The following is a 555282-nucleotide window of genomic DNA, read 5'->3' on the forward strand; positions in this document are numbered from 1 at the left end:
AGTAATCCTATTCAAGTAATGTCATGGAAATTTCCTAGAGTCAGTAAATGAAATTTTAAAATTTTACCGTAATACAATATGTTGGAGACCTTATCCTTGATTCTTTCCCCAAACTAACGTCAACCTAACTCACACATTCATTGAATGTCTCAATACCTACCATGTACAAAATCCTATGCTAGGAACTAGGGGCATATAGTCTCTGCACTCAAGAGATAAAGACCCATATGAAAGATAAAAGGGCAAAGCACTGTTATCTAAATTTGCCTGTACTTCTGGTATGACAAATAATCAGTCACTGGTACATGACCCATGGAGCTCATCTTCTTTTGGATGGATACTAATGAACTTGTCACACTTCTCATCCATAGCCATGTAAAATGTAAAGCCAGGAATGAGATGTCACTGTCCTATGGCTTACTCCCCAAAGCTCTCAATGGCTCAACTCACCTAAGTCTTCCTCCTTTAATTTCTTCCTTCACATCATGACTTTTGCAAAATTTTATGACGATTTTTTAATTAGTAAAGTGATCTGGAAAAAATATTTTTTCAGTTTTTATTTCATTAAAACAAGAGGCAACACTGCTCTATAAAGTATTGCATATGGAGAACATTTACACAAATATACAAAACTTCAAAAAACTAAACTCCAGTTTATTTCCATAGCCTTAAAAAGGTAGAGAGCACATAAAAATATCCAAAGTCGTAATTTATTCTTTAGGAATGTAAACTCTAGGAACACGATTAGAAACAAGTCAATTTACTATGAAAAGATTAGTATCACTACGTGATTAGAAATAAAGATAAGAGGTACACAATAAACTCCACATAAGAGAAAATAACAGTATGTGAAATAGGACCTTCAGTTTACTAGTAGAAACTTCATATCAAGACATAAGTACTCTAGAACTCTACTATTAAAAAACACAAAAGCATCTTCTAAAACGTTCACTGGTAATCTCTGTAGGTATGCACAAGTTACAAAATACAGAAGACAACATATTTCTGTTCTCTGATGAAGAATTTAACAATATTAAATATAAATGTGAATAACTCAAAGTATTGAGTATAATTTTACTAAGCAATTAATCTAAAAGTATAAATTCATGCTAATTAAAGGACTAGAGAGTTTATTTTTTATCCAAAGATTGGGAAGACACTATTATACATTAACTTCTATCTACAATGATTAATTTAAGTACCCATCAAATTATTCTTTTTTTAAATGGCTTTTTAAAAAATATTTTTTCAGGGGCTTCCCTAGTGGCTCAGTGGTTGAGAGTCCACCTGCCGATGCAGGGGACATGGGTTCGTGCCCCAGTCCGGGAGGATCCCACATGTCACGGAGCAGCTGGGCCCGTGAGCCATGGCCGCTGAGCCTGCGTGTCCGGAGCCTGTGCTCCACAACAGGAGAGGCCACAACAGTGAGAGGCCCGCATACCGCAAAAAAAAAAAAAAAAAATTTCAGTTACCTTATTTAACAGATATATTTCCTTGATGTGCTTCCCTTTAATAAAGTGTAGACTTATTGTGCCTATAGACTCAAACGTTAAATAGCCTTACTTTAATATCTGCTGAAAATTAGGTCTCAGGGTGTATTTTTCTTTACAATTTAAAGGTTTCAACACTTTAATTTTATTCTTCCAAAACAGACAAAATCCCTTAAAAATGGGATCATTTTTCATCCATTTTGGTTTAAAAATTTTATTTCCCTTTATTTTAACTTTTTATCTTTAAAAGTTAATAACTTTTATAATTATTATTGAATAATGTTTGCTAAGTAGTTACTTCATAATTGAAAAGAGCAATGAAATATTGCTTTTTCTAAACACACTGAAATCATTTAAGGACTGAGAATTTCTACTCTTCAAATCTACAGAGCTGCCTTTAAAAGTTCCATGGTGGTATAATAAGGGATTCCAGGGTGCTCACCTGCCCTGGGACACTCCCCTGAAGTCTTTGTCTCTCTCTCCACTTGGATTCTAAAACGGAAAAGCTGGCACCCAGCTTCACTAGAATATCCCAGGTAGTCGGATATCTGAAGAGTGAGAGGTTGGGTAATTTCAAGAATCTTTTAGAGGTTTAAAATGTGGAATGGGACTACAATGTCTGCACAGATCCTCTGAGCTATGAGGTGCGAGGCCCCAGTTTTGTGCAGAATCCTTCTTGTGGTAAAAGGTATTACTCTGGATATACACAAGGTCTGTGATCAAATGGTCACATCAGCATCTTCATAAGAAAATGACCTACAAAAGCCACTCCAACTTTCAAATTTGGAAAAGTGAGTGGGACAAGAAGAGCAGCGATAATTATCATTGTTACCACAGTTAGCATTACCCAGTATTAATAACTGCTATAAAAATTTTCAAATGTATAATCTTTATTTGAAATAGTATCAAAGGTACTACTAAAGAATTTGACTGTTACCATAACTCCACATTCTAGAAAATCAACTGGGACAAATTACTTGGAGCAAAAATTCAGAACCACTCCTTTGAGTAAGCCTTCAGGGTTTTTAAAAGAAAAAACACATGCAGATTTGTTGTGCATTGTGTAAAAGGGTGGTACCCCTTTCATACTTAAAATTGTAGGCATCTACAGCTCTGATTCCATTTTCAAATAACAGAAGAATATAAAATGTTAACATTTTTATTGTAAAAATAAATGAGATTCATTAAAAATTTAGAATTAGGGGACTTAAGTCAGTTGACACTTAAAAAATTAATTAGCTTTAAAAACAATGAAGATTATAATGATCTAGTATCCAACATATTTGATCTAGGGTTGTGAGAACACTGAGAATTCTAAATATTAGATAAGTGATTTGCTTGCACTTTGATACTGTCTTCTCAAACTTTAATGTACATAATAATCACCTGAGATCTTATTAAAAGGCAGATTATGATTCAGTAGATCTAAGGTGGCTCTGAAATTCTGCATTTTTAACAAGATGGCAGGTAATGCCAATGTTCCTTACTGGTCCTCAGACCACAATGATTTATAATAGCAATGATCTAGAATAGTAACAAAATGAGGTTCCATTACAACAGCTGAACATTAAAATCTGATCTCTTATTTGTGCCAGCTAATGTTTCCTCAAACTTATTCTATAATGTTTCCTAAGCACCTTAACTTGCCTCCAATGCCAATCTTTTAAATTAGTTCTTAAGACTATTATTAATATTGTTAGTAGCTATGCCTAGGGGAAATTCTTTGTTAAAGAATTACAAAAAGACAATAGGAAATTCACAGTAATTGTACACAGGATTTAAATTGTAGACAGGATTTCTATTAAATTAATACTTTATCAACTTTCACTGTCTGGTTGCTTTGCTTTTTTTTGTTTTTTCCTACAATGTATGCCAATAGATCTTATTCCATTTCTATCAGTGGCACTAAAAAAATCAAATTCACTTACATTAAAAACCATATTTTATTCAGGGTTACTGAATAAAAACTAGTTCATGCTTTTTGAAGAATTGGATTTAAAACGATAGCCAAAGCAGTTATGGTCAAAACTGCATTCATAGTGAAAATGCTTTAGCAGTCTTCAAGACATAACAAATTTTTCACATATTTGAGCTCTGCATAAGCAGGTACAAGAGGAAAACTAGCATTTTCTCTGTGTGACCACAGCTAAAGACTGTGAATAAGGAAACTACTGTGTACTAACCATTAACAAGGGGACAGCTCCCTACATCTTCCTCCCCAGTCAACTTAGTCTCTCATCCTCAACCCTGCTTTCTCTCTCTTACCCTAGATTATTACTTAAGTATACTTGATTTATAAGGAACCTCAACCATAGCTGAAATGACCACCACTAGCAAACATCAAATTTTTACATCCATCTGGATGTCACCTGACTCTCTATAGCTACATACAAGTTTGTTTAGCTTCTGCCATATTGCCTTTTTATTTTTATTTTTTGGTTGGGAGCAACTACATTCATTATTCTATCATAACAAGAACATTTCAAATAGGCCTGTTCATAAAACAAGAAACACATTTAATATTTTTCATACTTAAAATTTTAAATTTAAGAACACAAACATATATAACCCTAAATTAGTTAATATATAAATGTCCTTTGTCCATATTTCACTATTTTTATTTTCTTTCAATGATATTTTATAGATGAAAAATTTACCTAATTTCCTTCATTTGTAGACAAACAATTCAATATGGTAAACACTGGTATCTTGAGAGATGGGTTGCAAAATTCAGTCATTTCCAGGAAGTCTTCAATGATGTGTGCTCTGAATTGTGGGAATCCAAGCTAAGTAGGTTTTCCGAAGTCCAGCAGCAGGGTAAGTCAGTTTTATGGCCTATTACATCTTAGGAACTGAAAGGGATCTTCACCTGCTAAATCCAGATCAAACACTTCAAAGCAACACATCTACTAGCAATCTGATTTCTGATATAAAAATGTTCCAAAGATAACAATGGAAACCCCTCTTCCCATCCCCTGGAATCATATCATATTTTAGGTTACGGAGTTACCAGGCATTTTCCAGTGCTTTATATAAACTGTTCTACTAATCTTAAAGACGATCTGGTTACAAACATTTTTAGCAGGCACTTTTCATACACGTCATTTTTGTTTTTCACATGCCTGTTTTTCAGACTGGCTCGCTAAACAGCCAGCTGTAGAATTCCTGGAGTTGTACAGCAGCCTCATCCTTGAAAACACTGTTCTCATGCAAGGAGATTCCCTTTTACACTGAAGGCCAAACACACAGCTACCAAAATAGGAGTTATTAAAGAAAAAGACTCATAACCTCTCATGAGCTGTGACCAATCTGATCAGACAACCTGCCAAAATGTATTGTCACACTGACAATCTTACGGCAACAGAAACAAATAAGAAGGTAAGAAAAGAAAAAAAAGACTCAAGCCAAGGGGAAAACACACAACCAAGAAATAACAAAACCATATTTCAACTTACTGCAACCTAGACATTATTCCCTTCATAAAGTCAAGGTAGCCTTCAGAATTTAAGATATCAGGGCTCCTGTCAGGAACAGGGATGAAAGACGACCCTGGGAACTTTCATGAAGAAGCAAAGTCGTATTTTCTGATTCACTGGTTACGTGAGAAAACTCTTACAAATTAATCTGTGGACAAAGTAATGCTAATACTAGGAGGTCTCTGCTGACCTGTTTGATGCTTCATTGGAAGTTCAGTCCTTTCAGAAACGTAAATAAGCGTTTCTTCTTGCAGACTACAAGCAGAAAACCTATTGGTATCTGTCCCAGTCCCACAGCCAACAGCAGATGATGGGTTATATGGGACTGTGACACCACTAACTTGTTCAAAGGATTTACTGAATACGGTCGCAGCGGTCTTAGCCAAACCATGACTATTAGGTTTAGGCAGAGATTGGCTGGTTGTTAATGTAAGTCTCTTCAAGGAGAGAAGCTCGAGATTCTCACTTTGGGCTCTCTGGGTTTGTTTTCGAGCAAAGTGATCTTTGCAAGACTCCCCTGCAGTTTCTTTTTCTTTTCCTCCAGTTTTGTTTCCTCCTGACCGTCTCTGAGTCTTTCCTACACTTCCCTTGTTACTACAATTTTGACTATTGTTTGATAAACCCAACTGGCTAGTACTAGACGCAGCCCTGGAATAAAATCCCTCGTCAACTTCAGATATCTCCATCAGTTCTTCTTGACCTGTTAATTCTGTATTTCCTAAACAAAGAAATAACAAATATTAATTAACATTAAGCATTTTAAGTAATTGTTTTTTCATGATTCATACCAAATCAAGTATACTTTAAATACATTAAATTTTAGCAAAATATGTAAAGCAACAGATTATAGACCAAAATCAAAGGATAATCAAAACATTCTATAAAATGTCAACAATAGTTCATTATAATTAAATAAGAGTAATTTAGAGTGTATTAAACGAAAAGCATGCCATAAACCACACCCCACTGTGTTTTTAGAAAAAGTTCTCTTACTATTCATGCAAAAGATCAGAAACAATTAGGAAAAATACCACACAGTAAAACTAGAGGTAAACTCTCCCCCAGTAGCAAAGCAGTGTAAAATCAAAGACCATACCAAGGAACTTTTTAAAAAATAGTATTAAAATATTTCAAAGATTTTTTTAAAGGTTGCACTACACATTCTAGATTATTTTACTAAGAGAAAAATATACAGAACGTAAGTATCACAAGCTCAAACTTGTTAAAATTCTTTATACATTCTCCTTCATATCAAAGATGGCAAAAATACAAAGATAAAAAAGTAATTTTAGATCTCAAAACATAAGCAGAAAATTATTTTGGAAGCAATTTTCTGCCTCATTTTCATAACTGTTTACTCAGAGAGCAGAGCTACGACCATTCCAAAGAGCATTAAGAGTCATTGAGAAACTGTGGTACATAATTCATGCATTTTGATTAGGTGACATGCAAAATTTTTGTGACTGTGCAACTGTTGCTTAAAACATGCAGCAGTGACCCTTTGCCATGAGATACCTTGGAGTGCAGCTATAAAGTGCTCTGCTAAAACTGCACTCTGCCAGGTGAGTTTATTCCATCCTCCATCATTTTTCTTACAGATTTTTGCCTCCTGATCTCTGGCAAGCCTTTGCTCTCAGTTCTAGGATCTGTGGTTGTTTCCTGTACACCCTGTATATGCTGAGCATCAATCTCTCCTAGTGTTCTGCCTTTTTCCCCATTCCCGGTCCTCTCTCCGGCCACATTTGTGACACTAATCTCAGGAATGACAAGGATGCCCAATTCAGTAGTATCATTATTGTTGTCAGGTTGCTCTAGAATTGAAGATGATAAGACAAAATGATGGCTGAAAACAAAACAAAATAAAAATGCAAAACAAGAAAAGCGAAAAGATCCAAAACAAAAATTGAACGAGTGAATGTTAGGTGTTAAGCCAAATATTTGCACTGTAGAAATTACCATAATTCACCATACTCTGACAGCACTGGAGACAATGGGGTCATGTTCTTTAATTTCAAATGACAATGACAAAACTCAGAGCATCAATTAATGTTCTGTATTTTTTCACACACATATTTGATGTGGACTATGAAACAGAAATTTTTTTATAGTTTAAAATAGAATTTCTATTATTTTTAAGATAATATTGTGACCACTTGAACTTATGTCAAGCTTTAGGCAAATTTTCAAGGATTTATAGCCAAAACTTTAGCTCTTCTTAACATGAGGAACCAAGCCACTTAGGAATTCCCCTTGCACAATTTTTTTATTAGATTACACTGAGACTGCCTTAATAAACCATGATACTGGAAAAATGCTTATGCACTTATATCATGATTAGTAATGCTACAGGTATAGTTTTTGTTTCACACACCAATCATCTTGTATATTAGTAAATATTAATGTGGCTGTGACATAATTAAACAGTCTATTCCTTCAGACTCATACTAATTCCATAAATTTAGGCTAATTTGTAACCGTTCATTACTAAACTGGAGAAAAATAAAAATGGATTTGGAAAAACAAATTGGCTATTGGTCCTTTATTCTGAAAATGGTCATTTGGAATCGAAACAAAGGAATGAAACTCCTAACGAGTTAATACTTGTAGACATTTTATTGTGTCTCAAATCACAAAGCCATGGTTTATTTAAAGTTGTCAAGGAAATATCCATAACAGATGGGAAAAAATAACATGAATATGTCTACCATGGACCAGTAATGAAAGTGAAAGTTCAAAACACCATAAGACTATGTAAAACAGTATATACTCTTTTAAAATGTAGAACACAAATCTGTGTGAGGGACATTACCCACTATTTTCAAATATTTTTCATTTCAACGTCTCCTGAATGGTGCTACAACATGTGAACAGGCAAAACACTGGCGGCCAGAACCATATATTCCTGTGGGCGCCCACTTTGCTGTGCATCTTTAAGTACTACGAATGCCTGGCTCTCACCCTAGACATTCTGATTTAAATAGTATGAGGTATGACCTGGGCACTGGGATTTTTAAAACTTCCCACATGACCAATGTGCAGCAAAGTTTAGAACCACTGCTCTATTCTGATTCTTTCAAATTTTGAAAACTGAAAATGAAAGTTATTATGGATGCCCTGGGTACTCCATACCCAGCAGCAATATGCACCTCCAAAGGTCCTCAAAGCTTCATATTGCCCTGCGCTGGTAGGCCAATGCGCTGGTTAATTAATTTCCCAATTAGCTAGCGCTTCATAAACTTTTTTTTTTTAATTGGGGTATAGTTGCTTTACAATGTTGTGTTAGTTTCTGCTGTACAACAAAGTGAATCAGCTCTATGTATACATATATTCCTTCTCTCTTGTACCTCCCCCCCACCACACACCCCCCATCCCACCCACCTAGGTCAAAACAGAGCACTGAGCGGAGCTCCCTGCACTATACATCAGGTTCCCAGTAGCTATCTGTTTTACACATGGCAGTGTGTATATGTCAATCTCAATCCCCCAGTTCATCCCATACCCTCTCCCCCACCGCACGTCCACACGTCCATTCTCTACATCTGTGTCTCTATTCCTGCCTTGCAAATAGGTTCATCTGTACCATTTTTCTAGATTCCACATATATGCATTAATATACAATATTTGTTTTTCTCTGACTTACTTCACTCTGTACGACAGACTCTAGGTCCATCCACGTCTTTTGACTGAATACACTCTAAATGAAATTTTTATTTCCTAGACAGACCAAAGCACGTTGGTGAGGTAGTATGACATTGCTACTTCTGCTTCCCTAATAGACGTTTAATGAGACTAAGAAGTTCCAAACAAGCCCATTCCCCATTGCTAATAGTTGTCTTCAATGTGAGGGCAAGTGACACAACATTGTAAAGCAACTATACTCCAACAAAAATTAATTTAAAAAAAACAAAAAGTAAGGGCAAGTAAAATCTAACTGAGGTAAATGCCAGAGGCCACTGCAACTGAGAGTAAAATCAGCATGTCACTGTTGGTGACAACCAAGAATTGTCCACTTACGCTGTAGAAGCAATTTCACAAAAGATCTATTAATGGGATCATTAGTGCAAAATCGTTATAAACTGTTGAAATTAACCAGACATAACAAAGCCAATGATTACTAAAATTTAACAAAATTTTAAAAGATAAGCATAAGTAGCCTAACAGAATAGAAAACAATCTACTACATTGATTGGCACTAAATAGTTTTCTTGAGAGTGTTCACATATATTATTCAATTATATTCTTAGAATAATGTGTTGGTGCACCTCTGAAGCAGGCAATTTGACTCCCATTTACAGACAAGGAAACTGAAGTTCAGAAAGAGTTAAAACAACTCTTGTATGGGGGATCTAAACAGTATAACATACTATAAATTCTAACTCTTCAATTCATTAAAGTCAATTTGAGTTAAATATTCTCTGATAGAGATTTTTCCATTACATTTAACTTACTTGCTTAGATTCCTGGCCATTTTCATAGAAAGCAAATAAATTACTTGGCTGAACACAGAGCAAGAGCAAATAAATCTCTAAGAAAACCTAAGTAAGTCATAACTCTCAAGGTTAATTTATTTTTTTAATTGGGTTTATTTTTTAAAAGATGTCAATGAAAATTAAAATGGTGCTGCAACGTGAAAATTTAGAATTTTGCAGGAAAAACTAGAAAATGACAAGAATATTATATAAAATAGCAATAGGCAATTGGATTGCTAATCACATTCACTGGGATAATGGTAAAGATCTGCAACCCAAGAAAAAATAACATTAATTTTTTTTAATCATGAAATTAACTGGCATGTGGAAAAACAAGATATGTTTTCCACAAGCAAAAATCTTTAATTCATTTATGTATGTTATCACTCAAAAATGGTAAAAACCACAAAACTTTTAAACTGCTTATTAAAGTAAATTCATAGAAAGAAAAACATGTAATTCTGCACAGAGCTAGAAAGAAAAGAAATATAATTCTCAGGAAAATTACAGGATAAAGAAAGATAATTACATAGCAAACATCTGTTATGTTATCTTGCTCCCTATTATTTCTCCAACTTCTTCCCCTATATAATTCTGTGACCCAATCCCCCTACACACAACTTCTTATTGGTTTTACTATTCTCTAGGCCTGGAATGCTCTTCCCCACATAGCTACGTGGCTCACCTCCTTACTTCCTTCAGGTCTTTTCTCAAAACCTTCTCAGTGAAGTCTTCCCTGATCATCCCATCAAGTTTCAATATTCCCCATATTTCATATGCCCTCTTCCCTACTTTGTTTCTTTTTCTTCTTAGCACTTCATTACTTTCTAACCTACAATTATTTATCTTGTCTACCAGATGTAAGTTCCATGAGGCCAGGGATTTTTATCTGGTTACTGCTATATACCTAGTTCCTAGGAAAGTAGATTGCATTAAGTACGTGCCTGATAAACATTTGTTTGATAAATTGAACGAATCTCCAGTTATGAGGTGAAATTATTAAAATAAATAAAGTTGAAAGACCATAAAGAAGGAATGAGAAAGGTAAGCTGGGAATGTGTTACTTGACTTGATAAAATGAAAAAATAATGTATAGCATAAAAGAATTTTTAGGGACTTCCCTGGTGGTCGAGTGGTTAAAACTCTGCACTTTCAGTGCAGGGGGTGCAGGTTCAACCCCTGGTCGGGAAACTAAGATCCTACATGACGGGTTGCGTGGCCAAAATAAAAAGAATTTTTAGATGGCAAAGAAAAGCAAAGGATTTTTGTTTTAGAAAAGTGTAGTAGCTACCTCTAAATGTACGTTTAGTAAAATGCTTATTAACATCAGAAAGACTTTTTATTTTTAAATCTATAGTTCTTTTATTATGTTATCCAGAGGATAAGAAGAGAAAGTTATTCTTTCTTTAAAAAGACCATAAAGGAGATGTTTTAAGGGAATATAAATGCATAAGAAAATAGAATCTGCTTAAAAGCCCAGAACTTAAAATTTTATGCAAAATGTGTCATGATTGTTCTATACCTATAAAAAAACAGTACTTACATTTGACTTCAAATAATTTGAAAAGTTCAAAAAAGATCCAAAGAGAAAATTCTCAGAATATTTTATTTGTATAACCTCTATAAATACGTAATATTCTCTCCATGTACAGATATGAGGAGAGTTAAAGAATACTTTTAATAGACATTTCCAAATTGGTTCTCAAAGCCACTCAAATCATTTCTCCCTACAAAATTTCTTCTGGCTTTGAGGGAGAAAAAAAAAAAAAAAGGTGAAACAAATTGCAAATATCATTAAAACTGATCATGAAAAGTTGTGATTTCTCTCATATGTAACTTTATAATCCCAAATATCTATTCCATTATGTCACTCATGAAACTCTTTATCCTAGCTTTAGCTTCTATTTTTTCACAGCTGCCCTACTTACTAAAAGTGACAATTTAAATAAAGGAGCAATTTATTATTCACAGAATTTACACAACTCTGTACTCAGACTGATTCATAAGTCTAAAGGAATCTGGAAAAAAAAAAAAAGACAATCAAGGTGAATCCAAAAAAACAACAAAAAAAGAAAGGAACCTGGTTATGACCTAAGACACTTGCAAATTCATTTGCAAAATCAATAAAATAAGCTGCCATTAAAAAAAATTAATCTGTATCATACAATTTTGACATTAATTATGAAAAGTATTTTAGAGTAGACCCCAGAAGAAAGTCATACGTATTCCTTTACAATTTATAAGATATATTTTAAATGTCATAAAATACCTGAACAATTTCATATTACCCAGTTTGATGTTTACAATTCATTCTATTCAACGGAAGACAAATGTTTTCTATATTCATTAAGCTATTCATTGCAGTGTTATCCATAATAGCAAAAAGTTAGAAACAAATTATTTAGCATATTAAGGAAATGGTTAAGTAAATGCTGGAATATAAACTCAATGTGGTGTTATGTAGCCATTAAAATAATGGGACTTACTAGAAGAACTTGGGAAAATGTTTGACAGTGTTAACTCAACAAAAGCACAGTATGTAAAAAAAAATTAATTAGAGCGTAACTATGAAAAATACATATACGTATGGAAAAAAAACTGTAAAATGGTCATTGTTTAAGTACCGGGATTATAAGTGAATATTCCTCTACCCAGTTTACTATCATGTTGTTGCACTGTTTTTCAATAAAATAAGGAAAAAAGAAGCAAATTGCTCAGTCTCTATTATAAATTTATCATTTATTCACTTATTCATGCATTCAACTATTTCTTGAGCACCTATTATGTGCTAGACATTGTTTTAGACTCTGGGGATACAATGGCCAACCAGACAGACAAAGACACTGCCCTCACAGAACTTACATTGTAGTATGGGAATTAAGTAAACAAGGGAATTTTAGATAGTGGAAAATGCAATGAAGAAAAGAATAATGGGAAAGAGTAAGCAGGGTAGTGGGGAGAAAGTCTACTTTCGATGGGTGGTCTGGGAAGACCTCTTTGAGGAAAGGATATTTGAACTGAGATCTGAATGATGAAAAAGCACTGGCTACACAACAATGTGGAGGAAGAGAGTTCAAGCTGGCACTTATTAATAATTCAAATCTCAGCTCAAATATCCCCAATTCCTAGTACAAAGACCCTAAGGCAGAAATGGCTTAGAACGTTGAAGGGTTAGAAGGAAAGATGAGAGTGGTCTTCAAATGAGGTCACAGTGGTAGGTAAGACATCACCAGGGCCACCTATGCCATAGTACAGAGCTCAGACTTTGTTCTGATTGCAATGGGCAGCCATTGACAAGTACACAGATAAATTATTTGGGTACTTTATTAGCATTCTTTATCAACAGAAGTCATATCTGTATAACACAAAATATTGAGCACGAAGTATGTCCTGGGTTAGAAAGAACAGCACTGTAACAGTCCACAGCCTGGGCCAGTAATTTGCAAGGCAGATTAGAGTGAAGTAAAGCTGCCATAGAAACACAGAATAAGGTCCTGGCAGTTAAGGGGCTGCACTCTGAGCAAGAACATGAATTACTAAGATTTAGTAATATTAATCCTGAAGCCAGAAGCAGAATTTCCAGGTAAGAAAAGAGCAGCCTGGGTCACAAAGAAAAAACACAGTCTGGACAAGAACAATTTATTTACGGACACACTGGTTAGGAAATATTACCAGATTCCTTAAGTAAGAACAGGCAAGTCTTTAACTTGTGTATATACTAAATGACACAATGCCCCTTATCGAGGTAAATTCAATTACTTGCAATAACTTTTCATCTTTATTAATCTCAAGTATAAAAAAAAATCTCTTTGAGAACTGCCAACACTGGCTGGATCAGGTGAATCCTCCATGATTAAAGATCCTCATGACCAGAGAGTCCAAAACCTGGTAAGCAACATCTACTAAAAAACTATCTATAAAAGCTTATTTCTTCCTCCGTGTGCATTGTACAACAAATGCTCCTTAAAAGGTTGGGGGAAGGGTAAAGCTCAATAATAAATAACAATAAATAATAAGTTCCTTAACTACAGCCAGAATTATATAAGGCATCCTTAGTAAAAAAAAAAAAAAGAAATGTAGAACACAGTCATTTACAAACAACCGTTTTTGCCTCATAAAACGAATAATTTTAACTATCTTGCTTCTCTGTAAAGAAAATTACTTTATTTTATCTAGAAATAAACTAAGATTTTTTGTTTGCTTCTAAAGTTGGCCAGAATTCTTAAGACTACTGTCTTCCTCTTTAAGCCTTATGTTCACATGTGTCAATTGTATTTTAGCTCTCTGGTCAATATGTCCTTTTTCTTTGTGTCACCCAATATTTTCTAATATATTATTTTGTCTTCCATGAGTAAAAGGTCAATATCAAAAATGTCAGTTAAAATTCATGCAATGCTAAGTTTGGTCAGAAGGAAATGCTTATTTTTGGTTCTAATGTTTTTTTATCATCTATATTGGGAAAAGAAAATTTGTTCCTCTAACAGCATTTTAGAATCTAAAAATAATGGAGCTTCTCAAAATGATTTTTTCTAAATTTCTTTAAAAAGTTTAAACAACTTTTAAAATAAAAACATAAGCATTATAAATTTCTAATTGTACATGTAGAATTCCAATAGCCAATTCTTTAAAGTTTGCTACTTTTGAGTTTAAAATTACCATTTCTTCATTTTTCAAAATGCTTTTATAACTATCAGCAATTTTGTTTTTCCTCAAATGCTTTACTTATAAAGTCATAAAATCTGATTAACAAAATAAATGTTCCGTGTCAAGATTTATGGCATTTACCTTCTGCAGTATCTAGAAAGACTAGCTTAAATGTTTTGAAATTTTTACAAATAATCTTTTTTTAATATTTAACTAAAATATACCTCTTATAATTATTCCAATTTGCTCAACAGTTAGAAAGTTATTAATGTTCTATTTATCAATATATTATATGATAGAAATTATTAACATTTTCTAAATCAATATCCATTTTTTTAAATAATCAGTTTTAAATAAACTATTTTCCAACATGAATTGCATCTTTTTATTGTTCCATTTCTTATCTCATCTAATAAGTTAGTCCTAGATCACTGGGCAAACTGAAACAAGTCACATTTTTTGTCATTTTTTAAAAATATAATCACAGGTATCTTTGAATTTTATTATAATCGTTTAAATTTATTTAACTACCTTGGCATCCTTTAAATAGGAACTTAATGCTGAAAATGCAACAAACAGCTGTAACAACATGAAACTTCACTTTCTTTAGATTCACTCTATGTAAACTATATTTTGTTTCATTTTTCACTTAAACATTCCATATAATTAATTAAATACTCTAAAATTCTCAGGGTACTGATTTGGTAGTACTAAGTTAGAAGACTTAACAATATATATAGTACTTATTTTCCATTCTTTTTCACTGCTTAAAACTCTGTACTCTTGGATCTCCTAAGTCAAAATAATGATATGCAATATTATAAAAATAAACCATTTAACATATTCCAGGACCAAAAGCAGGGCAAAATTCAAAGAATCTAGATTACAAATATTGCTTTTATTGTTACACCTACCTGTTGCAAACAGTTGTAACCGTACATAAACGAGAATATAAGTTCAATCTATTCTATTTACCTGTCAATTTGGGATTGAGACAAGTATTAAAACAACTTTCTAAAAAATCCTGACTGTAATGGTGTTATACATGTCAGATAATAAAGTACTATACCTCAGGGCTTTAGAAATTACAAAAAAATCATTAAACTGATCATTACTATTATATCACATATGTATACTTTTTTGTTTGATATAACACTCCAACTAAACATGTTTGTCTCAAATTGAGGAAAGCCAATGAAAGGGTTGATCAATCACAGGATGATCTGAATAGCAAGCTGGCTAAAAAAGGCTTATCAAGAATACAATTATTGAGCAGTTAATAAAACAAAGTAAATAGTTTTAAATTAATAAAAGTCAGCCTTTACAGAGTGCTTTAAAGCATACCAAAATGCTTTTCACTGACTTGTCTCATTATCTCACAAATACACAAGTGGAAAAAAGGTGGGCAGTAATAAAGAATTAGGATTTCACTAGATAAGACTTTTATCAGATAACTAGTTGGCAAAAATTATAAGCACTCATTATTTGCAACAATAACTTAATTAGAGGACTTTCATGGAATGGGTATTTCAACAACCATTTTAAAAGAAAGGAGGAAAGTTGTTACATTGTTCCAAATATAGATAATTTTTTAAAAAGTGGAAGAGTGAGTCATAATGGTGGCGGTGGTGAGGAAAGAGACAAAGAAAAAAAATAGCAATTAAATTTGCTCTGGGAGAGGAGAAGGAATGGAAAAGTACAAGGAAATAATAAGTATAGATTGTATAATAGAATCTTGTAGAGAATCATTCAGGGATTTAAGAAAAAGGGCTCTCATAGCTGAAATGGTAGATAATGAAAATAGCTTTAGAAGCAACATTTAAGAATAACTATAGAACAGAAGCATAATTATAAAGAAATACCTTCTGTTTTCCTTTTAGTTCTGTTTATTTTTTAAACGTAATAAATATTTAAGAAAATAAAACTGCATTTTTATTATTAATTTAAAAAATTGATTATTTCACGTTTTATCTTATTTTTCTTATTGGAATTTTGATTCTTGTGACAGTCATAATCTACTCACATTCTTCTCTTACCTTACTTAATGATTTTTAAAATCTTTATTCAATTATTATCTTTCTCTAATTGCATTTTACTTTCAAATTATGACTTCTAAATAGCCCTCAATCTGTAGGTGGCTCAAAAATCTAGATTTAAAAAATACACACTAAGTGAAACACAATATGCTTAAAATAATTAACAAATCTATATAAACAAATCTATATAAATATATATAAAGCTATTAATTCTGAAACTATGACCCTTGAAAGTCAAAAGCAGCAACTCTACATTGTAATTTTACTTTCCAAACATATGTATTGACATGGAATTATGAATTCATTAAACCTTTCTCAAAAATTTATACACAAAGTTTAAAAAGTCTGAAAACACAACATTAAGTTAAGCCATGCCAGTACAATATTAAAATAATTAAGTGAAAAGTGGGGAAAATCAGGCAAACACACTAGTTCTCAAACATGTCTCTCCAAAACAATACTTCAGCTGAAACCAACCTTTCTTTAAAAATCACCCTATTTAGTCACTGTCTGATCAGAATTAAAATTACAGGGCCTTGCGACATCTCCCTGGCTTGGGATGTTGATAGTCAGGGCGGATAAAGCATGCTGACAGAGGGCAGTGGTCAGAGGGTATATGGGAACTCTGTACTTTCCACTCAATTTTGTTGTGAGCCTAAAACTGCTCTTAAAAATAAAGTCTATTAATAATAATAATTTAAAAATTGAACCGTCCAAAATATAATTCTAGAAATTTGGGTTGTTATTTAACAATAATAAGATGATGGCAAGGGATATATGTTCTGAAATGTGTGGAAATGCTAAAGCTAAAGTAATTTTTTACCTTCCAAAAGGACATTTTCCATTAAAATATAAACTATAGATAAATTCTTAACTTTAAGAAAAGAATGGCAGATCTGTGAAGCTTCAGAGAATCCTGAAATATTGATACATTCTAAAAGAGCTCAGAAAAAAATTTTTGAATGCAAATGATTAAAATTGTTCCAAATTAATTTTCGAAAGACTAAACCATGAATTGGTTTTGGCTGTAAAGACAAAGAGATTTTTTCTGTTACAAATAATAAAAAGAATACATGTGATTAACTGCTCCAATTTAATGTATTTGTTTGCGTGTGCAATTTCTGGTGACTCAGATGTGCAAACACACTAATGGCTTAATTATCTACATTCCTTAATGAAAAAGGGAGATGGAAAGAAAAAAAGAAAGTTCTGCTTGGCTGCTTCTGTGGGACAACCTCATTTACTCCTGCCCCTCTTCTCCCCAGCTAGGATGGAAAATGGAGAAAAAAGGAGAGAGGCAATAAATAAAGACATAAATATGGAAGCAACCTAAATGTCCATCGACAAATGAATGAACAAGGAAAATGTGGTATATATACAATGGAATATTATTTATCCATAAAAGAAGGAACTCCTGTCACTTGTAGCAACATGGATGGACCTTGAGGGCATTATGCTAAGAAATAAGTCAGACAGAGAAAGACAAATACCATATGAGATTCCTTATATGTGGAATCTAAAAAAACTCCTAGATACAGAGATCAGAGGTGGGAAGTGGGAGTGGGTGAAATGGGTGAAAGTGATTAACAGGTACAAACTTCCAGTTATAAAAACATAAGTCTTGGGGATGTAATGTACAGCAATGGTGACTATAGTTAATAATAAGACTGTATGGTGTATTTGAAAGTTGCTTAGAGAGAAGATCTTACAAGTTTTCATCATGAGGGGAAAAAAGGGTAACTATGTGTGGAAATGCATGTTAACTAGACTTATTGTGATCACATTTCACAATATATCCATATATTGAATCATTATGTTGTAGACCTGAAACTAATGTTATATGTCAATTATATCTCAATTTTTTAAAAAGACACAAATAAAAGAAAAAGAGAAGAAAAAGGGAAGAGATCCAAGAAAAGAAAAAAAAAAAAGGGCCAATTGCTTTCTTCTTTCCCAGCACTAGCAATAACAAGGAAAAAGACAAGGAGTAGAAAAAAAAAGAGTATTCCTTAAAGTTCATGTTTCTTGTCCCTTCTCCTTCCCCAACCCTCATCATCACTGCCTTAAAGTTGCATATTCCATATTCCTACCGTATGATACAGTTCAGGGTCTGGGAAGAAATCCCTCCTCCTGGGAGGGTTGGTGTGGGAAGGGAATGGTAGGGATAGAGGTGGAACACGAAACACATTTAGCATTCCATGAAACAAAGAAACTCTAAATGTGTTTTCACACAGTCATAAACTAAGCTTACATGCTACAGTGCTGTGCTTCAGAAACATTATAAGATCATAAGGTTTTTGTGGATCACCCTGGAATCCACATGCCCTTTAACATAGTTTCCACAAAAATTAATGTATAAATAAAATTGTTATAATATATATATAATTCACATGTGAATGTAATATAATAAACATAATTTATATAAACAAATATAATTTAAAAATCCATTTACAACTTGAGAATGATCTATATATTTAAAAACTATAGTAAAGATACCTATCTTCCCCACAAGAAGCCAGTGTCAGCTAGAGCCCAGGACAATGATAAGGTGTTCAAATAGGAATCAGGACCATGGAGATGAAAAACAGAAAAGCTTTCAATTCAGCAAAACAGGGTAACAATGAAAAATACTGCTCTAGGAAGGAAAGCCAAGACTACTCTAAAAAGGGAGAATGCAACCTACCTGTAGAGATAAATAAGGACCCTGGACTAGGAATATTTTAGAGTCCACTGGATAAACAGAATTCACACTGCAGAAGAGTGGTAAACAAGACTTAGCTACATTCTACATGCGCCTGACTTGCTTTTCACAATTCGTGCTCTTTAAATCCTCATCCTTGACTTTTTTTTTATCATAAACAGGAGTTGCCCAAGTGTTAAGAGTTGTTAAGATTGAATAAGTGTAGGGAGACAGGTGACAAGTAAGGTTAAGGCTGTAGCCTTAAGACACTGTGCCAACCCTTCAAGTGGTAGCCAATATAAAATCTGGAAGATATGTAAGAATCTAGTATATACAATATATTGAAGTAGTCTTTTCTTGCTTTGGTAATTTACTGCTATACAATATTTCTGGAAAATTATTTCTATTTTATTGCACAGTACACATCTTATTCCATTAAATGCACTTATGGACACATACACAAATCTTCTTTCACACATACATATGTGCAAATACAATTAAACTTCAATATTTCACATTTTTAACTGCAGGACCTATATTTTTCCCCTAGTTCCCAATATGTCCACCTAAATAGAAAGAAGGGTAAGTGAAAAGGAATTAAAATTCATTCTTGCATTTCCTGTAGTGGTAATTTTGGAGCAATTATGGCCACAACAGACGCATATGATCTGGGTCATTGCCTCTGTGTATATTTTCACTTGCTAATGCTTAAACAGAAAACGGATCTCTAGGGGAACATGGTGATATCTAATTAAATGACTTTCTACCTGTAATCTAATCCCAAACTGTAGCATAATTTTCACTGAAGAAACTGATGTATGTTTAGACGCTGACTATATGTCTTAAACAGTAGCATAATTTGCCTTGATAATGGCAAATATTTACCACCTCTTTTGTGACTTCCTAAAGGACTTTCGAGAATTGGTCACATTACTTTAAAAAAGGAAAAGATTGAAAATGATCATTGGTTAAGCTGGAAAATTTCATCATCATTTTTTTTTGGACATACTGTCTCCTAGATTCCCTGAGTAGAAACAATGGCAGCTGTTCTCATCATCAACTTTCTATTTCGTAGTGAATAATCTCACTCTTCTCACTTTTGCATTTTCACTATAGATATCATAGAGACAACTGGAACTATCAAATATACCAAAAGGAGCTACCATTTTCATTGCAGTTTGTAGCAAGGAGAAAACAGACAATCGATTTTGTTTTACTCCAATATATATGTTTGCTTGGAGCAAAGAAATGGCTTTTTGCTTCCCATTCTATGGTTAACTTCTAGGAAAGTGATAGTAATCTCCTTACACTGATTCTTGCCGACTACAACAACTTCTAGGTAGGAGGCGAGTTATAAAAAGAATAAGAAATTAAATAAAAAATAATAAGTTATAAGAGAACGGAGAGAGATGGAAAGCATTAAGAAGGTCATGGTAAATAAAATTCACTTCCAGTAGAATTTTTAAATAATAAAATGAAGCAGTCAAGAAGGGATACTAAAACAAACAATCTTACAAGAAAATTAACTTCTAGAAAATACAAATGCCTAGAGTTGTATCAATACCATGGGATTCTTTACCAAGATGTCCAGAAGAAAATGTTAAAGTCCCTATTGGTTGTTCCATTTCAATATGCAAGTTTACCTGCTAAAAAGTTGAAAAATCAGAAACATTAAGGAATATTTGCAAATAGTTGTGAATAGAAACCCAAAATGTATTAATAATTGAAAAATGCATTTCCTACTCTCGTACTGTGTTGAAATAAAATTTAAGAGCCAATACAATGTTTAAATAAATTTTCATCCGTATATGTAACACAAGGGGCTCTGTATTCTTATTGCCTGCCATTCATGGATAAGAAATGAAAAGTTAAAGGTGATCCAACAGCTCTTTATTCCATGCCACTATGATATTATTTACCACATTTAGAAGTTACAGCACCTTAAGTACAGAGAAGAAGGGGACAGCAATAACAATCCTCTAATTTGAGGAGTGTTTTATTTCTTACCATGTCTTTTCCACCTATGACCTCTTATTGACATGCTGGTTACTGCATTTCTCGATATTCTAGAGGAAGTTGGTGTGATTTCAACTTGAATACACCTTGTACCCTCCTTACTAGATTTCATGGCACCATGAGGCAATGAAGCCTGTATTGCATTGGCAACCTAAAAAGGAAAAATATAGTTCAAGATTGGCATTAAACAGATGTATTATTATACCCTTAGATAAAACAAGATGTTAAATTCTTTTTTCAATTTGTTTATTGAAGTAGAGCTGATTGACAATGTTGTGCCAACCTCTGCTGTGCAGCAAACTCGCTCAGTTATCCACAGACAGATACATTCTTTATTTATAGTCTCTTCCATTATGGTTTATCCCAGGATATTGAGTATAGTTCCCTGTGTAAGACATTAGGACCATGTTGTTTATCCCAAGATGCTAAATTTTAACAGATTTTTAAAAAGAATAATTCCTTCAAGATCTTTCATAAGATCCTCTAAAATGAGGAGTAAGAACGCAGAAGGAAACATGGTTAAAAATATATGTGATGAAATTTAAAATTCCAAAATACTAAACTATATTTCCAAATGCCTCATGCTAATTAATAAATGCAGCTTGAGCATGTTAATGAGAATATTCTTAGAAGTGAAAATGACTATTCATATCAGGCTAAGACATTAGCCTAATGAAATTTTCAAATTATATATACCTTTTTCGAGTAACAAATTTTTCCACTATAACAGGAACATGAATCACTGAGTACTGATAATGTATTAATGCACTACAAATGGCTACTTCTCAATTTATAGTTCTAAATTGAGAAATTTTAAATTACAAAATTTACATAAATAAGTGAGACACCTACCAGCAATGGCTCTGGATATAATTCTAGCTGGGCTCTGTATATAATATCATCCAATGCTTTTTGAGCTAGATCCCATTCTCCATTATAACTATAAAATTAAATGAATTATAATTACTTTAAATTAATTCTATATAACTGAACAAGATATAATGAGAAATTGTTTATCTTTAATAAAGAAAATAATAGATCGTATTAGCACATTGCTTAGCATTCCACCCTCATTAAATATATATTTCTAAATCTTTGAATTCCTTTCAACTGTATCTGAAAGCCTATTAATAGCAAAGAAAATTTTACAGATGTAATTTCTTCTCTAAAGAACATGTCTATTTATAGAACAGATAGCCAAAAAGCTAGGCAATCTCAAAGCACTTTACGCTTTCAAAACAAGTCAGAGCATAATAAATTATATACCTTAGAATAATGTTCAGAACACTGTATGGTCAAACTTCTCTGTAACTCCCATGGTTTTTAACGAAAATCTACAACTACTGTGGCTTGCAGCATCCTAAGTAGTTACTTCTTTGCATTCACATAGTCATTTAGAAGTGTACGTGACATATGCTGCAAATATCAGAGATATTGGGAAAAAAGTGCATGTGTATATTAGTTTTCAAAGATATGGCCAAACTCTTCCTAAAAATTGGCTAAATGATGGAACGGACAGAGAAATAACCACTTGCTCATCTGACAACAAAATAAAGAAGTGTGAATTACATCAAGTGTGCAAGTGAGGCCTAAAAAATGGAAGCAGCATTGCTCTCACCCTAAAAACAAGATAAAGCCAGGTAATCTACAAAATCATAACTTCTCATGAATCCAACAAGGAGCTAAGGTCACAGGGCAACCAAGTAGCCCGAAACCCAATGGCAGCCAGGTGCCCCTGAAGAGAGTGAGGCCACAATGCAGGTGGGTAAAAAGAATTCAGCTAAACTTTTCAACAAATTTCTAAAAGCCAGGTGTGGGCCAGTACAAAAACTCTGGAAGCAGATACAAGGGGACGTCACACCCACTCATAAGCTCTTCTCCACAAACCACCTTTAGGCACTCATAAGAAAAACTAAGCACAGGGCGGGGGACCAGAGAAAGCTGCTCTTGGTAGTGCAGGCCTGAAGGAGAAGAGTGGCCACCAGAGCAGGAAAGACACCAGACAGATCCAGCCAGACACTTTCAGTGGAACAAAAGTTTAAAGCCTTTGGGGAAAGAGCAGAAAAACCCTTTCACCCCGAGGGCGGAGGTGAAGACCAACTCACTCTCGCTGTGAGGGAGAGAAAAAGAAAAAAAGCCTCTGCATGTAGGGGAGGATCAGGAAATCATCCTATGCTGAGAAGAAGGAAGGCCAGAGGTCTCCTACCACTGGAGGAGGGGCAGGACCACTGAGGAACTCCCACCCAGATAAGCAGGGACATAGGGCCTGCTTAGAACTGAGGCTAGACGAGGACAACAGAAAACACCACTTCTCCTCCCTCCCACCCCCAACCAGGCTAGTACACATCTAGAAACATGGAGCAGCACTCTACTGCTGGAGGAGGGGCAAGAACACGGAGAGAGACCCTCTCTGAGGTACAGACATACCCGGAAAGCTAAAAGCTGAGGACGGAGCAAGAGTATTGAGGAAAAACTCTCCAGCAATAAGTAGCAGGTAACATAAAAGGAATTTGGAGTAGGTGGTGCAATATAGGTAATCATAGCAGCAATGAATCCAGTCCCAGCTCACTCCTGCCTACAAAAACTCTACTAGGATCCTAGAAAAGAGGCATATCCATTTCCAGGCATAAATAATATTTATCTCAATCTTTACTGTCCTACCCATGAACAAAATAATGATCAATCAAGTATTACAAAGCACACAAAAAGCAAGAAGAAAACAACCCACTATCAAGAGACAAAAACCAACTGAACCAAATTCAGAGATGACTCAGATGTTGTACTTACTTGGGAAATTAAAATAACTGAGATTAATATATTAAATGCTCTAGTGGAAAAGAGGGACAACATGTATGAACTGATGGGTAGTTTAGCAGAGAGATAGAAACTATAAAAAAAGCCAAATGAAAAGGCTAGAGATAAACACAGTAACAGAGATGAAGAACCCCCTCAGTGGGCTCATTAGTAGACTCAACATAGTCAAGGAAAGAATCAATGAACATGAAGATAGATCAACAGAACTTAATCAGAAACACAAAGCAAAAAGGAGAGAAAATAAAATAGATCAGAGCATCTAAGAGCTGTGGGACAATACTAATGGTCTAACACAGGGGTCAAGAAACTTTTTTTTAAAGAGCCAGATAGTAAATATTTTGGGCTTGTGGGCCATACAGTCTCCACTGCAACTAGTCAACTCTGTCACTGTAGCACAAAAGCAACCACAGACAATACATAAACAAACAGATATCACTGCTTTTCAATAAAACTTTTTAAAAACCAGGGAGCATGCCAGATTTGGCCCAAAGATCATAAATTCTGCCTTCAGTTAAGAAGCTTATAATCTACTGGGGAAAATTAAGGTATCAAGTGAATATAATATAAAGTATAGTAAGATATGTGTAGTAAGAGAAGTACAAAGTAGTAAAAGGGTGCAAAGAAAAATACTAATATCTCAAGTATCAAGTAAGACTGAGCATCAATATTAGAAATTAATAGCAAATTCATAATAAACTTTGATGAAAGAGGCTCTAAGATGTTTCTCAAGAATTAAAATTTCTGGAAATGGAAAAGGGATATTCATTAGGGAAAAATTGCTACTTGGAAATTACAGCAAAAAAAAAATTGAGTAATGAAGAAAGAAACTGTAAGTGTATTTAGGTGTCACTAATTTTCATTCTGTCCCTGAATTAAAGAAAGACGATGAAGTGTTTTAGTTGGTTACAAATTCTTTAGAATATTAAAAGATATGTTTTAAATAATAAAACTATTATCAAGATATTGATTCATATTTTTTTCACAAAAATATGCTGATTGTTTATTGAGATTATAATATAGCAACAATAAAATAACAGACTATAATTTTCCAAAGAGATCAAAGATTAACTTTGTATATGAAATAAACTTACAAGGCAAAATAAATTCCTGTTAACATTTGCACCATGAATCCTGAAGAAACCGGTACCCTGCTACTTATACCTTTGTATTTTCTTACATGTTGTCGAGGATATCCACAAACACAGATTCTAGAAAGACCAAAATAAATATATTTGTAAAATTAGTAAAAATTAAGGTAATTTATTTTTTAACATTTATAAGCCAACAATGTACGAGGTATGCTCTCATAACAAACCAAACAGCAATGAAACAAAGAATCTTTCAAAACAGAACGTTTGTCTGTAACATTTTACTGAGTAAGTTAGACTGGGAAAAAATGTAGAAAGCTGGGGGTATGTTAATATAAAGTAAGTGAACCAGATTATCAGAGTTGGTTCACTAATTTTGATCAATCATTATTACTGACCAAATTATTAATGATTTTTGGTTACCATAAAACATGAAGCTCAGCACTATTCATCATGAATAGCTCAGTGGTATGATCCTCTATTCCCGATAAAGTTCTTGACACAAACTGCAGGCTCCAAAAAAGTATTCTAAAATTAGACTCAAACTTCATACAGTATATCTTAATAAATTTCAGATAGATTGAAAATTTTTATGTTAAAATACCATAAGAGGGGACTTCCCTGGTGGCACAGTGGTTAAGAATCCGCCTGCCAATGCAGGGGACGTGGGTTCGATCCCTGGTCCAGGAAGATCCCACATGCTGCGGAGCAACTAAGCCCATGCGCCACAACTACTGAGCCTGCGCTCTAGAGCGCATGATCCACAACTACTGAGCCCGCGTGCCACAACCACTGAAGCCCGCGCGCCTTCCACTCTCTCTTTCTCCCTGCTTTCAGGATACAAGGCAGATGTAATAGTAGTGATTCATCACCATACAGACAAGAGTAAGACCATAGGGAATGGTAGAATCCCAAGAAAGAAGGAGCCTGAATACTTTAGAAACAGAGCCAATCTGCCCTCAGACCATCTATCAGCTTGGACTTTTATGTGAAAGAAAAATAACCACTTTATTTAAGTTACCATTATTTCTGTTAAAACAGCCAAACCAAAATTTAACCTGATACAGTACTCTTCCAATAATGCTACTATGCAACTTGGCCCTATAGGGGTTTGTATAAGCTTCAGATGGCACAATCGAAACTTTTGCTGGATTGTTTTTCATAGTGAACCTGGGAGAGATGCTCTTTTTCCTGCGTTCACTAAAGGAAGACAATGTAAGCTTTTAGCTGCCTGTGGTCACTGCTCTTACCACATAGAAGAAGCCTATCTTCAGTAAAAAAAAAAAGTACAATGCCAACAGATGAAAATGAGGTAAGAGAGAGAGAGGAGAGAATAGCCTGATAACAGTTGAGCCTCTGCATCTAGTTGACCCTGAGGCCAGTTCCATCCCTGCTCTTCCCAAGTACTAACAGCCAAAAATTTTCCCTTTGATATTAGGTAGTTTTACGTAGGTATCAGTCAGTTGCAAGAGAAAGAGTTCTAACTCTTACAAGGTATCTATGGGACATCTTGATGAAGATGTTTACTGAACTGGATACACAGGTTTAGAAATCAGGAAAGAAGTATAGGATTTAAGAAAGAGAATATGGTCAGAAAAATAAGTTATTGCTGTTATTACACAACTTTTAAAAAACAACATTGCCATAGCTCTAGGATGGTCAATCAACTTTTAAATTTACTTTAGGTAAGAACTAGAGAGATAGTTCTCTCAATTCACAAAAGAAATAGGATTCCAGGTTCTCTTGTTTTCTCTACTAACTACCTATAAGGAAATAAGCAGTTATCTGTTAAAGGCTGTATTTACTTCTTTATTCAGAAGTGCAAAGGGTTAGTGTCTTAGTCCGTCTGGGCTGTTATAACAAAATACAACAGACGGAGTAGTTTATAAACAACAAAAATTTATTTCTCATAGTTCTAGAGGCTGGAATCACAAGATCAGGGTATCAGCATGGTCGGGCGAGGGCCCTCTTCAAGGTTGGAGAGTTCTTGTTATATCTTCACATGGCAGAAGGGGAGAGAGAGATCTGGCTAAGAACACTAATCCCATTCTCAAAGGCCCCACCTCCTAATACCATCACATTGCGCATTAAGATTTCAACATAAGAATCTGGGGATGGGGGGAACACAAACATTCAGATCATAGCAGTTAGGGGGTTTTGTTTGTTTGTTTTTTAGCAGTTAGTTTTTAATAACTACTAAAACTTTACCCAAACTGTAGCAAGTGACTTCAGGAATTTTTCATTTATCAATGAAAAATTTTTAAAAAATAAAAACTGAATTATTTCCTTTAATCATAATTTTACTTAATGGATCACAAATCTGAAGTGGAAGAGATCATCTATCATTCGTTCATTGAACAAATAGTTACTAAGTTTTTACTGTATGCCAGGCATTTCTCTTGAACTCTAAGGAGACAGCAGTGAAAAAAACACCAAAGTTCCTGACCTCATGATATTCCAGCAGTTGACAGGCTATACCAAGTGAACAAACAAGGTAATAACAGTGTTATAAGTGCTAAAAGGAAATAAACTGGGGTGGGAAGGTGCTACTATAGAAAAGATGATAATGGAAGATCTCTCCAAGGAGGTAACATTGAGCTGAGACCCAAAATAATCTAGTGCTAGCCAGCTGCAGCATAACTCATAATGGCAACTCTTTACCCTCTTTTCTCCAGTCCTTTTTTTTTTTTTTTAAATAATTAATTTTTGGCTGCTTTGGTTCTTCGTTGCTGTGCGCGGCTTTCTCTAGTTGCGGTGAGCGGGGGCTACTCTTCGTTGCGGTGCACGGGCTTCTCATTGTGGTGGTTTCTCTTGTTGTGGAGCACGGGCTCTAGGCGCACGGGCTTCAGTAGTTGCGGCACGTGGGCTCAGTAGTTATGGCTCGCGGGCTCTAGAGCACAGGCTCAGTAGTTGTGGTGCACGGGCTTAGTTGCTCCGCGGCATGTGGGATCTTCCCGCACCAGGGATTGAACCCGTGTCCCCTGCACTGGCAGGCAGATTCTTAACCACTGCGCCACCAGGGAAGCCCTCTCCGGTCCTTGCTTTTAATAATTAAGAATTCTGATTTACTCATCAGTACTCTGAATGCTCTCTTCAAAGATATTCTTTTCACATAGATCCTTCACTGAATTTACATAAAACGCAGAACAAAGCAAAAACAATCAACAAAGCTACATGTCACATGAATGCCTGACTCCTCTGTTCATCAGAGGGTATCCTGAAGTTGCCTGACTTCCCTTTACAAATCCAAAACATAAGACTCGACCTTACGAAGAGCAGCTGAGTGGCCTAACCTCCACTGCTATATTAAACTTACTCTGCAGTCACATATAGGTATCTCCCAAATTCACAAACCATGATAAAATAAAATTCCTTTTAGAAGGCATATTTGTCAATACATTTCTGGAAGAAGTTCTAAGTATCAATTTGTAGGGAAACTACTGCCATGATTCTCATTCTCTGTTGAGAGATACTATCTCTTTCTTAGACTGAGAGAAAACCTGTGAGATTGTTCTCAATATACTGAATTACAAACCACAAAATGATTAGAAAGCCCAATTCCAGTGGGGCTGACTGGAGAGAGTATTTATTTAGAACTTAAAGTAGAAAAGTAAATAGATTAACTACTATCATTAGATCATCAGACCAGTGAGTAGAAACTAGCTAGAAAAAAAGGGAAACAATGATTTTTCTATTTTTTAACTTGAGAAATATTTAAAATTTGGTCCAGTTCTATTTCGTATCCATCTGGATAAAATACATAGACTATGAAATAAAACTAACCAATTTCAAAACCTCTTCCTTTTCTGCTCTGCTTTTTAAATAGTGAGGAGAGGGGAGGTGAGGAGAAGGCCAAGAGAGCAGAAAAAGTGGGGGAATAAGGGAGAAAAGAGAAAATGGAAGAAATTCCTACACAGTAATGAGCACTTTTCTGTTCTTATGCTTCTGCTCTTTGAAATTAGGAGCCTAATAAAGGCTGCATCTTCTATCACTTTCCTCAAGAGAATACCATATACAAAAATAGTGCTCAAGTTGCTGGAGAAGAGATTATCTCAGATGGGTTGTAAAGGAAGGATGGAGAAGATTTACAATGGTGGAAAGGTGTACAAAGTAAATAATAAGCAATGAAAAGTCAACTGTAGGTTCTTTCAACAAGGAATTTCCTAGTATAAGATATGCTCTAGAACAGCTGGCAACTGCAAACAGGTGGGAAAAAAGAAAGAGCGGCTGTGTATCTAGAGTGAACATGTGTGTTCATCATTGGGGTGCTAGCTGTCATTTATTGAACGATAACAAAGTGACATACACTGTGCTAAGAGCTTGTTCTCTCTCTCTCTCTCTCTCTCTCTCTCTCTCTCTCATTTTATCAGGCAGGAAAATTAATCCACAAGATGGTTTATTTGCATAAAGCTGTCCCTAATAGACAGAAAACAAGAAGAAATCTGTTCAGTGGTCAGGAAGGCTGATTTAGGAATCAAGAGTGGGTCAGTGTTTCATTACAGGTTCACAGGAACAAATACACTGATCAAGAATCCCTAGCAGTACATATTCAAGTCAGTCACCGAGGTGACTCACCAAGTGAACAAAATCAGGACAGTCCCTTAGACAATGGGGGAAAATTTAATTTACAGCTTAGTACAGTTTCATCTTTAATATTTATATTCTACATCAAAAGGCAAGATAAGCCATTTCTTAAACACAATTGTATTAAAAGAGATGCTCAAAAAAGAAGAAAAAAAGAAAAAACTATTTCCCCAAATTTAGAGGACTTAGGAATATACTAATAAAACTTATTTGTAGTATTGGTGGGTATGTTGCTTTTAGGAGGGCCATATGTAATATTTAGTACTAGCAGAAAATAAAAACTTGTTGACTAAAACTCAGTCTACCTCTTGCCTCCTTTCAGATCTCTCTTCTAGTGGTTCATGCACATATGCAGGAGGAAAACACAGGCTATCAAGCTGGCCATCAGTCTGCTTACAGTTAACTGAAGCAAAGCTTATAGTTAACTGAACAGATTTTTGACCAGTAGAATAGATTTGTATGTATGCGTGGAGGGTGGGAAGTGTCCAGGATTGTTTTAATTCCACGATTCATTACAATCAGAAGGTTAAAAAAAGAACAGAACACATTTGTCACTGAACCTAGCTCAGGTATTCCACGAAATTTTTCTGGTTGTATTTATGTGTCCTTCCTCCTAGATAACCCAGTCTATCATTTTGGTATAATTATCATCAACAACCAAACTAATCAGCAATCTGAAACAACTGCCACACGGCCAAAACAACTTGATTAGCCATAACACAGTGTGATCACTTTATTTTATTCTTCAGGAAAACCTGCACCAGGACTAAGATCATGAGGAATCTCTTGTACTTTAACTATCATAATCATTTATAACTTACTTATCATCATAGTTCTATAACTAATTTTCCTTCCATAGCTCTGGACTAGGCTTTGCTTGATTAGATACTAGTGCTTTCTAGTTCTTTGCTATACATCTTTAAAGTGTACACCATAATTAGAATATTTGATAAATGATTAAGGGAATCCAGAGTTAAGAGAAATAAATAACTAGATTTTAAACTATTGAGAATACAGTAATAGGGAATCTAAAACAAAAACAAAAGCAAACTAAAAAAGATGGAAACGATAAATTTGATGGAGTTCCTATTACATCATGTTCTGTGGCTTAAGACTTAGCATTATTAAATAGTTTAAGTCTTTTGAATTACATAGATCTCTTTCCTCCCTCATTTTCTTATAGCTAGTGAGTATACTAGAGTGTTTCTTGTGGCATAGAATTAATGTAATATGTTTCTACTAAAACCTTCCTCGGCCAAAATCCTATAGCTAGTTTTCAAGTAATTGGTGTTTCTATTTGTTTTCAAAACCAGCTCTTACTTCTGTTCTTAAAGGATAATCTAAGTCCCTGGTTAGTTAAATCGATATATTACCAATTTTCTACCCAGAACATAAAAGTAATTATACTGAAGATAGTGCCTTCGAGTTACACAGGACAGAAACCAGTGACACATGTTCTTTCCTAACTTTGCCATCAGTCATTTCAGGAAAACATCAACAGTGGTCCTTATTTAGGAAGTTGTGTTAGAACATTTGTATGTATTAGAATGTTAGAGCTTCAAGCATATTCAAGAATATTCCTGGGTCCTACCATCTAAAATACTGCTTTAAAGTAGTGTGTTTTAAGCTCTACAGGTGAAAAGTTCCTGCATCTAACTACTCCTTAAGCCAATGTTTCTGAAGTGTTGGTTCTTACACTCATTTTAGTGCATAACAACATTTTCACTGGACCATAATGAAATGAGAAACAAGGAATGCTAAACATCTCACTTTTGGCTTATAAACTGTTGTCCTTCCCTTCCATTCTACCCCTTTTGGATGTTAAAATACTCTCCCCTTTCATTAAATAATGTTGATGGTAGATATTTATAATACAATGACTTGACAGAAGACAAAGTCGGCAACACCATATAAATACCCACTTCAGCTTTCTTGAAATTTTACAGATCTGTGAAATTCAAAAACTCTGGGCACCTCTGCCTTTAAAATATTTAAAACAAGAAACATATTAGAAAGAGTAAGTGAGAGAGATGGCACACTGGTACCATCTTCTAAGGTGCAGCAAATGTACTTGTGCTCCAATTCAGGAAATATCTGAATGACTCTCCACTTCTCTATCTTCTCTAATAAGCCCCCTGCCTTGTTACCTCCCTCTCCCTCTCCCTGGTCCTATGTGGTTTTCTATCTTATTCAATAGAATCAATTTAGGTTTTCTGTTTGTTTTGTTTTGACTTCATTTCTAAGTATTGCTCTATGCACCCTCCCTCTTACTAACTTTCCAAAGCTACATTTTCTTTCTTTCTTTTTTTTTTTTTGCGGTACGCGGGCCTCTCACTGCTGTGGCCTCACCCCTTGTAGAGCACAGGCTCCGGACGCTCAGGCTCAGTGGCCATGGCTCATGGGCCCAGCCGCTCCGCGGCATGTGGGATCTTCCCGGGCCGGGGCACGAACCCGTGTCCCCCGCACTGGCAGGCAGACTCTCAACCAGTGCGCCACCAGGGAAGCCCCAAAGCTACATTTTCTAAATAAGTTTCCCAAATCTAAATTATTTTACAAGTTCCTTAATTCTATATTTTCCCTTATTTACTTGAATCACCAAAGGCATTTTCTCCGCCTTGTTTTTTTTGTTTTCTTTTGTTTTTGTTTTTTTAAAAAAAGGTAACAAGGACTTCCCTGGTGGTCCAGAGGTTAGGACTCCTCGCTTTCACTGCTGAGGGTGCAGGTTCAGTCCCTGGTTGGGGAACTAAGATCCCGCAAGCCATGCAGTGTGGACAAAAAAAAAAAAAGTAACATCTTCAACATAGAAAATGTAGAGAATGACAGAAAAATCACACAGGAAAAAAATTAAAATAAACTATAATTCCACCAAGTAGATATAACTATTGTTAATATTCTGGTCATATTCAGTCAACGCTGGAATCACACCATATATACTATCATTAAGTACTCTTTTAAATCAGAATTCTTAAATATTTGCATAGTATACACAAGGATTACCATAATTTACTTAACCAAGCTCTTGGCTAAATTTTTTTTAACACGAAAAGTTTAAAAACCAGTATCTCTTACTTCCTTCTTGGTACCAAATTAGAGCACAAAGAAAATAACTACCTAGATAGATAGATAGATAAACAGACAGATAAAAAAGCAAAGAAAACAGAAACCAACCACATGCCAAAAACTGAAAGGTCATAATAGTTCCATTCTTTTAATTATACAGTATGATCCTTTTCTAATTAAATATTCTATTGAAATGTTATTCAGCTTTACCCGCTTCACTGTGTTTTTTGTGACTTCATTGTGTTTTTACGGAGCTTTCTGTATGTCAACTACGTGGAGCTTTATATTAACCTATTTAGTGTTTCAAGCAAATGATTAAACAAAACAAAAATAACTTAGATATGTAACAAACTAGCAATCCTAGATTCACATATTTCAATACTAAAAACATTTGAATTTTAATTTACCTTGAACAAATTTGACACAGTGATTGAAGAGAAACACTGGGCATATAAGTTAGGGCAGCATTGTAACACAACAAAAGGAATGTCAACACTTCAAACCTAAAGATAAACCAAAAGAATATTTACAAATCTTGAGAATTCTTAGAAGTCAACTGTAATTAAGCAAGCATTGGGGAGGGATATTATGTTACAAAACAGACCTGTACAATATAATCACACCAATAAGAATACAAAACTGAAAGAAAAAAGTAACAGTCATATGAAAATTATCTTAAAAATTCAATGTTCCAGATGACATCTGAAGCAAAGTGTAAGTGACAAATCAGGAAGATGTGTTTTTCTCTTGTATAAAATGACTCAACATTTTAAAAATTGTTACATACAACTCATTAAACATTATTTATAAATCTACTGAAATAATTTCTTAAAAAATTAGCATGGTACAATAGCAGGTTATGTCTCCACAGTATACCTATTCTGTGCTGTCAGCATCTCCCTTTGGGGGTGAGGTCCGCTGTACACAACTTTTGACAAGCCATGCTGGGATAGGGCGCTCTCGGTCAGAGCCATGGACCCAATGCTGGAAGGCTAAAGAAAAGACATGTGAATAAAGAAAAAACCATTCTGTTGAAGATGTGGTATTTAGAATATATACACCAGTAAGAATGACTGCCATGAACATCATACATCTTGGAAATATTCAGACTGCCTACTAAGTATTCTGCTCAAAGATTTAACAAATAATTCAAAACAAACTACAAATAGAAATACAAAATAGTTTAACTTTAAAAATTCTACCCCAGAAATACATAATTGCCACACATAAAAAATCTAATCTTATCTGTCAGGAGAAGGGGAGAACATTTCAAAATGAACACTTTTCATAGATCTTTTAAAATCAGGTTTTAGTTTAATGATTTTGATTGCCCATTTTTACTTTGGGAATAGCCAATACTTTGTGTGGTGTTTTATACTTTTTAAGGCACTAATAAACTGATAAAATTTTTTGTCTCAATAACCAGACCCTAATTTATAGCAACTTCAAATCTTAGGACCAATAAACTTACTTTGATAAAAATGTCACTTACCTCATGATATACAGATGGTTTGGATAAAGATGGAATCGTAAAACTCAATACTTTGCTATGTCCCTGTTTGTCAACTATTTCCTACAAAAATGAAAGAAAATATCTTACAATATTTATTTTTTACACATAAATTTAAAAGCTGAATTTAAACTGTTAGTCTAAAAAAAAAAAAGACCTGAGAAGAAAGGAATTTTAAATTCAGCTAAAATCTTAAACTATGATAATCGATTATTCACAAATACTAGGAGTTAACCTTCTCCTTAAAATGTAAGTAACATAGTTTTAAGGATGAAATACAGACGCAGTGTGGTAATAATCATTGATTTTTTCTCATGTAAGAAGTTCTACTTTCTAAATCAATTAACATAGTTATGAAATACATTATGAAATGACCCTTAAATTTTTTTTTCCACTTTAAAAAGTACAAACCTTAAGTATGTATCTAGAATATTGTACTATTTAATATACAAACACTATTAGTAATGCAAACTATATATTTTAAATGAATGGTGTGAAGTCTGGAGACAGTCCAGATTTTACAGAATTATTATTGGTAGATATTAGACTAGATCTTTTCTCCCAAACTGTCTGTGAAGGTCACAATAGACAATTTATAGACAGTGGATTTTAAGTTTAAAAAATTGAAAACTCAACACTGGTATTTTCAGATACCTCCATAAAATCATTTAAATGGACTGATTTTTAGTCTCCAATCAATCAAAAAATGTATATTTACATAATTGTATGTATGCCCATATAGTCTTCAACCTCCAGAAAGTTATTTTTGGGAGAATGAGCTACGAGTCATTTGATGTATTAAAAATAAATATTAGCTTTACTAAAATGAAAAATAGTTGCCATTATGCATTCATTTTTGTTGAAAGGGTTATATGCTTGGCTTTTGTCAGAAAACATTTTAACTATATTAAATACAAACCAAATTGTAAACCCCTAGGAGAAGAGCTTCAATGCATCCACTGCTATGCACATTTCTGCTGGCTGAGACGGCAAGGTAGCACCAAATCAGTTCTGGAAGAAACTGCAGTGTAAATCGAAGCAACTGCTCCTCTCCGCTGCGATAGAATTCAAAGAGCTGGTGACAGACAGGTTCTAGCAACTGCAAGAAAGACAAAATATTCATTCACGGACTGGACTGTATTTGAATGACACTGATGTATTAAATATAAAAGGTTTTCCCTGATTGGTAATTACTGAAATATACAAATGTTTCCATTTTTTGGAAACACAAAACTATTCACAGCTAAGCTATTTAGTAATGAACTCTAGTGGAAGGCCAAACTGCAAACTAAGTGTATACTGAAGCACTTTATAAACTCTAAAACATTCTGTAACTCGAAGGTAGTATTGTTATTAAAACCGTACCTTTTAAAATTCCTAAAATAGATAGGTTGTGAGAAGTTCCTTCCTGAATGTCCTTGCTTCCAGATAAAACATGTCAATATAAATGATTGGCTACAGGGTTGGAGAAATTGAAATGGGAGTCCTAGGGAGTTACTGTCTCATTGCCCTCCTGAGTTATAACTAGGCAGCATGGGACAGCAATGACCAGTATGTGGAGGGAGAAGCTGAATAATATAAAGCCCCTAGGTCTAGTTTCTTACTGTAACCATGGTTAATTCCCCTGGATGATCTAAACGTTGCTATCATTTTATTTTAAACTTGATTTGGACTTACTGATAGCCTTTTTTTCCCCCCACCACACTCCCCCAGCTACCCAGTTAACAGAGCTGACTGTATCTTTATAACAGACATTTTTTTAAAAAATCAGAAAGTCAAGATAAGAGACTCTTATAGGTAAGTATTATCTTAAAGCATATATAATCACACACGTCATTAACGAATATGTCAGGGCTACTTTTCAAACAAGCAGGCTACTATTATATTTTAAGCGAATGGGAGTTCATTCACTTCACTAACTTAGGCAATAGATTGACGTCAATTTACGAAACAGATTTTCTACTGCCAATAATTGGAATGAACAGGAACTAAAGTGGATGTTTTGATTTCAAAAAAGTTCAATATGTAAAGCAAACCGGGTATAATTAAAGTCAGTATTACAGAAAAAGTTATACTTTAATAAATATTGACTAAATCAAACTGGTCTTTCCTATTGAAAAACTATCTTCTGACAGTTAAGGAACATTTTTCCACTCTCAGAATGGTCATCAGAGTGCAACAGGTGTCCACTGTGGCATGGCAAAGGCAAAAGGAAACTGCAGGGTCAGAGGCAAAGTAACCCCATTCACAGATAGCAAGGAAAGTTTTTAGGGTAGGAATTTGGAAGAATGGAGAGGGGGATGGTGGAAGAAAGACTGGTAGGGGAATGTTTAGCTTTCAGGATGGAGTTTTAAAATTTCTTTGTGGACCAGGGTCGATAATCTTGTACTGTGGTGTAATATCGGTCTTCTCTAAATACCACGGAAAGCTTTGATTAAATCAATTAATATAGTCTAAAAATTATCTGCAAGCTTGTGAAACTTTATGCTGAAAATTTATTCAATAGGCTGCATGAACACATAATCAATTTTAATCAAAACACTCCAAAAGGCCTTTTAAACTGGTTTAAAATCTAAAATTAAATGGAGTTTTGGTTTATGAAAGCAGAACCAAATGAAGACAGATTCAAAAGGGATGCAGAAGTTATATATTGCAATGAGATTAGATGAAATTATGCATATCAAAACACTAGAGGTAAATACCAGTATCTGTGCAGGATTTTACAGCTTGCAAAGTACGTTCACATATATGAACCCATTTAATTCCCACAATATTATATGGTACAATGTCATTACCCTCATGTATACTTTCTACATAAGGAAATTGAGACAAAGAAGCTATCAACTGAAATCAAAAACATCACACAGCCCACGTCTGACTGAAGGCAAGGCTTTCTAACTCCTTTATAAACATACCTGAAAAATGTCGGAAAAGAATAAAACAATATACAATGTGGGAAACACAAGCAGTATCTGACTTATCTAACCTGAATATATATATATATATATATATATATTTTTTTTTTTTTTTTTTCGATATGCGGCCTCTCACTGTTGCGGCCTCTCCCACTGCAAAGCACAGGCTGCGGACGCGCAGGCTCAGCGGCCATGGCTCACGGGCCCAGCCGCTCCGCGGCACGTGGGATCCTCCCGGACTGGGGCACGAACCCGCGTCCCCTGCATTGGCAGGCGGACTCTCAACCACTGCGCCACCAGGGAAGCCCTACCTGAATATATTTGAGACAAGCAATGGAGCATTAGAACATGCTGTATTCCTAGTGTCTTGCTTGAACTTTTGAATTATTTTCTCATGAAAACATTGTTATACTCGGTGGGTAGGTTTCAAAATACTGTTAAGAGAGAACTGCACCTCAAGTATATTTTGATGTGCTAAATGGCCTTTTTATGGTCTAAACATCATGTACCTTCTTTCCATTCTAAAATACATTCTGAATTCTGAAACAACTGAGTTACAAATGAACTTTTACAACAATCTATTCATAAGTAAGAAGCTGTATCTTAAGAGAGAATTTTAATGGTAACAGAAATGTATCATAAAAATGCCTTTAAATGACTAAAGCAGGGATAGAAGATGGAAAAGAGCTAAGTTTGGGTAAATTCACAAGAGAATCTTCCAAACTTTTTTTGAATTGAACAGTTACTGAGAATACAGGTAGGAAACAGATACAGAAAAGTTGGAGGGCACTACTCTTCATGTGCCAGTAGCCAATGAACTGACCTCCTCTCACTCTGGGATTGCTATGCCTAGAAGATTTTATGCGGTTTTTTCAAAAAAAAACCTGGTTTCATAACAGACTTGAGCATTGTTAGCCTCTAATCCTATGCCTATCTTAGTCAAATAAAAGCACTGGTTAAGGAAATTTCATTGTATCCATAAACTGCCTCTTTACAGTTTCTTGAGCCTGCCACACATACCTGCCTCAGGGCCTTTGCACTTACTACTCCCTCTCTGGAAAGCTCTTGCCCCAGTTTAGTTTTCTTCCTCTAATTCATTCAGACCTTAATTCAACCATCACCTCCTCAGTCCCAACACATACTTCCCCTACTCTGCTTTATTTATCTTCACAGTTTTATCACTGACATTTTATTATACATTTAGGTATTTGTTTAATGTTTCTTTCACCTACCAGAATACAAGTTCTAATCTATAAGAAAAAGAATTTGTTCTGTTTTGTTCACTGCTACATTTCTAAGTGATTTCTGGCACACTATATGTCTTCAATAAATATTTATCAAATGAATTTAACTGAATAATGAAAAAGTACTACTTGTAAAATCCAAATACCAAATTTCCCAGACTTCAGATAACCGCAGAATCAACGTTCCAAATTTCAAAAATGCCAAAAGACAATGACGGCAACTTTTTGGGAATATCTCCACTTTAAGACACAAAATGTTCTAAAGAGCAAAAGGAAGGTTATGATGTTAAAGTAGACACTGCTATATTTTAGAAGCACTTCTAAGTACATTTTTAAAGACTGAGTTGTCTTTTTAAGAATACAGAATACACACTGTCTTTACCACATTCATCAGGCTAAAAACATAAAACAAACTTACATGCAAAACCTCCTAAACCAGTGCTTCTGAAAGTGTGGTCCATGGACTGAAGACCATCTACAAACTGTTACCAGTCCTCAACAATATAAATACAGAAATTGAGAGGAAATATTTAAAAACTTTTATAGCAACTTGATATGGCTGCAATAACCAAGAGGGTGATCAGCAGACTTATTGAACAGAGTATGGATCAGTTAGGGGTTATCAAATTTATGTGGTACCTCGCATGTGATGTGAGTTGCATACTTGTCATACACATTAGGTACACATATTGGTCTGTGAGAGACTGGAAAAAAAATATTAAACTGGTACTTCACCACAAATAGTTTGAGATATACTGCTCTGAGCCATCAGAGCTCACTGTCATCTGAATGAAAGAAATGTTATGAACCAAACTAGCCTACCAGAAATTTACCTCTATCCAAAGCAGCCTGGTTAAAACACACTTCATTAGAGAAATAATTTTTAAGTCTTTCAAAATACTGATCAGTAAATGATAAATAAGACTTAATTTGTTAAAAAAATAATAATAAAGCACACAGCTATACTTGATCCATTTGGTAAAATAATTCTCAAATAAACATGGAAAACTGTAAGACAGCTTCTACCCAAATACTTCAAAAACTAAAACCCTTCAAGAAAACAAGCTACTATACAAATTAAGTAGCTTTGGGAAGGAGGAAGGTTGCTCTATTTAGTTATTCCAGTTAAAGTTTTTGTCTTATCAATATAAACCCTAGTCTTTTTTTCAGCACCTAAAATTCATAATCTTTATAATCTTCTTTATGGAATAATCAGTAGAAGCTGGGTTATTCTAGACACCCTCCAAAAGAGGTTACCTACTCAAATAACAAAAGACTCTAGTTTTGATAGTTTCATCCCAAAGGCATATAGGTCCACATAAGACTAGACGCCAGGGTGTAAGTTGTTTTACCCCTAGATAATAGGACTAGTGGTCTTAGAGCCTATCGTTTCACCTACCAAACTCAAGTATAAAAAGAATGCATACCTCATACTCCTCCTCTCTACTCCACCTCTTTCCATTCCCACTGACACTGCCCTAGTTCAGGTTCTCAACAGCCCTCCTACACTGTTGTCATAGCCTCCTAGTCTTCTTGCTTTCATTTTTTCCATTCTCCAATCTGTCCTCCACATAGCCACCTTCCTAAAACAATCAACTGGTCAAGTCATCAGCACAAAAAAAGTCTAACCTGCTTATGATGGAATTCTAGGCCCGCCATGGTTACAACCTAAACCTACCTTTCCAGCTTCAGTTCCCAACAGTCTTTCATCTCTTGTTAACTACTGCATTAGCCTATTTGCTTTTATCTGAATGCCAAGCCTTTTGATTTTCCTCACTATTTCCAATCCTTACCTATTATATTTCTACTATGAATGGTGGGATTTATAAGCACCAGAATCTGGAGTATAGATCATTTTGTCACCTTCAAAGTAAACTTGCTATCTAAAAAAGAAAAGGAAATGCGGGGTGGGGTGGAGGGGCACGCAGAGAAAAGAAGAAAGGACTGGGAAAAACACCAGCAGGACCAAACTACTTGCTACTCTTCAAATTCCACATATTTTCTCAGGCCTCCATATACTATCCCTACAGCTTGGAATGTCCTTTTACTTTCCACACCTGGAAAACATGTGCAAATCCATCTAGACTCAGTTAGGCATTGCCTTGAAAGCATGTATTTACACATTTCCTCCCTTTCCTCTTACGGGATAAAGACCATGTGCTACTCATCTTTGATTTTCTGTTGCCTAGCACTGCAGCTGGCTCATAATGGGCACACAAATATTTGCTGAATGAATAAATGAATGCAGTGACCCAGACTTTCCAAGGCTATCTCCAGCAAGATAGATATATAGATAGATAGACAGACAGATACCTACATACATAATGCATAGGTAGATGAGCAGGAACATGTTCAGAGGTGGCTTTGGAATATGGTAATAATTCTATTTCTTGGTCTGGGTGATGGTACACTGGAGCTCATTTTATTATAATTTTTTTTATTCTGCCATTTTTCTGCACATAAAGTATTCTTCTCTTATCCCTCTATCCACTTCTCAAAAGTAATCAGCTAAACACTCCAGAATATATATTATAATTCTTTAAACTATACTTTTCTTACCCTTTTTAATATATGTGTTATTTTTCACAGTAACAAATTAAAAAATCAATCAAATGAATACTACTAGCACAATAAACTGTTAGAGTACTTACCTCACTTTGTGGCTCCTGGATAACTTTATAGAGAGATGAAACTAAAGAACTCTTGTCTTTCAAATTTGTAGCATAATTTGGTAAAGATGTTTCTGGTAGTGTCTAAACAAATTTTAAAAAATACATTTTATTTTTATGAAATGTCCAGAACAGACAAATCCAAATACAGAAAGCAGACTAGTTGTTGCCAGAGATTGGGGGACAGGGAATTGGGAGAAGGAAGAATTGGGAGTGACTAACCAGGTATGGAGTTTCTTTTGGAGGTGATGGAAATGTCCTAGGATTAGATGCTTGTGTTAGTGGCACAACATTGTAAAACCACTAAAAACCACTGTATTTTCATCTTAAAATAGTGAATTTTTCATTATGTGAATTATATCTCAACAAAAAAATTGTAAAAATAAAATAAAAGATATATTTAATCCTCAACATCAACAGGGACATAAGTTAACATTCAGCACTTCATCTTTGATCACAGTTTGGGGTTAGAAATAAGAATACAAATCATTTGTAAAGCCAGAGATACATTTTTTGTAGCATTATACAGGTTATCAATCTTATTAGCAGTATTTTATCCTGTTTCTTAATAAACATGTTATATAAGGATCTAATGTTTCAAACCTTAAAGCCACAGCTCATCTATCAAAGTAACTCCTGAGTTACATGTTGTGACTGTTAAGTAAGACTGTTCTACTTTACAGAATTGGGGGGAAATTTTTTACTTCTCAGAACTGGAGAAAAAGATAGTCATACTACCAACAAACTAGTGTTCTTAATTCCATTTAAAATAGCAGCAACTAATCACAGAGCCACCCTTTCAGAAAGGACACTATGACCAGAGAGGAATGGGAAGAGATAAAACTCCAGTAGTAAGTCAGACGGTTTAGGATAAAAGTAGTAGGGAAATCTGAAGAAAAACAAAAAAACAAAAACCCACTTCATCATAACAAATGATAAAAACCTATCCTTCTAGAGTATACCCCTTCCTTAACAACTTCTGTCTCCCAAGTCATTATTTTTTCCCATGAAAATTATTTCTATCAATCAACCAATTAATCAACAATGTTAATCCTGCAGTAGATATAATGTCTCAAGATATTGCTAACAGTCATGCCAAGATATACACTATTTCTTACATGTCCCACATCCTAGTATTTCATGATTTAAAATGGGTTATGGTTAGTGTATATAGGTGGGTGTGTGCATAAATAGACACAGAAAATTAAACAGCATTAATTTTTATAATAAGGACATTTGGTTCATTTTTACCCTACTGTGAACTCCTTGAGGGCAAGAACTATCTTATCTCTCCATCCACAGCATACAGCACAAAGCCTCGTACTCAAATCTTTGCTGAAGACATTTATATAGATGAACAAAATAAGAAATAAATACTGTCACTGTTTACTCTTCAGTAGATTCTTTAAAAATAGGTCACATTTCACCTTAGGATATATGAGTGAATAGCTTCTTTTTTTAATTTATTAAGATAGTTTTGTTTACCAGAATGGTAAGTAAATGTGAACTATCTGGGAACCTTCCACAATTCTTCCAGGGTTGGGGGGGACGGAAGCTGGGAGTTTCACTGCAGCTGCTTACACAAAGAGGAGATTAGGGCTTTCTTCAGTATTTCAAAAGCATGTAGCAAAAGATCTCCAGGCAACATTCCATTTCCGTTATTTGATCAAGAGTAAACCTAATATTGATGGAATTTATATAAAAGGGAATAATAGTCAAATAAACAACAGATTTCCAATCACCTGAATGATAACAAACCTAAGTATACATGTAAAACACATTAATATATGTGTGTGTATGTGCACATGTGCACACGCGTGTCTAAACATAAAATTTTAAACCAAGTGAATTGAAAAATAAATCTTAAAAAATGATTAGTGAATTGAAACATTATTACATACACTATCTAGGCTAAAACTGGAAGAGTCATTAAAAATGTGAACTACAATTTTCAGTTTATGTACCAAGTAACCCTCATGAGGTAAAATATCTTTTGTGAAACAGCCAAAAGCAAAAGGACAGCTCTTTTCTGAAAAGACAAGTTCTAGACAATATCCTGGGCCTAGGCTACTACTGCTAAATGAGAGGAAGGATCTCCCAAAAATTAGGGTAGTGAACTATTATATTTTATCGCAATTCTGTCATTATTTCATTTTGTGAATATGGGAAAAGTTACTTTTGTCTATAGAAGGAGAGAAAATACAATTGCTGTGTTTATGAACAGTGCTTTGAAAACCTTAAGATCTAAAAGAGCCTATGGATTTAAATACTATGACAGCAAACCTGTAAATTTTCTTACACTGTACTAGTTCAAAGGTACTTGCCTTCTTAAATACCAGCTAAGCTTTCTCACTTTTCAGAAGGCAGAACTGGAGACAAAAGAAGTTATAACGGGACATTATGGTAGGAAATTAGTCTTGGCAAAATTTGAAGAAGACAGATGCTTCATACTAAAGTATCATTTGGCAGATGGCTTTTATAAAATATAAGGAAGTGATATGGGTTGGGTGGAAGAGAATTAATGAAGATGGACAGATGGGTGGAGAACCAATAAATAAAACAATTCTGACCAACAACATTACACATAAGACTAGATTTTGAGTCACATATTGCGATTCAGTGACTACCAGAAAATCAAAAATTTGGCGGATAAATCTATATATAACATTAAGAAAAACACAATACAATCTGAAAAAGATAATATTTCACAAATAAATATTTGTAAAGACAGAGATTGAACTAACTATTCATGAAACCTTAAAATAATGAAGTCTGAGTCTAATTCTCTTTGTTGGTATACTAAGAGAATATTAATGAGGGCCCATAGCTAGAGTAAATACTAGTTTTTCCAAAGGCAAAGAAGAAAAAAGAAATAAAAATTGCCCAAAGCAAACTGCATTGTCTTTGTGCATTTGAGAGAATGTTGAGTGACGTTATGAGGTTGGGAGTTCAGACTGTACCCATGGAACAGTGCACAGCTAAAATCATCTTCAAAGACCCCCTATTTCAGGTTTTCTGGTGAGGATACTGAGACCCAAAGAAGTTATGTGATTTGTCCAACATCGTAAAACCACCTAGAGGAAAAATTATGATTAGACCAAAGGGTGTCTGACTTCTCAGCCCCATGTACTCTGTACCACTTACTTTATTAATCATGATGACCTTGGCCTTATTAGCACGACGGTTATTAGATTAAACAACCAAGCAGAGGCATAGATAGATGACAGATAGATAGGTAGATAGATAGATGATCCCTAAACTTTATTTCTTAAATATTTTCACCAAAATACATAATTAACATCACAAATCATTTCAAAAGACAATATATTCAATTATAAAAGTATACTTGGGAGATTTGTTCTCATGCACTTTCCTATCTTCTATCGCTTTTACTATGCTGCTGATTTTGTCTGGTAACCTTAATCTCTTCATCAAATATAAACAGAGCTGAATTCAACACACATTAACACAATTCAAAATAATTTTCAGAAATGCCTACCAAATTAACCAAGGAATAGGAAATATCTTCCCTTATACTTGACAATAATTTAAATCATTTGTTATGTCAAATTGATTGAAAATTGGGTAAATTTAATATTGGCGCGTTAGGGGAAAGTTAAATAACCTTTTATTTCATGGGGCCCAGGATCTTACTCCCCTCCTCTCAAGGAAAAGTTTCCTTCGCAGGAAGGGAAAGAAATAAACAAAAAGATGGGAAGGGAAGAGAATTAGTCATGATTTTCAGTTATTTGCCTTAATAGTTGATCCTCCCCTAAGCCTCACATCCTTTATCGAGCCCTCCTGACACAACTCCCATAGTAAAGAACGGCTAACTGGCTCTAATTGCTTTTGCAAATTTTACTTCATCATTAATATAAGGATGCCCTAGAAGTAGTATTCAACTGTTAAACTTGACAATTTTAATCAACTTGCCAAAAAAAAAAAATCATGGTAATGAACCATATTAAACACTCTTGAAGCAGGAAAAAAGCTTAAAAACACAAAGACAACATATGTAAGAAAAAAAGGCACACACCAGATTTAATCAAACTATTAAAATATGTATACTATATACAGTGCCCTTTTATAAGTGCATGTATAACTACATCACTTTATGATGAGTTACGGGATCCATAGAAAGATATTCAATTCATGACTATAAAAGCTGAGAAAATGAAAACCTTTGTCATTCATCAGGATGAGAAAACGACAGGTAAGGCCAGCTACAAAATTAACAGGAAACATTGCTTCTCTCAAGGACATACTGCAGCTAAAAAGTGTCATAACCTCCATTTTTGAATGACTACTGTATTCTTACTTAGTGAGAAGCCTTGTAATCTAAAATCATAGATATCAAGAACTTTGTCATTTAAACATATATCGGTTAAGAATGAAACATCCCACTCTTGGCAGGAGGATCTAAGTCACCTAGACACAGAGAAGCAGGCTTCAGATAAGGGGTTTCTGAACCGAACATTCCACACAGATGTTAACTTTGTAGTTCCCAAGACAACATGACCCTGGGTCCACTTCACAGTCCAGGTCAGATTTTAACCCCATTACACATAGCTCTGCTTTGTTTTGAGTCTATCAAAATACTGTTTCGTTTAAATTTCACCTTTTCTGAAAATCCTATAACAATTTTATTTTTTCCTTTGTTTGGTGAGATGCCTACAGGGTACCTATTGTATAGTCTGCCTCACTGAAACAAGCCAATAAGTCTGACTTTTGTCCGAGGCCTTGGGCTAACTTGGCTGGACAAAAAATGACAATTTCAGCCCAAACCCTTCCTTCCTGTGGTTCATGATCAGGAAGCTCACATAATTATGTGTAACAACAAGACCCAGGGGACAAAAAGAAGTTAGTTAACTGGTTAAAGGAACACTATTTTAACTATCATAAAGAAGAGTTCATGAGACAAGAAAACAGAGTTTTATTTTTCTTCATCAACTAACCAAGAGTTATATACCGCTTATATAGGCACTGGGTTAGCCAACTAGAGAAAGATGCACTGATAGAAAGCTGGGCAAATATCTTCCCATCTCCTCCTCATCGTTGATCTGCCCACTCCCAGTGCCCCCCAAATTGGGAGAAACATTTCAACAGTGAATCTTTCATGCTAGTTGGAGAGAATGACATCAACTTTCAGAGACTTTAACCATTCTTTGTGGTGTTGCCATAAAAGGGAGAAAACAAACTAAACTACTTGGTGAAAAAAGGAGTCAATTTCCTAGGAAAGATTACTATGTGTAAATAATCCCCTAATAAGATTTTTTGGAACACTGTTTTGCTTCCACAGATATTTAGCTTTTTAGCCATTAAAAAAAAAAAAGTCACTGGAATTTAAACCACAGACACAACTTCTCTGGAATATAACTATTATATTAAAACAGTAAATATTACCTTAAACTCTGACAACCATTCCTCCACAACCCCTTTCTCTGAAGTGAACATCTTTCCACATCTGTTCTAAACCTTCAACCTGAAAATTAACATAGAAAAATGTTAAAATTTTGAATATATTTTCTTTATAGTCAGATTACCAAGAATAGAAGTAATCCTATAAAATTTAGCTACTTTGTTACTTGTGAAATTAAAGCAGTTTCAAACATAAATTACTGGGTTCATTTCAAAACCAATGTGCACAAACAAGCATTAAAATGCAACAATTTGGGCTTCCCTGGTGGCGCAGTGGTTGAGAGTCCACCTGCCGATGCAGGGGACACAGGTTCGTGCCCTGGTCCGGGAAGATCCCACATGCCGCGGAGCGGCTAGGCCCGTGAGCCATGGCCGCTGAGCCTGCGCGTCTAGAGCTTGTGCTCCACAACGGGAGAGGCCACAACAGTGAGAGGCCCGCGTACCACAAAAAAAAAAAAAAAAGCAACAATTTTGACAAAAGTATAAATATCATAACATGATGAAATTGGCTCTGCAATTTTTCATTCAGCTTTTAGTAATACCAGCTGCAAAACATACTGGACATTTTCCCCTAGTTTCAATTAAATAATTCCAAGTAGATAATGCATCTTAAGAAAACTGTAGAGGGACTTCCCTCATGCTGCAGTGGTTAAGAATCTGCTTGCCAATGCAGGGGACACCGGTTCGATCCCTGACCCAGGAAGATCACACATACCGCGGAGCGACTAAGCCCTTGTGCCCCAACTACTGCGTGCCCCAACTACTGAAGCCCCCGCGCCTAGAGGGCGTGCTCCGCAATGAGAGAAGCCATCGCAATGAGAAGCCCGCGCACCGCAAGGAAGAGTAGCCCCCACTCGCCGCAACCAGAGAAAGCCTGCACACAGCAGCGAAGACCCAACACAGCCAAAAATAAATAAGTTAATACATAAATTCACTAAAAAAAAGAAAACTGCGAAAAACATTTTAAAACTAAAAATATAAAAAGACGTGCATCCAAAACTAACTTTATAGAAAGCATTAATTTAATCTGCTTATATTTCAGTTCTTTACTACAGTAACAATCTATCTAGGCAAGCCACTTGGTTCCCTGAAAGCTTAATAGTCATAAAACAGAAGTAAAAGTGGTAATATCCAAGATAATGACCTTAGTCTTAACAATAGTTATTCATAAGATTGGAATTTACTTAAGTATAAATAAGAAAAAAGGAAGCTAAAGGAAATGCAAAACAAATTTATCTCAAGCAAAACTTCTGTCAAAGTACAATGTAGTTTTCTTCACCCATCCATCTATAGGAGAATGAACTTAAAAACTGTTTCTTGAGGGGAAACTTTATTAGCTCTAGCTGAATTTCCTAACCTCCTAAGTCAGGCACAAACCCTGCATTAGCCTTCTTAATTTTAATCAGCATTATCATGTAGTAGAAACCGGGACAGAATTGACAGAAACTGAATCCTGATTCTATTCTTACTTATAGTATAACCTTGGGCAGGTTATTTGCCTTACTTTTTTCATTCACGAAATAGGGCTAACCACAGTACCTACCTTCAATGGATTATTGTGAGAATTAAATGAAAAAATGTAAATAAAAGCACTTATTACAGTACCTTGCAATAAAAGTGTTATTACTATGCAATATTATTATCAAAGAATATCAACTTGTATAGCCTCTACTCAGCTGTCTATCAAAGTATACAGATACTTCATAATGAACAACACAGGTTCTTGCAAAGAATACATTCTAATGTTTCTGCTGTCTAATTTCCATTTAAAAAAATGGTTAAGAAAAAAATATATATTCACTAATTCATTTATTCATACATGAAGAATTACTTGAGAGATATGCATTTTATTTTTTCAGGATAAAAAATAGCCCTTTTTGGGCTTCCCTGGTCACACAGTGGTTGAGAGTCCGCCTGCCGATGCAGGGGATACGGGTTCGAGCCCTGGTCCAGGAAGATCCCACATGCCAAGGAGCAATAAGCCCGTGCGCCACAACTACTGAGCCTGCAGTCTAAAGCCCGCGAGCCACAACTACAGAGCCCACGTGCCACAACTACTGAAGCCTGTGAGCCTAGAGCCCATGCTCCGCAACAAAGAGAAGCCACTGCAATGAAAAGTAGCCCCCGCTTGCTGCAACTAGAGAAAACCCACGTGCAGCAACAAAGATCCAACACAGCCGAAAATAAATTAATTTTAAATATATATATATATCTTACAGAAATGTGAATATATGTCTCTGAAAGATATGTTCAGGAACATTCACAGCAGCAGTTTTTGTAAACAGTCAAAAACTAGAAAGAGACCAAGTGTCCATCAAGAGTAGGATGGATAAATTATAGTATATCATACATGGAGTTCTACACAACGACAATAAGCAAACTATAACTACATCAATGTCACAATATTGGGAAAAGGAAGGCAAACAAGAGTACTGCTATACAATTGCATTTATATAAACTTCCAGAACAGGCAAAATTAATCAATTTTGTTAAAAATCAGAAGAGTGGTTGCTCTTGAGGCAGTTAATTCTTGGGTTCTGGTAATATTATGTTTCTTGATCGAAGTGCTGGTTACACAGGTGTGTTCATTTAGTGAAAATTCATCAAGCTGAACACTTATGTTTTGTGCAGTTTTCTGTGTATATACTATACATTAGTAACACCAGACAGCTCCAGGCCTCTTATCATTCACTTGATAGAGATCAAATGGAAGCCCTCAATTGCATAACTGAGTTCACATGAATACTCAGTAAAATTGTCCCTCTCCATACTTCTTTGCCTTCCTCTGCAGAGCTCAAAAGGGAGACCTCAAAACAGCAGCCCCCAGAAACTTTCACAGCCTCACCACCACTACCTGCCTCCACCAGGACTAAAGTCATTTTCCCTTCCCCGCTGTTGATGTCAGGAACCACAAGAAACTACAGCTCCCAGGTTACACTCAGCCCTTGCACACTGATCTTCGTAACTCTTTGCAGGCCCTCTATTTTACCTTCATCTCCTATTCCACCCTAATACTGGAAGGAGGTTCTCTTTCACTGTGCCTTCTGGAATTGACAATCTGTTACCAGCAAAATCCTCTATATCTTCAACAGTTCTCTCACTATCACTTTCTTCTTGTTCTAACAAGAAGCCTGACTCTTCTCTGAAGACACTGCTTTCCCTGCAATCTTCTCAAAGAGGACTGCTTTTCCTCTCATAGCCCTGGAAGAAACCACTGGCCCTAGAGGTAATATTACCATTTCAGATCATTCTCCCTCTCTCCCCTCGAACCATCCACCCAACGCTGTTCCGAAACTCATGAAGCTGTCATCTATCATTCAATTCCTCCCTTTCATTTCTAGATGATTTTAGCTCTGGCTCACTGTCATGTTTTGAAACTACTCTTCCTTCTCACTCCCTGCACTCTGAATTCCTAAAAATCTCCTACAACAATATTGTCTTCTTCCCTGCCTCAGCAACTCAATCCTATTATCATGAACTAGACCAAACATTTACACTTTTAAATATTGAGCCAACCTGAAAGAACACCCAATGGTCAAAGTTGGAACAATTTGAGCAACAGAACAAATAACGTAGTAGTGAATTATTACCCAAAGTATAAAATAAATATACATGAGTCCATATTGATATAAATAAAATGACTAAACAAATAAATAAATGTTAGAGAATAAGAGACAAATCTTTTTTTCAGAAGAATTCCAAATAATATATATAGGTATTTCCCCCTCTAGGAGAAGTTTAGTCTCTGCCGCCTCCCCAGTGAGAATGGGCTGGACATAGTGATTTCCTTCCTAAGAAGAGAGTATGGAAAGAGGAAAACAGTAACTTTATAGTGGAGAAATCTGATAAACACTGCCTTGATCAAGGTTAACATCACCCATGATGTCATGTGAATATCATGTACCCTTGATATGATGAGAAGGGCACCTTACCTCTAAAAAGCCATAAACCCAGTATAATCATGATACAAACATTAGAAGAAACTCAATTTGAGGAATGTTTTACAAAATATCTGACCTATATTCCTCAAAACTAAAAGGTCATGAAAAATTTAAAATGCTGAGAGACTCGCAGACCAGAGAGACTAAGGTGACATAACAACTAAATGCAATATGGTCTCCTGGATTGGATCCTAGAAAAGAAAAGAGATAGTAATAAAAAAAAAAAGTCTGAAATTTAGTTAATAGCAAAGTAATAGTAATGACAAATGTACAATGGTAATATAAGATGACATTAGGAGAAACTGAAACTGGGTTTGGGGTATACAGGAATTATTTGTACTATCTTTGAAAATTTTCTATAAATCTAAAATTGTTTAAAACATTATTGAGGCTCTGATGTATTTCTGTTCTAGGATCTAATCCAATTGACATTTACTGTATTCAAAAACAAAACAAAATTTAAAAGCACAAGAACACATGAGCACATATTTCATTAGTCATCACTTATCATGTAGCCACAGTCTACTCATATTTTCATTATTATGAAAATAGTTTTGAGCTTGCAGACACCATGAAAGGGTCTTCAGGACCCCGAGAGGTCTCAAGATGATACTTGGAGAACCATTACCCTAGTCCTTGTCATTACCCACTCTGATTGTTCCTCTTATCTTTTCGGCACACACTTTTATGTACTCAGACCCCAAAACGTTTTGACCATACATGAATCTAATGTCACCTTCCAACCTTCTCCTTTCTCTCCTTACCCATTTCAAATTCTTTAGTCAATTATAATCACCATTTTAAATATGCTCCCTCAACTCCTTTGCTCTTACTAGTTTTACTCCTTTAGCAAAAATATAATTTTGGTAAAATCCAACTCTCCACCTAGTCCATGTGAGCACCCATGCAGCTGAACAAGGTGGAGAAAACAACTAAAACAACACCTAAAACTTATGACCAGGAACCTGAGTCGAGCTCTTACTGCTGCCTGGTAATCATGCAGTGTCCTCCTCCCCATAGTCCATTCACTTTGCTACTGTCCTATTTAATTGTTTCGTGCATTCTACCTGATCCTCAAAACCCCAAAACCATCTCCCCATTCCTACTCTCAGCTGATGATTTTAATTCCTACTTCACTGACCAATCAGAAGAGAACTTCCACAAACTCCCAAATGTCTACCAATCTTAAAGCATCTGTATCTTTATACTCCATCTTCCCTTCTGTTAACTATAAATGAACTGTCCATGATCCTATCTGCGGTCAATCCTTTGAATTACACACCACAACCAACCTTTCTTGTCTACCTAAAGAAATTGCTCCAACGAGCCTCCTTCTCTCCCTAATTAAATTTCTCCCTCTCTACTAACTCACTCCCCCTAAAAAACTCTCAACCTTATTTCCTCTTCAGCTATTTCCACATTTCTCTGCTTTTGTTTTATACTCAAACTTCTCAAAAGAGTTGTATGCTTGTTTTTAATTCCTACCTCCCCTCACAACATTTTTTTTTTAGTTTTTAGAAATCAACTTTGAGGTATAATTTATACACAATAAAATGTACACATTTTAAGTGTACAGTTCTACACATACATCTATGCATATATCATTTTTTATGTTTTTTCCCTGTAATTCATTTCTAATCTCATAGCATTGTGGTCAGAAAAGATGCTTGATATGATTTCAGTTTTCTTAAATTTACTGAGGCTTGATTTGTGACCCAAGATGTGATCTATCCTGGAGAATGTTCCCTGCGCACTTGAGAAGAAAGTGTAATCTACTGTTTTTGGATGGAATGTCCTATAAATATCAATTAAATCTAGCTGGTCTATTGTGTCATTTAAAGCTTCTGTTTCCTTATTTATTTTCATTTTGGATGATCTGTCCATTGGTGTAAGTGAGGTGTTAAAGTCCCCCACTATTATTGTGTTACTGTCAATTTCCTCTTTTATAGCTGTTAGCAGTTGCCCTATGTATTGAGGTGCTCCTATGTTGGGTTCATGTATATTTATAATTGTTATATCTTCTTCTTGGATTGATCCCTTGATCATTATGCAGTGTCCTTCCTTGTCTCTTGTAACATTCTTTATTTTAAAGTCTATTTTATCTGATATGAGTATTGCTACTCCAGCTTTCTTTTGATTTCCATTTGCATGGAATATGTTTTTCCATCCCCTCACTTTCAGTCTGTATGTGTCCCTAGGTCTGAAGTGGGTCACTTGTAGACAGCATGTACATGGATCTTGTTTTTGTATCCATTCAGCCAGCCTGTGTCTTTTGGTTGGAGCATTTAATCCATTCACGTTTAAGGTAATTATCAATATGTATGTTCCTATGACCATTTTCTTAATTGTTTTGGGTTTGTTTTTGTAGGTCCTTTTCTTCCCTTGTGCTTCCCACTAAGAGAAGTTCCTTTAGCATTTGTTGTAGAGCTGGTTTGGTAGTGCTGAATTCTCTTAGCTTTTGTCTGTAAAGCTTTTGATTTCTCCGCCTAATCTGAATGAGATCATTGCCAGGTACAGTAATCTTGGTCGTAGGTTCTTCCCTTTCAACACTTTAAGTAGATCATGCCACTCCCTTCTGGTTTGTAGAGTTTCTGCTGAGAAATCAGCTGTTAACCTTATGGGAGTTCCCTTGTATGTTATTTGTCGTTTTTCCCTTGCTGCTTTCAATAGTTTTTCTTTGTCTTTAATTTTTGCCAATTTGATTACTATGTGTCTCAGCGTGTTTCTCCTTGGGTTTATCCTGTATGGGACTCTCTGCGCTTCCTGGACTTGGGTGGCTATTTCCTTTCCCATGTTAGGGAAGTTTTCGACTATAATCTCTTCAAATATTTTCTCTGGTCCTTTCTCTCTCTCTTCTCCTTCTGGGACCCCTATAATGCAAATGTTCGTGTGTTTAATGTTGTCCCAGAGGTCTCTTAGGCTGTCTTCATTTCTTTTCATTCTTTTTCCTTTATTCTTTTCCACAGCAGTGAATTCCACCATTCTGTCTTCCAGGTCACTTATCCGTTCTTCTGCCTCAATTATTCTGCTATTGATTCCTTCTAGTGTAGTTTTCATTTCAGTTATCATATTGTTCACTTCTGTTTGTTTGTTCTTTAATTCTTCTAGGTCTTTGTTAAACATTTCTTGCATCTTCTCGATCTTTGCCTCCATTCTTTTTCCGAGGTCCTGGATCATCTTCATTATCATTATTCTGAATTCTTTTTCTGGAAGGTTGCCTATCTCCACTTCATTTAGTTGTTTTTCTGGGGTTTTATCTTGTTCCTTCATCTGGTACATAGCCCTCTGCCTTTTCATCTTGTCTCTCTTTCTGTGGATGTGGTTTTTGTTCCACAGGCTGCAGGATTGTAGTTCTTCTTGCTTCTGCTGTCTGCCCTCTGGTGGATGAGGCTATCTAAGAGGCTTGTGCAAGTTTCCTGATGGGAGGGACTGGTGGTGGGTAGAGCTGGGTGTTGCTCTGGTGGGCAGAGCTCAGTGAAACTTTAATCCGCTTAACTGCTCATGGGTGGGGCTGGGTTCCCTCCCTGTTGTTTGTTTGGCCTGAGGCAACCCAACACTGGAGCCTACCTGGGCTCTTTGGTGAGCCTAATGGTGGACTCTGGGAGGGCTCACAGCAAGGAGTACTTCCCAGAACTTTGGCTGCCAGTGTCTTTGTCCCCACAGTTAGCCACAGCCACCTCCCACCTCTGCAGGAGACCCTCCAACACTAGCAGGTAGGTCTGGTTCAGTGTCCTATGGGGTCACTGCTCCTTCCCCTGGGTCCCGAGGTGCACACTACTTTGTGTGTGCCCTCCAAGAGTGGAATCTCTGTTTCCCCCAGTCCTGTCGACATCCTGCAATCAAATCCCACTAGGCTTCAAAGTCTGATTCTTTAGGAATTCCTCCTCCCGTTGCTGAACCCCCAGGTTGGGAAGCCTGACGTGGGTCTCAGAACCTTCACTCCAGTGGGTGGACTTCTGTGGTGTAAGTGTTCTCCACTCTGTGAGTCACCAACCCAGCAGTTATGGGATTTGATTTTACTGTGATTGCACCCCTCCTACCATCTCATTGTGGCTTCTCCTTTGTCTTTGGATGTGGGGTATCATTTCTGGTGAGTTCCAACGTCCTCCTGTCGATGACTGTCCAGCAGCTAGTTGTGATTCTGGTGTTCTCGCAAGAGGGAGTGAGAGCACATACTTCTACTTCACCATCTTGGTTCCTTAATGGTATTTTTTAAATAACAGAAGGGTTTAATTTTGATGAAGTCCAATTTACCATTTTTTCTTTCATGATTAGTATTTTCTGTGCCCCATTTAAGAAATGATTGCCTACCCAAAGAATTCAATTTCTCTAATAGATGTAGAGCTATTAAAATTCTTCTATTTCTTTTTATGTCAGCTTCAGTGAGTTGGTCAGCAATACTTTGCGTGTGTTGCTGCAGTTCACTTCAGGAGAAGAAGTGTGTCCCATGTGATCGCTATGAGGGAGGACTTTGAAAGCTTGTGCCTGGTTTCCTCCTGACTCTACCTGATGCATCTTTTTCCTTTACTGATTCAGCTTTACATGCTTTCAGTGTAATAAAGCATTGTGAGTGTAACTGCCTGAATCCTGTGAGCTCTTCTAGTGAATCATCTAATGTATGCGTGCCATGAGGTATCTGAAATAAGCTTATATGAAGCCTAAATCTTCTTATATGAAGCTTTCTCTTCATTTTTGGTTTTCAGCAGCCTATGATAAATCTAGGTGTGTTTTTCTTTGAATTTATCCTGCTTAGGGTTAGTTGAGTTTCTTGTATCAGTAAATCAAGTCTCACAGAAAGAGCTCATATTACGCTTGGAGTCAGCTAAATCCAAAAACTTTTCTCATACAAATTGCTTCCAAACCAGGTTACTCCTATCTTGTACTTATTATCTAATCTATTCTTTAAAATCTAAGTTACAATTTCGCCTTTTTAAATTGACTCACACTTAATAGATACATAAACATTTGCTCAGTGAATGAAAAAGTTAGCAAACCTTTGAACCTTTGCTAGCTTGGGCCCTGAATTACATTCTCTGTGTTTAATATAACATTTACCTTGTTAATTAGCCCTCCATGGTAGCTGACATCATAGCATGCAATAAAAGTGATCCTGAAAGCAAGGAATTTTGTACTAGAGAAAAAGTAAGGAATCAGAGCTAGAGATATGTTGTAAAACTATCCATGAATAAGCAATAATGTAGAAAGACACCAGCCACTGTGGAGAGCAGATCTGAAATGAAAATTAGTACATTTCTAATTTTTAAACGTAAATTTATTTTCCCATATATAAAGTAATGTAGTATATTATCTGCCACAAGTGTAATCTGAAAGCACCTTCCAACAGTGGGATTAAGATCACTTCAAAGATATTCATGTCTTTTGATAACATTCTATACCATTCTTCATTAAAGCTTCAATTTCAGTAACTTTCATAATACTTGATTACACAAGGGCTTCTTAACCCTAAGGGGCAAATTCTTTTCCATTATAACTTATTCTCTGCACTAAACTGAGGTGACAAAGAGACTAATTTATAAAGAGATTTCTTATCTAGTTGTTGTTGTAAGTTAAAAAAGGAAAATAATTACAGTACTGAATTATAAACATGAATGAAAATTCAAATCATTAGTTAACTTATCATTAGTTGTGTTTTCTTTAAGAACAGTAATATACTCAAGCATTTTAGTTGTCTTTACATGGAGTCAAAAATCTTCAGTACAATGTAGAAATATTTTTAATTACATGTGTAATTTCACAGAAATATTAAACTATACCATAAAATTACAAAAAGTGAAAATTTCAACTGGCATTCATGTAATTTTAAATTACCAAGTCAAGCCAGTTCAAAACAAATCTAAATATGGTAAAACTTAAAAATTCCCTCAGATGACAAGTTTTTATAAATTTCAAAAAAGGAAAAGTATCTTAAGAAAAATAGAAAATGTACAAAGATTAAAAATGGGACCTGAAATATTAATGCATTATATGAGAAAGAGGTTAATGGAATTTTATAAAATGTAGTATAAGTAGCTAGAGAAATAGAAGATGAAAAACCAATAGTGTGTGTCAGTTTACAGAAGTTTTTCTTTGTCCTTACCACACACTGTGACCCTGTAAAAAAATTTTCTTTCCATTAGACCTGGGTTCCATGGTGAATAAGTTATGACTATAGGTACCACTAAAGACTAGGGAGGACAAGAAGCAAAATGACCACAAAATTGAAACCGTGATTTAAAACCTTTTTCTCTCCACCAGCGCTCAGCAAGAGACTCTCTACAGTTGCTGTCCCACCCCCACATTTCATATCTAATATGTAATCTGTTAACATTTATGGCAAAGTCTTGATTACATAACTTTAAAGCTTTATAAACCTAATTAGATCTCTCAAGCAATATTCAACATATACTCTCACATTAAAAAAATCTTTATTCTTCTCATAGGCAAAAGGAACAAAATTAAAATAGGTATTTCCTGCTGTGTATCTAACTTCCTATTTTTCTCAAATATATCTTGGAACAGAGTACTTAAAATTATATTAGAAAGCTCTCTAGGATTCTATGCAGTATTTCACAAGCAGAGTTAGTAATGTGTGAAATTAATTTTTTATATTTTCAGTATGTCATAAAACCTTTCTAAATCTAATGTCTTTTTCTTCAGTCCCCCACATTATATTTTAATTTTAACCCTAATAATGATTCCTGAATTCCTCAAGCTTTCCAGAAAGCATATCATAAAAATGTTGTCACAAAAAACATATAACTTATAAATGTTTTACTCTTATCCAATTAAGGAAGAACATAAAAAGAAATAAATGTACTTATAACTTTCACTGTAAAACTCTAAAAAATATTTTCACTATTATTTCACATCATCCCTTGCATCATGAAGTATTAACTATAAATCACTTCTGAATCTTTTAAAACCATTTGCTTTATATGTCATGAAAATCAAGTTTCTATAAATCTAAAGAACAAACAAATTTCTATAAATGGATTGTGACACATCACAAAGTTTTAAACTTCTGTCCTACAAAATGGGGCCATTGCAGTAAATTAAGTGCCACCAGAAGATTACCAAGATTCCTAGATGAATTTCAGGAAAACAAAGCAGAAGGAAATGTTCAGATTATGTTACAGAATAAAATTAATTTAATCTTAGTGATTTTACTGCTTAGAAAATGACCACTCAACTGGAGAGCCCTATGAAACAGGAGGGTACCTGTGCTGGTGCTTGAAAAGAAGTGCTACTGATTGCCTCATTGCCTACTTGAGTCCTCAAATGAATAAAGTTTCCTCTCAGGGCACAGGGAGAAGGAATATAATTTATAAGTCAGTAGAAGAGGTGTGAGAAATCTTTCCAAAGACCCATAACTTAGGCCTATTTTCCCCATAAGTCACAAACAAGTGTCTGGTTATTAAAAATAGAGCAGAGATTTTTACTATGTGAAATGTTTTTTGCATTCAATATCTTTTGCCTACCCCAAGGACAAATAAAATCATGTTGAGATACCAATGTATTACGGCAACCAGGCCAGTGTGTTCCTTTTGGAAAAGGGAGGACAATTAGAAGAAAGGTAGCAATCCCTCTTCTCATTTCTCATTTCTATCTTTCTATTCTTTTCAAATCCTCCAGGACTTCAAAAGAACCTTTTGTCCAGGGAAAGGATATCTGATTTGAATTTAAATAATACAAGTGAGGAAAAAAACACTTTGATATCTGGACTAGCCCCACGTGCTGCTTTCACCAAAAGAATGCAGTGAACACAATGCTGTGAAACTTCGGAGGCCAGGCCTTAGGAAATCTGCAGCTTCCACTTTCATGTGTTTAGAATCCTAACACCATACTGTAAGAAGCCCACACCATCATGAAAGGTTGCATGGAAAAGAACTGAGGGCCCTGCTGAGCTACCAGCTAAGAGTCAGTACCAAGTACCAGCCACAAGACTGAGCCATTTTGGATATTCCAACCAAGCCAAGCCTCCAGATGACTGTAGCTTCAGCTGACAACATGAAGTAGAAGATCTGCCATGCTAAATCTAGTCAGCCTCAGATATGTGAGAGATCAAAAATATTTGCTGTTTGAAGCCACTAAGTTTGGGGATGGTTTGTTAGGCATCAACAGATAACCATAACACCTATCTTAATCAAACATGTAGGACATAACTTTTTAGTGCAAGGCAGTGTGCTAACTCCTATCAGAGAATATTAGATTTTTCAAGACATGATCCCTGCCATCAAGGAATTAGATTTTTCTCTGAAAACTTGTAGTTAAACCTATTATTAATAGGATATAATCTATGAATGTCTAATAAATGTGTTTACATTCTGCTGATATATATATTTTTTGCCTGATCCTACTGTTAATAATGGCAGACATTGTGATACGGTTGGCTAGAATTCAAAGTTTGGAGAAGTCCATAGCCACAAAGCAAAACAAAACTCACTGACTAATAATCATCCTATCTTAAATGCTATGTTTAATCAACGGAGCCAACTTATCACAGTAACCTTCACAGTTCTTACTATATTATATAAAAGTTGCTTTTAATAGCACAGGGAGATCAGCTTGTGCTTTGTGACCACCTAGAGGGGTGGGATAGAGGGTGGGAGACGCAAGAGGGAGGGGATATGGGGATGTATGTATACATATAGCTGATTCACTTTGTTATATAGCAGCAACTAACACAACAATGTAAACAATTATACTCCAATAAAGATGTTTAAGAAAAAAAGTTGTTTTTATTCATTAGGTATAAACAATCTTAGTTTGTACATATCTTGAGGCCAGCACCTCAGAATTTTCCTGAGATGTCAAATGCTTTCATTTAAATTTTCAGTTTAAAAAAATGAAGTTTCACCCTGATATTCTTCTTTATAGTATAGATCTTTGCAATTTTGACACTAATAAAAAATTTTAATTTAAATGATACAATAAGGGATTCAGGTTTGATAAAATAATTAATAACCCTTATTATTGGAAACCTCAATATAAAATAGGCTACTGAGAGAAAACATACAATTTCCAAACTTCTTTAAGATTATGATAGATTTTTCATCTGTCCAGGATTTTATAAGTAATATCTCATGAAAATTGATAGATAATCTAGAAAACTCTTAAAATCCCTGCTCATCCTGCATCCATATATAAAAATTAATTATTCAAAAGAAAGTTTAGTAAACTGTTACAACAATGTACCATCTTAATGTTACAGAAAGGGATATATGCAAAAGACCACAAAAGCCATATGTCCAATTCCCACATCTCAAAGCATAGGATGAATATAGGTTGCTTTCATAGTGTTGATGTTCCATTCTTCATTTGCTGAATGCCTTTCTAACTTACTCATCCTGCCTATGTCCCATTATGGTTATTCTAGTCCTAATTATCACGACCTTTCTGCTCCAGACACACACTCTCCTCTGCACCAAATCTGCATTTCTCAATTTCCCAAATCTAAATTCTTCAAATAAATCTGATTGTACCAGTTCCTTATTTTGATCATGACAACAACTCAACTAGCCACCCTGGAAATTGGCCAGCCTGAAGACTACCCATTCTTTGGACAGATATCTCCCCTTGGTCCTACAGTTGAAATCAAAGATACAGACGAATATAGATGCAGGTTTATTTCAAAGGGGCTTTGCATGAGCAGGAATGGTAAACATATCTAGTATCTACTATAGATATAATATCCCAGGAGAAATCTAACAAGCTGAATACAAGGACACAACATTTCAATCAGGGAAACCTAAATTTTTTTTTTACTTTCCTTTGTAATCAAGTCTCACAGAAAGAGATATTATGCTTGCAGTCAGCTAAACCCCAAGACTTTTTTCATACAAACTGCTTCCAAACTAGGTCACTCCTATCTTATACTTATCCAATCAATTCTTAAAAATCTAAGTTACAATTTAGCCTTTTTAAACTGACTCACACTTAATAGATACATAAACATTTGCTCAGTGAATGAAAAAGTGAGCAAACCTTTGAATCTTTGCTAGCTTGGGCCCTGAATTACATTCTGTGTGTTTAATATAACATTTACCTTGTTAATTAGCCCTCCATGGTAGCTGACATCATAGCATGCAATAAAAGTGATCCTGAAAGCAAGAAATTTGGACTAGAGAAAAAGTAAGGAAACAAAGCTAGAGATGTGTCGTAAGCTATCCATGTATAAGCAATTATTAGTGCAATGACAATAAAAGACTTTCCCCAAAGTGGACACAGGTTAAGTACAGGAGGCCCCAAACTAAGTAAATATCCATGATAATAATCCATTTTCAATGTTTATTTTTTTAACATCTTTATTGGAGTATAACTGCTTTACAATGTTGTGTTAGTTTCTGCTGTATAACAAAGTGAATCAGCTATATGTATACATATATCCCCATATCTCCTCCCTCTTGTGTCTCCCTCCCACCCTCTCTATCCCACCCCTCTAGGTGGTCACAAAGCACTGAGCTGATCTCCCTGTGCTATGCAACTGCTTCCCACTAGCTATCTATTTTACATTTGGTAGTGTATATATGTCAGTGCCACTCTCTCACTTCATCCCAGCTTACCCTTCCCCCTCCCTGTGTCCTCAAGTCCATTCTCTACGTCTGCGTCTTTATTCCTGTCCTGCCCCTAGGTTCTTCAGAACCATTTTTTTTTTAGATTCCATACATATGTGTTAGCATACGGTATTTGTTTTTCTCTTTCTGACTTACTTCACTCTGTATGACAGACTCCAGGTCCATCTACCTCACTAAAAATAACTCAATTTCGTTTCTTTTTATGGCTGAGTAATATTCCATTGTATATATGTGCCACATCTTCTTTATCCATTCATCTGTCAATGGACACTTATGTTGCTTCCATGTCCTGGCTATTGTAGATAGTGCTGCAATGCACATTGTGGTACACGTCTCTTTCTGAATTATGGTTTTCTCAGGGTATATGTCCAGTAATGGTATTGCTGGGCATTTTCAATGTTTAGAATGAAGAAAGAATAGGGGCCTATGCTGAGGAAGGTTCCAGATCAGCCAATGAAATAGAAATCTTGGAAATAGATAACAGGAGAAATATAAAGGAAAAAATTAATAAAAGTATACAAGAATTACAACAATGAATCTTATGACTGTCCAGGAAGACAACACAGAAAGCAAAATATTAGTTCCAACAGAATGAAAGCATTAAAAGCCAGGGCTTTCATTGGGATCTAATAGGGAAAAAAAAAAAGCAATGCTATAGGCAGTATACTTACAGTTATGACAGTAAGAAGAAAAAATTACTTTGCTCGTTGTCAATGAAGACAATACCATTAAAATTGAAATTTTCCAGTCTTTCTCATCAACACACTAAGGTATAAATTATTTATAACATGAAGATTCACCTCCGTTGCCTCACTCTGCCCTCATACTTATATTCCAATATGCAAACTATTATGTGTTATCAACATAATTTAAGGAAAATCTTTATCTTATAAGAATGATTAATGTGGCTCTTTGAGTGGATTCATACCTACTTTTGTTATTGGCTTTAACCAGAGAAAATGACCTCGAAATCAAAGTACTTTTCAGTTTGTTTTAAACCAACAACCTATTTTAAGCATTGCTTGATGTAGAAATCATACTAACAAGATGCTAAAAGTGATAGCTGGTATTATAAGACTGCAATGAAAAGACTTTTTTATGCACTAGAACATTCTTTTTTTTTTTTTGGGTGGGGGGCGCACTGCTTGGCTTGTGGGATCTTAGTTCCCCGACCAGGAACTGAACCTCTTGAACCCGGGCCCTCAACAGTGAGAGCTCGGAGTCCTAACCACTGGACCACCAGGGAATTCCATGCACTAGAACATTCTTAATTGTTCACAAATATAAATGCAAGCTTTCTTAAAAAATAAAGCCCTCTGTTTAAGAACTTCCACTTGCTTGCCAGAGGATTTCTTATATGTATAATTAAGTAGCTGGTTTCAATTTGTTAATCAAATAAAGTACAAATTATTTTGGAAGATTAAGAAGTGTTTACTCTTCATTTTAGAAAGATCTAGATTAACTATTTTTAAAATTACAAATCACCAGAAAAGAGAATAGTAAGAACTTCACCACCAGTGTACATAATTTTAAAGCTTAAAATTGTATTGTAATTATAGGCCAAGTTCAGTCCAGATATTAGAAGCATAAATATATACAGTCAAGTATTTAATAAATATTTGTTGAGTAAAAGAATAAATTTCATTCTTCATAATGCCTGTCAAATTTGCCATCTGCTCTCCATCTCTATAGCTACACCCTCAGTCTGGGTCTTTATTGCCTCTGCAGGCTCAGTTCACACAGCCTTCCTGCTTCTGTTTCTTCTCCAGGACACCATATGCATTACTGCCAAACTAATCTTCCTGAAACACTGATTTTCTCCTGAAACATACTATGACACTTTTCCACATCATACCTATCAGATCTTCTACCTCAAGCTCCCCTTATAATACAGCCATAATTTACCTATCTAAATTTTACTTACTGCTATTCTCCAAAATGCATCATGCCACTCCAACCTCCAAGTCTGTATGCTTTTCTTCTCTACTATATCTTCCTTTTACTCCTGTTTTTTACAACCTACCTAGGAAAAACTCAGAGCCTAGGCTGATGAAGTATATGGGTAGCAAGGAAAACTGTCAGGAGAGAACTATGGCACTGCATCTATAAGCCACAACAGCATCGCCTGATTGATTGGTTTAAAGATTGATTGATTGACCTTGACTTAGAAAATATTACTAGAATTTTACAAGAATTCTAAAGAGTCGACTAAGTTATGCATTTCTTTAAAAACAGAAGTATCAGAAATTGAGTTATTTCAAATTTAATATTGGGTATAAATCTACAAGAGCAATTATTGGCTGAAATAAGATTTTCCAAAATGTTTGTAGCGTCTTTTATAAAATATAATTACAGTATATACTGAATGATTCAAGTATTACTTCAGTAAATCAAAGTCCATGAAACCATGATGACTAAGACACAAATTGTAAAGTTTATGTTGACAGATTATAAAAGTTTCAAACTACAAAAATGACCTCAATACCATTCATTGACATGATTATTGTATAAGTAATAAGTAAGTAGTATAGTGATCAGTACTGCTTTTTACATATTCACTAGACCAGGAACTCAAGTTGATACAAATTAGTTACACATCCCCTGTCTAGTTCATACAATTTACCCAGACTGTAGGGCAGGCAGGGTCAGAGTCGGAACAAAAAAGAACAGGACTAGGCAAAAACAGACATAGGATGAGAATCGATCATGTGTATAACTCACTTAATATTTTTATACATGCAAAAAATCAATATTACTATATATTGAAATTGCAACGTTAATAATTCAACAAGCCCTTGAGTGCCTACTGAGTATAATACAAAGTGTTTCTATTACTTTGAAAAGAACAGTAAAATATGATCTGTGTTCACAGGAGGCTGTAATCCAGATGACAAAGGAAGGGAGAAGCATAGCTGAGGGGGAAAATGAATCAAGACAGCACCCTATATTTTCTACAGGAATAATTACAAGTACTAGAATCATGATAAAATTAGGCAAAATACACAAAATCAACAATGTAGAGTGTAAAACACAGTTCTGCTTATTACAAAACTATAAAAAAATTACAAGATTTCCTTTAAGAAAATAAACCAAAAAGGTATAAACACTTTCATAGAACATTAATCTCCCATCTCCACTAATATTTTTCTTTACTGGAGTTTTCTTTCATTGCTACACTTAAATCTTTTCCACATAATTAAAAGAAATGTTCATCCATCTCACTGTTGCTATCTCACTCTTCAAAGGAAAGCACTGTTGTACTATTTTGTATTATTTCAAATTTTTTTCTATGCATATACCATCAATATATAATCAGCAGTTCTCAAAACTCCTTATTCTTAAAAATTATTGAGAACCCCAAAGAGGTCTTGTTTATGGTGGATATATTTACTGACATTTCAATCATATTTGAAATTTTTAATGATAAAATTTAAAATTTTATTACAATAATAAACCTATTATATATCAACATATTCTTATTTTTAATAATCCCTAAACAAAAAAATTATTGAGAAGAGTGGTTCTGTTTCACATTTTTGCAAATTTCTTTAATGTCTTGGCTGAATAGAACATAATTGGATCTTTATAACTGCTTCTGCATTCCAACTGATATGATATGATGGTCAATTTGTGTTTTGATTTCCCCTCTCCCCCCTAAAATGCAATCACTCTACACAGAGACTTGATCTTTTTCCATCTACTATATCCTGGACATTTTTCTTCATGTGAGGTAGACTATTACTATTATATTTATGGCCTTCAACAAACAACCCTTCCTACCATTTACACCTTTGTGTAGTCCTCTCCCACACTGATGCTGGGCTCGGCAATGTGACCTGTTTTGACCAGTGGCCTTTACCAAACGTGATGCCAGCAGAGGCTTAATAGAAGTTTGCATCTCAGGCATGTCCTCTTGAAATACCCTTTTAGAAGGTAGCCACCATGCTGTAAAAGCTCAGGGATAGACATGTGAATGAGAAGCCATGTGAAGAAAGGCCTTGGAGGATGAGAGGCCATCTTGGGGATTTCAGACACAGCCAAGCTCCCACATGAATGCAGCTGCACAGTGATTTCAGCTAGACTGCTTTTAGCCATGCAAAGGCAAAACTGCCAGCTGAACCCAGTCAACCCATAAAATCATGAGAAAAATACATCTTTGTTATTTTTAAGCCACTTGGTTTTGGGGTAATTTGTTACACAGTAACAGATAACTAAAACACCATAGGACACATTCAGAGAAATCAGGTTTTTGTGGGGAAAAAAAACACTGACTATTACAATTTTAGCTAAATCTATTAAGTTACACGTATTTCCCTTTTTTGAAATTTTTCCAGCCCTTTAAAACATTTTTTTCCAATTTTTCTATTTGAACAATGCTGTGACAAATTTTCTTGTATTTCTGCAAGTACTTCTATAGGACAGATTCAAGAAAGAACATTGCTGGGTCTAAGGTTACTTGTGCATTTTGTTATCTAATAGGGTTTAATTTATACTGCTATTATAAATGAGCTCTTTTTATTACACTTTACGTTTTTTTCTTTTTAATTGTAACTGCTTATTTCAAGTATTTAGGAAAGCCATTGTTTTCCTATGCATTTGGTTTATTTCATTTCTAATAATCCTACTGAAATATTTATCCAAAGTTCCAATAGTTCTTCAGTCTATTATCTGAAATACTCTAGACAATCATATTAATTATAAATAACTGTCCCACATGCCAGTTAATTTTTTTATTCTACCTCAACGTTAATTCCCAATTTAATTTTACCTATACGAATTTTGCCATTCAGTAGGCAAATCATATTTTACATTTCAAACATTTCAAACGTGCAAGTATTAAAGTTTGCTGCTATGGATACGATATGAAGAGATGTTGGCAATGCAGGTGAAATGAAAAAAGTTTCATAAAATGTTATTTTATGAAAAGATTATGAAATGTTATTTTATGAAAAGATTCCTTAAGGAGGAATCTTTTCATAAAATAAAATCTTTTCATAAAATAAAATCTTTTAAGGAAAAGATTCCTTAAAATTCCTGTGCAATTTTAAAATGAATTTTTTTTAACTTTCCCTTTCTGATATTTCATTGTTAGTGTAAAGAAATGCAACAGATTTCTGTATGTTAAAAATGATCTCTATTTGAGGATAGATTTTATTATTTTTTATTTAAGTTAGGCTACAAACATCAGAATGTGACAAAGTAATCTAAATTAAGTATGTTAAAAAAAAAAAGAAACCCAAACCTCAACTTCTTAACCATGTACAGAATTTGAACTTGTCAAGGAATTATTTTTAACCAGATTTCTCAAAGCTTCTGTAGTTTTGTTAGTGACTATTTCTATAATGAATTTGATATCAGGGACTTGATCAGGAACATAGCTCCTATTCCTATAACTTATTTGCAAGGCTGGTTGTATGACAGTTGGTACTAAGGCTGAAAAAAAGTCAAATCTAACAAGCAAGTTATTTCAATGACAAATCTTTCATATAACCAGCTGTTTACAGTCATTTTCCTCATTTATTTTGTTACTTTTAAAAGGTACATATACAGGCTAAATACAAGATCACTCTCCTAGGTAGTTAACAGAAATTCTACTAGAATCCCAAACTCCTGGCTCCTTCCAACTATACATCATATTGTTATTGTAGAGTACAAATAACTGGGGAAAATAAAAAGATCACTATCCTTATTAATTCACTAAACCAGGTAAACACAGTATAAATAGTTTAGGCAGTGCTTCCTAAACTATTGTTAGAACTGTTCTATGACTTCCCTGGTGGTGCAGTGGTTAAGAATCCACCTGCCAATGCAGGGGACACAGGTTCGATCCCTGGTCCAGGAAGATCCCACATGCAGTGGAGCCACTAAGCCCGTGCACCACAACTACTGAAGCCCGTGCACCTAGAGCCCATGCTCTGCAACAAAAGGCACCACAATGAGAAGCCCACGCACCTCAATGATGAGTAGCCCCCGCTCGCCGCAACTAGAGAAAGCTGCGCGCAGCAACGAAGACCCAACACGGCCAAAAAAAAAAAAACCAAACAAACAAAAACAAACCGTTCTAAAAGATATTAACAGTTGTACCAAAGAAGAAAAGGCTTTCCCTATTAAAATTTAACTATTCAAGAAAGTTAGAGTTTTCTTTCTTTTTAATCAAAGGACTCGTCAGAGCCTTTTTTTTTTTTTTTTTTTTGCGACACACGGACCTCTCACTGTTGTGGCCTCTCCCGTTGAGGAGCACAGGCTCCGGACGCGCAGGCTCAGTGGCCATGGCTCACAGGCCCAGCCGCTCCGCGGCATGTGGGATCTTCCCGGACCGGGGCACGAACCCGTGTCCCCTGCATCGGCAGGCGGACTCTCAACCACTGCGCCACCAGGGAAGCCCCTCGTCAAAGCCTTTTAATATGCTATATCTGTGTTAATGAGTCTCCAAGAAAGCTATCTAGAATGAGATATTTTCCCAAGTGTATTTGCCCATTAGATCCTTTATGGTCCAGACACAACTGGCATCACTGGGAATACAGTCTAGAAAACAGTGTGAGTCAAATGTGTCAACAATAGACGTCCAGGGATGATATTGTTATAACGATTAACATTTCTCAAGCACTTATGTGTCTGGCACTTCGTTAAGTGCTTTATGGGAATTTTCATTTAATCCTCACAGACTTCCTAAATGGTAAATTAATATAATCTCCATTTCACAAAAAAAAGGAAGTTGAAGCTTAAAGAAATAACTTGTCCAATGTCACACACTAGCAAGTAAGTGAGTTAGATTTAGAATCCAAGCAGCCCAACTCTAGAGTCCCCATTCTCAATCACTCTTCATGCTATCAACAATCCCTACCCGCAGCACACAACAGTTCAAAGTTTATAGCATACTGTTTCATGAATAATTTACTCTTTTATTCTTTCCTTCTTAATATTTTCATTCTAAACAGAAAACTAGAATATTTTCATCTCAAAATAAATTGGTAGGGGAAAATAAATTACATGGGTGATTCTGTTTGGCAGCCAGGTTGAGAACTACAGGGCCGTAGTAAAACATGGTAGGGTAACAGAGCAAAAGTCTTCAATTTACAATGAGACCCAGCTCTGCCACTTGTTAGCAAGTGACTTTGAGAAAATTCTTGGTTTCAGTATTTTTCTCAACAACTGGAATGAAGGAAAAGAAAGGGGATGAGAAAGTGTATCACTGGTATTTACCACAGTAACTACAGGCTGTTAACAAGGGTGCTCTAGACTGTGTGGATGTGACTGAAGCTTAAATGCCAAAATTAGGTTAAAATTCTTACTTGCCCATAAATTGCAGGGTTTTGTTGTTTGTTTTGTTTTGCTTTATGGCAAACAATTTTTTTTTTTAACTCCAGGACTGAGAGCTTTATTCAGTTTGCTAGTTAATTTAGTTTACCCTATTCTCAGTACTCTGGTAAACTACTTCCAAATGATGATAGAGCAAGTGTTCTTGTTTTGTACACGTCCAAAATCTTCTCTTTCAACTAAGTGTCACAAAACACTATAAAAGACACAATGCTCTGCCCTGTTGATTATAACACAGGCAAAGTAATGTTGCTGAGATTATGCGCAAGCAATTAGTTCAAATTAACGTCACAATAACTATTTTATTCAGTCTTCCTCTTCCATCTCCATACTTTGAAAAAGCAACCAGGTTTCGTGGCAGCTCTTGAACACTTAAACACAAATAACTCATAAACACTTCCTCCGTGCCAAGCCAAACAAATTCAGTTGAACTAGAGAATAAGCTAGCTGCTTGCCATTGACTGTATGGGTAGGAAGGTGAAAGGAGACAAATAGTTATTGTTTATTTTTATTTATTTATTTATTTATTTGAGATGTATAGTTATTACTTTCTCCCTTAAGCCACACAAATGTCTCTTTCCCATGTCTTGCCTGGGGGAAGAGTAAAAAGTTCTAAGGTTTTGACATAGAGGGTAGCAAATTGTTCCTTGGAGATAGGCAAATTAAGGGTATCAAATTTTGCTACAGCCAAGCATACAAGCCAGCTGTATTAGTTTATTAGGGTTGCTGTAACAGAGTACCACAGAATGGGTGGCTTAAACAATAGACATTATTTTCTCACAGTTCCAGAGGTTAGAAGTCTAATAATCAAGGTGTCAGCAGGGTTGATTCCTGCTGAGAGCCGTTAAGGAAAGGTTCTGTTCCAGGCCTTTCTCCTTGGTTTGCAGCCATCTTCTCCTTGTGCCTTCACATTATCTTCCATCTGTAAAGTCATATCCAAATTTCCTCTTCTTAAAAGGACACCAGTCACGCTGGATTAGAAGCTACCCTAATTACTTCATTTTAACTTAATTTGTACCTCTATAAAGACCCTATCTCCAAATATGGTTACATTCTGAGGTACTGGGGATTAGGAACGGGGTGGGGGAACAGACACAACTCAGTCCATGAACGCCATCAAAGCTGCATGCAATTAACTAGGATTGCAGCGATTAACCTCTCTTCTCTTGTACTAGAGGCGCTTAAATATCATCCATTTAGTTATGAACTATTAAATGTCTTCTATGTCCTAGGTGATAGATTTACAAAAATGAGTATGACATAGTCGCTGACTTGAGGGATTCACAGTCTATTAGGGGAAACAAGTAAACCTAAAACACAGCAGAAGTGAGTGTCCTTTAATCCCTTTTGAAACAAATCAAGGCAAATCAGGGTATAAGCAAATAAAAACAAATGCTATGAGGAAAATGAGGAGGAATGTTGAAGAAAGTCCAATGTAAATATTATCTTGCAATCATTTTGCTATCATTCACCTCTCTTTCCTCTCTCTTTCCCCAAAATGATAGCATATAGAAATACACTTTTTAAAGCACAGCTCTATTTTAATTCCTTTAAAGTTTTTTGCATTCTTAAGCGGCAGTTTTCCCTTCTCTAATGTTGGAGACAAAAGAAGAGAGAAATGTTAGGAGAACCAAATTCCAAGTGACTCATGGGTTGGGTTGATGTCTTAGGGTGACTCACTGCCCTTTCAAAACTTGGAATGAGATGCTCAACCATTAATGACATCTGCCAACAGAAGTTCAGATGTTCAATTAGAAAATGTGCAGACAAAGGGAGGGTACAATGAAAAAATGCAAGTAAACAGTTAATGGTGGTAATGTAATAAAGCCAAAATAATACAGCCATAATAATAAAAGAGCCATAATAACAAAAGCAACAAATCTTAACTACACTACAAAATTCTATTTGGTTTGTCTCAATGAGAAACTCAGTGGATCTTATTAACACAGTTGTTTTTCTTGGTTTAAAAAATTATAGTAACCAAAGATGAAATAAATAGTTCCATATGATCATGTTTTTTGTTTTGTTTTGTTTTTTTTATTTATTTATTTTTGGCTGCACTGGGTCTTTGTTGCTGCGCGTGGGCTTGCGGAGAGCAGGGGCTACTCTCTGTTGTGGTGCGCAGGTTTCTCATTATGGTGGCTTCTCTTGCTGTGCAGCAAGGACTCTAGGCATGCGGGCTTCAGTAATTGCAGCACATGGGCTCAGTAGTTGTAGCTCATGGGCTGTGGAGAGCACGTTCAGTAGCTGTGGCGCATGGGCTTAGTTGCTCCGCGGCATGTGGGAATCTTCCCAGACCAGGAATCGAACCCACGTCCCCTGCATCGGCAGGCGGACTCTCAACCACTGTGCCACCAGGGAAGCCCTGGCAGGCAGATTCTTAACCACTGTGCCACCAGGGAGGTCCCAGTATGATCATGTTGATTCATACTAACTGGGGTCACAGTCAATTTGTTTTAGCAGAGGCTGAATTATAAAATTACTTTTTAAATAAAGTTTTGTTTTGTTTTTTTTGGCTGCGTTGGGTCTTCGTTGCTGTGCGCAGGCTTTCTCTAGTTGTGGCAAACAGGGGCTACTCTTCGTTGCGGTGCTTGGGCTTCTCATTGGGGTGGCTTCTCTTGCTGTGGAGCACAGGCTCTAGGCGCGCAGGCTTCAATAGTTGTGGCTTACAGGCTCTAGAGCTCAGGCTCAGTAGTTGTGGTGCATGGGCTTAGTTGCTCCACAGCATGTGGGATCTTCCCGGACCAGGGATCGAACCTGTGTCTCCTGCATTGGCAGGTGGATTCTTAACCACTGTGCCACCAGGGAAATCCTCTAAATAAAGTTTTTAATAATATTAAGTCTTATACTAGTATAGCAAAATGTAACTTAGATGTTGCTTTGCAGCTGAATGTGAAACTAAAATTAGTACAGCAAAAATTTCTATGTTGGTTCCTCTCAAAGTACTTGAAAGTCCTGTGAGGATGTTTAATACCTAAAGTAGTTTAAGTATTTCTTTTCAGTTATGCATTCCTTCCAAAGAAAGGGTTTATAACAGAAAATTAAACATCTGTTTGGACTCTGTCACCAATAACCTATTCCTGACTGATGGAATTCAAATTCAATAAATCACATTATACTACAATAAACTCTGAAGCTTTATAATCTGGTGTCATGAAAAATATCTGCCCTGATTACCATCTTGTGACAAGCTCAGTATGATTTCCATGAAGAAGCTAAACTTTCTGAGGTGCTACCAAAAATTGTATAACATACTTGTAGCTCTCACAGTGAAAAGAACAATTCATACACTGCCTTTTTTTTTTTCTTTCTCCCTTTGGCTGTGCCGCACAACTTGTGGGATCTTCGTTCCCCGACCAGAGACTGAACCTGCACCCTCGGCAGTGACAGAGTTGAGTCTTAACCTCTGGAATGCCAGGGAATTCCCATATCCTGACTTTTCTAGACATCATCTTTCTTGGATTGTACTTCCTTTCCCCTCAACCAATCATTATCATGGATAAAAAGAACATTTCATCTCTAGATAAAATTTAAGTATTATACATATGGTAGAGGAGCTTATTGAAAGGAATCCTTTTATAAAACATTTTAAATAGAAAATATAGTTAACACAAATTACAGCAAACATAACTAAAATTTCTCTTCCACTCCTTTCTATAAGGAGAGGAATCATACCTTATATTCCTTTTACAACCACTCCTTCCCCAAGTGTTTTTTTTTAAATTAATTTTATAGGAATGTAGTTGCTTTACAATGTTCCCAAGTGTTTTAACACAGCTCAATAAACAGAAGAAGAAGCATGGCATAATGAAGAGTCAAAAAAAACCATGCCCACTTTCCAGCAAATTACTTAAACTTTCTCACTTTCGTCCACTGTGAAAAGTAGGTGATAACATCTGTATTACAGGAATGTTCTAGGGATTAAAAATAATACAACTAAAGCACTGCCACACCACAGATGCTCAATGATAGTTCAAATTATCACTAACAAAATATTTTCAATTGGACAATTTGCACTTCATTCAGTTGGACAAAATGCTTTTCAGGATCTGTGGGGAGGAGGTGGGGGGAGGGATAGAACAGGGAGAGAAGCTTCATTAGCTTCTAATGCCCTCCAGTTACTTTCATCCTTATTTATTCTTCACTGATTAGCTTTCTGATTTAGTAGCCTTATCTACTGCCACTGCCTCCAATTATTTCACCACCAATTTATTCCTTAACCCCCTTTACAGTATACATTTGGTTCTCATCATATACTCTCCATGACCTCAAAAATGACAATTCTATTGGTTCTCTCTCAATACTCATTCCTTCTCTTTAACCTTGCCACAAGCATCTTCCTTTCTGAAACTCTACTGAGAAGACTTCACTGACTTCAATATTCTGCTTCTATCACCCATGTAACCCATTCTTCTGATTTTCCATACTTCTCTAACAGTCTATTCGATTTGCACATTTCTACCTTTCATACTTAGTTGATGCATCTCCCCCCACCCATTTCTAAAATACTTTCACCTTCCTCTACATTCCTTTATCCAGACCCACTCAAAGTTTCATAATTTCCCAAAACAGTCTCTCCCTCTTCTCAACTACTAAAGTGTGCACTGCTTTGAGGACTGTGTGGTCACTCCGTCCACCACAATAATATCTATGGATTAACAAATCAACAGGAACTTTGACATTTAGATCCAAAGAGCATGTTATGTGCCAGGTCAGACTGGCAGCTTCTTCTGCCCCCCATTAGTGGAGGTGGGGAGTACAGTCTGTGTATGTTGATTAGAACCAATACCCTAATTGAATTAATTAAATGTTACTTACATCTAAAGGGGGAAAAAAATAACAGAGGAGCTCAAAAAGATAGAAACAGAGTTTACAATTGCTTGCCCAGCTTAAGCACTTTTAAGGCTTACATTATTCTCTTTAATTTCCAAGCCTGTAAGTTCCTCTACAGAAGAGGATGTATATCTTCCAATACCTGAAACCTCAAATAATTTTCATTGCACAGTTTAAGAGCTCACATATAATGTTTTCACTAGGTCTAGTGCAAATAACTGAATGAATGCTTACGCATTTATATGAGAAAGCAACTAATGTTCATCCTCTAATCAAAAGACTCTTTGTTCCAGAAAGCACACACCAAACAAATATCATTTAACATTTACTACTAAAAGGCTACCCTGATGCAAGCTTCAACAGTGACAAATGTTTAAACTAGAATGGAAAAGTACTATTTCCAAAGCTCCTTGATGTGTTGCGCTTAATATTCCTTACAAGGTAAAACAGGATTCAGGAATGCAAGTTGATCTTGAACACCTGACAAATTAAAACATGAATTATATAAAGTGCATTAAATAACTATCATCCCATTCCCATTCCAGTATCTTCTGTCATAACCATACTGGGCTGTATTTGTTAAAACAGCTGAAGATACGATTGCAAAACAGAACAAACCAGTAATAGTTAAGATAGGGTTACCAAAAACTGAAATTAATTGGACAAAGAGGAAAACACTTAATAAGACACTCAAATAAAATAATTAAGTTTACTTCTCAGTAAGAGAGAATAAGGAAAGAGTCCTGATTAGGAAAAAATCAGGGTACTGATTAAAAATCATGAATCATGGCATCAGATAGGAATTGAGTTTAAACTCTCTCTACCACTAACTAGCTGTTGCTCTTGTACAAGTATCTTAATCTCTCTAAGTCTCAGTTTCTTTATCTGTAGAATAAGGATAATAACACTTATCTTGCAAAGCTGTGCACAGTTAAATGAAATTAATTATGCAAAGTACTTAGAAAGTAGCAGGTATTAAAATCTCAACAAGTTGTATTTAATCCAAAAAGACCTAGACATTTTTATAGCTAAACTATTTCAGACCATCAAAGAAGAGATTGCCAGAGCTTATAAAAAGACGGAACACTTCTCTCTCTATCTCTCTCTCTCTCTATTTTACAAAGCTAGCATATTCAGAAACCAAAACCTCAAAAAGGTAATACAAAAAGAACATTAGAGATCTTACAGAGCAACCAAATGTAGCTTTAAAGAGGTATGCTATTATCAAGTTGCCTTTATTCCAAAGAGACAAAATTGGTGAAATCCACTAGGAAATCTTCTAATATAATTCATCAACCAATAGGTAAAAGAAGAAAACCCATATAATTATCTCAATATACATTATGAGAGTATGTGATCAAATTTAATATATTTTTCCAATTTAACCTCAACTCCAAAAAAGGGGAATAGAAGACTATTTCCTTAACATACTAAAAAAATTGTCAAAAAGAATACACAACTGTGAAACCGTAAAGGCAGTCATTCAAATGAGAAATGAGCCAAAGATGCTCACTATTCACTACTATAATTTAACAGTCTTCTAGACATTCTGATCAGTGTAATTTTTTAAAAAGAAAGGGTTAAATAATGGCAAGAAAACAAAATTATCATCATTTACAAAGGCTATAACTGCCTTATTACAAAATCCAATAAAAAACTATCAGAATTAAGAATTTTGTAAAATAACCAGTTAGGAAACAGTATACACAAGTCACCAACTTTTCTATGTTCCACGAGAAAGATGCAATCCTCTTTAAAATACATTGAAAAACTACTCCACTCACAATAGCAACAACAAGCTTTAAAATACCAAAAATCAACTTTAAAAATAGGCAGAACCACATGAAAACTACAAAACACTGAGTCATAAAAGATGACTTGAAGAAATCATGAAAATATTGTAAAGATATCACAGCTATCTCTAAAAAATTAGTTTAGAAATTCCAATTGGGTTCTTTCAGGGTCTTAATAAATTGAATTAGAGGCAATCTGAAAAAAATATATGAGAAACGCTGAAAATGTTTTGAAAAAGATAATAGGAATTCACACAACCTTATAGTAAGATACATTAAAAAGTTATTAATAATTAGAACTGTTTGGAGTTACTGGAGCAAAAAATATAGCCCAATGAAGCAGAATAGAAAACCTAGAAAAAAATCATGAATTGGTATATTAAAAAGACAGCATTTAAAACCTCTGGGGAAAGATAATTATTCAGTAAATAGTATTAAAATAATTGACTTGCCACTCTACCTCAAAATACATTCCAAATAGATTAAAGATGTAAATGTTTTTTAAAACTCTGAAAGTAATATAAGGAAATAGAGGTAATTACTTATATAATTTGGGAATGCAAGAAGGCTTTCCTAAGCAGGCAGATGCCATAAAAGAAAAATTTGACAGATTTAACTACACTAAATGTTAAAAATCTGTTTAAAAAGAAAAAATTCACACCAAAAACAAAATTAGGATGCAAATGACAAACTGGAGAAATTATTTTCATTGTAATTTGACCAACGTCTAATAGTTTTATACACAAAGAGCTCTCATAACTCAGTTTTTAAAAGTCTCCATATCATATCTTTATATCATAATAAACAAAGTACAGTAATAGATAATTCACAAAAAATACAAATATTTTAAATAACTAATAACCAATGAAACAAAAAAATTTATAGAAGATACAACTCTTCATATCAAAATGGCAGATTTTTAATATGGAGAGGTTGCTGGCATTCTCAAGCACAATTAACAAAAATGAATATTAATTAAAACTTTCTGGAAGGCAGTCTATTAATATCAAAAATAATTAAAATGATACCTTTTGATTTCAGAATTTGTCTTAAGTAAATAAAGATATGGGCAATGATTAATCCATCAAGAAGCTAACTGCTACATGATTCATTCAAAATTATTGGAAAGAGTTTAAATTTTTAACAATTGAAATGCTGGTTAAATAATAATGGTAAATCCATATGCTGGAATATTAGCCACACATTTAAAATGATGTTATGTTGTAAAAAAATAATGTTTTATTGACTCGGGTAAGTATTCATTCAATTATGTAAAAGTAAGCTAGAAACAGAACAGCATGAACAATAACAACAGAAAAAGAGTATTTACAACATGGGGGCGTTTTTTGTTAAAAAAAAAAAAAGAGTAAATCCCATTAAAAAGGACCTATAAGGATATTCACCAAAGTATTAATAATGATTATCAATGGGTGAAGGTATTATGTTATTTATCATTTATGCTTTCCTAAATTTTCCAAATTTCCTACAATTATTATGTATTACATTAGTAATTAAGAAAATACAGAATGTTTACAATATTGCTTTGAATATAGTAACAATAGTATCCAAAATCATGTTAACATTGATAGTCCCACTCTTTTAGGCTGCACCAAAACTAGGGATGCCTACCCTCTCTAGGTCTAATCATACTTTTATACTTTAATCACAATGAAAGAAATTTTCAGAACTCTAGGAAATAATCAGACAAAAAATTTCACCCCACCTTTATTTATGCTCAAGTGCAATGTCAAATAATATTTAGATATTAACCATTTGCTTTCAGCCCCCTGCCAAAGGTAAGAAACAAGAGTGAAGAACAAACCCTGGACCTCAGAACCAGTGGGGCTCAGCTTTTGCCTACATCCAAAACCTGAACCAGAAATTAAAAAAAAAAGAAAAAGAAAAAGTGGAATGGGAGAGTGGGGTAGGATGGGGGGGTAGAATTACCTTTCTCAGGATACAAAGTGTGGGCCTTTTTTTTTTTTTTTAATATTTATTTATTTGGTTGCACCAGGTCTTAGTTGTGGCGGGTAGGCTCCTTAGCTGAGGCTCACCAGCTCCTTAGTTGCAGCACATGGGCTCCTTAGTTGTGGCATGAGAACTCTGAGTTGCGGCATGCATGTGGGATCTAGTTCCCTGACCAGGGATCAAACCCGGGCCCCCTGCATTGCAAGTGTGGAGTCTTACCCACTGTGCCACCAGGGAAGTCCCAAAGTGTGGGCCTTTGACAACTTCTAATCACAACTCTTCTCTGTCTCATTTGGGACGCAGAAGGATTTTCTTCTCCAATGTATTTAAAAGGCATATGTCCAAAGGGCAAGCAAGCAAGATTTCTTCTGAACAAAAATACTTTAAACAGGAGATTTGTAAATGTTAAATGTTCTCTTTCCACAGTGCAGATATGCAGCCTAACTCTGAGAGGGCCAAAAAGATTCTAGTAGTACTTGGCTCTTAACAATAAGCAATAGTCAAACTGTTAATTCCATCTGCTCCCCTCCAAAAAAATGACAAAGCATTACATGGTGGTGCCAGGGGTCTCAGGTTGCATTTAAGGGGTTTTTCTGAGGGGCATTCATTTTAATAATATTAAGATGCTAATTGTTTTTGAGTACTTCAGAGAACTAATCTTGATATTACGTGATGACAACTTTGATGCTGATAACAATAACAAAAAAAAATACTATCTTTAATATCATATTCTTTGTTAGAGATGTTGCTTCTAGAATTGTCTTCCTTTCTTACCAGTCAAAGCTCTAAATTCCATCGACTTCTATCTCCTCAGGGAGTTAGTTCCAATAGATATCTTTCCTAATCTCTTCTCACTTTCCTTATGCATATAAAAAAATCAAGCATAATATCTCTTCAACCCATATCCCTCCGCAGCAGTTTCAACTATGGCTGTAGAATTATCTAGGGAGCTTTAAAATATCTATGCAACTAATCTATAGTAACAAAAAGTGTATCAGTGGTTTCAGGGGATGAGAGAGAGAGATTACAAAGGGGCACTAGGAAACTTTTGGAGGTGATTTTGATTGTGGTGATGATTTAATGAGTATAAACACATGTTAAACACTGAACTGCACACTTTAACTATGTGTAGTTTATTATTTGCCAATTATACTTCAGTAAAGCTATTGAAATAAATACGGATGTCTGCGTCCTGTCCCACTCCCCAAATTGGTACAAGAGCTCCCCCTTGAAATCGGGATTCTTAAAAGCTCCCCCAGAAGATTGTAAATGTGTAGGTAAGATTGAGAACCACTGCTTTATAGCTGTCATTCTCTCCCTTCCTCGGTTTTTTAAAATGCCTCAGGCAAGCATGTCTACTTTATCATCATCCATTCTTTCTCAATCTTCTGAAGACTAGTTTCTGAACCACCACTCAGCTAAATCTGTACTTGTCAAAGTCACCTATGGACTCCTGACAAATTTACTGTTCCCTGAAGTCTCTCCTTATTTGACACCTGTTTAAAGAATTTGAAATTGTTGACCCATTCCCTCTCTATTTGAAAATTTCTCCTCCCTTGGCATCCCTCTTGACGTTCTTCCTACCTTTCTAACTACTACTCTTCTCTCTTTCACACTATGCTTCCACCTATCTGCTTTTTATTTGTCTGTTCACTGACTGCTGCTTTCATTATGCTAAAGACTCCCAATCTGAGTCATTCCAACATACCCAAGTCAACGCAGCTTCTTCAATTCAACCTCCACTCTTCCCTCTATTCCTGATTTCCTTTACAAGTTTCACATCCTAGATCCAAACATCTATCTACAGCTTCACCTGAACATTCCACAGCTTTCTCAAATTCAAAAATATCCAAAATAGAATTTATCATCTTCCCGCCATCTATGTGTTCCTCATTTCCAATCAATGGAACCAAATCAAATCCTCAGTCTTGATTCCTCCTCCTTTCTTTCCCGAGGTGATAGCATCTATCAAATTCTACCTCACTCTGCCAGAGTGAGGATCCAAAACACAGATCCATTAAGCGGTTTCTTACCCATCACTTTCAACGCAACCCCCTTAGCCAAGGATACACGGCCCTGGTCTGGCCCTCTACCACTCTCGCTGTTCTCATCTTCCACCATTTCCCCATCTCACCCCTGCATTCAAGTCACATCAACATTGCTGACTTTGTAATTGTCACTGACAATGACTTCTCTAAACTACCAGGGTTTCTCATGCCTCCTTGCTTTCTCACTGACTATATTTATATTCTCTTCTTGGAAAGTTATTCACTTACATCCTGCACTTGGCAAAATTATGTCACACTTTAAAACTCTACTGTGTGCCCCCGACTTTATATACATCCAAGCTGAGTTAGCCATCTCCTACTCTGTTCCCTTACTATACTAGGCATATCTCTATTCACACTTAACAGAGGGTATTATAATTGTTACTTTACTTATCTGTCTTGTATATTACACAGTAAATTCCTTGATGACAAGAGTTATGATATTCATTTCTGTATCCCTAGCACCTATTCAGCCTGGAATAGTGCAAATTTTATGTTTGACATAATTTCCATTATTTACAAAATGTAAACTTGATACCCCCCAAAATGGTCTTGATACTAATATTTTTTAAAGAGTTCTTAATATTCATTATAAAATAAATATCAGGCAACAGGATCCTGAGTAAAATAGTTGACTACGAGATATATTTAAACTCTGACTGTCAAAACAACACCACTCTAAAAATGCAACCAAGAGCAGATTTCATAAAACAGGAATACAACAAAGAAAGGAAGCATAGCAGGGGTAATACACTGACCTAGCCAATGCCTCATCTGGCTATCCACATCCTGTTAATGCTGATAACTAAGAGAGTTTATAATCCCTCTATGGTTATAACTATAGTAAATCAAAAAAGGATAAATAGGGCTTCCCTGGTGGCGCAGTGGTTGAGAGTCCGCCTGCCGATGCAGGGGACACGGGTTCGTGCCCCGGTCCGGGAAGATCCCACATGCCGTGAAGCGGCTGGGCCCGTGAGCCATGGCTGCTGGGCCTGCGCGTGTGGAGCCTGTGCTCCGCAACGGGAGAGGCCACAACAGTGAGAGGCCCGCGTACAGCAAAAAAAAAAAAAAAAAAACAAAAAAAAGGAGAAATACACCAAATCCAGAGTTTATTTTCTAAAACAGGTGATGATTTTCTCCCTTGCCACTTTGTTGAAATGAATTATTAGAATAACTGACTGACTTTGAAGCTACTATTGGCCAACCAAGCATATCCTACAGATTTTTTTCTTCCTTTCTTGCCTGCACTTCAAAAATATGGTGCTTTGGACTTAAAATGTATTAACCTAAAGAAAAAAATGCTTAGAAATTGGGGTCCGGCGGCGGGGCGGTGATCTATGGATGTTAGGAGAATATTCTTATGGAAAACAAGCCTCCCAGGACTATCACATTGACTCAAGGTTAGACCAATATTTATGATTTTATGCAGATAAGATTTTAAAAGCTGAAAATTTCAAACTGTAAAATGATACACGAACCAAAGAGGTGTCATACCTGCCCCCCAAACTACTGGGTGACCCAAAGGACAAATAATTTGCCAAAGGACAGCCTGGCCCGACTGCCGGTAGTACGTCTCTGAGATAAGTAGAAGCTGCCAGCGGAATAAACTCCCCCTACCTGAAGAGCCGAGCGGCTGCCAGGCGTGTGATAGTGTATTTATCAGAGAACCGATTCTGCAGAGTACGAAAGCACCAGGGCAAAATTAAAAATTATCAGGACTGTCTAAACTCTGAGGGTACAACGCACACATGTGCACACCGAAGGGCGGATACCCAGTTTTGCCAAAGCGTGCAAACTTCGACGGGTCTTTCAATGCAACAATTTTCAGACAAAACCCTGACGATTCTCGAGTATGTCAGAATCATCCTAAGGAGAGGGCTAACTCTTAGTAAGAAGAGGGCAAGGGCTGAAGAAGAGATCTCCGGTGTAAATAACCAAGGAACGAATCGTGGCTGCTTTGTGAATCTGTCCGACGTGGGGGGGGAGGGGGGAACCGAGGCGAATGCAGCTTTCAAAGACGAGGGGGGCGACAGTGACCGTTTTGGCCATTAGACTGAACGGATAGCGGCAGCCTCGCTGAAGTGGCAAGCCGGAGTAGGAGGGGTGGGAGGGGTAGGAGAGGTCAGGCCGGAGCATCAGCCGCGGCGGGGGTGGCGGGGTCCCACCCCAGGCCAACCCCGCCGAGGGGCGGCGGGTCGGGCCGAGGTGGCTACACCCCGGTCACGCCCGGAGGTCGGAGGGCTCCTGGCCGGGGAAGGAGAAAGACCCGAGTCCACGCGCACAAAGCTGCCGCCGCCGCCCAGGCAGCAGGCGGGCTGCGCCCAACTTCTGGGCGAGAAGCCGCCGGCCGCAGCCCACCATCCGGTCCCGCTCCCCAGACCTCCGGACGCCCCAGGCGCCCAGCACCGTCTCGCGCCCAACCGCGGCGCCTCGCGCGGGAGCCGTTACCTCCAACGAAGCCGCCGCTCCGAGGACAAAGTCCCGGTGCCCTCCCCGCCGCCGCCTCGCCCCGGCTCCTCCCTGACAAAAAAGTTATCGGTCGCCGGCCGCCCTGGGGGCCCGGCGCGGTTCGCTCGGCCGGACTCACCAGAGCGGCTCTCCAAGCTCCACCTCCAGAATCTCGACTTGTCTGGCTCGCAGCGACAGCGACGGCGGCTGCTCTGCTTTCTCCCGAGTAAGTAGCACCACCTGCCCACCTTCTTCCTAGCAGAACGGGTCCCCGCGAGCCATCTTCCCCCTCCGCTCACAGACTGACAACCCACCCCCGAGAGCCGCCACTGCCGCCAGCTACCCTGACGGGCAACACCAGGGACCCGTCCCCAGGCAGCCAACCGCCACCGCCCCACGCCAGCTCGGCCTATCGCCGCCCGCCGGGCGGGACCAGAGCAACTTCTCCACCAGTGAGAATCTTCCTTTGCTAGGCCTGGGGCGGAGCCATGAGGTGGGAGGGAGGGCTACTTGGTGGGCGAGGTCTGAGCAATAGGCGTGGTCGGGGCACCCAAGGGGAGATGATTGACTGTTAAGATTGCGGCAACAACTAGGCGATAGTGATCAGAGAAGGTCTCTTGGACTCAACCATTAGGATTTACAGCCCTCCCAGAAGAAAATAAGCCTTTCGGAATGCTGTTGACCGTAATCACAGAAGAGAAACTAATTGATATCTTAATTTCTTGGTCAGGAGGATTTACTTCCCAGTAATTCGAGTCACCAGAATTTATCAAAATTTTATCAAATCCTCGGAGGGGAGAAAAAAATGTACGTTTTGCAAAATGGTAATAAAAACTCTTCTCACCTTATATCATTGCTTTTGGCCTTAGTCGGGAAAAAGTCAAACAATTCCACAATATCCGTTCCATGAGCTGTTTCGTTTTGTTTTGTTTTTCTTCATCTTCCCTCCCTACTCTTCTCCCAAATACACACTAAATATTTTATGTAACGACTGGAACCTGAGCACATCTGAACTATTTCCTACATATAGTTCCTCTGTTTCGACCTTGTTGATTCCTCCTACCACATCCCTCGCAAGTCCAATCAGAATTGATTAGAAGAAAAATGAACCTTCAACCTGGAAGACAGGAAGCCACTTTAGTTTTATAAGAAAGGGGAAGGACTTCTCCTAAAGCCCCAAGATCTTTTCAAACATAGCACACACATAAATAACAAGCAAAAAGTAACAAAATATATTACTTGATATTGAAAGGGAATCAAGCAAACAACTTCAGGTAATCATTAGGGTAGATCTATAGAACAATCAGGATCCCCCATCCAAGAGCATAGACTGATTTATAAGTAAATAATAACAAAATATGGTGATAAGGGCAACAGAGCTAGGTTCAACGAGCCAGAGGAACACAGAAGAAGAAATTATTGTGTTTAGGAGAGTCAGGGAACTTCACAAGGAAGGTGATATTTGAGTTGGATCTTAAAATGTAGATGGGAGTTTGCCAGAGAGGGAAGTCAAAGGGCATTTCAGGAAGCGGGAACAGCAAGTTCAAAGGCGTGAAGTGTGAAAGGGCACTGATTGGCTGCAGAACACTGAGAAAGTTGGTGGGGCTGAAAGGCATGTAGCAGCCAAAAATTAAGCTAGAGCAAAACACTGAGATGAGATTATAAAGGCCATATGAACTACACTAAGGTATGTAGATGAGCACTGTCCAACAGCACTTTCTTCAAGGATGCAAATGTTCTATATTTGCGTTGTCCAATATGATAGCCACTAGCCACAAGTGGCTATCCAGTGCTTGAAATATGGCATAGTGGAGGAACTCAATTTTTTTTTGAATTTTAATAGCTCCCATATTGGACAGCTCAGGTTTAGATGTTATTCTACAGGCAATGAGGGACTCATAGAAGCTTTTAATCATGTGGACAATCTTAAAGACAGTGTAGAGAGTGCCTGTTCTGTTTGATGAGAATCTTGACAGATCAGACCAGGGTACTGGTGGAGGACTGCAGGATAACTTAGGTCAGCTGGGCCAGAGCCTGGCCAGGGGAAGTGTTTACCTGAAGGAATAGAAACAGGAAGATCCAGAGAGTGTGTTGTACTCTAACATCTCAAAAAATGCAAGCAGTCAAAACCCAAGAAATTGAATTCTGACATCAAGTCCTGACAGAATAGGGAGTAGGAGAGTGAGGTGTCAGAGAGGGAAAGAAAGCCAAAAGGTCAGCTGATCATAAAATAGGGAGAGAGCAAGGGTGAGCAGAGGAGTACACACACAATCAGTTTTACTGACAATTAGCCATGTGGGCCACTGATGTGTTGGCCTGATTTAAAGAGCCAGAGATTCTGTTGGCAAGAAGGTCCACTAGGACCAGGGCAAGACCCCAGCAGACATGAAGGGCCAAACCACACCTTCGGAAATGGGAGAAAGGGGCAAATACTTATTGACTTCCTGCACTACACAGGGCACTCAGCTTGTCAAGGATACAAAAGCATGCCAGAAGCTCACAGTATGGGTCCCTGGGTAACAGGTGAAAAGTAAAGCAAAGTTTAATCATTTATCACAACAATAGAAGAGATAACACAAAGCAGTACGTGATTGATTCATTGTTCAGATGATTTTCTAGGCAATAACTGCTGTGTGAGTTCAGAAGAGAGAGCAAGCCCTTCAGTCAAGGATGGTCAGGGAAGGCATCATGGGAGAGGTAAAAACTGAGCCAAGTCTTGAAAAATGGGCAGAAATTTGAATCCGAAAAAGAAACACGTGAGAAGGAAACTCTTGGTATGCCTGGAAAAGAAACAGAAGAGGGGGGCTTCCCTGGTGGTGCACTGGTTGAGAGTCTGCCTGCCGATGCAGGGGACACAGGTTCGTGCCCTGGTCCGGGAAGATCCCACATGCCGCGGGGCGGCTGGGCCCGTGAGCCATGGCCGCTGAGCCTGCGAGCCTGGAGCCTGTGCTCCGCAATGGGAGAGGCCACAGCAGTGAGAGGCCTGCGTACCACAAAAAAAAAAAAAAAAGAAAGAAACAGAAGAGGGGAAGTATAAGCAATGTACAGAGGACATGGGGAGCCATATGAGCTGGCCAGACCCTGCCAAGCTAGGTTGGAGATGGATAATAGAGTGCCTTAAAAGCAAACTCAAATGTTCAGGTTCTGTCTGCTTGCCAGTAGCTTCCTGTCTGTTCCTTAGAGTTACTTGGGATGACTTTCAAAAATATAAATGCCGAAAGCATACCCACGTCAAATAAATCAGAAAATTGGGGGATGGATATAGGGTTTATTTCACAAGCTTCCCAAGTGAACCTAACATACACTCAGGGTTGAGACCAGGGGAATGACATCGTAACATTTTACTAATACTAAATCAAGACCGTACATAGGATGGATTGAGTGGGAGAGACTGAAGGCTGTCTATTTATATTCATATATTTGTTTCCTTTCTGCAAGAAGACAGAAAGCAATTTATTGCCTGACCACTTCCTGTTTTGAAGTGGTGAGATGATATAGAAGGCAATTTAAGTCATCTTTCCTCTAAGTCAGAGTAAAACCAGAACACAAATTTATGTTCGCGGTCCACTCTCCTTTCTATCACAATTTGTGCATATAAAAATATTTTCCAACAATAACAGCCTGCAGTTAACAGTTACACATAACCATTTGTGTCTGAGCAGCAAAGCACCAGGAAAATGCCTGACAACATTGTTTCAAAAGGGAAATGCTTTTAACCTACTTTATGAAAGTCAGCATACTCCAGACCTTAACTACCCAACTTTGCCAGTCTCCAATATCTGTATGCATAATTCTACATTAACTACTAAAATGCATTTACGTTCTTGCAAATAAGTTGAACATTTTAAAGCGTGAACATTTTCCCTATGATATTAAATTTCAGAAACCTAAGAAACATTTAACTCAAATATATTTCTATTAAATTAACCGTAAAACAGCTAGGTAACATGACTATTTTCTTCCAGGTTTATTGAGATAAAATTGACATATAGCATTGTGTAAGTTTAAGGTATACAATTTGACAATTTGATATACAGACTGTGAAATAATTACCACAGTAAGATTAGTTAACACATCCATCACTTCACATGGTTAACTTTTTTCTTTCTTTCTTTCCTTTTTTTTTTGGCTATTGTTGTGAGAATGTCTAGGATCTACTCTCTTAGCAACTTTCAAGTATACAATACAGTATTGTTAACTGCAGTCAGCACGCCGTACATTACATCCCCAGAACTTATTCATTTTATAGCTGGAAATCTGTACCAACATCTCCCCATTTCCCTCCACCTGCAACCCTTGGCAACCACCAATATATTCTTTGTTTCTATGTACCATGACTATTTTAAATGACAGAGTCAGGAGAATTTTATCTTGAAAAAAATATGAAGAATACGTTACTTTAGTGGCAAGGATGTTAAAACGTACTTTTTTAAAAAAAATTAAAACAAAAAGAGTGTGCCTAAGAGGTCATTCTGTCTTGCTGTGCCAGATTCTCCTTCTAAGAGAGCCAATCCAGCCAGTGCCCACAGCAGAGGCAATAGCCATGATCTGTGCCATACAACCCCCTTCCTAGAACCATATAGGCCAAGGGAAGCCAGGCCTAATGATGTGAACACTCCATCCAAACAGGGATGGTGGTAATTACCTAAACCCATTCTCTTTCAAGAATGTGAACTGGAAATGGGAAGAGAAAATCACTCACGTGGTGGGTGCAGAAGCTAAAAAGTCAGACCATAGAAGGAAGCCCTGAGAAGCCCCAAGAGAGGCAAGTTATGAGGAAACTGAAGCCATTAGGCAGTGAACAGAGATAAAAAGTAGAGGACAAAGTAACTGGTAACAAAGGACAGAGTAGAATGAGTCACCGTAATAAAGATGGGGATCAACGAAATCCTGCTGTTGAGGGGACAATGAAATAATCCATCTCCTACAGCTGCACTGAATCACACCAGTTTCCAGTGTTTGCATTCAACATCTGTGAGATCTAACTGCAATTGTTTCCAGAGTCCTATAAGATTCCCATCTGCATCACCTAAGCTATTCTAAGTAAATTGTTGTACCTTCCATGCCTGTATGAAACAATAAGTAGACTCCCAGAATCATGCGCCAAGTGAAAGAAGCTGGATCAATTGCATTTTGCAAAGTGAATTTTATCCTTCAAGGTTGGTTCTGGGTTTTTCTAGGAATAACATCCTAGAAAGAAGACAACGTTCTCTATATCTTAAAAAAAAAAAATTCATAAGTTAAAATTTCAATATCCTTATAACAGATGTTTTAAGGGAAAAAAACTTTTTTTCTCTTAACTTTTTAACAGCGGAGCCAATCTTGTTCATATTTATAAAAAGCCATATAGATAGGGGTGGAAAGCCTAATGACTAACTGCTACCCTCATTAGAAAAGAAAAATAGCCACACATATCTTCTAAGACATTTTATTAACCAGTGTTTTCTAGAAGAATTATTGTTGGGAGAGTCTTGTTTTGCACGTTTTATAAATCATGTTTTTGAAAAATATTTTATGACATGGGAAAAAGATGAAAAATGGGTACAAAACTGTATACATGGGACTTCCCTGGTGGCACAGTGATTAAGAATCTTCCTGCCAATGCAGGGGACACAGGTTCAAGCCCCGGTCCAGGGAGATCCCACATGCAGCAGAGCAACTAAGGCCGTGTGCCACAACAAGAGAAGCCACCGCAATGAGAAGCCCGTGCACTGCAATGAAGAATAGCCCCCGCTCGCCGCAACTAGAGAAAGCCCGTGCAGCAACGAAGACCCAACACAGCCAAAAATAAAATACATTAAAAAAAAATACATTTTTTTTAAAAAGCAGTATTCTTAAAAAAAAAAAAAGAGAGAGAGAGAGAGAGGCAGGGAGAGGCACACCCGCAAAGAGTTTTGCCAACCCATTCACTCTGGTTTGTTACTCTTGGGTTAAGAGAGTCCAATGTATGAATAATACTATTTTTCAATTTTGTTCTCATCTACTTAGTCATCATCACCACACCCTGATATTTATGCAAAAAAGAAAAAAGTTCCAGTGAGCAAATTCAACATCATCACCAATGTTCAGTAAGGACAAGCCCGTCACCCATTTCCTCCATCGCCATGTTGAAATGACTCAGTCCTCCATTAAGCTGGTCTTTCTTGATACCCATTATGTCAGCAGAACCAAGGAACACCTTCTGTAGACTTCTCTGTTTACCTGAGGCAAGTTCTCTGCACAGGCATGGGACACATGTCCAGGCTCAGCTCCCCTGTGTCCTTTAAAGGGTGTCATTTCCCAAAAAACCGCTACCTCTATGGGCTGAACCATGGTACTAATCTTTAAAGTCATTCTCGAAGATTTTTTTCAAATTTGAATTACACCAGGAAGAAAAGAAGTCACATTGGTCATCAAAAAATTAGCAGAGATCGAGAATTCCCTGGCGGTCCAGTGGTTAGGACTCTGCTTGCTCACTGTCAGTGGTCTGGGTTCCATCCCTGGTCAGGGAACTAAGATCCCAAAAGCCTCAGAGCTCCGTCAAAAAAAAAAAAAAGAATCAGCAGAGATTAATTGATCATATTTCTAAGACAGAGCAGGCCTTTAGGAAAGACAATGGGGAGGACGGATGCAAGGAATGTAGATATTTGAGCCTGGGACAGTAACTAGGGAGCTCTTTCCCTCTGGAGACCATGGGCAGTAAGATGCTATGGGGATCTGAGAAGAATCAGGGGGACCCTTGAAGGAAATAAGATATGCTGAAGGGGTCAAGGAGGGGCAGGCTATTTTGACTTGGACCAGTCCTGCCAGCTCTGCAATTGTAATTTTGTTTTAACAGAGGTGTAACGTACATATAGAAAAAGAGAGAAAACAGAAATACGATGACCTCAGTGGATTGTCACAGGTGAACACTGCAACCACTGATCCATGTCAAGAAAAAAAAATTGACAACAATTCATAAGCTCCCTTGGGCCTGCTGCCAATCACCACTTGCTCCTTCCTTCCCAAAGATAACCTCTGTTTTGACTCCTATTGCTCTAATGTAGCTATACTTATGAAATTTGATGTAAGTGGAATCATACAGAATATATACTCTTGAGTCACTGTTTCCTCTGCATATTGTTTGCATTCCATCCATGTTTCTTGTACTTATAGTTTATTCATTCTCATTGTTATATGGTATTCTACTACATGAATATGTTACAATGTATCTGACAATACTACAGCTGATGGACATTTGGGTAGTTGTCAGAGGAAGACTATTACAAACAATGCTGCTGTGAGCATTCTTGTACTACATGGCTCTCAGTGTACATGTATGTGTACTTTTGTGGTATGTATCCAGGAGTGGAATTTCTGGTTATAGGGTCAGCTTATGCTCTCCTTTACATGATACTGTCAAGTCATTTTCCTAAGTAATTGTATCATTTACGTAGCTATCAGTGGAATATGAGAGTTCCAGTTGCTCCACATCCTTGTCAATATTTGTATTACCAGCCCTTTAAATTCTAGCTATTCTAGTGGATAGGTAATGGTATCTCACTGTGGTTTTAATTTGCATTTTCCAGATGACTAATGCAGACCTTTCCACGTTCAGCAATTTTAAAGCATCTCTGCATGTCTGTTTCATTGCAAATCACTGCTAAGTCACATTTTGATTCAGACTCAACAGTCTTTTTTTAATTGAAATATATTTGACATATAACGTAAATTTAAGGTGTATAACATGTTGATTTGATACATTTTTATATTATAATATGATTGCCATCATAGCTATAGTTAGCACTTCTATTATGTTGCATAATTATCATTTCTTTTTTGTGGTTGGAATAATTAAGATCTAGACTTAGCAAGTTGGATGATTATAATACAATATTATTGTCTATATTCACCATACTGTGCATCAGATCTCCAGGACCTATTTGCCTATTAGTTGCAAGATCAACAATCATTCATTAAATCCCTGCTGTGAATCTGAGACTACATGTGTTAGTTGCTTCCAATTACATGGCCTGAAGATGGTGGTGAGAGATTTTTCTGGACTAGGTGATTTCTGGTCAGACCTGTTGGTTTAGCTCCAGTATATTTTCACTGACATTGCAGGGAGGACACTACTGGGAGAAGAATATGCCAGCAGGGCAGGGAAAGAGGAAAGGAGTTGAGTATAAAGAGTGAAAACCAGCTGCATTTCCAAACTTTACAGCTTGAAAATAGTTGGTGACAGTTTCCACAAGGAAAATAATTTAACCTGTCAGCCATAAAATAGGACGATTATTAATACTGATACAGATAATACTAATCCTTGTAAGCAAGGGCAAAGTGACCTTCGACAGGTGTTTGACGGTATTGTGAAATAAAAATCTCCTAGACAGATCTTTCTTGGAATGACTCATAGCACAGCTTCTCTAAAAATGTGGGTAAACCTCTGGGAACATGAGGTTCTTTGAAGGCCAAAGAAAAGTTTACTTGGCCTCAAATCCCACCTGCAGTTTTTTCCAGAGCTGGCAATAGGGGCTGATGAGACGCTCTTTTCTGTTCTAGAAAAAGAGGTTGCAAATTATCTTCATCTGCACCTCAATCAAGAGGTGGTGCTAGATGACCTTCCCCCCTGCTACCTGTCACAGGTTGACTGGAGTGTATGAATATTCCACCATAGGGTCTATTTGTCAGACTGAGGTGCTGTGACTGTGCAGACAGTGGAGAGGAATGTGGGGAGAGTATTTGGGAAGGGTAACACCTTAACGGGCTACTTAACAACCTCGACCAGTTAGACACACCTTTGTTTAGCATATCTGCTGAAGTCTCACTGAAAAGGAAACCCTAAAGGACAGTAGGCCTTGACTGAGGAGAGGGCCAAGACAGTCTGAACTCTGGGCACGTTCAAGGGGTTAGGAAGACCAGCTCCTGCCTAAGGCGGGAACTAGCTCTTGGTGACCGGGAGTGAAGGGGAGGAAGAAACCTGGGAAGGAGTGAGCATAAGGCAACTGAAGGCAAAGGTCAACCATTTCCCAATTTTCCCTAAGGCTGACCCTGAAGTATTGAAACCTAAGTGACCTGAATTCCCTGCAGTGAACCTAATAACAGATCCAGCATTTTGGCCACCTTAATTACCCATTCAGATCTCCCCAGAACACACCCGTGGTGCATTTGGAAGGACAAGTTGACCTCTCCTGGTGAGTCAGGTCTTTCTTGTCCACCCAGCTTGCCCAAAGGGCTGTAGTTGAGCTTTCATCTAATCACATTTTCATTTCTACGCAACTCACACCTTATTCAGATGAACAGTCTACTGTTGGTGGCATATGTCTGCCCAGAGATGAAATCTTCATCTCTCTTTTCCTTGTCTAGAAGACACAGGAGAACTGAGAAACTGAATTTTGAGGGAGAAGTAAGACAATGAATAAACCCAGAGGGTCTAAAAGATGAAGAGTGGCCGCGTGGAAAAGACACATTGTGGAACTAGAAGGCAGGATTGGGCTGACACCTCACATTGACCTTGTGTGACTTTAAACAAGCTCTGTGGATCTCAGTTTTCTCATCTGTAAGATGAGTGGAGTAAAATGTTCTGAGCTGAAAGTAAAATGTTCGTTTATTTGACAGACTGGAGTTTTGCTCAAAGTTTTTACCCAGAAGGTAGATTGTGGAGAGAGAGGCCTAATTATTCTCCATTTTCTCCCCAGAGCCTTGTGTGCTCTGGCTCCAGAGAGGCTCTCACTTACTCACATTGCATCTCCTGGGCTCTTTTGCTCTCTGGTTCTATCTGAGTTTGGCTAGTAGGAGATACCTGTAGGAGAACTGAGAACTGAATGAGAGAAAGAGAGAGATTTCTTTCCTGCTTCCTTCCTGCTTTGATGTGCTGCGTCCATAAGTCCAGCTTTCATGGGATGGCCCTTCCTCCAGCTGGTAACACCTTTACTCTCTTTGCCCCCTCAGACCTACTATCGGTAATAGCTTCCCACTGTCGACAGTCCCTGGGTACCTTAACATCTTTGCTGTCTCCCTTGACCTTGCCCTCATCTCTGTAAATAGTCCCTTTACTAAAACCTCTTCCACTGAACTATTTTGAGTGGAGACTTCAGTTTCCTACCAGGATCCTGGTTAATACAAAAATTTTCTCTTCAAAGAGAAAACTATGAATTACAGAACTTCCTGAGTCCCCCCTCTCCCCACTTGATGCTAGCTATTACTCTTTTTCCCATTTCCAGAGAATGATGAGGTCTGATGGGTGTATTTACTTGGAGGAGGGAAAGGAACACAGAGTTAAGAGGTCTCCTTCTTTTTATTACTTACACTATTGTTTTCCTTTTTTTATTGAACGGTGGTTGGTTTACAATACTGTGTTAGTTTCAGGTGTACAGCAAAGTGATTCAGTTATGCTTACATATATATATTCTTTTTCAGATTCTTTTCCATTATAGGTTATGACTAACACTATTGTTTTTCAGGTGGACTTCATCAGTGCAGCAACTCACAACAAAGCGCAGGTACACACTTCACATGAAAGAAATCCAGGTTGGGAAATGGTTAAGTTATTTGGCTAACACAAATGCCGAATTACATGATCCAAGCTCCAAAGACCATTTCCTCCCTCTCCACACCTCCTCCAACAAGAATTATTGGACTTGGCTTTGAAGCATGACGAGGTTAAGCAGGCGGTTTCCAAGTTTTCCCTTTCACTTTGCATCCAGGATAAACATAATCCATGACTTTGATTTTTACACATTTTCATTTCAGTCAGGAGTTGGCAGTTTTTCAGCAGGGCTGCACCAAGTTTCATCTGTTTACTGAAATTTACATTTTTTACCCTTTCTGGTTATAACCTTTCTGCCTATGTCCTCTTCTTCCCTCCTTCCCCAGTCGTTGTGGATCAAGGACACTATATCATCCAGGGATGAAGGGATTTGAGAGGCTAAATGTTATAGACATATCCAATTTGACTAGAAGTTTCCGTGAGGTCTGAAAACTAGACATGTTGAAGACACGTAAGATTGTCAGGGAGGTGGGGAGTTTGCAGCTGTGGAGAATAAAACCCGGAGCTTTTAGAGCATTAGAGAGATTTGAAGTAAAAGGAGGAAATGAAAAAGCTTTTAAAAGCAAAAATAGCTTGGATAAGTCTCTCCTGAAGTGTGTGCCATGGAGCCCTAACACTGTACCTCCTGTGCAGGGTGCAAGTTGGGGGGAGATTATGATCAAATACGTTTGGGAAATAATACAAAATGTGGCACCTCCTTGGAGAGCCCCAAAGCCTACTAAAGGTACTGAGAACTCGTGTAGTAAAGAATTCTGTTTAATGGTTGAGTCACCAAGTTTCCCCGCAAAATTCTTAGTCATGGAACTTTTAAAATAACATCTATTTTCATTCTCTTGTGGAAATATCAAGGAACAAACTTTGAAAAACATAGTCTGTCATATTGGGAGGAGAAACTCAGGGAATAAAAACAGAAGAACCTGGGCTTCTCTGGTGGCGCAGTGGTTGAGAGTCTGCCTGCCAATGTAGGGAACACGGGTTCGTGCCCCGGTCCGGGAAGATCCCACATGCCGCGGAGCGGCTGGGCCCGTGAGCCATGGCCGCTGAGCCTGCGCGTCCGGAGCCTGTGCTCTGCAATGGGAGAGGCCACAACAGTGAGGGGTCCGCGTACCGCAAAAAAAAAACCCAGAAAAACCTGATTTGTATCTTCTCTATCTCTTTCTTACTTCCTGGGCAATAGGGCTCTCGCACTAGGATTCAAAGTCAGACTGCTGCTCTTTTCCACCCTGATGAATATTCTAGCTGAAAACGGTCTATATAGTATGTAAGACCAGACTGGCAAATGTTAAGTGTTCTGCAAATGTCTGTTGAATGAATTTATGATTGAATAAAATGAGTTAGTCCCTGTAAACCATGCACAATGCCTGACACAAAATAAATAGCAACAAATGCTATTATTACTATTCATCATGATCTCTGGTTTAGAGGAAACAGAAAAACTCAAAACTTGTTACTGTCCCCCCCTTCAAAATAACTTAAAGACTTCGATGGGCTCTGTCATCAGGTAACATACATTTTCTGAAGGAGAACCAAATGATTAAGCCACAATAAAATGACCTTTCACACAGAGAAGTCTTACATGGAAATATATCAGAATCACGGACAAAAAATTCTGTTTGCTTAGAGACACAGACAACGAATGGCATGTTTCTACAAGGAAGAAATGAACATACACACATACATATATATATTATATTCCAATTCTGTGATGCCAGAAGGAAGAGCTAATTTGTTGAGAGTTTTGTTTTTATTTTTAATATCCTTCCATAGTTGCCATTACTGACAATAACAACATAAGACATGAAGGAGGTGAAGTAACTTATTTCACTTCTGCTCCTACCTCGACTTATAAACAGAATGGAGGCTCTAACAAACTGCAATTGTTAAGATTATGTGGATCAGCTTCCTTAGAAGGAATTTATCTTGTCTAAGAATCTCAAGCATTTCCTGAGTTAGTAATGTACCAGAGTTTGTTTTTCGCTGACAACTATTAACTAATCACCTCAAATCTTTTGAAAGAGAACTGTCTTTCCTGCCCACAGTATATCACGAAAACATTAAGAATAGGGTTGTGCTTTTATTGAGCACTTTCTGTGATTTTAAACCATAGAAATAGATTTGTATTTATATATGTATTATCTCATTAATGAAAGAGAAAGTTGTCAGTTATTTGGAAGAGAAAAAGCTCCAATAAATAAAAATATTCCTTATTTCAAATGCATTTATTTTCATTTTATTGAGTTTTAGGAATTTATGTAACATTAAGGGTTACAGTTCAGCATGGCCAAAGTAAAAGAAGCTCTGATTTGAAGTTGCTTCAGTAAGGAAATTTGCATAACCTCACATACCAGGAGGTACAGCGGAAGATCAAGTCTCTGGCTGGAGTGATTCAGTGTCTCAATGATTTCATCAAAGGCTTGGGCCCTGTCCCTCCCTCTGCTCTGCCCTCTGCCCCACTGGCTGCTTACTGAGGCTGGTTCTCTCCTCATGATAAAATGGGTACCAGCAACAAATAATCATTCATTATTCATCTACAACAGGAGACAGTAAATCTTCCAACCAACGAATATGCGCCTTTGCCTTTAGTCTCATTGCGTCAAGTTATTACACTTGTCCATTCCCAGAACAGAGGAATGACATTGATTGTCCTAAACCAATGATTCTCAAAGTACAGTCCCCGGATCAGCGGCTTATGCTGCTGGGAACCTGAAAACCTATTGGAAATGCAAATTCTCAGGCCTCACTCTCGCTCTACTGAATCAGAAATGTTGGGGTTAGGGTCCAGCAATCTGAGTTGTAACAAATATGCCATGTATTCTGAAGTTTGAGGATCACTGCTTTAGACTAAACAGAATCTACTCCTGGTGCGGGGGGAAGGGGTGGAGACTTGGACCAAACTAGGGTTATGTTAGGAGGAGGAAGTTATGCCTGTTGAACTACTAACAGTGTCCACGTCCTGGATTTCTCAAAAACAACACTGGTTTCAAATATTCTGTTCCATGGGGGTTGCAAAACACGGTCCGCATTAAGATGACTATCTCAAAAACTCTCTCGAAATCCTCTGGTGAATGTACTGTGTCCTGAAAAGACAGTGAGAATATATCAAGAATCAAAAGATCTAAGGTCTAAGTCTAGCTGTGTCACTGTTCAAGCCAATGTCCTTGAGAAATTCACTTAGACTCTCTACACCCCAGCTTTTACTCCTGTAAGGGTGTTGAAACAGAGAGTCTTTAAATTTTTGAAAACAAAAACAATTGTAGCCAGCATTTACTGAGCACTTACTCTACGTCATACATTGCCAAGGATTTTATTTAGCATGCTATCATTGAATACTTAGAATAGTCCCTATGAATGATGGCTGGATGGATGGATAGATGGGCAGGCCGGTGGGTGGAGAATAGCCCCTATGAAGCATGTAACTTGCCCCAACTCAGTTGGCTGCTGAGTGAAGAATCTGAGATTCAGGTCTATCTGACCCACGGTCCATTTGCTAAGCCACTATCCCACATATAGTGGCCCACTCTCCCTAACCTCCATCAAACTAACTCTTTGTGATTCTGCAGTTCATTTGGTTTCTTATGGTTTAACTCATTATGCTTTTTAGGAAACATGCTTTTTAGTATAATGAAAAGAATGTGAGCTTTTAAATTCAAGCTATATTGGAATCTTGGCTTCACCACTCTCTTGATCTATGACTTTAGGAAAGTTATTTAACTTCTCTGAAACTTTAATTTTCATTCTGTAATATAACATTTTGCATAGCATTTGTAAGGATTAAAGGAGATAATACATCTAAAGTGCTTGGCACAGTGCCTGGACTATAATAGATATTCAATAAATGTTCATTTCCTCCCCTGCCTATTGCCTCATGGGAAATGTTATTTGCTGAATGAGTAGGAAATACTTTAGAACATTTATTTATTCATGTTCCCCAATATCTCCATTCATAAGTGCCCTCATTAAGTTGTACCAGGAATGGAAAAATTCTGCCTGTGCCTTCTTGGCTAAAACCTTTCTAGGTATAAGAACCCAGAGGGAAGACCACGTCCAGGAAAAGAACAGTCCTAGACTTTCTATCAGTTCCCCCATATTCACACTCTCCTAACAATCTCTTCCCAGAGTTTTTTCAAGTGGGCTATGTGGGTCTACATTTGAACTTGAAAGATTATTTCCAAATTTGAGAGGTAGTCCTCTTTACCTGTGTTAATCTCAAAATAGAACAGTCTGTGTGGGGTAAGGAGTCCACGCTGTCCTTTCACAGGCCTCCCTGTAATGGACCCACGTGGGTGCTGGGTAACAGCACCCACACACAGAGTTTGGGGTAAGTTATTTGGCTCATGACAAGAAAGGCCATGGCTCCCAAGGAAAGACTGCTCCCTTTGAAGCAGCTACATCAAGGAAAGAAGAATTTTACTCTCCGAGCTCCGAAGGGTGTGTGTAGTTAATAATTCATGATGCACTCCCATGGGGTTTAAATAATTGTTTAATTGACAAATTTTTTGTGGCTCTATCATCACACCATTTTTAATGGTGAAAAGTCATACAATTAGAAAATGTAGCCCATTCAAATACTTGAAAAATAAGAAGTTCTGATGTTTGCTTAAAATTTTAATGTTACTGTTAATGGTGGGCTGTTTAATTTTGCTGTCTTGAAGAATAACAAACTTCTGGATTTTTTTTTTTTTTTGGCTGCACTGCATGCGGCTTGTGGAATCTTAGTTCCCTGACCAGGGATTGAACCCGGGCTCTCGGCAGTGAGAGCATGGAGTCCTAACCACTGGACCACAAGGGAATTCCTAATAATAACAAACTTTTGGAATAAATTGACAATAAATGGCTTCTGAAGTTATTTAATGCTTATACTTTCTTGCAACATGATTTAAGCAGAGTGGACAAGTATGGCCTGTGTTTTCCAAGGCCATGACCAATACCCCTTATAGTTACATTTTGAAGCAAGTGTTTGACATCAGATAATTCATCCAGAAAATAACTCTCTAAAATTTCCTTTATTGTAACCAGGAGGCAGTAATAGATCATGAAGATGAATGTATGTTATTATCCCTCTGGTTGATAGAGAAAACACAAAATGATAAAAGCTGTTTTATGGCCTCTCTTTAACACAATGCTAGGAAATCCTATGGCAGTTTATCTTGCATCTTCATGAGCAGAAAAGAACATAAAATTGAAAAAATATCCAAAACTGTCATTACTGGTAGTCATTCTTAATAATTCTACTCTATAATTATACCAGGTTTCCTTATAAAATTTTTATATATAACACACATTTATTTTACATATATGCATATTTCTATAGTACATAAGTGCTTTAAAGTTACATAAAGGATACAAGTTTTTAATTATTAGACACCAGAGCTGGGTTAACAAACAAGCATCTTGAGACTCTATGGGGTAAAACCAGGCACTATTATTTTTTTTTAAACCCCCCCAGGTGATGACAATGTGCAAGGAGAGTTAAGAAACACCACCCAAAATATTCTACCAACCACACATGAACATGAACACATATATTTTCTTAACTTCACTGGGAACACCTACTACTAGCGATATAGTCTCATAGAACAGACAAGTGCAAGGGCATGCCTGCTCCCTTTCCCCATTATCCTTCATTAACTTCTCCCTGAGCAAAATATCCAAGAGATTGGTTTGCCCGTTTGTGTGTGTGTGTGTGTGTATAGTAGCATCAGTAGTAGAAGAAGTAGCAAAGTTCTTTGTTCTTTTTCCAAATGATTTTTCCTGCAGACTCAGCAAAGAAGACTGAATAAAGCACAATGTACAGAACAAAAGTGGAATGCCTCAAGAACCTTCTGCCCTCCTGCCCCTTTCTCCATCATCATCAGTACCCCAGGGGTCCCCAGAGCACCATTCTAAAATCTGCCTCTCAGACCCTAGAGAACTTGGCTATCTCACTTAGCGGCTGCTGGAAGAAGACTCAGGAAGGGCCCCAGGACAATCTGCTGAATTGTACAATAAGCAACTCCACCCAGGCAGTCCTGGATCAACCTCTGCTTGCCCTTGGCCATGCTATGAAACACCAATAACTGGATATTTAGAAGGTTGTTCTCCTCCAGTTCCTGGTATGAATAGTTCTAGGCAGGGCCCTTACTCATGGTGGTGAAATGAAGCAAATAATACCGTGTGCTCCCCTCCGGGCTCTCCCCCTTCCTCCAAATCAGAGAACATCCCAAGGGACCCAAAAAAGGACTGCCAGTCATGAAAAGTAAATATATAGCCTAAAAGGGGTGTGTAGAGTTAGGAAAGGCAGTTTTGCTCACTCTATTTTGATGATTTGGGGAAGTAGTAGTGGGCAGTTGGCATATGAGTTTGGTCTTTGTTAAAAACAAAATAAAACAAAATACAGAAAGCCTGGTTGACAGCATATTCTCTCTCTGGCCACCTCTGAGTCTCTACCACTAGCCTTTGTATCCACTGAGCCCCTGTCCAGGGCCTGGGACCTGGACTTATCTTTTTGATTCATCACACAAAAGAGAGCTTGGTTGAAGACTCTACCTGAAAGTTATAGGGTGCAGAAATGTTTTGTGCCTGCCAATAACCCAGTGGTTAATCTTAAAACCAACGCTTAGAGAAGTTTGCCAACTTGGCCAAGGTCACAGAGTGGTGGAGATGGGATTCCACTCCATGTCTGCCTGATTCCAAAGCCCACAGTCTTTCTACTACATTTGCTTGTCCTTGAGGAAAGGGGTTTTGATTGGAGGATGAGGTAAAAGATGGGTAATTTTAGACACCAGGTGAAATTGGGTTCAGACCAGGACTAAGTAAGTGCTTTATTAGGGGTCTCTAGGAAGACACAGGAAACATAGACCCACAAGGGAGTTGGGGAAGAAAGACAAAGGAAGGGAGGGCACTAGAGACAAACATCACCTAATCCAAAAACTTGAACACTGTGAAGCAAATCCTGATACCTGGGCATTACTAGATGTGTAGAAACTAAATCTGTACAGCTCTTAAATTTTTTATTGTGTGACATTTTAATCTGATAGAAGATATACATTCAAATTCTGTACTAATTTAATTCTTCATCTTGTTTCTGGGGCAGTTAACAAAGGAATACAAGATACTCTGATTTGTCCTAGGCAGTCAAACATTGTGAAACTTTTTACATTGGTTAAGGTGCCAAAGTGATGATTCATTTCACACAGATCACCAATGGGATTGACTTCCAATCATGTCTATCTTGGTCTATATCAGAAACAGGTAAAGGGGGTCAAAAGGTACAAACTTCCAGTTATAAAATAAGCAAGTCCTGGGGATGTAATATACAGCATGGTGACTATTGTTGATAATACTGTATTGTATATTTGAAAGTTGCTAAGAAAGTAGATATCAAAAGTTCTCGTCACAAGAAACAAAAATTTTAACCATATGTAGTGACGGGTGTTAACTAGACTTATTGTGGTGATCACTTTGCAATATTACAAATATAAAACCATTGTACACTTGAAGCTAATATAATTGCTATATGTCAATTATATCTCAATATAAAGAAGAGAGAGAGAGAGAGAGAGAGCGACCCACAGGTCGCTCACCGACTTAGTAGTTCATTTACAATTTGCCATGAGGTTCCTCCTAGCTCCCATGTATGTGGATGTGATGATAGGTTGGCCAAAATGAGGTGGTATTTTGTCTAGTTTAAACAATGTACCTCAAGTAAAATTTAGCTCCAATCATCCTAATTCAAACAACCAACTGTTAAAAAGCAATATATAAGACAATCAGGGAAATATGAACACTGTATATTTGATGATGTTAAGGAATTTATTGCCTACTTCTTTTGGTGTAATAATGATATTGTGGTTAGTTTTCATTGTTGTTGTTGTTTTAGAATATTTCTCTTTTAAAGCTACATATAAAAATATTTACAGATGAAATGATATGATTGATTCCTGGGATTTGCTACAAAACAATTCAGTGGTAGAGGGAGGGAGTGAAGGAAAAGTAGATGGGTAAAGATGAAACAAGATTGGCTATAAATTAATAATTGGAGAAGCTGGGTGAAGAGTAAATGGAAGTTCATTATACTATCCCCTATCCTTTTGTTTATGTTTAAAATTTTCCATTAAAAAGTTTTGCTTTTCTATATATAGACCTAATCAGTGTGACATAATGGAAATTTCAAAGGATTTGGAGCCAGGTAAACCAGAATGCAAATACTGTTTCTTTTCACTAACAAGTTAGTGGAAAGATTGTTAAACTCATGGAGCTTCTTTTTCATCTTTAAAATAATTAATTTGTACCTTATAAGAATATTGAGAATTAAAAGAAATAATATCTCTAATGCACCTCACACAGTGCCTGACACATAGTAGACACTCAGTAACTATTGTTATAACTGTACAAGATATTGAAGACGTAGGCATTTCAAAGAAACTTGGAACATGTTTTGAGATTTCAATGGAAATCTCAAAGCAGAATGAAGTGAACTAACAAAACAAAAGGTGGTACCCTTTCACAGAGAGCCAGAGATCAGAACTTCTCCTAGGCAAGAAGACAATTATCCAAAGCACAAAAGGAAACAACTTTCCATTTATCTCATTTCTAAGGTAACCATTGTATCACTAGTAAAATAGTCCAGGAATAAATTGGACATGATTTATAAGGTCTTAAATTCCATTCTGCTTCAGTATTTGAATGAGAAGGGGCAAAGAAAAATGTCCTTGGCTGGGAATAGGGGAATAGGATCCAGAATTTTTTTTATTGACATCTTTCTCTAGTTTAAATTTGTACTTAAATTTAATTTATTTAATTACATGTATTTACTTATGTGTATTCCACTCACATAGATCTCCTATGTGAAAAAATGATTCTCATTAGACAATTATGTTTATAACTTGCTCCTTCTTCTATAACAACCCAGTTAATGGCTTCAGCATTCAGCTACTCAAACCAGAACACTGGTAGATATACTCAATTCCCTTTTCTCCCTCACCACTTCTCTTCCCACAAGTGATTCCCAAGTCCATCAGTTTTATCTCTCAGATGCCTTAGGCCAAGTCCTCAGCATTCCACAATTAATTTCTGCAGCAATTGTAAAACTGTTTTCTTTATCTCTAGTTTCTTCTTTATTCAAATTATATTGCAAAATACTGCAAAGTGGCATTTTAGCACTTAAATCTGATCATTTCATTACTCTGGGTAAAATATTTCAGTAGCTCTCAACTGTCTACAGAAGACGTTCAAATGCCTTAGCTTGGCAATGACCCTTGTCCATGTTTCTAACCACATCAGCTCTTCATCTAGACATTCAAATGCACCCTGTCCCTTGCTCTCTAGCCTTACTAAATGACTTGCCATTTTCTCCAAGTACCATGTTCTCTTCAGCTGCTGTGTTTTTGCACATGCTATTCCCTCTGCCTTGCAATATATTCGTTCTGTCTCTTTGACAAACCTTGCTCATACTTCAACTCTCAGCTTGCATATTCTTTTGGTTGTTTACTCTTTCACCGCCAGTTGCTCACAGCCACCATGTTGAGTTAGACACTCTATTCTCTGAGCAACTTGCACATGCATGCACATATCGCTATTTAAAAATCTTACACTAGTAAGTTGTGTGTGTGTGCCCATGAGCTCCTAGAGAACAGAAATCTCGGCTTATTTATCTTTAACTCCTTAAAGGTTACCTAGTATCTGGCACAAAGTAGGTGCTCAGGAATATGTGGAATAAGTGAAGGGAACAAATTAAGCAAGAGAAAAGTTTAAAAACGCAGTACAATGAATAACTGCTTTTCAATCTTTCAAAAATATAATGCCTATCTTTCCTAGAATACACCTTACCCCCTCAAGTCTTAGTTCATTAGATTGTTCTTTCTGTCTAGAATGCTTTTCTCTTCAATTTTATCCTTGGCTCATCCTTCAAGAAGCTACTTAAGAGGTGACATCATTATCTCTACGAGGCTTGTCCTGAGCCCCTAGGGAGAGTTACCAACCTCCTCCCTTGTATGGTCATAAGTCTCTTATGTGAAAAATAGATTCTTGTACTTTATAGTACATACCAGAGCCCCTTGATATTTGTAAGGTATATGTCCTGAGACCTCACAGATCCAAAAGTTTGACTATGGAAATGTTTATATGGGTTTCTGGATTTCTTCTAAATTAAATTTCTAGCTTGCTGCACTCTAGAGCCTGCAAGCCACAACTACTGAGCCCACATGCCACAACTACTGAAACCCGCACGCCTGGAGCCCGTGCTCCACAACAAGAGAAGCCACTGCAGTGAGAACCTCATGCACCGCAACAAAGAGTAGCCCCCGCTCGCCGCAACTAGAGAAAGCCCTTGTGCAGCAACGAAGACCCAGTGCAGCCATAAATAAATAAATAAATAAGAATTGGTGTTCAATTTCTACCTTGAATCCTGGATTTCCTCCCAGAACAAGACAGTCAGCTTTTTGACTTTCACTCAAAGTCGTTCTTTCACTTGATGGCCATTTTGAAAAGTCATATTTATTGGACTATGATTTACGGAGAGTAAAATTCACTTTTTTTTTTTTGGCCACTCCCTGCAGCTGAAAGAACAGCGTCCTAACCACTGGACCAGCAGGAAATACCCAAAATTCACCTTTTCAGATGTATGATTTTATGAATTCTGACAAATACATCCAGGCACATAACCACCACCACAATTTTAGATAGTGTACATTTCTACCAACCCAGAAAGTTCCCTGGTGCCCCTTTGTGATCGCTCCCCAGCCTACAGCTGTGCCTATGGTTTTAACTTTTCCAGAGTGTCATATAGATGGAAACAAATAGCATGTGGCCTTATAAGTTTGGCTTCTTTCGGTTAGCATAACGCATTTGAGATCTGTCCCTTGTGTTGCTGAGTAGTATTCCATAGTATGGAATTCCACTGTATGGAATGTATCACAGTACATGTGTACACATCGTGGATGTTCTGTAGTTTACTCATCCCTTCTCATGTAATGAACATCTGTGCTGTTTGCATTTCTTTTGGTAGTTATGAATAAGGCTTCTATAAACACTTATGTCTTTTGTAAACATATATTTTTATTTCTTTTGGGTAAAAACCTAGAAGATGAGTTAGCTCATGTAGTAAGCACATGTTTAACTTCATAAAAAACTGCCACGCTGTTTTTTCAAAGTGGCTGCACCATTTTTCATCTTACCTGCAACATATGAGACTTCCGGTGGTGCAGCATCCTCGCTGACACTAAGAGACATGTAATGATATCTCATTGTGGTTTTAACTTGCATTTCCCTAATGGCTAATGATCTTTTCAGTGTTTATTAGCCCTCTGTATCTCTTGTTGTATGAAATGTCTGCTCAAATGTTTTGTCCATTTTTTTTTAATGAGATTGTCTGCTTGTAAATTATTGAGTTGTCAGGGTTCTTTACACATTAATGAAATCAGTCTTTTATTAGATAGTGTTTTGTAAATATTTATTTCCAGTCTGTGGCTTCTCTTTCATTCTCTCAACATTGTTTCTTTGTTTTTTTTCTGTTTTTTTCATTTTTATTTTTGGCTGCATTTGGTCTTCATTGTTGCGTGGACTTTTCTCTAGTTGCAGTGAGCGGGGCCTACTCTTTGTTGCGGTGCCTGGGCTTCTCAGTGTGGTGGCTTCTCTTGTTGCAGAGCATGGGCTCTAGATGCGCAGGCTTCAGTAGTTGTGGCGCATGGGCTTAGATGCTCCGTGGCATGTGAAATCTTCCTGGAACAGGACTCAAACCCATGTCCCCTGCATTGGCAGGTGGATTCTTAACCACTGTGCCACCAGGAGAGTCCTTAACATTGTTTTTTGAAGACTGGTTGTTTTTAATTTTGATCAAGTCCAATTTATCAACATTTTCTTTTCTGGTTTGCATTTTTTGGATGCTCTTTACAAAACTTTTGCCTAACCCACGTTCACAAAGATTTTCACCAATTTTCTTCTAGAAATGTTATACTTTAGGTTTTACGCTTAGGTCTGTGATCTATTTTGAGTTAATTTAGTGGCCTCTCCCGTTGGGGAGCACAGGCTCCAGACGCGTAGGCTCAGCGGCCATGGCTCACAGGCCCAGCCGCTCCGCAGCATGTGGGATCCTCCCGGACCGGGACACGAACCTGTGTCCCCTGCATCGGCAGGCGGACTCTCAACCACTGTGCCACCAGGGAAGCCCTTGAGTTAAATTTTTAATACTGTGTGAGGTATAAGTCAAGGTTCACATTTTTGCACATATACGTCCAGCATCTATTGTGGCAACAACACATATTGAAAGTCTATCCTTTCTCCATTGCATGTTTGCACGTTCTCCTCAGCATGTTTGCCAAAAATCAATTGACCATATATGAGTTGTTTTATGCCTGGATTCTATTCTAGGAGTTGGCCAACTTTTTCTGTAAAGGGAAGGATAAGAAAGATTTTAGGCTCAAAGGCCCTACAGTCTCTGCTGTAACTAATCAACTCTGGCATTACAGCATAGTAGCAGCTGTAATAGATAATATGTAAATAAATAAGCCTGGCTATTTTTTTGTATCAACAAAACTTAATTTACAAAACGGACAGCAGGCCAGATTAGGCTTTTAGGTTGTAGGTTGAAAACACTTGCTCTAGTCTGTTTCAGTGTTTTGTGTCTATCCTTTTGCCAGTACCACCCTGTCTTGATTACTCTTGCAAGTTTTGAAATCAGGTAGTACTGTGATTCTTACAACTTTTATCTTTTTTTCAAAATTGTTTAACCATTCGTTTAGCCATTCTTCTGCAGAATTGTTTTGACTATACTTTTTGCTTTCCTATTTAAGTTTAGGATATGCTTGCCAGTTTCTAGAAAAAAAAATCTGCTGGAATTTTTATTAGGATCACACTGAATCTATAACAATTAGAGAATAATAGGAATTTTAACAATATTGAGTCTTCCAATCCATGAACTCAGATACTTCATTCTTTAGAGATATATATTTTATAGTTCTCAGTATACAAAACTTACACATATTTTGTTAGGTTTATACATAAGTATTTAATGGTTTTAGTCCTATTGTGCAGTGATATTTTTTATTTCACCTTCCAACTTTTGCATATATATATATATAAATGATTTTTGTGTATTGAGCATGTATCCTGCAAACTTGCTAAATTTACATATTAATTACAGTAGCTATTTTGTTAATTCTTTGAGATTTCTTATATAGACAGTGATGTCACCTGTAAATACAAACAGTTTTATTTCTTCCTTTTCAATTTCTTTGCATTTTTTTTCTTTCTTTATTGCACTGGCTACAACCTCCAGTAAGACGGTGAATAGCAATGGTAAGACTATACAATCCTCCCTTGTTCCTGATCACAGGGGAAAGCATTCGGTCTTTCACCATTAAGTATAATGTTAGCTCTAAGCTTTTCATAGATGTCCTTTATTAAGTTGAGGAAGTTTCTTTCTATTTCTAGTATTCTTAGAGTTTATATCATGAATGGATATTGAATTTTGTTTAATGCTTTTTCTGCATCCATTGAGATGATCATATAATGTTTCTTCTTTAGTCTATTGATATGGTGAATTACATTCATTTTGTTTCAATATTATGCCAGCTTGCCATCCTGAGATGAAGTCCCTTGATCATGATGTACTATCCTTTTTATGTATTGTTGGATTTGATTTTACAATAGTCTGTTGGGAATTTGGGGGTCTATGTTTATGCAGGTTTTCTTTTCTTATAATGGTTTTGTCTGGTTTCAGTATCAGGATAATGCTGGCCTCATCAAATGAGTTTCCTGGGACTTTCCTGGTGGCACAGTGCTTAAGACTCCATGCTCCCAACGCAGGGGGCCCGGATTCGATCCCAGGTCAGGAAACTAGATCCCACATGCATGCCGCAACTAAGAGTTCGCATGCCACAACTAAGACCCAACACAACCAAATAAATAAATAAATATTTTTTAAAACATAATGAGTTTCTTATGTCAACCCTCTCAGTACAATTTTCACCCACTTACTTGATGAACAAAAGAGCCACTTCAAAATGACTCCCTATATGAAAAATAGTGTGCATCAACAAAGCCTCCTTAGGATATGGATGACAAGCAGTAAGGTAGACATACTCATTGGTTCAGTAACTGAATCCAGAACCCCAGCCCCTTAGTATTAAAGAAAAAACTCTAAGCCTTGGCACAGTTATATATTAGTGTACCTCATTGGTCTCTTCCTGGCTTGGGACTAGCCAAAAAACACATGTTAGTTCCAACTGAGTCTTCGTCTATGCAATTGCTACCCGAATTTTTGTTTTAAAAAAACAAAAAGCAAAAGAAAATCCAAATTCTCTCTCACTAGAATATAATCTCCTTATGGACAGGGCACATAATTTATTTATTTTTGTATTTCCAATACTAGTACAAGGCTTGGAAATTCTTGGGCATTAGCATAATTTATTTAATGAATGAATGAGCACTTTAAAAAGCTACACTTTGTACAGCTTTTCCTTGTACAAAATTCTTATTTCCTAACAGAATAATACTCTCTGAAACAACATATGTCATAAACTCTAAAATTTAAATCTTTCACTGCTACTGTATTCACTGTATTCAATTTGTCTTTGGGTTTTACAGGAGAAAAGCAAGATGGTATTAAGTATAAGTAATGGTAATTGTTGCTTGTTTAAATGGAAGCCTTAATAAATCTCAAGATCATGTTGAAAGCTTAATAGTCTCAAGTTGCAAGCTACGTTATATATTAAGACTTATAACGTTACTGGTTATGTATATTCTTTTTGCAGAAATATTTTTTACTTAGGCTTCAAAATCTCCTTTAACTTTCAAAATAACCACCATTTTATACTTATGGTGGCTCTATGTCTTTGTCAATAAGAGAAAAAAAATCTACATGATGTCTTTTTAACATGTATGTGCATCATGCATCAAGGGGTAAAAAAGACATTTCTGAATTCCTCGTCTTTGGGGTAGCTGATCAGTTAGCTGGCCTACACTACAATGACATCTACTGGCACAAGCAGGACTGAGCATCCAGAGGTAATTGTGAATGTGACACAGCAGTCTTGGAGTCTTCCTTTATGATTACTGCCTGATAATATGAGTTGCATCAGCCTCAATTTCTTAAGAACAGAGGTCATGTTTTTTGTTTTGTTTTGTTTTTTAATATTTATTTATTTCGCTGTGCCCCGTCTTAGATGTGGCACGCGGGATCTTCCTTGTAGCATGAGGGATCTTTTAGTTGCAGCATGCATGCGGGATCTAGTTCCCTGACCAGGGATCAAATCCGGGCCCCCTGCATTGGGAGCGTAGAGCCTTAACCACTGGACCACCAGGGAAGTCCCAGAGATCACGTGTTTTTGAGCTTTGACTCTGTGGTGCCTAACACTATGCTTGTCACATTAAAGATGTTCTACAAATGTATTGGACGATCATGAACGTAATTGCCTGTAGTCTAACCTTTTAAAAAGCATAGGACTTTCCTGGTGATGCAGTTGTTAAGAATCCGCCTGCCAATGCAGGGGACACGGGTTCCAGCCCTGTTCGGGGAAGATCCCACATGCCGTGGCAACTAAGCCAGTGTGCCACAACTGCTGAGTCTGCACTCTAGAGCCGTGAGCCACAACTACTGAAGCCCGCATGCCTAGAGCCCGTGCTATGCAACAAGAGAAGCCACCACAGTGAGAAGCCTGTGCACCGCAACGAAGAGTAGCCCCCACTCGCTGCAACTAGAGAAAACCCGCGTGCAGCAAGAAAGACCCAACATAGACAAAAATAAATATATTTAAAAAGCATGGAATATGATAATATTGTAACAGTGATTTACATTTTCTAAAAAATGATAAAATACTCTAAAATGATGGCTCTTCATCTTTGTGATTGAGAAATCTCTTCCAGAAAAATCACACACAATTTTACACACCATTTCACAAAGGGCCTAAATCCCATCTCTCAACTCCAGGTTAAGAACCCCAGATCAGGAGGGAGCAATATGTTTTGAGACATTTCAAAATGCATGTGGACAAATTAAAACAACAATGAGATATCATTCTATACCTATTAGAAAGGCTAAAATCCAAAACATTGGCAACACCAAATGCTAGCAAATATGTGAAGCAACAGGAATTCTCATTCATTGTTGGTAGGAATGTAAAATGTTACAGTCACTCTGGAGGACAGTTTTGCAGTTCCTTATAAAACTAAACATACCTTTATGTATGAACAAGCACTCATGCTCCTCGGTATTTACCCAACTGGGTTAAAAACTTATGTTCACACAAAAATCTGCATACAAATTTTTAGAACAAATTGATTCATAACTGCCAAAAGCAACAAAGATGTCCTTTAGTAAGTGAATGGATAAACAAATTGTTGTAATCCATGCAATGAAATATTATTTAGCAATAAACATAAATAAACTGTTAAGTCACGCAAAGACTTAGATGAACCTTAAGAAGGAAGAAATTTTCCTCTACTCTTCTAGGTTCTTCTGGCTGGTCTAAGAATTAAATTGACATGAGACAGATTAATAGGAGAGAATTATACAAAAGTTTAATAACATGTGTACATGGGAGAGACCCAGGAAAACTGAGTAACCCACCAAAATGGCTGAAACCCTCACCTTAAATGCCCTCTTCAGCTAAAGACAAAAGAGGATGTTTAAAGTAGTAGTTTGGGACTTCAAAGCAGAGGAAGGCAATTCACATGAAGTTGGAAAAGCAAATGTTTGGTAAACAAATGTTTTCTGGGCCACTCAAAGGCAATGGGACACACAGTGGACTCTGATCTCCAGGCCCTGCCAAGTCTCCCCTACCACACCTACCCCATATTCTTTCCATTTATCCCTGGTGACAGCTCTATTCTGGGAACAGGGCCTTTAAATGCTTGAGGCAGCTAAGAGAAAGGTCAAAGTTTCTTCCTGAGTCTTTCAGGCCTTGATTGTTCTCAGTTCAAAATAAACCACAAGCCAAAGAGACATTTTGGGATGGCCAATTTTGCTCTCCTACAAATGCATACGGCTAAGTGAAAGAAACCGGTGTGAAGAGGCTACATACTGTACAATGCCAACTATATGACATTCTGGAAAAGATAAAACTATGGAGATAGAAAAAGTTCAGTGGTTGCCAGGGGTCAGGGGGAGGAAAGGAATAAATAGATGGAGAACAGGGATCTTTGGGACAGTGAAACTATTCTGTATGATACGGTAATGGTGGATACGACATACCTTATACATTTGTTTAAACCCAGAGAATGGACAACACAGAGAGTGAACCCTATTGTAAACTAAGTACTTTAGTCACTAATAATGGATCAGTATAGGCTCAATTGCAACAAGTGTACTACACTAATGCAAGATGTTAATAATAGGAGAAACTCTGGGGCGGGGGTGGGGGAGGCAGTGGAGGAAGTGGGTCGGAACTCTGTACTTCCTAATCAATTTTTCTATAAACCTAAAATTACTCTAAAAAAGAGTCTATTCATTTAAAAAATGAAAAGAAATAAACTTCTATCATATTGATATATTATAGGATCTATTTGTTATGGTACAAAAAATGCATGTGGTCTTATAAGGAATGAATTGAACAAGTTTACCTTCTAATGTTATTCTCTGCTACAATTTTAAATGTCACATAATCTATGCCAGGAGTTTATTTCATAAGAGCTCATGTAGTCAAGTCTCTCTAACAGAAGGCTACTTTGCGATTATAAACCCTACAGAGAAAAAGACTTTTTACTTAATTCTTGGGTTGATGAAATTAAATACTTCATTTGGTGTGCTTTTCATTTTGATGTCCCTTAGGGCTGAGAATTGCCTTTCTCAGAAAGCACTATAAATCGTCTGTGAATGGCTGGTGTGATAGAGGGAAGAAGGACGAGTTTATTATAGCCTCTGCCAAGAGCTCTAGGCACATCTAGCAAGCGGGTGCCAAGAAATGTTTATTGGTGTGGTAGGGAGTTCTACTCCCTGGATCCTGGTGAAAAACTGAAAATTGCTTTTGGCCTGTCAGTTGCATTGTAAAAAGTCTTCCACTTAAAAATTGATTACCATTTTATCTCAGAAAGCAGAATGGCAGTCCAGCAAATCATGATTCCCATAAGTACTCATCTGAACCCCTGGTGCTTACCAAAGTGGAAATATTTTTAGCCCATCTCCATAAAGTTTAAAGGTAGGTGGACATTTGGGCCATAGCTTGAGCAATTTCAGGACAGCAGTTTGTCTTCTGGCCTGAGTTATATGGAGTTTGGGTCTCTCATAATAAAAAATTTTACAAAATAACAACTTCACCACAGGGCAGGCTTAAACTTAGGTAACAGAAAAAAGAATAATTGTAAGATAAAATTATAGCTATAACTGTTCATATTATTCAGGCTAAAAGATATTTTGGTGTGACTAAATGTGCTTGGCTTATGTCCAGGGAAAAGACCCTGCCCTAAATGAAGACATAAAACCAAAGGAAGTGAATCTCTACAGCCCCACTGGAGTCCTACCTTCCTCTTAGCTTGCTTGGGGTGTAAACTGGAACATATACTGAAGTCTAGTACACCGGGGCCAATGTAAGCTTTTTGATGGAAAGCAGACCACGTGAGACGGGAGGAGCCTTAGAGAGTCTCCGACTCTAACATCTCTACCCACCCAGACTCTTGTTAGAAATTCATGTATCTAATTTTGTAAGTTGCAGTTCTTTCTGGTCACTTACTGTAAACTGCAGTTATACCGGTCACTAACACCCTTGAGTGAATTCATTTGTCAGATTTCACTCTTATGTAGCATCTGGCCCAAAACAGGGCTCTAAAGAAACCATATACTCTAAAAAAATCTATTTAAGTTAGGGAGGAGGAATGATTTTGAAAGAAGAAAGTATTGGGACAGTTGGGGGACTGCCCAAAACTGTAGCAGTAGCAGCACTTCTGCTTAAAGATATTTATCACAAGCAGCAACAGCAACTAGGCACATATGTTTGCCTCCTACTCAGTATCCAGATTCCTTTGCTGAGAGATTCAGAGGATGAAATACCTAGTGGATAACTGTTACCACCTTTACTAACATTTCCCCCTCCATTCAGTACTAAATGTTTCACTTGTGAAAATCCTTTAGCCAGACATTAATTGAGATAATATACTGAGGTCTACTTATCTTTAAGGTAGAGGAATCTGAGCCACTATACTCAAAGCAGCATCAACCTGATGTTAAAAAGTCACTTGTTATCAATCAGACCTATTAAAATAGGAAGAAATGATTGTAGGGGAAGGGGTAATGTTGTAGTGCTAAAACAGGTTATATTCTCAAAACCTGTTTGTTAATGCAAGCCATACATTAGGTACACAAAGTCTAACATTTTGGTCCAGGTCACACGGTAGCTAAGTAGCTGAGTCAGGATTTAAACCCAAGCTCATCTGACTCACATTATTTCCCCTATTATTTCAACATCCTGTCAATGACATAAAATTTCAGCCACTGTTTTAAGTGCTTTATGTCCATTAACTCATTTAATCTTCCCTGTAGTTCTATGCAGTAGGGACTATTATTATCTCTATTTACACATGAAGACCTGGAGACAGTGACAGCAGAAATAATCTGTCCCAGGCTATGCAGCTAGAAAATGGTAAAGCTTAGATTTGACCCCAGATAACCTTGACAATACAATAATGTTTCTCTAAAATTCTAACTTGAGATTTGTCTTCTTACAAATGAACTTTGAAATCCTCCTGCATGGTGATCAGTTTCAGCCTTTAGAAGACATCTCTCTTCCCACTCCCTTTCCACACCCTTGTTCTTCATCTGTAGCAGGTGAGGTCATGAGCTCAGTGAGAGCAGCACACCACAGACATTCAGCAGGCTTGCTCTGAATCAGTGGACAGGATTCAAAGCTTAACTCCCAGCTGTGTAAAATTGGGCAAGTCCCATAACCTCCCCCTTAGTTCTCTTGCGTATAAAATGGGGATATTCAACCCTATCTCATGTCATTGTTACGAGGATTAAAAAGGTATGTGTGGGGACTTCCCGGGGAGCGCAGTGGTTAAAAATCCCCCTGCCAGTGCGGGGGACACGGGTTCAAGCCCTGGTTGGGGAAGATCCCACATGCCACGGAGCAGCTAAGCCCGTGCACCACAACTACTGAGCCTGCGTGCCACAACTAGTGAAGCCCGTGCGCCTAGAGCCCATGCTCCACAACAAGAGAAGCCACCACAGTGAGAAACCCGAGCACCGCAATGAGAAGTAGCCCCTGCTCGCCGCAACTAGAGAAAGCCCGCACCCAGCAACGAAGACCCAACACAGCCAAAAATAAAATATTAAATAAATAATTTTTTAAAAAAATATATGTGTGGCTCTTTTCATGCCTAGCGCAGCCATGGCTTGTGGTCCCAAGAAGCAACTGAAGCGCGTAGCAGCTCCAGAGCATTGGATGCTGGATAAACTGACTGGTGTGTTTGTTCCTTGTCCATCTAGAGGACCCCACAAGCTCAGGGGAAGTCTCCCCCTAATCATTTTCCTAAGGAACAGACTTAAGTATGCCCTAACAGGAGATGAAGTAAAGAAGATCTGCATGCAGCGTTTCATTTAGATTGATGACAATATCCACACTGATATAACCTACCCTACTGGTTTTATATATGTCATCAGCGTTGACAAGACTGGAGAGAATTTTCATCTGACCTATGAAACCAAGAGTCATTTTGCTGTTCATCATATTACACCAGAGGAGGCCAAATATAAGTTGTGCAAAGTGAGAAAGATCTTTGTGGGGACAAAAGGAATCCCTCATCTGGTGACCCACTATGCTCACACCATCCGCTACCCTGGTCCCCTCATCAAGATGAATGACACTATTCAAATTGATTTGGAGACTGGCAAGATTACTGACTTCATCAAACCTGACACTGGGCAACAAACCATGGATCTCTCTTCCCCGTGGAAACTGTATCCACCTTACCATTGCTGAGGAGAGAGGCAAGAGACTGGCAGCCAAACAGAGCAGTGGATAAAATGATCTCTAAGTGACATGACTTGTACTTAAAGATAACACTACATTAAAAAAGAAATGTATGTGTGTATGCACCCCAGTGTTCACAGCAGCACTATTTATAATAGCCAAGACATGGAAGCAACCTAAGTAAGTATCCATCAATAGATGAATGGATAAAGAAGGTGTGGTACATATATACAATGCAATACTACTCAGCCGTAAGAAAGAATGAAATGATGCCATTTGCAGCAACACAGATGGACCTAGAAAATATCATAATACTAAGTGAAATTATTCAGACAGAGAAGACAAATACCATATGATGTCACTTATACGTGGAATCTAAAAAATAATACAAATGAATTTATTTACAAAACAGAAACAGTCTCACAGACATAGAAAACAAACTTATGGTTACCAAGGGGGAAAGGGCGGGGGGAGGAGTACGAGATTAACAGAAACACACCACTATATATAAAACAGATAAGCAACAAGGATTTACTGAATAGCACAGAGAACTATATTCAATATCTTATAATAATCTAATTGGAAAATAATCTGAAAAAATATATATATGTATAACTAAATCACTTTGCTGTACATCTGAAACTAACACAGTATTGTAAATCAACTCTACTTCAATTAAAAAAAAGAAAAGAAAAAAATATATGTGTGTATAAATATTCTCAGCCCAGTGGTTGGCACCATTCAATAAATGGTAGCTATTGTTATTATTAACCATTACTATTATGATTATATTACTGTGTTACTGTTATACCAGGAACACAAATTGATGATGAGAATGCTTGCCATTTTCAGTTACATAGTTGTGTGCTGTTTCCAAAGTGAGGTAGTCACATTTCCAGTCCTGGGAAAGATGACTCGTATTGTTCTTTCTTCAAAAATATTTGAAGCAAAGTAGTAAGAATTTGGAACAATAATATGCTTTATGGAAAACACCATGTACCAAAGAATGATGGTTATTTATCACAAGTGTAAAGTCAGAAGCTTGAACCTAACTTTTTGCATTAAGCCACCTGGAAGGGATGACGGAGAGGCGGTAGTTATTAAGGAGTGTCCCCTCCAACCCATAAGAAGCAGTGACTCAGCACAGTGACCCTGCCCATGCAGGTCCATTGTTATGAGGCTTTCACTGTTATAAGTCTTTGGCATAGAACCCTGTAGCAGACACTATGGATCCAACTACATTTCTTCCTTTCTCCATCACTATTAGAATGCCAAACTCGTTCAAGCATCAGGCAGCAAAATGCTCCGGGAAGGTCAATTCTGCCTCCGGGAATAAATCATAATTGGCTTAAGCCAGTCCTGGTAATCTCATTTCCCTTTATTTCATTGGCTTAAGTATAAAACTGTGATACATTGGGGGTCAATTAATTATAAGGGGAAATCAGCTGAAAGTTATTTTTTAAATTCCCTGATGAAAGAGAGTCATATGAGAAGAAAATCCTTTCCTATTGCTGATATTGTCTTATGAGGGCATAATGTTTACAATGGTAGCAATTCTTTTGTGACCATGAGGAGAAAAACAATAAAATTGCAGTCTAGCTGACCAAGAGCTCAAGCATCATTAAACATTCTGGAACTTCTTACATCTAGACATCTTTTTATGTAAGATAATAGACTCCCATTGTTTAGCCATGTTTAGGCAGATATTCTGTTACTTGCAACCAAAAGCCTCCTAATTAATTCAAACCATAATTCACTTGGTTCTAAACTAAACTAAACTAAACTAAATTAAATGTGTGAAGTTAGGAGAGTTCCTAAAGCTCTCTGTAAAAGGGATATATTATGGGAAAATAAGCAGTACACAATTCAACTTGGCTTATAGTAAATATCCCAAACATCCCTCGTACATTAGGATGAAAGAAGAATGAAAAGAAGACAAGTTTTAGGATGAGACAGGTATGGACTTGCATCTTGACGCTGCCACTTAACAGCAGTGTGATCTTAAACAAATTATTTAACATCACTGAGCCTCACTTTTGAAATTTGTCAAGTGGGAAGAACAATATTTACCTGATAGCATTTGTGATAAGGATCATATAGAAACACATAGAAAGCTTTGTCTTAGTCTCTCTTTTGACTATGCAGATCCTGACACATAGGAGGGCCTTAATTTGGTGATTGTATAATTTGTTGTTTAAACTGACACCGATCCACGCAACCAAGACATATGGTCATCTTAGGCTTAATAGGTGCCTTAATAAAAGCCTTAATAAATGCCTTCCCTGCCCCCAACTCTCCCTTCCCTCTCTCTCTCTCTCCCTCTTCCTCTTCCCCTCCCTCCCTCACCAATTTAGGGATATCTTATTTAAATTACTCATTTCAAATCTTGACCATACCCAACATCCAAGTCCTCAGCAGGACTTACCTTCTCTCCCAAATGTGGCAGACAGAATCTCTAGGATGCCCTCATGAACCCCAATTCCCATCATTCATGCCCTTGTATAATTCCCTCCTGTTGAGTGTGGACAAGACCTGTGATATGTTTCTAATCAATAGAATGAGGCCAAGGTGATGGGATGTCACTTCTGTGTTTATGTTACCTTATATAAGACCCTGGCTTGCTAGCACCTCCCTCTAGAGACTTTGCTTGCTGTCTTGATGAAGTAAGCAGCCGTATCATGAGGTCCACAGGCAAGGAACTGTGGGAAGCGTCTATGGACTGTATGGTCTCTAGGAGTTGAGGTCAGCTTCTAGATGTAGCAAGAAGCTGGGACCCTCAGTCCTACCACTAAAAGGAAATGAATTCTGCTAACAATCTAATTGAGCTTGGAAGCAGTTCTTCCCCCACTCAATCCTCCAGATAAGACCACGTCTTGTTTGTGGTTGCGTGAGACCCTAATCAGAGGACCCAGCTAAGCTGTACCCAAACTCCTGACCCACAGAAATTGTGATACAATAAATGTTGTATTTTTATTTTAAGATGCTAAGTTTGTAGTGATTTTAAACTGCTAAGTTTGTAGTGATTTTCTACACAGCAGTAGACAATACACCAACTATCTAGCATGGTGTTCTTCCAAGACAAGATGGTTCTCTCCTGAGAGAAATTTTGCTTAAAACCTGTTATAATATTAAAATAATAACAATTTCCCTACATTATGATATGCAAATTGAGAAACAGGCTCAGAAGGATTTACTGACTATATTAAGAGGGGTAATTAAGGAGAATTTAATAAAGAGTCTGTTTATAATAAAGCTGTGGCCAGGTCTTAGGAAAAGCAACAGAGCCAGAATCAGTGGGAAAGTTTTACCATCATGTCTGAAGGAGAAAGAAGCAGTTACTAAAACCAGGGGTGCTGTATGGGAAGCGATCTGGGTAGGTGGGAGCTAGAGGACTAAATACCCTGACCTCACTCTCCTCCCTCATACTCCAGCCAGCGCACTACTTTTGCTGAATTCAACCAAAGCCAGAAGGAAAGAGGCCCCACTGATGCAGTTCATCCAGGCTAGCCTCCCAGGGCAAGGAGCAAGGTGGAAGAGAGTGGAAAGTAAATCTGTAGGGGACATTCAAAGATATCTGGTACAGGGGCTTACCCAAGATCTCACAGGGAGTTGGTGACAGACATGGGACCAGGACCTATGCCTCTGACCTCCAGACCTATCTTCTCTGGCCCGAAGTAGGTCAGAGACAATGGGGATGATGGGGTGTCCAGAGGAAGAAAAATTTGCCATTTGTAGAAGGTTTTCCTTCTCCTAAGTAGTGTCTGGTATACAGTACATCTTCAATACAATTTTACCAAATGAAGAATATAAGTGATTAATGAAAGAAGTTTGACCAGCTCACCTTCTACAGGGATTCAGCCAGGCATGCTCACAGACCCCTCTGTCCTCCATAGGCATGAGCTTCCCTAACACCATTCCACCCACCCTGAGTGAGCCAAGCACCTTTGGGTGAAGCCAGGTCACTAAGTCCCAGGCTACTTCAGTTCTCTCTCTCCACCTGGCAGTAGTTGACAGATGACCCCAGCATCTACCAAACCATGTTTTCCTCAGGTATCATATGGCCCTAAAACAACCTTCTGGTCACCAGAAATGCAGAAGAACATTAAGGGCTCCAGCCAGATCCTCTTCTACATAAATTCTATATAAGTTGTGTGTCCAGACACTGGTGAGCAGGAAGAACACTGGACTAGAAGTAGGCTGAGCTGGGTCCCAGTGCCCTCTCTGTCTGTAGTTTATACATTCGTTTATTCATTCAACAAACCGCTATTGAGAACCTCTCCTGTATCAAGCACTGTGCCATGTGCTGGAATTACATTTTTTTTTTTTTTTTTTTGGCAGTACGCGGGCCTCTCACTGCCATGGCCTCTCTTGTTGCGGAGCACAGGCTCCGGACGCGCAGGCCCAGCGGCCGTGGCTCACGGGCCCAGCCTGTCCGCGGCATGTGGGATCTTCCCGGACTGGGGCACGAACCCGTGTCCCCTGCATTGGCAGGCAGACTCTCAACCACTGCGCCACCAGGGAAGCCCTACAATGATTTTTAAGACCCCATATCTACCTTCAAGGAGTTTATACTAACCAGCTGGTCAATTCGGGACAACTCACCTGACTTTAGCTTTCTCATCTGAAAAATATGGATAATAGCACCCACTATACTTCACTTCCTTTTTAATAGCATCGGTTTATAGATGGATTTCACATAGTTGTTAGGGAGCAAAATAAAATGACTTATAGGAAAGTGTTCTGAAGAGAAGATTAAATTCTATGCAAACACACTCTTCCATGCAGAGAATTAAAAGACGGCCCTTTCTGGGACTTCCCTTGTGGTCCAGTGGTAAAGAATCCACCCTGAAATGCAGGGTAAGCGGGTTTCATCCCTAGTCGGGGAATTAAGATCCCACATGCCGCGGGGCAACTAAGCCTGCATGCCGCAACTGCTGAACCCACACGCCTCAACGAGAGAGCCCACCTGCTGCAAACTACAGAGCCCATGCGCTCTGGAGCCCGTGCACCATGAGAGAGAAAACCCGCATGCCACAACTAGACAGAAGCCTGCGTGCCGCAATGAAGAGCCCTCATTCCACGACAAAGATCCCGTGTGCTGCAACTAAGAGCTGACACAGCCAAAAATAAAAAATTAAATAATAAAATAAACAAACAAAAACAAAATGCTTAAAAAAAAAAGACGGTCCTTTCCTTTGAGCACCTGCCTAAATGGGAAACATTCTTTGACTTGAGATAAAAGGCAAAAAATTTATACCTATATTACCATTATCATTACTATTATTATCATTATTCTTTATTCTTTCCTATCCCCAGATTATCATTATCATTCCCAAATAGCAGCAGCTTAGAGTTGAATTATTTTTTGTTTGTTTTAAACATATGACCACTCCAGAGTATATCCAGAAAAAATAAAAACACTAATTCTAAAAGATACATGCACCCCAATGTTCATAGCAGCACTATTTACAATAGCCAAGACATGGAAGCAATCCAAGCGCCCATCAACAGACGAATGGATAAAGAAGATGTGGTGTATATATACAATGGAGTATTACTCAACCATGAAAAAGAATTTCTGCCATTTGCAGCAACATGGATGGACCTAGAGAATATTATGCTTAGTGAAATGTCAAAGACAAATACTATATGATACATGGAATCTAGAAAATAATACAAATGAATGTATATGCAGAACAGAAACAGATTCACAGATATAGAAAACCAACTTGTGGTACCAAAGGGGAGAGGGAAGAGGGGAGGGACAAATTAGGAGTATGGGATTAACAGATATAAACTACTATGTATAAAATAGATAAGGGACAAAGATATATAGTATAGCACAGGGAATATTATATATTTGTGTTACATATTCTCTATATAAGGAGGGTGTTTAGTGCTTCACTATATCACACCCCCTTTAATATACATAAGTATCTCAACCCTTTCTGTAGTTTGTTTTAGAAAAAATATATAAAAATTTAAAATTATAACCAGTGTATTGAATAATCCAGACTCCACAGGGTGCAAGCAAAAAACAATGTCGTTTTTTCTCCCCACTTCCCTTGCAAATCCTCTCTGATTGTTCTTTTCTGTCCCTTGGATGAAACCTTTGGCAGATTGCATAGCTTTTCTTGCCATTCTCGGTAATAAAAGAATGTTCTCCTGTTTTCAGGTCTTAAATAATCCAGTTCAGTGAAACATCAAAACTCTAAACTCTCATGCGATTGAAAACATCTCTCCTCCCTCCTTTCTGCTCAGATGAAATCAAGACCTGCAGGGGTGATGCCTCAGTTTCTTCTCTCTGTCTCATGTTATCCTTCCCCCCACCTGCTGGCTGCAGTTTAGAAGCCTTTATAGGTTTGGAGCAGGAGTGAAGGAGAAGCATAACGGGCAGGAACAGTCCTTGATGAGTACAGTTTTTTTTTTTTTTTTGCAGTACGCGGGCCTCTCACTGTTGTGGCCTCTCCGGTTGCAGAGCACAGGCTCCGGACGCGCAGGCTCAGCGGCCATGGCTCACGGGCCCAGCCGCTCTGCGGCATGTGAGATCTTCCCGGACCAGGGCACGAACCCATGTCCCCTGCAACGGCAGGCGGACTCTCAACCACTGTGCCACCAGGGAAGCCCTGATGAGTACAGTTTTAATCTGGGTGTGCCCGTTTCCAAATGCATCCTCTTTCCTTCTGGGGAACCATTTTGGGTTCTCTGGTGAAGCCCCACCCTAACCCCCTCTGTAACCTCCCACCTCTGGGATCAGCTGTCTCCACTTCCTTTGATGTAGGTGATGCCTCCTTAGGGGACACGGACTCTGCTTCCGCATCTGAAGGTTCATCTGTAGCTTCTTCCCGCTGTGGTTCCCTCACCCTTATCAGAAGGCCCTCTTTTGCATGGCCAATTTCAAGACAAAAACCCATGCCCAGGTTTAATCTGCAGGGTCCACTCTAGCCCAGGAGAAATATGCTTGTGTTCTTCACCTGCTGAACACTTTCTACCCTGTCAAGTCCAGGTGCAACCCCTCAACTTCAGACTTTTCAGGTGTGAGTTCAGTGTCAAGCTCTGTGTCCTCCCAACTCCAGGGATGTATGTCAAGTTCTCCAAGTGGTTCCATTGAAGCCTATTGCACCTGGCTTCAGATGAAGCTTCAGTCTCTCCCTTCCACATCCCTCCTTCTTGGAGGCAAGAAGAAGAAATGCACAGCACCCTGCACTCCTCCCAAGTCTCTTTCAAACTTGAAAGCCCCCTATTTTCTCAGATAGTCTGGAAGTGGGTCATGGGCGATGGCAGCAGGATGGGGCCATCCTGAGGTAGCCTCACCTTTTCTTTAGAGTGTGAGAGTTATTAGTACTTTTGTATTATTTTGGGACTTTGAAACTGAAGGAATTTAGAACAAGCCTCCCCAAAATGTGCCAGTTTGGTCAATGGATTATTTTGAGTTGAAGACAACAGAGGCTCGAAAGACTTAGGAAGAGCTTTTCTCCTCCCCCTCAACTGCCTAAAAGAATTTATTTTTAAAATTAATTTTTATTGGAGTATAGTTCCATTACAATGTTGTATTAGTTTCTACTGTACAGTAAAATGAATCAGCTATACATACACATACATCCCTTCTTTTTTGGATTTCCTTCCCATTTAGGTCACCACACTGCATTAAGTAGAGTTCCCTGTGCTAGGCAGTATGTTCTCATTAGTTACTTATTTTATACATAGTATCGATAGTGTATATGTGTCAATCCCAATTTCCCAGTTCCTCCCACCTTTCCCCCTTGTCCCCACTGGTACCCACACATTTGTTCTCTACATCTGTGTCTCTATTTCTGCTCTGCAAATAAGATCATCTATACTATTTTTCTAGATTCCACACATATGCGTTAATATACGATATTTGTTTTTCTCTTTCTGACTTACTTCACTCTGTATGACACTGTCTAGGTCCATCCATGTCTCTACACACGACCCAATTTCGTTCCTTTTTATGGCTGAATAATATTCCATTGTATATATGTACTGCATCTTCTTTATCCATTCATCTGTCGATGGGCATTTAGGTTGCTTCCATGTCCTGGCTATTGTAAATAGAGCTGCAATGAACATTGGGGTGCATGTGTCTTTTTGAATTATGGTTTTCTCAGGGTATATGCCCAGTAGTGGGATTGCTGGGTCATATGGTAATTCTATTTTTAGTTTTTTAAGGAACCTCCATACTGTTTTCCATAGTGACTGTATCAATTTTCATTCCCACCAACAGTGCAAGAGGGTTCCCTTTTCTCCACACCCTCTCCAGCAGTTATTGTTTGTAGATTTTTTGATGATGGCCATTCTGACTGGTGTGAGGTGATACCTCATTGTAGTTTTGATTTGCATTTCTCTAATGATTAGTGATGTTGAGCATCCTTTCATATGTTTGCTGGCAATCTGTATATCTTCTTTGGAGAAATGTCTATTTAGGTCTTCTGCCCATTTTTGGATTGGGTTGTTTGTTTTTTTGATATTGTGCTGCATGAGCTTCTTGTATATTTTGGAGATTAATCCTTTGTCACTTGCTTCATTTGCGAATATTTTCTCGCATTCTAAGTGTTGTCTTTTCGTCTTGTTAATGGTTTCCTTTGCTCTGCAAAAACGTTTAAGTTTAATTAGGTACCATTTATTTATTTTTGTTTTTATTTTCATTACTCTAGGAGGTAGGTCAAAAGAGATCTTGCTGTGATTTATGGCAAAGAGTGTTCTGCCTATGTTTTCCTCTAAGAGTTTTATAGTGTCTGGCCTTACATTTAGGTCTTTAATCCATAGATAAAGGGCCTGGTCCAGGAAGAATGATGTCACCAGAGACAACTACAGAGAATATGGGCTAAGTGTGATAGGCTGGGGGGAACTGGGCAGGGCCTGTTTATTCAAAGTCCTCTCTGTCTCCCACTGTCTCTGCATGGCAAGGCAAACATTTGTTTACCAAACACTTGCTCTTGCCATCTTCTTGCGAATTGTTTTCCTTCCCTTAGAAGCCCCAGGACCCTACCCCCTTCTTCCTAGCTCAGAAAGGCATCTAAGCCTCAATTGTCTGTCAGGAGCGTCTCATTGATTTTGTGGGGCTCCTATACATATGTAATTAAATTTGTTTATCTCCTATTAATCTCTCTTATGGTAACTTAACTAATAGAGCAGCCAGAAGAACCTAGAAGGGTAGAGGAAAAGTTTTCTCCCTTACAAAGCTTCTGCTGAAACCTTGAGATAACAGGAAAAGTTCATTAAATATCCAATTCCCAAGGTATATTATAATATTAAATAAACTTTAAAAATGAATATTTTCTCTCAGAGATTCTTAAATACTCCTTCCAGGGGCAGTGCCCATCCCCCATGTACCTGAGGAAGATCACTGTTTGTTTTTGTTTTTGTTTTAGCTGTGCCAAGGCATGTGGTATCTTAGTTTCCCGACCAGGGATAGAACCCCTGCGCTCTGCACTGAAGCACGGAGTCTTAACCACTGGACTGCCAGGGAAGTCCAGACCACTGTTTTATACATAAAAAATATTAAATCTTCTTGAGCTTTTTCTTGGAGCCCCAGGCATCTTTGAATCCACCCAAATTTGGTACCTGGGATCAAGGATCTGTAGGGACCTCCACCCAGATATAATATGTAACTTCGGTGAGTTGTAACTGGTGGTTGCATTTGACAAGGTTTACAGCAAAAACTGAAAATGCTGAGACTCTTCGGCCATGCTACAGTTACAGTCCCCTAGGTCATTAGAACTGGAAAGGCTCTGTCTGTCTAAGGGGTCAGTAAGACCTGAGCTTTGAGACATCTTTTCAGCCACTTGTTTGCTTTCCTTATGGTCAGGAGCAGCCTGGGGTTGGAATGCTCATATAAGGCCACGAAGCAGAGTCAAAATGACTGTACCCTGGAGACCTGAACATACAACTTTAGCCTCACTGGCCTCACTCTCATGGCAACTGAGCTCACATTGCAGAGAGCAGTGAGTAATACAGTAGCTGTCCCTAGAATGCTGTTTCTCCCTTTGCCGAGAATGGTTCTAAAATATTTGCAGCTCTCCTCTTGACTAGATCATCAATCTAAGAGTCTGGATTTTCCCATAAAGTCTATATCAATATGATTCTGAGTTTTAAAAGGATTTTAAAGGCCCAAGGAGATCTATAAAGGAGAAAATATTCTACCAAGAAGGCTGTAACTCTCAGAGTACCACTCCACAGGACACGAGGCTATCAAAGTGTTTTGTTACCAAGGTATCTCTGCTAACCCCAGCTGCCAGCCCAGTAATAGAATAGACACAGTAGATGTGGCATTTCCTCATTGGAGGAATCATTTCCCAGATCTTAACAAGTCCTGATGGATTTGGGAATTGGTTTGAAATCTCCTCTAGGAGCTTCTACAAAACTCTACTCTGGAGAGGAGCATGTATGAAGTGGTTTCTATTTCTTAAAAGCCCTGAACAGTAGGAGCAGCATTAATTCTGTGAGTTACGGCTCCTATTAGAGCAGTGCTCTTAATCCTCCCAGGTGGTTGTCAACCAGGAGAAGAGGTGGTATCTCCTTCTGAGACGCTGAATGTCACAGTGCAGCAACTCATTGTCCTAAGGTTGTACATCCCAGAGTCTGGCCACAGAGAGGGGGCACAGGATTCATGACAATGCAAGTGAGACTTCTTTTTTTTTTTTTTTTGCGGTACGCGGGCCTCTCACTGTTGTGGCCTCTCCCGTTACGGAGCGCAGGCTCCGGACCCGCAGGCTCCGGACGCGCAGGCTCAGTGGCCATGGCTCATGGGCCCAGCTGCTCCGCGGCATGTGGGATCCTCCTGGACCGGGGCATGAACCCGTGTCCCCTGCATCAGCAGGTGGACTCTCCACCACTGCGCCACCAGGGAAGCCCAAGTGAGACTTGTTTTGATCAGAGGTTAAGGGTGGGTGATAAATGAAAATGATTTCTATTGCCTAGCCTGTAATGATAAGTAATTGGGAGATGATTAATCTATTTTTCTTTCCTATTCTTAGATAAGTCTCATCACTCCTGGCTGCCCCCCAACCCCCAAAACACACACACACACACACACACAAAATTAATGGCTGTTTACAAGTGAATGTCAACCTCAGGTCATGTATGCCCTAAACTGTGCTCCACCATGTTGCCTATGAAGATAGTAGACCTAAGAGTGGAAGCAAATCTGATTGTCTGAAGTATTGTTCAACTTGAGCCCTGACAAGTACAGAGTGTCAGTGCAACAGCAGCTGAACTTTGAAAAATTCACGTTTTTCTCTTTTTCTTTTCCTAGTCTTGACCTTCTCTTTAAAGAGTTAAAGCACCCATCTTTGGGGAAGGGTGGTAATTAGGAATGAAAGAAACAACAGGCAGCTTCTGACATGTAAACTAGGATTTTACAATGAGAAACAGTCAAGGGGAAGGAGATTTATTTTCTACATCTCTCTGGCTCCCACTTAACATGTTAGGAGCTAGACTTGGCAAACAAAATCATAGAGCTTTTCCTCTTTCACTTAAACACTATGCCAAGAAACTTCCTACTCTGTAGGTGTGTAGAAAGAGGATGGATAGAGAAGTAAAAGAAAACCTTCCTCTGTGGTCTCTGGGATGGTGAGAAGGAAAAGAGGGATCAGAGGAAGGGAAAGTGGGCAATGAGAAACTCATGCTCCAAGGTGCTCTTCTTGTCCTTGCGGGATTCCGGGAGACTTACGCTCAGTGGCTTCACTTCACCATGTGATGCCCTAGTATGATTAGAAGACTGCAGTGCTGAGGTCCCTCCCTGAGAGAAAGAGAGAGAGAATGAGAGAGAGAACTTAATTTGCACTCCGAAGCCTACCTTGGTACCCATGTAACATGGACACAGAATTGGCAGCCAGAAGCTTGCCATGGGACCTGTTGTGGCAATGGAAGAGATGATCCCACTGTGTTTTCAGGATGGACAGCCTGGCCGGGGGCTGGATGGGGGAGAGAACCAGAGGGTCTGCAGCCAGAGAGAGTTGAATGAGGGCCAAGCAAACAAGGAAGGCATGACCAAGCCCTGATTAAAGCAGGAAAAAATAGACAACTTTAGGAGCAATTGAAGTCTGTAGCCAAAACTTGGATGAACTGACCAGTGCACAATCAAAAGCCAGGACAGGACAAGTCCATACGGACCCCCTCTCCCAACGCCATACCATAAGAATACAAGAAACTATACGCTTCCCCATGTATTCTCAGATAGGAGGGCAGTGAGAAGTGAAAATGTGGGAAATCTCAGAACCTGAGAAATATTTGATGAGGTGGTTTAAATTACTGGATCAGAATACGTTGAAACCAGATCAAATCAAGTTAGTTTTGTTTTGTTTTTTCTTTCCCACTACGTACCAGGTCATAAGACCAGATCAGCTATAGACAAAATAAAGAAACTAAATTTTTTCTAAATTTCTGTTATCATCAGTAATTTTGCAATCCTGCTACAAAAACACTGAGATCAAATAATAAGTTCACATCATACTGCATTTGACCCCACAAAAATAGTCTTTTATTCCTCAGAACTTTGTTACTGATAAAGGTTTTTCTTTATGAGAGGCTTTTGTGCATGAAGAATGATCACTACTATTTGTGCTTTGGTTATTATCCAATATTTTAATCTCGTAGATGTATTAAATGTGGTAGACTACATTATTTGCCCACAATTCTTCCTTCCCTCCCCTCTTCGTCATGGTTCACTGCAGGCAGACCATTCTTCCTTACCTCTTTGATGTTGGCCTTGGCCATGTGACATGCTTTAGACAATGGAATATGGGTAGAAAAGAGAGCCTGTCAGTTTTGAGCCAAGGTATTAAGGTAGTTACCTGTTTCTACTCTTCTCCTGCACTTCTGCCATCTAGCTTGAAAAGATCCTTGAGTAGCCACTGGTCCCACAATAGAAACACATGGAACATACCTAAACTCAACACACAACCTGAAAGAGATCCTCACCAGCCCCCAGCTACAGTCCGTGAACATGAAATAAGCGATTTGGGTGTTACACTTTACACATCAATATTGCAGAAGAAACCTGACTGATGCATTAAGCAATTCACATTTCTTTAAATAGTAAACAATCAACATTATCCTAAATATTCATACAACATTCATACTGCTGATAAATCAAATCACAGATTTACAAGTCAAATTTCTCAGATATTCAAACATTGATTATAAGCTTATTTAATTATACTCTCTAGATAATGACTTAGGGACTTCCCTGGCAGTCCAGTGGTTCAGACTCCCCGCTTCCAAGGCAGGGGGCGCAGGTTCGATCCCTGATCAGGAAACTAAAATCCCACGTGCCGCACAGCCAAAACATTTAAAAATGAAAATTAAATTAAATAAATAATGACTTTAAATCACAAATTAACATAGGTTCTTATAAATGTTTTAAACAACTTATAATAAAGACAAAACACACACACACAATATTATACTGATAGTAGCACTAAATGGTTTGGGTAGACAAATGACTGCTTCTCAATTGGATTTGGAATCCAATCACACAGGTCTACCCCAAACCACTGATTCTACCCCAAACCACTGGTTACTCTATTAAACCTTTATTATAGTGAATACTCACTCTTACTTTTAATTAATTGCCTTTCTTATAGATTTTAATTTTTTGACACATGATTTCTCTCTACAAAATGATATGTTCTTTCATGTTTTCTATGTCTGGCAGTATATAACCAAATAGCTTACCACTCTGACTTAACAGTCTAACCTGAAGGTTTAATTGACGACTTCTGTTTCATGAGTACCTCATTATAATTAGCAGAATATCTAGATCAGGGTTTTGTAAACTTTAAGGTACATGCAAATCACCTGCGAATCTTGTTAAACTACAGAATTTGATTCAGTAGGTTTGGAATAGGACCTGAGATTCTGCATTTCTAACAAGCTCCCAAGTGATGCTGATGCTACTGGTCCTTGAAACATACTTTGCATAACAAAGATATAGAGATGTCTTCTCCTGGGTGGTTAAGGATTATGTCTGTGTAGCCAATTCTCTTCTTTGGGATAACTGGCTCTTTTATTTTCTTGGAATACATTATCTTCTTGCATGGCTATTGTATGTGCTGAATAGTTGTCATACCCCCATTCTGTTGGTTACTTCATGTGGCTGCTGGTGTTGAAGAGTTTCTTGGAACAATATCTACTTCTTCTGTTGTTCCCTGTGTATATTCTTTCCTGTATACAGACATAAAAATAAGAACATTTATATACTTCATAAACAGACTGTGAGGAAAAATTGTGAAAGACTTTGAAATCAGAAAAAAAAATTATTAACTCTCCTGTCTAGCACAATTTTCCACAGTTCATTGGTGGGGTTCAGGACACACTACCACAAAATATGGCAACTTGGCATATTGAATATATTAAGCTGAAGAAATTTGAGAGATGGCGTGTGCAGGAAGGACTTTCTGACCTTACCCTGAAGCAGTTTATGAAACCCTTATGTGAGAAGTGCCCTCCCTGTACTTGGAGGAAAAGAACATCCTTATCTCCAAGACTCTGAGAGGAATCTGAACAGGCCCTGCTGTTTACCCCAGTTCTCTATACTTAGCTCATATCCCTTTTTTGCCCTATCACATTTTTCCGCCACTCTCTACGCTTCATCAAACCTAGCATTAAAACACTCAGGTATGGGACTTCCCTGGTGGCACAGTGGTTGGGAATCCGCCTGCCAATGCAGGCGACACGCATTCGAGCCCTGGTCCGGGAAGATCCCACATGCCCTGGAACAACTAAGCCCGTGCGCCACAACTAGCAAGTCTGTGCTCTAGAGCCCGCGAGCCACAACTACTGAGCCCGTGTGCCACAACTACTGAAGCCCGCTTGCCTAGAGCCGGTGCTCCGCAACAAGAGAAGCCACCACCATGAGAAGCCTGGGCTCCACAAGGAAGAGTAGCCCCCACTCGCCACAACTAGAGAAAGCCCGTGTGCAGAAATGAAGACTTAATGCAGCCAAAAAATTAATTAATTAATAAATTAGAAAAAAAAACAAGCACTCAGGTGTAACCACCTCAGGTCTTCATTTTCTTATGAAATATCTTGTGTCACGTAGAACTTATATTAAACAAATTCATACGCTTTTCTCTTGTGAATCTGTCTTGTTCTTGTCCCAGCCAAGAACTTAGAAAGGTAGAAGAAAACCATATTTTTCCTCCACTGTAAACTATTTTACAACTCTGTAAGCTGTAGTGAACTAATAATAGTACAAAGGATTTTTGTCTATAGAAATGCAAATTAACAATTGAATGCAATTTATTATTCCCTGTGGATATACGCATTTTCATCTATTTGTAAATTTCTTTGGGCATTCCTTATTGCCTCTATATATACGTGTTTTTAAAATTTTCCTTTGACCAAGTAGTAACATAGGGCTGGTACCCTCATTAATTAATGAGTCACATGGATTTATTTTATGTCTACATAAGAATGTCATATAGAAATAATGCCCGCTTTTAAAAATTATCCTTTAGCAAGACATAGAAATTGAAAAGAAAAAACTATTTACTGTCTTATTCACTATTTAATATCATTAGTAAGTAAAAATTAAACAAATCTATTCATCTTCACCATTCTTTTGTCTTATATCCACCTTTTTTCTTACATTTTATTATTTTAACTTTTTTCTTTTGAGTATTATTGTGAACTTAAAAAATAAAAATAATCATTTGATTCTTAATTTTTTGAAATTTAGAATATGGGAACGCTTTTAATTTACACCTATGCCCTTTTAGCACTGACTCTAATGTTTTTTAAAGAATCTTTGTCTTCTGTCAATAGAAGAATGTTTCCTGACCCGTTTCCATTTTTTTCCTGTCATCTGGGAAACTGCTACAGTCCAAGGAGTCCAGGCTCCTTTTGGTGGGGAAAAGTATCAAAGACCCAAATATGGGCATTATAAGTACACATGAGAGTTGGTGGTGAGTGAATGCTACTGCTATTGAGGCATTGGAGAAGTCACAGAGTTGGAAAATATAAGTCTTTTTGGAGTCTTGAGTTCATACTCATTTTCCCAAGTATATTAAATTGCTATGTCCTAGTTTTCTCATAGGCTGGGGTTTTACTGACCTCTGAGAATTTTTCCCCATGCTTCTGCTAAAGAAAACATGGTAAACCCATAGAAAAACACAGAGACATAGGTTTCCAGATACAAAGGAGAATCCTTGGGGGACAGCTGCAAAACAAAGCTTTCTACCTTAATTCTAACTTATTTCCTTTCCCTAATCTTGTATGGAGAGCTATTTACATATGACAAGAGGAGGGAAGAGAGTTGGAAACCACAAAGATTTGGGAAAATCACTTAGGGACATAATGAGGACAAGATATGAACCATGAACAAGAACTCAACTATTCTGTCTTAAACAATCTCCATTCCTCTGGGTTCGAACTAGATTCCCAAATTGGATGAAGTAAAATATTCATCTTAACCTCCCCCTTGGTAGCGACAGAGAGTCAGTGTTCTCCAAGAGCTCTGTAACTGTGGCTTATGATCCCCTGGAGCTTTCTCTAAAGCAGGAAATACAATTTTTTTTCCACTGTGAGGTTTTTCACTTTGGCTATGAAAACCAAGTACCACTTGATTCTAAAGAGTTTTCCTCTTACCAGCTAATTCCCCACTGAGTTTCCTCCCCTTAGTTGCACTTTTCATCAGAACAAACTGCATCTTGCCCCACCCAGAGAACTGGAACCATGACTAATGTCAGATTCTTGGATCTAAGCATTAAATACAGCCACATCTGAGTCAGAGGGCTCAGGCATCTTCTCAGTTCCCATGTGAGGCAGCCAGAGGGTGGAGAGAGAGTACAGCTCCTGTCTCCATGGATTGGCTGGGCTTTAGCACGGAGCTCATGTGACTTGGGGCCAACCTCTCTCTTAAAATCTAGATTGTTTCTCAAAGACAAGCAAATCAAAATTTAAGTGCCCCCCGTTCACACAAACATACACACACACACACACACATACTCAAAGAATGAAATGTTGTTGTATTACAATAAGATTCTTCCTAAAACTGTATCACAGATTACCAGGTAAAGAATAGACTTCAATGATTTGTAAGCACTTTGTGGGAATACTGTAGGATCTGTCAACTAATATTATACTTCCATCTTGAAAATGACTTCCTCTCTGCTTGTCTGAAGGAAGCAGCAGTTAATGTTGAGTACGAAGCAACAAAGTGCTCTGTTCATTTCTAATCACTGAGAAGTTAATATTACCCCAAAAGAAGAGAAGTTATCCTTTAAAAATCACAAATGAGGGACTTCCCTGGTGGTCCAATGGGTAAGGCTCCACGTTCCCAATGCAGGGGGCGCCGGTTCGATCCCCGGTCTGGGAACTAGATCCCGCATGCCACAACTAAGACCAGGCACAGCCTAAATAAATAAATAAATAGTTTAAAAATAAATAAAATTGATCACTTAATCATTCAAAAAAATCACAAATGAACCAAATTTGGGGACACATTTAAGTTACTATCTCTTTGAATCATTTGTAAGAGACAAAATTCGGGGTACCTAGCCTCACAAATGGAGGAGGGTGAAGTAATGTATAAAAGATTTTCCATAATCCATGATTATGGATGATTTTCCATAATCAAAGTAATGTATAAAAGATTCTCCAAACCTCATGAGGGTGAGGTTAACAGGAGACCTTATTGCCTTACTTTCTGAAAAGATGCTGAAATTTGAACAGGCAATTCACAAACTCCATTTATCCAATTTTATCACATTCCAGTACTAGGCAAAGTTTATAGACAAGAAGTATTTATAGTCTAGTTAAATTTGTATATGCTTACTTCATTTACTGAATGTCTACTATGTGCCAGGCCCTGTGTTAGACTGATACAAAGGTAAGGAGGAAAAACAAATCCCTGCCAACAGAATTTCTTTTGGTCCTGATTTTATAAGCAGTTCTTTGACTCTTGCATTTAAAAGAAGCAGCATTGGTTGTGAAGGCAGCTAGAAAGGAACAGTCATTTTGCCTAAATATTGAACTCAGTGGGAAATTAACTGCTGGGTAATAGATGTTTCTGAGCAGCCAAAACCAATTTCCCACATTCCAAATACTGAAAGTCATGAGTTGAATCCCTAGACATGCCTCCTGGAGCCTTTATTCCTATTTTATACACAATTTTAGCCATGGTGGTACAGGAAAATACTGGCTCCCTTACAGTATTCTAGTAGCTTTGTTTTCAAAGTATGTTTGACCAACAGCCCACAATTCATAAAAGGGCAAATGGTGCCACAGCCCTATAAAGCTGGAGGTTACCCTGAGGGATTTGATAAGGTGTTACGATTTTATAGCCTTCAGAGAAAGTAACCCAGAAGATGTTATGGTTTTATTGCCCTGTAGCATGTTATCCAGTTTTGTATCTCAATTAGCCACAATTTTTTTTGTGTAAACAGTGTACACATCTATGTGTTTGTGAAAGCATTCAAGGAAACCAACTCTTTTGTCTAATTGCCTAATTCCTGATTCCCTCACTAATAAAAAGTAGATACATTCGAACAAATACACTTGTTCAAGAATTTTGTTTTTAAAGCTCTGTATTGTTCCACACATTATCTGAGATACTTACCTGCCCTTCAAATACTGACATAAATTCACAGGTATCTCATCTATCTTGCATTCTTCTTAGCTCCTACCCTGTCTACAGAAAGAGGCAGCCCTCTAAACATTCATTCCAGAATATGTTTTATTGATAGTTTTTATGGCTTTGTGGTTGGGACCAAGAGAGATGTATTCTTAGCTCACAGCAGCTCCCCAGACCTCTCCTTCCCAGCCTCTCATCAGCTGACTGCACCATGAAGGACCTGACCTGGACTTTTTAGGTACATCAATGTAACCATGTGACTATAATAAAATACCAAAGCTCTGTGCCAAGAGAAATGTACCCGGGTCGTTTTCTTAAAGAACTTTGCAGTATGTGTAACTCCCATATATTTGCTGTTTCTGTTACTCCTTATTTGTTTCCCTAAAATAAATGGTAAAACTTAGAATAAGAAGAGCCTTTGTTGAGGGATTATGAGAATAAATTTTTCCTTTTTTATTTCTGTTCAAATATCTCTCATCCCCTATATATAAGCACTGTTAGCAATTTGGTTTATAATTTGGTTTCCAGACAGTTTTTCTATGTATTTTCAATGTGTTCTGCTATCTTTCCATATCAAAGCCTGTCTTTTTGAATCATTTCCTCACAATTCTGAAAGATTTTCCCAAAAGACTTTGAATGTTGGTACAGCAATAGAATACTTGGAAATTGTGCTCAACCTATTTGGGGATTTAGAAAATTGCTTGTAATTTTTCTGTTTTGTCTATTGTTGGAAAGACTTGTGGCGTATGGGGAAAGGTAGGTAGAAATGTGCAGAAGATGATAGACAAGAAGCTTAGAGGGCTTCCCTGGTGGTGCAGGGGTTAAGAATCCGCCTGCCAATGTAGGGGACACGGGTTCACGGGTTCAATCCCTGGCCTGGGAAGATCCCACATGCCATGGAGGAACTAAGCCCGTGATCCACAACGACTGAGCCTGCGCTCTAGAGCCCGCGAGGCAAAATGACTGAGCCCGCGTGCCTAGAGCCCGTGCTCTGCAACAAGAGAAGCCACCACAATGAGAAGCCCGCACACCGCAATGAAGAGTAGCCCCCCGGGCTTCCCTGGTGGTGCAGTGGTTGAGAGTCCACCTGCCGATGCAGGGGACACGGGTTCGTGCCCCGATCTGGGAAGATCCCACGTGCCGTGGAGCGGCTGGGCCTATGAGCCATGGCTGCTGGGCCTGCACGTCCAGAGCTTCTGCTCCACGATGGGAGAGGCCACAACAGTGAGAGGCCCCCATACCGAAAAAAAAAGAGTAGCCCCCGCTTGCTGCAACTAGAGAAAGCCTGCGTGCAGCAACGAAGACCCAATGCGGCCAAAAATAAATAAATTAATTTAAAAAAAAAAGGGTGGTCTTAGGCATGGGAAATGTGACTGGAGGTAGGGAAAAGGTGAGGTAATCGGTGTTCTGCAGAGGCGTATCTGCATTACATACCTCTTCATGGGATACATGTTCAAAAATGGTGCAGTTTTTAGTCTTCTGATGTCAAAAGGTCATTTACGGAACACCTGGGCAGGCCCAGTTTGGGGGTCAGTGGTCCCAACCACTCTTGGCCAGTTTGAACTGGGCGAGAGTCAACTCCAGGTCCCTGGGAAACAGCTTAAGCCCACCTGTTACTATAGTGACCCATACATCAGAGGTGTTATCTATAAGGGTGGTTAAGGAGTCCTGTAATATATTATCTAGGCTATGTGAAGCTTGGAGGGTAGGCAATTAAAGAAAAACAACAATTAAAGCAGGTTAATTAGTAAAGGCAGGTTACAAACAGAGGGGGGTTTAATAAGCTGTTCCCTTATCTGCTGTTCTGTAAGACACACTCAAGGATTTCTAAGACGCCAGCTTCTGTTAACCCTGTAGTTTCAATCCCGCATGATAACAAATTGTGCATTTCTCCTTTGTACAAGGAGGAACAACCATAGCCTGGGCTAGGACCTGGGGTGGAATTAGAGCCACCGCTGTTTGGGTTGACATGGGTCCGCAGACAGCAATCCTGAGGTTCAGTGTCAGCAACAGCAGTGACAGTGCAGATGGTCACTGGGCAACAGCAACATGGCCTGGTCAGGGCATGCCTTCAGACTGCTCAGGTTTCAGAAGGCAGTGTACCAGGCACCTTAGTCAACATTGCGTCAGCAGCAAATTCTGGAGTTACAGCATCAGGGCTGCTCTGTGGAATCCTCTGGCCTCACGGGGACACACTGAGTTCTGTGTTTGCGAAGAAAAATAGCTAGAAGGATGAACATTTGGACATGAACCAGCTTCTTGGATATACAGCACTTGGGGAGGAAAACTCAAAAAACACTGGACTTCCTGCAGTCATGCATGCCATGCTAAACTGTATAAAAAAAGGAAGCATGGCCTGTGAGGATCATATGAGGACATGCTCTTCCACATCACTCTGAATACTTCTTTTTTGCCTCTGCTGGATCCTTTTCCTCCACGAGTTCTAAATCAGTATTCTACTTTCCCTCATTTGTATTGTTTTATTGGCGTCCTCATCCTGAGTCTTCAATGACTTACTGGATATTTTACACATATATTATCTCACAGTTTACCTAAAACCCACTTTAACAAAGAATGCTTGTAAGTGAAATTCAGCCTCTGTACCCTGGTACCGAACTGAATCTCAGAGACAGAGTTTTGGGTGAGGTAGAAAAGAATAGCTCTATTGCTTTGCCAGGCAAAGGGGGCCACAGCGGACTAATGCCCTCAAAACTATGTGTCTACCAGGAGGAGGTAATGAGTTTTTTTTGTTTTTTTCTGCGGTACGCGGGCCTCTCACTGTTGTGGCCTATCCCGTTGCGGTGCACAGGCTCCGGACACACAGGCTCAGCGGCCATGGCTCACGGGCCCAGCCGCTCCGCGGCAAGTGGGATCTTCCTGGACCGGGGCACGAATCCGCGTCCCCTGCATCGGCAGGCAGATGCTCAACCATTGCGCCACCAGGGAAGCCCTGGGAGTTTGATACTAATGGTTCAAAGCAGATGGCATGATCAGCTCATGGACATTTTTCTGATTGGTTTGGTGGTGAGGTAATTGGGAGTCAGTATCATCAACCTTCTGTTTCCAACCAGTATGGGGTCTACATGCTTGTGGGCATCACACAGTTAACTTCTTCCACCTGGTAGGGGTTTCAGTATCTGCAAAACAGCTCAAAGATATTGTTATGTATATTCCTTGAGAGGCAGAATCAGGACCCTGCCCCAAGGCTGCATTATTGTTTCTTGACTGCTCCCCTCTTGTTTCTGCATTCCCTCCCTTCCTTGATTAGCAACTGTTTGAACCTGCCCTTTGGAACTCAGGGAAGGCCATGGAGGCTGAATGAAGCCTATTTCCTACAAACAAGAAACGGGGGACACAGAAAGACTTTTGTGCCTAGAAATCCCATAGGGTCCTGGTTAGTTCCATGCTTACAAATCAATAAGAAAAAAATATCCAAAAGAAAAATGAACAAAGGACATAGACAATATAGAAAATGCATGAAACAAAAAACGTAAAGGACCAATAAACATGAAAAAATATTCAATCTCATTAGGAATTTTTAAAATAACACAAAAAATCATTTTTTGCCTGTCATATTTATAAAGGTCTCTAAAACCTAGGGTTCCACTGTCATAATCTGGATCTAAAGCTCTTTTTAAAATGGTGATCACAATGCCTCCAAGCTTGCAGTCAGTTTCCTTTTCCACTTGGGACTCTTCCCTCCAGGTGAATGATCCCTCCATTCATTAGTTATCTTTACAAAAGGGACAAAGGAGGTCTTCTGACATTTAGAAAAGCTAAGAAACCTCAAAAGTTACCCTACTACAGCAAAGTAGACCTAATCAAGGTTCAAGCAATAGGTACAACAAGTCTTCTCCTAACACTTAATATGCAAATATATTTGAGATTTTCTCTGAGAATGACATGTTAACTTATTTCGCCAAGTTGTATTCCCAGGGATACTATTTCAGGAGAGGAGAGAGGAGAGGGGGAGGGTTCACAGCACTAGTATTCTGAAGAACACGTTTGGGGAAATGCTGGATTAAATAATAATAGTTAATATTATTAGCTCAATAAAGTAATACTGTTTGTCTTGCTCTGGCACCAATCTAAGCATTTTTGTAAACCTTATAACAGTTCCATGGAAGGTTCTATTTTTACAGGTAAGGAGACTGAGACACAAGAGAAGTTAAGCAATTTGCCTAAAATTGAACAACTAGAGAGTGGCGAGTTTGACTTTGCATCCAGGCGAAGCCTAGTGCCTAAGCTCTGTGCTATATAACCTCCATGGTCTCTTTAAGCTCTGAATCCTAAGGCTCTTCCGTGCCGCTTGGTGTTCTATATTCTGCAATACGTGAAAGGACTGTTCCAACATCAGGTAGAAAGGATACTGCTCCTTGATTCCTTTGCCGTGTTACAGAATAGCATTCCATCTCATCACCAACATTTCTGCCTTTGAATCATGGATCCTTAGCGTCTGCCAAGGCCTTAGAGTAAAAAGACAGATTTCCACTTCATTCCAATTAAAAAATGTTTAAATACACTCACTCTTCAGTATCCTAGGTCGTTTAATAAAGTAAATGAAAATTTCCTCATTTCTAATTCCATTAGGAACAAATGGTTTCCATTGCCAGGGTCCGCTCTAAAACTCTCAAATTAGAGTTTACTCTTGAACAACAGGGGTCTGAACTGCACAGTTCCACTTACACATGGATTTTTTTCATTAAATATATGTAGTACTACACGATCCATGGTTGGTTGAATCACCTGATGCAGAAATATGGATATAGAGGGCTCATTATGGGACTTTGAGCATTCAAGGATTTTGGTATCCCCGACAGGTCCCGGAACCAACCCCCCCGCAAATACCCAGCGATGACCGTATTGGCTAATTAAAATAGAAGATCTGAGAACCTTTAGATGAAAAGAAAAAAGAAAAGGTGCACAAAAACATAAATGTCTTTTTTTTTGTAGAAATGTAGGCTTATATGTCACTTGCTCTTTCATCTGAGCTATACTATATTGTTTTGTTCTCATCAAGAGAAAGCATAATGCTTTGATAGTGTCAATTATTTTACTTAAAACGTTTCTATGTATTCCTATTTAGACCTAGGTAGCAAATTAAAGGGATATGTATGTTTTCAAAATGTAAAATAATGTACAATTTCAAATAATCTTGTATATTATCATATACTAGAAAGAATAAATTATTATAGTTACAAAAAGCATGCTCCTGAGTTCCGTGACTAAGTTCCGTGTTCCTGTAGAACACTTGGGGGAAGCCTAATTGAAGATTTCTGGACCTGACGCTTGATCTTAGTCTCAAACATTGAGGAGTAAAACAGCCTAAGCAAGCAGGCATTCTACATCAAGGAGACATCAATGGGGATTGTGTGTTCTTGCCTTATGAATCCCAAGCAAATAAATCTTGTACTCCATGCAATAAACCTTTAACTTTCAGTATGTGATAGTCTTTCCTCATTTCATAAATATTTATTGAGCGCCTGCAATATGCCAGTCTCTGATACAGCAGTTAAGAAAACACCAACCCTGCTCCTACGGAGCTTACATTAATGGGAGACCCTTTAATGTGTTCTGCCACCCAATTATCCAAAAAAGATAAATCTCGCCACGTAATCCAATTGTGTAAAATCTGTCTTGGGCAAAGGGAACGGCACGTGCATCCTCGAACCACCTTGAAATGAAAACTCAGCCTGTGCGTGAAGGACGGAGGTCGCCAAGCGCAAGAGGGCGCCGTCGCCTAGCGCCGCTCTGAACGGCGCGCCGCTGTGACGCGTAGGCTTCGCCCCCTGCTGCCTTCATAGCGCCCCCGCCCCCTTGAGCGAAGTGCGCAGACTCCTCCTCCGGGCTCTGCTACGGCAGGAGAAGCAGCCGAGTTGAAGGCATCGCCTCCCCGCGTGCTTCTGCGGGTGGCTGCCGGGCCTTGTCCTACCGCAGTGGCCGCGCCGCGCTGTTCGGGAGCAGGGCGCTGCAGTCGCGGTCCCGGCGTCGGTGTTTGGTAAACAGAAGCCCCAGCGTGCCGGGAGCGTGCAACCCCTCGCCCGGCCCGGCGAGCCCGGGGCGTGAACCGCGTTGACGGAGGATGGCAGCCTCCGGGGTGGAGAAGAGCAGCAAGAAGAAGACCGAGAAGAAACTTGCTGCTCGAGAGGAAGCTAAACTGTTGGCGGGCTTCATGGGCGTCATGAATAACATGCGGAAACAGGTACCGCCTCTGTGGGAGTGACCGACGGCGTCGGGGAGGTGGTCCGGGACTCGGGCCCCTGTCAGCCGCGGCTGAAACCCGCGCCCTGGGGATCGCGACCCTCTTCTTCCTCTGTCCTTGCCCTTCCTTGCATTTTCGCACGCCAGCGAAGCCGCTGTCGGTGGAGGGTCGCATTAAACTGTTCTCGAGCAAAAGTGCCTCGTCGTCCGCCGATGCTGTGGCTCCTGACTCCTATGGGGCCCCGTGGGCCGGCATTCGGCGTCGGGTATCGGTTGTATAACAGCTGTGCCCTAGTTATCTCTTTGTGAGGCGAGGAGCCCTCCATTGGCCAGCCGTTTTAAGGTGTCGTGAGATGTCGGGCGAAGAACCCCACTGGCACAGCCCAAACCGAAGCCCCCCAAGGAAGGGAGAAGCATTGCTGGCCTGACATCAGCTCCTCTAAAATAAGGATCCCCGCCCCCCTTCTGTGTTACCAGGGTGGAGCTAGTAGAAGACAAATCCTCCTGTACGTGTTAATTTAGAGCAGAAACAGTCGTGGATAAATACCGTGCCGCCTTTTAAGGGCACCGTGCGCCTCTGTTAAGAGGAGTTCTTTGTTCTTTGATGTGTGGCGTATTAGTGAAAGTCTTCAGCACGTCGGCGAAAGGTGGGTTATGAAAAGAATGGGTTTTAACGCCAGAGTATGTAGACTAGAGAATATTTGTTTTTAAATTCCATAGTATCTTATACCAGTAGGTGTAGAAAAGTCACTTGGTTATTTTCTCGTCCTGGAAGCTTTATTTCTAGAAATATGCATCCAGGAAGATTTGTGGGAATGTTTGTTTTGTGACCGTGTTTTTCATGACAAAAGCAGGACATGAGTATAAGTAACTGCAAAACCTAGTTTGCTCATCGGGTGGTGCTGAAACCACACAACCCAGATGGGGACTGGAACCTACAGGCAGGGACTCGAACCCACCGTCTTTTAATTGAGATCACACACCTGGTCTCAGGACTTTAATGAAGCTCAGGTGCTTTTTTTGTTTGGGGGTTTTTTTTTTGGCTGCGCGGTGTGGCTTGTGGGATCTTAGTTCCCCGACCAGGGATTGAACCTGCGCCCTCGGCAGTGAAAGTGCAGAGTCCTAACCGCTGGGCCGCCAGGGAGTTCCCAAAGCTCAGGTAGTTTATGTCTCATGGCAGAAGAAATTCAGTGAAAAACAAGGTGATAGGTAAGAAGTGGATTTATTTATAGAGATACACATTCCATAGACAGAATGCAGTCTGTCTCAAAAGGCGAGAACGGCCTTGGGAGAAACACACTCCACAGACCGGTGCGGGCCATCTCAGAAGGCAAGAGGCCCCAAGATGTGGGGTGGTTCGTTTTTATGGGCTGCGTAATTTCATAGACTAATGAGTGGGAGGATTATTCCAACTATTTCGAGGGGAAGAGGCGGAGATTTCCAGGAACTGGGCCACCACCCATTTTTTGGCCTTTTATGGTTAACCTCAGAGCAGTCAGGGCACTGGTGGGTGTGTCATTTAGCATATGCTAATACATTGCAGTGAGCGTGTAATGAGGAAGAAGGTGCACTGGAAGTCAGATCTTTCCACCATTTTGGACCTAGTTGGTTCTAACCAGTTTTTGTCATGTTCTATGGCTGTGTCATTCTTTTAAAGGTTGTGCCCTGCCCCCTTTCCTCCTGTTTCAGTTCTGATGGGTCTATGGACAACAGTAGAGGAATTTAAGTGTTTTATGAAGATATTAACTTTGGTTTCTTTAAGCAAACTCTGCTGGGGTCTTGTCTTTGTTCATCAGCTCCTGACATTGTGCATGAATGCAGTAGATATTTGTGGGAGTGCCTTTATATCTTGCCTGGTCTTTGGGTTGAAGTAGCTGTGAATGCCTGAATTCAATATTTTACGTAACTTTCATGTATCTATTTCCATGTATACCTTCATGTTCCTTTTCTGTGAACCTTTCTTACATTTAGGACACCACTGACTTTGCATTGCTGGTGCATTTAACTAGTGCCTGCCTCTGAAAGGTAATTGCACCGCAGTTCACCAGTGCCCACATTTGTTTCCAACAACCCTCCCACTCCCCCAAATATGTGTTTTCATACACAGACTGTAGCATTGTAAAGCATTGCCTCATTTCCTGCGTAGATGGGGTGCAACTGGGTCGCAGCATCAGATGTTGAGGAGGAGGGGATTGTCTGAGACTGTATGTTTAGCTTTTGGGGTTTAAAAATTGATTCATATCCATTTCTTAGACTTAGCTTTAAACAATATTAGCATCTACTTATTTACTGTTAAAACAGAAATAAAGTTACTGAAATACCGAGTTTCTGTTACTGAGTAGGAAGGGGAAAATGGATGCTGGGTGAGACATCAGGAATTTCTTCGACAGTGGTTAACTGGCCTTAATCTGCCAGTTTCTCCTTTTGTCATTGGCTTTGCTTGTTATTCAGACCGTTCTCCAGTAACACTTTTACCAACTTCTTGGAATCCTGCATCTTTTGTAAGATGGGCAGCTTCACTTTGCAGTTGATTTACATTATACATGTATTGTTCTGTTTAACATAACACAGAAGAGGCGCACCAGGAATGACTGACAAGGGCAGTTGATGGGAAGTGGCAGAAATAGAATCTGCTCTGAGCCAGAGGAGGAATGTTTGAGTGAGGACCAGTTTTAAAAGTGTTCTTCTATGGTGAATACTTTTGTGTTATTACTATTTTTGCTTTCCCTTATGATCTCATTACTTTGGGGATCAGGATAATGAGTGCCTGGATGACAAGGGCCCCCAGAAACATCCCTATACAAATTTAAGAACACTGTGAAATTAGAATTCCTGAATCCCAATTCCTGCTCTATCATTAATTAGTTTTGTGATATTAGAAAAAGATACAGGTCATTTCATGTCTCTGTAGCATTGCAGCCAGTCTCTACGTCGTGGTGAAAGGGGGCTCTGTTGAGCCCGCAGCCTCAGCTTCCCGTGGAGCCTTTTCCTCCATTATCCTTTCAGCCATTTCCAGCCTTTTGTTTTTAAGTAAACTTTACAATGAAGTATAGGATTCACGAAAAGGATCCAGATCATAAATGTGCAGCTCAAAGAATTATTGCAAAACGAACGCACCCCCTCCAAGTAAAAGAACTTGGCTAGTACACCAGAAAGTCTCCACCTAATGCCCTTCTCAATTGCTACCCCCTCAAAGGTAATTTCTAATTTCTACTACCATAGATTTTTTGTCCTGTTTTTGAACTTGTATACATGGAATCATACAGTATATACTTGCGTGTCTTGCTTTCTTAAAGCTAGCATTTATTTTTGAATTTTATTTATTTTTTTATACAGCAGGTTCTTATTAGTCATCCATTTTATACATATGACTGTATAGCTGTCAATCCCAATCTCCCAATTCATCCCAACACCACCACCACCACCCCCCCGCCACTTTCCCGCCTTGATGTCCAAGTCTAGAAACTGTCATAGAGTGAAGTAAATCAGAAAGAGAAAAACAAATATCGTATATTAACGCATATATGTGGAACCTGGAAAAATGGTACAGATGAACCGGTTTGCAGGGCAGAAATAGAGACACAGATGTAGAGAACAAACTTATGGACACTAAAGCTAGCATTTTGTTTGTGAGATTTATCTATATTGTTGTGTGTTGTTCTAGTCCATCTTCATTGTATGTAATATCCCATTGTATGAATACACCACAATTTATCCATTCTATCGTGTACTATTAAAAGTAGTACTACTTTGAATATTTTTGTACATGACTTTTGATGTGTACATGTATGCATTTCTGCATTTTTGTTGGGAAATACCTAAGCGTGGAGCTGTTGAGTCATAGGTTAGGCTACATTCAGCTTTAATAGATCCTGTGGTACAGTTTCCAAAGTTGTGCCAGTTCATACTTTGGCTTTTGCTTTTGCATCTTTGCTAACACTTGGTATTGTCAGTCTTTATAACAGCCATTCTAGTGGACGTATAGTGGCATCTTATTTAATTTGGTTGAGCACCTTTTCATTCATTTTTCCAACTTTTTTTTAGATTAATGTTATTATCTGTTACACTAGAAAGGGGCTTTAAAAAGCAGGGCAGGGTCACAGTCACTCTTGCAGGTACCCAGTGCTGTTGCTTTTGTGTTAATGAAGTCCAGAAGACCCTTAACAATTGAGAGATGTTTTGAGAACTTTCTGAGTACCACTGCAGTTCACAGTTTCCTCAGGTTAAATGAATTAAAACATAATTAGAATTTAAAAGCTTATGTTAAAGCCCCATTGAGAGTTAAGTGAGAGAACCACAAATCTGATTTAAGGATTGGATGCTGGGCAGTCACCTGGGCTCACTTACTAACTAAAATGACTCAGCTTCTGTGTACTCACCTCTCCAAGACTGTCAATTACTACATGTCATTAATCTTTAGGGTCTCTTGTGAATAATCTAAACCTTCTGCATTAAATCCTCAATAACAGAAACACTTCTCGAGCACTTATTCTGTACCAGCCATTCTCCAAAGTGTTTTATATGATTGTCTCATTTAATTTTCATAACAACTCCCATTGACAACTCCCATTATCCAGACCTTTCTATTCTTAACTCTCTTCTATTTTCTCTTTTTGTCTGTCCAGTTTAGGAGATATATCTCTCTCTTCACTCTCTTTTCAATGTCCTAAGCTTTCTTGGCCCTCAGTCCTTTTTTTACATCCTTTGGGCAAAAAGCATTGATGACTGTTTACCTTCTTTGTGCACCGCTTCTAAGCACAGCTGAAGAATATCCCATTACTGGGCAGTCCTCTGCCAGGTGAGTCCTGACTTCAGCTGGGCTGGCAGTACTACTGGTGAGCAGTTCTACTTACTATTTATTTTACTGGTTTCCTCTAACCCAAGCCCTTACTCTGTATCCTCACTTTCAGTACATCATCCCTCTTTTGACGTCACAAATAAATAGAAGTCATTAGTCTGGAACTATCTAACTTTTAACTTTCCACCACCAAATCTATAAACCTGTTTTGGAACTTTAAAAAAATTCTGCTACAATGGATAAAGCCATTTAAAGCCAGTACTTTCACCTGGGCTTTGACTCTCTCAGTACTAGTGTAGTCAGAAAAGTTACACCATTGGTTATTCTTTCTTTGTTAGACATCTTTAACTTCTCCTTCTCTGCTGGATTCTAGCCATCAGCATTTAGGCATGTTTTAACCTCTCTAGCTTTTAAACCAACAAACAAACCAATACACTTAGTCTCAGTATTTCCCTGTAAATAATATCCCTCTCCCCCTTGTTAAAACCAAAAGGTGGGTAGAATCACTGCCTCTTGGCTCACTGTTTATCTATTCCCCTATTTCAGTTTGGCTTTCTGACTTATCCATTTAGATGAATACTTGTTGAGAACCCATTGTGTGAGACCTACTTACCATAAAATGGCAGGTACAAGAGACTGATAAAAGGCCAGTGTGACTGGAGCACAGAACATAAGGGGAGGATGGTGCAAGATGAAATTGGAGAAGTAGCTAAAGATCTGCCCGTGTATAGCCTCATAAGTCAAGTTAGGGGGTTTTGCTTTTATTCTAAAACGCTTTCATATATATATGTGTATGAGAGGAGGAATAGGTGTATCAGTTTTTCTTTTGAAAAAGATGATTGACTGCTCTATGGTGAATGAATTAGCTCTCAGAGTAGATGCTGGCAGACCAAACAGGAAGTTGTTACAGTAGCGCAGTGAGATGGTCCTTTGGACTAAGGTGATAGCAGCAACAGCAGTATCAATAAAGAAAAGATGATATATTCAAGAGATTTAGGAGGTAAGATCAACAGGACTTAGTGATGGTAACGATATGTGGTTGTGATGACTAAATTAGAAAAGCAAATTAAGATAACTTAAAACAGAACCTGATAATGAGTAAGCTCTCAATAAATGTTGGCTATTTTTGCTGTTGTTGTGATGGTGGTGGCTGATTGGATGCTGAGGGGTTCTGTACAAGATGTCATTTATGACCTCCAGGGTTCTGAAATGCATAACTAGATGGATGGTGACACAGTTCTCTGAGAGAGGAGATACTGGAAATGGATCAAGGCTTTGAGGAAAGGATTATAGTTTGTGTTTTAGATAGTTTAGTGTGCAGTGCCCCTGAGACATTAAGGTATCTGATGAGTTGACAGGTCTGGAGAGTTGTGGGTTAAAAGTATAAATTTTTGAGGTATCTGCATATAGAAGATAAACTTCATTGAAGCTGTGGAGAGTTAAGAATCTAAGATAAAGGCTGGGTAGGGAATGAGCCTGTAAAGAAGACAAAAAAGTAATGGCCAGAAGAATAGGAGGAAAATGAGAGTTTTGAGAATCGGAGAAGAAATTGTTTCAGAAGGGAGATGACAAATTTTGAAGCCTAAGAGAAGTCAGAGTAAGATTAGAGCTAGAAATGTTCAGAGGATATAGCAACAAAGAGGGGCTTATTGACTGTGATGAGAGTTGTTTTGATGGGGAGACGATGGAAGTCAGATTAGTGTGAGTAGGATATGAGAAAATTGAGACAGTTCATTTGAGATTTGGCCCTGAAGGGAGTGAGGGAATCAAATAAAGGCTATTTAAATGGAAGATGTATGTGTGTTTAAAAACTAGTAGGAAGAATTCATTTGAAATGGCGAGGTTTAATATATGTGAAACAGAATGGGTGATTGATAGATGATTCCTGAGATGAAGTCCAAAAGTAAAGGTGAGTAATCTCCTGTGGGAGGAGGATGGTTCCTCTTCCATAGGAGTGGGAAGGAGTACATAGGAGTGGTAGGTACATAGGTGGGTGGTAGGTACATAGGTGGGTGTGTTTGGAATCAAGAGAATGAAGGAGTTCCTATCTAGAGGCTTTTGTTTTCTCTGAAAAGTAGGAGATGAGATCATCTGCTAAAATGAAGGAGGAAGAAGATGAAGCTGGATGTTGAGGAAAGTTGTTTTTGTGAAGAATAGAAATGGTATGAGGGCTGGCAGTGTGGTTTTGTTTTGTTGCTGTTTTGGCCGCACCACGTGGCGTGTGGGATCTTAGTTACCCGACCAACCAGGGATCAAACCCATACCCCCTGTAGGAGTCCTAACCACTGGACCGCCAGCAAATTCCCACTATCTAAGTCGTCGTCGTCTTTTTGTTTTTTGCCACACCGCACAGCTTGTGGGATGTTAGTTCCCTGACCAGGGATTGGCAGCAGTATTTTTTGAGGTTAATTATCATGAACTTATAATGAATATTTATCTTTAACTTGGCCTTCAAAGCCCTGTCATAAAGGTTCTATGACTCGCTTCCCTTCCTACTCATGCCTCAGTTCTTTCTTTTTTTTCTTCTTTAAGATTTTTTCATGTGGACCATTTTTAAAGTCTTTATTGAATTTGTTACAGTACTGCTTCTGTTTTATGTTTATGGGGTTTTTTTGGCCCCGAGGCATGTGGGATCTTAGCTTCCCCGACCAGGGATTGAACCCGCACCCTCCGCATTGGAAGGCAAAGTCTTAACCCCCAGTGAAGTCCCTCAGTTCTTACTTTAAAAGCCACTTCTTCCCTGAATGTCCTAGATTATGTCAAGCCCCTCTATTACATATGCTCTTACAGCACTCTATTCCTTTCTTTCAAGCATTTATCAGCTCTATAAAGGCAATAAACACTATTTAGTTTATTGCATGTCTTTGCTACTAGGCTCTAAGCTCCATGAGGGCAGGGACTGTGTTTGGCTTGTTCAGCTGTATTGCCAACATCTACTACATAGGTGCTCAAATATTTGTTAATACAATAGTTGATATCATATGTATGGTTGATAACACCTAGAGGATGAGTGGACAGAGGATCTGGGTAGCATCAACATTTTAAAGGATAGGCAGAAAAGTGCATTGGAGATTAAGGTGTGGGAGGAAGAAAGACAGCAGAGAATAATGTCATTGAAACCAAGATTAAGTTACAAAGGAGAGCCAGGTGGGAGTATCCAATGCTCTAGGGAGGTCAAAAAAGAGATTGTCCAGTGGGTTTGAAAATTGGTGGTTTTAGCAAGTAAGGTTTTAATGGAATGGGGGGGGAAGCAAATTTTAGAGGACAAAGCAGGGACAGAGTGGGGAGTATATGGAGAGGAAACTGCCCCCTTTGTGGCCCAGGCTTTCCCAGATGGTATCAATGTTCTGCTAAACTCTATAGTATCTAGTGCATACTGTCATCATGACACCATATGTGTGTTGAATAAATGAGTACAGAAGCACATCTTAAGAGAGACATGATTGTATTAAAATTACCTTCTGAGAAGAAGGGGGACAGTCAAGATTTGGGAGATGCAAGAACCAGGGTAGCCCCAAAAGCCTCTGACCTTTTTCTAGGACACTGCCTTAATTGCACCTCAGCTCTGACTACTTGCAGTCTGTTTCTCTTTCAGAATTTCAGATCTTGGAGAGAGAGGATCTGATAGACGTAGTTTGGGTTAAACGTTAATCCTGTGAATAAATTATCCTAAGCAGAATAGGGCCATGTAGCATAAACATGATCTTGAAAGGCCCATGTATTGAGGCCGTTTCCTGAGAAGGAGGAATTGTAAGTCAGGTGGCTACTCCAGTTGGCATCTACTGCAAAGATTCATATTAGTGAAATCACTGATAAATTTTTTAGTACATAATATAGCATATAATTTAGTTACATTCTGTTGAGCTGTCAAAAAATGTGGTTGATTAACGTTTAAGAGAGACACTCTTAAGAATATGCCATCTTATTTCAGGTTAGCTTACTGGAAAATGGTGTGCCAGGATTAAATGAGTTCTGCCTTAGACCTTCTCTTTGAGTTGCAATTAAATTGGATCACAATTTAATATTACACTAAGCTATTACTGTGAAAAATTATTTTAAAATGGTTTTGTGTCTTCTGTAAAACTTCTTTTAGCAATTTTGCCTTTAGTCACTCATTGCTTTAGGAAGCAGTGTGCTATAGTGGAAATAACATGCACGTTGGATTCAAACAGATTTCTGGTTTTGAATTCTGCTCTGTCTTCTTACTAATTGTGTGACGTTGAGCAGGTCGATTCTTCAGCCTTTTATGTTCTTATGTGCACAATGATCATAATATCACACTGAACCTACCTTACTGATGTTGGGACTAATGAGAGAAAGAATGTGAAAACTCTTGATAAATTATTCAGTGTTACACAGATATTGTTGGTATTGTTATTATTACAGTGAATCTGCTGGGATTCTTGGTTACCAGCAACAGAAACCATTCTGTCTTAAGTAAAAGTAATTTATTGCAAGGGTATCGGGAACTTACGCCATTCACCGTAGGCTGGAAGATGAGCAGTCCTGGCAGACAAGCCCAGGGATTCTTTGGTAGCTAGGCTGCAGAAACCCTGGAGTCAAGGTTACAATGCAGGAACAGTCTTGACGACTTGCTGGTGCCACCATAAAGACATCCCGTCGTCCCACAACACACCGCCCCATCTTTCTGTCATTCACCCAAGATTCAAAATCCTGGAAGTAGGTGTCTAATTGGTTGGCCTTAGATTGTTTGCCAGATTAGGGCTCTGCTAAGGAGTGAATAGAAGAATTATCTGATTTACTGGTTCCATAACGAGAGGCAGGCTCTGAGAATTGCCCTCTCCCCAAGATAGTTCATAATGAACATTTTCTCCAGAAATGAGAGTTCGGGGTTCTAGGAGGCAGGGGAAATTGGATGCTAGATTGCCAGAATCCACAAATATCCACTCTGACCTATACCTTAGGTTGTCCAATGCAAACATGCATGCTCTTATTCTGTCCTATAATTTTTCTTTTTCTTTTTCTTTTTTTTTTTTTGCGGTACGCGGCCTCTCACTGCTGTGGCTTCTCCCGCTGCAGAGCACAGGCTCTGGATGCGCAGGCTCAGCGGCCATGGTTCACGGGCCCAGCCGCTACGTGGCACGCGGGATCCTCCCGGACCGGGGCACGAACCCGCGTCCCCTGCATTGTCAGGCAGACTCTCAACCACTGCGCCACCGGGGAAGCCCTGTCCTATAATTTTTTAAAAAATTATATATATATGTATATCACCAATTAAATTTTTTCACTTACCATATCTAACTCCAGGATCACTTCGTGATATCCATTCCTTCTATAGGCATTTTAAGACCCTAAGGTTATATGTAATAATAGATTCTTTATATGATCGTGGAGGGGAAACTAGTTAAAACTTAGGTAAATATAAAAGCAAAGATGAAAATAAAAGTAGAAGCCACATTCGTTGTCTATTATTTGTTCATTGTTGTGTTTGTGACTTCTTCCTTCACTGGCTATTCCTATTCTTTGTCTTTAGCCAACCCCTTAAGGTTCTTTATCTGATGGGGTGACCGGGTCTTTTATTCCTAGGTATCTTGAACCTTTGGTCTTGCCTGTATAGGGTTACTTTAGTCTTACATTAACATTTACCACTGCAGTTGGCAGTACTAGTGTTGGGTCTGGGATTTGATTTTATGCTACTTAAAAGCTGATTAGTTAGCCTGTTGCTGTTTAATGGATGCTGGCAGAAGCCATGAGACTCCTAGGTCAGAGAGAACAGACTTGACTGTTCACAGCATCACCAGCATCAGCATGTATGCATCAGTTCCCCTTGCCCCACAAGTACTATGAGAGTGACATGGTGGGACCCAGATGGATGTTAGGGTTTGTGTTGCAGCTAAGGAATAAACAGTAAGGAATCTGCCACTTTTATAGCAAATGATAGGCAGGCTTGCTGTTTATCCTGGAGGGGAGACATTATCTCACCCTATGGTTGCTTTCTGCCAACAAAACCCTGAGAAATGATGGCCTGGGTAAAAAGTGGTAGAGCCTTGCATTCTTGGCATGTCCAGGAAGATATGCAGGAACTCGAGACCCATAGATAACTGTCTCTCCCAACAACCAGGAGGTATCCAGGGGGGTCCCCGAGTTCCAGTCATCTTCTGTCCCATGGAGGAAGAGCAACAACTTTTTTCTTGGTGGCCAGGATCAGGCACCTACCCAAATGTAATAACTTTTTACCCAGTGGCATGAGGAGGCCAAAATGGCCAGGTCACAGTCTTAACTGTCAATTCTGTGGAAATGTTGTTATACCTCTTGATTAAATGATTCTTCTTTTGGGTCCCCAAATCTCTAAACTGCTAGCAGAACCCACCTCCAGAAAGACTAATTGCTGAGATAAGAAACAAAATTTTTGTAAATGAATCCTTAAGCATATTAGTGAGGGGAGCCTCTTCCATGCCTTGGTTGCCAGGCTAGTTCTGGCTAGAACCCATTCTATCTATACAAATTAAGTGAAACCACTTAATTTGTATAGATAGAATGAAAATGGATTGAAAATGGATTCAGCTGCTTAAAGAAAACGGTTTGAAAACCACTGATCTGAGGCTTTTCCCTGAAAAGAGAATAAACTGTGTGTGTCTTTCTGTGTCTAAGCAGGTTGAGAACAGAGGATTTGCAGGGGTGGTCTTAAGCAAAGCCTCATCTTCCAACTTAATTTACTAGAAAAGCACTGCATATAGGGGATTGCCAGGTAGTTGCCCATCTGTCAATAGGGTGTTCTATTATGTCTCAGTTGGCTATTGATCTTTACATAAACTCCCTGAGTTGAGAATCTCAAGAGCTGAATGGTAGAATTCCGGCACCAAATCCCCTCACAAAAGTTGGCTGGACAAAGTACTGTGAGTTCGAATTCCCAGGTTTGCTTTGTCTTTTAGTTGTTCTGTTTTCTTACTGGCACAGGGAGTGCTTTGTTCTATCTTAAAGGCTGACAAGGCAGCCTCTATCAATGACTGTTCCTTTTTGTCGCCTCTGAAGAACAGTTGAAGAGGTTATTTAAATTTTTACTCCAGAAAGCTCTGGAATGGGTTGATACCTCTTAAGTTAACTCTAGACTGGAAGGTTATTTCCATTTCTCATCTTAAATTTTTCTCAGCCAAGATGTCATGCATAGCTCTCCGGATTGTCTGCAGTGAACCAAATGACAGCACTCCATCTAATTCCATACTAGCAACAGAAAATCCCCCAAATTTGTCTGTTATGAACCCTCATTATTAAATTCCCACATCTGTAATCTCCCTGTAAATTAAAATTAAAGCAATTGAAAGGCAAAAGTCTGCTCTCCCTGGTTTCTTAAACTCTTCAGTCTCAGCCAGAAGGCATTCACTTAAGTGTTTGGGTCAAGTCAGGGTAACTTCTTCAGCAGCTTCAGCGTAGGCTGTCTTCCATTGGAATAGATTAAGTTAGTTTAGCACCTCCAAAGCTGAACGTCTCCAATTTCAAGGTAGTTTGCGTCACATGTTTTCAGTATGTCAAAGGGTCTCTGGGACTTTTAAGATTAGCATAGTGTCACCCCCACCCCTACAAACCTGAAAAGATACAAGCACATCTACTCTCTCTACAATAAATAGTGCATATGTTGACACATTATTATACAGTCCTAACCCACCTTATTGTCCCCAGCCAAAAACAGATAGAAACTTTGTTTCTGGAGGAACAGGGTCCTCAAAGTAAGAAAATCTTGGCTTTTGGTTTTGACAGCTTGCCAGTCTGTGTCAGCTCTCTGTAATTGATAGACCCTAAGTAAGACTAAACTCAGCTGGGAGGAGTCACTTATCAAGAGGCCAATAGGGACACTATGTTTACTGGATAGGGAAGGAATTTCACATATGCATAATAATGTTTCATTGGCATATGATAACATTGTTTCTCATGGGCAAAGTGTTAGGTATTTGCCAGGGGGATTTCTCAGCTGCTCAGTCTCTTAGAGTTTCTTTTTTCCCCTTGTTGTCCATCCTGCATGTTTAAAGATTAATTTTCCTTTCTTTTTTGAACCCTGTGGTCCTGGCAGAAATGATTGAGTTTTGTCTAGTGACAAACTCTTCCCTCCCTTTTGGGAGGAGAGTGATCCACATTTGTAACAGGCAGTTGTGCAGAGCACAGTTTGTGGCCTTGAATTCTCTACAGTTCTAATCCTCCTGGTTGTTCTGCACCTTTGTGTCCTCATTAGAAGCCTCACCTCCTGTGAAATTCCTGATATATATATATATACATGTATATATTTAAAATATATTGAAGTATAGTTAATTTACAATGTTGTGTTAGTTTCAAGTGTACAGCAAAGTGATTCAGTTTCTTTATATACATTAATCCTATCTCTTGGAAGAGCCTTTTCTCTATTCCCCTCCATTTGTCTCAGCTGGAGTGTGACCTTTAACAGATTCCTCTGAGGCCTGTGGCCCTTTACAGTGCACTCCTCAAAACCTTGCCTTTCTTCATTTTTTGTTTTCCAGGCCTTGGAAACTTGGTGGTAGCAGGCACATTCCTTTCTGTTACCTATTTGTGTCAAAATGGGCTGTGTCTTTGTGTCTCTTCCTTCCAGATAGCCCCAGCTGAGTTATTAACCTGTTTTTAAATTGAATACTTTCCTATCCTGTAGAGCTAACATTGTTTAGATCAAATGCCTCTTTTCCTTTTGGGCCCAGATGTTTTGCTAACCTACTTCTACTAGTGCCTTTCAAAGTCTATAGATTTTGCCATGGTGGAAAATAAGAGGTCTCTGTGTTCAGGATTACTGCCAACCCTTACCACCCTCAGTAAGGTAATTTTAATTATGGGGAAGCCCAGCATCTAACTTAGGTCTGGACTAAGTCTGAATTATTTGGCTTCCCTTAAGGTGTCCTACTACTGTCCCTTAGTCTTATCTCCACAAACTTCCCATATACGTTGCACTAGAGCATATACCTTGCCTGTCTTCCCACCAGATCACCTTCCAGATTATTTAACAATGCATGAAATACTCTATTGCTGCTCTTCTTTTCCCTTTTCAAATCAATCTGAACTTACTGTAATCACCTACTATAATTGTCCCAGGCTTTTGAGGTCAGTCCTTTAATTATGTGTTTGATTTCTTACCTTTAGCTTTAAAAGAAATCTTATAAAAAAATTCCAGGACCAAGCTTCTTTCTGAGAGAAACGATTTAGTCTGCTCTTGAATTCTTTCTTCCTTCATTATATCTCTTTGGTCCATATTGCTTTTGTATAAATAACAATAAAAATAACTTTTTTTTTGTTTCCTAATTTTGTCTTTTAAAGAACAGTTATACCAAAGTTTATCTCCTTTCCCTTTCAAAGCTGTTTGGCCTAGCTTGTCATACATATGTTCCCCTTAAGGAAGGAAATCCCCTTTTCCTTTATTAATCTAGGTGTGTTCCTTTGTTTTTCTTTAACTTTCCCACTTGCCTTATTGTGATTATACATGTGTTTAAGCCCAGTGCTGTTTTCCTTGCTTTTCTGAACAAAGATGATTTCTAAAGAGGCCTTTTAATTTTCTTTCTCTTAACCTTTGGGCTTATTATGGCTTTGTTGAGACTTTTCTAGTATCTCAATCCAACATGATGATTTACCCTATATAATAAGGGTTCCATTTTCGTTTATCCTTTCAGTGATTTAAATCCACCACCCAACTATAGTTGAATCTACAGTCTACCCAGGGATTTGTACCCAGGGTCAACTTGAAATCACGCTGGGAGGGACTGATTGCAGAACCTTGTTGACAAGCTACATAAATCCAAAGGTTAGTCATTCCTCAGTCCTCTCCTTGGGATACAATAAAGAATAGAATTTGGGACAGCTGCTTGCATGCCTCCTACTAACGCCAGCACATATCGTTAAAAGCTAGAACCTCATGCAATGCTGTGGAGCTTTCAGGAACCTGAAGTGCCTTTGCAGTCCTGTCTGGCAAATACATACAGAGAGCAAAAGGTTATTCCACTAATGCATGCCTAAAATGCTTGCCTGTTTTGAGGTCTTTCCAAACCAAAGGACTCTTCCCTCAAAAGTGTCTAATACTTGCAAACACTAAAGTAGCACCGAAGTTTCTGTTTGCCTCTGTTTGAGTGTCTGTGCATATGGATTTGAGGGGCCCTCTTCTTCTGGTTCTAAATATTTGAGCAGTAAAGGTAGGAGACAGATAAATTAATGGTGATGACAGACTAGTGAACATGGCGTTGAGTTGAGCATAAAATGGGCTTCCTCTTCTTTTTCCCCTTAACTAAAAACTTACCCAGTCTGAGGCAGAGCAGCTGAGGAATGGGAACAGTCCTCTCCTGCCATAGATAGGGGCAAGCCTCCCAATGAATTACGTTCTACTTTGGGGGCAGATTAATGGAAGAAGAGTGAGCCAGGAGGCCTGGCAGTGTGTGGTCAGTGACCTCTGCCATGCTCTTGCTCATCCTGTAGTCACTCTTCGACAAGCGACAGTTGGAGAAAAGGACTGAAACTTCCTTCCCAGTACTTACCTTCCCCAGAGGAAGAGAGAGTACTTCATGACAGAGAAATCTGTTGTTTCTCAAATTGATATGTTATCCCATTTTTTCAATTATCAAATCTCTCACCACATTTTTTAAATTAAACTTTTTTTTTTAGAGCAGTTTTAGGTTTAACAGAAAAATTGAGCAGAAAGTGCAGTTTTCATTTACCCCTTTGCCCCTCCCCCTCGCCCCAGTTTCCCCTATTATTAACATCTTGTCTAAGTGTGGGGCATTTGTTACAATGGATGAGCCATTGTTACATTATTGGTTCACTCTTTGTGTTGTACATTCTGTGGGTTTTGACAGGTGTATAATGACATATATCCACTGTTAGAGTATCACACTGTTAGAGTATCACACACAATAATTTCACTGCCTTAAACATTACCTGTGCTCCACCTTCTCACCACATATGTGAAATGGTATCTTTATCATATGCCAAATTATGGTATCTTTATCATATGCCAAATTATTGTGGATCCCTCACATTTCTTAGGTTTATTTCTCAACATTTAATTATTTTGTTGCTGCTATGACTGGGATTTTTATTTCTTTCATTTGTGTGTTTTTCTAATGGCATATTACTCACATCTAATTGCTTTTTCATGTTTATCTTATTTGTCTAGCCACCTTACTAACTTTTCATATTAGTTCTACAAGTGTTAAATTGATTTATCTTTATTTCCTTAGTGTTATGGCTAAAATTTCCAGAACAATGTGACAGGGTGTGTGTGTGTATATTTCAAACTTGAATGAGAATGTCTCTCCTGCTTCACTAGTTTGCTGTTGATTCTGATGAATGACCTTCAACATACAGACACATCATTTTCTTTATTAAAGAATCTCAGGAAATGAATTTTTAATTTTATCAAACACTCTTTTGCCCATATATTGAAGTTTTTCTTTTTTTTCTTTTTTTGGCCAAGCCTCACGGCATGCAGGATCTTAGTTCCCTGACCAGGGATCGAACCCGTGCCCCCTGCAATGGAAGCACGGGAGTCCTAACCACTGGACCACCAGGGAATTCCCTGAAGTCCTTCTACTACATGAAAATTTTCTCTTTTAACCTGTCAGTATGATGAATTACATTTATAGAATTATCATTCTTGAACCCTTCTTGCATTCCTAGAACAATACCCTGCTGGATTCAGTTTGCAAATACTTGACAGATCTGTAAATGAGACACCTAAAGGAGGAAAAAGTCCAAAGAAAATGTGACCAAAATAGCAACCGACAGTTTTAAAAAAAGAAAAATGAAGACAGCAAGGAAACATAATAAATAGTATTTAAAAAGATGGCATATGTAAGATGAAACATAAGTTATCAGTAATAAATAGGAGGGATTCAACTAAACCCTACTAAAAATAATTATTAGGTGGTGAGAACTTCAGACTAAGTTACACAAAAATCTATGCTGTTTATAAGAGACTAAAGATTCAGAAGCTGAAAATAATAAATACAAAGATATAATTTTGGGAGGACATAAACAGAGAAATTGCAAGGTTTTTTGGTTTGTTTAATCCAGTGAAGATGTATTGTTCAAAAGGTAGTTTTGTTTGTTTTGTTTCTCTTCCATTCACCTAGGACTTGTTACCTCTCATTCTCCAGATCACCTGAATCTCTGTCTCTTCCCATTTCCTGTCTTTGCATACACCTCTTCCCCAGAGGATTGATAGCAGGAGGGACCTCTGCCTTTAGGTCGGTCTCATTTCTTGTTGAATAGGACCTATTAATCTATTGTAGTCCAGTCAAATAAATGCACCATTTGGATATAAAAGATTGCTCCCATTTCACCTCCTCCTACTCGCCACACACAACGTTACTATCTGGCTAGAGATTAATCTTAGACTAAGACTAAATTGTACAAAGATCCCTCTGATTTCTCTAACTTCCTTCAGTGCCTGTAAATTCACTACACTAACATTCCCCATTCCTGAGTATGCCTAGGAAAGGTTGTTTGCTACATTTCAGTTTAGCTTTACATTTTTTGGAACTTCCCATCAGCAGCCATAGGTCCCTCACCTATCTAATTTGCTTGCTATTCTGTCAGTATTCTTTCTTCCTCTCCCTCCTTTTTTCCTTCCTTCCCTCCCTCCTCCCTTTCTCTTTCTTTATCTTCAGCAACTTGATCAGCTTGTTTTGATAGTAACCAAATAGTTGGCTTGGTTTTGCTACCTGGTATTTTTGGGTGCAGCAAAATCACCTGAGAGCTATGCCTGTTCTGTACCCCCTCCCCAAATAAAAGGAAATAAAAATTTAAGACACTGTTGGAGTAACAGTAGCTTTAACTATAATCTGCATATAATTTCTAAGCAATAGTCTATAGGCCTTATAAAAAAATATTTAAGTAAGCTGTAAGAGTGAAATGTTCATCCCTTAGCCCATTAATTGGGACCCATTTCTTTTCTCATTCTAAGCATTACCGTCTTATTTGGGTTTTTTATTCATGAAGTAATAAAGTAGGAAATAGCAGTGATTTATCTATCAGAAACTATATCAGTAGTTTCAGTAAAATACTTAAAATTTGGAAAATGCCATATCCTCTGAGCTCTTGAGCCATTATTTAGTTTTGTGAGTGAAATTACTCTGAAAATATTATTTACCTCATATTCCCAGTGCCTAAGAGGGTGCTTTACAAAATTTTTTCTGAGCCCAAGCTGTATGTTATCTTTAACTTCATTAAAAAATTGAAATTTTATTTGATAAAAAGGACATTTCTTTTTCCTTGGAATTCATCTTTAAGGGTTCCAGTAAATCTTAATTTTTTTCCTTAATATACCCCATTTTTCCAACATTTTAAGTGTATAACCTAGATCTGCCTTCTTTCAGTAACCTAGAGCGACACATTTTGGCCTAGGTCAGAAATTACAATTTAAAAGTGGCTGCTATCCAGGTCCCATCAGAAGTGCATTTTAGAGAGATGTTATTTAAGGAGAGAGTGCTGAATGGACATTTGGTTCATCCAGTCTGTATATTCTGAGTTGTTTCTGTTGCAGGTTAGATCTATGAAGGCAACTTTCTTGGAAAATGCAGTGTGCACCTGCATTTTATCAAGGACAATTTTTAAGAAGCAGGTTGTTATATTTGAAAAACCATCAAGGACATTGCCATTAGGTCATTTAATGTCCCCAATAAAATCTCACCATGAGAAATATCTTAGAATTTATGTCAGAAAAAAAATTTGGCTTCCCCCAAAGATTAGTAGATTACTTTTTTTCTGATTATAAAGATCTTTTTTTTTCCCTGACTGTTGAGAAGCTAAGTGCCAAATTTTGATACAGCAAACTCATGACAGCAACTCTGTAAGTCCTTCCTAAATAGGTTTTATGTTAAAAACAAAATCTGTGCTGGAAAAAGACTGGATTTAAATACAAAATAGAGATAAAGCATTTGGCAAGTGCCTGTTTTATATCTTGGCTAAGCCATGCCCATTGAACCCCTTTTAATTTTATTTATTTCTCTCTTGATTAGAAAACATTGTGTGATGTGATCCTTATGGTCCAGGAAAGAAAGATACCTGCTCATCGTGTTGTCCTTGCTGCAGCGAGTCATTTTTTTAACTTAATGTTCACAAGTAAGTATCTTAAGATAAAGCATAATAATTTTTCTATGAGAATTAGGTGGGGTCTAATTGAAAATATGCCATTTTTCCCAGTTTTAAAAGCACTTTAAGTTAAGTCCACAGAACAGTGAAGAGATGGAAGAGTGGTCATGGTGATGATTGATCAAAGGAAAACTGTCCTTTCGTTAGCCCTAAAGGCCTGAAGTCTTTATTAATGGAGATACAGCTTCTGCTTGAATACCAGGTTTTTTTCTTAACCTCTGGTGGAAAGGCAAAGGAGCAGATAAGTCTTATGGCATTTTATCTAGCAAGTTAAACTAAAGAAAAATGAAATACATATACTAGAAAGAACCCTAGTTTGGAGTTGAGAATTGGGTCCAAGTCCTGGTTCTACTTAGTACTGCTCGTGAGCTTGATCAGGTTATATAATATATCTGCCTCAAGTTTTCTCTTCAGTGCTCTGGCTACCTACCAGGGTTTTGGGGAAGAATGAGAGCTTTGCTAGTGAAAGCTGACTATACATATAATTGTCATTGTTCTTGTAGGTTTGTTCCAGCTACATCAGAGGCATTTTGCCCATAACAATTTAAGAGAATGCTACCAAATTAATTTAGGAGTTGGGGAAATACTAAATGCATTTTTATGTCTCTCTGTTCATTTGGGCTTTTTTTTTAGAAGTACACTAATTCACTAATTTCTTAAATTATTTTAAGGCACATGTCAAGTATGGAGAATTAATTTGCATTTATTATAGGAATGTGTTGGGCTTTCTGAGGTATTTTCTTTCAGGGAGGTCTCTGTCCTGTTATTTTTCTCCAACATTTAACACAGCCTAGAATGATCGGGTTCTTCAGTTAAACTCAGGGTAGTACTCATGCCATTTATGTTTTTTCTCTTTGTATTAGCTAACATGCTTGAATCAAAGTCCTTTGAAGTGGAACTCAAAGATGCTGAACCTGACATTATTGAACAACTTGTGGAATTCGCTTATACCGCTAGGTAAGTTAAGGATCGTTTCTGTTGTGGAGGAGTAAGGTTGGGATCTGCCATGGCAAAGCGTTGTTGTAACAAATTGGTGTGCTCCAGAGTCTTCAGAATGAAAAACTACACGGATGGTAGGGGCAGGGTTTGAGGATCCTATGCCATACTAATTCAAGGGCTGTAAAGTTTAATTTTTTGTTTAATTTCGGGGCTAGAAGGATACATTCTATGGTAGCATTATTTAAATAATAGTAGGAAACTAACATTCACTTTAACTTACTTACAGAATTTCTGTGAATAGCAACAATGTTCAGTCTTTGTTAGATGCAGCAAACCAGTACCAGATTGAACCTGTGAAGAAAATGTGTGTTGATTTTTTGAAAGAACAAGTTGATGCTTCAAATTGTCTTGGTAAGAAATGAGATTCCTATTTTTTAAAACAAAAAACACTGTTAATGTATATTTTAATAAAGAAAAAAAGCGTGGTTATAAGTGTCCTCATTTAATCTTTTTTTTACCCTCATTTAATCTTAAAGGTGTTGTCCAGTACAAAATTTTCTAGTAATATATTTTATTTTATTTTATTTATTTATTTTTAACATCTTTATTGGAGCATAATTGCTTTATAATGTTGTGTTAGTTTCTGCTGTATAACAAAGTGAATCAGCTCTATGTGTATATATATCCCCGTATCCCCTCCCTCTGCGTCTCCTCCCACCCTCCTTATCCCACTGCTATAGGAGGTTAGGGAGGTACATATTAACCTGGGCAGAAACAAGCCATAAAATACCGTATCAACATTTTCCAAAATAAAAAATAGCCTCAGTAATGAGTTTTTGTGTGTTTAGGAAAACGAGTAATGATTTACTTCAGAAATGACAGAATGATTCAGTATTAAAAAACCAAACATAATATACTATACTAACATGCTATAGGAAAAAAATACTTAAAATCATAGCAACAGATGCTGAAGACACTTTTGTGTTTTCAGTACCCGTTCCTAATGTTTAAAAAAAACTCTTAAACTAGAAATAAAATACCTAAGTTAACCTGTATGTGTCTGAAACCTAAAGCTAATATTCTTTGCATGAAAACGTGCTACCGTTCAGCTTCGTGCTGAAGATTTCCACCGGTGTAGTCAATCAAAAAAAATAAATAAGGTAACAATAAAAGTTTCCTTATCAGGCATAATCATAACAGTAGTTTGTTGGCTAATTTAAAATTTCATTAACGCAGTGAGTGGTTAAACAAGATTATATCTGCCGTAAAGGTGTTATTTTAGTGTAACATAAAAATATACCAATCTGCCAATCTGTGACTGTAAGACCAAGTCTGTGATTTGAATACAGATCTATTGTCTGTCTTACCTAAGTCACATCAATAATATATTATCTATGATTTTGTATTTTTAGTTTCCTTAAAACGAATTGATAACTGAGCAAGACAGTCTGATTATAGAATCCCTCTAGAATTTTGCAGTGTTTTCCCCGATTTTATCCGTTGTCCTGGTCATGCTTAACTTGAGCTGTTTTCAAGTCTCTTGTAAACCTTAGAATTAGGTTTCATAGAAGCAACTGCTTTCTTTTCACATTCATTTTATTGATCTGCATGATATTTAGTTGAGTAGCATAATTACAACAAATTCATCTGCCAAAAGTTAGTTAAAAAACAAATACTGGTTCTTGGTGAAAATATCATTTTCCTGGTGGGAACATAAATGTTCAGGTGTAGCAGACTGAGCACATAGCATGCCGTGGCATTGGTCAGTACATTTAGAAAATGACAACTAGTCTAACTCACTAGCAGGCATCAGTTATGAGAACCTTTATGGTTATAAATACGAAAGTGTCAAAACTATCTGAAGACAGCATTGAAGTTGAAACATGGAAAATCAAAGCTAATAAACTAAAATAAATTTAACTAATGACTTTGAATGCAGGCCTGCCACAAGATCATATACAGTAATCAGTGGTTTTATTTAGCAGAGGTTGGCAAACTTCCTATAAGGGCCAAATAGCAAATATTTTAGGCTTTGTGGGCCATGTGTCATGTGTGGTCCTTGTTGCTCCTCTTCCTACTTCTCCCTCTCCTGCTTCTCCTCTCCTTCCCCTCCCCCCTTTTCTCCCCACTTCGCCTTTTTTCACAACCCTTCAAAAATATGAAAAACGTTCTTAGCTGCTGACCCTACAGCTAGATGTGGGCTGGATTTGGCTCATGGACAGTATTTTGCAGACTCCTGATACAGAACATTAATAATCAATTAAGGGGGATCTTCCCTGCTAAAGAGAAAATAAAATAGCTGAATGGAAAATATATGGGGTTTCTATTAAAAAAACTGTTAATTACACTGAAGATCATTAAAAAATGTAAGTGGAGATCTGTCATGTTCCTAAGTGGAACTCCTCCATGTTGCAGAACAAGCAACTGTCCCTAATGTAATCCAGAAATTCAGCAATCCTAATTGAAGTCATATCAGGATTTTTAAAAAGTAGAATGTTATAAGCTTATTTTAAATTTATTTACAAGAGAAAATGTTATACCAGTAGCCAAGAAAAGTTTGAAAAAACACTGAAGGGGGCCTGTCCTACAAAGTACCAAATTCAGCCACACATAAGAGAGTATATTGGCATAACAATAGACAAATCAATGGAAAAGGAAAGGATCCAGATTTATGAAATTTATTGTCTCATTTTCCTAGAGTCATACTTAATCGTTAATGTATATTTGTTTGTTTGTTTTTTAAGGTATTCATCTTTTATTCATTTGTTTTCTTTCTGTGTTCAGGTATAAGTGTGCTAGCAGAGTGTCTAGACTGTCCTGAATTGAAAGCAACCGCAGATGACTTTATTCATCAGCATTTTACTGAAGTTTATAAAACTGATGAATTTCTACAACTTGATGTCAAGCGAGTTACACATCTCCTCAACCAGGACACTCTGACTGTGAGGGCAGAGGATCAGGTGACTAAACTGGCTTCTCACATTTTTCTTAGTAAAAATGTCCCTATGGATTTCTTATGCTTCATTTTTGGATACATGACAAAGAAAAGAATCATATTAGGAGAGAATGTGTTCTTTACACTAATTCCAAATTCTGTTTCAGAGGAAAAATAAGTTTTGGGTGCTTGTAGGGGCTGGCTCTTTGAGAGACCGGCCACTTGTAGAGATGCTCTTGGGTGGGTAAAACAATGCCTCCCCCAGAGTTGTCCACACCCTAATCCTTGGAATCTGTGAATGTGTTACCTTACATAGCAGTTGAGACTCAGCAGATGTGGTTAAGGATCATGAGAGGAGGAGGTTATTGGGTGGGTCCAATGTAATCACAAGGGTGCTTAAATATGGAAGAGGGACAGAAGAGTCAGTGTCAGAGTGATGTGATATGAATTAGACTTGGTTGGCCATTGCTGGCTTTGAAGATGGAGGAAGGGCCGCAAGCCAAGGAATGCAGATGGCTGCTAGATGTTAGAGAAAGCAAGAAAATGGTTTCTCCTGTAGGTCTTCAGGCAGCCCTGCTGACATCTTGATTTTTGCCCAGTGTGTGACCCATTTTGGACTCTGACCTCCAGAACTGTCAGATAAACAGTCAGAGGTGTAAGCTGCGTACAGGTGTTGGGAACTAGATGGGGTAACACTTTGATATGCAGACATTCACTTAAACCCTGTTTTCAGTTCCCCACCCTTCTCTGTATTTTAAGTCAGTAAGTTTGTGATAATGTGTTATAGCAGCAATAGGAAACTAATAGAGGTACAGTAAGATCGCATGCTTTTAGTTACTTTTGTTCTAGAGATAAAAGGTTTGCACTGAGCCGTATTCTTTCTCCCAGTCTTCATGGCCCAGAGTATTAGTTTTCAAGTTGACAGGTTGGACCCGGAGAACCTGAGTAGGCATGAAGAAAAAACTCAATTATATGAGCAAAATTGACTGACATATATAGTATAGAAAGGGAAGAATAATTTTAGACTGAAGAAACCTGACAAACTTGATGAACACTACCTACAGGTTAATATCATCAGTGATATCATGTACTCTTGTGTAATGAGGATGGCATGTTACCTCTGTGTCTTCCTCCCAAAAAAACTATAACCCCAGCCTAATAATGAGAAACACATCAGACAAACCCAGATTGAGGGACAGTCTATAAAATACCTGATCAGAACTCAAAGCTGTCAAAAAGTCCTCAAAAACAAGGAGGGTCTGAGAAACAGTCATAGTCTAGAAGAGCCTAAGGTGACAACCACTAAATGTAATGTGGTATCTTTTATGGGATTGTGGAACAGAAAAAGAACATTAGACAAAAACTAAAGGATTTTTTTTTTTTTAAGTATGGACCTTAGTTAATAAATAATGTATCAGTATTGGTTCATTAGTTAAAAGAGTTTCATACTAATGTACTATTTTAACAACTGAGTGCAGGGTGTATGGGAACTCTGCACTATCTTTGCAACTTTTCTGTAAATCAAAAAATATTCCAATAAATAGTTTATTTAAAAAAACAGACCAATTCCCATAAAAAATTAACTATATCAGACTTAGGGCTTATTAACACCAACACAAAATAACTAATGTAACTAACTCAAATGTGTGTGGTAGATGTATATGTATATGAAATAATGGGTTTGTTTTCAGTGTATTTAAACTAGTGAATTATAAATCCAATTATGTTAATAAACTTGGGCTTGTTTGGTACAGTTAAATGAATGCTACCATATTATTTTGGAAAGCAATTCTTATGTAAATATCCTGTAATTTACTTTTCATATATAGAATTTTTATATCATAAAGTTTCCAGAAAGTAAATAAGTCTGTCAATTCATAATTCAGGAATAAAATCATAGATGACCTTCATAGAAGTCTCTTGGGGTAGAAGGCCTCTGAGGAAATTAACCTGTTCTCCTGGTACCATATGAACATATATTGAAACTATCATTGACCAATAGATTTTTTTCAGTGGAAATGTACATCATATCTCCTTCCTAAAAGGAAGCTATATTTTGTTTAAAAACGATTATAGATTCAACATCCTACCTGTCATTACATTATGTAGTAGTAATTAGTTCTAAAACATATTACCTAGAAGTAGTAGTAATTAGTTCTAAAAAACATATTACCTAGAAGAATCACTAGAGCATTGTGTAAACTGTTCTGAAGTACAGACAGTGTTTGGGAATGAAAGCAAATATCTGAATAAAATATTGGGAATAAGAAGTTGTGCCTTCATGAGACTCTCCCCTTTCAACGTGAGAGTAAACATAGGTAATTGGAAGTGCTGCTGCCTTCTAAGAACTTTACTATGCTGTTTTTCTCCCCTTAGGTTTATGATGCTGCAGTCAGGTGGTTGAAATATGATGAACCTAACCGCCAGCCATTTATGGTTGACATCCTTGCTAAAGTCAGGTTTCCTCTTATATCAAAGAATTTCTTAAGTAAAACAGTACAAGCTGAACCACTTATTCAAGACAATCCTGAATGCCTTAAGATGGTGATAAGTAAGTTGCCTTAATATCCATTTATAACTTATCGTGTAGCCAGTTTCTCATGGGCTTAAAACCCTTCAGAATGGATCAGACTCGGTAGCCAGGGAGAAACACTCAAGACTTTGCCCTTCTGGATAATTAATCTATTGGGGTTCTCAGCTGTCTATCCGGAGGGAACTTAGCCTCAGCCCTTATTTTATAGGAACATGTGTGATAGAAGTTTAAAAATTACTTATGCTCTGTCTCCTTTTGTGTACAATAACTTTCATTCACTTTGTTTTTTGTGTTTCCTTTTTAAAATAATTTAGCCAAGTAGTGTACTGTGATCACATTTTCTTTCTTAAAGAAAAAGTTTGGTTGGTTGCGCGTGGAGCACATTTTTTGCCACATTTTTTTTTTCATTTACTTAATTTTTCTTGACTTGCAGGCTAAGTTCCAAACCCTCTGTAAAATGCCTCTTAATAAAATTGTACAATTAAACAATCTGTTGATTTTATTTTTTGGAAACACATTTATAGAGCCTTCCTTCTGCCTATTCTTCCTTCTGCCTATTCCAGGATGGAGTGTTTGCCCTTTAGGCTTAAGGCACAGTTCTTGTCCTGTCTTGTCTTCCCTTCTCTGCCATACTGGGATGTTCTTTCACTCCTTTCCTAAGTTAGATTCACTATCTTCCTCAACCCCAGGTCTTCACCTTTCTTAATTCTGTTTGATTGAACATATCCTTAAAAGGTTCCTGAGAAAGAATATATGATCAACAAATATTTGGAGGTTTGACAAATCTCATATCTTTATTTTATCATAAAATGTCGAAGGATAGTTAAACCAGGTGTAGAATTACGTTGAAAATCATAAGCATTCTCCATTATTTGCTAGCTTTCATTGTTGCTTTTGAGAAAACTGATGCCAGTTTATTTATTCTTCCTTGTAAGCATTTAAAATCTTTTTTTTTAATCCCTGGTGTTTTGAAAGTTCACAGTAATGTACCTTGGTGTGCATCTTTTTTTTTTTTCTTTTTTTTAAGTTATCATATTGGGCATTCTCTATCTTTTTAGCCACAGATTTCTCAGTTCTTTATTATCGATATTGTGATTCTTTAGGCATTGAGTCTCTAATCTTAAGTCTCTCTTGTTATCCATCTTTGCCTCTTTGTTCTATCTTCTTGGAGATAGGCTTAATTTTTCCTTCAGCACTTTTCTTTTTTTTTTGTTGCACCGTGTGGCATGCAGGATTGTAGTTCCCTGACAAGGGATCGAACCTGTGCCCCCTGCAGTGGAATTTCAGAGTCTTGACCACTGGACCACCAGGGAAGTCCCATTAAATACAGTTATTTTATATTCTGTGTTTGATAATAACAATATCTGAAGTCTTTGAAGACCAAATGCTGCTGTTTTTTCATTGACTTATTCCTGGTGGCTTAATTCTTTGTGTTTTATAATTTTGGATTGTGAGCTTTTATATATATATTTTTTTTAATATTTATTTATTTGGCTGCTTCGGGTCTTCCTTGCGGCGTGCAGGATCTTTAGTTGCAGCATGTGGGATCTAGTTCCCTGACCAGGGATCGAACCCGGGCCCCCTGCATTGGGAGGGCAAAGTCTTAGCCACTATACCACCAGGGAAGTCCCATGAGCTTATATTTGATCGATCTTAATCTCCAGAAATATTGGGAGGTGTGGTTTGTATTCCTCCAGGTTTTCCCTGTTTTCCTTAAGAGAATAGTGTTTGCTTTTGCCAAGTGCCCTGGGCCACAACAATCCAGGACTACTTTGAATTTTTCTCGGCTTATGGGTTTCTAGACTTGTAGACAGGTAAATTCAAACCTCAAACCTGTATGATCTGTCATTATAAATTCTCAAAAGAGGGAGACTTTACCTCTGCCTGGAGGTGAAATTGAAATAGGCAGATTACTATTTTTCCTTTTTGCCATTAGACAGTTTTCTTAGCTTATCTTCATTAAAAGTATAACCAACACAAGTGATCCAGCTTTAGATAGAGCTCTCAGTTCCAACACTTGTGCAAATCCAAGACCTAATCTTATTTCCCTCATGCAGCCAATAACATCAATTTCTAGGTTTCCAGTATTATCGAAAGCTCTCAGAGTAGCTCCAGGGTCTCTTAACACTCACTATTCTGGTGTTTAGTTCGCCCTCCATTTTTGGCCCTCTGATCTTAGCTATGCACTTAAAAGAATGTTTGTTTTATTCTTTCCAGCATTGTAGTAATTTTGTAGCAGAAAGTTATTTCTTAAAGTCTCAACTGTCATACTGCTGTAAGTGGAAGTTCAGCTTGTTCTTTAAACAGGCCTGAAATGTGTAGTGTATGACTGTGATATGCTGAGATAAGTATGCTCCTGCTAACTCTACCAGGCTCTTCTTGAGTTCCCATTCATCTTAAACCAAAAACGACATGGACAGTATCCACACATGGGATAGCAGTATAGGTTTCAGTTAATATGTAATGAGCAAGAAAGCCTCTCCTAGAAGGTATTTAGAAACCTACCTTGAAACCTTAAGTTGTTTTTGGCATTCATTTGCACATTTCATTTAAGGTATAGCTGGTTTCAGACACAAAATTAAGGAAGGAAATAAAAGAACTGACAACTTTCATTCCTGCCTGAGATACCCTTCTCAAGAGTGGCAATGGGCTTCCCTGGTGGCGCAGTGGTTGGGAATCCACCTGCCGATGCAGGGGACCCGGGTTCGTGCCCCGGTCCGGGAAGATCCCACATGCCGCGGAGCGGCTGGGCCCATGGGCCATGGCCGCTGAGCCTGCGCGTCCTGAGCCTGTGCTCCGCAACGGGAGAGGCCACAGCAGTGAGAGGCCCGCGTACCGCCAAAGAAAAAAACAGAGTGACAAATAAGTTTGAGTGCCCTGATTATTAAATAGTAATTAATAAATATTAATTACTTTAATAATTACTTTAATTAATACTTATTAATTACTTCCAATTATTAAATTGGAAGTAAAGTAAAATTTCTGTCAAACGTATCACATACCTACTACTTAATATTGTTGTGGTTTTAGGTAAGTTGACCCAATACTGTCCCCTAGTTTGGAAAAGTATTACAATATATCCATACAATGGAATGCTCTATATTTACTAAAAATATTTTAGATGAATATCTAATAATATAAAAATTTTTCATGAGTGGCAAAAGCATAAGACAGTGCATGGTATAATGCCTTTTGGTTACAGTTATGGTGTTAAGGGAAAAAAGAAGAGGGTATGAAGCAAGGATATATCCTTATGAATATCTACATTTAAGGGGTAGTAGACAAAGAACCGGGAAAGGAGAATTCACCAAGCTACTTCAACCCCAGGCTGGTATCTTTTTTTTTTTTTTAACATCTTTATTGGAGTATAATTGCTTTACAATGGTGTGTTAGTTTCTGCTTTATAACAAAGTGAATCAGCTATACATATACATATATCCCCATATCCCCTTCCTCTTGCATCTCCCTGCCACCCTCCCTATCCCACCCTTCTAGGTGGTCACAAAGCACCAATCTGATCTCCCTGTGTTATGCAGCTGCTTCCCCCTAGCTATCTATTTTACAATTGGTAGTGTATATAAGTCCATGCCACTCTGTCACTTCATCCCAGCTTACCCTTCCCAGGCTGGTATCTTGATAACCAAGATGTAGGGAGTTTTAAGAAGTACAGCATAGGTTGCCGCTAGTTTCTTGAAGTACAGGGACGTGAAAGAAAATCAGGACCAAGAAGATGTCTTTAGATTAGGACTTTCATCTTTTGGATTTCACAAGTTAATATCAGATTTTTTGTCATGCCTCTATTTGCAAACCCTGTGTTCTATTTCTGGTTTCATTGGGTAGAGAGCTGCACCTGTTTCTTCATACATGGTGTAAGCTGTTGAAGATAAATTAGCCAGTCAGTGAAGTATTTAGTTCTTATGTGGATTCTGAGTTGATTTAGAAACAGGATACCAGGATTATTCAAGAAATCCAAACAAGTGTGGGGATTAGGCTCTTGAGCAGGAATCTTTGTTTTTTGTTACATTTTTTTCTTTTTCTTTTCCATTTTTGTTTTGTCTTGTTCTAATAAAGAACTGTGAGTTCTAAAATTCCTTGACTAGGCACAAGCAGCTGAGACTCTTCCAGGCTTTGGAGGCTGGGTAGAGCTCAGTGGAGGAAAGAAGGCCTCCCTTCTTCAGATCATCAATTACCTTCCTACCATCTGATTTAGGGTCTGCCTTTTGAGAGAAGAAGAAAAACAAAAGATGATAGGAATATAGAATAAAACTAAACTGAAAAAATTATTATAACTAAAAGAAAACAAGTCATAAAAACAAAATGAAGAACACAGTCAAAACCATAACAAAGGGGCTTCCCTGGTGGTGCAATGGTTAAGAATTTGCCTGCCAATGCAGGGGGCATGGGTTTGAGCCCTGGTCTGGGAAGATCCCACATGCTGCGGAGCAACTAAGCCTGCGTGCCACAACTACTGAGCCCACGTGCCACAACTACTGAATCCTGCGTGCCTAGAGCCTATACTCCGCAGCAATGAGAAGCCCGCGTACCACAACGAAGAGTAGCCCGCGCTCGCCACAACTAGAGAAAGCCCACATGCAGCAACAAAGACCCAACACAGCCAAAAATAAATAAATAAATAAATTTATATTTTTAAAAAAACCATAACAAAGGGTCAGGCTAAGTTCTTATTCAAAATTTGCAAATGACAGTACCTGACTCTCAAAGGAATAACTCCCAAAGGAATAAGCCTAAGGAGCAAGGCGTTTCTCAGGGAAAGGTGCCAGAGAGTTTGTCCCCAGCCCTGTCCTGGGAGAGAAACAGCCCATCAGTGAAGGAGCCACAGTTTGTGCTTCCTCCAGGGTTGACCTGGTTAGCCACAGTCAGCCACTTTTACCCAGTGGCCTGTTGCCTGAAACAGTTCCCTCCTGTTTCTCTCCTTCCCTGCTGCCTCTCTTCTCTTGTTGGGAGTATTGTGTTCATAGATTTCACAGTACACCTCTGCCCTGTGTGGAGCCCTCACTAGAGCAGCGGCTCTCAAACCCCACAAGATCTGTTCAGGTGTAGTGTTCAATAATTTGGATTTCTGACACGTTTCCAAGTGATGCTGCTAGTCAGGGAACTATATACCTTAAGAACTACAGTCTTAGACCTAGAGTGGGAGAGGAGGGAATGAGGAAAAGTGGTTTTTATAATTGTAAAGGATTGTAAAAAGCAAACAAACGAATATGTAATAGGAACCATATGTGGCCTGCAGAGCCTAAATTATTTGCTGTCTGGCCCTTTACAGAGAAAGTTTGCTGACCCCTGACCTAGAGCAGGCTGCTGAGTGTTCCAGCTGTTCTAATGCACAGTGCTTCTACTCATACTCTGAAATGGAAGGAGATGCTAGAAATACTGATACTGATTTTCATTCATTCACAACCTGTTTTCCAAACGTGTCCTCTCTATCTCTCTTATAAAGGCCCAACACAGCCTCATGAACAGAAGTGTTTTCTGCATGTATTGAGAATTGCTTACATTATTTTATTTTTGGATCAGTAATACTGCACATCATCTACAATTCAAAAAGGTATAAAAGGGTATATGGTGAAAAGTAAGTCTCACTGGAGGTAACCATTATTATCTTGTATATCCTTCCAAAGGTAGTCTTGAGTTTGTGCATATACAGTAATTTACTGACATATACTCGTATAAATTATGTATAAAAAATATATGAATAAAGATATAAATTTTTAAAATGGTATTCCACTCTGTGTACTCTTTTATGTCTTGCTTTTTTAATTTCTTTTTTTTCTTTTGGCTGGGCCACATGGCTTGTAGGATCTTAGTTCCTCAACCAGGGATGGAACCTGGGCCCTTGGCAGTGGAAACCCTGACTCCTAACCACTGGACCACCAGGACATTTCCCCTCTTGCTTTTTTTCATTCCACATTATTTCTTGGAAATCGTCTCATGTGTACATGTTACCCTTCCTCATGTTTCTCAACAGCCACATACAGTATTCCATTATGTGGATATACCATAATTTTTAACCACTTGCCTGACAGTGAACTTTAGGTTGCTAAAATCCTAAAGGGGGAATTACTGGCTAAAGGGTGTGTGCATTTGTAATTTTCACAGATCATCCTGTATTGCCTTCCAGATAATTTGTACCCATCCACATCCCCACCAGCAGTGGAGGAGCGTGCTGCTTCCTTTATCATACCCTGTGTTCCGGATAGTTTGATCTTGTGCAATCTGATGAGTGAGACAGTATGATTTTAATTTGTATTTCTCTAACTAGAGCAGTTGAGCATCTCTTCGTATGTTTGAGAGTCATTTGTAATTAGTTCTTTTTCTGTGAACTTTGTTCAGATTATTAATCTAATTTTCTGTTGATCGTCTTAATATTACTAAGAATATCTTTAGGTCTTTTATATGATTTATAAATACTTTCCTAGTTTGTCATTGTCTTTTGATTTTGTTTTTTCTTCTTGCCATGAAGTAGTTTAACTTAAAGTTTTATGTAGTTCTGAATATTTTTTTCATAGTTTCTGTGTTATTTGTCTTAGGCTTCCTCGTTCTGGGCCTTTTTTTTTTTTTAACTATCCGATTTTTCCTATAGTTCGTTTGTGAGGTTTTTTACGTTTTAAAATATTCTATTGATTTGGAATTTGCTTTAGAGTAAAATATGAGGTAGCGGTACAAATATTTTCTCCATATGATTGTCTAACATCATTTATTGAACAATCCACCTTTCCCACACTGATTTGAAATGACATCTTCAAAGTTTTTAACTGTTGAGTGTCCCCTGACTTGACAAAATTAAGGAATTGCTTAAAGGAAAAGGGTCATGTTAGATCACAATAGTTCCGAATCCTCACTGCATTTTAGAATAAGCAGAAAGTACTTCTCACAGTTTTATGTGCATCTGATTTACCTTAGGATTTTGTTAAATATGCGGATTCTGATTCAGTAGGTCTGGGATTCAGTATTTCTAACAAGCTCCCAGGTGCTGAAGCTGCTGATCTTTTAACCACATTTAAGTGGTGATACCAGTGCCTCAGCCCTACCACCAGAGATTTTGATTTAACTGGCCTGTGGTAGGGCCCAGGTATAGATAGTTTCTGAGATTTTCTAGGGGATTCTTATGTACAGTGAAGATTGAGAACAGCTGGGTAGGGAGATCTGCATTTCAGTAATTAGTATTATGGCAGCTGTTGCTTGAAAAGCCAGATAATTCCCTGGTATTTAGTAAGTGGGTGGGACAATCTTAGCATTAATGGTGATTGTTGAGAATAATAAATTGATTAGGACTCAGATTATTAAATATTTCTCCTGCCTCTTCTCCCTCATTCTTTCCTTAAATGCTATAGAGGGATGATTTTTTTTAAAAAAAGTTCCAGAAATAAAAACACTATTTTGTTTGGGTATTTCCTTTTCAAAGTATTAAAGTGCCTGAAGTTCTTGAAGAGTTGCCATGTGTTTTTCTACAGGTGGAATGAGGTATCATCTCCTGTCTCCAGAGGATCGAGAAGAACTGGTAGAAGGCACAAGGCCCAGAAGAAAGAAACATGACTACCGCATAGCGCTATTTGGAGGCTCCCAACCACAGTCTTGTAGATATTTTAACCCAAAGGTAACTAATTTTTATTCTTGTTTTTGTTTTTAAAAGCACTGAGCACATAGACACGCACCTACCACCAGTAGTAATAACTCATATAGGAGATGTTATAGTTTATGGTGTTCTTTCATAGACCTTACAAGATACATAGTTATCACCTTCATTTTACAAATAAGGAAACTGAGGCTTAGTCAGATTTCAAATGTTTCCATGATTGCTCTGGAGTGCTACATAGTAACCATTATCAAAGAAAACGGGAAGCAGTTCTGTCTTTTGTGAGGAGCTCCTTGCATTCATTACAGCTCCTTGCTTTCCTTATGTGCGATTTTCATTGAAAATCTGCTTCTAGAGCTATGTGGGTTGTTTTTTTCCCCTTAGTAATTATGTTTGAATATAAAATAATACACAGTCATTCTAGAAAATGTGGAGAATCTAGACCATCATGAAGAAAAAAAGATAAAATTACCTTTAATCCAATCATCTAAAAAATATAAATTTATTTTATTTATTTTTGGCTGCGTTGGGTCTTCATTGCTGCACACGGGCTTTCTCTAGTTGCAGCGAGTGGGGGCTACTCTTCGTTGCGGTGCGCGGGCTTCTCATTGCGGTGGCTTCTCTTGTTGCGGAGCACGGGCTCGAGGCGCGCAGGCTCAGTAGTTGTGGCACGTGGGTTCGGTAGTTTTAGCTCGTGGGCTCTAGAGCTCAGGCTCAGTAGTTATGGCGCATGGGCTTAGTTGCTCCGTATCATGTGGGATCTTCCCAGACCAGGGCTCAAACCCATGTCCCTTGTAGTAGGCGGATTCATAACCACTGCATCACCAGGGAAGCCCCAACCATCTAGAAATTATTACCAATTTTAATGTGTTTTCCATTATGTGTTATGCCAGTTGGACAGCAGAGCCTGAGTCATAGGTCTAGGAACATAATTTTTTTTTTTTTTTTTGCGGTATGCGGGCCTCTCACTGTTGTGGCCTCTCCCGTTGCGGAGCACAGGATCCAGACGCACAGACTCAGCGGCCATGGCTCACGGGCCCAGCCGCTCCGTGGCATGTGGGATCCTCCCGGACCGGGGCACGAACCCGTGTCCCCTGCATCGGCAGGCGGACTCTCAACCACTGCGCCACCAGGGAAGCCGTAGGAACACAATTTTTAAAAATAGATCATGAGAAAATGCGCTCCTGTTTCTACCCCTTGTTTCTTAGAACTGTGTTTTCTGGCTGTGGGGGAGATAATACCATATTTTGCTGTTACTACACGTATTGCCCAAGCAGAGCAGATACCATAATCCTAAAAGATAGCACCCCGACCTTGCACGGTGGTACCCATAACTGATGTTGAATCTCAGCACTTAATGGTCTCTTTCAGCATCTCATAGGCCCTTTTTTTTGTTGATGATAGATAACCTGGTGAGTCCAGAACATCCTTTTTACATCAGGATACTTCTGATACTTCTTTCACTGAGAAGTGTGTCCTTGGAGGCTTTCTGTGTAATACTGTAGTGGTGATATACAAGGCATTTATAAAAACACATATGATGCTGTTGTCAAGAGTGCAAAAGACAGCAAAGGCCAATCCACATGCAGAATAAGTATCAATTCCAATGAGGACAGAGCTTTGTCCCTTCAACCGTGGAAGCGTTCCAGTGTAGTTAGCTTGGTATTAGGTAACTAACTGGTTCCCTCAAGGAGTGATAACAAATCAAGTTCTTAGAATCAGTCAGTATTGCCAACAAAGTGGGTGCTAGCCAGTAGTGGATAGCCACATCGGCCTCAGGGAGGCAAAGTCCATTAGCTTCTGGAGCCACTGACTTATGCAGTTACTGCATGCGTATCTGTCGCTGCCACTGGAGTCACTCATAAGCCCATTGGGCAAGCATCGGACTGGGGAGGAAAGATATAGATGCAGTCCTGTCCACATGATTATTAAGAGACTTTGCTGCAGTTGTGGGCACTCTGGTAAGAACTCATGTGGGACCCAAATTTGTTTCCTTTCTGGAGTGCGTTCTACATTATCCTTCCTCAGATCTCCTTGTCAGCAGTCTTTCGTGCTTGCTTGTTTTAAGTCTGTATCCATCTGGGAAAACCATTAGTCACCATCCGAGAATGGATAAAAACTGACCTGAGGCTTTCTCTACTGAGAGGTATAAAGGACAGTAAAAGGAACTGCTTGAAAATCTGCCATATCAGGATATGTCTCTTCTGTATTATCCTTCAGTACCATTCCTGAAGGGAGTATGGTCCTTAAGCAGTCCACTTTTGGCTAAGACTATCACAAATGCACCAAGCTCGGGTCTCTCAATTTTGTCAGCTGATCTGTAGGGACCACCTCCATGAAGACATAACCCTGGGTGAGAGAGAAGGCCTCCTGAGTAAGGGTTGTGATGATCCCATTTGGGTATTCTGTGCCTTGGGGACCTCCATATGCCCAGTTTTATGTTTAAATACTAGATCATGGGTTGAAAGCATGCTATTTGTGAGTTGGTAGGTCAGGTAAAACTGTTCAAAATGGGGTAATGATATGGCCACATGGTGTCCCTTGGTGTCAGACATTTGCTGTCTGTCAGACCCTAGCAGCCAGCCAGGAGCTATTTACTGAAAAAATGGTCCCTGCTTAAAGTAGGTTGGCCTTGCTCCAGAATCCCACACGTGTGCTCTCTGGTCATATTGAGACATGCCTGAAGTTACATGCAGCATCTCATTCAGCATCCCAATGCCCTAGGATCACAGGATAGCCTGAGCAGCTGAGCCATGTGATTATAGCCTGTCCCACTTAGAAAGCTCACGCAGTAAAAGTATAAACGTAGGACACCCAAACACAGGATATGTGTCATCTGTAAAATGTTAGAAGATGGTTGGGGCAGCAAGCTGTCCTTCCTTTCCAAGGGGCTATGCCAACATGCTGTAGATCAGGGCTTGGCAAACTTTTTCTATACAAGACCAGAGAATATTTTTAGCTTTTTAGGCTACACATTCTCTGCTCTGATGCTGTAGCAGGAAAGTAGCCATAGATAATACGTAAACAAGTGGGCATGGCTGTATTGCAATCAGATTTTTTTTTAAACAGTGTGATGAGGTTTTTTTTTTTTAATTAGTTTATTTATTGATTGATTTTTGGCTATGTTGGGTCTTCGATGCTGTGCGCGAGCGTTCTCTGGTTGCAGCAAGCAGGGGCTACTCTTCGTTGCAGTGCATGGGCTTCTCATTGTGGTGGCTTCTCTTGTTGCAGAGCACAGGATCTAGGCGCACAGGCTTCAGTAGTTGTGGCACGTGGGCTCAGTAGTTGTGGCTCGCGGGCTCTAGAGCACGGGCTCCGTTGTGGCGCATGGGCTTAGTTGCTTAGCGGTATGTGGGATCGTCCTGGACCAGGGCTTGAACCCGTGTCCCCTGCATTGGCAGGTGGATTCTTAACCACTGCGCCACCAGGGAAATCCCTCCAATCAAATTTTATTTACAGAAACAGTCATTGGGTTGGATTTAGCCTGCAGGCCATAGTTTGCCAACCCCTGCTGCAGACCTGTGGACATCTAGGGACTCTGAAGTGACCAACTCTGTACTCTAGGATAACTCCTCTCCTGTCCTGTGAAGCACTTGTCTCACCAAGACATACGGGATCCTTTCCATTTTCTGTTCAGTTCTGTTTCCAGAACTGATCAGTATTATAGGCATCGATATAGGAGACCTTTGGCAAGGTGAGATAGACCAGGGCTCCTGCAGCTGAGATTATAGCAGAGAGTTAGAGTCTAGAGATCTTGAGGTCAGACTATGAAATTATTTTATTTTCCCTGCCAGTTGAAATTCCATGTAATGATCTGGGTAAATAGTAACAGAAATACACATTACCCAGAGTGTTAACTACAGACCAAGTTTTAGTCAATCTGGTCCAGTAAGGAGACCACATCTGGCCCTGCTACAATAGTTAGAGTCACCAGTGTGAGTCATATAACTCATAGAGTATATATGCTGCCAGATATCAAAAAGACCTCCAAGGAAAGAGTATCAGGTTAGATTGGTTAAATACCATCATATGTGGACTGTCCCTGTGGGCTGCTCTCAGGTCATATATCTGTCTCTGGTCCATTCCTCCATGTCCAATATATAGGCTGATTTTTTACTAAAGACATCTAGCTTCCTTTCTTAGTAGAAGACTGAGTGACTGGCAGGTACCATGAGGTTTCATGGCCTGTGCAATATAGCTCAATAAGCACAGTGTCAGTGTGCTTAACAGGTTGATACACCTACACATCTGTTTCACACCAGGTAAGTTTTAAGACTACTGACATTTCAGTGGCTATTTAATTTCACTGTTTTTTAATTTTTCAGGATCCTTTTGAGTCAACAGCAGGAAATTTATAAATAAACTTTTTTTTTCCCCAAGGAAAATCTGAAGTCATAGGAGCTTAAATCTATGAACCACAGCTTTCAGGTGGTGACAATAGTTACACCCCTCTTGTTTCCCGAAGCCTAACTTTGGTGTTGATTTTGACATTTAAAAAGCAATAAAGTATGTTTTGATAGAAAATACTTTATCTTAAAGTAGATGTCTGTTTTGATGTACAGGGGGACAAGGAGAATCCTGATTCCATTTGGGAGACAGCACTGTTTTTAGAATAAGGCAAATATGGAATGACTACTAACACTTTGTTTTTGGTCTGTAGTTGTACAACTTTCCTTAATTTTTATTTTTTTAAATTGGAGAGATTAAAAAAAGGATGGATATTCTGCACGAGCCTGGAAATGAGACTGTAACTTCAGAATTCTCATTTGGTGTTTTACTTTGCGCTTATAAATGGCACGTTCCTAGTGCTCTTTTGTATACTCAGTCACAGGTTTTTAGACTTCCAGTGGAAAAATGTAAATAACTGAGGATATAACTACCAATAAAAACATCCTCATTCCATCAGTTATTACTTTATTCCCTAACGCTGACACCATTAGAATCCCATTACAATATTTATTAAATATTTCTATTAGAAGTACCAACCTCTCCTTTCTTTCTGCTAAAAACTTCATCTTGAAAATATTCACCATTTACTGTTATTTATAATATTTTAATATAAGTTGGTTGTCTTTATTATTTCTAATATTAAAACAATTGGAAAGGCTGATTTCATTATAAGTTATCTACCTTGAATCTCCCAAGGTGAACATTATTTCATTATTTAAGTAGACTGCTTAATAATAAGTACTGTATAGGAATTGTTTTAAAATTCTTGAACTTAATATTTTCAGAGATGCTAAAATGGTTTTAACTGTCATTAAACGGAACCCATTGATGTGTGTCCTATACCAACCCAAAATGATTATTTTCACTGAATTGATCTCCTTCAAAGAGACAATTTAAGCAGTACTACTTAATTGAATTATCTAGAATTAAGCCAACATCCCTATAAACTATTATCTTTAGATATTCCTTGGATATTGCTCATGAGAGGCGGCAAATATTTGTATTAACTGCTGACTGAAAATGATAAGAAAATCTTAACAATTTTTCTAGTAGATAAGTAGATAAAGTAGTAGATAAAGAAATCTTGGGTTGCTATATTGAATTGAAATGATACTCTGCTTGTCAGGGTCCTTTCATGAAGCCTGCTGAGTCTCCCCTTCCCCACCTGTACCTGTTTTTAAAGTTTTCAAGTGCTTATTGATTACTAAAAGAGTTATTTTTCTGAATCCAGTGCTCTGTTCTCTTAGAATTGGTGTTCTCAAATTGTCGTATGGGAACATTTTATGATATTGATGCCAAATAAAAGTTGACTTAATTGATCAGATTATTTGGACTATTCTTGTCAGTGAAATGATCAGCCTTGAGGGCTTAAAACTTTGTAGGGGTCTTGGCTCACCACTTTCATATGGTGGAGAAATAGGAGACTATGGGACTTCCCTGGTGGCGCAGTGGTTAAGCATCTGCCTGCCAGTACAGGTTCGATCCCTGGTCCGGGAAGATCCCACATGCCACGGAGCAGCTAAACCCGTGCACCACAACTACTAAGCCCACATGCTGCAACTACTGAAGCCCGAGCACCTAGAGGCCATGCTCTGCAACAAGAGAAGCCACCACAGTGAAGAGTAGCCCCTGCTTGCCGCAAATAGAGAAAGCCTGTGGCCAGCAACAAAGACCCAACGCAACCAAAAAAAAAAAAAAAAAATAGCGTATGCTCTAGAGAAAAAGGGATTCTGCATATTCCCTGCCAAAACCAAACAAGGAGTAAGACCAGCAGAGTGAGGACTAGACCCTGTAAATTGCAAAGGCAGAAAACCACATGGTGCCATATTTTATGGAACCATCAGGTTCAAAAGGTTTACCCTGAGTACCTTTTCTTATTCTTTTTTTTGGTCTCACCGCCCGGGCTTGTGGGATTTTAGTTCCCTGACCAGGGATTGAATCCAGGCCCTTGACAATGAGAGCACAGAGTCCTAACCACTGGACTGCCAGGGAATTCCCTCTTAGTACCTTCTCCTACTTAAAACTCTGAAGTAGACTCATCACTGAGCTTAGTGTCTGGCCCAATGTGGGAAGTCAAGTTTGTGAGGATGAATGAACCAGTATAACTTTATATAATATTTCATAAGCAATTTTGTCAGTTGGTTTTATAGGACTGGATTTAAATATAGGTGGGCCCTAAATCAAAAGAAGTGAAGTTACTTTCAACACAAAACACATTTTCCTCTTGGAAATATTGTTTACTAAAGGTATCACAGTGCCTTTTCTCACAGTATCATAGCTACCTTCCCTCTTAAACAGGCCTTCACTAAGGAGACAGTCCTACACTGTCATCACGGTGGAAACTGGCAGTTATACGTTGCATGTGATTTTAAAAGACCTGTGTGTAAAAGAAGTGTAAACCTTATAGGAAAATGGTGTTACATTAAAAAATTAATGAAGCTTTTGTAAGAGTGCATCAGTAGTGTTTGTCACCGGCAAAAGAGTGTTGTAGGAGCAGTGTGCTGGAGTCAAAGAGTGAGTCCTGCTAAAATGATCAGGGGCACCTGTAAGAACGAAATATCCAAAATGGACAGCAGTAATCCCAGGTGGTTTGGACCTATAGCTGTGTCCCGCAGGGACTGACGTTGCTGGAATGTAAGTGTGGGTCACCATGGGTATCCCTTAAGCTTCCTTAGTGGTCAGTATAACAGGCGCCGGTGGTAAAAATCAGTGTTCTTTGCTGCTTATGCACAATAAGTATTTCTCATACCTGATTGTTTGCAGGCAGTTTGGTTAGACAGGTGGTCCTCACATTCAAGTAGAAGAGATTGGAACACATTCTGAGGTAAATTCTCAGTAGAGTGCCTTCCTAGAATGTCTTCCACAATAGGAATATTGAGAGCCTCTGTTTTGTTTTGTTTTCAAGCATCTCCATAACACACTTTTGTAGTTTTGTTGTAAAGTCAACCTCACAGCCCTTGTACCCTACAAAGGTGCAGTACCTGAAGTTCCCACCTTCAGGGATCAGTTTCCTTTTGTGTTTAGTCACTGTGCCTACAAAAAACCCCAGTAAAAATACGACTCACCAAGAGAGGGATGACGTCAGACTCTCTGTAAGCCATGGCCAGCCATAATTATTATAAATTAACAGATCAGTCCCCTTAAGGGACAGAGAGGGCAGAAACAAAGCTGTAGGTATTTGACTGAGGGCCACAGGTGGGAAGGGATAAGGAGACTAGGGATGATAAATCTGTGTGGTAGTGCTTTAAAGGACTCTCGTCATCCTGGAATTAGCTGGAGGGTAATGGCTACATAAATGCAGGGCTAGGGGGTAAGAGGCTGAGGGAAACCAACAGGGAGTGAAATAAATATTTACTATACCGTGTCATTCAAAAATTACTGTTGGCTACCTTTGGTGATTGTTCATATGATGACCCAAAGGCACAGTAAGATCTTTTATCCTAGAAATATTAAATCATGTTCAGATAGGTTTCTTGTGATATTCTTTGAAAATTGGTGATCAGTATAAGAGAAAGCTAACTTCAGTTGCTATAAACAACAGCAGGTTGTACCATAGCATATTGTACAGCTAGCTGGTTATAACCTGCAGTTTGAACAAATATTTTGTCATATATTACCAGTATGACAGTTCATCTAGAATTTGAAATCTGGGGATTAGGCTGCAGCAGGGATTATGAAGGAGTCAAACTCAAATTGTATGAGATGTATACAAGCTTGAAACAATTAGAGAACACAGAGGCTGAGGTTGGTGAAGCTGCCACCGAATGTAGCCAATTAAAAGTCCCGGTATGGGATAGGTAATGACAGCCTTGGTGGTCTAAAAAGAAGAGATTCCCCTGGGTTGAATTAGTCCATGGAAGCTTCATGGAAGTTTTCTTGAGGGACACTTATTGGTAGAGTTTAGATAGGAAGAAAGAGAAAGAAAAGAATATATTGAGTCCTAAGTATGAATATATCTTTTTGGTTTGATAAGTATGAGTATTAAAAGTTTTCATAAAATGCATACAACGTATTATTTAACTGAATGGAGTCTAACTTTTTGCTTTAAAAAAAAAAGGAATTAGATACAGGTGGAAGAACTGAAGAACTCAGCCATTGGTCTTTTTTCTTTTGTGAGACCTTTTTTTTGGTCCCTTGTCTTCCTTCCTCCCTCCTTTTCTTCCTTCCTTCCTTCCTTCCTTCCTTCCTTCCTTCCTTCCTTTATTTCTAAAAGAAAGAAGCTGTTTTGTAGAAAGAGCATTTCAAGTCTAGGTATAGGAGCTTAGGCAAGTCAGCCTTTCTGAACTTCAGTTTTCTGGTCTATTAACAGAAGGTTTAAATCTTAGGATTTGCGTTAGTATCAATTATGTTCATTTGACTCTTTGATCTTCATTCACTGAGTCTCTTTCTCCCTGCCATCCTTAAGTTTTTCTCATTTTCCCATATTTAAATGTAAAAAGGCTTACCATCTCCATTTTGTTTTTTTCTTTACCCTGCCTAACTTCCAAACCTCCTGACTGGGTGCATTATCTCCTATACTCACACATCTGAGACAGAGTTGATGTTTGTCCCATTGGTGAGAACATTTTATTAAATGGGTATGTTACTGCATTTTGAGATTTGAGATAATCATTTAAAGTATAATATGCCTTCCTGTGCCAAGATAAAAAATTACACGTCAGAGTTCATCTAAAGGCAAATCTTGTCATTGAGATACCTGGCAGGGTGCTAGCGCAGAGATGCTCCCCTGCTATTTCATGTATTTTCTACTGAAAGGACAAGAGCTGATATTGAGCATAATATTCATATCAGGTTTCACTTTTGAACTGAGTTTAATCTCACTTAAATTTCTGAGTAGATTTGAGCTGTGTGTCTTGGTGGTATGGTTTTAGTTTGAGAGTGGAGGGGGGAGAACATGCTGTGACTTTATAAAACAGTAGTGATTCTTAATTAGTAATTCCCTTTGAGCTGGTGTCTGGCCTCACTTCCCACTCCTTGCTAGTTTTAACTGATCAGTAGCTGGGAACTGCCCGTTTATATGTTCACTGTTCCTGAGTTTATCTAGCAGCTTACAGTAGCACAGTCACACCCTGCCCACCCACCCCCAATTGTGGAAGCCTTTTTTCTAGCTGTGATGCTATGTTTTATGAAGAACTTAAGTTACAAGAGTATTTTCTTCCAATGGCTGATTATTAAATCCCTTTCTGGACTTTGGGAGGTTAATATGTTTACAGAAATATCTGTGTGATCCCACTGAAAATGAGTGCATTTCAAAGTGGGTACAGCCTAGGAAATTAAGTACAATCAAGTGTTCACTTCTAAAAAACTGGATATGCCCTAATAGTGTGCTATTTGGAAGGAAGGCAAAGACTGTTTCTGATCCATCTTGTAGTTGAAATTCAGCCGCATAGTATAATAGCTATTTAGGTGTTTAAGTTTTTAAAGCCTTAACTTAAATTACTTTTAAGTCCACATTTATGTTAAAACATTTAGTACTATTATAAGCATCTGATGTGAGAAGTTGTTTTCTTTGTACCATACTTTTGGTACTACTTGCCTAATTGTTGTATTTACTTTTTCTATTAAAAAAAAATAATATATGCTCATTGTAGAAAATTCAAACATAGCAAGATAAAAAGGAGAAAGCCAAAGTGCTCCCAGCATAACAAACAGTCCTCAATAGTTGGTGAACATCATTCCAGTCCTCTCATTTTTTTTTAATTTAGAATTTTTTATTTTTTTAATTTTATTTTTTATTTATTTTTTGTTTTGGCCGCACCTCGTGGCATGCAGAGCTTCCCTGACCAGGGATCGAACCCATGCCTTCTGCAGTGGAAGCACGGAGTCTTAACCACTGGACTGCCAGGGGAGTCCCCAGTGTTCTCACTTTATATATGTGGGATCATGCCATACGTGCTATTTTACAAAAACTTTTTTTTACTCTCTCAGCATTTATATTGTGGTGGTATTTTCATGTCAATGAAAATACCATCCTTTTGAAGGGCTGTGGAGTATTCCTCATAAGGATATATAATATTATCATTTATTTGTAATAGTGACTCTATTTCTGTTTTGTAAGTAAGTTCATTTGTACCATTTTTTTAGATTCCACATTATGTGTGGATATCATATATTTGTGATATCATATATTTGTCTTTCTCTGTCTCACTTCACTCAGTATGACAATCTCTAGGTCCATCCATGTTGCTGTAAATGGCATTATTTTGTCCTTTTTTTTATAAGCCACAGTGTTTTGATGTACTTTTCATGACACTGCTTCTAGGAATGTTGTGGCATCTGGCATATACCTCCTCTCTCCCCTAGCTTTGCTTGATTTTCTCTCAAAACGATGCAAAATAAAGTTCTCAAGTCTTAAAAGTAAAAAGTTTCATTTTGCATTTTGGTTGTCTTGATTATTGTTAAAATTTACATCTGTAGTGTTTCTATTATTTGAGGATTCATGTGTTTTCAGAATAAAGATTATATTAAATCAATCCTTACTCTCAAGGAAAATAGCAGGCTGATGTTTTTACCCTAAGGCATTTGGAGAAAAATATTACAGCCCTTCAACTCAAGAAGGGCTTTCACTTTCACTTCCTGTAGCAGTGTCCTACAGCTGAAAAGTCACACAAGACAAGATGTAATGGCGTACTCAGTCATCAACTGCAGACTTCAGTGTGGTGGGGATTCAGGAAAAAGGAAATCAGGGAAGCTTGCAAAAAGAAAAGGAGTCTTGAGCTTGAAAAAAGTCTACAATGTGATATATCACAGCAGAGGCAAGAAAGACTGACTGGGACCAGGAAAGACAGGACTTTATACATGGGTATGTCTGCATATATATGTGTGGATGCATACATGGGTGATGTGTCAGAACTTAAGAAATCCTTCTACCTGTGTTTTTTCTAAGCTTTCCGGTTTTCTCATTTTCATATCTTCTCAGCAGCTAAGCATATAACCTTGCCTGGAATAGGTACTCAATAAAAACTGCATTAAATTATATTTTTAGGGTAACAATTTCCTGCCCACACACATACACTGTGACTCTAGTGCTCTTCATCCATCTGTTGCTAACATGAAAGCTCCATGCCCTTCTAGCTTGCCTTGTAGCCTGTGAGTGCTGGGAGCCATAAGTAATTCTTCCTCCACCTACAGGCCCCAGGTTGGGAGTGGTCCCATGACTAGAATAAGACCTGGCAAAGATATCCACTGAGCTGACAAGCCTGACTTCCCATCTGTTTTTATCCCCTCTCTGCTTGCTTCTTCAACTGCACACATCTCCTAGGTAGTATAACAAGTTATCAAAGGGCAAACGTTAAATCACATTCTCAGTACTTCATTTTGGATGGGGGGTAGATTGAGGGAATTGGGTAGATTTCCAAGGGAGGTTGGCCCATACACGCACCGAGAAAAAAGACCATAAGCTCCCCTGTGTACAACCAAAGGCAGATATGCTCAAACATAGGTGCATTTAACACCTGACGGGTATATTTAATGAGCCCAAATGTAAAGCATTACATTTTATCTGAAATGAAGTCTATTTTGCATTCCAGGTAAAAAGAAGGATATTTCACTTACCTGTGTAGAAGATGAACTATTAGGCAGAATATTATATATAGCTAGTATTTATCAAGCATAGTGTTTAACATGTATGGTGACCAATGACAGTATTGGGAGAGTTGGAAAAGGGCTTCTAGAGAAATGAGAGCCCACACTGCAAGTAGATAGAAACATGTGCCTATTCCCGTGTTACAAACACACACACACTGCAGACACACACACTAATCAATTTTCCCTTGGGCTTAGAGTTCCGAGAGAGCAATGCATTTTAATTCTTAAATATGAAGTATAACCAAGTCCTGTATGACTTATGATCATCCGTTCCCTACTCAGACCCTTGAGTAGTATTGGAAAGTTAGAATTATTCTGTTACCAAGCTCTTTGAAATTATTTCATTCTTTGGAACCTCATAATCTTAGTGTCTAAGTGTTTAAGCTCATCTAGCTAAAAGAAGTAGTATATTTTTTCAGTTCCAGCTTCTACCTAGGCAGTTCTTTTTAATTTGAAGAGTATCAGGTCTTGGAGACCATTTCAAAAAATATCTGGCCAACTTTCTCATCCTGAAATTAAGGAAGAGTTTAGAAAGATAATGTTTTTAAGGATGTCTTTAGAAATTATGGGAAAATTTGCATATTACTTTCTAATAATATCAAATAAATTGAGTGTAAGAGTGGCAAGACTTGAGATTCACTAAGTTAATGTACCTTATTAATGAAATTGTATTTCTCTGCTAATGAACCTGGTCAGGTAGGAGCTACGAGTAGATCTGCATAATATGTAAGAGAGTAATTTTGTTTACTTTTGAGGTATTGCTCCCTGTAGAATATTTTATCGCTTACTTTTTTTCACTCTGTGGTACACAGTTTCCCCAAGAAAACAAATGTTTAAAATATTCTTCCTCAGTTTTTCAAATCCATTGAGTAAAACTGAAGCTTCAGGAAGATGTTACGTTTATCCTGCAGTTTTGTGTGCCTACCAATAAAAATACCACTGAGTAACCCAGGGGGCCTCATAGACCCTAATTTGAGAATAAGAAAGGGATTAAGGCTCTGTTTCTCTGGTCACCTAAAAAGCAGAATGTTTATCATCACTAGGAGTCAAGATACTCTCCATCAGGGACTCTTCTTTTACCTAAGAGACCATTTCTTACGTTCTACGATGCTTTGATCTAATTCAGTGAATGCCTGAAAAACAGGACATTAGCATGATAGATATCAAATTTTCCCAAAGGGAAATCCACATTAATAAATCACAGTGCTTTGATTGATGAGATTGGAAATTGTTTGGATTTCTATCTGACCCTAATTATTTTCAACCATTTTCAGAAAGCAGCAGGAACACTGTAACTTTCTTGCTTTAAAAGGGGGAGGATCCAACAAGCTATAACTTTGGGAGCATTCCCCCACATATTTACATAGAAGAAGGGCACAGGTGTCCTTGGATGTCATCAAACATAGGAATCAGTGGTGCTGTGAACAGCCTTTATTGTGAAGTACTGATAGGTGCCCATTTCTTCTCATTGAGACGAAAAAAGTTGTTTCCAGACTACTCAGGTTATTCAAGTATTTCATAATATCACAGCTTTAAGAGTCTGGCTGACTATACTGGCTCACCTGAATATTTACGGAAAATTAATATCTCTCAGAAGTCTACAAAATGCCTTCTGGCTTTAGACATTAGTAGGTTAATGGCAGTTAAAGCTTCAGATTATCCATTGATTCTTTATATCCCTATACATCCGGCAAAGAAGGGATGTGCATATTTACATTTGAAAAAAATATCTTTCGTTAAATAACAAAACTGCTTATTTTAGTATTTTCTTGTATTGTTATCCTCAATAACAGAAGGAATAGAAGACGGGGTGTTGGTGATACATACAAATGTATTAAAGTTTATTTTAGAGCCAGAAAAGACCCAAAGCCATCACTGTCTTCCTCTTGCCTTCTGCCACGACTAACCAACATTCTGAAGAAATCACGCAAGATTAAATAATAGTCTCAAGTCAAACATTCTTATATGTACTCTGATAAATTTAACATATTCTTATGTTTTGTATGTTCTCAATTATATCTTTGCTTCATCCTTTCCTATTATAGTTTTCCATTACTGAAATCTTCCTGTCCTTTCCTATTACAGGATTATAGCTGGACAGACATCCGCTGCCCCTTTGAAAAACGAAGAGACGCAGCATGCGTGTTTTGGGACAATGTAGTTTACATTTTGGGTGGCTCTCAGCTTTTCCCCATAAAACGAATGGACTGCTATAATGTCGTTAAAGATAGCTGGTATTCCAAACTGGGCCCTCCAACACCTCGAGACAGCCTTGCTGCCTGCGCTGCAGAAGGCAAAATTTATACATCTGGAGGTTCCGAAGTTGGTAAGGACTTATTCAGTATTTGTGTGTGCTTTAAAGCTGAGGGTCTTGGCTTTCATATTTAAACAGAGTTGGTATTATTTGTTCAGATACTTTTTGACAAATTTAAATACATATCTGTCATATTTTAGAGCACATTTCCCTGAAGGTTTACCTTACTCTTTCTAAGTCATTAATTTACAAGAACTTCAACTTCCTAGATTATGTTAACTGTCCATTTTTTGTCATGACAACGGTTTCATTGACGTCATCTGGATTTCAGTTTCATTGTTGCCATCTGGATTAGTTATTTTATATACGTAATATTATTTGCTTTAAAGATTTTGGAGTTTGGCTTACTCATAGACCCACATTCAGGCTTTTAAAATCTGTATTATCTTTGCTTTCTTTGTATCAGAAAAAAGTAAGAATAATCTTTTTCATTTGCTTTATTCTTTAACTTTGTTTTTTTCTTTTGGCTGCATCGGGTCTTCGTTGTGGCCTGCGGGATCTTCGTTGCGGCGCGTGGGCTTCTCTCTAGTTGTGACGTGCAGGTTTTCTGTCTCTAGTCGTGGCACACGGGCTCTGTAGTTAGCAGCACTCGGGCTGTCTAGTTGAAGCACGTGGGCCTAGTTGCCCAACCAGGGGTTGAACCAGTGTCCACTGCATTGGAAAGCAGATTATTTACCACTGGACCACCAGAGAACTCCCTATTCTTTAACTTTTTAATGTAATGATTGGTAGTGGTATCTTAAGCTTATTGATCAGAACAAGGTGTGGGTATGGGTATAAAAACCTTTCTCATTGACAGATAATTTGTAAGTGTCCACTAGTGTTCGTTTATTAAATGAATAATTTTTCTAAATGAATATTCTAGGTGCAGACTAGCTTTTATATGCTTTCGTCTTTTCAAGTAATTTCTTTAGCTAAATAATGGGCTTATAAAGAAAACTAGGAAGACCAAGTAAATCTAAAGTATGGAATTTAAACGTTGTCTTTTTGTTTTCTTTTATGATTTTTATATTAGCCCAAAGACTGTTTTACTTTTGGTCAGCATATTTATTTGTTTTAAGTTTCTACCCCCACTCCCACTAGATGCAAAATGAATACAAGAAAGATTATGATTTTCTAAATGTGACTTGAAAATTATAAAAGATTATGATTTTCTAAAACACTTGAGTGTTTTATACATATACTTTTTTGTGGAAAGTATAGTAGATAACTTCATTTCTTCAGCATTTACTCTACTAAGTCAGTTTTTGACTTAAATAGTAACTCTTTTTAATCTGCTATATACTGTATATTTCCCTTTAGTGTCAGCCGACTGAATCTGCCAAATTTGAAATGTTTAAAAAGTTAAAAAGAAGGTACTGTTAGTCATGACTATTACTTCTTCTGTTTGTTACTCTTTGAACTTTGCTCTTCATAGGCTTTGGTTTTGATGGAGACTTATAAGGGTGTTATTGCTTTTAAGCGTTAGAAGAGTCCAGAAAAGTGGGAAGGGAGCAATAATTTGATAAAGTTCTAGCTTCGTTTTTCTTGGGAAAGAAAAAAAGCACTTGATCTTTAATGGTATCATTTCTAAAAGTCTTTATTGAGCTCCTAAAATGTGCAGAAGTTGCAAAACAGGATGGGTGTGTTTTGCCGTTAAAATGTATAATCAAAGTACACCAGAAACACATAACGATACTTTGAGTGTATATTCAAGAATGGACCGGCATGACTTCAGGGCCTACCCACACAACTGCTGAGAGCAGTCAGGAAGAACAGTTTTGTTAATGATGCAGTGGCTGTTGTAGAACATTAAATGACAAGCCTGAGGATACTCTCAGATAGTAGTCTTCATATTTTAAGGTATAGACTTACCGTGTGTAAACAGCTGTGTTTTTCCCCCTCTCTATAAACATTTGAGGTTCAGTTAATTCCCATCATCATAACTGGGCTGGAAGACATACATAATGTTTCTTATTTAATTTGAAAATCTTTTGAAATCAAACCAATTTCTTTTTTGTTGTTGTTTAATTACCAATTAATAAGTCTCTCCAGCAGATCCTTTTCTGAATATTTTCCAAGGTCTATACAAACAGAGGTAGCTTTTTCTGAAACTATTTCTACGTTTTGTTGTTGTCGATTGAGTAGAGAAAAGACTCTACAACCCTAAATTCTTTCCTCCAGTAATGATTCAACTCTACAGTCAACTCACTCCAGGCCCACATACACACTAAGTTAAGCAAGATGGGGTCCTTTTCTTTTACAGGAAACTCGGCTCTGTATTTATTTGAGTGCTATGATACAAGAACTGAAAGCTGGCACACAAAGCCCAGCATGCTGACTCAGCGCTGCAGCCATGGGATGGTGGAAGCCAACGGCCTGATCTACGTTTGCGGTGGAAGTTTAGGGAACAATGTTTCTGGGCGAGTACTGAATTCCTGTGAAGTTTATGATCCTGCCACAGAAACGTATGTATCAGTTTAAAACTCTTACTACACAATTAATTGTATTCTATAAGCTCAATGGAAGAAGATGTCAAAAGGCAGAAGGAACCCAGCAGAAGGATTTTTGAATGTGCTAGGGTCAGGGGCATGTTTATAGCCTTGACCCTTCCTCTACACCTTAAGAAATAGCTTGACCTCATACCCTATGGGAGCCCCTCTCTATCTATTCCTGCTTGTGCAATAAATAAATGTCTGTGAATAAGAAAATATGACTGATTCATCAAACTCAAAATATTTTTGTTTGAGAGATCGGGAAGTGTAGAGAGGGGGAAACAATTTATGACCAGTAGTAAATTTGCCTTTAATTAGAAATATTATATATTGGTTCGTGGCATTAATGAATCATACCCCTAGGTATAATGTCTTTTTTGAGTTTGTGCTTACTAAAGTATGTTTGGATTCATATTTATTAAATAAAATTATTCTTTTTTTTTTTAATATTTATTTACTGGGCTGCGCCATGTCTTAGTTGCGGCATGTGGGATCTAGTTCCCTGACCAGGGATCAAACCCGGGCCCTCTGCATTGAGAGCACAGAGCCTTAACCACTGGACCACCCGGGAAGTCCCTAAGTAAAATATTCTTAAGTCAACTGGGAAGTAAAATAAATGCTTTTAAAAGGCAAAATACAAAGAAATAAACGGTTAGCCCGTTTTTCTGATCTTGTAATTAATGATGGAACCCATTCAATACAGCCAAAGGATATGAGCCAGTTATTGATAGTGGGGGGTGGTAAGTATAGTGTAATTAACTAACAAGAAAATGAACGCAGGTGATGTTCCAGTCAGACCTTTTGTTGATAATCAGAAACATCCAAAGACCTTCAATAAGAAAATTAACTTGCTCGTTTGAAAGGATTGTTCTTCCTTTACTAGAACAAGTTATTGGGCAAATATGTTCAACATAAATGTTATGCCAAAGAGCCGCACCAAAACTCTTATGCTCAAATTTTGTACTTAGGAAATATTTCCAGGCTACAAAACATAGAAGTCTTCTACTCCAGCTATTGCTTTTATTAAATTAAGCGTAAAGATTTAATTATAAAATATGATTGTCATTTGTAGTTATTTATGCTTCCCACCTATTTTTGAAGGATTTAAGAAAGCAAAATCAGTACTCCTTTCCCAAAGAAAAGTGCAATTACAATTGTTCTTTTCTCATTTTTTGCTCAACTAGTCACCCATGTTAGGGATAGAATTGAAAGAAGCTTATCTTGAAACATATCTTTTGCTAAGTGTCTAGACTAGGAAATCTCTTGAGATCATCACACTTAATACTTCCCAATGTTTTTTTTTTTTAATTATTGGAGTATAGTTGCTTTACAATCGTGTGTTAGTTTCTGCTTCACAACAAAATGAATCAGTTATATATATACATATGTTCCCATATCTCTTCCCGCTTGCGTCTCCCTCCCTCCCACCCTCCCTATCCCACCCCTCCAGGTGGTCACAAAGCACCGAGCTGATCTCCCTGTGCTATGTGGCTGCCTCCCATTAGCTATCTACCTTACGTTTGGTAGTGTATATATGTCCATGCGTCTCTCTCGCTTTGTCACAGCTTACCCTTCCCCCTCCCCATATCCTCAAGTCCATTCTCTAGTAAGTCTGTGTCTTTATTCCTGTTTTACCCCTAGGTTCTTCACGACATTTTTTTTTTTCTTAAACTCTATATATATGTGTTAGCATACGGTATTTGTCTCTCTCTTTCTCACTTACTTCACTCTGTATGACAGACTCTAGGTCTATCCACCTCATTACAAATAGCTAAATTTCGTTTCTTTTTATGGCTGAGTAATATTCCATTGTATATATGTGCCACATCTTCTTTATCCATTCATCCGATGATGGACACTTAGGTTGTTAACATCTCCGGGCTATTGTAAATAGAGCTGCAATGAACATTTTGGTACATGACTCTTTTTGAATTGTGGTTTTCTCAGGGTATATGCCCAGTAGTGGGATTGCTAGGTCATATGGTAGTTCTATTTGTAGTTTTTTAAGGAACCTCCATACTGTTCTCCATAGTGGCTGTACCAATTCACATTCCCCCCAGCAGTGCAAGAGTGTTCCTTTTTTTCCACACCCTCTGCAGCATTTATTGTTTCTAGATTTTTTGATGATGGCCATTCTGACTGGTGTGAGATGACATTTCATTGTAGTTTTTTTTTTTTCATTGTAGTTTTGATTTGCATTTCTCTAATGATTAATGATGTTGAGCATTCTTTCATGTGTTTGTTGGCAGTCTGTATATCTTCTTTGGAGAAATGTCTGTTTAGGTCTTCTGCCCAATTTTGGATTGGGTTGTTTGTTTTTTTGTTATTAAGCTGCATGAGCTGCTTATAAATTTTGGAGATTAATCCTTTGTCAGTTGCTTCATTTGCAAATATTTTCTCCCATTCTGAGGGTTGTCTTTGGTCTTGTTTATGGTTTCCTTTGCTGTGCAAAAGCTTTGAAGTTTCATTAGGTCCCATTTGTTTATTTTTGTTATTATTTCCATTTCTCTAGGAGGTGGGTCAAAAAGCACCTTGCTGTGATTTATGTCATAGAGTGTCCTGCCTATGTTTTCCTCTAAGAGTTTGATAGTTTCTGGCCTTACTTTAGGTCTTTAATCCATTTTGAGTTTATTTTTGTGTATGGTGTTAGGGAGTGATCTAATCTCATACTTTTACATGTAGCTGTCCAGTTTTCCCAGCACCACTTATTGAAGAGGCTGTCCTTTCTCCACTGTACATTCCTGCCTCCTTTATCAAAGATAAGGTGACCATATGTCCGTGGGTTTATCTCTGGGCTTTCTATCCTGTTCCATTGATCTATATTTCTGTTTTTGTGCCAGTACCATACTGTCTTGATTACTGTAGCTTTGCAGTATAGTCTGAAGTCAGGGAGCCTGATTCCTCCAGCTCCATTTTTCGTTCTCAAGATTGCTTTGGCTATTCGGGGTCTTTTGTGTTTCCATACAAATTGTGAAATTTTTTGTTCTAGTTCTGTGAAAAATGCCAGTGGTAGTTTGATAGGGATTGCATTGAATCTGTAGATTGCTTTGGGTAGTAGAGTCATTTTCACAATGTTGATTCTTCCAATCCAAGAACATGGTATATCTCTCCATCTATTTGTATCATCTTTAATTTCTTTCATCAGTGTCTTATAATTTTCTGCATACAGGTCTTTTGTCTCCTTAGGTTGGTTGATTCCTAGATATTTTATTCTTTTTGTTGCATTGGTAAATGGGAGTGTTTCCTTAATTTCAGTTTCAGATTTTTCATCATTAGTGTATAGGAATGCCAGAGATTTCTGTGTATTAATTTTGTATCCTGCTACTTTACCAAATTCATTGATTAGCTCTAGTAGTTTTCTGGTAGCATCTTTAGGATTCTCTATGTATAGTATCATGTCATCTACAAATAGTGACAGCTTTACTTCTTCTTTTCCAATTTGGATTCCTTTTATTTCCTTTTCTTCTCTGACTGCCGTGGCTAAAACTTCCAAAACTATATTGAATAAGAGTGGTGAGAGTGGGCAACCTTTTCTTGTTCCTGATCTTAGTGGAAATGCTTTCAGTTTTTCACCATTGCGGACGATGTTGGCTGTGGCTTTGTCATATATGGCCTTTATTATGTTGAGGAAAGTTCCCTCTATGCCTACTTTCTGCAGGGTTTTTATCATAAACGGGTGTTGAATTTTGTCAAATGCTTTCTCTGCATCTATTGAGATCATATGGTTTTTCTCCTTCAATTTGTTAATATGGTGTATCACGTTGATTGATTTGCGTATATTGAAGAATCCTTGCATTCCTGGAATAAACCCCACTTGATCATGGTGTATGATCCGTTTAATGTGCTGTTGGATTCTGTTTACTAGTATTTTGTTGAGGATTTTTGCATCTATGTTCATCAGTGATATTGGCTTGTAGTTTTCTTTCTTTGTGACATCCTTGTCTGGTTTTGGTATCAGGGTGATGGTGGCCTCGTAGAATGAGTTGGGGAGTGTTCCTCCCTCTGCTATATTTTGGAAGAGTTTGAGAAGGATAGGTGTTAGCTCTTCTCTAAATGATAGAATTCGCCTGTGAAGCCATCTGGTCCTGGGCTTTTGTTTGTTGGAAGATTTTTAATCACAGTTTCAATTTCAGTGCTTGTGATTGGTCTGTTCATATTTTCTGTTTCTTCTTGATTCAGCTGCTTGGCAGTTGTGCCTTTCTAAGAATTTGTCCATTTCTTCCAGGTTGTCCATTTTATTGGCGTAGAGTTGCTTGTGGTAATCTCTCATGATCTTTTGTATTTCTGCAGTGTCAGTTGTTACTTCTCCTTTTTCATTTCTAATTCTATTGATTTAAGTCTTCTCCCTTTTTTTCTTGATGAGTCTGGCTAATGGTTTATCAATTTTGTTTATCTTCTCAAAGAACCAGCTTTTAGTTTTATTGATCTTTGCTATTGTTTCCTTCATTTCATTTTCATTTATTTCTGATCTGATTTTTATGATTTCTTTCCTTCTGCTAACTTTGGGGTTCTTTTGTTCTTCTTTCTCTAATTGCTTTAGGTGTATGGTTACGTTGCTTATTTGAGATGCTTCTTGTTTCTTAATGTAGGATTGTATTGCTATAAACTTCCCTCTTAGAACTGCTTTTGCTGCATTCCATAGGTTTTGGGTCGTTGTGTTTTAATTGTCATTTGTTTCTAGGTATTTTTTGATTTCCTCTTTGATTTCTTCAGTGATCACTTCGTTATTAAGTAGTGTATTGTTTAGCCTCCATGTGTTAGTATTTTTTACAGATTTTTCCTGTAATTGATATCTAGTCTCATAGCATTGTGGTCGGAAAAGATACTTGATACAATTTCAATTTTCTTAAATTTACCAAGGCTTGATTTGTGACCCAAGATATGATCTATCCTGGAGAATGTTCCATGAGCACTAGAGAAAAATGTGTATTCTGTTGTTTTTGGATGGAATATCCTATAAATATCAATTAAGTCCATCTTGTTTAATGTATCATTTAAAGCTTGTGTTTCCTTATTTATTTTCATTTTGGATGATCTGTCCATTGGTGAAAGTGGGGTGTTAAAGTCCCCTACTATGAATGTGTTACTGTCGATTTCCCCTTTTATGGCTGTTAGTATTTGCCTTATGTATTGAGGTGCTCCTATGTTGGGTGCATAAATATTTACAATTGTTGTATCTTCTTCTTGGATCGATCCCTTGATCATTATTTAGTGTCCTTCTTTGTCTCTTCTAATAGTCTTTATTTTAAAGCCTATTTTGTCTGATATGAGAATTGCTACTCCAGCTTTCTTTTGGTTTCCATTTGCATGAAATACCTTTTTCCATCCCCTTACTTTCAGTCTGTATGTGTCTCTAGGTCTGAAGGGGGTCTCTTGTAGACAGCAAATATATGCGTCTTGTTTTTGTATCCATTCAGCCAGTCTGTGTCTTTTGGTGGGAGCATTTAGTCCATTTACATTTAAGGTAATTATCAATATGTATGTTCCTATTCCCATTTTCTTAATTGTTTTGGGTTCGTTATTGTAGGTCTTTTCCTTCTTTTGTGTTTCTTGCCTAGAGAAGTTCCTTTAGCAGTTGTTGTAGAGCTGGTTTGGTGGTACTGAACTCTCTCAGCTTTTGCTTGTCTGTAAAAGTTTTAATTTCTCCATCAAATCTGAATGAGATCTTGCTGGGTAGAGTAATCTTGGTTGCAGGTTTTTCTCCTTCATCACTTGAAATATGTCCTGCCACTCCCTTCTGGCTTGCAGAGTTTCTGCTGAAAGATCAGCTGTTAACCTTATGGGGATTCCCTTGTGTGTTATTTGTTGTTTTTCCCTTGCTGCTTTTAATATGCTTTCTTTGTATTTAATTTTTGACAGTTTGATTAATATGTGTCTTGGCGTATTTCTCCTTGGATTTATCCTGTATGGGACTCTCTGTGCTTCCTGGACTTGATTAACTATTTCCTTTCCCATATTAGGGAAGTTTTCAACTATAATCTCTTGAAATATTTTCTCAGTCCCTTTCTTTTCCTCTTCTTCTTCTGGAACCCCTAAAATTCGAATGTTGGTGCGTTTAATGTTGTCCCAGAGGTCTCTGAGACTGTTCTCAGTTCTTTTCATTCTTTTTTCTTTATTCTGCTCTGCACTAGTTATTTCCACTATTTTATCTTCCAGGTCACTTATCCGTTCTTCTGCCTCAGTTATTTTGCTATTGATCCCATCTAGAGTATTTTTCATTTCATTTATTGTGTTGTTCATCATTGTTTGTTTCATCTTTAGTTCTTCTAGGTCCTTGTTAAATGTTTCTTGCATTTTGTCTATTCTATTTCCACGATTTTGGATCATCTTTACTATCATTATTCGGAATTCTTTTTCAGGTAGACTGCCTATTTCCTCTTCATTTGTTAGGTCTGGTGGGTTTTTATCTTGCTCCTTCATCTGCTGTGTGTTTTTCTGTCTTTTCATTTTGCTTATCTTACTGTGTTTGGGGTCTCCTTTCTGCAGGCTGCAGGTTCGTAGTTCCTGTTTTTTTTGGTGTCTGCCCCCAATGGCTAAGGTTGGTTCAGTGGGTTGTGTAGGCTTCCTGGTGGAGGGTACTAGTGCCTGTGTTCTGGTGGATGAGGCTGGATCTTGTCTTTCTGGTGGGCAGGTCCACGTCTGGTGGTGTGTTTTGGGGTGTCTGTCGACTTATTATGATTTTGGGCAGCCTCTCTGCTAATGGGTGGGGTTGTGTTCCTCTCTTGCTAGTTGTTTGGCATAGGATGTCCAGCACTGTAGCTTGCTGGTCGTTGAGTGAAGCTGGGTGCTGGTGTTGAGACGGAGATCTCTGGGAGATTTTCGCCATTTGATATTATGTGCAGCTGGGAGGTCTCTTGTGGACCAGTGTCCTGAAGTTGGCTCTCCCACCTCAGAGGCACAGCACTAACTCCTGGCTGCAGCACCAAGAGCCTTTTCATCCACACGGCTCAGAAGAAAAGGGCGAAAAAATAGAAAGAATAAGAATAAGGAGGGGGAGGGGAGGAGGAGGAGGAGGAAGGAAGGAAGGAAGGAGGGAGGGAGGGAGGAAGGAGGGAAGGAAGGGAAAAAAGAAAGATGATAAAGTAAAATAAAGTAAGATAAAATATAATAAAGTTATTAAAATAAAAAAGATAATAAGAAAAAAACAAAAAATCGGATGGATAGAATCCTGGAACAAATGGTGGAAGCAAAGCTATACTGACAAAATCTCACACAGACACATACACACTCACAAAAAGAGGAAAAGGGGGAAAAAATCATAAATCTTGCTCTCAAAGTCCACCTCCTCAATTTGGGATGATTCGTTGTCTAAAGGAGGGAAGGCAGGAAAGAAAACATAAAGTAAAATAAAATAAAGTTATTAAAATAAAAAGTAATTATTAAGAAAAAAATTTTTCAAAACGGACGGGTAGAACCCTTGGACAAATGGTGGAAGCAAAGCTATACAGACAGAATCTCACACAGAAGCATACACATACACACTCACAAAAAGAAAAGGGGAAAAAATAATAAATCTTGCTCTCAAAGTCCACCTCCTTATTTTGGGATGATTCGTTGTCCATTCATGTATTCCACAGCTGCAGGGTACATCAAGTTGATTGTGGAGCTTTAATCTGCTGCTTCTGAGGCTGCTGGGAGAGATTCCCCTTTCTCTTTTTTGTTCTCACAGCTCCCAGGGGCTCAGCTTCGGATTTGGCCCCGCCTGTGCGTGTAGGTCGCCGGAGGGCGTCTGTTCTTTGCTCAGACAGGACGGGGTTAAAGGAGCCGCTGATTCGGAGGCTCTGGCTCACTCAGGCCCAGGTTAGGGAGGGTCACGGAGTGCAGGGCGAGCCTGCGGCGGCCTCTGCCAACATGACGTTGCACCAGCCTGAGGCGCGTCGTGCGTTCTCCCGGGGAAGTTGTCCCTGGATCACGGGACCCTGGCAGTGGCGGGCTGCACAGGCTCCCCGGAAGGGGGGTGTGGATAGTGACCTGTGCTCGCACACAGGCTTCTTGGTGGCGGCAGCAACAGCCTTAGCGTCTCATGTCTGTCTCTGGGGTCCGCGCTTTTAGCCACGGCTCGCGCCCGTCTCTGGAGCTCTTTTAAGCAGCGTTCTTAATCCCCTCTCCTCGCGCACCAGGAAACAAAGAGGGAAGAAAAAGTCTCCTGCCTCTTCGGCAGGTCCAGACTTTTCCCCGGACTCCCTCCCGGCCAGCCGTGGCGCACTAACCCCCTTCACGCTGTGTTCGTGCCGCCAGCCCCAGTCCTCTCCCTGCGCTCCGACCGAAGCCCGAGCCTCAGCTCCCAGCCCCGCCCGCTCCGGCAGGGGAGCACACAAGCCTCTCGGGCTGGTGAGTGCCGGTCGGCACCATTCCTCTGTGCGGGAATCTCTCCGCTTTGCCCTCCGCAACCCTGTTGCTGTGGTCTCCTCCGCGCCTCCGAAGCTCCCCTCCTCCGCCACCCGCAGTCTCTGCCCGCGAAGGGGCTTCCTAGTGTGCGGAAACCTTTCCTCCTCACAGCTCCCTCCCACTGGTGCAGGTCCCGTCCCTATCCTTTTGTCTCTGTTTATTCTTTTTTCTTTTGCCCTACCCAGGTACGTGGGGGGTTTCTTGCCTTTTGGGAGGTCTGAGGTCTTCTGCCAGCGTTCAGTAGGTGTTCTGTAGGAGTTGTTCCACATGTAGGTGTATTTCCGGTGTATCTGTGGGGAGGAAGGTGATCTCCCCGTCTTACTCTTCCGCCATCTTCCCGGAAGTCTCTTTCTCCCAATGTTTTTTTAAACTGTACCTTTGTACTTGCCAGGGCACACTGGGGATACACCTTATCCTAATCCCATCATCCATCCATCCATCCAGCTATCTATCCATCCCCTCTTGTCCTAAACCATAGGAGCAGGGTATATACCAACTGTCCTCCCTCCTGTATCAGTCTCTACTTTACCTCGCATAAATCCTATACTCAAAAAGCATTACAGCATACTAGTTGGAAAACTGTAATCTCATTCATTCTGCTGCCTAATTATTGTTTCGTTTCTAAAAAATATCTTGGAGTAGAGCCCATACCATATGAACTCCAGGCTTCTAAATTCTGAGATCTTTATTCAGGCAGTATCAGTGCAGAGAAAGAGTATAAAGGGATTCTACAACTTCAATATTTTTTAAAACTAGGTGAATATAATCAGTTTGGGGAATATTTTAAAACTTACACAATTTAGCATTTATTTTGTATATATTGAGCTTATGTATTAAATTTGAATTCTCTATATTCTCTAAATTTTCCTAAGTGAAAAGCTAGTGTGAATATGATTATCCAAATCTCATAATGAAAGATGTTATATACTACTATGATTTCCTTTCTAATATGTTGTGTCCATCCAACGTATTTTTTGTAAAACTGTTTCTTCCCAATTTTGACAATTTTTAAAGTGTTTTTTAACTAGAATATGTTCGATTGGAAGCTAAGAAATGAAACCTATGGAAACAACACAACACAGTTTCCACAGTTAGAATTTTGAGAAAAGCTACTGAACACTAAACTCAGGTTGGAGAGAGCAGAGACCTAGTGCATACTCTGCATGTGAATTATAGGAGGAAGGATGTTTCACGAAGTTCCTTAATTCTAAACCTTGAGGAGACTTAGATATATATAAAACATTCTCTTATTTTATATCCTAGACATATTTAGAGAAGAAAGGGGTATGTATATTGAATTTTTCCAAGTCAGATCCTCTGTTTAACACACTGACAGCTCACTGTGTGGAGAGGCTGTGGAGGTCGAGTACTGGCTCTCCCACTTTCCAGCTGAATGCCTGTCTTTTCACCTGGAAGAGCACGTGTGTTCATCCTGAAAAACAGGAGGACTTACTTTAACTGAATGCTCAGAAAATGAGAGTGGTGACTGTCAAACCATTTTTAAAACAAACCAAAAGTATGTAAATATAAGGCAACGAGAGTTGTTGATATTTCAGAGTTCATCATTATGCTCTAATTATGTTTTGAAAAGTTAAATGTATTAAATTATTTAAAAGAAGAGTTATGAATAACCATATTAGGGCTTCCCTGGTGGCGCAGTGGTTGAGAGTCTGCCTGCCGATGCAGGGGACACGGGTTCGTGCCCAGGTCTGGGAGGATCCCACGTGCCGCAGAGCGGCTGGGCCCGTGAGCCATGGCCGCTGAGCCTGCGCGTCCGGAGCCTGTGCTCCACAACGGGAGAGGACACGGCGGTGAGAGGCCCGCGTACCGCAAAAAAAAAAAAAAAAAAAAGGAGAGAGATGAATCTCATAGAAAACAATAACAAAATTGTCTGTGTGTTTAATGCTGCTACCTGTGAATTAGTATCCTTCAACCCTTGTGTCCACATTTATATTCTCAATCTCTTTCTTTATAGTAGTGCCTGTGATCACAGCAACATGCTAATAAGTTATTAAACGTGACAGAATGATAGGAGCTGCCTGAAGTTCTAAGTGTATATTTAAAGATGTATGTGTGAATAGTAACAGATATGCTAATTTGCTAGAGGCCCATGATAAATTTGTTTTACTTACCGTATGTAAATATTAATTAAAACCACATGTGACTAAAACCATATTAGTACCTTATATTTTCTTACATATCTTCCCTGTTTTGTTTGTTACTGTTTTACAAGTTATTGTGAACTATAGGAAATGGATGTCTTCCAAAGACATGTTAATAGTCTCCAGATATCCTCTGTTTCCCATATCCTATTGGAGTTGAAAGGAATAAAATCCCTATTTACCCCACCTATAAATTACTGAAAACCGCTGTTAAACTTTTGTTTTCTAGCTTTCCAGACATGCAGGCGCACATTTGTGTGTGTGTGTGTGCATGTGTACACATATGTGAGTGGTAAATGAGCGCTTACTTGGGATAACAGACCTTTCTTATAAATTCGTATGAGTCCTTTTACTTCTTGTGAACATGTGTACTAAAAACTTTCCTTTGTTTTTTCAGATGGACTGAGCTGTGTCCAATGATTGAAGCCAGGAAGAATCATGGCCTGGTATTTGTAAAAGACAAGATATTCGCTGTGGGTGGTCAGAATGGCTTAGGTATGTGAAATTAGTTCACTTTTTCAACTTTTGCAATGAATTTGCTGATATTTCCTTATCTTAAGTTATGAAAATGTTTCTTGATCACATACATCATTAGACTTTTTTTTTATAGTTTCTGTGAACTAACAGTTTATGAAACATTGTAATACGTTTAACATTTCTGTCTATGAATGTAGGTAATAGCCACCAGTCATTGTGACAGTCTCAGGTGGCTTTAGCACATTTCCAAATACCCTCTGGGGAATGGTATCACATTAGCTTAAGAGCTATTGAGTGGGGACTTCCCTGGTGGTCCAGTGGCTAAGACTCCATGCTCCCAATGCAGGGGGCCCGGGTTCGATTCCTGGTCTGGGAACTAGATCCCACATGGTGCAACTAAGAGTTCACGTACCGCAACTAAAGATCCCACATGCCACAACTAAGACCTGACACAGCCAAATAAATAAATTAAATATTAAAAAAAAAAAAAAAACAAAACTGTTGAGTGACAGAAACATTTGAACTTTAATATAACTTTTAAAACTTTTTAATTTAACTTTTAGGACTTGTATCCAGGCTCTGAATGGCAGTGTTTCCTAAACATTTTTTAACGTTGCATGAAAATATCGGTACTACTTTTTTAAATGAGTAAATTTGATCTTTTTATTTTCTTAAATAATGTTGTACTAAAGAATCTTAAATAATTGCTTTTAATAATGTAGAATTTGGACTGAATCTATAAGATTCCACAAAGCTTATTTTAGTCAGTACCTTTAATCACTACTTAAGTATAACAAAGAAATAGCTTTATTTCCTTCTTCTGTCTCTATCCATTGCTGTTTTTCATAAGCTGCTGACAGATAAATGGTAGAAGGAAAAAGAAGGACATTTGAATGATTATAATCAAACTTAATCAGAAGGAAACTTCACTGGTCTACTTTTTAATTTTTCCAGAGCAGATAGAACATCTTTAATTTTATAGAATAAATATAAGTATTTATGATTCTAAAATGACAAATGAAAATTAAGTTAAATTTCTGTTGTGTTCAAGTAGGAATAGGAATTTAAATGGTAGATATGTGAGGATTCATTGTAAAATTCTTACAACTCTTCTGCATATTTGAAGTTTTTCATAATGAGAGGTTTGGGAAAAATACAAAGAATTATTACTTTAAGAGATCTTAGAATTGTTCATATAGCTGTTCACGTTTTATTCTTTTGAAGGTGGTCTGGACAATGTGGAATATTACGATATTAAATTAAACGAATGGAAGATGGTCTCACCAATGCCATGGAAGGGTGTAACAGTCAAATGTGCAGCAGTCGGCTCTGTAGTTTATGTCTTGGCTGGTTTTCAAGGTGTGGGTCGATTAGGACACATCCTTGAATATAACACTGAAACAGACAAATGGATCGCCAACTCCAAAGTCCGAGCTTTTCCAGTAACAAGTTGTTTAATTTGTGTTGTTGATACTTGTGGAGCAAATGAAGAAACCCTTGAAACATGAAAAATGAGTGAACTTCAAGACTCACTGGAGACTCAAAAGTATGGCCACCAGTGCTTTGTTCCAAGAGTTTGGTTACAAAGTTTTAGTTTGGTGTTTTGTTCTTTTCAAGGAAGTTTCAAGTAAAGTAAGATTCCTATAAAATAGATTTTCTTTTATATGGGATTTCTTACTTCATTCAAAGACCATATTTCAGCTGGCCACATAACCAAGAACATATCTAGTAAGAAAACTTGTAAAGTTATAAGCACTTGGTGAAAGTATGAATTCTTAAATGAATTTCACATTTGTAACTATGATTATGGCAGAATGGGGGATTGACTCACCATAGAAGCAACCTCATCTTAGCTCTAGATTCTATTTTCATACATCATAGAAGTGCTGTGTAGTTAGGACTGTTTGTTTCTGTTCAGTCAAGAACTAAGAAATAGTATGAATTGTAAGTCAAAGATAGGCAGTTCTGTTGGAGCAGCTTAGTCTCACGTAATTTTGCTTGTCTTCATTTGTTCCATTTAGTGCCAAATGTATTGCATTTTAAAAGCAAGCCAGAGTGAGTCAAAGCATACACTTATATCTCACAAAACTTCATAAACACATTTTGAGAGTTAAAAATGTACCCAACTCCTCATGAAATATATTCTGTCCAATTAAATAGTTCCATCTTTTTAACAGAAAATATCAAGCCTAGTACCCATCACTAATTTATATCACTTTTTTTCCCAGGGGTTAAAAAAGGATTATGCCTCTTCAGTGCTCACTCTGTTAAATAAAATCCAATCATTATAAGAATTATTACCTAGCAAAAGAAAGCTACTTATAGCAAATTTCTAGGTCACTAGAATAGCACTGATAGTTATACATTTTGAACTTCTTACAGAGTAGAAAGGTACATGATTTCTCTTCCTTAGCAGAGCACATCATTAATATTTGACCCAGTTGTCTCTAAAAGTTTTTTAGTTGAGTTAAATATTTGTCATCTTGTATTAATTGCTTATATGTGGTCAGTAAATCTTTTACAAAACCAACTCTTCATTTCTTTCCAAGTAATGTTTTGCCCTTTTACATTATGAAATGTATGGAGTGAGCCATGTAAAGCTGTCACCATCCATGTTTTTACCTGGTAATATTAAATATTTTTAAACTTCAAGTAGACCGCTAAGTTCATTCTTCATTTTAAATGTGTTAGGTAATGGTTGTTTTTTGAACTTGTGAAACAATGTTTCTCTTTAAATTTTTATTGTTTTCTTTATAATGGGGGTTATAAGCTTAAAACCTAAAAATGTTTATATGAAAAAGGAATTATAAAAAGATTATGGTAGATATATTTCTATTTATGTAAGGTTTTATGTACATGACAGCTTTATTAAGATATAATTTACATGTCATACAGTTCACTGATTTAAAGTGTACTATTCGATGGTCTTTAATATATTCACAGAGTTATGCAACCATCACCATAATTTTGGAACACTTTCTTCACCACAAAAAGAAACCCCATCCTCATTAGCAGTCACTCCCCATTTTCCCTGTATTACCTTCTTATGGCTCCTGTAACAAATTACCATAAACTTTGTTGCTTAAAGCAACAGAAATTTATTCTTTCACAATTTGGGAGACCAGAAATCCTAAATCAAGGTGCTGTTAGGGTTGAGTCCTTCTGGAGGCTCTGAGGCGAAAACTTGCCATGCCTCTCCTGTAGCTTCTGATGGCTGCCGGCAAATGTTGGTGTTTCTTGGCTTATAACTACATCTCTTCAGTCACTGCCCCAGTCTTCACAGGGCCTCCTTCCCTGTGTGTCTCGTCTCTCTGCATCTTCATGTGGTGTTATAAGAACAACAGTCATTGGATTTAGCTTACCCTCCTCATAATCCATTGTGACCATATCTTAGCCAATGACATCTGCAAAGACACTGTCTCCAAATAAGGTCACATTTTGGAGTTTTGAGGAGACATTATTCAACCCAGTTGCATCTCCCAAACACCCCATCCCTAGGTAACCATTAATCTTTCTGTCTCTAGATTTGCCCATTCTGAACATTTTTATGTTGAATTTTGAATTTTCCTCTCCGTTGAAAAAAATGTGTCAGTGTTTTTTGAGGGTAGAATATCCATTTATCATATTACAATGGTTATATTACTTAATTTGATACAATAATTTCCCATATGGGAATATGCAGCTGTTTAAGGTATTTTAAATAACTACCCTTTTCTTTAGGCTGTATCTGCTGACTAGAGCACACTACGATAAGTATGTAGACAGCTTTGATGTAGGTTATAATGAAGTGTGTGTGGTTTTTTTCCTTAGTAATCTTAGTAATTCTAATTAGTGTCTGTTTTATGTCCTGGAAATAGTCTATCATATTGTCAATATCATGATAATGAGTAAAAATACAATATATTGGCGAGTATATTTTCTGTTACTCCCCCATCCAAAATTCCTATCCTGTATAGTGCTCTACTTTCTTTTTAGTAGATATGTGATTGTTAATGTTATATTTTTTACAGTGACACGACTTTGATGACATAGCAGTTTAGCTTTTACTTTTGAGAACCACAGTGTGAACCTGAAATTTTAATGTCTTGAAAAAAATTGTTGCTGTCAAAAACAGTCATTAATTACAATTGTGACCTAGTGTTCAAAAAATGTGACATACAGTGTCATGGAAAATTTAGAGTCATGAAAAGAGCCATTTTTTAAATCCAGCAGTCTATTTTCCTTTTACCTCATACACTGTTAACGGCAAATATTTTGGATTTGCTGCAGAGGCCAGGGTAAAGGAGATATTTGAAGGAAATTTTGCTTTTTAAGGGTGGTAGTGTTAACACACATCAACAACTTCAAAAATTCAGTCCACTCAAACATGGCACCAAAACAGCTCTCACTAAGTCCCCGTAATTTGTTAACATGAAAGAATATTTTACAGGTTACATCATTCAGCACTTGATAAATCATTCCTTTAAATAACCCCCTTTCTCCTTACAGTTGCCTCAAAAGACTTTTAAAAGCTCGAATCTACTTTCATTTTCCTAACTTTCCTCCTTCCCAAGGTAATTCAAACTACTTTAGGAGAAAATCTGTACTGGGAAATTGTCTGAAATGTCATCCTTATTAACTAGAAAGCTTTTTTACTTTCCAGAGCTTTAAACCTATTCCGATAACAAAGCTGTAAAATGGGGTTCAAGGTCTGGTTCATTCAGTTCTTTTTTTTTTTAACATCTTCATTGGAGTATAATTTATTCAGTTCTTGTAGGGGATTTCCCTGACTTTATCTTCCAGCCATCCATTGAATTTGTTTCCACTATTCCATGTTTAATTTCCAAGAGCATTTTCTTTTTAGGATTGTCCTTTTATCTAGCATGCTGGTCTTGTTTCATGTTGCCCTGAGGATATTTTAGTTTCCTTAACATTACTTATATTTTTGGTGTGTTTCTCTTTCCTCTGACTTCTTTTTAGATTGTTTTGCTCTTTCCTGTTGGAGTCTTTCCTCAAATATCTGGTGCCTGGCTGTGCATTTTATATTTAAAATTAGACATTAAAAAGTTGTGAACTTCTGCTTACAAACGTGAGCTGAATTGTCAGTGAATCTCATCATATGTTAAGGAAATGGCTGCCTGTTTTTTAATAAATTTATTTGTTTATTTATTTGGGTCTTGGTTGCTGTGCACAGGCTTTCTCTAGTTGTGGTGAGTGGGGACTACTCTTCGTTGCGGTACACGGGCTTCTCATTGTCGTGGCTTCTCGTTGCAGAGCACGGGCTCTAGGCATGCAGCCTTCAGTAGTTGTGGCACGTGAGCTCAGTAGTTGTGGCTCGTGGGCTCTAGAGCTCAGGCTCAGTAGCTGTGGCGCACGGGCTTAGTTGCTCCGCGGCATGTGGGATCTTCCCAGGCCAGGGCTCAAACCCGTGTCCCTTGCATTGGCAGCCAGATTCTTAACCACTGTGCCACCAGGGAAGCCCCTGGCTGCCTGTTTTTGTTGGAGATCCGTAAGAGATCCACAGATCTTTTTCTGGGATGTTTGATTCTCCAGAATATAAATTTACAAACTCCTGCCCCTTGAGTGTGGGAGAGCAAGCTGGGAAGAGACTGACAATAAGCCTGGCTGCAGGATTTCTGGAGCTCAGACAAAGCGCCATTCAACAGGCAGAGTTCGGTTCCTCTTTTGTCAGTACCATAACTTGACCCTCTATATTTACATCCTGGACCCTAAAGCCTCTCTTGTTCCCTTTTTTCAAGAAAAGAACCTATCTCCCAACAGGTAAGGATAGTCACCTAATGGATTTCTAACTGAACCTCATACAGATTTTCAAACAGTCCACTGTTCTGTGATACCTAGTGGTTCTTAATTCTTGTGGCTTTTCAGCCTTCTCTGGGGACATCAGTTGTCCATCTTACAGGAATATGATTCTTCCTCTAAGTAATTTACTATGTACTCTTCTATGTGCATTCAGTCTTCATAAATTGTGGTTTGAAATTACAGTTATCTCCTAGTATAATCAAAGATGATGTTTTTGCTTGTTTTTCCCCTCATTGTGAGATATTTTCAAGAGGAAAGGGTGGCAGAGGCATTTTTACTCTGCCACCTTGAAACCAGATGTTTCCTTCCCGTGACCTCACTCTCCTGATTTCCACCTACCCCTCCCCTATCACTACTGAGTTCTACATGCCTCAGCCCTAGGCTGTCATCATCTCACACAGCACTTTATTCAGATGATTTCAGTCAGGATTCTGGCTTTGCCCACCTCTCCACCTTCACGGAGCACCATACACACCCTTGTTTAAGCTTCAGCCTAACTGGTATTATTTTAGGTCTTTGATGCCAGCAAAGTTCTTACACATGCTGGCATTTGCATGGATGAAAAGTCAGTGAACATAGTGAGAGATTCATTACTACAAGGGGAGTGCTCAAAATAGATACGTTAAGAATGATGGGAGCCAAGTTTCTCACTATGAAAGAAATACAAAGGGGAAATAAAATGAATTCTGTGATCTTGGGTTGAAATTGGAGGTTATCAGTGTGCAGTCATAGTTTTTAATAGACATATAGATATAGGAATATGTATTAATGTAAATGTGTCTGTCTATAGTATGTATTCTCTAGCAATGCCCATGAAAGGATTTGGGAACAAAGATACCACAATAGCAATGAGCAAATTTAGAGCTCAGATCTTGGCTTCTAAGTGCCACCAAAAAAGACCCAGGGCTCCTTGGAGAACAGGCTGATTCCAGGACTGAAGCAGGGAAAGTGTCAGATGACCCTGGAGCATATTTTAGGCCAGGAAGTGAAGTGCTCAAAGAATCATGGGATGTGTCAACTGGAAATGATTTGAGCATCACAATAAATTATAGTAACAAATTATAACCCAATGAATAAAATTGGAAACCATAAGTCATACTGATAGGAATAAATAAATGAGTGAACTAAAAGTTTGGTGAGGAATGAGGTTTTTATATACTTTCACAGTCTCTCCCTACAAAATCCTTATTACTAACAAAGAGGAAAAGAGTAATTTTACAGTGGAGCAGCTTGCCAGACAACACCTGAAGTGATCAAAGTGAACGTGACAATGTGACAAACAGAAATTGTGCACAACTTGACAGGTACATTGTGAAGACCATGGATGCCAAAGATGCATAATCTAAATCTAATTACTAGAAAACAGATTAAGTCTGCATTAAGGAAATTCTACAAAATAACTAGCTGTAATGTTTGTGTCAAGGTCATGAAAGTCAAGGAGAGACTGAGAAAATGTTCCAGAATGAAGCCTGAAGAAATATGAGTAAGGCAACAATGATTCTGAACTGCATCCTTGTCCTTTAAAGGACATTACTCGGACGTTAGGCAAAATATGAATAGAATCTAAGGATTAGATAGTAGTATGCAGCAATATTAATGTCCTGATTTTGGTGATTATATTGTGGTTAAGTAGAATGTCCTTGTCTGTAGGAAATACAATAAATAATTGGGTGTTGGGGCATGAGGTCTGCAATATAGTCTCAAATGGTTCAGGAAAAAGATCTTTGTACTATATATACATGTAACTCCTCCATAAATTTTTTTCAAAACAAATGAATTAAACTGATTTAAAAAAATAATAAACTAGGTTGCACCAGTTATTCCCAGTGCTCCTGTAGATTCTGCTGTCATCAAAATCCAAACAAAGTATATGAGCAAGAACAATGGCTAGTCATCTTAACCCACCGGGGACGAACCTGTAAGCCAACAAAGTCAGACTTATTGACGCATTGCAACCAAGGAGACTGCACACTAGAGGAACTGTAGGGTGTCTCACCACACAATGGAAAAGGTAGATGTAGGATTTGTGGGAAAGGTGGAGTTAAGATAAAATCTAAATGAAACAGTTTTGATAGCCTCAAAGCAAAGCAGAGCGGTGTAAAGAGGCATCAACGTCACATCTGGAGTGAGAAGTGGGTGTAGGATCATGTTCCCTTGGAAACCACAAAGTGAAGAGAATAAGTAATATTCTTTTCAGGAACCCCTTGTCTGCAGCTCTGCACCTGATTAGAAATAGAAGCTGCTTCTCTGTGTCAAAGTGTCTTAGATCCTCCAGGCAAAAGTGGAATGTTTCATTCTTACTGATAAAATTTCAAATAGCAACGTTTACATGGACTTTAAAGAACAAGGTTTCTCCGTGTAAGAATGTATCCAAAGACGCGGGTTGTTATGATACTTTTTAGTTGCAGTTTGTCCTTAAAAGAAACTTTCCTGTAAACGTTACAACTGGCTTTATCTTACACTGTTACCCATCCTGATGAATGGCTGGGCAGATTTTTACTTTCTCAGCAGTTACAAATGAAAAATACGACTCGGCCTCTCAAACCACAGCTGATCCTCCTCTCAGGGCCTTGCTGAAGTTATGGGTTTGCCCGACCAGCTTTCTTTCCTCTCATTTTGGACCTCATGCCTCCCCTGATGAACGAGATGCTGCACCACGGTCTTCGACGCCTTTCTCCACGTAACTTTTCAATCATCCTGCCTTCCCAGGCCACGCTCAGTGCGTGGGGGGCGGTCCCACTTTTCTCAAATCCTATTGGGTAAAATCCACGCCTCTCTTCGCAGTGGGGACGGGACAAGAGATAAAGGGCCTTTCCCAGGCGCGAGAAGATGACGTCACAGTAGCGGAGCCGCGACCTCCGGCTGATTTGGGCTCTGCTAGCTGAGGGTGTCGACTGAAAACAGTTCCGTCCGCGATGCAGTCGCCATGACCATTTGTCAGTTCTTCCTTCAAGGCCGGTGTCGCTTCGGAAATCGGTGCTGGAACGAACATCCCGGCGCCGGGGGTGCGGGCGAAGGACGGCAGCAGCAGTTCTCAGGTGACGTTCTCCTCCATCCTTCGCCCCTAGCCGAGCTGGGGAAGGCCTGGCGTGGGGCCGAGCCGGCGACGAACGGCCGTCCCTCGTGGGCCCAGCCGTTGGGCACAGCGCCGAGGCGCACCAGTCAGGTGACGCGGACGTGCCCGCGTCGTCCCCTCGCCCGCCCCGCCCACCGGCTTTTTTATTCATTTATTAGGAGCTCGGTTGGCTTTTGTTGAGCGGTTGGAGGCATAGGTTTGGTCCTGTTTACTAATGAAAAACAGGAATACATGTCAGAACTTAACCTTGTCTTTGGGCGGCAGTGGTTCGCAGAATTGGCATAGGTCGACCCAGACGCCTCCTTTCTTTACTACTTTACTACCTTTCTGCGTACTTGCTTTTTCCCCTTGATGCCTTGAATATAATTTTTTCTAAACTTTTTTTCTAGGGAGAGGCTAGCAACTGGGGTCAAAGTCAGGATTAACTTTGGGAAACTCCTTTGAAGATCTAATAAAAGCTACAGAGCCATTAACCTCAGATAAATGCACATGCTCATAAAATTTGGGGTAAAATCGAGAGTGGGATGCTCAGTTAAGAACTCTGGGCTATGAGGGAAGGGGGTGCAGGACTACGTTGACCTGCTTCCTGGCCTAAGTCATTGTCGAAGCTTTTGGAATATTTCACTAAACCAATTGTGGATGATGCAGAAGGATTGACTGTCTTCAAGGAGAGGAGGGGTCAGAAATGAAACCATAGTACAATGCAAGGTTTTAGAGGTCATATGAATCGTTAGGTTTCCTTAGGACTGAAACTTAGTCCTTAAAGTTACCACAAGATGCTGACCACCTCTCCCTTCTCTTTCCTCCTTTAGGGCTATTCATCTGACCCTTAAACCTTGTGTTACATTGTGGTTTCACGTCTGATTCCTCTTCTTGGGGGCAGTCTTTTTGCATCACCCACAAATTGGTCTAGTGAAATATTCCAAACCAAAAATTAAGACTCAGGATCTGATAAATGTGCGAGTATTTCCAGGAACAACAAAACGTAATATGACATTCTGTTGAGACTCACTCTAAATGCAGTAATTAGAGAATAAATGTTGAATGGATAAATGTTAATGGATTTTAAAAGTGGAGATAAAACTAGTCAAGTAAACAGTGTATTTAATGCCCAGAAACAAATAAATGCTTATGGAATTAGTAAGTATGAAGACCAAAAGCTGTATACAAAAGATGGAATGAATTTCTTCAGTTGTGTCATCCCCGCAAAGGATTTGAAACTCTAGGAAAATAAAATATCATTAACCCATACTTGAGGGATCTGGTCTAGCAATCTGCCCCCTTTCCTCTTAGGTTTCGTTAAGCAGTTTTAGAATTGGGAGGTGAATTTTCATAAAGGAGTGTATCTCCCATCACTCGAGTTTTTAATATACATATTTAATGGCATATCTCCTAATTCAGTCAGAAACAAGGTGAATTATCTTGACCCCAACTAAGAAGTGATGAATAATTGAGACAGTAGAAGTGAAAAAATTTTGTAAAATATAGAGACAGAGAGGATAAAAATGTTGGCTCATTTTGATAATTATAGAATACTAGAAATCTGCTCATAATAGAGGAACTCAGTACACTTTATTCATATGTAAATTACCCCTATAATCTCCCTGTGGAAGGTAGGTGGGTTGGTGTTGTTTTCTCAGAGAGAATACTGAGTCAAATAGATTTACCCATCTATTCAAGGACAGAAGGTAGACTCTTAATCTTTTATATTCAATACACTTCTCAATACATTGTCTGTTTTTCAGATTTTACTAATATATAGGGCCCAGGTGGGGAGCAAAGAATGATACAGACACATCTTTTTATCATGAAGGAGCTTATGATTTCGGTACATGCCTTCTATCCACTCCATTATCGAACAGTTGTTTACCTAATAAACTTAGGTCAGCTGAATTTAGTAATATATCATTATTTTTCTGTGGATTTACAGTCTTCTCAATCTTGTTAACTTAGACCATTATGTGATTTGTTGATACTACACTTACCTATATAAATTGAAAGTGAAAAGTTTTGTAATTTAAAATGAGTGGAGGGCTTCCCTGGTGGCGCAGTGGTTGAGAATCCGCCTGCCGATGCAGGGGACACGGATTCGTGCCCCGGTCCGGGATGTCCGCGGCTGGGCCCGTGAGCCATGGCCGCTGAGCCTGCGCGTCCAGAGCCTGTGCTCCACAACGGGAGAGGCCGCAGCAGTGAGAGGCCCGCGTAGCGCAAAAAAAAATGAGTGGAAATGTAGTGCTTGTTGAATCTTTACATAATGTCTGCACATATAATAAAACAAACTACAATGAAATTTTAAGAGATTTTAAAAATGAGTTGCTAGTAAAATTGTTTATTTTGTTGTTTATTTCAGGTAGTAACAGACGAGGATGGAATACCACCAGCCAGAGATATTCTAGTGTTATCCAGCCATCCAGTTTCTCCAAATCCACACCATGGGGGGGCAGCAAAGATCAAGAAAAGCCATCTTTTGCTCCTTTTGATTCTGGAGCGTCAGCTAGCAGGAACAGGGGGTTTGGATGGTCTCAGAACCCATTTGCTTCACCTAGCTCTGATGGGCAGAAAGATGAAAAGAAACTTCTGTAAGTGAAAGCCTTCAGAAAAATTCCTTCCCATTTGCTTATTTTTTTTCAAAAGTACCTACAGTACTTTCCTTAAAAAAGAGGTAATGTTATTATTACTTTATTAAATTATTAAAAAATCAGAATAAGCAAAAAGCAGAAAAAAATCCATGATCAGAGATAACTACTATTTTGCAGGTATCATACTACTAGACTTTATTTCACTTAAAAATGTCATTCTTCTTTATCGATACAATGAGTTCTTGGGGATAATTATGCTTTTTCCACTTTTCTATTGATAACACCGTACTGTGAATATCTTTCTAATGTAGTCCTGCTTATATTAAATTATGAGTTCTTTACAAAGTATGAGGTGATTTAAAGCAACTTGTGATCTTGGAGGTCACTTATAGCATCTCGTATTCTTCTTTCTAAAACTTTTACTTCAGTAAGCCCATGTAAACATTTCATTTGATTTCCTTCATTATTGTGGAGTAGATTTCTTACCATTTATTGAGAACATTCATAGTAGAATTTATGATTGGTGCCAAAACAGTGCCTGGCTGTGTATAACTGTTCCGTCAAGCCCCCAGCAATTAGGACAGAACTTAAATATACTCATTAGTCTTTTACATCCCGTAACTAAATTAGACTAGTTGTCAACATTTTGAACCATGTACCATATATAATAAATTTAAATAAATAAATAAAGTAAAAAACCAAATTAAAAAAATTAAAAAAGGAAAAAGAAACCCTCCTTCCTATATTTGATGTTGCCATCATAAAAATCCTAAATTTTATTTTATTATCAGTTATTCTTATTTGATTAATTCTGCTATTCTGGATAAGGGGAAAATATTTAATTTAGACCCAGATATATCCATGACTTTGCCAACAAGTTAACCACGGACATGGGTCTGTTGCCTTTTTGCAAAATGTGAGAATTAGACAAAATGATCTCTGAAATCCTAACCACTTAAATATTTTATGGTTCTTTATTACTTACTGGTTCTTTCTTTCCCAGTTAAATGATCATTGATGTTAATAATGAACAAAGAAAGATTAAACTTAGTATTGTGTATTTTATTATATTTCAGTTCTTTAAGATATGTATGGTATGATAGTTGAGTTCTCAGTAAATGTATCAGTTAATGGTTCAGTGTATTGGAAAACCAAAATTATGAACTTCTTTGATATTATTTATAATCATGAAATGTAGCTCATATTTCTATAAGCTTCTGCTTTAAAGAACACTCCTCAGAAAATATAACGGAAAAATCTAAAATTATATATTTAGTACAATTTAAAATTTCAATCATTGAAAATTATAAATGGTAAATTTTAACAATCAGTAGAAAAAGATCTTTTGCCCTTTTTTTTTTTTCAGGGAAGGAATTGTAAAAGATATGGAGGTTTGGGAATCATCAGGGCAGTGGATGTTTTCTGTTTATTCACCAGTGAAAAAGAAACCTAATATTTCAGGTAACTAGAAATTATGTGTTTTTAAAATGTGTTTTACAACTATTATTTTCTAAAACCAAGACTATGTCAAATAAAGAAATTGACCACAAACTTAGCTACAGTTAGGAGAGTTTGGACATTGTTTAAAGTATCCGAGTATTCTAGCAGAACTTCATAATTCAGAGATTGAGGTTGGAAGATATAGTTCAAGATATATAGATCCCTTGGGAAAATTAGTAGAATCAGGAACCACCACCTTTCCAATTCTGTAAGCCCAAGAAGAGGCTCTGCTTCCTTGGTTTCCTGTCGATACAACTTCAGAACCCTTTAGCTGCCTGCAGTGAATAGAAGAGTCCTGTTATGCCAAGGCTTTGGCTGCCTGATTCTGTTCTCTTTCTCCCCTATCTTTTTTTCTAAGGATAGTTATTTTTCATAAAGCATGTTGAGATCTATTCTGGGGGTAATATTTGAAGGTAAGGAGCCTTAGCTGGGCTACAGAGATAGCATTTCTTTAGAATACTCCTTTCCTTCCCATTTTCTTTTGTCCATCGCCCTTTTTGGGCTGAAAGCTAGACCACCACAGTTGTTTTTGTTTTGTTTTTTTGACATCTTTATTGGAGTATAATTGCTTTACAATGGTGTGTTAGTTTCTGCTGTATAACAAAGTGAATCAGCTGTATGCATACATATATCCCCATATCCCCTCCCTCTTGCGTTAGACCACCACAGTTTTATAAGCCTACTCTGGGTGGTCCTGGGCCCTATTAAGTTGAACAGCAAGTGCCTAGAAGATGAGAGCCCTTTCAGTCTCTCAGAACTCTGGGATTTCTGTCTGTCTCTGCTCTATCTGCTCATTCTCTGTGAGCATTTGTGTCACACCACTCCTTAGTTGTTTATTTACTTAATCATTCAACAAATACTTATTGAATTTCTTTTGTGCCAGGCCTCATTCTAGGTGCTAGAGATATAGCAATGAGTAAGATAGATAGGATCCATCCCTTATGAAGTTTATGTTCTTGAGGGATGGAGGCAATAAGTAATACAAATAAATAAGATAATTTTAGATAGTGATTTTTCTGTAAAGAAAATAAGTATTAAGCCTTTTTTAAAAAGTTCATAATTGAACATAATGCCTAATGCCCTAGAGCAGTGGTTCTCAGTGTGAAATGTAGATCCATAAGCAGGGTTGTGAGATAAAATATGGGACATCCAGTTAAATTTAAATTTCAGATAAACAGTATTTTTAGTATATGAATATCCCATATAGTATTTAGAACATACTTATACTTTTTTTTTGGCTGCGCCGTGCAGCTTGTGGGATCTTAGCTCCCAGACTAGGGATTGAACCCGGGCCCACGGCAGTGAAAGCGCCAAGTCCTAACCACTGGATCACCAGGGAATTCCCGGGACATACTTGTACTTTTAAAGTATTTGTTGTTTGTCAAATATTCAAATTTAACTGGGCATCCTCTTTTTTTTGCCTAAATCTGGCAACCCTATTGCTAAAATCCTTTTAGGGGCTGTACAAGTTTAGAAATATTTTCATAATAATACTAAGACATTAATTGCCATTTTCACTGTGTTGACATTTGCACTGTTCGTACAAAAGCTTTGATGAGGCACAGGCAACAAACTGTACTAGCAGATTATAATAGTCAATAAAAAAAATTTTAATGCCATTTTCACTTAAGAATGTCCTTGATGAAGAGGTAAAAATTATTAAGTTTATTAAATATTGACCCTTAAGTGTACACCTTTTAAATATTCTATGTGACAAAATGGGAAGCACACACAAAGTAACATTAACAAATTTTTTGATATTGTAAGATGACATGTGCCAACATTTGGAGGTTCTGGATAACTCAGTGAACCAATATTTTCCAGATGACCAATGTGTGACGTTACAAAATTATGCATGTTTGAAAAATCCTTTCTAAGTGCAAGATAAAACAATAGTTTTGGTTTATTAATATGATTTCATTAATATGATTTGAGTCCACATTATAGCTAACCTTTAAGAAACTACTGTCTGTCAAGTTTTGGTATAGTATCAAGAAGGATATCCACAATTATCTGAAAAGGCCATTAAAGTCATCCTTTTCCAGCTACACATCTGTGTGAGAACAGTTTTTCTTCATATACTTGAACCAGGCAATATACTGAAACAGGTTGAAGCAGATTGAACAGCAGAAGCAGATATAATAATCCAACAGTCTTCTATGAAGCCATACATTAAAGAGATTTACAAACATAAGACAATGCCACTTATATCACTAAATTTTTATTTTTTGTTTTGGAAAATAGTTTTTTCATTTATGTTGATATATTTCTTATTTTTAAGTGAATTAATATTTTGTACAATTTTTCAGTTTTCATTTCAGATATGGTAAATATTGATTTATGTAACCCATGTAAGCAAAAGGTCTGCCATCCTTATTTATTTTTAAGAATGTGAATGGGTCCTGAAACCAGAAAGTTGGAGAATCACTGTCTGTAGGCATCCATTATAATGAATTAATTTTTCCTGTGCAGCTAGAATGATACTACATTTGTACCACCCTTGAAAGAATTGAGGAAATAGTCACTCAAATCATTTTCTGTCTTCATGGTTCAGATGAGTAACAGATGGAAGGAGGAGAAAGTAGCCAGAGGGATAGTGTTTCTTCACAGAGAGTGGTTATCTATTCTTAGGAAGCAGTATTGGAGCTGAGTCCTGAATGAAGAGAAGATGTCACTTATGGGAAGATTTGGGGGAAAATGTTGCTTACAGTACAATAGCTAGTGCAGAGGCCCTTGTGGAAACAAGGTTGCCATGTATTTCGTCCAGCAAGGCCTGAATTTGCCGGAGGAGAGTAAATAAGAGAAAGAGTAATATGACATAAGGCCAGAAAGAGGCAGCCAGGGGCCAGATTATGTTGGGCCTAATTGCACTAGGAAGCCAGAAAGAGCTTTGAGCAGGAGGAGGGATATGATCTGATTAGAAAAAGCTCACTTAGGGACTTCCCTGGTGGCACAGTGGTTAAGACTCCGCCTGCCAACGCAGGGGACATGGGTTTGAGCCCTGGTCCGGGAAGATCCCACATGCCGCGGAGCAACTAAGCCCATGTGCCACAACTACTGAGCCAGCGCTCTAGAGCCCGCGAGCCACAACTGCTGAGCCCGCGTGCCACAGCTAATGAAGCCCGTGCGCCTAGAGCCCGTGCTCTGCAACAAGAGAAGCCACCACACTGAGAAGCCTGCGCACAGCAGCAAAGAGTAACCCCTGCTCACTGCAACTTGAGAAAGCCCGCGCACAAGCAACAAAGACTCAATGCAGCAAAAAATAGATAATTAAAATTAATTAATTAATTAATTTCTAAAAAGCTCACTTGGACTGTTGGTATGAAAAGAAATGGTCTGTTGGGGGGCAAAATAGTGGCAGGGCAATGAGTTAGGAGACAACTGCTGATGACCGAGAGTTACTAGCAGTGGAGACAGAATAGGTCAAAATTCGTGTTCTGTTTTGGAGCTAGTACTGGCAAGAGGCTTATTAATTAGATATGGGGAAAGAGAGAAATGCAAAGTGATTCTAGGTTTTGTGGCCTGAGCAGTTAATAAAGGTGGTAAAGACAAGTTGTTAGAGAGCTCCAGGATTCTGATTTGAATGTTTAGTCTTTTCTTTATTCTGAGGTAAGGGTCTTTGGAGTTAATGGTGTCTGGTTATAAATAATTCTCTGTAGAAAAATATCCTGAACTTTTTCTCCCTTTCTTAAAAAGTTTTCCTAATTATGAAAGTTATAGCTGTTGCCATAGAAAACTTGGAAAATACAGAAATATGTGAATAAAGATCAACTAATCTCAGAGATAACAACTGTAACATTTTAGTGTATTTCTTTCAAAACATGTGCACACATATTTCTTATTTATATGTATAATTAGGAATCATAACCTAGTGTTGTATTCTGCTTTGTTTTCAGTGTCTCCATTACTAAAAATACTAGAATGAACATCTTTTTATGTAACACCCTTTGTTTATACATTTAATTATTTCCTGAGGTTAAATCCTAGAAATTCTAAGATCAAAAGGTATGAGCATTTTTAAGGCATTTGACATTTATTGACAATTTTCCTCCCAGAAAAGTTTACCTTTTTGATTTCCATAATGGCAACTTAGGAGAATGTCCATTTCACCACATCCTTAATAACAATTATTCATTATTAATTTTTGTCAGTCTGATAAATAAAGCATTGTATCTCTATTTAAGTTGTATTTTTAAATTGAACTTTTTTTTTTTTTGCGTGAACTTTTTAATTTCATTTATATACTGGCTATTTGAATTGTTTTGTGAATTGCCTGTTCATTATCTTTGCCCATACTAACTTATTTTTCTTACTGATTTGTAATAGCTATTTATACATTGATGTTAGCTCTTCTCCTGTCATATATGTTGCAATTATGGTTTTCCCAGTTTACTGTTTGCCTTTCAATTTTGATATTGTAGTTTCTGACTTACAGAATATTTTTTTTTAGAAGTATGAATGTATATGTAGTCAATTCTTTCTTGTTTCTTTTGTTTATTATTCCTTCCACTCCGTTTATCTTTAGAAAATTTTTCCCCTTCAAAGATCAGATAACAACTATATTTTATTCTAATTTTATACTTTATTAAATAGAGTATAGGCTTTGAATTTTTTCCTTATGATTATGAAATTTTTCTAATGATCAAGATTAGCATATTTTCCTGTCTAGTACCTCTTATTTTACTCTACTATCAAAAGTATTGGTATTTAAAGATTCCAATTGATTCCTCACTTCAGGTTTTACAGATATTTCACCAGAGGAGTTGAGACTTGAATACCATAACTTCTTAACCAGCAATAACTTACAGAGTTATGTAAGTTTGTTTCCTATTCATCTACCTAACCGATTAGCTGTTAATTATTGTCTTCTCTGTAGTGGCTTGCTTGTGTGTTGGCAAAGTGGATGAGGTCTATAATTTTTTTTCAGAACAAGGCTATTTTTATATTCTAAATTAAAATTTAGAATTTCTTTGAAATTGGTTGATTATCTAAAATGGTGATAATATACTTTGACTGTAGTAACTAGGAATGTCATTATTTTTATTACGGGTTATCCAGCAATCAGTCCCAGAAATCATACCTTTCATTATTTGGCAAACATCTATGGAGTATGTCTTAGGTGCAGACACCACAATGAATGCTAGAAAAACAAACTTAAATAAAATGCAGTGTTGTATATAGATTAACATTCTCATATATCAAATATCAAAAAATTGAAAAGCTGGGCTTGAATAAGTTCAGTGCCTAAAGGAAATGACATAAATCATGTATTTTTCTATTGTCTACAGTCAATATCATGTGTTTCAACTAGTGCACATGTTTGTCTCTGTACTGCCAGGTACTTGTGATTTTAACTAGGTGATACAAGGAGTTGGAGAACAGGGAAGGGGGTCTACAGCTGGAGTATCTTTAGCAAGTAGGGGTAGGTCAATGCAAATTTTACAAGTTATGTGTTGTAAAAATGTTTTATAAATTTATTGTGACTTTGGAAATACAAACATGAAGTTGTTGGAGAGATTATCTTAAACACTCAATATTGACTCATCATTTTTCTGTCTTCTCTCCAGCTACATTCCATCCAACAGTTAATAAATCAGTGGAGGAACAGGGTAAATGAACTGAAAAGTCTAAATACATCAACTACAATAGCTTTGGTGAGTATTGGAGAATTTTCTACAGGGAAACGTCTTATCTATTGCTTTTTTGCAGAATTTCACTTTGGATTTGGAAAGCAAAGCTAAAATTCTCTGTCAAGAATTGTGATACACACATTCTCAAGAACTATATTATCATTTAGAGTCACGGTCCTGGAATTGTTTTGTCTCTGTTCCTTAGTCAGAAAAGCACAGATAATTATGCTTTTCTAAAACTATTTTTAGGATAAGGTGTTTAACTTTGGTGGTACTAGTTTTAAACATTGGAAAATATTACATAAATTCAAGTATGCCAGGTTATCAGCATTTAAAAAGAAATTGCTTTGAAAAATATGAATGCATATTTAGACTAATGTATACTTTTGTGACTGAAGGACCATATGTTCCTTGTCTTATACAGAAATGCCTTTAGGAGATACATGCCCACTTGTCCCCAAAGATACATGATCCTACAGCAGCATATTCATTATCTCTGTCAATAGTTTATTTTGCTACCCCCATAAGAAGTTCTTAAGAATATTATTTTTAAATAAGATTTACATTTAGAATTTGATATTTCCAGTCTACGAGGTGGTTTTTCTTTGTACTTTCTGAAAAAGGCTATGAGAGTAGTAGCTGTCTAAAGTTAGTGAATGACTGTTTGAAAGTCCCGACTCCTTTCTTTTTTTTTTTAAATTTATTTATTTATTTTTGGTTGTGTTGGGTCTTCTTTGCTGCGTGTGGGCTTTCTCTAGTTGTGGCGAGAGGGGGCTACTCTTCGTTGCAGTGCACGGACGTCTCATTGCGGTGGCTTCTCTTGTTGTGGAGCACGGGCTCTAGGCACATGGGCTTTAGTAGTTGTGGCACGCGGGCTCAGTAGTTGTGGCTCACGGGCTCTAGAGCGCAGGCTTAGTAGTTGTGGCACACAGGCTTAGTTGCTCTGCGGCATGTGGGATCTTCCCGGACCAGCGGTCGAACCCATGTCCCCTGCATTGGCAGGCGGATTCTCAGCCACTGCACCACCAGAGAAGTCCCCCTACTCTTTTTTTAAATATGTGCTTCTAAATGACTAGACTCTTTTTTGGGGGGGCATTGCATTTTATTTTTGTTTAATTAATTTTTATTGGAGTATAGTTGCTTTACAATGTTATGTTAGTTTCTACTGTACAGCAAAATGAATCAGCTGTACATATACATCTATCCCCTCTTTTTTGGATTTCCTTACTATTTAGGTCACCACAGTGCATTAAGTAGAGTTTTCTGTGCTATACAGTATGTTCTCATTAGTTGTCTATTTTATGCATGGTGTCAATAGTATATATGTGTCAACCCCAATGTCCCAATTCCTCACACCCCCCGCAAATGACTAGACTCTTGTGCAAGCTAATTTCTTCTACCTTTCAGTTGTTGTAATGCCGTTTGAATTCAGTAGGACTCCTCGGAAGTATTTTTTCTCTAGATGAGAGATGGCCCGCCATCACCATTGCTGATGTAGAAGGGATAACTGAGTCCAGAGAACTACAGAGCTTCCTTTAAGGTTGGAAGTTCTATGTCCTTTGCCACCTTCCTAGGGGCCCTTCTGTAGGTGAGAATCTTGGACAGCCTACCTACAACTGGCTTACCACGTGTCAATTCTTCATGCCAAGTGATTGGTTTTTTTAAAATATTTATTTATTTATTTTATTTTTGGCTGTGTCGGGTCTTAGTTGCGGTTAGCGGGATCTTCATCGTGGCATGCGGGATCCTCCACTGCGGCACCCAGGCTCATCATTGCGCAGGCTCCTCATTGCAAGGCGCAGGCTTCTCTCTAGTTGTTGCCCGCGTGCTCAGTAGTTGTGGCGTGCAGGGTTAGCTGCCTCGCGGCATGTGGGATCTTAGTTCCCCAACCAGGGATCAAACCCACGTCCCCTGCATTGGAAGGCGATTCTTAACCACTGGACCACCAGGGAAGTCCCTGCCAAGTGGTTTATTCTTTATTCCTTTAATCTATTATATGGATATAATTTGTTTATCCACATACCTGTTAATGACTGAGGGAGAGAAGCTAGACGAAAAAAAGAAAAAGTACATACTATATGATTCCATTTATATGACACTCTAGAAAAGACAAACCTCATCTCTAGTAATAGAAAGTCGGTGAATGGTTCCCTGGGGCCACAGCTTGGGAGAGTGTTGACTGGAAAGGGACACAAGGGAACTTTTATGGGTGATGGAAATATTCTAAATCTTGATTGTAGTTGTGGTTATAAGTTTGTCAAAACTCATCAAAATATAGATAGATTGTTTTAATGGACGCATTTTATTTTATGTAAACTGTACCTCAGTAAAGTTGATTTTGTTTTTAAAGAAAAAATGCCAATAGGGTTTTAAAATGAGAGAAATCTTATGTGCTTAGGTTGATGAGGGAAGACTTCTTAGAGGTAAGGATTAAGTGAACAGTTCCTTGAAAAGGAGATTAGGATTTCAGTAAGCAGAGACGAAAGACATTTCTAGAGCAGAAAATAGCAAGAGCATAAAATATTTTCAGGGAAAAGGAAATGTTTAATAGATTTTAGTGGTAAGCTTTTAATAATGTAATTGCGAATTAACTTCAGTTCAAGCATTTGAGTAAGTAGACTGAGTAGCTTCTAAAGGTCCTTTACCTAATATCTAGGTTTTTTGATAAATGCAGATCAACCAGTAGAAACTAAAATCTAGAACTAAAAAGTATTTTCCTGATTTTAATATGTGTTCATTGAAGAAATTTAGAAAGTGTTTTAAAAGCATAAGTAAAATTAAAATCATTCATAATTCATCAGCCGCACAATCACTTCGAACTCATTGAGGTTGGCCCATTTTTTTCTATAAACATTCACTTGTAGGCATTTTTCTATATTAAACAAAATGAAGACGTTTTTAAGTGCACATTTTAAAAATTGAATTTGGCTATAAAGTGTATAGAAAAGGTACTTGAGAATTACTCACTTGCCTACCTTTTTTTTAATAGCTCTCTGATATAAAGGGTGGAGTAAATCAAGCAGCACCTGCATTTGGATTTGGCAGTAGGCCATCAGTAACGTTTGGGTCACCAGGTAAGTGACAAAGTAATGAAGGACTTCACTGATTCAAAAAAATAGGATTTTATAGGTTTCAAATATAAAGCCTGAAGTTTTGTTTAGGGCCATTTTAAGTCACTCTTGCAAACTCTACCACCTTCCATAATAGAGCTTCAAAGAATTTGGCTCATCAAGCATTTGCGAAATGGGATTCAGAATGGGCATGGTCTTTGAAAGACCCTATGGCTCAGGCTTTAGAAGTATATTTTAGGAATGGTTTTTCAAGACTTCCATAGGAATACATAGTTAGGGTAGCAGCACCTTTGAGGACTTTGTTGTCCCTGTATATAACAGCATAGTATTGTCCTCAAATGACAGTTCTGATGAGATGAGGGGACAGGTGAAGTGAAGGTTTACTCCCTAATCCCTGAGGTTTCTCAAGAGCTGCCTCCTTGAGTGTAAATTATGGTGCAAATGAGATCAATGTAGCAGAAAGACAGGACAACAGGGTTTAGTGGGTTTGTCCTAGTTTCTCATTTTCACTTTTCTCTTCTTCCTTCCAATAAGTTAATTATCATCTAAATATGGCAGAAATAAGAAAAAAAAGGGCGGGTGGGGAGTAGTAATATAGCTACATTTTCTGATTAATAGCTTCTTTTTTTCTTTTTCTGGTTTTTGTAGGTTTTCCAGTGAATAACAACAGCAGCATTAGTGCTCAGAATTTTAGTTTTAAACCAAGCTCTGGATTTGCTACTGCCCCTTCTGGAAGCCCTTCTGTGTTTGGGAGTACTCCAGCATTTGGAGCTGTACCCTCCGCCAGTTCTGCCATCACTGCTTCTACTCCAGCTTTTGGACTTGGGAAACCCCAGATCACATCTGCTGCTTCATTTTCATTTAAAAGCCCTGCAGCTTCTGGTTTTGGATCATCCGGATTTTCAGGATTTCCAGCTTCTACAGCAGGACCTGTTGGCGCTCCAGAGGCCTCAGCCTTTGGAAGCGGCAGTTCTTCAGCTGGTTTTGGTAGTCCAGGCTCACAGTCTCACACTGCTTTTTCCAAGTCATCCAGTGACACCTTTGGAAACAGCAGCATATCCACCTCTCTCTCATTCTCAAATGGCAGCACCACAACAGATAATGTATTATTCACACCCAGGGATCAACTAACAGCAGAAGAACAGGAACAATTTCAATCCAAGAAATTTACTCTGGGAAAAATTCCATTAAAGCCACCTCCTGTGGAACTTCTAAATATTTAAACGAGTAATTTTAAATACAGAAAAGAACAGCTTTTAAAATTGTTTTGAGTGGTTCATATGAAAGGGCAGATATATATATATACATACATATATATTATATATATACATATATATTTATAAGAAGTATAAACTTTCAATAATAGGAGTTTTTATATTTAGCATTTTCTTGAGTGTAACTATTTAAGTAAAACAACAAAAACTCAGCAACGGATTTTTTTTTTTTTTTTTTTTTGCTATAATTATGAATGGAACTGAAAAAACTGTCAGGGTGCAGTGAATAAAGTACTTTTCTTATTCTACATCACTTTACTCTCTTACCATTTAAAATTTTACATTTAAACATTTTTTTTAAAAGGAAGGAGATAATTTCTAGAACCAGCAGAGAAAAAATGCGTAAATGTTTAGCCTACTTACCAAATAAACATCAGTAGCATGACTTTAAACTTCATGTTAAAGAAGATTCTCTTAAAGAGAGAAATAACAATTTTTAAAGGGTGAAAACTTTTTAAGACCTAAGAAGCATTTTCCCCTCATATTTTTTCCTCCTCAGTTTTGGCTCTCTCATGGACCATTTGAGTTTTCTTCAACAATTCTGGGCTAATTTTTATCTTGGCCTAATTTTTATGTAATTCTATTTTTTCCTCACATTATCCCATCAAGTGGATGGATTGTAAGAGGAGTAGAAATTATGATCTCCTGTGAATAAATAGTATATAAATATCCTTTGTAGTTGCATAAAACATTTCTGGAAGAATATTTAAGAAACTTGCTAACAATGATTACCTCTGGGAAAAGAATTGGTGTCTGAGTTAGGAGAAATACTTTATATACCATTTTGAACTGTTTGAATATTTTACCATGTACATGCATTACTTTGTTTTTTTAATTGAAAGAAAATCAGGAAAATTAAAAAAGGACTAGGAAGCTTTTTTCAACTATAAACAGCAACATTATTGGCAAGTTTAATGATACTTATGATCAAGCTAGTTTTTCTAGCTGCATTTTTGAAAAGCATTTTTTTTTAATATAAATTTATTTTCTTATTTATTTATTTGTTTTTGGCTGTGTTGGGTCTTCGTTGCGGTACACGGGCTTCTCATTGCCGTGGCTTCTCTTGTTGCAGAGCACGGGATCTAGGCGTGCAGGCTTCAGTAGCTGTGGCATGGGGGCTCAGTAGTTGTGGCTTGTGGGCTCTAGAGCTCAGGCTCAGTAGTTGTGGCACATGGGCTGAGTTGCTCCGCGGCATGCGGGATCCTCCTAGACCAGGGCTCGAACCTGTGTCCCTTGCATTGGCAGGCAGATTCTTAACCACTGTGCCACCAGGGAAGCCCGAAAAGCATTTTTTTTAAACTAACGAATACCTCTTTATTCAAGATGCATCTTCTCTAGAATTTTTTTTTAAGTAACAGAGAAGGGACTTATAACTGGAAAAAAGTTTTTGAACAAATCTAGGCTGCTTTCTTCCGCCTCCATTTACATTATTATGGTATGCTCTTATTCCTTTGTGGTATATTTCTTAAAACACTTTTTTATAAAATATGTTTATTATAATAAATTTGGAAATTTCCAACAAGGAAATTAAAATTTTCAGTAATCTTCTCCCTGCTTCCCCCAAATAGTTTATGTAGAGCGGTGAGGATTCACCAGCTGTTTCTAGAGTTTCTATTAGAATTCTCAGACATGTTTGGATCTCCCTGTGTCCTCAGATTGAGGGAGTAATATCTTGTATATCTTACATATGGTTGATCCAAATACCCAGAGACCTGTCATGAGTTGAAGCATATGTGTCAGAGTTCTGTGTTCCTTTCTCAAGCCTCAAAAATTACACAGCTAGCACTGTGAGAACAGTTTCCTGACACAGATCTGGCATTGAAGTCATTTTTTTAAGTGAAAGTAAAAACTATTAAAAGATATGCACTCCACGTGATTTTAGCATATATGCAAAGGGTTTAATCCTCATGGGATCCAGTTTCTCTGTTACACTTTTTGAAGAACTGTATGACTCAAACTAACAGTTGTGGAACCGCAGCATTTAGAATAAAATCTACTCAAGGGGGTGTATGTTTGAAACCATCCTTGGTATAGAAGTGATAAATAGACCCTAAGTTCCTGCTTTGGTCGTAAGCTCTAAAGACTTTCCAATGTTTTTTTCAACACAGTTGACTCCTAGAGTTGTCCTACCCTGATGGAATGAACCCTGTGCTACCATTAGGTTGGTTACAGGCTTACCAGGCTCCCTTGGGTCCCAATTGAACTTCCCAATGTCCTGGAAGCTCTGAGGATGCAGATTAAGGGCCCAGTGTTTCTAAATCTGCCTGACTGTAAGGATCACCTGGGGTACTGATTAAATAATATATCCATTGGGCTAGGCTTGGGAATGTGTTTTTTTTTTACCAAGTGACCCATGAGATCCTTCAGGCAAGTTTGGGAAACTAGCCTATCCAACTACATTTAGGCTACTTAGTAATATGCAATTTGGGAGTTGTAATTGTTGGAAGTCTATTTTCTGTGCTCTCTCTCACACACACACACACACACACACACACAAATGAGATCCAAAGTTGTCAGATAGTGCACTTGTCAAAAAGTACAAATAGGTGCTATGAGTTCCTTAAAAGTGTGAGAAACTGAAGCAAAGAAGTCCACAAAGTAGAAGTCAGCAGTATGCATGCATACTGGTATCAGGAGTCCAAGGAGGCCAGGAACTCCTAGACAGGCCCTAAGGGGCAGCAGGGCTTCAGAAAATCAGAAACAGGTAACACTGAGGTGGTGGCCAGGCATAAAGGTAGATTGAGTTTCAAGACCCTAAGAGAGTGGAAGGGAAAAGGCAACCACAAGGCACGAGAGCAAGTGCCACCATCTGGATTTTTTTTTTTTTTCCACCGTCTGGATTTATTCAATGAGGCAAGAACCGATTCTAGCAGAGCTGGTCGAACTGAAAGTAGACCCAAAATAAGCATAAACAGCCTCCCTTCACAGCTTCTACAACAGCTGTCCCTTTTACCTCGGACTCAGAGCAAGGGACAGAATCGTATATAAGGTTTTATTACAAGTAAACTGATTTAACTAGGTTGATTATCTGATCACAGATTAGAAGGGGAGAAGTGTAACAGCTGAGAGCTGACTAGAAGGAGAGAGAGAAGCTGATATTAAAACTATTTAAAAGGCATAACATGATTTAGCTACATAGTATTGTTCATAAGAGTAAAATAATTCAATCCAGTGTCCAACAACAGGAAATTGGTTAATGTGGTAGGTTCACATATTGGAATACTAAACAGCCTTTCTAAATAACCTAGAGGAATAGGGAATAAACTTGGAAAGTTTTCACTCTGTAGTCAATGGGCAAAACCTGTTATAAAACAACATGTACAATATGGTCCAGTTTTGGGGGAAAGTGTATATTCATGGGAAGAAAAAACCTAAAATTAATAATAGCTCAGATTTGTTTGGTTTTTTTATTGTGGTTAAAAAAAAAACATTAAATTTACCATCTTAAACATTTTTAAGTTCAGCGGCATTAAGCTACGTTCACATTGTTGTACAACAGATCTCTGGAACTATTTCATCTTGCCAACCTGAAACTGTTTACCCACTAAACATTCATTCTCCCTCCCTCCTTTCTCCAGGACTTGGCAATCACATTTCTACTTTCTGTTTCTATGATTTGACTACTTTAGATACCTCATATGAGTAGACTCATACAGTAATTGTCCTTTTATGCTGGCTTATTTCACTTAGCATAACGTCCTTGAGGCTCATCCTTGTAGACTGTGATCGAATCTTCTTCTTTTTTTAAGTTTGCAGAATATTCCATTGTATGTATTGTATGAACCACATTTCGATTATCCATTCAGCTGTTAATGGAATTTGGGTTGCTTCTACCTCTTGGCTACTGTAAATAATGTTTTAATGAACATCTCTTAAAGATCCTGCTTTGAATTCTTTTGGATATATACCCAGAAGTGGGTTTGCTGGATCATATGGCAGCTCTGTGTTTAGTTTTTTGAGAAACCTTTACACTGCCCTTCATAGGAGTTACACCATTTTACATTCCCAGCAGCAGCGTTTCAGTTTCTCCACATCCACCCCAACACTTAGTTTCTTGTTTTGACAGTGGCCTTCCTAATAGGTGTGAGGTGATATCTCGTGATTTTGATTTGCATTTCTCTTATGATTAGTGCTGTTGAGTATCTTTTCATATGCTTGTTGGCCATTTGTATATCTTCTTTGGAGCACTATCTATCTATTGAACTCCTTTGCCCATTTTTAATAGGGTTATTTGTTTTCTTGTTGAGTTTTAGAAATTCCCTATGTATTCTGAATGTTAACCCTTTATCATATATATGATTTGCAAATATTTTCACCCATTCCACAGATTGCCTTTTCACTCTGTGGATTGTTTCCTTTGACACACATAAGTTTTGAAGTTTGATATAGTCCCATTTGTCTATTTTTGCTTCTATTGTCTGTGTTTTTGGTATCACATTCAAGAAATCGTTGCCAAATCCAATGTCCTGAAGCTTTTCTCCTATGTTTTCCACTAGTGGTTTTATACATTTAGGTCTTTAACCTATTTTAATTTTGGTCCATGGTATAAGGTAAGTGTCCAACTTCATTCTTTTGCATGTAAATATACAGATTTCCTAGTACCATTTGTTGAAAAGACTATCTTTCCCTATTTTGTAGTTTTGACATCTTTGCCAAAAGTTATTTGGCTATATAGGCAAGGGTTTATTTATAGGCTCTAGTCTCTGTTTCATGGGTCTGTATATCTGCCTTTATGCCAGTACCAGACTGTCTCAGTTGGTGTTGCACTGTAGCTGGTTTTGGAATAAGGAAATGTGAGGCCTCCAACTTTGATCTTTTTCAAGATTATTTTGGCTATTCAGGGTACCTTGAAATTTCGTATGAGTTTTAGGATTTTTTTTCTACTTCTGCAAAAAAATGACATTGGGTTTTTTATATGAATTGCATTGAATCTTAACATCGCTTTATGTAATATGCACATTTTACCAATATTAAGTCTCCCAAACCATAAGCACAGGATGTCTCCATTTATTTGTGTCTTCTTTGATTTCTTTTAGCAATGTTTTATAGTTTTCAGTGTACAAGTCTTTCACCTCCTTGGTTAAGCTTATCCCTATGTATTTTATCCATTTTGATGTCATAGTAAATGTGATTGTTTTCTTAATTTTCTTTTCACATTAGCCATTATTAGTGTATAGAAATACACCTGATTTTTGTATGTTGATTTTGTGTCCTGCTACTTTGCTGAAATTACTTATTAATTGTAACAGGGTTCTTTTGTGTGTGTGCATGAAGTCTTTAGGGTTTTCTACATATACGATCATGGAATCTGTGAACAGAGATCATTTTACTTCTTCCTTTCGGAATTGGGTGCCTTTTATTTCTTTTTCTTTTCTAATTGCTCTGGCTAGGACACTTGGTACTAAGTTGAATACAAGTGGAGAGAGGGGGCATCTTTACCTTGTTTCTTTTTTTTTTTAATGGACACTTTTAATCCTAATTGCTTTTCTTAAAATTCATTTACTTAATTTTAATTTTTGGCTGCGTTGTGTCTTCATTCCTGCGCATGGGCTTTCTCTAGTTGCAGTGAGCGGGGGCTACTCTTCATTGCAGTGCGCAGGCTTCTCATTGTAGTGGCTTCTCTTGTTGCGGAGCACAGGCTCTAGGCATGCAGGCTTCAGTAGTTGTGGCACGTCAGCTCAGTAGTTGTGGCTCGCAGGCTGTAGAGCACAGGCTCAGTAATTGTGGCGCACGGGCTTAGTCGCTCCACTTCGCCTTGTTTCTGACCTTAAAGGAAAAACTCAGTCTTTCGTGGTTGAATATGATGTTAGTTGTGGCCTTTTCATATATGGCTTTTATCATGTTGAGGTAGTTTCCTTCTTTTCCCAGTTTGTTGAGTGTTTTTTTTTTGTTTTTTTTTTTTGCGGTACGCGGGCCTCTCACTGTTGTGGCCTCTCCCGTTGCGGAGCACAGACTCTGGACGCACAGGCTCAGCGGCCATGGCTCACGGGCACAGCCGCTCCGCGGCATGTGGGATCTTCCTGGACCGGGGCATGAACGCGCGTCCCCTGCATCAGCAGGCGGACTCCCAACCACTGCGCCATCAGGGAAGCCCACTATCTACTCTTTCAATTCTAATTTTAGTTATTTGAATCTTCTAGCTCTTTTTCTTAGCTAATCTAGATAAGGGTTTGTCGATTTTGATGATCTTTTTAAAAGACCATGTCTTAGCCTGCTTGGGCTGCCAAAATAAAACATCATAGAATGGATAGCTTAAAAAACAGATCTTTATTTCTCACAGTGTTGGAGCCTGAAAGTCCATGTCAGGGTGCCAGCATAGTCAGGTTCCGGTGAGAACCCTTTTCCTAGCTTGCAGATAGCTGCCTTCTTCGTGGGTACTAAGGTGGCCTTTTGTCATGCATGTGCATGAAGAAATAGATTTCTCTCTCCCTCTTCTTACGAGGGCACTAGTCCCATCATGAGGCTCCCACCCTCATGACCTAATTTAAACCTAATTATCTCTCAAAGGCCCCACCTCCAAATACCATCACTTTGGTGATCAGGGCTTCAACATATGAATTTAGGTGAGGGGACACAAACATTCAGTTGGTTTTATTGGTTTTATTGATAATACCAACTCTTGGATTTATTGATTTTTTCTATTGTTTTTCTATTCTTTATTTCATTTACCTCTCCTTTAATCTTTATTGTTTCTTTCCTTCTGCTAAATTTATGTTTAGTTTGTTCTTTTCCTATTTCTTCAAGGTATAAAATTAGATTATTGATTTGAGATCTTTCTTCTTTTTAATGCAAGTGTTTATCTCTATAAAGTTCCCTGTTATCACTGCTTTTGCTGCATCCCGTAAGTTTTGGTATGTTGTATTTTTCATTTGTCTCTAAGTGTTTTCTAAATTCACTTGTGATTTATTCTTTGATCCATTTGTTGTTTAAGAGTATGTTGTTTAATTTCCACATACTTGTGTTTTTTCCTTCTGCTGTGGATTTCTAATTTCATTCCATTGTGGCCAGAGATACTTTGTATGATTTCAGTCTTCTTAAATTTGCTAAGACTTGTTTTGTGACCTAACATATGGACTACTTTGGAGAATGTCCATGTGCACTTGAGAAGAATGTGTATTCTGCTATTGTTGGGTGAAGTGTTCTGTATATGTTTCGTTCAATTATTCTATAGTGTTAAGTCCTCTGTTTTCTTATTGATCTTCTGTTTGGCTGTTCTATCCATAACTGAAAGTGGAATATTGAAGTATCCTACTATTATTGTGTTGCTGTCTTTTTCTCCCTTCAGTTCTGTCAATGTTTGCTTCATATATTAGGGAGTTCTAATGTTAGGTGCATGTATATTATAACTGTTATATCTTCCTGGTGAATTGACCCTGTTATCATCATGCAATGTCCTTCTTTGTCTCATATGATAGTTTTGGTATTAAAGTCTATTTTATCTAAGTATGGCCACCTCTGCTCTCTTTAGGTTCCTGTTTGCATGGAATATTTTTTCCATCCTTTCGCTTTTAGCCTATGTGTGTCTTTAGACCTATAGCATGTCTCTGTAGACAGCATATTAGTTGGTTCTTGTTTTTTATCCATTCAACCAATGTGTCTTTTAATTGGTACATTTAATCGATTTACATATAAATTAATTATAGGCAGGAAAGGACTTATATTGCCATTTTGTTTTCTGTATCTTATAAACTTTTTGTCCCTCTCTCCATCCTGCTGCCTTATTTTGCGTTTTGCTGATTTTTTTGGTAGTGACATATTTTGATTCCCTTCTCATTTCCCTTTGTGTATATTCTATAATTTCTCTGTGTTTATCACTGTAATTACATAAAATATTTTAAAGTTATAATAATATGTTTTAAACTGAAAACAACTTTAATCACATATAAAAACTCTGCTCCTTTACAGTTCTGCCTCACCCACTTTATGTTATTGAGACATAAATTATCTCTTGTAACATTGCATATTTATTAACAAATTTATAATTACTTTTTATGCTTGCTTTTGTTTTCTTAAATCTGTACCAGATTTAAAAGTGATTTATGCACTTACCTTACAATACTACATAATTCTAAATTTATCTATATGTTTACCTTTACCAAGGAGTTTTATATTTTTGTACGGTTTTTGTTGCTCTTTATCATCATTCTGCTTTAACTTGAAGGACTCCCTTCAGTATTTCCTTTTTTTCTTCCTAGCCAGTTTGTTTTCTGTTGACACCACAATGCTCAGGTCTCGACCGTGTACTTCGGTGGTGGTCACAACCATTACTTCCATTGCTGCTGCTTGGTCTTCAGGTTCTCCTCACGCTTGTTGAGCTGGCAGTGCATAGTACATATTTTCCTGGGCTGCAGTTCCAGGGGTTTGTACTTCTTGCCCTTGTAGAATTTCCTGAGGTTCTCTTTCTGAGTCTGGTTAATGGCAGTGAGAACACAGACAATAGATTTTCAAACAACTCGAATCTTATAGAGTTTGGAAGCTGCACTGCCTGTCACTTTGGAGACATGCAGCTGGGACAGCTCCACTTTCACATCATCCGTTTCAGCAGCTCCTCCTTCTTCTAGCCTGAAAGTCTCAAGACTTAATGTTGGCCATGGCTGCACAAGGATGCTTTAAAGTATGAAACAGATGAATGAAGGCATCTTCTTTACCCAAAACATTAGTTTATGTTAAAAATTATTGCAGGGCTTCCCTGGTGGCGCAGTGGTTGAGAGTCTGCCTGCCGATGCAGGGGACGCGGGTTCGTGCCCCGGTCCGGGAAGATCCCACATGCCGCGGGGCGGCTGGGCCCATGAGCCATGGCCTCTGAGCCTGTGCGTCCAGAGCCTGTGCTGCGCAACAGGAGAGGCCACAATAGTGAGAGGCCCGCGTACCGCAAAAAAAAAAAAAAATTATTGCAGAAGAAGAAACTCAATGGGGTCTGACTTCAATAATACTCATCAAAGGTAAATTAATATAACAAAATACCACTTCATGCCCATCAAATGGGCAAAAATCAAAGTCTTACAATAACAGTATTAATGAAGATGTAACATTGTGGAGACTCTGGTGAGCTGCTGATAGGAGTGTGGATTGGTGCAAGCACTCCAGAGAGCCATTTGGCAAGATCTAGTAACTTTGAAGATGATCATCCTCTACAACCTAGAAGTTTTACTCCTCTGCAAGGCCCTTGCTCCTCAAAGCGTGGTCCTAGGACCAGCAACATCAACACCATCTGGAAACTATGCAGAATCTCAGGCCCCATCCCAAACCTACCAAATCAGAGTCTGCATTTTAACAAGACTCACCAGATGATTATATGCACATGAATATATGAGAAACTACTGCATGTGGGAAAAGGAGACATGTATAAAACTTTAAATAGAATTGCTTGTAGTAGCAAAACATTGGAAAAAACCAGAAGTCCATGCCCGTGATAACAGATACACTTTGGTATAATAGGATACATCTGTACAACAACTTGAGTTACATGTATAAACAGCCAAGAAAGCACAGGTGCAGAATGATTTGTATAACATACCACTGAAAGTGCAAAGCACAAAACAATATTATATATTGCTTATGAATTTATAAACATAGTAAAGGAATAACAGCATGAGAATAATAAGCACCAAATTCAGAATAGAGCTTGTTCAGGGTGAGGAAAAAAAAGAATGAGATTTAGGAGGCATATACAGGGGGCTTTATATCTGTGACTTTTAAAAAATTTAAACTTAATATGACAATAGTAAAATTTTATAGAATGGGTGATGAGTACATAATTATTCATTATATTTTTTCTGTACTTTTCCATGTACTTGAAATAAGTTTACAAATTTTTAAAGGTTTAATTTAGAAAAACAAAAAAAGGAATGCCTTCTTTCCCACCCTCAATTTTGTATTATCGAGTAGCTTTTAGATTTCTGAAGTGATCACTATGAATCAACTAGTTTGTCAAATTGTTTCCAAGTCTTGAATTAAATATTCCACTCTGAAGATTCCATTCATTCAAGTACTGAAGTACAAGGAGTAAAACTACTCTAAAGAACAACTGACTGTGGATGTAGACCATGTTATTTTTGCTGCTAATGAAATGTTAAAGGTACACATTCAAATATTTGTGGAGCAAAATGGAAACTACATTTGATTCACTTATTTGGGTAAGAATATGTGTTTGTCTCTCTACTTACACCAGACAAGGAAGATAATCTAGAATCAATATGATAACCTTGAGGCTCTTTTCTCAACCATATGTTATCAACCAACTGGAAGTCTAGTCTTATTTCCTTGGTCATTTATAATGTAAACAGCATTTAGTCCTGTCAGCATTGAAGTGGAGAAATAGAGGAATTCTCTGCCACTGATATTTTTTTATCACAATGGTTGTCAAGCTTTTCCATTTGGAAACCTTCTATTGACTCTATATGATTCACATCTCCCCTATACCAAGAAAAAAAATTCAAAAGAGGACATGACTTTACTGGAATTATCTATTAATTTAGAAGCTATTCAACTGAGGGACATTTACATAATTCAGTAGAGAAAACATACAGTTCTGTGTAAGAAAAAGTTTGCCTGATTTATAGGAATTGTTGATCATCAATATTAAGGACCCACCAAATGCAAATGTTACACTAAGGATTCAGTCCTAAGACCTATTGAGGTTTGGAAACAGGCTCTGAAGGATTATGGGAAGTTCTAAACAAAGTGTCAAGTCTATCAAGGAGCTCATCATCAAAGATGAAGATGAAGGAGAATAGAATCAAATTCAAACGGTAACATATATACAAAAGCACTGCAGTGAGTATATCAAAATTCTACAGAGTAAGGTTAATGGAGTCACGAGGAGCCATGAGCCTGTGGTAACTTCCCAGAGGAAATGAATTTTAATAGTTTTGAGAGGGAAGTGAAATCATAATGGGAAGGAGAAATAGCTCAAAGGGCCAGAAGTGAGCTTCTAAAGCGAGATAAGCGGAGCCTGGGAAGACTATATTCACTTTATGATATAGAGTTTGAAAAGATTATCTCTTTAGATGATCTAAATGTGAGCTTGGGCAGGTTAACTTTTCTAATCCTCTTATCTGTAGAATAGGTAATATTCACCACCCAGAGATTGTGTGATCAGTAATGAGTGTAACATCCGTAGGAGAGAAATTATGTTCAATAATTCCATTATTCACTAAAATTATGCTTGTTCACTATAGAGAATTCAGACCACATAGAAATACATAAAGTGAAAATTATACTCCACGTTCCCAATAACATTGTCTTTAACATTTTTGTGTGCATTTCTTCCATTTTTATTCTTTATACACATTCTGATAGGTATTATCATTATCGATGCTATCATACTATTTTGCATCTTGTCACTGAACAGAACGTCTTGAAGAACCTTCCATGTCAGTACATATAGATTTACCTCACTGTTTTTTGTTTTTTTAGATAAGTAGATCTATTAATATAGGATGCTTATGAAGGATAGAAGCAGGCAAGCAAGAGAGCTCTGCCCCGAGAACTAAGTGGGCTACATTTTTATAATCAAAGGAAAAGTGGAGAGGGAGAAAAGACCACCTTCTTCCTCTTCCTTTGTAAAGTTATTGCAGGAAACTTGGGCACAAGAGGTTGGTCATGTCCCAGGTGAGTCCCTGGGTTGGGCCACCAATTCTTTCCTTCGCACAGGAAAGAATTCAAGAGTGAGCCATAATAAACTGAAAGCACAGATACACATTCCATGGGCAGAATGTGGTCTGTCCCAAAAGGCGAGAGTGGCCCCAGCAGAAACATGCTCCACATACAGGGGGCGGGCCATCTCAAAAGGCGAGAGCGGCTGACCTCACTGTTTTCAGAGTCCATATAGTATTCCACTGTGTGTCCATTGCTTAATTTACTTAACCAGGCCCCTATTTATGGGCCCACAGTCCTTCACTAGGACATTCTAGAACATATATCTTTGCATTGTGGTAGTGTTTTGTAAGAAGCAAAAGTGCTGAGTTGAAAATTTTTCATTTTAATAGAGTTTGTTAAATTGTTCTTTGAAAAGTCTTATTGATTTATCCCTCTCCGCTTTCCTCCCCACCATGTAGGTGCTGAAAACAGAAGACATAACCTATTCGCATTTCAAAGGATAATGGATGATGAATTTTTTGTCATTGAAAATATACAGCAATAATAGCCATGAAGACTGGGAGATTGACCAGCAGCGTTGCCGTAAGTCCCTTCCAGTGAGCCCCTGGACCAGTCCTGTGTGGACATTGCCTCAGGTCTTATGTGCTTTTTTTCATCAAAACCAGAGATCCGTATATATATATAATACATCCATATGCATACATAATCAGATACATTGTTGCTATTATTATTTTGAGCAGACTGATATTTGTTAGATCAATTAACAGTAAGAAAAATAAAACTTTTCTTTTACCTTCAAAAAACAAAAAGAACAATCCAGAGACCCAGAGAGACAGGATTCCCAACTGCTCTGAAGATGCCATCTGCCCTGCAGACCAGTTTTTGTGCTTGACCAAACAGCAGAATCTCATCAAAACAGAAAGGAAAAAAAAATTTCTTGGCAGAAAGTACCACCTCAGGCAGCTCACTGGTGGGGGCAGAATTGGACAGGGATGGCTTTAAGAAACAACCCTAGCCTTCTAACTGGCCAAGCAGCTTCTAACAAGCTGCTAAAGGAAGAGGAAAATGAAACTCTAAGGGAGAGAGAACTATCCCCAAGTGACTGAGGCACCTCCTGACCTCACATGCTTCCTTATCTAGCTTAGAGCCCATGGCCCATCAGTCAATCACTCTTAAAGATACGTAACTGCAACTCTTCTGCACCCCCTTCCTCCAGGTACTTGCCTGGCCAACCTGAAACCCAGGGAGGCTGTCTCCTGTGACCAACACACCTGCAGGGCAGAGTGGTGCTACAGACAGCTGCGCTGTGAGTCACGATCTACGATCTCGGTGACACTGCCCAGAAATCCACACAGTTCCTCCAGGGGGCTCGGGCAGTACCGAAAGGTTAATACCTGATTGCAGTTAATACTCGATTACACTGTTCCCAACTAAGCCGTTCTCCACTGTCGCCTAATCTATCTTCTCTCTGAAAGAATGACCCCTCCTCATACTTCACAGAGAATTCGAAGCCATCCAAGAAGACATTGGTCATTCTCTTCTGCACTCCAAGTCCAGCCCTTCACACATGCTATCTGACACCACCAGTTATCCACTCCCCCTTCACCGAGTCTCCCATAAATGTCACACATGCTGTAGCATCTCCTCCCTGCTTGGGGGGTGGAGAAACAAATGCAAAATGCTCTCCATCTCATCTTCTTGCCACCACTCCAGCTCTCTACTCCCTGTAACAGCCGTGTGTCTTTAAATGTTAGCTTCATTTGGTGGCTCCCCTCCTCTGCCCAGTCTCCTCTCACTCTTCAACCCATTTGTCTCCCACCCGCCATTAGCCTGAAACTGTCCTTGGTAAGGTCTCACTACCAGTTAGGCTTCTTTTCAGGCTCCCTTTTCATCTGACAACATTCCTGCCACAGCTCCAGACACTACATCTTCTCTGAAAGTCAGTGAAGAAAAAAAGATTCCAAGCAAAATTCCCACAGCCTCTCTGGCTCTGCTCAGGGCTATGTGCCCATCCTGGATCAGTCATGGAATACACAGAGGCTCTTCTGATGTCCTGACCAAACTCTGATACAAAGGTCTCCTTTTTAATGGCTGCATAGTATTCCATTGCATGAATGTATCATTATTTATTTAACCTCTCCTTTGCTAATGGACATTTGGGTTTTTCTAGCAATTTACTAACATAAATAATGCCAGGATGCACTTTCTTAGACCTTGCCCACCTACATACACACTCATACTCACACAGTTCTTTCTTCACCAAACTCATAGAGCTCATGACTGCTGAATTGTGCTTTTTGTGTTTTTGAGGATCTTTCCATCACACCACCAACATGTCACATTGTATGTTCCTGTGACCACTATGTGGAAGAGAAGGGGGGAGGGGACACTGGAGGCTGCAATGTCTAGACTTTGTCTTCACTGTCTTCAGTTCACTAAATGTAGTCCAGCTGTCAAGAAAGGAGCTCTATGAAGTTTAACCTAAAATTAGAAGAAAAAAAAGCTTCAAATTTCTATGGAAGTCTCATTTGCCTTCTAATTTCTCTGGGTGACCTGGGGGTGCAGGGGGAGGCAACTTTCTCCTAATCTGTTCTGCCCTGTAGCCTCTGTTTCCACCATAACAGTTCGCAGGAACTGTTAAAAACCTTTAAATTTCCCATTTGCCTTCTTTTGCCATTGTCTAAGAGCTGCTATGACCCAAGCTGCAGAGAGAGCCTCTACCACATCCCTCCAACCTCCATCCTCAAGGAGATGACAGCACCCCCAGACCAATGCCTGATGTCTTAGCCCTTGTCTTGATCCCCTGCTTTGTGGTACTGGCCTTGCCTGTCCCACAATGCCCTTATCCTGCCAACCCATCACTCTGAAGCTATAAATCAGCACTTCTGGTTAACTAAATGCAGCATCTCTCAGAATGTCATGTGTTCTTTCTGCTTCTGATGCCTGATTTTTTAAAAAATAATGTCTTTACAAACCTCTCTGGGCTAGCTTCAGTTTAGAAGTCCTAGAACTCAGCTCTAACACTATCCAGATCTGTCTGCAGTTAATACTTGATTACACTTCATGTCCTTTTTTTTTTTTTTTTCTTTTGTGATACGCGGGCCTCTCACTGTTGTAGCATCTCCCGTTGCGGAGCACAGGCTCCGGACGTGCAGGGTCAGTGGCCATGGCTCACGGGCCCAGCCGCTTCGTGGCATGTGGGATCGTCCCAGACCGGGGCATGAACCCGTGTCCCCTGCATTGGCAGGCAGACCCTCAACCACTGCGCTACCAGGAAAGCCCCTTCCTGTCCTTTTATTGTTGATAAATAAGCTTTCTCTTCCTTGACTTGCGGAAAATTGTTTTTGCATTTTTTTCTCTTGTGCCTGTACATGCTCAGTGCCGTGACCAAACACCACCAACCCCATTCTCCCGTGTTACAACAAAAGTCTTCTTTGTCCTCCTTCTCCCCCAATGCCCAGCAGAGAGTGAAAACACAGACTGAAAATATTCTCTCTCCTAGCCCTTTCTGATGGGATCCCTGCCCCTCTCCCTCAGCACTTGCAACTCCACACGGGTTCCCAGGGAAAATCCCAGCCCCCTTTGGAATACAGTCTTCCCTCGGGTCACATTTGCTGATATTTTGTAAACGAAACTTTCTTTTACTGGCACTTAGTAAACTGAATGAATAAGTATCAGTACTACTCATAGGGACTTCGCTCGTGGTCCAGTGGCTAAGACTCCGTGCTCGCAATGCAGGGGGCCCGGGTTCAATCCCCGGTCAGGGAACTAGATCCCATATGGCACAACTAAGAGTTCACATGCCACAACTAAAGACCTGGCACAACCAAATAAATAATTTTTTTTAAGTACTACTCATAAAATATAGAGAGAACTTACAACTGCCAGCATTGTTTCTAAAGGGTGTTACAAACGCTGCACTATTGACATTAGTTAACACATTTGTTTTAAAGACTCAGTTTTATCAGAAGCTTCAAAACAGAATCAGGAATGGTGTACAAGTTATAGTCCCTGCCTTGTGATTATTTTGGTTTTCCAAAGCCTAATTTTTTTCTAGATCTGCATACATGAGTGATTCTTTATCCTGTGAAAGTAATACTTTATCACTACATAGCTCCCTAATTCCCATTTACTCATAAGATTTAGAAGAGAGGAGCTCAAAAGGAAAGTTATTCAACTTGAAACAAAATTTCTAGTAAGAAAATAACTAAGCGGGCTTCCCTGGTGGTGCAGTGGTTAAGAATCCGCCTGCCAATGCAGGGGACATGGGTTCGAGCCCTGGATCGGGAAGATACCACGTGCTGCGGAGCAACTAAGCCCGTACACCACAACTCCTGAGCCTGCGCTCTAGAGCCCACGAGCCACAACTACTGAGCCCTCGTACCACAACTACTGATGCCTGCATGCCTAGATCCCATGCTCTGCAACGAGAGAAGCCAGCACAATGAGAAGGCTGCGTACCGCAACGAAGAGTATCCCTGCTCATTGCAACTAGAGAAAACCCATGTGCAGCAACGAAGACCCAACGCAGCCGAAACTAAATTAAAAAAAAAAAAAAAGAAAATAAGAAAATAACTAAGGCTTGAAGCAGAAGAAACCCCAGCTGGCCTATTTCCATTACCTAATTAAGAAGGTAAATAAAGGGACTGCCGTGGCTGTCCAGTGGTTAAGACTCCACACTTCTAATGTAGGGGGCACAGGTTTGATCCCTGGTCGCGGAACTAAGTCCTACATGCTATGCAGCGTGGCCAAACAAAAAAGAAGGTGAATCAATATACGAATGTTTGCTGACTTGATTAATTTTGGGGGTGGTGAATTACATTTATGGTATTCAATGTCTCAGTCTATAATAATGCACATATGTACATATGACCCTTTTTTTTAATTTCCTTCCTTTTTAAAAATTTATTTATTTATTTTGGCTGTGTCGGGTCTTACTTGTGGCACGCGGGCTCTTTGTTGCGGAGCGTGGGCTTCTCTCTAGTTGTGGCGTGGGCTCCAGAGCACGTGGGCTCTGTAGTTGAGGAACACGGGCTTAGTTGCCCCGAGGCATGTGGGATCTTGTTCCCATACCAGGGATCAAACCCACGTCCTCTGCATTGGAAAGGGGATTCCTAACCACGGGACCACCAGGGAAGTCCCACATGTGACTCTTTTAAAGAACAGATTCTCTGATCCCCCAAGTCCCACTGGAGCCAACACTTTTCTGCAGTCCTATGAGATCCAGGATTGTTTTCCTCTGGTTTGTCCCAGAGTGTGGCACGTCTACCTCTGGAGGTACCTGAGATGACTTTTGGAGGTATGTGAACACATTTTTAAATTTCAACCGGTTTCCAATATTTATTTTACAATAGATTACTTTTCTATAGCTACAGTAGATTATTTTTCTACAGATAGAAAAAAACATAGCTAGCGTATCAAACTCCTGAATTCATGAGTACTATTGCTTAGGGTGAGATTAAAGTATCACTAGTAGATCCAAAGATAAATATTAAGTAAAAACTACAATAAAAAGTACACAGATATGACAAAAATCAGGAAGGTGGTACAAGGGTGACTGAGGTTGAGAAGACCCTGCTCTCTCTCTCATGCTGCCTGAAACATTATGGTGCTTCATCAGAGTTCAATAATGTGATACCTGACCCTCATCCATCCTTTTTCCTGCTATATTTCAAATAGTCTGCCACAGGCAAGGTGAGTTAACTTAGTGGCTGGCTTTCTGTGCTCCCTGTTTCCTGCGTAGCTGGTGCAGCAAAGCAGAACCCACCTGCTGAACTAATTGTGCTGAATTTGGGCATCAGAGAAGATGCCGGTCATTTATCTGCTCAGTGGCTAGTGAGTTCTTTGGCATTTGTTTTACTTTTGAGAAAGACGAAGAGGGAGGTAATGATCTTCTCTCCAGGAGCCCTGGGCAGCTGACTCAGAGTCACAGGACTTGCTGGCCTGGAGGCATTTCAACACCAGGCTCGGGCCCTTGCAGAGCAAATCCCATGACTCCAAGGGACTGCCCCCACTCACTGTTGTGCCAGAATGCCCCTGTGAATGATACTGCTCAAGTGAGTAGGTCCTGGAAAAATCTTCTTAGGTTATAAGAATTTTATGGGAAGAAGGTGCTTGATCTTGTAGGACTTAATTTATTTTAACAATTGTTATTTATTTATTCAGGTATAACTTTATTCTAGAAAGGATATGAGATGACTTACAAAAATATTCACAGTAAGATAAAACTTTAAACAAGTAGATGAGGAAACTAGGGCAAAAGGAAAGTGAGAGAGCTTCCCTGTTGGTGCAGTGGTTGAGAGTCCACCTGCCGATGCAGGGGACACGGGTTCGTGCCCCGGTCCGGGAAGATCCCACATGCCGCGGAGCGGCTGGGCCCGTGAGCCATGGCCGCTGGGCCTGCGCGTCCGGAGCCTGTGCTCCGCAACGGGAGAGGCCACAATGGTGAGAGGCCCGCGAACCGCAAAAAAAAAGGGAAAGTGAGAGCAGGAAAGATAAAATGGAGCCAAGAATGAGGACTGTCACCAACATGCTTGCAGTACGGGCTCTGCACTTTCTAGCGGTGGTGGCACAGGGGCCTCTAGGCTTCCTCACAGCGTGAAGGCAACAATGAGTGATGAGCCCATAGTGACCCTGACATTTTTCCTAAAAAGAGAACACAAACAAACAGCTGCTCAGGACAAGGCTAACCATTCCATGTGCTGAGATCAGAGGAGTTTCTAGTGTACCTGTGATGCCTTCAATAGCATCCACAATAATGTCCCTAGGATGCACCATGGTGGCTTCACAGGGCTGGTTAATATCAGGTCCTTAAGCAGAGGTGGACAACTGATTTTTGACGAATATCTGAAGGCAATTCAGCGGAGAAAGGGTAGTCTTTCAGCAAACGGTGCTGGAACAATTGGATATTCACATGCAAAAGATGAACTTTGAGCCATACCTCACATCATACATAAAAATTAATTCAAATGGACCATATTTTCATTTTCATATTTAATTTAATAGCTGTACTGAGGCATAATAAATAGTAATAAATAATAATAAATTATTGTTCATATTTAACGTGTACAGTTAAATAACTTTGACACACATACGTATCCAGGAAGAACAGAATTGCTGCTGAGGGAAGGCAGACTACATCATCGGTCAAGGTTCAGCTGCAGAGAACAGAATACACCCTAACAGAAAATTCCACTCTAGTTGAAGCAGAAAAAGACATTTCAGAGTATAAAATGATGTAACAATAGAGGCTCTACCCTGAGCTTCTAGGAAAAACTCTCAGTCTCACGACCAAGTCAGAGTCAGCAAGCTGCCTCTGCTAAGCTAGGAAGCCACCCTGACTTCTGCAGGCCTCAGAGCTCTACCACTTCCTCCTCATTAGTAAAGAGATGCATGTGCCCTGCCTCTCCTCATAAAATCAGTTCCAAATTCAGGTCTTGCAACTGATTGTCGAAACCTAACTGACATCTGGAACTCTAGCTTCAAGAAAGTCTGGGCAATGTAGTTTTTAGCTTTCCAGCCTCTGCAGTATTAGAAGGCACTTTATTTTATTTTTATTTATTTATTTTGGCTGTGTTGGGTCTTCGTTGCTGTGTGTGGGCTTCTCACTGCAGTGGCTTCTCTTGTTGCGGAGCAAGGGCTCAGTAGTTGTGGCACGTGAGCTCTAGAGCGCAGGCTCAGTAGTTGTGGCATGCAGGCTTAGTTGCTCCGCAGCATGTGGGATCTTCCCAGAGCAGGGATTGAACCCATGTCCCCTGCATTGGCAGGCAGATTCTTAACCACTGCGCCACCAGGGAAGCCCTGGAAGGTACTTTAGAAGGAGCTTGGGGTAGATGTAGAGCAAGCAAATCCACAATACCCATCACGCTGTGGAAGGAGTTGGTTTGGGGGACAAAATCAGGAGTTCAGTTTTGAACACGGTAACTTTAAGGTATCTTTTAGATATAATAGTAGAGGTGTATAGTAGGCAGGGGAATAAAATGCTGCAGCATAATATAGTGGTACAAGCACAGATTCTGGGTCTTGGGTTGGGTCTGGGTCTTGAACCCAGTCTGCTGGTGTTCATATCATACCTATATCATTTATTAGCTGTGTGACATTGGAAAAGTTACTTAACATCTCTGTGCCTCAAATTTTATCACCTATAAAATGGGAATAGTAAGAGCATTTGCCTAAGTAAGGTTGCTATGAAGACTTAAATGAGTTAAGTTTTGTAAAGTGTTTAAAACAATACCTGTCACAAAAGAAGTGTGTTTGCTCTAGTAATAATTACTATTGTCTTAATTAATAATTATTGTTTAATTAATAATGCAGGTGGTCCTCCATATCATGGATTCTGGGAAATAATGAATTTGTGCTATTTTAAGCCACTAAATTTTTTTGTTACATAGAAACAGATAACCAATACAGTCGCCTAAGTATGAAGTGATATTAAGGAATTATTAAGTTAGAACTGTTACAATTTGGAGTTACAAAACATGTTCTTTTTACCCTGGGGTGCTGCCTGCCTGCCTCTCCCAGAGAGCCTCAACCCCTGTGCTGGGCCCAGTGACGCTGCCTGGACAGTATGTGCTGACCAAGGTGGCCCAGCCCGATGCTACCCGCTCCTGTTCATCCAGCCCCAGGTCCTGGTGGCTTCCACCCCTGCCTCTACCCTCTGACTGGGCTTTGCATGTTCCGCTGACCCAGGGAGGTGGTGGGTGGAGGCGCCAGGCTTCAGCTGCCTTCTGGGGTAGAACACTTACCTGACCACGGTGGGTCAGCGGTACTCACCCCAGTGAAAGCAATTCCAACTTTAAAAAAAAAAGGTGATTTTTTATTAGTGATACATACAGAAATATGCAGGAAGTGTCTGGGATTTATTTTAAAATAATGGTAAAGAAAGAAATAGATCAAAATATATGAAGAAAACACGGTAAAATGTTAGTAATGACTAGATCCAGGTGATAGCTTTACATGGAATCATTGTGCTATTCTGCCCTTAGATATGTCTGAAATTTTTCATATTAAAATGTAAATATACATACATATAGATGGGTGTGTAGAGAGAGAGAATTCTGTCTTAAAGCCCGTTTCTCCTCTTCCTCCTTTATGTTGATGTTTCCTAATTGTCTCTTTCATTTGTCTCACGAGGGTATCCCCTTTGGGTGGACTGTATTTCTAAAAGATGTCCCTATTAAAGCATACTTTTATAATCTTCTCCTCTTAAAAGTTGGATTAAGCCTGCAAACTCCAGCTCTGTGCGTCCTGGAGTCCAGTGTGAGCCCCCACAGGGGGACAGCCACCTCCTCTCAGCAGGTCTGGTTGAGCCCCTGGGGGCTGGAATGCCCTTGAACAATGGCCCTTATTTGCTGCCTTTCAGGGGGCCTGGCGTGCTCTCCTGGTGCCAACCCCAGCTGTCTTTTTCACCATTCTGAGCTCTCCTCCGGCACCTCGGCTGAGCCTTAATTCTTTCTCAGAAACCCGATTCCTTCGGCAGAAGCCATGTGTCCGCTCAGGCCCCATCTGACAGCTGTGGCCCCTGGCCTGGCCCTACAGACATTCAGTGTTCCCTTTCACAGGCCGTGGCGTGTTCCTGCCAGAAAAGTCCACTTCCTTTACGAGTCTCTTTTCCATGGTGTCGCTCTTTTGGCCTTGAGTGTCATGCCAATTCCTTGCACACTTGATGAAAGGATTTGGGGGCAGAAAACTTGAATCAATGGGGTCTTTTTATTTTTGAACATCAGTAAACAGCACAAATCAGTTCAATGAGTTCAGACTCAGTTATTTCCATGCTTGGTGCAGTCTCTACCCAGCATTAAATCCCACTGAAAATGCCTCTTATTATCTCCAGCTAATGAAGAATGTTGCTCTTTTTTCGTGGTTTGAACACACTCCAAAACACTGGCCTGAAAGATCAGTTTAACACTGGACAGCACTGAATACAAAAGTCTTTAACTTTCCCTTTTCTACAGCTCACTGACATTATTCTAATCGTTTTCTTTCCTCTTCATTTATTCTGCTCACTGACAGTATTTTTTATCTGTTTGGTAGTGTAAAATGCAACCATTTGTTTTTGAGACTAATGAAGACATGCCAGGATCCTTTCCATTGATTCAGTTATGAATAATATAATTAGAGATTAAGAGGTCCAGTTAACCTGTTAATTTGTCATAGTTGTACCTCCATCAAAACGGCCCCTTCTCACCTGTGTCATTCCCAATATCCAAACCCAGGAAGAACACTTCACAGTATATTGTGGCACCAGCAAAGAATATGACCCTCAATATTTTTTACTTAAAAATAATTGGTGGTATATGAAATTATTGAGAAATAAAACCACAGAACAAATATTCCTGAAAGAAGATTTTATGGCAAAAAAATCTATATATTGTCCCCTGTAATACTGAATGCCCCCATATTTTAAAAGGTTAAATCTTTTATAGTTAAACCACTAATTCCACGAGCATAAGTTAAGTGGTACCAGTGATATAGCTTCATCAGGTACTGATAACACCTAGTGAAACCCTCAGCCCAGCAAGAGGGTTCAGTGGCAGATTCCAGAACCAGACTGCAGGGGTTCAAATCTCAGTTCTAGTACTTACTGTGTGACCTTGGGCAAATTGCTTCACCTCTCAGTGCCTTAGTCCCCTCATCTGAAAAATCAGAACAATTAGAGTACCTATTATCTCCTCTCCTCACCTTGGTGGGTTGTTGTGAGGATGTAAAACACTTAAATTATTGTCCAACATGGGCTTCCCTGGTGGCGCAGTGGTTGAGAGTCCGCCTGCCAATGCAGGGGACGCGGGTTCGTGCCCCAGTCCGGGAAGATCCCACGTGCTGCATAGCGGCTGGGCCCGTGAGCCATGGCCACTGGGCCTGCGCGTCCGGAGCCTGTGCTCTGCAGCGGAAGAGGCCACAACAGTGAGAGGCCTGCGTACCGCAAAAAAAAAAAAAAAAAAAATTATTGTCCAACATATGGAAAACAATCATTGTCATTGCCATTGTTGTTATCCTGGGTGGATGACCATTGACTCTCTCTGCTCTAGCCTCACAGCCCTGCCAGAATGTTCTTCCTGCAGCACTGCTACCTTCTTTTCTCACACTAGCCCACACTTGACAAAACCTCTGGCATTTTTTCATTCATCAAGTGATCTGCCATCCCCCTTGGGGGAAGTTTCATTTCTGTGGCAGGATAAATCACCAGGTTTTCACTCAGAAGGCAGAAATGATCAGGAAACCCCAGGTCACAACATGAAACAGATCTGGTTTTTCAAGATCCTCATTAACTTAAAAAACTTTAAAAAAAATGTTAACCTAGATGGAAAGTTGAGTTAACTTTATCCCTCTGTTTGAAGCACATTCTCATTAGTCTCCACATAAGTCTGTTCCCTTGTTTTATATTTTACTTATTCTCTTGTTCACTTTCCTCACTCCCATCTTCCCCCACCCCAGCATTCTATGTTTAAGGTGACTCTCTGTTTCGGGCTTTGTGAAAAGGCGGTGTGGCAGTGGTGAATGCACGTGTCTTTAAGTTATACGTGTGTTGTGTGTGATGTTCCCCCTACAGTCTTAAGGTCCACGCGGCTGTGAGGACTTCTAGGCTTCTCTTCTCCCTGCTGCCTAGTACCCCAGAGCACCCATCCTTACATCTGACTCTCCTGGTCCCCAGGTGACAGACACCCAAGTTGCTCCCAAACATCCTCTACAACAAACCAGGGAAAAGAGAGGTTCTCGGAAGATGGTCTTGGGAAATCTTGCTACTACGTGGATGAAGATAAAATTGGATCCCCACCTACCACTACGTACGAAGTGAACTCTAGATCGATTAAAGACCAATATCCGAAAACTGAAACAATGGGATTAATAGAAGTAGGTGTGGGTGACTATCTAAGTGACCTGGCAGAGTAGAGAACTTCTTAAACTAAACCTCAAAAGCATGAAAGTCCTTGAACATTTCTTCCATTCACCTTGGTTTTCCAGTCCTCCCTCACCTCTTGGTCAGCCCTTCTCAATTGCCGAGAGGTTATCTTTTGTTTAAAAACAAAAGTGGAACAACAAAACTTTCAATTCGCCCTTCCTGTAAATCAAAGAGATAGTCTTTTTTCTAGGGTTTTCCTTCGTCCAGCTCAGGGGTCAGTAATCTATGGCCCATGACCCAAGTCTAGCCTACCTCACAGTTTGGTACAGTGTGCTAAAAAAGGTTTTTACATTTTCAGATGGTTGAGGAAAAAACAGAAGAAGAATATTTTGTGACACTTGAACAACCTATGAAATGTCAGTGTCCATAAATAAAGTTCTGTTGGAACCCAGCCAAAATCACTTATTTCCATCTTGTCTACACCTGCTTTCTCACCGCAGCTGCAGGGCTGAGTAGTTGTGACAGAGACTGTACAACTCCCAAAGCCTGAAGTATTGACTCTCTGGCCCTTGACTGGAAAAGGTCTGCCACCTGGATTGCATGCCCCTTGAGGATGGGAGTCGTATCCAATAGGTCTTTTATTTCCCTGATGTCTTAGCACAGGGCCTTGCAGGTAACCAGTGCTATTTATAACACATAGGACTACTTTTGGCTTCAAGTAACAGAATACCCTACCGATAGGGTTTTTAATTCTAACGTGACAAGGAATCCAGAGATAGGGCTGGCACTGATTCAACAGCTCAAGGTCTCTTCCCCTGTCCCCTCAGGGTTGCAAGAGAATAGAGATAGCTCCTCAGAGAGTTTCTTCAAGTGACCATGTTCAAAGACAGAAAACTGGCAGCAACAAGGGCAAAGAAATGACCTGGTATACCCTTCTCTTATAGGAGAAGAAAATATTCCCTGAGACACCCACGTCCCAGCAGACTTCCCCCCTTGGTATTAGCCAGAAGTGGATCATGTGCTCACTTAGGCCAGGGGCTGGATCCCCCTTCCTTGAGAGCTAGAGATCTCCACCCAAAACTCAAACGGCATCAGAGAATGAGGAATAGGGCATGGCTTTGGAGTAGGCAAAGAATAGCGTCTGCCTAAGGATTAACTAATGATGAGGCTGATTTTTGAACTTGGAAAGGCAACCCAAAAATTTGAGCTATTTTTTTCTGAGTGGAACCAAGCAATAGCTTGATTCCAACCTTCCCTATGATTGATAACTCATTTTAAAAGAGAATAAACTTTTCAAATAGTTTCAGATGGTTTTCAAACTGTAGAAGCACCAAAATTGACTGAGTAGCTTTTACAAGTTCTGCATGGTCTTTTCTAATGAAATTTAACGGTCCACAGTCAGACCCCTCAGCTGCACAGAGTCACATGGTGGGAGGCCATAAATTGAATAGCATCGCACAGCCTGCCCTCTTATAGTCAAAACTCTTCTATGCATAATGGCTGGTCCATCAGGATCACGGGAGTGATCTTTCACAATGGTTAAACAAGCAATCAAACAGGACGATAGTAATGGCTTCCAACCAAAGCATGCTGCTGCGTGTAGGAAAGAAAGGCCAGGATGTGAACACACAGGTTCCAGAGAGATGTGAAGCCAATGCCCAGCATGTGATCCGGGCCCCTGTGATTCAGAGCCGCCGGCTCTGGCAGCCTGCCCCGACAGGTGGCCCCTTTGATTCTCCCGACCCGTGTTTCACATTCTGTTTATGAACCTCTGCACACTCAGTTCAGCAGATGAGCAAATGAAGACAAAATCAAACAAGGACAAGTAATAGCAAGAAAAATAATATAACTTTTTTTTTTTTTTTTTTTTTTTTTTTGCGGTACGCGGGCCTCTCACTGTTGTGGCCTCTCCCGTTGCGGAGCACAGGCTCCGGACGCGCAGGCTCAGCGGCCATGGCTCACGGGCCCAGCTGCTCCGCGGCATGTGGGATCTTCCCAGACGGGGGCACAAAGCCGTGTCCCCTGCATCGGCAGGCGGACTCTCAACCACTGCGCCACCAGGGAAGCCCTAATATAATTTTTAAACCTAGAAATCTCGAAATGCCAGCTCTGTAAAGAGAGTGTTATGATGTGGTGGGTTTTACATACTTTTAGAAGATTTGGCCGCTCTTCTTCCTCAATATCAGTGTTTCCCAAATTGTTTTCAGTCTATGACTTTGTGGGATCTGCCCCCACACCCTTGTCCTATTCTGACAGTCCCACCTGCCTTTAAGACCCAGGCATGAACATAATCCACACAGTCCTGCCCCACAAAAACTTGGGGGAAATAGGTGCAGGGGTAGAAATTACAAATTTATATGTAGCGAGTAAAACACTTTGTTTCACAAAGGCAACTTCCTTGATCACTTCAGTGCATAGCCTTAACTTTGTAGATCAATGTTTCCTAATGCCAGAAGAAGGTAAGGAAGTGGTCAAAAGAACAACAAAACATATTTAAAATTTTAAACTTTAAAGCATTGACTCCTGCCATGAACCACAGTCTACCCAAACTTCTCCCAGAAATTCAAATATGGCTATGGAGTTGCTCTCTCTGCTTCAGTCAAACATTACACTTTTTATGACCTGTTGTCAATATTATCGGCACCCCCAATACACACACACACATACACACACACACACTCAAAAATTGTAATAGAATTTGCATTCTGTGGTGAACGGGTGAAAAGAAAGGGATCCATGAGAATTGGTGTCAGCTTCCAACTGTATCCCCTTCTCCTGGGTCCCTGGGAGAAGCAGGGGGTGAGGGCTGTGATGCTGGGCCCTAAACCCGACTCCACTCACAGGTCTCGGCTCTGGAACAGAGCGTGCAGCTGGGCACACTCTTCACTGAACTGCAGTTCTTTTGCATTTCCGTATTGAGAAAAACCCTGTTTCGTTTTCAATCATTTCATGTAAAGGATTAGTGAATAGATACCATTTAGCTCTAAAACTACATAAGCTTTAGAATTCACATGATTCACAAAAGAAAGATAAATAAATGTGCAAGAAAGTTTTTGTCCAAACCCACCAAATTAAGAAAATGCTGAAGATAAAGAGAGCAAGATGGAATGTAGCCCCCTTATAAAAACTGATCTGCTGTAACGAGAGAGATTGTGTTATTATGTGTGTGAGCTGGGGTTTGTTTCATTATAGTTATGTATGTCTTCAGTGAAATCACATTCTAAACATTTCCAGAATTTTCCCATATATACTTAAATCAGAAGCTTCCTGCTTTTTATGTGAAGGAAACTTCTATTTGTTTTATAAATTTCATGTGAGAATTGCAATAGCCCTCTCTTATTGGCATAAGGCCTCCAAACCTCGATCCATAAGAATTGTCCAGAGCCTACTCTATGCCTTGCCCTGTGCTAAGTGTTTGTATATACTTACTTTTAAGTAATAGTCTCTTCAATTTAGTGACTAGAAAAGTGTTCAAAAGTTATTAGAACATGTGATGCACTAAAAGGGAAGTAGTATTACTTATGCAGTACTCAAAATGCAGAACCTGAATGTAAGCATGAGGAAGCATGAGACAACCCTAAAATGAGGGGCATTCTGTAAAACACTCTTCAAAAATATTAATGTCTTGAAAGATAAAGTAGGCTGAGGGAATGTTCCAGATTCAAGAAGACTAAAGAGGGCTTCCTTGGTGGCGCAGTGGTTAAGAATCCGCCTGCCAATGCAGGGGACACGGGTTCGAGCCCTGGTCTGGGAAGATCCCACATGCCGCGGAGCAACTTAGCCCGTGCGCCACAACTACTGAGCCTGCGCTCTAGAGCCCACGAGCCACAACTACTGAGCCCGCGTGCCTAGAGCCCGTGCTTCGCAACAAGAGAAGCCACCGCAATGAGAAGCATGCGCACCGCAACGAAGACCCAAGACAGCCAATAAATAAATAAATTTTCCTCTGGAAAAAAAAAAATAAGAAAAGAATGCTGGAGACAGACAGTTGGGTGTAGGGAGTGGGCATTAAATCAATTATGTGTAATGGGAACTCGACCTCTTTGTTTCCTCTTCTTTATCTCCACTCCTGGGAAATAGGTCAGAGAAAACAATACCAGATGTGCATTAAAACATTGTCCCTATTACACTCTCCGTAGAAATCAGGCTTGACCCTCTGCCCTGGCTGTAGGGTGAGCATGTCACCCTCATAGCTCCCCTCCAGCTGTGGCCCCCAACCCCTGACTTGGTTGCCTGGAGCAACACAAACTCCAGGCCACTGCTCAACCCATGGGGAAGCTCTTCCTGTCCCTGTGGAGCTGCTCTGTGTGACACACCAGCCACTGGCACATGAGGCCAGTGAGCACTTGCAATGTGCTGCTCTAAAATACACACTGGACTTCAAAGACATTGCATGAAAAAAAAATAAAATATCTGGGCTTCCCTGGTGGCGCAGTGGTTGGGAGTCCGCCTGTCGGTGCAGCGGACAAGGGTTCATGCCCCGGTCTGGGAAGATCCCACATGCCGCGGAGCAGCTGGGCCCGTGAGCCATGGCCGCTGAGCCTGCGCGTCTGGATCCTGTGCTCCCCAACGGGAGAGGCCACAACAGTGAGAGGCCCGTGTACCGCAAAAAAATAAAAAATAAAATAAAATATCTCATTAATAATTTTACACATTGATTACATGCTGAAATGATGTTTTAGAGATATCGAGTTAAATGGAACATAGTCTGAAAAGAATTTCAACTGTTTCTCTTTAGTTTTTTAAAATGTGGCTGCCAGGAAATTTAAAGTTACACACGTGGCTCACATTATATTTGTACTGGACAGTGCTACCCAGCTGGGACTGAGCAGTCCCTTTCATCATGCCCTCAGTGTGCACCCTGACATATTTCTACCGTAGCCCCTACACAAGCTTCTTCACCTGGCTGCTAACTCCAACTGGACTGCCAGCGCCATAATGCTTGGTGTCCTTTTATCCTCGGTTTCTAGCATCGTGCCTGCAACACCTAACAAAGGGTGTCATGGAGTTAATCATTACTGTTCTTTTTTGTTTTTTTTGGTAATCAGGGTGAAATTCACATAACATAACATGAACCATTTTTATAGTAAATATTTTATACTTTATTTATTTAACATTTTTATTGGTGTATAATTGTTTTACAATGGTGTGTTAGTTTCTGCTTTATAACAGAGTGAATCAGCTATACCTATACATATATCCCCATATCCCCTCCCTCTTGCATCTCCCTCCCACCCTCCCTATCCCACCCCTCTAGGTGGTCACAAAGCACCGATCTGATCTCCCTGTGCTATGCGGCTGCTTCCCCCTAGCTATCTATTTTACATTTGGTAGTGTATATATGTCCATGCCACTCATATGAACCATTTTAAAGTGAACAATTCAGTGGCATCTAGTACATTCACCATGTTTTCCAACCACCACCTCTATTTAGGTCCCAAACTTTTTCACCATGCCGAAATGAAACCCACACTCATTAAGCAGTTATTCCCCCTTCTCACCTCTCTAGAGCCCCTGGCAATCACCCATCTGTTTTCTTTCTATGCATTTGCCTATTCTGGATATTTCATATAATAGAATCATACAGCATGTGACCGTTTTCGTCTGGTTTCTTTCACTTAGCATATTGTTTTCCGGGTTCATCCACATCGTAGCACGCATCTGTGCTTCATTCCTTTTTTAAAAAATGTTCCTTCTTCTATTCACATTACTCCCTCCTACCTGAATGCACTCTCCCCGTGCCTCCTCTGTGCTTATCCAGCTTAACTCATCACTCAAGAACTAAGTCATACTTTCTCCATAAAGATTTCTCTACATCCTCCATATTCTCTGAACTCCTTTAGCTCTATCTGCATTACTTAATTTAAACGCCACACACCAGTGATGTGTAGGATTGGTGTTTAAATAATCCAGCAGATAATGGTGTGGGGAAGGGGATGAATAAGAGGAGACTGGCCATACATTGATGATCCTTGGAGCAAGTGATGCGTACATGGAAGTTGATTATGTCATTCTCTCTATATTGTGTATGTTTGAAAGTTTCCAGAATAAGAATTTCAAAAGGTGTTTCATACTATTACCTGTTCTATGAGTCTCATTCTCCCCATGAGATCCTATGCTCCTCTGAGGTCAGAGATTGTCATTCATGCCTTGGTTGATGATGGCTAGTATAGAAAGGCAGAGGCTAGTATAGAAAGGCAGACCTCCACTGGTGAATTAAATTCTATCTGAGGTGTTAAAAAATTTCATTGAGAAAAAGCTGAATTTAGACATGAGAATAAAGATCCAGGAGGCTATTCCAGCTTCAGTTTCCTGACCTTTCTTCTACAGTTAAAATCCCTTTTGATTTTTGCTATGACTTCTTTCTTGGGCTTACAATTGATCTCCCATGAATGAGCTCAATGCACTGGCTCCTGTGATCTGAGACATGTCTGGATAATCCATAATTATCAAAAATCTGGAAGCCAGGTTTCCATTCAGATTTCTGTTTTTGCCCCTCCCTTCTCTCTGTCTGCTTAGATCCCATTCTAGTTCTCTCTTGTGTCCCATTGATCTACGGGCACCAAAAGTAGAAAAGAAAGGCATCGTTGCTTCCACATGCACTCATTAAACTTTCATGTCTTATTCTCCTTCTACACTAATAATTCAGAGAAAATACTTTAATAACAAAACTAGGACTTAGTATGATAACCCACACTTTTCTACACCTACTGCTCTTTCTAAGTTCAAATGGGCAACTCCTTAAGAATAGTCTCGTCAAAAAACGTTTGCAGCCAGCACCCCAAGAAGAAAACTCCTTTACCGGAGTCTAGTGTCTGATTCCTGCAGGTAGAAAATCAGGCTAAAAATACAACAGCTGTTGCCACTTTGTGATCGCAGAGGTGACCAGAAAACGATGCACTGACCTTTTCTCCTCTTTCCCTGAAAAGCGAGGGAAAATATTTTCACGGAAGAGTAATTTCAAAGCTTAGCAAACCTAGAAACCAGGGGGTTTAATTACTTATTCATGTGGGGAGCACCCAGACAGGAGAGGCCGAGGAACTGGACACAAAACAGAAGTCTCTGCGTCATTTGTTAATGCTTAAATCTGAAAACTGTGACTCTGATTATAACACGTTAAAAAGCCCACATTAGGACAAAACAGTCACATGGGCTTTCTCTCTCTCTGAACTGATTCCTTTATCTTCAGTTTATTCTTGCCTTCTGCTCTGCCAAATATCAAAAGCTTTGTTTCAGCAAGTCATGTAACCTCTGAGAGTTACTTCCCATCACTGCTCTTATCACACACTCTTCTTATACACAGAATTTTTTTGCCAAATCACCTGCTGTATAACTGTGATAGGCGGAATAATGGCGCCCCCAAAGATATCCACATCCTAATCCGGGAACCTGTGAAGCTGTGCTGTGGCAAGAGGGAATTAAAGGCTGCAGATGGTATTAACGTTGCTAATCAATGGACTTTAAGACAAGGAAATTAACCTGGATTATCCAGGTGAGCCCAATGTAATCACAAGGTTTTATAAGTGAGAGAGGGAGAAAGGAGAATCAGTGTCAGAGTGATTGGGTGTGAGAAAGACGTGCCCAGCCGCGACTGGCTTTGAAGATGGAAGCGGGCCGAGCCAGGAAATGCAGGGAGACTTCTAGAAGCTAGAAAAGGTAAAAGAAACAGATGCTTCATTGGAGCTTCCCTGCTGCCGCTTTGATTTTAGCCTGCTGAGACCCATACCAGAAAGCAAGGTATTAGATTTGTGTAGTTTCAAGCCTCCAGGTCTCTGCAAATTCTAACGGTGGCGATAGGGAACTCATCCAACAGCTATTTACAAGAGTTGGAGAGGAAAGGGCCTTCGTTTTTATTATCTTGCTTAAAAACAGCAGTTTGAACTAAAAAATTCCTAAAACTAAAGGGAACTCCCCCACCGCCTGCCGTGACACCTGGGCGTGGCTGCCACCTGCCCCTCCACGAGCCTTCCTTGAGGTGGCTGCTACCTTTCTCCCAGCTCAGGGGCTACTCCTCAGGTTGGGACTGTGGCTGCACGAGGGGTGCCAGAACCCAGGCCGCTGAGAGGCCATTTAGGACGTTCTCAGAAGTTGACTATTTGCTCAACAGCATTTCCACCAGGATAATCATGTGGATAATACCAGGTAATTGCGAGGCTTCCCTTCTTTGAAGGAACTATTTCAAACCTTTTTCACAGTATAATTTTATTTTGCAAGGAAAGAAAAACAAGCTTGAAGATATTTCTTATCCAAAATAGCCCAGTATCTTGAAACCTACAAAGGACTTTATATGTTGTCAGCTGTTGATTATCAAGGCACTGATTAGCCAATTTGTGGTGCTTTGAAATTAAGAATTTCTGGTGCCTTGGCCTCCATCCAGCTGCCTACCTTTTGCCTGTTGCCTTAGTTCATTGCTATCGCCTGCTGACGGGAGAGGGAAGGAGAGAAGACTTGATCATTGTGTCTGTCACCCTAAATAAGATCTCCTTACCTAAGAGTCTGACACTTCCAGTTTTCTTAGAGACAGAAAGAGCTAATCTGGCCAAAAATAGAAGCCAGAACTAATCGTAAGCAACAAAGGGAAATCATACTTTTCAAAAATCAATAGTGAGTTTCCCCTACACTGAAGAGCTTTTTTTAATTATAAAAGTTATTCATGTTTGTTGTAAAAAGAAAACAGAACTATATAGATTATATATAATTTATGTAATATACATTACATAAAACCAACAGCTACTTCCATTATTCACTTACTCATCTGTATTTGAAGACAGTTTTGTTTCAGTTGTGCATTTGTTCCCTTCCCTGTTGCTCGCTTCATATTTGCTTCAAAGGCTGTAAAAGCAGCTCTAAAGAGCTGTGTGTGGCCTTAGGGTAGGGAGTTTCACAGAGTATTTATTTCTATTCATCATTAGCACAACTGAAACATAAATCACTACCACAAATTTTCCCCTCACCCCTGACCAGGGCTTCTACGTGTACTGAAAACGGTTATGTGGGTGTGACTTAGAGAACGATCACATGCAGTAAAGTCATGTTGCCACATTTTCTGCACATTCTGTAACCAGAAACGATTTGATAAGATGTATGTTCTAGGCGAGCTTGTTTTTACATTTAATGCTTGCTTTCTGTAACATGAAATAAATATGCTGTATGTTGAATGCAGTTGGTCCTGAGTGATACAACACAAGTAAATGCTTTGAGAGCAGTTATCAAAAATGATGCAGGTGGTTCCAAAAGTTATATGGAATTGCACAGATATCCTAAATGCACTTTTGAGTAAATTTCTCAACTACTGGAGGTGGTGCAGCTACTTCAGTCCCGTTTCGTCACAGCGTATGTTTTTATCCATGTATGTCATCCACGATTTCAAGGGATGGAAGAGATCGCTCCCCGTCTTAGTTTCCTCTTGGGGGAAGGGGATGTACAAGCGCTAGCTAGCGCTGGGAAGAGGTGGTCGTCTAAATTATGGCAAAAGAAGCATAATTGTGACATTTCAACATGAGCTGGGTGAGTGAATCACCAAAAGAGTCACAGCAAGTTAATAATCAGTGAGGTTGGAGAAAAATGGTACAGATGAACCGGTTTGCAGGGCAGAAATTGAGATACAGATGTAGAGAACAAACGTATGGACACCAAGGGGGGAAAGCAGCGGCAGGTGGGGATGGTGGTGTGATGAATCGGACAACTGGGATTGACATGTATACACTGATGTGTATAAAATTGATGACTGGACTTCCCTGGTGGCACAGTGGTTGAGAATCTGCCTGCTAACGCAGGGGACACGGGTTCGAGCCCTGGTCTGGGAAGATCCCACATGCCGCAGAGCAACTAGGCCTGTGAGCCACAACTACTGAGCCTGCGCGTCTGGAGCCTGTGCTCCGCAACAAGAGAGGCCGCGATAGTGAGAGGCCCGCGCACCGCGATGAAGAGCAGCTCCCGCTTGCCACAACTAAAGAAAGCCCTCGCACAGAAACGAAGACCCAACACAGTCAAAAATAAATAAATTTTTTAAAAAATTGATGACTAATAAGAACCTGCTGTATAAAAAATAAAATTCAAAAGTTCAAAAACGAACAGAATGAATGAACAGAATCTAGTTCAAAATATAAGATAACAAAACATTTCAAAAATTAAAAAAAATCAGTGAGGTTGGAGATTGAAATTTTATTTGGGAAAGGCTATCAAAATAGGACCCATAGGAAAGTAAGTCCCTTTAACCAGAAATATGGAATAGCAACACTGCAATGGTGTGCATCTGAAAAGTGAATAAATAGATACTAAGAGCAAGTGAGTCAGAAGCACATGAGTGGTTGAACTCCAGAGACCAGATCAAGCCATGCAGCTTAATACCATCACATGATCTGCCCCGAGGCCCATATTTAATGAAAATAAGGAGTGGAGCACAGCAAAAACCAGAAGAACACTGTTGCTCTTAGCGGATAGAGCCAGAGGAGTTACAAGTTAAACCTTGATTGCCGGGATCCGTGAGAATTCAGCATGGAATGTCTCTACTGTTTCCTGGGATTTCTGCTGCTGGCTGCAAGACTGCCACTTGATGCTGCCAAACGTGAGTAACTGTCCATTTCTGTATTTTTAACCCATTCTCTGGCTATTGTCTGAAGTGATGGGTTTGTCTGAAGTAACTCTGCCTGAGCCCAAAGTTGGACTTTAGGAAGATTTCACGCTCACTTGTTTCTTCTTCTGAAAACCGTTGGGGATGTTGAAAGTACGGCAGAATGCGTTCAGTCCCCATTCTTTGCTCCAGGCTCTTGAAGTGAAAGAAGTGCAGCCCCTCTGCTGTGAAGCTTTTTTCTATCAAAATTGCCACCCACTCTGTTAGAGACATTGGGGGGGGGGTGCGGTGATGAAGGGCACAGTCTCTGGCTTGAGACCACAGCAACGCTACCCACTAAATTTTGTTTCGTTGCCATCCAACAGGAAAGAGCCTCAGATGAAATGGGGCCCAAAATCTGGAATCAGACTTTCTAATAATCCCAACCCAGAAGCTATCGCCAATCCTGCTGAGGGAATTCCCTGGTGGTTTGGACTCCATGCTTTCACTGCCGAGGGCCCAGCTTTGATCCCTGGTCAGGGAACTAAGATCCCACAAGCAGCTTGACAAAAAAAAAATCCTGCTGATAGGTTTTCACAGACCTGCAGGAGTTTGCTGCCACTGTAGTGAGGATACTGAGAAAAGCGCTAAAGCCCTGGGTCTCTTTTCTAGTTAGAGTAGAGGCTGGGGACTTTTTAACAATGCTGATGCCCAGATCAATGAGATGAGAATCTTTGGAGGTGGGGTTGGAGCATCCTTGTTTAAAAATCTCCTCTTGTGATTGGAACGGAAGCCAGAGCTGCGAGCCACTGAGCTCACCGGTGGCCCACTTGTCCAGTCCAGGGGATGGGCGGCCATGGCAGCCCCTATCCTCCAGTGGAGTGGGAGAAGGAAGTGAATTAGACATCTCCCAGAAGGTCCACTCCACCTCACTCCAGTAGAGTGACAACGTTCCCTGGAGGAAAAGTCCTGATTTTGCCAGACGACCCCACGGGAGGGAGGGGGGGGAAGGTCGGCGCTGAGAAGGGACCCACCATGTGTGCTCACCGAGCTGGCCGCCTTAAATCAGTCGGCTAGTCCTCACAGCCCCCTTTGTGGAGCACATGGTCCTCCCACTCTTTAACGGGTGAGCAAACGAGCCCAGGTCCGGCTTTTCACCTGCTGGGCCCAGATCGGAGAGTGGAGGATCCTGGACACACGTGCACGCGTTCCTCTCACTCCTCCCAGTGGGAGAGAAAAGCCCTACAGCGAAGAGGTCCTTGCAGAGTGCGATGCCCGGCGGCGGCTGGGTGGAGGAGAAAGAGAGGGGGGCGCTGCAGGCTCGTGGAATGGGGGGTGGGGGGCGCTGGGTGCGCCGGGAGCCCGCGGTGCTGGGGTTCCGGGATGGGAACCTGGGCTGGGGGGTAGGGGAGGAGAGTGTCGGGAGGCCAGTTGTGCCGCCAGCCCTGAGGCCGGTGACGGGGCAGGAAGAGGAGCAGCGACTTTGACCCAGGAGCCCAGATGCAGGGGCTGTGCCGGCGCGGGGCCGGGCCGGAGAGCGGCGACCCGGGATTTGTCACTCGTCTGGGCCGCACGGGGCCTTGCAACAGCCCGGGGATGCCGGGCAAGCTGGCGCTGTTCCCCTGTCCCAGGCAAGGGGGAAGGGCCGCACGGCGGATACGAGGACGAGGAAGGCTTTCGTGGCAGCCGCTGTCCTTCCTGCCAGCCGTGGGGCTGGACCACGAGTGACTGGACCCCGCACCTAATTCTAGCCTTCGGTCCACCAGCACCCCCTTGCTCTGCTCAGCAAGGCAGATCAGCCTGAGGCTGGCCGGCAGTTTGAGAGGAGGCCCAACCTATTACCACGTAACAAAACCTGCTGTGCCTGGCTTCACCTTGCCTTAAGAAGAAATATCCTGGCCGCAAAAAATAAGGATGGGTAGAATTTAGCAGTATATAAGACACCAAGGGATTCCTTGCCATTTTCCAGTCACAGCCGTGGTAAAAAGAGGAAGGAGAGGCTATTGACAGAGTAGCTCACAAGTGGCCAAGCCGCCATGTCTCTGCTAGTAGAGCAGGGCGTCCGAAGGGTAGAGGGAACAGCCACAGGGGTGCTGGGTGTGACCCCATTTACCTTCACATCTATTCCCCTCACCACTTTCTTTTTTAAACTCTTACTGTTGGGTTTTTTTTAATTTTTTATTCTATTTTTTAATTCTACTTTTTATTTTGAGGTTATTGTAGATTCCCATGCACTTTCAAGAAATAATACAAAGAGGTCCCCGCTATGTACTCTTTACGGGGTTTCTCCCAATGGTAACATTTTGCAAAGTTGTAGTACGATGTGGCAACCAAGATATTGACCTTGACACGGTCAAAATACAGAACAGTCACATCACCACAAAGATCCAAACCCACTTCCCTTTCCCACTCCACCCAACCCCCAGCCCCTGGCAACCACTAATCCATTCTCTAGTTTTATAATTTTGTAACTTCAAGAACATTAGAGAAATGGAATCATACAGTATGTAATTTAGGGGAACTGGCTCTTTTTTACTCAACATAATTTATTGAGGTTGTTGTGTGTATCAGTAGCTAGTTCTTTATCACTGAGTGGTATGCCGGACTACATGGATGTACCACAGTTTAGCCACTCGCCCACTGAAAGATTTCTGGGTTGTTGCAGCTTAGGCTATTATGAGTAAAGCTGCTCTGAACATTAATGTATAGGTTTTTATGTGAACATAAGTTTCCATTTTTCTGGGACAAATGCCCATGAGTACGACTGCTTGGTTGCATAGTAATTGCATGTTTAGTTTTACAAGAAACTGCCAGACTGTTTTCCAGAATGGTGGTACCATTTCCACCAGCAGTGTATGAGTGATTCAGTTTCTCTACATCTTCACCTACATCTGATGTCATTTGTTTTTAATTTATTTATTCTACTTTTGGCTGCATTGGGTCTTCGTTGATGCGTGTGGGCTTTCTCTAGTCAGGGCGAGCAGGGGCTACTCTCCGTTGTGGTGGTCAGGCTTCTCATTGCGGTGGCTTCTCTTGCTGCAGAGCACAGGCTCTAGGCACACGAGCTTCAGCAGTTCTGGTGCGGGGGCTCAGTAGTTGTGGCTCATGGGCTTAGTTGCTCTGTGGCATGTGGGATCTTCCTGGACCAGGGCTTGAACCCATGGTCCCTGCAGTGGCAGGCGGATTCCTAACCACTGAGCGACCAGGGAAGCCCCTGATGTCAGTATTTTTAATTTTAGTCTTTCTGACAGGTATGCAGTGATATCTCATTGTGGTTTTAATGTGCATTTACTCACTGGCTAATGATATTGAACATCTTTTCACGTGTTACTTTGTCTTCTGTGCATCCTCATCTGTGAAATGTCTGGTGGGGTCTTTTACCTGGATTATTTGCTTTTTTAACACTGAGTTTTGAAAATCCTTTATATGTTCTAGGTATTATTCCTGTTTTGGAAATGTGGTTTGCAAATATTTTTCTCCCTGTAATGTGCCTTTTTACCCTCTTCACATGACATTTCACAGAGCAAAATTTTTTAATTTTAATGAGGCCCAGTTTATCAGTTTCTCCTGTTATAAATTATGGTTTTGGTGTTAAGTCTAAGAATTCTTGCCTACCTAGAACCTGAAGATTTTTCCTATGTTTTTTACTTTTTTACAGTGCCATGTGTTGAAAGGCTATCTTTTCTCCATTGGATCATATTTGCAAAAATCCGTAGGGCATATCTGTGCGTCTATTTCTGGGTTTTATAGTCTGTTCTATGGGCCTATGTGTCTATTCCTTGTCACTTGCCTTTTAAGTTTGTATTTTTCCTTGATTTTTGACATTTATTTTTTTCAATTTATTTTTTTTATTTATTTATTTTTTGGCTGTGTTGGGTGTTCGTTGCTGCACACGGGCTTTCTCTAGTTGCGGCAAGCAGGGACTACTCTTCATTGCAGTGCCCGGGCTTCTCATTGCGGTGGCTTCTCTTGTTGCGGAGCACGGGCTCTAGAGCACGGGGGCTTCAGTGGATGCAGCGCATGGGCTCTAGAGCACAGGCTCAGTAGTTGTGGTGCACGGGCTTAGTTACTCCGCAGCATGTGGTATCTTCCTGGACCAGGGCTCGAACCCGTGTCGCCTGCATTGGCAGGTGGATTCTTAACCACTGTGCCACCAGGGAAGCCCAGACTTTTGACATTTAAAATCAGAGGAGAAATCTGTGTTTGGATTATGTTTCTGGAAACACTGACATTCACTCAGGATCTGAGGAAGAGGAAGACTTCTGAAGAGTAGAAAAAACTGATCCTGGGACTCAAAGATGCCAATCTTCATTTCTACTTGATTACAGATGACTCTGAGTGAATCGTATCACTTCTCTAGGCCTGAATTTCTTTTTTTTTTTTTTTTTTTTTTTTTTTTTTGCGGTACGCGGGCCTCTCGCTGTTGTGGCCTCTCCCGTTGCGGAGCACAGGCTCCGGACGCGCAGGCTCGGCGGCCATGGCTCACGGGCCCAGCCGCTCCGCGGCATGTGGGATCTTCCCGGACCGGGGCACGAACCCGTGTCCCCTGCATCGGCAGGTGGACTCTCAACCACTGCGCCACCAGGGAAGCCCTAGGCCTGAATTTCTTCGTCTGTAAATGAAAGGATTTGAACGAACTACTCTTAGTTCTTTCTATATAGAACATTCTACCATTCCATGACTCAACATTCAACTGAATTTCCAGTTATAATAAACATTTATTGATAAACATAAATTTCCTGCCCTCACTTTGTTCCTTTTTGGAAACAGATACTATCTCACAGTATCACAGGACATGTGGTTTTTTGCCTGATGTGAAGGCCCAGAGAAGAAACACGGCCTGAAATCCCACAGCCTATTTCGTAGTGGGTTCTGTAACTTCCAGCTCAATGTTCTTTCCCACTCCATCTGCCTCCATTATAAGAAGGCAATTACATGCTTCCCCTTCCTCCTACCAACAAAGAGGAATAGAAGGCAGAGGCTAGTGGCATCCATTCAGTATGGCTTCTCTGAGTACCTTCTAAATACCGCCCCTCATAGGAGGCCTCTTTCAGGATGTAAGAGAAAAGGCAGCGTTCCTGGCTCTGAGTCCATAGCCAGACCAAGACACAAGACCATATGACTAGATGAGACAACAGTTTATAGCAGTGTATGATTAGGGGCTGGCAAGGGTTATAGACAGTGGAGCTTTTGCCTGTGAGTAACAGATACTCAAATAGGTTGAGTAAGACATTTATCGTCTCAATCCACCCAAAGGTAGACAAGGCTGGAGGAAAAGCTCAACAATATCGTCAAGGACTCTTTCTTTTCATCCATCTATTCTGACACCCTTGGTATGCTGGCCTGCTTCCTCAGATTTTTTCCCTCATGGTTAAATATGGCTGTCACAGTCCAGGCATCACATCATTATACTACTGTCTCCAAAATCAATTCTCAGGAGGAAAAAATGGAGTTCTTTCCCACTTTTTTTTTTTAAATAATAGAGAAAAATGTTTCCCAGAAGCCTCCATCAGACTTACACTCAGTTCCCGTCAGCCAGGATCTAATCATCAGTTCCTGCCCAAACTGTAAGGAAAGCTAGGAAAGTGATCCTCTAGAATTTTGAATCATTATGGTAAAAACTCTGCAACAAGAGAAAGAGGACAGGTGCAGGCAGGAGCTATCTGCTACAGTCCTCAAAGAAAGGACAGACAATGTGACCACCAGACTTACCAGGAAAGGCAAAAAGACATCAAGATTGGAAAGAAATTTAAAAGAATTGGAATACTATAAACCCTGGAGCAACCACTCAAAACAAAGAGGTATAGCTAATAAGTCAATAATGCAGATAAAATGGAATCCAAAAATAATCCCAGTAAGTATAAGAAAAGAAGAAAAAAGGAATAAAGAACAGAATGGATAAATAGAAAACATATAGTAGACAAATCCCACAATATTGATAATTACATTAAATGTAAATTACCTAAACACTCCAAATAAAGGGTAAAAATTATTAGACTATTTTTTTTAAAACAATATGCTGTCTACAAGAAACCGGCTTCAAATATAAAAATATTTATAGGTTAAAAGTAAAAAGATGGGGAGTTTCCTGGTGGCACAGTGGTTAAGAACCCTCCTGCCAATGGAGGGTACACGGGTTTGATCCCTGGTCTGGGAAGATTCCACATGCCACAGAGCAACTAAGCCGGTGCACCACAACTGCTGAGCCTGTGCTCTAGAGCTCGTGAGCCACAACTACTGAGCCCGTGAGCCACAACTACTGAGCCCGTGTGCCACAACTACTGAAGCCCACGCGCCTAGGGCCTGTGCTTCGCAGCAAGAGAAGCCACCACAATGAGAAGCCTGCGCACCACAATGAAGAGTAGCCCCCACTCGCCACAACTAGAGAAAGCCCGCGTGCAGCAATGAAGACCCAAGACAGCCAAAAATAAATATAAATTAATTAATTAAAAAAATTTTAAATATGCAAAAAAAAGTAAAAAGATGTACCAGTTAAACACTAAGCACTAATATCAAAGTATTCTTCAGAACAAGGAATATTAGCAAAGAAAAAAAAGTCAATTCCTAATGTTAAAAGAGTCAATTCATCAAGAAGACTTAACAATTTAAAATAGAGCTTCAAAATACATAAAGCAGATAATGCCAACTGAAAGACAAAGTTGGCAAACTGGCACATCCATAATCACAGTTGAAGATTTCAACGTTCCTCTTTCAGTAACGAAATAACAAGCACACAGAAAATCAACAGGAACAGAGAAGTTGCCAAAGACAATACCAACCAGCTTGACATAAGTGACATTAAAAAAAACACAATACTACACAACTGTATATGGAACGTTCACCAAGACAGACCATGTGCTGGGCCATAAAAACATTTGTTCAGCAGTGGGCTCTCCAGGACTGGTACATGTCTCCTGGAACCTTGGAGGCATTCCTCAGCCTGGTACTCCTTGAGCCAAGTAAACCATTCAGAATGGAAAAAGATGAAAAACTGTTCTGAAGATCATTGGCATCAGTGTCTTTCCTAATGATAGTGTATCAAATCCAAATATTCAGAAGACATGTTTTGAGAAACCAAATGATGTCTAAGAAATACTGACATTCAAAACTTTTCCTTGATCCACTTTAAGTACGTAAAGAGATAGGGTCTAGGGTCTGAGTACTTGTATTCAAGGTATTTCCAGTACACATTTTTTTAAAAAGCACCTTCTTTCTGCTTCACATATTGGAAATATTATGTATGTGCTTTCCAATCTTATGAAGTGAAAAGTTGCTTTAACCATTGTTAGATAATACTAAATGAGAGATGAGGTAGACAAAATAATTTTTTTTCCCAATATTTTTATAGGCGTTCATGATGTGCTGAGCAATGAAAGACCTTCTGGTTATATGCGGGAGCACAGGCAATTAAATGGCTGGTCATCAGATGAAAATGACTGGAATGAAAAACTCTATCCAGTGTGGAAGAGGGGAGACTCGAGGTGGAAAAACTCTTGGAAAGGTAAATCAAAAGACTCAACCAAAACAACTGTAATTTCTTTTTTTTTTAATTTCAAGTGTACAACATAGTGATTCAATTTTTTTTAACTGAAGTATAGTTAATTTACAATGTTGTGTTAATTTCTGCTTACAGCCAAGTGATTCCAATATATATTTATTTATATGTTCATATATATATGAAGACACACATTCTTTTTTTTAATATTCTTTTCCATTATGGTTTATCTCAGGATATTGAATATAGTTCTATAGTTCCCTGCGCTATACAGTAGGACCTTGTTGTTTATCCATTCTATATGTAACAGTTTGCATCTGCCGACCCCAAACTCCCAGTCCATCCCTCCCCAACCTCTCCTCCCCCTTGGCAATAACAAGTCCGTTCTCTATGTCTGTGAGTCTCTTTCTGTTTCGTAGATAGGTTCGTGTCATATTTTAAATTCCACACATAAGTGCTATCGTATGGTATTTGTCTTTCTCTTTCTGACTTCACTTAGTATGATAAACTCTAGGTCCATCCATGTTACTGCAAATGGCATTATTTCATTCTTTTTTATGGCTGAGTAGTAGTCTATTGTATATCTGTACCACATCTTCTTTATCCATGCATCTGTTGATGGACATTTAGGTTGTTCCATGTGTTGGCTACTGGGAACAGTGCTGCTGTGAACATAGGGGATCATGTATCTTTTTGAATTATAATTTTGTCTGGCTATAGTCCCAGGAGTGGGATTGCTGGGTCATGTGGTAATTCTATTTTTAGTTTTTTGAAGAACTTCCATACTGTTTTCCATAGTAACTGTACCAATTTACATTCCCACTAACAGTGTAAGAGGATTCCCTTTCCTCCACACCCTCTCCAACATTTATTATTTCTGGACTTTTTGTTGATGGCCATTCTGACTGGTGTGAGTTGATACCTCACTGTAGTTTTGATTTACATTTCTCTAATAATTAGCAATATTGAGCATCTTTTCATGTTTCTATTGGCCATCTGTATGTCTTCTTTGGAGACATGTCTAGTTAGGTCTTCTGCCCATTTTCCGATTGGGTTGTTTGATTTTTGTTGTTGAGTTGTATGAGCTGTTTGTATATTCTGGAAATTAATCCCTTGTCAGTCACATCGTTTGCAAATATTTTCTCCCATTCCGCAGGCTGTCTTCTCATTTTGTTTATGGTTCCCTTGGCTGTGCAAAAGCTTGTAAGTTTGATTCGGTTGCATCCGCCAAACAGCTGTAATTTCTTATTTCAGTTAGCCTTGTAGATTGCAGACTCTGAGATCACAGGGCTTATGGTGCGTCCATGAATGACAGCACTCTAGTTACCAAGTGGGAGGCACCTGGATTTGGCAATCTTTCCTTTATCTCAACAATATCACTTTCTCAACTCCTCTCCCTCACCACACGCACAGTAAAATCGCCTTAGAAATTTACAACTGGTGCCTCTTGGAAGATTTCGAAGAGCAAGCAGGTTTGGCCTCAAACTTAAGTAACTGATGTGGGAATGGTCATCTTCAGAAGTTCTGAGACTCCAGGGCACTTTGACCATCTCAAAAGTGTGGTTTCTCAGAAAGTTAATATCTTTCTGTTCATATCAAAAGCCAATGAATCCTTCAGTCATTGGTCTTGAAATTAAAAATTGCAAAGCTTTAATACCAGTCTCCTCAATCCAATTAAATAGATTTTTAATTATTTTAAGGAAATGTTCTTTCTGTGGTTAGAGAGTTCTTCAATTGGTCTGACTTTTTAAGTTTGTCTTCTGGAATGTTGTACTCTGACAGCAAAGGCGAAGAATTCTGCAAATAGTCTGTAAAGAGGCATAAGGATCCTCTGGTTCTTATTTGTAGATTTAACTTTACTTTTTTTTGTTTATCAGTGAAAGGGAACAGAGGTGTTTGATTGAGCTCCACTTTTCTATGTCCTAGGAGGCCGCGTGCAGGCACTCCTTACCAGTGATGCGCCGGCACTGGTGGGCTCAACTATAACATTCGCAGTGAACCTGGTATTCCCCAGATGCCAACAGGAAGGTGCCAGTGGCAACATAGTCTATGAGAAGAACTTCAGAAACGGTAAGGAATGTTAGTCACATTACAGGAACATGCTAGTTCTCCTAACTACTGGAGACCCTCCTCATAAACCTTAATGCTCACAGGTACTTCTATAAATGCAAGATGCTGCAGTTGTCCCTTGTCACCCCCTCCTCAAGTTGGATGACAGGGAATGTGAATATGTCCCTCCATCAACATCAGTCAAATCCATTTCGGCCAATGGGTGTCTCTCCACTACTTGGAACTCTCCTCAAATCTACGTTGGGAGGCTTGGCCTTTTTTTTTTTTTGGCTGCCCTTTGCTGCATGTGGGATCTTAGTTCCCTGACCAGGCATCGAACCCATGCCCCCCTGCACTGGGAGCTCGGAGTCTTAACCACTGGACCGCCAGGGAAGTCCCGAGGCTTGGCCTTTTCTTAGTGCCCAGTTGATTGGACAGAGAATACCTTGTTGATTCTCAGATTTGGGTTTTATTACTTGGACTTCTTCTGGCTACTCGATGAATAGTCAGTTTGTCAGATCTTTGTTAATCAGATAGGCTTCTGCTCACAAGAATTCCTTAAACTGTGTGCCTAGCACAAATGCTAAGATGTGTCTATTTTGGTGTTGCTTTGCTCTTAGTTAAAGCAGATAAGCTCTTTGCCCATGTTAAAGAGCACAAATGATTACAAGTACATCAAGGGGGATTATCTTGTTAGAACTGTACAGCCTTAAAAGTTCAGGTAATTACTGAGATTCCTCAGTCAGTAACAAGGCTGATAAGTGCAGTTATGATCTCATTTTATTACTTAGAACTTCTGTGAAACAGTTGATGTGTTTATTTCTTATTAATTCTTCATCTTCCTATGAAGCAAACAATGAATTCTGTGTAGAAAGAGTTTGATAATTAAAAAGTGTTGTTTACAATTGTCTGTAGCATCTTTTCTTTCCTTCTAAAAATGTTAATTCTTATGAATGTTTCAAATGGCAATCTAACCCTCTGAGCACTTTTATATGAAAGAGTCCTTGTGACTTATGAAAAGTTATATAAAGTATATATCACCACTAGAAGAAACTAGAATTTTTGAAGAAATGACTAATTCCAGGTGTAGGACAGGGAAAGTACCACATGAACCAGGGACATCTTGTTGTCCCAGAAAACAAGGGAGTAATGGGGACATGTCACAGGGACACGGAAGGCAGCTAGAGGGGCTCCTACTGGCCATATTTGGAACAATTTAAGAATAAAAAAATAATGGCTGTAGTAGATTGATAAATAAAAAGGCTCTTCATAAATGTCAGTGACATAAAAAAAACAAGAGGGTGGGGGGATTGTTCTAGATGAAAAGATATTGATCATGACTTGTTTAAAATGGAAAACTGATGTTTTCCCAAACATACAGAAAAGTAGAAAGCAGGTACTTCGAGATTCAACAAATTTAACATTTTTTTCCTGTTTCCAACTATCTATCTATCTATCTATCTATGTATCTATCTACATTTCTAGGCATATTTCTTTTTTTTTTCTGAATCATTTGAAGAAACAAAATAGCCAAATGTATGATGTGACCCTTGACTGTGGTAGGCGTGGCGATGACGTGGTTATGCAAGAGAATGTCCTTATTCTTTGGAGATGTGTGCTGAAGTCTTTAGGAGAGGAGAGTCATGATGTCAAATGAATCAGGGAAAAAAAGCTACAGATAGAGAGAGTGTATCAAAGTAAAAAGATACAGCATCCCTCAGTTTGGTTTGAATATGCTTGTGATTTGGAGACCCAATATGAAGATAAACATATTAAGTGATAGCTCTAAATTTCCTGAAAAATTGCTTTATATAAAACTCATTGAAATATAACATGTAGGCAGAAAAATGCACAGGTCGTAAAGGTACCATTAGATGAATTCTGAATATTAGGGTTTTAGTTCTCCAACCATATTTAAATGAGTTATGAAAAAATATGAAAATGTGTTTAATTCAATGAAGAGCATTGAGTATTCTGAGTCAATCATGGCGTGTTCCTTTCTCTCTTTAGCTACTGGTCCATCTCCTGACCCATATGTTTACAACTGGACAGCATGGACAGAGGACGGTGACTGGGGAAATGGCACCAGACAAGGCCATCACGGGAAGCCTTTCCCTCACCCCCGAAAATGGAATTTCGTCTTTGTGTTCCACACACTTGGTTGGACTTTTACAAACCCCCTTAGCTTCTTCTTTACCTTTCCTTCAAATTTTAAATTTTTTCTCTTTCCATATTCTATAATTGAGAATTACAACCCTGGGAGTTTAACAACAGTTACTCTTTTAACTTTCCTTAGCTGGAGTGGAGGGTGAGGGATAAAAATTAAATCTTGGTTAGCCTTGCCGTATCTCCAGGACATCAAATAATTAAAATGAGAAAAAAGACAGGTTCAGCTTTCTTTTTTTTTAAGACAAAGCTACTCAATTTTTTTCCGTCTAAAACAGTAATATGAAAAACAATATCTATTTATTTGCATCGCACACGGATGAGCATTTGCTGATTTATTATTTAATTTTTTTATGTTTTTAAAAGAATTTTCAGAATTTACCTTATGCTCTTTGTAGGAAATTTGGAAAATGCAGAAAAACACAAATGAAAAATCAGTCACCATAATTCACACCAGAGATTATCATTGTTAACACGATGGTGTTTTCTCTACCAGTATTTCTTTCTTTCTTTTTTCTTAGTATTTCTTGATTAAGATCATAAAATATATACATTTTGATCAATATCATGAGCATTGACTAAAATTCTTGCATGGCTTGTGGGATCTTAGTTCTTTGACCAGGTATCAAACCCAGGCCCCGGCAGTGAGAGCACCGAGTCCTAACCATTGGACCGCGTGAGAGTTCTCTAAACTTTTTTATATACATTAGTTTAATGACTGCATAATATTCTATTGAGTAAAATTATAATAATCTAACTACTCTTCTTCTTTGACATAGCCTACCCTCTTTTTTTTTTTTTAACCACAAATGGTATCCACTTTGCTTTACTATTAGTGAAGTGATGTTTTTTTTTAAGGAGGACTAAATTTAGGTTATTAGCAAAGCTGCTAAATTCTTAGTTAAAAATGTTACCAGGTGCCACCTGGCTCTGAGTATTGCAAATCTGCTACCAGCCATGCAGACTCCAAATCTCTAAATGTTTGGTCTGTCTTCATGAATTACAGACAGCTTCTCTTTCTTCAGTTAACTTACTTATAAATCAAAATAACATATTAATAATACATGGTCCAATTGAACAGAGTACAAAATATATAACAAATACTATGCTCGTCTATTTAAATCAGCTGATTTAAAGCCGACTTTTTTCAGTCCCTTCATGGCCCTGTCAGTTAATTCCCCAAGTGTCATGATTTCTTTGATCTGACAGTTTGCATGGAGTCACTTAGGCTCACTAACACTCCAGATTCTGTTTAGCCTAGTTAACAACCATTAACTTAACTAGTTAAGATGTCTTTATTTAACATCAGTTTCCAGCCCAGAAACCGCTGTTTTCCTAACAAGACGGTTTTGAATTTCCATCTGCTGAGGTCTCAGAGTTAACTAATAGTTTTCCTCAGCCAAGCGCTGCCTCTGTGGTCAGTGCCAGAACTAACATTTCCTCACGTATCACTAATTCCAAGAGACACCTCTTCCCCCTATAACCTCTAACAGAACTGGCTCTTCATTTCAAGGTAAAGGGGGATCACAAGCCTTTCCTGACACTTTATTTTCTATTTTTTGGGCTGCAACTCGCGGCGTGTGGGATCTTAGTTCCCCGACCAGGGATCGAACCCGTGGCCCCTGCAGTGGAAGCACAGAATCTTAACCACTGGACCACCAGGGAAGTCGTCCCTTTCCTGACACCTTTGACCATGTGATGAACATGGTCTTTAAACATCTCCGTCTCACAAGCATCCATCTTACAATACTTGTTGTTTCAATGACACATCTGTGCCAGGTGCCTCAAAAGGATTAGAAAAATCCTTGAGCCCTGAAGGAGAGGAATTACTTTCACTAGCTAGCCAGTGGCAGTTAGATTTAGGTTAGAGTTGGAGAAAGAAAAAGAAGGATTCAAGGGCCCTAGAAATGTTAATGGGACTACTCCGTTCCTTTTTATACCCACAATACCCTGTTTGTTTTTCATCACTTACTGCATTTTTATAAACAAACACTACTAGAAGGTGGAGGATTCTAGTTCCCTAAAAGAAAAAAGTTACTTAACAATATAGCTGAACTACTAATATTGTTACAAAAATAAGGTAGATTTTTGGATATATTTTTAACTCCCTTGGACACCTACATCAAATGTATTTTCTGGGGGAAACATATGTATTTCAAGTGCCAGATCACTTCCTTATACAAATTATTTATTTGTAAACTAAGGACTAATGGCATCCCACTAAACAGCTCTTTTCATTTTAATCAACTGTATACAACTACATTTATGTTTGTGAGATTGTTTTATAAGGTTTTATATGAAAATGAGCACCGCCTTCTTTTCTGAAGGAGCCAGGACTGCATCCCCATCCTGTTTTCCCTTTCCCAGAACTATCTCTAAATGGCAGTTGTTATGCTTTAAGAAACATCAACTTTCTGTAATGATCATATAATGTAGCCAATAACTAAACATTTCCATCCTCTCAAAGGTCAGTATTTCCAGAAACTGGGACAGTGTTCAGTGAGAGTTTCTATAAACACAGCCAATGTGACTCTTGGCCCTCAAATCATGGAAGTAACTGTCTATAGAAGATACCGACGGGCGTACGTTCCCATAGCAAAAGTGAAAGATGTGTATGTGGTAACAGGTGAGTGGACTGAACTCTAAATTAACTGAGCGTGAGACACTTAGTTCTGATGATGTCAGTGGGTTAGAAAGAGTTGGAGCCAAGTATTCTGGGTTAGGTTAGATGTCATCTGGACTCCTTCTCAACCTTATATATTTAATAACATATTCCATCTATGTTTTCCAGAACAACCTGGGGAAACTCTAGCACACTTGTATAAGAAAAGGGAAAATGATGCTGAATTATCCCTAATTTTAATTTCTAACGTTTTTAGTTTAAAAACATTAAAGTCATCCACTTAAAGTCAAGCAGTGGTGACTTTCTTTCTTTTTTTTTTTGGTGGGGGGGGATATATCTTTTAGATCAGATTCCTGTATTTGTGACTATGTCCCAGAAGAACAATCGAAATTCATCTGATGAAACCTTCCTCAAGGACCTCCCCATTACGTTCGATGTCCTGATTCATGATCCCAGCCACTTCCTCAATGAGTCTGCCATTTACTACAAGTGGAACTTTGGGGATAATACTGGTCTGTTTGTTTCCAACAATCACACTTTGAACCACACCTATGTTCTCAATGGAACCTTCAGTCTCAACCTCACTGTGCAAGCTACAGTGCCTGGACCTTGTCCTTCACCTTCACCCAGACCTCCAAAAACCACCGCTTCTTTGGGTAAGTGTTTTCCAGGTCTTTTTTGTTGTCAGGGTTCCTTAACAGCCAGAAAAAAAATTCATGTGGGTTGTATAATTAGATCCTTAGTTAAAGAGACTGTGTAAAAACTCTGCAATGATTCCGTTTTCTACCTGTTGATTTCGTTTAGCTACTTTATCACCATTTTTAGTTGTTAGAGTTTGGAAGAAAGGAGAACGTGTTTAAAGTCACTTGGTGACTCGGATACAGCTCCTTGACCTTCCTAATTCTCACTGGCCCTTGTTATGCGTACGGATGCTTTCCCCCTTCTAGGCTGTCACATTTCTGTTTGCCTCCCTTTTTTTTTTGGTTAAGAAACATTGACCCCTTGTAAACATTCAGGCCATCCCACTGTCCTTCCTCCCCCTCCCACATCTCCTTCCCACTTCCATTCTCCTCCCCACCGTGCCCACATCCACCCCATGTCCCATGAAAACTCAGCCACCCTTAAATGTAGCTTACAGATAGGCTCGAAAAAGAATGCACCTTGAGAATATTTCTTGGCTGGCAGGCTGGAAAGATTCCAGACACTAAAATTATTCTAGATATAAGGCATAATTACTTAAATCCCACCTTCTAATAATAGTATATGAGGTCATTCAAGAAGTTCTTCAGAGTTTACTTTGTGAAGCATTAGCTTCCGTCTGATTCTACACCCTATCCCACACCATTACCATCCTTCCCCACTAAGCCATGAGTACATCTTACCATGCCGGCATCCCGGGGATGGTAATAGACTGACATCCTCTCACTGGACACTAGAGGGCACCATCACCAAGTCGGGACAGAACACTTGATGATGATGTCCAGACTTGTTGCAATTGGTTTTTTTACCCAAACCTGTTAGATATAAATAATAAACTGTTATCAATAAGTGTGTTATTAATAAAAATATCTTGCTAAGTCAAGCTTATCTAAAGCAAGACATTATAAGTTATTACCGATTTTGATTAATTCTTTCTTGGAATGTTTTAAATTATAAAATTAATGCATGTCCCTTAATAAAACTTCAAATACAGAAATTTCAAATAAAAGTGAAAATTCCTCTTCATGCTCTCCTCTCGAGAGTTAAACCCTGTTAAGGGTTGGTAGTGTTTCTTTCCGGATCTTTTTCTGTATATTTACAAACATATTCTATAAATACATATAGGATTTGTGGTGTTGATTTTTAGGTAGATGGGTTCATGAAATATGTATTCTACAGTTTGCCTTTTTTCATTTAACAAACATCATAGACATCTTCCCGTTATCAGTACATTTAAGTCTGACTCACTTGATTCAGTGGCTTATGTATTTAACCATTCTCTTACTGGTGGATGATTCAGTTAAACCTAATTCCAGTTGTAAATATAACTGCATTGAACAACTCGAAACATATAGCTTCATTCTGGTATTTCTATAGGAGAGTCAATTTATTTATCTACAAGCATCGGTCTTCCTTACAAATAAGCAGACCAGGTGTAAAATTCAAAATAAATTACAGGTGCTTGTTACATCTGTCTAGAAATTCCTGAATGGTAAAAGTCTTAAGGTTAGGTTATTTAATGTTAGTCTATCTTGAATTGCATTTTTATAAAGCTAGCTTATTTTTCTTAGAACATATTTGTATCATAACATGCAAAAAAATATATTTTAAGTCAATGAAAGAGTATTTTAAATTTGTTATTATTTTCTATAGGTTAGACCATAAGATATAAGGTAGCAATTTGTTGAATTTGTTAAATTTCATAGTGAAAGGAAACTGCCTGGCTTTATCTAAAGGTGTTAGATCAACCGTAATCAACCCCAAAATGCCTTAGAGCAGCTGTGAGACTTAGGGAATGGAGGGATGGGAATACGTAATGGGACCCAAGGTGATGATAGGAGTCCGCCCATGACTTGAGAAAGGGGTTGGGGTACTTGTCCTCTGGAAGAGAGAACATTTTCAGCTATGCAGAGCATATTAACAGGCTTGGATTATCGAGCACTGGATTATTATTTGACCAAAAATTATGTTGTCTCTGCTATAGTAAGTGGCTTCAAAATGAGTACGGCTATTAAATAGAAACCAAATACAACCAAAGGAGGGAGACAGAAGCAGAGCTGAAGTGGTGATTCAGGAAGATAATTACATTATAGGGCAGACAGGTATGCTCTAGTTTTAAGCCACACAATTCTCCTCCCTTAGGTAACCGTGCCATTGATCATTTCTGTGTACAAATCTAGAAAGAAAAACCTTTGTAAGACTGATGCTAATCAGTGTAATATTATATATAATATGTATATATCATATATATATCATATCATGTAGAACTTTCCCAAAGAATCAAAGGATCTCACACCATTCTCTGAGTAACAGGGACATAAATAGTGAATTAAGTAGGACGCTTACCTTCTTCCCCATCTGTCTTTTAAGGTGTTAGTTTTTCTCCATTAGCCCTTTAATCATACCTTGACTTTATATGTATAGATATAGATTTGACATTGTACATACCTCTGCAAAACTCCACATGCATTTTTATAAGCATTCTACCAAAGATAGAATCATGGACATTTATTAGTCATTTTTTATGAGAAGTTTTACTTTAAAAGATGGCAGGGTCATGATTCCATGCTCTAACTTGACAGCTAAATTTCACCTGTCAAGACCTTCAAAAGGAGATTTCTAGGGAAGAGCCAGCCATCTTTAATACCCTTCACAAACATATCTTTTGCTTCGGAGCCCATCAGTTAAATCTCTGAATAGGAAAAATGATTACCCTGTAACTTCCACAGGACCACCGTGAAACTCAGGGGACACAGCCAAGCCTGCTGATGAACCACTGCATCTGAATCTGGCATGGCATCAGAACTTTCTGGGTTTTACCCAAAAAACATTTCCCAAACTGTGTGCCATGAAGCGCTACTTTCCAGAGATGCTCTGAGAACTGCTCTGCGAAGGTCCCTCTGAGCAAAAGAGCATCACAGGCACATTCATTCACCCACTAGAGGCTCTGAGGAGCCCTGGAGAAGTCTCCCAATTGGCTTCATACTTACATATCCCTATGTCAGAGATGCAGCTCTTATGAAGCTTTGATTCCCCTCAAACTGGGTCCATTTTCATGCCTTTGGAAATTTGAGACAGTAATGTTGTATTTTCAGTATTATATTTTCTTTCCAGTCTTTTTGTCTTGTTAATGGAACACCCACACCTTAATTAGAGCTTTTTAAATTGTAACTAATAGAGCAGTAAATTCTTTGCTCTAATCACACTCAAAGGGTTATTTTTCAACAGCATCTTGTATTCACTCCTTTCCTTCCCCACACCTCTGCTCATCATAGTGACTGTATGACTTCTAGAATGTAAACTTAGGATCTATGAGACACTCAAACAGGGAAAGAATTGCCTTTTTCCATGTTGTTTCCTTCTTATCATTTAAAATTATCCACCTTAACATTTAAAATTACATATCTTATTACATATATATGTTATAGCACATCTGTACCTACATAGATGTATAGAAGTACATATTGGGATAAGGAAACAGATATTTATTAAATACTTCCTACATGGCAGACATGAGAAGCAAGTTTTATATATTTTATTTATAAAATTTTTTTAAGTTTTTTATTTTATTTAAGTTTTATAGTTCAACTCTAGTAGGTCAGTAAGTATTGTCCCTATTTTAAAGATGAGCAAATTGAGGAAAGAGAGGCTAAATACATGCCCATGGTCTCAAACAGCTAAAAACAAGGGGCCTAGAATTTGAGCCCAGAATACCTTCCTCCAAAATTACAATATAATTTTATCTGTTGTGGCCTGCTTTATTTCATCATGATTGTTGTACTACACATTTTAATATGGCTTCCACCTTTCATATGATATTTGTGCTTGAACAAGATACGGGATTGTGTTTACTTACATAATTTAACAATTTTATAATGCTTTATAGCTCTCACATCTATATGAATTGTTACCCATTTAGTTCAAATTTCTGCAGCAATTTAATAGTATAGAACTCTTGATGTTTTTCTAAAGAGCAAGTAGACAAATGTTTAGATCTTTGGTAATATCATGTACATCTTTTACGTTCTCAACAAGTACCCTAAAATCTTGTTATTCAGACTCTCCAGTACCTGCTGGTGACAATGCCCTGGAGCCAAGGGAGATTCCTGATGAAAACTGCCATATTAACAGATACGGCTACTTTAAAGCCACCATCACAATTGTAGGTAAGACCACGGAGGAAAGATGTTAGAATCCACCTTGGGTCACCCACTCCCTTACCTGCCTCTGGAGGGCTGAGGATGGAGAGCAAGGGCACCCACTCTCTGTCCAAGGTGGTACCACATGTGCACAAGCAAAGACTCCACTAGTTGCTAGATTTCCACCTGCCTTCCCGGCCTTCCTTAGACATCCTGGTGGAAATGAGCCCTCTGTGAGGGCCACAGAGCAATGAGCCTGCCAGGGGGCCTGGACCTCCGACCCTGTGCAGCTCAGAAACCTGAATGAATGTGGCCTGAAGGAAGGCCAGTTGCAAATTCTCACAGCTCCCACTTTCCTCCCCTGGGTGATTTCACAAAGTCACACCTCCTGTGTGTAAGAAAGAGGGTTGAACAGGGCCACCACACCGGGCTGTGTGCTTGGGGCGCTGCTCACAGGTGCCCAACAGAGGAGACGGCTGGGGCTAAAACCCACATGGTGGTCCAGGGGCTACAACTCCACCTTCTGATGCAGGGGGTGCGGGTTCAATCCCTGGTCAGGGAGCTAAGATCCCACATGTCTCGCGGCCAAAAAGCCAAAACATAAAACGAGCAATATTGTAACAAATTCAATGAAGACTTTAAAAATGGTCCACACTAAAAACAAACAGGGCTTCCCTGGTGGCGCAGTGGTTGGGAGTCCGCCTGCCGATGCAGGGGACGCGGGTTCGTGCCCCGGTCCGGGAGGATCCCACGTGCCGCGGAGCGGCTGGGCCCGTGAGCCATGGCCGCTGAGCCTGTGCGTCCGGAGCCTGTGCTCCGCAACGGGAGAGGCCACAGCGGTGAGAGGCCCATGTACCGCAAAAAAAAAAAATAATCAAAATAAATAAAAAAATAAACGCCAAGCTGTGCCTACTGGGGCTGAGCCACTTGGGCAGGAGAGACAGCAGCTGAGGCCTGAGCCTGGGCTTGCCCCCCTTCAGGGTCATCTTTCCCGGAAACACCTCCTCCAGTGGGTGCCGCCTCCTGACACACAGGCTCCAGAACTAAAGATCAAGGTTGGGCTGAAGAGCTGTTCAGTTTGACTTTGAAAATGCTGCCTGGACATGTACCCAAAGCTCTGGGGCAGATTCCCGGGTCTGGGGTGGTGAGAAGCTGAGTCCGTTTTGTTTGGCCTTCTGATTGGTTAAGAAGTGGTTTGGTTTGGTTTGTGTTGTATTTTGATGTGTTTTTCTGCGGGGCATTGTTCCACTAGAGGGAATCCTAGAGGTTAACATCATCCGGGTGACAGACGTCCTGATGCCCGTGCCACAGCCTGACAACCCCCTGGTGGATTTCGTCGTGAACTGCCAAGGGAGGTGAGTACATTATCTCCAAGAAAGGGGCCAAGTGAGGACCCCAGGCTGAACAAAGGTCTTCATACCCCTCTCCCCTCTAAAGTTGATTTGGATTCTAGTTCCTCAGCAAGCCAGGATGAGGAAGGACCCTCCCACGTGCTCTCAAGCATGCACTTGCTTTGCTAGAGCTGAGCAATGCTCACCACCTTTAACTGTTGAAGAAGAATGACTGATTGAACACTTACTGTGTCCTTAACATTTTACTTCTGTTTTCACGTCAAATCCTCACACAGTCGTGAGTCTCCTCATTTACACCAGTGATAACAGTACCTCCCTAGGTGGCGGGTACCTGGCAGAGCAAGGTTCCTGGGTTGAGGTCTGGCTCAGAGCCTCTTAAGCTCCCTGAGGCTCCTCCGGAGTCAGGGGAGGCCATGTGGAAGCGCTGTGTCCTTGTGCTAAGTAGTAGCAATGCCTGATCGATCATCCTGTCTTGCTTTAAAACTTACAAAGCTCTTTCTAATGCGTTATATAATTTGACTTCCTAATGTTTGGTTATAACTATAGATAATAGACTGAATATAAACTAATTAATATATAAATACTATATCAATTAAGCCATCAAATATGTGAATGACTTACTAATTTACGTATAAGTAAATCAAGTAATTAAAATGTATGTGTATGTGATATATAAATTAATCAAGAGAATGGGCTGGTATAAAAACGAGGCCTTATCTGATCAAAAAGGATAGCTCCAGGGAATTCCCTGGTGGTCCAGTGGTTAGGACTCTGCTCTTCCATTGCAGGGGGCACGGGTTCAATCCCTGGTCAGGGAACTAAGATCCTGCAAGCCGTGGGGTGCACCCCCCAAAAAGGGGGGATAGCTCCATAGCTCTCTGGATTGGGGAGAGAATGGGATGAGGATGACAGAAAAAGAGAAAACCCTGACTGAGGAGGCGCAGCTGCTTCAAGAGGCCAGGGGCCAGGTGAGAAGGGAACATGAACTCGTCTAATTTCCCACGCCCTCATCAGGCCCAGCTTCAGAGCCTGGTCTCGCCATCCAGGAAGTCTACTCAGAAGTGAGACAGTGGCTAAGACAGTAACACATGGTAGCCGAGTGGTTACAGGGACAGCTGTCAAACCTCTTTTATTCAAGTCCCAGCTCCACCTCTAACTGCTTTTTTAAGCTGGGGCCAGCGATCTCCCCTCCCAGAGCTAGTTTGTCACCTGCTGCATTAGGAAAGTATTACTTTCCTCATCAGGTCGTTGAGAGGAATAGACAAGACTATATCACTTATCAGAAACTCAGTGCCTTGCACACAGTAGGTGCTGCACAAACAGCTCTGGTTGCTGCTGCTGCTGTCGTCATATCTCTGCAGGAGCCCACGCAGGGCCGACTGGCATTTAATACTACCTTTGCCTAACACCTAAGCCGTCTGCATCTTTGGGCATCTAGAGAGCCAAAAAGGAGAGGGAAGTTCCCAGCAGCCCCTTGCCTTGCGGGACATCATTTCTTCCTCCTCCAGCACCAGGGGCTCATCTTCCTGAGGATACAAAGGAAACAATGGCTCACACCCAGGCTTGTTTAAGAGTAAATTAAGATCCCACATGCTGCGGAGCAACTAAGCCCGTGCGCCACAACTCCTGAGCCTGCGCTCTAGAGCCCGTGAACCACAATGACTGAGCCCGCACGCCTAGAGCCCGTGCTCCGCAGCAAGAGAAGCCACCGCAGCGAGAAGCCTGCCACCGCAACGAAGAGTAGCCCCCGCTCACCACAACGAGAGAAAGCCCGCCCACAGCAACGAAGACCCAACGCAGCCAAAAATAAATAATTTTTTTAAAAAATTTTTAAAGAGTAAATTATATGTGACAATTTCATGTCATATGGTTTGAGTAAGAATAAGTAGGATTCCATTTTATAGAAATGTAGTGATTTTCTTTCTACATTGATGTCATATTCCTCTCTCTCTCTCTGCGTCATTCGTGCCCTCAGCATCCCCACAGAGGTCTGTACCGTCATCTCCGACCCCACCTGCCAGGTCACTCAGAACACAGTCTGCGACCCTGTGAACATGGACCTGGGCGATATGTGCTTGCTGACAGTGAGAAGAGCCTTTGGTGGGTCTGGGACATACTGTATGAACCTGACTCTGGGTGATGATGCAAGCCTGGCCCTCACGAGCACCCTCGTCTCTATCCCTGGAAGAGGTAAGTTTTGTTTTATGGTTGTATGAACATTTCATGTTGGAGATAAAGTGTGTGTCCAATACCAAAGCTACTCAAGGCTTCACTCTCAATATTTAGTTTTATTTCCATGTAAAATTCATTGAACTGTTGTTAACGTGGATTTGAGAAATGGCATTAAAAGCCAACAGCAAATATACTTAGGGAAGGGATGAGAGAGAGAAACCCAATGAAGTGATGGCCAGAGAAAAGCCTTTTGACGAAGAAAATCAGCTGTGATCATGGACCAGTAATAATGGGATGTGGTCACTGCATGCTCAGATAGATTTGTAATTCAAGAGGAAAGTGCAAAACCCAACATCAAAAAATAACAATGGGGCTTCCCTGGTGGCGCAGTGGTTGAGAGTCCTCCTGCCGATGCAGGCGACACGGGTTCGTGCCCCGGTCCGGGAAGATCCCACATGCTGCGGAGCGGCTGGGCCCGTGAGCCATGGCCGCTGAGCCTGCGCGTCCGGAGCCTGTGCTCCGCAACGGGAGAGGCCACAACAGTGAGAGGCCCATGTACCGCAAAAAAAAAAAAAAAAAAAGTGTTGTCCAATTAAGCTACAACAAAGGGGAGGCTGGTATCATGTTGTCATTGGAATCCACCTGGGCAAAGATATGAAGCCATGAAGAGAAATGAGAAACCAGGTGGACTCCTGGTTCCCTTCTAACTTGCCATGTGCCCTTTCTTTCCCTTCCCAAATTCTACCAAGCATTACACTGAGACGGAAACAAACCAATTTACCTAGTCCTTAAATGTTCACCAGAAAAACTACTCCTTGTCCCCTTAATGCTGGGAGAGGTAAAATGTTAGCCAAGTGGTTGAAGGAGTTTCACTGAGAAATTCCCATCTACTAGTGGCTGCTAATCTTCCCCAGCCCATGAGGACTCTACCTGGTGACCCTAACTGAATTTCACTTATAACTGACTATGTTGTAAGATACTGCTTTACCTCTTAGAGGAAGTGCTACATGGTGGGACGGAAGGCACAGATTAAATTGTGCACACATTACAGCACGTGTTTTGCTCCTTAGTTTGAGTATTGTTGGGTACAACCTAACAACTAACTCACAAATAACTCTTTCGGTCGTGGAGTCTATCTTATAAGGTGAAATGTACTTAAACATATATTTACTCATTAACTATATAAAAGGCAGCTTTAACCTCATTGAAAGAAAAGCATAAGTAATCATGCATATAATTATTTGCATGAGGGTTTATTGTTGGTGAGATCCAAGGTGTACGTTAAAAAAAAAAAAAGAAAAGAATGCAAAGGTACGCTGCTTCCTCCCAGGGAGGGTGCATGGGGTCTGGGGTGCAGAAGTGGGGAGCCGGGCGAAAAGAGGCAGCCGGAGCCTCTGTATTTGAGTGAGTGTCCACCATCACGTCCCGGAGCTACTGGGGTTGTTTTTCTTGTGCTGCTGCAGTTACTTTTAGAATTGCCTTTTAGAGTCCCAACCTATTCTGTGAAGCTTTCTCAGTTCTGGCAAACCACGGTTCTCTTACCTGGATTAGACGTTTGGATATTTGCTTCCCTTTAATCCTTCTTGTAGTGAGTGATAACTTTAGGTGTGACCTGAGCCATTTTTAAAATCCAAAAAAGGAAGCTCAGAAAGAGAGCTTTTAATCCAATGGGAATTGTAACTTGATGACTTGGGTTTCAAAGTCAGAATCTCAAAAGTCCATCACTGTTCAAAGGCAAACGCATTGCCTGTTAGCTGAAATGACTTTTAATCATTGATTCAAGGAATATTCATGAAGCACCTGCAATGCTTTCAACAAATATTCACTGGGCGTCCACTCCATGTCCATCACAGCTCCAGGCACCAGGTAGCCAGTTCTAGATAGAGTGGGAACAAGGTGAGGAAGGTCCCAGCTTTTGTGAGCAGAAAGAGGCAGTAAACAAATAAGATGATATTGTGAAAACAATGAGACAAGGCGTGGAGAGTAACAAGCATGGGAGAGAGGGGGCAGAGGTTGGCTCTCTAGATTGGGACGTTGGGAAAGTCCTGCCAACGCAGTGGCAACCTCTTGGTGAAGCACCTTCTCTGAATGAGAAGGGCCTCCTCCTCCACCTCTGAGACCTGCATTTCAAGAATGAGCAGCCGGGCTTCCCTGGTGGCGCAGTGGTTGAGAGTCCGCCTGCCAATGCAGGAGACACGGGTTCGTGCCCCGGTCCGGGAAGATCCCACATGCCGCGGAGCGGCTGGGCCTGTGAGCCATGGCCGCTGAGGCTGCGCGTCCGGAGCCTGTGCTCCGCAATGGGAGAGGCCACAACAGTGAGAGGCCCGCGAACTGCAAAAAAAAAAAAAAAAAAAAAAAAGCAGCCCATCTAGATCCTCATGCACCACAGGTAGGGTTTGGGTTTTATTCTGTGCGTAAGGGGAACCACTGGCAGGGTTGAAGCATGATCTGATCAATGCTTTTAGATGATCGTTCAGACTGCTGAGTGAAGCAAGGTTTATTGGAAAGTAGCAGTGGAAGCGAGTAGACAATGAAGACGTCCTCTCAGGGAAGAGGGCTGGTGGCCGGGACTGTGATGGTGGCAGAGAAGATGGAGAGAAAATAGACCGACTCCAGTTGTACTTTGGTGGCAGAGACAAGACTAGTTGATTTGCTGGGTTCTGGGAGTACAGAGAAGACATACTCCCTGCTTTATGGCTCTTACAGTCTAGCAGGAGAGAAATTTGTGTAAAGAAGTAATCGCGGGCTTCCCTGGTGACGCAGTGGTTAAGAATCCGCCTGCCGATGAAGGGGACACGGGTTCGAGCCCTGGTCTGGGAAGATCCCACACGCCACGGAGCAACTAAGCCCGTGTGCCACAACTACTGAGCCCGAGCTCTAGAGCCCGAGAGCCACAACTACTGGAGCCCGTGCAATTAGAGCCCATGCTCCGCAGCAAGAGAAGCCACCGCAATGAGCCCTCGCGCTGCAACGAAGAGTAGCCCCTGCTCACCTCAACTATAGAAAGCCCACGTGCAGCAATGAAGACCCAACGCAGCCAAAAATAAATAAATCTTTTTTAAAAAAGCAATTGCAACACAGTGTGATGGAGGCAGAGGAAGAGAGACAAGGAGAGAAGTGACAAAGGAAGGCATGACCTGGTGCCCGCATGCATGTCTGGAAGGTGTCCCAAAGGGGCAGACACTGGAGATGAGTTGGGAGAAGGATGTTCCCGGCAGAGGGCATGGAGATTTGAAAGAGCACGGGGAGGATGGATTTTTAGCACAGCTGGAAAGAAGGCAGTGGAAGATGAGGCCAGAGGAGTGTGCAGGAGGATCATGAAGACCTTCACCACGTGTGTGCAGCTGGGTCAGCTCAGACCCCATCAGGCATCTCCGGGACGTGACATCTGTCTCCTGAGCCCGTAACACAGTGTTCCAGACACACTAACTCATTCTCTAAATGGAAGATAAGCTGCCCCCAAAGACTATGTATTATGTAATGGGAAAGATTACTGAAAGCGCAGAGAGAGCCATATATCTTCTGTTAGCTCTCTTCCTCATTGATTTAATTGCATTACAAGCAGCATGTCCTCGAGGTGGAAGTTGTCACTAATACGGTCTTGTTTTTGTTTTAAGACCCAGACTCCCTTTTAAGAATGGCAAATGGTACCCTGGTCTTCTTCGTTGTCTGCATGGCCATATTTGTCACTGTGATCGCCCTTTTGGTGTACAAGTAAGTTGCTGGTTCTAACACTTTAAATCACTAGAGTATATTGTCAAAAATAAATAGCATATTTCTGCACAAGTGGGCTGTTTTCCCTTTTTTGCTTTTAAACATTTTGTATGTGGGAGGAAAATCTTCCACTGAATGACGAATACCAAACTAGCCTATTAATTTTGCTGTGTTTTTTTTAATCCCTAAAAATGCTACCAAATGTCAGTAACTTTACCAAATTGTGTCAGCTTAATGTTTAACATATAATCGCAAGTTATAGTAAGCAGACACATTTCTTGCATGAAGAAGAGAAAATAAATATATTTTCATAAGACATCAATGTCTTAAAAGCCATAAATTAAGTAGAATTAACCATTCTGCACTTGGCATGTAAAAGACTGTAGAAAGCAACCTTTTCCAGCTGGAGATCTTTTTTTAATCTGTCCAACACATTGCTTTCAGAAAACACAAGGAATACAAACCAATAGAAAACAGCACTGGGATCATGGTCAGAGGCAAAGGCCTGAATGTTTTCCTCAATAGTGCAAAGATGCTCTTCCCCGGAAACCAGGAAGAAGATCCACTGCTCAAGAACCAACCGGGAATTCTTTAAATCTTCTGCCTTACTTCTGACCAACAGCTCACCCTTCAGCGCCATTTATGTCAGCTATGCTAGAGTGGATGACGATTAACTTTTTACAAATATTATCGTAAAATATATATTGTGGTTTAGGGAGGTCCAATTTTTATTATAGGTTAAATGACATTTTAGAGAGGTGGAGGGGAATTAAACTACGCACAGCCTCACCCATGTTATATTAACTGATAAAACCAGTTAGCAATTAAACTACACACAGCCTCACCCATGTTATATTAACTGATAAAACCAGTTAGCAGCATTTTCTTTAGTGATGGTTTGTTTCACTTATAATGTCTTAGGTGATTAGTAGGATAGATACACTGTATCCAGAGTAGCAGAAGAAGGTACTTTCGTTAGAGTCTGACCTAGGTTAACTGGAAGGAGAGGCTGGACGTGTTCTAGCTTTCCATATGAACATATGCATAAAACCAGTGTATTCCTGTTCTGAAGGTCATGTTCCAAGCTACCTGAATCCTATGTCAATGAACATGCATGAGCTCCCAACAGAACACTAACAGGTAAGCCTTTAGTAGGCTCTGCATGCTTGTTATACTAAAAAAAAGTACTAATCTAATAAATGATTGTGAATATGTTTGTGACCACCTGCCGAGCCCAAATGTGTAAAGGAACGGTACTCATTCATTCATTTTTCCCATGGACATTTATGTAGCACTTTCTGTATACCAGGCATGTTGCTAAGTACATGGCCCTGTACTCAGAGTGTTGACATTCTTGTGGATATATCTGAATTTCTGTGCACTCTGGTGCCACAGTTGAAAATTATAGTTGAAATTATATATTATGATTTTCCAAAAAAGGAGGTCCCTGGTTTTCCTACTGGTTTCTCTATTCAAATGATACAGAAACTTAATCACCAAAGATGTTACTTTCATTTGTTACTGAAGCTACTCTATGTCAGTCATGACATTTTTCTTCTCCTTCCTGGAAAATAAAGTATGAAAATTAAAAAAATAAAATAAAGCTCTTGGAATTATTTTTCTAATTTGTTGTTTGCCATTCAATTTCATTTAGAGTTTTAACACATAAAAATTTGTTTAACTCTGCGCCATGGAGCACTGATTGTTTCATAAGTATTTTGTATTTTTAAGTATATGTATACAGTATGTGAAATTGCAGTAAATTATATATATATATACACACACACACACATACATATGTATATGTATATATATGTATGTATATAATCAGGCCAGTCTAAAAGAAGAGATTTTCTACAGGCGGTTCTGGACTCTTTGAACAGTCAGGATTATATTAAAAATAAAGGTTAGAGGATGGTTCTAGGTCACAGATTGGCAATCTTTTTCTGTAAAGCATCAGGTAGTTAGTATTTTAGGCTCCATGGGCCATACGGTGTCTGTTGCAACTACTCAACTCCAATATTGTAGCACAAAAGCCATCATATACATAAATGAAAGCACATGGCTGTGTTCCAGCACAAGCATATTGACAAAAGCAGGTGGTGGGCCAGATCTGGCCCACAGGCCATAGTTTGTGGACCCATATTCTAGACCCAAAGAGACTAGAGAGACACAGCAACCAAGAGCCACTGAGGAATCTAGGTTGCATCCTATCATTAAAGAACAGCTATGAAAGATATTCTTGAGACACCTGAGGGAAATCTGAATACACATTGGATACCAAATGATATAACAGAATTAGCGTTAATTTTCTTAAGGAGTTAGTCTAGTTCATTCACTTCATAGATGGCCGAGGCCCAAAATAAGCTCTTTATTCTGGAATCATCCCAAAGAGTACAAAATTTGCAGAACAAGAAATGTGGAATTTATCTGCATTTATGAGTTGGCTGAAGGTCGGTGGTTCTCAACCACAGGTTACTTTGCTCCTCGGGGGGCCCTGGCAATATTAGGAGACTTTTTTTTTTTAATGCGGTACGCGGGCCTCTCACTGTTGTGGCCTCTCCCGCTGCGGAGCACAGGCTCCGGACGCGCAGGCCCAGCGGCCATGGCTCACGGGCTTAGCCGCTCCGCGACATGTGGGTTCTTCCCGGACCGGGGCACGAACCCGTGTCTCCTGCATCGGCAGGCGGACTCTCAACCACTGCGCCACCAGGGAAGCCCCTAGGAGACATTTTTGATTGTCACAACTAGGATGGGGTGCTACTGGCATCTAGTGAGTAGAGGCCAGGAATGCTGCTAAACATCCTACAATACCCAGGATGGCCCCCACAGCAAAGCACCCCATCTTACCTGACCCCAAATGTCAGCAGCCCTATTGTGGAGTAACTGAAGAATCTCTGGACGTGGATGTAGAGAGAGAAGACTTAGATTTGAATCCAGCCCTGCCACTTAAAGCTGAGTAACCCTGGGCAAGTTATTTGAACTTTCTTGAGCCTCAAGTCTCCTCATCTGTAAAATGGATTTGCAGTCCCTCCCTAACTTATTTCATAGGGCTACTGCAAGCCCCTCTGAAAGAATGAATGGATGTGAAAGCACTTTGAATAGGGCATAATGGTATGTATACTACATGTGAGAAGCAGTGTGAAGGGGCTTGCCATTTTTATGATGATTGGGAGGCCAGGACCTTCACACCAAAAGCAGAAAAGTAAAAAAAAAAAAAAAAGGCAGAAAAGTAATATCAAGTTGCAGCAGAATCTTTTGTAGGTTTGTTAATCACAGGCTTCTGAGCCCAACCCCCCCAAAATTATGGGTTGAGGCCCCATAATTTCTGTGTCTCACCAGTTCCCATGTGATGTTGATACGGCTGCTCCCAGACCTAACTCTGAGAAATACTGGTCTCGAGATCTACTCTTGCCTTCTCATATCAACAGGGGGTAGCAGAGAGCAGCAAATATACAGTCAGTCACCAGGGAAGTGAGTTGAAATCCTCCTGAAACCTCCCTCGGTTTCAATCTAACAAATGGCAGGAGAGAGGGCTGAAATCATGAATCATTTAGATTTATATTCTCCTTGTGACCTTGGCAACAAGTCATTTAACTTCTGCTGAATTGCTATCCGTAAAATGAGGAAAGTAACCTAAAAGATAGTGGGATGACTTGATTAATGTTTGCTGAGAATTAGAACTTCCAAACAAAATTGAAATGTGCAGGTAGTAAATTATTCTGGGAATTTCTTATTCCTTGGACCCTTTATAAATGTCTACATTTTAAACACTTCTGACTCATTTATAAACATTGGTTGCCTTCGATGAATTTTCAGTTGTTTAACAGTTCAGAGGCAATACTTTGTACGTATTCGTTATATCCGGAATGTGTAATAACTCCAAGCCTAAGAGACAGGTCAAGGGCAGATGAGAAGATAGTTATCCAGGGGGTGAAGGTGACCACCTTTTGATGGGGCCCCTGGTGGGTGGGAAATCCTTTAAGGTTTTTTCAGAGTGGCCCCAAAGCTGCTGGAATAGGTGCTCTAAAAATTCAGAGGCCAGTTCCCAGGAATCGCCTCTTACAGGCTGATTTTGATCCTTCGACCATCATTTACTGAGCACCAGTATGTCCCAGGCTCTGGTCTGGAGGCGACACAGCCATGAACAAGAGACAAAGACTCTGCTTTCTTGGAGTTTGGGTTCCAGAGGTTTACTGCAGTGAGAGTCCTAACCTCTGGCCTGGAGTCCCCCATCCTGGCCACCCCATTGGCCTCAGTCTAATCTGCAGAGGTGATTTCTCTGCTACTTACCATAGAACTGTCGTTCTTTGTGCCATAGAAATTCTGGAATAAAATTCGCTTTGGGGATCTTCATAGACTTTTTGGAATTTAGGTGCCTTATTTAACCAATTTTAATTCTCTGTGTAATTTTCCCACACATATCATCATGTCACCTCCCCAGTGAAAATTTCTCTCAAATTTACAATGCAATTGTCACTGTTAATTGCGTTGCACAGGTTTTAATAATACAAATTAAATATCAAGATTTGAGCTTACTGAATCCTTAGTTTTAAGGTGTTTGTTAGAATAAATTCCTTTAGAGTGAAAAAAAGAAATGATGAATTACTTATGAGAAGTGGCAGGAGGATTTTGCGGCTATGGGTGGAATTTTAAATTTTGCTTTTTGGAATTGAGTGGAGGGAGGGAGGTAGGCCTTAAATCAAGACCCCCGAACTCCAGCCTGGCACTGTCACTCACGAGCCACGCAGCCTGAAGTTGGGCATTTTCTCTCCCTGCACCAAAACCTCCTCCTCTGTAAAACGAGGGAAGGAGGAGGAAAGGGAAACTAACCTGGATGAATGCTGACGTCTCCTTGGGTTCTCGTGCTCCACTGCGCAAAGTGGGAGAGGGATATTAGCCAGTTGCCTTACAGTGATGTCAGGAGGATGTGTTCTAAAGCAGTAGGAGCTGGCACACTACTGTTTATGGGCCAGATCTGCCTCTCTGCCCGTTTTTCCATGGCTCGCAAGCTAAATTTGGTTTTTATATCTTTTAATGTTTGGGGGGAAAAAGAATATGATTTTGTGCCACATAAAAGTTCTATGAAGTTCGAAGTTCGGCCTCTGTAAATGAAGTTTTATTGGAGCATAGCCACGCTCGTCCGTTTATGTACTGTCGGCAATGCTTTTGCACTCCAACAACAGCGATGAGTCGTCGGGACAGGGACAGTACGGTCTACACAGCCTAAAATATGTACTGTTTAGTCCTTGATTGAAAAAGTTTGCTAATCTGTGTTTTGACACTTTGTTGAACTCCATTCCGAACTGAATGGAGAAAACAAGAATTCTTCGGAGCATTTCAGTTCCATGAAATGCAGTTTTCTTAACTGAGCACATTGAGCTCTTACCCGCAATCTCATGTCACATTATTCTGTAATGACAACAAATGCTGTATTATCGGACATAGTGAGTTAAGTGTACATTGCCTACAAACTGCTATGGGGAAATGTCAGAAAAGACCTTTTTGAAGAAAAAAAAAAAATCTAATAATCCTCGCAGGAGAAATTGCAAATAGAATCACAACATGAAGAACCAAGTGATGAAAGATTTCATAAATCCCCAAAAGCACCAACCATAAAGAAAATGATTGATATATCAAATTACGTCACAATTTTAAAGTTCTGTATGAAAAAGATGCCACAGACTTCTTGTCTAATGACCCACAGAATTCTCATACTCTGCTAGTGAAAGTGCAAGATGGGAAACAATGCAGCAGTTTGGGAAACAATCTGGCAGTTTCTCATAAAAACAAATATACATATATCACATGGCCCTTCTACTCTTAAGTATTTACCCAAGAGAAATTAAGACATGTTCACACAATGACTTCTATGTAAATGTTCACGATGATGTTATTCGTAAGAGCCACAAACTAGAAACAGCCTTAATTTCCATCAACTGGTGAATGGATAAATAAATGTGGTGTGTTCATGAAATGAAATACTACTTGACAATAAAAAGGAATAAACTGCCGATAGATGGAAGAACATGGATGAATTTCAAAAGCATTTTGCTGAATGAAATAAGCCAGATATACTGAATGAGTATGTTTATATGATATTCTGAAGAAAAGCAAAACTGGTGACTGAGAGCAGATCTGTGCTTGCCTGACACTAGAGGTAGGGAGAGGAGAGGGACTGGGGGCACAAGGGAATTTGGGGGGGGCCAAGGGAAACATTTTATGGCATGACTGTAGTGGTTAGAGAACTGTATCCATTTGTCAGATATCAAATTGTAGGCTTAAAATGGTTAGGTTTATTTTGTAGAAATATACCTCAATAAAGTTGATTGAAAATGGAAAGGTACAGACTGGAAGAAGATATTTGCAATACATATAACTGATAAAAGATTAGGTTATGTAAAGAATTGTGAGGGAAATGCGAATCATCACACAACTAGACATTGTTTTATACCTACCAGATTTTCAGTGAAAAAAATCTGACAAAATCAAGTGTTGGTGAAAGTGAGAACACCGGAACACTTATACTTTGCTGTTGGGAGTCTAAACTGGAACGGTTCTTTTGGGGGACAATCTGGCATTATCTGGTGAAGTTGAAGATGCACACACCTATGATCCAGCAGTCTCACTCCTTGGTGTAGAATGCCCCAGAGAAACCCTTGCACACGTGTTCAGGCGACATGGACAAGAACATTCAGAGCAATGTGAACGTCCCTCCACATTAGAATGGCTAAATCAGTTGTAACGTACAATGGAATACTAATTATCAGTGAAAATGAATGAACCTACAGCTATAAACACCCAGAGGAAAGACTTGCCAATGTAATATTGACAGAAAAAAAGAAAATTGCAAAAGAATACTTGCAATATGATACCATTTACGTAAAGTTTTCAAAAGCATGGAAAACTAAACAATATGGGAATGTATAAAAAAATGTAATAAGCCTATGGAAAAGAAGGCAAAAGAATTGTTATGTGAAGCTCAGCACAGCAGCTGCCTCTGGGGAGGAAGAACACGGGTCGGGGGGAGCAGCAGTCAGGCGGCTTCCATATCCCAGCCATGTTTTATTGCTTAAATTGACTGATAGGTTTGTTTTATTATTATTCTTTATGTTCTATCTACATGCTAATGTCTTCTTTTTTTTTAACATCTTTATTGGGGTATAATTGCTTTACAATGGTGTGTTAGTTTCTGCTTTATAACAAAGTGAATCAGTTATACATATACATATGTTCCCATATCTCTTCCCTCTTGCGTCTCCATCCGCTAATGTATTCTTTAGGAGTTTTCAAATATTACTTTAAATTTTTTTTATTTTATATTGGAGTATAGTCGATTTACAATGTTCTGTTAGTTTCAGGTGTACAGCAAAGTGACTCAGTTATACACATACATGTATCTATTCTTTTTCAGATTATTTTCCCGTATAAGTTCTTAGAGAATATTGAGTAGAGTACCCTGTGCTATACAGTAGGTCCTTGTTGATTATCTATTTTATATATAGTAGTGTGTATAATTTAATCCCAAATTCCTAATTTATCTCTCCCCCCAGCTTTACCCTTTGGCAACCATAAGTTTGCTTTCTAGGTCTGTGAGTGTGTTTCTGTTTTGTAAATAAGTTCATTTGTATCATTTTTTTGGTTCCACATATAAATGATATCACATGATATGTCTTTCCCTGTCTGACTTACTTAGTGTGATAATCCCTAGGTCCATCCATGTTGGCACAAATGGCATTATTTCATTCTTTTCTATGAAATATTACTTATTTTTTAAGTGGAGTAAAATAACTTCTAAAAAGAATTTTAAAATAAAGACAACTCCGTAGAAAAAATTGACAAAGGCTTGTGAACGGACAATCTACTGGAAATCCAAATGCCAATACACAGATGAAAAGATGTTCAACCACACTAGTGACTGGGGAAGTGCAAAAGAAGAGAACAAAGATATGTGAAACATAAGCCATTGGTACAGTATGATAATATTTAGGTAAAATTGTAAAACATTTAAAACAATACTGTAAATTGTTTACGCTTACATATGAACTTATAGAAACATGCATGGGAATAGTACACATCAAATTCAGCGTAGTGATTTATCTCTAACGATGGATGGAAAAGCATGGGATTAGTGAGAGTTGTGAAGGGGCTTTAGCTGAATCTGTAACATTTTATTTCTAAAGGGAAAAAAAGCTGAAATAAATAGAGCAAAATGAAGATTTGCTCAATCTGGTAGTTCATTTGTTTTTCTCTCCACTATACTGTGTGTTTGAAAATTTTTATAACTTTTCAAAAGAACAAGTTTTGGGAATTCCCTGGCGGTCCAGTGGTTAAGACTCTGAACCTTCACTTCCAAGGGCTCCGGTTCAATCCCTGGCGGGAAACTAAGATTCTACAAGCTGCGCAGCACGGCCAAAAATAAAAGAACGAGTTCTTAATAATCTTTTCATTCCTCATGTGTGGTCTGAACAGCAACAGAAATGAAATGTAAGTGCTTTCTTTTTTTTTTTTTTTTTTTTTTTTGCGGTACGCGGGCCTCTCACTGTTGCTCAGTGGCCATGGCTCATGGGCCCAGCCGCTCCGCAGCATGTGGGATCTTCCCAGAGCGGGGCACGAACCTGCGTCCCCTGCATCGGCAGGTGGACTCTCAACCACTGCGCCACCAGGGATGCCCTAAGCTCTTTCATTCAAAACTGTCCAGAGCTTTGAAACCCAAAGCCCTGACCTCTTTGCCTTTTCCTGCAAAGCCCACCCTCCAAATTTTTTAAAAAAATTTTTATTGGATATATTTGATTTACAATGTTGTGTTAGTTTCAGGTATACAGCAAAGTGAATCAGTTATACATAAGTCCATTGTTTTTTAGATTCTTTTCCCATATAGGCCATTAGAGAATATTGAATAGAGTTCCCTGTGCTATACAGTAGGCCCTTGTTTTTATCTATTTTATGTATAGCAGTGTGTATATGTTAATCCCCATCTCCCAGTTTATCCCTCCCTCCCCTTCCCCCCAGTAACCATAAGTTTGTTTTCTACGTTTGTGACTCTCTTTCTGTTTTGCAGATAAGTTCATTTGTATCATTTTTTTAGATTCCACATATAAGTGATATCATATAATATTTGTCTTTCTCTGTCCGACTTACCTCACTTAGTATGATAATCTCTAGGTCCATCCATGTTGCTGCAAATGACATTATTCCGTTCTTTTTTATGGTTGAGTAATATTCCATTGTATATATGTACCACATTTTCTTTCTTTCTTTAATTTATTTGCACCTTGCAGCTGGTAGGATCTTAGTTCCTCAACCAGGGATTGAACCTGGGCCCTCTGCAGTGAGAACACAGAGTCTTAACCACTGGACCACCAGGGAATTCCCAAATCATTGTTTTTTTGGGTTTTGAGGGTTTTTGCCCATGTGGCTTGGACTGTGAGAATTCCCCAACCAGGGGTCGAACCTGGGCCATGGCAGTGAAAGTGCTGAGCCCTAACCACTGAACCACCAGGAACTCCTGTACCACATCTTCTTTAGCCACTCCTCTGTCAATGAACATTTAGGTTGCTTCCATGTCTTGGCTATTGTAAATAGGGCTGCAGTGAACATTGGGGTGCATGTATCTTTTCAAATTATGGTTTTCTCCAGATATATGCTTAGGAATGGGATTGCTGGATCACATGGTAGTTCTATACTTAGTTTTTTAAGGAAACTCCATACTGTTCTCCACAGTGGCTGTACCAGTTTACATTCCCACCAACAGTGTAGGAGGGTTCCCTTTTCTTCACACGCTCTTCAGCATTTATTGTTTGTAGAGTTTTTTAAAATAAATTTATTATTTATTTTTGGCTGTATTGGGTCTTCGTTGCTGCACGCGGGCTTTCTCTAGTTGCAGTGAGCAGGGGCTACTCTTCATTGAGGTGCGTGGGTTTCTCATTGCGGTGGCGTCTCTTGTTGCGGAGCACGGGCTCTAAGCACGCGGGCTTCAGTAGTTGTGGCTTGCCGGCTCTAGAGTGCAGGCTCAGTAGTTGTGGAGCACGGGCTTAGTTGCTCCGAGGCATGTAGGATCTTCCCAGACCAGGGATTGAACCCATGTCCCCTGCATTGGCAGGCGGATTCTTAACCACTGTGCCAGCAGGGAAGCCCTGTTTGTAGAGTTTTTGATGTTGGCCATTCTGACAAGTGTGAAGTGATACCTCGCTGTACTTTCGATTTTCATTCCTCTAATAATTAGTGATGTTGAGCATCTTTTCATGTGCTTTTGGCCATCTGTATGTCTTCTTTGGAGAAATGTCTAGATCTTCCACCCATTTTTTGATTGGGTTGTTTGTTTTTTTGATATTGAGCTGTATGAGCTGTTTGTATATTTTGGAGCACCTTCCAGTTTAAAGATGTTGTTTCTGATTAGATTCATAGTGACTGTTGGCAGCTAACTGCCCCCCCCCCAAATTTACTTCCACTCACCTATAAAATGAGGGGACTTGACCTCTGTCACCCCAGAAGCCCCTGACAAGAGGTGGCCATAGAAGCTCCACAGACACTGACTCCTCACAAGGCCATGGCAGGAAGCTTTGCTTGGAGAACAGAAGGCTGCTTCAGTACAGGAGGTGGGTTTCCAAGCTTCCCGCTGCTGCCTTCCCTCATTTTATACTCTACCGCTATTTTAGCTACTCACCAATTGGGCCTGAGCCCCAGGAATACCACTGGCTAGCGTACAGCCAGTGACGTTTTGATTCCAGTCCTAGCCTGACTCTCCCCTAAGCAACCCCATGAGGTTATGGAAGAGAGCAATGGAAACGGGCTCGGCCAAACAATTTATCCCCTGAGGATGCCCTTAAAAATGTCCTTAAATGATGAACCCTCTTATGAGGCCCTTTAAAAAATAAGCACTTTTGGGCTTCCCTGGTGGCGCAGTGGTTGGGGGTCCGCCTGCCGATGCAGCGGGCAAGGGTTCGTGCCCCGGCCCGGGAAGATCCCACATGCCGCGGAGCTGCTGGGCCTGTGAGCCATGGCCGCTGAGCCTGCGCATCCAGAGCCTGTGCTCCGCAACGGGAGAGGCCACAGCAGTGAGAGGCCCGCGTACCGCAAAAAAAAAAAAAAAAAGCACTTTTGAGAGTTTTTTAAAAACAAAATCTCTCTCTTTTCCTCTCCATCATACTTCCATCAGGCTATTGTCACTTCAGACCTGGATTACTATTAACGGCCTCCAACTTTTCCCAACTCTCTCTCTCTCTCTCCATATTTGTACTGCTCTTTGCTTCCAAAGCCATCTTTTAAAAGATAAGCTTGGAATTCTCAAGCTGGTATTGAGGAGTCTTCAGTGACCACCCCATCACCTACAGGGAAAACCAAACTCTGATGTGGCTTCCAAGATCGTCTGTGGTGGCAAGTTGGGAGGCCTGTCATCTGTAAATAATAAAGTGCCTTTGTTCAGATGAGGATTCAAGTTTAACCCTAAAATCACTGACTTGCACTGAGATATGCACAGAGCAGAGTGGTAGGTGGTGTTACAACTCATGCTTGGGGCCTGTGTTTGGGATGGTGACCCCCATATGATGGTCCCTCACTGTGTTTGTCCAGATTGAAAAAGGGGTACAGGTATGCTGCAGTCTGGCCCCAACCTTCCTTTCCACCCTGACGTTCTATTACTTCCTGCCAGAATCCTCCCTGCTGGCCATTTGGTTTATTCACTCCACCTAGAATCAAACCAGCCAGCCCTGGGCTCCCACTGTCCTCTCCACCCTTCTCCTCTCCCACCCAGCATAAAGCGCTTTCTCCTCTGTTTTTAACATGTTCTCAACAAAATGTCCCTTGAGTACACTGTTTATGCTGGGCTCTCTGCTGAACTTCTTTACCACAATTGGAATGGTTTGTTTGGAGTTGAGGCCGGGGGGGTGGGGGGGGGTGGGGGGGGTGGGGGGCCAGTTACTGTGGCTGAATAACAAACAGCCCCATCTTAGTGGTGTCAAATAACTGCTTTATTGTGTTGATAGAGCCTGTAGCGTAGGGATTTGGACAGAGCACTACAAGGTTGGCCTTTTTCTCCTCCATGATGTCTGGAGCCTTGGTGGGAAGACTCCACCAAGGGGCTGGGGTCATCCGGAGGCTTCCCCACTCTCAGGTCTGGGACCCCAACTGGGATGACTGGAAGGCTGAGTTCAGCTGGAGCTGTGGACAGGAACACATACATGTGGCCTCTCCATGTATCCTGGACTTCTCATGATGTGGCATTTGCATTCTGTGAGGGAATGTCCCAAGAGGCTTCATTCAAGAGAGCCAGGCAGAAGCGGCATAGCCTTTTCTAACCTAGCTTCATGTGTCACATAGTGTCGCTTCAGCCGTGTTTTATTGGTTGGAACACTCACAAGCCCATCCAGACTTAAGAGGAGGGGACATAAACCCAACCTCTCAATGGGAAAAGTTTCAAAGAATTTGGAGTCATATCTTAAAACAGCTACAAGGCATCATGCTGTTGTAGTATATACTATTAGTTAACTCCTTTCTTGTTATTTGCCTATCTCACACATTTGTATCTTTTTCTTCCACTACATGATAAGTCCCCAGAACTGGGTCTTAGACTCTGAACCGTTCCTGGAGGGCTTCATCAATCCCTTCCTGACACAGAAAGCCCTTCGAAACAATTTAACGGAAATCAATAATCATTAGGTGGCTGCTCTGAGGCAACTTGCTGGTTGTCAACTATTTAAATCCCACAAACTCCAGGTCTTTAGCTAAGATTTTATTTTTTGCAGCACAGAATGAGAGGCAGAAGGTCAGCCACTGTGTCAATGGCATGGCTGGAGACTTATGGCCACACATAGACTAATTATCCTAGTTAAAACTCCTACCACCCACACCCATGGAAGCTTCACCATGAGCCATCCTGTCATCATGTAGGTAGGAGACCTCAGAGAAACATGGCTCAAGAACCCCACATTTTGGGCTTCCCTGGTGGTGCAGTAGTTAAGAATCCACCTGCCAGTGCAGGGGACGTGGGTTTGAGCCCTGGTCCGGGAAGATCCCACATGCCACGGAGCAACTAAGCCTGTGCGCCACAACTACTGGGCCTGAAAGCCACTACTGAGCCCGCATGCTGCAACTACTGAAGCCCCTGTGCCTAGAGCCCATGCTCTGCAACAAGAGAAGCCACTGCAATGAGAAGCCCTCACACCACAATGAAGAGTAGCCCCTGCTTGCCACAGCTAGAGAAAACCTGCATGCAGCAATGAGAAAACCTGCTCGCAGCAATAAAGACCCAATGCAGCCAAAAATAAAATAAATAAAAATAAATAAATTTATAAAAAAAAATAGAACCCCACGTTTCAACTCTGTCACTCCCAGAAGAACCACTCTTGTTTTGGTTTGGTTTAGGTTTCTGTGTTTTTTAATTTAATTTTTATTTTATATTGAAGTATAGTTGATTTACAATGTTGTGTTAGTTTCAGGTGTACAGCAAAGTGATTCAGTTATACATCTACATGTATCTATTCTTTTTCAAATTCTTTTCTAATATAGGTTATTATAGAATATTGAGTAGAGTACCCTGTGCTATACAGTAGGTCCTTGTTGATCATCTATTTTATATATAGTAGTGTGTATATGTTAATCCCAAACTCCTAATTTACCCCTCTCCCCCTCTTCCCCTTTGGTAACCATAAGTTCATTTCCTAAGTTTGTGAGTCTGTTTCTGTTTTATAAATAAGTTCATTTGTATCATTTTTTTAGATTCCACATATAAGTGATATCATATGATATTTGTCTTTCTCTGGCTTACTTCACTTAGTATGATAATTTCTAGGTCCATCCATGTTGCTGCAAATGGTATTATTTCATTCTTTTTAATGGCTGAATAATATTCCATTGTATATATGTACCACATCTTCTTTATCCATTTCTCGTCAATGAACATTTATGTTGCTTCCATGTCTTGGCTATTGTAAATTGTGCTGCTGTGAACACTGGGATGCATGTGTCTTTTTCTTTTTTTCATTTTTTTTTGGCTTCGCCAGGCGACATTCAGGATATTAGTTCCCCAAACAGGGATCAAACCTGTGCCCCCTGCAGTGGAAGTGTGGAGTCCTAACCACTGGACCGCCAGGGAATTCCCTCTTTTTCTTTTTTTTTTTTAAGTTTTCTTTTTTTTTTTAATTATTATTTTTTTTTGCGGTACGCGGGCCTCTTACTTTTGTGGCCTCTCGCGCTGCGGAGCACAGGCTCCGGACGCGCAGGCTCAGCGGCCATGGCTCACGGGCCCAGCCGCTCCACGGCATGTGGGATCTTCCCGGACCGGGGCATGAACCCGTGTCCCCTGCACCGGCAGGCGGACTCTCAACCACTGCGCCACCAGGGAAGCCCTTAAGTTTTATTTTATATTGGACTATGTTGGTTTACAATGTTGTGTTAGTTTCAGGTGTACAGCAAAGTGATTCAGTTAAATTCAGCTAGGTTGCTTCCATATTCTGGCTATTGTAAATAGCACTGCAATGAACATTGGGGTGCATGTATCCTTTCGAATCATGGTTTTCTCTGGATATATGCCCAGGAGTGGGATTGCTGAATCATATGGTAGTCCCATTTTTAGTTGTATGAGGAGTCTCCATACTGTTCTCCATAGTGATTGTACTAATTTACATTCCTACCAACAGTGCATGAGGGTTCCCTTTTCTCCACACGCTCTCCAGCATTTATTGTTTGTAGACTTTTTGATGTTGGCCATTGTGACTGGTGTAAGGTGATATCTCATTGTAGTTTTGATTTGCATTTCTCTAATAATTAGGGATGTTGAGCATCTTTTCATGTGCTTTTTGGCCATCTGTATGTTTTCTTTGGAGAAATGTCTGTTTAGATCTTATTCCCATTTTTTGATTGGGTTGTTTGTTTTTTTTGATATTGAGCTGTATGAGCTGTTTGTGTATTTTGGAGATTAATCCTTGCTAGTCACATTGTTTGCAAGTATTTTCTCACATTCTGTAGGTTGTCTCTTCGTTCTGTTTATGGTTTCCTTTGCTTTGCAGAAGCTTTTAAGTTTATTAAGTCTAATTTGTTTTTTTTTGTTTTTATTTTCATTACTCTAGGAGATGGATCGAAAAAGAGTTTCGATTTTTGTCAAAGAGTGGTCTGCCTATGCTTTCCCCAGAGGAACCACTTTTGATGTGGTCATCTGGCAGAGGAGAGCAGACCCAGTGTGAAAACAAAAGCAAAGCAGAGTTCAAGTCATTTTGTCTTGATCAAGGGAAGAGTCTTTGTGTGGTTTTTCAGCGTGAAAAGCGTGGGTGTTTCAGGCAGCTGAAAGCACCGTGTTGTTGAGTGTTTTTCCCATGGTCATTGCCTGTGCAGCCTAGAGCCTGGACATTTCAGGGAGAAAGAAAAGTGGAGGCAGGGGGTGCTCTGTGAAAGAGAACACAGGCTTAGAATGCTTCTCAACTGGGATCCTTTCAGTTTAGGATTGTTGCCTTAAATTTACTGTCTTACGGTCAATCCAGGCCACTCTGATTTGCCCAACATGAGGACGTCTTGTCCCAGCTGTAGCTACTCTAACATTTTTGCAATGTATCCCCGAGAGAAGTGTTTGGGTCTTAATTTGATCATAACCATGTTATTTCAGAGCCCTAAAGAGAGCAAATGGGAGCAAAAAGAAGGAAGCAAAGATCCCCACTGTGGCTTAAGTCAGGAAGCCCCCCACAGGGGAAGCCGTCTTCTTAGGAATCATATTTTGTAGAAAACGAAGGGCAAAGTAAACCCTCTGATTTTTTTTAAAACTCCTACATCCTGACATGAGGTAGATTAAGATTCTTTTGTTTTTAATTTTGTATTTTCAACATTTTATTTTTTAATTTTTTTATACATCTTTATTGGAGTATAATTGCTTCACAATGCTGTGTTAGTTTCTGTTGTACAACAAAGTGAATCAGATATATGCATACCTATATCCCCATATCCCCTCCTTCCCTAACCCACCCCTCTAGGTGGTCACAAAGCACCCAGCTGACCTCCCTGTGGTACGTAGCAGCTTCCCACTAGCTATCTATTTTACATTTGGTAGTGTATGTATGTCAGTGCTACTCTCTCACTATGTCCCAGCTTACCCTTCCCCCTCCCCGTGTCCTCAAGTCTGTTCTCAATGTCTGCATCTTTATTCCTGCCCTACCACTAGGTTCATCAGTACCATTTTTTTAGATTCCATATATATGTGTTAGCATACGGTATTTGTTTTTCTCTTTCTGACTTACTTCACTCTGTATGACAGTCTCTAGGTCCATCCACCTCACTGCAAATAACTCAATTTCATTTCTTTTTATGGCTGAGTAATATTCCATTGTATATATGTGCCACATCTTCTTTATCCATTCATCTGTTGATGGACACTTAGGTTGCTTCCATGTCCTGGCTATTGTAAATAGTGCTGAGATGAACATTGTGGTGCATGTATCTTTTTGAATTATGGTTTTCTCAGGGTGTAAGATTCTTCTTGATTATTTAAGAATCATCCTGTTTGCCTGGTACCTCCTTAAGTTTAAAGAAAAAGATAAAAAGTATACCCTGACTATTAGACATTGGGTTTTGGTTCTGGACTTTGGATGATTCTCTAAGTGCAGAAAATGGTCTAATTTCCTCAATGTCAAGTTCATCCACTGCATTCCTGTTTTACTATGCATGTAAACTTGATATATATTTTTTTAACCTTCAGACACCATATACACTTGATTTTCCAAAAGAAAAAGGTTTTTTTCTAAGCGTTGGTAAAGTATTGGGAAGAAGAATAATGAATTAACCTAGAGCCATAAAAACATCTATACTCCTTAAGTTCTTGCTTTTCGCAAGCAATCAGGGCAACTTTATCCTTGGAAATGGGGATTTACATTTGGCAATTTGAAAGTTTTTCTTTCTGGAAAAAAATCACAATTTATAGAGTTAGAACAATAACAACAACTCAGTGCACTATGGCTCTTCAAGTGATTCCAAGACCTTTGACTGGTCCTACAACAAGGGGACTTTTACAGGAGTCGGGACTGTCTGAGGGTGCAGGGCCCAGGTTCCTTCTTCAGAAGGCCTTTCCTCAGCACAGCGCGGCTGAAATCGAGATAGGCCAAATCGAGAGGGGTTACCTGCTATTTCCCATGTGATGGGGAATCTTTAGTGTCTGCCGAAAGTGACTCTTCGGGGGACTAAAAAAGATAAAATCTCAATTGTCGATTCTCTTCCCAGCAATAAGATGGACCAGATGCCCAAAGAAATTCCTCCCACTACAACTCAGCTGAAAATATTGAATAAGATATAAAAACATGTTTTTAATGTATGATCGAGCTGGCAGGAAACTAAGGAGATGCTTTCATGACCAGAACCTATCTCAAAAAACGCAGATCTAGAGAAAACAGTAGAAATCAAGCAGTGAAGTCAGAGTTCTTTCCGGGGGTACGCCCACACCCCTAGGGAGCTAGAGCTTGGGTTTAAACACTTGCTCTTTGGGTTAAAGATAAACAAATGAAGAAGGGGCAGGATGGGAGGACACTCTCCTCCCCCACATTCTTGCATAAAGCCAGAATTCTGGAAAGATATCCTTGATGGATGAAATAGAGAAAATCTACCCCATTGAGGTAGAGAGTGGGGATGTTTGGTTGAGCTGGTCGGCAACTCTGATGGTGGGTGCGGAGGTGAGGAATGAAATGAACAATTCCCCCTGAGAGTTCCTAACCACAAGCCTGTACTCATGTGGTTTTAGAATTGGTATTCACACTGAAAACAACTCATAGTTAAACATTTCATTTAAAGTGGCCCTGGGTGAGTGAGTAATGGCTCCATATACCTGGCAGAAGCACTACAAACTTTCTCTTTAGGAACTCTAAGCTTTAGAGAATTTCCACAGATAAAACCTCAAGAAACATGGGATCGTAATTAAAAAAGGAAAGAGCAGGGACTTCCCTCGTGGCGCAGTGGTTAAGAATCGTCCTGCCAAGGCAGGGGACACGGGTTTGAGCCCTGGTCTGGGAAGATCCCACATGCTGTGGAGCAGCTAAGCCCATGCGCCATAACTACTGAGCCTGCGTTCTAGAGCCCGTGAACCACAACTGCTGAGCCCGTGTGCCACAACCACTGAAGCCCGCGCGCCTAGAGCCGGTGCTCCGCAACTAGAGAAGCCACCGCCATGAGAAGCTTGCGCACTGCAAAGAAAAGCAGCCCTCTCTCGCCGCAACTAGAGAAAGCCCGCGCACAGCAACGAAGACCCAACGCAGCCAAAAATAAATAAATAAAATTTTAAAAACCAAAGCAAAACAAAACAGTAACTCGCTAAACACATGTGCAAACAATCCTTCATGAATGAGTCAGGAAAAACGATAAAAGAGTCGGGCTGGCAACCACTGAAGATATTGGAATGATCAGATACAAAACATAAATTTATTATGTGTCATACACTTAATGCTATAGAAGAGGAAATTGAAAGTGTGTTAAGGGAATAAGAAACCATCAACATTGGCTAAACGGACTTCTTCCCAAAAGCTTCTAGAAATGAGAATCATAATACTTATAGTCAGAAACAATGAGCAGAGTTTGTTACTGTTGTGTTGTTTTTACTTTTTTAAGTAGCAAGTTTCAAGTGCATACAAAAGGAGAGAGAAACCACTATAAAGACTTAATCTAGCTTCAACAGATTTTCAATCTTAGGTTTTTGTTTGTTTGTTTGCTTTCAAGACAGGGAGCTTTCCCTGACCTCACCCACCCAGTCTGGGTTAGGTCGTTCTACTAAATGCTCCCATGGCAGCCTGTATTTATGCCCATCATAGCACTTATCCCACCAGATGGTAACTGCCTGGCTTTTGTTGTTATTGTTGTTGTTTATTTGTCTCCCCAACCAGAAAGGAAACCCCGTGAGGCCAAGGATCCTGTCTGCAGCACCTAGAACAGTGCCTGGAATATAGTAGCTGAAAAGTATGTTTAGGATAAATAAATGAATATAGTAAAGCCTTGCAAATGCTAGAAATGTTATTGGTCCCTAAAAGACTATGCATTTGATGTTGTCTCCTTGATCCTGACAGCAGTAGCTGCATCAGTAGCAAATAACGACCAAGAGAGCCAGAAGGAAATGCAGGATCCCCAGAAACCACTCACACAATGTCTGGACTCCCAGGGAGCTGAGAAAGCCCCTCTGCATTTTAAGACGCCTGAATGGATCAGCCTGGAGTGCTCCTAAACTCAAGGTTACACTTCTCAGAATCTTCTGTGGCATGAATTTGTGAAGCCACCAAGGAGATAGGAGGATTGATCTGCTGCAAGTGGGAATGAATGTGTATTGTCACTTGCTGTCCTCAGGTGTGGCCCAAAGGTGCACTATTGTAAAGGTGAGGTCTCAGGCTCAAACCTGACCACTCTGTGAGGTGTCCCCTCAGCTCCTCCAGGCACCCTTCTGCCGTGGTGACTTGGAGCCAGACTGAAAGCAACCCACGTTGGGGATCCAATCAGAGGAGGCAGAGCTTGTTTGCTCTGAACCACCCCTTGGGAGGTTAGCCGTAAGGGGTTACACTTATCCGCTCAAGTCTTGCAATAAACAAAAGGGAGGAAACTCATAAGACTGGGATCAAAAAAAGGAAAAGCTGAGCCGATTCTTTACTGGGTTGTCAACACACCTGATCAGAAAAAATCAGAGGCTCATCCAAAAGGAGGTTTGGGCTGAAAGAAAACAACTCAAGGACTTGTCGGCCGGATGGAGTGGCAGGGCTCTGATTTGGTTTTGGGGGTCAGGAGGGCCACAGAGCCTCTGAGTCATTATTTAATACCACGGAGGAGGTTCAGGGGACTGGGGATGTCACTGGTCACTCATTCAAGAGGGTTGTGTAGTCTGGGTGTTAATACTGCTTCAGGTTCCTTTAGGAACTTCACCGTCTGATTACCAGCAGGGCTGAGAAGCAGACTCATGGCCTTGCTCAGTAGACATGCAAAGCTGAGATAAATGCGGAGCATTGTCTCTGAAAGCCCTTTATCTGAAGTGCTGCTCCTGGAGAAGGTGAGATACCAAAACCCGCTCTCAGTGTGGAATGACCCACATGCCTCCGGTTCTTCAGGCATGAGTGGGATGTTCCTTTCTCACTGAAATGATTCCAAAACAGCAGTTTCTCATAATCTCTGATTCTGGAGACCAGGCTTGTCAGCACCAAGTCCTTAGAGTTAATTAACAAAAGCAGTTTTTACAGGTCTTTCTTCCAACCTGGTAAGGACTCACGGGAGGAACTTCCCTGGGGGCCTAGTGGGTAAGGCTCCGCGTTCCCAGTAGATCCCTGGTCAGGGAACTAGATTCTGTAGGCCACAACTAAGAGTTCGTATGCCGCAACTAAAGATCCCGCAGGCCGCAATTAAGACCCTGCGCAGCCAAATAAATAAATATTAAAAAAAAAGAAGACTCTGGGGAAAAGGCTGTTACCCATTAGAGAGGTTCTCAGAGATGCAAAATACCCTCGCTTGAAAACAGAGCCATCTGCTGTTGAGTGTGGACTTTGTTTTCAGTCCTTGGTTTTTTAAAATTTATTTATTATTTATTTATGGCTGCATTGGGCCTTTGTGGCCACACCCGGGCTTTTCTCTAGTCGCGGTACGTGGGCTTCTCATTGCAGTGGCTTCTCTTGTAGCAGAGCACGGGCTCTAGATGTGCGGGCTCAGTAGTTGTGGTGCACAGGCTTAGTTGCTCTGCAGCACGTGGGATCTTCCTGGACCAGGGCTCGAACCCATGTCCCCTGCATTGGCAGGTGGATTCTTAACCACTGCACCACGAGGGAAGTCCACACAAGGACTTTTAAGTTAGTGGATCTTAATAACATCCTTGGTGTGTTAATTGAGGAGCCTCCTGTTTGTCCTGTTAGCAGCAAAGCCAAGAGGTTCCCGAACTTGTTTCCTGGAGCTTCATGGGAAGGTAGGAAGGTGGGAAGTTGCAATCAGAGAAATGTCCTCTTCAGCTAGACCCAGGAACTGCGGAGAGGGCAGGGGTGCTGGTTTGGGAGATGACAGCAGAGGTACCTCAGGGACGTGCTTCAAAGAGAACAGAGAGGAAGAACAGAGCAGGCTAAACTAGAGAAAGGCTGAGCAAGCTTTCCTGGTGTACCCACACTTGACTCTGGGGCTCGTAACACTGCAACTGGCACATCATTGTTTAATGAATGATTGAATTCATGTAGTTTGGGGACTAGGAAGTTTATCAAGTCCAACCTTTGCTTACCCCATGCGTGGGTTTACTATGTATCTGTGTTTCCTAGTCTCCGGACCTTTTGGTTGCAAAGAATGTACTGCAATTCAATATAATTTTATTTAAAAACGTTGTTTCATTCACAACACCTTTTTGTCATGCGTGTGTTCAATGACTAATATTCAAAGAGCCACAGTTTTTAGTTATTCATTATCGTTAAATAGGTGGGGACCACTTCTCTCCAGCTCAGCTACCCTTCCCAACCTCACAGGGCAGCTCCTTCCACAGCTGGGCAGTTGCAGCCGTTGGTGAATATCCCTGCCTCGTTTAAGTTTCATCCTTTTTCTCAGATTGCCATTCTCTTTGTACTGTTTTTGCCCTCAGGAGACCTTGCAGAGGGAAGGGCTAGGATTAAAATTACCTCTTATATACATCTAATTAATTCTAGATATGCTAAGTTTGTGTATTTCTATTTAAAAATTATTTTGTCCTCCTCTTTGTAGATCTCCTAATTGGAAGAGGGAAAATCCTTTTAAGTAGAAGTTCAGCAACAGGGACTCATTGTTTTATAACTCTAGGGGTAGGCACTGTCTGTCTCTCTTCACCCCAAGCTCCCAGTGGAGCATGGAGTCTGCATTGCCTGCCTGCTCATGTATTTTCTGTTGGCTTGGCAGTCATGCCCTCTGTGCTGTAAGGACAGGGAGTCCAACCTGGAGTGGGCATTGAGGTCTACAATGCGATGAATTCTTGGTGTCCCAGGAAGCATGGAGCCTGTGGTTTGAGGGCATTCCAGAGCCCCACCAGGGGCCTCTCAAAGTAGGAGGCTCCTATGTGGGAAGAACCTCCTCCACCATTTCTGCAATGAGCCTGTTTGTTGGACCAAAGTGCAGGCTCACATTCCCACCTCTTGCAGCATTGTTTCCTCAGATCTCAGAACCATTGCTCAATCCGGAGCTGGGCCTCTGGGCACCCAGGCTATCATTTCTCCCACAGCCTACAGCAATTGGTAGGGACCTGAAAGCTACCAGCCCTACTTGTACTCATCTTCACAATGAAGGGTGTACTTTCTTCTCACATTGATGTGCAGTTTGCATACAATGGGTCATTCTGAGTAGACTTGTGATTCACGACCTCCCCAAGGACCCTCACCAAGGCCAAGAAACATTCCAGTGCCAGGTGCTGGGCTAAGGCAGGGAGGGGAAAGGTGAATAGTCCCTGCCCACTGGGAGCTTCCAGACAGGAGAGATGATGATTAGAGTAAATGTCAGCAGTATCATATATTTGTATTTGAAAGTCCAAATATTGTGGGGTCACATCAGCAGTTCTGTAGGAGCTAGAGAAGGAGCTGAGAGGAGGCGATAAATAAAAGGCTCAGGGAGGTTGAGTCACTTCAGTCTTACACTGCGAGTGAACAGAAGAGCTGGAAATAAATCTAAGTCTTTTCCAACGGGTTATCATCCAGTCGAACATGGTAAATGTTAAAGACATTTATGAACAAAGGGATGAAGGGCTTCTGAAGGGGTTTCTGAGTTTGTCATGTGCAAAGGTGGAAGAAGGGCACTCTAAAAAAATGGAATGGAGTAGTATGTGCAAAGCTCAGCATGGAAAGATTTGTGTTTGGAAAACAGCAAAAAGCAGATGAGGCTAAAATAATTTTAGCGGGCAGCATGGAGGATGGAAAGAGTAGAGACAGATTGGAGACAGGAGAGCCAGGTAGGAGGCTATCCCAGTAATTCGCCAAAAGCTGTTGAGGGCTCAGACTAAGGAAGGAACAGTGGGAATGAAGATGAGAAGTTGGATTCAAAAAGTATTTTGGGGGCTTCCTTGGTGGCGCAGTTGTTGGGAGTCCACCTGCCGATGCAGGGGACACGGGTTCATGCCCTGGTCCGGGAGGATCCCACGTGCCGCGGAGCGGCTGCGCCCGTGAGCCATGCCCGCTGGGCTTGCGCGTCCGGAGCCTGTGCTCCGCAACGGGAGAGGCCACAACAGTGAGAGGCCCACGTACTGCAAAAAAAAAAAAGTATTTTGGAGGTGTAGCATAAGCAGGATTTGAGAATGGAATAGTTGTTGCAGGAAGATACTGCAGTGAATGCAGTCCAGAATTTAGGAGATTTGGGGGGGGATGATGACCCATTAAATGAGATGGCAAATACAGGTGGTAAAGCAGGTTTGGGGTGTTCAGAAAAAATAGTGGAAATGCAGAACTGTTGGCAAATGCTGGAAGAAGCACCAAATCCATGCCTATGGGGAAATGGAAGTGAAGAGGATGAGACTTAACTTTATCTGTACCACTTTATTCTTATTTTCAAAAATAACTTGAAGCAATTGTGAATATTCTGGGTGGTACACACAGGTGCTCATATTAGTTTCTGTAGTTTTTAATTTTAAAAATTAATGCTTGGAGTTATTTCCTTAAAAGAAATTAAGTAATGTGTCAAGCATTTGGAGTACCTACTATGTGCTTGGCACTGTTCCAGGCATCCGAGATATTTGCCCCCTTCTACTAGCCTCTTCCTTTCAGACGTTACCAGGCTGGAGTACAGAAACAGCTGCTGGTTCCAGCTTGGCCACAGGCAAGTCATTTTTCCTCCCTGGGTCTCTTTCAGCTCTCACATGCTAGGATTCAATACTGTAACTGCAACTCAGCATTCCTTATTCTCACCGAGGTGAGCGCCACAGCGCAGTCCATTAGCATAAAATAACTCCATTCGGGGAGTGTCCCTGAAGGGCTGACCTCTAAGAACGTTTTCCAAATGGTCCTTAATCTCTGCCTCCCACCCAACCCCCGCCCAGGATAACAGATGTTCCTCATGGGATTTCAAATTTGCAAGGGAATCTTGACAACTTCTTTGGTAATGGGCTATGTCCTAATTCCAGTCTGATCAACAGAAGCAACTTCCGTACTTTCAGCTTTAGGTGCTGTGGAGAGAACAGATAAAAAAAAAAATTTCTGCCTTCATGCTGTTTACATTCCAGTGAACGGAGACATCAAGGAAAAATAAGAACAATTCAAGGAAGACACAATGCGTCAGTATGGTGCAGGGGAACGCAAGGTGTGTAGTGAAATCCTAGTCCTTTGACGCCTACAAAACCTAATCCCGAATCCCTAAATTCTTCCGGGTCACTGTCGGGTTACCCTCCTCCTCCCACTCCGCCCACGGCCCCACCTTCGGGCCCTGGCCACGCCCACGCTCCTGACGTCAATTTTCCAAGCCCTGCCGCGTTGACCTGGCCTATGGTAAGCCGCAGGCCCGCTCGAGCCCCATTAAGCCCCGCCTCGTGAGTCGACGCGTGGCGACGGCGATGGGGTCGCGGGGCTGCGTGGCGCTGCGGCTCGGGGTGCTGCTGTGGCGCCGGGCCTTCTCCCCGGGAGCGTGGCCCGCGGCGGCCGCGGGGCTCAGGCTTCGGCTGCTGTCCGTGGGGCGGCTTCCGGTGGGACCGACGCTCGGCAAGGTCTGCCCGGCCCCCGACCGAGCGCGCGGCCTGCACGGCGGGCCGGGCCTGGAGGAGCGGGCGGAGGGAACAGCCGGCGAGGGGCGCCCGGAGTCAGGCACCGGAGGTACGGGCGAGGAGGAGGGAGCCGGGTCCCAGCTAAAGAGGCTGAGTTCCTCTCTTTTTGCATTTCTCATGGGGTCACAAAACTCCTACAGAGCAGAACTGGAAGGGACTGCAAAGGTTGTCGGCACCAACTTTGCATTTCACAGTGAGATCAAGAGACGGACTGAAGTCTCCCAAACCCCAGGCGTCTGTCCGAACGGCCACGTCGGACCCCTGGCATCACCACCTCACCGTCCTCATCCTCCTTCACACTTTGTCTAGGGTTCCGAGAAATGGACTTGTCGAGAATGTTGGGGCTTGAGGATTCTGAGGAAGAGCCAGGGTCTGGGGGCTCAGGGGTGCGTAAGAAACGCTAATAGGAGATGGGGCCAAGTTAAGAGCCTCCAAGTGTTGTAAGCTTTTAGAAACTTGAGAGGTGGTAAACAGATCACACCTGTGAAAGGATGCAGTCTGAGAGGGAGAGGTTAGCCACTAGGGCCCTGGGAGTCAGCTTTAGAACTGAAGAGAGCTGTTAAGTCCACAGGCTCTTATACACCACGGTGAAGAGCTGAATATCTAAATCTCTAGAGGAAAAACAAAAAACGGTTTTCACAGATAACAGTTGTTACATAACCCAACTGGCATTGTAAGAAAACCTCGAGAGTTCAAAATGAGAATTGCTGTTAAAATTTTAACCCTCCGATTGGTAGATTTGGGGCCACACACTTACTCAGCTAGTTGTCAGTTTCTCTCTCAAATGAAGGTTGTGGACAGATACTACCCAAGAGCCCTTCCAGTTCACAGTTCTAGTTCTGTGACCCTTTGTGGCTGGAATTCAATTTAATGTGCCCCAAAATATTACCACCTCCCCAAATTGTGCTCCAGTTTTCCTCCCCTTTTTAAAATTATTATATTAACCATTATTATTATTTTATTTTATGTTTTTTGGCTGTGTTGGGTCTTTGTTGCTCCGCATGGGCTTTCTCTAGTTGCAGCGAGCGGGGGCTGCTCTTCGCTGTGGTGCGCGGCATTCTCACTGCGGTGGCCTCCCCTGTTGCAGAGCACGGGCTCTAGGCACGCGGCCCTCAGTAGCTGTGCCACGCAGGCCCAGCAGCCGTGGCGTGCAGGCTCAGCAGTTGTGGTGCACAGGCTTAGTTGCTCCGCAGCATGTGGGATCTTCCCGGACCAGGGATCGAACCCGTGTCCCCTGCATTGGCAGGTGGATTCTTAACCACTGAGCCACCAGGGAATTCCCGTTTTCCTCTCTTTGATTTTTTTTTTTTTTTTTGCGGTACGCGGCCCTCTCACTGTTGTGGTCTCTCCCGTTGCGGAGCACAGACTCCGGATGCGCAGGCTCGGTGGCCATGACCCACGGGCCCAGCCTCTCCACGGCATGCGGGATCTTCCCAGACCGGGGCACAAACCCGTGTCCCCTGCATCGGCAGGCGGACTCTCAACCACTGTGCCACCAGGGAAGCCCTCCTCTCTTTGAATAGCAGTTCTCTGCTTGAGCTGTGTTACTCATTTCCTCAGGTACTAGAACAGAAAGCCGTCGTTGCTGATGTCTGGTTCTACTTGCATGTGCTAATAGGAAAGGATGTGTGTGGTGGCTGTCTGTGACCTGCGCACCCTTCCCATAAGTTGAGAAGTGCTGTATGAAAACAGTGCCCAGCTTCAACTTCCAGGAGGCCTAAACACCTTCATGGAGGAATGGTTTCGCTCTCAGCTGCCCGCATCTCTGGGTGCATATCGTGTCTGTCTTTACTTGGCCACCTGACAAAAGCAGATCTTTGTGCATTTCAGATCATACTGGTCCCAAGTTTGACATCGATATGCTGGTTTCACTTCTGAGGCAAGAAAATGCCAGAGACATTTGTGTCATCAAGGTTCCTCCAGAAATGAAATATACAGATTACTTTGTAATTGGTAGTGGAACTTCTGCTCGACACTTACATGCCATGGCCTACTACATTGTGAAAATGGTAGGATGCTTTCTTTTTCTTTGGAACCTTTAACTTAATGGAATAGTGTCAATGCATCAGGCGGAAGAGCAACATTTAAAAACTAAACCCTAAGATTATATAAGAAGCCCAGATTTTTAGAATTTGCATGAGTGTTTTATGTTCTTTGATAGTGAACGTTATGGGGACCAATATCTAGCCTTAGTGGGTCAAGATATTTTACATTCTTGTCTCTTGTGACAAGAAAAATAATACAAAAAAAAAATTACCTGAGGCAGGCTAGAAGACAGTATAACCCAGAGGGATTTCTAGAGCAAAACTGTCCAGTGTGACACCCACTAGCCCCATGTGGCTATGTAATTATAAAATAAAACTAAAAATTCAGTTCTTCAGTTGTACTAGCCACATTTCAGGTGCTTGGTGGCCACATGTGGCTAATGGCTACCATACTGGACACAAATATAAAACATTTCCATAGTTGCAGAAACTTCTATTGGATAGTGCTGGCCTAGAGTTTAATTCAAATGTTTGAGCATGTCCAGTGTTCCCAGGCACGGTGCTGGGTATTGGGAAGACAAAAATGAAAAGATTTAGTTCTTACCCTCCAAATTCACAGGTCTAGTTGAGGAAAGAGAAGGAAGTTCATTTTCCAACTAGACTGAATAGGAATCAGAATGAGGAAGAAAGCGTACTTGGAAGCTGATTCTGATACCACTCTAGAGGGGAACATACTTTTCACCCTGTTGAAAATTGGTCAGAGAGGGAACAGTTAAGACCAAAAGAATAGCTGGGATTGCCTAGAGAAGGGTGGTAAAATAAGGGGCTGAGAACAAAACCCTGGTGCAACATGGCAGAACAAAGGCAGAACAAACAAAGAGGGGGTAGTTGGAGAGTAAGAGAACTAGGGGGGCATGGAGAAGTTAAAAGGCAGGATCCTAGGGTCTCTGTCAGATGTAATAGTAAGACAGAGTAAGTATGACTTAGAAGTGACCATTGGACTTGGAGATACAAAAAGAATGAGAGATTTTTCAGAAAAAGTTTCTGTGGAAGAGCAAGGGAGGGGAATAGAAATTCCTTTTGCAAAAATTTTAGATGAGGGAGAAAAATGCAAGGTCAAGAAAGTTTTGTTCTTGTTTATGGTAAAATATCCGTTACAAAACTGAACATTTTAGCCATTTTTAGGTGTACAGTTAAGTGATGTTAATTACATTCACATTGTTGTGCAACCATTACCACTATCCATCTCCAGAACGTTTTTCTTTTTTCATCTTGCAAAAAACTCTGTACACATTAAACAATAACTTCCCATTCTTCCTTCCCCCAGCCTCTGGTGTCCCCCATACTGCTTTCTGTCTCTGTGAATTTGACTACACTAATAAGTACCTCCTTGAGTGGAATCATACTCTAATTTTCCTTTTGTGACTGGCTTATTTCACTTAGCATAATATTTTTCAAGGTTCATCTGTGTTGTAGCATGTGTCAGAATTTCCTTCTTTTAAGACTGATTATTTCAGTGTATGTATATACCACATTTTATCTTATTCACCCATTGGTGGGCATTTGGGTTGCTTCCACCTTTTGGCTATTGTGAATAATGCTGCTATAAACACGAGTGTAGAAATACCTGTTCAGATCCCTGCTTTTAATTTCATAAGTGGAATTGCCAGATCATGGTAATTCTGTGTTTAATTTTTTGAGGAACCATCACACTTTTACACAGTAGTTGCACCACTTTACATTCCCACCAGCAGTGCACAAGGGTTCCAATTTTTCTACGTCCTCACCAGTTGTTATTTTCTGGTTTGTTGATAATATTGATAGTAATCCTAATGAGAGTGAAGTGGTACCTTGTTGTGCTTTTGATTTGCATTTCCCTAAATTAGTGATGTTGAGCATCTTTTCTCATGGTTATTAGCCATTTGTGTATATTTGGAGAAATGCCTATTCAGGTCCTTTGCCCATGTTTTAATCGAGTTTTTTTTTTTATTGTGAAGTTGTAGGAGTTCTCTGTATATTCTGGATATAAATCCGGTATCATCTATGTGATTTGCAAATATTTTCTCCCATTCTGTAGGTTGCCTTCTTACTCTGTTCATTGTGTCCTTTAATGCACCAAAGTTTAAAATTTTTCTCCTGCTGCCTTTGGTCTCATATCCAAGAAATCATTGTGAAATCCAATGTCATGAAGCTTTTCTACTGTGTTTTGTTTTTCTTTTTTTTGGATTACTTTATGTTTTTATTTTTTTGAATTTTAGAATTTTATTTTTTTATACAGCAGGTTCTTATTAGTTATCCATTTTATACATATTAGTGTATATATGTAAAACCCAATCTCCCAATTCATCACACCACCACCTGCCCCCTCCACATTCCCCCCTTGGTGTCCATATGTTTGTTCTCTACATCTGTGTCTCTATTTCTGCCCTGCGAACCAGTTCATCTGTACCATTTTTCTAGATTCCACATATATGTGTTAATATGCAATACTTGTTTTTCTCTTTCTGACTTACTTCACTCTGTATGACAGTCTCTAGATCCATCCATGTCTCTACAAATGACCCAATTTTGTTCCTCTGTATGGCTGAGTAATATTCCATTGTATATATGTACCACATCTTCTTTATGCATTCGTCTGTCGATGAGCAATTAGATTGCTTCCATGTCCTGGCTATTGTCAGTAGTGCTGTAATGAACATTGGGGTGTATGTGTCTTTTTGAATTATGGTTTTCTCTGGTAATATGCCCGGTAGTGGGATTGCTGGGTCATATGGTAATTCTATTTTTAGTTTTTAAGGAACCTCCATACTGTTCTCCATAATGGCTGTATCAATTTACATTCCCACTAACACTGCAAGTGGGTTCCCTTTTCTCCACACCCTCTCCAGCATTTATTGTTTGTAGATTTTCTGATGATGCCCATTATAACCAAAGTGAGGTCATACCTCATTGTAGTTTTGATTTGCATTTCTCTAAAAATTGGTGATGTTTAACATCTTTTCATGTGCTTCTTGGCCATCTGTATGTCTTCTTTGGAGAAACGTCTATTTAGGTCTTCTGCCCATTTTTGGATTGGGTTGTTTGTATTTTTAATATTGAGCTGCATGAGTTGTTTATATATTTTGGAGATTAATCCTTTCTCTGTTGATTCGTTTGCAAATATTTTTTCCCATTCTGAGGGTTGTCTTTTCGTCTTGCTTGTAGTTTCCTTTGCTTTGCAAAAGCTTTTAAGTTTCATTAAGTCCTATTTGTTTATTTTTGTTTTTATTTCCATTACTTTAGGAGGTGGATCAAAAGAGATCTTGCTGTGATTTATGTCAGAGAGCGTTCTTCCTATGTTTTCCTCTAAGAGTTTTATAGTGTCCACTCTTACATTTAGGTCTCTAATCCATTTTGAGTTTATTTTTGTGTATGGTGTTAGGGAGTGTTCTACTTTCATTCTTTTACATGTAGCTGTCCAGTCTTCCCAGCACCACTTATTGAAGAGACTGCCTTTTCTCCATTGTATATCCTTGCCTCCTTTGTCATAGATTAGTTGACCATAGGTGCATGGGTTTATCTCTGGGCTTTCTATCCTGTTCCATTGATCTATATTTTTGTTTTTGTGCCAGTACCGTATGGTCTTGATTACTGTAGCTTTGTAGTATAGTCTGAAGGGAGTCTGATTCCTTCAGCTCCATTTTTTTCCCTCAAGACTGATTGCTTTGGCTATTCGGAGTCTTTTGTGTCGCCATACAGATTTTAAGATTTCTTGTTCTAGTTCTGTAAAAAATGCCATTGGTAATTTGATAGGGATTGCATTGAATCTGTAGATTGCTTTGGGTAGTATAGTGATTTTCACAATATTGATTCTTCCAATCCAAGAACATGGTATATCTCTCCATCTGTTTGTATCATCTTAATTTCTTTCATCAGTGTCTTATAGTTTTCTGCATACAGGTGTTTTGTCTCCCTAGTTAGGTTTATTCCGAGGTATTTTATTCTTTTTGTTGCAATGGTAAATGGGAGTGTTTCCTTAATTTCTCTTTCAGGTTTTTCATCATTAGTGTGTAGGAATGCAAGAGATTTCTGTGCATTAATTTTGTATCCTGCAACTTTACCAGATTCATTGATTAGCTCTAGTAGTTTTCTGGTGGCATCTTTAGGATTCTCTATGTATAGTATCATGTCTTCTGCAAACAGTGACAGTTTTACTTCTTCTTTTCCAAGTTGTATTCCTTTTATGTCTTTTTCTTCTCTGATTGCCATGGCTAGGACTTCCAAAACTATGTTGAATAATAGTGGTGAGAGTGGACATCCTTGTCTTCCTGATCTTAGAGGAAATGCTTTCAGTTTTTCACCATTGAGAATGATGTTTGCTGTGGGTTTGTCATATATGGCCTTTATTATGTTGAGGTAGGTTCCCTCTATGCCCACTTTCTGGAGAGTTTTTATCATAAATGGATGTTCAGTTTTGTCAAAAGCTTTTTCTGCATTTATTGTGATGATCATATGGTTTTTATTCTTCAATTTGTTAATATGGTATATCACATTGATTTGTGTATATTGAAGAATCCTTGCATCCCTGGGATAAATCCCACTCGATCATGGTGTATGGTCCTTTTAATGTGTTGTTGGATTCTGTTTGCTAGTATTTTGTTGAGGATTTTTGCGTCTATATTCATCAGTGATATTGGTCTATAATTTTCCTTTTTTGTAGTATCTTTGTCTGGTTTTGGTATCAGGGTGATGGTGGCCTCATAGAATGAGTTTGGGAGTGTTCCTTCCTCTGCAATTTTTTGGAAGAGTTTGAGAAGGATGGGTGTTAGGTCTTCTCTAAATGTTTGATAGAATTCACCTGTGAAGCCATGTGGCCCTGGACTTTTGTTTGTTGGAAGATTTTTAATCACAGTTTCAATTTCATTACTTGTGATTGGTTTGTTCATATTTTCTATTTCTTCCTAGTTCACTCTTGGAAGGTTATACCTTTCTAAGAATTTGTCAATTTCTTCCAGGTTGTCCAATTTATTGGCATAGAGTTGCTTGTAGTAGTTTCTCAGGATGGTTTGTATGTCTGTGGTGTCTGTTGCAACTTCTTTTTCATTTTTTATTGATATGAGTCCTCTCCCTCTTTTTCTCCCTTTTTTTGGCTAGTGGTTTATCAATTTTGTTTACCTTCTCAAAGAACCAGCTTTTAGTTTTATTGATCTTTGCTATTGTTTTCTTTGTTTCTGTTTCATTTATTTCTGCTCTGAACTTTACGATTTCTTTCCTTCTGCTAACTTTGGGTTTTGTTTGTTCTTCTTTCTCTAGTTCCTTTAGGTGTAAGGTTAGTTTGAGATTTTTCTTGTTTCTTGAAGTAGGCTTGTATTGCTATAAACTTCCCTCTTAGAACTGCTTTTGCTGCATCCCATAGTCTTTGGATCTTCATGTTTTCGTTGTAATTTGTCTCTAGGTATTTTTTCATTTCCTCTTTGATTTCTTCAGTGATCTCTTAGTAACGTATTGTTTAGCCTCCATGTGTTTGTTTTTTACGTTTTTTTCCCAGTAATTGATTTCTAATCTCATAGCGTTGTGGTCAGAAAAGATGCTTGATATGATTTCAATTTTCTTAAATTTACTGGGGCTTGAATTGTGACCCAAGATGTGATCTATCCTGGAGAATTGTCCGTGTGCACTTGAGAAGGAAGTGTAATCTGCTGTTTTCGGATAGAATGTCCAAAAATATCAGTTAAATCTGTCTGGTCTATTGTGTCATTTAAAGCTTGTGTTTCCTTATTAATTTTCTGTTTGGATGATGTGTCCACTGGTTTAAGTGAGGTGTTAAAGTCCTGCACTATTTTTGTGTTACTGTCGATTTCTTCTTTTATAGCTGTTAGCAGTTGCTTTATGTATTGAGGTGCTCCTACGTTGGGTGCATATATATTTATAATTGTTATATCTTCTTCTTGGATTGATCCCTTGATCATTATGTAGTGTCCTTCCTTGTCTCTTATAACATTATTTTATTTTATTTTATTTTATTTTATTTTTTAACCCCTTTATAACTGTATAGTGATCTTATTTGCCTCTTGTTAGTTTTAGCTTAAAGTCTATTTTGTCAGATGTAAGTGTAGCTACCCCTCCTCTCTTTCTATTTTTATTTACATGGAATGTATTTTTCCATCACTTCACTTTCAGTCTATGTGTGTCTGTAAAGCTGAAGTGAATCTTTTGTAGGCAGCATATGGTTGAAATTTTTTTTTTAACATCTTTATTGGAGTATAATTGCTTTACAATGGTGTGTTAGTTTCTGCTTTACAACAAAATGAATCAGTTATATATATACATATGTTCCCATATCTCATCCCTCTTGCGTCTCCCTCCCTCCCACCCTCCCTATCCCACCCCTCCAGGCGATCACAAAGCACCAAGCTGATCTCCCTGAGCTATGCGGCTGCTTCCCACTAGCTATCTACCTTACGTTTGGTAGTGTTTATATGTCCATGCCTCTCTTTCGCTTTGTCACAGCTTACCCTTCCCCCTCCCCAACATTCTTTATTTTAAAGTTTATTTTATCTGATATGAGTATTGCTATTCCAGGTTTCTTTTGATTCCCATTTGCATGGGATATCTTTTACCATCCCCTCACTTTTCACTCTGTATGTGTCCCTAGGTCTGAAGTGGGTCTCTTGTAGACAGCATATATATGGGTCTTGTTTTTGTATCCATTCAGCAAGCCTGTGTCTTTTGGTTGGAGCATTTAATCCATTCATGTTTAAGGTAATTATCGATATGTATGCTCCTATGACCATTTTCTTAATTGTTATGGGTTTGTTTCTGTAGGTCCTTTTCTTCTCTTGTGTTTCCCACTTAGAGAAGTTCCTTTAGCATTTGTTGTAGAGTTGGTTTGGTGGTGCTGAATTCTCTGTTGCTTCTCTGTAAAGCTTTTGATTTCTCCATCAAATCTGAATGAGATCCTTGCTGGGTAGAGTAATCTTGGTTGTAGGTTATTCTGTTTCATCACTTTAAGTATGTCATGCCACTCCTTTCTGGCTTGTAGAGTTTCTGCTGAGAAATCAGCTGTTAACCTTATGGGAGTTCCCTTGTATGTTATTTGTCATTTTTCCCTTGTTGCTTACAATAATTTTTCTTTGTCTTTAATTTTTGTCAGTTTGATTACTATGTGTCTCGGTGTGTTTCTGCTTCCTGGGACTCTCTGTGCTTCCTGGACTTGGGTGGCTATTTCCTTTCCCACGTTAGGGAAGTTTTCGACTATAATCTCTTCAAATATTTTCTCGGGTCCTTTCTGTCTCCTCCTTCTGGGACCCCAATGATGCGAATGTTGTTGCATTTAATGTTGTCCCAGAGGTCTCTTAGGCTGTCTTCATTTCTTTTCATTCTTTTTTCTTTATTCTGTTCCATGGCAGTGAATTTCACCGTTCTGTCTTCCAGGTCACTTATCTGTCTTCTGCCTCAGTTATTCTGCTATTGGTTCCTTCTAGTGTATTTTTCATTTCAGATATTGTGTTGTTCATCTCTGTTTCTTTGTTCTTTAATTCTTCTAGCTCTTTGTTAAACATTTCTTGCATCTTCTCGATCTTTGCCTCCATTCTTTTTCCGAGGTCCTGGATCATCTTCACTATCATTATTCTGAATTCTTTTTCTGGAAGGTTGCCTATCCCCACTTCATTTAGTTGTCTTTCTGGGGTTTTATCTTGTTCCTTCATGTGGTACATAGTCCTCTGCCTTTTCATCTTGTCTATCTTTCTGTGAGTGTGGTTTTTGTTCCACAGGCTGCAGCATTGTAGTTCTTCTTGCTTCTGCTGTCTGCCCTCTGGTGGAAGAGGCTATCTAAGAGGCTTGTGCAAGTTTCCTGATGGGAGGGACTGGTGGTGGGTAGAGCTGGGTGTTGCTCTGGTGGGCAGAGCTCAGTAAAACTTTAATCCGCTTGTCTACTGATGGGTGGGGCTGATTTCCCTCCCTGTTGGCTGTTTGGCCTGAGGTGACCCAACACTGGAGCCCACCCGGCTCTTTGGTGGGGCTAATAGCAGACTCTGGGAGGGCTCACACCAAGGAATACTTCCCAGAACTTCTGCTGCCAGTGTCCTTGTCCTCACGGTGAGCCACAGCCACCCCCTGCCTCTGCAGGGGACCCTCCAACACTAGCAGGTAGGTCTGATTCAGTGTCCTATGGGGTCACTGCTTCTTTCCCTGGGTCCCGATGCACACACTACTTTCTGTGTGCCCTCCAAGAGTGGACTCTGTTTCCCCCAGTCGTGTTGGAGTCCTGCAATCAAATCCCACTAGCCTTCAAAGTCTGGTTCTCTAGGAATTCCTCCTCGTGTTGCCGGACCCCCAGATTGGGAAGCCTGGCGTGGGGCTCAGAACCTTCACTCCAGTGGGTGTATTTCTGTGGTATAAGTGTTCACCAGTTTGTGAGTCACCATCCAGCAGTTATAGGATTTGATTTTATTGTGATTGTGCCCCTCCCACCATCTCAATGTGGCTTCTCCTTTGTCTTTGGTTGTGGGGTATCTTATTTGGTGAGTTCCAGTGTCTTCCTGTTGATGATTGTTCAGCAGTTAGTTGTGATTCTGGTGCTCTTGCAAGAGGGAGTGAGCGCACGTCCTTCTTCTCTGCCATCTTGAACCAATCTTATCCACTGTGTTTTCTTCTAAGAGTTTTATAGTTTTAGGTTTCGTGTTTGGGTCTTTGGTATTCAGTTAGTTTTTGTAGATGGTGTCAGGTAAAGACTCCAGCTTTATTCTCTTGCATGTAGATAATCTAGTTTTCCCAGCACCATTTGTTGAAAGGACTGCCTTTCCCTATTGAATGGACTTGGCACCCTTGTTGAAAAATCATTTGACCATATGGGCTCTTTGTTTTGTTCCAGTGGTCTATAAGTTTATCTTAATCACTGTTTTGATTACTGTAGCTTTGTAGTAAGTTTTTAAATCAGGAAACTTGAGATCTTCAACTGTGCTCTTCCCTTTCAGGATTGTTTTTGGCTATTTGGGGTCTCTTTAGATTACATATAAATTTTAGGATGGATTTTTCTATTTCTACAAAAAAAAGTCACTGGGATTTTGATAGAGATTGATTGTATTGAATCTGTAGATAAAGTATTAACGATATTGTGTTCCAATTCATGGATACAGATTATTGTATTTCAGTGTACGAGTCTTGCTTCCATGGTTATGTTTATTTCTAAGTATTTTATCCTTTTTGATTCTATTGTAAATAGAAATATTTTCTTTTTTAAAAAAATTAATTTGTTTATTGATGGCTGAGTTGGGTCTTCATTGCTGCACACAGCCTTCCTCTGGTTGCAGTGAGCGGGGGCTACTCTTCGTTGTGGTGTGTGGGCTTCTCATTGCAGTGGCTTCTCGTTGTGGAGCACAGGCTCTAGGCGCACGGGCTTCAGTAGCTGTGGCATGCAGGCTCAGTAGTTGTGGCTCACAGGCTCTAGAGCGCAGGCGCAGTAGTTGTGGTGCACGGGCTTAGTTGCTCTGTGGCACGTGGGATCTTCCTGGGCCAGGGCTCGAACCCGTGTCCCTTGCGTTGGCAGGCAGATTCTTAACCACTGCGCCACCAGGGAAGCCCTAGGGTTTTCTATGTATAAAGAGCATGTCATCTGCAAATTGAGACAATTTTATTTCTTCCTATCCAATTTTGTTACTTTTTTCTTTTGTTTTCCCTTGCTCTAATTGCCATGGCTAGAACTTCCAGTACTGTGTTGAGTAGAAGGTGGCAAAAGTGGGCATTCTTGTGTTGTTCCTGATCTGAGAGGAAGAACTTTCAGTTTTTTGCCATCAAGTATGATGATAGCTAATCTCCATGGGCTCTACATGTATGGCCTTTATTACCTTAAGGTAGGTTCGGGTTTTTTTGCTTATCTCTGTTGAGTTTTTATCATGAAAGGGTATTGAACTTTGTCAAATGCTTTTTCTGCATAAATTTGAAATGATCCTGTGGTTTTCGTCTTTCATTTTGTTAATGTGGTTTATTACATTGATTTTTTAAATTAATCAATCTATTTTTGGCTGTGTTGGGTCTTTGTTGCTGTGCGTGGGCTGTTTCTGGTAGTGGCAAGTGGGGGCTACTCTTTGTTGCAGTGTGCAGGCTTCTCATTGCGGTGGCTTCTCGTTGCGGAACACAGGCTCTAGGCGCGTGGGCTTCAGTAGTTGTGGCACGTGGGCTCAGTAGTTGTGGCTCATGGGCTCTAGAGCATAGGCTCTCGTAGTTGTGGCGCACGGGGTTAGTTGCTCCATGGCATGTGGGATCTTGCCAGACAAGGGCTCGAACCCATGTCCCCTACATTGGCAGGTGGATTCCTAACCACTGTGCCACCAGGGAAGTCCCTACATTGGTTTTTTCATGTGGAATCATCCTTACGTTCCAGAAATAAATCCCATGTGGTGTTGATATATAATTTTTTGAATGCAGTATTGAATTAGGTTTGCTAGTATTTCATTCAGGAGTTTTCCATCAGTATTCATCAAGGATATTGGCCTGTAGTGTTTTCTTATAGGGTCTTTGTCTGGTCTTGGTATCAGGTTAATGCCACTCCCATAGAATAAGTTAGGAAGTGTTCCCGCCTCTTCAGTTTTTTGGAAGAGTTTTAGCAAAATTTGATGTGAGCTTATGTTTAAGTATTTGGTAGAATTCACCAGTGAAGAAGCTGTGTGGTCCAGGGCTTTTCTTTGTTGGGAGGTTTTTTTCCTTCCTTCTTCTCTGTGTGTTCTTTTCTCTATACCCCACCCTTTCGTTTGAGATACAATTGTGTTGGGAGGTTTTTGATTAATGACTCAATCCTGTTGCTATTATTGAATAGGGCTATTCATACTTTCTGTTTCTTCATGATGCAGTCTTGATAGGTTGTGTGTTTCTAGGAATTTGTCCATTTATTCTAGGTTTTCCAGTTTGTTGTGTCTCTAATGTCTCCTCACTCATTTCTGATTTTAGTTATCTGGGGGTTTATTGATCAATTTTGTTGATCTTTTTGAAAAATGAAATCTTGGTTTCATTGATTTTTTTCTATTTTGTTTTAATTTGGTCATTGACTTCTTCCTTCTGCCAGCTTTAAGTTTAATTTGTTCATTTCCTAGTTCTTTTTATTTTATAATATTTATTGGACTATAGTTGATTTACAGTGTTGTGTTAGTTTCAGGTATACAGCAAAGTGAATCAGTTATACATACATCCACTCTTTTTTAGATTCCTTTCCCATATAGATCATTACAGAGTATTGTGTAGAGCTCCCTGTGCTATATACAGTAGGTCCTTATTAGTTATCTATTTCATATATAGTAGTGTGTATGTATCAATCCCAATCTCCCAATTTGTCCACCCCCGCCCACCCCCACCCCCCGCTTTTCCCCCCAGTAACCATAAGTTTGTCTTCTAAATCTATGACTCTATTTCTGCTTTGTAAATAAGTTCATTTGTACCATTTTTTTTTAGATTCCACATATAAGCGATATCATGATACTTGTCTTTGTCTGACTTCACTTAGTATGATAATCTCTAGGTCCATCCATGTGCCTGCAAATGGCATTATTTCTTTCTTTTTTATGGCTGAGTAATATTCCATTGTATATAGGTACCACATCTTCTTTATCCGCTCCTCTGTCAATGGACATTTAGGTTGCTTCCATGTCTTGGCTATTGTAAATAGCACTGCAGTGAACATTGGGATGCATGTGTCTTTTTGAGTTATGGTTTTCTCTGGATATATGCCCAGGAGTGGGCTTGCTGGATCATATGGTAGTTCTATATACATCTATATCTATATATCTATCTATATCTTTATATATCTATATCTCTTAAGGTAGGTTTTTTGACCATGCCGCATGGTGTGCAGGATCTTAGTTCCCCACCCAGGGATTGAAGCCACACCCCTGCAGTGTTAACCACTGGACTGCCAGGGAAGTCTGTCATATGGTAGTTCTATATTTAGTCTTTTGAGGAACCTCCATACTGTTCTCCATAGTGGCTGTACCAATTTGCATTCCCACCAACATTGTAGGAGGGTTCCCTTTTCTCCACATCCTCTCCAGCATTTATTTATTTAAATTAACTTTTATTGGAGTATAGTTGAGTTACAGTGTTGTTAGTTTCTGCTGTACAGCAAAGCGAATCAGTTATACATATATCCACTCTTTTTTAGATTCTTTTCTCATATAGGTCATTACAGAGTATTGAGTAGAGTTCCCTCAATACTCTTATTAGTTCTTACAGTCGGTTCTTATTAGTTATATATTTTATATATAGTATCTACAGTATATGTCTATCCCAATCTCCCAATTTATCCCCCCTCCCCCCAGATAACCATAAGTTTGTTTTCTATATCTGTGACTCTGTTTTGTAAATAAGGTCATTTGTACCATTTTTTTAGATTCCACATATAAGTGATATCATATGATATCTGTCTGATTTACTTCACTCAGTATGATAATCTCTAGGTCCATGTTGCTGCAAATGGCATTATTTCATTCTTTTTTATGGCCGAGTAATATTCCATTGTATATATGTACCACATCTTTATCCACTCCTCCAACTATGGACATTTCAGTTGCTTCCATGTCTTGGCTTTTGTAAATAGTGCTGCAGTGAACATTGGGGTACATCTGTCTTTTTCACTTATGGTTTTCTCTGGATATATGCCCAGGAGTGGGATTGCTGGGTCATATGGTAATTCTATTTTTAGTGTTTTAAGGAACCTCCATATTGTTCTCCATAGTGGTTGTATCAATTTACATTCCCACTAACAGTGCAAGAGGGTTCCCTTTTCTCCACACCCTCTCTAGCATTTATTATTTGTCGATTTTTTGATGGTGCATTTCCTAGTTCTTTAAGATATAAATTCATGTTGTTGATTTGGGAACTATCTTTTTCATGTAAGCACATACAGCTATAAATTTCCTTCTTATTGCTGCTCTCACTGCATTCTATAACTTCATTTGTCTCAAGATATTTTCTAATTTCCCTTGTGATTTCTTCTTTGATCAGTTTAAGGTAATAAAACAGTTGATTTCCACATATTTGTGGATTTTCTAGTTTTGCTTCTGTTGATTTCTAGTTCATTTCATTGTGATCAGAAATACTTTATATGAGTTTAATCTTTGAATTTATTAAGACTTGTTTTGTTGCCTAACATATGATCTATCCTGGAGAATGTTCCACGTGCACTTGAGAAAAGTGTGTATTCTGCTGTTGTTGGGTAGAATGTTCTGTTAATGTCCATTAGGTTCAATTGGTCTGTAGTGCTGTTCAAGTTCTCTATTTCCTTATTGATCCTCCATCCATTAATGCAAATGGGGTATTGAGTCTGCTATATTACTGGGTTAGCTCTGATTTTTGGTGCATGTTTCTAATTGTTATGTCATCTTGGTTGGTTGACCCTTTTATCATTATATAATGTCCTTGTCTTGTAATAGTATTTTTTTCTAACATTAGTGTATTTGTTGTTTTAGACCATTCATGGAATCTGCTGGGAAAAGAGATTATGGGATGATAAAATCCCATTAACATTGTCATGAAAGTAGATGAGATGGAATCATTAAAACTGAGAAGACTAGCCTTAAAACAGGAAGGCAGCATCTGTCTCCCCTGAGAGGGAAAGGAAGCTGGGATGGACAGAAGGGATGATGTATGTGAGAAGTGGATATTGAGAGAGTTTAGGCCTGCCTCTGAGGCACCTTGGTAAATGAGTGAGTTGGCCCTGTCAGAAGGGTTTGGGCAGGAGGATTCAGGAGACAGGTATAGGAGGTGGGTAGGATTTAAGGGGGAAAAAAGTTTCCGTATGCTTATATTAAGGGGCATGGTGTAGCTGTGAGGAATGAATAAGTTAGTTGCCAAATTAAGACCAAGAAAAATACCCCCAGACGCTCAATAAGAACAGAGATTTCCCCTATCCTCTTCCCCTTTAATATGTGATCTGGTTTTTTTCAGTACAAATACCTGAAACGTAAAAGTGAGCCTCATGTTAAGATCGAAGGGAAGGACACAGATGACTGGCTCTGTGTGGACTTTGGTAAGTTATTTTGGCACATTCTACAGATAAATATTTGATATTGCACTAATCTTGAACTGTTTTCAGTTGTAAAAGGATTGAGATCTGTTTCTCCACATACATTTTTCTTTTTAACTTGAGAATTTTATTTTTTTATACAGCAGGTTCTTATTATCTCCGCATACAATTTTTGAAGTGTGTCTAAAATAGGTTTTCTTATAACTTAGTTGGTCTTATTCACATGTGAAATCCTGTCACATGGTATGTATGTAAGTTGCCATACAGGTCAGAAAGCTGATGGAGAACAGGATGGATAACATGGGAGAGATCCCCTAGTGGTGGTGGAAGGCACCTTGGGGTACACATAACCTCGGCCTTAAATAACTCAGATAAGGTGAAGGGCATTCTAGGCACAGGGAAGGACAAGAGCAGAGGACTAGAATTTTGAAAAGATTTAACAAATTTGGGTATTAATACATACATAGTTTCAAAGTATTTCCCCAAAAGATAGTTAATACAAAGGGAAAAACAGTAACTGAAGAACTGTGAAGGGTCTGAGATTTTATCTTACGTGTAAGCTAACAAGTTAGTCAAGGTTTGATGAAGCACAGTTTGTTACTCAGCAACAGTAGTAGCCAGCATCAAGCACCATTTTGCACCAGGGTCCCTGAGCAACACAGGACCAGATGACACCTGTGAAGTTCTAAGAGAAGAGCCCTGAGATGAGGGTATCTACATCTTTTATAATGGGCAGGAAGCAGGCCTGCATTTGCTCTGGTGGAAAACACTTTTTCGGCCAAGGCTATATGTCAGGGTTTCTCAGCCTTGCCACTATTAACATTTTTGGCCAGGTAGTTCAGGTGCTGAGGAATATTCTGTGCATTGTAGGATGTTCTTCTCTTCTCCACCCCGCCAACTGTGAAAATCAAAAATGTCCCTTATTGAAAACCACTGCTGTAAGCATACTTGTGCTTTGATCCAGAGGGAGACAGCAGTTCTGAGAATATTTGCCAACATCCTTAAAAATATAGTCCAGAACAAAAACCTGTCAGTGTTTTGCTCACAGGCTGTGCAGACAGTCCTTGGAGGACTGTCTCCCAAGCAAACCCCATCACGAGTAATGTTACATATTGATATCATAAACCTCCTGTATGATGCACTGAGAAAAGCACAGCGTCACTTCTGTGGTATTTTTGCTGGATGGTGTCCACAATTTGCATTTCTAACAAGTTCTCAGGTAATGCTAATCTGGGGTTCACACTTTGAGAACCACTGTTCTAACTGTCAGAGGTTTGTGAGATCACAAGGGTAAAAGCAAATGAACTGCTTCTTCATTGTAAGTCTTATCTGTCCTTGATAGGCAGCATGGTGATTCATTTGATGCTTCCAGAAACCAGAGAAACGTATGAATTAGAGAAATTATGGACCCTTCGTTCTTATGATGACCAGTTAGCTCAGATAGCACCTGAGACCTTACCTGAAGACTTCATTCTTGGAATAGAAGATGACACTTCATCTCTGGCTCCTGTGGAGTTTAAATGTGAATAAAATGGTATGAACTGCTTTAGTCATTTCAGATTTGGATTGAGTCACTTATAAACCCTGCCTAGCTGGTTGTTGTCAAAACAAGTCTTATCTGTGGACACTAATCCTAACTGACACATGGAAATTGTAGGTAAGTGAGCTAATTCTCACACTGTGAATCAGTACATTCAAACTAAAATTAATATATTGTCTTTGTTCCTGAGATCTCAGCAGGATTTCCTGGAAGTTGCATTGGCCCCTGTGTTTTACTTGAGCTCTCTGCTCAGAGTTTATTTTTATTTTATTTTTTGCTGACAAAGCAAGCTACTTTTTTGGGAAGGGGCACCCAGGTGGAGAGCAGAAGGGTAAAGGAACCCAGGAGGACTGCTCCACCACATGGCTCACAGTCTCATGTTTTATGGGAATGGGGTTAAGTTTCTGGGTTGTCTCTGGCCAATCATTCTGCCTCGGGGTCCTTCCTGGTGGCACACGCATTGCTCAGCCAAGGTGGATTCCAGTGAGAAGGATTCTGAGAGGTTGGCAGGACATATAGACTGAAGTCTCCTCTCTCCTTTTGACCTTTCCTGAATTCTTCCAGTTGGTAGTATCTTGTTAGTTCTGCATTCCTTACCAGGACCTCCTGTTTAAGATAACTCATGCAAGTGGTTACTATGTTGCCTGGCCAGGGCTGGCAGTTTCAGTGTTTCCCCTAACAACTCCTCCCTGAGAGACTTCATACTCAAGATAATTTTTGGGAATTGGAGTGGAGGTCTCTTTCTTCTGTAACTACTTCCTGCTGAGAGTTGGCATAATCCTGCCTAGTAGAGTAGAAGTCTCTCTCTACCTAATCTAAATCGAGGTATTCTGTGCCCAAAACTGGCATTCATCCTTGTAGTAACAGCAGTTTAGTTGAAACTGTTGGACCCTGTGGGGGATGAACCTTGTAAGCAGTTGAAACAGACAAGGGCCAAACAGGAGGCCTAACAGGATGGTCATCACCAGGCCCAGAAAAGGCAGGCAAAATTTGGGGTGAGGGCTGCAGGGTGTGTGACTTTCTTCTGATCGATTGGTAGTGACGTAACAGGACAGTGCTCCAGGAATCTTGGCACTCAGCCTGAAGTTACCATCCTCACCTGGGTGGGGGCCTTAGTTCCTGCAGAACTCAAAGATATTGTTATGCATACTCCTTGAGGTGGAACCAGGACCCTGCCCCAAGGCTGTACCACTAGTTGACAGCTCCTCCCCTGTTTTTGCATCCCCTCCCTTCCCTGATTAGCAACTGTTTGAATCTGCCCTTTGGAACTCAGGGAAGGTCAAGGAGGAAGGTCAAGGAGGCTGAGTGAAGCCTATATCCTACAAACAAGAAACAGGGGACACACAAAGGATTTGTACTCTGGAGCCCCCCAGAGTCCTGCCCAGTTCCAGTTCAGGGAACTAACTGGGCAACAGTGCTGGCCACTTCCTGCTACAATAGGGCATAGTCCTGTCTCAATTTGGAGAATAGACACTGGACTGGAAATATTTCTGATTCCTGATTCCTGAATCTGAGTCTTGTATGATTAAAATCTTAATCCCTTGGTCTGCCATTTTGGTGTAACAGACCCAATCAGAAGTAGCTGGAGGAGTGACAATGGGATTTTTATAGGGAAAATAAACGTCATTTCTTTTCAGGAGAATAAGCCTGAAACACAGTCTGGACCTGGTGCTTTGGGGAGACTTGTAGCCAAGTAGCCAGTTGTCTAGTTTTATTGAGGTAGGTTTTAACTTTTAATGTGGTATTAACACATAGGTAACAGGTGCTATTGGTCATCAAACATGTCTCTTCTTTTTGTTAAATGTATGATCTAAAGCAATTCCGTTGTCTAAAAATGTAAGTTACGGGCTTCCCTGGTGGCGCAGTGGTTGAGAGTCCGCCTGCCGAGGCAGAGGACATGGGTTCGTGCCCTGGTCCGGGAAGATCCCACATGCCGCGGAGCGGCTGGGGCCGTGAGCCATGGCCGCTGGGCCTGCGCGTCCGGAGCCTGTGCTCCGCAACGGGAGAGGCCACAACAGTGAGAGGCCCGCGTACCGGAAAAAAAAAAAAAAAAGTAAGTTACAAGAGGAGACCTTTAAAAAGTAAGGTTGCAGTTATCAGCTTCCAGCAGACATTATTTTGAGAACGGCTGGTGGCATCCAAGTCTGACACAGCTCAGAAAACTCAAGTTCTTAGCAATACAAGGATTTGCCTGAAATCACACCCACAGTGTCATCTAGTTATTTCTTGGATGTCTTAAACCATAGCTACTCCATTTTGACTCTTAATTGTAATATTCCCCTTAATAGCCAAAGCAGATGTCACCATTAATGATGTTAGTGTTTCTCTAGGTATGAGAAGAGCAAGAATCTGGCCCATAAAATCTTCTCCTGAAAATATCTAACTATCTATCGGAAGGCCTGTTCTGCCAGTTTTCCCCAGAGCGCCTCATTCCTGTTCTCCACTCTGAACTCCTTTTCAGGGGGTGTTGAAGGTCAGCAGCTGCAGCGGCTCGTGATTTAATCTTTGTAGAGGCAGACAGCAAGTGCCAATGGTGAGTGCCAATTTCCAGTCAGCAGGGCCCCTTCATGGTCATAAAGTTGACCATGGTTTTGGGGGGGCATTTCATTCCACGGTGCTAGGAATGCTCATTCCCAGGCCTAGCAAAGTGTTTTCCGAGTTTAAGTTTAAATCTTATTCTGTAGAACAGTATAGCCAAAAATTTTTAAAAATATATAGCAGAAAACATAACCACCCCACTGGTCCTGTAATGTAAAACCTTTAGTTCTCAGCTCATATGCAACAGTATTATCTAGGTTCACAGTCAGGACATTGGTAGATAGTGGTGCCTACCTTGAGACTGACATAGCCTTACTAAAAGTCTAAGTTTACACTTTGACCAAATTCAGGACATTCACATTAATCTGAAAAGCCAAAAATACATACTACACAGCAGGCTGCACCTGATAATGAAACACTTTATTCTGCATCAAGGTATCTGGAAAACGAAGCTGCATTTGGGGCACGTTACAGATGAGGAATGATCCATATGTGGTGAGTACAAAACTCAATTACAACAGAATTATTTCCTAGTATTACCAGATACTCCATTACCAATGCTTAATTGAAAGTAAAACATGATTTGCCACACTAGAAGGCTAGAAGTGAAACATGACAGAATTTAAACAGGCAGATATAAATGTAGCACCTATCTGTATTTAAAAAAAAAGTTGGAAAAATCAAATACTGAGGAAGAGCTCTGGCCTTAAGCACATTTTACCCAAAATCCAACCAGAAAGCCAGTCCATTACTTTTTTTTTTAAAGCAATTCATTGTATGGAAGAAAATGATGAATGCTAGATGAATTCAGTGACAAAAAGGGCACTTTTTGGCTAAAACTACAAAATAAACTGATTTTCTGAAAACATTTAGGAAAACATTTCAAGTCATTTTCAAAATGTTTAAAGGATACAGTGATCTTCAGAAAAACTTACCTAGTCTGTAGAAATTCATCTTGAAATACAAATGAAGCAAAATGATTTAAGGGTTATTATATATGCCCTTCAGATCAGTATAATATAACGACTGTGATCATTTAATGAACAAAAGAAACACAATTCTGAGAGCAGTGTGGCCTTGGAGACCACCCACACCCACATAACTGTACATACCAGGCTTTGCCATCAAGGTAGGAAATGGGCGAATGCGTTCAGTATCAAAGGTCAAATGTATTATTGTATCACAGTCATTCAAATTATATTCCAAAAGTTGTTCTTGTATTTTTCTACCTTTTGACTTATTTTCAAATAACTGGTTGCAGAGAATACAGAAATCCTGCTGCAATTTATGTAATATTCTAGGTGGCCTTTCATTCTTCTTGATTTATCATTGCTTAAAATCTTCAAAATAGCTTAGTGTGAGGCTCATGACAGTGCCTGGCACGGGGAGATGTAGCCTTTTTATTGCCTTTAAACACTGTCACACCGTCTGACTGCCCCATTGGTCTTCACAAAGCAATTCTTTTGGGGTCTGCTCCAAGCATAGACCAACTGGTCTGAAATATATTGGCAAACTAAGCATCCTGTAAGGCAAGCTGAAGCTTTCTTCTTGCCAATCAATTTAAAGTTCACAGGAGCTGCATGTCTCCATAGATACACTTGCTTTAGGTAGTGATAGTCAAAAGCACAAAGCATTTATGCATTCAATCACATAGCCAAACAAAAAAACCCTGAAGTCTCCTGAAGCCATTTATTAAAACTAGCCGTTCCAAAACCTCCTGCAGCCACTTTGCTCTGTTAGTACCATCAAAAACTTCCCTACCATAAACAAAAAAATAAATGGTATTTGCTGCTCTCCAAATATAGGCACTGCTCCGTATCACTGAACGTTTACTGGATTTTCCAACTAATAACTGTCAAAAGCCTCAAAAAACCTGAAATTAATTTTCCAGCTTTACTGTCACCAGCCAGAAGTAAAATTTTTTTCTCAGTTATTTGCCTGTTAGCTAATTTTATTTTTTAAAAAACAGTTGGACTTATCTTTATAAAGTATATAAAATTTTCAGAAAAAAAAAAACAATTTTGCTTTCATTGCATTACTGAATACCTGAGGTAGTTGAGTAAAAATGCACATTTAATACCCCTGCCAACACCATTCAGCACTTCCCTTAGGTTATTTGTGTTAGTGTTAGATAAAACTGAGAACAGTTTTTCTATGCTAACAGCTTAACATTTAAGTTCTTGTAATAATCCTCTTCTGATCCAATTTTAACAATTGGACATAGGAGCAATCTATTTTTATTTACTTGATGAATTTAGTAAATGCACCATTAAGCCAATTTCTGGCATTATGGGGGAATGAATATTAAGAAAAATTAGAATATTTGTTATACTGAGAATACAACAAAAGGGAAGTGCAGAGCTCCTCTCTTTCCCTCCCTCACCCCCTAATTTTTTTCTTTTTTTAAAGCTGGGTGTCATACATTTCAGAGAGCATAAAGTATACATTCTCACAGAGACAGGAGTTCGAAAGTTGCCTGGTCCTCAGAAACAACCGGCTAGGTAAAAACTTGTGCATGTGATTCTGGATAGGGGTTCAGCGCCCGTCTGTTGGTTAAGCAATCTGTCTTTGGTTTGGCATCTGCCTCTGTGGTGGGCTGTCTCCTGAGCCTTCACTTCCGTCTTGACTGCTGAGGTGGTCCACTTTGCAGAGCTTTCTGCTGTTGGTGCTGCTTTACCTGAGTCAGAATTTCCTGAATTTTTCTCTGGGCAACCTGCAGTAGGAGAGAGCTTTGAAATTTCTACCTGATCAAGTATGACCAAAAGTTAATTTACTCTTCCATTTCAACAACTTCAAATTGAAACTTATTTGAAGATTAAAGATACATACTTATTAGTTTCTCCTAGCAGAGTCTCTGAAATCACCTGCTTAAAGGGGGATTAAAAGTGTTAAGCACCAAGCAGCCTGAAATATTTATATGACATGGGGACACGCATGGGAGGAGGATCACTCAGGAAGAAGGAAGAAGCAGAAGAGCTCACTTATCACACTAGAGCCCACTTGCCTGGCAAGCATAGAAGTGACCAGTTATTTTGACCACCACTTGGTCATTCTCATCAGGCGTCTGGTCACGAGGGACAACAACTTCTGCGCTTGACAAATTCTGGAGCTCATTCACCTGAAGGAGATAAATACAAATCATGTTAAGTGGAGTTGTTCTTTTTTTTTTTTTTTAAATTACCATTTCCTTACTATGTAACCAAAATACTGAGCTTTGGCTTTATATTTATAATCTCATCTAATAATACTAATAATTCTATCCGTTTACTAGTATTGTCCCCATTTCAAGGTAATTAAAACTAAGCCTTAGTGAAAGAAACTGACTCGCCCACAGTTGCATAAGTTAATGACAAAACCAGATTCAACCCCTGAAAATCTGATTCCAAAATACACTTTCAATCACTTCAGAATTGTAAATAGCTTTGAAAATGACTTGGAAGTTTTATGTGTTAGAAACTGGAAACCATTTGCTTTTTTCAGTTACAGAGGTATAAGTTATAAATGTAGATGAAATTTTTTAAAGTTTCTTTTCATGTCATTAAGTGTTTGCACAATAAAAGTAAAAAGCTGATGTATAACAACAGAAAATGCAAAATGCCCCTTATAAATATGAGACAGTTCTCCCATACAAAGTGGTCTGAAAGAGAGGCACTGCTTTCACTGGTAGCTGACACCAACACCCAGGAGGAACAAAAGGCAGTCTTCTCCAAACCTTGGCCCAGACGGTCCTGCTTTTTATAAGTTAGCCAAAATTTAGGGACTTGGAACTCCTAAGTACCTTTCAACGCTTTCCCTTTCATACCACTGCACAGGTTTTGCTGAAGTACTTGCCGTTTTGCCTCCTTTTCCAATAACTCTGCCAGCAGCAAAGGATGGCACTCTGATGTGAGCTTCAAGTTTCACCTCTTCTTTAGGACTAACAAAGTTTTCTTCTTTAATTTTTCCATAAATTCTTCCCTGAGCCTACAGATGAGAACATATCTCATCAGTGTCATTCATGTAGGAAATGCAAAAAGGTCCATTAACTTTAAAGACGGCCCGGATCCACTGGAACAGACCTTTGCAGTGATACATCTGCATTTGATAGATTGTGGAACGTTGCACAAGAGGTGGAAAAGTAAGGAAGTCCTAGAAAAGGTTGACAACAATAATAACTATACATCACAGATGAGGCAATTGAATGATTGATAAAATAAGATTAAACCATATTCTTCTGACAAAAACGGTTAAAGGCAATAAGTTAGCAGTCAGCCGAACTAAAATTTTTGCAAATGACCATTTGCTCTCCAGTCTTGAAAGGTAAAACCTCTCCTGTTGGCAATAAGATAGTAACTGCGTTTTTCTTGAGTAAAAGGGACTGCAGAGGAACTACAGAGCCACCTATCCGAGGCTCACAAGAAGCCAAGCCGCTGCCTAAATGGGCCAGCAAGGAATTTTCTGGTTAAACATTTCTTCATCTTAGCCAGATGGTTTCTACTTCGACTAAGGCTACAAAATCAAGTTAACATACACATCTGACAGTTATAGTCAAACACATCCTGTCACTTGCTGCATACAACTAGAAGTTATACATAATAAACCTCTCCTATTATGTACAACCATTAATTTGCTCTGGTATACACCAAAGGAAAAAGAAGTCAGAGTTGGTTTCATCTGACAAGCTGCCACAGCAGAGAACAAAAACAAAAGTACCGAACACGTTTTCACTGGTGCAGAAATGATAAGCTCATTTTAGGGGGTTACAGGGGAAAAAAAAAAAAAATCCATCTTAGTACCCTGTCTTCCATTCATCCTCAGTCTCAGGCCACAGATGTAGCTATCAACACAGTCAGAGGACACAACGGATATACACTGTCCTCCGAAACAAGCTCTTGAATTCATAAGAAAAAATATGGGTTAGGAGGTTTACTATTACTTAGATGTCTAAAATAAAATAATTTATTTGTTATTATCACTGATCACATAAATGACATTTAAGCATTATAGCTTTTCTTAAATGTCCCATTTAAGACAACTGAACAATACAGGCATAGGAGGATACAGGGAAACAAACTCTGAATTCCCCAGCATACAAGCATTATGAAAACTGCAAGATAGTTAATTCCATTTATAGAATAATAAGACCATAATTGATGTTTGTATTTATCTTTTAGTATTTCAAACTAAAAGTGGCTGTCTCTGTAAGTCTGGGATAGGAAGCAATTTTTAGCATCTCTGAGTTTTGATCTGAACTGCCTGGACCACAAGGCTGGTATGAGGAAGTAAATTTCTTGACCCAAGTTTGAGGCTAGCCAACTGTACCCCACATCTCAAAGCACCTCCTTTTGTTTCCTGTTCTTCCTGTAAATGAAGTGAAAAAAGCTTCCGATTTTTAGTGAAAAGTAGAGGTCAAAGAAAGTGATGGTTTAAAAGGAGGGAAGAAGTGGGCACTTGTTAACTTAGCCACATTTTAGAGCTAAGAGAAGTAAGGTTAAAGAGTTATCCTGTTAACACAGCTGCTAAGTGGTAGGAACAAGACAGGAGTTTTGGATAAATTGCACTGAATTGAGTAGCTGCTTTTACCTATGACAAACAAGACACCCTACTGAGTTTATGAGAGAAATCACATACTCAAAGGTATACGTTTGTGAATTTGAGGATCTGGCAGGGTCTTAGTCTGATTCATCCCAAGTCTGCTCAGCACCACCACCAGCACATTTATGTTGTACTTCCTGTGTCAGGCACTATTCTAAGCAATTCATATATTGTTTAAACCTTATTTAAACTTTGTGGGTGTTTTTAACCCCGATTTTATAGATGAGGAACTAGGCAGAGAAAGGCTAAGTAACTTGCCCAAGGTCACACCACTGGTAAATGGTAAAGCTGGGCTTTGAACCAGCAACCTGGCTACCAGGTCTCTGCTCTTCATCACCCTGCTACACCACCTCTCAGGACATGGTGGGAGGCATTCCAGCCCCAAAGGCCCCAAACCCCAGTATGACCAATGGTTCACACCAGGACAAATGCTGTAAGAGTTCCTGCCATTTCTACCTCTAAAATTCAAAAGATTAGAGTGGCTTGTTGACCGACTGTGGACAAGGGCTAACGGTTAACCCAAGGGTAAGAGCAAACGGGGACATTTTAATTCAAGGTTGAGGCCTCTCTGGGACAAGAGGAAAAACTTGAGAACAGCAAGGCATATGAATCAGACTTGTAAATTTCAGTCTTAAGGTCTCACCTTCACACATGCTAACAGGGCATTGAGCAAATTCTCCTTTGGGAGATAATCAAAACCAACAACCATTACAGAACTCTCAAAATTAACCAAAGGCTTTGGTTTATTTTTAAAGTGTAATTTGCAGTATGTTTCTACTCTGTTCTTAGTCTTAGAAATTTCCATTGAGAGATTCTTTATACTGAGTATTAGATTTTTTTTTACAGGAGAAGCCAGGTTATGGATTTCCCGAAAAGAAGACATCCATTCATTTGTTACCTGTGCACACACTCCAGAGCACATACCTTGAACTGAGCCTCCGGTGGCCCAGTGATGATCACCATCCTCACTTTAGCATCTGGTGCTTCAGCTGGAGCGATCTGTAACAGACCCAGTAACGGGTTATGACACTTTCAGGTGCCACCAATAGAAATGGTACACCAACCAGCCTGTCATTTGCACATGACTTACTGAAATGCAGAATGAAAGCCTTCTGGAAGGTAGTTACATGAAGCAGTGATTAATGTGGATACATTAGTTATGGCTCCTGCCGTATACTGTGTACTTACACTGTGCCTGGCCCTAATGTAAAAGTCCAGATGCAGCCTCTACATAATCCTCACTATTTCCTGACGAGGTACTGCCTCATGGAGAGGCCAAAGGCTGGAGAAGGTGAGTCACCTGGCCCATGATCACACAGTCCAGTGAAGCTGGAGGGAGAGCTGGGTCTGGCTCCACCATCACATTCCTTGTCACTACACCAGTGGGTGCTCAAAGGGTGGTTCTTGGCCCACGCGCATCACAACACCCTGGGCCTCCTGTATGTGCAAGAAACTGCTAGGTTCCCAGTCTAAGCCTATCAGTACATTCCCCCAAAGTACACTCGCTGGACTAACATATGGAATAAACTAACATTAATTTGGCAGAAGAAAAGTAAACTCAGACTCTTCTATTTTGGCAGAGCGTGTGAAATGACACAAAAAGCCTAGGCTAGGGAATTGTTGCAGAGACTGTTGAAGGGGGAGGAAACCAGCATTCCCTTAGTAAGAAAGGATTTGGGGAGTTGGCTGGTAGGAAGTGTTTTAAAAGAAAAAAATTTGCTAGGTATTTGCTGTGCAAGAAGCAATTCCCTATAGTAAATAATGAGAACAGGAGGCAAAAAATACAATAAAAGCCATCCCAACTACCACTCAGTATGATCACTGTCAATTACTTATAGTCTAGTAGGCCCTTCTCCACCTTCATAATCAAAACAATGTTTTTTACTTTTAATAGACTCATGCTTCCTCCCTCAAAATAAAGCTAACATTTCTGTTACTTAGACCCAAATTAATACTATTGCTACTTTATTGCTGGGCACTAATTGTGAGTCTGTAAAACAAGCCAATAATTACTTCCTTTTAGACCACACTCTTAGGATTATTCACAGGAAACCCCAAAAAGAAGGTATCATTCTTCGTCTTTCTGACTAAGGTTTCCTTTTTTTAAAAAGGATCTTTGTCAACACTGGTGATAGAGGGCTGGGGCTGAGGACACTTGTACACTGAGGTTAGGAGTACAAATTGCTACAATCTCTCAAAAGCCTGAAAAAAGCACATGCCCTGTGACTCACCAAACCCACTTCTGTAGACTTACGTTAAAGGATAAGGTTATATATGACAATTTGACCAAAAGAACTTTGTCTATCCCTGTGCAGGTTAAATTAGGAACAATCTTAATGTCCAGTAAGTTAACACAAATGATTATGGTTCGGTAATACCAAATATATGCCTATTAAAGTAAGTACATATATGGAAATTTACATTATGGAAATGTAGCGAAGTGTTAGGAGTGCTGATGAATCTTTCAGATTATGCATGTTTCAGACTTTTTGGAAACAAAAATATTTTAACCTCATCATAAAACCTCCATTAAAGCCAGAAAGAAAAAGAGCCAAACGTCTAAATACCCAGTTCTTCTTGTTCATGAAATGTTCGTCGCAGTTTTTCCAAAACAAAGCTGCTAGGTTCTTTTTGCATGTGTGAGCATGTTTTACAGATTAACTCAGTAATCAGGAAACTAACAGGATAGTAAAGTTAGTTCACCCCTTGGTCTTTTATCATGTCTTTTCCTTTACCCATTTATTTATTTTGGCTGCATTTTCTGCTCACGTTATTTTGTTATCTTTTGCTACAAGAGAGAATATGAGGGCTTTCCTGTGTGTTTTGCTTTTTTATTAACTGTGTAGTTTACATACAGTAACGCTCACTCCTTTGGTACCAAATACATAGTTGTAAATACCACCACAATCAACATAAAAACAGCTTCTGTCACTCAAAATTTCCTCATGCTGCCTTTGTTTTCAACCCCTCCACCTCCAACTCCTAGCAACCACTGATTTTTTTTCTCAATTTCCATAGTTCTGTCTTTTCCAGAATTTTCATATAAGTGGAATCATACAGTATGTGGCCTTTTGAGTCTTCTTTCTCTTAGCATAATACATGTGATTCACTCAAGTTGTTTTATGTATCAATAGTTCCCTCCTTTTTACTGCTAAGTAATTATTATATAGACGGGCCACAGTTTATGCATTTGCCAGCTGATGAACATTTGCTTCTTCCCCATTTCCCAGTTATAAATAAAGATACTATGAACATTTGAGTGCAGTGTGGTTTTTTGGGTACTATATTCAAATTAAAAATTTCATTAAATATTTATAAAATTGGACTTCCCTGGTGGCACAGTGGTTAAGAATCCACCTGCCAATGCAGGGGACACAGGTTCAAGCCCTGTTCTGGGAAGATTCCCACATGCCGCGGAGCAACTAAGCACGTGCACCACAACTACTGAGCCTGCGCTACTGAGCCTGTGTGCCGCAACTACTGAAGCCCGCGCGCCTGGAGCCTGTGCTCCGCAACAAGAGAAGCCACTGCAATGAGAAGCCCGCGCACCGCAACGAAGAATAGCCCCCGCTTGCTGCAACTAGAGAAAGCCTGTGCGCAGCAACAAATACCCAATGCAGCCAAAAATAAAATTATTTTTATATATATATTTATAAAATGTAACCAAAATAAACCCCCCAATAGACTGTTGTTTTCCTGAAGAAAGCTATGACTTTTATCAAGCCTTTGTCAATTTGTATATTCCTTAAAAGGACCACAGCCTTGATTGTTCGGGCACTAAATAGTGTCATTTCGGAGTGTGAGGGACCAAAGCCACGCCCAGGGAAGATGAGCTGGGGCAGAACCACCATTCTAACGCCAAATTGCGTGCCTGCAGACTACTTTTTCGGAGAGAGAATTTAACTTACCTTGTTTAAGCTAGTGTTGTTTGGAGTTCTCTGTCACACACTTATGTAACCCCAATATAGACTGCCACATTCAATTCAAATTACAGAGTGGCAGGAAGACTCACATTTCTGTAACTCGCTGTCCTTAAAGCACCAGGAGAGACACAGCTGGCAGAACAGTACCTTAATAGAAGCTCCTGCAAAGCGAGAAAGCTGTTTGATGTGTTGCCCCTGCTTGCCGATGATGGCGCCGACAGACAGGGCTGGGATGAACAGATGGACAGTCTCTGTTTCTGACTGCTGTTGGAAAAGAAAGACAGGACATACGTGCTTACTGGATACAAATCAGGCTGTATCGCTGGCATAGGGAGAGGGGCATTCTCATACTGTTAGAAATATTAGGATAGTTTTAGGAAAAACCACTACAGTAAGTTGATATGAGTTTACCTAACAGGTCGAGAAGATCTCACATTCATCCTGAAAGTGTTAGCATTTAAAACATCACTTTTCTCTGTACAGTTTTTCCTCAAATTTACAGATTTAAAACAGATTTTGTGCCACTTAATATTGGTCCACCAAATGACACCACCGCTCTTACCACACAAATTCCTAGTGGCAGTAACAGCTCCCTCTTCTCCCTGTAAGCTCAGCGTGGAGGCAGAGAGCACGGAGCCCTGAGCACTACAGACCTCCAGAGGGGCCCTGATGCTCAGCGGCAGCCGTTCCACTTCTTTGTCCCTCCACACACCCTCAACAGAAGGCTGTTCCACATGACGTCATTTACTCACACTATTTGGTAGGAATTTTTTCTGTCTTTAGTTTCCTTCCTCTGAAGCAAAGTTGTTTGTTTTTTTTTTAAATAAATAAAAATACTAGTAATAACAGAAGGCTGGTCTGGTTCTTTAAATAAAAGGAAAACCTTTTGCCAATTTACCAATTATAAACATGGAATGAGAAAAAGGAAAGGATATCACACAAGACAAAACTAAGATAGAACAATGTCAATAAATCTGAACATGTCCACGACTTGTCTAGAATTACCAAAATCAATCAGAAAAACTTACATTGACCAAATAACTGTTAACCCTGCAATCAACTAGTTACTTAAATAAAGTGCCAAGCCCTAATAGATTTGATTTTTTGTTTTCAAGCCAAACAGGAAGAATGACAAAAACCCAGTGAAAAGGAAAACAGGAAACTAGAAAAGGATAGGCAGACATGTTTCATGGAGGAAAGTCTATGAAATAAAACATTAATAAATGGGAGCCTACTGCAAATAACATGTTCTCATTTGTTTTACTTTAATACACGTTGGATATCTTCCTGTGTCATTCCTACATCCCTACCTCATTCTATGAACTGTATTCCTTCAGAGGGAGACACAACAGCGGATCGATCTCATCCCTGTTATGTATGTGTATAGTTTTCAATTGTCAACTAACGCATTTGTAATGCTGCAATCAAATCTTTGTACAAAAAAATTGTGTGCCCTTGTACAAGTACCTCTACTGCATAAATTCTTAGCACTACTGAGTCAAAGGGCCTGAACATTTAAAACTAATAAATATTATCGAATTATCATACAGAAAGGTTCCCACTCAGTCCACACAGAACGATGGAATTCCAGTTAAGACATTCATGGAACATTTGTGTTTTTTATTAGTGGAAGATGGGTAAAAAGCATGCTGAGGTAAAAACTCAGGCTTAAGAGGAAGATAACTATGATCGGGGGCAGGTGCACACAGCAATCCTTTGTGGTGAGAGTTTGTGAGTCTCCCCTGTGTGAGCTTCTGTGCATTTACACCTCACAACTGATCCAACTGATAGAAACTAAGAGCATTCCCATTTTAAAGATGAGAAAACCGAGCCAGAGAGATTACTTGCACAAGGTCATATAATGACTGGTGTTGGAGCCAAGATTCAAACCTGGGCTTCTCTATCTCCTAAGCCATGTTCACAAAAAGTGAGTATATACCCCAATTCCAACAGGTATGGGTGTACTTTGCAATATACATAGACCTGCAGGAATGACTGTTAAGAAAAATGTCCAGTAGAGCTCTCAGGGAAGTGCTCCCTTCCCTGGTTGTATCACTCTTCTCCATCTGTGTTGGTTTGACTTCCATGAGTCAAAAAAATTAGTAATGTGTAGGTGGTAAAAGCTTAAGCCTTTGATCATCAACATGCTGAAAGGGGCATGAGAGACAGTCCATGAACATTTTTCTTTATTTTGAATAAGGAAAACTAAAGATTAAGAATGATGTAAAGTACTAAATGTAAAATATAGACAGCTGGTGGGAAGCGGCCGCATAGCAGAGGGAGATCAGCTCGGTGCTTTGTGACCACCTAGAGGGGTGGGATAGGGAGGGTGGGAGGGAGACGCAAGAGGGAGGAGATATGCGGACATATGTATAATTATAGCTGATTCACTTTGTTATACAGCAGAAACTAACACACCATTGTAAAGCAATTATACTCCAATAAAGATGTTAAAAAAAAAATGACGTAAAGAAGGGCAAAATGTACGAACTTCCAGTTATAAAATAAGCCCTGGGGATGTAATGTACAGCATGGTGACTACAGTTAATACTGTATTGCACATTTTAAAGTTGCTAAGAGTAGATCTTAAAAGTTCTCATCACACTTAAGAAAATTTTTGTAACTGTGCAGTGATGGATGTTAACTAACTATACTTACTGTGGTGATCATTTTGCAGTCTATACAAATATTGGATCACCTGAAAATGTACATCAATTATACCTCAATTTAAAAATTTACCAAAAAAGATGCGTTTAATTGAATCACCAAGGGGCTTCCCTGGTGGCGCAGTGGCTGAGAGTCCGCCTGCTGATGCAGGGGACACGGGTTTGTGCCCTGGTCTGGGAAGATCCCACATGCCGCGGAGCGGCTGGGCCCGTGAGCCATGGCCGCTGAGCCTGCGCGTCCGGAGCCTGTGCTCCGCAACGGGAGAGGCCACAACAGTGAGAGGCCCGCGTACCACGAAAAAAAAAAAAAAAATTGAATCACCAAAAAAGAGAAGGACAAGATGCTCTACTAGAACAAGGAAAAGAAATCAACAAGTTTGTTGTCTCACCTGCAATACATCCATCTTAAGCATGTGTAAGACACTTTTAACTGAAACTTAAGGGTTTCAATGTTTGTTTCCACTATGAGAATAAAATAACCACATCACAGAAAAGTTGTCCAAAAAAAATCTCCAATTCCTTTGTCTTTCCCTGACAGTTATTTTGCTATATCTGAGGATGCTATTTTAAAGACCTTTAGAAAGTTTGGTTTCCAATTTTTCACCAATTTGTCTAACGCTGCAATCAAATCTTTAAACGTAAATCGTGTGCCCTTGTACAAAAAATTCTAAGGTTTTAGGTAATAAAAATGCTAGATCAGAACATGAACATTTAAAATTGTTATTTCCAAATTCTCATGCTAATTAATTTATCTTAGGGTGAATAAATGTGTAAAAGACAGGGGGAAGTCATTTTGGTTCGAAACATGCCTTTCACACTTACAAATATTAAGCAGTGTGTGATTCTAGACCCCATGTCTCATTTCCCACACATAAAAATCATCTGAACTCTGCTCTTCTAAGTCTCTTCCTTTATCTGTAACCACACCCCACCATGTACCTCCTTATTTCCTATACAAGTTAATCTAAAATTCAACTCCAGAAAATATTGACAAAAACCATTGTACATTTTGTTTCTTCAGCATCTGTACAAATAGATGTGCACACTATACTCTTTACAACTTGGTATATCTTTGGTATGTTTCCTAGGATGTTGTAACACACTGCAGGCCTTAATACAGCTGTCAGTCTAATGAAGATTCCCTTGGGGCTCTATAAGCATTCCTGGAACACACATAGCAGAAGAGGTTTTGCCTTCCCACTGAACTCTTGACTGTGGATATTTGTGAAAGAGGCCTATCCGGCACAGCTTGGCCAAGTCAACTTCTACTGCTATTCATCAGCGAAGAACCAAATGGAAATACTGAAGAATGAAATAATTTTAAGTCATAAGAACAATGCCTCTCTTTTTTTTTTTTTTTTTTTACGGTACGCGGGCCTCTCACTGTTGTGGCCTCTCCCGTTGCGGAGCACAGGCTCCGGATGCACAGGCTCAGCGGCCATGGCTCACGGGCCCAGCAGCTCCGCGGCATGTGGGATCTTCCCGGACCGGGGTACGAACCCGCGTCCCCTGCATTGGCAGGCGGACTCTCAACCACTGCGCCACCAGGGAAGCCCAATGCCTCTCTTTTGAAAGCACTGTACCTCACAGGCTGCTAGGGTGTTAGGCAATTACCACATACCATTTATTCCAGAGGGACACTTTAAGGCCTCTCTTATTTTAATAACTGGACAGGAATGAATTAATGCTGACATTGCCCATAAACTGCTCAATGTTAGTATCAATTTATTTTGTCATTCTGGTCCTTATATTAAAACTGGTATGTTAATCTGAACCAATTTTTTAAAGTAAAGATAGGATCTAACTTTTATCTCACTGAGAACATCCATGTAATGTTCTTCCGAATAATAAACTTTTTTTTTAGGGGGGTGGGAGGAGTCGGGGGCTGGCAGTAATAAAGACCTAAGGATCAGATTAAATCTAATGTGTAACTCACCCAGGTCTGCCCCAGTGTATTTTGCCATGACTATATAATTATTTGCTTTCTGGGCCATGTTCCAGAAATACTTTATGCTGCTTACAAAATACACAATAGAAAGATAAGACAAAGGAGGTGAAGAAATAAGAGCATAGGGACCTCAACAGAAAAGATAAAACCAGAAATGCTGTTATTATACAAATTTGGCTCTAAGCTTCCTAGCAGCTAATTAAAAAAATTAGTTACATGATTTACCACATCTTGAGAAAAACTATTTGTTTAGTAAAAACTACTTTTCCTGGGACTGACCCCAGACAGCAACTTCTGAATGTCCTCAGACGCCGAATGTAACAGGCATCATCCCCAGAGCAAAAGTCCCAGAGCCTCACAAATGTAGCCTGAGCATGTCTCCGCCTAGAAGATACCGAGGACCATGGCTACGAGAAAAGCTCACGGGCAGAAAGTGTGTTGTAGTCTCAAAAGTTGAACAAAAGCAAAATCATCTTTCTGATACAGTCATGGATGAGAGGCTATAGATGTTTTTGTTTTACTGATTTTGGGGAGGTGGGGTAGGAGGTAACAAATCCATTACGGAGATAAAGAGTGAATTTAAAAGTTGAGTGAAGATTTGGAAAAGGAATGGTAGACAGTAGAGAAGGGCTAAAAGGACCAAACTATAATAGAAAGAAGGAGCAAAGACATAAAGAAAGCATCAGTATGCAGACAGACAGAAGTTCCACACTGAGAGGTTAGAGGGAAGTAAATGAAGCCTGCCAGGAGGCCGTGTCCTGGACTGACAGCGCGGTGTGTACTGTTGGTAATAGCACCTTAGTGAAAAGGTGACTCATCAGGTGTCTGAAGCCTGATGAAGACGTTTCTGAACGCCACCCAAATCCCTTTGTTCCAGTTCCATATCCACTAAGCACATCCCTGACCATAAATTTCTTGTCATCAAGGAAACTTTCCTCTGGGAATATAAGGCACCTCGCATAAACATCCTGTCTACTGGACAGTCATTAAACTGGCCCATTCTTATATGGGATTCTGTGTAGTAAGCCATGTTTTCAGGATTAGAACACCCAGATAAACATAATTTTTACATATAAAACTAAGAAGCCAGAACAATGGGTTATGATAAGTCTCTTTCACCTGTGAATCTAAGACTCTGAGATGAGCTTAAAAAAAACGCATCAGCATTACCCTATAGCGTTACACATTCTTTGCATGTAAGTTAATGTTCAGCTGCATTATCCTGAACGCTTCTTCCTAAACTTTCAGAGGTGAAAGACATTCAGGTCACAAGCTGTTTCCCAGTGGATTTCTGCCAGATGCCTATTGGCAAAACTTCCTTTGGACTTCTTGGCAGACCCTACGCTATAGCTTGAAATAACAGAAGAACAAAGCTGCTCAACTGAAAGTTTGCATAACTGGTGAAGTCTGCCAATGAGTAATTCCTAATCATCTATCATGAGGAAATACAAGAATGAGCAAACAGTAAGGTTAAGTGTATTTACATTGTGGGGAACAGAACCTAAGACATCACAAAGGCATGGCGACATGCATGCCAGCCAACAAGACCAGCCTCCAGGAATCTGGAAGAATGCCAGTGTCTCCCTCTGGCTTGTAAAATACATACTCCTGGGGTTTTTTTTTTTGTTTTAATGGATTTTGGTCTGGAACTGAAGTTGGGTTTACTCAACTTCATGACCTGAACAGAATATTTAAGTTTAAAAAAATAAATAAATAAAAAAGCAAAGAAAGTTTCTCCCTATAACTAAGTAACCAAGACCTCTCAGAGATAATAAATATATGCAACGAGTTATTTACTTTGAAGTTGTTTACTAACAAAAGAGCTGCACCCACAGTAAGAAATCCTGAACAGTAGGACTACAAGACTCCATGAGAGTCATTTGATCTAAAAATCCCTTTCAAATTATATTTTGTTTCTTAAAGAGCACTTCAAACTAGGTAAGACCTAAGAAGAAGTGTTCACCTTTCTTGCCTCTTCCATAAGCAGCCACATTAGCAATTTTCAGATTACACTATTGTTCTAGAGACTTGGAGAGACTCCGAAGACGCTAGCAGAATTATGGAGACCACGGCGCCTGAACTAACGTCTCCCAACCCCGACGCAAGCCGCCAAGACCATCCAGCTATGGATGTTGTTGTGTGCGATGCCAATTCCAGCTCTTACTCTGCTCGCTAGCTGCCAAACGCCTCTTCCCTACTGTTTGAGCATCTCTGAAAGGAGCATTTCCTGTCATTTATAAACTTGAAGTTGGCCAATGAAGTACTGCGTAAGCCAGCTGCCAGGCAGGAAGTAGAGACTTTTATCTGTTGGAAGAACCAACTCTTTGGCTCTATGGGAAAAATCAACCTGGCAGGTTCCGGGAAGAAGAGTATGTTTTAGGAGGAGGCATGGGCAAAATTCTGGACTAGAACAGCGACAAGGGATTTATCCAAAGACAGGATGCATCAATTCTACTTTCATGTTACAAAGCAGAGGTGAGAAAACACGTGTAGAGAAAAAAATGAAACTCTAAAAGAGGAAGCAATACATGACTCCTTGCCAGGCAATATATATTTAAAGTAAAAGCAGAGATTTGCTGCTAACCTACAGGAATCAAGGATAAAGAGACTATCTTAGTGAGTAACCTGACTTCTCTGTGAGAGCTTCTGCAGAACAGTAAGCTGCTCATCAGCAGCTGTAAATGCAATGGAGGAGTATCAGAGTGCTGAGAGCAAACACCTGCCAACCTTTAATTCTCTAACCCAGTTTTTAAATACAGGCATACCTCAGAGACATTGCAGGTTCAGTTCCAGACCACTGCATTAAAGCGAGTATCACAATAAAGTGAGTCGCACAAATTTTTTTGTTTCCCAGTGCACATAAATAATGTTTATACTGTATATAACTGTTGTCTATTAAGTGTGCAGTAGCATTACGTCTAAAAAATGTACATACCTAATTAAAAATAATGCTATTGGGGAAATGGCACCAATAGATCTGCTCAGTGCAGGTTGCTGCAAACCTTCAATTTGTAAGAAACAAAATCAAACTCTGTAAAAACTAGTAATGTTTGACCTGAAAGAAGAGTCCTTAGAGATAATTCGTTTATCTCGGTTTCTTCACTGCGTGCATAAGAAAAGAAACCCAGAGCAAAGAAGAGGAGACTAACACAAACAGAGCTGGCTCTTGTCTCTTTACACCCCTCCCCTTTAGCACCAAGGTACAAACACCTCAGCCACTTCACATCACCTGTAGCTGCCGGTGCAAAGCTTTATAAAACACATCATCTATCTATTCACACTTGATATGAAATTCTGATGTCTATCTTTAGATTAATGGGCTTTGTTACATGGTTTTTACCCAAAGAGGTTTGAAGTGGCAGATGAGGGGCAGGGGAAGATGCAAACGTCGCGGACAGCAAAGGCAGAAACACACACACTGCAAGACCATGGCAAAAGCTAAGCACACCTGACAGCCTGGTAGCTTCAAGAACAGGCAAAGGAAATTCTCATTCTCATGGGGATAAAACACGAACCATCTCAGCGATCTGTGTTCTCTGTAGAACTCCAGTTGCATTTTACTCTACATGTATTCTAGGCACTGAGAGAACACAGTCCCCCACCTTTTCTCCCTGGACATTTCCCTAAATTTGGTGTAGCAGGTACCGCTCACAACTTTATGTGATACGAGAGCCAAACAGGAAGGGAGAGACGTAAAAACAAATTCAAGAAGGAAGATCCTAGAATGTTAATTTTATTTCAAATGATTGTCTACCTCCAGTTATTACTGTTGATGCACCTGAATTGTGCACTTGTTTCAAAAAAAATTATTGTATACAGTGTCTGCTAGGCTGCCTTTATTTTCATACTATCACTGGTCTCCTATTTCTGACCTCAGGAAAAATGCTACTCTTAAAAAGCAAATATAAAAATAAGGATTATTTCTTAATAATCCACCTGTTTACAAAACAAATAAAAGCTGCTTAATGTTTGCACACAAACACACACATGCACAATAGATTTGTGGGCACGACTACCTGAGCTGTGTAATAAGTACAAACGTTCAAAGTGGAAAGCGTGTCTAGTCTCTACTGACCTTTCAAAGCAGTAAACTTTCAGGTGAAGTTCAAGATGAAGGAAGCCTTTTAAAAATCCCTTCCTTCAACATTTAAAAATAACTAACCTCTTTCCCCCTCCTCAAAGTCTCAAACTTTTCCTTTGATATTTGAAAACATACATTAACAACCCTACCACTCAAGAACTTCAAAAGAAATAACTCACGGGTCTACTCTGCAAAGATAAGAAGGTTCTAGTGACAAGAATTGAAAAGCCTGTGCTGGCTCCTAACTGACGAGAGATCACACGGGGACCAGGTTTCGCATTAAGATTTTTCCCAATTAGCATTTAATGTCACACTACTCGAGGGCAACAGAGTCTGACTGTGTCCCTTTGACTTCATCCCCCTCAACCATAAAGAAAGCCAAGGCACATTGTCTTACCTCAAACTGTGGGTAAGGAGGAGTCATAGCTGAAGGGGGCCCTGAGGTGGGAGGTGGCATCCCTGAAGTGGGTGGGAACAGACCCAAGGCATTCAGATTTAATCCAGGAATTAAATGTGCTTGAAGCTGCAATGGTAAAAAGGTCCCTTCATTTTACAATTACAAGATCAAGTGTAAGTGAGCATTTATATGTGATAATATCCAGACTGTGACCTCGTTTTATGACTCAAATTTTAGAACAAAGCAGATGTTCCATGTGATTATACTTGAGTATGTAGGTTATGTCTGTTTATAATTCTTGATATTTTAAAAATCCATGTGCCGTCTGCCTCCTCTTTGACCTGAAGCCATGCTAGGTTCCTCAAAGCAGGGAACACAGCTTTCTTGCCTTTACGACCAGCTCACAGCGCTCAGACATATATGTAATCTGTACACTCTGGGCACACAGTAAATAGAGACTGAAAATCTTGCATTAATTGAAGAAACAAGCAAACAAGATTTGTTCATTGAAGAGCAAACCAGATAGCAGATATTAAGAGATCTTTACGCCATGGAAAAAATTTGGCAGTCATGAGTCTAAAGACCCAAAACAAAATCAAGCCCTTTGGAAATCAGGTCCAATCCCCATGTCTTCTACAATTAAACCTATCTTTGGAATGGATCCAGGAGCCAGAAATGGGATTTTGTTTTGGCTTAATTTGATAAGGGTTAAGGAAATAAGGTGGGGACTACAGAGTTCAGACTTGAGCACACTCAAGAATCTTTTTTAAAGGTCTATGGGGCTGAATTTACCCCCAGGCGACTCTGAAACATTTGGATGAGCAGTTATAATGTGAATGAAGGTAGGTAGGCAGCAGTCATGTGGGGGTAAAATGATTAGCATTCCAGGCTCTTCTCACAAAGGTAATATCATTTTCACATTTTCCCTTCTTTTAGGTGTAATGTTTCAGATGACAGGCCCAACCGAGGAACTGTTTTTTAATCATTTACTTGAAAATTCAAGATAGACTTTGGAAACGCTGCATTTTCTGCACCATTCCATCCATTAAGGAATGTCAGCAATGCACTTGCACTACACAGATTGTTTTGTCATTTGAAATTCTGTTCTCTCCAAGGTTTATGAGTAACCAAATTTTAAATTTGTATTCATAACGGTAGCTTTTATATGCACGGTATCTATTATAATCCTAATAAGCATGCCATGTAGGCAGCAGCCCCATTTTACTGATGAGGAAACTGGTGCTCAGAGAGACCAAATAAGTTGTCCAAGAGAATAGAGGTACAGCTAATAAATGGTTGAGCTGGGATTCAAACCCAGTTCACAGACCTCTAAAGCCCACATTCCTATAATACTATCATCTCCCTCCAACTCACATGGTATGGGAGAGATTAACCTTTTTAAGGGAGGTATTAGCCTTACCTCACAGGTAAGGAAGCTAAGGCTCAAAGTTGGCTAAAATCACAGAGAGAGCCAAGCCTGATGTCAAAGTCTGCATCTTGCCAACTATCCCAGGGCACTCACCGTGGTGCTAAAAATGAATTAGAAACCACATCTAACAAAGACACCCTTAAAGGAATCAATGTTAATGCAACTGAAAACATCTTTTGATTGTTCATCAAAATAAAGACATTTCCTTCATATTAAAACTAACATTCATGGAAGCAATATCATTTTCATAAGACTCCCTGATTTTCTTCATGATCTCTTCCTCAGCTTTGGCACATGTTTCCACACTGCCTTTGACCGTAATGGTGCGCTCTGGATTGTACAGCGTCAGTTCCTGCAACCTGCAGATTGAAACAGAGGGGAAAGAAAAAGACTGGAAATTATAGGAGGAAGACAGTAATAGTCCAGCCACAGATGGCAATTAAAACCCAACTGTGGAGGCTGGCAATATGTAAAAGTGGGTGGTTAGCCATGATGAAAGATGAGTAAGCCCCAAAAGACATGACTGCAAGAATTGTAAAACTGCATGAGAGAAAATACTGCGCCTCCCACCTTCTCAATAAACATCGCTGAGTGTACACAGTTCGATTAAGTCCATGTTTTAAATAGAGTGCACTTCTTGACCACTTAAGGTGAACTATTTTCACAATTTAACAGTGAAATGTAAAGAAGATGATCGGAGGAATCTACAGTTTTAGTGGAAACCAAGAACCAAATGAACATAACCTTTAATGAGTATGTTCCTAGTCTGCACTGACCAATTCGAGGCGTTAACTGGCATTCTCATGCAATTGCATTTTCTAGGTCGCCAAGCAAGGAATAAGCACGGAAATATTCCAAAAGGGCAAGCCAGAATTTAAACTTATTTTTGACGGTAATTTTAGAATTTAGATTGACGTACCTTCAGGAAGTAATACAAATCAATCCATTTTGACTAAATTTTAAAAATAGTCCCTCGATGACCATTTAGACAACTAAAAAGTTAGAATGCAACAGCAATATTCAGAAACTCCCTGCTTCACTCAGCTCCTGTTGAAGTTTCAAAATCCATTCAGGTGACATCTGAGACCACCTAAGCCTGAGCCACTCAACAGCCTTGAAGGGAACCAGTGGGAGATACTTACCATGGAAGTAAGACTAAATACACAGATGGAAAAGATATAGAATATTGAGACAGCTCCCCTTCATATTCCTAGGGTTCAAATTCTCATTTTCACTACTAGCAAAATGTCTCAAGCTAGACCTGAGCCAGATGAATAGGATATTTTTCCTTAACTTCTTCCTAAACTCGCTAAAAATATAGACATCTACACAATGAAGATGATTTGTCTTAGACAAACAAGTGTAGGTCTCATCTCCAGGCTCAACCCACCTCTCCACTGCCAAGCATTTTCTGTTACAATTTTTAAAATAGTTGCTTCCAGAATAGATTTTAAGATTATTTTCTATTAAAACCCTCCCCTTTCTGAGCATAAAATTCAAGACAGGGTAGGATCATTTGTTATTTTTAACCACTTTGCGGTTTTTCCTTTCTTTCCCACAAAGCACAACTCTCCCACTTCCTTTCCATCCCTTTCTTTGAAAACTCCTTACTACGTGAACATATTGCCCCAGTCTTTCTCTACTATTCTTCGACTTTTTGGGGGGTACTCTGAAGGAAAGTCACCCTCAGAAGACAAAGGCCTTTCCATATAATTTCAGGGCATTCATGGCCCCAGGCATGGGGGCCAGCCTCCAAATCCCCACTCCCCAGGGATGGGCAGTCTCCTCCCACACTAACTAGAGCCAACATGTCAACAGCAATAGAAAAATGGTAAACAGTGTGACTTCTGAGGCTATGCTATAAAAGACACTGCCGCTTCCGTCTTGCTCTTTCCTAGATCATTCACTCTGAGGGAAGAGAGCTGCCGTGTCTTTAAGACACGCAAACAGCCCTGTGGAGAGGCCCAGGAGGTGAGGAGCTGAGGCCTCACTCTGAGAGCTGCCATCAACTTCTCAGCAACATCAAGAGATCCCCAAACAGCACCGCCCAGTCAAGCTGTTCCTGAATTCCTGACCCACAGAAACTAGGTGAGCAGTCAATGCTTACCCTTGTCGTCAGCGGTCCAGTGTTGGGATAATTTGTTACACAGCAGTGCATAATACACTGGGTTATATATTCCAATTTTGGGAGTATATGCCAGAAAACCTGACCAAGACTTCAGCTAGGAAATATGAATGTGAAGTATTTAGTGCATCCTGCCTTTTTAGTGGGAACAGATAATACTTTCACTATGAGTTAGAAACAGATAGCAGGCAGTAGACTCAGTTTGAGAAATGAAGTATAAGTATGGTGGTACAGGCCAGCTCCAAGAGTTGTAAAATGCTTAATATATAACCTACAGCTTAGAAACGGTGTGTGAAAGTTTTCTGATTCAAAAGAAAGCAAGCCAGCACTTACGGAGATATTGTGATTTTAGTGTCTGTGTCTTGCTCAATTTTTTTAAGGTTTCTTCCTTCCTTACCAATAAGACGTCCTACAAAGTTATTATGGGCTAAAATCTTCAAGGGAATCTCTTCTGTGCTGTAAAGAAAGAAAAAAACAAAGCAAAAAAAAGGGCCATCAAATCAGGGTAAGTAAACCTACCGTAGGGTAAAAAGACAATATTCGTTCATTAAACATTTACTTCCTACCTACCATATAGGAAGAATTCTGCTAGGTATAGTTTAAAGCGTGCTGACCATTAGCCTACATTCTAGCAATGCATGAATAGAGGGGGTGAAAGAACACTGGCAAGTATTTGGATAGGAGTTAATGTTTAAAAGTTTTCTTTTATTCATCTCAGGGAATGTCTTCCCAAAATGGATTCTGTTAGCTCTTTGAAAACACCTTACTCAAACCCATATTCTGAAACCCTGAGTACTGGAACACCATGTACAAATGCAAACCAGTGTGATTTCAGAATAATTTTAAAACACAGTCCTGGAGGTAACATGCACAATTTATAGAGGGAAACAGAAGAAACTCAACAGTGGTTACACCTTGGGGAAACAGTATAAGAGCAGGAAGGGACGGCTTTCACTTTTCACTGTGTACCTTTCTGAATTTCCAAGTCATATATGTAGCATTGTTTTAAAATGTCATTGGGGTTATCTGAATGGTGGGCTTTTTCTTTACTTTTCTCTGTACTAAAAAAGAATTTTAATCTTATAATACAGCAACATATAATACCTTATAATTAAAATATATGTAATATATTTCAAAGGTCTCTACAAATTAAATGCTAGTCACTAGGTCCCCAAGCTAAGTCTAGCATCTTACTCTGGATCCTACTTTGAGCACACCACTGTGCTGGATGCTACAAGCAGCAGAGAACCCAACCTCTGCTCAAGGCTCCTGTGCAAAAGATACTTAGAGTTTCAACCTGAAACGCCCCAATCAATCTCCAGTTTACCGCAGCACATGATTAGGGATTTCCCCACCTCCATACTCCCTGCTGCTGCAGGGTAGGCTGGGCAGACATGGACAGAGCTCCAACGAGCTCCAAGTAAAGGAGTGAGGATTTGGGGTCCCTGCTTTGGGTAAATCCCAGGGATACTTCTTGGACCTTAGGTGAGCTTCCTATGACACCCAATTGCCTTCTTTTACAGCTAGACTTTTCCCATTACACCACTCACAACATATCCAAACATGAATGAAAACAAAGTATTTAAAAGACTTATGCTTTATTACCAAATCAATAGTGCCAACCCTCTGTCGCTCTCTGGGACAGTTATTTCTCTTTCTTTGTTGGCAATTCCCAAGAACTGTGTCACAGAATTCCAAAATAAGACAGTGTAAATATCAGCCTCTTCACGGGGTAATCCTCTTTACTCACAATTTTATATCTTGAGCTTCTTTATGCATAATCTCCAGAATAGACTTACAAGCCGCAGAAGTGCCCTCAGGGGTAGAGAGAATAGTAATTGACTTCTCAGCGGCACCTGCATTCTCTTTACGGTGGACGTCAATTCTTCCGGTGGGCACAAAGGGAGAGGAAAACAAGAGCTGTAAGCATGTATTCACAATAGAGTCTGTAATTACCAACTTTGAAGTCACAGCACTTCCGGGCAAAGAGTGGATGACTCACTCCCCTCAAAAGCATCAAGTCTCGATAAGCTATCACCGTGGATGAGACCAATTTTAACTCCAGGACTACTCCCCATCTTTGCTCATGCAGGGGCATCTTTTCATTCTGCCCAAGCTGCATGTGCTTAATTTTCCTTTTAGGTGCCACAGGTCAAACATCTCACGTCTGAGAGCCTGGCTTCAAACAAAAGGCTTTCTTCTGCTCTAAAACCAAGGGGGACGGGAACACAAGCCAAGAGGACTGGAGCTGGAATTCCACAAGCCAGGTGGAACTCCTGATGCGATACTGTATGTCCACGATCTGTCACATGTGGGAATTTCGCTCCTCTGTTTCCTCTGGCAGGGCTCTTTCTACATTTTGCCTCCTTGAGAGAGGAAAGTGCGTAACAAACAGTGATGGGAATGGAAGCCAAAGAGATGGCAATTTCACTTCAAAGAAAAACAAATGGCCAGTAAACACAAAATGATGTTCCACGTCACTGGTCATTAAAACAAGGTGTCATTTTCTTCTAGGCCTGCGAGCATGTTAATGGATGAAATCAAGTGCTGGCAAGAGGATGCGCATCTGGGCATGGCCACCCTTCTGGTTCGGTGCAGAGTACAGAGCAAACCGCCAGGACCTATCAGAGCTGAGCTGCTTACGATTTTTTTATTTTTTGGCGGTATGCGGGCCTCTCACTGCTGTGGCCTCTCCCGTTGCGGAGCACAGGCTCCGGACGCGCAGGCTCAGCGGCTATGGCTCACGGGCCCAGCCGCTCCGCGGCACGCAGGATCCCCCCAGACCCGGGCACGAACCCGTGTCCCCTGCATCGGCAGGCGGACTCTCAACCACTGCGCCACCAGGGAAGCCCTGCTTATGATCTTTTGACCTAAGAATCCTACTTCTCGTAACGCCTCCTACAGATGTAGTCTCATACATGGGCCAAGACGGGTGTTTTTCACCCTTCGCAGTATTGACCTTTCGGATCAGGCTAGTGCTTTGCTGTGGAGGCCGTCTCGTGCCTTGTATGGGATGCTGCTGGACATCCCTGGCCTCTGCCCACTAGATGCCAGTGGCACCCCCCTCTCATCCACATGTGACAACCAAAAATGTCTCCAGACATTGCCGAACGTCTGCAGGGTGGGACCACTACTGCTTGAAAATCACTAGTTCAGGAACGTTCACTGTAGCACTATTTGTAATAGAAAGAAAGTTGGAATTATCTTTGAAATACCTCTCAGGAAGAAACAGTTAAATAACATTACATCCATACTATACAGCTGTTCGAAACCATGTGGTTAAATTACAGGTGCCAACATAGTTAGAGGTCCTTGATCTTATGTGAAAAAAAATGCAATACATACCATGGTATGATTTCTCATTTAAAGCTACACATGTTAGTAGGTACAAGGAACGAGTCCTGTAAAGACATATCCCCAACTTAACAATGGTCACCTTGGGGGTTAGATGAAGATTAGCTCTTTGTTTTTGTTTTTTTAACGTACATACTTGTACGTTTTGAATTAAATACAAAAATAAGTCCTCTGTTTAAAAAGTACAAGAAAGAAAATCAACTATCAAAAAAAAATGTGTTCAGGGAAAATTAAGTACTGGTGAGTTCCCCTGGCCACTCAAACACTAGATGAAGAGCTGCGTAACTCGTGGTCATGAGAAGGACCACTTCATCCTGCCAATAAAAGCAAGGCCTGGATTTCATTTCCCTAAATGTCTGATTGAAAACTGAAGATTTATCTCAGAATTAAAACCTGTAACTAAAAATTAGGGCAATGTAGAAGTGAAACAAATAAGGGATATCTAGAAATAACCAATAAGAAAAGTATCTTAGATAACAGTTCTGATCTCAGGAACCATCTTTCCAGTCACTGGTTTCAATCCCCAATCACTGTAAGTATTGTCTCTCTTCTAGTAGGTAACATGTTAGTCTCCCTCCTCCCGGTTTATTTCCATCTGCTCACTGTGTTAAGGATTACTAAACTCTGATTGTCTGAGAGAACAGTGATGTTGCTTTACAGATTAGGGTAGCCCTGCGAGGCCATTCCAGAAATAGAAGATCTGATAATGACTAGTTTCAATGGCAAGAGTTAATTAAATCCGCTGGCAGAGCTGCAAGTGAATCATCGGATACAACAAAAATTGCTTCCCTTCCCGCTCCATCCTCCATCTTCCTGCTTAAATAAAACAAACAGTGCAATTTAAATCACAGAAGCTCTTTCCTCCTACAAGGAAATGAGTAGCTTTAAAAGGAACAACTTTAATCTGCCATGTGACAAGGAAGGCAAACCATTGAATAATTAGTTTCTGCAGGTAACGGGGAATCAAGGGAAGCAAGAAGCCCTTAAATTTTAATATTAAAACCAGGCAAATTTAAGATGAAAAGTGACGAGGCTATGGTTCAGTTGTCTTCCCCACACTCTACATTATGAAGTCAAAGCCACCGAGTTTGCACAAACGTAACCAGCACCCAGCAACTCCTGCTTCAAAGCAGGGGAAGGCAGGACCAGATGTCACTCCACAGGGGAGCGGGTACGCAACCACCACTAGACACAGTTCGTTTGTTTCTGCGTGAGAAATGCGTCAGTCAGCTCAAGGCAGGCATGGTGCCTGTGATGAACACGGATAGCCTCTTAAGCCTGTTGGAACAAACACACAGGCAAGATATACACAGCACAAGGTTTAGTCGCAGTTCCTGAAGAAGACTCTGCTTAACTCCTTGAACCACACAAAATAATAATTTTTCTTACTAAATTTGAAAAGCAAAATGATCCACAGTCATCTCTGGAGCTGGCCCAGGGGCCATTTCCCTACCCTTTCCTATAGAATGACACAAGAGAGATTTGTACACACAGCCTCTTCTCCCTAATACACGCAGAGTTCTTCAGGAAATATGGCAGCAGCTGTCCCAGAGGTGTGCCTGGTAGCAATTTACAGAACTAAGGGTGAGGACAGAGTTCATTATCAAGTTTCTTTGGGTCAAAATCTTCACTACAGCATAACAGGATGTTACTAAAGCAAAACAATGAATATATAATCACTGGAGCTTCAAAATTGAGAAGGTACCTTAGATATATTTTAAGGGCATTAAATATAATTCACATATAGTTATTTCACTCATTTGACAAATATGAGACCCACCTACATATAAGGCAGCATGCCCACCACTGGGGCTACAGTGGTAAATAAAAACAAATAGCTCCTGCTTTCTACTCCTAAAAAGTTAGCGCCAAGGTTTGATGGAGAATCTTCTAATTCCTCAAAATCTGCAAATTAAAACTATCAAACAACATCCTAAAGAAACAACCATTCTAACTACATGGCTTAAACACGGATAACTATGGACCATAGCTGAATGATTCTTCACTGAAGTAAAGCAAGACTGAAAAACTACCTCTGTATTGGACCCAGAAAATGACTTCCAAAAGCACTGAAGGCAGTTATCACTGGAGGTCAGAGTGGAGATGGGGGAGCAGAGAACCTAGAAGCTGCCCTTTTGTTTATCAGGGCCTCCCTCATCAGGAGTGGATTAAGTATCATTTGTTTTCCATTCATGTGTGAAAATTTGAAGTTCCCTTTGAGATTAAGGTTTAGCCCCAGGTTTATATGAAATGAACACTAAGATATCAAGTCACGGGAATTCCCTGGTGGCACAGTGGATAAGAATCCGCCTGCCAATGCAGGGGACACGAGTTCGATCCCTGGTCCAGGAAGATCCCACATGCCGCAGAGCAACTAAGCCCACGTGCCACAACTACTGAGCCTGCGCTCTAGAGCCCTCGAGCCACAACTACTGAAGCCCACGCTCCACACCAAGAGAAGCCACCGCAATGAGAAGCCCGCGCACTGCAACGAAGAGTAGCTCCCGCTCGCCGCAACTAGAGAAAGCCCACGTGCAACCCACCGCAGCCATAAATAAATAAATACATTTATTTTATTTATTTATTAAAAATAAAAAGGGTATCAAGTCACAAAGGTTTTCCGGGTTCCCAAGTACCATACGAGAAGGGATCATTACCACGTTCAGAAGGACACAAAGTACCAAGACAACCCACTCCGTTATTAAGATCCAAAGGGGAAAGCATGAAGGCCCCCACACACTCAGGAATACTCACTTAGACTGGGTCTGTTTCGTAATGTTCCGAATGGTAGCACCTTCTTTTCCTATAATGGCTCCAACGAATTGGGTGGGAACCAGCAGACGTAGAGGCAAGTCGCACGGTTTCTGCTTGGACATGGATCCTGGAGACCCCTGCCGCGATGAGCCCCTCTGCCCAAACCCACGGCGACCTCGGGGCTGCTGCGAGGGGTTCTGCTGGGCAGCCATTTCGTCAGGGATGTAGGCCACTTTCAGTGTGAAGTTCTCCAGCTGGAATCCATTCAGTTTGTCTAAAGCTCTGAAAGTTGACAAGGAGCAGGGGGTGGGAAGAGGAACCGAGCTGTAAAACAAACCTTTCAGCAAAGCAATACCCACCTAATCCACTCAGGATTACTGGCTCTAAAACTTCTGAATAAAGCCACTGAAGAAGCAGCAAACCCAGAACACACATACACTTCTCCCCCGCCGACCTGCACTTTTCCTTTGAAGGACACACAGGAAAGACCAACAAGTTTCCAAAGGGAACATATTTGCCATCTACCAATAAAGTAAAAAAAACACTTTGTCAAACCCTGACTAGGGAATTCCCTGGTGGTCCAGTGGTGAGGACTCAGCGCTCTCACTGCTGAGAGCGCTGAGTTCAATCCCTAGTTGGGGAACTAAGATACCACAAGCCGCATGGTGTGGCCAAAAAAACCCCAAAACAAAACAAAGGAACAAACAAAAACCCAACAAAAAAGAAAAACAAAAAAAACCCCACTCTTGACGAAGCTATTACCCATAAGGTCAGTAACAGCCTATGAGCACCGGCACAGCAAGAGAGGAGTGGGCAGTCGTCATCCTGGCCAGTTTTTCCAAATCAGAATGGAAAGGATGTAACGAATATACACCTCCCTTACTTCAACCTCTTAAATACAAATATTTTAAATATTTTAAGAATCAAAGGACAGGGACACTTCCCTGGTGGTCCAGTGATTAAGACTCCACGCTCCCAATGCAGGGGGTCCGGGTTTGATTCCTGGTCAGGGAACTAGATCCCACATGCTGCAACTTAGACCCAGTGCAGCCAAATAAATAAATAAATATTAAAAAAAAAAAAGAAAAAGAAAAAAAGAATCAAAGGACAAAATTCTCTAAGCTACTCAACGGAGAGGGGTAGGATTTAATACTCAGGTTAATCAATCACTATAAATTCTCAATACCTATGATGAGCCAGTCCCCAAGGGAGTAAGCAGTCCCTGCCCTTGTGGAGTTTATGATTTGATTTGGGGCAGAGAGACAGGGGTGGTAGTGAGCCAAAAAAAGCAAATGAAGCTGTTTTCTACCTTACCTATCTAACCATCCATCCATCCATTCATCTATTTTGAGAGGAGCTTTACTTTTGTTTTGTTTTGTTTTCATTTTTGAACCTTATTATGGAAAAGTACCCAATCTTAAGCATACATCTCAATGAATTTTCACAAGGTGAACATGCATATCGAGATGCAGAACTAAGACACACCAGTGTCCCAGAAGCCCCACCAACCAGCACCTCCTTCCAGTAACTGCCCCTCCCCTAGGCTTCTCACACCATAGATTAATTTTGCCTGTTTAAATGTCTATATAAATATATATGAGTAGACATGTAATCTCTCATGTCTGGCATCTTTTACTTACCTTGTTTATAACAGTCATCCAAACTGTTGTGTTCTAGCTTACCTACATATTCTAAAAGTGAAAAACTCAATAAAAAGTTGACAGACGATATCACCAAGGTTTCAAAAGCATACACAGACATAATCCTAATAATACACGCTCCCAGTGCACAACAAAATTTTTTTTAAAAAGGCCTCACACTTTCTCTAGGTTTACTCAGATTCTTTGCTCAGATGGTGCTCCAGTGGGCCCTGAGTTCAATCCAGGCAGGGACAGAAATACAGGCATGAAATGCTCTCTGTCTAGTTGCTCAGAATGATCATTTCTGGTTCACGTACTGCTTTCCTTATCTGGAGATCTTTCCATTTTTGACTTGGATGGAAAGGGTGGCGGGGGGAGATAGTCCCAGCACCAAAAAGGGTACCAAAACCATGAAACTGCATGGCAGACCCAAGCAACCAGACAAGGCATACCAATGTTCTTAGGACCCAGAATTCTGCCCTTTCTCACTCCAATCCCCTGTTCCATCACTGTCCTACAGTGCCTTGCACACGAATGAACTCTTATTAGAAAAGATCCCAATCATACAGGAAAACAAAGTATCGAGAAATTTCTGTCACCATCACCAACCCTCCAAGACCCTTCCCACTGTAACTGTTAACTGTGATAACTTCTGCAAATGGACCAGTTCTTTCCATATGTTCACACAGGTGTGTACGTGTTCGGTACCCTCTTTAAAAGTGTAACTGAGATCATGATAGACATAGTCTTGTGACTTGCTTTTTTTCCAAATACATCTTGGGATATTTCCATGTGATTTTTGTATCAGAGGGCATTCTTTTCTAATGTATATATAACTGAATCACTTTGCTACACAGCAGAAGTTAACACAACATTGTAAATCAACTATACTTCAATTTTTAAAAAGTAGCTAAAGATGGCATTCTTTTCATAAGCTTCACAGGTGATAGCAGGCACACAGCAAAACTTGTTTTACCAATACCCTGATACAAGAACCTTAAGTTAACACATTTTTCCTTGCTTCTTCCCTCTCCCCTTTTTTCTTAAGGAATATGTGGATTAAGGGCCCTAAAATATTTTGGCTATTTCTAAAGGAAGACAACAGCTGAGAGATTTTATTAGTATCAATGATGTATATTTATTACAGGAAGTTGCAATTACAGAAGTTTCAACCAATTAGACATTCATTCAAAGTAACCTTTTTTTTGCCCACGCTGGGCCGCTTGTGGCATCTTAGTTCCCCAGCCAGGGATCGAACCAGTGCCCTCAGCAGTGAAAGCACAGAGTTCTAACCACTGGACCACCAAGGAATTCCCCATTCAAAGCAACTTTAAACCTTTTAAAAGCCCAGAAGAAACAGATCATTGAAGGTTCTTTCAGAGACATAAAGAAAGCCAAGCCCAATGTAGGAATCAACTACACCTACAGGGATAAAAGGCAATACAGTCCATAGTGACTTCCTTTCCCACTATAAAATTGAGTACTGCCAGCTTCAGAAGAGGGTAAGTAAAGTTTGATTCTAGAATTAAGTCAGTAATGTTACCAAAAAAAGTAATTAGCTTCTTTCTTGAGTGAGAGAGGCAGGCAGACAGACGTCCTTCTCCATGGGAATAAACAGAGATAAACATGTAAGCCACCAGATCCTTTTATGTATTCTGGGGCTATCCAGATAAGGTCATGTGTGTCCCAAGAAACAACTCTCTCAAATTGGCATAAACTGTAATTCCAAACTTCACTGTGCTGCTTTAAAAAGATTTCTTGGAGGGGAAAAGAAAAGATTCTCTCACTTGGGAGGTCAGATAGCACAGGGCTCCACGACCCAGTGCGCAGTCTGGGTCCCAAAGGCTCTAAACTCAGGCTGCTCCTGTCAGAGAGCAGACGGCACGCACTGTGTATATCCCACTGCTAACTGCCAAGGAAGCAGGGTTCCCAACCCCTCAGCCCACGGTGCTCCAAACTTGGACACAGCTAGCTGAAGGTACAGGAGTAACTTAACTGCAAGTAATGACTTTCTCATGACTGAAGATTCCAAGTTTCTGAATTTTAAGTCAACCACTATAACCATTCTATGCACAAAGCTTAATATTCAGCTATACCATTTGGTGGTCTGCTGAGTTCAGGGGAAACCTTAATAGTATTTTCATCAACCCTACTGTACATGCAAGACGTGTGATCAACAATTGTCATCATAATTACTCAAAACATATGCGTTCAGCTCAACAGAACTCAAGGATGTTTATCCCACATGTGTATTACGCAGGAGGCTGTTTCTCATCATTACTTGAATCTGCTCTGATGCAATTTGAAGAGTCATTCAGAAGATGGTGAGTAGTTTTGCTAGCTGGTAGCTCTTAATTGCACTGCTAAGTTTATTGGAATAGATCACAGTGTAGGACTGAAAGGGCCTTGAGAGAAAGTATAAGTAGTTTATCTCAAGGAGGAGAGAGTAAGAAGAACTGAGACACAGAGAGGTCAAATTTATCCAATGGTACACACATACAGAGCTGAGCAGTGAAAGAGAGACCCAAATTCTAGCCCAGCTTGAAGACTAAGTAGCCACGGAACCCTGGAAAAGTCGTTTTGTTGTTTGGCATTAGCCTAGATTTATGGTCCCTTTCAACTCTAAATTCCATGTCTAAAATCTCTTTTTCTTATTCCTAGACCTCACTGCTGCGTGTCTCATAGATCCTAACGAAATGAGGCTTAGCCATTATTGAAAAGTCATACCATTCCATTTTCTCCTTGTACCAAGAATAAGAGGCTGAGACATACAATTCAGCAATAATTACCAAAAGCCTGATAATACCACTGCAGGGATGCATCTTAAGGAAACAATTATGAACAAAGCCCATATATTTACCTACAAAAGACTTCATTACTAAACTAGTTCTAAAGGCAAAAAACAACGGCAAACAACCCAGATGCCCAATAGAGGACTTAGCTACACAGACTGTGGTAGGGATGAAATACCAGATAGAGATTACTAACAGTATAAATATAGTTAATGCAAAGACAACCTGCACAACTCTACAGAATGATCTTTAGCATTTTATAAGTTGTAATGCATGGACAAAGTCTAACAAACTTGATGGCAAGTTTCACAGTGGATTTTCACACAAATTTCATCAAATTTCTCTGAATGGCAAAAAGGGCAACAAATTTCTTTGTCTCACTACCTGCTCTATTGTTTCTTTTTCCAGAATAAATCTTCTATTTACATAATTTTCAAAGCTTAAGGGTAAATATCCTCCCTTTAGCCATCAGCCAAGTTGTTTCAAACACTTCTGTGTGTACCCAATACAAATCTTCAAACTGATATGAAAAGATATGCAATAATAGCTTCAATATATAAACTATATTCCTACTCCCCAACAAAAAAAAAACACACACCAGAAATAGGAACCCCCTGGACAACAAGGTCCTACTGTATAGCACAGGGAACTATATTCAATGTCCTGGGATAAACCATAATGGAAAAGAATATAAAAAAGAATATACATATAAAACTGAGTCACTTTGCTGTAGAGCAGAACTTAACACAGCACTGTTAAATCAACTACACTTCAATTTTAAAAAATAAAAAGTAAAATAAAATGCCAAATCAATCTTTAGAAAAAGCTCCTCAGATAATAAACAGCCCCAACTACAAAAAAAGAAAAGAAATAAGAACCCTAAAAAAACAGAACTAAATACCTACAAATTCTGAAGGGTTCTTTGTCACCCATTACAAATCTTCCAATGAATACTGTCTTTGTTACCTGAGCATCCCTGGAAGATGGAAGGAATAGGTATTCCACAGACCCAAGTCCCTCTTGCTTCCAGGAACAAGAAATACTAAGTACATTCTCCTGTTTTTTTGTTTTTTAATAAAGTGCTTTGATCTTTTTTTTAATTCATATTTTAAATCTATTTTTAAAAATTTATTTATTTTTGGCTATGTTGGGTCTTAATTGCGGCAAGCAGGGGATTCTCTTCATTGTGGTGCGCGGGCTTCTCATTGTGGTAGTCTCCCTCGTTGTGGAGCATGGGCTCTAGGCGCGCGGGCTTCAGTAGTTGTGGCTCGCAGGCTCTAGAGCACAGGCTCAGTAGTTGTGGTGCACGGGCTTAGTTGCTCTGCAGCATGTGGGATCTTCCTCGACCAGAGCTCGAACCCGTGTCCCCTGTATTGGCAGGTGGATTCTTAACCACTGCACCACCAGGGAAGCCCCATACTCCTGGTTTTAATAATTTATTTTTTAAGTTTGCATTATTTTTACTCATGTATTATTTTAGTAAATTAGTAATTTGAGGCTTGAGTTAAAGCAAATGCATGCATTCCTAGTGATATTGGCACTGTTAACCTTTGATTTTTTTCTTAGCCACAAGGTGGCAGGAATTTCCATGTTAAATTCTTAGAGACATAGCCTTATTGAAGAAGCCTCTTAAAAGTGTCATTCATAGAGCTTAAAAAGAGGCTTTTGAACTTGGTCCCTAACTCCTGAGGGTCAGTGGCCAGTCATTATCTGAAATGAAGTATCCTGTACAATAACGGGGTGTTATCAACAGCAGTGAAAAATGTTGGGAAAATGTGTAATAGTTGCTAACTTAGGAACTCTTACCACCTTCCCATTTTACACATAGGGTTGAATTAAGACAGTTTAACTTGACCAGAGTCACAGCTAGAGAAGTGGCACAGAAAATCCATTCCATGGAATTGGACTCTGGAATGTATCCTCTTAATCTCCACGCTCAACTCACTCCTGCACAAGCACATCCCAGTTACAGAGATGCCCACGTAACAGATGCTACGGAAAAAAAGAAGTCAGCTGAGAATGTCACCTCAGCCCTTAACACCTAAAGAAGTGAGCTTTGGATGGCTGCAATGGAAAAGGCAAGAAGAAATCATGCCAGGTTAGTTTAGGCAACAGTCTTGCTGGAGCCCAGAGAACAGGCTCTCAGGGTTCAGCAGAGCAAGGCCTGAATGGACCAGCCTTCCCCAGCTCCAGCCAAATCTAGCTGTTCTTTAGGTGCCCAGAAGCAGTGGTTTGAACAAGAATTATTATTTACAGTAAATTATTATTTACTGTAAATTATCAAATTTATATGTGATAAGACCACTGTCTATAAATATGAGCATATATGCACGAATATATTCGTTTCTTGTCAGCCCTCATTTTGTAGCTGAAAAACTGAAGCTCAGAGAGCTCAAGGTTACAGTCAGAGCTGCCTGACCTCAGGGTCCATGCTTTCTCCACTACATCGAATGCCTCTCAAATAAAATTAGTTCTCCTCAAAGGATGATAATGCACTTCACATCTTTTTAAAAAACTTACTAGAAAACTAATAGTTTTCATAACATTGTACACAAAATTGATTTGTCCATTCTTTAAATCTATTAACTTTCTCTGAATACTCACTTATTTTCTAATTCTCTTTGATCTTTGGAATTCTTGAGAGGGAGAAAACCCAGTATTCCTAGAAGGAAACTCAACTTGGACAGGAATTAAATCAGGTAATCCCTCTCCAAATACTGTTCTAGCCCTGGAAGGCACGTCCTCGAGGACAGAGACTTTGCCTTTATTCACTGGCAACTTTTGGTCAATAACTGGTACTCAATAAATGTTAATGGGTTGACTACTAGAATGAAGGACATGATGATTTTTCATTCGCTGAAATGCCCAGTTTATTTGTTTAGATTATAGAACTGCCTAAACTACAAACTCCTAACAGTCTTTTCGTCCCTCCTCGTGATCAACAGGATCCTGACGATCTCTAACAATCACTGCGAAGTGCTTTTAGAATTAAAATGCCTCCATGTTCAGCTTGCTGTCATGCTGAGAGTACCTTCAGCAGTCATTCTGCCTTGGCTAGCAGTCTACCCTTCCCATGCCTGTACTCTTAATGCTTCGGAATTTTTACAGGGGGTTGTGGGTGCTAAATGTCAGCCAGTCCCCATGAAGGCTCACTCCAAACATCTGCAAAGCTATGTGGGTATGTCTCCGACATGCGCTCTCCCGTAAAGCTGTGTAACTGCTAAATGAGACACCTCCCCTCTACCCAGCTAGCCTCACATAAACTGTCAAATAACACAACTGGGACAGGCCTCTGACAATCTCCAAATATCCTTGGGTTTATCATGCTGTCCCTCATCTCCCATCTAACAGAGAGTTGGCTCTACCAAGTAATATTTATTACCGTCTTTGTAAAGACTAACACATGTAAATGAATGGAGCCCCTGTGTTCTCACTGCTCACTTTTCCCCCCAATCTACTTCGGGTAAAAAATGTGAAAGTTTCTTGTTATTCCTCTTATATCATGATTGAAGAATAAAGTTTGTAAGAAATCAGTTTGTTTTACAACATATACCACAACTTCTATAATGTCCTCACATAAACTGTTAACATTTTTAAAATAAATGAACGATACAAACAGAAGGAAAAAATGAGTATTTTAAGATATATTAAGAGCCTCCACAGACGTGGAGATCAGACTTGTGGTTGCCAAGGGGGGTGGGGGGGAGGGAGAGGGATGAACTGGGAATTTGGGGTTGGTAGATGTAAGCTATTACATTTAGAATGGATAAACAACAAGGTCCTACTGTATAGCACAGGGAACTATATCCAATCTCCTGGGATAAACCATAATGGAAAAGAATATTTAAAAAAGAATGTAGATATATGTAAAACTGAGTCACTTTGCTGTACAGCAGAGGTGGTACAACACTGTAAATCAACTATACTTCAATTTAAAAAAATGAAAAAAATATATTGAGTCTCATATTAAAATATTAAAAGTGAATCTCAAGTCTTGCTCCTGAGAAAGAAAAGTGAAATTAACATAATTAGATACTACTTCTCACCCACTGGATAGGAAAAGTTTGACAAAGCCCTGTGTTAGGGAGAATTACAGAGAAATGGACTCTCGCACAGTGCTGACGGGAATTTAAACTCATCAATATCCAACAAAATTTTTAAAATGCACATCCATCTTGACTCAGCAAATCTACTGCTAGGAATTTAACCTATGGCTATACTCGCACACTTGCAAAATGACTGCAAAAGGGATTCAATACATCATCGTTCATAACTGCAAGAGAACTAAAAATCCAATTTGGGAATAAGTCACTCCATATCCATACAATCAAATTCTAGGCAACTGTAAGAGATACGTTTACGTGTATAAAACACTCAAATGTTATGGTATCATTTGGGGAAAAAGGAGGAAGAACACACACACGTGCTGTTCTTCCATACGGTTATCTACACGGAAGGGAACAAGGTAGGTGGGGAACAACGCCGGGAGGAAGATCTGCACTACGTACATCTTTAGACCTTTAAAATTCTGAACCATGTGAATATTACCAATTTAAAAAATAAAGTTCCACTCGTGTTATGCAAATTTCCATCTCTTTCCCACCCCCATCTTTCTTTTCATAGTCCCTCCATGCGTGGGTACTGCCTTTGGTAACCTGGCTCTATTCCCACTCTTGCTGCTGGTTTCGCCTTTCTCCTTTAGGGCTCAGGGTCAGCCAGCATGGTCCTTCTTTTCCCACACAGAGCACAGACAGTCTGTTCCTGCCTGCACTTTAGTGGCGGTGGTCAAAATTTCCATGGTCTGCTGACACTCAGCACTGCTGGGTACCTTGCATGCCATCCCTCCATGTTTGTGTTCTGAGCAGATCAGTCAAAAGCAGTATTTGTGGGATCCTCATTCCCTCTCTCTAGTGGTCAATCAGTTCATTCGATTTATTCCCGAGCCTACAGAATTATCTTTTCCTAGGTAAGATTTTTTTGATCTGTGAAACTCTGCCTATTGCATCAGAATATATTTTTTTCCACCAAATTACATTAATCCCACTTCTGCACACTCCTAAATGAGAACAGTAATCAGAAAAATCAGCGAACAAGCAAACTTAACAGTTAACACTGTTGTTAGTTTAACCCATGATAAACTTACCAGCTTTGGGCAAAACAGCAACAATGTATGTTATCATAACCAATAACAAGGAAAAAAGTCTTTAATGTAATTTAGCAATGATACCCAGGCCCAGAGCTTTTTGCAAACAGGATGCAATTCAGCTTCATACTGTATCACTATATTCTTGGCATTAAAGATATACTGAAAATGTAATAAAAACTTTAACCAATGTAGGTTCTTATTAGACATTCAAACTTAAAAAGAATTGCAAGGTCAAACTTTGCAAAATAAAGTTTATGTCTGCTACCCACCAGCCCAAAATATAAGTACTATATTTAACCTAGTTATTACACAGAGATTAAAAGTTTCAAACTGCTTACTGTCTAGCTTGCTCCTTACTGGAATAGGTTACATTAACGACTGCAGTTTCCGAGTCAGTGTTCACTAGAGGAAGAAAAAAAATGAAGAGGAAAAAATAGGTTAGTTTTCTTTCTTCTTTCTTCCTTTTACAAATTTGAAAGCAATTGAGAAGACATGTACCTTGCTCACAGCTTTCCACCACTCCATACTGGACTAGTAAACTATCCAGCACCTATCAGGAGGGGGAGAGAAAATTACAAACTTTCAATTTCCCACGTTATTAATAAGGGCAGGATTAGGTTTTAAAATCACAAACTAATTGTGATGGCAATGAGGCCCCCGCCCCCCCCAAAAATAACTGGGGTTTGGACCTACAGAAGTGAGGGAAGGGCCCCATAGGGAGCATACGGTGGGTTTTTCTCTTCTGCCTCTCCCGAGGTCCCTGACTTCGAGCTGATTTAACCAAGAAGTATAGGGGCTCAGCAAAATATTCAAAGCTACAGCTGCTGGTCCCTGAGGCTGGAGGACAAAGAAGCATGTAATTCCCATACACACACCACCAACACATCATCACACTTCCTCCTTGTATAGCAAGTCACAAGACAAGGGCCCACGTTAAGTTTTATCTTTAAGATATTCCTTTTCAAAGAACTTCCTTTCACAGCTGGAACAGATGTATCAGAACAGACTACTCTCAAGGCAGGCTAGCAAAATGAAGAAAGATATTCTGCCTGGAGTCTTGAACTACAGACTAATCTAAGTGGTTTATCAATTCTTGGGACAGTAGAAAGTATAAAAAGAAGTGTCTGTGCTGTCAGTCTTCTAAGCCTACACTGAGTTGGAAAAAGTAGAGTTGGAACTATCTTTCCCACAGCTTCATTATTGCACATGCATGTTATTCTAATGAAAGGCTGTTAAAACAGCAACTGAATTTTATTACAGTATAAACTGCAGGTATACATCTCATCCATGTAAACCAAATTCAACTGTCATTCGCTTCCAAGAACTGTAACAGGTTTTTCTTGAAAAGTAAAACAAAATAAACTTCTATTGATTTTTACAGTGAACCATTTACTCATCAATTTAATTGCAAAATTTGAAGGACAGTCCCTTGAGAATGTTTTCTGGCCCCCAGGACACAGTAAACCATTAAGAAACTCACTAAATAAGTTTTTATGGTAATTTCCTACTAAACTTTAAGCAAATTCTTCTAAAGCAATGTTTATCTTAAGTGGTACCTTTCAGGCTTTTATTTTGTCTGCTGAGTCCAGATTGAAATCTATAGCAAGGTTTGTCTGGAGATGAACTTTTTATTTATTTATTTTTCCATTTTAAATAAGGTTAACACCTATTTGTGAATGGAATGGTTAGTATTTTCATAGGTAAGTTTTGACATAGGGAATGTCCTGTGGGTGAGGTCTAGAAGCACACTGATCTTTGTCTCAAATTATAGCTACTGCTTAAATCATAAAGCGTAATTTTTTACTTTTAATTCAGAACACTTAACTGACTACATAAAATTTCATTTGTCTGTCTCAGCCATTAGAATGCATGCTCGGCATGAACAGGAAGTTTTTGTTCACTGTACTAGCCCCAGCACCTAAAATATACAGGCAGAAAATGACATTCAAATAGTTCATAAATAAAGTGAAGCATTCTCAGGGGGAAACACTAGTATAGCTTATTAGGAACAGTACTCTTTGTCACAGTGCTCACCTGTTTTAGAGGTAAGTCTGCCGTGCATGTAATGTTGATAAGAGACCTAATTTATAAAGGCCAAAAAATAGGAAACCTTTCACAATGCCATGCAAATAGATAGTACGCAACACGTAGTGCCTTTAAAAAAATTTAAACAGCAATCTACTTATATTTTTAAAACTAAAAAAAATTTTTAATACCAATAAATGTTTTCTGTGTAAGTTAAAAAATTCTAACAAGGTGTTCATTCCAACTTAAATAATGAAAGCAGCAGGAAAGGTACATCTACCATTTAAAATTTAGCTTTTAAATGAAAGCCACTCCAATAGTAGAGCTTTACGAAATTGGGGTACCTTGAGGGGCAGGGGTACGGAGGCAGCTAGAGGTGGTGGAGGAGGCGTGTAGGAAGTAGGGGGTAAGTGCCAATTTAATAGATGTTAATTTAAATAAACATCATTCTTAATTCTTCCTAAAAGCAATTTGTTCACTAAATACGTTAGTCTCCACGTAGCTTACCTTACACTACATTAACTTTTACTACTACAGAGAAAAGAGCACAGAAGTTAAATACCCATGATTTATAAACAATGTAGACTAAACCTACAATAATGCTAATGAAACTAATGCCTCCAGAAGGCCCACTGGCAAAGTGATATATGAATTATATATACATTGAAATATGTATACACACAAATAGACATATTTATATGTGAATATATATATACACACAGACACAATTAATACAAGTAAAATTTTAACTTGAAAAAAAAAACAGAAAATGTCCATCAAATTTTTCACTGCATGTATTATATATAAAGTTTAGTATGTTCAAATAAAATTGCTTGTAAGAGTTCAACATTCTAAGTAATAATAAATGCTATTGGTTGTCAACTGTCCCATGTGTAAAATCTCTAGAAATTAGAAACTACAGTCCTATACACTAAAAATGGTAATTTTATTGTATGTAAATTAGCATCCCCATTTCCACAGCACCTTAGCTGACCTAATCCTCGAGGTGAAAGCAATGTCATTTTATAATCTCTTCACCGATCTTTATTCTCCCACTACACTAGTGATTATTGACCACAGTGATGTGATTATTTGTCAGGTGTGTCACAAGTAACTTATTCCTCACAGTTATACTGGCTTCCATACTCCAGATAATTTATAGGTGTATGATCATAGACTCCAATCCTCCTTATTGGACACATGTGTTTTAAAAGATGATGGGACAGTGTTGGTCATTACAGTCCAGGCGCCCCCTTCCGTGTGGCCCCTCCACACAGGGCTGCACTCGCTTCTAAACTTCTTAAGGGAAGGGACCATGTCCTAGTGACCTGTGAGCCAAACACTGAGGAACAAAAAAAAGGTAAGGGAGGGGTTAAAAAGAAGCCACAGAATAGTTTTGGTCCTAAGAGCAAAGGAAACAAATTCCAGGTTCATTTAAAAGTCCATAGTGGGCTTCCCTGGTGGCGCAGTGGTTGAGAGTCCGCCTGCCGATGCACGGGACACGGGTTCGTGCCCCGGTCCGGGAGGATCCCACATGCCACGGAGCGGCTGGGCCCATGAGCCATGGCCGCTGAGCCTGCGGGTCCGGAGCCTGTGCTCCGCAACGGGAGAGGCCACAGCAGTGACAGAGCCGCGTACCGCAAAAAAAAAAAAAAAAAAAAAGTCCATAGTAACATAAACAAGTAGGAATTTATCATGAATTCATATAAAAAAGATGTAGACGTGGAAAGTCACAAGCATTCTAAAAACCAGTAAAATTAAAATTAAAAGCAGGATATTTAACACTCTCTTGCCCCAGCACACCTTTCACTCATGCACACGCACACACATACACACAGACCAATGACCTCCTGAACACCAAAACCAGACTCAGACTTCGAGGAGGGGTTACAAGAAAGAAGTCATCCTGCCTATTCCTCATTTCAGCAGGAGCATGAGAAAAGCCATCGGAGATGAAGGGAGCTTCCTTCAAATACAGGTCAACACATTATACAGAAACAGGAACCAGCTGTTGCCAGATATGGATAAAATCATCCCGGGAACTTTGTTCTTTTACATCTACCTATAGAAGACCAGCTACATTAATAAACAAAGAACAATTCTATATTGCACGTCCCAATAGCATTTCTAATAAATAATGGTACAAATTTCAAATACAAGGTAGTTTTTAGAAATATCTACCTTAATGTAGATTTTTATACAATGTTACCATTATAATTGGATAACATTCAAACCATTCCCTCTGAAAAGGACTTTCAACTCAAGGAGGTCAACGTACACACACCAGATCCCTGACAACCTCACAAGCCATGTTGTACACCATCTTCATCACCAATTGAGCCCAGAGGGAGGGAATTCCCTGGCAGTCCAGTGGTTAGGACTCCACACTTTCACTGCCGGGGCCCGGGTTCAATCCCTGGTTGGGGAACAAAAATCCCACAAGCCGCACAGCACGGCCAAAAAAAAAAGAAAGATAAAAAAACCACCCAGGGAATCTCAGCCTCCAGTTTAACACACAGACCTTCCAGACCTCACAACTTTCTAGTTATCCTCAACTTTCACAAGTTACATCCTCTAACACGGGGAGGAGACTATAATTTAGGATTCCATAAAATCATGTGATCAGAGCGACCAAGAGAGAGAACAGTCCAAGCTACCATCCACTCACACAGACCTCAAAGTCACAGAGAAAGATGAACACCAGAAGGGACCCTATTCAGGCAATGCTTGAGACCTGACACCTGTGCCCAAGCCCAATATTGAATCCCTTTCTCCTCTGCTACTGCGTTTTACTGTAAGAGGCAACACCATCTACAGTTATGCACACCAGGAACGTTGCATTCAACCTTGTTAACTGCACCTGCATCTCCCTCAAGCTGCTTTCTCTTCTGCCACCACCCTAGACCAAGCCTCCAGCATCTCTCTCTGGACTACGGCAACATGCTCCTGAGTTGTCTCCCATATTCATTTTGTTTCTAATTGTTCTCATAACAGACTAGCATCATCCAGGGTCACAGCCACTGGCTACGTGTGGCTATTACGCACTTTAAATGTGGCTAATCCACAACTGAGATGTGCTTAAGTGTAAAACAAACTGCAGACTTTAAATACTTAGTACAAAAAATATAAAATCTCAATTTTTAAAATATTGATCACACATTAAAATTGTAATATCTTAGATATACGGCATTAAATAAAATATTATCAAAATTAATTTTCACTTGTTTTCTCTCTTGCTTTTTTAACATGGCTTCTAGAAAATTTTAAACTACCCAATAGAAAGCCTGAATTAGCTTTCTATTGGATAGTATTGGGCTAGACGGATTTTTAAAAGCTGAGCTAATCAACTCATACCCTACTGTAAACTCTAAGAACTTCCCTTTGTATTTGGGATAGGATCCAAAGTCCCTAAAGACGACCTCCCAGGTGGTCCAGTGGTAAGATGCCTGCAGGTTCGATCCCTGGTCGGGGAACTAGGATCCCACATGCCACATGGCGCGGCCGAGAAAAAAAACCAAAAGCAAAGTCCCTAATGAGTGCCCTGAAGGCCCCCTGTGACCTGCCCATCATCTAACGGCACTCTCTCCTCTCCAACAACACTGGCCTTTTTTTAGTAATAAATTATGAGTGATAACATTTGAGTGCTTTCTAGTAGCAGCACTGTCCCAAATGTTTAATCTGTTTTAACTCAGTTAAACCACACAAATCCTGTGAAGTAACGTCCTATTTTATAGATGGGTAAGTTATGACATGGAGAAGTTAAACAGTATTTCAACTTGGATAGATAGTTAAGTGATGGAGAAATGATTTAAACCCCAGCTGTCAGATTCCGGAGCTCACACTCTTAACCACTTGGTCAAGTAAGCTACCGAATTTCCCCACACAATTAGAATAAAATACAATGGTACAGACTGAAAGCAATTTAACCCTTACTTTGCTGCAAGATCAAAATCATCCTTTCGTAGGCAAAGAACTTTATCAACTCCCAGGGTCAGTAAACTTCCCCACCCATGTTTCAAGTGCTCAAAAGTTTATTTTTATGTTCCTCAATCAGATGAAGATATTAACCAGCATTAACTTGCTCTATATCTTACTAACAGAAATAGTGGCTTAAAAAAAAACCACTCTAAATAATGCAAAGTTAGGGTACCTTTTGACTAGGTAATAACTTCCCAACCAGTTATTCCACCAAGTGCTAAAAGAAACCACTGTCAGTTTGGTGGGTCTCTCCACATATTTTTAGAAGTATGTGTATCACATGAAAAAATGCTTAGGGACTTCCCTGGTGGCGCAGTGGTTAAGAATCTGCCTGCCAATGCAGGGGACATGGGTTCGAGCCCTGGTCCAGGAAGATCCCACATGCCGCAGAGCAACTAAGCCTGTGCGCCACAACTACTGAGCCTGCGCTCTAGAGCCCGCACGCCACAACTATTGAGCCCGTGTGCCACAACTACTGAAGCCCGCGCATCTAGAGCCCGTGCTCCGTAACAAGAGAAGCCACCGCCATGAGAAGCCCGCGTGCAGCAACGAAGAGGAGCCCCTGCTCGCCGCAACTAGAGAAAGGCCACGCGCAGCAACAAAGACCCAACGCAGCCAAAAATAAATAAATTAATTTTTAAAAAAAAGAAAGAAAAGATGCTTAAAACCATAAGTCATTAAGGAAATGCAAATCAAAATCACAATAAGATACCACCTTCATACCCACTAGTATGGCTATAATTAAAAAAAACAACAGGGCTTCCCTGGTGGCGCAGTGGTTGGGCGTCCGCTTGCTGATGCGGGGGACACGGGTTCGTGCCCCGGTCCGGGAAGATCCCATATGCCGCGGAGCGGCTGGGCCCGTGGGCCATGGCCGCTGAGCCTGCGCGTCCGGAGCCTGTGCCCCGCAACGGGAGAGGCCACAACAGTGAGAGGCCCGCGTACCGCAAAAAACAAAAAAAAAAACAAAAAAAAAAAACAACAATGAAAATAAAATGTCTTGGCAAGGATGTAGAAAAATTAGAACTTTCATACATTGCTGGGAGGAATGTAAAACAGTGCAGCCTCTATGGACAACAGTATGGCAGTTCCTCAAAAAATAATAATAAAAAATAGAATTACCATATGATCCAACAATTCCACTTCTGGTACCTACCCAGAAGAACTGCAAGCAGGGACTCCGAGATATTTGTACACCTATGTTCATAGCAACATTATTCACAATCACCAAAAGGTAGAAGCAATGTAAGTGGATAAATAAAATGTGGCAGGGGTTACCACTTCCAACAGCTACAAATTACTAGAGGAAAGGGGGAAGACACGAGTTCAAAAGTCTGAGGATGATTCCAACATAATTCTGGGTAAAGGCACTAATTAAGAAGTGACTTATCTATCTTTTTCAACCCAAGGCAAAAAGAGCATGCTGGAATAAAAAGTTGCCCATGTCTTCTCTTCCCCTCAATCTCTGCCTCCATCCTCATTAAGATAAGTATCAGAAGACCAATTTCCCAGTAATTTCCTTAAGCTTCTAAGTGCTTGCCTGCACAAACGCCCTCTAGGCCCTAGGAAGGACCCTGGCAATAGATCATACAGTTAATTTTTCTTCAACTTGCAAAAGGAATATATATGGTGATTAAAATAAACACAACAGACCACTGTCTATTTCCACCTGGAATGCACCTCTGTCACATATCCCCTCGTGGAGTGTGCGGGAACAGAAGCAAGCACTTGGGGGATCCAGTTAGAGGGAGCTGGTTGGACAGACACTGAGTCTGAGACTAACAGGACAGCCTAAGGTTCACCATCATACAGCTTATGGTTAACTTTATTTTTTTGTTTTTTTGTTTTTTTTTTTCAGTATGCGGGCCTCTCACAGCTGTGGCCTCTCCCGCTGCGGAGCACAGGCTCAGCGGCCATGGCTCACGGGCCCAGCCGCTCCGCGGCATGTGGGATCTTCCCAGACGGGGGCACGAACCCGCGTCCCCTGCATCGGCAGGCGGACTCTCAACCACTGCGCCACCAGGGAAGCCATGGTTAACTTTAAATTGCTAGCTTCCAGAAAAACTCCTACCACCCTATGCCACCTCACCAGACATCTGACCCAAAGTGTGCAGGGCTAGAAGGTGTGGATCACGTGGTTCACAAACGCACCTACAGCCCCCCTCTTAGACCTATGTAGTAAGTGGAGGAGAAACCAGGTTTGGGGTATATGAAACGAGAAACTAGCCAGTGGAAAAATTTTCCAAGCATCAAGAATGTAAAACTGTAAGCAGAGGATCAGGTTCCCATTTTGTCTGTTCGAAATGGAAGGCCTCTCCTGTAGGAATACAGTACATGGTGCATTTTATGTTTAAAAAAAAGAAAAAAAAATTTTTTTTCTTATTTCGTGGGGATGAGTAAAATAAAACTTTTCAGAATTCCTGTGGGGGGGGGGGAAGAAGTGACTTATCTAAATGAGGTGAAAAATATCCCAAACTGTAGTGGCCTCCAAAAGTGATAGCAGACCATCCCACTGCCCCCATTAAAGCTTATTTAAAAATAAAAGACAACAGCGTCTGGAGAAGAAAAATAAAGAAAGGGGTTGGTTCCAAAGTAAATACTGATAAAAATATTTGCCCATAAGAACTAGTCCTTCAAATGTGCAGCAGTTATTCTACTGGGCTCCATGGGGCCTTATAATAACATATCTGGAAGTGATGAATGGGTAAACGATACGTGGTACACTCATACACTGGAATATTATCAAGCCATAAAAAGAAATGAAGTACATACTACAGCATAGATGCACCTTGAGAATATTATGCTAAGTGAAGGAGGCCACGTATTGTATAATTTCATTTACATGAAATATCCACAGTAGGTGAATCCGTAGAAACAGGAAGATTAATGGTTGCCAGCGGCTGGGAAGAGGGTGGAAGGGAGGAAGGGCAGTGACTGTTAATGCCGTGAGTTTCCTCTTTGGGATAATAAAAGTGTTCCAGAATTAGTGGTGATTCCTACCTAACCTTGTGAATACACTAAAAAACACTGAATTGTATGCTTCAAAGAGGTGAATTTTATGGTATGTCAATTACAGCTCAAACTTCCAATAAAGAAGAAAATGTTTAAGACATGACAGGATATAAACTTAGACATGAGCCAACCTTGTAGGAAAGCGCCTATCATACTAGACTGAACTGAGAGTCTAACATTACAGTGTAACCGTTGGGAGAAAGGTTTTTTTCTTCTTTCCTTGTGACTTTCTAAATTTTCTACAATGACCATGTAATTTTGCAATCAGGAAAAAAAAAATGAGATCATTAAACTGGATTATATTGGCCTTTACATTGTTTTCCAAAAAGGTAATGCCAAGAAATGAGGGTCAGGAATTCCCTGGTGGTCCAGCGGCTGGGACTCCACGCTTCCACTGCAGGGGGCACGGGTTTGATCCTTGGTTGAGGAACTAAGATCCCGCACGCTGTGCAGTACGGCCAAAAAAAAATAAAATAAATGTGTGTTCTCCTCTCCTATTCTTAAGGCTCTCACTGGACACTGCTGGAGTAACAATTAAACCAAAAATTGGTTAATTCCTTAATAACCATCTTTAAAATGGAACATATTTTTGGTTCAACTGAACAAATGGCAAAGCCAAACACATTAATTATTTGGGGACTGGGCAGAGGAAGGAGAGATTCTAACCACACCAACCCACGTAGCAGCCCTGAACCAGTAGTGCTAAGACAAGGTCAGGGTGCTAGAAGAGAATGGCCTGGGGACAAAAGTCAAGTGGAATCCCTTCCCTCCACTGCTACGTGTTTCCTGTGACAGACATGCATGTCATAAGTTTAGTTGCTTTTGAACAGTGGTGTGGACAAGTCATCAGAGCGTTGTCAAACTAGTGACAAAAGCAGCCCATACAAATGTCCTCGACATTTCTCCATTCTGAAATGCACTGGTCAGGTGGGGCAGGGGGATCCACCAGGGTGTCCTCACACCCATTGCTCTCAGTCTCTGGTAGTGTGTGTTCAAAATCAAGGCTTTACTTGGAGCCCAGCCATGTATTTGCTATATTTAAAAACTGCTAATTAAGCTCTTGAGTATTGCTTTTGGCACCAAATTCTACTGCACAAGCTTTTCATCCAGATCCCATGCCTCAGACTGTAACATGATCCTGCTTCATGCTGTTTAGAAAAGATCTGAGCACCAACTTGGAATAGCACCTATTACTGATAAATTGGGACTGGAAGTAGACATGCTCAAGTAATTGTAAAGGTTTTAATAAGTAGCAAAGGTCCATCAATAAACAAGGAGAAGTTATACTTAGAGGAAGACAATTTAGCTAACTGCAAACTTTTCAGGAAATCAAGTCTATAAAATAGCAAGCTCACCTCTTAGAGGCTCTATTTAGTCACCAACCAAATTTACCTCGGGTTTTTAAAAGATCTTGGGGGTCCGGGGTGGGAGGTTGGGAGGGGATCCTCAATTCTCTGATCTTCAAACTCCTCCTTGCTTCCTTCTTCTACTGCAGAGATTCCCAGAGTCCTGTCTACAATTCACCACTCCCAGCACATACTTGGTTTGGAAACTGTATGCCCTGCGGCTTCCACTTGGTCGCTTCAAAACATACCTCCACGTACTTGCTGTCCTCATGGCAACTCCGTGTCTTTGTTATCGCTCAATGAATCGAAATCTTATATGGGTGTATTTCAGAAGCAAAACCATGGTCAGCTCTCCACATCCTAGTAGCAAGGGATGCTAAAAATTTGAGCACCAATTTCTAAGATGGGTTGGAAGATTCATAACCTGGTGATTTGCTCAAATACAGAAAAGCTATTTCAAAATTCATACTCAGCCACGAATACAACAAACATAGCCACTACACTATGAGATTTTTAAATTTAAAACCCTTGAACTTCCCCATGTCTCTTAGGGGAAAAAAAATCCAGGCAATTTAATATGGTTCCAAACATTATCACGGGGCTTCCCTGGTGGCACAGTGGTTAAGAATCCGCCTGCCAATGCAGAGGACATGGGTTCGAGCCCTGGTCCAGGAGGATCCCACATGCCGCGGAGCAACTGGACCCATGCGCCACAACCGCTAAGCCTGCGCGCCACAACTACTGAAGCCCACGTGCCACAACTATAGAGGCCCGCGTGCCTGGAGCCCGTACTCCGCGATGGGAGAGGCCACCACAGTAGGAGGCCCGCACACTGCAGCGGAGAGTAGCCCCTGCTCACCGCAACTGGAGAAAGCCCACGTGCAGCAATGGAGACACAACACAGCCAAAAATAATAAATAAATTCATTTTAAAAAAAAACATTATCACGTATTGCTCTCCAACCTCATCTCTCATCTAATCCCAACTAATTCCTTAATAACCATCTTTAAAATGGCATTTTGGTTCTTGTTATCCTCTAGAATGCAATCCCTGATCACTCCCAGTCTTGGTTAACCCCCTGTACTGGGTTGAAGAGTGTCCTTTAAAAATTCACATCCACCAGTACCTGTGAATGGGCTCTAATCCAATGACTGGCATCCTTTTAGTAAGAGGAAAAACTGGACACACAGACACACACAAGGGGAGCACCACATGACCACCTAGGTAGAGAATGGAATGATGCAACTACAAGCCAGGGAATACCCATGATTGCTGGCAACCAGCAGGCGCTAGGAGAGAGGCTCGCCAGCACCTTGATTTCAGACTGCTACCCTCCAGAATTGTGAGAGATCACATTTCTGTTGTTTTAATCCTCCCAGTTTGTGGGAATTCAATACAGCAGCTTCATGAAACAAATACACTCCCCATCCTCAACAGTAAACACCTTGTACTTAACTCTGGGTCTTGTCTTTACTATAATAGGCTGATTATCTGTCCATGTTGGAATTAGACTCTACCTCAGTGCTCTATCTTGACGAGGACTTAGCACACAGTTACAGACTTTGGAAATCCAACACGGCAACAGAGAACCCATGTCACTGGCAGCTCTATGTACACACGATAACTAACCTTCAAATATTCTTTCAATTCTTCACATAACATTAGCACATTTAATCATCCAGACAACTGTCAAAAGCAGATAATAATCCTGTTTTCAAGATGCAAAAACTGAGATTCTAAGAGGAGAGGCCACATGCCCAGTCAGAGAGCAAGTACATGTGGAGTCAGGATTTAGAACCCCCCCGCAACTCTAAAGCCAGTGCTCATTACATCACACCATCCATTTCTCAGAAGGCCACCATCTCGAATGGAAAATGCTTCTTCAAAAGCTCTTCACAGTAACATGCAGGGAAGAAAATTGATAAATGTAGAAACTGGTGGACAGGCACAGGGGGATTCATTATATACTCTCTACTTCTATATGCTAATATATAAGCAGAGAAAATATCAAAGTTCTTCATACTCATTGAAGTGATGCCTGAGTTTTTAAGTCCAATTCAAAGTATCAGTACTTCGCAACAATTTTAACAATCCTTGGGCAAAGGTATAATATTTGTACCATTCATTAAAACTTCAGTATGTAATAGACACTACCCAAGTCATTATCTCTGAATACACCAAGGACAGATTCATAGAAGAGCTGCTTCTCTGAATTTCGGAGAACAGGGAAGACTTTCTGAGTAAAATAAAACTATATCTCACCAGATTTATTTTTTCCAAGATTAAGTTTCCCAGTATTTCAACTATGCTCTAAGAAAAATGTTCTCTCATTTTTTTTATACTCTACAGACCAAAAAAAAAATTTAGTTTTTCAAGCAGTTTTTCTAAAATTAAAAAAAAAAAATCATGCACTGTATCTGTCAGAATTTAAATCATGACCAAAAGTTTAGCTTAAATTCAAATTCACTCATATCACAACCAGTGCATCATCTGTCATCTCAGTAATTATCCTCCCACCACGTTCTATACAATTGTTCTATTATAACCTCTACTGTGAAATGAAAAGGCCCTACTCATTAGTGATACCTCAGATAAATATAAGGATCAAGGGAGCTCCCTAGTGGCGCAGTGGTTAAGAATCCGCCTGCCAGTGCAGGCAGGGGACATGGGTTCGAGCCCTGCTCCGGGAAGATCCCACATGCCGCGGAGCAACTAAGCCCGTGCACCACAACTGCTGAGCCTGCGCTCTAGAGCCCGTGAGCCACAACTACTGAAGCCCGCGTGCCTACAGCCCGTGCTCCACAACAAGAGAAGCCACCGCAATGAGAAACCCGTGCACCACAACAAAGAGTGGCCCCCGCTCGCCGCAACCAGACGGAGCCTGCGTGCAGCAACCAAGACCCAATGCAACCAAAAATAAAGATAAAAATACCAGAACCCTGTAATAAATTCACTGATTTTCCTTAAGCAAAGCTATGTGCAAAAACACTCTAAGTGCACTGATCATTTTGATAAATAAAGCTTTAATAATTATTACATACATACAATGAATACTGATAGAAGTTGGAAGAAAAACTAGGACAGGTGACCTGATGGATTTACATGTTTACATGCAGGCTACCATGCAAATCATTTATCTGATAAGGAACTTGTATCTAGAATATGTAACGAACTCTTAAAACTCAATAATAAAGACAAATAACACAATTTAAAAATTGGCACAGGATCTGAATAGACATTTCTCCAAAGAAGATACACAAATGGCCAAAAAGCACAGGCAAAGACGCTTGACATCCATCATTAGTCATCAGGGAAATGCAAACCAAAACCACAATGAAATATCACTTTACACCCACTAGTATGGCTATAATCAAAAAGTTAGTTAATAACAAGTGTCTACAAAAGGTGTGGCGAAACCAGAAGTCTCACATGCTACTGGTAAGAAGTATAAAACGGTACAGCCACTCTGGAAAAATGTTTGGCAGTTCCTCAAAACCTTACACAGAGTTACCATCGGTCTCACCAATTCCACTACCAGGTATATACCCAAGAGAAATGAAAACATATGTTCACACATCAAAAAACTGTACATAAATGTTCACAGCAGCAACACTCACAATAGCCAAAAAAGTACAATCATCCCAAATATCCACCAACAGATGAATGAATAAACAAAATGTGGTACATCCATACAATGGAATATTAGTCAGCAGTAAAAAGGAATGAAGTATTGATGCGTACTACAACCTGAAGGAGCCTTGAAAACATTTTGCTAACTAAAAGAAACGAGACACAAAGACTACAACGATTACATTTTATAAACTGTCCAGAACAGGCAGATCTACAGAGACAGAAAGTTTAGACATTACTTAGGGCTAAGAGGGATGGGAAGACAGGGGGTGACAGCTAAAGCATACAGGATTTCTTTTTGGGGTGATGAAAATATTCTAAAATTAAGTGTGGTGATAGCTGTACATATCTGAATATACCAAAAAACATTGACTTGTATACTTCCAACAGATAAATTGTTTGATATGTGGACTATAGTTCAACAAAACTGTAGAACAATGAGGGGAGGTATTTATAAGAATAGGAAACTGGAAACAATCTATACAAACAGCCTAAGATAAATAAGTCTTTAACAATTACACAGACATTAAAAAAGAATCGCAATGAATGATTCTCTACAGCATACCTGGTAGGTACTAACAATTAGCTTGCAAAACAGCACCGATTGTGTCAGGCTGTTTTTGTGTAAACCACACGTGTGTAGCCAAAAACTAAAGGATGTTCAGAAAGTTCTGAAATAAATCCCCTAGCCAATAGAAATTTTGACTTTTTGTTTGGCTTTTTATATAAGCAGCGTGTATTTTCTTTACAAAAATAAGAAAAACTTTTAGTTCATGGTGTCATTTATATGCCAACTTCCTTGCTTTATTACCAAAGATGACAGGTGTATTTTCCAGGCTGGCTCCAGGACCCAGGAGCCAACTTGAAAGAGCTCCCACTGGCTAAACATGGAACAATTTGACCAGAGTAAAGCTAACAAAAAATGGACTGAAACAGAAAGTGTTATAAACTCAAAGTATTTAAAGAAAAGTATCACTTACCACTGGAGAGCTAACAGCTGATAAATACTGATAGCTATAATCGAATATTTATCTTGCCATTTTTGTAAGAATTGAACCACATAGTACATCTGAAGAAGTTTCTCTTTATAAAAGTGGCTCAATTAATAAATAAAATAATAGAATCAGAAAATCACCATTTTGCCTCCTTTCATGAAATAATGAATTTCTCAAAATCTATGGCTACTATATCACAGAAAGAGGAAACCAAATATGTGCTTCCTGACAGAAGTCTGTACCACCACGTATGAAGTATTCTTCCTTAAAGAGAAAGCAGGAGGAGACGGAGGAAAAAAGGGAATCTGAATGTGATCAAGCCTTTTGTGGTTCTCAACCTTGAGAGCACAGCAAAATCACCTGAGAAGCCTAAAATACTGGTGCCTGGGCCCTAATACCCTGGAGATCTGATTTAGTTAGTCTGGAATATAGCCTGAACATTACCATGTTATAAAAATCCCCAATTGAGGGCTTCCCTGGTAGCGCAGTGGTTGAGAGTTCGCCTGCCGATGCAGGGGACACGGGTTCGTGCCCCGGTCTGGGAGGATCCCACATGCCGCGGAGCGGCTGGGCCCGTGAACCATGGCCGCTCAGCCTGCGCGTCCGGAGCCTGTGTTCCGCAACGGGAGAGGCCACAACAGTGAGAGGCCACAACAGTGAGAGGCCTGCGTACCGCAAAAAAAAAAAAAAAAAAAAAAAAAATCCCCGATTGATTCTAACATGCAGCCAAGATTAAGATCACTGCTCTAGATCTAATTACCAATTCACAGGATTTAGAGGACTGAGAAACAAAAGTACAAAACAAGGATGAAATCAGCTAATGTAGACAAGACAGGACCAAAAAATCCAGTTTTTTCAACAAACTGCAAGCAAACAGGAAAGAAAAAGGAGTGGGTATGCAAAGATTAAAGAGGCTTAAGGGAAAAATCAACCAACTGCAAAGTATGGACCTATTTTGATCTTGATGCAAACAAATTATTTTTTAAATATGTGGGGCAACTAAAATATGTGAACACACGTCGCATTTTATAATAACAATTTGTGTGATGATATTGGTTTTATTTTCTTAAGTCCTTATCTTTTAGAAATACACTGAAATAATTATCAGTAAAATTAATTATTAAGATTTATTCAAAATTACCTGATTGGGGGGGGAGGAACTGAGCTTGGCCATAAACTGATAATTGTTGAAGTTAGGGGATGGGTCCACAGGGTAGTTTATTATACTATTCTCTTTACATTTGTATATGCTTTCAACTATCCACTTTAGAAAGTTTTAAAAATATGCAACATGTTTGAAGTTAAAAGATCTAATATGGCTAAAGAATGAGCATACAGTTCATACAAATCAATACAATAATAAGAATTACTACCAACAGTCTTTGAAAGACACTTTAGAAAACAAGAAGACAAACTAGAGATTGGAAGCAAAGCAAATATCTGATAAAAAACTTTTATCAGAATATATATCAGAAATCTCAAAACTCAATGATAAAACAAATTTTTAAATGTTCAAAAGATTTAGGAAAACACCAGAATCACAACTAACTGTTGAACAGTTATCGACAGGAAAACACTGGAACTCACCAAAAAAGATACCCACATCCAAAGACAAAGGAGAAGCCACAATGAGACGGTAGGAAGGGTGCAATCACAATAAAATCAAATCCCATAACTGCTGGGTGGGTGACTCACAGACTGGAGAACACTTATACCACAGAAGTCCACCCACTGGAGTGAAGGTTCTGAGGCTCACCTCAGGCTTCCCAACCTGGGGGTCCGGCAACAGGAGGAGGAATTCCTAGAGAATCAGACTTTGAAGCCTAGTGGGATTTGATTGCAGGACTTCGACAGGACTGCAGGAAACACAGACTCCACTCTTGGAGGGCACACACAAAGTAGTGTGCACACTGGGACCCAGGGGAAGAAGTATTGACCCCATACAGACTGAACCAGACCTACCTGCTAGTGTTGGAGGGTCTCCTGCAGAGGCAGGGGGTGGCTCTGTCTCACCGTGAGAACAAGGACACTGGCAGCAGAAGTTCTGGGAAGTACTCCTTGGCGTGAGTCCTCCCAGAGTCCGCCATTAGCCCCACCAAAGAGCCCAGGTAAGCTCCAGTGTTGGGTCCCCTCAGGCCAAACAACCAACAAGGAGGGAACCCAGCCCCACCCATCAGCAGACAAGTAGATTAAAGTTGTACTAAGCTCTGCCCACCAGAGCAACAGCCAGCTCTACCCACCACCAGTCCCTCCCATCAGGAAACTTGCACAAGCCTCTTAGATAGCCTCATCCACCAGAGGGCAGACAGCAGAAGCAAGAACTACAGTCCTGCAGCCTGTGGGGAAAAAAAACACACTCACAGAAACACAGACAATATGAAAAGGCAGAGGGCTATGTACCAGATGAAGGAACAAGATAAAACCGAAGAAAAACAACTAAATGAAGTGGAGATAGGCAACCTTCCAGAAAAAGAATTCAGACTAATGATAGGGAAGATGATACAGGACTCTGGAAAAAGAATGGAGGCAAAGATGGAGAAGATACAAGAAATGTTTAACAAAGACCTAGAAGAATTAAAGAACAAACAAACAGAGATGAACAATACAATAACTGAAATGAAAAACACAGTAGAAGGAATCAATAGCAGAATAACTGAGGTACAAGAACAGATAAGTGACCTGGAAGACGGAATGATGGAATTCACTGCTGCAGAACAGAATAAAGAAAAAAGAATGAAAAGAAATGAAGACAGCCTAAGAGACCTCTGGGACAACATTAAGCGCAACAACATTCGCATCATAGGGGTGCCAGAAGGAGAAGAGAGACAGAAAGGACCCGAGAAAATATTTGAAGAGATTATAGTCGAAAACTTTCCTAACGTGGGAAAGGAAATAGCCACCCAAGTCCAGGAAGCGCAGAGAGTCCCATACAGGAGAAACACGCCGAGACACATAGTAATCAAATCGGCAAAAATTAAAGACAAAGAAAAATTACTGAAAGCAGCAAGGGAAAAACAACAAATAACATACAAGGGAACACCCATAAGGTTAACAGCTGATTTCTCAGCAGAAACTCTACAAGCCAGAAAGGAGTGGCATGACATACTTAAAGTGATGAAACAGAATAACCTACAACCAAGATTACTCTACCCAGGAAGGATCTCATTCAGATTCAATGGAGAAATCAAAAGCTTTACAGACAAGGAAAAGTTAAGAGAATTCAGCACCACCAAACCAGCTCTACAACAAATGCTAAAGGAACTTCTCTAAGTGGGAAACACAAGAGAAGAAAAGGACCTACAAAAACAAACCCAAAACAATTAAGAAGATGGTCATAGGAACAAACATATCGATAATTACCTTAAACGTGAATGGATTAAATGCTCCAACCAAAAGACACAGGCTTGCTGAATGTACAAAAACAAGACCCATATATATGCTGTCTACAAGAGACCCACTTCAGACCTAGGGACACATGCAGACTGAAAGTGAGAGGATGGAAAAAGATATTGGAAATCAAAAGAAAGCTGGAATAGCAATACTCATATCAAATAGACTTTAAAATAAAGAATGTTACAAGAGACAAGGAAGGACACTGCATAATGATCAAGGATCAATCCAAGAAGAAGATATAACAATTATAAATATATATGCACCCAACATAGGAACACCTCAATACATAAGGCAACTGCTAACAGCTATAAAGGAGGAAATCGACAGTAACACAATAATAGTGGGGGACTTTAACACCTCACTTACACCAATGGATAGATCATCCAAACAGAAAATTAATAAGGAAACACAAGCTATAAATGACACAACAGACCACATAGATTTAGTTGATATTTATAGGACATTCCACCCAAAAACAGCAGACTACACTTTCTTCTCAAGCACACACAGAACATTCTCCAGGACAGATCACATCTTGGGTCACAAATCAAGCCTCAGTAAATTTAAGAAAACTGATATCATATCAAGCATCTTTTCTGACCACAACGCTATGAGATTAGAAATCAGTTACAGGGAAAAAAACCTTAAAAACACAAACACGTTGTAGGCTAAACAATACGTTACTAAATAACCAAGAGATCACTGAAGAAATCAAAGAGGAAATCAAAAAATACCTAGAGACAAATGACAATGAAAACACGATGATCCAAAACCTATGGGAGGTGGCAAAAGCAGTTCTAAGAGTGAAGTTTATAGCAATACAAGCCTACCTCAAGAAACAAGAGGGGGCTTCCCTGGTGGCGCAGCGGTTGAGAGTCCGCCTGCTGATGTGGGGGACACGGGTTCGTGCCCCGGTCCAAGAGGATCCCACATGCTGCGGAGCGGCTGGGCCCGTGAGCCAGGGCCGCTGAGCCTGTGCGTCCGGAGCCTGTGCTCCGCGGCGGGAGAGGCCCACGTACCGCCAAAAAAAACAAAAAAACAAGAAAATCTCAAATAAACAACTTAATCTTACACCTAAAGGAACTAGAGAAAGAAGAAACAAAACCCAAAGTTAGCAGAACGAAAGAAATCATAAAGATCAGAGCAGAAAGAAATGAAATAGAAACAAAGAAAACAGGAGCAAAGATCAATAAAACTAAAAGCTGGTTCTTTGAGAAGATAAACAAAATTGATAAACCATTAGCCAGACTCATCAAGAAAAAGAGGGGAGGGCTTCCCTGGTGGCGCAGTAGTTGAGAGTCCGCCTGCCGATGCAGGGGACACGGGTTCGTGCCCCACTTCGGGAAGATCCCACATGCCGCGGAGCGGCTGGTCCCGTGAGCCATGGCCGCTGAGCCTGCGCGTCCGGAGCCTGTGCTCCACAACGGGAGAGGCCACAACAGTGAGAGGCCCGCGTATCGCAAAAAAAAAAAAAAAAGAAAAGAAAAGAAAAAGAGGGAGAGGACTCAAATCAATAAAATTAGAAATGAAAAAGGAAAAGTTACAACAGACACCACAGAAATACAAACCATCCTGAGAGACTACTACAAGCAACTCTATGCCAATAAATTAGACAACCTGGAAGAAATGGACAAATTCTTAGAAAGGTATAACCTTCCAACAGTGAACCAGGAAGAAATAGAAAATATGAACAGACCAATCACAAGTAATGAAATTGAAACTGTGATTAAAAATCTTCCAACAAACAAAAGTCCAGGGCCACATGGCTTCACAGGTGAATTCTATCAAACATTTAGAGAAGACCTAACACCCATCCTTCTCAAACTCTTCCAAAAAATTGCAGAGGAAGGAACACTCCCAAACTCATTCTATGAGGCCACCATCACCCTGATACCAAAACCAGACAAAGATACTACAAAAAAGGAAAATTACAGACCAATATCACTGATGAATATAGATGCAAAAATCTCAACAAAATACTAGCAAACAGAATCCAACAACACATTAAAAGGATCATACACCAAGATCAAGTGGGATTTACCCCAGGGATGCAAGGATTCTTCCATATATGCAAATCAACCAATGTAATACAACATATTAACAAACTGAAGAATAAAAACGATATGATCATCTCAATAGATACAGGAAAAGCTTTTGACAAAATTCAACACCGATTTATGATAAATCTCCAGAAAAGTGGGCATAGAGGGAACCTACCTCAACATAATAAAGGCCATATATGACAAACCCACAGCCAATATCATTCTCAATGGTGAAAAGCTGAAAGCATTTCCTTTAAGATCAGGAACGAGACAAGGATGTCCACTCTCACCACTATTATTCAACATAGTTTTGGAAGTCCTAGCCTGGCAATCAGAGAAGAAAAAGAAATAAAAGGAATACAATTGGAAAAGAAGAAGTAAAACTGTCACTGTTTGCAGATGACATGATACTATACATAGAGAATCCTAAAGATGCCACCAGAAAACTACTAGAGCTAATCAATGAATCTGGTAAAGTTGCAGGATACAAAATTAATGCACAGAAATCTCTGGTGTACCTATACACTAATGATGAAAAATCTGAAAGAGAAATTAAGGAAACACTCTCATTTACCATTGCAACAAAATGAATAAAATACCTAGGAATATACCTAACTAGGGAGACAAAAGACCTGTATGCAGAAAACTATAAGACACTGATGAAAGAAATTAAAGATGATACCAACCGATGGAGAGATATTCCATGTTCTTGGACTGGAAGAATCAATATTGTGAAAATGACTATACTACCCAAAGCAATCTACAGATTCAATGAAATCACTATCAAATTACCAATGGCATTTTTTATGGAACTAGAAGAAGAAATCTTAAAATTTGTATGGAGACACAAAAGACCCCGAATAGCCAAAGCAGTCTTGAGGGAAAATAACAGAGCTGGAGGAATCAGACTCCCTGATTTCAGACTATACTACAAAGCTACAGTAATCAAGACAATATGGTACTGGCACAAAAACAGAAATTTATATCAATGGAACAAGACAGAAGGCCCAGAGATAAACTCACACACATATGGTCAACTAATCTATGACAAACGAGGCAAGGATATACAATGGAGAAAAGACAGTCTCTTCAATAAGTGGTGCTGGGAAAACTGGACAGCTACGTGTAAAAGAATGAAATTAGAACACTCTCTAACACCATACACAAAAATAAACTCAAAGTGGATTAGAGACCTAAATGTAAGACCAGACACTATAGAACTCTTAGAGGAAAACATAGAAAGAACACTCTTTGATATAAATCACAGCAAGATCTTTCTTGATCCACCTCCCAAGTAATGGAAATAAAAACAAAAATAAACAAATGGGACCTAATGAAACTTAAAAGTTTTTGCACAGCAAAGGAAACTATAAACAAGACGAAAAGACAACCCTCAGAATGGGAGAAAATATTTGCAAATGAATCAACGGAGAAAGGATTAATCTCCAAAATATATAAACAGCTCATGCAGCTCAATATTAAAAATACAAACAACCCAATCCAAAAATGGGCAGAAGACCTAAATAGACATTTCTCCAAAGAAGACATACAGATGGCCAAGAAGCACATGAAAAGCTGCTCAACATCACTAATTATTAGAGAAATGCAAATCAAAACTACAATGAGGTATCACCTCACACCAGTTAGAATGGGCATCAGAAAATCTACAAACAACAAATGTTGGAGACGGTGGGGAGAAAAGTGAACCCTCTTGCACTGTTGGTGGGAATGTAAATTGATACCGCCACTATGGAGAACAGTATGGAGATTCCTTAAAAAACTAAAAATAGAATTACCATATGACCCAGCAATCCCACTACTGGGCATGTACCCAGAGAAAACCATAATTCAAAAAGACACATGCAACCCAATGTTCACTGCAGCACTATTTACAATAGCCAGGTCATGGAAGCAACCTAACTGCCCATTGACAGACGAATGGATAAAGATGTGGTACATATATACAATGGAATATTACTCAGCCATAAAAAGGAACGAAATTGGGTCATTTGTAGAGACGTGGATGGATCTAGAGACTGTCATACAGAGTGAAGGAAGTCAGAAAGAGAAAAACAAATATCATATATTAATGCATATATGTGGAACCTAGAAAAATGGTACAGATGAACTGGTTTGCAGGGCAGAAATTGAGACACAGATGTAGAGAACAAACGTACGGACACCAAATGGGGAAAGCCAGGGGGAGTGGTGGGGGGGTGGTGGGATGAACTGGGAGATTGGAATTGACATGTATACACTGATGTGTATAAAATTGATGACTAATAAGAACCTGCTGTATAAAATAAAATAAAAAAATTCAAAAAACAGATTTAAATAAGGCACTTCACAAAAAAGGATCTACGGGGCTTCCCTGGTGGCGCAGTGGTTGAGAGTCCGCCTGACAATGCAGGGGACACGGGTTCGTGCCCCGGTCCGGGAAGATCCCACATGCCGCGGAGCGGCTGGGCCCGTGAGCTATGGCCGCTGAGCCTGCGCGTCCGGAGCCTGTGCTCCGCAATGGGAGAGGCCGCGATGGTGAGAGGCCCGCGTACCACAAAAAAAAAAAAAAAAAAAAAAAAAAAGGATCTACGATTAGCAAATACACACATGAAAAAAATGTTCAATTAGCGAAATGCATATCAAAACTATAATGATGTACCCCTTCACACACTCTAGGATGGCTAAAATAAAAAGACTGAAAATAACTGTTGGCAAGGATATGGAGAAATTGTAACACACCTTCATTGCTAGGGGCAATGTAAAATGGCCCAGTCACTTTGGAAAACAGTTTAGCAGTTCCTTAAAATATTAAATATAGTGTTGCCATATTACTCAGCAACTCCATCAATAATTATTCTACTAGGTCTATATCAAGAGAACTGAGACTATATGCTTACACAAAAACTTGTTCAATAGCAGCATTATTTGTATATTCAAGAAGTGGAAACCATCCAAATGTCCATCAATTGATGAATCAATAAACAAAATGCGATACAGCAACACAATGGAATATTTAGCAATTAAAAGGAATCAAGTATCAGTAATATTTAGCTCAACACAGATAGTTACATATAGATATATTTATAGACATGTATATACACAGGTTAGCATATACACACGTATTTCCTTACTGTGACAGCTGAAAAGAACATGGAAGCAATAAGCATCCCAGTAGCAATGGTCATACCTACTGCCCAGATCTTGGTTTCTAATACCATTCTCAAATAAAAGGAGCCAAGCCTCCTTAGAGAAATGGTTGATTCTACGACTGTAGCAAGAATTATAGAATTGTGGAATATCTTCTAGTGCCAAAAAGTAAGGAAGTGCTTAAAAACAAAACAAACAAACAAAAAACCTACCACACACACACAACATGGTGAGTGAAGGTACCATAGGGACACAGGAGCCAACTGAAAGTTCCCAACAACCAAAGCTGGAACAATAAAGCAAAATATTGGATTATAATCCAAGGTACAAAATAAATATCCATGAGTACAAATGATTGAATAAATGAATGGGGGAGAGCAGATAAATGTCCATGGAGAAGAATTCCAAATAACTGATGTAGAGACTCCACTCTCAAGGAAGCAGACCATAATTTCCTGCTCCCCCAGTGTGGGCTATGCACATTGACTTCTTTCCAAGGACTGCAGTATGAAAAGCAGTTTGGGGTGGGGCATAGCTTTACAGTGGAGCAATCTAACATACACTGTTTCATCAAGGTCAACATCAACAGTGATGTCATGTTGATGGTATGCACTCTTTCAATATGATGTTATAGGAATGGCATCTTATCTCTCTGGTCTTCCTCCCCAAACCCATAAATCCAGTCTAATCACAAGAAAGACTTCAGATATGTCCCAACTAAGGGACATTCTACAAAATACATGATCAATACTTCTCGAAACTGTCAAGGTCATCAAAACCAAGAGCCTCAGAAACTAAAACTTAAAGTAAGGAGGAACTAAAGAGGCATGATAACTAAATGTAATGCTGTATCCTGGAGGGGATCCAGGAACAGATAAAGGACGTTGGCTAAGAACGAAAGAAATCTAAAAAGTATGCGCTTTAGTTTATTATCAACTAGAACCCGACAATGCTGGTTCATTATCAACTAGGACCCAACAATGTTGGTTTATTATCTGTGATAAATGCACCATACGAATGAAAGATGTTAATAACAGAGGAGGAGACTGGCTGTGGGGTATATGGGAACTCTGTACTATCTTTTCAATTTTTTTTTATAAATCTACAACTAATCTAAAACAGTTTATTAAAAAAAAGAAGAAAAAAGAAACGAAGCACTAATACACACTGCAACATGGAAGAACCTTGGAAACACACTAAGTGAAGGAAGCTAGTCAAAAAAGTCGTTCACTGTATGATTCCATTTATATGAAATGTCTGGAATAGGCAAATCTATAAAGACACAAAATAGATTAGTGGTTGTCAGGGGCTAGTGTGAAGGGAAAGTGAGAAGTGAGTGTTAACTGGTTGCTTTTTGGAGTAATGAAAATATTCTAGGGGTGGGATAGGGAGGGTGGGAGGGAGATGAAAGAGGGAGGAGATATGGGGATATACGTATAGCTGATTCACTCTGTTATAAAGCAGAAACTAACACACCATTGTAAAGCAATTATACTCCAATAAAGATGTTAAAAAAATATATATATTCTAAAATCACACAGCTGTGATGTCCCAAAACTCAGTGAATATACTAAAAACCACTGAACTGCACACGTTAGGACTGGACTTCTCAAACCCTCCTGGTGGCAACATATAATAATACAACACTTGGGACAACAGTTTGGCAGTTTCTTAAAATGTTAAACATGTACTTACCTTATGACCCAGTTATTTCACCCCTAGAATTCCCCCAAGAGAAATCAAAGTGTTGGGAGGAAAAAGTTTTTTCTCTCCCAACTTAGGTTCAGTGGTTGGAGGCCTGTGAGTTTAGCTGACAACTGACAGATTAACAGGAGAAAATACAAAGTTTATCGATATATGCATGTTGAAAGTACACAAAAGAAATGGCTATCTAAATAAAGATGGGCATTTATATACCTAACTTGTTGGGGGAGAAGAAGGGAAGAGAAGAGTTTTCATAGGAAATACAAATGGGAGATAAAGCTTGTGATGATGTTTGTTTATCTCATAAGAGTGGTTGAAGAGTGGTCTTCATCTCTTTTCAGGCCAGTTAAACTCCCCTGGAGAGGGTGTTTACGGCAGCCTCACCACCAGAAGTTTCTGCCTTTAGTCAGGTAAGGAAAGCTCTGAATAGGCTTCTTTCTGCATGTGCTGAATTTCAAAAGTCTTTAGTTTAAAATAAGCTTCATATGAACACTGGAGGTCCAAGTGAGTCCCCACAAAATCATACATCCATACAGAGACCCGCACATAAATGCTCATATCGACTTTATTAATAGTAATCAAAACAGGAAACGAGCCAACCATCTATCAGCAGATGGATAAACAAATTGTGGTATACCCACACAATGGAATACTACTCAGTTATAAAAAGAAATGAGCTACTGATTCACATAACATGAGTAGAACTTAAATTATGCTGACTGAAAGAAGTCAAATAAGAGTATACATTATATGACTCCTTATATAAAACTCTAGAAAATGCAAACTAACTTATAGTGAAAGAAAGCAGAGCAGAAGTTGCTTGAGGGTAAGGGCAGGAGGGAATACAAAAGGGCATAAAGAAACTTTTGGGCAGTAATAGTTACACTCACTTTATTTTTTTTGGTGGTGATGGTTTCACAGGTATATACTTATGTCAAAACTTATCAAAGTGTACACTTTAAAGATATTAGTGTAATTTATTGTATGTCAATCATACCTCAATAAAGCTGTTAGAAAAAATTTACTAATATGGCTTAAACTGTTATAAATTCAGAAAATGAGATTTACTCCCAATGTTTGACATGAGGAAAAAGTTCTAAGGTTTCCTTTGTTTTGTTTTTTTTGGTGGTTTTTTTTTTAACATATAGAATGTTTAATTTATTACAAAATATGTCACATATTAAAGGAAATGAAAGTAGTTCAATTAATTCCTGAATACCTATTATCCATTTTAAGAAATAAATCAGGGGCTTCCCTGGTGGCGCAGTGATTGAGAGTCCGCCTGCCGATGCAGGGGATATGGGTTTGTGCCCCGGTCCGGGAAGATCCCACATGCCAAGGAGCGGCTGGGCCCGTGAGCCATGGCCGCTGAGCCTGCGCGTCTGGAGCCTGCACTCCACAATGGGAGAGGCCACAACAGTGACAGGACCGCGTACAGAAAAAAAAAAAAAAAAAGGAAAAAAAGAAAGAAATCAAACCCATGGATCCAAAGCCACTTTGGAAAGCCCTCTTACTCCCTTATGCTTTGTTGCTTATCATTCCCCTATTCTTCTTTAAAGCTTTATCACATATGTATTTATACAAAAATAATATATTAAGTTTTATATATTTTTGAACTTTTTTGTATTCCGTGCTTTCTCTTTTCTATTCAACATTTGTGTTTTGAGTTTCACCCGTATTAAAATTAGCTATTTGGGGCCTCCCTGGTGGCACAGTGGTTGAGAGTCCGCCTGCCGAAGCAGGGGACACGGGTTCGTGCCCCGGTCCGGGAAGATCCCACATGCCGCAGAGCGGCTGGGCCCGTGAGCCATGGCCGCTGAGCCTGCGCGTCCGGAGCCTGTGCTCCGCAACGGGAGAGGCCACAACAGTGAGAGGCCCGCGTACCGCAAAAAACAAACAAACAAACAAAAATTAGCTATTTGTGCCTTAATATTTTTTTCTTCCTCAATCTTACCAGAGACGAATCTGCTTTATTAGTTTTCTCAAAGAAATGTTTGTCTTTGTTGATTATTATATCTTCATTTTTCTATTTCATTATTTTTTGTTCCTATCATTATTTACATTTTTTATCTTTCTTTGTTTTTGAATTTCTTCTATTGTTCTTTGTCTAAGGTTTAAGAGGGAAAAACAAAGGCAGGAAATTAAATTACATACAATAGGATAGATATCACTTTTTAAAAATTGTAATCCTACAGAAATGGAAAAAAGAAACAAAGAAATTGGATGATAAATCTTTAATCCTGACACACTATAAGTACCATTTGCCCAACAAGTGTGAAAAGTATCATCAGACATAATCAGAGGAAAGGGGCCATGAACAGAACTGACAGCTAAAAATGATTAAAATGCATCTTAAAAATTTCACTATTGATCAAAGTCAGGTAAATATGCCAGTTGAAATAATAATGCTAGGGGTTTTTTTTGTTTTTTTTTTCTGTACGCGGGCCTCTCACTGTTGTGGCCTCTCCCGTTGAGAGCACAGGCTCCGGACGCGCAGGCTCAGCGGCCATGGCTCACGGGCCCAGCATGTGGGATCCTCCCGGACCGGGGCACGAACCCGTGTCCCCTGCATCGGCAGGCGGACTCTCAACCACTGCGCCACCAGGGATGCCCAATAATGCTAGTTTTTGCAGGTAAAATTGGCTAAGATTTTAAATTATTTTAACATGAATTATGCTGGAGAGGATATGGGAGAACAATTAGTCTCATCTATTCATGGGGGAAGTATAATGGAGCACAAAACTTCTACATAAGTTTTCTAACAGCAAATGGCCTAAAAATTCACACTCTGATCTGCTAATTCAATGCACGTATATTCCTACATAGGAATATAAAAGGTATACTAAAACTATTTTGTACTTTACTTTCCAAGTTTTACCCAATGAATCTGAATTTCTTATAATGGGGGGACGGGTATTTAAGTCATTCCTTTAACAGCAGCTTCTGAAAAAAAGCAGCTCAAATCAAAATACCAAGTGAAAAAAGAGTTGATCTGTCCCTTGACTGGCCAGGACATGAAGGATGAAGCCACTGAGCCAGAGGCAAGCAAATACCACGAGATTGGGGCAAACCACCACATCTCTATCAGGAGTAGCTAGGTGGAAGATTCAGGAACAAGCAACCCCTCCAGGACATCCCATTTTTGCACATGAACGAAATCCCTCGTTCAGGTTCTGATGCTAGCTAGAGCTGAATACAGAATCTGAAAGCACACAGCCACCCTTACCCCCTTCCATCCCTACTCAGGGCGGTGTATGCAGTACACAGACGCCAAACCACAATTTTATAGTGCACAGGCTCTCATTTTTGGAAAGAAGCCTAAAAACTTCACAGCTGTTTGTTACTTTGGGTTTATATCTGCCTTTTCTTATCTCAACTCTGTGGCTACTGACATAAGATATGTCACCCACAAATGGAGGATGGTCCTCTCCACAACAGTTTCACTTTCCAGGGGCTTCAAGGACAGCTCTGACAATATGATGGGCTTTTAAAAACACTCAGACATTACTATCCCAGACCTATTACTGGAAGCCCATGCTATCCACTTCTAACTCCTTCAGAACTGAGCCCCCAGCAAAATACAAAACTGGTAATTGCATTACAGTGACCAAGGTATTACAGAGGCCTTCCTTAGAATCAAATACATCACCAAAACCAGGCAGGATAAGAGAGAAATATTTCATTCAAAAATTACAAACAAAAAAACTTTTCTGTGGGTAGAAATAAAAATAGCCAACACTAACAGCTGTCTCTAGACACGCCGAAGACATACTGTGGCTGACTAAATTATAACACATAGAAAGTAGAACAATAAAATAAAGATGAGTAAGAACTTGCCTTAGAATGTTACTGGTTTTACATGTGAATGTCCATCATCCACCACTTCTAACCCTTACTCTCAAATGCATTTAAGTTCAAGAACAAGTACATTGCTAAGCATCTGTAAACAAAGCTACAAAACAGAATAAATCTCATTAGTGACCATTCTAGGATATTCACGACATAAAATATAGTGCATTCGGATTAAAATGCACAACACCGGTGTCATCTGCTACACTCCCTGACCAACTTAGCTAGCCCTACAAAAATACAGAAAGACAGTATTCAAGTCCAGAAAGGATTTGGGAGGGGGGACATACAAAAAAGGAAGACAATGCTCTTCTCTACATTCACAGTTGCTGCTTGATTGTAAATGCTGGCCAATACTGCCTACAGTATGGCAGATGTGGCCAAAGCCAAAAAGAAGGCAGACGTGCAGGACCTTCCTCACTGACCTGAGAATAACTCCCAATGCTTGGCTAAGCCTCAAAAGAAGAAGGCAACACTTGGAGTGAACCTGTCACAGTCCCAGACAGCACAAAGGCTCAGCTCAAGGAAAAGCTGATTCATTCAGCAGTGCTCCTACACCTGGAAAACCGTTTTGGAGGAAAAATCCAAGGACAGTGAACGAGCTCACCCTTTATATAGATGAACAAAAATACTCAGCTAGTAATGATAGTTACCTCTGGATGATACCATGACAGGCATTTTCTTTTTTTTTGGTTGAGTTTTTCCTACAATTTTTAATTTAAAAAATTAAAGTGGACAACACTCGTTGCTTTAAGGCGGCAAATGGTCAATTTCTTAGAAGTTCATAGTGAGAATAACCCAGTTCCTCAAGGGGGCACTCAGCAAGTCTTGTCACATTGCTTAGAGTTAACCCACCCCAGCTTCCATGACCAAGGACTACTAACTGTCAACTAATCTCAGCATGTCTTCTGCCCCAGAAGAGCCCTTGTCCCACAGAAAGTCTGTGCCCATCACCTCACCACTGATCACCCCAACTGGTCCTTCATGTTTGCACCAGGCAACACCTTTCAAGTCAAACACCTCATGCTCAGAAGCTTCCCCAGATAATACTTTTTAACATGTAAATCAACAATACTTTAACATTCTTGGGCTTCCCTGGTGGCGCAGTGGTTGAGAGTCTGCCTGCCGATGCAGGGGACACGGGTTCGTGCCCCGGTCCGGGAATATCCCACATGCCGCGGAGCGGCTGGGCCCGTGAGCCATGGCTGCTGAGCCTGCGCGTCCGGAGCCTGTGCTCCGCAACGGGAGAGGCCACAACAGTGAGAGGCCCGCGTACCGCAAAAAAAAAAAAAAAATAATAATAATAATACTTTAACATTCTTAATAACTAAAAGCTAGTTCAATTGTAATCAATGTGAGTCTCATATCCAGGGAATGTGGGCATACAATCTTTCCCTTACTGAACAAATGTCAAGGAGAAGAAAGGTCCTACACTGCAGTAAGCACAGTGCAGATCCATATAGAACACTATACTCAGTTCTGAACCCTACTCTCAGAGACTCAGAAACCACGCCCCCAGCAGGAAACAAGCTGTGAGGGGTCAGAGGAGCGAAACAGAAGAGGGACACTTGAGTGATCTGGAAAAGTGCATCTCAGATAAACAACGTACCCCCTATATGAGCTCTCTTCACATATTGGGAGCCTTTGTATATGTGAAGGAGGCAGGCGTCTGCTCAAGAGAGCAGAACCAAACAGGATTTATGGAAGTCAAAATGGATAGTAGGTTAAAAGATCATCTTGTCCAAGGAGACACACAATGTTCTTCTCACATTCCAGCTGCAAACAATTGGTTGTGACTATCTAGAACACAATGTAAGAAGGATTCTGAGGCTTAATCTAGGCTCAGTGGGAAAAGGGTATCTTTCAGAGAGTCCCTCCTGCTGTGGAAAGGAAGAGGCATGGCAACCCAAGTATCATGGATTTCCCACCATTGACCCTCGATCATTGGATTGGATTTTTCAGAGGCCATAGAGTTATTGCAAGGGGTAAACAAATCCATGCATGTTTTCATGAATTTCTGGCAAGTTGAACAAACAATGAATCTTACACTGTGTGTGTACCATATTTTTTTTTGGATGTATATATGGGTTGTTTGATTTAAAAAACGAATTACAGGGACCTCCCTGGTGGCGCAGTGGTTGAGAGTCCGCCTGCCGATGCAGGGGACACGGGTTCGTGCCCGGGTCCGGGAAGATCCCACATGCCGCGGAGCGGCTGGGCCCGTGAGCCATGGCCGCTGAGCCTGCGCGTCCGGAGCCTGTGCTCCGCAACGGTAGAGGCCACAACAGTGAGAGGCCCACGTACTGCAAAACAAACAAACAAACAAAAAAAAAACCCACTCTAAGGTAGAGGTGACCCTGAAGCTCAGTAACAGACAACACCAAGCTGCATCCAGCAGAAAGTAAGGTTCTATCGTGTACTATAAAGCTCGGTCTCTAGAAGCAGAGGGAAGCATATGAGCAAAGGTTCTTTTTAAACAAGCATTAATTAATATCAAGTCAGGATAAAATTTCTAGCACACAGAAATAAAGCTGTGTCTGATCAAAGACTTGCCCACGTTTAATTAAGCAGGAAATGTCTTTCCATGTCTTATGGAAAAGAAGTCATGAAGAGTATTTACAATCAGAAATATTTGTTCAGCTGGGCGACTTCAAGTAGTGTTCAACAATCCTGGAATCCTGGAAGCGCACAGAACATGCTCAGAGCTGATGGGCATCAAATTTGCTGAGAAAGGAGAACGTGGAGGTAATAATGGGTGTAAACTTAGTAGGACTTAGCATTAATCCATCCTAATGAGGCTGGCATCTGGGAACACAGCCCACGCAGTAACAGCCATAGGGAGCATCACTCAATGATGCTTCCAACTTCCCTGTGACTCATTTCTTCAACACAAGGTCTGATGTTTTTCTTCGAAAAAGAAAAAAATAAGAAACTGAATTTTACCCAAAATAGAAAGCTGGGGGCTTCCCTGGTGACGCAGTGGTTAAGAATACGCCTGGCAATGCAAGGGACAAGGGTTCCAGCCCTGGTCCGGGAAGATCCCACATGCCGGGGAGCAACTGAGCCCGTGCGCCACAACTACTGAGCCTGTGCTCTAGAGCCCGTGAGCCACAACTACTGAAGCCCGCATGCCACAACTACTGAAGCCTGCGTGCCACAACTACTGAAGCGCACGTGCCACAACTACTGAAGCCCGCGTGCCTAGAGCCCGTGCTCCGCAACGAGAAGCCACCGCAATGAGAAGCCCGCGCACCGCAATGAAGAGTAGCCCCCGCTCTCCACAACTAGAGAAAGCCCGCACGCAGCAACAAAGACCCAACACAGCCAAAAATAAATAAAATTTTTTTAAAAGTTATTAAAAAAAAACTAGAAAACTGTATTTTAAGGTAAAACACTATTAGAAAAACTAACCAAAAACACTTGAACTACTTATAACATAAAACAAGCAGCCAAAGCAAGATAAAATACCAGATTTCTCTCTAAAACACAACTTGTTCCCTGCTAGCAAAGAGCCCAACATAGCTTGGAGGAAGATTTCAATTTGCTCCCCCCCCCACCCCACAATCCACAAACAACACCAGTTTTTTTTTAGAACACTTCAGTGACTGATTTCTCCTTCAGCAAACTCAATGACCTGAGACAAAAAACTTATATCCTATTTTCTTCTACCTACCCTATCCATCCCTCCCAACACCCCACACCCCGTAAAATCCAGCAAACTAACTATGAAAAAAAAATTTTGATCTATTACAGAGTTGAAAACGTTTCCAACCAAGAGATGTGTGTGAACACTGACCATTTGTCTATACCAGGCTCTGTTCTGTGTCTTTGATGACAACACAGGAGAAGACACAGCCCCTGTCCCCTAAATTTTAGAGTCCGATGGGAGAACAGAAACAAGTCAGAAGGCAATTAAAATATCAAGTGCTGAGTGGTGCTATAGTGCTAAGTATAAGAGAAATATAGGGGACACACCTAATCCAGGTGTGGCAGAAGAATATAAGGCTTTGTGGAAGAAATGACATCTGAGTTAAAGGCTAATAATAGGAATTAAGAAAAACAGAAAGAACCAAATGGATTATAGGCAGAGAAAACATGTATGCAAAAGCCCTGAAACTAAGAGAGTGATGGGGTTGAGGAAAAGTAAAGTTAACTTCACTATAGCAGAGCCAAAGGATGAAAATTTCAGCCAAAGGGCAAAATCCATTGAAGAAGTTTATTAATTCATAATAAACTATGGGGCAAGGCACCTGTGTTATCTGCTGGTTCTCACGGTGAACCTGAAAGGACCATACTGTTAACCTCTTTTCCACAGATGGGAAAAAGGCTCCGTATGGTTGAGTCACCTTCGCACAAAGCCCCCTGTCTTCCTATCCATCATTCTGGGGCTTGATGTTCAGACACGGAAGCCCCATCACCTCTTCCTTATATTCTATGAAAACACATCTTCAAATTTATGTGGAGAATAAGCAAAGCACTGGAAACCTTTAGTGAAAATGCATGCAGCAGATCCAGCCCTAGCACATAGTAGGGACGCAAATAAGTTCAATAAAGGCTTATAACAAGAGAAGCAGAGGCAAGGAGGGGCTAGGCTCTGTAGCTCAGGGAAGAGAGATAAAAATGACCCTAGGTCCACAGTTTTGTGGGCTGGACAAGGTCAAGACTGAGCTGGAGCACGCACCAGTATCACCTTGAATCTGATGTTGGACTGCAGCTATCTTTTCCGTTATGTACGAAAAGGCACCAGTTATTCACCAACACGTACCTCCTTCTTCCTCATTTTCTGACAGGAATGGCACATCTGCTGTGCAAAATGACAAGCTGTACTCTGAATAGAAATCTCGCTAGGTTTTGAAGAGCTTAATCTTCATGTGTTTCCCTATGATTACAGTCTCCACTCTTGAGATCATGGCCCTACCATTTATTTGACATGTGAGAGCTGACCGCAGTGTGGTCCTCCTATGGCAGTCTGAATAATGGTTCCAAATATGTCTACTTTCTAATCCCTGAAACCTGTGAATGTTGTCTCACATGACAAAAGAGACTCTGCAGATGTGATTGAATTAAGGATCTTGAGCTAGGGAGGTTATCCCCAATTATCCAAGTGGGCCGGATGTTATCACAAGGGTCCTTATAAAAGGGGCACTAGAGGAATCAAAGTCAGAGAGCAAGCCATGTGACAACACAAGCAGAGATTGGAGTGATGTACTTTGAACCTGGAGGAGAGGCTACAAGGCAGGAAATACAGGCAGCCTCTAAAAACTGGAAAAGGCAAGTAAATGAATTCTCCTCCACACCTCCAGAGGGTACCAGCCCCGCCAACACCTTGACCTCTGAGACTGATTTCAGACTCCTGGCTTCTTGAACTGTAAGGAAGTAAAATTCTCTTGTCTTAAGCCACCAAGTTTGTGGTAACTTCTTACAGCAGCAAGAGGAAACTAATACACCTACATTTACGTGAGCATGTAAAACAAAACTTCTGTGCCAGCAATCCCCCCTGAATTGCTTTAAAATAGTCCAGACAACCAACAAAATTAGGGGATATCGATAAAACAAGAATACTGATAATCTTTAAAGCTGGGTACGTGGGGGTTCATTATACTATTTTCTCTATATGTGTATATTTGGTAACTTTCAAACTACAGAATTTTAAAAGTCACTTTAAAATTCCTAAGGAAGAAGACATACAGATGGCCAAAAAGCACATGAAAAGATGCTCAACATGATTAATTATTAGAGTAATACAAATCAAAGCTACAATGAGGGGCTTCCCTGGTGGCGCAGTGATTGAGAATCCGCCTGCCGATGCAGGGGACGCGGGTTCGTGCCCCAGTCCGGGAAGATCCCACATGCCGCGGTGAGCCATGGCCGCTGAGCCTGCACGTCCCGAGCCTGTGCTCCGCAACGGGAGAGACCGTGGCAGTGAGAGGCCCGCGTACCGCAAAAAAAAAAAAAAAGCTACAATGAGGTATCACCTCACACCAGTCGGAATGGCCATCATCAAAAAATCTACAAACAATAAATGCTGGAGAGGGTGCGGAGAAAAGGGAACCCTCATGCACTGTTGGTGGGAATGTAAATTGGTGCAGGCACTACGGAGAGCAGTATGGACGTTCCTTAAAAAACTAAAAATAGAACTACCATATGATCTAGCAATCCCACTCCTGGAATGTATCTGGAGAAAACCATACTTCGAAAAGATACATGCACCCCAATTTTCATTGCAGCACTATTTACATTAGCCAAGACATGGAAGCAATCTAAATGTCCATCGACAGAGGAATGGATAAAGAAGATGTGATACATGTATACAATGGGATATTAGCCACAAAAAAGAATGAAATACTGCTATTTGCAGCAACATGGATGGACCTAGAGATTACAATACTAAGTGAGGTAAGTCAGAGAAAGACACATATCATATGATATCACTTATATGTGGAATCTAAAAATAAAATGATACAAATGAACTTATTTACAAAACAGAAACAGACTTCGAAAACAAATGTCGGGGGAGGGATAAATTAGGAGTTTGGGATTAACATATACACACTACTATATATAAAATAATCAACAAGGACCTACTGTATAGCACAGGGAACTCTGTTCAATATTCTGTAATAACCTATATGGGAAAAGAATCTGAAAAAGAATGGGTATATGTATATGTATAACTGAATCACTTAGCTGTACACCTGAAACTAACACAACTCTGTAAATCAACTACACTCCAATATAAAATAAAAGTTAAACTGAAAAAATTCAGCTATAAAATAAATTTCCTAAGGAAGATACCACATGTTGACACCTTCCCCAACATCTTTGTCATCTCAGGATGCTGTAACAAATACCAAAGACTGGATGGCTTAAACAACAGAAATTTATTTCTCACAGTTCTAGAGGCTGGAAGTCTAAGATCAGGGTGCCAGCCTGGCTGAGTTCTTGGTGAGGGCCCTCTTCCTGATTTATAGACCGTCACCTTCTTGCTATATTCTCACATGGCAGAGAGAAAGCATCTCTTGTGTCTCTTCTTATAAGGGCACTAATCCCATTCATAGGGCTCTACTCTCATGACCTAATCACCTCCCAAAGGCTCCCCCTTCTAATACCATCACATTGGGGATTAGGGCTTCAACATATAAGTTCTGGGGAGACAAACATTCAGTCCACAGCACCCACTAAGGCCAGATGAACCAGTCTTCCCCCCAACATTGGAACAAATTGTTATTTCTTTAAACACCATATCAGATTACTGACTGGTGGTTATGGAACATGTGAGAAAAAGTATGCACCTTTAAACATGTTCTCAGTGTGTATGAGAGGCACATGGGAACTGACCAACTGAAAAAGCATTCCTGTCTCCTGTATCCCATCTCTCTAGGATGGAGGATCATGGAACAAGACAATGTTCAAAAATTCTCCACCCAAATTATTCTATTGCTTTTTTGGCTTATCATATATAGGTAAATCTATCTAAGATGATGAACACATCTCAACTCTGTAGAAGTCAAAAAACAAAATGTATCTGAGCTATATCTGAACAGGTGGTTTTGGTCTCAGAGAGCCTCAGCTGACTGTGTCCTGCTCCTCAGGATACACATCTTGAGAGCTGGTGCTGTCAACAGAGCTTTCCTAAAGCATACCACCACCTCTGCCACACAGCTATCACAACCACAGGGGGCTGTTCCAACTAGGCTGACCCAGCCTTACAAAGCAAGATAGACAATAGAATCATGTCCTTCCACCAAACTGCACTTGCTACATGCACCAAAAATTGTAAGAAACACCTCAAGGCCCAAGCACTTCCAGTTCACTCGAGAACAACTTCAAAACCCACCTCGTGACTCTGTGCCTGGGTCCACCCCATAGGCACTTACACAAACACAGGCCAAAGCCAATTGTATGCATCACAGCAGAAGGACCGCGTGTGAAGAGGCAGCTGGAGGAGGGAAGGTATTCAGGATGCTATCAAAACTCAGATTTTTAACTCACACTGGAAGGACGGTCCCTATACAAATCAGACAACTGTTCTGCTGTTCCAGAGTAACCCAAAAGTAGGAAGAACAAGCTGGTCACATTTAAGATTCAGTCACTGTGCCAAAAGCATCCAATCTCCCCACAGATTCTCAGGAGAAGCAGGTGCAGGCCCCCTGCTGAGGGTGTTCTGCCATCAGCGTCACCAATGTGAACTGCTTGTGGCATTTTATGATCCAGGACCCTTCTTGGCTCGTTATAAGAATTATTTTCAATCACTAAGGCTCGTCACGGTATGAAAAACATTGCAGGAAGTCTTCTGAAATTAAGGTTGGAAAAGTCACTGCTTCTCTGTGGAAGTGCATGGAGAAAACACGGTGGATTTTAAGTATATAAAGCTAACGAGGAATCAAAACCAGTTTGAGATATGCCTGTTAAACTACACCGCAAATTTCTGTCATGGAATAAAAAAGCATCCCTGATAGTGAAGGCAGTTAAGTTCACTTCCATCATTAAACAAGAGGTTTTGTAAAAAGTAATATTTATGGACAACAAAGGAGGTGTTGGGAATAAAGCATTTGAGCATTTGGCTAGGGAGAATGCAACTATAATCTTCCAAGATGGACTTCCCTGGTGGTAAAGAATCCGCCTGCCAATGCAGGGGACACAGGTTCGATCCCTAGTCTGGGAAGATCACACATGCCTTGGAGCAACTAAGCCCATGCGCCAGAACTACTGAGCTTGCGCTCTAGAGTCCTCGAGCCACAACTACTGAAGCCTGCACGCCTGGAGCCCGTGCTCTGCAACGAGAAGCCACCACAATGAGAAGCCCGCACACCGCAGCGAAGAGTAGCCCCCGCTCGCCACAACTAGAGAAACCCCATGTGCAGTAACGAAGACCCAAGCAGCCCAAAATTTTAAAAAATAATAAGATAAATTTATTTTTTAAAAAATCTTCCAAGAGGAAGAATTTTTCAGATACGTACATTCACTTTGGGTGACTTCAGGGAAAGAAAGACTGAGATAAAGAGACCACTCCGTGGCAAGGTAGGTTCAGAAGTAGAGATTAAACATTTAGAAATTTTTATGGGAAATTCCCTGACAGTCCAGTGGTTAGGACTCAGGACTCGGTGCTTTCACTGCCGAGGGCACAGGTTCAATCCCTGGTCAGGGAACTAAGATACCACAAGCCGGGGGGGAGAGAGACAGAGACAGAGACAGAGACGGGGGTGGGGGGGGAAGGAGGGAGGGAAAAGAGAGAAAGAGAGAAACAGAGAAACAGAGAAAGAGAGAAAGAGAGAAAGAAAGAAAGAGAAAGTAAGAGAGAGAGACAGAGACAGAGAAAGGGAGAAAGAAAGAGAAAAAGAAAGGAAGAAAGAAGGAGGGAAGGAAGAGAGGGAGGGGGGAGAGAGAGAGGGAGGGAGGGAGGGAGAAAGAGAGAGAGAGAGAAAGGAAGAAATTTTTATGGCAGATTGCCAGGAATTTTATGTCTGCTAAATCTAAGAATAAAGACCAGGACTTGTGTTTTTGACTGACTTTAGAATTTCATTTTTCTAACAAATTTTGCATTTTATAAAATGTCAGTGATTGATTAGAAATTTAAAAACCTCATCCTTGGGACTTCTCTGGCAGTCCAGTGGTTACGACTCCACACTCCCAATGTAGGGGACCTGTGCTCGATCCCTGGTTGGGGAATGTAAGATCCCACATACCACACAGTGTGGTCAAAATACAAAACAAACAAACAGAAAACTCATCCTTCCATGAAGCTGGGGAAGGAATAACCTAGAGCAGTAATTCTCAATGGAGAAAACCTGACCACTTCGGGGGTAGTTTTAGAAAACTGTGGGTCCTTTGGGGTGGGGGAAGAGGGCCTCACGAACACTGGACAGGCAGAGACCAGATATGTCACACATCCTGATTTGTGCAGGACAGCCTCACACAGCGGAGGCACCCCAGCCCTGCACAGCTCTTCAAGGTCCTTGACATATATATACATAAAAAGCCCATTTTTTCTGAGCATATACCCTTAGTATTTATTGCTCAGTTTTAATATATATTCTATCTTCCAAAACTGCAACCACCATGTAAATCAATATACAATTATATTTTGACCTGCTTATCACCACTATAGAAAACCACTTAACTGAGAGCAACACAACGTTGAGTCACCCATGTCATACCTGTATATTATTAGCACCAGTACTGGTCTGCTGAGGATTATTCTATAATAATACAAGTACTGTACAAGTACTTGTGCCTCACTGTGCCTCAAGCTCTGGTCATGCCCAAGTGTTTATGTACTGAAAAATTACTTTGTATAAACGAATTCCCTTTTATTTCTTCTTTCTGGTATGTCTAGGACATTATATTGATTTTTAAATTTTAATTTTAAAGATTTAAATACATATATAATTATATTTTCTGTGAATTTCACTTCAGGACTGTAATTGGGACATTAGAAAATGTTTGTTAAAAAGAGGATGCAGGGGAATTCCCTGGTGTTCCAGTGGTTAAGACTCGGGCTTTCACTGCCGTCGACCCAGTTTCAATCCCTGATCGGGGAACTAAGATCCCACAGGCCGTACGGTGCGGCCAAAAAAAATAAAATAAGCAATAAAAGCAAGCAAGCAAACAACCAAAAAGAGGGTGCAGGTCTGAGAGTTGAAAATGCAAGTCTCTTTATGTAAATATCTCAGTGTTCATTATAGGTCAAACATAGTAAGAAATTATAGTATATCTAAATAAAAACATACTGATGAAGTTAGTGTTGCAAGTCATAAATAGACTTGCAGGGGAAGTGAGAGGTCACATTCTTATTTTTACATATGAGATGACAAAACTACTGCAGTTTAAAAAGGGGGCTTTAGGGTCAGGTTGCCAGGTCTGAATTCCACTCATCCAATGTTAGCTGTAAAACCTAGGCAAGTCTCTCCATTTCTCAGCTACCTCCCCTCCACCCCCTAAAGTCAGGATAGCACTGTTTCCTTTCGATATCTAGTGTTGGCTGGATGAATCAAATGAGACTCCTTCTGAAGAGTTTAGCATCCTGTCCTGCCCATGGTCAGGACTCCCCACGGGTATGCTATTAAGATCATCTAAAACTTAAAGGCAGAGTAGTAAAGAAAAGAGGGGAGTAAGAGCTAGGAATGTAATTGTGAGCCTAAAAATGAGTGAAAATGGACAAATCAAATATAGGACTTGTTACAAAGAAAAAAGACTGAAATATCAATTCACTACCATCAATCCAACTAAGCTAATTAAACGATTTTAACTCTTTTTACACATACTTGTACATGGAGGAAGTGTGACACAAAACAACATTAGACCAAGAAAGAATCTATCAAGATGAACACTGATCTCTATTTGGGTTATGGTCATGTTCTGAAAAGTATCATATGACTTCATCGGTTCAACTAATACTTACTGAACACCTCCTTTTGTGTGTAAGAACCAACAACTGAGGAATCCTGAGAAGATGTCAGTGCACGTATACTACACATCTAGGGAAGACCCCAGAAAATTACAGCCTTTCTCATCCCCACATGAGAGTAACTCTAAATAGTAAGATTGTATTTTTGGGTAAGACCAAGTAGGCCATTCAGCAATACAGAAATACAAAAGGGAAAAAAATACCTCGAGTACTGAGGCAACCCTGCCTCTCTGGCTGCTGATGCTAAAACTAGAAACAGGATTAAGAGTGCCCTGCCATTCCCAGTTGGTTTACTGTTCTAAACCCCCTTCCTGGGGACTTCTCCCTCCCCCATGTTAACCCTGAATATTTTGTTCATTCATGTCAGAGGTGGGAAGCAATAGGAAAAGAGCAAAAGGTGAAGGCTTTTATAAATTTAAATGTGAAGTTATCTCTCTTTTAGCCTTACACACACATCTCCAGTACTGGATCACATGGACAGTTTGAATACAAGCTTCTTTTTGTAAATGATAGCTAAGTGCCTGCTCAGCCTTAATTCAACCAAGGGTTACCTATGAGAAAAAAAAAAAACCCTTAAAGCAAGTTACTTAATAGTTACTCTATTCTTAAGAAATAAATGATTCAATATCATTTATTTCTCAAGAGATAATTTAACCTCTTGAAATTTCAAAGTAACAAGAAAACTATAAACTGAGTGGGGATAGTCTACCCTGTTTCTCCCATGGAATGAGGATAAAATCTGGACAGAACGTATGACGCAACTATTTGAAGACTCTGAAAAGTATATAAGGGACTTCCCTTGTGGCACAGTGGTTAAGAATCAGCCTGCCAATGCAGGGGACACGGGTTCCAGCCCTGGTCCAGAAAGACCCCACATGCCATGGAGCAACTAAGCCTGTGCACAACTACTGAGCCTGCACTCTAGAGCTCGCGAGCCACAATTACTGAAGCCCACGCGCCTAGAGCCCGTGCTCCACAGCAAGAGAAGCCACCACACAATGGGAAGCCCACACACCGCAACGAAGACCCAACACAGCCAAAAATAAACTTAAAAATAAATAAATTTATGTTTTAAAAAAAAGAAAAGTAGATGATAGCAGGTGGAGCGGGGAATTTAAAGTACCACCAAACGTGAGATGATTTATTCTGCCCTTCTTCCCTCTGGTATGCCCCAGCCTGGACTTGGGGCAGTTTAAAACTTGGAAATTGGGGCTTCCCTGGTGGCGCAGTGGTTGAGAGTCCGCCTGCCGATGCATGGGACACGGGTTCGTGCCCCGGTCCGGGGCCCGTGAGCCATGGCCGCTGAGCCTGCGCGTCTGGAGCCTGTGCTCTGCAATGGGAGAGGCCACAACAGTGAGAGGCCCGCGTACCGCAAACAAACAAACAAACAAACAAAAAAAAAAACACTTGGAAATTGTTACTGAGCACAGACAGAACTCGAGGAGAAGTCCTACAGCTCTGGCTTGAAGAGCAGGAAAGGGGTACCTAAAACTCTGATGAAGGGGAAGAACTATGGTTCCAAGGGGGTGGGTTGAATCCTATTGCTTTTTTGCCCCTGTCTTCCTGCCACTTAGCCCCAGACATGAGTGCAGTCATGAGAAGTGTACAACCAAGCAGGGTAACCAAGGCCCTATCTTTTCTGGCTGAAAAACCAGAAAGAGAAGCCCTTGAGAATCAAAGTACTAATCAGATCATGCAAAGGGAGGAGCTCAGGAAAGCAACTGCATGAAGCTGTTTAGGAAATCCTGGATTTAGCTCCAATATGCACATGCTTGCATCAGAAAACAAACAGCATACCCAAGACTTTGAGAGCAGAACCATGGGAGAGATCATCACCCAGGTCCCAAACTGGCCACCCACTGAGTGCTACTACACACAGGAGACAGAGCCAAAGAGTACTTCAAAGGCTTCAAAAATGAAGTGAAATTGGAACCATAATCCACAGAAGGCCGGCTGCAACTTGCAGCCTGAAGCCAATTGGGTCAAACTGTATTCTAAAATGAAATTATCAACATTCTCCATAGGGTTTGAACCAAGATCCAGAGTCTCATAATATTATATTCAAAATGTTCAAGGTACAATCCAAAATTACTTATATAAAGAGCTAGGAAAATCTCAACTCATAGGGGATGAGGCAATCAACAAATGCAAATGCCAAGAATGACAAAGATGTTGGAATTATCTGACAGACTTTAAAGAAACTATTATAAAAATGTTCCACAAAGGGTGAGCACTCTTGAAAAGAACAGAAAGAAAATGTCCAAGAAACAGTAGGTATAAAAGAAATAAAAATTTAGAACCAAAACACAATAACCCTAAATAAACTCACTGGATGAACAAAATAGCAGACTGGAAACAACAAAGGAAACTGTCACTGCTCACGAAGACAGATCAATAGCAATTATTCAATCTGAACAACTGAGAGAAAAAAATGCACAGAGGCTCAAAGCCCTGTGGGAAAATACCAAAAGCCTAATTTACGTTATCGGTATCTCAGAAAGACAGGAAAAAGGAAAAAGGAAAAATACTTGCTGAACATATCTTTGAATAAATGGTTACCGAAGTGCTCACTTCAGCAGCACATATACTAAAAATTGGAACAATACAGACAAGCTCAGCATGGCCCCTGCTCAAGGATGACACACAAATCCGTGAAGCGTTCCATATTTCCTAAAGACCTAAATGTAAGGCCAGACACTATAAAACTCTTAGAGGAAAACATAGGAAGAACACTCTTTGACATAAATCACAGCAAGATTCTTTTTGACCCACCTCCTAGAGAAATGGAAATAAAAACAAAAATAAACAAATGGGACCTAATGAAACTTAAAAGCTTTTGCATAGCAAAGGAAACCATAAACAAGATGAAAAGACAACCCTCAGAATGGGAGAAAATATTTGCAAACGAAGCAACTGACAAAGGATTAATCTCCAAAATATACAAGCAGCTCATGCAGCTCAGTATCAAAAAAACAAACAACCCAATTCAAAAATGGGCAGAAGACCTAAATAGACATTTCTCCAAAGAAGTTATACAGATGGCCAACAAACACATGAAAGGATGCTCAACATCACTGATCATTAGAGAAATGCAAATCAAAACTACAATGAGCTATCACCTCACACTGGTCAGAATGGCCATCGTCAAAAAATCTACAAACAGTAAATGCTGGAGAGAGTGTGGAGAAAAGGGAACCCTCCTGCACTGTTGGTGGGAATGTAAATTGATACAGCCACTATGGAGAACAGTATGGAGGTTCCTTAAAAAACTAAATATAAAACGACCATATAATCCAGCAATCCCACTATTGGGCATATACCCTGAGAAAACCATAATTCACAAAAATAGTCATGTACCACAATGTTCATTGCAGCTCTGTTTACAATAGCCAGGACATGGAAGCAACCTAAATGTCCATCGACAGATGAATGGATAAAGAAGATGTGGCACATATATACAATGGAATATTATTCAGCCATAAAAAGAAACAAAATTGAGTTAATTGAAGTGAGGTGGATGGACCCAGAGTCTGTCATACAGAGTGAAGTAAGTCAGAAAGAGAAAAACAAATACCGTATGCTAACACATATATATGGAATCTAAAAAAAAAATGGTTCTCATGAACCTAGGGGCAGGACAGGAGTAAAGATGCAGACGTAGAGAATGGACCTGAGGACACGGGGAAGGGGAAGCTGGGACAAAGTGAGAGAGTGACATGGACTTATATATACTACCAAATGTAAAATAGACAGCTAGTGGGAAGCAGCTGCATAGCACAGGGAGATCAGCTCACGTCTTTGTGACCACCTAGAGGGGTGGGATAGGGAGGGGGGGAGGGAGATGCAAGAGGGAGGGGATATGGGGATATATGTATGCATATAGCTGATTCACTTTGTTATACAGCAGAAACTAACACAACATTGTAAAGCAATTATACATCAATAAAGATGTTAAAATATATATATATATGGTTACTGAAGATTCTCCAAATTTGGCAAAAGATATAAACCTATAGATTGAAAAAGTTCAGTGAACCCCTGTGAGATAATAGAAAATACATATATTGGTCTCCCAGCCTCAACCCCTCCTCTTCCTGGCACAGAACTCCTAAAATTCTTGTAATTTCCTATGTGATAAGAGCACTAGGTGTATCTCCTGTTCTACTGAGGAAACTCTAGGTAGGTTCTTGGATGGCTCCTGGTTGGGAGCTGGTCACCAGAAAGATCAAGCCATGATCAGAAGCCTGGAATTTTCAGCCCCGTGCCCTGTCCTCCAGAGAGGGGAGAGGCGCTGGAAATGGAGTTAATAATTGATCATGCCTACAAGAAGAAGCCTCCATAAAATCCCAACAGTAGGAGGTTCACAGAGCTTAAAGGTGAGTGAACACATTCACATAGGGAGGGTGATGTACCCCAACTCCACAGGGACAGAAGTTCCTGCACTCAGGACTCTCCCAGACCTCGCCTTATATATATCTCATTGGGCTAATCATCTGTATTTTTTATTATATCCTTTAATAAACTGGTAAATGTAAGTAAATGCTGCCCTCAGTTTTGTAAGCCGCTCTAGCAAATCAGTCAAACCCAAGGAGCGAGGTCTTTGGAACCTTCTATCTATAGCTGGTTGGTCAGAAGCACAGGTGATGATAACCCAGGCTTTTGACTGACACATGCAAGGCGAGGGCAGGGTGTCGTCTTCTGGGACTACTGAGGCTACAGGCCCTTAACCTGTGGGACCTAACATTATCTCCAGGTAGAAAGTGTTAAAAATTCAGTTAAAATTGTAGGACACCCAGCTGGTGTTGCAGAGAATTGCTTGTTGAAGGGAAACATCGCCACACATTGGGTGACCAGAGTGACAGAAGTGAAGTGTTCTGAGTAATAAAGGAGACACACAGGAAAAAAAAACACATAATAGGAAAGAACTGGGTTTCTCCCGACACAGGGGGAAAACTGGGTTCTTTCCCTTTACAACCTCAAACAAGATAAACCCAAAGAAATCTATCTCCAGACATATCATAAACTAACTGTTGAAAATCAAAGACAAAGAAAAACCTTGAATGCAGCCAGAGAAAAATAACACATTACTTACCAGAAAGTGGTTCTCAACTGGGGATTATGTTGTCCCCAAGAGGATATTTGACAATGTCTGTTGACATTGTTGATAATCACAACTTGGGCAGGCAGGGAGCTGCTGGTATCTAGTAGGTACAGACTAGAAAAAACTTAAAAGAAACACTCTACCCAACATGAAACATTTCCCAAGAAATGTTTAAAAGAAACACTCTACCCAAGATGAAACATTTCCCAAGATATACTGTATCTGTCTAAAACAAAGATATAAAACAGGTATCAACAGATTTTAAGGAAATATAAACATATAAGGTATGTTTACGAACCATAATGGAATTAAACTAGAAGTTAATAACAAAAAGATAACTGGAAAATCTCCAATCATTTGGAAATTTAAACTACATAGTCCAAAAAAAAAAAAAATCCACAGGTCAAAGAGGAAGTCTCAAGGGAAATTAGAAAATATTTGGAACTGAACAAAAATTTTAAAAATACACCAAGATTTATGGGATTAAGTGCTTTAAAGGGAAATTCATAGCATCATATGTTTACATTAGAAAAAAAAGAAAGGTCTCCAATTAATAACCCAAGCTTCCAACTTAAAAAACTAGCAAAAGGAAGCACAAAATAAACCCAAAACAAGCAGAATAAATGAAATACTGAAGAGCAAAATCAATGAAAAGAAAGAAAGAAGGTAAAGATCAATGAAACCAAATGCTGTTTCTTTGGAGGAACATAAATAAATAAATTAAACCTCTGGCCAGACTGACAAAGATGATGAGAGAAAGAGAGGGAAACAGAGGGGGGGCGGGGGGGGGCAAGAGATCACAAACTACCAATATCAGGAACAAAGGAGATAACACTATAGACCCCAAGTCAATTAAAGCATAATGAGGGAATACTGCAAAACTTTATGCACCTCTATTCAACAACTTGGATGAAATGAACCAATTTTTCAGAAACTACAAATCACCAAAACTACGCAAGATAAAATAGCCAAAAAAGCCCTGTAACTATTTTCAAAGACTGAATTTGAGCTAAAAAAAAATAAAAAGTCTTCTGAGGAAGAAATCTCTATGCTCAGGTGGTTTCACTGGCAAATGCTATCAAACGTTTAAAGAAATAACACCAACTCAGCACAACCTCTTCCAGAACACATAAGCAAGCACTTCACAAGACAGTTTGAGGGTTTATTACCCTGATAACAAAGTCAAAGACAACACAAAAAAATAAAACTACAAACAAATATCCCTCATCAAGAGAAATACAGTACGTTGTCAACCAAAAAGTGAGCAAATTGAATCAAGGAATATGTTCAAAGAATAAACGCCACAACCAAGTGGAATTTATCACAGGAATGTAAGATTGGTTCAATATTTGAAGAACAATATAATCCATCGTAGTAACAGCCTGAAACAAATGTATGCTCATATCAATTTTTGCAGAAAAAGCATTTGACACAAACCAACATTCACTCATTATAAAGACGGTCAGCAAACTAGGAATATAAATAATATCCTCAACCACATAAAGGGCATCTACAAAAACCCTACAGCTAACATTTTACTTAAAGGTCAAAGACTGGATGCTTTCTCACAAAGGGTAAGAAAAAGGCAAGGATGTCTACTCTCATTCAAAGAACTTGGGCAGTGTAACAAGGCAAGAAAAGGAAACAAAAGGCATATAGATTGGAAAAGAAGTGAAACTATGCCAACTTGCAATGACATGATTGTCTAAGTAGAAAATTTCACACAATCTATTAAGAAAACAAACTTTTAGGGAAATTCCCTGGCGGTCCAGGGGTTAGGACTCAGAGCTTTCACTTCCAGGGCCTGGGTTCAATCCCTGCTCAGGGAACTGAAGTCCCAAGCCTTGCAGAGCAGCCAACAAAATATAACACTTTTTTAAAAACTTTTAGAACTAATTAGTTTAGCATGAATGTAAATATACTTAACATTGCTGAACAATATGCTTTAAAATGGTTAGTATGGTGAATTTTATGTGTACTTTACAGTTTAAAATAAAAAATCATTTATAACAGCAGGCCCCCCAATTTAAATACATAGGTATGAATCTCACAAAACACATGTAGGACTTGTTGACTTCCAGCAGAATTTTTAGAACCAAAAACTGGTTCTAAAATATATATGGAAAGGCAAAGTAACTAGAATAGCTATAACAATTTGAAAAAGAATAAGGTTAGAAGAATAACACTACCCAATTTTAAGACTTACTATTTAAAGCCACAGCTGCCAAGAAAGTATAGTATTGACAAAGGGATAGACATATAAATCAACGGAGCAAAACAGAATCCAGAAATATTCACATTAACATGGCCAAATGATTTGTGACAAAAATGCAAAGGCAATTCAATGGAGAAAGGACAGTCTTTTCAACACACTGTGTTGGATTAACTAGACATCGATACACAAAAAAAATGTGTCTGCCTAAGCCTCACACATTATACAAAAATTAATACAAAATGCATCATAGGTATAAATGTAAAACATAAGGCTAGGGACTTCCCTGGTGGCGCAGTGGTTAAGAACCCTCCTGCCAATGCAGGGGACATGGGTTTGAGCCCTGGTCCGGGAAGATCCCACATGCCATGGAGCAACTAAGCCGGTGCGCCACAACTGCTGAGCCTGTGCTCTAGAGCCTGCGAGCCACAACTACTGAGCCCACTTGCCACAACTACTTACTGAAGCCCGCACGCCTAGAGCCCGTGCTCTGCAACAAGAGAAGCTACCACAATGAGAAGCCTGCACACCGCAATGAAGAGTAGCCCCTTCTGGCCGCTCCTAGGGAAAGCCCGCGTGCAGCAACGATGACCCAACGCAGACAAAAATAAATAAATTTAGATTTTAAAAAAAAAAAACATAAGGCTATAAAACTTCACAGCAGGAGAAAACTTTCATAGGCTAGATTTAAGTAGTTTTTAGACAACACACCAAAAGTACTATACAAAAAGGGGGGATGGTCGAAATAAATAAATTGGACTTCATTAAATTTTAAAACTTTTGTTCTGATAAAGAAAATGATAAGGGAATGGGAAGAATTACTCATCAGGAGAAAATATCTGCAAATCACATAGTTGACTAAAGACTTGTATCCATGACAGATGAAGAACTCTCAAAACCCAATAATAAGAAAACAACCCAATTAAGTAGCAAAAGAGGTAACCAGACATTTCGAAGAGGATATGCAGAAGATAATTAGTACATGAAAAAATGCTCAACAGGTGGCGCAGTGGTTGAGAGTCCAGCTGCCGATGCAGGGGACACGGGTCCATGCCCCGGTCTGGGAAGATCCTACATGATGCGGAGCGGCTGGGCCCGTGAGCCATGGCCGCTGAGCCTGCACGTCCGGAGCCTGTGCTCCGCAACGGGAGAGGCCACAACAGTGAGAGGCCTGTGTGCCGCAAAAAAAAAAAAAAAAAAAAAAAATGCTCAACATCATTAGCCATTACAGAAATGTAAATAAAACCAAAATGAGATATCACTACACATCTATTAGAGTAGCTAAAATAAAAAACATCAACAATACCAAATGCTGGTGCTGACCATCTGGATCACTCAAAAATTACTGGTGGGATAGATACACTACCAAATGTAAAATAGGTAGCTAGTGGGAAGCAGCCGCATGGCACAGGGAGATAGCTCGGTGCTTTGTGACCACCTAGAGGGGTGGGATGGAGGGGTGGGAGGGAGGGAGATGCAAGAGGGAAGAGATATGGGAACATATGTATATTTATAACCGATTCACTTTGTTGTAAAGCAGAAACTAACACACCATTGTAAAGCAATTATACTCCAATAAAGATGTTAAAAAAAAATTACTGGTGGGAATGTAAAAATGGTACAGCCACTTTGGAGATGAGTTTGTCAGTTTCTTATAAAGTTAAACATATTTATCATATGACACACACCAACTCTTTATTTGTTGGTGGGGGCAGCAAATAAAACACCCCCAAGGTTACCATGGGGGTGTTTTTTTTGGTGCAATAGGATTATCCTATATCCTGACTGCGATGGCAGAACACAAATATATACATGTTAAAACGCAAAGAAATTTCTACCCCCCAAAAAGGCCATTTTCAAGCATATTTAATTCCATACTTTTTTCATAATAAGCCAGTTGGCAGGATGACATCAAGAACATGATAGACACCATTGTAAAGCAATTATACTCCAATAAAGATGTTTAAAAAAAAAAGAACATGATAGAGTCATAAAGAAAAACAACAAGACTAACATCTTCCTCACCCTGTAACCCAAGTCTCTATAACATACTGTCCTGTCTGAATCCTGAAGACTCCCTTTTTCTAGGATGAACAAATCAGGGGCCCCCAGTTTATCTGAATGGCATGCCACTTTCAATGGATTTCAATACTCAATTATTTTGAAGGATGTTAAGAGAGATTTCCTATCTAGTAGTTTACCTGTATCTGACAGAGTATTGTAAGCTTTCCTGACCATCAATCTTTTTTTTTTTTAATAACTTTATTTATCTTTGACTGCATTGGGTCTTCATTGCTGCACACAGCTTTCTCTAGTTGCGGCGAGACAGGGCTACTCTTCACTGAGGTGCACACACGTCACATTGTGGTGGCTTCTCTTGTTGCAGAGCGTGGGCTCTAGGCGTGTGGGCTCAGCAGTTGTGGCTCGCGGGTTCTAGAGCTCAGGCTCAGTAGTTGTGGCACACGGGCTTAGCTGCTCCACGGCATGTGGGATCTTCCCCAACCAGGGCTCGAACCCCTGTCCCCTTCATTGGCAGGCGGATTCTTAACCACTGCACCACCAGGGAAGTCCCTGACCATCAATCTTAAAGCTTCTTCTTTAAAATCAGGCTTATTTCCCTCCATTTTCTTCTTGGACTCAGTAACTTATCCCTATTTTGGTTATCAAATGAGCCCTATATTCATCCTTAAAATACACTCAATCTGAGTTTCCAATGAAAGTATTTAAGTTAAATCCCCTTAAAGAGAAGGAAAGGGGTCTCAATGATGAAAACAGAGCTCCTGTGAAGAAGGTAAAAAAATAAAAGTTACCTACAAACCTATCACACCACTGTTAGTGTTTTGACTTTTGCCCTTCTGGGCTGTCCTTTTATGTGTGTTCTTAAATGGTTTATATGAGTAAATTAAACATTCTTAATTTTTTCAGTATTTTGAAATAGTTGACTCATTTTCTCCTTAAACTGAAGTTTTCACTATTGTTTTTGTTTGTTCGTTTGTTTTTTATTTATTTATTTTTTTGGCCACACCATGCGGCTTGTGGGATCTTAATTCCCTGACCAGGGACTGAACCCAGAACACCGCAGTTAAAGTGCCAAATCCTAACCACTGGACCGCCAGGGAATTCCCTTCACTATTGTTTAAAGAAGAAACCCTCACTGTGGGGGGGGCGGGGAAGAGAGACACAAATGTCCCATTAAATTATAGGTTAACTCTCACACCTCATTTTGATATCCACTGAGTTTGATCCACTATTGTACACATCACAGCGTTAATAGAACAAAACTCACATCTGATTCAGTTCAACTGCTCTCTAATAGGAGTCACAAGAAGTAAAAACTTCAGTGTGGGACTCGGAGTTTTGTTTTGTTTAAATGTACTTCTGTGCTTTCAAAAACAGGAAGAAAAAAAAAGTTGAGGGAGAGAGAAAAGGGAAGCATGTAGGAGGGCAAGAAGCACCATGCCGTTTCCCCCATACTTTGCCCTATGCATCTCTTCCATTTGGCTATTCCTGACTTGGATCCTTCATAATAAACTGGTAACCGCAGCAAGAGGTAGGAGAAAGCAGCGGAGAAAGGGGAGGGAGAGCCCAAAGTACTGTGTAGGACACAAGGGTGATTTTTAACCTTATTCCTAAATCATCTTTGATCCCACCAAAGTTTTTGTTTGTTTGTTTTCTGTTTGGGGGTGTTTTTTTTTTCTTGGCCTCCTTTTTCAACTCGTGCTACTTGGTAGTCTGCTTGGTTTATGAATGCCTTCTTCTAAATTACCTGAATGCCCTTCTAGAATAAAGTGTATGATTACAATTCGACTTGTTATTCTACCACTCATTCTTCGAAAAGTTTTATGCCAAGTGATGCCAGGCACTGAGGATAAGATAGTCTCCTATGGCATAAGAAATACATATCTGGTCTTTGTCCCTGGTTCCTGACACAGAGCTCCTAAATCCCATAGTTTCCTGAATGATAGGAGTGACAGGAGTGTCTTTTATTCTGATGAGGCAACTCTCAGTAGGCCCCTAGATAGCTTCAGGATGAAGGTCTGGTCGTCAGAAGGACTAAGGCACAATTGGAGGTTTGGAACTTACATCCTCACTTCTCCACTTCTGGGAAGAAGAGAGGGGCTGGAGACTGAGTTAATCACTAGTGGTCAGTGATTTAACCAATCCCACGTATGTACGGAAGTCTCCATAGAAACCTAAAAAGACTGGGTTCGGAGAGCTTCTGGGCTGGTGAATAGGCGGCAATGTGGGGAGAACGGGAAACGGAGAGGGCATGGAAGCTCCACGCCCCTTTCCCATACCTTACCCTATGCACCTCTTCCACTTGGCTGTTCCTGAGTTGTACCCTTTATAGTAAATTATAGTAGTAGTAAGCAAGGCACTTCTCCTGAGTTCTGTGAGCCATTCTAGTGAATTACCAAGGGGAGTGGGGGCCTTGTGGGACCCTCCATCCAGATTTATAGTCAGCCAGGCAAAAAGGTGAGGAGACTTGGCATCCCACTGCACCTGGCACCTGAAATGAGGGCAGTCCTGCGAGACGGAACCCTTAACCTGTGGCGTCTGACACTAAATCCGATAGTTAGCATCAGAATTGAATTGAATTGTAGGACACCTAGTTGTTGTTGGAGGGTCAGAGAAGTGGTATTGGAGAAGACACCATGTATCTGATATCAGAAATGCTGTCAATGAAAACGACAAAGGTCCTCTCTCTCGATGTTCTCAATCAGGCCGACAAGGCTCTTACTTCACACTTAGGTTACCATTTTGCACAGAAAAGAACAAGGGTAAGTATTTTTAAGGCTCTTGAGCGTTTAAAACAAAGATCTATTGGATCACGTGCAGAAAAAAGATTTAAAGTTTAAAAATGTTTAAAGTTTTTTAAAAGTCACTTTGGCTGTTTGGCCATGGAGCACTGAAGTCTGGATAACTACTACATTATCTCCCACCCACTAGTAGTTAACTTCTTTTCCTCTCAGTCTTTATTCATGGGATCGCACGTATTCCTAATTGCCAATCTAAACAGAAACAGATTGGTGCTTTGTGACTATCTAGATGGGTGGCATGGGGTGGGAGGGAGGTCCAAGAGGCAGGGGATATTATATAGGTATACATACAGCTGATTCACTGCATTGTACAGCAGAAACTAACACAACATTGTAAAACAATTTTACTCCAATTAAAAAAAGAGAGAGAGAGAGAAAGACACACGGGGATCTGTGCACACAGAGGATAGGCCATGTGAGGACACAGTGAGAGTCAGTCACCTGAAAGCCAGAGAAGGGCAAGAATCCAATCCTGTTGACACCTTGATCTTGGACTTCCAGACTCCAGAACTGTGAGAGAATAAGCTTCTCTTGTTTAAGTCAAAAAAAAAAAAAAAAAGCCAGAAACAGAGATTTACCAATTATTTCTTCTTTAATCTCCCATGACTTCAAGTGAATACTGCTGAAACCAAAAACCTCTTTTTTTATGACCTTTCCTATTTACAACCATAAGTAATCTGTTTGTGGTTGTGGATAGTTTAATGTAATTCAGACAGAAAGGACCAATTGTTTTCATTTGAAGAGTTACAGGACTCATTTGCAGATTATGAAATTGAAAGAGCAATTTCACAACTTGGCACTAACACAGAATCTTAAAATTAGTGCTCAGGCACCCCTAAAGATGATTTTAAAGCTTGAGAACACACAACAGTAGCCCTCCATGGCCACCCCTCCATAGGCTGGTTGTGCCTATAGGCTGTTTTTCCCATTTACAGCTGGTGAGATGCTTTAATTGGTTGATGTACGACTGACTCCTCTACAGGGTGGTGGCCATGGGTACAGGAAAGCGCACCAAAGGCAGCATGGGGTGGGGGTGGGGGGACCTTAAGGACACCGGGTGTCCTGTGGCCAGAGAGCAAAAGGGAGGAAAGTGAAGGATAACCTCAAGGCTAAGCCCACATGACCTAAGTCATATTAAATTTCACAGAGAAAGCAAAGCGATGATTCGAGAGGCAAAAAAATCGGTTTTAGACACCTTAAATTCAATGGGTATTCAAGTGAATGTTTGCTTCCAAGTAGAAAACAAAAACAGTAGGAACAAATGGAACTTCTAAGAGAGGAAAAACAAAGGGTGCACAGATTTGTTCACATTTAAGAATGGAGAAGCACATGTTGGGGAATAATACACAAGAGTAACCATGACTAAAACCTGCAGGGAAAGGAACTGAGGGCATAAATGCTGCAAAGAAAATGAACCACCGGGACTTCCCTGGTGGTCCAGACTCTGCGCTCCCAGTGCAGGGGGCCCAGGTTCAATCCCTGGTCAGGGAACTAGATCCCGCATGCCGCAACTAAAAGATCCCGCACACAGCAACGAATATCCCGCACGCCACAACTAAAAGATCCTGTACACAGCAACGAATATCCCGCACGCCGCAACTAAGATGTGGCGCAGCCAATTAATTAACTGATTAATTAATATTTTTAAAAAAGAAAGAAAATGAACAACCAAGGAAATACTAACACACGTGGTCCCAGGAGGAGCACGATCACACTGTGATCTCTAAATACCATTTCCCAAGAAAGCAGGCTTTTTGAAGAAAGGGCCGATTCCACCCCTTGAAACAGGAAATGTACGTGACAAACCTGGAATTTCTTAAACCAACCATCAGGGAAGCTATCACTATTGAGGAAGCATCAAAAGGACAGGCCTCTCAGGAGAGGAGAATTTCAGTATCAATAAGAATGATTCCAGGCACTGCATTGGTGGCGCCGTGGTTAAGAATCTGCCTGCCAATGCAGGGGACACGGTTTCGAGCCCTGATCCGGGAAGATCCCACATGCCACACAGCAACTAAGCCCGTGCGCCACAACTACTGAGCCTGTGCTCTAGAGCCGGCGCGCCACAACTCCTGAGCCCATGTGACACAACTACTGAAGCCCGCGAGCCTAGAGCCCATGCTCCGCAACAAGAGAAGCCACCGCAATGAGAAGCCCACACACTGCAACGAAGAGCAGCCCCACTCGCTGCAACTAGAGAAAGCCTGCATGCAACAACGAAGACCCAACGTGGCCAAAAATAAATAAATAAATAATTTAAAAAAGAATGCTTCCAGTAATTCTGAAACCCAAGTGTGTTTAAACTCATTAGCTCATAGTTACACAAAAACTCATTGATTCAAAAACAAAAACAACTCATTGGTTACCCTTGTAGGATGCCAAGGCACCCAATATTTATATGGTAGTAAATAAGTGGAAAGAATGAAGTATTTTTCCTATCTCTCTTACACAAACTGTACTTCAGTAGAGTAATTCAATAGCCTGCAAGGACAAGTTCCTCTTTACAAACGCATTCTGACTAATACATGAAGAAATTGTAGAATTAGAGTATTACCATCCTGCAGCCACACGACAATGAATCTAAGCAATGATCAATGGCATTTCATAACCCAAAGACAGGCATCATGTACCTCCTGATATAAGAATACAGCACCACCTATTACTTTGTCTTGTGCAAACAAACCAAAAGTGAACTTGAGTCTAATCCAAGTCCCACAAGGGTCAGAGGAACATGGTAAGTCACCACACATGGATGTAGTTCAGCAAAGTAAGAATGGGGAACATTCTGCAGAATAAACCAACTTCAACAAATACACTACACCCTCCCCCGCACCCCCAAAAAAAAGACATACCTATTGATTAAATGTCTTGAAAAATATCTTATTTGGATCCTGACTCAAATAGTTTTTTTTAAAAAGATAATCAAGGAAATATGAATGATTAGATTTGATATGTGAGAGTTACTATTCATTTAATACATTTATTTTTTAAAGAGACTGTTATGGGTTGAACTGTGTCTTCCCCAAAATTCACAGAATGGAGTCTTAATTCCTAGCACCACAGCTCGACTATATTTGGAGACAGGGTCTTTACAGAGGTAGTCAAGGTCATTAGGGTGGTCCCTAATCCAGTAGAGCTGGTGTCCTTATAAAAAAGAGAAATTTGGACACAGACACACACAGCAGCAACACCACACGAAGGGTGGATTTACACTGTCGCAAACCAAGGAACTACCCAAAGAGAGAGAGGCCTCAAACAAATCTTTCTCTCACAGCCCTCAGCAGGAACCAAATGTGCTGACGTCTTGTTATCAGACTTCTAGCCTCCAGAACTACGAGATTAAGAGTTTGTTGTTTAAGCCACCCAGTTTGTGGTGCTTTGTTCAGCAGCCCTAGCAAACTAATTTGGAGACATTTAACTTTTAGGGATGCATTCAGTATTTACTGAATTAAGTGACGTGATGTCTAGGATGTACTTTATGTACAGTAGTCTGGGAAAGGATGAAGAGGTTAGAGTTATTAAAAAGAAAAGAGACTGGCTATATATTGATAATGGTTGAAACTGAGTGTCATTATATTAGCCTTTCTTTTTGTTTATGTCTGATATTTTCCATAATAAAAAGTTTAAATAAAGGGCATAGAGATCTTTGAGATGACCATCCCAGAAGAACTATAAAGCACAGGATACAAGTCCAGGCATTGAGTGCAAGGGCATGGTAAACACAGGGAGAGAGCAGATTAGGAGCAGAAATATGTGCCTTGTACACCACTCACCTAGGGGTCACAGGGAAACACTGGTATTCCCCAAACCCCTTGCACCAGCTCATCTCTCATGAAGCAAAGCCTGGCCCGTCCCAGAGCAATGATGCATGAAGAACTCTACCACCCTCCGTTCTCTAAATGGAACAGTTTACCAATAACTTCCCCAAATAACCTGTCCAAGCCCATTCATCACTCATAACCACATATTTCCTCCAGACCTAGGGAGGATCCAGTTTCTATTGGGTTCACTGTCCAGCCTTCAGGGGCATGGTGAAAGCAAATAAATGATGATAATTTTAAGAAATAGAAACTTACCTTTCAGGGGAAGTGTTCTGTTTGAGTAACCTGATTAAGAGCAGAAACTCTACCACTTTCCAGCTGCATGACCCTGGGCAAGTTACTTCACCTCTCTGACCTCAGCTGCCTCATCTGTAAAATGGGGACATGGGACTGTGGTGAAGATTAAAACAAGTTAATTCAGCACCCGGCACATTAGTGCTCAGTAAGAGTCAGCTATTTATTGGCCAGTGCTCAGAGTCAGGCCATGGAGAAGAAAGATCCCCTATCAGTGTCAACGGTCTCATACTTGTTGTAAAAGTTCCTTCAAAATTACTTGACAGAGATCAACTACTTCTAACAACTGTTCATACTCAAATTCACTGAAGCCATGGTGATCTTCAAACAGTCCAACAAAACCTCTTCTTTCAGATTCCTGGACCCAATTCCAAAGTGTGGAGGGGTGGTGTTCCCACACCACCAATAAACAACTCTTAGATATTAGATGCACGTCTCACAATCCAACTCATTTCTGACACTATCTACGTGACACTGTCTACCTGGAGATAGAATCTGGTTAAGGGTTCAGTCCCGTAAGACTGCCCTCCACCCTTCAGAAGCCAAATGCAAGCCCAGGCTGTCACGTGTACTTCAGACCAAACAACTACAGACAGGAGGTTCCAACAAGCCCTCCCTGGGTCTGATTAATTTACTAGAGAAGCTCAAAGAGCTCACAGAAACATTTTACTTACTGGATCACCAGAATATAGTTTAGGAACAGCCGGACGGAAGAGGTGCCTAGGGCAAGGTGTGAGGGAAGGGTGTGCAGCTTCCATGCTCTCTCGAGCGCACCATTCACTCCACACTTTACCACTTTCCCCACATGTTCACCAACTAGGAAGCTCTCTAAATCCAGTCCTTTGGGGTTTTTATGAGGCTTCATTACATAGGTATGATTGATTAATCATTCGCATTGGCAACTAATTCAACCTCCAGCACCCTCTCCCGTCCCCGGAGGCAGGGGTGGGTGACAGCACACTGTGACTCAAAGTTCTAACCCTCTAATCACCTGGTCAGTAGCTCTTACCCTTAAGCGGTTTCCAAAAGTCATATCATTAACTTAACGAAAGACACCTTCATCATCTCACCACTTACGAAATTCCAAGGGTTTTAAGGAGCTCTGGGTCAGAAACGGACCAAGAGCAAATATATATTTTTATTATAAACCACAGTATCACACCTGCACCCAAGGGATTCCCTGGGGGCCAAAGAGGGAACCAGCAGGCAAGGTTCTATGCCACCTTTGAATAACTCTAACTTTATCTATATTCACATACCAGGTTTCTGCCATACCATCTCCTCCGAAGAAAAGAGAGAACTTTGAAAATCACCAACCTAGAACAGTGTTTTTCTGCTACTACATTACGACTCCAAGATGTCTGCTGCAAAAGGCAACCTTTAAGGGGCTTCCCTGGTGATGCAGTGGTTAAGAATCCGCCTGCCTGGGGCTTCCCTGGTGGCGCAGTGGTTGGGAGTCTGTCTGCCGATGCAGGGGACACGGGTTCGAGCCCTGGTCCGAGAAGATCCCACATGCTGCGGAGCGGCTAGGCCCATGAGCCATGGTCACTGAGCCTGCGTGTCTGGAGCCTGTGCTCCGCAATGGGAGAGGCCACAGCAGTGAGAGGTCCGCGTACCGCAAAAAAAAAAAAAAAAAAGAATCCGCCTGCCAATGCAGGGGACACAGGTTCGAGCCCTGGTCCGAGAAGATCCCACGGACCGTGGGGCAACTAAGCCCGCGTGCCACGCCTACTGAGCCCGCGTGCCTAGAGCCCATGCTCTGCGACAAGAGAAGCCACCGAAACGAGAAGCCCGTGCACGACAACAAAGAGTAGCCCCTGCTCGCCGCAACTAGAGAAAGCCTGCGCTCAGCAGCGAAGACCCAGTGCAGCCAAAAATAAATAAATAAAATTAAGTTAAAAAAAAATAAGTACCAGCCTCATCTCACAAGGTGTCCTATTACAGTGTATTTTTCATTACAGTCTGAAACACAGGCATCTCTCTAAAGCTTTAGCCCTTCTGCCAGAGAGTGGATGTAACTCGCTTGAGTGTAATTTACAGGGAAGTTCAGCCTCGTCCCACTACATTTATTTTACCACCCATGCCACGCTCCCCACCCCCAAACTTCAGAGAAAAAACTTCTTTTCATCATGAAAGAAGCCAAGGCTTTCTAACATTCCTTATGCCCTAGAAGTCAACTTTCTCCAAACTGGTTACTAGGGGGTGGGTTCAAACTAACAAGCCAAAGTGTTTCAATAAAGAAAGTGTTCTGTTAGGGCAATCCTATGGCCCAACAGAAAAAGCCTTTTAAGATTTCCTACAAGATCTACTTACTTCCAAAAATTGCCTCAAGCTTACACAGAACAACCAAAAAGAACTTCGAAAGAGAAATCATTAAGATAACTCTGCTGAGGAAAAAAAGCAAAGAATATTTTACATTGCAATGTTCGACTTGTAGTTTGGGGCTTTCATTTTCAGCATACTGGTTACTTGCTTTCCATGTCAAGAACCAGAGACCAACCCCCTGGTATGTCAGAAGCCTGGATGCAATTTGAGGATGCTTTGGTTATGAAGAGCCCCCCTTTACTCCCCTATGTTTAGGCCAGGAGACAGCTTCCACTTCCTTTACTCAATCACACCAGACAACACATGTGGCAGAAAAATGGATCTTACAGTGTGGAAACCTCTTCAGAGTTTCTTCCCAAGATATTCATCTTCTCACCTCAATTAAGTCCAGGAAAAATCTGATATCCAGGCCTTGAGGTAAAGCCAACAGACATTCTGCATTTTCCAGCAAGTTGTAATTTTAAATTATGCATTCCCCATAAGTATTTGTCAGATCATATATTCAAAACTTTGCCTCAGAAAATACAGTCACTCCAGGCATGGGCAGTCAGGGCCTTATGATGCAAACCACTAACTCAGTAGCTCAGTCTGTTTTGCCAGACACTAACCTCTGTGGAAGCATCATTCTACTTTCAATACCTGACCCCCAAATGAGAACCTAACTTGCCCTTTACTCTAGACCCTTCATTTACATAATTAATGGGCGTTACATTTCCCTTCCAGGAGGGTATTCCCTTTTAACATTTTATGAGTACTAATAACTTTGATTGGAGAGTACTATTAAGATGATAAGATTAGGAAAAACTCTCTCTGAGAAGTCCTTTCCTAAGGCCTTGGCAATTTATTTTTTAAATGAAGAAAGATACCCCTTAAATTCAGGAAATGGGGCCAATTTAAGACACTGAGTCAGGCAAAACAAAAAGGATTCTTCTCAAAGGTGTTTAAAGTCAAGTGTTCTGGGGCTCTATCCCTTCTTCACCTCTTTGGTGTTTGCCCAAGGTGTTCCCTCAAACCCTTATCACACACGTTTACACCCCTTAGGGCATCTGAGGATGCAGATCTGTCCAACATTAGGACTATTTGTAGAGGAGCCCTTCCAGTTCTGGTCACACCACAGATCTATTCTTCCAGTACCTCAGGCAAGAGGGTTGGAGGGGGAGTAGAAACAGTTTCTTCTATTTCCCTTCTACATTCCACCTATTTGGGGGAAAAAACAAACCTACCTAATTCTCCAGCAGCAGGTCCTTCCAAAAGTTAGTTTCCCCATATCTTTATCTGCCAAAACACTTAAGCAGTGAAACATTTAGCCAGTCCAGAACACTTGAGTGCACTTTACCATCAACCAAAACTAATGGGCTAGAAATCATTTAAGCCCCACATGACACACAAAGCGTGCATGACGTGGTATTCCAAGAACTTGAGAGGAATCCCCGTGTGTCATTCAGCAGGATCTAGTGGTAAAAAGGTAATGTAAATAAGAAATAAAAACATAAAGTATCACAGTGGTATAAAGATAATCAACAATCCAGTTACAGACCTTATAAAACGCCTCATAGCACTGTTATCTCATGGTGTTTCTGCCATGGTCCCAGATTCTGTCATTTCTTTGATGACCTCACAGAAAATGGCTTAGAAGAGCACTGGCAGAACAGGGGAGGAACTTTCACTTCTGGGATAGGACTCTGACTGGAAATTAAGCTCTCAGTTCCAAATACACCTTCCAACTCTGTGATGCTGGGACTGGGACTCTGCCCTATTATCGCACCTTTGCCAGCCATTCCCTGGTGGTTTCTGCTGACAGAATGCACAAGAGGGGGACTGGAGAGCACGAGTGGAGGTGACACGTGTTCCTTCCCATTTATCAGCATCATCCTAACAGCCATGGGTTTGGGACTCTAGCGGCTCTGGGCATTCCCAGAACCAGCTTCATCACTTCCCTTCTTCCCCCATCCCAGGCACCAGCCACAGCCAGGGAGCATCCTTTGCTCACCCTCAGCTACTCGGAGCTCTTCCTTCAAGCTTCTAGGATCTGATAACCTCACCCTGTTCCCTTAACCCCTTTCCTCCCCACTCAGCCTCAGGGTGGGAGCTGCTATAGTCCTCACTATCTATGGATTCCGTCTTTGCTCATTCAGCCCTCTAGCAACTGTGTAATTCTCCACATTTAATTCCCCCTGGTATAATACCTGTTTTTTTGTGTGTGCTATAGGCTGCATCTGAGTTAAGCACAAGAACTTTAAGTTGGGAGGAAATGAATTTGTTGTTCATACCATAGCTAAAATGTAGGGTGCACTTATATGTACCAAGCATTTTTTAAGGGTTTGAGCATGCATAATCCTATTAACGCCCATAGCAACCCAATCAAGTGGCTGTTATCATCCCCATGTTAGAAAGGAGGAAAATGAGGCTTTGACAATTTTAAAAAATGGTTCAGAGATCACATATCTAGTAAGCAGTGGAGCTGGGATGTAATCCCAAGTCTGACGCCAAAAGCCTCCTGCAAAAAACTCTAAGGCTTTTCTAGATACTCCATGCTGCTCCTAAGGACTGTTTACATGGTTCACAAATAACTTAGTGCAGGTGTATGCTTGCTTTTTTGTTATTCTCATAGGTCTTATTCTGTAACAGTCCCCTTCCCTTTTAATATGCCATCACTTGATTACTAAACAATGTCATTTGTCCTGTGGAATGTCCCATATTCTGGAACTGGCTAGGTGTTTCTTCATGGCATCATTTCATTTGTGCCCCTACTGTCTATACTTCTTATAAACTCAAAGTCAGATTGAAACTGAATCCAGTCAAACTTCTGTTTTTTTGACAAGAATTTTTCATCTATGTTGCTATGTATTTCCTATTGCGTCAAATCAGGAGGCACGTAATGTCTGGTCATTACATTTTCAGTGATTCTAAGATTAATTCGTGGATTCAAAGTCTAATTTTTCCATTATAAAGGGAGTCCAGACATATAACTGCAAAATTATCACCTTCTATAAGGCTTTGGCACGAGACAACCAGCAGGCTCAGTGTGTACAAATAAAATGTTACACAAAGTGACTCCTCAAAAAGGAAGTAACAGATGGTGGTCATTCAAGCCTTCAAAGAAAGGAAATATCCCAATCGTTCATCCTACTCCTAACAAGCCCTCAATAGTTTTTGTCAATCAGTATTTCAAACCATCCTTTAAACTGTAAAGGGGTCAAAGGTCAAGAGTTTCAAAGTCTAGTTCCACGTCTCTTTAAATTCAGAATCTGTTCTTACTTAATTCTTTGAACCCTGTGGGCCCGTATTTGCCCATTTGAAAATGGAGATAATGTCACCAACTTCACCTTACCTCAAAGGACTATGGGGGAGGGTAAAATGAAATTTAAAAAAAAAGTTAGATGTGGCAAATAAAGATTTATTCTCACAGATTAAATTTTACCCAGAATGAAGAAGAATGCCATGAACTAAAATCTTGAGAAGCCACCAAAACTAGAATCAACAATGCTCAGGAAGCCACTGCAATCTAAATTTGAAGAGATACTATGAATGAATTAGAAGGAAACTACCACTTGCCTATAGCTGATATGCTACTACACTAACAATTCACTTACTTAAAACTGGCTGCCACCATTTGACTCTTTCATTGAAAGCTACATTACACTAGATCTAGTTCCCAAGTAGAAAATCATATTTAACACAGCCCATGTTAAAATGAAGGGATTAATTAACATGTACACGCTACTATAAATAAATAACAAGGACCTACTGTAGAGCACAGGGAATTATATTCAATATCTTGTAATGACGCATAATGGAAAAGAATCTGAAAAAGAATATATGTATATATTGGGTTGGCCAAAAAATTCATTCAGGTTTTCCCATAAGAGGTTATGGAAAAACCAGAATGAACTTTTTGGCCAACCCAATGTATATATGTGTATATATATGTATATAAAATTGAATCACTTTGCTGTACACCTGAAACTAACACATTGTAAATCAACTATACTCCAATTAAAAAAAACACATAAATAAAAAAGGGGATTAAACCAGTAATCTTGATACCATGACACTTGATTCAGGGACTCATCCTCCAAGATACTGAATTTCCTAAACAAATGTTAAACTAAAACAAGAAAATGCATTGAGTTTAATCTAATGTCACTGTTTCTATCTACAAAAGTATACATTATATAACTTGAAAAATATTCAACATAGACCAAAGAACCAAGTCCTACAAAGACTAAATTCAATAACATTGTTCTGAAAATAAATGTGCTGTAAAATATTCTGAGCATAAGTGATTTGTTACCAACTGGGACCTTGGAGAATGAGACCTCAGGCCAGCTTTCCTAAACTCACCACCAAAGAAACCTTTTAACCATTCTTTGCATTTTGATGAAGGTTCTGGTTTAGTGACTCTTCAAATGTCATTTTAGAACACTAATGTGAAACACACAAAGCTAGTTACTCTTGATTTTTATATTAAAAATACACAAAAGCTGAGCAGTTTTCCCTGCACCGCCTTCTCCAAAGTAGCTTTTAAGAATTTTCAGGTCCATCATCTGGAAGAGTCAACAGACATTTCCTTTTATCTTTTCAACTACTGGGGTCTCAAATTCTCACCATGACATCATCAACATGGTTTGGAAATTGCTGACACAGGCTATTCAATTGTGCTAAAAGGTTTGTGTTTATATACAATTACTACAGTGCCACCATGTGAGCAAAAGAAAGCATAGTAACATTTTAAAATAAAGCATAAATAGCAGTATTTGCTCTTTAAAATATTGCCAAGGAGGGAACTTCATATTTAAATACAATTAGCAAAACTCATCAGAATGATCTCAAACAAGATTCTGTGGGATGTGATTGAATGAGCAAGTTTACACAGTTACCCCAGAACTTACTTCAACTTTAAATATCTCAAAGAGCAGATTGTTTTCAAAGATATAGTATACTCTTACAAAGCAAAGCCCAATGCAAGACACAGACCATAAAAGAGAAGAACCATGTGTGTTCTAGCACATCCATGAGTTGGAAGGAGAAAAACCTTTGGAAAAACTACCAATAGGCTTAGATACTAAAATCTTAGTTTTAAATATAGAAATTCTTACCTCCCACTGTAAATGAGGCGGGATATTTCGTATCTGAAGTTTCCGAATCCTGCAGAAGAATTAAAATGTTTTTTAAAAGAAAAAAAAAAAAGTAAATGCAGAAGATATTAATAGCCAACATGGATGCTTAGAAACTACTTAAAATACTTTATTAATTACAAACTAATATATAATAAGAAAAGGCAGCCCAAGAAGGAAAAAGGAGACAAAGTTATCACAATATGCATACTGAGACCGTTTGGAAATCTAGCATCATTGGATTGTTATGGCTTATTCTAAAAGCCACTAAAATTGGCAGATACATTGTTTGAAAAACATTTCATCTGATGACTATATTCTAAGTTCAAACCCTTTAGCCTCAAAGTAAGCGTCCCAGAACACAAACAAAGCCTTAGTCCAGATGTTCTTAATCTGAGATCACAGCCAAGGGGTCCATGGACAGAATTCAAGGAACTTGGATAGCAGGGGTGGGGTATGGGGGAAATCACATGTTTATTTTCACTATCCCCTAACTGAAATTTAGCACCACCTTCAATTATGGATGTTGGCATCAAACGACAGTAGAATTATATGACTTGTACTTTTGACATTAAAATAAATCAGATATTTTCACATCACTTACGTTGTTGCAGATCTTTAAATATCATGTATAATCACTACTGTGAAAGTTAGCTGTGTTGCTAGAACTTTTCCTTATTATGTTAAGAAACACATGCTACTACAAGCTTTAACATTATTCTAACTTTATTTCAAAATAATTTCCTTTATAATCCCATGTGTTTTATTTTATGCACTTAAAAATACCTTAAGAGGTCCATACTTTTCAGGCTGCCAAAGGAGTCCATGGCACAAAAAACATTAAAAATCCCCTACCTTAGTTCAAATGCCTACACATATACCTATACATATGCTATGTATATAAAACACAATATGTATTTTATATAATAAAATCTATTGTAATATACGTCCCTCTTCTTCTATCCCCTCCTCAATACTATCAGAGGGAGGGAGCAGAAGAAGAGAGGGAGGGTGGAAGGAAGGAAGGAAGGAACATGAATTATATGAGATTGTACTACGAATACCACATACCAGTCACACTCTTAGAGGGAAAGGAATTTACAGTCAACTAGCTATTTTAAAAAGAGAGAGAGACTAACAATTGGGCATGACATCTCAAGTGAAATAATTTTTTAACTTCTAGAACTATAGTTAATTTCCTTTTCTGGGTCAAACGATCCACTTTTAAGTACCACAGCAAAACACCAGATGGGACTACATTCACAGCCTACTCCTTTGTCTCTCCCATTCACCCCAAAGCCTTAAGAACAAATAAATGCCACAGACACTGCCTATCCGTTATGGAACTCTAAAGAACATATAGATGAACAAACTCAGGTACATCCTGTTTATAATGATAAAATAGACGATGAAGGAAAAATCATTTTTACATTATTTTTATGAGACAGTGAAACAAAGCACAATCACCAAGGGCAATGTATCAAAGAGATAGTGACAGAATGCCAATTTAAGAAAAAATTTTTAAACACCACATAGTCTTAGAATTTACACATTATTCTGGGATTTGTTTCAAAAATAACTCATGTGCTAAAAAAAAAAAACTCATGTGCTAATAAGTGTTAAAGCTTCAGGATGTGTACTGTATCTCTGTTTTTGTATAAGTTTTACATTTACCTTAAAAAATATACCCTAATAAAAACATTCCTAAAACATAGGTTTCAAATCTGCCATGTATTGCTTTGGGTAGCAGAAAAGTTACTCACACTGTGTAAATACTTACCCTGGGTAACCAAGGAAGTAAGAATTATTTACTATACATTGCAAGTACTAATCTGTCAGTCAAGCATCTGACACAATAAATTACAGCACAATGTTAAGAAACTAAGTATTCATCTCTACTGGACTCATTTTTCTGGGTATATATATTACCAAAAAATTTTCCCAAAAGCACACACAGAAGTATACCTAGAGAGTTATGGTCACCAAGCAGGTAATTATTCATTATTAAAACAACAAATACCTACTTCACAGGGTTCCCAAGAACTTCTTTAAATAGGACACTATTTTTTGTACATTAGAAGTAATCCATTAGCCATGTTTTCCCCACACATTCTTCAAAATGTACATCTGACACCCATTTACTTATTAGAAGTTACTCCAGAATAATTATTTCCCTTAAATGGCTGTCCCTTTTCCATTATCTGATTCTCTCGTGTTTCATTTTAGACAAATACCAGGATTATTTTCATACAGTTAGTGTTTTGACATCTAGCAGTGTTCTTTCCCACTTACCCAGTAACTAATCTTAAACTCTGCAGTTTCACCTCTAGCTCCTCTCCCCATGGTCCACTCTTATCACTACAAGAGCCAAAAGGCCCAGCATTAAAAAAGTCCAAGCAAAGGCATGAATTCTCATCTAGTACATAAACACAAACCTCTGATCCAGAAGGTACTTGAGAAAAAACGACCCCACTCAGCTGTACTAATCAAGTTGGCTATACACAGTTAAAACACTATCACCTGGACTTCCCTGATGGCGCAGAGGCTAAGAATCCGCCTGCCAATGCAGGGGACACGGGTTTGATCCCTAGTCCGGGAGGATCTCACATGCCTCGGAGCAACTAAGCCCGTGCACCACAACTCTGAAGCCCGAGCCCCTAGAGCCCTTCTTCTGCAACAAGAGAAGCCACCGCGATGAGAAGCCCGCGCACGACAATGAAGAGTAGCCCCCGCTTGCCACAACTAGAAAAAGCCCGCGCGCAGCAACAAAGACCCAACACAGCCAAAAATAAATTAATTAATTTAAAAAAAAACAAAAAAACACTATCGCCTGTATTCTTAGCTCCCATCTCCCATCTGAGCTTTTAGAAATAGGTTGGTTATATTTGGGTTTTAAATACTTAAGAGTCAAGAAAACGGATACTGTTTTCCAGTGTGATTACCCACTCATTAAAGTTCAATTTAACTATCAGCAAAATAAGTTGGTGTTTCACCTCCTCCTAAAACACACTTACGTAGTAACAAGGATCACACCCTGTAACAACAGGGACTCATTAGGCTGTCTTGTTCACTGTTGCATTCAGAGTCTGGAACAGTGTGTGGTACCTGAGAAGCACGATAGTTAAATTAACATTTGTTATAACATATAGAAGGGGAAGAAAACACAAGACTCATGGATCCACCATCCAAAAACTAACATGATTTTATTACAGCTCATGGGGGAGTGAGAAGAACAATAGCTATACTGAAGTTTGAGAACAAAAACAGGAAAATGCCGATTTAATCTCTCGTGCTATTTTAAAAGAAAACTTCCACACAATCTACTTATAAGTTAATCATATAGAATTTAAGGGTTTTCCCCCGAGAGGGAAAAATGAGGTGAAGTTTAAGCTCTCATTTAACCTTTAAAAAATGCTTACTGTGCCTGAAATAGTTGCAATAAAATTCAGTACTCTTTTTTTTTTTTTTTTGGGCTGCACCGGGTCTTCCTTGCTGTGTGCAGGCTTTCTGTAGTTGCGGCGAGCGGGGGCTACTCTTCATTGCGGTGCGTGGGCTTCTCATTGCAGTCGCTTCTTTTGTTACGGAGCAGGGGCTCTAGGCGTGTGGGCTTCAGTAGTTGTGGCACACGGGCTTCGATAGAATCAGCACTCAGGTTCAGTAATCGTGGCTTGCGGGCTCTAGAGCACAGGCTCAGTATTCGTGGCACACCGGGCTTAGTTGCTCCGAGGCATGTAGGATCCTCCCGAACCAGGGATCGAACCCGTGTCCCCAGCACTGGCAAGCGGATTCTTAACCACTGTGCCATCAGGGAAGTCCCTCATTATTTATTAAAAGCTGGTTTAATTACAGGATAAAAAGCCAATAAAGCTCATATAGACTCCTAAAGGCATCTTCAAAAGTTTTAGTAATAAATGGAACTGACTTAAATTGATTTTATGGAAGTTTTCAAATTGACACCAAAGTAGAAAAATCATATCAACCTCCACATGCCTGTATCAGTTACCAAGTATGATCACTTGATCTTGTTTATCTATACTCACACCTGTACCAACAAGTCCCACTTACATGGCCTGTCACGCTACAGTACATCTGTAAATACTGACAAAAGGACCTTTTTTGTTTAAAATTAACTATATCACCATTATTGCTTCTAAAAGTGATTAACAAAAATTCCTTGAGAATACCCACACTCTGTTTATTTCCAACTGCTTAATAACTATCTTTTTACAGTTGGTCTGTTCATATCAAGATCCCAACAATATGCGCACATGTGTAGAGTCAACATCTCTTAGGTCTCTTGGATATAAGAGTTCCCCTTCACTCTGTTTTCTTGCTATTTATTTGGAGGTCCAGGTAATAAATCCTGTGCAATTACTCATTCTGTGTTTTACCCATTGCATCCTTTGTGTCATTTTAAATAATTGTTTGCTATGTTGAATTTGATATACAATGATGTGTAATATCTTTACATTACAAAGCATAAAACATATATGAAACCACCTCACCAAATCAGAACAAGACAATTGAAGCTACCATGCTCTTCCCTCACCCTAATGCCTGCCTCCTAGAAAGTAACCATCACCCTAAATTTTTGTCATTCTCATGTCTTTTATATTAGCATCTTCTTTCAAACGACTCTTTAAGTAGACAAAATACTATTATGTCCTTAAAAACGGATAAAAACTTCATACTGAATATCTAGTTAGTTTACATTTCCCTATTTAAAAAAATTTTTTTAAGTTTGTTCAATCAGTATCAAAAAAGAGCCATACACTGCACATGCTTCAGTATGACTCTAGCCTCATAAGCTGCATGTTTCCCTTTCTATCCTTACAACTTATTCGGAGAATAAAAAAATCCCAAACCTGTCATTTGTCTCCTGTTTCTCACTGCCTGGATTTTGCTACTTACACTCCCATGGTGGTGTTCATTATGATGTTACTCTGACCCCTATAAAAGTGGTAATTAGATCTGAAAATTTGACTTGTTTTTTGCTGTTGTTTGTTTAGGGAGAGACAATAAACTATCACAGGGGAGGTTTTATACTTCCATGAAAAGATACATTATCCCTTCTTGTCTACCTGTGATGTTGCAATCACTAATGATCACTGCCTAAATCCACTGTTTCATAAAGGTTGAAAATGTATTTCCTCATTGTATCATGCCTTCCATATTTTTTTAATGAATTTATTTGTTTGTTTGTTTGTTTATAGCTGCGCTGGGTCTTTGCTGCTGCGCGGGCTTTCTCTAGTTGCGGTGAACGGGAGCTATTCTTTGTTGCGGTGCGCAGGCTTCTCATTGCTGTGGCTTCTCTTGTTGCGGAGCACGGGCTCTAGGTGCGCAGGCTTCAGTAGTTGTGGCACAAGGGCTCAGTACTTGTGGTTCGTGGACTCTAGAGCACAGGCTCAGTAGTTGTGGCGCACGGGCTTAGTTGCTCCGCGGCATGTGGGATCTTCCCGGACCAGGGCTTGAATCCGTGTACCCTACATTGGCAGGTGGATTCTTAACCACTGTGCCCCCAGGGAAGCCCCGTATTTTTTAATTTAGCTGGAGTTCTTCCATAAAGAACAACTTTCCTTTATCACATATTTGGATACGCTGAACCGAAGTAAGTATAGTAAAGGCAGGGTAAGTATTTGATTCTTTCCGTTCTGCAGATGGTTTTGTGCTGCTCATCACATCCCCTTGCTCACCTCTGATTTCATTCACAGCTGTGGGAGACAGTCCCAAGCACAGTGAAGTTGTCCCGCCTCCTTCCACCCCTAAGCACACCCTTAGGCATCTCTGTTTCACCTCAGGTTTTTCACCAAAGCCTCAGAAGAGTTCAAGAACAGCCCAGAAGAATGTAAATTGATACAGCCACTATGGAGAATAGTATGGAGGTTCCTTAAAAAACTAAAAACAGAACTACCATACAACCCAGCAATCCCACTGCTGGGCATATACCCTGAGGAAACCATAATTCAAAAAGAGTCATGTACCACAATGCTCACTGCAGCTCTATTTACAATATCCAGGACATGGAAGCAACCTAAATGTCCATCAACAGATGAATGGATAAAGAAGATGTGGCACGTATATATAATGGAATATTACTGAGCCATAAAAAGAAACGAAATTGAGTTATTTGTAGTGAGGTGGATGGACCTAGAGTCTGTCATACAGAGTGAAGTCAGAAAGAGAAAAACAAATACCATATGCTAACACATATATACAGAATCTTAAAAAACAAAAAAAAAAGGTTCTGAAGAACCTAGGGTCAGAACAGGAATAAAAATGCAGACATAGAGAATGGACTTGAGGACACGGGGAGGGGGAAGGGTAAGCTGGGAAGAAGTGAGAGAGTGGCATGGACATATATACACTACCAGATGTCAAATAGATAGCTAGTGGGAAGCAGCTGCATAGCACAGGGAGATCAGCTCGGTGCTCTGTGACCACCTAGAGGGGTGGGATAGGGAGGGTGGGAGGGAGGTGCAAGAGAGAGAGATATGGGGATATATGTATATGTATAGCTGATTCAGTTTGTTATAAAGCAGAAACTAACACACTATTGTAAAGCAATTATACTCCAATAAAGATGTTTAAAAAATAAACACCCTTTGTCAAAAGGGAGAATTAAAAAAAAAAAAAAGAACAGCCCAGAAACAGAGGAGAGATGAAACCCTCAAGACAACCTGTAATTTACAGAGGAGAACGTTGCGAGCCAATAGATAAATGTCCCAGTCTTCCACCTGGGAAGCATTCTGTACATTCCTCAAAGGTCCTATTTCCTTATGGCAACCTCAATAAAGTGCCCTTCCTTGGCTTGTCCTAAACCCCCATTTCACTCTCCCCATTCCCTCATTTTGGAGAATGGTTTATTTTGGAGATGAAACCATCTCCAAAATAAACCAGCTTCATGCAAATCCTCATTTCAATGTCTTCTTTCAGGAGTTCAAAGACATTATTATTTCAAACTTTTCAGAATGATGAGTTGGTCCCCTGGCACTGTCCAAAGATGACCAAATGCTTATTTTTTTCAGTAACATTATGGATTCACAAATACTTTGTGTGTATCAACCCGCTGCATTAATTCCTTTTAATGCTCAAATTGCCCCATCTTTGGCATCAGTGGAGGCCTCTTCACACTGATCCTGTATCTTTTGAAATGACTCCAGCAATCTTTGAGAGCTTTTTTGCCTTCTGTTATGATAATCCAGGTTCAACTTGTACACTTCCTGCCCCCATCTGCAACCAGTTTCATCTACATGGAGCACCGGTTCCTTTTAGTCAGAAATAATACAACGAGACACAACCTGGGTGCTGTTATAGGGCTGGTCATCACTCCTAGGCCAGAGCTAGACAATACCCATTTTGTTTGAAAGCGAAATAAACCATGTGTCCACGGTGATTACAGTCATCCTTCCAAATTCACAGGGGATTAGTTCCAGAAGCCCCTCAGATACCAAAATCCACGGATGCTCAAGTGCCTTATATAACATGGATAGTATCCCATATACTTTACTTATTTATTTATTTAAATTTATTTATTTTATTTTTGGCTGCGTTGGGTCTTCGTTGCTGCACGTGGGCTTTCTCTAGTTGCGATGAGCGGGGCTGCTCTTCGTTGCGGCACGCGGGCTTCTCATTGCAGTGGCTTCTCTTGTTGCACAGCATGGGCTCTAGGCACGCGGGCTTCAGCAGTTGTGACTCACGGGCTCTAGAGCACAGGCTCAGTAGTTGTGCACGGGCTTAGTTGCTCCGCGGCATGTGGGATCTTCCCGGACCAGGGCTCAAACCCGTGTCCCCTGCATTGGCAGGCAGATTCTCAACCACTGCACCACCAGGGAAGCCCCCATATACTTTAAATCATCTCTAGATTACTTATAATACCTAATGCAATGTAGATGCTATGTAAATAGGTGTAAATACAATATAAATGAGATGTAAACAGTTGCCCCCAAAAGGCAAATTCAAGTTTTGCTCTATGGAACTTTCTGGATTTTTTTCCCCAATTATTTTTCATCTACAGTGGGTTGAATCCACAGATGCAGAACCCATGGATATGGAGGACCAACTGTTATTTTCAATTCAAATTTTAGGTTACTATGTTTTTGCCAAAAGTCTTTGATATTTACATCTTTTTTCCACATTAAAGCTTGACAGGTATAAATAAGAATATAAACAAGAAAATGCTTTACGTCTGTTATGGACTGAATGTTTATGCCCCCCCCAAAAAAATTCGTATATTGCAGCCCTATCCCCCAATGTGATGCTGTTAGGAGATGGGGACTCTGGGAAGTGTTTAGCCTAATGTGAGGACATAAGCATGGAGCCCCCATAATGGGGTTACTGTTTTTCTAAGAAGAGAGACCAGGGCTCTGTTCACTGCACACTGAGGAAAGATTATGTGACCTCACAGCAAGAAAGCATCTGTCTATATAAGCCAAGAACGGGGCCCTCAGCAAGAACCCAAAGAATCTGCGTGCACCTTGACCTTGGACTTCCCAGCCTCCAGAACTGTGAGAAATAAACATCTGTTAAGCCATCCAGTCTATGGTATTTTATTACAGCAGCCCAAACTGCCTAAGACAATGTCTGTTATCTCATGTAACCCTCCCAGTCAGCATTTTATAGATTCGAAGACAAAAGCACAAGTTTATCTTGCCCAAACATACCCTGCTAATGAGTGGCAGGGTCAGAATCCAGCTCTTGGCATTCTGGCTCCACAGTCTATCCTCCTAACTATATTCCATCTTACTGATTTCACTTATAATCCAACCAATAATGTAACCATTATCAAAAAAACTTCAGAAAAATTACAGGTTGCGTGTTAAACCCAAAGGTCAAAGATATGCCAATCTCAAGCAAAATTTTCACTTTGCTCCACAGCTTTAAACCGTACAATCAATTCACATACTAAAACTCAATACTGGCATTAAATAGACAAGGTTACATATGAATACCAAGAAAGTCAACTATGCTGGAAACTCAGCTAATTCAACTGCCTCAAGATATTATGAAAATTGTATACACTGGCACCTAGGCCCTTAGAGCTAGTCATTTCATGCTAAGTCGTAGTGCAAGACATACAAGTGTACAGACTTGCAACCTTCCATCCAAACCACCTATAAGTCCTAAATGTTCATTTTGTTTATCTTGTTTCTCCCAAAAGGCCATCCCTCCTTTCTTTCTTTCTACTATCACTTATACAAATCAAGAGAATCACCACTTTCCCACTTCACAGATATAAAGAGGCCGAGGCTTGGATCATGATCTAACACAGCTAATACCAGCTGAAGACAGGAAGAGAAAACCAAGTCTAACTTAACTTCTAACATTTTCCTCTTTGCCTTGATCTCTTACGCGAAGAGCTGGGACACATGGTCCATATGTGTACTGATCATTTTCAAATAAAAAGACAAGCCTCTGGACTCAGAGCAGTATGGCCTGGCCTCTTCAACCTGTCACTTGCAGGCACTCTGAACTGGCTGCAGGTTTTCATTCTTAGCTGTGCCCAACCAACACAAACTATGCCCAAAGAGGAAGTTCAACCTGGCCAAATTCAATACAATTACTTGTACTAATTGCAATAGTCAATACTGTAATTATATCTATCCTTGCTTCTTTTATACAGTTAAAAATTAGCTCCTTAAAAGGTCAACCTCAATTTTTTTTTTTAAAGCAGAATACTCCAAGTAGATGAATACCTGGGGAAATGATGCATTTCAGATTGCTGGTGATAAGTGTCAACTGGCATAACCCCGCCTCATGACTAACTCGGCAGTCTCTTATCAAATCCTCAGACTAGAAGTGCAGCCTCTCAAGCATTCTCCTCCTTACAGTGTCTCTCTAGATAAAGCTGCAGCCGACTCAAAAACTTAGCTGTAGGGCTTCCCTGGTGGCGCAGTGGTTGAGAGTCCACCTGCCGATGCAGGGAACACGGGTTCGTGCCCCGGTCCGGGAGGATCCCACATGCCACGGAGCGGCTGGGCCCGTGAGCCATGGCCGCTGAGCCTGCACGTCCGGAGCCTGTGCTCCGCAATGGGAGAGGCCACAACAGTGAGAGGCCCACGTACCGCAAAAAAAAACCACAACAACTTAGCTCTAAGTTTGTAAACAGGTAAAACTGGGAAGAACCCAAATGTCCGGGTAAAAGGGATAAGCTCAAAGGAAAAAAAAAAGTACCCCTGCAAAACATATATATATGTGTGTGTATATATATATACACACACACACATATATATATTATGTCAAGGATAGAAGTGTTCTTGATAGTGGGTGTACTTTCACAGGTGTATATATAGCTTTCAAAACTCATCGCGCCGGGGACTTCCCTGGTGGTCCGGTGGTTAAGACTGCGCTCCCAGAACTTCCCTAGTGGCGCAGTGGTTAAGAATCCGCTGGCCAATGCAGGCGACAAGGGCTGGAGCCCTGGTCGGGGAAGATCCCACATGCCGCGGAGCAACTAAGCCCGTGCGCCACAACTACCGAGCCTGAGCTCTAGAGCCCGCGAGCCACAATTACTGAGCCTGCGTGCCACAACTACTGAAGCTCACGCACCTAGAGCCCGCGCTCCGCAACAAGAGAAGCCACAGCAATGAGAAGCCCGTGCACTGCAACCAAGAGTAGCCCCCGCTCACCGCAACTAGAAAAAGCCCGCGCACAGCAACAAAGAACCAACCCAGCCATAAATAAATAAATAAATAAAATATCAAAAACAGACTCACAAATATAGAGAACAGACTTGTGGTTCCTAAGGGGGAAAGGGGTGGGGGAGGGAAAGTTGGGAGGTTGGGATTAGCAGATGCAAACTATTATATATAGGATGGATAAACAACAAGGTCCTGTTGTATAGCACTGGGAACTATATTCAGTATCCTGTGATAAACCATAATGAAAAATACGAAGAAGAATATATTTATGTATAACTGAATCACTTTGCTGTACAGCAAAAATTAACACAACATTGTAAATTAACTATATACTTCAATAAAATTAAAAAACAAAGAGATGTCATTCCAAGGGTGGTCTAAGGAGCATCTACATTCGAATCACCAAGAGGGCTTACTTAAAATGAAAATACCCAGGCCCTAATACAGACCTCCTAGATCAGAGTCTCTGGGGATGGGGCAGGGAAATGTGGTTTCACACACACTTAAGTTTGGTGGCCACTGAGGTCTATTTAACAGGGCAAGCCCCATGAAGGCCAAGTCATTTCTACCTTATTGACTATTGTATACTCCCGTGCTTAGCAGATTTCCTGGTTCCTAACAGGCAATTACTCAACAATACTTCAACAAGGAATAAAGAAACAAAAGTCTCTTTTAACACAACAGTTCTAAGTGAGAAGCTAAGGTGATTTTTCTGTCATCCCTCAGCTCCCACATCTTCATGGGAATAATATCCATGTCCCACTAAGTAAAACAGAGGTATTTATCTTTCAAAGGTGCACACTATCATCTGCATCTATGTAGAACAGTCTGACAGCCCTAAGCGTACGGATGGAAACTTGGTAGAGTCCAGGAAAGGCTGAATGTTCTTCTACGTGCTGTTCTTATTACTAATGCCTGCAAATATACACTGCTATCTCTTTTTCTTGTAGGAGACTATATGTCCCTTCAACGGAGGAATATAAAGTTCTTGACCTTCATTAGGATATGTGCAAGGCAAGATGACAGATCACTTTGAAAAATAATAGTTGAATTAATAGGACACAAACTGATCCTTGATTCCTGAATAACCAAAAGATTTCTCTAGTCTTCACACTGAGAATCTGAAAATGTGTCTTTAACCAGAAAAGTTACCACAAGTATTTCAACCAACCACAGAAATGCATGTAGTTGAACATCAGGGACAGTGTCTATTTAAATAAAAGACCCAGTGCCTGCATGACTCTTTCAAAAGTGTAGGGCTTCCCTGGTGGCGCAGTGGTTGAGAATCCGTCTGCCAATGCAGGGGACACGGGTTCAATCCCTGGTCCGGGAAGATCCCACATGCCGTGTAGCAGCTGAGCCCGTGAGCCACAACTACTGACCCTGCATGCTGCAACTACTGAAGCCCGCGTGCCTAGAGCCCGTGCTCCACAATGAGAGAGGCCACTGCGATGAGAGGCCCATGCAGTGCAACAAGGAGTGGCCCCCGCTCACCACAACTATAGCAGGACCGCGTGCAGCAACAAAGACCCAGCACAGCCTAAATAAATAAAATTTATTTTTAAAAAAGTGTAACATTAACACAATATAGCAAATACATATATATTCCTTGAAAATTAGGGTGGTCACAAAGGAATGAAGTACTAAGATACAAAACCTCTAATACGTTTGAGTCAAACTGAAAAATAATCATTCCCATTTTCCCACAGTTAAACTAATTTTATAAATACCATTACATTTTTTCCCAGCAAGACTCATCATATTTTTTTCTTTTTTTTTTTTTTTTCCCCCAGTACGCGGGCCTCTCACTGTTGTGGCCTCTCCCGTTGTGGAGCACAGGCTCCGGACGCGCAAGCTCAGCAGCCATGGCTCATGGGCCCAGCCGCTCTGCAGCATGTGGGATCTTCCCGGACCGGGGCACAAACCTGTGTCCCCTGCATCTGCAGGCGGACTCTCAACCACTGCGCCACCAGGGAAGCCCCATCATATTTTTTAACAAGTGATTTTACAAGCTGTGTTATCTTTTTTTTTAATAAACTTATTTATTTATTTATGGCTGCATTGGGTCTTCGTTGCTGCAGGCAGGCTTTCTCTAGTTGCGGCGAGCAGGGGCTACCCTTCATTGCAGTCCGCAGGCTTCTCATTGCAGTGGCTTCTCTTTGTTGCAGAGCACAGGCTCTAGGCGCATGGGCTTCAGTAGTTGTGGCATGAGGGCTCAGTAGTTGTGGCTCACAGGCTCAGTTGCTCTGCGGCATGTGGGATCTCTCCAGACCAGGGCTCCAATCAGTGTCCTCTGCATTAGCAGGTGGATTCTTAACCACTGTGCCACCAGGGAAGTCCCACAAGCTGTGTATCTTAAAACTGCTCTATCCAATGGAATATTCACTGGTCACATGAGGCTACAGAGCACTTGAAGTGTGGCTAGCCCAGTCCAAACTGAATTGTTCTATGACTGTAACATACGTAACAGATTTTACAGACAGTAGAAAAATAGGAGTATAATAAGATTTCTCAACAATTTTTATACTGATCACATGTTAAAAAATTTAAAGTTCTAGACTAGGTTGTATAAAATATTAATTTCACCTATTTTTTACGTCTACCTGTGGCTACTAGAAAAGTTTAAATTACATATACATAGTTCACATCTTTCAACCGGACAGAGCTGATCTAAAATGTAGTATACTTGTTACCCAAAGGGAAAACTGATTGAATTTTATTTCCATTTATCAAAGTAATTTCAGGATCATACAACATTTTATATGTAATACTTATTTTCCACATAAAAGTCCCCATCACTAAGTAAACTATATCTGCAAGAAGAGGTGTTTTAAGAGGACTCAATTTTTAAAAGTGCTGTATTTTGAACATAGGGATATCTCTATATTAATGTTTTATTTCATATTACTGATACCTGGACATGGTCCTTATCCAAGACAAATTCTTGGGTTTTTTTGTTTGTTTTGCTTTTTTAAGTGAGAAAGTTGCAGTTGGTCATTATCAAGTTATATAATCTTCTCATCAACTTTAGCAACTACAACAATCCCAGTACACCTGACAGTTTGAACAATGAAGTTTAGATGCCTTCTTGTTTCCAAGAAGTAGAGTTATACAATTCACATGGTTTATATTACTAATTTTTTTATATTTCTAATTTTAATATTTTGTATAATCAAGCAAATAAAATAACAATTGTTATTGCTTGCAAGAGAATCAGTATGAAAATTCTGTTTTATGTAATTGAAGAATTTATTTTTCTGATTTGGGGTTTTTTTGTTTTTTTTGTTTTTTTTTGCGGTACGTGGGCCTCTCACTGTTGTGGCCTCTCCCGTTGCGAAGCACAGGCTCCAGATGCGCAGGCCCAGTGGCCATGGCTCACGGGCCCAGCCGCTCCGCGGCACGTGGGATCCTCCCGGACCGGGGCACGAACCCGTGTCCCCCGCATCGGCAGGCGGACTCTCAACCACTGCGCCACCAGGGAAGCCCCGGGCTTTGTTGTTGTTGTTGTTTTGCTGTACGCGGGCCTCTCACTGTTATAGGCTCTCCCGTTGCGGAGCACAGGCTCCGGACACGCAGACTCAGCGGCCATGGCTCACGGGCCCAGCCGCTCCGCGGCATGTGGGATCTTCCCGGACCAGGGCACGAACCGGTGTCCCCTGCATCGGCAGGTGGACTCTCAACCACTGCGCCACCAGGGAAGCCCTCGAGTTTTTTTTTTTTAATTGAAGTACAGTTGATTTACACTGTTGTTAGTTTCTGGTGTACAGCAAAGTGATTCAGTTATACATATTATTTTTCATATTCTTTTTATTATAGGGTATTACAAAATATTGAATATAGTTCCCTGTGCTATACAGTAGGACCTGTTGTTTATTTTATATATAATGGTTTGTCATGTAGCAAGAAAACAAAGATATATAAGTTTAATCCCAATATCTCTGACATTCCTCATCCAGGGCAACTCAACTCTTTTCTTCCAAGATATAACCATACTAGACTTTGCAGATAACCTTGCACTATCATTATACACAAAAACACATTATGACTAACATCTCCATGCTCATGGAGGACACAAGTCTCTCAAGGGAAGAAACTCCTGGTCATATTTATTATATAGATATGATTGGCCAAAAAGTTTAACATAAGCCAAAAGGAGAGAGTACACTAAGCACCAAAAGGTATAAAAGGCTCTCACCTTTGCAGAGTAATTACCCTCAAGTGTATCTGGAACTCATCTACCTGCCCTCAGGCTTTTTCTATAACACAGACACCAAGAGTTTAAAACGGCCCTTTCTGCCCCCCTTCCAAAATGTTGTAACCCTTTTGAAAGCTTTACTATCAGAAAAACCATCCGAATCTGTCATTAACAATCTGTACAGGACATTAAATTTTAGTGGGCTGGACTTTAGACTTTCACACCTTGTAAAAATGTTGAAATAAAAACTTATGCATTTTCAAAACACTTAAGAACATGTTAAACAGCCAAGCACTTTAATTAATTGCCTAAAGACCGACTTGTAGAAACAAGTGCAAAAACCTAGGCGATAGGGACAGATCGTCCACCAGGGGGCAGCACACCCGGAATCTGACACACCTCTCACCACCGTCTGTTCACGTATCACGTTTTTTGTTTTTGTTGTTTTTACCACAGGCTTCAGAAGGGCTGGGGAAAGACCTAGGTCAAAGTTTTAACGTTTTTTTCTAAGAGGTTCTACATCATACACATACACCTACATTTAGCATGTTCTACTGATAATGAAATCCGGAACACAGCTTAAACGTAAGAGTATCAGTTACAGGGAATTCCCTGGCATTCCAGTGTTTAGGACTCTGAGCTCTCACTGCCGAGGGCCTGGGTTCAACCCCTGGTGGAGGAACTAAGATCCCACAAGCCCCCACGGTGAGACCAAAAAAAAAAAAAGTTACAAGTATTCGGGATAGTAAATACCTTCCCTATAGATTTATCTGCTGGACGTCATTAAAATATTTACTCCTATGTTTATAACTTTAGGTATTTGGGGACTTGGGAAAGCTTTAAATATGTAGTGGGTAAATTTTTTAAACTAGCTACAGATTTCTATCTTCATTCTCATACAAGCATAAAAAGCAACAGGAAAAATACTATATATGCAGCTTGGTCTATCTTTCCAAGAGCCTATATAAATTCAGAGTCATAACAGTTATGAGGTCAAACAAATAGCTTCAAAACAACCAACCAGAACCAGATCTGATTTACTTGTAACAACACACATACCTTAAAATTCTGTAGATTAAATATATCTGTCTCTATATATAGATATATATATAATTTCAGAATCTTAACAGCTCTCATGTCTTCCAAGAAACTGCAAATTACCTAAGCAGACCGTCTGAAAAACTCAGCCCAGCTATGCATTTAAAGTTACTGCCAATTACGACAATAGCTAAAAATGTTAATGTACATATCATTCTTTTTTTTTTTTTTTTTTTTTTTTGCGGTACGCGGGCCTCTCACTGTTGTGGCCTCTCCCGTTGCGGAGCGCAGGCTCAGCGGCCATGGCTCACGGGCCCAGCTGCTCCGCGGCATGTGGCATCTTCCCGGACCGGGGCACGAACCCATGTCCCCTGCATCGGCAGGCGGACTCTCAACCACTGCGCCACCAGGGAAGCCCTATCATTCTTATAAATTTGCTTTCTTAATTTAATTAGATTACTATAAAATGTTAATCGTGGGCTTCCCTGGTGGCGCAGTGGTTAAGAATCCGCCTGCCGATGCAGGGGACTCGGATTCAAGACCTGGTCCGGGAAGAACCCACATGCCGCGGAGCAACTAGGCCCGTGCACCACAACTACTGAGCCTGCGCTCTAGAACACGTGAGCCACAAGAGAAGCCACCGCAATGAGAAGCCTGCGCACCACAACGAAGAGTAGCCCCCGCTCGCCGCAACTAGAGAAAGCCCGCACAGAGCAATGAAGACCCAACGCAGCCAAAAATAAATAAATAAAATAAATTTAAAAGTAAATAAATAAAATGTTAATCTCTCAAAATTTTAAGTTAACGCTTTCCTGTCTCTCTGGCACCTGGGCACACTGGTCATTGGCAGGACTCAACATAAGTTGAAAGAAAACAAAACTGCAAATGAGCCACAGAAGTTTGAAAATGCAATCTCTTGAAGAAGATTTATTATCAATTGGCTCTGGATTAAAGGCATCTTGGAAATTTTTAAGTTTTGCGCAATCAGTAATTTAAAACTTTATTTTCAAATATCTCAATTCTTAGCATTTTTTGTTTTCTTCATTATTGGAATAACAAGAAATATACATACACAAACTCAGACTTTGCTGAGACCAATTCCAGATTCTAAAAGGTTTTAGTGTTTCAAATTTAATCAAAAGTTAAATATTTGTTTTAGGTATTCTGATGTTATAAAAATATCCATCTAGTCCTTTGATAAATATAGAGATTTAGAGTGGCAGTATTTAAACCAAATTAAAAATTACAATGAAACTAGCTAACTAGAATTTTATATCTGACCAAACCATTCAGAAGTTTAGTGAAATTTTAATTTAATAAAATTAATTAAAGTTAAAATTTAAATTAATAAAATTTAAAACTTGTTTTGAAAAAGTTAAATACTAATACCCATATGAAAAGCTTACACAAAACTAAAACGTGTCAGATCTACATATTTATACAGTATAAACAGTAATATTTTAAAATAAACTTAATAAATTGTTTAAAATTCAAGACCACTAATCTTAGATATATTATGCAGTAATGAATTACTAGCTGTAATTCTATTATGAGATGCTTAGTAACATTTAATTATGTAGTTTATTTAAGACCTATTAAACAAGTCTATAAATTCAGAATCAGCCAGACTGATGTTCACTAAATGTCTTAGACTTCCATTTGGAATTAAAACACACCATTATTTCATTTGTGAAAAATTTATTAATGTAACTTCACTTTAAAATATTTATATTAACAGTTTAAAAACTAAAAATAATTTCCTTCTTTAAAATCCTGAACTATTATCTTTTAACTTGCAAATCAGTTTCAGTATTTTCCAGAGTATTTTAATAAGTTTTCTCTGGAAAAACCCTAACTTTAAAAATAAACAGCCGTTTGGGAATCCAAAAAAGCAGTTTAAGAACACCATTTTAAAAGAAGAAAAAACTAAAATATTAAAAGTAAAATTAAAGGTTTTAAAGATTTTTAAAGAAATTTTTACAAACAAAAAAGTTGGGGGAAAAAAATCAGAATTAAATTTAGAGCACTGAACTAGTTCCAGTTAATCTAATACATTATGTACATGCTATTTAAAAGGACTACTCTGAGGTTTTTCAGAGGTTTGGTGGCTTTTTTGTTCTTTTCTAATTTTTGGTTTAACATTGCACAACACATTTCTTCGTTCCGTAACTGATGATGGGGTAAACCACATGCTGGAGTTTTCAGAAAATTAGAATCATCTATAACAAGTACTAATAATGAAACGTAACATACTGTTAATATTCTATTCATAACAAACACATTTAAACAAGCTTTAATGAATCTGCAACCCAGATATGAGTAAATATACTTTACTCCTGACTCAACACTCCACTATTTTAATAGTATTGAACATACTATATTATCATGATTTTCCCCCCTCCCAGCTTCCAAAGCACCTTTAAAACTGTTCTTTAAAACTTCAAAATGGTAAGGGGCAGAACTAAACTATACTTTTCTAAAAAGTATGCAATCGTAGATTCTTGTGTATGTATACAAGCCTCCTCCCCAACACAACAAAACCACAAGAAACTACAAAGTGGGTGCATTTGGGGAAGGAGAAAAAGATCATTTCAATCATTTTAATGGTTTAAACTTTGCCATGTATACTATGGTTTTTTTTTAATCTTCCAGCTTTTTAAATTACCATAGAAAAAACAAGTTTTGCTCGATCCTTGTGGGTGTTCTGTATACAATACAGTATCTCAAAGAAAAATAGTTTAAGATACATTTGATTTTAGTGTGCATACCACTCACCAACAGATCTAAGATTAAACAGGAACATTTTTTCCAGTTGTTATTTTTCTCTTCCCACACCTGTTTTTCCACAAACTGAAAATATACATTATATTACATTATAATTTACCTATAAATAGTTAAATTATAATATCCATGAGATATTTTATATTCTCTTTTTGAACCAAGTCTTCAAAATCCAGTGTGTATTTTACACAGACATCTCAGTTTGGACTAGCCACATTTCGACTGCTTGATAGCCACATGTGGCCAGTGGCTGCCCTAGTGGGCAGGCGCAGTCCTAGACCCTAAGCTTCACAAGAGCAAGTTCTTGTCTTCTGTTCACTTCTGTCTCCCAAGAACCTAAAGCAGTAGCTGGAATGTAATAAACACTCAACAATTTGTTGAATGGATCATTTAAAAACTGCCAAGATCAGCAAAACAAAGCCATTTAAAAAAGAAAACTTAATGGCAAGCTACCAAGCTTTCTCAAACCAATAAAAATATACGAAATGGAAAAGACTTGTGAAATACCTTGAAAGGTCATTGTTGTATTTAATTCTTGAAAAGAAAAGAATCATTGCCTAGGGGCTTCCCTGGTGGTGCAGTGGTTAAGAATCCACCTGCCAATGCAGGGGACACAGGTTCGAGCCCTGGTCTGGGAAGATCCCACATGCCGCAGAGCAACTAAACCCATACACCACAGCTACAAAGCCTGCGCTCTAGAGCCCGTGAGCCACAACTACTGAGCCTGCGCGCCACAACTACTGAAGCCCGCACGCCTAGAGCCCGTGCTCCGCAACAAGAGAAGCCACCACAATGAGAAGCCTGAGCACCGCAACAAAGAGTATCCCCCACACGCGGAGAAAGCCCACGTGCAGCAACAAAGACCCAACGCAGCCAAAAATAAATTAATTAATTAAATTAAAAAAAAAAAATCACTGCCTGAGAGAAGAAAACTACTTCTCCTGCGATAGGAACAAAACTAGTTATTTTCTAAATTTAACTAACTTACATAGGGCAAGGAAAGCTGGCTGAAATGTGTCAGAGGCTTGACTCTTTACTTGGTCATCCTTACAAATACAATGAATCAGCACAAGCTTCCAGCCTCAAAACATCTAAACTGTCAAATGAAACTTTGATGGTGCTCTTAGATTCTAGTTAGTTTTCTCTAACATTTTAGGAATAACCAAAGGTTATCATACTGAAGGTACTGAAGGCCATTCATTTTCTTAGGCAAGACTTGTACTCATCATGTAGGGTTCACTTTGGTTTGAGGAACTTAAAGCCTAACTGTGGCTGCCCAAACGCCCAAACTCACTTCATTTTGCTCATGCACGTTGAAATGCTCCCTAACTATTTGTCTCTTATACACCTAGATTTCTCTTTTGTGTTTAGTTTCTTATATTTTTTTTCCATTTTTTTTTTCTCTTCCCACACCTGTTTTTCACAAACTGACTTGTGTAAAATTCCCTCTCAAGGTTAACATGCCATGGAGTTGAATAAAATCCTCAGTTGCTCTTGCCATCTGTTGTGTTATGATGTAAATACACATTCACAGGAATACCTAATCCAAATAATTTCAAACATCACATTACCGTAGAGCAGCAATTCCCAACATACAGCATGTGGACTCCTGGTTGCGGGGGGGGGGGGGGGGGGGGCGGTCCCTGAGACATTTTCAAAGAGGTACAAGAAGTCAAAACTATTCCTATAATACTACTAAGATGTTATTTGGGTCTTTCACCGTGTCGACATTTGCCCTGATGGTGCGAAAACAATGGTGGGTAAACTGGCTGGCACCTTAGCATGAATCAAGGCCATGGCACTAACCTGTGGTACTCATAATCATTGTATTCTTCACCGGCACTTGCAGTAAAAGTTAATTCATTTCATTTTTAAATGTCCTTAAAGAAACAGTAAAAATTATTAATTTTCTTAAATAACCCTTGAGTACACATCCTGTTAATATCTATGTGAAGAGAAGGGCAGTACACATGAAGCACTTGGGCTACCTAACATGGTTGTCTGCAGAAAAAGCACTGTGCAAGAGTGAACCAGCCACATTTCACAGAGCGCCATTTTTACTTGAAAGAGCTATACACTAACTGTGGTTATTTAAGATTGAATGTCTGGCGGACATTTTCTCAAAAGAGAACAACATCAACCAGTTAATTCAAGAAAAACTAACAGCATTTGTTGCCAATGACTGAATTTAAGCTTTTAAGTAAAAATCAGAATTTCAGCAAAAATATCTACCATCTTGAACTTTGACAGTTTCCCAATACTTCCGGATAAAAATGCAAGAGAGACCAATGGATTTTTGTTTGTTTGTTTTACTGTGCTTTGCTTTAGTGCACTTTGCAGATTTTTTTTTTTACTTGCCTTTTTTTTAATGGAATTGTATGGTATTGGTACAAAACAAGAAATATAGATCAATGGTACAGGATAGAAAGCCCAGAGATAAACCCACGCACATATGGTCACCTAATTTATGACAAAGGAGGCAAGAACATACAATGGAGAAAAGACAGCCTCTTCAATAAGTGGTGCTGGGAAAAATGGACAGCTACATATAAAAGAATGAAATTAGAACACCACCTAACACCATAAACAAAAATAAACTCCAAATGGATTAAAGACCTAAATGTAAGATGGGACACTATAAAACTCTGAGAGGAAAACATAGGAAAAACACTTTGACATAAACCACAACAAGTTCTTTTTTGACCCACCTCCTAGAGTAATGAAAATAAAAACAAAAATAAACAAATGGGCCCTAATGAAACTTAAAAGCTTTTGCACAGCAAAGGAAACCATAAACAAGATGAAAAGACAACCCTCGGAAGGGGAGAAAATATTTGCAAAGGAAGCAACTGACAAAGGATTAATCTCCAAAATATACAAACAGCTCATGGAGCTCAATATCAAAAAAACAAACAACCCAATTAAAAACTGGGCAAGAGACCTAAATAGACATTTCACCAAAGAAGATATACAGATGGCCAAGAAGCACATGAAAAGCTGTTCAACATCACTATTAGAGAAACGCAAATCAAAACTACAATGAGGTATCACCTCACACCTGTCAGAATGGCCATCATCAAAAAATCTAGAAACAAGAAGAAAAAAAAAAAAAAGAAAAAAAAAATCCAGAAACAATAAATGCTGGAGAGGGTGTGGAGAAAAGGGAACCCTCTTGCACTGTTGGTGGGAATGTAAATTGATACAGCCACTATGGAGAACAGTATGGAGGTTCCTTAAAAACTAAAAATAGAACTACCACATGACCCAGCAATCCCACTACTGGGCATATACCCTGAGAAAACCATAATTCAGAAGGACACATGTACCCCAATGTTCATTGCAGCACAGTTTACAATAGTCAGGACATGGAAACAACCTAAATGTCCAATGATAGATGAATGGATAAAGATGATGCGGTACATATATATACAATGGAATATTAGCCATAAAAAGGAACGAAACTGGGTCATTTGTAGAGATGTGGATGGACCTAGAGTCTGCTATACAGAGTGAATAAGCCAGAAAGAGAAAAACAAATACTGTATATTAACACATATATGTAGAATCTAGAAAAATGGTACAGATGAACCTATTTGCAGGGCAGGAATTGAGACACAGACGTAGAGAACGGACATGTGGACACAGGTGGGGAAGGGGAGGGTGGGATGAATTGGGAGATTAGGATTGACATATATACACTGCCATGTGTAAAACAAATAGCTAGTGGGAACCTGCCGTATAGCACAGGGAGTTCAGCTTGGTGCTCTGTGATGACCTAGATGGGTGGGATGGGGGGAGTGGGAGGGAGGTCCAAGAGCCAGGGGATATAGGTATACACATAGCTGATTCACTTCATTGTACAGCAGAAACTAACACAACATTGTAAAGCAATTACTCCAATAAATTTTTTTTTTTAATTTAAAAATTGGGCTTCCTTGGTGGTACAGTGGCTAAGAATCTGCCTGTCAGTGCAGGGGACATGGGTTCGAGACCTGGTGCGGGAAGATCCCACATGCCGAGGAGCAAGTAAGCCTGTGCGCCACAACTACTGAGCCTGCGCTCTAGAGACCAAGAGGCACAACTACTGAGCCTACGTGCCACAACTACTGAAGCCGGTGCGCCTAGAGCCCATGCTCCACAAGAGAAGCCACCGCAGTGAGAAGCCCGCACGCCACAGAAAGAGTAGCCCCTGCTCACTGCAACTAGAGAAAGCCTGCAGGCAGCAAGGAAGACCCAATGCAGCCAAAAATAAATAAATAAATTTATTTTTTATAAAAATCTACCCTCTAAAGCTCAAAAATGAGTAAATTCAAAATGTTCCAGACAGTCAAATTAAGGCTAGGGATCCTCTTTGCTTGGAAAGTAGACAATGGTGAAAGTTCCAGATTACCTAATACCTATTAAAATGTAATGAGTGATATAACAAAACCTAAAAGTTTATCTGCATGTATTTTGGACTCCCACCCAAAGACCTTTTCACCAAGTCCTGCCTAGTGATTTCAACTCCTTTACAATACTGTTGATTAAAACTATGCTTACAGACCACACAAAACTACGAAGACTAGGTTGTGTTCCATAATACTTGAAGGGTATTCACATTTTAAGTTCTAACAGATACTCCCAAATGGCATGCCAAGAAGTCTTTGCCAATTTACATTCTAGCCATTTGAGTGCCCATTCCTACACACTCTTGCCAACACCAGGTATTACCAATCTTGTTCATTTTTCCCAACTTGATAGGCAAAAATGCCATTACAATTGGCATTTGCCTAATGACTAGTGAGATAGGGTATATTTTCCTAAGTAGATTGGCCTTTCAGATAACCCCTTCTGAACTGCTGCTTATCCTTTGTACATTTTTGTAGTATGTTGTCTACCTTTTTGAGATTAACAGGAGTTCTTTATCTCCTAGTCTTTTTTTTTTTAAATAATATGATCTCTCTTAAGAGAATTTCCTAACTAGACACATTTTAGGGATGCTAAGACCTATATATCCAGACATAAAGTACAAACTTTTTTTTAATACAAATTCTTAACTTATTCACAATGCATAACTCATACTCTACAAAGAAGTGTGAAACATTGCTATGTATCTGTACATGTGAGAGCAAACTATGGGATTAAGCAGGAGTAGATACACTCAACTCTTATTTTCAATCTCCACTTGTAAATACACAAGTTTACTAATATGAGACACCACCACTTAGGTGTCAGATACTCCAAGAAGTCCTTTACAAACATTACCGTTTAATTCCCAACAACCTCGTGCAATAAGTTTTATTGCCCCTATTTACAGATAAGCGGAGAAATCCAGAGTAGCATCAGTTTGCCTGGGATCACAGAGAGGAGCAAGGATTCTAACTGACGTCTGTGTGATTCGAAGCAAGATACCACTGACCCTCCCAACAGTTTGTGTACTGCTGCCCCTAATTTTGCTCAGTTAATAGTGTGTGCACAGTGGGATCTAAAATATGACACAAATGAACCTACCTACGAAACAGACTCACAGACAGAGAACAGACTTGAGGTTGCCAAGGGGGTGGGGGTGGGGGATGGAGTGGGAGGTTGGGATTAGCAGATGCACACTATTATATATAGAATGGATAAACTGTAAGGTCCTACTGTATAGCACAGGGAACTATATTCAGTATCCTGTGATAAACCATAATGGAAAAGAATATAAAAAATAATGTATATGTATAACTGAATCACTTTGCCGTACAGTAGAAATTAACATTGTAAATCAACTATACTTCAATTTTAAAAAAATTATAAAAGTAAAAAACTGGGAGAGAAATGGGTAAAGAAGGTAAAAGGTAATACAAGAACATTGATCTCATCATTTTAGTCTAGGGAGGGAGGGAGATATCATCTAAACTGACAAAAAAATAGAAGACTAAGTACACGTCAATAAAAAATTAGTAGATCTAAGAAAGAAATGGAAGATCTAGGAGTTGTCTTGTTGACGCTTGGAGAATGTTGCTCTTTATGGCTGAGCAGGTATTTCTGCTGATGGGGGAGGTTTGGTCAATGCCTAATGCAGATACACAATGCACAGTGCGGGGAGAGGGGAGGCCACAGGGCAGAGAACATTTTTTTATGTTTAAATTTTCCTGGGAATTCCCTGGCAATCCTGTGGTTAGGACTCCACGCTCTCAGTGCAGAGGGCCCAGTTCGATCCCTGACTGGGGAATTAAAAGTCCCACAGGCCACGGGGCATGGCCAAAAAATAAAAATTACAATTAAAAAATAAATTTTTCTTGCCTTGCTTAAAAAAAAAAAAAAATAGTGTGTGCACATAGAAGGGTCTCATTTTCCTCCAAAGGTTCATTATATCATTTGAGATGTCTTAATAAAATCAAATAATACCAGGTGGTTTGATCATTACCATTGACTAAAACTATGGCTGTCATAACTGACCTTAAAAAAGCGGCACAGGCTCAGTCAGCCTTACTACAGGGTTCCTAGGCCTCTCACGATTTACCCTAGTCACCCTGTCAGAGGGTGTCCTGGGAACAGCTCCATGCCCCATGTAACGTTCTGGGGCACAGCCGTTTCCAGGAAGCACTTAAGAGGTAAAAGCAGCTGAACATAATCGCTGGTGAGCAGATCCCCAAATTAACCCAAGCATCAAGTCTTGCATGAGATGATCCCAAATAACCATCTGCTAAATGACATTAACTAAACTGAGTGAACCCCTGAAGTTAAACGCATGAAGAATCAGATCTCCTGAGCCCAGCAGAACACGGGGTGCCCTTGCTGCCCCTCTGGGCTCAGGCTCCACCACAATCCTGCCTCACACTCGGGCCTCTCTAATTCCGAACAGCTTGCCATTCCCCCGCACACACCAGGGTATTTCACACTTACATGCCTTGCCTCCTGCTGTCTCTTCTCCTTTCCCATCCCCACTGCACAGTTAGCCTCAGTTGCCTTCACATGCCTTGCTCTCTGAACCTATGCCTGGCTGGCTGCACCAACACTCAGCTAAGCCCAATGCGCCTCCTGTGTTTCTGGGGCATCCCATATATACCTCATGATGTATTTACCACTTCTCTACCTGCAGAGATATTAATCCACCTCTGGGATCACTGGCACTGTGAGCCACTGTTAGTGCTGAAAACAAAAGTATCACTCAGGGATGGACACAGAACAAAGTACAAGTCACTATACTCCATGTACTTTTCTTTAGAACAAGTATCTTATTCACCTTTCTAGCCCCTGAAACCTAGTATCGAACTGCCTACAAGCACAGGTGCTCCATCTATGCTTGTTAAACTAAAAATATTTTATAAGCCATAAGGAATGAATTCACTTCTGAAACTCAAAAACAATGCAGAAATAGGTAAATTTGCACACCAAAAATACAGAAATTAAAATTTTCAACCACACTTATCTCTCCAAAGAAAAGCAAGAGCTTCTCCATTTTTGTAAGAACAGCTGAGTTTAAAAAAGTAGTAAACATTTGGGGATCACTGGAAAGAACTCTATCATCATCATAGGTTTTCTTAAATAAGCTCGCCAATCATCATCTGCCCAGCTCCAGTGGCAAGCTGAGTAGGACTTTGTTTTGAAAACTAATTCTTTTTGTTGTTGTTGTTTTTTGTTGTCTTTGCTTATTTTGCTTTGAAAACTAATTCTTAATCAAATTTCTCCTCAAAATATTTAGTAAAGCTCCCACTGCAAGTAAGTATTGTTAGTTTCTGAGGTAAGATCCAAAATTCAAGGTGGTAAGTATAAGAGAACATAAACTTCAGGTATTCGAACTTTAAGTTTTCAGAATTTAATCTTTATAGCTTTTGACTTAATTTTTACATGCAAGGGACACAAATGAATCGGGACCTAAACTTGTGAGAGTCAGCAGAACATCCATAGTAGAAAGAATAAGGCTGTTCCTAGAATGATACAGTCCTCCATGCTTGAAAAGACCGTTTTATGGGCTTCCCTGGTGGTGCAGTGGTTGAGAGTCCGCCTGCCGATACAGGGGACACGGGTTCGCGCCCCAGTCCGGGAAGATCCCACATGCCGCGGAGCGGCTGGGCCCGTGAGCCATGGCCGCTGGGCCTGTGCGTCCGGAGCCTGTGCTCCGCAACGGGAGAGGCCACAACAGTGAGAGGCCCGCGTACCGCAAAAAATAAAAATAAAAGTAAACTTACGTTTTCGGTAGAGCACTTCCAAATTTAAATGTGCATGTCTTTTGACATAGCAATTTTCAGTCTAAGAATTTACCTTAGAGAAATATCCAACCAAGCTTCCCTGGTGGTGCAGTGGTTAAGAATACACCTGCCAATGCAGGCAACACGGGTTCGAGCCCTGGTCCGGGAAGATCCCACATGCCAAAGAGCAAATAAGCCTGTGCACCTCAACTACTGAGCCTGCGCTCTAGAGCCCACGTGCCACAACTACTGAAGCCCGCGCCACAACTACTGAAGCCCATGCGCCTAGAGCCCGTGCTCTGCAACAAGAGAAGCCACTGCAATGAGAAGCCCGCGCATAGCAACGAAGAGTAGCCCCCGCTCGCCACAACTAGAGAAAGCCCGCACATAGCAACAAAGACCCAACTCAGCCAAAAATAAATACATTTATTAAAAATATATATATATCCAACCAAGAGTCCTATGACATACATATACTTATGCTCCACTGAAATCACTATGAAAAGAACATTTAAATTGTTGCAACTATTTATATTGTTGCAATGCAACTTGGTTTAAGGAGAGTGAACTATTTGCACCTACACTGAAGATTCTTCAGGATACATTATTTAGTAAAAGCACAAAAAATAAACAGTATGATTTGATTATTAAATTAAAAAGTGTGGATACATGCACAGAAAAATTTCTGAAAACTAATATACCAAGTTACCAGCTATAAGACATGGGAAATACATGGGGATAGGGAGGATTAAAGAACAAATATTTTCACATTTTCATAATTCATGTGTTTCGAATTAATTTACATGTATACATTTGTTAAGAATTCATCAAAATGTTTAATATTCATATACTCTATCATACCTAGGTTATACCTTAATTTTTTTTAAGTAATACATACTCAATGAAGATAAAAACAAAAAGACACCACCCAAAGATTTCTACTTTTATGAGCCCACATCCCAAACAGAACAAAAATTTTTCATATTTCTGTTATCACCACCAAATGTAATATACATCCAGCCTTCACATTTGAATCTCAAGAGGAAAAAATGTAACAGCTGCCATGGGAGTGACTACTGGGTGATGCTCTATTGATGCTTTATACACATCCCCAGGATCCTATGAGGCATCCTTTCCATTCTAACCTCCCAGATTTGATTTCCTCATCCTTAAACATTTATCATCATGAATTCAGAAAGTAGAGCTGGGATTCAAACCCAGATGTAACATTCTTCTGGCTACACCCTTCAGTTCAACAAGAGCACATGAGGCAAGCATCAGGGCTCCTCATCAAGATGTTTCAGTACGGGCTTCCCTGGTGGCGCAGTGGTTGAGAGTCCACCTGCCAATGCAGGGGACACGGGTTCATGCCCCGGTCCGGGAGGATCCCACACGCCTCGGAGCGGCTGGGCCCGTGAGCCATGGCCGTTGAGCCTGCGCGTCTGGAGCCTGTGCTCCGCAACGGGAGAGGCCACAACAGTGAGAGGCCCGCGTACCGCAAAAAATATATATATATATATGTTTCAGTACGATTTCCCCCTCCTACTCTCTCCCAATCCTTAGTATTCCAAGTTTAAGAGACTTCTTTCCGCAAGGCAGGATCCTACTAAACTTGGTAACAAGGCGGGACAACCAGGCACCATGGACTCCACACAGGACACCTCTACCTCCTCTGCCATCTAAAACACATGCTGTGAATCACAATCACCTGCCTAGGATAAAGCCATGGCATCTACCTCCTCATGCCCTCTGTTCTACTCTCATATCTCCTTAGGCCCCCTCCAACTTCCCTGCAATTCATTTATACTAAGATGAAGCTGCTTAAAAAAACAAAACAAAAAAACCTTCAAGGAAAAAGTAGTATCATTTTCTGTCTTAAAACAGGATGTCCGGATATTTTTATTCTGCAGTAAGCCCCGGATTCCAGACTACCTGTACCTGTCTTTTTCCTGCAGGAAGACAATAAATCAACCCTTCAAAGAAGCCAAACAAGATTTCTTTTTTCTTCAGAGAAAGCAAGAAACAGGACATCTCTGCTCCAACTTGCCACTGCAAACAAGATCAGGCTGCTGTGTAAGCTACTTTTTGAGGATTTGACAACTTTAAATGGGAAAAATGAAGACAGGGCAGAGTCACAGGACCTGGAAATGGGTTCTACTAATCACCTGCAGTGCCATGGGCAAGTCACTTCTTCTCCCAGGGCTTTACGGAAAATCCTTTGGTAAAGCAACTAATACCATTTTTAAAAAACCCTATTGTGCTATCTCATTTTTATTAGTTTTCTCTCTTAAAATAGTAGGTGTTTAACACATTCTGAAGGTAGCATTCTATTAATTAAAGGACTTGCATAGACAAAGAAAGTCTTAAAAGAGTTATTCAGACCAAGTCACCTGTCTCAAAACGAAGTGCTCTAACCTATCACCTTGTTTTGGTGACTCCTGTGGCCAAAGACAGCATTCATAATTTGAGAAGGAGGCTACTTTACCAAGGACCAGATTTTTTAATATGCAAAAATGAGAGAATTTAGGGCACTTCAAGGGTTTCTTATATTTCTTATAACTTAAATTTTATTAATAAAATGGACGGAATGCTTTATTCAAGTATAGTAAAATAACAAAGTGATTAAAGTATTTTAAACCTCGCCCATAATATTCAAAAATATTGTGGCCATTAGTTTCAGCCTTTGCTTGTCTTTAATCAAGTATTTAGACAAGCGCATAGAAGCACTGGACTTTGCACTGTTTTGGAACCAAATATGTACTAATAAAAAGCAGAATGGGTTGTCCACGGGAAAGTGAGCTCACAGTCACCAGAAGGGTGAAAACAGACGCCAGAGGGTAGGTCAACTGTTACCAACAAGTCTTGTCCACTGAACAAGAGGAGGATCTACTAACCTTAGGAGCCGCTTCCATCTCTAGCAACTTATAAATAGAACATACTTATAGATGTTTCTGGAACATAAAAAAAAAAAAAAACTAAGAGCCTAATAAATGAATTCTGGATGAAAGGCTGTATTCCAGGTTGCTCCAAAATTTGTAAATCGCTCTCCATTTATTTACAGCACAGCCAGAAGGCTGAGACTTAACACCGCTCCCACTCACTTTTTCATCCATCTAAAGCACAAACTCTCAGTGATACTCTACACAGTTGATTACTTTCCTTCTCCACAGGCTTTCTTCACTTCTCTCCCAGAAACAGTTCGCTGTGCTTGACTTCCGCTAATCACTGACCTCCTTCCCTCTCCTCTGCTGGTCCTTCCTTCCTCCTAGAGCTCCAGGCTCAGTTCCTTGATGATCTTGTCCAGTTCCATGATTTCAATACTACAAGCTAATGAAGCCTCTGATGCTCACCTCGGCTTCCTACCTTCTCCTGGGCTCCAGACCAATATATCCAACTACCTGCTTGACGTCATCATTTACATTTCTAATAGGCATTAGAAACAAAATATGCCAAAAGTAAAGCTCCTAACTTCCACCCAAGAACCTGTTTGTCTCACAATACTCTCCATTTGGGTCAATGGCACCACCTTCCAACCAGTTGTTCTGGTCAAAAAACCTTGTCATCCTTTCCTCTTCTCACACCTCTCATCCAATCCATCAGCAAACCCTATTAGCTGTTCTGTAGAAATAAACAGAGACTGACCACTACTCGTTACCTCAAAAGTTAACACCATGCTCTCTTACCAGCATATTACAAGGGGACTGGCTCCCCATTTCTAGCGCTAAATGCTATTTTCAGGTATTTTATGTTCTAAGTATTTTCAAGCCTAAACACTCCCCTCCTTCAATTTGTGGAAGATCTACAAAGATGGCCACCATCAATTCCTCCTCTGTGTACATGCATGCCACTCCACCATCAAGAGAGGGAAGCTATTTCCACATCCCCCTTGAACCTGTCCTGGCCTCGTGGCCTGCCTTTATCAGTAGAATGGGATTAAAAGCAACAACGTGCCAATTCTGCATCTAGCCTTTAAGAGGCCCCGCAGCTTCTGATTTCACTTGCGGTAGCCAGCCAGGGGCCACTACTGAGTGACGAGATACCGAGCAGAGAAAGATGACCTGGATAAGCACCAAGAGGCCAGACATGTGAGTGAAGTCTTCTTGGACCTTTTAGCCCAGCTTAGTAAATGACTCAAAATGATACCACGTGGAAGAGAACTAACCACCTAACAGACCCATATGACCACAGGAAAAAGTAAGTTGCTGTTGTTCCGAGCCACCAGTTTTCAGAGGGCTGCGATAGAGAACTGAAACATCATAATGACAATGGAATCAACATCCTAAACAACTAAGTGATAATGGCCGATATTCTAAGGACTCAGGCCTCGTTCAGCTTAGAGTTCCACTAGATTTTTAACAGGATTTTTTTTTTTTTCATTTCAAAGTTTGGTTTGAGGAAACAATAATTCCATAATTTCAAACCTTTTCCTAATCAAGTTAAATGGCCTCAGCATAATTCTCTCAAACACATAATTTATGTACTATGGACTCCCCTTCAGGGAAACAAAATTCCTATACTGTATTGATATTTATTATAGCTGTGTTTATTTACCAAATACTTACCAAACAGCAATTTCAGACCATGATAAATTTTAATAGAACACCGAAAACTGTTTGCAACCAGCTTTCAAGCAAAACTCTGTAGTCAAAGCCCATTTGTAAACATCAGATTTATGGGGCAGAGATCTTAAGTAAACATGCCAATCCAGGGACTTCCCTGGCAGTCCAACGGTTAAGACTTCACACTTCCAATGCAGGGGTCACGGGTTCAATCCCTGGTCGGGGAACTAAGATCCCACATGCCATGTGGCCAAAAAAAAAACAAAAACAAAAACCAAACAAACAACAACAAAAACTTCTATGCCTGTGGTGACTGTTACACAACTCTGTAAATATACCAAAAATCACTGAATTGCACAAGTAAAGCAAGTGAATTGTATGGTATGTAAATTATAACTCGATAAAAATTTTTAAAAATAAAAATGCCAATCCTATCCCTTGGTCACTGCTCCCACACTGCCACCTCCTGTCTTATGACTCTAGAAGCTTGAATCAGAGTCAACAGTTGATAAAGGAAACTCAGCTAAGAATAGCACAGACTCTCTCCTTCCTCCCAGACGAAACCAACCACCAGCGTTCCTGAATGGATAATTCACTTTTCAAAATTAGTTACTGCTAGAAAAGTTGCTGTCTGAATGCTGCTAAAGACTATTAAAATGGAGTTGCTTCAAAATATATATCAAGGTGGCTCAACAGCTTCACTTTAATACAAAATCCCAGACCTATAACAACACATGAACTACAATAGTGTGGCTCACAAAAGCATTTCAAAGTACGGCAAAGATCATGTCCCTCTTGCTGACTGCCCAAAAGAGGTACACGTGCAAAAGCAACTGAACTACCATACTACAGAAAAGAAATACAAGTCAAGTTCCTTACAGGGAAAAGCCCAGCTCTCTGCAATTCCAAAATATATTTTTAAACCTTAGCTGGTAACTCATTTATTTCAAGCAGAATGCAAAACTCAGAACAAAATATGCCTCCTGTTAGTTTATTATAATGGCATTTGGCGTGAACAGAGAATGTAAGTCATCACACAAATCAAAAGGAAACCAGAAACAGAAGCCAAGATTCTCAGTTCCCACTGGCTCCAGGCACATGTCACGTTTTCATAACGTCTTCCTTGTTATCATGGACAGCCACACAGAAGCTACTTATCAACATTTTTTTAAAATTCTAATAAAGTGAGAAAGAAAAGTGAGAAAACTTTCTCAAACCGTACTGAGAAAACAACGTGAAATCAAGAAAAATCTCATTGGCTACAACCACTTAAGCAGTCATGCATTACTGATCTTAAACCGAGCACTGCAAAGATAACCTTGCCTATGATTCTTTACCAGCCGTGAAAGTTTCCTAACATTCAGAATCTCAGGGCTATGCATGTTTGAGAAATTTCCCTAATTCACAAGATTCACCTGTACCACCACTGATAAACCAAGGGCATACCTGTTAAAATATTTAGCATTAGAAACAGCTTTTACCGTCCTGAGACAACAGGGTCTTATGCCCTGGCTAATGGGCACATGGCTAGTCATGGCACCATCCTATTCTATACTTAACAGCTTTTAAAAGGCAGCACTAGCTTTTAAATGGCCATTTAAAGTAAGATATATTTAAAACCACAGTAATTTTTATACATGCTCTACCCCATTTATATGTTAAACATAAGATTCTAATACGGAAATAAGCTGTTCATTTTATTTCCTTTTTTTTTTTTTTTTTTTAATTTTAAGGAAGCAAGAAACAAAGACATTTGAGCTTAGGCACCACAGTCTGTTTTAACGGATCCTTCCTGGAAAAATATTAACTATGATATCCCACTATTTTTTCTCTTTCATTCAAATATGTTTTGGCTACGTACAATTCTAATCAAGGCCAAGAGCTAAATCATGAGGAAGTTTAAGCTAGAAAAAGCTGGAAAATACACAAATTCTCATAATTTAAAAAAGTAATGGAAAACGAATTAAACCACCATCCGCTCAGTTCCCCAGCGTCAGCAACTTTCCTGTTACCTCTCCCATGCCCAAAGCCCACAACATAACAAAAAGGAAATCGGCGCTATTTACAAAATCATATAGGGGCACACCAAGGTTCCCCAAGATACCAGTGACTCTTCCAACCAAAGTCAGCCACCGTCTTCCAAAGTCAAAACAATTTTCACACCCACCCTCACCCCCAAGGAGGGAGGGAAATTTTTTTTTTAAAGCTTATACCTCCAGAGTGAAGCCAAGTCTTCATGTGCTGTATCTTTTATATCTGGAACAAAAAGTACAACACTATCACTGGTACTCAGTGCAATCTTCTCTTCATTCTGGATGCACAGGACCTCAAACTCTGTGAAGCACTGCTATAATCTTCCCCAACTGGGGGGTATCTGAATGCAGAAAAGCAACATTCCTTCCACATTCCCTTGTGACTTGGGTAATCAGCAGCTAGGCTTGGTCTGAACCAAACTCAACAATGCCCCTTCCTGAAATGGTCCCACCCAGCTCTGCTCCCAGTCAGAGTTGGGCCATCCTACCACGCATCAAATCACCCCCTGGGCCTGCTCCCCTGTTTAGCTGCTGCAAGCCCATTGATCCATCTCAGAGTGCTGCCATAAGCATTCTTCTGCACCGGGCTCCCAACATGCCTTGCACAGCAGGTATAAAGGTCACTGCTGCATATGTGGGTATGCCTGCCTCAGGTGCCCACATGATGATGGGATGGAATGCAATGACTGCTAAGCACAAAGAACTCCACCCAGAAGTCCAGCAGGCTCACTGGCAAGGGCTGGTCCGCGGCATTCAATTCACTGTCACCAGTACCACCTCTTGACCCTCCTATAGGTGCTGGGCATGTGGATCACGAAGGTGCCTTCTCTGCCCTCTCCCAAAGCCTATTCAGACAGTGGAACAGTCCAGATAAGGAAAACTACAACACAGTTCCAAGGTTCAGTTAGAACAAAATTGTGACATAGATTTCCGGCAAATCTCCCTGGTCAGGGCTTCCCCAGTAGCGCAATGGATAAGAATCTGCCTGCCAACGCAGGGGACACAGGTTCGATCCCTGATCCAGGAAGATCCCACGTGCCGCGGAGCAACTAAGCCCGTGTGCCACAACTACTGAGCCTGCGCTCTAGAGCCCGCGAGCCACAACTACTGAGCCCACATGCCTTAGAGCCCATGCTCCACAACAAGAGAAGCCACCGCAATGAGAAGCCCGCACACCGCAATGAAGAGAAGCCCGCATGCAGTAACGAAGACCCAACACAGCCAAAAATAAATAAGTGAAATTAAAATTAAAATTTTTTTTTAAAAATCCCCTGGCAGAGAAAGCAAGCTCTATTGTTTTTTTTAGCCATTTCTGTACAAGCAAAGGACTTACTTGATTGCTCTCTAAATCAGTTAAAAAAAAAAAAATTGTCTCCAATGTACTCACTCCTATTTACTTTGCTAGTAAGACAATAACATTCAAAATCCTCAGCATTTTAATGCTAATGCAAATCAGCTACAAAATTTAATCTACATTGTTAATAAACTGAAGAAGTTTCCATTGATAAATACTTTCTGCCACTGGTAACATTTTACTTTATGTGATTTCCTAAGCAGCAACTCCTGTTTGCCATAAAGTAACAAGTAAACTAAGTATGTTTTTAGGTTGGGCAAAAGCCTTTAAGAATAAAACAGGCAGTCTATTAACCAGACAATGTTTTTAATTCCCTACACATGGGGGACAAATTCACACCAGCCTGGAGAAGGAAAATCAGGAGAGTAAAGCAAAGTTATTGCATTTACACACAGGTCAAGACACTTAATGTTTAAATTTAGAAACTCTCAAATGTTAAAATGCCTGTCCTTCAACACAACCATCTGCCTATTTCTTATTCAACATCTGAAGAAAATTAAGATACAGTGGCTAAACATGAAACCAATTAGAATTTGAAGAATGTGCTTACATTTTTTTCCAGTAGGTAAACAATTCAGACTATGCCTTTAACCTTTTTTTAAGGAGCTATGACTTCTCCCGCAATTTTTCAATTGTTTATTAAACTGAGATCAATTTAGATAGTTTTCAGTACACGTTCTATTGTTTTAGAAGCTTTTAAAAGAGAACTCCATTCTGCTATATAAAATAACTTGACCCCTACCAAAATTCCCAACTAGAACTAAATCTGGCCACGCCAAATCCCTTTCCAACTATCCTGATGAAAATTAAGTACATGAAGAGAAATCCACAAAAATCCAAACAGGCTGGCAAACAAAAACACAATTTGTAAAAGTGCTTTACCTGGAAGAGAGCTCAATCTAAAAATAGGCATGGGGGTTTCCCTGGTGGTGCAGCGGTTAAGAATCCGGCTGCCAAGGCAGCAGACACGGGTTCGAGCCCTGGTCTAGGAAGATACCACATGCCGCGGAGCAACTAAGCCCATGCGCCACAACTACTGAGCCTGCGTGTTGCAACTACTGAAGCCCGCACGCCTAGAGCTCATGCTCCGCAACAAAAGAAGCCACCGCAAGGAGAAGCCCGCACACCACAACGAAGAGTAGCCCCCGCTCGCCGCAACTAGAGAAAGCCCGCACGCAGCAACAGACCCAACGCAGCCAAAAATAAATAAATTAAAAAAATATATAGGCATAGGGACTTCCCTGGTGGCACAGTGATTAGGAATCCGCCTGCCAATGCAGGGGACACGGGTTCGATCCCTGGTCTGGGAAGATCCCACATGCCGTGGAGCAACTAAGCCTGTGCTCCACAACTACTGAGCCTGCGCTCTAGAGCCCGCGAGCCACAACTACCGAAGCCCACGTGCCACAACTCCTGAAGCCCGTGCACCTAGAGCCTGTGCTCCGCACCAAGAAAAGCCACGGCAATGAGAAGCCCGCTCGCCACAACCAGCGAAAGCCTGCATGCAGCAGCGAAGACCCAACACAGCCAAAAATTAATTAATTAATTTTAAAAAGAAACTAAAAAAGAAACTCTCTTTAAGATAAAGTAAAATAATTTAAAAATAAATTAAAAAAATAGAAATAGGCATAGGATGACCTGTTAGGTAGCCATCTCTCCCAGCCAAGCACCAGGGAAATGCACAGCAAACCCTTTCCGCCTTCCAGCGTACACACCCTCACCAATATCTAACCAGACGCTCTGGCTGCCCTAGTTTAAATTAACTTCCAGCTTACTACTTGGCCCAGGTTGGGAGTGGGGGATGGGAGGGGGGAAAGGAAGAAACTAACCCCACCTTGCAAAGCCCAGCAACGCATAAGCCAACACCAGCACCACCGGGAGGAAGCAAAGCCTTTCAAGTCAGAGCTACAGAGCCGGGATCTGGCCTGCTCTGGAGAAGGGAGCCATTTCTCCAAAATACTTAAGAGATTAAAACACAGTCTCCAAACATTCTGTAAACTGACACACTACATATGCTTTCCGAAAAGTGCAATCCCCCTTGTTTAAGTAGGAAAAATCTTCAGCCTTCTCCATCTCTTGGTGCTTATCTGTAAGCAAAAGTATTTTTTAAATGGGGGCGTTGGGGGGGAGTGGGGGGAAGGCCTGGAGACAAAGGCGGGTTTGCAGAAAGCTGTCTTACTTGCAGTGACTGAAAGGCGCTTCTGGGCAGGAGAAGCCCAGGCGTTCACTCACGTGTTCCAATCCCGGCGGGCGAGCTACCAGGGTAAAGGCAAATTCTTCTCCTCTCAGATGTGCGGACGGCCTCCCAGGCCTCTCAGACTCGTCGCCGCCAACTCGGAACAGAGAAGGAAAGGCACGCCACACCCGCGCGTGTCTGCAGCTGCTTCCGCCTATCCTGCACTTTCAGGTGGGGGGCGGCGGGCTGGAGCGGTCACCCATTGCCTCCTAATTCCCACAGATGCCCAGAAACTGCCCTTTGAGACTTTGATTTCCTGTTGCATCAACTTGACCTACTCTGCCGGAGAACATGTAGCTGTGAGAGCTTCCTTAAGCGACTTTATTACCAGTAACAATAATCCAGTGGCAGGGGCCACAGACAAGTCGTCTATTCCTTCACAGCAGTACCAACACATATTCACACTCACACAGACACACACCTGCCAGAAACTTTAGGGCAAAAGACGAGAAACGCCAAGTCATACAGCAACCCAGTAACAGTAAAAGGAAAAGTTGTTTTCAGCTGTGTTGAGTCTCTCCTCCCAATGGTTGAGAACAGAATCAATGAGAACATAATAAGTAAGCTCACCTTTGCCTTTTGGGGACCGAGTGCTCAACTTCTATGAGTTTCCCGTGCAGTTCCACTTTACCTGCGGACACACAAGAGGTGGAGGAGCAGTTGGCCCGGTTTAGCGGCTCTCTGGGCCCGAAGGACCCGCACAGCCTAAGCAGCGACACGAGTGGCCTCCTGAGACCCCGAAAGACACCCGGACGTGGCTCAAAGCCGAGAGAGAAACCGGCCCCGCGCGTGGGAAGCTGAGCCCCTGGAGGCTGCGTGTGTGTAACTTACAGATGGGTGGGAAGGGGGATCAACTGGCTGACCCACTACTTCGGGAACATTCTACCCGCCCCCCCCAACCCCGTCCGCTTCCCCAGGGACTCCAGAAGACAAGCTCGGGGGAAGGGACACGTGGGCTTTCTTCAGGAGGGGGCGCCCAGGCCCTTCTCCCGGGTTCAAGCCCAGGCCCGCCGGGAACTGGCAGTGGGCGGCGGGAAAGGCTCTAGGACCGCAAGGCAGGAGCGGCAAGAGCGAACGTCCAGAGGCGCAGCTCAGCACAGACTGCACAGCGCGCGAGGGACGGCGCAGCACCCGCCACCCCGAAAGCCATGTGGCTCGGAGTGGGACCTGAACACAGCCTTCCCCCGGGCCTCCCACCCCCGCGCGCCTCCCCGCCACGCACGGCCCCCCGCCCTCGCCGAGCGCTCCCCACCAGTCCCGGAGGCCGCGGCCCGAAGCCTGGCAGCCCGGCGCCACAGCGGGACTCGCTCCGAGGCGACCCGTGGTCGCCCGCGCCCACCTGCCCCTCTAGCTCGTTGTACGCGGGAAGGTCGAGCAAATAACCCGGGTCGCCCTCGCCCGCCTCCCGCAAGGTTGAGAGGAAGCGCGGGGCCGCCCGTGCTAGGCACCACCCGCGGCCTCGTTCGGCAGCCGGGTCAAGGCCACTTTGAGTTCTCCCGCGGCCGGGGTCTGGGGCGGGAGGGGAGGCAGCGAACCAACACCACAAATAACCGGCAGGGAGAGGAAGGAAGGAGCGAGAAACAGGCGTTCGCTCTCGGTCCCCAAGCAAGGCCCGGCGGGCCGGAGCCTGGAGCACGCGCCTGGGCCCGGGCGGGGCGCGGAGCGAGCACACCCCCCCTTACAGCCCCGCTCCCAGGCGCCACACAGTCCCCCACGCCTCCCCTCCGAGCCCGCGCCGGGGCTTTCTTGACAGCGCGTTCGCTCTCAGCCCTCAAAGCCCGGCGGGGGAGGGGAGCCGCGGGGGCCGGGTAGGCGCCCGGGCTGGGAGAAGGGCCCCGACCCACGCGTGCAGGCGCCCGGGCCTCGTCCCCTCTCCCCCGCCCGCCCAGGCCGGGGCCCTGTGTGGACAACCCCGTGTCAGCCGCGGCCCGACCCCGGCAGGCCCGGGCAAGAGGCGCGGAGCTGGGCAGGCGTCCCGGCGGAGCCCGGCCGGGGCCCACCTGAAAGCGCTTCGATGGCCTTGAGGGCCCAGCTCTCGTCCGGACAGTCCACAAACGCGTAGCCTGTCTTCACCAGGAAGGGTCCCGACACCGGGATCTTGGCGTCCTTGAAGATACTTTCCAGGTCCGAGGGGACGGCGTTCTCGCTGAGGTTTCCGATATACAGTTTGTTCATTGTGAAGAGCGGTTGTTTAAAAAAATTAAGAGAAAAACGAAAAATTAAAACCACCCACAGCGATGGATGGATCCGGCGGGTTTTGTTCCCCTTCTCTTCTCGCCGTTAAAATACAGACACACTAAGAACCAAGGACAAGAACGAGGAGCGAAAAATCAGATCCGAGGGTTTCTGTTTTTCCTTTTCTAGGTATTAAAAAAAAAGAAGAAAAGAAAAAGCCTTGCTACAACCCAAACGCATCAACGAGTCTTCCTAACTCGGAGGAGGAGGCGGGATTAGCGAGAAAAAGGAGGAGAGGAGGGAGGGGGGGAAACTACTTTTTGTCTCTTACTCCCCAACCCCTCTGGCATCGGCCAGCGGACTGTGAAAATATCACACTACGTGAGGGCAGGCGCCGCCTCCCCATAAAAAACCCAGAAGGGTGACTGGCAGGGGGGAGGGGAGAAGGGGTGGAGGGAGGAAGGCGCAGGAGGCGGAAAAAATCCGCTCCGAGTGTCCGGCTTTTTGAATGAGCCACGTGTTCAAACTACAAATCAACGTCTCACGTGAGGAATCCCAGCGCCTCAATTAGAGTGGGCTTCGCCGGAAAAAAAGAGCTAGCAGGAGGAGGAAGAGGGGGAGGGGAAACGAGATTGGGCGAGGGACCGTGAGAAGGCGAGGAGGAAGAGGGGCGGAAAATGCTAAAGGAGCCGCAGCCGAGGCATGGAGGGGAGCGCGGCCGGTGGAGCAGATTGTCACCACGGAGTTTAGAAAGGGTTATCTGGTCGGGGCGGATCCGGAGGGGGAGGGGAGGGGGAGGGGAGAAATATTGATTTTTTTTTTTTAAATGAGATAGGAGTCGGGGTGCTAACTAGGCAATTCCTCAGCTCTATTTACCGGAGTTTTCAATGTTCGATTTTTAAAAAGAGGTAATTAACAAAGCCAAAGAGTCCCCATTCCGAACTCGCCTTGTGGCTTTGATGACACAAGTGTAACCTCGGCAAAGCCGCGAGCACCTTCCCAGGGCTGGCAGGGACGGAAACGCAATAAGGGGGTGTCTGGGTGGGTGGGTGCGGGCGGGAGAGGCGGGCAGACGCGCCCCACCCTGTGCACCCTTTACAGTCGCGGGCACCGGGGAAGTGGGGCGGCCCCGAGCCAGGGGGATGGGGGATGGGAGCCCGCGGCGTCCTGGGCGGGTGTCTGGGCGACACCTCCTCCGCCTCCGCCTGCGCTCGCGGTGGCTTTGGGCTTCGCGTTTGCCATTGGTTGCGCGATTCAGAAAAGGCTCCGGGATCAATGAGGCCGGGGGCGGGCTTGGCCACCGGTGGGGGAGGGGAGCGCAGGGGCCGAGGTTTCTGGCGTGGGGATGGGGGCGTCCCGGGCCTCGGAGGCCGGAGCCGAGAATTCAGAGTGGGAAAAGTCGGTATTTAAACGGAAACCATTTCTTCCTGTAGTTTCCAGAGGAGGAGGAGGAGTGGGGTAGGCTGGTACTTTTATTTAAAGAATTTTAGTTGGAGAACTTGGGACTCTTAAAACAGGAAGACCGCTCTGCGTTACCCCTAGGTGGTATTTGCACTCGAAAAATTGCTCGAGTCTCTTTCTGCTTCTTTTCTGCCCGCATTTGGCCATGAGAACCATTCATAATTTCCCCTGTGTGTAACGAGTACAATGGTGGGTGTGGGGGGGAGGGTCTGGGCCCGGTGGAGCCTTACTGGGCCGACAAAATGAGGACTGGAGACGAGGAATACGGAAATGAGTGCTGGGGTTCTTCTGGAAATCTCCAAGTGTTTCATGATTGTGTACTCCACTCAAAGGCTTCATGTGCACCAGGATACTTGAGGTTTATTTTTAACAGGTATTCCATGGAAAAGAATGCTTATTTTTAAAAAGTGATTGCAATTATATATAGGATGGAAATATAAGCCAGAATCTTTAATGACTTAATACTTATTATTAGAAAAATGCATTGAGTAGTAGAGAAAATACTGTTTACACTGAATCATCTTCAGTAATTATGACAGTTGATATAGTTCATTTCTTTTGGTCCAATCCGTATATGGCATTTAAAGGTGTATGATTTCCAATTGAAAGATGAATGGCGGATTATTTTTTAAATATGTGGGAATTATTGCATGGTATAAAGAGCATTTACATTTTTTCTTTTAAAGGGAACATAATTTTGTGTTAAGAAACCGGAAGGTGTCAGATCATCCATTTTAAATGCAACTGTTTCTTTCTAACAGGTTTTTCTTTTCCTGCCAAGCAAATCCAACTTTTTAAACGTAAACTCACTTTCACAATATTTTCATTCACATTTAATTTAGTGAAATGTTTTTACTTTACGATACGGAGGGGGCAAACATGTTCTTGTGTAATCATGTTTTGAACTGCGTTATGAGCTATGTCTTCAAAGAACGTTTTGGTGGTGAAATTTTAAGTTTCTGGTTAGATTTAACTTTTAAAAAGAGCTTACTTATTTTTCCTTTTCATGTTTTTGAAAAGAGAACCTTCGTTCTAAAAAAAGGGAAAAAATATATGTATTCTTTATGACTTCTGTGGTATTCAAAATGTAAATATCAAATTATGAATTTATTTTTCATTTACCTGTTGCATGTGATCAAAAGCTATTTGGAGAAATATGCTTTTCATTCATTTAGTAATATTTGCTTTTCTCTAAATTTTATAGTCTGTTGACCATTTAAGTTTTAGTAATTTTTCATAAGAACAATTTTATATGTTCAACTTGCTTTCAAAAATCAATTGAATGTTGCCTTCTGGATTCTTGACTGTACTTGCTCTTATTAAAACTGAGACCTAAGAAAATACTTCTAAAGCAGGGGGTAAAATGTTTATTTTCCATAAATACTAGTCCGTGCCTGTCTGTCACTATCAAACAAATCTAACAGCTGGAATTTAAAACAAGTGTGTGCTGTTTTGATGAATATGTTCCTGGGGCTCTTGTGAATTTAATCTGTGTATTATTATAACAAACTGGATACTCCGTCTAGGACCTTAAAAACATACACGAGTTATATAAGCTCAGACATCAAAAAGGGAGGTAAATACAGTCCATTCCACTTCGAATTTTCCTAGCATTTGAGGGATAAGTATATGATCAATGGCTGAGTAAAAAGAGCATGGGTAATTGGTTTTTTTTACTGGCATTTCAAGTGTAAAAATATCTTCGGTGGATTTTCAAGAATGAATATAAGGTTGATGTAACCTCCAGTCTGAATGAGTCTCACACATGAAATTAACCGTGTGTATGGGCTACTCCAAGTTCTTCCTGAAGCAACTGCAGCTCCTAATTAATGTTAACTCCACGAAGGACTCCCACCCATTGTATGTGCTCTGATGCGGTTGAGTCTTTCCAACTGTAGCCTGTTTACTCTTTGGACAGCTGCACCTCCTCCTGATCTCCTGACCTGAAGGCAATAAAAATGTTTCTTAAAGGTCAGTGTAATATTAAAGGAGAAAAAACATGCTTAGAAGGTCGGTTACCCCTCCTGTATCCACAGGTTATAAGCGACGGCTTATCAGGTAGAGGAGGGAGAAGGGGCATTCTTGTTGCTACCCCTAACTCCTGGCTTCCTCTGAGACCAGCCCAGAGCCGAAGTCCTTAACGCGGGTGGGCACGCAATGCCCGCCGCGTCGCCTGGGCCTCATAGGAGGTATTTTTTAACATTCTCTTGCTCCTTCGAACAGCTCTCCTGGACTCTGATCTGTTAAAACCAGATGCGTGATAAGTGGTAACCTGGCTCTGCCCTCTCTTCAGAATATGCCTTCAGTTATTTTTGTTTAAAATAAAAAATGGTGCCCTAGGAGATGTTTCCTTTTTCCCCTGGCTCTGCCGGGAGAAAGAGGGCGGGATCCTTCGTCGGCCGCTGCTCGCCGCAGAGGCCCTAGACCACCCGTCCGCCCTAGCCCTGCCGCGGGACAGGCGCCTGCTGGCTCCGCCTCGGGGTCTGTCCCTCCGCGCGGAGCCGCGTGGAGGGTTAGACGTGGGGGCCCGGGCAGGGGAGCCTCTCTCGTCCCCCTCGCGGCACTACCCCACCTGAGCTCGTCCTTCCCCTGCCGGCCGGGGCGGACCAGGCAGCGAGTCTGGCGACCCTGCCGCACTTCCGGCCTGTTTCGAGTGTGCCAGGGGCTCCCTGGAGCTGGGGGATGCTCGGTACCCACGGAGAAAGACCGCAAGGAGAGCTCCCTGAACCCTCCGCCTATGCCCGGGGCGGGGCGGGGCGGTGAGACGGGTGCACTGGGCGCGCGAACGCGGCTCCGGGGCGGGGCTTCGCGCTCTGTGGGGCCGACTAGCTGAGCCCGAGTCTGAGCAACCAGCTTGGAGAGAGACGCCGCCCCTGGCTGGGGAGGGGGCGGGAGGGCTTCTCTCACCCGATTGGTGGACGGAGGGAACCTATCACCGTCGGCTACCTCCGCCGGAGCCGTTTGCTAGTTCCCATTCATTGGCCATCGAGCAGCCCTTGGATTTCCATCTTTTGTGGCGCGAAAATAACCCTTTGCTCCCTCTCATTGGTTTTGTTCTTGTTGAGGAGTGAGATTGGGTTCCTCTCTTCTTGCTCTCATTTTTCCTGCCCTTTAACTGTGAGACCCCAACCCCAGCCCCCAAGGAGGAAAGAAGGAGATAACTGAGGAAGAGTGGAAAATGGTTGTGGTTGTGCGTGTGCGTGTGAATTCCGCCCCTTGGGCTGACCGCGTGGTGCCCGCAGAGTCCCTTCCCTTCCCCCATCGTCCAGCGCCCAGAGGTCGTAGGTTTGCTCCATGCTCAGCTGCTGGAGTCACATCGTTTCCCTGCTCGATTCCAGCACCTTAGAATGTATACGTCTTTTTTAGTTAAAACAACATAATACGTTTCCAGGTGCCTGATTTTTCCGGGGCTTCTAGAGAAACTGACTCATTCCACCCCCTCCTTTACTAACCCCCTTTGTGGTCCACAGGGTTGTTTTAAGCAAAACCAAACAATCCCTCCAAAAAAAGCAAACGAAAAATTCCGGGTAAAATCAACTATGCCGAGACCACGTTTTCGTTGAAGCTTCCCTAAGACCTAGGAGCTGAGACCGACCTTGAAGGATTAGCGATTTCTGTAGCTGAAATGTTCTAATTTTACTGACGTTTGGTGAAGACGGTGAGAAAAAATAAATATGAATTTGGCTTGGAAAAGCACAAAACAAACGAATGATCGTATTTAATGTGATTAAATAAAAAGCTAACAGCTACAGTGGTGTATTGTAGGTAGTGATATCTTGGATGCATTTGTAATTTTATACGTAAGTTGCTACTGGTCTCAAAAATAAATTAAAAATCAGGACTCTGACCATTACAGAAAAGAGGGAAGTATAAATTTGTTTGGTATATCTAATTTCATGACAGACTTTTCAATTCTTTGATTATCCAAAGAAAAGGAAATGTACCAGTTAGAAATATAACAATTTGTTCACAGATAATTTAGTTGTTTTTTTGAAGTCTTGACAAAACACTTGATTTGGTTTTAAACTAGTAAAACAATAGTTCCCCAGTAAATATTTTAAAGTAGTCAAGTTACATCATCCTATCATCCTCTTAAGTTCATTTGGAAAAACTATTTATTTAGTTTTGTACTTTTTCTTTTTAGTCTCTGAAAACCAACTAATTGAAGGAATATAAATGCCATGTACCATGATACTAAAACAAAGTTATTTGAGCAGCTCTTTAAAACAAATTTTAAAAACTGGCTTAATTAGTAAAGAAAAACTGTTCTAAAATACATTTTGTTTACATTTTGTATAATTAAACTACATTTCACTAATATGGTTAATAGATAATGTATTTTTTAAGTTTTCATGTAAAATTATTTCTCAGAAACCAGAGTAATTTACAAATGGTTTATTTTGACTTGAACAAATTAATGAAAGCTTAGAGACTAAGTTTATAGTGTAAATACTGAAGATTACAGTTAATAATTTATATAAACCTTAAACACCTAAGAAATTTAAAATGTAAAGACATGATTATTTGTAAAATGAACCTAGATTGGGTTTTATATATTATGTAACCTTTATATTTTGAAAATGATACAGTAGAAAAAATAATTTTTCAGAGTAAATTTCAATTGTAAAAAAGAGTTCCAAAATAATCTGGACAAACCCAAACTCTAAAACCTGAGCTATTTTCAAATGTTTTCTCGAACTCAAAGATTTATATAACCAATATTTTTATTTAAGGAAACTTTTTTCTGGTTGGAGAAATTTATTTATTTTTTTAAAACTTTTCAACTACTAAGTCAGGAATCAGAATTTTCATCTATCTGGTAACTTAAAACATAATTGTTAAAGTAGTAGATAAACAGGATTCCTTTTATTGCTATTCTTTGTTTTACTGCTTCACATGAGTGAAACTTTAAAAAAATATTCATTTATTATTGCTACTCTGGGGGTGGGGGGATTGAGACCTTTAGTGAAAAGACTCTTTGGTAATTGATGTGTACATAAGTATTTGCAGACCAGCCACAGGAAACAAAGAAGATAGACATTTGTTTGTGGGGGGAGGGGTATGGGGAGGCTGAGAAGACTTGGATATTTAAATTTGTTTCTTGGTTGCAACTAATTTATCCTGCAGGTTTTCCTGCTAAGGGTGTAAGGATGGTGGTAGAGAGAGAATGTATTGACTGATGGAGTAAAATGGGACAGTAATCCAAGCATGAAATCCCACTGGAGAGAACAATAAGAACCTCCTCTCCCCACTAAAATAATCCGAAAGCAAAGCACATGCTGAGGTTATAACTAGTTCTCAGCATTTTCTAACACACAATTAAAAGACACATCTTAGGTTACTATTTTCATATTGGGACCTTTTGTTTTCCTGGCCATTTCTTTTCCAGAATCCCATTCAAAAGAAAAAAGGAACTATGCAGATTTCATGACATGGATATACATACAAATCAGCTCCTTTAGAGATAAACTGATGAATCCTTCATGCTGTCTATATATGAAAATACAGTTTTTAGATATAATAAGGCAAAGTATATTTATAAATTCCTTACTTGCAGGAATAATGGTAGATCATTATCATTTACACTTTGACTCTTTAAAATTCATTCCTTCTGAGTTCTGTTTGCATTTTGGTCCTGAACTTCTCTAGCGTGATGATCCCAGCTTTAAAGATGGAAACAACAGGCTAGTGAGGATTTTATTGTTATTTCAAAACATCTCAGCTAAAATTCATAAGAATCTGAGAATATAAGATACAGCAGAAAATAAACAAAACTTAGTCTAAACTCTTTATCAAAATTGACCCTATAAAGATTTGTGCTAAAATTCATGCCTAACACACTTCCGTTGAAACATTTCTTTTTTGTAGTAGGTTGCTTAAAAATATAAAAGTTGGTAGTATTTTTTGTTGCTTTTCTCAAATGACTTAAATTTACTGACCAATTATTTTTAAATTGACAGTGCTAGTGCCTTCTCAAAGGCAAAATTTTGCTTGAACTGGGATTTAAATTTAATATCAATAATTGAAACTGATAATTTCCCCTCATTTAATTTTGGTTTGGGGGAGGGGAGTCTTGTGCCAGTCATTGAAGTAATTTTTCTATTTTTTAAGTTATTTTTCTTTGTAAACTCTTCATATCTTATTTGTAATCTAAAAGTGTTTTTCCTAGCACTTTCCAAGACTTGGAAAAAAATTTAAATGTAACTAAATCTTACTCTAAATATTATTAAAACTTTAAAAAATGTGTATAATTTGATACAAAGAAGTATGAAACATATTACTATTGAATATTTTCCACTAAACTAACATAACTGTATGGCCCCTCTTTTTAATTCTAACCCATTCTAATTCAAATCCAGCTACTAAAAATTTAATTCATAAAAAGGACACTAACAAAGGTCATAAATACCAAAAAAAATCAATTTTGTTACATCAAGAAAAGGTATGATTTCTGTTATATTGTTAACAGTTTGTTCTGGGACAATTAAATACTGAATGATGTCACCATCTTTTGCTTTCGTTTGTTGAAAATAGCCTAGAATTTTGCTCCTTCATTCTAAATATTACCATATATCTTATGGTAATTTATCTGCTCTTATATTTTTTAATACCAAGATTCAAATGCCATTTTTGGTTTTGATTTAAATGAATGGCCAATTATAAAAAGCCAAATAGAAAATAAACTAAAATTTTTTTAAATTTTGGTGTAGTACATTATAGATGCTTATCTCTGGCAACCATAGAGTTATATTCAAATTGTATTTTAATCCACAGCCAATATCATAGCCTTTAAAAACAGATTAAATTGAATTTTGTTTTAAATATTAATAGACAGCAAAAGAAGCTGAGAAAATGTTTAATCCAGTGAAATAGACAATAGGGTTAAAGGTGACATTACTCTTTTCCCTCAATATCAACAAATCTTCCAGTTGAGGGCAGTTTTGTCAGGTATGGAAGGTATGGAATGCAGTCAGTGTGTGCAATTGGACAGGAGAACATATGTACATATTCCTGCTGAGAAACCCTTTGTGGAGATTTGTGGAGTAAAGCAAGATAGAACTTGTGTTCAGTTCTGAGGTTGCAGGTTAAAACAAGCAAGGTAAGCATTATTTTATTAAGTTTTTGCCTTAACTGTCAGAATACTTCAATATGATGCTTTTAAAGGTGGGGGGAGAAGAGTAATAATATAGACCGAACTGGAATTAGGATGCTATTAGTACATCAACATTAGAATTTAAATAATACAAATATGTTTGGCATTTTCTATTTGTCTTGTTTTCTATTTTTAAAAAACTATTACATACAGGTTAAAAATATCCAATAACATTATTAAAACATACATGTAATGAATTTTAAAACTTAGAATAATATCACATATTTTGAAAATGTTAGGTGTTAAATTTACTCAAAAAATATGAAGTTATTATCACAAACCATTTCTGTTGGATTGTTCTACCACTTCTATTTTTGCATATGATCCATATATGGATGGTTCCTTTTAATCAAAGTAAATAACATTATTTGAGAAAATGTCCCTAATGAAAAAAAAAAAAAATGGTGTGCTGTTATTGTGAAAACAACAATGTGTTTTGAAACCTAAATATAAAGAGGAAGCTCAGATTTTAAGTGAAAGCTGGGTCCTATTATTTACTGCATTTTCTCTATTTATTGAGGGATAGGGGAACGGATTAAACTGTAATATTGCTTCAGGGCTGACCACCAATAAAGTTTTTAGTGGCTATAAACAAAGGATGTTGTTTCAATCAATGATAGCCCCTTCCTATTACTATTCTCAGAAGAGATTCTCTTTCCTTGATTATTAAATATCCCTAAATTATTTCATTACAGAGTTGGGGGAAAGTCATGTTACATTAGGATAACTAAATATTTTTAACACTTTGAGCTTTTGACAGATGAAGAAGGACCACTGCTTTTTAAATAAACAAAACATTGTCTTTTTGTTGTAATAAGTGATGCATTTATTTTCTTTCCTATTCTCTACCAATGTTCTGCTAATATAGTAATAAGCTGAATTACTCTCAGATGTGGTAGTTAATGGAAATAAATATATTACAACCAAAGTGCAAAGAAGTTGTATAAGCAAGAAAAGGAGAAAAATCAGCATGTCTTGATTAAGCTAAAAATTAAAGTATCTTCCCACAACCAAATCCAGTGATCTGGATTATAGTTTTTATTGTTTAAAGTCTATAACAGTTAAAATTTGAACGTATTGTTGGTTTGCAGTTACTACTAATTATCATAGGTAGAATCTCTTTAATAGCTTGTGATTTCATTTAATGTAACTTTGTATGTAATATAAAAACCAATTGCTTTGTTTTTTAAACAATTTTTCATATTTTTTTCAATAAGTTTGAAAACGTGAAAGTTAAGCTGAAGACTACTAGTTATTTTGTTAAAATCTATTATCTGTGGGTTAAAATATGGTCTTTTCCATCGAATTTTTCCATGAAAGCTTGAAATAATAACCTATTAAAAACCAAGAGATGCAATGGCATTTACAAAGTCATAAAACAGGTTTTGCTGATTTTTTTAAAAATAGTCTTAAAGGTAATTTAAGGATATTAGAGAATTTGATTTATGTATATGTAACTAATTAGAAGTTGGACATTTAAACAGAAATTCATTTTGAAAGTAATACAATTTAAGCAAATTGTCACCAAGTGGCATTACCAAAGTGATTATGCTATATAAAATGTGGCATAAAAAAAAAAAAAAAATGTGGCATAGACTCTGGATTTTCAATTCTACTACGGATATACCAATATAAATATGCAAATAAATTATGGTTTTCAAAAACCCAGGCTAGAGTGGATGTAAAGTTAAAAAAGCAGACTCTGTGGCGTAAAGGGAAGTCAAAGTGTTTGAAGCACTTGTAACAGGAAAAGGCTGTGTGAACTGGAAAATATCTAGATTCACTATAGTAAATAGTAAGTTATGATTTCTCTAAAATGTAATTTTGGTAGTTAAGATTTGGTCTTTGGACATGTAAACTTTTAGCACTTTTTTTTATCTAATGGAAAGAGAAAGAGATTGCAGCAGTTCATATTAGAACTTAGTCCTAAAAGACTCAAAGTGGGAAAGTAGCCCTTTATATATTCCAAAATCTTGGATTCTTTGTATAAAGAAGTTTGGGCATTTCGTTTTTGTGTTTAATTAGGGGATAGTACAGAGTATCATCTCTTTTATATGTCTTTCATTTGAACCTCTTTCATTATAAAACAATTCTAAAATTTGAGGGCTGGGAGGATTTTTGGGGGGTCTGCTAGAGTCTCCTTTTACATTTGAGGAAATTGAAGCCAGGGAAGATCAAAGCAGGTAGACACACAGCTAGTTCGGTGGCAGGACTGAGACTGTGTTTATCATAGAATGATACCACATAATAATCCTGAGTGGAAGGTAGTAAAAATACTTCTTCCTATTTTTGGTGGTAAGAAAACTGACCCAAGGTGAGATTTGCCCAGACCCAATAGCATTACTTTCTAAAAAACAAACAAACACCTGTATTTATCCAGACCAAAAGTTCTACATGTCGTTGAAAGCTAAAGGCAAAAGACTTGAAGGTAGAAGAGACCTTGAAAAAAAAATTACCTGGTTCATCTCAGTCACTTTCCCCAGGATCTCATTTAAACTACCCCAAACATGTAAACTCAGTTTAATGTGAAAGGCTGATATGGAAAAAGATCCCATGACTTTTCTTCTCTCAAAAGCTTGATTCAAGGCCCAGCCACATCAGAACCTCCAGAAGCCAAGGAATCTGTATTAACAACCGCTTCACACACTCTTAGCAGTAAGCTAAGAAATTCCTCCTCATATCAAACTTTAAAAATGATATGTTCAGATTTAGTCCAAATTAACAATAGTTTATCACTGGGTTTGAATTTTATTTTGTTTTTGCTTTAGTGAAATTTCAGGGGGGGGAGATGTGTATATACATATACACGTACATATATTTGCATATCTATCTCCCTGTGCTGTAGTGCAAACTCTTCCCTCCTCTGCTATCTCCTGCATTGTGAAGAACAGCTGGCAGAAGCACCCCCTGCCACTAGCCCTTCTCTTATTTGCTCACACCGGGACAGAGTGGTGGTCACAGGCCATAAATCCTTCTGGCTTCCCACCCCTAACTAGAGACATGAACCATGGCCTGTTCGCAGAGCTCAAAGTCCCTGGCTGTGCCTTTGAATTAAAAGCTGCACTTAAATAACTTCATTTACCTGTAAATCTGTTGATGTTCATAAACTGTGGATGCCACAAAGGTGCCTGTTTTCTCTGTGTGTCACTGACCCTGCTGTGACCCTGGGTCAGTTTTTTTTCACCTCCTTGGTCTGGTTTCCGCAGTTGTAAAGAGAATTAAACTATTTATACCATCCTTTACCTTTTCCACAACAACCGGCACTGAGTAGACTTTCTACAAATATTTGTGGAATTTAGTTTTCAGAAAGAGAACTAAGACTGGAAATAGCAATGAAATTATTGGACCACTTCGGAAAGTTCTATCAAATGCAAGAGGGGAAGGGGTTATTGCTTGACACTGGAAAATAATGCAAGTAGGATACTTTGTGTATATAGAACCAGTATCAGAGAAAAGAAAGCTCATTTAAATACCACAGCTAAGTAAGAAGAGTTGGTAGGGAAAGCAGGACAAAAATGAAAAACTGTCCCCTGTAAAGGAATCCCTTACTGATGCCAACCACCCAAACAAGCCAATGTCCCGACCAGAGGTTGTAAAAAATTTGTCTCAGCTCTCCGAGTAAAACAATTTATTTCCATAAACGGTTTCCTTCTGTTAGAATCAGAACCTCATGCTTCAGATGAACTTAGATAAGAAATTATTACCATAATACAGAATTTATAGGTAAAAGGGAATTAACACAGAAAACCAAAAATGTCAAAATTTTGAAGCTGATGAGTCAAATGTCAAATTACTAGATGATCAATCAGTGTGAATGTTTACTGATAACTACATTTGGCCTTTAAATTAATTTTCTAACTGCTTCCCTTAGATTTTTTTTTTTTTTGTGGGGAGTCGAGTCATGTGGGAAACTTCCCTGACCAGGGATGGAACTCATTCCCCCTGCATTGGAAGCATGGAGACTTAACCACTGGACCACGAGGGAAGTTCTTCCCTTAGATTTCTGAAGAATGAACCAATTTGGATATTTTAATTTTATAGAAACAAATTTAAGATGATTAGAACAAAAACTTGAGTCTCTTGAGCCCAATTATATTGAAAATATACTAGACCAAACTAAAGGTAAACAAAATATCATTAGATTAAGACCATGTATATTAGATTTAAAGAATTTAAAGTGCTCAGTTAAAATATCTATGTTTACTTCTATTCCTGGTGGTTTCTTGAACTATTCTGCAAGAATTACTTAGAAAAAATACATAACATTTTTGTTTGTGCTGCAGTGACTATCCCTGGCTTGGCTTTTCCCCCTCTAGAGTGGAAATGTTCATTTGAGCAACATTTTCAAGAGAAACTTTTCCATAGAATTAAAGAAGTTCAGCATAGTTGCTCTTTCATGCTAAATAGCTTTAGCAGTGGTGCACTTGAAAAACTCCAAAAATAATGGGAATAGCAGGGCTCTAAGAGAAAAAAAGATCCTGCAGATGAATCTTTATTTTCAGTATTTGAAATAAGCACAGTTATATAATGCAGCTTTTTTTAAAAAACAAATTTATTTATTTATTTTTTGACTGCGTTGGGTCTTCGTTGCTGCGCGCGGGCTTTCTCTAGTTGCGGCGAGCAGGAGCTGCTCTTCGTTGCGTTGTGCAGACTTCTCATTGCGGTGGCCTCTCTTACTGTGGAGCACCAGCTCTAGGCGTGCGGGCTCAGTAGTTGTGGCACTCAGGCTCAGTAGTTGTGGCTCGCAGGCTCTAAAGCGCAGGCTCAGTAGTTGTGGCGCACGGGCTTAGTTGCTCTGCGGCATGTGGGATCTTCCCGGACCAGGGCTCAAACCCGTTTCCCCTGCATTGGCAGGCGGATTCCTAACCACTGTGCCACCAGGGAAGTCTCTATAATGCAACTTTAATACTGTGATTATGAGTATCCCTGTGCATTCTATCTGCTTAATTCATTCTCATAAAACGAAGGAGAAGCTTGATGGAACAAACTGACTGATTTAGGAGCCATTTCTTATTTCTCACTTACTTAAAATAACAAATTGTAAAGAAAAAAAGCAGCTTATTGGAATTTATTGTGCTTTTCAGGTATGATATTTCAAATTTTTGTAGAGACTAAAATTTTTAGAGTCTAGGCAGATTGAAAACTATTTTGTTAACAAAAAATTCATAATGTGAAAGTAAATGAAGACTCTCAATGATAACAGCAGAAAAGATTATTTAGCCTATTTAGTTTATACCTCCAAGTGTTTATAAAAATAATAGCCTTTTAATCTTGTCCTGCTACTTTGAAGTTATTAATAATGTAAATATAGAAGAGATTTTTATAAAACTTAGAAGTTTATAAAACTTCTATTCCACTGCAACAATTTAAATATATTTTTAACAAGAAAAGTCCTTATAGTCTAAAGTCAGAACTAATAATGTTTGAAAACAAGGAAGCCAATCAAATTTGGGTTGATTTTTCCTTTTACTTCTTGTGCTGTTGTGTTTTTCATATTGAAAATCTTTCATGCCCATGACACATTCAAAGGTAGACACATTGTGCACTGTATATTTTAAACTTACCTCACTTTTCTTTGTTCTTTTTATTTTGTAATATAATGAACTTAATTTAAAGTAATCATGTACGACATATTCATAACTCAGACTACACATGTAGGCTGGTCTCAACTAAGTCATTATTTTCCATGAAGCCTTCCCTGATCCTTGACACTAGAAATTACCTCTCACTCCTCCGATGTTAGAATTCAGAAGCATGAATTTGACATAGCACTTCATATATTGCAAGACATTTATCATTAAAAAAATTTTTTTTACACTTATCTCCTCTGTTAGAGTGTAAACTGATTAGAAAGCCTGATTTATCTTTGTATATAAGTAAACTCCATGAGTGCAGGGTTTTTCTTTTTTGGTTTGGTTTAGTCTATATTGCTTATTGCTAATTTTCCAATACCTAAAATTGTGCTTGACACATAGTATATACTCAATAAATATTTGTTGAATGAATGCATGATACTATCTAACATCCAGCCTTTTATGAAGCAAGCCCTCAATTAAAGTTGTTGAACATACAAATGCTGGGGCTTTTGGGGTGCAAATGCATACTTTATCCCACCCTCTAAAATGCATGTGGTGATCCTGTTTCAAAGAAAAAAACTAGCTACTTTGGGATTGAGAATATAGACTAATTCTGCAACAAAATATATCAAAGTTCTGTCATTTCCAGTTTTGTGAAGGTGCTGAAAAGTCTTTGATCATAATTTCTTATCAGTACAATCATGTCAGATAGAGCATCATAAAGTTTAATCACTTCATACACAGACTAACTTCTAAAAAATAGTAGAGAGTATAATTGAATTTAAAGGAAACTTTTTTGAGACTTACTCTGTATGAATGATTTTTGTCACATCTGGCAATGTATATTGAGTAAACATGAGGTTTTTATTAAGTAGCCCTATGATACAGTCCTATTTTAAGAGAAGAAATGGTAAAATTGTCCAGAAAAAGAGCAAGTCTATGACCTAAAACTCCTTAAACAATAATTTTCAAGTTAAAAAAGTAAAGTGGCTGAGAACCTCATACAAATTATCAAGTGGGATTCTGGGAAGTTACAATAAACTCATTTCACCTTCTACTTTGAAATAGCTATGATTTTCAGATAGTGAAATCTATGCTTTGATTTTTACAGAATCTTTAATTTTTACATTTCTCATTTCACAATGGCCAATATCAAATAGTTAGCATTATCTAAAATGTAGTAATATAATGTCATAAGTTTTAATTATGTAGCTAGCTAACAAAAATGATTTATAGAATCACTAGCTTCTGAAAATAATGAATATAACAGATACATTTTTCTGTAAAGACTTTAGTGTATTGGGTATACTTTGAACTGGATTTGTTCATGTCTACAATTCTCTCTCTAATAAATGTCATCAAGAAATATTTGGTGAAATAATGTTTTCTTATTTATTTAACAAATATTTGAGCCCCCAAAGGTGTAGGGCACTGTGGAGGGCAGAAATTGATGCATAAGGTGTGGTCCTTGCTCACCACCCCGTAAAAGGCAGCATATAAATGCCATTTATGCAGCCCTTAAAAATGTCTGCGATGCACCCCAAAAGCCCTTAACTTTCTTTAATGGCCCATTTTAAAGACTGTATTTAGAAATCCATCCAAACCCTTCTTGAACATATCTAAATGATATAAAAATATCAAAGTGCCTTCAAAAAATAATGACTCTATCAAATAAACTATTTAGTTTTTTTTTCTCAATCAGAGGTTTCTTGGTTCATCATGTCCTAACAGAGATTGACAGTAAAGGGCCACAAGAAACTCACTACGTACCCTCTAAAGAACTTTCTTTTTTCCAAAGATCCCTCAAGGTTGAAACTATGCTTTCTAATTCTAAATACCAAACAAGTTCACACACATCCCACCAGTTCATTTCAGGAATTTTTGAACCGCAATGATATATCCTCTTATTTTAAGGTTCTAGTTTGTAGTGCCCTGGTTCTCTCAGCCTGGTCTCTTAAGATACTCATTGATGGATGTCTTGGATCATTTGTTGCCTTTTTCCAGACTTCTGTCTTCCTTTCACTGTTTTTGGAGCAATATTCAACATCCAGGCAGGGGTTCACTATGATTTTATGAAAGGAGAAGTTCTGTTTTCCATCTTGTTTCAGTGATTTGTGAGTATCACCCAGGGTGGGGAGATTTCAGGCTTTTTGGACCTCTATCTCAGGCTGCTGTTTAAATGCAACTATGCACACTAACTCCTCAATCTCTTCCCGAGGTATTGGTTATTGTTTGGAGCAGAGCCCCTTGTTTTTTCTCTTACCTAGACTGAAGCTTATTTTGTACCCTTTATGTTCTTGGGTGAATGGATGGAGGAGAAGAATAGATAACTGTTAACCAGTGTGTTAAAGTGGTGAGTAGAAATCATCAGCACTGTCATATCCCACAGATAGGATAGTCTTACCCACTAATGATTAAACAGATCAGGTTCATCTCAATGATGTTACACAAAAGTTTAGCCTTATAATTTTGTCTGGCTGTCCCCTAATTTGAAAATGACTGGCCTGGACTTAGTGATCTTTAAAGCCCTTTTGAGCTCTAATATTTTACTGATTCTCCTGAAACAGGAAATTGCTACCCAAGGTTGACTTTGCTTATAGCTTATTTGTTGCCATTTAGTATTTAAATAGTGTCTAGAGAAAATTTTATCACAGCCAACATGGAGACTTATAAGTTGAATTTTCTGGGAAGAAATGCAGAATAAGCTAAAGGATAATAAATTTCCATCTAGAGAGTTGTAATCGTAGCAGAATTCATTTTTTGAAAAATCTCACTTATACATACGGGTGAGAGGAAGAGTGAGTGGGCTTTCATCCCCCATGCACCAGCCTTTAGAAATTTTAGCATCACTTTTTCAAAAATTCACCATTTTGGCCATGTTAAAATGTACAATTCAGTGACATTTAGTACATTCCCCATGTTGTATGACCATCCTCACTACCTAGTTCCAGAATATTTTTGTCATCCCAAGGGGAAACCCTACCTATCACCACTTTTAAGGAGAGAGGGAGCAAACATTTCATGGACACTTGGCATCATTTGTTCTTTTGGTTCTAGTACTTATAAAACTAAACATAAATTCTAGCCAAACTTTAGTACTCACTTTCACCTTCTGTAGGCTGAAACTATTAAGATTCAAGAAATAAAAACTAATTAAATTCATAACTTAAATATACATAGAATATTTTTTTCATAGAATATTAAATAATGAGATACAATTCAATCTGAAGTCAATATATTCTTGTCTATTACGTTATGGTTTTATCTAATGGGTGATCTTTTAAATTTTTTTAACTTTTCTGTTTATGTAGTACACAGTTTGCTACTAGTTGCACTTTTCTCACCCTATGAGACCATAGTGTGTTTTCCAAAGGATTAATCTGCTGAAAAAGATTCTAAACCTACTTGCATTGTAGTTAGCTAAGTGAAATTCCTTGTGCTAGCAAGCCTAGGAGTAGTAATTCATACTGTATATAGTGTAGAAATGTTCTTTGAGGAATTGGGTCAGTCATCTCCCTTTCGTTTTACTTTTTTTTTTTCTCTCTCTTTTTTGGTGCTGAAAACTGGGATCATTTTTACTTTCAAAGCTAAGGTTTTTCCCAGTTTTTTTAAAATATAAATTTATTTATTTATTTATTTATTCTTGGCTGCATTGGGTCTTTGTTGCTGTGCGCAAGCTTTCTCTAGTTGTGGTGAGCGGAGGCTACTCTTCATTGCGGTGCATGGGCTTCTCACTGCGGTGGATTCTCTTGTTCCAGAGCACGGGCTCTAGGTGCGCCGGCTTCAGTAGTTGTGGCTCACAGGCTCAGTACTTGTGGCTCGCCGGCTCTAGAGTGCAGGCTCAGTAGTTGTGGCGCACGGGCTTAGTTGCTCCGTGGCTCGTGGGATCTTCCCGGACCAGGGCTCAAACCCGTGTCCCTTGCATTGGCAGGCGGATTCTTAACCACTGCACCATGAGGGAAGTCCCTTTTCCCAGTTTTTAAAAAATTATAATTAAATATGCTTTAGCCACAGTTGTCTCCTCTTCAAATTATGGGTTGGAAACATTTCAATTTTTATTTAAATAAATTTATACTTATAGAAACTCTGAAAGAATAGTGCAGTGAATCCACACAGCTTTTTGACTTAACTCTGTATCTGTATATCAATCTGTATATACAATTTTTTTGTTTGAACTATTTGAAAAAGGTTGCAGTCATCTTGACACTTCACCCTTTCAGTCTGCATCTTCTAAGAATAATGATATTCTCCCATAGAATCATTATGCTATTTTCATAGCTAAGAAAATTAACATGCATTCAGTCACATTAGCTAATATGCATAGTTCAAATTCAGTTTCCCAAAGTGACCCAAATACCTTTGTGGATATTTATTTGTTAGATCCTGCATGCAGTCAAGGTTTAAGTACAGCATACCGAAATCATATCTTTTCAGTGTCTTTTAATCTAGACCACTACACACCCACCCCAGCCTTTCAGGCTGGTTGTGTGTAGAATTTCTCACATTCTGAATTTGTCAGATTATTTTCTCCAGATTAGATTCGGGTTAAACACCTTTGGCAAGAATACTTCTAAGCAAAGTTGTAAACCTTACACTGTATTACAATACAGGTTCATGGAGGCATGTGTGTTGTTCCACTATTGATGATGCGAAATTTGGTTACCTTGTTAATGTGATGACTGCCAGATCTCTCCATTGTAAAGGAATATTCCTTTCTTTTATGATTAATAAGTAATCTGTAGCATGATACTTTGAGTCCCTTCAAATATCCTTCTTTCCAACAAACATTCACCCAAATGTTTTAGAATCCATTGATAGTTTCTGTCTAAATTTGTTATTATATTGAAGGCTGCAGAATGATTTCTTAATTCTATCAGTTATACATTCACTAACTGTCATTCACCTGTAAAGAACTTTCCCACTCCTTCTCTGTGTGTGTGTGTGTGTGTGTGTGTGTGCGCGCGTGCGTGTCTGTGTTTGACTTCATTTTTAAGAGTTTGTGGGGGGGTATGTGTCTGTATCACATATATATGAAGTTTCACCCTTTGTAATATATTTAAAAATGTTTTCTGGGGCTTCCCTGGTGGCGCAGTGGTTAAGAATCCACCTGCCAATGCAGGGGACACGGGTTCGAGCCCTGGTCTGGGAAGATCCCACATGCTGCGGAGCAACTACGCCCGTGTGCCACAACTACTGAGCCCGTGCTCTAGAGCCTGTGAGCCACAACTTCTGAAGCCCGTGCCTAGAGCCCGTGCTCCAGAACAAGAGAAGACACCGCAGTGAGAAGCCGGCGCTCCACAACGAAGAGTAGCCCCCGCTGGCCGCAACTAGAGAAAGCCTGTGTGCAGCAACGGAGACCCAATGCAACCATAAATAAATAAATAATAAATTAAAAAAAAAAAATGTTTTCTGCAGTTTATCATTTCTCTTCAACTTTGTTTATAGTATGTGTCACACATTTTTTTCTATGTAATTGAATTTATCAATTTCTTTTATTGCAAATGGATTTTGAGTGATAATTAGCAAGGATTCTCTCACACCCAGATGATGAAGAAATTCACTTATGTTTTCTTTTCAAACTGGAACGGTTTCATTCGTTTCATTTAAATCATTGCTTCATTCTGGAAATTCCCTGGCAGTCCAGTGGTTAGGACTTGGCGCTTTCACTGCCGTGGCCTGGGTTCCATCCCTGGTCGGGGAACTAAGATCGTGCAAGCCTGTGGCGAGGCAAAAAAAAAAAGAGAAAAAAAATCATTAATTCTGTGTTTCACTGTATACTCATAGGTGTCCCAACACCATTTCTTAAAAAGTCCATCATTGCCTCAGTGATTTCGGAAGGCTACCTCTTTAATATACCAACTTTCCATATGTAAATTGGTCTATTTCTAGACTTTCTGTTCCACTCACTTATCTGTGTGTCTATTTTCATGGACTAGTACCACACTGTTTTAATTATGGAGATTTTATAGTATGTTTTAATATCTGGTAAGGATAGTCTCAATTTGCTGCCTCCATGCCCAGGGTTTTCATAGCTATTTCAGCAGGTTTAGTTTTGCAAATAAACTTTAGAATCATATTATCTATCTCTAAGGGGGAAAAGAAAAAAACACTTGGACTGGGGCATATGAGAACTCTCTGTATTTTCCACTCAATTTTGCTATGAAGCTAAAACTCCTCTAGGGACTTCCCTGGCTGTCCAGTGGTTGACTCTGTGCTCCCAATGTGTGTGTGGGGGGGGGGCATGGGTATTTTCCCTGGTCAGATCCTGCATGCCGCACTGCACAGCCAAAAAAAACCTCTAAAAAATAAAGTTTATTAATTTAAAAAAATTGTTAGAATGGATGAGTTGTGTTGAATTTATATATGAATTTGGGAAGAATTGTCATCTGTATGATGTTATATCCAAGAATGAAGCATTTCTTTTCCTACTTTGATGTCTTTCAGGAGGGTTGTAAAGTTCTCCTAAGTATTCCTACATATTTAATCTTTACTGCTGCTGTTGTACATGGATTTTCTTTTCCATTATATTTTCTAACTGGATGTGTTTATACATTTGAAGACCCCTGGTTTTTGCATTTTTGATTTTATACGTTGCTACCTTATATATGAATTCTCTTATTGTTTATGTTAGTTTTATCATTGATGCCTTTTGGTTTTCTATGTTCAGTACACCTTCATATCACCTCCAAATAGAGATTTTTTTAACTTCATCTTTCCAGTCTTTATGCCTCTAATTTTCTCTTGCCTAACTGCATTTACTACCTCCAATACAAAGTTATATAGTAATGGAGATAGAAGACATTTTTTTTTTTATGTTGGAGATAGGAGTTAATTAATTAATTTATTTTTGCTGTGTTGGGTCTTCGTTTCTGTGCCAGGGCTTTCTCTAGTTGTGGCAGGTGGGGGCCGCTCTTCATCACGGTGCGCGGGCCTCTCACTATAGCGGCCTCTCTTGCTGCGGAGCACAAGCTCCAGACGCGCAGGCTCAGTAGTTGTGGCTCACAGGCCTAGTTGCTCCGCAGCATGTGGGATTCTCCCAGACCAGGGCTCGAACCCGTGTCCCCTGCATTAGCAGGCAGATTCTCAACCACTGTGCCACCAGGGAAGCCCAAAAAAAAAGAATAGTGATTGAATTTTGTAAAGAGCCATTAGACAACTGGAAATAATCATACGATTTTTCTCTTTAGACTATTAATATGGTGAATTATATTAATGTATTACCTACTATTAAACATTCTTATATATGTAGAATAAATCCCCTTTGGTGTATTTGTTTGAAATGTGCTCTTGGAGTCTACTTGCTACTTATCTCATTCAGAATATTTGCATTGTTATTCTTAAATGAAATTTGTCTGTACTTTTCTATTTCGTGCTACCTTTAAGTTTAGATATCAATGTTAAACTTGCTTCACAAAACAATTTGGATTTAAAAAAAAAATTCCCTGAAACAATCTGGATAACCTTGGTATTATCTGGTTTTTGGAGTCTTGTCAGAATTACCCTTGGAAATCATGTGGGCCTGGCGCTTTTTCTTGAATTAGTTCTTTAATAAATGTCTCTATTTCTTCTAGAAATTGGTCTGTTTAAGCTTTCTGTCTCTACGGACGGCAACATTGATAAAAGGAAACATATTTTAATATGAGTAAGTTCATGCTAATACCTCCAATTCAAATCCAACACAAGAGAGATCTTCCTCACCTTCCCTTACTCCACATTTCTATCTTCCTTCTCTCACAAAATGAAAAATATGGGCTCCCAACAACATCCATATTTCCACTCATGATTTTCAAATCATACACAGCTTCAATTCTATTAGCCTAAAAGACCATGGTTTTTTACTTGGGGAGGGTTATGAACACCTTTTAGAATCTGATGGGAGCACTAAACTGTTTCTTTAGAAAAATAAACATAAACACATCTAGTTCTGAATACATATTCAAAGATTCAGGGTCTCTCTAAAGTTCATTCACTCGGCTACCCCCTAGCCAAGGACCCTGGGTTAAGACTCATTTCCTTAAACTACCTACTGTAAGGAGTATCATGTTCTAGAAAGGATTCAATTATTAGATGGAGAGTTGGATTAGATCATTTTAAGACATTACTCAACCCTGAGGTTCCAATCTAGAATGTTTAACCGAATGGTAAAACAAAACAATACAGCATGAAAGACTGATCAAGCATTTATGGACTACTTATACAAATGACCAATTTTAAAGGACTATATGAATTTAAGAATGGTAACTAAGAGATTCTTCCAAGTTAAGAGGTTCTCTCTCTCCCTCTCTTTTTTCTTTTGAATAATTTTCTACAAAAATTTGTTTTTTTCCCATATACTGAGAATTATTTTTCACTGAATTGAAGTATACATATCACTCCATATTTTTAAATTATACATTCTATCTTTGGAGATAAAAAATAGTCACAATTTGATTACATTATTTTAAATAGATAAAAACATGTATGTTTTAAAAACTTCAAACAGTACTAAAAAATGTGAAATTTAAGCCTCCCTTCAATATGTGAACTGCAGTCAACTAATTTCTGGAAACTACCATGTCCATGTCATATATATTTCCAAAGTACTTAACAGCAGATATGTACATATTTCCATTTCATGCATGAACACATGCACTACATTAATACAGATACACAAATGGCAGCATAGAATACATACTATTCTACACGTTGTTTTACACTTTACCTATATATTTTGGATGGTTTTTTATATCAGTACATACAGATTGTATCATTTTGTTAATGTTTTTCTTCATTTTTTGAATAAACTATTGAATGGGTTGCCATAATAAACTTTTTTATTAATTTAATTATATTTATTTTTGGCTATTCTTCATTGCTGCACACAGGCTTTTCCCTAGTTGCAGTGAGCGGGGGCTACTCTTCATTGTGGTGCGCGGGCTTATTGCTGTGGCTTCTCTTGTTGCGGAGCACGGGCTCTAGGCGCGCGGGCTTCAGTAGTTGTGGCTCGTGGGCTTCAGTAGTTGTGGCTCGTGGGCTCTAGAGCACAGGCTCAGTAGTTGTGGGCGCATGGGCTTGGCTGCTCCTCGGCATGTGGGATCTTCCCCGACCAGGGCTCGAACCCGTGTCTCCTGCATTGGCAGGCGGATTCTTAACCACTGCGCCACTAGGGAAGCCCCATAATATACTTTTACTAGTTTTCTGTTGATGGACATTTAAGTTGCATCAATAAGGAGTTTCATATGTGAATATTTGTGCCCATGCTCATGTATATCTAAGGTATATTTCTAGAAGTAGCAATTTTTTTTTTTTTTGGCCTTGCTGTGGGGCTTGCAGAATTTTAGTTCCCTGACCAGGAATTAAACCCGGGCCTTCAGCAATGAAAGTGCAGGGTCCTTACCACTGGACTGTCAGGGAATTCCTGCTCTTTAAATTTAAAAGCAAAATTTTCATACTAGTTTGGCAATTATTAGGTAAAATAAGTGTATAAATTTGGGTATATCTTAAGATATAAACTCAACTTAAAATGTCAGTTAGTTTTTAAAATGTATTAGTGTCCTGTTCTCCAAAGATGACTTACAATTCTAAATCTAATGGTCCAATTCAGATTTGGAGTACCATATATTATGAACACATTTAACTCAAACTTTGGCCCATTTCTACGAAGATCCGTGTTAAGATTTAGTGAAGTTTTATTTATTTATCTTTTATTTTTTGGCCTTGCCTCGTGGCATGCAGAATATAACCCCGACCAGGGATCGTACCCGTGCCCCCTGCAATGGAAGTGTGGAGTCTTAACCACTGGACCACCAGGGAAGTCCCAAGATTTAGTAAAGTTTTGATCAGCTGTTGGAGTGATCTGGTTAATTGAATTTTCTCATTAATTGACTTTTAGTCAGAAAGTCCTTTATTTCAACTCTTGAAGTTTTTTAAATGTGTTAGCTTCCTGCTTTTAATCCAATAAACAACTTTTTAGCAATCTTCACGCACCTTAAAATTAAGTCTAATTGTATTTTATTGTGGAAATTATAGGACCTTTACTAAACAGTCTAAAGGTCATGGAATGAAAATTGTTTCACTAAATAAGATTTTGGTTAGCACTTTGTTTTCTCATGACACATCTCTGTCACCTAAAAGTAGAGTAACCCTTAGCTTAGTGAGAACTCAATTAACTTTTATTTAAAATCAAATATAACATTCTTTTTTTTTTTTTTGGTGGTACACATGCCTTTCACTGTTGTGGCCTCTCCCGTTGCAGAGCACAGGCTCCGGACGCGCAGGCTCAGTGGCCATGGCTCACGGGTCTAGCCGCTCCACGGCATGTGGGATCTTCCCAGACCAGGGCACGAACCCGTGTCCCCTGCATCGGCAGGCGCACTCTAAACCACTGCGCCACCAGGGAAGCCCCCAAATATAAAATTCTTTTTCACACCAATTCAGTCTGTCTGGAAAGTCAGTTTACAGAATTAACTCTCTAATACAATAAGTACTAAAGAAGTACTAAGAATAATTGTTGGTATGAAAAGGCTTCTGTGCTCTGTAACTGCTGAAGTAGATTTAAAAATTAATATAAACCCTGACTGTACACATTTAGTCAAAAATCGTATTGTACACTTGAAAGTGATGAATATAATTTTATGTAAACTGTACAATAAAGCTGATTTTAAGAAGAACTAGAGGATTGATTAATCAGTGGTATGAATCCCCATGGCTGAAAACAATGAAACCATTTAAAAAAATTTTTAAATTATTTAAAAATAATATTTATATTTATTTGGTTGCACCAGGCCTTAGTTGCAGCTCCTGGGCTCTTTAGTTGTGGCATGCATGTGGGATCTAGTTACCTAACTAGGGATCAAACCCAGGCCTCCTGCATTGGGAGCACAGAGTCTTAACTACTGTGCCACCAGGGAAGTCCCTGAAACCACTTAAAAATCATATTTTATTAACTTATTTTTAAAAATTCTTTTTATACAGCATGTTCTTATTAGTTATCTATTTTATACATATTAGTGTGTATATGTCAATCCCAATCTCCCAGTTCATCCCACCACCACCACCACCCTCCCCGCTTTCCCCCCGTGGTATCCATATGTTTGTTCTCTACATCTGTCTCTTTTTTTTTCTAATAGTTTTTTAAAAAATTAAATTGTTTAATTTATTCATTTCTGGCTGCACTGGGTCTTCGTTGCTGTGCAAGGGCTTTCTCTAGTTGCAGTGAGCGGGGGCTACTCTTCCTTGCGGTGCGCGGGCTTCTCATTGCGGTGGCTTCTGATGTTGCGGAGCACGGGCTCTAGGCACGCGGGCTTCAGTAGCTGTGGCTCGCCGTCTCTAGAGCACAGGCTCTGTAGAAGTGGCGCTCGGGCTTAGTTGCTCCGCGGCATGTGGGATCTTCCCCGACCAGGGCTCGAATCCGTGTCCCCTGCATTGGCAGGCGGATTCCCAACCACTGCGCCACCAGGGAAGCCCTGTGTCTTTACTACTGCCTTGCAAACCGGTTCATCTGTACCATTTTTCTAGATTCCACATATATGCATTAATATATATTTGTTTTTCTCTAAAAATCATATTGTAAAAAGAATAAAACACAATCCCAGATCGTGGCTTGCATTGTTATATGGCTTTTAAGTCTCCTTTATTCCTCAATCTTATCTTTCATGACATTGGCATTTTTGAAGCAAACAGATCAGTTACTTATAGAATGCCTCTCCACTGGGGGTGATCTCCTTTCTCCCATGATTAGAGTCAAGTTACACATTTTCTGTTGACTGTCACAAAAGTGATATTGTCCTTAGTGTTCCATATCAGGAAGCACGTGATGTTCATCAGTCCCATTACTGTGATGTTAACTTTTTTTTTTTTTTTGCGGTACGCGGGCCTCTCACTGTTGCGGCCTCTCCCGTTGCGGAGCACAGGCTCCGGACGCGCAGGCTCAGCGGCTATGGCTCATGGGCCTAGCCGCTCTGCGGCATGTGGGATCCTCCCGGACCGGGGCACGAACCCGTGTTCCCCGCATCGGCAGGCGGACTCTCAACCACTGCGCCACCAGGGAAGCCCCTGTGATGTTAACTTTGATCACTTGGTTTAAGGGGTGTCACAGATTTCTCCAGTGTACAATTACAGCTGACCCTTGAACAACGTGAATTTGAATTGTACAGGTACACTTATACATGGATAATTTTCAGTAATAAATACTACAGCACTACATGGTCCTGGTTGGTTGAATCCGAGGATACAGAGGAAGCACAGATACAGAGGGTCAGCTGTAAATTATACACAGATTAACCCCCATGTTGTTCAAGGGTCAACTGTACAAATTTTTCCCTTTGTAATTAGGTGTTTTCTGGGGAGAGACTTTCATACTACGTTCTTTTCATTATTCCTCACACTTTTACCCTAGTTTTGGCACCCAAAGAGCCTTGCTTGTCTTAGTTAATACTATCGTGGTTCCCAAACGGTAATTTACAGCTTCATTTTTCACATTTAGATATTTAATCCACCTGTAATTCATGGTAATGTAGTATGAGGCAAGGGTCTAAATTTATTTTCTTCCAAATAGTCAATTGTACCATCTTGATTTGTCCTTTTTCTACCAAAATGAAATGTCTTTATAAATTCTCGTATGTACTTGGATCTATTCTGGATTCTATTCCTCTGTTTATTCATTCCTACGTACATTCTTCTATGTGGTCCTTGGAATAATTTCATCCACTCCTCCCAAACTGCCCATCTTGTAGGGGCTATTGTAAGCAATTAACAAAACCTTCGCCCTTTTGTATGTTTATACATATATATATTTTGGGTAAGGACTGGAATGTTTATACTAGTACTACTAGGTCTTCCCGTTCAGTAATGTATAAATGGATTCAGGATCCATGTATACAAGACAACAAATGTTTTTAGTTTTCCTTATTTCTTCTTGAGTTTTGCACCTACTAAATTTATATTAACAAGTGTAAACCCTAAATAATTCTGAGAAACCAGATCACACAAACCATAATTTAAAATTTAAAATTGTATTACAAGTTCAATTAGATATGTGTATGCCTTCACAAATAATTTTTAATGTAACAGTACTTAAAATAAAACTAATGTCCCTTATTACATTTCAAAAAACATTTGCCATTGTGATGTCTCTGCTGCACCTGATTTTGTAAATATCAAATAGAATGCTTCACTTATCTGATACCAGGGATCCCAGTGTTTCAGGTAAATGAATTTTCGAGGTGACTTAAACTCCATTACTTTTATAATTTTTTTTCCTTTTTTTTGGCTGCGCCGTGCAGCTTGCAGGATTTAGTTCCCTAACCAGGGGTTGAACCTGGGCCCCTGCAGTGAAAGCACTGAGTCCTAACTACTGGACTGCCAGGGAATTCCATAATTATTAAATTGCCTTTTCTCTTCCTTTATTAAACTGATTTATATTAAATGTGATTCTTAATCCCTTTTTAGGGTCATCGTCATTGAATATAGTTTCAGCCTAGACCCCTTCTGTCATACCCCTTTTATACTTCAGCTTTTCAGTTTAATTTGATGGTAATTTTGGACTGGGAATTTCATAAGTTAATAGGCCTCACCAATTACTTCCCTATGTTAATTCACTCATTTATACATACATACATTTATTGGACACTTACTCCATCAGGACTTATAGGTACTATAACTATTACCTCATTGGTTGCCTCATCATTTTTGCTATTTTCAAATTGCAGGATACACCAGAGAGAAACAGTACCAAGCTAGATATGTGTGGATCTTTTAGGCTTTGGGGGTTTTTGCTATGTCCCTTTTTTTGCGTGGTAAACTATACATAAAAGTTACCATTTGTAAGTGCACAGATTTGTGGCATGAATACATTCGTTGTTGTATAACCATCACCACCATCCGTCTCCAACTTTTTCATCTTCTCCAACTGAAACTCTATTCAAATTAAACTTTCTATTCTCCCTTTTATTTGTCCTTTTAATTTTTCAAAATTAAAGTGATCAGAGCCACATTCTGTGTTCTAAAACTGTCATGCTTCAGTTACTCATGTGTCCATGTTCACCTCTGAGGGGAAAGTAGGATAGTCTATTTAGGCCCTCTCTTTGAAGAGTCAATTTTTCCAAGTTTGTCAATTTTATCCCCAACTCATCGTTAAAGTATGTTGCCAGTTACACTCCCTGTATCAAGGAAGTATCCTCTCAAATTTACAAAGAAGCAATATGTGTAGTAGTCTGAAAATTACGCCATGAAAATGTATGCCTGGATTAAATTATCATCAGAGAGATACAGTAGTCCCTCCTTTCACACTTTCTGTAGTTTCAATTACCTGAGGTCAACCATGATGCAAAAATACTAAAAATTCCAGAAACAAACAATTCTTAAGTTTTAAATTGTACGCCATTGTGAGTAGTGTGATGAACTCTCGCACCATCCTGCTCAGAATCTCCAACCATCAACGTCATCATAGATCCAAGATCCAGCATCACCTGAAGCAGATGATCTTGCTTCTGACCTATCATCAGATCAACAGTAGCCTAACAATGTCTGTCATTCACCTCAATCTCGTCACATAGGCATTTTTATCATCTCGTATTATCACAAGTGTAATTACAGTATAGTATTTGGAGAACACATTCATGTAACTTTATTTTATATTGTTTTGTTTTGTTTGGCCATGCTGCACTGCTTGTGGGATCTTAGTCTCCAACCAGGGATTGAACCCGGGCACTCAGCAGTGAAAGCACGGAGTCCTAAACACTGGACTGCCATGGAATTTCTTACAGCATATTGTTTTTTGCTTTTGTTTTCGCTTTTTTGGCCGCGTTGGGTCTTAGCTGCAGCACGTGGGATCTTTTGTTGTGGCGTGCGGGCTTCTCTCTAGTTGTGGCGTGTGGGTTTTCTCTCTCTAGTTGAGGCACGTGGGCTCAGTAGTTGTGGCATGTGGGATCTTAGTTCCCTGACCGGGGATCAAACCCACGTCGCCTGTATTGGAAGGATTCTTTACCACTGGACCACCAAGGAAGTCCCAGTATATTCTTTTAACTGTTCTACTTTATTATTGTTAATCTCTTACTGTGCCTAATTTATAAGTTAAACTTTATCATAGGTATGTACATAAAGAAAAAAAAATGTGTAGTACAGGGTTTGGTACTACCCGTGGTTTCAGGCATCCACTGGGGGTCTTAGAATGCATACCCCCAGGATAAATGGGGAACCGTACATACCTAGATTGCACTTCATAGAGTCCTGTGAGGACTCACAACTTTCTTTTTAAGCTTGTGAACATCGTGCTGATGTTTCCTGACTGGGTAGCCTTTTTAGGGTCACTTGCAAGCACGTGTAGGGCAGAATTAGTGAAATCACTTTAAGTATACAGGATTCCATAGTATGCATATTTTGTACCACTATTATGTTGTCCTCGCCATTATTTTTTATTTAGTTTTTTGGCTGCATTGGGTCTTCATTGCTGCGCACGGGCTTTCTCTAGTTGCGGGGAGTGGGGGTTACTCTTCGTTGCAGTGCGTGGGCTTCTCATTGCGGTGGGATCTCTTGTTGCAGAGCATGGGGTCTAGGCATACGGGCTTCAGTAGTTGCAGCATGCAGGCTCAATAGTTGCAGCACATGGGCTCTAGGCCACACGGGCTTAGTTGCTCCGCAGCATGTGGGATCCTCCCAGACCAGGGCTCAAACTGTGTCCCCTGCACCAGCAGGCAGATTCTTAACCACTGTGCCACAAGGGAAGTCTCACCATATTGTTTTTGAAAATTGTTACCTTAATTTCATTTTGAAATAATTTTGTGGTGTAAATAATTCCAGAGTATAGAAGCTTATTTTCCTTCAGTAATATCTCAATATCTTTTGTTTCAAGAGAAGACCTCCCTTTCACATACTCTTGGTGGGAGTATAAACTGGCAAAGCCTGTTATTCCATTTACTTGTGTATTTGCTTTCTTGGAAGTTACGTAAACCTTTCTCATTTCCTATATTCATTACTCCTCAGTGGTATCTCTCTCATCTTACCTTTTAATGTGTCTTTTGTATCATAAAAAAATGCACTGATTTTAATCATTGAATCCACTTAATTTCAAATTCAGTTTAGTGGGAAGAAGAAAATCCATACACTCAAAACATTAAATATGACATTGGGGTAGACCTATTTAGAACAAATAAACCTTCAACTTACATTATAAATAATAGTCTCTTAATTGCCATAATGAAGCAATATACATGTGTGCCTCACAGTTCTCAAGGTGCTATTAAATTCAAATGTTCTAAGCAGTAATATCCTAAAAAAAAGCAGCTGAGGAAAGACAACTCTTCTTCTTGAATCCGTGGGCAATGTCTGTATGTTACGTGCTTTTACCTTAAGAGATGTATGCACAATGTCTGTGAACTTATATTGTTTTATACATGCACTTTACCTAGGAAGACAGTTTGCAAGTATTTTTCAAATTTTTTATCTTTTTTTAAAGAGTCAGGAACATGCCTGCCTCTTTTTTTTTCTTACTATTTGTTAGTTATTTAGTTGTGTCAGGTCTTAGTTGTGGCATGTGGGCTCCTTAGTTGTGGCATGCAAACTTTTTAGTTGCAGCACACATGTGGGATCTAGTTCCCAGACCAGGGATTGAACCCGGGCCCCTGCATTGGGAGTGCGGAGTCTTAACCACTGCACCACCAGGTAAGTCTCCATTTTTTCAGATCTTTAAGGGCTCCATGACCCAAGTAAGATTAAGCAGGAACCACTGTTGTAAGGAGTTAACAACAAAAGAACCACCACTACCATCCCCCTCCCAAAGTTATTTCTACCTTTCAGTGAGTTAAAAACACTATCGTAGATTTTTACTTTAATACTGTAGGGGACTTCCTTCGTGGTGCAGTGGTTAAGAATCCACCTGCCAATGCAGCAGATACAGGTTCAATCCCTGATCTGGGAAGATCCCACATGCCATGGAGCAACTAAGCCTGTGCGCCACAACTACTGAGCCTGCGCTCTAGAGCTCACGAGCCACAACTACTGAATCCCATGCCCCTAGAGCCTGTGCCCCGCAACGAGAAGCTACCGCAATGAGAAGCCTGTGCACCACAACGAAGAGTATATGTATAGCTGATTCACTTTGTTATAAAGCAGAAACTAACACACCATTTTAAAGCAATTATACTCCAATAAAGATGTTAAAAAAAAAAAAAAAGAGTAGCCCCTGTTCGCTGCAACTAGAGAGAGCTTGAACGCAGTAATGAAGACCCAATGCAGCCAAAATTAAAAGAAAAATACCGTAGGAACTCTCCTACACTGTTGGTAGGAATGTAAACTGGTACAGCCACTATGACGAAGAGTTCCTTAAAAAACTAAATATAAAGTTACCATATATGATACTGCAATACTACTCCTGGGCATATATCCAGAGAAAACCATAATTCGAAAAGATACATGCACCCCAAAGTTCACTGCAGCACTATTTACAGTAGCCAAGACATGGAAACAACCTAAATGTCCATCGACACATGAATGGATAAAGATGTGGTGTATGTGTATATATATATACACACACATACACACACACAAATGGAATATTACTCAGCCATAAAAAAGAATGAAATAATGCCATTTGCAGCAACATGGATGGACCTACAGATTACCATACAAAACCGAAGACAGACAAGTATCATATAATATCACTCATATGTGGAATCTAAAAAAATGATACAAACTTATTTACAAAACAGAGACTCACAGACCGAAAACAAACTTATGGTTGCCAAAGGGGAAAGGGCGGTGGGGGGAGGGATAAATTAGCAGGTTGGGGTGAACATATACACACTACTGTATATAAAATAGATAACCTATATAGCACAGGGAACTATACTCAATATTTCGTAATAACCTGTAAGTGAAAAGAATCTGAAAAACAGTATGTTTTATACACACACACACACACATATAAAACAGTCACTGTGCTGTACACCTGAAACTTAAGACGATATATATAAATCAACTATACTTCAATACAAAAAAAAAGAAAAAATTGTCTTGGATTTTTACTTACCCATTCTCCCCAGCAGTGCCGAGCCCTCGGTTATTATCTTTGTCCTCTGACCTCTTTTCTTCTCCAACACTTCCAGGTATGTAACTGCCTTAAGGCAGTTATGCATGCTGTACCCTATACCTAATACATGCTTCCCCCACGTATCTACAAGGCTCCCTCCCTGCTCACCTTAAAATTTTACTGAAATTCCACCTTCTTAGGGAGGCCTTCAAAGACTGGCCTATTTAAAACTCCTATCCCCCTTACTCCCCTTTTCTCCTTCCCTGCTTTCTTTCCATTAATGCATATGTAACGTCGACATTTTATGGTTTTTTTAAATTTTTGGCCGTGCCGCAGGGCTTTCGGAATCTTACTTCCCTGACCAGGGATCGAAACCGCGCCCTCGGCATTGAAAGTGTGGAGTCCTAACCACTGGAATTCCCTACATATTGTCTTTAATTATGTTCACTGTCTCTTTATATGGCTATTAATTCTCCAGATTGTAGCCAACGTTTTTACTTTTGTTGATGATATACAGCTTAAATCTTTAAAGTACTCCTATGGTCAACAAATTAATGTTCTCTTTAGGGCAATGATTTCCAGTCTTTAAATAACCTGGTTTTAAGAACAAAAACCCTCTAGGGAGCAACAAGAGACAGCTTCATTCTCTGGATAGCCCTTATTGGCAAAAAAAATTTTAAACACATTGTGAAGAGTTAGGTTTTTTTTTTAAATAAAGAAGATGTTGGGGGTAGGAGTTTTATTAATTAATTAATTTATTTATTTTTGCTGTGTTGGGTCTTCATTTCTGTGCGAGGGCTTTCTCTAGTTGTGGCAAGCAGGGGCCACTCTTCATCTCGGTGCGCGGTCCTCTCACTATCATGGCCTCTCTTGTTGCAGAGCACAGGCTCCAGACGCGCAGGCTCAGTAGTTGTGGCTCACGGGCCTAGTTGCTCCTCCGCGGCATGTGGGATCCTCCCAGACGAGGGCTCAAACCCGTGTCCCCTACATCAGCAGGCAGATTCTCAACCACTGCACCACCAGGGAAGCCCTGAAGAGTTAGCTTTTTAATAAAGATGTCTGAGGTACTTCAGTTCCATAGATCCCACTGATCTATTATATAGATCATAATTATCTAATTTTATTCTCATTGCTTTGAGGAAGAAAACAAAGGAGGCTCATGCTCCTTTACCTTTTTATAAAGGTCACCTGAAAAATCATCCACCTCTTCAGCCTAACAGCCTCTCCTTTCATTACATTACAGTCATTTAAGTGTGTTGTTTCCTATTAGAATGTGGGCTTCTTGAAGAAATGAACCATATTATTTATCTTTCCTTCAGCATAGTGTTTGATTCAGAATACTCTCAATATTTCCAAGTTCGTTGACCAAAAAAGGGAGGAAAGAAAATGGTTTTTCAAGACTGAAGAAGAGACACAGATTATACATTCATGCGTAAGCAAAAATGTTAGGAAAAAGGAAATCCAAATTAATCCAGTTATATTTTCCCATTGTACCACAATAAAGAGACAGTCCCATTTTCAAAGAAATTAACTTTTATTTGAAAGGAGACTACCCTTCGCCTCACTATTTCTAAGGACTCTATACAATAGCCTACTTAAACCATTTCCCCAATACCAAAATTTCTAACAGCAAAGCATACAACTGCTCTAAATAATAAATAATAAGGGTTGTCCTTCACTGATTAAACTTCAAAAATTCCAACACAAAAATCAAACTTTACGTTTTTAAGTTTTAACAAATGTATTTTAAATACAACATGTTTTGTAGGAGTCCACAAGCTTTCCATCTCTAAAAAAACGACATATTTTTTAGGGCTCAAAAATTCCGTTCTTCAAAAGAAATGACCAAGTGTTTCCTTCTATAGCTTCAAACTTTCTACACTCAATTATTTGATTGCTCCATGCCACCCCAGACAAACCTGACATGACCGAACTACTTTATGTTACTAACTTTCCCAAAAGAAAGTTAAAAAAGGAGTTTGTAGTAAATGCAGCTCTCTAATACCATGTCTAATACAATATCTAACACAAAAGAAGCTTTAAAAAGATCATTTCTTTCCTCATTCGATTAGGCAGGAGTTAATTTTCTGTAAAAGCAACAAACAAAAAAACATTTACAAAAGCATAACACTGGGGGTTCCTTTTTTACTCAAGATGCTTAACTACTCAAAATGACAATTACATCTTTAAGAATATAATAAAAGGGGTGAAAACAGCAATACAATCGACAAAGTGTAGATGCTAAATAAACCAAAGATGTTTGTAAGGGTTCTTTTTAAGGAGTAGGAAGGATTAGAAGCTTGGGGAAATCCAGAATTAAACAAAAAAAGAGAAAGGGAAAAAAAAGAAAGAAAAAGATGTCCTCAACTGCAACCACTCTGTTTATCAATAGCGTCCTGGAAAAGAGTAAAAAAAAATTTTTTTTAATCAAATGAGAATTATAGTTTGACTTGCCTAATATTTTCCCAACTATTAACAGTCACTATATACCTTAATTTTATAAAATATAAACCATTAATTAGAAATGAGGTTCGTAATGCAACAAAAGCAAAAGTGTACGTACTTGGGCTGTAGGAACGAGATCTTGATCGTGATCTGTATCGACTATAGTAAGGAGAAGGCGATCTTCTTCTGTAGGAAATAAAAGATTAATCAGCATATCATATAATCACTACACCGAGGCAGATAAAACCAAATATTCCATCATTCAAAATAATAATGGACCTAAGAGGAAAGCTATTAAGTTTTCCATGTGCCAACAATACTAGAACAGTATTGGCCAATACAGATAATTAACCACTTTTCTTGGTCTTGAGAAAAATCATTTTTCCTACTTTCAAGAAAGCATCATATAAAATCTATTTAATTTTTTTTTTTTTTTTGGCCACGCTGTGCAGCATGTGGGATCTTATCTTAGTTCCCCGACCAGGGATCAAACCTGTGTCCCCTGTGCTGAAAGCACGGAGCCTCAACCTCTGGACCGCCAGGGAAGCCCCATATTTTAAATATTTTTATTAATACACATTAAACATAAATTAAAAGTGCCAAACACTACTACTATCATCTAACTTAGAACAGAAATTGTAAGTTAAAACATTACCTGTACCGGTAATCATAGTCTTCGTATCTGTCATACCCACGATCATATCCTCTATCATAGTAAGAATCTCGACGTCTGCCACCTCCTCCACCTCCACCTCCACCACCACCACCTCCACCACCACTGCTACAGAAAAATGTGAAAACTCTACATCAGTGTGAATGATCACCTTCTGTCATCATTTAATATAAATGGATGCTTAAATAAAATGGAAGAAGGAAGGGAGATAGACGAGAGAGAGAAGAGATAACCCTTTCATGCTAATTACGTCCACGTCTCACTTTGCTGACTCCCATGGTATTCTGCTTTTGCTTCATATGTATAACATAAATAACCACGAATAATTTCACAAAACTCTCCAAACTATAAAATGCTCTTCTATTAATGCACTATCCAAATCAGCAACACCTTTTGTGAAAGGTGAAAAAAGCATCGTGCTTTTTTCCATAAGGTGAAAAAGTACCAAAATGCTAAGATGTATGTCCTATGACTAGTTCAAAAGCAGTTAATAAATATCAAGAATTTAAAAGTAACCAACCCTGAACACCAAAGAGAACTGACATCCAGCACTAAAAAATTTCAAGGTCTGGTGTTCAAACCTCTGGCAGTGAATTTAAACTCTAAGCCCTCTTTTTCCTGTTTTCCCAACTCCTAATCATAGGGACATTATTTTCACTATTACTACTATTTTCTGTAGGCTCTCCTTGTCAAATCCTATATTTTCCCAAGAGGCTTCACATTAAATGAAAGCCTATATTTCTTCTTTCACTCTTAAGAAATACTGCCTTTGGTTATATTATATTAAAAAACTTTTATAAAAGTCCCTATTTATGTTGTACACAATGCAAAACTGGCTTTTTAAAAAACAAACATTAATATCAGTAAAACCATTCCATATACACAGAGGCCAAGGTCACATATACATTTAGAGAATATTTAAAAGCATACAATTTTCTAGTATTTAATATTTTTTCTATTTCTGTAGTACAAGAAAATAGCCAGGAGTGCACTTCAATAGTTTTAATTTCTCCCCATGCTCAAATATACATATAAAAAATCAAAGAAATAAAACAATTCAAAGAATACATATAGTCATATTAAATAACTTTCAATTCAAGTTACAGAGAAAAGAAGTTTATCTTTTGATTCATCAAAATTTTGCACACATTTCTGGTGGATTTCTGGCTCCTAAAATTCAGCTTAGGAAACTTGAAATCTTACTGAGTTGGTCTGCCCATGTATATGCCTGGTGTAGGTGTGTGCGCTCTCTTGGTGATAGAATAATCTACACGAATTCTTCTACCATCCAGCTCCATTCCATTTGCCCTTTCCATAGCCTATAAAGGAGAACAGGCACAGAAAGTCATGCATAATTCACCAAGGAGAAACTATCAAAACTGCAAAAAATTTAACACATTTTTCATTTGAAATTTCAAAAATTAAAATTCTCTAAACACTTCTTTCTCAAGTAAGAAGGGCTAGGATTTGATGTATTAATCCCTGCTATATGCATGTCAATAGTACTGAGTTTTCAACGTACACATGGACACTTAAGCAGGCCTCTGCTGAAAGACTAGGGGCAGCTACAGCCATAAAGAAGGAACCACACAACCCAGGGAAGCCTGAAGAATTCTGAGGCTTCAGTAACTAACTAGCTTCAGTCTGAGCAACTCAAAGCAGAAATTGCAACTCAGTGGACAAGTCTAAACTTGTCAAGCCATTCCTTGAAAACTTGTAGAGCCATTCCTTAAGTAACAGACTGCCACCTAGTGAACTCCAAATATAAAGGAACTTCTTAATCCGCCAGCAAGTGCTGTCTTTATGTCTGTGCTCACATTACATAACACTTTGCCCTTTGGTACTAATACCAATAAATGCAAAAATGAATCCAACCACTTTAACACATTTTAAGAAGTTCTCAGGAACTAAGTAAAGTTGCCATTTTAATTTTATCTTATCCAGAAATAAACCTAAGAGGAGGAGGTGTGTGAAAAGACTGGACAAACAAGTTTCATATTAAAAAAATGTTTAATTATGATATTGTTTGCACTACGTACTTCAGGTGAGATATCCTGGTATTTCTAAATTTACACCTTTATCCCTTAATTGAGAACAGGAATAAACCAATCACAAACATGTAACAGTAAAAAAACCATTACTGTGTCTATCATAATGTCTATAACATAAATGCCTTCAACTCAGAGCATTATTTTGTTAGAATTATCCAGGGTTTTTCAACCACACCACTATTGATACAGTTGGGGCCTGCTAATTCCGTGTTGCGGGTGGCTATCCTGTGCACTGTAGGATGTTCAGTATCATCCCTGGCCTCTACCACCAAATAAAAATAGCATTTATTGTTTCTGAAAGATACTCTTTTATTACGACTGCTTATACCGCAATCAAACATTGTTGATGCAAAGAGCAATAATGACCTATAGCCAACTACTGTCACGTGTAAAATGGTACAAAAAAGAAATGCCAGTACCTTCCATTTCTTTAACAAATGACCTTCAAAAATTCCTTAAAATGGAATTTTCTAATTCAGTCACTATGAACTTTTAATATGGAGAAGGCAAGCCTACTGCTTCCTCTATAATCCATTATCTAGAACATTAGAATAGCACTATTTCAAATCCCTGACATTGATTAGGATCATTCTGTCAGGCAAATTAAGAATGGCACTAAACAAAAATGAAAAAGTACCAATTCTTTCCATGTATTATTTTCATTTATAGAACAGAATGGTAGATGAACTTAAGAGAATAGATAAAGCTCTGTAGAGACAGGGAGCTAATTATAGACACTTACAAAAATCAAACAGATTAAACCTAAACACAATTCTTTTTTTTCTTTTTTTTTGGTTGCATTGGGTCTTTGTTGTAGTGTGCAACCTTCTCACTGCGATGGCTTCTCTTGTTGCGGACCACGAGCTGTAGGCACGCGGGCTTCAGTAGCTGTCACATGCGCGCCCAGCAGTTGTGGTTCATGGGCTCTAGAGTGCAGGCTCAGTAGCTGTGGTGCATGGGCTTAGTTGCTCTGCGGCATGGGGGATCCTCCCGAACCAGGGCTCGAACCCGTGTCCCCTGCATTGGCAGGCGGATTCTTAACCACTGTGCAACCAGGGAAGCCCTAAACACAATTCTTTTAAAAGGTCAATGTAATCATTTGCCTGGAGCATGAATAAGGGTTATTCAAAAGAGAACACATATATACTTCACCTTTTCCATTAACTCAAACACAACCTCACTTTACAAAGCCGGATTTCAATAAAGATATGCCTATACCAGAGAGTATTAGCTGGAAAGTGAAACTGGCCATTCCAATTCTAATACTGAGAGGTAGAGTTTAAATCATGTCAGACAATGAAAGAGGACATAATGTTTATAGAACTGGGAGTTTATCAATCAGCTTTTAACAGTAACTCAATACTAAATAATGCACATCAGAAAATTTTCAAAATGACAAATAATTACAAAAACAAAATTACCTCCTTTGAGTCATCTATTCTCTCGAAATAAACAAAAGCAAATCCTCGTGATCGTCCAGTTCGCTGGTCATAAACCACATTGACACCACTCAACGGTCCATATCGAGAAAATACTTCGCGAAGATCTCTCTCTGTTGTGTACAAACTGAGGCCAAACACTCCTAGACACGTGTTGGGATCTGGATTTGCCTGTTGAATAAAGATGTTACTTAACTTTAAGCTCCAAATTAAAATAAAAACACACAGAAATACTTTGCTTAGAACACTTCACCCAATACACAAAGACTATATTGTTTCAAGTCACTTGGAAACAAGAATTTAAAAGAAAAAAAAACAGGCGAGCTATATTTTACAGTTCATAGTACACTCAAGCCTTCTTTAGAATATACTCCAGGCTGCATCCTGAATAAAAATGTCCCTAACTTTCTAGCCCAGCAATTTTCAGAACGTATCCTAAGAATTCATCCTTAGTTTAATGCCATATTTTTAGTTTATTCAAATGTTTTATATCCCTTATAGATTTGTACTCAACGTTGACTTCATCTGCAATTGCTGATTAGATTCTCCTCCTCAATTTTCATTCTTTAGCAAGGATAATCTTTCAAGGTTCCCACAATCCAGATTTGAAAAATTAACATGCAAATTTCAAAGCATCATTAAATAATAGCAGACTCCACCATGGTTAAATACAAACAAACCTCAATGTCACATATCTAAGACTCAATTTCCTTATCAATAATAAGGTAACTTGACTCAAAGAGAGATTAAAAGTATTACTTCATTGAGGAACTTTGCACATTGCTCAATATAAGTGTTAGCTATTAATATTACTACAGAGCTTTTGCTATTTCCTTGCTACCCTTCCCATGGTAAAACTTTTAATCTCAGTATTTTCAACTCAATTATTGGAACATATTGCTTCTTCCCCAATTTCTTTCTTTTATAAAAATAAATTTATTTATTTTATTAATTTATTTTTGGCTGTGTTGGGTCTTCGTTGCTGCACACGGGCTTTCTCTAGTTGCAGTGAGCAGGGGCTGCTCTTCATTGCGGTGCACGGGCTTCTCACTGCGGTGGCTTCTCTTGTTGTGGAGCACGGGCTCTAAGCACACGGGCTCCAGGCACACGGGCTCTAGGCGCGCGGGCTTCAGGAGCTGTGGCACGAGGGCTTAGCTGCTCCGCGGCACGTGGGATCTTCCTGGACCAGGGCTCAAACCCATGTCCCCTGCATTGGCAGGCAGATTCTTAACCACTGCGCCACCAGGGAAGTCCCCAGATTTCATTTCTTTTAACAACTCAAAAGTCAAAAAAAGAAAACACACTTGAATGCATATAAACAATATTCATATAGCCAAGGATGTTTCTGAAGTACCACTTTTAAACAGTGCTCTAGCTCCCATAAAAGATGTTATACTATGACTAAATACACAGGAAAGACAAAATAAGCTTTCATTAACTTTGTTTTTTAAAATTTATTTATTTGGCTGCGTCAGGTCTTAGTTGCAGCACTCGGAATCTTTGTTGTGGCGTGCAGGCTCTACAGCACAGGCCTAGTTGCCCTGCAGCATGTGGGATCTTAGCTCCCCGACCACGGATCGAACCTGCATCCCCTGCATTGGAAGGTAGATTCTTAACCACTGGACCACCAGGGAAGTCCCTCATTAACTTTTAAAAAACACATACCCTGCTGCCTGTATGTCTTCTCCGGTTAGACATTGGAGAATGACTTCGGCTCCTGCGACGCCGGTATTCTGGTGTATAGGACCTACTTCGAGATCGTCTCCTATGAGAGTGAGAATGGGATCTGGATCGAGTGTAACGTCTATGAGAATGCCTCCTTGACCTCGACCTTTGAGAGAAATAAATTTAGGTAAAGATACTGGAACAAAATGCCTAACGCTGTTAAAATCAAAAGCAAATGGACACCAAATGAAGGTTCCCTGAGCAGACAAAACCAGATCAGTCGTTAATTTACCTTAATCACCAAATACTGTGAAGACACTGCCTGCTCACCATATAAGCTGCTTTGTAACAACATACCACTGAGCCTCATTCCATGTTTGGCTGGAGTGCTCCCAGTTTGCAAAGTGTCTTTTTGGTATGTGTACAGTAAATTTTTACTAATTATGTTCATGATTCATTGGTTTTACTTTCGCTTTCTGAACTTTTGACAATGCCAAGGACCTATACCTATATATATCCCTGCTTATTCTCAGCTCGTTTCCCCTTTCAGAGGAAAAAGTATTCTTCCTCACTACAACTCCTCCTTGTTACCAGTCTATCCCTTCTAAATTCACTCTTCCCACCTTACCTTACAAACATGTTAAGGCTCCACCTTCTTTAGAAAGAAAAAAATCAACTGGCACTAGCAAGAAAATTCTTTAATATTCTACAACATGGATAAACCTTGAGGACATTATGCGAAGTGAAATAAGCCAGTTATAAGAAGACAAATACTGTGTGATTCCACTTAGATGAGGTACTTAAGAGTAGTCAAAATCATAAGAGACAGAAATAAGATGGTGGTTGTCAGCGGCTGGGGGGAGAATGAGAGTCATTATTTAATGGGTAGAGTTTCAGTTTTACAAGACAAAAAGAATTATGGAGACGGATGGTTGCACAACAATATGAATGCATTTAATACCAGTGACCATACACGGAAAAATGGTTAAGACTATAAATTTTGTGTATTTCACCACACACAAAAGACAAAACAAACCATCAACTACCATTACCATCACAATAAAATCGCTTGACTCTTATCACATTTTCAAAATAGTCCTATATTCCCTCCATTGTTAAGTATCATTTCCTTCCCAGTCTTTCCTTCGCCTGCTGCAATCTAGCATCTGCTAAATTAACTCGTCACAACCTAAATCCCCACTAAACTAAGTCTTCATGTCTAATGGTCTTCATTTCTTCAAGCTTTCTACAGCATCTCACCAATCTCTCTACTGCTGATTCCCTAGTTCATCTCCTATTGATAATTTCCAATTGCTCACAGTCTTTTTTCTTTGCCTATTAATGCAAAGAAAATGCCATTTCTTATTACTATTCATATGATCTATCCTTAAACACCCAGACCAGTAGTCATGAAAGTCATACAAAATAACTTCTATGAGGTATTCAATAAATGATATAAATGCTAAGGGCCAGAAAGTTTAAACAATAAAGCTAGGAGACTTAATAAGATTCTACTAGGGAGACAGGGGAAAAGTGTTCTAGGAATACCAAGAACAAAGGTTCCTTAGCAAGAAAACATGGAAATGTGATTAGAGAATTGCAAAAGAGTATAATCTGCTAGGAATTAGGATACTTATAAAGGATGGAATGAAAATGAAGATGACGAAAGGACTGGGACAAATCTTGTGTATGAAGCTTAGAGTACAGCTTTATTGAAAGGAGGCAAACAATCTTGAGTGGGAATGAAAATAATATGAATGGCCTACTATCTGCAAGAAATTAATCACTGGCCGGGGTGGGGGAGAAACAAGAAAATAACTTGTGTTTTATACAAATACCAAACAGGACATTTCCTATTTTCCTTAGCACCAATTTATAGCTTCAATTTAAAATATAAAAAACATTAATAAGTTGTCACATAAAATATCAATAGTTACATTTAAATGCAGTTGGTCCTTCGTGTGGAGGGCTGACTGTACCATGCCATTTTATATAAGGGACTTGACCATCTGAGGATTTGGTATCCGCAGAAGAACCAATCCTTCCCCAACAGATACTGAGGGAGGACTATAGTAACAAAAAGTGATGTTAATTTAAAATCTTTCAGGACTGCTTACCTTTTCTCTAAGTCAGATAGTGATAAATATTACGAAAAAAATTAGGAATAAGGGAATAAAGAGTGTGCATGGTATTTAATGTTCTCCAGTGATACAAGAGCAGAGAACTGCATCAAGTGATATGAGAATATCTTGACGGAAGAGAATTCTAGGCTAAGGGCAGCAAGTACAAAAGTCCTAAAACGAAAATGTGCTCACTTGTGTTTCTACACCTGAATTCTATCTAGCACTATTCTGCACATGTGGATTCAATTAATTATGTAGAGTGGTTAGCAAATCAAGCACTAGGCTGGATCCTGGATACAACAGAGAAAAAGACATAGCTGTGGATTGCACGAAAAGTACGCCTTTGATTCTTTTGTCTCATGCCCCCTTGCAATCACACTCTATTCAAAGACATAAATTACCTCTTTAAAGAAGAAATTACAATGACTTATCAAATCGACTGTCCAGGTTGTTTTTATTTATTTACTTTAAATTTTATTTATTTATTTATTTGGCTGTGTTGGGTCTTCGTTGCTGTACGCGGGCTTTCTCTAGTTGTGGCGAGCGGGGGCCACTCTTCATTGAAGTGCACGGGCTTCTCATTGCGGTGGCTTCTCTTGTTGTGGAGCACGGGCTCTAGGGGCACGGCTTCAGCAGTTGTGGTTGTGAGCTCTAGAGTGCAGGCTCAGTAGTTGTGGCGCACAGGCTTAGTTGCTCCGCAGCATGTGGGATATTCCCGGACCAGGGCTTGAACCCATGTCCCCTGCATTGGCAGGCAGGTTCTTAACCACTGCGCCACCAGGGAAGTCCCAGGTTGCTTTTAACTGTTTTTTCCACACACCAGTACACCTGGGACATCTGATACAGTGAGCCTTGCAGTGGCTCACTAGAGTCTTTGTTTTAATCAGTGTAAGTGGTAGTGGCTGGGGCTCTGAATCACTCCAGGACCACTTCCTGCCAATTGTATCTGACCAGAGTTCCACGCTGGATCTAATTAGTTAGAATCTTCAGGTAAAGGATGTAGCTGGAAGGTGAAACTTGAAAAATCTTCTGAAATCATTCTGATAACCAGTACAACATACATACATCAACCATCTCTGCACTAAACTGCATGCCAAGTCTCCAATGGAGAAAATTACCTTTTTGTTGTGCAAATATTATTGAAATAATATCAAACATTAACCTTCAAATGCCAAGCACATTTAAATCAAACAACACATTTAATTTGTATTAATAGCTAGCATCAGATAGATTAATGGACGAAGGGAAAATTCTACCTTATCTAAGTCTTTGTATCTATTATGTATCATTCATTTCTAAACCACAGATTAAAAAAAAAGACAACTTCATGATTTTGAGTCTTCAGTGAAATTTCCACAAAAAATGCAACAAAAATGAGGGATTTGGTAAAAACCACTTTGCCCTGAAAAATCCAAGAAAAGCATTTTAAACATACTTACATATTATTTTAAACACTTACCTGGATTTTGATCTTGATCGAGAATGGGATTCAGAGTGTTTGGAAACTCTTGATGGACTACGAGATCCTGACCTGCTCTCCGATTTTACACGAGCAGGAGTTCCCGTTGGAGATTTTGACTGAGAGCGAGACTCCTAACAAAGAAGACAGTATTACAAATGGCACTGGTCACGTAGATGCCTAACACCTAACATTTAAAGTACCGTAATTATTTATATTGATTGCTCCTGAAAAACAAATGGTTAGGCAACACCCTCCAGAAAAAATTTCAGCTCATTAATAACCCATTGTTAATACTGCTAACTGTCCTCAATAATTCCCTACTTGAACCAGATCACCAATTCTCTATTAACTAAGTAATCATGCAAATTCATCTACAACTTGATCATACAGACACTGGAACATAAACCATACATTTACTTAACCTAGGACCCATTCATTCTTCCAGATTCTTTTAATTCTACTTCACTCTTGCTTTCTACTTCTCTTCATTCTTCATTGAGTTTTTCATTTTTCATACTTCGTGTATTCTTCCCCAATTCAAACAATTCAAAATAGCCTTAAAAAAAAATATTCAAGTGCTTCTATCTGACCAATCTTCTGTTCAATTTTTTCCCCCATTCAATTTTAATTTTCTGATCTTTAATACTTTTCATTAGCCTTCTTTTATCTTGATTTATCTTCCACATTCTTGGAAAAAACTCTTCAATTTCTTCACGAACATTAACCTTAATGGAAAAAGAACATTTAGTATATTTAAGCACGTGGGGATTATAAAACTCTGCTGGAGTTCAGAATGTTATCTACCAAATGGAAAAGCCAGCAGGTAAAGTGCAAATAACTAGTTTATTAAAAAAACAATTTTATAATCTTTAAAGTTGTTCAAAAGTCTAGTTTCTAACAATTAAAGAGAATTTACTGAATTTCTCTAAATGTTTTTACCATACTCTTCACCCTCCTCCCCTTTCATGTTTCATCCTAGTTCCTAAAACGTGAACAATTTTAATATAAATACTTAATTCAAGCATAACTCTAACAAAACTGTAACCCCCCACCTATGCCTTAAGTTTTCACTAATTTATAACCTGAAGATTCCAAGTGATCTTAAAATAAGCCTTCACTAAGCCATGCTAAGGTATCAAGATATAGTTAAAGCAAAGCATCACAGGCTGAAATATTTGTACACACCTATCTAAACTCACACATTATAGGACACATGTTGAGGTTCAAAGAAGTAAAAAAAATTAGTAAAATCACTACCATCTCCTGATTTTGTTTGACCACTATCTTTGCTCACTCTGACTTAACCAGAAAGATACAACCTGAAATAAAACAAGCATACTGAAAAAAACCAAGGGGAAAAGAAAGTATGAAATTTTAAAAATTTCCCCTTTGGCTTGTAAATTCCTAGTAGTAGATGTATTTTTGCAACTGAGCCATTTAAAAACTTCTATTTTATCCAGTGAAGTACATAATGTACATTACAAAATTAGTATCATGGTCTTTATTGTTTATCCTACCTCTTTTGTTCATAGTTTTTGCATATTTTATGCAGCTATGCATACTTATACTCCCCCTTCAGTAACTATATCCTTTATCAGAAAATTGACTGGCTTCTGAAGAAGTTGGATATAAAAAACTGATTAAAAGCCTGTGTTTTTTTTTAAATTTGATAGACATATGAAGCACTTATGACTGAAGTTGGATGGACAGTGTGGTTTCTCTGTCCACTTAAGCCTTGATTATTAGTGAAAATAATCCCAATTTCGCACCGATTTTCATTTAGGCTATTTATTAAGACTATCACACAACTTCCTTAAAGTTTTCCTTCAGGTTTAATATCAAAAGACTTACTCATCAAGGACAGTACTAATGCTGCTAGGCCTATTTATTTTTTTCAGATGAAAACAAAATCAAAATATATAGCTACCTTTCTGTTTAATATCAGCTTTTCCCATTTATTTACCTACAATAAGTCTTTCACCACATCTCAGATACTTGCTAAATTTCTGGACAGATGCCTGGAGCAGGCACAGCAACTTAGGCTTTTTCATTCACTGAAACTGTAAAAGCAGCACATTCAGGACTAAAAACAAAAACAAAAACAAAAGTATGGCTAATTCACTTGTAATTGAAGCCTCACAGGCCAGTTCATTACCTATAATTCATTAGGTAAAAATATATTCCCCTCTCCCTTTTGGCTTTCCCTCATATAAAACAGATCCCCTGGTATAAATCTACAAACATCACCACAGCCTTTGTTATACATATAGAAAGCTTTGAGTTCTGTAACACTCTAAAGCCTTTTTTAGGATAGAAATCAAAATTTTATATATTAGGTTTAAGCCTTCCATCATAAAAACAATAATTGAAAATTATTCAGTAGTGCTGAAAATAACCACTTTTTAGGTATTAATGTTAACAAGGTAACTCTGTAACAACTTAAAGTTTAAATTTTAAATCCCATTTCTGGTATAGCAACCCACTGGAAAATATGCTATTTTCCTTTTAGTTTGTTAACACAAGCATTAAGATATGACAGAATATCTTTTCAAAAGACATCAGCAAATTTAAAAGAAGGCTTGCTTTTTATTATCCAAGGTGTCACATATACGTAACCTCCTTTGTTGCCTACTCTTCAATTTTTATATCAGGGAAACCTCAAACTACATATTTTTTTACCCTGGAATCATTCAAGATTAAGAAAGAGTAACTTCCCTTTAACTTATAAAGATGTCAATAATTTTAACTTCCAAAAGCAATTTGGAGACTTATCTATCTAAAAAGTAAATCAGTAACTGTCAGTAAACTTAAAAGAATAAACTGTAAAGCATAAAAAACTTTCAATCTTCATAATTATTTTTACTATAATACTAAACAAACGCCCTGTCATTGTAAAGAACTAGCAGTTTAGTCTTCAAACACACATAGTCATATTCACCATTTTAAAATAACATTCCTCAAAGGCTGACAACCAAATAAATGCCACTTTCACCAAACTGTGCATTGGCAATCAGGCAACCATAAGCCCTTTATGGACAAATGCCGGATTATCCTTTTCTACCTTTGACTTGTCTTCATTATGAAATGGTAATTTCAACTTTTTCCAAAGAAATTCATACAACTATTCAGAATTTGGAAACGGAACTGAAATTGCAAAGAGAAAAATAAATATTGAGAAGGGGTGTTACCTGTCCTGTTTCACTGGAGACTACTTAACCTGCTCTTAAAGCTGTCCAGTCAAGAAGTTCTGCAAATTCTTCAGTAACCTGCATCTAGACCCACCAACCATTAAAAATATAGTGCCTACTTGAAATGGGCAGATTAATGACTCAACCAAATCATACCACGAATTTTAACAGAAATATATCTTAAGGAGGCTTCCAGTCTACCTTACCTACTATAAACGAGGAGCTAGGCAGAAAGTTCTCACAGTACAACCTGCTTAAATAGTGTCCGTTTTTTTTTTTTTTTTTTTCGCGGTACGCGGGCCTCTCACTGTTGTGGCCTCTCCCGTTGCGGAGCACAGGCTCTGGACGCACGGGCTCAGCGGCCATGGCTCACGGGCCCAGCCTCTCCGCGGCACGTGGGATCTTCCCAGACCGGGGCACGAACCCGTGTCCCCTGCATCGGCAGGCGGACTCTCAACCACTGCGCCACCAGGGAAGCCCCTGTCTGTTTGTTTTTTGAACTGTTTTTTGAACTATTTTTTATTAACAAGATGCCTCTGGTGGTAGTTGAAGGACACAGCCAAAAATAAAAAGGCGCTAACTACAATTACTATAGTGTATCCAATACAAGAAAAGAACTATCTTTCTATGTATAAAAATAGTATAATCATGTACTATTTTTTAAACCAGGAAAAAGGTTATTAAATATGTTCATGTCGAACATGAACGATTCCTACAGCAAACAATAACTTCAGGGTCTTTTAATACAGCTAGTATATTATAGATGGGAAAAAAAATTCTGACCATATGTATACTTAATACTTAAAGCCCATTAAAATAAACCAATATAAATGCTATGCTGTAACCCATTCTAATATTATGGCAAGGCAAAATTCCAAGGCAAACGCCAAGTAACAGTGCCAAGTTTACAGAAATTCAAGTCTATATGAATATAGTATAAGCTTTTAAAACAAATTCTCAAAATTATATTTCCCTACTACTTTGTAAAACTGCAGAATTCCACAGAAACATACTAGTGCATTTAGGTAAACTGTATGTGGGGGTGGGGAGGATTTTAAATTACCCAAATAACTTATATTTATTGTACTAAGAATTTCCTTCTTTAGGATTTGAGGGAAACCTCCTGTGTTTACTCACTTCTTTCATTTCAGTCTACAGAAATAGCAGTTCTGCCTCCTTCCAGTATGATAGACTGCTTCTTTTACAGATTCATCCTTAGGCTTGTAAAAGAAATACTTTCACTCTCTTTTTAATCCATAACTGGTATTAGAGCAATTTCTTAAAAAGAAAATACCGATTGCTCATAACATTAGCTATTTTTAAATGATAATTTCCCCTTTTTTAAACTCATGCCAGTATCTGCATTCTAAGTAAGATTAAAGTGGTCTTTGTACCTACAAAGGCTCACACATATTCCAACCTGTATGTCTTTATATTCTCTAAAGTTTGGAATAATTTTGGCAATGTGTTAGACAAATTATTAAGGAATTGACAGGTAATCAAATTTAAACTCATGTCACACTGTGAAATTACCTGTAAAATCTACAAATCTTCTGTACAAATTTTATTTATTTATTTAGTTTGGCTGTGCCACAGGGCTTTGCGGGATCTTAATTTCCTGGCCAGGGATCAAACCCTTGCCCTCGGCAGTGAAAGCTCGGAGTCCTAACCACTGGACTGTCAGAGAATTCCCTTCTGTACAAATTTTAAATGTGGCTCATAAACCGGCCGGCTTATATGCCATGATCAATTGTAATGTCCAAAAAGCTAGTGTGTAAGTGGCAACTTCAAAGGTACAGAAACAAGTGTAAAAAGGCTAAAGTGGTTTAACTATATTAAAACAGACTACTAAGAACCTGTTACAGAATTTCCTACTTATGTTCTCATCTTCTAATGTCATGGAGTATTTACAAATCTTGAATAAGTAAGACTACAGGGCTTTAGTTTCAAGGAAAAAAATCGTAACTTTTCTTCTACCTCAGATTGGTCAGGCCTAGTCACTCACTTCGGTGAAAATCATGAGACAATAAGGATTATACAGAACTACATACAGCAGTAACTTAAAGGAGGGAGGGGAAACAACACTTCCTTCTGTTATTCTCTTCTCAACTTTTCTTTTTTTAGTGTTTACTGATTCTTTTCCCCATCTGATCGCTACCATTTTCTCACCTCCACTCAGTCCTACTAAATTGGTTATGACATGTGTACAAATAATCAGTATTAATTCAGTCAGCTTGTGGATATATACCTTTCATAAAGGTCCCAGGGTTAGTTACTTGATGCCTGAGCACCCTCTGATGCTATCAAAGAGGTTTTCGCACTGTTCACAAGTTCTAAAAAACTATTATGCTGATTACTCATGGTTATTTCACACCTGTTACATTACACACTATACCATAAGTAAGTAACCCCAGTTCATTTACAAAATTAAGTCCATAAACAAAGTTTATCTGTACTTTTTTTAATGACTCTCATTCTTAAATATTTAAATCTCTTGATATTCTTTCGGATCCCAAGACTCTTTATACTTGTTTTAGGAATGGTACAAATCATAAAAAGTATCTACAAAAAATCTGTAAAATTAGTTAGGCACCATGGGTATGATTAGTTGCACTGCTCTTTTTAAAAATCCCAACTTCTGCTTATACTGAGCAAATTAGCACCCTTCAGTGAAAGAACCTCAAATACAAAAATTTGAGTATTAAAACGTCACCTTAAGTTTCACAAATTCTCTGCTTAAATGGATGGGGGAATAAAAAAGCATTAAAATTTGATAAACCATAGTACTTTAGGGAAAAAAAATTAAACCCAAGACACATAAGACTATCCCCCAAGTTTAATACCACTCCTACTAAAAGGAAGCCTTACCCTTTTGCAACAGGTTGATGAGATATATAAATTGCTTAAGAAGGTGAACCAAGTTTTGTTTTTTTTTTTTAAGCTAAAGTGCTAACATTCTTAATCTGTAACAGGGATTCAATCTTATTTGTATTCTTAAAAAAAAAAAAAAAAGAAAGAAAAGAAAAAAAGAAAGGAGAGGGTTTTTTTTTTTTTAAAAGGAACCAGTCACCAAGCTGGGTTTTTAATGGCATAGTCATCACCCTTATTATAATTACAAACCAGGGTTCAAAGAAGCAAAAAAACACCAAAAAAGCAAAACTTCCCCCATTTCTGCTATTCTTCAACAAAATATCTTAACACAAACAAATTTAAATTCCAAACTGACACAGATGAATTTGTGTTTGGCTCTTCACTTTTATCATCCAGGTAATCATCTCATATATTAAGAAGGGAACACTAGGAGTCTCTTTAAAATATTCCAGCTACTCAAGAAGCCAGAATAAGCTCTGAAAAACGGACGCCAGAGTAAGTAGTATCCTTCCTCTTCAACTATTCTAAACTATTCTACAAAGCATAGACAATTGTGGAATTATAAGATAGAGAATCCTTAACCTCTATTAAGAGCACTGGGCCACTGTCAAAGAAAAAAATTGGACTGAACGTTTTTCTAAGCTTCGTTCAAAAAAAAATTAGAGGTAGAGGGGAATAAGTAAAATAACAAGAAAGTCTTAATTTCTGTTCCCCTTAATTTCTATCAAGGAGACTAAAATTTTTTGAGATTGAATTTTAGTTGAAGATGTATTCTTTTTCTGAAGATGACATTCAAAGTCATAGATCAAGTGCCAACATCACTCCCAGCTCCAAAAGACATTTCCGCTTAAAATTCTGTTAAGTTGATATACATGTCCCAAGCAAACTGCTTTAATGGACCTACTTATTGATATTTTATCGGCACCACTATTCTCCTGGATCCCTTAAAAATGTCTCGCTCATTCTTTACATCCCACTGTTGTCCAGTTTAGATCAGATTTTTCATAAGCTCCTTCCTTAAATATTTCAAGTGTGCCCTGCTGCTCTTCCTATATTGGTCTCCGTTCTTTGCTAAAATTCCTTTCATTTTGCCACTCCCAGAATTAAAAATCCATAGATGGCTCCTTACTGCATACTGGATTAAGTCCAAATTTCTAAATCTAGAATTCAAAATCCTCCATTATCTGACTACACAGTCAAATCTATCATGTCTCATTAGTCCAGCAACCTCTTCCTTGTCTCATCCTTATAATCAATATTCGTATTTCCCTTACCATAATGTCCAGCGTAAGTTTTACATATTAGATAAAGCTTTCCCTTTCCTCTAAGCTCACGGAACTGCTCAGCTTTATTTTCTTAATTCCTTATTAATTCTATCACACAGCACTTGATTATATACTTACTTTTACCCAGATGTGAGCTGTCAGTCATCTCAAATCAGACTCCAAGCTCTCTTTCCCTCAAGAACACCTGGCCTTTACTAAAAAGGTAGTGGATGCTCAACAGTTTCACCCCAGGCAGAAGGGAAATTGGTTGGTTAACTGTTAGGGTTACTTATAACAAAATCCAGCCAATTATATTTTCTTTCCTAAAGCTCTTTTACTCCAGTCCTTTGAAAATGCAAGAGATATTAATATATAATGGAAAATGAAGCTCCTGTCATTGTTTTCAGCAAACTCCATTAATGGCTCTGAGACACTGAAGTGCAGTGTGCTCTTTTAAAAAAAGTAATCAAAATATATACACAGCATAGTTTAAGTATACAATGAGCAATGGACTGGGACTTGTAAATCTCGTATTTCTGGCTGCATGGTCTTCTGGGCCTAAGTCTTTAATTTCTTAAAATGCTAAGAGTTCTCCAGCCCTTGCAAGATTATGAGCAGTATATGAGAAAATATGTCAAAGATGGCGGGGAGGGGAGGAGATCCTAAAATGCTATAGAAGTAGTAACTATTAGTATGAGTTCTGATTCTTTAATATGTTCCGCAGTCTCTAGGAACTTACCCTCTAATTTTAAATATCTTTTCAATAAGATGGCGTTAAAATGTGTTGTTTATTCTGTACATAAAGCAAATGAAATCTGAATACTGACCTATGTTTTCTCTAATTTGTTTTAGTCAAAAAGTTTGAAGTATAATAACTACTTAAAACACCTCAGAAACATCATTTGAAAATCCTTTTTCTGAGGCTCTCTAAAAGGTTACTACATTTAGATACAAAGATAACACAACAACTGTATTCTATAAAACCTTTTTTAATTGCTGGTTTGTGGTTAGTTGATAAAAGATCACTATAGTTTAAAAACCAAAAGAACTGGTGAATATGAAACTGCTTTAAGAGAACAACAACGACAAAGCATACACCCTCAGAAAAGTTTCTGACATTTTAATTCTTCACCCAATTATGAATAAAGACAAATACCTCAACCAACCAAAAAAAATAAAAGGTAACAGGTGAATGTATTTATTATACAATCGGAGTTCATTAATACTAAAACACATTTGGGTATCACATGTGAAAAAATATTTTCTATGACCTCAAACACTCTAAAAGGAAAAGGTAAAAACCTTTTTCTATTAAAATAAATTGTTAATGCCTACATGCATTTTAGCTTAAAACTGGGTGGGAATCTTACATTTATTTCTTTCTCAGATGGGTAAGGTAACAATTACCTAGAACTAGCCAAATTCAACCTGATGACTACATAAAAAAATAAGAACTTAAAAGAAAACAAGGTCCAAAACAGTAGTCCTCTTCACTTCACCACAAACCAAAATAAACATTAACTGCCCAAAACTGTACTGAAGTTAACTGAAGATTAACAGACAGCAAAATTTCTTCCCATAACTACCTAACATTTTCAAAACAAGAAGCAGCTTATGACTATCGACCACCTAAATACCATTACATGATTTTAAAAACTTGTTGCGACAATCAATACCCCATCCTAAAAAATGAGCAGGTTCAACTATTCATTAATATCTAACGCTCCAGATTTTATTAGAGAAATCCAATCTTAAAGGCATTAAAGATAGCTTTCTTTGTCTCTAACCTCAAAAAGAAAACCCTAAATTGACCTTCTGATTTAACTGTCTGGTTCCAGATGCTTATCTTATGAACTTCTTATAAAAAGACAAAATTCATTCCATCCAGCATACACCTGAGGTGTTTTTTATGAGTTTCCCCTAGTGACCAGAATGCCAACACGAGAGCCGGAAAATGCTGTCTGGGGACTGTTTTCTTTTCAGGGTTCTACACTAGCTCACATCAATTTTCACTACGAGGGTAACATCGGAAATATAACCCAATCATTGCTAAACGTTCTAGTATCTTTAAGCTGAGGATAACGTATCTTTGTGATGTTTATATTCATCACATCCAAAATAATGAAAAACTTTGAGCCCTCTTTGCTGGGGGATGGGTTGGAAAGAGAAATGGAAGACAGAGGGCCTGTAATTTTCAGGTAACGTTTTGAGTTAAGAGAATAGCATAGCATTAACTACTGTAAAAATACTGAGCCATGAAATTTGTTCAGTTATGTAAGATTAAGACAGAAGATTCTCTCTTTTTTTTTTACCGTAAAAACCTGTAAAGGAGTGGTCAGTGTTGAGGTGAAAGGTCATAGGAAGAAAAGCATTAAAAGGTGAGATATAAAGAAGAGAAAGAAAAAAAAAAGCCCAACATCAAGGAATTCGAAAAATAAGGCGTTATAGCATTTCCACATTCATTTTGAAGTGAAAGGAAAGCAGAAGGGACATTAAAGGAAAAGGGCTCCTCGCGTAGTTTTCCCCTCACAGCTCTCGTCTTAAGAACGCTTAAGGGTCGGTGCGGTCGTTGACTAACCACTTCATTAGGCTCGTCCCACCTTCAACCTCAAGGCTTTCGCCTTTATAGACGCAACGCCGCCGGTTCCAACAGAGACGCGGCCGCTCACTGCAATAGAGAGCCAAGGAGACACAGGCCCCAGCTAGTCCCACGCCAGCTTCTCCCCGCCCGGACAGCAGCCCCGCGCACTTTCGACCCCGAGACCCTCTACGATGCTCGGGGTCGCCAGAAACGCCACCGCAGGAAGCACCTACCACTATCCGGCCGGGGGGAACTCCCTGCCGTCTCCTCCCGCCCCACCGGGACCCACACCTCGGAACAGAGATAAGGAAGCCTCGGGGTGGGGAGAAGGCAGGGCGCACCGCTGGGGGAAATCAGACCCAGGGGTCCAGCTATCAGTCTCCAAAGAAAGGGGGAAGGGGAGGTTATCCGTGGTGTTTGGGGCAAGAGTGTAACCCAGAAGCCATCTTGGGATGTGAAGAAGCGACCTCGATGGCTCCAGAGGTTGCTCCCCGCGGGCCCCCGCAGAACTCCCCGCAACCCCGCCCGACCGCGCTCGTCCCAGAGAAACCCCGAGCATCGGGCCGCCGCCGAAGACGGCTCCCGCGGCTTTGTACTCACTCTGCCCTCGAAGTTGTTCTCCTCTACATCACTCATGTCGGCCAGGCACTCCCCAGAACTAAATAAGAGACAGGTCTCGGCTTGAGGGCCGATGGCCTAATCAACCAGCTGACTGGACCGTGGGGAGGAGGAAAGAGTCGGCAACAACAGCCGCTCCACTCCACTCCCACTCGGTCACAGGCTCCGGCAAAATGGCGCCGATGCCGCCAGAAACCTTCTGGCCTCCCGAGTGCGCGACGTAAGGAGGCGGAGCGTCTCTGTGATGTCAAGTGGCTCCGCCCCCAGCGAGGTTTTGTGGTGGCCCCGGCCTAGCAACGCGAGCAGTTCGAGCTCTGACCCTCCGCATCTTCGAGTCGCGTGCCCACCAGACCTCCGAACTTCAGACTCCTTCCGACGCGTCAGTCCTTTTGAAGATTTTCAGTCACCAGATAAGCTTTTATTGACCTTGGTCCCTTTATATATTTTCCAAGTGGATTCTGATGGAACAGAAAAAACTGGAATCGTCTACATAATTAGTAGGCTTTTTATTTTGAATGTTTTCCGCACTCTTACTTTTCTCTGCCCTATGTAATACTATTGAAGTAATATAGGCACAGATGGGGTTGTAATGAAAAGTCACAGTTCCTTGCTTCACTCCTCCCTGAGACAGCTGTGTCAATTTTATTTTATTTTATTTTATTTATTTATTTATTTTTTTTGCAGTACGCGGGCCTGTCACTGTTGTGGCCTCTCCCGTTGTGGAGCACAGGCTCCGGACGCGCAGGCTCAGCGGCCATGGCTCACGGGCCCAGCCGCTCCACGGCATGTGGGATCTTCCCGGACTGGGGCACAAACCCATGTCCCCTGCATCGGCAGATGGACTCTCAACCACTGCGCCACCAGGGAAGCCCAATTTTATTTTTAATAATGCTTAGTTCCCTACTAATCTTAGGGAACTAAGAATTATTTGACTTAGTTCCCTAATTTTTTAAAATTAATTAATTAATTTTTGGCTGCATTGGGTCTTTGTTGCTGCACGCGGGCTTTCTCTAGCTGCAGCGAGCAGCGGGCTAATCTTTGTTGCGGTGCACGGGCTTCTCATTGCGGTGGCTTCTCTTGTGGCTGAGCACTGGCTCTAAACGCGTGGGCTTCAGTAGTTGTGGCTCACAGGCTCAGTAGTTGTGGCTTGCAGGCTCTAGTGTGCAGGCTCAGTAGTTGTGGCGCACAGGCTTAGTTGCTCTACGGCATGTGGGATCTTCCCGGACCAGGGCTCAAACCCGTGTCCCCTGCCTTGGCAGGCAGATTCTTAACCACTACACCACCATTGATTTAGATATTTCCTTATATCTTCATAGCCAAGACCTCCCAAATCTATCTACTTAGTTCCCAATCATGGTGGTAATTTCTGAGGTGAATATGAGCTTTATTTGTATTTTGCAATTTTAAACTTAGTTTCCTCATAAAAATTTTTTTTGCATAATACTTTGTGATGGAAAGGTTGATGTGAACCTTCAACCACAGTTTTATGTTAGGAAAGGTAACTGAAAAACATTTTTATGAAGATTGCTCCCCCAGGGCAAGATTTCAGATTTGAATGTGTCTGCTGTTGATAGAGCTAAACATATATAACATCTACTTTTTTTTTTTTTTTTCTGCGGTACGCAGGCCTCTCACTCTTGTGGCCTGTCCCGTTGCGGAGCACAGGCTCCGGACGCACAGGCTCAGCGGCCATGGCTCACGAGCCCAGCCGCTCCACGGCATGTGGGATCTTCCCGGACTGGGGCACGAACCCGTATCCCCTGTATCGGCAGGCGGACTCTCAACCACTGCGCCACCAGGGAAGCCCTAACATCTACTTTAAAAAAAAAAAAAAAATTTTTTTATTGAAATATAGTTGGTTTACAATGTTGTGTTAGTTTCAGGTGTACAGCGAAATGATTCAAAAATATATATTCTTTTTGTACATTCTCTATTATAGGTTATTACAAGATATTAAGTATGGTTCCCTGTAGGTCCTTGTTGGTTATCTATTTTATATATAGTAGTGTGTATATTTTAATCCCAAAGTCCTAATTTATCCCTCCCCTCCTTTCCCCTTTGGTAACTACAAGTTACAAAACTATATGACTGTGAGTCTATTTCTGTTTTGTAAATAACTTCATTTGTATCATTTTTTTAGATTCCACATATAAGTGAAATAATATGATATTTGTCTTTCTCCGTCTGGCTTACTTCACTTTGTATGATAACCTCTAGGTCCATCCACATTGCTGCAAATGGCATTATTTTTTTCTTTTTTATGGCTGAGTAATATTCCATTGTATATATATACCACATCTTTATCCATTCATCTGTTGATGGACAGTTAGGTTGCTTCCATATCTTGGCTACTGTAAATAGTGCTGCAATGAACATTGGGGTGCATGTATCTTTTCAAATTATGGTTTTCTCCAGGTATATGCCCAAGAGTGGGATTGCAGGATCATATGTGGTAGTTCTGTTTTTAGTTTTTTAAGGAACCTCCATACCGTTCTCCATAGTGGCTGTGCCAATTTACATTTCCACCAACAGTGTAGGAGGGTTCCTTTCTTTCCACACCCTCTCCAGTATTTATTATTTGTAGAGTTTTTTTTGATGTTGGCCATTCTGACCAGTGTGAGGTTATCACTGTAGTTTTGATTTGCATTTCTGCAGTAATTAGCGATGTTGAGCATCTTTTCATATGCCTTTTGGCCATCTGTATGTCTTCTTTGGAGAAATGTCTTTTTATTTTATTTTTAATTTTTTTAAAAAAACATACAGACACTATACATAGAATTTTCCCTTCAGAACTGCTTTCATTTTCTTTTCTTTTTTTCGTTTTTTTCGTTTTTTTCGTTTTTTTCGTTTTTTGGCCATGCCGCACAGCTTTCAAGATCTTAGTTCCATGACCAAGGATCGAACCCCAGGGCCGTGGCAGTGAAAGCACCAAGTCCTAACCACAGGACCCCGCAGGGAGCTCCCTGAAGAAATGTTTTTTGTTTTTTTTTTAAATAAATTTATTTATTTATTTATTTATTTTTGGCTGTGTTGGGTCTTCGTTGCTGTGCGTGGGCTTTCTCTAGTTATGGTGAGCGGGGGCTACTCTTCGTTGCAGTGTGCGGGCTTCTCACTGTGATCGCTTCTCTCGTTGCAGATACGGGCTCTAGGCGCACGGGCTTCAGTAGTTGTGGCACACGGGCTCTAGAGCATAGGCTCAATAGTTGTGGTGCACGGGCTTCGTTGCTCCGCGGCATGTGCAATCTTACCGGACCAGGGATCGAACCCATGTCCCCTGCATTGGCAGGCGGATTCTCAACCACTGCACCACCAGGGAAGCCCCAAAAATGTCTTTTTAGATCTTCCACCCTTTTTTTTTTTTTTTTCTTGTGGTACGCAGGCCCCTCACTGCCGTGGCCTCTCCCGCCGCGGAGCACAGGCTCCGGACTCGCAGGCCCAGCGGTCATGGCTCACGGGTCCAGACGCTCCGCGCACGGCATGTGGGATACTCCCGGACCAGGGCACGAACCTGCGCCCCCTGCATCGGCAGGCGGATTCCCAACCACTGCGCCACCAGGGAAGCCCCCACCCATTTTTTGATTGGGTTGTTTGTTTATAACAACTACTTTTTAAAAAGATGTTGAACTTTATAATGAGGGAATCAGGTGTGTACCATTGGAACCTCCCAATCAATCTTAATACCATTAAACGTGAGATAATAAAAAAAAAGTGAGATAATCAGACATGGTATGCTTCTTGAGGTGATGCAATAGGAACTACAAAGCACCTTCTATAAGTATTTATGATTCCTCCAAATTGAACTCAAATCTAATTAAGCCTTAGCTCTAACCAACAGTTTATAGGAAATACAGGGAATAGAAAAAGAAGTTTAAAAAAGCGCACCAGAACACCAAGAAGTAATCAGGTTTCATAGGACAAATAGCCTAATTTCCCCAACAAATTGGATAAATTTAAAAACAAGGGACTTCCCTGGTAGCAGGGTGGTTAAGAATCCACCTGCCAATGCCAGGGACACAGGTTGAAACTCTGGTCCGGGAAGATCCCACATGCTGTGGATGCAACTAAGCCCGTGCACCACAACTACTGAAGCCCTTACACCTAGAGCCCGTGGTCCTCAACAAGAGAAGCCACTGCAATGAGAAGCCTGTGCACTGCATCGAACAGTAGCCCCCGCTTGCTGCAACTAGAGAAAGCCTGTGCGCAGCAACGAAGATGCAACGCAGCCAAAAATAAATAAATAAATAAAGAATGCTTATTAAAAAAAAATCAATAAAAACAAGTGTGTAAGGGGGAAGGTGGACTATCAAAGACTAAAAGTTGGGCCTTCCCTGGTGGCGCAGTGGTTAAGAATCCGCCTGCCAGTGCAGGGCACACAGGTTCAATCCCTGGTCGGGGAAGATTCCATATGTCGCGGAGCAACTAAGGCCATGCTCACAACTCCTGAGCCTGCGCTCTAGAGCCCACAAACCACAACGACCGAAGCCTGAATGCCACAGGTACTGAAGCCCACGTGCCTAGAGCCCGTGCTCCTCAACAAGAGAAGCCACCGCAATGAGAAGCCCGTGTGCTGTAATGAAGATAAATAAATTAATTAATCTATTATTTAATTTAATCAATAAAATAATTAAATTATTAAGATAAAATAATTAAAATAAATAAATAATTAAATTATAATTATTAATAATAAAATTAATTAATTTTAAGAAAGACTAAAAGTCTTAAGAGACATAATCAAATATGTACCTCATGATCTTGATTCAAACCAATTGTTTTAAGACAGCAAAATTTGAATTAAGTCTGGGAATTTGATCGTATTCAGGAATTAATATTAGTAGATGTGATAATGGTATGGTGGATATATTTAAAGAAAAAAGTCTTTACCACAAAATGACATATCTGGGACTTGCTTTAAATTATTCCAGAAAAAAACCCCAAATAAATAAATATTGTGAATATGGGGAGGATAATGACTGCTAAAATTCAGTAGTGGGTACACAGGGTTCATAATGGAAACAAAGGGTTATTCTCTCTACTTTTTTGTTTAAAATTTTCCATAATAGTTTAAAAAAATATTGGAAGAAATTACTTTTCTTGTGTCATTTTAAACTGATACAGGGTACTTCCCTGGTGGCACAGTAGTTAAGAATCCGCATGCTGATGCAGGGGACCTGGGTTCGAGTCCTGGTCTGGGAAGATCCCACATGCCGTGGCGCAACTAAGCCTGTGCACCACAACTACTGAAGCCGGTGTGCTCTAGGCCTGTGCTCCACAACAAGAGAAGCCACTGCAATGAGCAGCCCCCAGACCACAACGAAGAATAGACCCTGCTCGCCACAACTAGAGAAAGCCTGCATGCAGCAACAAAGACCCAACACAGCCAAAAAAAAAATAATAAGATTAAAATATATATATATATATATATATATATATATATAAACTGATATGGAAAGCACTTTCAAAAGAAAAAGTCAAAAACTGTTTTTCACAGCCTTACAATAAATAACATTTCAGAGACAGTACTTTGAAGTATAATAATTATTTGAACAGACAAGTTCTATTTTTGTCTTTTCATTTTAAAATAATTCCAAGCTAATTTTTTTATTTTTATTTTTTTGGGGTACGCGGGCCTCTCAGTCTTGTGGCCTCTCCCGTTGCACAGCACAGGCTCCGGACGCACAGGCTCAGCGGCCATGGCTCATGGGCCTAGCCGCTCCGCGGCATGTGGGATCTTCCCGGACCGGGGCATGAACCCGTGTCCCCTGCATCGGCAGACGGACTCTCAAGCACTGTGCCACCAGGGAAGCCCCCAAGCTTATTTTTTTAAAAAAGTTGTAAGAGTAGTACAAAGAATTCTCTTCACCCAGCTTCCCCAAGTATTTTTGGCTTACATAACCACAGGCATAATCATGAAAACCAGGAAATTGACATACTGTTAACTAATCTGCAGACTTTATTTAAATTTCATCAATTGTCTCACTAATAACCCATTTCTGGGCAAGGATCTAATCCAGGATTATACATTGCATTTAATTGTTATCTTCTTTTAATCTGGATAACGTCTCAGTCTTTGTCTTTTACTTTCAGTCATTGAAATTTTTGAAGAATACTGGCCAGCTGTTTTGTAGACATAATTCAAATTGGGTTGTCTGACATTTCTCCTGATTAAATTAAGGTTATATATTTTGGCAAAAATATCACAGAAGTGATGTTGCGTTCATCTCAGTTCATCATATGTGAAGGTACAATACATGATGTCAATATGTCTCATTACTGGTGATGTTAACCTCAATCACTGTTTATCAGGTGATATTTGCTGGATTTCTCCACTGTAAAATCATTTTCTATCTCTTTGTAATGAAAAAGAGTGTCTTGTGGGGAGATTTTTTTGAGACTAAATACCATGCTTCTCCTAATGCTTTCTTGCCAGCAACAAGTATTACCACGCTATTTGTCAAATGGTTTTCTATTGCCAATCATTCCTTCTACATTTATTAATTGGAATTCTACTCTAAGGAAGATCTTTCTCTCTTCTCCCATTATTCATTCAATTTATTTATTCAATTATTCATTTTTATCAGTATGAGCTCATGGCTATTTATTTTATTCTGTGTGTTCTAATCTATTGCTATCATTATTTTGTTACTCAAATTGTCCCAGATTTGTCCATAGAGAGTCTCTTTAAGTGAACTCTCTATTTATGAGTTAGTTTAAATTTTTTTATGTTTAAACATATATATTTATGTCTTTTTGTGTATTGTCTGTTCATGTCTCTTTTCCATTTTTCTATTGGATTTGTCCCTCAACTTTCAAGAGTTCTTTATGTATTAGAAATATTACCCTTTTATCTGTGATGTATGTTGCAAGAATTTTCTCCTAGTTTGTGAGTTGTCTTTTGGTTTTGTTTATGGTATTTTTTGCATACAGTTGTTTTACATAGTCAGATTTATTCTCTTATTATTGCCTTTGGATTTTGAATCATAGAACACTGAGGTTAAAGGGAAGTTCACTCATGTTTTCTTCCAATAGCTGTGTAGTTTCATATTTTACATTGAGGTTCTTTTTCTTTTTTTTAAAAATAAATTTATTTATTTATTTATTTATGGCTGCGTTGGGTCTTCGTTGCTGCACACGGGCTTTCTCTAGTTGTGGCGAGCGGGGGCTACTCTTCGTTGCGGTGCGCGGGCTTCTCATTGCAGTGGCTTCTCTTTTTGCAGAACACGGGCTCTAGGCATGCGGGCTCCAGAGCGCAGGCTCCGTAGTTGTGGCGCACAGGCTTAGTTGCTCCATGACATGTGGGGTCTTCCTGGACCAGGGCTTGAACCCATGTCCCCTGCATTGGCAAGCAGATTCTTTTTTTTAAAAAATTATTTAATTAATTAATTAATTTATTTTTGGCTGTGTTGGGTCTTCGTTTCTGTGCGAGGGCTTTCTCTAGTTGTGGCAAGCGGGGGCCACTCCTCATCGCGGTGCGCAGGCCTCTCACTGTCGTGGCCTCTCTTGTTGCGGAGCACAGGCTCCAGACGCGCAAGCTCAGTAGTTGTGGCTTACAGGCTTAGTTGCTCCGCGGCATGTGGGATCTTCCCAGACCAGGGCTCGAACCCGTGTCCCCTGCATTGGCAGGCAGGCAGATTCTTAACCACTGTGCCACCAGGGAAGTCCCTACATTTAGGTTCTTGATCCGTTTGGAGTTTATTCTCACATACGGTATGACATATGGATCTAATTTTACCTTTTTCCAAATGGCTATGCAGTTGTTTCAGCACCATTTATTAAAAATCTCATCTTTGCTGCAGTGATGTAAGATGCCACCTTTATTATATGCTAAATTTCCTTATGCATTAAATTTTATTTATGCGTTTTCTATTCTGTTCCCTCGGTCTGTCTATTCATGCATCAGTACCACACTGTTTTAATTATAAACACTTTTAAGTTTTAATGTCTGATAGGACAAGTCTCCTTCCTATATATTTTTATATATTTTTAAAGTTAGCTTCAATAATCGCTATCCATTTTATGGGGAAATGATACCTTTTTATTACTGACTTCCTGACAAAGGAAAAGAGCAATCTTCCTAGTTCCCTCCTCATTATCATCATCATACCATCTCTACTATCATCATGGTGTCATCTATACCAGCTATGCCATCTATGTACTAACCATTTTATGCACATTTTCTCATTTAATAAAGCATCAAAACTCAGGCAGACTTTGGGAGGAGTTGAAAATATGTAAGTATCTTTCCTCTCTCCAAGCTTACCTTCTCAGTCTTAGCAGGTGAGGAGGTTTTGGTTAATTGAGTCTAACTCCCCTGTTCAGATCTGTGTACATGGAAGTTTAGAAGAGGATCCTTTATGGTCAGAGATGTTAGAAATAGATGGTATCTCCAGTCTCCTCATTCTATTTTTATTTTTATTAAAAGGTTTTATTTATTTTTTGGTCATGCCGAGCGGCTTGAGGGACCTTAGTACCCTGACCAGGGACCAAACCCAGACCCTTATCAGTGAAAGCCTGAGACTTAACCACTGGACTACCAGGGAATTCCTCTAGTCTCCTCATTTTATTTATTTTACTTTTATTTTTATTTTTAAAATATATTTATTTATTTATTTATTTTTGGCTGCCTTGGATCTTCGTTGCTGCACATGGGCTTTCTCTACTTGTGGTGAGCGGGGGCTACTCTTTGTTGTGGTGCACAGGCTTCTCATTGCAGTGGCTTCTCTTGTTGCAGAGCACAGGCTCTAGGCACGTGGGCTCAGTACTTGTGGCGTGCAGGTTCAGTAGTTGTGGCACACCAGCTTAGTTGCTTTGCGGTATGTGGGATCTTCTGGACCAGAGTTCGAACCCCTGTCCCCTACATTGGCAGGCGGATTCTTAACCACTGCGCCACCAGGGAAGTCCCTAGTCTCCTCATTTTAAATGCAGGCATGAAGGCTCAGGGAGGGGAAGTCACTTACACCAAAAGAGAGATGGAAACAAGTTTAGAAATAATCTAATCCAATTTCTTGGTTTCACAGAGGCAGAAGTTGTGTGGTCCACCCAAGGTCTTGTAGCAATAATAATACCTTTGGGTCCTCACCATGTATCAGGCACTGTACTAAGAAATCAACATAGTTTATCTCACTTATTACAGCAACCTGAAGAATAATTAATATTATTACCTCCACTTTGTAGAAAACTGAGGCTGAGAGTGGTAGAGTAACTTGTTCAAGGTGAGCCAGTCAGCTGGCACAAGGCAGAGTTGGGATTTAAAGTTGGCGGATTAACACTTCTAACCACTTAGGCTCCAATGCCCCCAGCAAGCCTCTGGCATTGCAGATACAGAGCTCAAGTGAGCAGACCCAAGATTAATGTCCAGTCACTCAAAACTTGCTTGTTTTAACTAAGAACTAAAGTGTTGAGATCACACAAAATTTTCATAAAAGTAAAGTAAAAGCAAAAACACAGAATAGTTTATATTGTTTTGACAGTGCGGCAGGACTGTCCAAAAAGGTCATTATTTGCAGTGATAGCTTTTTTTAACATACAGAGTTTTAGTGTTTGCTTTAAACATGCACACAAAAAAGAGAGTCTGGTATAATGCTGAAGTGTTTTAAATTAAATTGAAATATTCTGATATTGCATAACTGTTTCAACATACATCTCTTTAAAAATGACTTTTCTTATATAACTGCAATATTATTTCCTACAATACCATCATCACATCTAAACTTTAACAATAATTGCCTAATACTACCTAATAGTTCATTATTGAATTTCCACTATTGTCCCAAAACTCGTTTAAATTTTTTTGTTAAAATCTGGATCTAATCAAGCACCAAGATTGCTTTTTCTCATTTTATCTCTTTAATCTCTTTTATTTACAGTGATCCAATTTTTCCTACCCTCTCTTTATCTTTCTCTTTCTCCCTTCTGCCCTTCCTCCCTTCCTTCCTTCCTCTCTCTCTCTCTCTCTTTTTTTAAAGGTGTATTTTTAATTTAATTTAATTTTTTAACATCTTTATTGGAGTATAATTGCTTTACAGTGGTGTGTTAGTTTCTGCTGTATAACAAAGTGAACCAGCTGTACGTATACCTATATCCCCATATCCTCTCCCTCTTGCGTCTCCCTTCCACTCTCCCTATCCCACCCCTCTAGGTGGTCACAAAGCACCGAGCTGACCTCCCTGTGCTGTGCAGCTGCTTCCCACTAGCTATCTATTTTACATTTGGTAGTGTATAAATAAGTCCATGCCACTCTCACTTCGTCCCAGCTTACCCTTCCCCCTCTCTGTGTCAAGTCCATTCTCTACATCTGCATCTTTATTCCTGTCCTGCCCCTAGGTTCTTTATAACCTTTTTTTTTTTTTTTTTTTGCCGTACGCGGGCCTCTCACTATTGTGGCCTCTCCCGTTGCGGAGCACAGGCTCCAGACGCGTAGGCTCAGCGGCCATGGCTCACGGGCCCAGCCGCTCCGCGGCATGTGGGATCTTCCTGGACCGGGGCACAAACCCGTGTCCCCTGCATCGGCAGGCGGACTCTCAACCACTGTGCCACCAGGGAAGCCGTTTTTTTTTTTTTTTTTTAAGATTCCATATATACATGTTAGCATGCGGCATTTGTTTTTCAAAAATATGGAACGCTTCACGAATTTGCGTGTCATCCTTGCACAGGGGCCATGCTAATCTTCTCTGTATCGTTCCAACTTTAGTATATGTGCTGCCGAAGCAAGCACTCTCTCTCTTTCTTCCTCTCTCTCTCTCTCTTTCTTTCTTTTTAATTATATTTGACATTTTTATTTTAGGCTGCAAAACAGAAATGAGCAAACAAACAACAAAAAACTTGAAATAGGCTTGTCAAATGATGTAAATTCATCCTTTCCAGGGAAGCAGAAGGTAGACCATCGTGCTTCACTGCTGCTTGCACTCTGCTGGGTTTTGATCTTTCTTTGGGTCATAGTCTGGATCATTTTCCTCATCTCCTTCTTCCCCTTCCTCATCCGCTTCTTCACCTTCTTCATCATAATCATCATCATCATCTTCAATAACTTCTCCAGTAAAGTATATTGATCTTGATTATGCGCTCTGATCTCGGGATTATGCACTCATGTAAAAAGTGACCAACATCAAAGTCCTCAACAAGGATAGCTTAGGCAGCATCATCCAGATCTCCACTCTCAGGAACTTCAGGAGGGGCAAAAAAATTAAAGAAAGAGTCATTAGAAACTGTTTTGGTCACAGTATGAACTGTCCCACGTCCCTTGTGTTTCTGCTTCTTCTTAATGGTTTTCAAAGTGACATTCTTCCCTTTTTTCCTATCTATCTGGCACCCTGTACAACCCATAATTTCTGGTCCATCAAAAGAAAAAGGATCAGAATCATTTGGTTCTGACCTCGTCCTATACGTCTTTGTCAACACTTCATCTGTGAAATATTCATTGGGTTCAAAGTGAAATTCTAAGACAAAACCCATAGGCTGACCAGCATCTGAGAACTTCACTTTAATATCTTTCAAGTGCTTCAGAATAGGTTCATCATGGTCCTGAACCATATCACTGAGCAAGTCAACATTCTTAAAGATGGTCAACCAAAAGTCAAGAATTCCTTTGGGGTCTTCTTTTTCTTCATCCTTTTTCTCATCTTCAGTCTTGGCCTTTTCTTTTAGTTCCTCTGAAATTTCATCTTCCTCATCTGGTTTCCATTCACATTCTTCTTCTGTAGGTTCATAAATAGCATTGATGATCTCAAATTGCTTATCAAATAGAGGTTGATAGAGAACAACATACTTTCTTTCAACATCATGAACTTCCTCATAGAACTTGGCTTCTATCTGTGCATATTTAACTTGAAGGTCTTTGAGAGCATTCACGTGTCTTTTAACTACCCTAGGCAAGCTTTCAATGTGTCCTGTTGGTGTTTCTACCAGACCATCAAGTCTTTCTTGAAGGACTGTAAGAATCTGAGGATTTTGCATCATCTGAACAGTCAGCTGACGTGCTTTGATTTTTGTTTCTTCACCAGTTTCTTCTTCTTCTACTTCTTCAACGTCGTCCAAATCTTGATCAAGTTCAGACTGTTCTTTGTTGTCTATGTCTGCCATGTTGTATGAGCGCCAAATATCGGTGGCTAGCACGGGGAGCCAGGCGGCTGGAGCTGCGCAGGCAGCGACTCCGGACGGCGACGGGAGGAGCAGAAGGCGGTGTGGCGAGCAGATGGTGCTAAAAAAGCTCTTTCATTTTTAAAAAAAAAAAAATTATTTATTTTTGGCTGCGTTGGGTCTTCATTGATGCACTGGGCTTTGTCTAGTTGTGGAGAGCAGGGACTACTCTTCGTTGAGGTGTACAGGCTTCTCATTGTGGTGGCTTCTCTTGTTGCGGACCACGGGCTCTTGGCGTGCAGGCTCTAGAGTGCAGGCTCAGTAGTTGTGGTGCATGGGCTTAGTTGCTCTGCGACATGTGGGATCTTCCCGGACCCAGAGCTCGAACCCATGTCTCCTGCATTGGCAGGCGGATTCTTAACCACTGTGCCACCAGGGAAGCCCCCCCACCAAAATTTTAAGATTTTGGGTATCAAAGGACACTATCAACAGAGTGAAAATACAAATTACAGAATAGGAGAAAATATTTGCAAGAGTCTAGTATGTAGATTATATAAAACACTCTTACAACTCAAGAAAAAAAACCCAAATGGTTCAGTTTGAACATGAGGGAAGGACTTGAAAAGACATTTCTCCAAAGAAAATATACCCATGGCCAATGAGCTCATGAAAAGATGCTTAACATCATGGGTCATTAGGGAAATGCAAACGGAAACCACAAATGAGATACCACTTTACACATACTCGGATGGTTATAATAATAATTTTTCAAAACCATAACTATACTCCAATATAAAATAAAAGTTAAAAAAGATTAAAAAAATAAAAACCAGACAATAACAAGTGTTGACAGGGATGCAGAGGAATTGGACATTGGGACTCTCATACATTGCTGGTGGAAATGTAAAATGGTGCAGCTGATGTGGAAAACAGTTTGGCAGTTCCTCAAAAAGTTAAACACAGAATTTCCATATGAGTCAGCAATTCCACTTCTAGGTGTATACCCAAGAGAGTTGAAAACGTGTGTTCACACAAAAATTTTTACACAAATAGTTATAGAAGCATTGTTCATAACTGCCAAAAGGTGAAAACAAAACAAATGTATGTCATCTGACAAGTGGATAAAGAAAATGTGGTATATCCCTACAATTATTTTATTGGGATTTATTTATCCCTACAATTATTTAGCCATAAAAAAATGAAGTAATGTTATACTCTACAATGTGGATGAACCTTGAAAATATTGCACAAATTCAAAGAAGGCAGACATAAAATTCCACATATTGTATGATTCTATTCATGTGAAATGTCAGTTAGGCAAATTCATAGAGACAGAAGGTAGATTAGTGATTATCAAAGAATGAGGAGAAGGGGGAATTGGGGACTAACTGCTAATGCATACAAGGTTTCTTTTTGGGGTGATGGAAATGTTCTAAATTAGATAGTGGTTATGGTTGTTACAGAACAGAGCGAATATACCAAAACACACTGAATTGTATAAACTAGTGAATTTTATGTTATATGAAGTATATCTCAAATTTTAAAATGCCATAAGTAAAAAAAAAAGGAAAGAAAAGAAAGATCACCAAAGAGAGAGAAAGCTAAACAGTCTTCTGGAATGTGAAACCATCATGTTGACCCTTAATCACTTTAAGTGGTTCCAAAATGCTGCCAGACAAAATTGCCCCAATGAAGCAACAATGAACCTGTGATGATAATTTTTTTTTCCTTTTCAATTTATTGTGGCAGTAAAAATGAATCAGGTGTTATAAACAAGTAATAGAAGGACCCTATATAAAAATTATTAGGGCTTCCCTGGTGGCGCAGTGGTTAAGAATCCATCTGCCAATGCAGTGTACAGGGGTTCGAGCCCTGGTCTGGGAGGATCCTACATGCCGCGGAGCAACTAAGCCCGTGCGCCACACTACTGAGCCTGCGCTCTAGAGCCTGCAAGCCACAAGTACTGAGCCCGCAGGCCACAAGTACTGAGCCCGCGGGCCACAACTACTGAAGCTGCTCGCCTAGAGCCCATGCTCCGCAACAAGAGAAGACACCACAATGAAAAGCAAACACAGCACAATGAAGAGTAGCCCCTGCTCGCCACAACTAGAGAAAGCCCGCATGCAGCAAAGAAGACCCAATGCACCCAAAAATAAAAAAATTAATTAAAAAAATTATTATGCTGTGTGACCTGTCAAATGATAAGTAATCGATTATACACACTGTTAATACAGATATATAAATTATGAGTTTTAAACTTGCTGTATATAACAATATCATTTATAATTGTTTGAATATGATAGTGGTGTGATCATGTCTAAGAATATAATACATTAAAAAAAAATCTATTCATGGGACTTCCCTGGTGGTCCACTGGTTAAGAGTCTACCTTGCAGGGTGGATTGCAGGGAATGCAGCTTCGATCCCTGGTCGGAGAACTAAGATCCCACATGCTGAGGGGCAACTAAGCCTACACACTCTAGAGCCTGCCTGCCACACCTAGAGAGCGCGCATGCCGCAACTACTGAGCCCTTGCCCTCTGGAGCCCATGCACCACAACTATAGAGCCCGCATGCTCTAGAGCCCGTGCACCACAACTGGAAAGAAGCCCGCTCACCACAACAAAGATCCCAAGTGCTGCAACTAAGACCCGACGCAGCCAAATAAATAAATAAGAGGTTTGTTAAAAAAAAAAATCTTTTCAGTATCCATATTGGCTTGTATATTCAGAGAGTATCTCCGAAAGGGTATAAAAAACCCTGATATCATTCTTTCCCTGAGGTCGGGGAACTGAAAGACCTAGGTGAAAGGAGTTTTTTTATTATAAACCATTCAGTACCTTCTTAATTTTGAACGATGTGAACGTATTGATTACTCAAAAAATATTTTAAACCAACATTATTTTTACAGGATAATCAGATTAAACTTAATTTCAATTTATAGCATCTTTTCCAGTTTTCAGAACTTTTGTGATGACATTCTTGGTTGGATATTTCAACCTCAATGCACCATGGAATTTTATCACTGGCAGTTGGACCTGCATTGATGTAGAGCTTAAGTCTTAAGAGCTACAGGAATACCAAGGTCTGTTAACTTATTGTCCCTGTCACCAACCTTCATTAGGCAATGGTGATATCAAAGAGAGCAACTTCGAGAGCAGAGACACACCTTTGCAGAAAACAGAGAAAATTCACTTCATCTTTAAACACCTTGATAGGACCAGCCTTGATCTGTCAGCTGCCAGTGGTATGATTTGACTGGTGCACAGAAGAACTTTAAGCTTAAATTTATCCCCACCTTTTCCTCTTTGCCTTCTGGGGCTCATGGTTAATCATCTGCAAAACTCCCCTATGTTTTATTATTTTTCCTTTATTTATTTATTTTTTGGTTGTGTTGGGTCTTAGTTGCAGCACGTGGGATCTTCGTTGAGGCATGCGGGATCTTTTGTTGTGGCGTGGAGTCTCTTCCTTGCGGCGCGCGTGTTTCTCTCTAGTTGTGGCTTGCGTGTTTTTCTCTCTCTAGTTGTGGTGCGCGGGCTCTAAAGCGTGTGGGCTCTGTAGTTTGTGGCACACAGGCTCTCTTGCTGAGGCATGCAGGCTCAGTGGTTGCGGCACACAGACCTAGTAGCCCCTCGGCATGTGGGATCTTAGTTCCCCGATCGGGGATCGAACCCGCGTCCCCCGCATTGGAAGGTAGATTCTTTACCACTGGACCACCAGGGAGGTCCCGCCCTTATGTTTTTTTTTTTTTTTTTTTTTTTTTTTGCAGTACACGGGCCTCTCACTGCTGTGGCCTCTCCCGTTGCGGAGCACAGGGTCCGGACGCGCATGCTCAACGGCCATGGCTCACGGGCCCAGCCACTCGGCGGCATGTGGGATCTTCCCGGACCGGGGCACGAACCCGCGTCCCCTGAATCGGCAGGCGGACTCTCAACCACTGTGCCACCAGGGAAGCCCCCCGCCCTTATGTTTTAAATCTCTTCTTTGAATATTTCCTGCACCTTCTTGCTCTAGTTCAGCAGTTCTCAATAGGGGTAATTTTGCCCCACTCCCTGGCAACATTTTGCAATGTCTGGAGATATTTTTGGTTGTCACACTAGAGGTGATGCTACTAGCAACTAGTGGTTAGAAGCCAGCGATGCTGCTAAAGTTCCTACAGTGCACAGGACAGCCCCCAACAACAAAGAATCTTCAGGCCTCAAACATCAGCAGGGCTCGGGTTGAGATGCCCTGATTCTGTCTTGGAGGAACTGCTTCACCTGCAGCCTTCTCAACTAGTGTCTGTGTTTTCTTGTAACAGGATTGGGAAGTATTTTGTCTTCTCACTGCTTTCAAACACACCCCGCCGACCGCCCCCCCCTCCGCCGCCCCTTCCCCTAAATCCTTAAGAAAAAGTTTAGTTGTGAATTTCTTATTAGGCTTGACACTCGCTTCCTCTCTTTACTGCAGTCATTTACTGATTTGAGCTCCTCTTTCACTGTCATTCTCTTCAACACTGCAACTGTCTTAAATCTTGGTGATTTCTCTATCCATCCAACATCCTAGACTCTCAGTTCCTTGTATTCCTCTCCTGCAAGAATCTTACTCTCCACCCTACCTCAGTCCCTTGCTCATTTATCATTGTTTCTCATTGACTTTAATTGCAATGTCTCCATCATTTCAATTCACGTGGTCCATTTTCTGACCGCTACCTCCTGTCAGTTTAGCCCATTCCTTCTAGCAATCTGATTTCCACAAACCTTTGATCTGATGAGGACAATCAATCTACTGATCCTCACAACTTTTACTTGTCCCTGGTAAAATCCAGTTATCCATCTACCCGGAGCCTACACCATGCAGCTGAATGTGGCTGAACCAAAGCATTCAATTATGCTAACTGTTCTCTCTTCAAGTTTATGACCACTAACTTCAAGGGGGCCCTTAATGCTACCCAACAATATATTTCCCTAATCTCTTTACTCTCCTTTTCTAGACAACTATTTTATTTCTTTCCTTGCTTTTTTTCCCCGGCTTTATTGAGGTATAATTGACAAATAAAGTTGTGATATATTAAAAGCCTACAACATGATTTGGTATCCGTATACGTTGTGAAAGGATTCCCACCGTCGAGTTAATTAACACATCCGTCATCTCATGTATTTACTTTTTTTTCCCTTGGTGAGAGCACTTAAGTTCTACTCTCTTAGCAAATTTCAACTATAAAATACAATAGTATTATCATGATTTGGTATCCGTATACGTTGTGAAAGGATTTGGTATCCGTATACGTTGTGATTTGGTATCCATATACGTTGTGAAAGGATTCCCACCGTCGAGTTAATTAACACATCCGTCATCTCATGTATTTACTTTTTTTTCCCTTGGTGAGAGCACTTAAGTTCTACTCTCTTAGCAAATTTCAACTATAAAATACAATAGTATTATCAACTATAGTCACCATCTTACGCATTAGATCTTTATTTATTTATTTATTTTTTAAAGAAGATGTTGGGGGTAGGAGTTTATTATTAATTAATTTATTTTTGCTGTGTTGGGTCTTCGTTTCTGTGCGAGGGCTTTCTCTAGTTGTGGCAAGCAGGGGCCACTCTTCACCGCGGTGTGCGGGCCTCTCACTATCGTGGCCTCTCTTGCTGTGGAGCACAGGCTCCAGACGCGCAGGCTCAGTAGTTGTGGCTCATGGGCCTAGTTGCTCCGTGGCATGTGGGATCCTCCCAGACCAGGGCTCGAACCCGTGTCCCCTGCATTAGCAGGCAGATTCTCAACCACTGCGCCACCAGGGAAGCCCAGCATTAGATCTTTAGATCTTACTAATCTCATAACTGAAAGTCTGTACCTTTTACCAGCCTCTCCCTATTTCCCCACCTCCCAGTCCCTGGCAACCACCATTCTACTCTCTGTTTCTATGAGTTTGACTTCTTTCTTTCTTTTTTTTTTTTGCGATTCCACATATAAGTCATACTGTGCAGTATTGTCTTTCTCTGTCTGGCTTATTTCACATAGCATGATAACCTCGAGGATCATCCATGTTGTTGCACATTGCATTATTTCCTTCTTTTTGTGGCTGAATAATATTCCATTGTATATATACATCACATTTTCTTTATCCACTCATCTGTCAATGGATACCTAGGTTGTTTTCATGCCTTGACTGTTGTGACTAATGCTGAAATGAACATGGGATATATACCCAGAAGTGGAACTGCTAGATCATATGATAGTTCTATTTTTAATTTTTTGAGGAAACTCCATACTGTTTTGCATAGTGGCTGTACCAGTTTACATCACCAATAGTTTATAAAGGTTCCTTTTTTCCACATCCTTGCCGACACTTATCTCTTGTCTTTTTTTTTTTTAATTTATTTATTTAATTTATTTATTTTTGGCTGTGTTGGGTGTTTGTTGCTGTGTGCGGGCTTTCTCTAGTTGTGGCGAGCAGGGGCCACTCCTTGCTGCAGTGCGCGGGCTTCTCACTGCAGTGGCTTCTCCTGTTGTGGAGCACGGACTCTAGGTGCTCAGGCTTCAGCAGTTGCGGCACATGAGCTCAGTAGTTGTGGCTCATGGGCTCTAGAGCACAGGCTCAGTAGTTGTGGTGCATGGGCTTAGCTGCTCCGCGGCATGTGGGATCCTTCCGGACCAGGGATCGAACTCGTGTCTCCTGCATTGGCAGGCGGACTCAACCACTGCGCCACCAGGGAAGCCCTCCTGTCTTTTTGATAATAGCCATCCTTACACTTGTGAGATGACATCTCATTCCAGTTTTGATTTGCATTTCCCTGATGATTAGTAATATTGAGTATCTCTTCATGTACCTGTTGCCCATTTTATTTATTTACTTTATAAATTTATTTATTATTTTATTTTTTTTTGGCTGTGTTGGGTCTTCGTTGCTGCACATGGGCTTTCTCTAGTTGTGGCGATCGGGGGCTACTCTTCGTTGTGATGTGCAGGCTTCTCATTGCAGTGACTTCTCTTGTTGCAGAGCATGGGCTCTTGGCACGTGGGCTTCAGTAGTTGCAACACGTGGGCTCAGTAGTTACAGCACGTGGGCTCAGTAGTTATGGCTCACGGGCTCTAGAGCGCAGGTTCAGTAGCTGTGGCACACGGGCTTAGTTGCTCCACGGCATGTGGGATCTTCCCAGACCAGGGCTCGAACCTGTGTCCCGTGCATTGGCAGGCGGATTCTCAACCACTGCACCACCAGGGAAGCCCCCTTTGCCCATTTTTATTTTATTTTATTTATTTATTTATTTATTTTTGCGGTACGCGGGCCTCTCACTGTTGTGGCCTCTCCCGTTGTGGAGCACAGGCTCCGGACTGCGCAGGCTCAGCGACCATGGCTCACGGGCCTAGCCGCTCTGCGGCATGTGGGATCATCCCGGACCGGAGCATGAACACGAACCCGTGTCCCCTGCATCGGCAGGCGGACTCTCAACCACTGCGCCACCAGGGAAGCCCTGCCCATTTTTAAAATGGGTTATTTGTGGGTTTTTTTCTTCTGAATTCTTTGTATATTGTGAATATTAATCACTTATCAGGTGCATGGTTTGCAAATACTTTTTCCCTTTCCGTAGGTGCCTTTTCTTTCTGTTGATGGTTTCTTTTGCTGTGCAGGAGCTTTGTTATGATTTTGCTAAATCAACTTTTGTTAAGTAGAGCCCCAGGGTAACATATAGTTCAATAAAAGACCACAAAAGAAACAGAGAAGTTTATTACTCTCGGGTCCTCGAGAAAGGACGCCTCACAAGGCCATATGGGGAGATCAAGGCAGGGTGTAGGCAGAGAGAATGACAGGACCTGGGGAACATACCTTTATTAGGGTCCAAAGGTGATGTGTTTTGAGGTTCGAGGGTTAAGGCTGGATTGGTCTATTAAAACAAAAATGAGTGGAATTTGGATAAACTTTATCAGGGGCCTTATCTAAAGTAGTAGAAGGCCCTGGGACTCAGGGGAAACTTTATCACAGGGCTGTTGGAGGAGTCATATCTGGAACTTTTGTTTGTACTCCATGGGTTGTTATCTAGGGCATGCACCTGAACGAGGGGCTTGTGTCATTTTAAAGCACCTGCAGGTCATTTGGCCAAACAAAATGGATGCCAAGGCAGCAATACCATGTAGCAGCTGAACTCTCAACAGTCCGTCCTGTGATGCCTCAACATTAGGAATACAATCCCCTGTGTAGCTGATGTGTTAAAGGACATAGGGATTGTTTTCAGAAGCCATCAAAAAGCACATTTAACTAGGGCAATAATGATGAAGCCTATGATGAATAGACTTGCTACTGTTTGAAATCCAGTTTAGCCATTGTGCCAAGGTGGATGGAGAGAGCCATGAGTACAAATCAGGGACCTCGAGGAGTGTGGGAATTTGTTGAAATATTTTAATTATTTGATGCATGATCTGTAAACCTTGACATGGCTTGTGGAGGTCGGGCTGTACTTGTCCTGAGTTGTTAATGTACCTGCAGTAAGAGGTGCCTTGTGAAGAACAGACTGCACCCTGCTCTGCCAAGAGGAAATCTAACACCAGTCAATTATCCGTCATCTTCTGTGCTTGTTAGTCATGTTGTTGCTGCATCAGACTCAGAGTATGGTGTAGCATCTGCCTGTAGTTGGTTAGGGTGGCTGATAATTGCTGGGTGGTTTTTAATATTTGACCTTGTTGGGCTAGGGTAGAAGCACCCGTTCCTATGCCTGGTGATACCCAGTCCCAACAGGATAGGGATAAGAATGGCTCTCTTGGTATGTGAGCCAGACGCATCTCTAGCAGAGAAACGCCAAGAGGTTAAAAGGTGGCTAGAATATCAAAAGTGACAGTGTTGCAGTAATAAAGGTCACCTCTGCAGATTGCTTGCAGATGGGACAGAGTCAAGTGGACTTGATACTGGCCTCCTGAGTTAGGTCCACAATAAAACTTAAGTGAGATATTATTTATCATTAAGGGGCAGTGAGTACACAGGGTGAAGTCCAGCCTTTTATGTTCTAGTCGAGTTGGTAGAAAGTATCGCCGTGGAGGGTTCGTTATTTTGAGGCTTACCCAAGGGTACCCTGTTTGGGGTCTAGATTAGAGGTTTGGTTTAGCCTAAATGAGGTTTGCTGTGTTTTGAAGGGAATTAGCCCAAGGGCTGATCTCTAGGAAGAACTGCAGTATAGATAGTTCTAAATGGGCTGTAGGTGTGACCCTGTGTGGTGACACGTCCAGCTTCATTTTACTTGCAGGGCCTGGGCTGCTATCTTGGAGATTTGTACGAATATAGTCATGTCAGCCGTGGCCCACTCGGTTGTGGTGCGGGGCAGTGCTGTCGCATGCCATGGTGAGGAACTTATGGATAATATGTGAACAGGAGTGGAGGTAGCACTTTCCAGTGTGGAGGAGGTACTGGTAGGCATGGTGGGAATAACAAGAGAAATTGGGTCTGTCATGGATGCATCGTGTGGAAAACAAAAGCTGTAATCTAGTACGCTGAGCAGTGAACACAGCCGCAAGAGGTCCCTAACCGTGGGATCTAAGTAGGTCAAACTAGGGGTGTTGTGTCCAAGTCCCTCATTGTGGCTAGTGTGGTTTGGAATATACATGGTTTGGCTTACCACAAAGGTGAAATGATGTCTAGCGCTGCCGGGGGACTTACAGTCTTGCAAACATTCTGATACGGACGCAAGGTTTATGAGGCCAGCAATTAGCTATTTCAGAGAAATAGTATTCTATGGGGTCCTCAGGGTTGATCAACTGAAAACATTTTTGCAACTCAGCCTGGAAGTTAACAGTCACCATAGTAATTTCCCTCCTGGTGTGGAGGTGATCTGGGAGGGGAAAGTCCCAGTGTCCAGTGGGGTCGGAGTACATCGCCTTCCTCGACTTTCTCTTGGGTTGTGAAGTCACAGTCTGAGATGCCGTCATCTCCAACGGTGAGCTCTTGGACTGGGGCCACGTCGTCTGAGGGGTTGGTGTGCTTGGGATTGGCGAAGGCCAGCTCAAGGAAGGATCGCCTTGCCAGGTAGAGATCCAGGAAGGGTAAGAATGGCTGGCTGGGGTTAAATGCTGAGCAAATATGCTAGAGGCCTGCCTCAGGATGCAACTGGAAGAATGGACTCTACTGCTGGTTAAGAGGATCTCAGTGATCTCCATCAGGGGTGCGTCTTGCAAAGCAGCATGTGATCTCCATGACTGAGCTTTGCGGGAACTCCATCCACAATTTATATATAGTCTGGGCACATTGATAGGCTAACTGTAGGGACATTTTGTGGACAGCAGCTTTACAATCCAGAGATCACCCCATTAAAACTATAGTAAGCTCATTAGGGTACAAATCTGCCAGCCCAATGAGTTTGATTTGGCTACATTGGGAGAGCCATTCTGCCTGGGATATAATTTTCAGCATGGTATAATGAGGGACTGACTCATTGAAGCATTGTTTCTGTTGGTACCATTTAATGTAGAGGAAGGTGACCTCTGGGTCAGAATCAACACCTGGTGGCTCACTCACTGTAGCCCTTTTAACAGGGCCTGCCAGCATCTGGTGCTCAGCTATCCTGGGATGCAGCTGTGCACCTGGCTGATTCGGCTTCTGCACATCTCCCAAGACAGAGTTGGGACCAAGGGGACTACTAGCAACCTATATTACCCAGGCTGTAGGCAATAAGAGTAATAGCCACAACAAAGGAGAGTATTTGCATTTGACTAGCTGGCAGGGCCTCCTTCCGGTGAGCATTCTGGATACTAACCAAAGGCTGAATGTACTTGCTTTGGAACAAGAGTTGTTTACCTCTTCCTTTAAGGTGGGGTAGGGACCTGTCCTGAATGTACTGATAGCGCAGTAGATGCCAGTGTTTCTGCTTGGATTTCATTTCCAAAAATGACTGGTATCCACTAGGTGGAGGCCCTCTTTTCCTCTCTCTGAGGTCCACACAGTTCTGCTAGTGGGTCCTGGAGCTATCATTTCAACCTTCTGCAAAATTTTTGATGAATTTGGTTTAATTAATCAGCCTTTATAACCCAAATAATGAGGCAAAGCCTATGGCCTCAGCTTCCAGGTTGGTACTGGCCCATTATCTCGGCCAGTAAAATCTGTATAATCATGCTCTCCAGGCAATTGGGTAGGGGGTTTGTCCTCTTGGGTCATATTGCACAATTTGCCCTCAGTTGGGTCACCAGCATAGGAAAGATGGTGAGAGGATCGAAGCATTAAAATGGTAAGGGGAAAAAATGGTACAGGGAGCATTCATCTGGTGAATGCATGTGAACTACATCCTCTCTGATGTCAAAGGAGAGGGGGTTCCCTGTGAGTACTAGCAGGGGAGTCTTTCGAGAAGACTGGTAGTTGATGTTCAGGAGATTGGAGACCCGGGGGCTAGGAATAAAGTGGTATTAGAGCTGAGGTACAATTTCTGGCGAATTGGGGGACCACTTATTGTTAAAAACTTGAGGAGCATGTCTTTGAGTAGGTCATGTGCTCAGTAAGTGTAGCCTCTTGGGACCGGTAAGCAAGTGGAGATCCCCCAAGGTTTCGTGTTCTAGAGCCCAGGGCTGGACAGCTTGGGAGGTGAAACGGGTACCTTGATCTGAATTTATGATGTCTGGTGGGCCAAAAGGGACGAGCAGATACCTGATTAAGATTACGTGATAGGAAGCCGCCAGCAGGAGTCCCACGAAGGTGTGGTTGATGATGGTCCTGTGCTTATGATTCCAGCAGAGGGCAGCAGCAGCGTGATAAAATCAATCTGCCTTTGTGAGAAGGGTCTGTTGTCCAGGGGTTCATATCCCCACGTGAGAGCCTTTCAGCGTTTTGACCGGGAGCAAAGGAGGCAATTATTAACCACCACTTCAGCTAGAGTTGGGGGTAAGGGGGATGATGAACGACACGTGTTTGAACGGTGTGGCTCTACTTAGGCATGGATTTTTTTCAGTCAGTACAGTACTACGCCATCCACAGTTGTCTGAATCCACGGATGCAGAGGGCTGACTGTAAAGTCATAGGCGGATTTTTGACTTTGTGAGGGTCAGCGCCCCAACCCCCTACATTGTTCAAGGGTCAACTGTATATGCCCATCAGTGAGTGCTGTCACTCCCCTTATGGCCTGATGGAATATGGGCTCCCTCTGCCAGTGGGTATGACACCTCTGGAGGAATAGTTGTGTCCGGGGCTATGTCTGGTATTTTGGGAGGTGGCTCACTGGGGGCCTTGGAACAGGTGTGTACTTTGGAAAAGGAGTTGGCAACGTTATTATCATTTGCTTCTGGTGTTTGCTGGCTTGTGTGGGTAGAGGCATGAGCGACCATACAGCATGGTTATCTCTTTCCGAGTGGAGGCACCTATATAGGCTTTCCCTGAATCATGAAATTATCCCTTTGCCATTGTCCAGACCAGACAGTGAGCCTATTGGATACTACCCAGGGTCAGTTAAAAGTGTGTGCCCTTGGGAGTCTCATTTTTATGGCCTATTGGAGAGTCAGGCACACTGTCACCAACTCCGTCAGTCAGGCTGAGCCATGAGAACCCTTCTGGACTAGTGAGATGCCGCTAGCAGGATGATACGCTGTGACCTTGTATCAGGCTGCATTGTGTACATGGGTGGTGCTGCCATCGGTGAAGATCACCCACTTCCTTTCCATGTCAGATAGTTCCATCCCAAGGGACTCCCCAAAATGTTAGACCGGCAGTGAGGGTGCTACTAGCTGCCCCTCAGTGTCAGTGGGCAAGGGGCCGAGGATGGGGGAAGCCACACCCTCCTGTAATTTGGAAATGCCCTTTACATCAGGTTTCACTCTTTCCCAAAGATACCGTTTCCATTTTAACAGTGAGGCTTCAGTGGCCATGATGAGCTTCTTTTATGTTGAATCCCCAACCCAAGGCAGCATGGGGACTTGTATGTAAAGCTGTGAGCCTATTAATGCCTCTGTCTCTAAAAGAACCCAGTAGGCTTCCACAGTTTGGTGCTTGAGTGTTATGTAACCAGCTGCTGTTTGGGGCAGACGTCTGGTCCTGAACCCCACGGACAGCTAGGTAGAGCTGTCCTTAGTCCAGACACTCTGTGAGGCGTAATGAGGCGTCGACAGTGGTTCGACTCGGCAGTCTGAGCCTGGAGGGACTGAGGGCAGCGGCTGCGGTGTGCCTTGCTGCACCAGCCATAACGCAGTTTGTTGAGGTTCTCCCCAATAGAAAAAAGCCGATTTGCATGAAACAGCATAAACAGGCCTGAGTAGAAGGGATAAGTGTGGAATGTGTTGTCTCCCAAAGGGGAAGAGGACCCATATGTGCTGTGCCTGCCGTAGGTAGTGGGAGGCTTGATCATGAGGAAACTTGCCAGAAGTGGTCAGTCCTTGGATTTTACGTGGGGTAATGGCCCGTCCTCTCTGCTGTAAATGGTGTGTTACTAGGTATAAGTCTTCCGAGACTGCATCCTCAGAGGGCCCCTACAGTAGAATGTCATCTATCGGACGTCAAGGCAGCAGTGGTTTGGTTTGAGTAAATGGAGATCTTGTCTGCATAGGTTATGTGCGATGGAGGAGCTGTTCAGATAGATAATCCACGGGCATGTGCGTAAAGGTCTACTGGGTGCCCTGAAGTTGAAAACAAATTTAGGTTGTGGGACCAGGTAAAAGCATGTTGGCTAAATCTAGGACAGCAAAGTAGGGGCCCTGAGCCCTTTGGATGTTCTATATCATCTCTGTAATATTGGCAATGAGAGCCTTAGTGGTGGGAATCCGTGCATCTAAGTTTCGATAGTCAATTGTTAATCTCCTTTCCTTGGTGGCCAGTTTTAACATTGGCCAGATATGGCTGTTTATCAAAGGGTGAGATGGTGGGCCTAATGACCCTGGGGTCAAGCATATCTCTATTGATGAGCCAAAGGCCCTCTGTACCTTGCTTCAGCCAATATTGGAGTGTATTTACTGTTTTCACTGGAGGAGGCAGGTGGACAGGTCCCCATTTGGTAGCTCCCACGAGGAAGGCCAGCAATTTGGGTTTAATCCACCAGGTGTGTCCCTGAGTGAGGGCATCCATACCTACACTAGGAACAGAGAGAGTCATTGGGGCAACCACCACTAACTGTTTGAGAAATATGGTGCCAATGGACACATGTAGCTTAATTTGTACTCTTGATAGTTTTACGTGCTATGCCTTGTAGGCTGTATGAGGTTTGCTTGGGAGATTTAGAAGGGTTACCTGGAGCTACCGTGATTTAGATTCCTCTGCCTATTAGAGCCAGGAATGTTGATAGCAGACCATTAGATCTTGTGCTACCACGCACCAGAAGTGACCCCATGACATCCCATAGGGTCAGAGGATGAAGTGTGACAGCAGCAAGGTATGCAGCGACAGAGGGACCTTGGCCCCAGCCGCACTTGCGTTCGCAAGGAGCCCTGACTTGTCCGGCAAAGGTGTCCCTACTGTACTGGTTAAAACTCAGAGTCCTGGGGCCGTCCACAAACATGGGGTGTCAGGGAAGGGGAGTCTCCTTCTTCTCCTTCTAAAGCCACTGCTCCGCACCTTGAGGAGCTCACACTTGGACAGGAGTTGCCATGAATACAATGCGACCAGGCTTCCCTGGTGGTGCAGTGGTTAAGAATCCACCTGCCAATGCAGGGGACACGGGTTCGAGCCCTGGTCTGGGAAGATCCCACATGCTGTGGAGCAGCTAAGCTCGTGCGCCACAACTACTGAGCCTGCGCTCTAGAGCCCGTGAGCCACAAATACTGAGCCTGCGTGCTACAACTACTGAAGCCCATGCACCTAGAGCCTGTGCTCCGCAACAAGAGAAGCCCGCGCACTGCAATGAAGAGTAGCCCCCGCTCGCCACAACCAGAGAAAAGCCCGCGTGCAGCAATGAAGACCCAACGCAGCCAAAAAGAAAACAAATAAAATAAAATAAATAAATTTATTTAAAAAAATACAATGTGACCTTGTGAAAATCTTAGCCAGTTCTAACAGTAGCTGGGTCTGTGCGTACAGTCGGGAAATATATCCCAAATCTAACACCCGCTGGGGGAAATTTACCTGCTGTAGGGCGCTAACAGAAGGAAAACACATCTGAGGCACTTCAAACCAGCTCCGATGAGCAGTGCTTTGAGGTCTGGGAAGCCTTGGTTGCTTCTTTTGGAGTGTGCCCTCTGGGATGGGAAGCTGCAGTGCACTCCACCCAGGTGGTACGCTGCAGCACAAAGGACCGGAAAACAAGTGGCCTCCCAAGGATCTGTGAGTAATAAACCTCTCTACCTCAATTTTTCTTTTGTGAACCACAGCTCACTAGGGCTCTATGTAACAAATGCTGATTTACTAAAATCATAACAGTTGGCATCACGGACAGGATGGTAGAGTTGTGCTTGCAACTGACCACAGGGAATGTCTTTTTCCTCCAATGCCGACTGACTGGCTCTCCCTGGGGGGTAAATCTATCCGGAAGGGGTCCACATCTGCTGGTGTTCATTTTCTGCTACTTTGCAGAAACAAACTTGTGGTTTAAGTCCAATGTTTACGTATTGGTCTTCTGTCTGAATGATCTATCCATTGTTGAAGGTGGAGTGCTGAAGTCTCTTAATATTATTGTGTTGATGTCTATTTCTCCCTTCAGGTCTGTTAATGTTTGCTTTATATACTGAGGTGCTCTGATGTTGAGTGCATAAATATTTTCAATTTTTGTATCTTTTTGAAGGATTGACCCCTTTATTATACAGTGACCTTCTTCAGCTCTTTTTATAGTTTTTGGCTTCAAGTCTGCTTTGTCTGATACAAGTACAGCCACCCCTGTTGGCTTTTGGTTTCTATTTGCATGGAATACCTATTTCCATCCTCCCATTTTCATTCTGTGTGTGTCCAATCAGCCTGGCCCGAGCTCCTGGCTGCTTCTCAAACCTTTGTGATTGTCCAGTCTGCCATTTTTGTAATTAGTGGCTCCCAATAGTTGAGGGTGTGTCAATATCTAACAGAGTCCCAAAGGGAAGGATCACGATTAGCGCCTAGATGCAGGCTAATTAGAAGCTGGACCACTCAGGCCGCAGCTGTGAAAGGATGGAGTGAAACCCCTTCCAGGAAGAAATTGGGAGATGGGCATTTTTGCCTGTTCCCTCTGCACTGAGCCCGGGTGTATAGCTGCAGGGGGAGTGGCGAGGAATCTCCTGCACGTTTAAAAACTGCTTCTGTGTTTGCTGTCGTCCTGTGGCTCTTGTGAATGCAATTCCCACTGACTATCAGAGCTAGGTGATTTGGGGGCCTATCCCTCCTGTAGAAGCCTTAAAAGTTGGGACACTAGATGTGTGATCCAAACTCTTTGCTCCTCAGGGAGAACAGACCTAAATGAAATGGAACTGGGGATTCCCTCCCAATTGTGTGGTGCTGTACCAGGGTCAGGGTTTATAGTGGAGTGTGTCTTAGGCTTTCCTACCCATTTTGATGTGGGTATTTTCTCATTTGTCTGATGTGCAGGAGTCACTCAGCTAGTTTCTGGATTTCTCTCAGGGAATTGCTCCATGTGTAACTGTATATCTGATGCATCCATGGGAGGAGGCAAGTTCAGGAACCTCTTATGTCACCATCTTGATCCCTCCTTCCTCTTTCCTTTTTCATTTCAAAACTTTTCCCTCTTAAACTCACTTGCTTCCTATATCCTAGGAAAATGAGAATTTTTCATAAGCTCCCACTACCCCATCTACTCATCCATCATACCAGCCATGATTCTTCCCTTCTGTTACTGGGAATGAATCATCCATTCTCCTAGATAGGGCCAACTCATCCAGCAGCAGTGTGCTGGAGCTGCTCCTATAGGCTCACAAGGGCTGATTGTTAATATTTCAGGAATCTTGTGATCTGGTTATATTATGGAAATCAGTAAATGCTAAAAATTCGTGCTCTTCCTCTTTCCAGGCGTGGAAGCAAGTACTCCTTGCCTATTTATGCAATATACCTTAAGCAATATATATAATGTTGTTTTGCACATTTAAAAGTTTTGTAAGGGACTTCTCTGGTGGCCCAGTGGTTAAGAATCCACCTGCCAGTGCAGGGGACACGGGTTCAATCCTTGCTCCGGGAAGATCGATCCCACATGCTGTGGAGCAACTAAGCTCGTGCACCACAACTACGGAGCCAGCACTTTAGAGCCTGTGAGCCACAACTACTGAAGCCCGCACGCCTAGAGCCCGTGCTCCCCAACAAGAGAAGCCACCACAATGAGAAGCCCATGCACTACAACAAAGAGTAGCCCCCACTCGCCGCAGCTAGAGAAAGCCCATGTGCAGCAACGAAGACCCAACGCAGCCAAAATATAAACAAATAAATAAATAAAAATTTTAAAGATTTGTAAAAAAAAAAGTTTTGTAAAACTGGTTTAATATAGTATGTTTTCTGATAAAATGTTTCCCCTACAACATTATGTTTTTGAGACGTATTCAGGTTGATATGTGTAACTCTAGTTCATTAATTTTTATTGTCCTGCCCCATTCCATTATTCTCTGCTATATTCCTAGAGCTTCGAACAGTGCCTGGTACAAAGCAGGCTCAATACATATTTATTTGATGGAACGAATGAGGTGTGCCTGAAGTTCTACCTCTGCTGTTCTCTGAGTTAACATGTTGCTCAGCTATTTGGGAGCTTAGTAGATCTTAATATACTGACCCACTTGGATTTTCAAATCTTTTTAAGGAATTCATTTTGCATATCCTTTACCACCAGAAGAGGGCAAACTTGGAGAGAATAATAGGTAAGAGATGGCAGTCAGTCATAAATGTTGGACCTTACCTGATTTGGAGACTCAAAGCCACCAGGTGGCAGTATGAGCGTGTTGGAAAACCAAGGTCAGGGATCCGGGATACTGGGGTCTCTGCATGCAGGTGGGTGCCCCAAACACACACACTTCCCTATTTTTTTCTTTTGATCAATTCATCTTTTATTAACATTAGCCTTCTGCAGCTTTATATAAGTTGTTGCTTTATGTTTTCCCTTACATTCGACAATACTAATTTATTGGAGCAGAGCAAAGCAGATTAAAAATTTTTTTCATTGAGATAAAATTAACATAACATAAAAATCAGCATTTAAACTATTTTAATGTGCACAATTCAGTGGGTTTTAGTATATTTACAAAGTTATGCAACCATCATTACTATCTAATTCCAGAATATTTGTATCACCCCAAGAAGAACCCATCCCATACCCATTTAGTAGTCATGTCCCATTTTCCCTTCCCTTCATTCTCTAACAACCATTAATCTACTTTCTGTCTCTATGGATTTGCCTATCCTGGGCATTTCATATAAATCGAATCATACAATATACAGCACAGATTTTTTTTTCCTTTCCTTTGTTTTCTCTTTTGGCCGCACTGTGCGGCACGGGGAACTTCCCTGACCTGGGATTGAACTCGCACCCCCTGCAGTGGAAGCGTGGAGTCTTAACCACTGGACCGCCAGGGAAGTCCTGTAGCACAAATTTTTAATGGCAAGATTTATCTATGGTATCAAAATAAGGCTATATTTCATCTAAAATATCAAAGTTATTTACAGGATGGAAAAAACATATGGTTTTAGAACAATTAGTTGCTTTAATATTTCCTACCAGAGTTTTAAGAACTACCCAAATTGGGTTTGCCTGCCCTCTTGGGCAGGAACACATCTCAGTTCCCTCGATTGCTGTGAGACAGACACTAAAGGATGGAAACAACAAAGACTAATTAGCAGGGTTCACGTCCCCTTAATTCCTTAGCAAATAAAAAGCAAAGCGATATCTAGACATCACCCATCAAGTACTCAGATTCCTGCTGAAGTCCGGATTCTTTCATAGTCTTCATGGCTCTGGGCCTGAAACTGGCTGCAAGTGGTCCCTGATGGGTTTTGCCCACAGCCCACATCCCACATCATGGACACCCATGGGGACAGCTGAGCTATTATCAGCAAAGGTTGAAGGGAGCAGGGAGAAGGATTTGTCCTCCTTTTACAACTTTCCCAAAGGGAGAAATTGTGAGTTCATGGCAACATTCAATCACAATAACTTTCTTAATCTTGTTTGAGATACACAGAAAATAGATGCTCTCAATGTGTTTTTTTTACAGGCAACTATATCAAGAACAAAACAACTAGAATTTCTAACCCAAGGGGATGTGTAAGCAGGGGATTTAAAGATGCTTCAAATTCTCTCTCTTATATGGAATAGCACCTTCTCCATTTGGAAAGGGCACAGGTCTTTCCTCAGAACAGTTGTCACTGGCTGTTACTCTGCTGCCCATGAAAAAGAAAATCATTGCTTGTAGGTGATGCTTGGGGTCAACTGTGTAATGTGAACAAGTGACAGAGTGAGCAGAGCTCTGAGTCTGTCTTCTGTGTCAAGGAGAATGCTCTTCATACTGAAAATGGTTAAACCAAAGTGGGTTAGAAGAATGAGAGTATCTAACTTGTGCAGAGATCTAAATAACTTCAATCATCTGGACTACGTGAGTTATGTCCAGCATACTCAGACAGCCCAGAATGAGTGGTTGAACAAATGTTATTTTGAAAATCAGGGGAAATGAAATCAGGATTGGATATTGGTGAATACAGAGGCAATTTTCCAAAAGGAGAAGGTGGAGAACCCACACCTAATTTTATCCTGGGCAAGACTCAAGAAAGGATTATTTAAGGTATTGTTTATGTGCTCTTACAGAGTAAGCACATCATTAGAAGTGAGAGTTTGCTAGAGACATGTATTTTCAGATTAATTTCCTTTCTTTTGACAATATTAATGAATTTGTAGAAGAAGAAATGAAAATGAGAGTAATCTTGACTTTTGCAAGGCTTTGGAATAGGTGTCTCATTACGTCTTCCAGACTCCAAGGTCTTTGAGTGTAGGAGATTATGCCCCATTTGTCTGTGGGTTCCCCAATGCCTAGAACAGTTTTATTTTTTAATTTATTTTATTTTATTTTTTAAAATTTTATTTATTTATTTATTTGGCTGTGTTGGGTCTTCGTTGCTGTACGTGGGCTTTCTCTAGTTGCGGGGAGCGGGGGCTACTCTTTGTTGCGGTGCGCGGGCTTCTCATTGCAGTGGCTTCTCTTGTTGCAGAGCATGAGCTCTAGGGACGCAGGCTTCAGTAGTTGCAGCAAGCAGGCTCAGTACTTGTGACTCACGGGTCTGAGAGCACGTGGGCTTCAGTAGTTGAGGCGCATGGGCTCAATAGTTGTGGCATGCAGGCTCAGTAGTTGTGGCACGTGGGCTTAGTTGCTCTGTGGTATGCGGGATCTTCCCGGACCAGGGCTTGAACCTGTGTCCCCTGCATTGGCAGGTGGATTCTTAACTACTGCACCACCAGGGAAGTCCCAAGAACAGTTTTAGTAGTTTGCTGAAGTTTGTGCTCTGGATAAACATATATTAATTGAATAAAGGAAGCAGTAAATATGACTCTAATGCTAATACAATTGAATGGTTACTGGCTAGACAATCTTGCCTAAAGGATCCAACCAGTGAATCAATATCAAACTATACAAGCGAAAAATTCAAATTGTGAAGCAATAAGTATAGGACAATACCATTTCAATTTTGAAAAATCATATATTTGCATAGTAAAATAGGGAAAACCTTTACATATTATAGGCAGGTGTGTAAACTAGTATAGCTGTTCCAGAAAGCAGTACTTAGTGAAATTAAAAATGTGGTATACTTTATTTATTTCGATTTTTTAAAAAAAATTATTTATTTTATTTTTGGCTGTGTTGTGTCTTCATTGCTGCGCGTGGGCTTTCTCTAGTTGCGGTGAGCGGGGTCTACTCTTTGTTGCTGTGCACAGGCTTATTGCGGTGGCTTCTCTTGTTGCGGAGCACAGGCTCTAGGCACGCAGGCTTCAGTAGTTGCGGCGCGTGGGCTCTAGAGTGCAGGCTCAGTAGTTGTGGCGCACGGACTTAGTTGCTCCGTGGCACGTGGGATCTTCCCTAACCAGGGCTCGAACCCATGTCCCCTGCATTGACAGGTAGATTCTTAACCACTGTGCCACCAGGGAAGCCAAAAAATGTGGTATACTTTATAACCCAACAATTTGCCTCCTGAGTCTGTATTCCAGAGAAACTCTTCACAGATCCTCAAGGAGATGGAAATGAGAAAGTTTATCATGGTTTTGTTTGTAGCAAAGAATATGAAGCAACGTAGGGCCAGGACCTTAGATGTGAGCAAGAGGGGCCTGTGCTCTGGACCCTGCACTTTATTATAAGTTTTCAAATATCACATAGATACAAGAAGTACATTTCTTAAAGTACATATGGGCACCTTGGTCTCTGACTTGGTGCTTAGGATGGCAGGGCCTGACCTGTAACCTACATACCCTCTTTTGTGACTAATGATATTCAGGCTCCAGGGAAATGCATCCACATATCTTGTCTTATGTCCTTTAAAAAGGTGGCACTGAGGGAATTCCCTGGTGGTCCGGTGGTTAGGACTTGGTGCTTTCACTGCCGAGGGCCCAGGTT

General features: G+C 39.8%; 7 protein-coding genes, 2 long non-coding RNA genes, 2 other non-coding genes and 2 pseudogenes across 24 annotated transcripts; 8 read left to right on the plus strand and 5 right to left on the minus strand.

The window, feature by feature from the left end:
- Positions 1-542: 542 nt before the first annotated feature.
- On the minus strand, positions 543-81375 carry HYCC1 (hyccin PI4KA lipid kinase complex subunit 1). 4 transcript variants are annotated; one of them, XM_033440397.2, is made up of 12 exons: positions 81175-81359; positions 46099-46177; positions 40678-40779; positions 34787-34966; positions 33850-33930; positions 33234-33349; positions 32765-32860; positions 24717-24833; positions 21664-21751; positions 20803-20962; positions 6482-6777; positions 5490-5684 (listed from the first exon to the last, which is right to left on the minus strand). In XM_033440397.2, exons 2-11 carry the CDS (start codon positions 46147-46149, stop codon positions 6509-6511), a joined length of 1260 nt encoding a protein of 419 aa, XP_033296288.1. In that variant the 5' UTR covers positions 46150-46177; positions 81175-81359; the 3' UTR covers positions 5490-5684; positions 6482-6508. The 4 variants fall into 4 exon arrangements, with proteins under 4 accessions (XP_004263489.1, XP_033296281.1, XP_033296285.1 ...); XM_004263441.3 differs by lacking the exon at positions 6482-6777 and having other exon boundaries at positions 543-5684; positions 81175-81375; XM_033440390.2 differs by lacking the exons at positions 6482-6777; positions 81175-81359 and adding an exon at positions 81036-81168 and having other exon boundaries at positions 543-5684.
- A 30461-nt stretch (positions 81376-111836) lies between these two features.
- LOC101281042 (40S ribosomal protein S4, X isoform-like) lies at positions 111837-112470 on the plus strand (annotated as a pseudogene).
- A 24375-nt stretch (positions 112471-136845) lies between these two features.
- On the plus strand, positions 136846-200610 carry KLHL7 (kelch like family member 7). 4 transcript variants are annotated; one of them, XM_033440364.2, is made up of 13 exons: positions 137087-137218; positions 137695-137864; positions 151636-151766; positions 155974-156076; positions 156970-157063; positions 157332-157456; positions 159830-160005; positions 162357-162531; positions 169986-170128; positions 184229-184469; positions 186703-186904; positions 197879-197976; positions 199183-200610. In XM_033440364.2, exons 4-13 carry the CDS (start codon positions 155998-156000, stop codon positions 199464-199466), a joined length of 1617 nt encoding a protein of 538 aa, XP_033296255.1. In that variant the 5' UTR covers positions 137087-137218; positions 137695-137864; positions 151636-151766; positions 155974-155997; the 3' UTR covers positions 199467-200610. The 4 variants fall into 4 exon arrangements, with proteins under 4 accessions (XP_004263486.1, XP_004263487.1, XP_033296255.1 ...); XM_004263439.3 differs by lacking the exon at positions 137695-137864 and having other exon boundaries at positions 136847-137218; XM_033440368.2 differs by lacking the exon at positions 151636-151766.
- Positions 200611-206505: 5895 nt separating this feature from the next.
- Positions 206506-248266, plus strand: NUP42 (nucleoporin 42). 2 transcript variants are annotated; one of them, XM_004263437.4, is made up of 8 exons: positions 206506-206795; positions 209184-209412; positions 210779-210873; positions 215650-215726; positions 216480-216566; positions 219532-219616; positions 220262-244271; positions 244828-248266. In XM_004263437.4, the coding sequence occupies exons 1-7, from the start codon at positions 206684-206686 to the stop codon at positions 220834-220836; spliced, it is 1260 nt and encodes a 419-aa protein (XP_004263485.2). In that variant the 5' UTR covers positions 206506-206683; the 3' UTR covers positions 220837-244271; positions 244828-248266. The 2 variants fall into 2 exon arrangements, with proteins under 2 accessions (XP_004263485.2, XP_033296251.2); XM_033440360.2 differs by lacking the exons at positions 206506-206795; positions 210779-210873; positions 244828-248266 and having other exon boundaries at positions 209286-209412; positions 220262-228330.
- A 6461-nt stretch (positions 248267-254727) lies between these two features.
- GPNMB (glycoprotein nmb) lies at positions 254728-282913 on the plus strand. Its single transcript, XM_033440351.2, has 11 exons — positions 254728-254894; positions 262228-262379; positions 264309-264444; positions 266434-266583; positions 269057-269215; positions 269557-269868; positions 273970-274077; positions 275303-275405; positions 277378-277592; positions 281192-281288; positions 281733-282913. Exons 1-11 carry the CDS (start codon positions 254825-254827, stop codon positions 281881-281883), a joined length of 1653 nt encoding a protein of 550 aa, XP_033296242.1. The 5' UTR covers positions 254728-254824; the 3' UTR covers positions 281884-282913.
- Positions 282914-294508: 11595 nt separating this feature from the next.
- LOC125965421 (uncharacterized) lies at positions 294509-302593 on the plus strand. Its single transcript, XR_007479277.1, has 2 exons — positions 294509-300203; positions 300311-302593. It is a non-coding gene; the product is annotated as an uncharacterized LOC125965421 (long non-coding RNA).
- Positions 302594-305648: 3055 nt separating this feature from the next.
- Positions 305649-334844, plus strand: MALSU1 (mitochondrial assembly of ribosomal large subunit 1). Of its 6 annotated transcripts, none has more exons than XR_004486852.2 (8): positions 305650-306004; positions 307786-307964; positions 321855-321936; positions 323276-323467; positions 325111-325192; positions 325804-326006; positions 326447-326506; positions 332432-334844. XR_004486852.2 is itself a non-coding variant. In XM_004263435.3 (4 exons), the coding sequence occupies exons 1-4, from the start codon at positions 305749-305751 to the stop codon at positions 323461-323463; spliced, it is 705 nt and encodes a 234-aa protein (XP_004263483.1). In that variant the 5' UTR covers positions 305650-305748; the 3' UTR covers positions 323464-323491. The 6 variants fall into 6 exon arrangements, 1 of the variants encoding a protein (XP_004263483.1); XR_004486855.2 differs by having other exon boundaries at positions 325935-326006; XR_004486853.2 differs by lacking the exon at positions 325111-325192 and having other exon boundaries at positions 305649-306004.
- IGF2BP3 (insulin like growth factor 2 mRNA binding protein 3) lies at positions 328610-467511 on the minus strand. The gene is made up of 15 exons (XM_004263433.3): positions 467045-467511; positions 465615-465675; positions 428041-428089; positions 364339-364390; positions 364179-364242; positions 354263-354544; positions 349905-350039; positions 348488-348610; positions 346253-346388; positions 344601-344726; positions 335656-335772; positions 332510-332584; positions 329843-329974; positions 329016-329129; positions 328610-328724 (listed from the first exon to the last, which is right to left on the minus strand). Exons 1-15 carry the CDS (start codon positions 467217-467219, stop codon positions 328623-328625), a joined length of 1743 nt encoding a protein of 580 aa, XP_004263481.1. The 5' UTR covers positions 467220-467511; the 3' UTR covers positions 328610-328622.
- LOC125965420 (uncharacterized) lies at positions 346382-354262 on the plus strand. Its single transcript, XR_007479275.1, has 3 exons — positions 346382-348117; positions 348535-348659; positions 350669-354262. It is a non-coding gene; the product is annotated as an uncharacterized LOC125965420 (long non-coding RNA).
- LOC117195495 (U6 spliceosomal RNA) lies at positions 406932-407039 on the plus strand. The gene has a single exon (XR_004475215.1). It is a non-coding gene; the product is annotated as a U6 spliceosomal RNA (small nuclear RNA).
- Positions 467512-500928: 33417 nt separating the features above from the next.
- TRA2A (transformer 2 alpha homolog) lies at positions 500929-521977 on the minus strand. Of its 2 annotated transcripts, none has more exons than XM_033440310.2 (8): positions 521777-521977; positions 511269-511402; positions 507687-507852; positions 506004-506192; positions 503735-503850; positions 502514-502660; positions 501977-502044; positions 500929-501809 (listed from the first exon to the last, which is right to left on the minus strand). In XM_033440310.2, the coding sequence occupies exons 1-8, from the start codon at positions 521810-521812 to the stop codon at positions 501799-501801; spliced, it is 867 nt and encodes a 288-aa protein (XP_033296201.1). In that variant the 5' UTR covers positions 521813-521977; the 3' UTR covers positions 500929-501798. The 2 variants fall into 2 exon arrangements, with proteins under 2 accessions (XP_033296201.1, XP_033296204.1); XM_033440313.2 differs by having other exon boundaries at positions 502514-502639; positions 521777-521976.
- A 10421-nt stretch (positions 521978-532398) lies between these two features.
- On the minus strand, positions 532399-532505 carry LOC117195507 (U6 spliceosomal RNA). Its single transcript, XR_004475230.1, has one exon. It is a non-coding gene; the product is annotated as a U6 spliceosomal RNA (small nuclear RNA).
- Positions 532506-532579: 74 nt separating this feature from the next.
- LOC101278765 (nucleosome assembly protein 1-like 1) lies at positions 532580-533884 on the minus strand (annotated as a pseudogene).
- Between the last annotated feature and the right edge of the window lie 21398 nt (positions 533885-555282).

Source organism: Orcinus orca, chromosome 9 (genome assembly GCF_937001465.1).
Source record: "Orcinus orca chromosome 9, mOrcOrc1.1, whole genome shotgun sequence".
Taxonomy (NCBI): Eukaryota; Metazoa; Chordata; class Mammalia; order Artiodactyla; family Delphinidae; genus Orcinus; species Orcinus orca.

Excerpts from the sequence above, each read along its gene's own strand:
- HYCC1 (XM_004263441.3), bottom strand. The coding sequence starts at position 46,149 with ATGTTCACTTCAGAGAAAGGGGTTGTGGAGGAATGGTTGTCAGAGTTT. Across the intron at positions 34,967-40,677 it reads TCCAGGAGCCACAAAGTGAG|TTGCTAGAACCTGTCTGTCA; the intron begins GTAAGTACTCTA and ends TCTTTCTTGCAG. Across the intron at positions 5,685-20,802 it reads TCATAGGTGGAAAAGACATG|GAAATACAGAATTAACAGGT; the intron begins GTAAGAAATAAA and ends TTCTTTGTTTAG.
- KLHL7 (XM_004263438.3), top strand. The coding sequence starts at position 137,099 with ATGGCAGCCTCCGGGGTGGAGAAGAGCAGCAAGAAGAAGACCGAGAAG. Across the intron at positions 157,064-157,331 it reads GAATTCGCTTATACCGCTAG|AATTTCTGTGAATAGCAACA; the intron begins GTAAGTTAAGGA and ends ACTTACTTACAG. Across the intron at positions 157,457-159,829 it reads TGATGCTTCAAATTGTCTTG|GTATAAGTGTGCTAGCAGAG; the intron begins GTAAGAAATGAG and ends TTCTGTGTTCAG.
- NUP42 (XM_004263437.4), top strand. The coding sequence starts at position 206,684 with ATGACCATTTGTCAGTTCTTCCTTCAAGGCCGGTGTCGCTTCGGAAAT. Across the intron at positions 215,727-216,479 it reads GCAATAACTTACAGAGTTAT|CTACATTCCATCCAACAGTT; the intron begins GTAAGTTTGTTT and ends TCTTCTCTCCAG. Across the intron at positions 219,617-220,261 it reads AGTAACGTTTGGGTCACCAG|GTTTTCCAGTGAATAACAAC; the intron begins GTAAGTGACAAA and ends TGGTTTTTGTAG.
- GPNMB (XM_033440351.2), top strand. The coding sequence starts at position 254,825 with ATGGAATGTCTCTACTGTTTCCTGGGATTTCTGCTGCTGGCTGCAAGA. Across the intron at positions 264,445-266,433 it reads TGAGAAGAACTTCAGAAACG|CTACTGGTCCATCTCCTGAC; the intron begins GTAAGGAATGTT and ends TTCTCTCTTTAG. Across the intron at positions 274,078-275,302 it reads AGCCACCATCACAATTGTAG|AGGGAATCCTAGAGGTTAAC; the intron begins GTAAGACCACGG and ends TTGTTCCACTAG.
- MALSU1 (XM_004263435.3), top strand. The coding sequence starts at position 305,749 with ATGGGGTCGCGGGGCTGCGTGGCGCTGCGGCTCGGGGTGCTGCTGTGG. Across the intron at positions 306,005-307,785 it reads CCCGGAGTCAGGCACCGGAG|ATCATACTGGTCCCAAGTTT; the intron begins GTACGGGCGAGG and ends TGTGCATTTCAG. Across the intron at positions 321,937-323,275 it reads CTGGCTCTGTGTGGACTTTG|GCAGCATGGTGATTCATTTG; the intron begins GTAAGTTATTTT and ends TGTCCTTGATAG.
- IGF2BP3 (XM_004263433.3), bottom strand. The coding sequence starts at position 467,219 with ATGAACAAACTGTATATCGGAAACCTCAGCGAGAACGCCGTCCCCTCG. Across the intron at positions 364,243-364,338 it reads GGTGGAAAGCTGTGAGCAAG|TGAACACTGACTCGGAAACT; the intron begins GTACATGTCTTC and ends TTCTTCCTCTAG. Across the intron at positions 329,130-329,842 it reads TTGGAAAAGGAGGCAAAACG|GTGAATGAGCTCCAGAATTT; the intron begins GCAAGTACTTCA and ends TATCTCCTTCAG.
- TRA2A (XM_033440310.2), bottom strand. The coding sequence starts at position 521,812 with ATGAGTGATGTAGAGGAGAACAACTTCGAGGGCAGA. Across the intron at positions 511,403-521,776 it reads AGAACAACTTCGAGGGCAGA|GAGTCTCGCTCTCAGTCAAA; the intron begins GTGAGTACAAAG and ends CTTCTTTGTTAG. Across the intron at positions 502,661-503,734 it reads TACATGGGCAGACCAACTCA|AGTTTTCACATTTTTCTGTA; the intron begins GTAAGATTTCAA and ends ACACTGATGTAG.